Genomic DNA, 576,716 nt, shown 5'->3' on the forward strand with positions numbered 1-576,716 from the left:
ATTTGGGAGTCCCACATCCCATATCAGAGTGCTGGTTTGAGTCCCAGCTAATCCACTTCCTGTCCAGCACTCCCTGGGAGGCAGCAGAGACATCTTGCTTACTTGTGTCCTTGCTACCCATGTGCAACCCAGATTGAGACCCAGGCTCCTAGCTTCAGCCTGGCCCAGCCTTAGCTGTTATGGACACTGGGGGAGTAAAGAAGCTGGCAGAAGATCCCTGTCTGTTTGCCTTTCAAATGAAAGATGAAAATGAGTAAATTTTTAAAAATACAATTACCACTTTTTAAGGACCAGTAGATGAGTGTTAACTGTAGATCAGGCACAACAGACAACAAAATTAGTGAACCAAAAGACATGTCAGCGGACAAAATAAAGCACAGAGAAAGTGGGAAACCCACAGAGCTTTAGTAAAAGACATGTGGGGCACAATGGAAATGCTTAACTTACACGAGCTGGAGTCCCAGGACAGAAAGAATGGAGTAAAGCAGTATTTTGAAGAGATACTCAAAATGGCTGAGACCTTTTTGAAATGTGTAAAAGGCATCAACTCAAAATTCAACCTCTTAACAAACCCCAATCAGCATAAATTCCAAGGAACAAAATAAAGCAAAGTATTACACGTATCACAGTCAACCTACTGAAACCAAAAACAAACAAAAAAATAGTTCTTTCAAGCAACCAGAGGAAAAGGAACATTTCCTGCAGAGGCAACAACAAAAGTGAAAGCTGATTTCTCAAAAGAAATGATGGAAGCCAGAAGGAAATGAAATGTCTTTAAATGCTGAAAGAGGATAAAGTGAGCCCATCTTGAATTATACATCCCACAGGAAAATCCTCATAAACTGAAGTGAAATAAAAATGTTTTCAGACAAACAATAAAATGAAAGAATTTACCATTGGTAGACCTGTGCTGTGAGTATGGGGCAAGCATTTGGCACAGCAGTTGAGATCCCACACGTAACACCCTCATCTTACACTTACACTTGGATTCGTGTCCCAACTCTGCCCTGCTAATGTCCCTGTGAGGCAGTGGGTAATGGCTCATGTAGGTGGGTCTCAGACACCCACAGGGGAGACCCAGATTCAGTTTCAGGCTCCTGGCTTCGGACTGGCCCAGCCCTGGTTAATGCAAGCATTTGGGAGGTAAACCAGCAGCAGATGGAAGTTCTGTCTCTGATTTTCAAATGAATAAAATAAAAATATTTTAAAGCTTTTTAAATAAAATGAATTTAAGATAGGGTTTTTTAGGCAAAGGTTAAACCCAAAAACAACAATACTTCAGATGAAAATATAGAAATGCAGGAAGGAACAAAATAAAAATCAATGAAATGAGTCAATGTTTAGGTAATTATCAACATATACTGGCTGTAAAATGCAATAACAATAATGTCTCTTGATATTTAAAATGCAGGGGCCGGCACTGTAGTGTAGCAGGTAAAGCCGCCGCCTGCAGTGCCAGCATCCCATATAGGTGATGGTTCAAGTCCCAGCTGGTCCACTTCTGATCCAGCTCTCTGCTAAGGCCTGGGAAAGCAGCAGAAAATGGCCAATGTACCCATGTGGGAGACCTGGATGAATCTCCTAGTTTCAGCCTGGCCTAGCCCTGGCCATTGTGGCCATTTAAGAAAATACAAAGCCAGATAGGAGAGGACCATGTTTCATTTTAAAATTTTATTTAATTATTAAAGATTTATTTATTTATTTATTTGAGAGGAAGAGTTACAGAAAGAGAGAAGGAGAAAGAGAAAGAGATCTTCCATCCGCTAGTTCACCCCCAGAATGGCTGCAATGGCCGGAGCTGGGCCAACCCGAAGCCAGGAGCTTCTTCCAGGTCTCCCACATGGGTGCAGGAGTCCATGGACTTGGGCAATCTTCCACTGCTTTCCTAGGCTCACTAACAGGGAGCTGGATTGCAAGTAGAGCAGCTGGGACTCGAGCCAGCACCCATGAGACACCAGCACTGCAGATGGCAGCTTAACCTGCTATGCCACAATGCTGACCCCATATATAAAGCACTGTAAAAACTTAATAATTGGGGCTGGTGCTGTGGCTTAGTGGATAAAGCCGCCGCCTGAGGTGCTGGCATCCCATAAGGGTGCCAGTTCAAGAACCGGCTGTTCCACTTCTGATCCAGCTCTCTGCCATGTCCTGGAAAAGAGTGGAAGATGGCCCAAATCCTTGGGCTCCTGCACCCGCATGGGAGACCCAGAAGAAGCTCCTGGCTCCTGGCTTTGGATCTGTGCAGCTCCAGCCATTGTGGTCAATTGGGAAGTGAACCAGCGGATGGAAGACCTCTCTCTCTCTCTCTCTGCCTCTCCTCTCTGTGTAACTGTGACTTTCAAGTAAAATAAATAAATCTTAAAAACAAAAACAACCCACTACCACTACCTCTCTTGGAGCCACCCTGCAGGCCACTCTGGCTGGAAGCTTCTGAGTTAAATAAATCTTCCTTTAAAAAAAATTAACAAAATAACACAGGTTAATTAAAAACGGGCCAAGAATCTGAATATATTTCTTTAAAACAGATATATAAATGGCCAATAAGCCCATGCAAATCAAAACCACAATGAAATATCATTTCAGACCCACTAGGATGGCTAAATAAACAAAAATAGCCAGTAACGGCCGGCGCCGTGGCTTAACAGGCTAATCCTCCACCTTGCGGCGCCGGCACACCGGGTTCTAGTCCCGGTTGGGGCGCCGGATTCTATCCCGGTTGCCCCTCTTCCAGGCCAGCTCTCTGCTATGGCCCGGGAAGGCAGTGGAGGATGGCCCAAGTGCTTGGGCCCTGCACCCGCATGGGAGACCAGGAGAAGCACCTGGCTCCTGCCATCGGATCAGCGAGATGCGTTGGCCACAGCGGCCATTGGAGGGTGAACCAGCGGCAAAAAGGAAGACCTTTCTCTCTGTCTCTCTGTCTCTCTGTCTCTCTGTCTCACTATCCACTCTGCCTGTCCAAAAAAAAAAAAAAAAAAAAAAAAAAGCCAATAACAAGTATTGAAGAATGTGGAAAATTTTGAAATTTAGACAGTACTGGTGGATCATAAAATGGTATAGGAGCTTCAAATGAAAACAGATGGCTCTTCAAAGTGTTGAATGACCCAGCAATTTCATTCCTGGGTATACACACAAGAAAACTGAAAACAAATGTTCACACACAAACTTACACCCAGGTGTTCACAGCAGCGTTACTCGTGACAGCCAATGTCCATCACCTGAGAGACGGATGGATGTGACGCCCAGATACAACGGGAAGGGGCAGAGCTCAATGATGGGATGCGGTGCTGACACATGGTACAACACGATAAACCTTGAAAACGTTATCCCACGGGCTGCATGCTGTGTGATCCCATTTGTATGGAATGTTCGGAATATTCAATCCACAGAAATAGAAATGAAATGAGTAGTTGCCAGGGCTATGGGGTGGAGAAATGGGGAGTGACCTCTTTTAGGAAGGGCCTCTTTTTGGGATGATGAAAATCTTCTAAAGTTGGGTTATGGTACTGGTTGCACAACTATGAATATACTAAAAAGCCACTGCATTGTACACATTTTAAAGGGGTGAAATTTTATGGAATGTGAAGCATATTTCAATAAAGTTATTAAGTAAAAAACTGAAAACCCTTTGATGGGGCCAGTGCTAATGGGTAGTAGACTAAGCTTCCACCTGAGGCACCAGCATCCAATACAGGCACTGGTTCTAGTCCTGGCTGCTCCTCTTCCGATCCAGCTCTCTGCTATGGCCTGGGAAAGCAGTAGAAGACGGCCCAAGTGCTTGGGTCCCTGCACATGCATGGAAGACCTGGAAGAAGCTCCTGGATCTCGGCTTCAGATCAGCATAGCTCCAGCTGTTGTGACCATTTGGAGAGTGAACCAGTGGATGGAAGACCTCTCTTTCTGTCTCTCCTTCTCAGTCTGTAATTTTACAGCTCAAATAAATAAATGAAATCTTAAAAAAACAAACAAACAAAAAAACCTTTGATAGCTCTCCTTTGCCCAAGCACTTAGTCTACTGGGGCATTTAAGTTCCTTTCTGACTGGTTTCCAACTACATTTTCAACCATTATTTCCTGCTGTTTCTCTCTTACACCATCTTTAGCTAATACTCCAAACACTTAATGTCAGTTTATGATTCCACGACTTTGTACATACCATTCCTATTGTCAAGGATGTAACACTCTCTCTTCTCTTTCTGGTAAACGCCAATAAATCCAAAAAGAACAAATGCTGTTTCTTCCAAGAAATCATCCCTAACTCAAAATACAGTTGATCCTCCCCTGTATAGTACAAATACTGGTTTATGCACCTACCCTGACAACAGACTCTGAACTCCCTGGTTTTACCAGATAGTATCATTTTCTGGCCCAGAACTCAATGCTTGTAAGTACTTAGTAAACGTTTATTGAATAAATGAATAACAAAACACTCCCTCACTACTGACCAGAAATAGAGTGATTTTTTTCTCCATGCAGTTTAATTGGTAAAATCCATACAAATACAACTTGAGTTCTGGCCTTCAGAGACCCATAAAATGAAATAAAAATACAAATTTGAGGCCAACATTCAGACTTAGGGAAATTACCACAGAGTAACATTTCATGGGGGTTCCTAGTTGGGATACTTATCATTGTTGACCGAACACACTTCCTGGAGTCAATACTCTTATTCAACATATTAAATGTGTTGTTTAACTCTAGTAACCACAGCTGTGACTTAGTTAACGATCTCAATAAATCCTACTTAAATCAGAGACAGGAAAAAATTATGCAAATGAATTCTTATCTGTTTTTCTGCCCAAGGCATATTTGATAACAGATAAAACATACTCCAGATCGTCTCTACTTAATAGTCAGGAAACCATCTGAGGCTTTATTTGGATCAAAATCAAATACAAAGAAGAAAAAAAAGCCTGCTATATTCACAAATGGTTTTATTTCAGAAAGAAATTATATATTAAAAGAAACAGAGTTAAGAGCTTACATTCACATATGAAAGTGAATCTAGGAAAGTCAACAGTTATTAATACACAAACCACATGATTAAAAAAGACAGTAACAGATAATGACAGATGGCCTTGCCTTAGGCTCATCCACAAAACAGTATCTTTTGTTTAAAAGCAAAAAGATATTGGTCTTTAAAATAGCTCTTCAGAAATGAGTTTGTAGTTGCAATGAACTTTAAAATCAAACAATCACACTAGACTCTGTGTGCAGGCTGTATCACACCCACATTTGTCCAGCAGGATGGAAACCATCCATCAATTACACCTTGCAACTAGATAGTATATCTTCCACTAATCTCTTATAAACCCAGGCATCTCCCTTAAGCCGCTGCCTCCTGATACCCACCACGTCAGGTTTTTGAAGCTGGCACACTTCTAGTTCGAACTGCATTGTCACTTTGCCAAAGTCTGACTGTGTCTGACATTTCAGTGTATAGCTGTGAGAAACAAGAAGCCAGTTAGTAGGAGAACCATGAATATTCTGCTTATTACAAGCGGTTTCAGCCTCCAGGAGGCCAATGGAGAAAATGAGCCATTATTTCACATTAAGCAATGTATCACTGCTTACAATTTCCAAATGGCCTTGCTATGCATTGGTGATAGAGTATGACTGGTGTTTTCCCAGAAGCTTAACTGGAATCCCAAAAATTATAAGGATAAAGGCTTTACCAGAATTCTCCCTTGCTCCAAAGCAAAGCCCTATTTTCATAGCTCTGCCATTCATGTCTAAGAAATCTTCTGGCATTCTCTATGCAACCCTTTCAACAGTGTAATCCAATAGCACCAGGCCCTTTCCACAAAGCTCACAACACAAGAAAGTGCAGGGAAGATTAAGAACATTTTGTGTGTGCACCTCATTAGAAACTTCTGCCTTTCATATAAATAAAGCTGAGGCCTGTCAGGAGACATGAGTTTTTGAGGTTTTTCTAATAGTAGTAAGATGTCATGATCATTATAACATCTCATGGCAGAAAGAGGAGCAAAAACAAGCCCAAAGAGATGATGTGTTCCCAGAGTTGAAACACATGGCATCTATGGTCAAAACTCCCATAGCACCTACCCTGATAATGGAAAGGCTCAGTCGAAATAAAGCCTTAAACTCACCTAAAGAAATAGGTTACATAAACTGAATTCATGTAAAAAGTATTCTTAATTAGGTCATGTTATATTTTATTTATTTGTTGATCCTGAATAAACACAATAAGCAATAGGATCTCAAATTTCAGATCCTTAAATATTCAAAGGTCCATGAATGGGCATGGTTCTGCAGTATTACAGAGAAATTACTTTGTATCTATTATGCATTATGAGGTTTCATAAAACATCATTTCTTTTCTTGATAACTTGGCTATGTGTTTTGGGGAAGGAACTTGATCCCTTAAAAATAAGGAGTCAATATCAACACAGCAAAAGGAGCACCCTGCAGTCCAGGATCTTTCCAGGAAGATGAAGCATGGCATAATTTAATAAAATGGAAGATTAAAAACAATTTCTCCTGACTAGGAAAAGCTAATAATAGGATATAATCAAGATTAGCAACATCATTCCACTGAAAAGCTAACCTTTATCATTCTGCTTCATCATAAACAATGCAAAAAGAGAAAAATAAGAACAGAAAGGATGCAGAGACCTGTGGATTGAACAGGAAGTTAGGATAAAGTATTGCTTAGCAGTTAGTGATAGACCACAAGCTGAAGGAAAAATCATCAAAGGTCTGTGATAGAGATTTGGCTTGAGGTTCTGGAACCAGAGATAAGCCTCAAGCATAAAAAAGAGATCAGAGTGATGCAGAGAAATGTGTTCTAACAAAGCCTAAAGAAGAAAACCACAGTTCCCATAAGTAATGCCTGCCAACATTCACAGATAGAATTAAAACTACATTTGCAAAAGATTTCTTAAACTTTATTCTAGGGGCTGGAGCTGTGGCATAGCAGGTAAAGCTGCCGCCTGCAGTGTCAGCATCCCATAAGGGCGCTGGTTTGTGTCCTGGCTGCTCCACTTCTGATCCAGCTCCCTGCTAATGTGCCTGGGAAAACAGCTGAAGATGGCTCAAGTGCTTGGGCCCCTGCACCCATGTGGGAGACCCAGAAAGAGCTCCTGGCTCTGGTTTGGCGCAGCTCTGGCAGTTGCGGCCCGTTGGGGAGTGAACCAGCAGATGGAAGACCCTTCTCTCTCTCTGCTCCCGCCTCTGCCTCTCAAATAAATAAATCTTAAAATAAGAAAAAAACAAAAATCACCTCATTCTAACATTGACTATTCTATTTGCAGGTTGGGTTTGTTTTTTTGTTTTTTTTTTTTTTTTTGGACAGGTAGAGTCATAGACAGTGAGAGAGAGAGAGAGAGAAAGGTCTTCCTTTCCGTTGGTTCACTCCCCAAATGGCCACCATGGCCGGTGCTGCGCCAATCTGAAGCCAGGAGCCAGGTGCTTCCTCTCCCATGCCCAAGAGCTTGGGCCATTCTCTACTGCCCTCCAGGGCCACAGCAGAGAGTTGGACTAGAAGAGGAGCAACCGGGACTAGAACCCGGCGCCCATATGGGATGCCGGTGCCACAGGCGGAAGATTAACCAAGTGAGCCACAGCGACGGCCCTATTTGCAGGTTTTGGTAACTCTGTTAGTGACTCTACATAACAAACTTTAGAGACTTAAATTAGTGGAAATGCTAACAAATATGAACATCTCAGGTAGCCAGAAGAGGTCTGCCTATTCAGACCATGAGATCATCATTAAGGAGCCTTTTATAGCATTCACTCAACAGTAGGGGAAAGACTAAGAAATATCTCCCTTAAAGTACTGAAACCCAGTCCTGCAAGATGGAAAGGCATGAAGAGAAGGATGCTATACACCCTGAGTGTCTAATTAATTTAGATTATAATGTGTAAATACCATTGCAAAGCAGAAAACCAGAAGAAAATAGAGGATTTAAAACAAGTTCAGATTTTACTACTCTGAAATGAAGTCTAACTTTGAAAGTGGGGACAGCATGGGCACTTAAAAAACTTCTACAGCTCAAACAAAAGAGAATAAATCATGATACTATCATAAAAGTTGTTTGTAGTTAGTGGGAGAAATATATATATATATATATATATCTCGAAAATATATATATTTAAGTGGTGAGGTGAAAGGGAATCAATCCATATTTCCTCAGAGTTCAAAAGATAGTAAGTATAAATACAAGTCAATAAGTGCTTCTTACCCCTTTTGTACAAAATCAACATGCTTCTTTGGAAGAACAGACATGATTTCACTCAAGAGTTGATCTGGATTCACTAATCTGGTTGTCGTCACGTTATAGTGAAGCTTAAAAAAAGGAAAAGGTGAAGTAAATATGTATGTCAACACAAGGACTATCCTACCTGAACCAAAGATCTAAAATGCCTCAATACAGGAGTACCTTTTCAAACGGAAATATTTCAAGAAAAATAATGAAAGAATTTACAGTCAATTCTTGATAAATTGGATTAAGATGGCCCTAGGAAAGCTTAAAGAAATGATATTTATTAGTAACGACATCCATATCATCCCTTTTGCAACTTTATTTTCCTTTTCTACTAATCTTTCCTAAAGAAATAAATATTAAATAGTAGCAGTCTATCTGAGCTTTACCAGTATATTCCTTCCCACATCATGATATACACACTAACAGCCCTAAAGGTAAACTAAGGGAAAATGAAACAAATGCCTTAGAAAGTTGCTTTGTAATAGTTGAATACATTTACTTAAATTCTTCATGGATTATTTAAAGAATATTAGAGAATTCCAGGAGTTAATTCTAAGATAATTCTATGAGAGAATGAATATAACAGATATCCCTTTTAGAAAAGTAGTGAGAAGTTTTTTTTCTCACTGATTGAGAGCATATTTCTAAGAGGTAATTTCATTCCTAAGCAGCTTCTATCTATTCATTTAACACCTACTGGATGCTTACTAGGTGCCAGGCACTGTGTTAGTAAGTCCTACAGAAAGGAAAAACTCCTCCCCTTCCTAACAGTTTCATTACTGTCAAAATAGTTTAAGAGACACACAGGTATGAGTCATACAATGGAAAGACAAGGAGGGACACACAGAGGGAATATTAATTAAGTGGTCTGTAAACTCTAAGTATGAATAAGATCATCAAAGTTTATGTAATAATTGTTAAGTTTAAAAACATTTCTGTATTTAAAATTGCTAGACTCATCTAATATCCTTTATTAATAAAAATGTATTTCAATGTCAAAAAATAGTTTTGATGTCTTTTAGATCTGAATTGTTTCTTTTGTTATTTTTAAAGATTAATTTATTTGAAACTGAGTTACACACAGAGAAGAGAGGCAGAGGGTTGGGGGGTGTCTTCCATCCACTGGTTTACTCCTCAGTTGGCCGCAAGGGCCAGAGTTGCGCTGATACAAAGCCAGGAGCCAGGCCAGCGTCGTGGTTCAATAGGCTAATCTTCCGCCTGTGGCACCGGCACCCTGGGTTCTAGTCCCGGTTGGGGCACCAGATTCTGTCCTGGTTGCTCCTCTTCCAGTCCAGCTCTCTGCTGTGGCCCGGGAGTGCAGTGGAGAATGGCCCAAGTCCTTGGGCCCTGAGCCTGCATGGGATACCAGGAGAAGCACCTGGCTCCTGGCTTCGGATCAGCGCAGTGCACCAGCCGCAGCAGCCATTGAGGGGTGAACAAACGGAAAAGGAAGACCTTTCTCTCTGGCTCTCTCACTGTCCACTCTGCCTGTCAAATAAATAAATAAATAAATAAAAATAAAGCCAGGAGCCAGGAGCTTCCTCCAGGTCTCCCACGCGGGTACAGGACCTAAGGATTTGAGCCATCTTCTACTGCTTTTCCAGGCCATAGAAGAGAGCTGGATCGGAAGTGGAGCACCCGGGACTTGAACCAGTGCCCATATGGAATGACAGCACTGCAGGCAGCGGCTTTACATGCTATGCCACAGTGCCAGTCCCTGAATTGTTTGTTAAAAAAACCTGGAAAAATATATATAATATACATGCAATAATAACTGCAATATACTGTCACTCTCTTAAGCTGACACATAAAAATTACATATATTTATGGGGTACCATTTTATGGGGCATCAAGTGATGTTTCAACTTGAGTTCTTTTTATAAGCAACAAAATACTAAGACTCAACTATCTAACTTTTCAAAATAAGAACCTGAGCTCAAAGAAGAGATAATTAAAAAAAAAAAAATCTATGGAGCTTCACCATGGAGTTCCTCTTTTGTTTGTTTATTAATTTGAGAAGCAGAGAGACAGAGAGAAATAGACAAACACATACAGACACACAGAGCTCCCATCCGCTGGTTCACTCTCCCAAATATCCACAATAGGAAGGGACAGAGCAGGCTAAGCTCAGAGCTGGTAACTCCATCCAGGTCTCCCACATGGCTGGCAGGCACCCAAGGACCTGAGCTATCACCTGCTGCCTCCAGAGTGTGCATTCGCAGGAAGATGGAATTGGAGTGAAGCCAAGACTCAAACCCAGGAAACACTGATTATGGGTTGTGGGTGTCTCAAACAGCATTTAACCACTAGGCCCAATGTCTGCCCCTAAATACCCTGAGGTAGAATTTCCCAAGGTGTCACATAAGTTATCACTGGAGACACACAAACTACCTGACACATAAATACCACGACAAACAGATATTTATTATTATATATTTATTCCAATCCAATTGACAAGCTTATTAGGCCAAAACTAGTAACATATAGTGTTTTTTTTAAAAAAGATGTATTTATGTGAAAGGCAGATGGACAGAGAGAAAGGGGGAGGCAGAAAGAGATCTTCCATCTGCTGACTTACTCCGCAAATGGCCACAATGGCCAGGGCTGAGCCAGGCCGAACCTAGGAGCCTACAACTCCTTTTGGGTCTCCCACATTGGTGGCAGGAGCCCAGGTCCTCGGGCCATCCTCCACTGCTTTCCCAGGCAGGGAAAGGGACCTAGATTGGAAGCAGAGCAGCTGGGACTGGAATTGGCATTCAGATATGGGATATGCCACAACACAGGCCCCTATAGATTTCTCTTAAATAAATTCAATATATATATATACATATAATGCTAAAGTGTATATATATATATATATATATATATATACACACATATAATGCTATAGTACATTGACAGTACATTTTAAAATATGTATAGTTTAGAATATATGAATCATTAACTCCATAAATCTATTTTTTTAAGATTTATTTATTTGAAAGGTGGAGTTACAGAGAGTAAGAGACAGAAACCTTCATCCAAAGTTACAGAAGAGAGGTAGACAGAGACAGAGGTCCTCTATCTGCTGGTCACTCCCCAAATGGCCATAACAGCCAGAGCTGAGCTGATCTGAAGTCAGGAGCTCTAGCACTTAAGCCACTTTCCACTGCTTTCCCAGGCCATTAACAGAGAGCTGGATCAGAAGAGGAGCAGCTGGGACAGGAACGGTGTTCATACAGGATGTTAGCACCACAGGTGGAGGCTTAACTTACTACGCCACAACACTGGCCCCATAATCTATTTTTGAAAACAGGGTTGGAGGGGACCAGCGCTGTGGTGCAGCGGGTTAAAAGCCCTAGTCTGAAGCACTGGCATCACACATGAGTGCCGGGTTCTAGTCCCAGCTGCTCCTCTTCCGATCCAGGTCTCTGCTGTGGCCTGGGAAAGCAGTAAAAGATGCCCCAAGTCCTTGGGTCCCTGCACCCGCATGGGAAGACCGGGAGGAAGCTCCTGGCTCCTGGTTTCGGATCGGTGCAGCTCGAGCTGTTTTGGCCATCTGGGGAATGAACCAGCAGATGGAAGACCTCTCTCTCTGTCTCTACCTCTCTCTGTAACTGTGTCTTTCAAATAAATAAAATAAATCTTTAAAAATAAAAGAAAGAAAGAAAACAGAGCTGGGGTTGGTGTTGTGGCATAGTGGGTAACGCTGCCACCTGCAACATGGGCATCCTATATGGGTGCTGGTTGATGTCCCAGCTGTTCCACTTCTGATCCAGCTCCCTGCCAATGGCCTGGGAAAAGCAGCAGAAGATGGCCCAAGTACTTGAGCCCCTGCCACCCATGTTGGAGACTTGGAAGCTCTTGGCTCCTATCTTTGGCCTGACCCAACACTGGCCATTGTGGCCATCTAGAGAGTGAACCAGCAGATGGAAGATCTCGCTCTGTCTCTCCCCCTCTCTGTGTAACTCTTTTAAGTAAATAAATGAATCTTAAAAGAGAGAGAGAGAGTCAACATAAACAAAATCCCAGATAAATCACAGAGCAGACAATATGCCAATATGATCAACATGGTGAAGGAGAATGCTAAATGGGTAGAGTTTGGGGACCTTGGCTTTAAATTATAAAAGGGACAAGTAGGACAACCATGAGACCCTCTGTCCCCCAGTGCTTTTCATCAAACTAAACTGCCTCTGTCAAGATAATAACTGAACATTTCTAAACTATAACTTAAACTATTGCTTTTATAAAATCATCCTATTTATCTAAGTTTCAGATTTTCATAAATTGCTTTTTTTTTAAAGATTTATTTATTTTTATTTGAAAGAGTTACACAGAGAGAGAGGCAGAAAGAGAGAAAGAGAGAGAGAGAGAGGTCTTCCACCCGATGGTTCACTCCCCAATTGGCCATAACGGCCAGAACTACACCGATCCAAAGCCAGGAGCCAGGAGCCTCCTCTGGGTCTCCCACGCGGGTGCAGGGGCCCAAGGACTTGGGGCATCTTCTACTGCTTTCCCAGGCCACAGCAGAGACCTGGATCGGAAGTGGAACAGATGGGTCTCCAACCAGTGCCCATATGGGATGCCAGCGTTTCAGGCCAGGGCGTTAATCCAGCGCCAGCCCCATAAATTGCTTTTTAAGAGGGCTTCACTGCATGTTACTTGCCATCTTTTTGAAAAAACTGAAGTGTTCTTTGTACTATTCTTTCAACTTTCTGTAAATTTATCATTTATATATATAAGAAGTTTGAGGGGTAGGATGAGGCTAATTTCCTAACGTGCTTTAGGTTCCGCAAAAGCTTAAAGCATTAAAAAGGGTTAGAAAACCAAAGTCAGATCAAGTTTCAGATTTGACGTTTGTGCTAATTAGGACAGTTAATTCTACTACACTTCAGTTAAGATGATCAACACTGATAATAATAATAGTTCTTGATATTGGAACAATATGTTGTATTAAAGCATTTCATATGTGATGTAGCACTGCATATGTGCAGCCTTGTTTCTATGGCCCAGTTCTACGAGGTTGCCTCTGGCTTTTACAAATGAAGGCACCGAGGAAATCAGGAATAAAGTGACTTCTCTGAGTTACATGGTATGAAGCTGGGGCTAGAACTCGGGTCTTCTGGGGCCGGCACTCTGGCACAATGCATTAAACTGCTGCCTGCGGGGGCGGCACTGTGGCATGGTGGGCTAAGCCTCAGCCTGCAGCCCCAGCATCCCATATGGACGCCAGTTCGTGTCCCCTATGCTCCTCTTCTGAGTCAGCTCTCTGCTATGGCCTGGGAACACAGAAGATGGTCCAAGTGCTTGGGCCATCCATGTAGGAGGCCCAGAAGAAGCCCCTGACTTCGGATCAGCTCAGCTCTGGCAGCTGTGGCCATTTGGGGAGTGAACCACCAGATGGAGGACCTCTTTCTGTCTCTCTCTAACTCTGCCTTTCAAATAGAATAAATAACTTAAAAAAAAAAAAAAAAAAAAAAACAGGCCGGCGCTGTGGCTCAACAGGCTAATCCTCCGCCTTGCGGCGCCGGCACACCGGGTTCTAGTCCCGGTCGGGGTGCCAGATTCTGTCCCGGTTGCCCCTCTTCCAGGCCAGCTCTCTGCTGTGGCCAGGGAGTGCAGGAGGATGGCCCAAGTGCTTGGGCCCTGCACCCCATGGGAGATCAGGAGAAGCACCTGGCTCCTGCCATCGGATCAGCGCGGTGCGCCAACCGCGGCGGCCATTGGAGGGTGAACCAACGGCAAAAAAGGAAGACCTTTCTCTCTGTCTCTCTCACTGTCCACTCTGCCTGTCAAAAAGTAAAAAAAAAAACAAACAACCAAAAAAAAAAAAAAACAAACAGCAGCCAAGGGGAGCTTGGCTTCCTGTCTTCCACACTTTAAAAAGAACTCAGGTTTTCTCATTCCCAATCTTGGGATTTCACCCCTATACCTTGAATGTACTGGGTGACTACACAGAAAATTAACACAGCAGTTCCTTTTGAAAGATGTATTCAGGTTGTAAGCAAATTCACACAGACAAATACTTTTAGAACATTATCCATAGTGTTTGCTCACTGCTTAGCTTCTCAATGACATATCTAATTTAGATAAGTTTCCTGAATTTTATTTAGTGTGTTTCAGTTAAACTGTATTATTGTTTTCTTAATCCCAATGTTAGGATTTGAACCATTTCAAATTATGAGGATACTTCAAAAAGTTCACAGAAAAATATAACACAGCAGGTTGTGGCACAGCAGGTTAAGCCACCATTGGGACACCAGCACCCCATATGAGTGGCCAGTTGAGTCCCAAATGCTCCACTTTTGATCCAGCTTCCTGCTATGTGCCTGGGAAGGCAGCAGAAAATGATTCAAGTGCTTAGACCCCTGCCATCCATGTGGGAGAGGAGGATGGAGTTCCTGATTCCAGACTTGAACCTGGCCTAGAACTGGCTGTTACATCCATTTGCAGAGTGAAGCAGCAGATGGAAAATTGATCTCTCTCTCTCTCCTCACCCCTCTATCACTATAGCTTTCAAATAAATAAATAAATAAAGCAATCCAGCCAGCAGTCAGCTCCTGAAATCCATACAGAATTCCAGTTCATTTACCTTTAGCTTTCTTGGTCCGTCTTTGACACAGCCCTTCCTTTTGCTCCTGGTAAGCACAGTAATAACCTTATCCAATCCTCTTTCAAGACTCCCAAACACTTTGGTTCCTTTTCTTCTTGGAGTATCCTCCATATGTGCTTGGTTGAGATCCAGTTCCACTGAACGGCACCTTAAAAAACAACAAAAAGCACAGGTAACACTGGGCCTCCTGCCTGCTGGGGCTCTGAAAGGTCAACAAAGAGGGAGGTCTACACACAGCAGGGACTCCAGGGCCAGATCACCTCATTCCTCTTCAAGGGCAGAGGCTAATGCCATCTCCCACTGGGAAAAAGTCATCACTCTCCCTTCAGCCAACTGCCACTTGGCAAAAACTATTATTCCCCCTCTTTTTCACTTGGAGAATGGATCAGAGTATGGAAGATCTGTCTCTCTTTCAAATAATTCAATAAGTAAATCAAAAACAAAACTATATTGAGATGCATTTAAAAATTTAAATAAATACAAAATATATGCAAAAGTTGAAAGAACAGTATAATGAACACCCACACACAACCTCCTAGAATCAATAATTGTTAATATTTTGCCACACTGGCTTTCTCTACGCATACAGGTAATAAACACATTACATATATGTAAATTTTGGCTGAGCCATTTGAAAGTAATCTATTTGATGATATCATGGCACTTCACTCTGAAACATTTTAGGAAACATCTCCAACGAATAAGGACATGTTAGAATATCATTATCACATCAAGAAAATTAACAATTCTGTAATGTCATCTAATATCCAATCCCCATTCTCACTCCCCAATTGTCTCCAAAATGGATTATGCTTCAGAAAAACATCTGTAAAAAACAATGAAGGGGGGCCAGCACTGTAGCTAGTAGGTAAAACCGCTGCCTGCAGTGCCAGCATCCCATATGGACGCCAGTTCAAGACCTGGCTGCTCCGCTGCTGATCCAGCTCTCTGCTATGGCCTGGGAAAGCAGTAGAAGATGGCCCAAGGACTTGGGCCACACGCATGGGAGACCTGGAAGCTCATGGCTCCTGGCTTCGGATCGGCACAGCTCCGGCCATTGTGGCTATCTGGGGAGTGAACCAGTGGATGGAAGATCTCTCTCTGTGTCTCCTCTCTCTGTGTAACTCTTTCAATAAATAAATAAATCTTTAAAAACAAAAACAACAACAACAACAATGAAAGGGGCTGGAGCTGTGGCATAGCAAGTAAAGCTGCCACCTGTGTCATCAGCATCAAATACGGGTGCTGGTTCGAGTCTTGGCTGTTTCACTTCCCATCCAGCTCCCTGCTAATGCGCTTGGGGAAGCAGCAAAGGATGGCACAAGTGCTTGGGCCCCTGCATCCATGTGGGAGACCCGGAAGAAGCTCCTGGCTCACTCACTTCTGTCTGGCCTAACTTCAGCCATTGAGGCCATTTGGGGACTGCACCAGTAGAAAAAAGACTTCTCTCTAACTATCTTTCAAAAAAAAACACAGTGAAGGATGGGGCCGGTGCTGTAGCGTAACGGGTTAAGCCGCTTTCTGTGATGCCAGCATCCCACATGAGGGACAGTTCAATTCCTGCTGCTCCACTTCCCATCCAGCTCCCTGCTAAGGTGCCTGGGAAAGCAGTGGAAAATGGCCAAGTGCTTGGGCCCCTGAACCCATGTGGGAGACCCAGAAGAAGCTCCTGGTTCCTGGCTTCAGTCTAGCCCAGCTCTAGCTGTTGCAGCCATTTGGGGAGTGAACCAGCAGATGGAAGATCTCTCTGTTTCTCCCTTTCTCCCTCTCTCTCTCTGTAACTCTGCCTTTCAAATAAAATTTAAAAAATAATAATGGGGGCCAGCACTGTGGCATCACAGGTAAAGCTGTTGCCTGCATATGGGCACCGTTTTGGGTACTATATGGGCACCAGTTTGAGTCCCAGCTCCCTGGTAGTGTGCCTGGGAAAGCCCCTGCAAGGACTGGAAGAAGCTCTTGGCTCCTGGCTTTGGATGAGCCCAGCTCTGGCCGTTGCGGCCATTTGGGGAGTGAATCAGCAGATGGAAGACTTCTCTCTCTCTCTCCCTGCTGTTGCCTCTCTGTAACTCTGCCTTTCAAATATATAAATAAATCTTTAAAAAACAATAATGAAGGATCACTAATGCTGCAGAACTTTTCATAAGAGAAAAGCGGGTTTTCTCTGAAACCTGTTAGTGTCTTTACAATTTGGGAGGACCACTGTTAGTGGATGCTTATTGGCAGAGGAAGGCATGGGCCCCAGAGAAGGAACCACAAGGCTGGGGTCAGCACCACTGTCTTCCCAGGCTGCTGGACTTTAACGTGCAGGTCCCACTGCTGATTAGGCTGATGATCCTGCCCCATGAGCGCTAGAGAAAGAAGTGGCAACAGATTCAGTAATGGCCACTGACCATTCTCCAACAGCCAGACATCCCTGCGTATCCACTAGAATCCATGTGACGATTCACCTTCACCAGGTTTATTGCATTTGAAAACAGAAATCTGGTTACATACAGCAAAGATCAAAGTCTAAAACATGGAGCACTTACCGCCTCTCAGGGCTAATGACACCTGTTATTAACTGGTCTGTTCCTGCTGCATTTACTGGTGTTTTAACTGGAGTTGCTTTCAGGCACTGGTTTCTAGCTACTAGAAAACAAACACAAACCATATGCAGCTCACATACTATGATTCCAAAATCAACAATGCATAAATCACCTCACTCATTGACCCAAAAATATTCACCTGGCCAGTAATATTAAAGATTCTAGTTTTTAAAGAAATGTTTCCATATGATTCATAATAAAAACAAAAGTATTTAGTTTTACATATATGGCTTTTCTTTTTTTCACTGAAAACTAAAGCCATGTTTATAATTAATCTAATACATCATTTAAATATAGATTTTACGATTACTAATTCTTTTTTTTATTTTTATTTTTTAATTTTTTATTTTTGACAGGCAGAGTGGACAGTGAGATAGAGACAGAGAGAAAGGTCTTCCTTTTTTGCCGTTGGTTCACCCTCCAATGGCCGCCGCGGTTGGCGCGCTGCGGCCGGCGCACCGCGCTGATCCGATGGCAGGAGCCAGGTGCTTCTCCTGGTCTCCCATGGGGTGCAGGGCCCAAGCACTTGGGCCATCCTCCACAGCACTCCCTGGCCACAGCAGAGAGCTGGCCTGGAAGAGGGGCAACCGGGACAGGATCGGTGCCCCGACCGGGACTAGAACCCAGTGTGCCGGCGCCGCAAGGCGGAGGATTAGCCTAGTGAGCCATGGCGCCGGCCTAATTCTTTCTTTAAAAAAAAAAGATTTATTTATTTATTTGAAAGTCAGAGTTACACAGAGAGAGAAGGAAAGGCAGAGAGCGAGAGGTCTTCCATCCACTGGTTCACTCCCCAATTAGCCGCAACGGCCGTAGCTGTGCCGATCCAAAGCCAGGAGCCAGGAGCTTCTTCCAGGTCTCTCACGAAGGTGCAGGGGCCCAAGGACTTGGGCCATCTTCTACTCCCTTCCCACGTCATAGCAGAGAGCTGGATTGGAAGTGGAGCAGCTGGGTCTCAAACCGGCGCCCATATGGGATGCCAGCACTGTAGGCAGCAGCTTTACCCACTATGCCACAGTGCTGGTCCCACTAATTCTCTTTCCTATAAATAAAAGTCAACCTGTATTTACACAAGGACTCAGTTTGTGCCTTTATTTGATACATTATTGAAAGGCTTTAATTCAACTCATAGCCTTACTGAATTGCTGTTAAGCAAACAGATCAGTCTCCTGTGAAAACTTGACAAGTTATTAAGGTGTGAGATTTCGTATTTTGCATATTTTCTGTTTCAAAATTTTGTGCTCTATTCTAGGAAGGGCATTTGCATACCATATAGCATGTCACATATTTACATGAACAGACATGGGAGTTTGGCACAGTGGGTTAGGCACCAGCATCCATACTGGAGTGCATGGGTTCAAGTCCCAGCTCCTCTCATGATTCCAGCTTCCTACTAATGTGCAACATGGAAGGCAGCAGGTGACGGCTCAAGTACTTGTCTCCCTACCATACACATGGGAGACCTGGACTGAGTTCCCAGCCAGCTCCCCACTTCAGCCAGGCCCAGCCCCAGCTCTTACAGGCATTTGGGAAGTGAGGTAGCAGATGCAAGATCTCTCCCTGTCTTCCTCTGCATTAAAATAAATAAAACAAATTTACATAAACAAATCAGGTTACCACCACTGATTACCTTTTTATTCATGATCTTAAAGTTTTACAGATTTTAGAGAGAGTATCCACTTTATGATAACAAAGATATGATACCAGATTTTTCAAAAGGGATTGGAGTTCGGTTTCGTTTGTGACTATTCAACTTTATTTTCACTAGTTCCACAAGAACAAGAAAATGAGCACAACCAAAAGTATCTGAAAAGTTTTCATCTTTGCATCCTAACAGTCTCTAGTACCATGCATGCTTGCCCTTCGACAAATTGTCACTAAATGGATTGTCACAGGAGTCACAAAAATAAAATTAATGTTTATGTCAAAAATAACTCACAGTGAAAGTAAAATGCAAAGTACTAATGGAAGCTATCGATCATGGCTCCCCTAGGCAGCTTTTACATTTAAAGAAAAATAGCCAATAAAAGCTTTTGACTAACACAATCTTTCTCACAGAGGCAAGATATGTAAACTGATGATACTTCAAGATTATAAAATAAATTCCTCAAACTACTCACATTTCAAATCCTTCAGAGTTATATAAGAAATAGAAAATATCAATACTAAAAGGGACTATAAAGTCAAAAGGTGTGGGGCTTTTTGTTGTTGTTGTTATTTTAAAGCCTTGATTGAGCTTATGTGAGCTCAGGTCCATCTTATCTCTCTGCCTAACCCCATGACCCATGGCAGATGTGTTTGTATCAACAGATATAACAGAAGACTCACTGGGAAAAGATGGAAGAGTATTCACTGCTGAGGTCCTACTGTGTTATCTGCAAATGTTATCTCACTGAGCCCTCACAAGTCACCAGCAACCACACACACAAACACACATCATTACACCAAACTGGCCTCACATTTTTTGGGAAAGTGCTATTTGAGATGATGAAATGGAGAATTCTATTAACATAATAATGAGGTTTTTTGGTAACTATTCTGACAAAGCATTCTATAACATCTTCATGGATAAGCTAACCTCTTGAACTATCAGCCCCATTAACAAACTAGCAAAGCATGATGGTAGGAGGTAGTTTAGCAGTTCACACAGCAATGCTTCAGAGTTTGGGTTCATTAGGATCTTAACATGAGAAGGTCACAATCGCTGGACAAAAGGCTAATAAAGCTTAGGTGTCATTTTCAGAAGTGATATAGACTAAATAAAATTCCTTCAGGCTCTAATTTACTCTTTGACTTGACAAACATAGTCCCTACTGAATACTATGCCATGCTGTAATAAGCATCTTTACTCTCATGTCATTACCACCTTAGCCTGGTGAGATCCCATCCTAGAAGACTGGGTTCAGTTTTAGGTTTCATATTTCCAGAGGTATGGTGACAAAGTAGAATGTGTCCTCACTAGGGCAACAACCAAAACACTGAGGTGTCATAAAGGAAACTTTAAATAATCATTGGTGATGAAAATGAAGAGGAAATCGAGGGAGATGAGTTTTACTATCCGGACACAGACACAGACATCTGAGAAAGGCATCCAGATCCGCCCTACTGCAGGGTATGGGTAGTAACACAACAGGCCAGAACAGGACCTGATCAGAACTGGAGTTCAGGGGAGTAAGGACGACTTAGCAGAGACTTCAGTTTGAGTCACACTGTGTATAAGTGGGTGAGTGTGTGTGTGTGTGTGTACGTGCAGTTGGCAGGGGAATAGACAAGGTCTAACCCTGGATATCTAATATTGGGCAAATCACTTCAAGCCTTTGAGTCACAAGTTCCTAAGCTATGGAAATGGGAGTTGGATTAGCTGAGCTCTAACTTGCCTTTCAGATCTGATACTCTTTGATGTTAATATTGAATTTTATAAATGTGAAAAAAGAAAAGCAAAATTTGAGAAAAATTAAAAGAAAAATTAATATGCTTTTACTTCAACCAGTGCAAATAACATATGATTTTTCTTTTTTTTTCTTTTCTTTTTTTTTTTTTTTTATTTTTGACAGGCAGAGTGGACAGTGAGAGAGAGAGACAGAGAGAAAGGTCTTCCTTTTGCCGTTGGTTCACCCTCCAATGGCCGCCGCGGTAGCGCGCTGCGGCCGGCGCACCGCGCTGTTCCGATGGCAGGAGCCAGGGGCTTATCCTGGTCTCCCATGGGGTGCAGAGCCCAAGGACTTGGGCCATCCTCCACTGCACTCCCTGGCCACAGCAGAGAGCTGGCCTGGAAGAGGGGCAACCGGGACAGGATCGGTGCCCCTACCGGGACGAGAACCCGGTGTGCCGGCGCCGCAAGGCGGAGGATTAGCCTGTTGAGCCACGGCGCCGGCCAACATATGATTTTTCTTAAAAAAGCAGCTTGACTTCTAGAAATTTCAGAGAACCATGCTGGTAATTTCTGACCAGCTATACGTTTATTTAACATGAAATGAAATGAATGACATTTGAAATTTTTTTTAACCACTACTTAATCACTTAGCAAATACCTTTTGAGGGTGTAGTGTGACGATTTGGTGTACTGAGTATCTCCCTTTTCTGCTGGCTCTTGTTAACTGGAGTCTTTGGCTCTGGATAAGCAAAGCACTCTTCATTCTTCACAGCAGACTTAGGAGTATATACATTCTCTTTGTTCTTTAATTTATTTGCAGATTCTCTGCATAATACTGGAGTTAATGATTTAGATTCCAGACCATTTGATTCTGTCCAATGCTTGGTAAACTGGAAAAGAAAAAGCCACTGGATAAAGCACACTGAAGACAAAAGTCAATTTCTTTACAACATGCCCTAATCATTTGCAAATTACCTTGCACTATTTTTATTAAAATGAAATACTAACAAAAGGATTTTATTGGCAATACCAAGATATTTAAAAATGTATATTCAGTTCTCCTAAGTACATGCAGATCATTTTAGTCTGCTCTATTGGCAGGCAATTTACAACATGTTTCAGGCTGAGTGTTCAAACATACCCAGAATTCTAAGGCAATACTCAGAGTAGTCACAAATAAATCCCTAAGAAATGCTTCTTATATCTGGATTGCCACGGTTTGCCTCTAATATGCACCAAAAAATAAAAATCACCTAGTCAGTCAGCAGAAAACAACTCGCTAAAGTAACAGAAACACCGGATAAAAATATTATTTAATCCTCTCAAATTTGTGGTTGCAATTGCAAAAGAGTAAGGAAAATTCCAAGGTCAAACTAAAAACTAGGGCGCAAATCCAAAGATATAACGAAGGCTGAAACTATCTGCTGCTCTACGGGCAACCACTTACTGTCTCTGATGACCTACAGCCTGGGTTTATACAGTCATGGAAGCTTAGGCTTATGCAAGATGGTAAGTTAGATCCAAAGCTCCCATGTAAAGCCAGGAGGGGCTATAATTAAAATATAAAGATGTATTAAATATAAATCTGCTCTTCAAAGGGAATCTATCTTGGCCTAGGAAGGAGGAAAAAATGTCCCTTAATAATCTGTAAGCAGGAGTGGGCATTTGGTGAAGCAGTTAAGACGCCACCAGGGACACCCACATCCCATTATCAGAATGCCTGGCTTCAAGTCATGGCTCTGATACTAACTCCAGCTCCTGCTAATGGGCACCCTGGGAGGCAGCTGTGAGGGCTCAAGTAGTGGGTCCCTGCTACCCACACAGAAGACCCAGACTGAGCTCCTGGCTCCTGGTTTCAGCCTGGCTCAGCCCTGCCTATTGCAAGCATTTGAGGAATGAACCAGTAAATGAGAGATCGTGTTGGGGTTTCAAATAAATAAGAATTAAAATAATAATAATTTATAAGTTACCACAGGACTATCTTCACATGCCTACATGGTCCTAGAAACCTCAAGCCTAAATTTTATTTAACTTAATTCTTTGCGGGGAAAGAGAGGCCAGTGCTGTGGCGGAGTAGGTTAAGCCTCCGCCTGTAGCACCAGCATCCCATATGGGCAACAGCCGCTCCACTTCCAATGCAGCTCCCTGCTAATTCACCTGGGAAAGCAACAGAAGATGGCCCAAGTCCTTGGGCCCCTGCACCTACATGGGAGACCAGGAAGAAGCTCCTGGCTCCTTGGTTTCCATCTGGTCCAGCTCTAGCCGTTGAGGCCATCTGGAGAGTGAACAAGTAGACGGAAGAGATCTCCCTCTGTAACTCTGCCTCTCACATAAATAAATAAATCTTTAAAAAAAAATCTTAGTATATAAACAAACACAATTCTTATATGAAGAAAAGTTTCATTCCAATCCACCTCAAGTCCACAACTCTTAACCCAAGCATCAAAGATTTCCCAGAGTTCAAAGAAAAATGAGCCTATCAAAAAATAAAATACAAAGGATACAAACACAGTAAGCAGAAGTCAGCAGAAAAAAATAAGCAACAGAAGCAGACCATAAAGATATCAGATATCAAAATGATCAAATATAGAACATAAATATATTTATATATTTAAAAACTGAAAATAAAATCATGAGAAGAGAACAAGAGACTACCCAAAATGGTCAAACAGATTTTTAGAAAGAATAATGGGCAGGCATTGTCACACAATGGGCCAAGCCACTGGTTGGGACACCTGCATCCCATATCAGAGTACTGAAGTGACACCTTGACAGTAGGGACTTCATTTTAAAGCATCCGAAACTCCATCTTGAGAAAGCATCCCCCAACACAAGACTATGGTCTGAAACTAATTATGGTCTAAAACTTAGACAATAACGGCACACTGCATCCTACTTGGCAGAACATAGAAACACCCTAGCATGATCATTTAAGCTTAAAACAGGCTGCACTTAGAGTAATGTTAGAGTGTAATACGTCTATTGTCAAGATTGTAATTGATCTTGGTTTTGGATGGGCCTTAGGTTAGCTTGACCTAGTAACCATGTATTTCCCCTGAACCTAGCAATTAAGTATTCTCCCTCCCCTCCTTGTGGTTTTTGCCTTTATAAACTCTGTTGCTTTGAGCTTTGGTGTCGAGAGTTCTTCAGGGCATGAGCCCGCTCTCCACTGGCGGCAATAATGGACCATCAGATTTTATCAATGTGTGCTGCTCCTGTTACACTCGCTCAGGCACAGCAGTATCAGTTCAAGTCTCAGCTCCTCTGCTTCCAATCCAGCTCCCTGCTAATAAGAAGGAAGAGGACAATGGCCCAAGTACTTGGGTTCCTGCTTCGACCTGGCACAACCCTGGCTATTGCAGGCATTCGCTTCCAACACTGGCTGCTCTGCTTCCGATCCAGCTTGCTGCTGATGTGCCTGGGAAAGCAGCAGATGATGGCCCCAGTGCCTGGGCTTCTGACACCCATGCAGGAGACCCAGATGGCTCCTGGGTTTGGCCTGGTTTAGCCCTGGCTAGTGCAGCCAGCCATTTGGGGAGTGAATCAACAAATGGAAGATCTCTCTCCACCACTCCCCCTCTCTCCATAACTCTGCCTTTCAAATAAATAAATCTAAAATATAATAACAATAATAATGGCCAAAAACTTCTCATTTTTTCTCAATTTTATTTTATTTGAAAGAGTTATATATACAGAGAGAAAGAAAGAACTTCCATCTGCTGGAAAAAAGGTGGCAAAGGTAAGGGCTGGGCAAGGCCAAAGCCAGGAACTAGGAGCTTCCTCTCTGTGTCCCATGTGGGTACAGGGTCCCAAGCACTTGGGCCACTCTCTGCTGCTTTCCCAAGGTGCCCATTCAGGATGTTGGCATTGCAGGTGGTGGCTTAACCTGCTACGTCACAGCGCCAGATCCCAAAACTTCCCATGTTTGAATTTAAAAAATCAATACTAATCTACATATCCATGGAGCTCAACAAACACCAAGTAGGATAAACAGATTATCAAAAGGAGAGAAAAACTGATGGGTTGCTCCTAGAGTTTGAGGGGAGTTGCCCACAAAGGACCATGAGGGAATTTTGGTCAACAGAGCTGTTCTGTTTGGTGGTAGATACATGCAGTTGTCAAAACACACAGAGTTGCATACTAGAAAGCATGAATTTAATAAACCACATGTAAATTTTACCTCATTTTTAATAAAAGAGGTGATGAGGAAAAGGAGTAATAAAACGCTCTAAAATGAAATCTTGGCTTTCTTCAACTTGGAAATAACTGAATTCCATTTCATTCATACTCTAATAATCTCTCATTATGTTTTCAATAGTTTAGGAATTCACCTAAATTTGTAAGCACACACTTCATTTTGTTTGTCTAGATATTTTTATAATTGACACATATATTCTCCTTTAAATAACAATAAATATTATCAACCTGTGATGTTTGAGGAGTTGCCACACCTGTTGATGAACCGTCTTCACACCATCCACAGTCAATCAATCCAGCCACATAATTTTCATCGCTTACAGTCATATCCTCCAGACTCAAATTCTTTGACTATTAAATGGAAAGAGAAAAATTTAGGAATAATAATCTACACATTTTAAAAACAGTATATTCCAAGCACAGGTCAAAGCCCTAGAAGCCCAAAAAAATGAGACACACTATTGAAGGAGCTCATCACCCATTGTGGAAAACAGGAAGTCAAAGTATTTTAGCTCAAATTATTAGACAGGAGAATCTCTGACTATCAGACAATACATCTTTGAACATTCTCACATGTATGGCATACTAGTCATCTTATTATTCTCATACAATTACTACAATACCAGATAACTCCTTTGCAAATTTACAAATAAAAAGCTCTGACAAAGCAGATGATGAAGATTAAATGTCTCTGAAATACAGGTTTCTTAGTTTTAAGAACACACAGAGTAGTTAATAATTTCTACCAGGAATAAATTAGCTGTGTGAAAGATCTCCCAGGCACAGGACACCTGGGATCCTGTGTTAACACCACCACCAGAGTAATTTATTTTCCTTTATTCTCCTACATTCATAAACTACGGGTATGTTAGATATACCCAGAAGTCTAAGACTGTGGGAATTAGATTTTTTTTTTTTTTTTTTTTTTTTGCAATTTCTTCCTCCTTCCTTTTCCTTCAACTTGTTAACCTGGCCAGGCAATTGTACTTGATTTTTTCATATCTCATCCTTCTTTTCCAGACCTACTGCTACCATCCTAGTTCAAGGACAATTAGTTTTATAACTGAACTATTCAAACAATTGGTCTCTGCCACCAATCTTTCTACCTTCTCTACCAGGGTGACAGAGTTCCCCAGGACTGCTATTACAGTTGTCTCTCTCTTGCTCTGTAAACAGCGATTCCCCATTACCTGCTGCACAAAGTCTAAAACTCTAACATGGCATTCCAAAGTTCTCTGTAATCTAGCTCTTACCTTCCTTTTTAGTTCATTTGTTCTCTCTCCTGCTCTCATCTCTTCCCGACTTGAACTCTTCATTTTAAGTCAAGCAAAATCAGGTGCCAGAGTTTTGCTAATTCCACTCCCCTTGCCCTGAGCACTTCTTTTTTTTCTTTTCTTTTCTTTTCTTTTTTTTTTTTTTTTTTTTTTTTTTTTTTTACAGGCAAAGTTAGACAGTGAGATGGAGAGAGACAGAGAAAAGGTCTTCCTTTTCTGTTGGTTCACCTCCCAAATGGCCGCTGCGGCGGCATGCTGTGGCCAGCATGCTGCACCGAGCCGAAGCCAGGAGCCAGGTGCTTCCTCCTGATCCCCAATGCAGGTGCAGGGCCTAAGGACTTGGGCCATCCTCCACTGCACTCCCGGGCCACAGCAGAGAGCTGGACTGGAAGAGGGGCAACCGGGACAGAATCTGGCGCCCCAACCGGGACTAGAACCCAGAGTGCCGGCGCTGCAGGCGGAGGATTAGCCAAGTGAGCCACGGTGCCGGCCTTCTTTTTCATTTTTCTAAACTTGACTGTCGGTCCACTTTGGATTATGCTCATCCTCTAAAGCCCCTCTAGCACACCTCTAACCATTACCTGGCACCCATCGTCTACTATGAAGTAGTGTTATCTATCAATCAATTGATTCATATGTCTCGCAGAGCTGATCCAAGAGCCTAGCAGAGGGCATGAGTATTCTAATGAAGTTGACAATACTACAGTTTTTTGAGATTCTTGGATGAGACTGTACAGTTGTTTCACTGAAAGTGCCACCCACTGATGCTAGCTCAGGATTATTTACTTTCTTATAAACAACAATTCAGAGAAAAAGAGTGATTCTAGCAAGGGGAGAATGCTACAAGGGAACTTCAAAATGTTTATGGAACAAAAGAATTAAAAATAAGGGGCTGGCGCTGTGGTGCAGTGGGCTAAGCCTCTGCCTTGGGCACTGGAATCCCATATGGACGGCAGTTCATTTTCCAGCTGCTCTTCTTCAGATCCAGCTCTCTGCTGTGGCCTGGGAAAGCAGTAGAAGATGGCCCAAGTGCCTGGGCCCCAACACCCACATGGGAGACCCAGAAGAAGCTCCAGGTTCCTGGCTTTGGATTGGCTCAGCTCCAACTGTTGTGGACATCTGGGGGGTGAACCAGCAGATGGAAGACCTCTATTTCTGTCTCTCCCTTTCTCTGCCTATAACTCTACCTCTCAAACAAATAAAATCTTTTTTTAAAAAAAAAAGTAATGAACATTTTCCATGAACATTTTTTAAACATGCATTTGGTATTTTTTTGTTTGTCTTTTAAAGATGTATTTATTTACTTAAAAGGCAGAGTTACAGAGAGGCAGAGGCAGGGGAAGAGAGAGAGGGAGGGAGAGAGAGAGGGAGGGAGGGAGAGGGGGAGGAAGAGAGGGGAAGGGGGAAAGGGAAGGGGAAGGAGGAGAGAGGGAGAGGGAGTCTTCCATCCACTGGGTCACACCCCAGATGGCTGCAATGGCCAGAGATGCACCGACCCAAAGCCAGGAGCCAGGAGCCTCTTCCAGGCCTCCCACATGGGTGCAGGGTCCCAAGGACTTGGGCCATCTTCTACTGCTTTCCCAGGTCATAGCAGAGAGCTGGATCAGAAGTGAAACAGCCAGGACTCAAACCGGCACCCATATGGGATGCCAGCACGGCAGACAGCAGCTTTACCCGCTACGCCACAGTGATGGCCCCCACATGTATTTTTTTGAGAGTGACATAAGGAGAGACAGATCTTCCATCTGCTGGTTCATTCCCCAAATTCCCACAACAGCTGAAGCTGGACCAGGCCAAAGTCAGAAACCAGGAACTCCATCTGGGTCTCCCACATGGCTGGCAGGGACTCAGGTACTGAGCCATCATCTGTTGCCTCCCAGGCACATTAGTAGGAAGCTGCCTCAGAAGCAGAACACCTGGGACTTGAACCAAGCACTCAGATATGGATATGAGCATCTCAAGCAGCAACTCACTGGGCCAGAACACCTACCACATCCAGGAACTTTTTGAGGATCCTCCCCCACTGCCATATGAAGAGACTATGTGTTGTTTCAAGTCTCAACGATTTGCCCAAGATCAGAAAAGAACCCCAAATTTTAATCCTATTTCATTTCTTGTCATTAAAATGTCTATCTGCTATAAAAATAATTACCCAAATAACTAAATTATTAGGTAAGGCTCATTACATGGGAGATAGAAGGTAAGAGTAAATATCTTCCCAAATATTTTATACTCAGATACTTCAAAAATCATATGAGCAGTTCAACTGAGGGCATGCCAATTCAGATGTAAGAAAATCTAATGGAATAGAAAAATGTCTCAGACCTCTTAACTGAGGTGTTATAAATTTAAAACTTAAGGTAAAATGATTATGCTAAGTATAGTGGTATCTGTTACCTTTCTGAAATGACCTTGGTAAGTAGCAAAGATCATGCTTTTGTGTCCTTTTGGACCCAAATGTACATTTGAATCTGAAAGAGTAAAGGGTTTGGCCAAGATGAGAGTCAAGTAGATTCATGGAGCCCATGGGCTTGGAGGATCTGCCTAGGCATGGGGTGGGTATTCACCAGCCCAGTATGACTCAATTTCAGAAGTAAGACCGCACTGACTTTAGTTCTGCTTCCTTCTAGTGCAGACCTTGGGAGGCAAAAGGTAATGACTCAAGTAGTTAAGTTTCTGTCACCCACATGGAAGACTTGGATGATGCTCCCAGCTTTGGCCTGACTCAGTCCTGGTTACTGTGGCATTTAGGTAGTAAACCAGCTCTCTCTCTCAATATCTGTGTGTGTGTGTCTCTTGTCTGTCTCTACCTTTTAACAAACTAAATAAATGAATAAATAAAAAATTTGGAATATTTAAATCATAAAATGTCTTGGAAATATTTAATTCATAAAATGTCTTGTCTCCCACTCTGTGACAACAGGAAGTTAAGATTTAAATCATAAAACGTCTTGGTCTTATCTCTCATTTCTTAACAACAGGAAGTTAAGATTTCCAGGGTACATTAGTCCTGCGCAGGGCGAGCACATGACAAGACCAGGTGTTCACACAAAGCTTCTAACATTTACCTTTGGGGTAGCACTGGCAGATGCACATGAGAAAGCTGGAAGCCTTAAACGAACCGGCTTTCCTCGTGCCTTCTTGGCCAGAAGCAGAAGATAAGTAGCTGTGAGATGATCATATTGCCACTGGAAGAAAAGAAAATCAAGTGTTTATAAGACTAAAATTATTTGTTGAAATAATGTTCTCTTTAAAATTAACATTTTTTCAATGTAATAAACATTCAGAATTTGAAAAGTCAATAGTTTTACAAAGGTATGAGTGAAATGAAAAATAGCAATCCCCTGTGCCATGCCACCACAGACAATTCCCACTCCTTAGGAAGAGCTACTTTGAACTATTTCTTCTGCTATTAATTCCATATCTCTCAACTCATTGCTTATATAGATTTATATTTTTTCTACCTTTAGATATAATATATAGATTGTCTAGACTGGAAAAGAAGAATTTAGCTCTAATACAACTCCCTCCCTTCTCCACACACGACTCCTCCCTGGATCCCCTTACTGTAAAGTCTGCTCCTTATTATAACACTCAAAAACAATTCCTACAGAGAAGATTAGCATGGCCCCTGTGCAAGGATAACATGCAAATTCATGAAGCATGCCATATTGAAAAAGAAAAAAGAAAAGAATTCTTCAGGGTGGGTGTTTGGCTTAGTTGTTTAGTTTGCCAGTTGTTTAGTTTGCCAGTTGTTTAGTTTGTCCTACCCTGGAGTGCCTGATTTGTTGTCCACCTCTGGCTCCTGCTCTAGCTTCCTGCTAATTCAGACCCTTGGAGTCAGTGTTGAAGAAACCAGGTTCCTGCCACCCACATGGGAGATCTGGATTGAGTTCTGGGCTTCTGGTTTGTCCTTCTCCTCTGCACAACCCCAAGTGTTGCAGGCATTTGGGGAGTGAAATAATGCATGGAAAATTTTTCTTTCTGTCTCTCCCTCTATCTCTCAAAATAAAAAAAAATCTTTATATCCCCTCCTCACTGAACAGAACTGTACCTGTAGCAAAGCTTTTCTTAATAAAATAAAAATCTGATTAAGGCTTCTATTTGGCAAGTTAGAGAATAGAAAATAAAAATACAAATCAGAGGTGATAAGAGACAGTACTGGACCAGAAGCAAAGCTAAGTGCAATCCTCAGCCATCATATCAAATTGCACTCAAAGGTAACTGTGAATGCCTCTATCTCTAGGAAAACACAGGTATGATCTGGAAATCGAGCACCTCAAAGAACTAAAATGACCCGGCACCAGATTTCATGGTATCTGGTTCCTAAGTTTAGGGGCGATGCTACAGGGTTCCTTTTAGTCAAAAAGAAAGCTGCTTTGCTCTCACCTTATTTCTATAGCAGAGTCATAGTTCTATGTCAGAGAACTTTAAAGTGGTCAAAATTAGAATTTCAGTTTTCTGAGGACTAATTTGTTCTATTTCTTATTTATTTGTTCACTATGATTTTCTCTTATCAATGTTTTTTTTTTTTTTTTTTTTTTGGACAGGCAGAGTGGATAGTGAGAGAGAGAGAGACAGAGAGAAAGGTCTTCCTTTTTGCCGTTGGTTCACCCTCCAATGGCCGCTGCGGCCGGCGCATCTCGCTGATCCGAAGCCAGGAGCCAAGCGCTTCTCCCGGTCTCCCATGCGGGTGCAGGGCCCAAGCACTTGGGCCATCCTCCACTGCACTCCCAGGCCATAGCAGAGAGCTGGCCTGGAAGAGGGGCAACTGGGACAGAATCCGGTGCCCCGACCGGGACTAGAAATCGGTGTGCCAGCGCCGCAAGGTGGAGGATTAGCCTATTGAGCCACGGCGCCGGCCATCTTTTTAAAGAGGAAATCTAGTAGGCATCAGAAAAGAATTGAGTGGAAACCATACATACATGTAAAATGAGCACAGTATTTATACTCATGACAAAATCACAGATTTCAAAAATGCTGTATTAGTTTTAATGTACTGATAAAGCACAGTAAACAAAAATATTACTGTCAAACTCATGTTCTGTTTCTTACCAATGAAATTAAATTCTCCATTGTTTGCCTGTTGTTTTTGTGATGTACAGAAAGTTCTGTCACACAGTCATCATCAAGGTGAATGAACTACAAAAAAGAGTTTTATAAACTTTATTTATGAAAAAAATCACAAATCCATGCATGGTCTTTAACTTTTAAAATAGCAAAATTATAAAGTCAAACACCAAAATGTAAAAACAGTATGAGCTTGTCAACACCCCTCATAATATCTGAAGATGTAAGTAGAAGACAACAGCATTTGAGGATGAGCTCTTCCCATCCCCACCATTCTCTAACTGACTGTTAAGAATTTGCTGTAGAGTCCAGAGACCATATTCATAATGCCCCTTCCCTATCCCAAGACCTGCACTGGCATTTTCATCAAGGAGCAGCCACCCAGGCATCTCAAGTCAGAGACTGGTAAGAGTGGCTGAGACGCATAGCATCCTGATCTCAGGTTATGTTTCAGTTCAGCACAATTCAAGTAGCCCTTAGAATGGTGCCATAGATGCTGCCTAATCATTAGTATGCTGACGGTAGTAGCAGAGCACAATGTATTTTTTTAAAGGTTGATCGATTTATTTGAAAGGCAGAGTGACGGGGGGGGGGGGGAGAGAAAATGAGAGAGACATGCCATCCACTTTGTCATTCCTAAAATGCCCACAACACCTGTAGCTGGACCAGGCCAAGGTCAGGAGACAGGAACTCCATCCTGGCTCCGACGTGGCTGGCAGGAAACTAAGTACCTCGGCCATCATCTGCTGTCTTCCCAGGTGCATTAGTAGAAGCAAGAGCAGAAGTAGAGGAGCCAGGATTCAAACTGGCACTCCAAAATGGGATGCTGGCATTCCAAGCAGCAGATTAACAAATGCAACCCCCTCAAAGCACAATTTTAAGGAATGAGAGTATCTATACAAATTTCATTTTGATTAAAAATAAAACCTGCAGGCATTCATGATGGGACCTTACCAAAGATGGGGCCAGAAATGAACTGAGTAAAGATTACAGAGAACAGAAAGGCAGGAATGGCCTGGACAGAAATTCAGAAGATGACATGGGAGGAGAATCACCAGGAATATAATTTTAAAGTTTCTCTTCCCAAGTAAGAATTCTCTCCACAACAGCTGCAGCAAGTGGTGTTTTCTGTAAAGTCCTCCTCCGCAGGAACTCGGAACAGGTGGGATGATTAACTTCTCCCTTCTGCTGCCTGAGGTCTATTGCCCTGTGATCTCTATCCACCATGAGTCGGTACAGCCTGACAGCTAACAGGTCTGGGATTAGACAGACCTTGGTTTTAATTGTGATGTCACTTAATAAGCGGAGACTTGAGTCTATTACTACACTAAGCCTCAGTTTCATCATTCACAAGAGAGATGGCACAATGTCTTCCAAGACACTGACATGGAGAGCATCTAGTACAACATCTGAACAGGCCTCAAAACATGGCTCACTATTTTTACTAAGTCAATTCCACTTGATATAAGGGCCTCTCATAAAGATGAATATTCCTATTATAGGCAACTTTCCTCTCCAAGTTTCCTCTTTTCCAGGGCCGTCAACCACCATTTTAATACCATTCAGCCCCTTTCTTTGGATCACACACATAAGACATCACTGATCTGCGAGATGAGGTATTCAGACCCAGTGCAAGGCAGAGCAAAATCATGGCCTTCCCTCGCTTGTTCAGGACACCACACCTAAAACAATGGCCTCCATCACGAAAAGAGACACAGTACAGAAAAGTATCTCGCTATGGTCTGAATGTGCTGCCCTCAAGTTCGGATGTTGTAACTTAATCACCAGTGTGAGGGCATCAGCGCCTTTGGTAGATGATTAGGTCACAAGTGGCCTCTGGTTCCTGGATGGGATTCGTGTCCTTAGGAAGTGGTCCCAGAGCTACCTCAGCTACATGGTGCAGAGGCACCACCTATGAACCAGAATGCAAGCCCTCCCAGACACCAAATCTAGTGCTTACATCTTGAACTTCCCAGCCTCTAGAGCCATGAGAAAAGAAATCTCTGCTGTTTATAAGCCATCCAGTTGAAGGTATTTTGTTACAGAAGCTCAACCAGACTAAGAAAAATTTGCCTCACTGACTGGTACAGCATAGTCTCCGGGGTTACACACAACGTAGAGACCACAAAGGTTTAATGATACTGTCATCATGCAAAGTGCTGAGAATAAGTCTGTATTGTATTGCTTTGGTCTTGGCAGTTCCCAGAACTGTGGATTCCCCTTTAGGATGATCTCAGCCTCAGAAGCCCAGATACTGTCACATCCAGTTGAGTATCTTCTTGATGTAACTACTGCTCAAGTGAAAACGGAAAGAAAGACCTTTGAAGTTCCCTCTGTGATCTTAAATTATTCCCCTGAAACACCCTCTCTCGCCCAGACAGGATAGGAAGGAGGTGCTATCATGTCACCGGGCTTCTGAAGTGGAAAATGTGCAAAGGATGGGCTGGAAAAGACACCAAGGCCTGAAAAACATGGCTTATCTCAAGAGCTGGATTTCCCAAAAAGGCTCAACACTTTGCCTTCTGTGCTTTGAGTCCTCAGCCACACATACTCAGTACAAAAATACATACCAAAAACCAACCAATTAATTTGGATTATCCGTGCCAACTATCTATATTTCCTGTTCACTAGGGCAGAAAATGGAACTGACTATAACTTCTATTTGATATGATACAACGGTATCATATCATAGAACTGTGAAAAAAAAAAAAAAAAGAGGCAGACCACGCAAGGAGTTACAGGGTAGCATCTATACATTAAAAAACCCCAGTAGGGGCTGGCTGGCACTGTGTTGTAGCAGGTAAAGCTGGGTGCCAGTTTGAGTCCCGGCTGTTCCACTTCTGATCCAGCTCTATGCTATGACCTGGGAAAGCAGTGGAAGAAGGCTCAAGTCCTTGGGCCGCTGCACCCACGTGGGAGACCCAAAGAAGCTCCTGGCTTCAGATCAGCACAGCTCCGGCCACTGCAGCCATCTGAGGAATGAACCAGCGGATGGAAGATCTTTCTGTCTGTAACTCTGCCTCTCAAATAAATAAAATAGATCATAAAAAAAAAAAAAAAAAACTGAAGGACAAAACATTTAAAAGCACTCTGTAAATGGCAAAACATAACCCAAACATGCAAAGGAGTCTGACATTAGAATATCATTCTGAGGGGTGATACAATGAAAACTCAGAAAAGTTACTGTCACCCACCCAAAACTGCCGTTTTTCATTCCTAGCCCAAGGTTATTTTCCTTCCACACCACAATGCTGTTCTCTGTGACTCTGTCAACAATGTTTGCCACAAAGGCTGCAGATGGACAGGACACAGGTCTTGAATTTGTGCCAGTTGGCCTTTCTAGGTTGGAACACTTCTGTCTGGATTCAAATCCTGGTTATGTACTTGTTAGGTGTTTGACCTTGGGCAAGTTATTTAACAATTATGTGTCAAATTTGTGGCAATCATAGTACCTACTTCAGAAGGCCAGTGTGAGGATTAAATAAGTTAAGACAGTTAAGAGGGACCAGCATCGTGGCATAGCAGGTAAAGCCACCACCTGCGGCACCAGCATCCCATATGGGTGCCAGTTTGTGTCCCTACTGCTCCACTTCGATTCAGCTGCTAATGCACCGCAGATCCTGTTAATGTACCTCAGAAAACAGCAGAAGACGACTCAAGTGCTTGGGCCCTTGCTACCCACATGGGAGACCTGGAAGAAGTTCCTGGACCCCGGCTTCAGCCTGGCTCAGTCCTGGCCATAGTGGCCATCTGGGGAGTGAACCACCAGATAGAAGATCTCGTTCTCTCTCTCTCTCTCTCCCCCTTTCTGTAGCTCTTTAAGAAAAAAAAAAAAAAGATTTATTTATTTGAAAGGAAGAGTTACACAGAGAAGGAGAGGCAGAGAGAGACAGAGAGGTCTTCCATCCGCTGGTTCACTCCCTAATTGGCCACAATGGCCAGAGCTGTGCCAAAATCCAAAACCAGGAGCTTCTTCCAGGTCTCCCACGAGGATGCAGGGGCCCAAGGCCTTGGGCCATCTTGTACTGTTTTCCCAGGCCATAGCAGAGAGCTGGATGGGAAGTGGAGCAGCCAAGACTTTAACCGGTGCCCGTATGGGATGCTGGCACTGCAGGCCACAGCTTTCGCCGCCACGCCACAATGTTGGCCCCAAGACTTTCAAATAAATAAATAAATCTTTAAAAAGAAAAAAAAAAGGGGGGTAAAACAAAGCCCACAGAACAGTGCAGTATTCGAAAAAGTACTATTCTAAGACTTCTTTATATATTATACTATTTCTTAAAAGATGTATTTATTTATTTGAAAGGCAGAGTTACAGAGAGGCAGAGCCAGAAACAGAGAGAGAAGTCTTCCATCTGCTGGTTCACTCCCTAAGTGGCCACAATGGTCAGAGTTGGGCCAATCCGAAGCCAAGAGTTTCTTCCAGGTCTCCCATGTGGGTGCAGATGCCCAAGGATTTGGGTGATCTTCTACTGCTTTCCCAGGCCAGAGCAGAGAGCTAGATTGGAAGTGGAGCAGCCAGGACTCGAACCAGTGCCCATATGGGATGCCGGCACTGCAGGTGGTGGTTTTACCTCCTATGCCACACTGCCGGCCCCAATATATTACACTATTTTTTAAGAGACTCATTGTGGGGCCAGAGCTGTGGCGCAGTGGGTTAACACCCGGGCCTGAGGAGCCGGCATCCCATATGGTCGCCGGTTTGAAGCCCGGCTGCTCCACTTCCAATCTGGCTCTCTGCTATGGCCTGGAAAAACAGTGGAAGATGGCCCAAATTCTTGGGCCCCTGCACCGCATGGGAGACCCGAAGAGGCTCCTGGCTCCTGGCTTCAGATTGGCTCAGCTCCAGCTGTTGCAGCCAATTGGGGAGTGAACCAGTGGATGGAAGACATCTCTCTCTCTCTGCCTCTTCTCTCTCTGTGTAACTCTGATTTTCAAATAAATAAATAAAATCTTTTAAAAAAATTCATTGTATACTTATTACAATGGCACAATAAGTATTCAATAAATATTAACAATTATTACATTAAGATATAAGGAAAATGGTATATTCTTTTTGGAACATTCAGATTTTATATATTTCACTTTATATGCACTGTGCCCAAAATTAAAACAAATTTTTAGACTGTTGGGTTCAGACTTTCTCCTTTTTGGTAACTGCTCTCTTACAAACAGTAGTATATCTTAACCTATTAGGCTTATGGCTGAGAAGGCACACAAGGCCCTCCACACGTGGAGAAATGATGACCCCCAATGGCTGTACACAGGCATCTGCAGTACCTACTCTCTCTACCTCTGAAGTGGCACATCCCGGTTTCCCTGGGCTGCCAGCTGCATTGCTCAGACACTTGCACACTCTGCTGTTCTCGGGCTCTTGGTGTTGGCAACTGCTAGAATTAATTTGTATTTGCTGAACTGGTATCAAAGACATCATAGAGGGCCAGAGAAATTTTATGAGTTGATAGTCATAGGGAAATCAGGAGGGAGTTCAGCTCAGCTCACACAGCCGAAATAATTGGCAGAATAGTAGTGAGTTTGAAGCAAGTATAATCTATTTTCCTAAGACCAGAAGGCCACTGGGAAGAACATTTATAATTTCGATGTGATTCTTCCAGGAAACAAATAGCTTACTGATGTATGGAGACTACTCTGCGGTGTGCCTGAGCCACACCTCTGAGCTCTTCTGTTAGCTACACATGTGGCCCACTTCAGTGCAGGAAGTTTCTGTGAAATATCAGAGCATACTCTCAATTATCTAAGAAAGACTGAAAATACTTCTCTTTTCTTAATCGCACAGATATCTATGTGAGGCTGAATTTTACTCCTATGCTTCAATCAAAACAAGATGTCAAAGTAGGTGAATGAAGAAGCAGGTATATACCTAGGTGTCTTCTCTTAAGCCAGCTTTTAAAGAAATTTGCAAAGATGTAAAGCAATGCCATTCTTCTCCCTAAATTTATCTCTCAAATAATAATTTTTCATTTCTTGGTTCTCTTATCTATAAGTAGACAAAAAGAACTGTACTGACCTGACGGTACACTTTCCACATTGGCTCTGGGCCGTGTGGTTTGATTTGGCCAATGAGCTATTAAAAAGCACAATGCAGACAAAGGTTTATAAATGCCTGAATGTCGGGGCTTGCCATTTTTCTTCCTTCCTTTGGAATCCAGTCAGCCACCATAGGACAAACGTCAGACTAGTCCAGTGGACACATGGAGCCCAGCAAACAGCCAGCACAAACAGCCTGTCTTGTGAGTGAGGCCTGGACCATTTAATCCGTCAAGTTACCAGACAACTGCAACCACATGAGTGACCCCTGGCAAGACTCACACAAAAACTCCAACTGAAACCAAAGAGCCGGTCATCAGAACTGTAAATCATTACTGTTTTAAGCCATTAGATTCTGGGGTTTTTTTATTCAGCAATTTTTAACTAATAACAAAGTATATAATGCTTAAGTAATATCTACACTTTTACCAAGTTCAAGTTGCCAGTTGTTTCAAAAAGTAGTTTTAAACATTAACACAGGAATAACATAAAAATAATTGCTTAAGGACCAGCATTGTGGCACAGCTGGTTAAGCCACCACTCACAATGCCAGCATTCCATATCAGGGTGCTAGTTTTTTTTTTTTTTACAAATATATTTTCCATCCTTTTTTCTTTTTTAAGATTTATCTGAAAAACAGAGTTATAGAGAGAGGTAGAGCCGGGATGGGGGTGTCTTCCATCCGCTGGTTCACTCCCCAGATGACCGCAACAGCTAGAGCTGAGCTGATCCGAAGCCAGGAGCCTGGAGCTTCTTCCGGGTCTCCCACGTGGATGCAGGGCCCCAAGGATTTGGGCCATCTTCTACTGCTTTCCTAGGCCATAGCAAAGAGCTGGATCAGAAGTGGATCAGCCAGGTCTCAAATCAGCGCCCATATGGGATGCCGGTGCTGTAGGCTGGGGTTTTAACCCGCTGCACCACAGCGCTGGCCCCAAAGTGCTAGTTTAAGACCGGGACACTCTGCTTCTATCCAGTTCTCTGCTAATGTGCCTAGGAAGGCAGAGGAAGATGGCCCGATTGCCTGGGCCTCTGCCACCCAGGTGGGAGACCAGGATGGAGTTCCAGTCTCCTGGCTTTGGCCTGGCCCAGATCTGGCTGTCGCAACCATTTGGGGAATAAACCAGCAGAGGATCTCTCTCTCTCTCTCTGTTGCTCTGTCTGTCAAACAAATAAATGAATAAATCTTTTTTAAAAACTCCTTAAATTTGAATAGTACTTTGTGTTTTTTGAGTTGCTATTATGTGTGTGTACACAAAACACTGGTTTTCAAAATGTGGTCTGCAGACCCCTTAGGGTCTCCAATGTCAAAACTATTTCTACAATGATACTCTCACTTTTCTCAGTGTTGATACTGCACTGATGGCACAAAAGCAATGGCAAAAAAAATTGCTGGGGCCTTAGTACAAATCAGTACAGTGGTTTAATCAAAATAACATATCCAAATAGACTGACCACAGAACTGGGTAACTACACAAGTATCTCCTATTAAACCAGACTTAAAAAGAAATTTGAGAAGACATAAAATATGGGGCTGGCACTGTGGCATAGTAGGTTAAGTCTCCACCTGTGGCGCCAGTACCCCATATGGGTGCCAGTTTGTGCCCCCACTGTTCCTCTTCTGATCCAACTCTTTGCTTATAGCTTGGGAAAGCAGTTTAAGATGGCCCAAGTGCTTCAGCCTCTGCACCCATGTGGGAAGCCCAGAAGAAATTCCTGGCTCCTGGCTTCAGATTGGCCCAGCTCTGGCCATTGTGTCCATTTGCAGAGTAAACCAGTGGATGGACAGATGGAAGACTCTTCTTCTCTGTCTCTGTCTTTAACTCTGCCTCTCAAATAAATAAATCTTAAAAAAAAAAGGCTACTCTTTGCTAAATTTATTTTTAAATGGTTATTCTTCATAATAGTATCTATGACAATATATGATTACTATTACCTTTAAATGAATAAATAAACATTAGGAGGGTAAAGGGGTTCTCAGACTACAAAGTTTGCAACTACTCTGGAAAGTAGAACTGGTTGAACCTACTTTTACAGACAAATAGGCTTAGCAAAGTTAAGTAACTTGCCCAAGATAATCAGAGCATTGTTCACAATCCTAACTACACCTGAGAAACACCAAGGAGCTTTCTGGGTGTTCCAGGATGAGGAGCAGCCATTTAATTTTTTTAGTGCTAGGTGATTCTCATGTGCAGCCCATGTGCAGGCGAATGTATGATCAGGCTACAGGTCTCCCAAACACCAATCTGATCAATAAGTCTACAAAATACATCTTCTTTTACATTCAGACCCCACTACTTTACTTACAGGACTTTTGCTTTGCCACTCAACAGGACAGTTGTAATCTTGCATGATCCAGGGATGGTTCAATAGGTTTTTCACAGAAATCCGTTTCTTTGGGTCCACCTAGTGGCCATTAAGAAGTAGCTAGAGATTAACATTTCCAATAGATAACACAGAACACCTTTCCTCCTCAGAACTCAAAATGCATCAGAACAGATGTAAACTTTATCATCATAAAAATGCTGTCGAAGACCTTAAAATGGCCTTGGAATAAATTCTTTTAAGAAAGGCAATAGAGGCAGAAAAAAGAAAAAAAAAAAAAAGCTATAGCAACCAACAGAGGCTTAGGAGATAAGTGTTTAACAAACATGAACTTCATTGGTATGGACATTATTCATGAAGTTCAGTCAATCTATTGTATGATGTAATAGTCTTTTGCTGGAAAACCTATTCATGGGGAATATTCACCAATTTAATATTCAAGCAGCCACAATGCAGGGCATTCACACTGAATATGCAATCTCTACCTCTGATGAGCTTACAATCACACAGAACAAGTTGAAAAGCACACCTTTCTTTTCCATTTGTAATTTTCAAATGTGAGGAGAGGAAAATTAATCAGCAAAGATTAAGTTTTTTGAAGTCTAGAAGAAAGACTGAGGGTTTTCAATCTTATTATGGAGATTTGGTGGTCTGGCCCTACTTAATCGAGGTGGGTGAGCCCGAGGTAAATTCTGAATTAAAGGTGGAGATGGCTTAATAGATGGAAAAACTGGAAGATAGTCTGAATACTTAATGAAAAAAAATATTGCACTAATAAGGTACTCAGATTTTCACAGTGTTTCCTATCAATCTCATTTTATCCTTGTAACATTACATGGCAAATGAGGCCAAATTCTGAAGCCCCATCCTACAGATCAGACCCAGGGTAGTCAGCCTGACTACTGACTGTAGGATGAATACTTCAGCACTCCTATCTTTCACCCTCAGAGACTCACTCCACTAAATTGGTGATTCTCAGAGTGTGGTCCCAAAACCAGCAGCTGCAGCATCATCTGGGAGCTTGTCTGAAATGCAAATTCTTGGGGCCAGTATTGTGGCACCATGGGTTAAGCCACCACCTACAATACTAGCATCTCATGAGCACCGATTTGAATCCTTTATGCTCCATTTCTGATCCAGCTCCCTGTTAATGTGCCTGGGAAAACAGAAGTCGGCCCAAGTGCTTGGGTCCCTGCCACCCACATAAGAGACATGGATGGAGTTCCAGGCTCCTGGCTGCAGCCTGTCGTAGCTATCTGGGGAGTGAACCAATGGATGGAAGATCTCTTTCACTTTTCTCACCCCGACTGCTGAACTCTGCCTTTCAAATAAATAATCTTTTTTTTTTTTTAAGATTTATTTTATTTATTTGAAAGGCAGAGTTACAGAGACAGAGAGGGAGAAACACAGAAAAAGGTCTTCCACCAACTGGTTCACTCCCAAATGGCCACAATGACTGAGGCTGGGCCAGGCCAAAGCCAGGAGCTTTCTCTGGGTCTCCCACAAGAGTACAGGGGCCCAAGGACTTGGGTGATCCTCTGCTGCTTTCCCAGGTACATCATTAGGAGCTGGATCAGCAGTAGAGCAGCCAGGACTTGAACTGGTGCCCATATAGAATGCTGGTGCTACAGGCAGCAACTTAACCTGCTGCGCCACAGCACAGGCCCAAAATAAATAAACCCTTTAAATAGGAAAAAAATGTAAATTCTTAGTCCGGCCCCAGACCTACTGAATAAGACACTATGGGATTGGGACCCAACAACTTTGTTTTAACAAGCCCATCAGGCAATTATGGATAGATGCTCGAGTATCAGAATCACTGGACTAGATCAAAGTGTCCAATCAACTGTACATCAGCTTATTCAAGCACCTATTCAGTATATACTGTATACCTAACGTGCTTAAGTGGGAAAAAGAAAACAGAAAAGACTGGAGCAAAAGCTACCTAGACAAAGCAACCACTGCTCATGGAAAAATAAGAAAAAGAACATCAGAGGCCAGCTGTGGCACAGCAGGTTAAGCCTCTTGCTGTGATGCCACCATCCCATATGGGTGCCAGTTTGAGACCTGGTTGCTCCACTGGTGATCCAGCATCCTGCTGTTGCACCCATGTGGGAGACCAGAAAGAAGCTCCAGGCTCCTGGCTTTGGCTTGGCCCAGCCCCAGCCACTGAGGCCCTTTGAGGAGTGAATCAGTGGATGAAGAGCGATTCTCATTCTCTCTCTCTCTCTCTCCTTCTTCCCTCTCCTCCCCCTCCTCCTCCTCGTCCTCCTATCTCTGTAACTCTGCCTTTCAAATAAAATAAGTAAATTTTCGAAAGAAAGCAAAAGAACATCAGCAAAGACATACAGCAGAAGTTTTTTAGAGTTGACAACATAAGAAAGGAATCAGCAGAGGTTATTTTCAGGGTAGATACAATCAATGGAATCTTTTCTAATCTGATAGATAATGATAAATGCAGTGGGTCCATAGATATTTTAAAAGTTGGATCAAGCAACTTAATAACAGACTTTTATTACTTAAAAATAAGGAAGACCTTTCTGTCTCTCTCTCACTGTCCACTCTGCCTGTCAAAAATAAATAAAAAAAAAAAAAAAAAAAAAAGTAACAAAGTTTACCTGTAGCATTTGTTGAAGAAGCAGAATACTACTGGGAGACAGCCACTTAGGAACATCATATTTCCCCCTCTACAAAAAACAAAGAAAACATTTAAGAGATTTAGGTTCGATCAGCCTTGACACAAATTTCTAAGGTAATAATATCCTATAGGTTTATTTCTAAGCCCAAAGACTTCATCCAACGGCAATTTTGGTTAAGTATTGTTGATAAGAAATTCATTTCTTGCCTTGAACAAAATCCAGTAAACTGAACACTACCATCATTTCTAAATTATCCACATATCAAAGGTCTGGAGCAAAGAGAATTTAACGTGGAAAATAAAAATGTTACAGATCTTGGGAATCCACAGTGTGATTACATGGATAGCAGATATACACTGTGCTCAATTTGTATTGCTGAAGCAAAGTTTAGTTCATAATCTCACAGCAATTATCAGTTGACACAATGAAGCAGCAGAAAAGTATATTTGGTGGAAGGCATAGGCTATGGTTAAAACTGGTTCACACAGTACCAACAAAGCAGAATTCATAATGACTGAGACAAACTAATGAAAGCTACTTTCTAAAACAAGTACCTGTTTGTGCAAATGAAGACTCAGGAGACAAATGTTTATGACCTACTATACACAGAAACTATGGCCACCAAGTCATGAACCAAAGATATGACCAAGTAGTTGCTAAACAATAATACATGTCAGAATACCTCTTTACATAACCTGCCATATACCCCCTGTTCCCAATTCAGAAGAAATAATAAAACACTTTCTCACAACAGAAAAGTAAACTGCTAGGATAAAAGGCTATTTGAGAAAAATTAAGATTGAATTGTAACTTACAGTATACACCAAAATTAATTCTACTCTGATTAAATGCAAATACAAAACCTTAAGATTATTTAAAGAAAGCATGGTTATTTTTAGAATCTTTTTGGAAATTACAGCAAAGTCAAAAACTATAAATAATAATATGTAACAAAATAAAAAGTTGACATTTCTTTACAGCAAAACACAACAGGAAGTATGCATTGTGACATAGAAGGTCAAGCTGCCACCTGCAACACCTGCATCCCATAGGACCCCCATTCAAGTCCCAGCTGCTCTATTTCCAATCCAGATCCCCACTAATTTGCCTGGGAAAGCAACAGAAGCTGGCCTGAGTACTTGGGCCCCTAGCACCCACAAGGGAGACCCAGATGAAATTCCAGTTTCCTGGTTTTGGTGTGGCACAGCCCCAGCTGCTGCAGCCATTTGGGGAGTGAACCAGCAGATGGAAGGCATGCTCTCTTTCACTCTCCCTTCCAAATAAATCTTAAAAAAAAAAAAAAAAGAAGAAGGCTTACTTATTTGAAAAGCAAAATTACAGAAAGAGGGGAAATGACAGAGACAGAGAGATCTTCTATTCACTGGTTGACTTCTCAAATGGCCTCAACAGCAGGAACTGTGATAGGCCAAAGCCAGGAGCCAGGAACTACATCGGAGTCTCCCATGTGGGTGCAGGGATTCAAGTACTCAAGCCATCTTCTACTATTCCCCAAGGTGCATTAGCAGGGAGCCAGACTGGAAGTGGAGCAGCCAGGATATGAACCAGTGCTCATTTGAGATGTCAGCATCATAGGAAGAAGGCACAACACTGGCCCCCAATAAATAAATTAAAAAAAAAAAAAAAACACTGACAACTTAGTTAACTAACAACAAAATGGGAAAAATATCTTTTCCAATCAAATGACAAAAGATTAATATACTTAATCACATAAAAAGATCACAGAAATCATTATGATGTCACCACCACCACACCTGTTCTCATCTTTTTCTCCACCTCAGTAAACAGCAACTTCATTTTAAGAATGGCTCAGGTCAAAAATCTCGAAGTCGGCTGGCACTACGGCTCACTAGGCTAATCCTTCACCTGCGGCAATGGAACCCCAGGTTCTGGTCCCGGTTGGGGCGCCGGATTCTGTCCCAGTTGCTCCTCTTCCAGTCCAGCTCTCTGCTGTGGCCCGGGAAGGCAGTGGAGGATGGCCTAGATACTTGGGCCCTGCACCTGCGTGGGTGACCGGGAAAAGGTGCCTGGCTCCTGGCTTTGAGTCAGTGCAGTGCACCGGCCGCAGCGCATTGGCCATAGCGGCCTTTGGCGGGGTGAACCAGCGGAGGGAAGACCTCTCTCTAACTCTGCCTGTCAAAAAAAAAAAAAAAAAAACAACCTTCGGAGTCATCTTCAACTCCTCTCTCACACCTCACATCCAAGTTGTCAACATCTATTGGCTCCATGTTCAAAATCTATCAAGAATCACTCATCACTACCTCTAATACCACCATCCTCATCTAAGCCAACACCATCTCTCATCCAGCAGACTGCCAACAAGCTCTTAACTGGTCTTCCAGATTCCACCACTGAACCCCCCGGCCTAGTTTCTACTCACCACCAATTTTATTTCCTTTTTTAAATTTGTACCTATTCAAGAAGTAAAAAGACAAAGAGACAGATAGAGAACCCTCAATCTGCTGGTTCACTCCCCAAATGACCACAAAAGCTGAGACTGAGCCAGGCTAAAGCCAAGAGTCAGGAACTCAATCTGTGTCTCCCACATGGGTGGCAGAGACCCAACTGCTTAGCCATGACTTGCTGCCTCCCACGGTCTACATCAACAGGAAGCTGGAATTAGGAGCCAGAGCCACGCATCAAACCCAGGCACTAGGATGTGGAACAAGGGTCTCCAAACTAGAATCTTAAGAAGTAGGCCAGGGGCCGGCGCCATGGCACAGGTTAACCCTCCGCCTGCAGCGCCGGAATCCCATATAGGTGCCGGTTCTAGTCCCAGCTGCTCCTCTTCCAATCCAGCTCTCTGCAATGGCCTGGGAAAGCAGCAGAAGATAGCCCAAGTCCTTGGGCCCCTGCACCCACGTGGGAGACCAGGAAGAAGCACCTGGCTCCTGGCTTCGGATCGGTGCAGCTCTGGCCGTGGTGGCCATTTGGGAAGTGAACCAACGGAAGGAAGACCTTTCTCTCTGTCTCTCCCTCTCACTTTCTGTAACTCTACCTTCAAATAAATAAATAAAACCTTAAAAAAAAAAAAAAGTAGGCCCAACACCCACTCCACAAACCCAGCCACCATTTGAAGATTTATTTGAAAGTCAGAGTCACACAGAGAGAGGAGGAGAGGCAGAGAGAGAGAGAGAGAGAGAGAGAGAGAGAAAGAGAGAGGGAGGGAGGGAGGGAGGGAGGGAGGGAGAGGGGTAGAGGTCTTCCATCCACTGGTTCACTCCCCAATTGGCAGCAATGGCAGGAGTTGCACTGACCTAAAACCAGGAGCCAGGAGCTTCTTCTGGGTCTCCCATGAGGGTGCTAGGACCCAAGGGCCATCTTTTTTTATTTTTTTGAAAGGTAGAGTTACAGAGAGGCAGAGAGAGAGAAAGGGGCCCAAGGACTTGGGCCATCTTCTACTGCTTTCCCAGGCCATAGCAGGGAGGCAGATCGGAAGTGGAGCGGCTGAGACTCGAACCTATGCCCATATGGGAAGCCAGCACTGCAGGTGCCCTGCCCCCCAATATTCTTTAAAACATTGGGCCAACTCATGTCACTTCACTATTCAAAACCCTCCATGGCTTCTTATCTTGCACAGAATGAAATCCAAATTTCTTACCCTAACCCCAAGGCCCTGCATGACCTGTATCCCCACATCCACCTCACTCCTTGGTATCTCTTAAACTTACCTCCTAACTCTCCCCCTCACCCACCAAATGAAAGTCGTATGTGAAACATGCTCTTGGCCGGTGCCACAACTCACTAGGCTAATGCTTTGCCTGCGGCACCGGCACCCTGGGTTCTAGTTCCGGTTGGGGCGCAGGTTCTGTCCCGGTTGCTCCTCTTCCAGTCCAGCTCTCTGCTGTGGCCCGGGAGTGCAGTGGAGGATGGCCCAAGTCCTTAGGCCCTGCACCTGCATGGGAGACCAGGAGGAAGCACCTGGCTCCTGGCTTCGGATCGGTGCAGCACGCTGGCCACAACACACCGGCCGTAGCGACCACTTGGTGGGGGTGAACCAACGGAAAAAGGAAGACCTTTCTCTCTGTCTCTCTCTCCCTCACTGTCTAACTCTGCCTGTCCAAAAAAAAAAAAAAAATGCTCTTAAAAAAATTGAGAACAGTTTGAAGTTAACATTGTGAGCTAGTAATACAAAGGGTTCCCACTGAAACACATTCTTAAGGATACAGTGACAGCACCCAAAAAAAGAAAAAGAAAAGCCAACAGTAACTGAAGGAAGCTAGGCAAAGAGTGGAGGCAGGTGGGTGGGGATGTCAACCAGCTCCAGCACTGGAGCTCTCTATTTTTATGAACTTTCTAGGATATACTTCCTAAAGAAATCAGTCCAGCTTAAAGGTAAGGAGAGAAATGGACAAATATGGGTCACCCAAAGTCCTAAGTCTACATGGCAGGCTTGATTTCAATTATGCTAAAGAAGTAATAGGGGCTAGGGTAGGCCCTGGGGCATAGCAGGTAAAGCCCGCCTCCTGCAGCACTGGCATCCTATATGGGTGCCAGTTCAGGTCCTGGCTGCTCCACTTCTGATCCTGCTCCCTGCTAGTGTGCCTGGAAAAGCAGCAAAGGATGGCTCAAGTCCATAGGCTGAAGAAACTCCTGGCTCCTGGCTTCAGCCTGGTCCATCTCCAGCCATTGTGGCCATTTGGGGAGTGAATCAGCAGATGGAAGATCTCTCTCTCTCTCTCTCCTTCTCTCCTTCTCCCCTCTCTCTCTCCCTTCCTCCCTCCCTCTCGGTAACACTTTCAAATTAATAAATCTTTTTTTTTTCTTTTTTGACAGGCAGATTGGACAGTGAGAGAGAGAGAGACAGAGAGAAAGGTCTTCCTTTGCCGTGGGTTCACCCTCCAATGGCCACTGCGGCTGGCGCGCTGCGGCTGGCGCAGCGCGCTGTTCCGATGGCAGGAGCCAGGTGCTTATCCTGGTCTCCCATGGGGTGCAGGGCCCAAGCACTTGGGCCATCCTCCACTGCACTCCCGGGCCACAGCAGAGAGCTGGCCTGGAAGAGGGGCATCCGGGACAGAATCTGGTGCCCTGACCGGGACTAGAACCTGGTGTGCTGGCGCCACAAGGCGGAGGATTAGCCTAGTGAGCCGCGGCGGCGGCTTAATAAATCTTAAAAAAAAAAAAAAAAAAAGTAATAAGAGACAGGCATTTGGCACAGCAGTTAAGATGCTGGTTGGGACACCCTCATCCCACATCAAAGTGTCTGGGTTCAAGTCCCAGCTCTGCTCCTGATTTCAGTTTCCTACTAATGCACATCCTAGTAAGCAAAATAGTCGGTCTCTATAACCCACTTGAGAAACTGAATGGAGTTCCCAGCTCCTGACTCAACCTGTACAGCCCTAGTCGCTGCAAGGCATCTGGGGAGTCAACCAGCAGATGGTTCTGTCTCTTTCTGTCTCATAAATAATATGTTTTCCTACCCTTAAAAAAACAAAGTCATCAGAGACCCAAAAGAGTATTTTCAACCCATGAACTTATGGAGAAAAGATACTGACACTGAAACAACTCAACCTCTCTGCTGAGAATAAACATACTGACCTACAAAGTATTTCCTAGAAAGGGCAGAGCTTCCATTTTATTACAAATGACATTTAATATTATCAAATTTTCACTCACTCTGTATCTAAAGCATTTGATATGACCCAGAGAACTCACTCTTTTTTTACAGCTTGCCAGGGGACCTCAACACTTGCCAAAGTCAGAAACTGACAAAGCTTTGTTTCTGAATTACAGTAATGAAGCCTCTTATTCATCTCTCCCTACTCCCTACTGTCACTAGCCTACAGCCAAATGAATCCCAACCTGAGTGGTCAGTGCTGCTTGGGCTCCATACCTATCCCTAGGAAAATGGATTATTCAATGCTTTAACCAGTGTCCTGGAACTCAGCAGTAATTCACGGTTGCTCATGCCTGGCCCTGACCTATTCAGTCTCCCTGTCATATCTGAGCTTTTCCTCATCATGCCTTGAGACCAAGGCTGCTCATGACTCTAACCTTGGGGACTTGATTTGGTCTCCTTCTTGGTAAACTGCCCATCTAACTGGTCTTTCAAACATGTTTACTTCCTCTTGGCAGGGTCCATTATAGAGTGCAGACCAGCCTGAGACAGGGCCCTCCTACCTGCTGATTACACAGGGCTATCTACCTGAGTCTGATCCCCACCTGCTCCCACAGTGGCCTCTGTCATGCTGCACTCACTGTCGGGCCTCCCTGTGCTCTCAGTGGTCTCCCACCATGCTGACTGGTAGCCCAGCCATTTGCAGCTTACCCTCTGGCTACTACCTGCACTGGGTGGAAAAGTGAACCCCACAACTGTACAAGAATGCACTTCTGCTGCTTTAAGCCACCATGCTGTAGAACTTTGTTACAACCACCCTAGGAATCCCATACCTGACTTAACTTCATATTATCTCTCCCCAAGCAGCATCACCCACTCTAAGGATAAGTCTGATTTCAGTTTCAGTCCTTTCTGGTCTCTTACAAAATGCAAGTTAACAGACCCATAACCAGAATTACCCAAATAAATATGAATATACCTTTAAATTCAGAAACTACACGTGAAACAGAGTACTCTTAATAAAAGAAGTCCTCCAAAGAAGCCAGATATAAAATACTCAAAGTGGCCGGCGCCGCAGCTCACTAGGCTAATCCTCCGCCTTGCGGCGCCGGCACACCGAGTTCTAGTCCCGGTCGGGGCACCGATCCTGTCCCGGTTGCCCCTCTTCCAGGCCAGCTCTCTGCTGTGGCCAGGGAGTGCAGTGGAGGATGGCCCAAGTGCTTGGGCCCTGCACCCTATGGGAGACCAGGAGAAGCACCTGGCTCCTGCCATCGGAACAGCGCGGTGCGCCGGCCGCAGCGCGCTACCACGGCGGCCATTGGAGGGTGAACCAACAGCAAAAGGAAGACCTTTCTCTCTGTCTCTCTCTCTCACTGTCCACTCTGCCTGTCAAAAATTTAAAAAAAAAAAAAATACTCAAAGTACTGAATAAAGAATGCTTCGCCACACCAATCCCAAGTTTCTCTTTGGCTCTGGCCATCATTCCTATCATCTCATTTTGAATTTATGAGCTGTCTTTTAACAGATCCCCTGTGCTTTGTGAGTTAGTATCACAGAAGCAGTCCTGCAGAGGCAGAAAGAACAAGTGAATGAGAAGCGTAGCATTCAGCACACTATTCACAGCAATGGATTGGAGCCATGCATTGTTGCTGTGGATTCGTTCTGAGAGGAGGAGCGTGGTGAGGGCAAGAGGTGCAAGTCACCACACAGACCCTGAGAGTCGGGTGAAAGCAGGCCTGAGGTGAGCAGCCTGCAGACTCGTTTGTTTTAGTTGCTACAGCAGCTTATATAGCCAAGGCAGCCAATCTGGTCAAGGAGCGGTCTATGCCCTAGCCAATCACACCCTGTTGCCATGTGGTTTCCGAAGCCATCCAATCACAGCCTGTTGCCAGTCAGGCTCCACTGTCACATGGTTTCCGAAGCCATCCAATCACAGCCTGTTGCTAGGCAGTTTCTATTGCCAGTGGCCATCTTGGCATGGCCTTCTCATTCCACCACAATGCATTACGCTGGAATCCCAGTTTTGCTTCTTACTAGCTCTATGAACTTGTACAAGTTATTTAATCTCTCTGACCCTATTTCCTAACAGAGTCGGCTAAAGACAAAGCACCCAGGTTCAAATCTAAGACTCACTACTTACTAGCTCCATGACCTTGAAGCCCTTTAACCTTACTGTGCCTCAGTTTCCTCATATACAAAAAGAAATAGAGGCCAGCGCCGCGGCTCACTGGGCTAATCCTCCGCCTGTGGCACCAGCACACCGGGTTCTAGTTCCGGTCGGGGCGCCGGATTTTGTCCCGGTTGCCCCTCTTCCAGGCCAGCTCTCTGCTGTGACCAGGGAGGGCAGTGGAGGATGGCCCAAGTGCTTGGGCCCTGTACCCCATGGGAAACCAGGAGAAGCACCTGGCTTCCGGCTTCGAATCAGCGCGGTGCACCGGCCGCAGCGGCCACTGGAAGGTGAACCAATGGCAAAAGGAAGACCTTTCTCTCTGTCTCTCTCTCTCACTGTCCACTCTGCCTGTCCAAAAAAAAAAAAGAAAGAAATAGAATAGCACTTGTTACGCAGAATTGTTCCTAGGATTCGACGATTTAATACATACAAAGCACTTAAAAACTCGATGAGTGTTAATTTCTGCTGCTGCTGCCCCCACTACCACTATTACTGTCTGCAATGCCACTTACAGGAACATAAAAAGAATAGAGGGGCCAACACTGTGGTGTAGCAGGTAAGGCCACCGTCTGCAGTGCGGCATATGGGCTCTGGTTCAAGTCCTGGCTGCTCCATTTCCGACCCAGCTCTCTGCTATTGCCTGCGAAAGCAGTGGAAGATGGCCCAAGCTGAGCTTTGCCCCTGTACCCACGTAGCAGACCCAGAAAAGGCTCCAGGCTCCAGGCTCCTGGCTTTGGATCAGCGCAGCTCCGGCCATTGCAGCCATCTGGGGATTAAACCAGAGGATGGAAGATAGATAGATAGATATCTCTCTCTCTCTCTGCCTCTTATTCTCTGTAACTCTGCCTTTCAAATAAATAAATCTTTAAAAAAAAAAAAAAAAAAGAAGAAGAAGAGAATGTGTGTGACAGTACCCAAAACACTGCCCTGCACATAAAAGATAGTAAATGATTACTGAGTCAGAAATAAGCAGGAGAGACAGACTCAAAAACGTAGTGGACTAGAGATGGACATGTTGGCCAAGTCTTATGAATGCCAGGGTTAACGCTTGGGATAGTAAGAAAGGCTAAAGCTGTTCTGAGGAATGCCATGTGGCCTCTCAGTGGAACTCTGGTCCACTGCAGCTGCGTCCAGTGTGGAGACAACACACCCGCCCAGTGTGGAGAGAACACCTCTGTGCCATCACTTGCAAGTCATGAGGCCTGTGACTCATCACCACATCCTGACAGTCTCAGCTTCATTCTTCGCATTGAAATATCGGCAGAAATAGGGTCCAGAGCTGAGCTTTGCTGTTAGGCTTAACACTAACTCTTATTTGTACACAGTATTTTAAAAGGCACAAAAACACTTGTACATGTATTTTATCATGTGCTTGGTAAGCAAGAATTATTAACTACAGTATACAAATGAGGCAACTGCATTGCAGTGGGGACATGAAGTACTTGTTCAATACCATAGGGCATTGGTTCTCAATGGGAGGTGATTTGTCCCACAGGGACATCTGGCAGAGTCTAGAGACATTTTTGATTGTCACAACTTGGGGGCCACTATTGACATCTAGTGGATAAAAGCCATGTATCCTGCTAAATATCCTATAACGCACAAGACAGCCCCTACAACAAAGAATTATCTGGTTCAAATACCAACAGTGCTGAAGGCAAAAAACATTGTTATATGGCAAAAAAGAGTTAGTGATAGGGCAAGATGAGGAACTCAGTACTTCTTCTAATGTACTGTACTACAAGGTCCAAGTACACCTACAAGTAGAGAAAAGCTACTTACTTAAATAGTGAAATAGATAAACAAAGATCAAACAGCAAAGACCTCAAAAGGAACAACTCTGCTGGGGAAAAGCATCCCCACAAAAGCCCCTTGTCAACCAGGGCTGTTCCCCCTAACTCTTGTTTTTGCTCAGTCTTTGGAGAATTCCTGTTCATTTATTTAGGGGATGATTACCTTGACAATGAAAGCAAGAAATGGGTAACAGTGGGAGAATGCCAAATGGGAGGGATAAAAAGATTTGTGGGCTAAGCAAAATAATCCTGGGCATTCCAGTGGTCTTGAAATTGTTCATTTTTCACAATGTTCTCAGAAAGGCAATATCTCCAGCACATAATCACAGTACTGCAGTCAATTCTGTAATTGTAAAAATACAGTCTCATAGAAAGGCAACTTGTTCTTTTTCTTGCTCGTTTTCTTTAAAATTTTACTTTAATCCTACTCAGCTTTTATTTACTAAATTATTTCTATTACCCTAACACTGTGTGCCAGAACTGGAGTACAGTTATGCCTGCCTTTGAATGTAACAACGGTAAATGAATATAGGTGATATTAATAAGATTAATACTCAGTCTATTAGTAATCATGCTGAAAATTGCAGTCGAGCATTTTGGTTAAAATAGTCAACAACTGGAAAAGATAAACGAAGTCTGCCTCTTAAACAAGAATTACATACAGTGTGTCAAATATTGCTGGGTTTTTCAATCAAACCAAGGACTGAGGGAAGTGTTATTCCCAAGTGAGGAATTTCAGAACATTCTAGGCAAAGATACATACTGCATGCAAGTGATACGACACCTTAATTAGATTCAACCAGCAGACTGTATTATACTGCGACTCGGAACAATAGTTCTGAGCCAAGATTACAATAAATTTCAAAATCTATAATGTGTGAAATTAAATTCCACAATAATGCATAAAAGTCCTAATTTGAATCAATTTTCAACTTGCAAATACATGAAAAACTAAAAAATGAAATTCAGAGTAAGAGAAACAAAGACGACATAGTATTAGTAAATAATAATAATTAAGAAGGCCAAATCTCTACTGAGCAAGAATTAGACATTTTCTACCACATTCATTCCACTGCAAAGATACCAAATTTGCCAAAAATATCAAAACTGGATCTAACATATACTATTAGGAAGTAACACTTGTATTATTTTAAGGTCAGTTCCTTTCCACAAAGAATTAATTCAGATCTTCTAATACATTTAAGCAAAATAAATAAAAGTAGAGAACACTGATGTTTGTTGGTATATTCACCTTGTATTGATGAAGCAATATATTAACAATTAATAGCATTAGTTCCATGGTTACTGTACAAATTTGAACTTACAGTGACAGTAAATGAAGACAAATAAACAGCACAGAGGTTTAAGGTCCAGATAAGGAAAAATATTGTAAAGCTTAACACTAAGTCAATAAGTTAGGATCACCAGGCTGGCATTGTGGCCCAGAGGGTTCAGTTGCCACCTATGACAGCAATATCACGTATCAGCCCAACGGTTCGAATTCCAACTGCTCTGCTTCTGATCCAGATCTCTGCTAATGTGCCTGGGAAAGGCCAAACATGTGGGAGACTTGGATGGATTATCTGGCTCCTGGCTTCAGCTTGGCCCTGATCGGACTATTGTGGCCATGTGAAAATTGAAGCAGTGTATGTATCTCTCTTTCTCTTTCTCCCTCCTCTCCCCTCCCTCTCCCACTCCCTCCCCCCTTTCAAATAAATAGATGAGGGGCCAGTAGAGGATAAAGCCGCCACCTGTGGTGCTGGCATCCTATATGGGCTCCGGTTCGAGACCCTACTGCTCCACTTCTGATCCAGCTCTCTGCTATGCTCTGGGAAAGCAGTAAAAGATGGCCCAAGTGCTTGGGCACCTGCACCCAGGTGGGAGACCTGGAAGAAGCTCCTAGTTGCTGGCTTCGGATCGGCACAGCTCCAGCCCTTGAGGTCAATTGGGGAGTGAACCAGCAGACAGAAGACCTCTCTTTCTCTCTGCCTTTCCTTCTCTCTCTGTGTAACTCTTTGAAATAAATAAATCTTTTAAAAATAAATAAATAGATGAATTTTTTATTAATTTACTACCTACCTTCTATTAGTTATTTCTCCTTTTCCTTTAAGATTTATTTATTTGAACTATATTATGTCTTTTGGTATTGTCACTTATTTTATCTTTAAGGGTAAGACTAAAAAATATTCATTAATGTATCTGATATTGATTAGAAATCAACACCCAGAACACTTAGCACTGGTCCTCTTCTATTCAGTATTTTTTATTTTAAAATTTATTCATTTATTTAAAAGGCAGAGTAACAGAGAGATAGGGAGATCTTCCATCTGCTAGTTCACTCCCCAAATGGCCAAAACAGCCAGTTCTGGGACAGGGTAAAGCTAGGAGCCAAGAACTATATCCTGGCTTCCCACAAGAGTGGCAAGGGCCTAAGTACCGAGGCCATCTTCTGCTGCCTTCCCAGACACACTAGTAGGAAGCTGGATTGGAAGCAGAGCAGCTATGACTCAAATCAGCACTCTGAAATGATATGCTAGCACCACTGGCAGCAGTTTAACCCGCTGCACCACATCATCTCCTCTATTCAGTTTTCTAATCAACAACATAGACAAATAAGTATTTAAGAAATATATGGGGGCCAGCACTGTGGTGTAACGGGCAATGCCACCGCCTGCATTGCTGGCATCCCATATGGGCACCGGTCTGGGTCCTGGTTGCTCCACTTCCAATCCAGCTCTCTGCTATGGCCTGGGAAAGCAGTGGAAGACGGCCCAAGTCCTTGGACCCCTGCACTTGTGTGGGAGACAGAAGAAGCTCCTGGCTCCTGGCTTCAGATCAGGGCAGCTGCGGCCATTGTGGCCAACTGAGGAGTGAACCAGCGGATGAAAGACCTCTCTCAGCCAGCGCCATGGCTTAACAGGCTAATCCTCCGCCTTGTGGCGCCGGCACACCAGGTTCTAGTCCCGGTCGGGGCACCGATCCTGTCCCGGTTGCCCCTCTTCCAGGCCAGCTCTCTGCTGTGGCCCGGGAGTGCAGTGGAGGATGGCCCAAGTGCTTGGGCCCTGCACCCCATGGGAGACCAGGAGAAGCACCTGGCTCCTGCCATCGGATCAACGCGGTGCACCGGCCGCAGCGCGCTACCGCGGCAGCCATTGGAGGGTGAACCAACGGCAAAAGGAAGACCTTTCTCTCTGTCTCTCTCTCACTGTCCACTCTGCCTGTCAAAAATTAAAAAAAAAAAAAAAAAAAAAAGAAAGACCTCTCTCTCTGCCTCTCCTTCTCTCTCTGTATAACTCTGACTTTCAAATAAATAAATGAATGTTTAAAAAAAAAAAAAAAAGAAGAAGAAGAAGAAGAAATCTATGGGGCCAGCGCTTGCTGCAGCACATTCAAGCCAGGGCCTGTAGCAGATGCATCTCATATGGGCTCTAGTTCGAGTCCCGGTTGCTCTACTTCCCATCCTGCTCCCTTATGGGGCACTTGGAAAATCAGTGGAGAATGGCTCAACTCTTTGGGCCCTTGCACCCACATGGGAGCCTGGAGGAAGCTCCTCATTTCGGCCTGGCTCAATTGTTGTAGCCATCTGGGAAGTGAACCAGCACATGGAAGATCTCTTTCTCTCTCCTCTGCCTTTCAAATAAATAAATAAATATTTTGAAAATATACAAATAGGCATACTTCTGACAGTAACAGCTGCCATTAAATGAGAGCAGAATCAACACACAAAAATTCAACAGGGGCCACTGTCATGGTATAGTGAGTTAAGCAGCCACCATATGGGTGATGGTCCAACTGCTTGGGTCCCTGAACCCACATGGGAGACCCAGATGAAGCTCCTGGCTCCAGGCTTAGGCCTGGCCCAACTCTGGCCACTGTGGCCATTTGGGGAGTGAACCAGCAGATGGAAGACCTCTCTATGCTCTCTCCCCATCTCTGTAATTCTGCTTTTAAAATAAATAAATATTTTTAAAAATTCAATGGGGCAGACATTTGACACAGCAATTAAGATGCCGGTTCAAGTCCCAGATGCTCCACATCCAATCAAACTCTCTGCTATAGCCTGGGAAAGCAGTGAAAGATGGCTCAAGTCTTTGGGACCCTGCACCTTCACTGGAGACCCAGAGGAAGCTCCTGGCTCCTGGCTTTGGATCAGCTCAGCTCTGGCCATTGTAGCCATTTGGGAAGTGAACCAGCAGATGGAAGACTTCTTTCTCTGCCTCTCTAACTTTGACTTTGAAGTAAATAAATAAATCTTTAAAAAAAAAAATCTACCTTCACTTTTGATTCAGCTTCCTGCTAATATAGATCTTGGGGTGATGGCTCAAGTACTTGAGCCCCTGCCACCCACGAGGGAGACCTGCATGGAATTCCAGGCTCCGGCTTCAGCCTGGCCCAGCCCTGGCTATTGCAGGCATTTGGGAAGTGAACTAGTGGATGGAAGCTCAATCTCCCTCACTCTCTCTGCCTTTCAAGTAGATGAAAATAATAAACATTTTTAAAGATATGCAACATACATACTTCAGAAAGTTCCTATCCCCTTGAAGGGGGGGAAAAAACTAAGAAAAAAGGCAAAAAGAAATTCAACTAAGGGCCCAGCATTGTAGTATAGCAGCTAAAGCTGCTGCCTGCACCTTTTGGGTGCCAGTTTGTGCCCCAGCAGCTCCACTTCTGATCCAGCTCCCTGCTAAGAGCCTGGGAAAAAAAGTGGAAAATGGCCCAAGTGCTTGGGCCCCTGCACCCATATGGGAGACCTGGAAGAAACTCCTGGTTTCGGCCTGGCTACTACAGCCATCTGGGAGTGAACTAGCAGACAGAGGATCTCTCTGTCTCTCCATCTCTCTCTCTGTAACTCTTTCTAATGAATGTATTTTTTAAAAAATCAGTAAAAAGATTAATGTATATCCTCTGGGCAGAAGCAATTTCAACAGAACTCAAAAAAGCATAACTTTGTTTCTGTATACCTACTTACAGAGACCAAAGTTTGGCCTGCAGATACCTCCCCTGGGGGTGGGCTTTACCCTAACAATTAAGATGATGGTTAGGATGGCTACACCTCATATCAAAGTGCCTGGGTTCAATTCCTGGTTCCAGCTCCTAACTCCAGCTTCCTGCTAATGCTGAACCTGGGAGGCAATGGTGATGGCCTGAGTCACTGGGTCCATATCACCCACGTAAAAGACGTAGATTGAGTTTCTGGCTCCCAGTCTTGGCTCCCCCAGCCACTGCAAACATTTGCAGTGAACAAATGTATGAGAGCGCTCTCTGTCTCTCTGTAAGTAAAATGTCTTAAATACTTAAGAACAAGTCACTTTCCCTGGTTTCCACATTAGTTTTTGGAGTTTAAAATTCATTGAAAACTTTATCATTCTACCTTTTTTAAAAAAATCTACACTACCAAACTAGATTCAATAGCATATTAAAAGGATTATATATCCATAACCAGTAATATTTAATCCTGGAATGCAGGGATGGTTCAACATACTCAGGTCAATCAATCTAATACAACATATCAAAAAAACTAAAGAAAAATGACATGATCATCTAATTTGATGCAGAAAGAGGGTGGTATTATGGCATAGTGGGTAAAGCCACTGACTGCAATGCCAGCATTCCATATGGGCACCAGTTTGTGTCACGCTGTTCCACTTCCGATCCAATTCCGTGCTAATAGCCTGGGGAAAGCAGCATCAGATGGCCCAAGTATTTGGGCCCCTACCACCCACATGGGAGACCTGGAAGAAGCTCCTGGCTCCTGGCTTCAGACTGGCCCAATCACACTACTGAAGCCATCTGGAGAGTGAACTAGCAGATGGAAGATACTCTCTCCCTCTATCCCTCCTTCCCTCTGTATAATACTGACTTTCAAAAGTTCTTTTAAAAGTTCTTTTAAAGATATATTTATTTATTTATTTGAGAGGTAGAATTACAGACAGTGAGAGAGACAGAGAAACGTCTTCCTTCCGTTGGTTCACTCCTCAAATGGCTGCAACGGCCGGAGCTGTACTGATCCAAAGCCAGGAACCAGGTGCTTCCTCCTGGTCTCCCATGCAGGTGCAGGGGCCCAAGGACTTGGGCCATCTTGTACTGCTTTCCCAGGTCACAACAGAGAGCTGGATCGAAAGAGGAGCAGCCAGGACTAGAACCAGTGCCCATATGGGATGCTGGCACTGCAGGTGGAGGATTAACCTATTGCACCACCGCGCTGGCCCCTAAAAACACAAAAATTATGGGGAAAAAACGTGACAAAAGTCAACAGTCCTTTCATGATAAAAATACTAAACAAACTAGGAATAGAGGGGTTTGTGCTATGGCTTACAAGGTTAAGCCTCAGTCTGCAGCAGTGGCATCCCATATAGGCACTGGTTTGAGTCCCAGCATCTCCACTTTCAATGCAGCTCCTTGCTACTGCACCTGGGATAGCAGCAAAGGATGGCCCAAGTGCTTGGGAGACCCAGCAGAAGCTCCTAGCTCCTGGCTTCAACCTGGCCCCAGCCTCATCCATTGTACCCATTTGGGGAGTGAACCAGAGGATGGAAGACTTCTCTCTCTATCTCTATCTCTCTCTCTCTCAGTGAACCAGAGGATGGAAGACTTCTCTCTCTCTCTCTCTCTCTCACTCTGCCTTTCAAATAAATACAATAAATTTAAAAATAAAATGAAATAAAACAGGAATATGGCTGGCACCGTGGCTCAACAGGCTAATCCTCTGCCTGTGGCACCGGCACCCCAGGTTCTAGTCCCGGTCGGGGCGTTGGATTCTGTGCCGGTTGCTCCTCTTCCAGTCTAGCTCTCTGTTGTGGCCCGGGAGAGCAGTGGAGGATGGCCCAAGTGCTTGGGCCCTGCACCCCATGGGAGACCAGGAGAAGCACCTGGCTCCTGGCTTTGGATCAGCGCAATGCACCGGCCGCAGCGGCCATTGGGGGGTGAACCAACGGAAAAGGAAGACCTTTCTCTCTGTCTCTAATTCTGTCAAGAAAGGAAGGAAGGAAGGGAGGGAGGGAGGGAGGGAGGAAGGAAGGAAAGAAGGAAAGAAAACATGAATAGGAGGAAACTACCTCAACAAAATAAAAACCACACACCATAAAAAAATCCTTGTTATGACATTCAGCTGTAAAAGACTAAAAGCTTTCCACCTAAATCAGAAACAAAACAAGGATGCCAACTTTCATTACTTCTGTTCAACACAGTAACAGAAATCCCAACTAGACTGATTAGGCAATCAGTAAGTAAAACTGACATAACTCACAATTTAAGAGGTACAGAGGGCATAGAATGAAATCTCTCTTCTATCCCTTTACTCTAATTTCCCCTGCCAGAAGGAAGAGTAAGCAACACTACTATCTCCTTCTGTATGTGAGCAAGCAGAATCAATATGCTTCTCCTTTCTTTTTTACAAAAATGACAGTACACTATATATACTTTTATAAAAAAGATTTATTTGGAGCCAGTATCATGGCTCACTTGGTTTAATCCTCCGCCTTCGGCACCGGCATTCCATATGGGCACTGGGTTCTAGTCCCAGTTGCTCCTCTTCCAGTCCAGCTCTCTGCTGTGGCCTGGAATTGCAGTGGAGGATGGCCCAAGTGCTTGGGCACCTGCACCCACATGGGAGACCAGAAAGAAGCGCCTGGCTCCTGGCTTCGGATCAGTGCAGCGCTGGCCATGACGGCCATTTGGGGAGTGAACCAATGGAATGAAGACCCTTCTCTCTGTTTCCCTCTCTCACTCACTAAACTCTGTCAAATAAATAAATTTAAAAAAAATTTTTTGAAAGTCAGAGAGATCTTCCATCTGCTGGTTCACTCTCAGATGGCCACAATGGCCACCACTGAGCCAAGCCAAAGCTAGGCTAGGAGCATCTTCTGGGTCTCCCATGTGGGTGGTAGGGGCCTGGGGAGTTAGCCCATCTTCTGCTGCTTTCCCAGGCCATTAGCAAAGAGCTGGATCTGAAGCAGAGCGGCCAATACACAAGCCAGTGCCCATATGGGATGCTGGCATTGCAGGTGGCAGTTTTACCCACTATGCCACAATGCCAGCCCCTATATAAACTGTTCTACAGCTTGCTTTTTCACTTAACAATAATCTGAGATATCATTTCATTATTAGAACTTAACGAACCTTCCTCACTCATTTTTATAGCCACAGTGTATTCTACTGTAAAGATATGACAACTTACATTTTCCAAAAGAAAAAGAAAGCACTAATAAGATCCACAAGAATTAAGAAATAAAAAGGTCACATAGTAAAAAGCAAGCACTGTATTACTCTGCGTTGAGATACAGAGCCTTGGAGGGCATTTAAACATCACACAACCTAAAAGAACACCCAAGGCCGTGTCTCCAACCCTGACTTATTCTTTCACTATTACAAATTATTCATTATTCATTATTAACATGACAGATAAGCTACCAAACCAGCCCTTTCAAAATTGGAAAAGAGTTTTCTCCATCAAATTAAAGATCCATTACTTTCCAAATATCCCATTTAAACAATACATCAAGAAAAGCAATCATATCAGAACAGCCAGGAAGTAGGGGGAAAACAGAATAATAAGAAAAGACTAATTCCATTAGACATTAACAAAAAGTTATTGTGTAGGCACAGTAATTAAAACAATTAGGTAGGGGCCAGTGCTGTGGGATAGTGGTTAAAGCCGCCGGCTGTGGCACCAGAATCCCATGTGGGCGCCGGTTGGAGTCCTGGCTGCTCTACTTCTGATCCAGCTCGCTGTTAACATGCCTGGAAAAGCAGTGGAAAACGGCACAAGTGCTTGGGCCCGTGCACCCACTTGGGAGAACCAGAACAAGTTCTTGGCTCCTGGCTTCAGATCAGCCCAGCTCTGGCCTTTGCAGCCATTTGGGGAGTGAACCAGCAGATGGAAGCTCGCTGTCTCTCCTTTTTTCTCTATATTTCTGCCTTTCAAATAAACATTAGAACAAACAAAAAGAGAAATGTGTAAATGTAGGAACTGGGTATTATAAATAAAACCATCATTCCAAATAACTGGAAAAATAATTCATTACTAATAAATAGTATTGGGACAGCCAGCTAACCAACCATAATAATAATAATAATATATTAATAATAATAGTTATTATCTTATATCTTATATTATATATTATAATAATAATAGTTATTATTATTATTGATGCCTAAAAACTATCACAGATCAGAACAGGCTAAATTGACATGATGACTAAATGTAATAGGGTATCCCAGAAGGATGGTAGCAGAGGAAAAAGATATCAGGGGAAAACTAGCAGAAATCACATTACTGAATTAAAAGTAATATACTGACGCTAGTTCCTCAGTTGACAAATGTACTGAAGGAACACAAGATGTTAACAATAAGGAACATTGAGTGAGGGGACAAATAGAAACTATTCACAACTTTTTAAAATAAAAGGTTTATCTAAAAGTTTACAAAGCCACGTCTTGGGGCCAGAGCTGTGGCATAAAGCTACCACTTGCAGAGCTGGAATCCCATACAGGCACTGGTTCGAGTCCCAGCTGCCCCATTTCCAATCCAGCTCCCATGCACCTGGGAAAAGTAGCAGAAGATGGCCCAATTGCTTGGGCCCCTATCACCCATGTGGGAGATCCAGATGAAGCTCCTGGCTCCTAGTTTTGGACTGGCCCAGCCCTGGCTGCTGCATCCATATGGGAAGTGAACCAGAGAATGGAACATTTCTTCCTCTAACTTTCCCTTTCAAATAAAGAGAATAAATCTTTTAAAAAGAAAATATGTCGAGTTGACTTTTTTTTTTTAAGATTTAATTTAGGGGCTGGTGCTGTGGCATAGTAGGTAAAGCCACTGCCTGCAGCACTGGCATCCCACATAGGTGCCAATTCAAGTCTTGGCTCCTCCACTTCTTATCCAGCTCCCTGACAATGGTCTGGGAAAGCATCAGAACATGCCCAAGTGCTGGGGGCCCTGCACCCCCATGGGAGACTTGGAAGAAGCTCCTAGCTCCTGGCTTCAGATCAGCCCAGCTCTGGCCATTGCAGCCATTTGGGGAATGAACCAATGGAGAGTTCTCACTCTTTTTCTGTCTCCATCTCTCTCCTTCTCTTTGTAACTCTGCCTTGCAAATAAATAAAATATTGTTTTAAAGATTTGTTTATGTATTTGAAGTCAGAGTTACAGAGAGTCAGAGACAGAGAGAGAGAAAGCAAAGTCTTCCATCCACTGGTTCACTTTCTAGATGGCCATGATGACCGGAGCTGAGCTGATCCGAAGCCAAGAGCCAGGAGCTTCTTCCAGGTCTCCCACATGGATGCAGGGGCCCAAGGACTTGGGCCATCTTCTACTGCTTTCCCAGACCATAGCAGAGAGCCGGATAGGAAGTGGAGCAGCCAGGGCTTGAATGGGCACCCATATGGGATGCCTGCACAGCAGACGGTAGCTTTACCCAATACACCACAGTACCAGTCCATAAAATAATTTTTTTTTTAAGATTTAGTTTATTTATTTGAAAGACAGAGTTACAGAGAGAGGTAGAGACAGAGAGAGAGGTCTTCCATCTGCTGGTTCACACCCCAGATGGCCACAACAGCCGGAGCTGTGCCGATCCAAAACCAGGAGCCAAGAGCTTCCTCCGGGTCTCCCACACGGGTGCAGGGGCCCAAGGACTTGGGCCATCTTCTACTGCCATCCCAGCCCATAGCAGAGAGCCAGACCAGAAGAGGAGCAGCCGGGACTAGAACTGGCGTCCATATGGGATGCCAGCGCTTCAGGCCAGGGCTTTAACCTACTGCACCACAGCGCTGGCCCAATCCCTAAAATAAATTTTTTAAATATTTATTTATTTATTTATTTGAAAGGCAGAATTACAGAGAGACAGAAAGAGGCCTTCCATCTGCTGGTTCACTCCCTAAATGGCCACAACGGCCAGGGCTGGGCTGGTCAGAAGCCAGGAGCCAGGAGCTTCTTCTGGATCTCCCATACAGGGGCCCAAAAACTTGGGCCATCCTCCGCTGCTTCCCCAGGCACATTAGCCATGAGCTGGATCGGAAGTGGAGCAGCTGGCACTCCAAATGTTGATCATATGGGATGCCAGTGCCACAGGTGGTGGCTTTACCTGCCATGCTACAACGCCGGCCCTGACCACTCACTCTTGACTGATGATCTTCAAAGCCGGGGCATGTGCATCCCAGAGGATATGATAGAATGATACACTGGGATGTGGAAAGAAAATATTAAGACTTCTATTTATATTTTCTACTAAAAATGAGACAACAGTCAAGCTTTGCTGACATTTAGTACACACATTAGTACTGGCACTGGTACTAGTCCTTACATAAACTACATCACGAAGTGCTGCTCAGGAAGGATGCAGGTGTCACATTCCACTGAGTGCAACAGTGCCACACAACAGAAGACTGTGGTACCGGGTTTCACCACTGTTGGTGTATTGTGAAGTTCACAATGTTTATGTCAGCCCAGTTTAAACAGATTATTATAATATCTGGCTTAACTAAACTAAATCCTCACAAAACAGCCAAGGGCTCAAAAAGATTCTTACAAAGAAATCACAGATTAAAGATAAGAGGTTTCTCTGGGGTAGGATGTAAGAAAAACTATTAATTCAAATAAATAAAAACTGAAAACTAAACAAGTGCCCTAGAATTGGTGTTCTACAGGGTGGGCAACAGGGCAAGTAGGACTACCACTTTAATTCTCTGTGCTATTTCCCAAAAGTAAGAGTTGCTTCAGGTTAGTTCCCTACCTGTAGGTGTCCATCTACACATGACATCTGACCACTCTTCCTCCTGTTTCTCCCATCTCTTTGTCTACTCTATTAAGAATGCTCTCGGGCACCGGCGCCGTGGCTCACTTGGTTAATCCTCCGCCTTCGGCGCCAGCATCCCATATGGGCGCTGGGTTCTAGTACTGGTTGCTCCTCTTCCAGTCCAGCTCTCTGCTGTGGCCAGGGAGGACAGTGGAGGATGGCCCAAGTGCTTGGGCCCCTGCACCTGCTCGGGAGACCAGGAAGAAGCACCTGGCTCCTGGCTTCGGATCAGCACAGCGCCAGCCATAGCAGTCATTTGGGGAGTGAACCAACGGAAGGAAGACTTTCTCTCTGTGTCTCTCTCTCTCTGTCTATAACTCTACCTGTCAAATAAAAAAAAAAAAAAAAGAATGCTCTCACATCCCTTTCTGAAGCACTTCTATCTACCTTTGTTTTAAAACCTGATAGGCCTGCTACTGCCTCCACTAAGAAATCAGCCCCCAGCAGACAATGATTAAAGTGTTTGTCCGTACCTTTTAGTATCCGTACAAAGCAAACATTCAGAAACTATTTGTTAGACAGAAGTAAGTATGTTTCAGAGAAACTGTTCTGCTGGCCTGACCTTGACTTGCTAGGGGGCCCAATATCATGCTCTTTCTCCTTCTTTACATTATCTTCCTTTGTTAGCTTGCTTTAAAATTACTCTTAAAAAGATTTTACTATTTTACTTGCTATATATGCATTTTTTAATTAAATACAATTCATGTACTATAAAACTTATCCTTTTAAAGCGTACAACTGCGTGGATTATAGTATACTCACAAGGTTGTGCAATCATCACTGTTTTTTAATTCTGGAATCTTTTCACCATCCCCAAAGGAACTCCATACTCATTAGCAGTCAATTCCCCACTCCAACTCTCAATCAACCACTAATCTACTTTTTGCTCTGACAGACATGATTTTAACAAAGCTCACCATACTCTTAACTGTGCTTTTAGTGTACACCTTAAAGCCAAGTGTTTCCTTCTAAACAAATCGGGGGGGGGGGGGTGTCTTAGATTACTATGACTTAATAGGAAAATGTAATTTAACACAGCAACTTACTAAGTTGTTATTTCAAGCCATAATACAAAAACTCTTACCAGGAAAATCAGCTTACATATTTACTCATCTTAGTTCAGAGACAGCCTAAAATACGGAATACTTTGCTTGTTTTTGTTTTGTTAAGCTTTTTATTGAAGTATAAGACACATAAAGAAGTGTATGAAGAGGATATCTTGATGAATTTTCAAAAACTCAATATACAAATACAACCAGCACCAGCACCCAGGTAAAAAACAGGCACCCCTACTACTCCCAACCTCAATTACACTCAAATGAAAACTATCTTGGTTTCTAACAGCACAGATTACTTTAGCCTGTTTTTGTAATTTCATAAATGGAAACAATATAGCATGCAGTGAAGAAAACTTTTACACTGGGGCCGATGCTGTGGTACAGTGGGTTAACACCCTGGCCTGAAGTGCTGGCATCCCATACAGGTGCAAGTTCAAGACCTGGCTGCTCCACTTCCAATCCAGCTCTCTGCTATGGCCTGGGAAAGCAGTACAAGATGGCCCAAGGCCTTGGGCCCCTGCATCCACGTGGGCGACTCCAAAGAAGCTCCTGACTCCTGGCTTAGGATCGGTGCAGCTCCGGCCATTGCAGCCAATTGGGGAGTGAACCAGAGGATGAAAGACCTCTCTCTCTCTGCCTCTCCTCTCTCTGTATAACTCTTTCAAATAAATAAATCTTAAAAAAAAAAAAAAAAAAAAAAAAAAAACTTTTACATTGAAATTCTATGCCCTGCAATACTCACCATAATCTTCTTGTACAAAGCCATGACATTATCATCATCAAATGGTAAATATCCACACATAAGTACGTATAACAGTATGCCCATGCTCCAAACATCTGCCTGAAAGGGGGAAAGAAAGTCATTAAAAAAAAAAAAAAAAAAACAGGTGCCAGTTCAAGTTCCAGCTGCCCCACTTCTGATCCAGCTCCCAGCTAATGCACCTGGGAAAGCAGCAGAAGATGGGCCCCTGCACACACGCACAGGAGACTGGATCCTGGCTTCATTCTGGCTCAGCCCCAGCCATCTGGGGAGTGAACCAGCAGATGGAATCAATGTCTCTCTCTCTCTCTTTCAAATAACTAAATATTTTTTAAAAATTTAGAACATATTTCAGATGTCAGGATGCTTAACAGAATCACAGAATCTCTTAAAGCTGGAAAAGGACTCAGGGATCGTCCACTTCAACCTGCCATTCTACAGGCAGGGAACCTGCAGTCCAAAAAGGAAGGCTGTCCAAAGTCACTGGTCTGAGGCCTCTGGACTTCCAGTTCATGTACTCTCCTCCAGCTGGACTCCAACACTTAGCAGAAAACAATTTCCAGCTGGCTGGGCTGGCTTAGGCATGATAAAGAAATGAAGCCAGCTTTCTGATTCTGAAAGATAATTCTACAATGCTCTTGAGGGTTTAGGTTATATGAGGATTATGTAAACAGGCATGAGGATGTCAAAACAAGTCTTAAAATTTCCTGATAATCTGCAAATGTGTATAAGCTGCACTGTAAAATCCTTTCTGTGTACAGAAATCTGAATAAAGTTCAATGATTAACTTTTCAAATAGAGAGGATACAAATTAGCCTGCCAGCACAAAGAGCCCTACAATCTCCAAATCCAAAAAGCAGCTTAACCTTTATGTGAGCTCTCCATGGGTGCCAGAGTCCTAAGCAGTAACTATTTACCCAAGCAGTACTGGGCCTTAGTCAACAATGACGACACCATTGGCTGAGGAGAACTCATAGCTCCTTAGGAAAATTTTCAGAAACAAAGACAGCAGAGGGGCAGAGAAACAGGCAACAGAGTTAAGATAACTTGAGTACTATGAGAAATCTACGCAGCACCTATATGAGTACTAGGTAACCCAATTCTAATCTTATCTACTGAATCACATCAAGTTATTAGGATTCTACTGTGATACCTCAAGTAAATGATTTGCTCTAAAATCTGACATCTGAGAGATGTCAAATATTTAATCTATACACGGAGGCATGATGGCACAGCCATCATGAGCAGGATCTTAAACTAAAAGCCAAGACACTTCACAAGAAAGGGTAAGCTAACATGGCCTTGTCAAGTACCATAAGAGGTCAACAGAATATGTATGGGATTAAACTAACAAACAAAATAACAGTAACATCCCCACAGAAATCAAAGTCCACTAAAAAGAACAAACTGGAAAAGTGTTCTCCAGTTAACTCATCAAAGCACCTTCACTTCACTGCTTCAAATTAGGTACAAGAATTAGTTAACGGAGCTGATGCTTTGGTGTCATGGGCTAAGCTTCTGAGTGTGTTTCCAGTATCCCATGGGGCACTGGTTCATGTCCCGGCTCCTCCTCTTCTGATCCAGCTCTCTGCTATGGCCTGGGAAAGCAGTACAAGATGGCCCAAGTCCTTGGGCCCCTGTACCCACAGGACACCTGGAAGAAGCTCCTGGATCCTGGCTTCAGATCAGCTTGGCTCCAGCCATTGCAGCCATTTGGGGAGTGAACCAGCAGATGGAAGACCTTTCTCTCTGTCTCCTCCTCTGTCTATAACTCTCTCTCTCTCTCTCTCAAATAAATAAAATCTTTAAAAAAAAATTATTTAACTAAAATCATAAGCCAAACCAAAATGTAATCCGCAGGCTACCAATTGCCAAATACGAAATAAAGAATTAGGAGGAAAAGAGTTTTAAGAAATTCCCTGTGAGAAATTATTGAAGAAATTAAAAGTTATTTGTCATGGAACATGGTCTTAGAGCATGAGCATCAGAATCTCTACTAATTTTATTTACCTATTTATTTATCTGAGAGGCGGAGACAGTTCTCATCCACTGGTTCATGCCCTAAATGCTCACGACAACCAGAGCTGGGTCAGGGCCAAAGCTGGGAGCCAGGAACTCAATCCAGGTCTCCCACATGGGTAGCAAGAACTCAACTACTTGAGCCATCACCACTGCCTGCCTGGGTCCACACTGGCAAGAAACTGGACTCAGGAGCCAGATTCAGGAATTAAACGTAGGTTCCCCAATGTAGGATGTATAGGATGGAGGTATCTTTTTTTTTTTTTTAAGATGTATCTATTTGAAAGGCAGAGCAACAGAGACGGAGAGAGAGCGAGATAGATCTTTTATCCACAGGTTCACTCACAAAACGCCTTTAACTACTGGGGCCCAGCCAAGTTGAAGGCTGGAGACAGGAACTCCATCTGGGTCTCCCACATGGGCAGCAGAGACCAAGTAATTGAGCCATCATTTGCTGCATTCCCAGGAGCATAAGCAGAAAGCTAGATCCAAAGCAGAGTAGCATAGACTAGAACCAGCAATTCCAACATAGGCTACAGATGGCATTTTGACATGGGACATGGCTATCCCAAGTGGCAGCTTACACCATGGAGCCATAATGCCCACCCCAAGGACCCAAGCATCTTAACTGCTGGGCTAAATCCTCACTCTTGGCCGGCGCCACGGCTCAATAGGCTAATCCTCCGCCTTGCGGCGCCGGCACACCGGGTTCTAGTCCCGGTTGGGGCGCCGGATTCTATCCCGGTTGCCCCTCTTCCAGGCCAGCTCTCTGCTGTGGCCCGGGAAGGCAGTGGAGGAAGGCCCAAGTGCTTGGGCCCTGCACCCGCATGGGAGACCAGGAGAAGCACCTGGCTCCTGGCTTCGGATCAGCGAGATGCGCCAGCCGCGGTGGCCATTGGAGGGTAAACCAACAGCAAAAAGGAAAACCTTTCTCTCTGTCTCTATCTCTCACTGTCCACTCTGCCTGTCACAAAAAAATAAATAAATAAATAAAAATTAAAAAAATTTTAAATAAATAAATCCTCACTCTTTATAGTGCTTATTTTAAAATTAAAATACTTAAAGCCTTACCTAAAAAACAAAACCAAATTCTGAGGGAACAGTCCTCAATGCTTTTAACGAGTGTCCCAGATGATTCTTCAATACACTGTCCTCAAGACACTGTTCTTAGAAGGATGAAAAGTCCAACAACATGGACAGTAAACAACTTAAAAGCACATGGGGGGCTGGCGCCGCGGCTCAATAAGCTAATCCTCTGCCTGCGGCGCCAGCACACCGGGTTCTAGTACCGGTCGGGGCACCGGATTCTGTCCCGGTTGCTCCTCTTCCAGGCCAGCTCACTGCCAAGAAGGCAGTGGAGGATGGCCCAAGTGCTTGGGCCCTGCACCTACATGGGAGACCAGGAGAAGCTCCTGGCTCCTGGCTTTGGATCAGCACAGTGCGCTGGCCACAGCAGCCATTTGGGGGGTGAATCAACAGAAAAAGGAAGATCTTTCTCTCTTTCTCACTGTCCACTCTGCCTGTCAAAAAAAAAAAAAAAAGCACATGGGGGGGCAGTCCTGCGGCACAGCAGGTAAAGCCGCCACCTGCAACACTGGCATCCCATATGGGCACTGGTTTGATTCTCAGCTGCTCCACTTCTGACCCAGTTCCCTGCGAATGGCCTATGAAAAGTAGCGGGAAATGGCCCAAGTGAACTTGGGCCCCTGCACCTACATGGGAAACCCAGAAGAAGCTCCTGGCTCCTGGCTTTGGCCATTTGGGGAGTGAACTAGAAATGGAAGATCTCTCGCTGTCTCTCCCTCCCTCTCTGTAACTCTGCCCTTCAAATAAAATAAATAAATCTTTAAAAAATAAAAATGCACATGGTGGGGGCTGGTGTTACGTGGCATAGCAGGTTAAGCCACTGCCTGCAATGCCATCATCCCATATGGGTGCTGGTTCGAGTCCCAGCTACTCCACATGCAATCCAGCTCCCGGCTAATGTGCCTGAGAAAACAGCAGAGGATGGTCCAAGTACTTAGGCCCCTGCACCCACATAGGAGATCCAGAGGAAGCTCCTGACTCCTGGCTTTGGCCTGGCCCAGCCCCAGCTGTTGCAGCCTTTTGGAGAGTGAACCAGCATATGGAAGATCTTCCCCTCTCTCTCTCTCTCTCTCTCTGTCTCTTCCTTTCTCTGGGTAACTCTTTCAAATAAATACATCTTTTTTTTTTTTTTAAATTTATTTATTTACTTGAAAGGCAGAGTTACAGAAGTGAGATGGAGAGACAGAGAGAGAGGTCTTTCATCTGCTGGTTCACTTCCCAAACAGCGGCAATGATTTGAGCTAGGCCAATCTGAAGCCAGGAACCAGCAGCTTCTTCTGGGTCTCCCATGTGGGTGCAGGGGCCCAAGCACTTGGGCCATCTTCTACTGCTTTGCCAGGCCATCAGCACGGAGCTGGATCAGAAGCGAAGCAGCTGGAACCCTAACTGGCACCCACAGGGGAGTAGTGCTACAGGTGGATGCCCAACCCACTATGCCACAGTACTGGCCCCTAAATCAATCCTTTGGGGGAAAAAAAAAGCACATAGGAAAACTCAGTTACATTCAAATAAGCAGGATGTTCTCACCAGCCTCCAGGAATCTTGAGCTATTTAGAATATGATCATCACCCCCCAGGGGACTGCAGGGATGGTAGAAAGAGTACCTCATACAGTCAGCCTTTAACCAGCAATACCAGCTGTGTAACCCTACAAAGACACTTAATTTTCTTTATCTTCTTTACATTATGAAATGAGTAATAGATCTTTTGTAGGAGTTACATAAAAATTATAAAAAGTGTCTAGCATGTGGAATTCTTTTTTTTTTTTTTTTTTTTGACAGGCAGAGTGGTTAGTGAGAGAGAGAGACAGAGAGAAAGGTCTTCCTTTGCCGTTGGTTCACCCTCCAATGGCCGCTGCAGCCTGCGCACCGCGCTGATCCGAAGCCAGGAGCCAGGTGCTTCTCCTGGTCTCCCATGCGGGTGCAGGGCCCAAGCACTTGGGCCATCCTCCAGCATGTGGAATTCTTATACACTATTGGTGGGAATATAAAATGATGTGGCCACTATAGAAAACAGTATGGCATTTTCTCAAAAAATTACATATAGAGGGGCCGGTATCGTGATGTAGTAGGCTAAGCCTCAACCTGCGACACCAGCATCCCATATGGGCTCTGGTTTGTGTCGAGGCTGCTCCTCTTCCAATCCAGCTCTCTGCTATGGCCTGGGAAAGCAGTAGAAGATGGCCCAAGTCCTTGGGCCCCTGCACCCACGTGGGAGACTGGGAAGAAGCTTCCTGGCTCCTGGCTCCTGGCTTCAGGTCGGCACAGCTCTGGCAGTTGCGGCCATTTAGGGAGTGAACCAGCAGATGGAAGACCTTCCTCTCTGTCTCATCTTTTCTCTGTAACTCGACCTCTCAAATAAATAAAATCTTTTTAAAAAAAACTACATATAGAATTACCACGTGCTCCCAGCAATTCCACCTCCGGCTATTTACCCAAAAGAACTGAAAGCAGCTCTCACAGAGATCAATATAAACCATGTTCCCAGCAGCATTATTCATAAAAGCCAGAAAGTGAGGGTTGGTGTCATGGCGCACCAACTGCTACATGCAACAGAGGCATCCTACAGAGGCACCAATTTGAGTCCCGGTCACTCCATATTCAATCCAGCTCCCTGCTAATGGCCTGGGAAAGCAGCAGATGGCCCAAGTGCTTGGACCCTACATCCTCACGGAAGACCTGCATGGAATCCCAGGCTTCTGGCTTCAGTCTGGCTCAGGCCCTACCATTGTAGCCATTCAGGGAGTGAACCAATAGATAGATGATAGACTTCTCTCTCCCTCTCTCCCTGCAACTGCCTTTTTTTTTTTTTTTTTTTTTTTTTGACAACAGGCAAAGTTAGACAGTGAGAGAGAGGAACAGAGAGAAAGGTCTTCCCTCCGTTGGTTCACTCCCCAAATGGCCGCCACGGTCAGCACTGTGCCAATCTGAAGCCAGGAGCCAGGTGTTCCCCCTGGTCTCCCATGCAGGTGCAGGGCCCAAGCACTTGGGCCATCTCCACTGCCTTCCCGGGCTACAGCAGGGAGCTGGACTGGAAGAAGAGCAACTGGTACAGAAACCGGCGCCTCAACCGGGACTAGAACCCAGGGTGCCAGCGCCGCAGGTGGAGGATTAGCCTAGTGAGCCGCGGCACCAGCCTGCAAATGCCTTTCAAATACATAAATAAATCTTTATTTTAAAAAAAAGTCAAAAAATAAAAACCATGGAAGTATTATCCAATGACAAAAGAATCAATAGTATGTGACATATACTAAAAAGGATGAGACAGGGCCGGCATTGTGGTATAATGGGTAAAGCCATCACCTTCAATGGCAGCATCCCATATGGGCACCAGTTTGAGTCGATCCAACTCCCAGCTAATGGGTCTGGGAAGAGAGTGGATAGTCCAGGTGCCTGAGCCCCTGCTGCCCACATGGGAGATCCAGATGTAGCTCCTGGACCCCAGCTTCAGCCTGGCCCAACCCTACCTGTTGTGACCATCTGGAAGTGAACAGTAGATGGAAGATCTCTCTCTGTGTGTGTGTGTCTCTCTCTCTCTGTAGCTCTTTCAAATAAATAAATCTTTAAAAAAAAATTAAAACAAGTCGTACAAAACAATCTTCTCATGTTATGTCTTAAGTAACCTAGGACCTCCCAAAGATTCTCCCACCTAATACACAACTGGTTCCAAAAGATGTTCCACATGAAAAGCAGATTCTGTAAGGATCACACTGTACAAAAGCATGTTAAAGAACAACAACCTGGGGCCGGCGCTGTGGCATAGTGAGTAAAGCCACTGCCTGCAGTGCCGGCATCCCTTGTGTACGCCAGTTCCAGTCCTGGCTGCTCTACTTCCGATTCAGCTCTCTGCTATGGCCTGGGAAAACAGTACAAGAGGGCCCAACTCCTTTGGCCCTGGCACCTGCGCAGAAGACCCAGAAGCTTCTGGATCCTGGCTTCAGATCAGCGCAGCTCCAGCCATTGCGGCCAACTGGGGAGTGAATCAGTGGATGGAAGATCTCTCTCCCTCTCTGCCTCTGTCACTCTGCTTTCAAATAAATAAATAAATCTTAAAAAGAATAAGAAACTTATTCAACCCGGCATTTCCTGAGGTTTTTTGTTTTTGTTTTTTTTTTTCAATGATAAGTAATTTCAGGAAAACTAGTACTCCAGAGAACGGGAGGAGCTGACTGACTTGAAGTAGCAAGTATAAAGCAAGGCAGAATCCTGGCCTTCTGAACCTAGACTCCTACTCAGGACTGCTGGCCTCGATCAAGAGCTGACTTTGAACAAAGTACAGGCTTTCTCTGTGCTAACCAGCAACTCAGAAAACTGAGCCTGCAATCCAGCCCTGTGTCCAACCCAACTGGACTAACACGTCCAAGCTGGCACGGTCCAATACAAAAGCAACCACAACAAGGACACCAGAATTATATCCCTGCTTCACAAGTGCACTATGTGTTAGGATATTTACTGCAAGTTATTAATTCTTTTTATTAGTTTACACATCTCATTCTCCAAACAGACTGAACTCTTTAACAAGATTATTTATTGCTTCACTGTTGTATCCTGAGTGCACAGCCCTTGACTCACTTTAGGTCACCAATAAATGTATAATCATTATATACTGAATTCATCAATGAATAATTACCTCCGATCCAAGATATGATTTGCCTTGTATTAATTCAGGTGCTGCATAAGCAAGACTTCCACAGCATGTCTGTAGATGGTAATCCTTATTACCCTGCCAGTAAGATAAAAATAAAACACTTATGAACTAAAGTCCTTAAGAGAATTAAATCTTGATAAAGCACAAGCAGAGAAGCTAGATGAAGAACTAACCCCAAATAACAAAAGACTCCTGCAGCAACCCATGTTCTCTGCATACGTGAGTGCCTGCTCCTGTGGTCTCAGCAGTTCTGGGTTTCCCATACCACTATAACCTGGCCCAAACTCACTCATTTTCTCCTTAGCTGAGTCAAGTCAGGTTCACACTTCCCTAGACAGATATCTATTCACGTTATATCAGCGTAGCATACATCCAAGCACCCACATCTTCCCACCTCCAGGTACTCAGGCAAAAAGGACTATTTCTTTCCTGCACCCTATCTTCAGTATCAAATCCTTGCACATGCAAAAGAGCTCCTTTCTCCGAGGGAAGAAAGCAACACGAACACAGACGAATGTGTTGAGAGTCTGTTTCCTGGACTCAGCTCTAAGACAAATGACCACCTTCGCTTCGAGGATCTGTTCAAAACCAGAAATCTGCTCACCTTCCCCCTGCCCTTCCCCCACAGAAACACCTGCGCAGAGCTCTGCAGCTGGCAGGGAACTTCCCAGACTGGGAGACTTCATTCACAGCTGGACAACATGGTTAAGAAGTGAGCTCCTCACAGAAGGCTGAGGCAACCCCACTTTGTTAGATGGCGTCTGTGTGGGATGAATCTGTGGCAGGCACAAATAAAGGCTAGTGGAGTTTATCACAAACATTCTCCACTGCCTCCTGTAGAGAACAAGCCATGAACCAGTCTCTCTGTTCAAAGTCTGTTATCTTTATAGGTCTGTCAATGCAAAAAAAAAAAAAAAATCACCTTCAAGCATTTGGTTCCCAGACCCAAGGCTCCACAGACAATCTCTGAAAAGCCAAGGCAGGGAGAGGAGAATCAGAAACAATCAGCCACTCAGCCAAAGGGGCAAAAATTTTATTCCCTTTGCACCTTTCTAATTTTGACTGGGGCAGAAAATAATCATGGGAGCACAAAGGGCTGAGACAAGTCTGCAAGTCCAACATTCTTAATGAGTGTAGACAGCTCATTTTAAAGACTCTGAGTACCATCATTAGAGAACTCAGGAGGAAGCCTCCAACAGGCAGCCACACAGGAGAGCTGCTGCAGAAGCGCAGCTGCAAAGTTCAAAGTCATCTCAAAGAGAAGTCGCACTAAGGCACACCAGCACCTAACTGTGGAGTGCAAACTAAGGAAACATCACAAAAATACAAACGGAGTCCAGGAGGAAAGCCGACACTGCCAAGGCTCTCTTTTTTTTCAGGCAGACACTCAGACCAAGCCTTCCTACCAAAAGCAGCCACACATCTCTCAAAACAAAAGTTGTTTTCACCCTACAGGGTGAAACTTGTAAGGAGAAGCTCCTGTGCAACCATGAGAACACTGGTCTGGGCCACAAGACACCCAAAGAGACTACGAGGGCACCTACACTGACAGGAAATGCCACTTCACAGGAAGCATCACCATCCCAGGATGGATCCTGTCTGGTGATGAAGATACAGAGGACTACCTGCCATCTGCCGGGACTATCTCCTCCACTACATTGGCAAACACAACTGCTTTGAGAAATGCCACAAGAACACATCTGTGCTCCTGTCCTCCTGCTTCAGGGACATCCAGATCAGCAACATTGTCACCGTGGGCACATGCAGCCCCAGAGCAAGGCAGTGCACTTCAACGTGCTCAAGGTCACCAAGGCCACCAGCACCAAGAAGTTCTGAGACTGCACAGTCACCCACTTCCCCCACTTGAAAGTTAATTTTCTATTCAAAAGTAAATAAATGAATAAATAAAAGTACACATGGACTTTTTCCTTTTTCTAAGGAAAGGGGCTTGTCTCTGAAAATGCAATTAATTGTTAGTTAAACAACCACATGGATAACAAATAGATTTGCAGTAAATTTCCAACTTATGTCTGAATGAACAAAGGCATCATCTAGTGGCAACATATTCAAACTGCACGGACATGACCAATTCAGCATCTGAGCTGTGATTGTCTCATGTCACCTTGGCACCATGAATTTTCTCACAGCATACCCATGGGGTCTGCAGCAGGACCAACCCTGGGCCTAGAGCAGCAGCCCTCAGTCTAACTTACATACTGGAACAATCTAAAGAACTTGCAAAAACTATTGATGTCAGGGATGAATTTAACATCTGTCTCAATGGATACAAGTCTTAAGGCAGTGCACGATAATATACTAAGAGGTGTATTTACAAAGGAAAGAAATGCATTTTTAGATCTATACTTACCTTAGGTTTTGCACAGAGACCAAAGTCAATCAGCTTTAATTTATGATATTCATCAAATAACAAATTTTCCTAGAAGACAAAGATATTTTTTAACTATATATTGACTTCCTTACAGCACATCCCACTCTCGCCGTTTCTCACATTGATTTAAGGTTTATATTAAAAAACTTGGGTGGGTTTTTCCTCTCTTGGAAGCCCCCCTCCATGGTGTTTTAGCTGGAAGCCTTTGACGCTAATAAGTCTTTTTAAATCACAGACACAAAAAAAATACCACCTTGGGTATTATAAAGCAGAAATCAACTAAATTAATGAAATGATAAGAAATATACAAGGGGAAAGAAAAGGAATGTTGATAACTACAGCACTTCCCTCAAAACACACTATTGTAATCAATTCTCTCTTTGGTGCCCTAAAGATTAACAAAACACAATTTGAGCAAAGACAAGTTTAAACCACAAGAGTGAGCTCAAAGAGTTGGGTTATAAAGACAACACAGAAGAGTAATACTGCCATAACTTCTCAGACCAATTCTAAGTTCCTGACGCTGGTACCAAGCAACATCTAAATCAATATTCACTATCTCCCACATTAATCACAGCCTGCAGACTTAGCGAATATTCACATTTTTATTCTGTGCTTTAAAAGTAATGTCTGTAGGGGGAGGAGGGGCGGCACTGTGACATAAGAGGCTAAGGATCTACCTGCAGCGCCAGCATCCCATATGGGCACCAGTTCAAGTCCCCACTGCTCCACTCCCAATCCAGCTCCCTGCTAATGCTCCTGGGAAATCAGTGGAAGATGACCCAAATCCTTAGGCCCCTGCACCCACATGGGAGACCTCTTGGCTCCTAACTTCAGCCTGGCCCAGCCCTGGCCATTGCAGCCATCTGGGGAGTGAACCAGTGGATGGAAGATTCTCTCTCTCTCTCTCTCTCTCTCTCTCTCTCTCCATCTTTCAAATGAATAAATGGTCTTTAAAAAAAGAAAAAGAAAAAGAGCCTGTCAATTCACTGAACTGCTCCCTTCTGAGGAATAATGGAATTAAAATGAAAAGAACAGGGGATTAGAACAGGACACTAAAACAAAAATACTCAATGACATAACATTCTCAAAGAAAATGCTCAATACTCTCCTTTCAAAGATAAAATCAGACATTTATAATGTCACACACAATGACCAGATAAACAGAATGAAAATCTGCCCAAACAGCCTACCAAAAGTCAAAAAGTAAAGGAGGAAAAAAAGAAATGTGAGAGCTGCTGACTGAAACAAAAAAAGGAGCAGCAAAGCTAAGACAGATGCCCTACACAGAACCTGTAGAAACCCAGACAGTGGTAGGTGGATGCTGCCGACCTCTTGGGTGAGCACGGAGCCCTGCTGTAGCCACTCACCGGTTTGAGGTCCCTGTGAGCGTAGCCCTGGCTGTGCACGTAAGCGACCGCGGACAGTATCTGGCGGAAGACAACTCGGGCCTCCTCTTCCGACAGGCGATCCTGGGAAATGATGTAGTCGAACAGCTCTCCTCCAGGGCAGTACTTCAACAGCAACAGTCACAGAGACATCGTTATCACTTGAAAAATCACTTCCGAGAGATTTCAGAAAGTCATACATCGCTCAGAAAAATTAATTCAACTTTAAAGGCAAAGGAAGTGAGCGAGGCACATTCAGAGCTATACTCTCAGGATCAAACAAGCCAGTAATTAGTCCAGGAATGAGAACAATAACTCTTCCCCTGAACATTTTTATTGCCAATAAATAGACGTAGAAGCAACTACTACTGTGATTCTAAAAAGCTCATTCAGGGATTTATATATTTATGGCAAAGTAGTAAAACCAATTCTCATCTTAATTCAACTCACATTCAGTATAGTTACCTGAAATTAAAAAAAAAAAAAAAGCAGTAATTATTGTTCCTCTAGTAATTATTACTGGTCACTGTCCAAAGACCAGTGATTACCAATCTGTATCAGAAGCAGCCCAGTTCCCCAGAGAGACCTCAGAGGCTGAGAGAGGAAGAGGCTTTGAGCCAGAGCACAAAGCTCCAGGATCTCCATCACTCTCCAGGATACTCACTCTTCTGTAACCTGGGTTTCCATTTAGGACTTCATCTCATTTTAATTTTACCAACTAAAATTAAAAATGCATATAGCCTTTGGCCTCATGGTGCCATATTTAAGAAGTGTTCTTATAGATGCACTCACTCACATGAAAAATGGTGCACATTCAAGATCATTCATGGGCAGGTGTTTGGGGTAGCAATTAAAATGCCCATGAGAATGCCTGTATCCAACCCTGGAGTATCCGGATTCAAGTCTTTGCTCTGGCTCCTGATTTCAGCTAATTCTAATTTCAGTTTTCTGTGGACCCTGCGAGGCAGCAATAATGGCTCCAGTAGCTGGGTTCCTACCAACTCAATAACTGGGCTACTGCCACCCGCATGGAAGACTTGGATTGAGTTCCCAGCCCCCACTGTTGCAGGCATTTGGAGTACAAACCAGTAGATGGGGAGCTCTTCTCTCCCCTTTTCCCCCACCCTCCCCCCCTTCTCATCTCAAAGTTTTAAAGGAAAAGGGGCAGATGTATACAGAAACACAGACATACAGAGAGGAAAACATCATTTGAAGGTGGAGGCAGTGGAGGAGGATCTCTAAAGCCAAGCAATGCCAGGCACCAGTGACCCAGACACCAGGAAGGGGACATAGAACAGATTCTCCTTCAGAACCTCCAGAAGGGACCGACCTTTCCCACACCTTGACTTCAGAGTTCTAGCCTCTAGCTGTGAGGTAATATTTCTGTTGTTTCAAACCACCAAGTTTGTAGCACTTGTCATAACATCCCAAGGAAATTAATACTTATACAGCATATAAAACTGCAATGGGAGCTGGCACTATGGCGTAGCAGGTAAAGTCACTGCCTGCAGTGCCAGCATTGAGTCCGGGCTTCTCCACTTCTGATCCAGCTCCCTGCTAATGTGCCTGAGAAAGCAGCAGAAAATGGCTCAAGTGCTTAGGCCCCTGCACCAACATGGGAGACCCAGAAGAAGCTCCTGGCTCCTGGCTTCAGATTGGCCCAGCCCCGACCCACAGTTGAGGCCATTTGGGAGTGAATCAGCGCATGGAAGATCTTTCTCTCTCTGTCTTGTTCTCACACTCTCTCTCTGTAACTCCACCTTTCAAAATAAATAAATCTTTTTAAAAAAAAAAAAAAAGCATTCTTAAAAAAAAAAAACTGCAATGAATCCTTCCCTCTAGGAACTCTATAAACTATTATATTCCATTCACTGAACCACACCACTCCATCAAGTGGTATGTTAGAAACAGTACATTGAGGCCCGCGCTGTGGCGCAGTGGGTTAACACCCTGGCCTGAAGCGCCAGCATCTCATGTGGGCACCGGTTCTAGTCCCGGCTGCTCCTCTTCCAATCCAGCTCTCTGCTGTGGCCTGGGAAAGCAGAAGATAGCCCAAGTCCTTGGGCCTCTGCACCCACATGGGAGACCCGGAAGAAGCTCCTGGATCCTGGCTTCAGATCGGTGCAGCTCCAGCCGTTGCGGCCATCTGGGGAGTGAGCCAGAGGATGGAAGACCTCTCTCTCTCTCTGTCTCTACCTCTCTCTGTAACTCTTTCAAATAAATAAAATAAATCTTAAAAAAAAAAAAAAAACCAGTACATTTATCATGAATCTCTAATTTATTATATACATCTACTTGATCTAAACTGTTATGATTTCAGAACTGTGGAACATACCTCAAGAACCATGAATATTTTGTTGGCTGTCTCTAGCACATGGTAGAGTTGACATATATGCTGATGTCTCAGGTTCTTCAAAGCATCAATCTCTGTTTTGACCCGGGGCAAATCACTCTGTGCCAAAATATATTGAATGGGCAATCAATTTATCTGGGTTTAGTTTTCCAGACATCAATATAAGTAGCTTTAATACTAAGTAGCAAAAGCCATCAAGAGTCCAAAATTATTCAACTCAGAAGAATATAACAAAACTTATTTGTATGTATACAAAGGCCTTAAGAATTTGATAAAGGCGGATAAGGCCAGCATGGCATAGGGGGTAAAGCCACCACCTGCAGTGCCGGCATTCCATATGGGTGCCGGTCCACTTCTGACCCAGCTCTCTGCTATGGCCTGGGAAAGCAGAAGATTAATAAAGTCCTTGGGACCCTGCTGCACCCACATGGGAGACCCAGAAGAAGTTCCAGCCTTCTGGTTTCAGATCAGCCAGCTCTGGCCATTGTGGCCATTTGGGGAGTGAACCAGTAGATGGAAGACCTCTCTCTGCCTCTGCCTTTCAAATAAATAAATGTCTTTTAAAAAAATCTTTATAAAAAAATTTGATAAAGGCAAATTCTATGACAGTCAATAGTATAATGACCAGAAAAATTCAAACAGAGATCTCTAACTCCTTTAGAAGGAGAGCATTCCAAACAAAAAAAATGAAAAACACTCTACTTGGTTACCATGCCTAGACTACCACTTTTTTTTTTAAGATTTTATTTATTTATTTATTTGAGAGGTCTAGTTCTAGACAGATAGAGGGACACAGAGAGAAAGGTCTTCCAACTTCTGGTTCACTCCCTCAATGGCCGCAACCCCTGGAGCTGGGCTGATTCAAAGCCAGGAGCCAGGAGCTTCTTCCTAGTCTCCCACGCAGGTGCAGGGCATAAGCATTTGGGCCATCTTCCACTGCTTTCCTAGCAGAGAGCTGAATCACAACTGGAGCAGCCAGGACATGAACCAGTGCCTGTATGGGATGCTGGTGCCACTGGTGGAGGCTTAGCCTACCACACCACAGTGCCAGCCCTCTGGACTACCACTTTCAAGCTTGGCAATGCCCCTTAAGGAACATGCTGAGCTGGGGCCAGCGCTTTGGTGCGTTGGGTTAACACCCTGGCCTGAAGCGCCAGCATCACACATGGACGCCGGTTCTAGTCCCAGCTGCTCCTCTTCCTATCCAGCTCTCTGCTATGGCCTGGGAAAGCAGCAGAAGATGGTCCAAGTGCTTGGGCACCTGCCACCCACATGGAAGACTCAGAAGCTCCTGGCTCCTGGCTTTAGATCAGCACAGCTCTGGCCGTTGCAGCCATCTGGGGAGTGAATCAGAGGATGGAGGACCTTTCTGTCTCTTCCTCTCTTTGTAACTCTGTCTTACAAATAAATAAAACAAATCTTTAAAAAAAAAAAAAAATGAAAGAAAGGAAGGAAGGAAAGAGAGAAGGAAGGAAGGAAGGAAAAGAAAAGAAACATGCTGAGCTGAAAACCAGTGAATTTAGGTGAAAAATATGTAGGTATTTGCTGTCCCCGTTTTCTTACTTTACTAGGAGCTTGAAGTTTGGGGGGCCAGCACTGTGGCACAGTGGGTTAAACCACTGTCTGCAATACCAGCATCCCATATGGGAATTGGTTCAAGTCCCAGCTGCTCCACTTCCAATCCAGCTCCCTGTTAACACGCCTTAGAAAGCAGTGGAAGATGGCTCAAGTGCTTGGAACTTTATACCCACATGGGAGACCCTGAAGAAGCTCCTGGCTTCCGCCTGGCCCAGCCCCAGTGGTTGTCGCCATTTGGAGTGTGAACCAGCAGATGGAAGATCTCTCTCTCTGTGTCTCTCCCTCTCTCTCTGTAACTCTGCCTTTTAAATAAATAAACCTTAAAAATTTTTTTTCAAAATAAAAATATGGTTGGGAAGAAAGATAAGCCAAGCTGGAGAAGATTTAAGACAGGAACCTAGAAAACCTATGAAAGAAAAAATTAAAACTTTATTATAAAAAAGACTCAGTCTAGGGCCTGCATTGTGGCATAGTGAGTTAAGCCGCTGGTTGTGATGCCAGTGTCTCATATGGTCAGCATCTCATATGGGCACAGGTTCAAGCCCCAGCTGTTCCACTTCTGATCCAGCTCCCTGCTAATGTATCTGGGAAAGCAGCAGAGGATAGCCCAAGTACTTGGGCCCCTACCACCCTTGTGGGAGACCTGGATGAAGCTCCTGGCTCTTGGCTTCAGCATAGCCCAGCCCTAGCCGTTGCGGCCATTTGGGGAGCTCCTGGCTCCTGGTTTCAGATAGGCTCAGCTCTAGTCCCAGCCGCTGTAGCCATTTGGAGAGTGAACCAGTAGATGGAAGACTTTCTCTCTGCCTCTACCTCTCTGTAACTCTGCCTTTCAAATAAATAAATAAATCTTTAAAAAAAAAAAAAAGAAAGAAAAGAAAAATGCTAACGGCCTGGAAAAAACAGTGGAATATGGCCCAAATGCTTGAGCCTCTGCCACCTACATGGGAGGCTTGGACAAAGTTCCTGGCTCTTGGCCTTGGCCTGGTCCAGCACTGGCTGTTGCAGCCATCTGCTAAGAAAATCAGTAAATGGAAGACCTATCTCCGTGTGTCCCTCCTTCTCTGTAACTCTGCCTTTCAAATAAATAAATCTTTTTAATTTAAAAAAATTAAAACTAATCATAAAATTTTAAAAGCTATAAAAATATTCTAAAAAAGAGCAATAACTGGAAAATTAGAGCGAACTCACATATTAACCACAAAATTGATCTATAAGTTAAAGTATTTAAATATTTTAAACTTACCCCTAGTGCATTTTTATCCATGATTTTTATAGCTACCATTTCTCCAGTGAGGATGTGGCAGGCAAGTTTGACCTTTGCAAAGCCACCTACGTACATAAAAATGTAGTATGAAGTAGCAAGCAAGAACTAGGCACAAACATCTATACTTTTCAAAGGCTTTACTGGGCCATATATTCCCAAAAATCTGTGAACCCTTTCTTCCTGTTGCTTTCAAAGTGTAAAAGCCATGAATCTAGCCTCCTCTCATCCAATGTCTAGCTAAAGAGCCTTTTTTTTTTAACCATGGCAGTATAGGTGAGTCTTCAAAAAGTTCATGGACAATGGAAAATCTATTTTTCCATTTTTATTATGGGAATTCTATGTATGGATTTCAAAAGGTTTTGTACCAAAATAAACTTACCTTTAATTCCAGTTTCCACAAACTTTTTGAAGTACTCACATGAAAACAGAATTCACTCTTGTGGATTTTGTTTTACAATTAACATTGCAATTAAATTTGCTTTATTATTAACATTATTAGAATATAAGACAGCTGAGACAGAAGACAAATTATATAAAACTTCCATTCACTTTTAAAACTATGAGGATACGTAATTATGTTCTAAAACTGGATAAAAGGCTCCACGTAGGTACCCAAATCTCCAAATTAACATTTCCAAGAAGTTCCAGCTAGCTTATGTCTCTCTCTGCCTCCCCCCATCTTGGGTTTCTCTTATTTTAGTAAAAAGCAATCCAGGTGCTTGAATCCAAAATCCTGGAAGCATCCTTACCTCTTTCTTAGCACTCCAGAACCAACCTACCGACAAATCCTGTTGGTTCTGTCTTCAAACATATCAATGGTTAGCTTGGCGGAAAGGAGGAGGTACTAACTGGAAATGGCATAGTCTTAACCTGAGCAGGGACTGTTTGGGCGTATGTATATGTAAAAATCCATCAAGAATAGTGCACTTTGCATATTTTACTGAGTGCTGCAACCTAATAAATGAAACATACTCCTATGTGTGTGTGTGTGTGTGTGTATGTAAAACCCCATCCCTGGGACTGGCTCTGTGGTGTAGAAGGTTAAGCCTCAGCCTGTGGTGCCGGTTCCCTGCTAATGCGCCTGGGGAAGCAGCAAAAGATGACCCAAGTGTTTGGGTCCCTGCATCTACATGGGAAACCTGGAAGAAGCTCCTGGCTTCGGACAGGCCCAATTCCAACCATTGGGAGTGAACCAGCAGACTGAAGCCTTCTCTCTGTCTCGCCCTTTCTCTCTCTCTCTCTCTAACTGTGCTTCTCAAATAAATAAATAAATCTTAAAAAAAAAAAAAAACACCCCTTTCACTACTTCACTACCACACCCAAGCCACGATCATCTCCAACATCACTCACCTGAAATACTGCAATTGCCTCCTAACATCTCTTTGCTTCTGCTCTTGCCCTCCCCTACCCAATCTTTTCATCACCAAGCAGCCAGAGGGACCCTGTAAAAACAGCCCCAGTGATGCCTTGGCTCAAAATTCTCCAATGACTTTTATATAGAATGAAGTCAAAGTCTTAGCAAAGATCTACAAGGCTTCCCCTTCTATTCTCTTCTCTCCTTGGCCCATGTTTTCTTACCAAAGTAGATATAAGAATTTTTAAATGACATAGGTTAGACTAAAAAGTTCATGACTATTCCTCTAAACAGACTACAATCTAAACAGTTCATCTATCCTCTGCCCCCCCATAACAATAATAATTACCTGTTCCAATAGTTTCATATAATTCATAATATTTAAGAAGTTCATCATAATCTTTCATAGTCTACCTGGAAGTGATTCAAAATTACAAAAGAACCTGTAACACAGAAATAATATATGATCAATAAAGGAAATATGACCAAATTATCTTTACTACCTTGAAACCACAAACATTAATAAACCTTAGGCACATAACTGATACTAAATAAACTGATTAGCCATATTTTAAAAAAAACAACAATCTAGATTGCTAATCACCCACCCATCTCATATGGGCACTGGTTCACGTGCCCGCTGCTCCACTTTTGGTCCAGCTCCCTGCTCACAGCCTGGAAAAAGTAGCTTTACCTGCTATTCCACGGCGCTGGCATCCCATGTGGGTGCCGGTTCGAGTCCTGACTGCCCCATTTATGATCCAGCTCCCTGCCAATGGCCTGGGAAAGCAGAAGATGGCCCAAGAACTTGGGCAACTCCACTCATGTGGGAGACCTGAATGGAGCTTCTGGCTCCTGGCTTCCGCCTGGCATAGACCTATCCATTACAGCCATTTGGGCAGTGAACCAGCAAATGGTTCTCTCTCTCTCTTGCTATATATATATATATATATATATATATATGTATATGTACATATATATATATATAACTCTGCTTTTCAAATAATTAAGATAAATCTTAAAAAAAAAAAAAAAAGAAAAGAAAAATCTTTTCCAAGAACTTTTTTTAAAAGATATTTTTATTTAAAAGGCAGAGGGGCCAGAGCCGCAGCTCACTTGGCTAATCCTCCGTCTGCGGTGCCGGCACTCCGGGTTCTAGTTCCAGTTGCTCCTCTTCCAGTCCAGCTCTCTGCTGTGGCCCAGGAAGGCAGTGGAGGATGGCCCAAGTGCTTGGGCCCTGCACCCGCATGGGAGACCAGGAGGAAGCACCTGGCTCCTGGCTTCAGATCGCCGCAGCGCGCTGGCCATGGCAGCCATTTGGGGGGTGAACCAATGGAAAAAGGAAGACCTTTCTCTCTCTCTAACTCTGCCTGTCAAAAATAACAAATAAAAATAAATAAATAAATAAATAAATAAAAAATAAAAGGCATAGTGGGAGCCGGCCAGTGCTATGGTATAGCAGGCAAAGCCACTGGCTCCTGGCTTTGGATCGGCCCAGCTCTGGCCATTGCAGCCATTTGGGAAGTGAATCAACAGATGGAAAATCTCTGTCTCCCCTTCATTCTCTGTAACTCTGCTTTCAAACAAAATAAATCTTGTAAGAAAGGAAGGCAGGCAAGCAGGCAGGCGCAGCAAGAGAGAAGCCTTCCTCTAGTTCTCTCCCCAAATTTATATAAAGCCAGAGCCAACAACTCAATCCAAGTGTCCCATAAAGGTGGCAAGAACCCAATTACTTGAGCCATCACCACTGCCTCCCAGGGGTCACACTGGCAGGAAGACGGAGTCAGAAGTTAGAGTCTGAACTCAGATGCTCTCATGTGGGATGGGGGCATCTTAACCCGTAGACCAACGCCCTTGGAACTTTTTGAAGCTCCCTCATACTCACTGAGCAACTGAGAACGTAATTAGAAATACTCTTATTTATTTATTTATTTATTCAGATTTTTTAAAAATGTATTTGAGGCAAAGAGAGCAAGAGATCAATCTTGTATCTAGTTCACTCCCCCAGATGCCTACAAAAAGGCAGGACTGGGCCAGGTTGAAGCCAGGAGCCTGGAATTCAATGCAGGTCTCCCATATGGGTGGCAGGGACCCAACCACTTGACTTCCTGGTCAACTAGCAGAGACTTACACCAAGGTAACACTGAAACAATGTACTGGGGCCAGCACTGTGGTGCAGTGGGTTAAAGCCTCAGCCTAGGCCGGCGCCATGGCTCAACAGGCTAATCCTCCGCCTTGCGGCGCCGGCACACCGGGTTCTAGTCCCGGTCGGGGCGCCGGATTCTGTCCCGGTTGCCCCTCTTCCAGGCCAGCTCTCTGCTGTGGCCCGGGAGTGCAGTGGAGGATGGCCCAAGTCCTTGGGCCCTGCACCCGCATGGGAGACCAGGAGAAGCACCTGGGTCCTGCCTTCAGATCAGCGCGGTACGCCGGCCGCAGTGGCCATTGGAGGGTGAACCAACGGCAAAGGAAGACCTTTCTCTCTGTCGCTCTCTGTCCACTCTGCCTGTCCAAAAAAAAAAAAAAAGTCTCGGCCTACAGCACCAGCATCCCATATGGGAACCACTTCAAGTCCCAGCTGCTCCACTTTCAATCCAGCTCTCTGTTATAACTTAGGAAAGAAGTGGAAGATGGCCCAAGTGAAGATGGCCCAAGTCCTTGGGCCCCTATCCCCTATACCCGTGTGGAAGATCCAGAAGAAGCTCCTGGCTCCTGGCTTCAGATCAGCACAGCTCTGGTCATTTCAGTCAGTTAGGGACTGAACCAGCAGATGGAAGACCTCTCTCTCTCTGGATCTACCTCTCTCTGTAACTCTTTCAAATATATAAAAATAAAATAAAATGTACTTTTTTTCCCCTTTCTTCCATTTTCTCTACCTAGCCCTTTCTCTCAAATTACACCATGTCTTCAGTGAGTAATACCAATGTGGACCCAGTTTATTTGTTAAATCTAGGGACTATCATTTGGGCTATATAAGAAAATTGGTGGGGGCCAGCAGTGACACAGGTTAAGCCTCCACGTACAGCACCCACAACTCATATGGGCGCCGGTTCAAGTCCTGGCTGCTTTACTTCCAATCCAGCTCTCTGCTAATACGCCTGGAAAAGCAGTGGAAGATGGCCCAAGTTCTTGGGCCCCTGCACCCATGTGGGAAACACAGAAGAAGCTCCTGACCCCTGGCCCACCCCCGCCATTGCGGCCATTTGGGTAGTGAACCAGCATATGGAAGATCTGTCTGTCTCTGTCTCTCCTTCTGTTTTTCCAATAAATAATTAAATCTTTTCTTTTTTTTTTTTTTTTTTTTTTTTTTTTTTGACAGGCAGAGTGGACAGTGAGAGAGAGACAGAGAGAAAGGTCTTCCTTTTGCCGTTGGTTCACCCTCCAATGGCCGCCGCGGTAGGCACGCTGCGGCCGGCGCACCGCACTGATCCGAAGGCAGGACCCAGGTGCTTCTCCTGGTCTCCCATGGGGTGCAGGGCCCAAGCACTTGGGCCATCCTCCACTGCACTCCCTGGCCACAGCAGAGAGCTGGCCTGGAAGAGGGGCAACCGGGACAGGATCGGTGCCCCGACCGGGACTAGAACCCGGTGTGCCGGCGCCGCTAGGCGGAGGATTAGCCTAGTGAGCCGCCGCGCCGGCCAAATAATTAAGTCTTTAAAAAAAAAAAAAAAAAAAAAGAAGGGGAGGGGAGGAAAGGGGAGGGGAGGGGAATGGGAGGGGAGGGGAGGGAAGGGAACAAAATTGGTGCTTACATTATATACTACCATACTAATAGCAGATTATACTTGAGTTTTCAAGTTTGAGGTATAGTGATGGTTTGAAACATTTTTAAGTGCTTTGTTTATCCTCTAGTTTGGAATGCAGAACACAGGACCTAGGATTGTTATAAGTCAACTTTGTGACGGCCAAAGGAGGCACAGGTGTTATTGGTCATGTGACAGATGGTCTCCCAGCTGTGGACAGTGAAGAAGGACCACCCAAATCAGATCCCCGAGTGTCCTTCCGGGTAGGACGAAATATAAGTATCAGAGGCATACATGACTGAGGTCTTGACCTTCTCTGAGGAAACAAGGAACCGGCTATGTGGCAGGGAGGAGGCTTACGGTTAAATCTTACTGACGGCAACAAGCTGGGGGCCTCTGTCACCAACATAGTATCATCTGGGCTAAATTACTACCTTCTGCAAACTACGTGCATTTATCCTGTCTAGTGAGCTTGAGAAGAGTGATGCTGAGGATGATTTCAGACCCAAAGCAGAACACAGAGCGGCTTATAACGTGCGCCATCGACGTTTAGGTAGCACCCTGTCCTGCTCCCTTACAGCGGCTTGTGGGGAGGGGTAACCAACAGAGGTATGCAGGAGGGAAGATCCACTGGTGAAACAAGCCCCTGAGGGTGCAGGAAGCGCTGTTCTGGCTCCTCCCACGGGAAACAAAATCCAAATATGAGCTAAGAGGTTAGGAATACTGGCCTCTAAGCAAACCTCCAAGCACCTCCGCTCCTGCGCCACCACCCACGCGCCGCCCCGCTAAGAGAAATGCCAGCGTGAAGCCCCTGGACAATCACTCCTCCTAAGTGCTGGGGGCCGGATGGCTCCCTCGGGAAGCCTTCCCCGGAGCGGCTCCCCTTCCCGCCCGCAGGTGGCTGCTCTCTCTCCCACAGCAGCTGGTGCACGCTCCCCTTTTCAGGGCGAGCCTCTTAAGCCACTACTTTGGGGAGAGGGAGGACCTGGACACTGCCAAGGGGGTGACAGCTAAGCCCTGTCCTCCTGCTCTGTCGAGCCGAGTTGTCCGGATAGGAATACCTCGGCACCTGCCTCGGATCTTTCACGTGGGCAGCCGGGGTCGCGGGATCGGGAACTCCGACCGCAGCCTCCTCGGGGGCTGGCGCCTGGCCGGCACAGCCGAGCGGTACCTCGGAGAGGTCGGGTCTCTCGTTATCCCACTCACACAGGAGACAACCGGGGGTCGGGAGGCCTAGGTATCTCCTCCAGGAACAGGCCGGGGGGTGGGGTCCCGGAAACTCCTCGGTCACACTGGGCTCTGGCGGCCGCTCCCGGCACCCCGCACAGCCCAGACCCCAGCCCTCGCCTACGGCTGCCGTGGGCAGACGACAGAACTGACCTGAGGGGCACGGGGCCGGGCGGGGCGGGGCCGGACAAACGGACAGGCGAGCCGGCCAGCCGTCCCGAGCGCCGCGGCGTGTGCCAGGAGCTCCTAGGAATCTTTTCGGTTGTCGCGCTCAAGCCGCTTCCGCCCGCCAAGGGACTCAAACCTCCGGGGCCGGAAGAGGCGGGGCGCGGCGGGGGCGCGCACGGCGGGCGGGGGCGCGCACGGCGGCTGGTTCCCGCGGGGCGGGGCGGGGGTGCCGCGAGTGAGGTGGCCGTTGGGTGTTGGGGGCTGCTGAGGGGTGTTGAGACGTCGCTCCGCAGGCTGGTGTCTGCCTGAGGGGGCGTGGTATGGACCTGCGAAGCTTCCGCATACCCAACTTTCTTACGTTCTGTTTCCTAAAATGGGTCTACCAGAAAGATCTCAGGCAATCACAGTTCTCACTTTTGTCCGCCTCTTGCCCATTGGCGGTTCTCCCACCCAACAAAGAGAGGTAGACCTTTCCCCTCTCCTGAATCTTACTAAAATCTGTCGCCAGGAAAAATTAAAAAACCCCGGGAGCCGAATTAATTGTCCATTAGGTAACTTATGGCATCATCAAAACCAACGTAGTATCCCAACAGAAGTTTTTCTGATACCTTTATTCTCCTTATGTATTTATTCTTTTTTTTTTTTAATTTTTTTTTTGACAGGCAGAGTTAGTGAGGAAAGAGAGAAAGGTCTTCCTTCTGTTGGTTCACCCTCCAAATGGTCGCTATGGCCAGCGCTGCGCTGATCTGGAGCCAGGAGCCAGGTGCTTCCTCCTGGTCTCCCATGCAGGTGCAGAGCCCAAGGACTTCAGCCATCCTCCGCTGCACTCCCGGGCCACAGCAGAGAGCTGGACTGGAAGAGGAGCAACTGGGACTAGAACCCGGGTTGCTGGCGCTGCAGGCAGAGGATTTGCCAAGTGAGCCGCGGCGGCCATTATGTATTTATTCTTATTTAGAAGGAAGAGTGAGAGGCAGAGAGATCTTCAATCCGCTGGTTCACTCCCCAGATGGCTGCAATGGCCAGGGCTGGGCCAGGCCAAAGCCAGGACCCTGGAACTCCAACCCCCTCTCCCAGGTGGGTGGCAGGGACCCAAGTACTTGAGCCATCTTCTGCTGCTTTCCCCAGGTGGATTAGCAGGGACCTGAATTGGAAGTGGAGCAGCCGGGACTTGAACCAGCACTCAAAGGTGATGCCAGTGTTACAGCCAGTGTGTTGACCTGCTGTACCACGATGCTAGCCTACCTTTGCTCTTTTGATTACCTGTGTAATTTTGATCATCTGTATGAGTTACAATTATAGTGCTAGCTTGATCCAATAGAAAAAATTTAGACACAGGAAAGAAAAGTTAGATGTAAGCTTCTATGTGTATTTTTATTATAATGAAGTATGATACGGTGCTGGATAAAAGACTATCAAGCAAAAACTATGACAGTAAGATAGCACCTGTGGCCAGTGTCTAGCCCAGTATTTAGATTCTTGGCTCCTGTTGACTCCAGCTTCCTGCTAATGCAGACCCTGGAAGGCAGCAGTGATGGCCGAAGTACTTGGGTTCCTGCCACCCGCGTGGGAGACCTGGACTGAGTTCCTGGACCCCAGCTTCAGCCCAGTTATTGCAGACATTTAGGATATGAACCAGGAAGTAGAGAACTCCCTCTTTCTCCCTTTCTCTCTGTCTGTTTGTCCTTCAAAAAAAAAAGTTAAAAAAAAAAAGCATATACAACATTTTGTGGAGTGAAATATGAGTAAGGAGAAAAGGTAGGGGAAATAAGAGAATGTTAAAAAGAGGTTGTGGGATTTTATTTATGTTGTTGGTAATGGATGATGGTCAATATCGAGTCATTGGCATTTCCAGCCCGCTGGATACCTTTAAATGATGTTACAGTTTCATTTTACAGTGTTTAGACAGGCGCTTCTGGAAAGGTGAACTCACTGATGTGCTGAGAGGTGGTGCAGCAGGAAAGGGCGTGGCAACTCTGCCCCATACCTCATTTATCTTGCTCGAGGCATCGCTTTCATTTGGCTGTTCCTGAATTGTACCCTTTGTATTAGGTTGGTAAATGTAAATAAAGTGTTTTTCTGACATAAATAAATGCTTACAATAATCCAGCGTTTGAAATCTATTTGCAGTAATCTAGAAATTATACCCTTTTTTATTTCAACTATTCACATTATGATGAAACACTTTAGATGTAAAATTTTTCAAGGTTATTTTGAGTTTCCATTTCTCAAAACAGTTTGAAGACCACTGAATTAAGAAGAACAAGTATGCAGCAAGAGAGAAAACATCTCAGCATAGGCAGCATGACTCTCTGAAGGTTCATCTCCTCACACAGACCACAAGGAGGCTGGATTATGATTCTGCTGCTCCCTGTTTCAAGAAACACTAACGGGCTGGAGTTGCCATGCAGTGTGTTAAGCTGTCACTTGCAATGCTGACATCCCATATCTGAGCATGGTTCAACTCCCAGCTACTCCACTTCTGATCCCACTCCCTGCTAGTGCTCCTGTACCTGGGCCCCTGCCACCCATGTGGGAGACCCACATGGAGTTCCAAACTCCTGGCTTTGGCCTGGACCAGCACCACCTGTTACAGCCTTTGAGAAATGAACTACTGGGGAAAAGATTTCTCTCTCTTTCTCTCTCTCATTCTGCCTTTTAAATAAATCAATAAATCTTAAAAAAAAAAAAAAAAATTGGGGGCCGGCGCCGCGGCTCAATAGGCTAATCCTCCGCCTTGCAGCGCCGGCACACCAGGTTCTAGTCCCAGTCGGGGCACCGATCCTGTCCCGGTTGCCCCTCTTCCAGGCCAGCTCTCTGCTGTGGCCAGGGAGTGCAGTGGAGGATGGCCCAAGTCCTTGGGCCCTGCACCCCATGGGAGACCAGGAGAAGCACCTGGCTCCTGCCTTCGGATCAGTGCAGTGCGCTGGCCGCAGCGTGCTTACCGCGGCGGCCATTGGAGGGTGAACCAACGACAAAGGAAGACCTTTCTCTCTATCTCTCTCTCTCACTGTCCACTCTACCTGTCAAAAAAAAAAAAAAAAAAAGATTGGGGTCAACATTGTGGCATAATGGGTTAAGCATCCCATATGAACACCAGTTCAAGTCCCGGCTGCTCCAATTCCCATCCAGCTCCCTGCTAATTGCCTGGGAAAGCAGCAGAAGATGGCCCAAATGCCACCCATGTGTGAGACGTAGAGAGTTCCAAATCCTGGTTTCCCCTGGTCCAATCTTGGCCATAACAGCCATTTGGGGAGTGAACCAGTGGGAGGCAGATCTCTCTATGTCCCTCTCTGTGTGTGTCTCTCTCTATCCCTCTCTCTCCCTGTAACTCTGCTTTTCAAATAAATAAGTTAATCTTTAAAAAAAAAATCACTGGGGTTGCTGCTGTGGCGTAGTGGGTAAAGCCGCCTCCTGCAGTGCCAGCATCCTATATGGGCGTTGGTTTGAGTCCCGGCTGCTCCACTTCTGATCCAACTCTCTGCTATGGCCTGGGAAAGCAGTAGAAGATGGCCCAAGTCCCTGGGCCCCTGCACCCGCATGGGAGACTGGGAAGAAGCACCTGGCTCCTGGCTTTGGATCAGCACAGCTCTGGCAGTTGTGGTCAACTGGGGAGTGAACCAGCATATGAAAGATTCTCTCTCTCTCTCTCTCTCTCTCTCTCTGTATAATTCTGACTTTTAAATAAATAAATAAATCTTTTAAAAAATCACTGTGTGATATCAAGTCATTTGAGATATAACATCTCTGCCAATAATAGAACCATTAGCAGAACTGATAAAACCCACTACACATTTGGGACATTTCATGTGCACTTATGTGCTTCATCTCTATACCCAAATGTCTGCCACTCTCACATCAGAATGATTTGTGCTAATCATTCTTTCATCAGTCTTCGATGTCTGTGCTGTGCCAGACCCTATTCAGGACAATGTCAGAAAAAGGAAGAAAAGAGGTCATGGCTTCTGCCCAAAGGAGCTGAAAGACAAGAGCCAGGCTCATAGACAACCAACAGTAACCAAGAGCCAAATGGAAGTGCTACACATCCAAGGACAAGTGCGTGCAGCGGTGCCATCCACAGCTCAAGGAGGGGAGCAATTCATTCTGGCCAGGGGATGGAAATACTTTGTACCAGAGGAAGGTTTTGGGAAAAAAATGGAAAGAAGTGACACGGGAACAAGAGAGCATTCCCCGGGCAGGAGAAACTGTGTGCAGAGCACAAAGGCAAGAAAACACAAGCCTCCGTGGAGAAGGGCAGGTTGAGAAGAGCACAGGGTATAGAGAGGGTGTGGCAAGAAAGAGTGAGCTGGAAGAAGGGGCTCCCCCAGTGGGAGGAGCCTGGCATGCCAGGCCAGAGTTGGGAGGAGTGCTGAGCAGCAAAGGGAGATGAGCTCATCTGCATTTCAGAGCACAGCAAGACACCCACCGCCAGGACTTGAGAGTGCCAGACCTGCCGAGCTGGGTGATGGCAGGGAGCAGCCGGGACTTGAACCAGTGCCCATATGGCACTGATTTACCCACTATGCCACAGTGCTGGCCCCAATGCATTTCCTGTAAGTTTAAATGCCCAGGCCTAAGAAAGCAGGGTATTTTTTAAAAAGATTTATTTATTTGTTTGAAAGGCAGCAGAGTTACAGAGAGGCAGAGGCAGAGGCAAAGAGAGTGGTCTTCCATCCACTGGTTCACTCCCCAATTGGCCTCAATGGACGGAGCTCGCTCCGCCCATCTGAAGCCAGGAACTTCTTCCAGGTATCCCATGCGAGTGCAGGGGCCCAAGGACTTGGGCCATCTTCTACTGCTTTCCCAGGCCATAGAGGAGAGCTGGATCAGAAGTGGAGCAGCCAGGACTTGAACCAGCGCCCATATGGGATACTGGCACTATAGGTGGAGGCTTTACCCGCTATGCCACAGCACCAGTCCCAATAAGTCTTTAAAAAAAATGAAGAAGAAGAAATAGCTAAGAGAACAAGTGCTAACATTAAACCCAGCCTCTCCACTGTTTTGCTGTGAATATGATTTAATATCCCTGGGCACTGTGAGAATTAAATGAGATCATGGATATGATGTTCTTGGGCTCAAAAAAATTATAGCTATTTTATGTGCCATAAAGACACTTCATTCATTTATTTTCAAACAAACTAGCTTTGAAATGTCATGTATAATAATCGTGGTGCTGAGGCCGGCACTGTAGTGTAGCAGGTAAAGCCACTGCATGATGCGCCAGCATCCCATACGGGTGCTGGTTGGAGTCCTGGCTGCTCCAATTTTGATCCAGCTCTCTGCTATGGCCTGGGAAAGCAGTCGAGGATGGCCCAAGTGCCTGGGCCCCTGTACTCACATGGGAGGCCCCAAAGAAGCTCCTGGCTCCTGGCTTTGGATTGGCCCAGCTCCAGCCTTTGTGGCTATTTGGGGAGTGAACTAGCGGATGGTTCACTCTGCTTCTGCCTCTCTGTAACTCTCTCTCTGCCTCTGCCTCTGTCTCTCTGTAACTCTGACTTTCAAATAAATAAATAAAAATAAATAAATAAAGCTTTTAAAAACTGTAAAAAGAAATAAGGCATAAAATTATATGCATATAAAAAATACTCGTGGTGATTTATCGTAGGTTCAGTAGGCTCTTGTTTTGCTGCTTGCATCTGGGTCTGTGGCACGCTATTACCACTTGGTGGCAACATACCCCAGTCACCAATTCCATTGTTGGGAGCGATGATTTCTACACAGTCTGATAGAAGTGCATAGCACCATCTATGGAGCAGGCTTGCCAAAAAAAAAAGGTGAACCCTGAATCCCATTAAGGCTCTGGATACAATACCAACTTCTAGGAAATACGGGAGAGAAAGGGACATGCTAAGCGTCATGAGAATATCATGAGAATACCAACAGCAAAAGGCAGAGATGGAAAACACTACGGGACAAACACCAGCTGCTTTTTAAAAACAAAGGAAAAGGGCAAATAAAAAGTTGGAGGTAAATCTTTGATTTTAATAATAATAATAACAATGGCAGTACCCTAAAGGGAGTGGGCATCGTGGAGTAGTGGGTTAAGCAGCAATTGGGGTGCCTGCATCCTATATCAGAGTACCTGCGATGGAGTCCCACCTCTGCTTCCAATCCAGCTCCTTGCTAACACACCTGGGAGGCATCAGGTAACGGCTCAAGTTCTTGGGTCTTTGGTGAGACCCAATAGAGTTCCTGGTTCCTGACTTTGGCCTGACCCAGTCCTGGCTGCTGTGGGCATTTGTGTCATGAAGATGAAAGCCGTTTCTCTCTCTCTCTCTCTCTCTCTCTCTCTGAGTTTCAAATAAATAAAAATGAAATAAATTTATAAAAGAGGGGCCGGCGCTGTGGCGTATCGAGTAAAGCCGCTGCCTGCAGTGCCGGCATCCCATATAGGCACCGATTCGAGTCCCAACTGCTCCACTTCCGATTCAGCTCTCTGCTATGGCCTGGGAAAGCAGTACAAGATGGCCCAAGTGCTTGGACCCCTGCACCCGCGTGGGAGACATGGAAGAAGCTCCTGGCTCCTGGCTTCGGATCGGCCCGGCTCCAGCCGTTTCAGCCAACTGGGAAGTGAACCAGCGGATGGAAGACCTCTCTCTCTCTCTCTCTGTCTCTCCTTTCTATGTGTAACTCTGACTTTCAAAAAAATAAATAAATCTTTAAAAAAAAAATTAAAAAAGAGGCCGACGCTGCGGCTCACTTGGCTAATCCTCCGCCTGCAGCACCAGCACCCCGGGGTTCTAGTCGCGTTTGGGGCGCCGGATTCTGTCCCGGTTGCTCCTTTCCAGTCCAGTTCTCTGCTGTGGCCTGAGAGTGCAGTGGAGGATGCCCAAGTGCTTGGTCCCTGCACCGACATGGGAGACCAGGAGGAAGCACCTGGCTCCTGGCTTCAGATCGGCGCAGCACCGGCCGTAGTGGCCATTTGGAGGGTGAACCAAGAGAAGGAAGACCTCTCTCTCTCTCTCTCTGTCTAACTCTGCCTGTAAAAAAAAAAAAAAAAAAAAAAAAACTGAAGAATCAAATTGTCAAATCACAATAAAAACATTTATGGGATAATCAGGGAAATGTAAATATTGTCTGGATATTGGATGATATTAAGGATCCACAGTTAAACTTTATGGTGGGGAGTGATGAGAGTATCGTGGTTATATTTTTCAAAGGATGGACTCTGAGATCTTTAGAAGAGATTTGTACTGAAATTCAGGTGTAATGGCACAGCGTAAGCATCCTTCAGCTGAAATCTGAAACTCTCTGAGCCCCCCCAGGACACTACAGGTGGAAAATTCCATACCATGAAACTGTGCTTCACGTACAAAACTTTTTTTGAGATTTATTAATTTATTTGAAAGTCAGAGTTACACAGAGAGAGAAGGAGAGGCAGAGAGAGAGAGAGAGAAGGAGAGGTCTTCCATCCGCTAGTCCGATCCCCAAATGGCTGCAACGGCTGGAGCTGGGCCGGTCCAAAGCCAAGAGCCTGGAGCTTCTTCCAGGTCTCCCACATGGGTGCAGGGGCCCAAGCACTTAGGCCATCTTCTACTGCTTTCCCAGGCCGCAGCAGAAAGCTGCATTACAAGTGGAGCAGCTGGGACTCAAACCGGCGCCCATATGGGATATTGGCACCGCGGGCGGCGGCTTATCTGCTACACCACAGCTCTGGCCCCATGTACAAAACTTTTTAAAATATTGTATGAGATTACCTTCAGGCTATGTGTATAAGATACGTATGAAACATAAGTGAATTTCATGTTTAGACTTGGGTTCCCTCCCCCAAGATGTCTCATTATATATATGCAAATATTTTCGAACTGGAAAATTCTGAAATCTGGAACACTTCTGGCCCTAAGCATTTCAGATAAAGAAGTCTCAAAGTGTAGGATAGCTAATATTTCTGAACAATCCAGGAGGCAGGAAGGAAAGAGAAGGTGGAAACAAAATTGGCCATGAGCTAATAATTGTTGAAGGTGAAATGAGGTATTTGGAAGTTTGTTTTATCCTTGCCACTCAGCACGTCAGCACGAGGCGAACGTGGGGCACAGCAGCAACAACGTCATTGCTTGGGAAGTCCGCATCCCGTATGTGAGTGTCTGGCTGAGCCTGGCCACTGTTCCTCCCAATCCTGCTCCTGGCTGATGCACACCCGGGAGGCAGCAGCCCCAAACTGTGGCCTAATCTGCTGCACCACCACACTGGGGCCTATTTATTAGATTTTCCAAGTACTTTGGACTTACTCTGATACTTTCCCTACAGACTTTTCCCACAATTTCTCTCTAGCTGCGCTTTCTAGCAGAAATGTAATAAAGCCCCATATGTAACTGTGAACTTTCTAGGAACTTTATTAAAAATGATTTTTAATAGGTCTAAGAGTCAAAGGGATCACACAAACAAGACTAGTGTCTGCAAATACTAACTGATAGAATTAAAAAAAAAAAGAGAGAGTACGATCCAACATGGGAAGCAGGATACACAGCAGACTCATAGAATGGCAGATGTCCTAAATAGCACTCTGGCCTCAGAATCAGCCCTTAAGGCAGTCAGATCTTGCTGAAGAGCCCATGAGAGTATTTTAGGCATGGAAAGCCAAAACACGCTGAAAAAAAAAAAAAAAAGAAGACCTAAATGAAAGATCTCTGTGAGTAAGATCCCAGTGGAAAGAACAGGGCCATCAAAGAAGGAGGTACCTTTCTCTGAAGGGAGGAGAGAACTTCCACTTTGACTATGACCCTGTCTGAATAAGATCAAAATCAGCAAACTCAAAAGGCTTCCATAGCCTTGTCAACTCATGACTAGAGCCTAGGGAGATTACTGACACCATAAACAAGAGTGTCAAATTGTTAAGTCAACAACAGGAGTCACTGTGTACTTACTCCTCATGTGGGATCTGTCCTTAATGTGTTGTCCATTGTGAAGTAATGCTATAACTAGTACTGAAACAGTATTTTACACTTGTGTTTCTGTGTGGGTGCAAACTGATGAAATCTTTATTTAATATATACTAAATCGATCTTCTGTATATAAAGATAATTGAAAATGAATCTTGATGTGAATGGAATGGGAGAGGGAGCGGGAGATGGGAGGGGTGCGAGTGGGAGGGAAGTTATGGGGGGGAAGCCATTGTAATCCATAAACTGTACTTTGGAAATTTATATTTACTAAATAAAAGTAAAAAAAAAGATTTTTAAAGGTGAAATTAATTTTGCTATATTTTGTTTAACCTAATATGTACATAATACTACTTCAGCATGTAATAACAAAATATTTATTAATGAATTTGCACTTTTAAAAATTTGTGTTTGAAAAACAGAGACAAACAGGCATTTTTGATCCACCGGTTCACTCCTTAAATGCCCACAATAGCCAGGGCTGGGCAAGTCCAAAGTCAGGAGCCTGGAATTCAATCCAGGTCTCCTAAGTGGGTGCACGGGCCCACACACCTGGGCCATCTTTTGCTGCTTGCTCAGGCTCATTAGCAGGGAGCTGGATTGGAAGTGGAGCAGCTGGGACACAAACGAGCACCCATTTGGGATGCTGCAGTCCCAGGCTGCAGTTTAATCCAACGCACTACAACGCTGGCCCCTCAAACAACTTGTTTTATCATTGGGTTTCAAATGTAAAAATTATAAGGTAGCAAAACATTACATTTTCATAAAATCACCTTTATTAATGAAATTCACTGAGCTGCTTGCATTCCATTTGTCTCTGCCCATGTTGCCAAAAGGAATGTGGACTCTTTGTTACTTGCTTACTTGGGCATTTGCAGCTCCAAATGTGTTGCCCAGGGATGTTGCATCGATCCTTAAGTTGGAGTGGATACATGGCCAAAGCCGGTTCAGTTTTCCAGAATGGTCAATGACCTTTGGCAAGGGTCCCTGAAAAAACAAAGTCTTCTCTTCCCTCTGTGTACACCGTGGTTTGCTCCAGGGAAGTTCAATGTCTGTTTTTAAAACCAAACAAAAATACCTTGTAGGGGCGGGAGGTATGTAGAACAGATTCTGGGCTCAGATCATTATAAACACATTTTTCCCTTCAAAGAATCTCTGGTGAGATAATGGAAAACTCTAACAAGGCAGTGTCAGCTGCGGAGACAGAGGGGTGATCCCTGCCTTCCCCGACTTGACAGTTCCTAAACTCTTTGTTTCGAGATAATTAGAGATGCCTAGTACCTTTCAAAGACAAGTCCAGGAGGTCCAGTGCACCCATCATCCCCACCTCCCTCCGTATCTCCTGCAGCTCCAGTCGCGTGCCAAACCGGGAAACCTACATTGCTGCGGTGCACTGATCTTGCTCACGTGTCTGCAGTAACACTTGGGCTCATTAGCGTGTCTGTGTGTGTGCACGTGGCTGTGTGTGTTTGTGTGCCGCACGCCGCCATGTGATCACACGTGGAGCCTGGTGTGTGATCGGCACCACCATGAGGATGCAGAACTGAACCCTCATCACACCCAAGCCTCCGGTGACCTCTTCCCAGCTGCTCCTCGCAACCTTGTCCCCATCTCTCAGCCGGTCTCCGTCTCTGTGATACTGTGCCAATGTTAAGGAAATGGAATTGTACATTATGTATCCTTTGAGATTGGCTTTTCTCGTTCAGTGTCTTAGCCTGTTCTCTGCTGCTGTGAAAAATAGACCAGCAGGGGCCGGCACTGTGGCACAGTGGGTTAAAGCCCTGGTCTGAAGCACCGGCATCCCATATGGGCGCCGGTTCTAGTCCCGGCTGCTCCTCTTCAGATCCAGCTCTCTGCTATGGCTTGGGAAAGCAGTAGAAGATGGCCCGAGTCCTTGGGCCCCTGCACCCATATGAGGGACCCAGAAGAAGCTCCTGGCTTCGGATCGGTGCAGCTCTGGCCGTTGCAGCCATCTGGGATATGAACCAGTGGATGGAAGACCCCTCTCTCTGTAACTCTGTCTTTCAAATAAAAAATAATAATAAAAAAAAAAAAATAGACCAGCAACTGGGCAGCTTGTAAATGCTGGCAGTTTGTTGGGCTCTGGACTCTAGGGGCTGGGAAGTTCAAGATCGAGGGTCCGTGTCTGATGAGGGAACCACAGGAAGGAAAGAAGAGCCAAACCTCTGAAAAGTCCCGCCCTCTTGCTTTAAGATTTATTTATTTATTTGAAAGGTAGAGTGAGAGAGAATCTTCCATCTGCCAATTCATTCCCCAAATGCTTGCATCAGCCCAGGACTGAACCAGGACAAAGCCAGGAGCCTGGAATTCCATCTGGGTCTGACATGCGAATGGCAGAAGCCCAAGTACTTAGGTCATCTTCTGGTGCCTCCCAGGGTTCACATTAGCAGGGAGCTGGATCAGAAGTGGAGGAGCCTGGGGCCGGCACTGTGGTGTGGAAGGTAAAGCTGCCACCTGCACTATCAGCATCCTGTATGGTGCTGGTTCACGTCCTGGCTGCTCCACTGCAGAGCCGGCTCCCTGCTCATGGCCTGGGAACAGCAGCAGAAGATGGCCCAGATGCTTGGGCCCTTTCCACCCCTGGCTGGCTCCTGTCTTCAGCCTGGTCCAGACCCAGCAGTTGCAGTCATCTGAGGAGTGAACCAGTGGATGGGAGATCTCTGTTTCTTCTTCTATCTCTGAAACTCTTTCAAATGAACCTTTAACAATAAATAAAGTGAAGGAACATGGACTGGACAAGAGGCACTCTGAAGTGGGATGCAGCTGTCCCAATGGCAACTTCACCTGCTCCCCCACAAAGCCCACCCCAGATCCTTCCTCTTACAATGGCAGTGAACTATCAGTGGTTTCAGAGGGGACCTTCAAACCACAACACACAACAATCAGCATAACCTTGAGGTTCACTCAAGTTGTGTATATCAATAGTTCTTTCCTTTTCATTGCTGAGTAGTATTCCATGGTCTGGATGTTCCACAGTTCAAACATTCATCAATGGAAGGATATTTAATTTCTAATTTTGCCTAATATGCATAAAGCCACTGTGAACATTATGTACAAATATCTGTGTGAAAATAAATTATTCCTCTGAGATAAATGCCCAAGAGTAAAGTTGCTGGGTCATGCAGGAAGTTTATTTTGGTTTTAAAACAAAGTGGCCGGCACCGTGGCACAACAGGCTAATCCTCTGCCTAGCGGTGCCGGCACACCAGGTTCTAGTCCCGGTTGGGGTGTCGGATTCTGTCCCAGTTGCCCCTCTTCCAGGCCAGCTCTCTGCTGTGGCCCGGGAGGGCAGTGGAGGATAGCCCAAGTGCTTGGGCCCTGCACCCCATGGGAGACCAGGAGAAGCACCTGGCTCCTGGCTTCAGATCAGCGTGGTGCATCGGCCGCAGCGCGCCAGCCACGGCGGCCATTGGAGGATGAACCAACGGCAAAGGAAGACTTTTCTCTCTGTCTCTCTCTCTCACTGTCCACTCTGCCTGTCAAAAATAAAAAAATAAAATAAAAAAATAAAAATAAAAAAGTGTTGGCTGGCGCCGTGGCTTACTTGGCTAATCCTCCACCTGCGGTGCAGGCACCCTGGGTTCTAGTCCCGGTTGGGGCGCCGGATTCTGTCCCGGTCGCTCCTCTTCCAGTCCAGCTCTCTGCTGTGGCCCTGAAAGGAAGTGGAGGATGGCCCAAGTGCTTGGGCCCTGCACCCGCATGGGAGACCAGGAGGAAGCACCTGGCTCCTGCCTTCGGATCGGTGCAGCACGCTGGCCATAGCGGCTATTTGGGTGGTGAACCAACGGAAGGAAGACCTTTCTCTCTGTCTCTCTCTCACAAACTGTCAAAACAACAACAGCAACAAAGTGTCCAGAAGTGAGTGTTGTGGGGCAAGCAGGTTCAATTGCTGCTTGGGACACCCACAACCCATATCAGAGGTACTGGGGATGAGGCCCCCTCTGCTTCTGATCCATTTTCATGTTAATGCACAGCCTTGTCAAAGTTCCCTGGGTGTTTCAAGGTACAAACTCATGAATCACTGATACCATTTCCATGCCTTGGTCAATTTATTGCTAACATTTCAAGATCCAATGAATGAGATACATCAAGGACTGGAATAATTTCTCCAGATAGGGGAAGATATAGAAGCCAGAACTGCATTCTTTTTCTCAAAAGAATGCCAGAGAGCTAGCAAGCTGGTTATAGGAAACTTCTTTTCATAGACATATAAGACCACAAATTTTATAAACACAAACCACAAATGCCTAGGTCATATTTCAGTCCCTAGAAATATAGTATAGTAGTAGAAAGAAAATGGGCTTTGGCATCAAGAGTTTTGATTTAGAGTTCTGTTTTTCTTTTTCTTTCTTTTTTTTTTTTAAGATTTATTTATTTGAAGGTCAGAGTTACACAGAAAGAGAAGGAGAGGCAGCAGAGAGAGAAGTCTCCAATCCGCTGGTTCACTCCCCAATTGGCCGCAACAGCCGGAGCTATGCTGATCCGAAGCCAGGAGCCAAAAGTGTCTTCCAGGTCTCTCACATGGGTGTAGAGGCCCAAGGACTTGGGCCATCTTCTACTGCTTTCCCAGGCCATAGCAGAGAGCTGGATCAGAAGTGGAACAGCCAGGTCTTGAACTGGTGCCCATATGGGATGCTGGCACTGTAGGTGGTGGCTTTACTGCTTCGCCACAATGCCGGCCCCCTAGAGTTCTGTTTTTTCCACTGAAGAGCTGTGGGACCTAGAATGAGTCATTTGACCTCCCTAAACTTCACTTCACTATCCCTGAAATCCAAAATGATGGGTACCTTAGAGGCTTTTTGCAGATAAAATATGCTAGGGCCAGCATGGTAGCCCCAAGTGTTAAGCCACCTGTGGCATCAGCATCCCATATGGACACAGATTCAAGGGTCAGCCACTCCACTTACAATCCAGCTCCCTGCTAATGTGCCTGAGAAATCAAGGGAAGATGGTCCAATCACTTGGTCTTCATGCAGGAGACCCAGACAGAGTTCCATGTTCTTGGCTTTGACCTGGAACACCCCGGCCATTGTGGACATTTGGGGGAGTGAACCAGTGGCTGGAATATTCTCTCTCTCTCTCTCTCTCTCTCTCTCTCTCATGTCCCCCTCTCTATATATAACTCTTCCTTTCAAATAAATAAAATAAATCTTTGAATAAAAGATAAAATATGTGGATATCTGCCATATTTCTAAACATAATATACTGTGATGGTGATATAATTATTATTGATAGGAAAATTAGAAATATTTGCACTGTGTGCAGCGGGTACCAGCATCCCATATGAGTGCCTGTTCGAGACCCGGCTGCTCCATTTCCAATCCAGCTCTCTGTTATGCCTGGGAAGCCAGCAGAAGATGGCCCAAGTCCTTTGGACCTTGCACCCATGTGGGAGACCTGGAAGGGGCTCCTGGCTCCTGGCTTCAGATTGGCGCAGCTCTGGCCGTTGCAGCCAATTGGGACGTGAACTATAGGATGGAAGACCTCTTTCTCTCTCTCTGCCACTCCTCTCTCTGTGTAACTCTGATTTTCAAATAAATAAATAAATCTTAAAAAAAGAAAGAAAAATAAATATTTGCTAGGTGGGCACCATCCATCTCACCCCAGCCAATATTGATGAGTACTTTTTATGCGACATTTGCTACACATTATCAATTTTGTTACAGTTTATTCATTTTTACATTTTTTTTTAATGGTGGAAATTTCAAACATTCAGGCACTGGAATATGGGCTGCGGGCATGGTGTCCCAAGTGGCGACTTAACCCCTGGGTTACATGCCGGCCCCTACATTTTTAGTATTAAGTGTTTTAAATTAGATGTGTGTTTTACACTAACAGCACAAGAGTTCAGTTCAGACAAACTTCACATCAGGGGTGCAGCAGCCAGGTATGTACTCCCAGCAGCCCACGACAGTAAAATCTGTTTCTCTCTCACGTGGCATGTCCATCATGGGGAGGCTGCTACCCACCTTCACCCTGGGACTCTAAGCTGATGAGTCAGCTTGCATCTGAAACATGACTCACCCAGCGGGCAGAGAGAAAAGGCAACCCTGGAGGGCGGGCTTTTAGCCTAGAGGTTAAGACACCCATATCCCACAGCACCGTACCTGGGTTTGATTCCTGGTTCTGGCTCCTGACTCCAGCTTTTCTGCTAATGGAGACCTTGGGAGGCAGCAGTGATGGCTGAAGTAATTGGATCCCGGCCACTCATGTGAGAGACCTGGATGGAGTTCCCAGCTCCCTGCTTCTAACCAGCTCAACCCCGGCTGCTGCGGGTGTTTGTGGATGGGAGCTTTGTTCAAGTCCCCTTCTCTCTCTGTCTCTCAAATAAATAAACATGTAAAAAGAAAATAAATATTCTCTGAATAGGTCAAGGCATACCTCTGTAGGGAAGCAAACACAATGAACTTTGTTTAAAAAAAAAAAATTAAATTTCTTTTAACATAGACTAGGACAAACCTTCTAACACATCCATAAAAACTGAAACATCGCCGGCGCCGCAGCTCACTAGGCTAATCCTCTGCCTTGCAGCGCCGGCACACCAGGTTCTAGTCCCGGTTGGGGCATCGATCCTGTCCCGGTTGCCCCTCTTCCAGGCCAGCTCTCTGCTGTGGCCCGGGAGTGCAGTGGAGGATGGCCCAAGTGCTTGGGCCCTGCACCCCGTGGGAGACCAGGAGAAGCATCTGGCTTCTGGCTTCAGATCAGTGCGGTGCGCCGGCCGCAGCGTGCCGGCCGCAGCGGCCATTGGAGGGTGAACCAACAGCAAAAGGAAGACTTTTCTCTCTGTCTCTCTCTCACTGTCCACTCTGCCTGTCAAAAAAAAAAAAAAAAAAAACCTGAAACATCAAACTTCAACTGCCTATTCTGCATCACCCCTAAGGCTCTGGCAAGGGACCAAGTATACGTTGCAATAAAACAGCTTTCAAAGGGCCAGCATTGTGATTGCTGCCTGTAACACTGGCATCCCATATGGGAGCTGGTTTGAGCCTTGGTTGCTCTGCTTCCAATCCAGCCCCCTGCTAACACACCTGGAAAGCAGTGAAAAATGGCCAAAATGCCTGGGCCCCTGCACCCACATGGAAAACCTGGATAAAGCTCCTTACTCATGGCTTTGACCTGGCCCAGCCCCAGCCATTGTAGCCATTTGGGGAGTGAACCAACGGATGGAAGACCTCTCTCTTCTCTCTCTCTCTCTCTCTCTCTCTCCTTCTCTCTCTTTTACAAAGCCTTTCACATAAATAAATAAATATTAAAAAAGAAAAGACAGCCTTCAGTAGCTGACTCAGTTATCATGTTGGACATGCAGACTGTAATTTAAAGGACTGTGAGTGGCTTGCAGGCCAAGACTAGAATCCATGCCAACACATGCGTTCCAACTGGGGGAGCTGGGTCTATAAAAAGGCTCGCCAAGCTCATTTTCTCAGCCTTGTGAAATTCTGCTGAGCACTCCCCCGGCTGCACTCTGCACCAGACCACCCATGTGGATACACACTTCTCACTGCAAGCCTGCCTGGAGCCCAGCCACAGCCACACCAAAACCACAAACCCTGAGCATCCAGGCGGCCTCTGCAAAAGCAGCCCTAGGTTTTCTCTGCTCTGCGGCGCCTTTAGCCTGGGAAGAGAAGCGGCGTCAGTCAGCAAGAGATGCTACGGTGAAGCCTTCTGGGAGAACTGGGGGAAGAGGAAGGACAAACCAACCCAGGACTGACCATGTGACCTGCGCAAGCGTTGAATCCTGACTGCAGAATCCCTTGCCGTGGGGGCTTGCTGTTGGCCACCAGGAAGGCCTTCTCCCCAGCTCACCTTCTCCACCATCTAACGACACCAAACAGTAATACCCCCAGAAAGGCGTGTTCATGGCCCATGATCTACCCAAGGACGGGAGAATGGGGTGAGGAAAGGAGCCCTTCTGTGGAGAAACAGCACTGCATAACACAAAAATCTCAGTCATCAAAAATACTTTCAATACTTTACTCCCCTGCACAAATACGGTAACACCTTTCTAAAGGCTATATATATTGGGGCTGGCGCTGTGCCATAGCAGGTGAAGCCACCAACTGCAGTGTCAGCATCCCATATGGGCGCCAGTTTGAGTCCCGCCTGCCCCACTTCTGATCCAGCTCTCTACTGTGACCTGGGAAAGCAGTGAAGGATGGCCCAAGTGCTTGGATCCCTGCACCCATGTGGGAGACCCGGAAGAAGCACCTGGCTCCTGGCTTCGGATCGGCACAGCTCCAGCAGTTGCTGCCATCTGGGGAGTGAACCAGCAGATGGAAGACCTCTCTCTCTCTCTCTCTCTCTCTGCCTCTCATAACTCTGCCTTCAAATAAATAAATAAATCTTTAAAAAAAAAAAGACAACATATATTGTATTAGGCAAATAAGTGACTTCTTTCAAATAAATGTGATTACTTCTCCCTTTAAAATAGCCTGTTTTTTAAAATATTTTTATTTATTTATTTATTTGAGAGAGAGAGTTACAGACAGGAAGAGGGAGAGGGATAAGAGGGAGAGGAAGAGGGAGAAGGAGAGGGAGAAGGAGAGGGAGAGGGAGAGGGAGAGAGGTCTTCCATCTGCTGGTTCACTCCCCAAATGGCCACAATGGCTGGAGCCGCACCAATCCGCAGTCAGGAGCCAGGGGCTTCTTTCAGGTCTCCCATGCAGGTGCAGGAGCCCAAGGATTTGGGCCATCTTCTACTGCTTTCCCAAGTCATAGCAGAGAGCTGGATCAGAAGAGGAGCAGCCAGGACTAGAACTGGTGTCCATATGGGATGCTGGCACTGCAGGTGGAGGATTAACCTACTGCACCACAGCGCCAACCCCTAAAATAGCCTTTTAAAAAATCTTTTTAGTGGCTGGCATTGTGGCATGGAGGGTTAAGCCAAAGCCTGTAATGACAGCATCCCATACGGGCTCCTTGATGCTCATCAAGTCCTTGATGCTCCAATTCCAATCCAGCTCCCTGCTAATGCATCTGGGAAAGCAGCAGAAGATGGTCCAAGTGCATGGGCCCCTGCCACCCACATAGAAGACCTGGACAGAGTACCTGGCTCCTGGCTTTGGCTTGTACCCTCCCTGGCCATTGCAGCCATTTGAGGAGTGCACCAGCAAATGGAAGATACCTCTCTCTGTGTCTTTCCCTCTCTATCATCCTGCTTTTCAAATAAATAAATCTTTTTTTAAAATAAAATTTTATACTAGACTACCTTAAATATATACAAGTGTTGAGACAGTGGTTACGATGCTGCTTAGCAGGCCAGCATTGTGGTGCAGCAGGTTAAGCTGCCACCTGTTACATATGAGCAATGCTTTGAGTCCTGGCTGCTCTGCTTCCAATCCAGCTCCTTTCTAATCCACCTGGTAATGTAGCAATAGAAGACCCAAAGGCTTGGACCTCTGCCACCCATGTTGGGGACCTGGATGGAGTTTCTGGCTCCTGGCTTTGGTCTGGCCCAGCCCTGGCCGTTGCAACCTTTTGAGGAATGAACCCACAGAAGGAAGATCACTCTGTCTCTCCTTCTTTCTCTGTAACACTGCCTTTCAAATATTAATTAATTAAAATTAAATTTAAAAACAAGATGCGCCTAGGACACCTGCATGATATGCCGGAGCGCGGGGTGGGGGTGGGGTGAGTTCAAGTTAAGCTCTGCCACTTCAAATCCAGCACCCTGCTAATGCACACCCTGATGAGGGGCAGCGCTGATGGCTTAAGTCGCTGGGTACCTGCCACCCACATGAAAAGCACAGGTTGACTTCCAGGCTCCTGGTTTTGGCTTGGCCCAGCTTCAGCTATTGTGGGCATTTGGGGACTGAACTAGCAGATGGAAGATCTCTCTGTGTCTTTTTTTTTATATTTATATTTATATTTTTTTATTTTTGACAGGCAGAGTGGACAGTGAGAGAGAGAGACAGAGAGAAAGGTCTTCCTTTTGCCGTTGGTTCACCCTCCAATGGCCGCCGCGGTAGGCGCGCTGAGGCCGGCGCACCACGCTGATCCGAAGGCAGGAGCCAGGTGCTTCTCCTGGTCTCCCATGGGGTGCAGGGCCCAAGGACTTGGGCCATCCTCCACTGTACTCCCTGGCCACAGCAGAGAGCTGGCCTGGAAGAGGGGCAACCGGGACAGAATCCGGCTCCCTGACCGGGACTAGAACCCGGTGTGCCGGCGCCGCTAGGGAAGGATTAGCCTATTGAGCCGCGGCGCCGGCCATCTCTCTGTGTCTTTCTGTCTCTGTCTCTTTGGCTTGCAAATTAAAATGAAACTAACTAAAAAAAATTTTAATATATGCACAAGAGTATACATAATATAATAAACCCATGCATTCATCCCTTCATCTTTTTTCTATTACCATTACTGAATACTGCAGACTGAGTAATTTAGAATGAATAGAGGTTGAGGATGGCACTGTTAAAGCCACAGCCTGCAGCACCAGCAAAACCATGTAGGCACTGTTAGCATCCTGACTGCTCCAGTTCCGGTCCAGCTCCCTGCTAATGACCTAGGAAAGCAGTAGAGGATGGCCCAAGTGCTTGGGCCCCTGCACCCACATAGGAAACCTGGATGGAGCTTCTGGCACCTGGCTTAGGCCTGGCCCTGCTCCAGTCATTGCAGCCATTTAATGAGAGATCCAGGGGATGAAAGATCTCTCTTTGTCTCTCCTTTTCTATCCCTGTAACTCTGCCTTTCAAATAAATAAATAAATCTTCAGAAAAAAAAAAAGAATAGAAATGTATTTACATTGCATTTCTGAAGAGTAAGAAGCCCGAGAGCACAGTGCTGGCAGCTGGTGAGCATCCTCTCGCTGCATGATAACACGGCAGAGGACACCACATAGTGGTGATGGGGATGCAGGCAGGGAGGCAGGGAGGAGCAGATGAGTTGGAATTTCTGCCAGCCCTGCACTGTAACTTCATCCTTTCACCTGTCAGTTTGATGCGCTCATCTCCCATGATGCACTGATGTGTCTCATCCAGGACCAGGAAGGAGGAGACACCATGAAGGCCACATGGCAGGCACCATGAAAATCCCAAAAGGCACGCTAAACTCCACCCTGTTTGCATATTCAATTAAGGCACCACACTCTATCTCCTGAAACATGGGAGGAGCCTTTCCCACCCCCCCACTGCCCCTCTCTCCATGTGTCCTCTGTGGCCTCCTCCTCCCCCCTCCTCATAGACAAGCCTCTGGCCCACTCATGACGGAGATCTCTCCGTGCGCAGTGGCCCGCACTCACACGTGAATGCACATTCACTCTATTTTAAACAAATCCTGCCCTCACATGTGCACTGTATGGATGCCTCTGCTTTGAATCCTTATCCCAGTGGGGGCAGGAGCCTGGCATAAAGAGGAGGATGCATGGGCCGGCAACAGGGAGACAGAGTAAGCCTGTGTCAGCTTGGGTCTCTCTTCCGTCTCTGATAACGCCACTAATAAATACCATCACAAGGGACCCCATCCTGGTGACCTCGTGTAATCCTAATCACCCCCAAAGGCCTCACCTCCAAACACCATTAACACAAGCTTGGGGATTAAGTTTCCACACGAGTCTTGGAGAGGACAAACAGCCAGACCACAGCAATCACCAAGCGATAGCACTGATTTGTTCAAGGTCAGTCTGGTTCCATGTGTACGCCTGCCTACTATCCTCTTGCACTGTAATATTTTGAAGTACTGTCTAAATACAACATCTTTTCATATAAATATTTTAGGATATATCCTTTAAAAATAATTTTTAAAAACATAAACATGGGACCAGGGCTGTGGTGTAGTCGGTAAAACCGCTGCATGCAGTGCCAGCATCCTATATGAGTTCTGGCATCCCATATGGGTCCCAGCTGTTCTGCTTCTGATCAAGCTCTCTGCTATGGTCTGGGAAAGCAGTGGAGGATGGCCCAAGTCCTTGGGCCCCTGCACCCATGTGGGAGACCAGGAAGAAGCTCCTGGCTCCTAGCTTCGGATCGGCTTAGCTCCGGCCTTGTGGTCATTTGAGAAGTGAACCAGTGGATGGAAGACCTCTTTCTCCCTGCCTTTACCTCTGCCTCTCTCTAACTCTGCCTTTCAAATAAATAAAATAAATCTCTTAAAAAAAACCATAAACATATGGGGCCAGCATTGTGGTGTAGCAGATTGAGCTGCTGTTTGGGACATCAGTATCCCGTATAGAAATGCCAGTTCTTGAAAAGAAGAGGAAAGGGAAGGGAAGGGAAGGGAAGGGAAGGGAAGGGAAGGGAAGGGAAGGGAAGGGAAGGGAAGGGAAGGGAAGGGAAGGGAAGGGAAAGGAAAAGAGAAAAGAAAAGAGGCCGGCGCCGCTGCTCAATAGGCTAATCCTCCACTTGCGGCGCTGGCACCCCGCGTTCTAGTCCCGGTTGGGGCACCAAATTCTGTCCCAGTCGCTCCTCTTCCTGTCCAGCTCTCTGTTGTGGCCCGGGAGTGCAGTGGAGGATGGCCCAAGTCCTTGGGCCCCTGCACCCGCATGGGAGACCAGGAGGAAGCACCTGGCTCCTTGCTTTGGATTGGTGCAGCGCACCGGCCACAGCGGCCACTGGGGGTTGAACCAACGGAAAAAGGAAGACCTTTCTTTCTATCTCTCTCTCACTGTCCATTCTGCCTGTCAAAAAGAAAAAAAAAAAAGAAAGAAAGAAAAGAAAAGGAAAGAAAAACATCACTACAGTGCCACTCTCTTATGTAAAAATATTAATACTTCTTTAATATAGTCAGTATCCAGAGTGCATATTTCCCTACTTCTTTCAGTTTTTTTAGTTTGTTCAAATAAGATCTATATTTCGCAATTGGTTGAAATTTTTTAAGATTTATTTTATTTATTCGAAAGGCAGAGTGGCAGAGAGAGAGAGTTAGAGTGAGAGAGATCTTCCATCAGCTGGTTCACTCCCCAAGTTGCTACAACAGTGGGGGCTAGGCCAGGCCAAAGCCAGGAGCCCAGAACTCCACTCAGGTCTCCCACGGGGTGGCAGGGACCCAAGTGTGTGGGCCATCTCCTGCTGCTTTCCCAGGCACGTTAGCAAGAAGCTGAATCAGAAGCAAAGCAGCTGGGACTCAGACCAGCGTTTATATGGGATGCCACGAGTATAAGCAGTGGCTTAACCCACAGTGCTGACCCCTGAATGAAATGTTTCTTAAAATTCTATTCATCTATAGGAATTTTTTCTTTGTAATTTTTTAATAAATAGTATTATTCATCCACATCATTTTATTGTCTTTTAAAGATTTATTTATTTTTTAAAATATTTATTTATTTGAAAGTCAGAGTTACATAGAGAAAGAAGGAGAGGCAGAGAGAGATTGAGGTCTTCCATCCACTGGTTCACTCCCCAGTTGGCCACAACGGCCAGAGCTGCGCCGATCCAAAGCCAAGAGCCAGGAGCTTCTTCCAGGTCTCCCATGCGTGTGCAGGGGCCCAAGGACTTGAGCCATCTTCTACTACTTTTCCAGGCCATAGCAGAGAGCTGGATCAGAAGTAGAGCAGCCGGGACTCGAACCAGCGCCCATATGGAATGCCAGCACTGCAGGCGGCTGCTTCACCTGCTACGCCACAGCACCAGCCCCAATATCCACACCATTTTATAATCAAATAGCCTTTTTGAAATTTGTTCTTTCTGACTACAAAGGCTCCACTGCAGAGTGTCACGATGTCCAGTCTTTCCTACCTGCCATAGGACCCTCCTCCACCACTGACAGCCAGGTGGATTGTGAAGGAGAAGCTGGGTAAAAAAAAGTCTCTGCTAGGACAAAGAATTGGAACGTGGCAGTCCCAGCCTCTCCCTGCTGGGTGCTCCTTTCCTTCCCATAATACAGGTGTCACAAACAGCAAGGTCTTGTGTTTATTTAATTAATTTATTTGGAATGCAGAGATACAGACAGAACTTAAGGTTCAGATAAAATACAGAGAGAGAGAGAGAGAGAGAGAGAGAGAGGTCTGGGGCAAGTGTGGTAGTGCAGCAGATCAAGATGCCACCTGGGACACTGGCATCCCAGAGTCAGGCTGCTCCACTTCTGATCCAGCTCCCTGCTGATGCGCCTGGGAAAGCAGCGGAACACAGCTCAAGTGCTTGGGCCTCTGCCACTCATGTGAGAGACCCAGATGCAGATCCCAGCTCCTGACTGTGGCCTGGCTCTGTCTTGGCTGTTGCAGCTATTTGGGGCATGAGTTAGCAAATGGAAGATCTCTCTGTCTCTCCCTATCTCTGAAACCCTGCCCTTGAAATAAATAAATCTTTAAAAAAATAGAAATTAAAAAAAAAAAAAAGAGAGAGAGAGCTCTTTCATCTCTGGTTCACTACCTAAATGCCCACAACATCCAGGGCTGGGCCAGATCTCAATTCAAGTCCCCAATGCTGGTGATGGGGGTCAAGTACTTGAACCATCATTTGCTGCCTCTCAGGATTAGCATGAGCAGGAAGCTAGATTAAAATCCAGGCACTTCAGCATGGCATGCAGTGCCCCACCACCACCAAAAAATAGCAGAGTTACAGAGAGAGGGAGAGACAGAGAGAAAGAGAAGTGTTTTCCAGCCACTAGTTCACTCCCCAAACAGCCGCAACAGCCAGGGCTGGATCAGGACAAAACCAGGAGCCAGGAGCTTATTCCCGATCTCCCATATGGCTGCAGGGGCCCAAGAACTTAGGCCATCCTCTGCTGCTTTCCCAGGCACATTAGCAGGAGCTGAATCAAAAGTCACAGCCTATACAGGATGCCGCTTAACCCTCTACACTACAGTGCCAGTCCTGCAAGCAGTATCTTAATGTCACCAAGGGCCTACTCCAGGTCTCGTTTTAAAATCCAGTTTGTTGTCACCAGTTAAGATCTTGACCTTTCCCCTAGAGCAGTCCTTATGTCCCTGTATTCTCCCTAAAACAACCATCCAGAATTTATTAAGGATCCAGAAAGTACAAATCTCAATTCACAAATTTCTATATCAAGAAATGAAACTTTAGTTACCTGCACCTTAAGTTGTGACTGCTATAGAAGGGCGAAGGTAGTCTCGATTGCCCTGGGGAGGCAGCCTCTTCCCAAGAAGGGCTCTCTCCATGCTCTTGCGTTCTCCTGCTGCCCCACTAGGAGAGTCTTTTTCTAAAACAAGGGTCAGCAAATCTTGTCCTTAAAGATCCAGATCAGAAATATTTCAGGAGTTTTAGGCCACACAGTTTCTATTGCAACTACTCAATTCTGCTAGAAATAAGAAGCAAATGAATGAGTATGGCTGTGCTCCAATAAAGCTTTATTTATGGGCCCTGAAATTTGATTTTCATATCATTATTAACCTCATTGAAAAACATAAAAGCCATTCTTAAACCACAAGATTTATAAAAACAGGCAGTAGACAGAATTTAGCACTTTGGAAGGTTCTGGCCTGCGAGCTGCAGTTTGATGGCCCTAGATCTGCTCAACCTTTTCTGTCTGAAATCTGGCTTTTCTAGGGATGGAACTTGGCAGCAAATAGCAAATACATGGCATGTCTTCACATCAACTTAAGAAATAGAGATGATTCTTCCATCTCGTGTTAACTGGTGAGCAAATGTGTCTAGAAAGAACTATGAGGGCTAGCTTTAAATGTATTTCCAGGCCGGTGCCATGGCTCAACAGGCTAATCCTCTGCCTTGCAGCGCCGGCATACCGGGTTCTAGTCCCGGTCGGGGCACCGGATTCTGTCCTGGTTGCCCCTCTTCCAGGCCAGCTCTCTGCTATGGCCCGGGAGTGCAGTGGAGGATGGCCCAGGTCCTTGGGCCCTGCACCCACATGGGAGACCAGGAGGAAGCACCTGGCTCCTGGCTTCGGATCAGCACGGTGCGCCAGCCACGGCAGCCATTGGAGGGTGAACCAACGGCAAAGGAAGACCTTTCTCTCTGTCTCTCACTGTTCATTCTGCCTGTCAAAAAAAAAAAAAAAAGTATTTCCAGCTTCATTATTATAGATGAGACCTTGAGAAAATTATAAAGCTATGGCCCACATCCTACAGTTTTGATACCTGATGTTGATAAAGAAATAAAAATCTCTAGTCTCTCCTCGCCCTACCCCACTAGCAGCACACCCAGATTTCTACTTAGTTTGATGGGCTAACACAGCAGATGCTAAGTAATGAATGAATGTCTTTCCTTTTAGGTCAGTGATCTGCAATATTGGCTGCATATTAGAATCACATGGAAAGCTTTCAAAACTCCAAATGTCCGGACTACACCTCTGCCAATTAAATCAGAATGTGGGGTTGAGAACTCCCCAGATGATTCTAATTTGTATCCGAGGTTATCAACCACTCCTGTACTATGATATGCTTGTTTCTTAGTGCAGGTGCACTGTGTCCTGTCCAATGCCAAAAGACCCCACCTGCAACACTTGCATGATCCTGTGCAGCCTAACTCCTAAGTTGGTTCAGATCTTTTGAATTATAAACACCTGGCTTTTCTTGCGGCTTTGAACCTGTGTGCCAGGGCCTGGTGAACTCCAGGTGGATTTCTGGACTCTGTGCCTATAACCTTGGTAACAAAGAGGGCTGCAGGTACAAATCAATTTTAAAAATAGAAAAAGACACGAACAGTCACTTCACAAGAGTGTATATGCATAAACACATGAAAGTTTCTGAACATCTTTATCCATCAGGAAAATGCACACTAAAACCATTATGATATGCAATTTTCCACTCACCAACAATACCAAAAGACAAATGGTTCCAAATACTGGCAAGGAAAGAGCAACTGGAACTCTCATACACTATTGTTGAGAGCACAAAATGATACACACACTTAGATAAACTGTCTAGCAATTGCTTATAGGGACAAACATTCGTCTATCCAATGACTCAGCAATTCCACTCTTAGGAATTAAAAACATATATCTACCAGCAATATTCAAGAATCACCAGGGGCCAGTGTTGCAACGGAGAAAATTAAGCCATCACCTGCAATGCTGGCATCCCATATCAGAGAACTGGTTTGAGTCCCTGCTGTTCTGCTTCTGATCCAGCTCCCTGCTAATGCTAAGGCAGCAGAAGATGGCCCAAGTCCTTGGGACCCTGCTATCCATGCGGGAGACCTGGATGAAGCTCTAGGCTCCTGCCTTTGGCCTACTCCAGTCTCAGCTGTTGTGGCCAGCTGGGGAGTTAACCAGTGGTTGGAGGTCTCTTTCTCTCTCTCTCTGTCACTTTGCCTTTCAAATAAATAAAAATATTTGTTTAAAAAGAATGGCCCAGCTGGCACCGCAGCTCACTAGGCTAATCCTCCGCCTGCGGCGCCAGCACCCGGAGTTCTAGTCCCCGTTGGGGCGCCGGATTCTGTCCTGGCTGCTCCTCTTCCAGGCCAGCTCTCTGCTGTGGCCCAGAAAGGCAGTGGAGGATGGCCCAAGTGCTTGGGCCCTGCGCCCGCATGGGAAACCAAGAGGAAGCTCCTGGCTTCGGATCAGCGCGATGAGCCGGCCGCAGAGGCCATTGGAGGGTGAACCAACGGCAAAAAGAAAGACCTTTCTCTCTGTCTCTCTCTATCCACTCTGCCTGTCAAAAAAAAAAAAAAGTTAAATCTTAAAAAATAAAAAATAACACAGAAATGTATTATCTCACAGTTCTGGAGGTTAGAAGTCTAAAACCAAGTGTCAGCAGGGCCATGCTGTACTCTTTTTTTTTTTTTTTTTAAATAAATCTCTCCATTTGTTTTCTATATATTTGTTGTGAGATCCATGTGTATTTTTTAAAAAAGATTTATTTGTTTATCTATTTGAAAGGCAGAGGCCAGCGCCGTGGCTTAACAGGCTAATCCTCTGCCTTGCGGCGCCGGCACACCGGGTTCTAGTCCCGGTTGGGGCGCCGGATTCTGTCCCGGTTGCCCCTCTTCCAGGCCAGCTCTCTGCTATGGCCTGGGAGTGCAGTGGAGGATGGCCCAAGTGCTTGGGCCCTGCACCCACAAGGGAGACCAGGATAAGCACCTGGCTCCTGGCTTCGGATCAGCGAGATGCACCAGCCGCGGCAGCCATTGGAGGGTGAACCAACGGCAAAAAGGAAGACCTTTCTCTCTGTCTCTCTCTCACTATCCACTCTGCCTGTCAAAAAAAAGAAAAAAGAAAAAAAAAAAAAAAAAAAGAAAGGCAGAGTTACAGAGAGGCAGAGGCAGAAGCAGAGACAAAGAGAGAGGTCTTCCATTCACTGGTTCACTCCCCAAATGGCTGCAATGGCAGGAGCTGGGCTGATCCAAAGCCAGAACCCAGGAGCTTCTTCCAGGTCTCCCACGCGGGTGCAGGGGCCCAAGCACTTGGGCCATCTTCTGCTGCTTTCCCAGGCCATAGCAGAGAGCTGGATCGTAAGTGGAGTAGCCGGGACTCAAACCAGCGCCCATATAGGATGCTGGCACTGCAGGCGGCGGCTTTACCCACTACGCCACAGAACGGGCCCCTTGATTCCTTCTTAGAGCCTTTTGGAATTTAAAGGGATTTACAAAACCTTAGCAGCAGCTCCTCCTCCTGAATTCTATCAGACTCACAGCCGTTAGTCCTCTGATGATCAGCAGAAGCACGAATGGCTGTTCTTTGCTCCGGTTTCAGACTTTTTTTTAAATGTTTTTCTAAAACGAGGGAGATGCTTCCATGGGATGTCCGATGCTATCTTATGGTCTGCCTCCATTTTCCTCATCTCCTATTCACTCATATTCTGCAATGTAACTCTCCACTCCCTTATTCTCTTTTTAAAATGAAACTGGGAATGGGCATTTGGTCATTTTTAAAGTTTATTTATTTTTAATTTATTTGAAAGGCAGAACAAGAGAGAGAGGGAGGGATCATCCATCCATTGGTTCACTCACCAAATGCCCACAACAGCAGGGGCTGGGCCAGGCCAGAGCCAGGATCCAGGAACTCCATCTGGGTGTCCCACATGGGTAGCAGAAGGGACTCAGGTATTTCAGCCGTCATTCACTGCCTCCCAGGGTACACACTAGCAGGAAGCTGGATGCAAAGCAGAGGCAGGACTCCCTCCCAGGCACTCTAATATGGCATGTGTGTGTTGCCAAGTGAAGTCTTCACTGGCTGCGCCACAATACCTACTCTACCCTATCCCCGTTCTCTTTTTTTTTTTTTTTTTTTTTTTTTTTTTGACAGGCAGAGTGGATAGTGAGAGAGAGACAGAGAGAAAGGTCTTCCTTTTTGCCGTTGGTTCATCCTCCAATGGCCGCTGCGGCCAGCGCATCTCGCTGATCCGAAGCCAGGAGCCAGTGCTTCTCCTGGTCTCCCATGCGGGTGCAGGGCCCAAGCACTTGGGCCATCCTCCACTGCCTTCCCGGGCCATAGCAGAGAGCTGGCCTGGAAGAGGGGCAACCGGGATAGAATCCGGCGCCCCAACCGGGACTAGAACCCGGTGTGCCGGCGCCGCAAGGCAGAGGATTAGCCTGTTAAGCCATGGCACCAGCCCCTATCCCCGTTCTTCTCAAACTACTCACACAGGACACCAACTTTGTTCACTGGGACTCTGTATTAGTTTATTGCTATGGAACAAATTACCCCAAAACGTAGTTGCCTTGATATAATGATAATCATAGTGTTTCTCCCTTTATGTGGGTCACACCATCAGACCCAGCACAGCCAGACTGACTTGTCTCTGCTGCGTGATGCCTGGTGGCAGCTGGAAGGCTTGAAGCCTGTGGGCTGGAATCACCTGCAGGCTCACTCACTCACAACTGGGGATTGATTCCGTCTGCAGCGGAGACCTGAGCTGGGAGTGCTGTCTCAGCTACGTCCAGGTGGCCTCCCAGAGTGGCTTAGATTCCCTTGCAATGTACGGTGGCTGCGTTTCACACAGAGAGAGTGTGTGCAGCGGAACCTTATGCCTCAGCCTCGGGAGTCACAGGGCATCGTGGTCCCATCCCACTGGTTAATGCAATCATCAGGCCCGCCCAGATCCAAGAGGCGAACACAGAGACCCCACCCCTCAGGGGAAGGAGTAGCAGTCACATTGCTAGATGAACATGTGGAACAGGATAACTATATTGTTGGAGCCATCTTTGGAAAAATACACTCACTACAGACTCTGGGTTTCCTGCTACATAAAGGCCAAGCCTGGATGGCTTAACTAAAGAGGAAATTCACTGGCTCACAGGTGTGAAAGCTCAGGGAGCAGGTGACTTCCAGATAAGGCTCAAATGAATCTCAAGCTGTGTCGTCAGAACCCAGTTTCTCCATCTTCTCTGGGTCCAGCTTTGTCTGTGCTGGCTCAAACTTTAGACTCTCTGCACACAGTGGAGAGAGGCTGCCAGGGCTCCACCTCATGCCTTCTCCTGCTCAATGACTACAGGGAAAGAGAAATCTGTTGCTCTGATTGTTCAGAAAATGTCCTGGAAAGCGAGTTTTTTGGCTGTCATTGTCCTGCCTTGGCTCCTGTGCCCATCGCTGAACAATTCATTGCTGTCCAGGAAATGCTGTCAATTTGCTTGCGACTGAGTCACTTCTCCACCTCTGGAGCTGGGGACAAGGTGAGCATCCCCCTAAGTCACAAGTCTCGTCATAGAGATGAACTCAGCGACAAGGACAGAATTTACATCAGGAGTGTGTTTTTCTTGCATCATGAAATGTCTGGACTCATAATCACTGGTGTTGATCCAACTTCAGGGCTCGTTGAGCTGCGATTTGCTGGATCGTTCCAACCTTTCTCTGCAGATGGATGCCCCCGTTGCGGTCATCTGGCCTATCTGGACACCGTGTCTCCTCTGTGCCACACCTGCTGTAAGGTGGCTGGGAAGGAGAGGACTGGTGAAGTAGACCGGGAGAAGAGGGCCGAGAATGGTAATTAGGGCAACCAGTCTACATGGATGTGAAATCTCTCAGCTTCACCCAAGCCCGCAGTATACTCAGTATCAGAAGGCCCTCGAGTTACTGGATTTCAAATATAAAAATAACGCCCCAGCCAAGGGCTGGCACGGTGGCATAGTGGGTAAAGCAGCCACCTGCGAAGCTAGAATCCCATAGGGGCTCCAGTTTGTGTCTCAGCTGCTCTGCTTCTGACTCAGCTCTCTGCTAAGGACCTGGGAAAGCAACACAAAATGGCCCAAGTCCTTGGGCCCCTGCCACCTGTGTGGGAGACCCAGAAGAAGCTCCTGGTTTCTGGCTTCAGCCTGGCTCCACCACAGGCTTTGTAGCTACCTGGGGAGTAAACTAGCAGATGGAAGACCTCTATCTCTGTATCTTCCTCTCTCTCTCTTTGTAACTCTGACTTTCAAATAAATAAATAAATCTTTAAAAATAAATAAGTAAAATCGCCTCCCCAGAACAAGTATTTATAGCAATCATTTAGCCTCAATTATAAGCTTTTCTCAACCTAGGCTTCATCGATAATAAAAATACCCTTTTCCCTCCAGCATCAAACTCTTCCAACCACAGCTCAGATCTGTTTGAACTGAGCAGGGAGGAGGGAGGGCTGTTTATTGACCTCCCGATGGTAGTGACCTTTGGCCTGGTTTTTCGAAGACTGTTGAGAGAGTCACCGGGTAAAGACATAAGGAAGGGAAATTACTAAAAGAGTAAAGAGAAGCATAATCAAATGATGGAAACATTCAGTATTCTGCTACATCAGAGAAATGCATGGCTGGAGTAGTCAGGATACATGTTGAAAAAATGGCAAGAGGCTGGCGCCGTGGCTCACTAGGCTAATCCTCCACCTTGCGGCGCCGGCACACCGGGTTCTAGTCCCGGTCGGGGCACCGATCCTGTCCCGGTTGCCCCTCTTCCAGGCCAGCTCTCTGCTGTGGCCAGGGAGTGCAGTGGAGGATGGCCCAAGTGCTTGGGCCCTGCACCCCATGGGAGACCAGGATAGGTACCTGGCTCCTGCCATCGGATCAGCGTGGTGCGCCGGCCGCAGCGCGCTACCGCGGCGGCCATTGGAGGGTGAACCAACGGCAAAAGGAAGACCTTTCTCTCTGTCTCTCTCTCTCACTGTCCACTCTGCCTGTCAAAAATAAAAAAATAAAAAGAAAAAATGGCAAGAAAAGACTGTTGAGGGCCCAGTGCTGTGGCTCAGGGGGTTAAATACCATTTGTGACCCTGGCAGCCAATATCAGAGTGTCTGGTTCAAAATTCAGCCTCTCTGCTTCTGATCCAGCTTCCTGCTAATGTTCCTGAGAAATCAGCAGAAGATGGCCGAGTACTTGGGCCCCTGCCACCCATATGGGAGACCCAGATGGAACTCCTGGTTCCTGGCTTCAGCCTGACCCAGACCCGGCTGTTGCACCTGCTTGGGAAGTGAAACAGCAGATGGAAGATCTCTCTGTGTCTCCCTCTTTCCCTGTCACTCTACCTTTCAAATAAATAGATATATATGTTTTTTAAGATTTTGTTTATTTATTGGAGAAGTAGAGTTATAGACAATGAGAGAGAGAGACAGAGAGAAAAGTCTTCCTTCCGTTGGTTCACTCCCCAGATAGCCGCAACGGCCGGAGCTGCGCCAGTCCGAAACCAGGAGCCAGGAGCTTCTTCCGGTCTCCCATGTGGGTTCAGGGGCCCAAGCACTTGGGCCATCTTCTACTGCTTTCCCAGGCCACAGCAAAGAGCTGGATTGGAAGAGGGGCAGCCAGGACTAGAACCAACTCCCATATGGGATGCCGGTGCCACAGGCGGAGGATTAACCTACTGTGCCACGGAGCTGGCCCCAGTAGATATATTTTTTTGAGATTTATTTATTTATTTGAAAGTTAGAGTTATAGAGCGGGAGAGACAAGAGATAAAGAGAGAGATCTTCCATTCTCTGGTTCACTCTCTAGATGGTCACAACAGCCAGAGCCGGGGCAGGCTAAAGACAGGCTCCAGGAGCTTCTTCCAGGTCTCCCACAAGGATAGCAGGGCCCTAAGCACTTGGGCAATTTTCTGTTGCTTTCCCAGACCATTAGCAGAGAGCTGGATCAGAAGTGGAGCAGCTGGGACACAAACCAGTGCCCATACGGGATGCCAGCATTGTAGGCAGTGACTTTATCTGCTATGCCACAATGCTGGCTCCATCAGATAAATAAATTTTTAAAAAAAACAAAAACAGTCTGTTGGCCGGCACCATGGCTCACTTGGTTAATCCCCCACCTGCGGCGCCGGCATCCCATATGGGCGCTGGGTATTGGTCCTGGTTGCTCCTCTTCCAGTCCAGCTCTCTGCTGTGGTCTGGGAGGGCAGTGGAGGATGGCCCAAGTGCTTGGGCCCCTGCACCTGCATGGGAGACCGGGAGGAAGCACCTGGCTCCTGGCTTCGGATCGGTGCAGCTCCGGCTGTGGCGGCCATTTGTGAGGATAAACCAACGGAGGAAGGACCTTTCTCTCTGTCTCTCTCTCACTGTCTGTAACTGTACCTGTCAAATTAAAAAAAAAAAACAAAAAACAAAAAACCAGTCTGTTGAGCCACAGACCTGGGTCTAAATCAATGCTAGAACCCAAGGTGTCTTTAGGAAGTTTGTGGAAACATGAATTATGAAAAAAACTATGAATGGACTTCACATTTTTTTGCACCAAATTAAACTTTTAATTCCTATTTTCCACAGACTTTCTGAATCACTGTCTTGAAAGCAGGGATCCTGTTCCTCAAGTTCCCTGTTGATTTCTAGGGCTTAGGACAGTGTTTGACTAGGGACAGGCAAGAAGGATGTTTTACAGTGTATTTAATAAATTTGCATATTTCCCTGTGAGTGATAGTGGGTTTGGTTTCCCAGCCATCCCCTTTCTCCAATGAGCTACCCCACATCATTTTTTCTTAATTAACCATAACTGCTCTCTGTTGACAGCAGCCAAAGAATCCAGTCTGATTCAGTTGCCACAGTTCAGCTCCTAAATATTTCTTTGATGAACAGTATCAAGGACGGGGCCAGCTCTGTGGCATAGTGGGTAAAGCTGCCGCCTGAGACGCCAACATCCCATATGGGCACCAGTTTGTGTCCAGGCTGCTCCACTTCTGACCCAGCTCCCTGCTGATGCACCTGGGAAAGCAGTGGAAGATGGCCCAAGTCCTTGGGCTCCTGCACCCACATGGGAGACCCAGAAGAAGCTCCTGGCTCCTGGCTTCCACCTGGCCCAGTGCCATGGCCATTGTGGCCATTTGGGGAGTGAACCAGTGGATGGAACATCTCTCTCCCTCTCGTTCTCTCTCTGTCTCGCCCTCTCTCTGTAACTCTGACTTTCAAATAAAACTTAAAAAAAAAAAAAAAAAAAAAAGAGTATCTAGGACATCCACAGTGCTCTCGGTCCTGGGCCACAGTCCCTGGGTGTGCAGCCACTGGCATTTAAACTAATAAACACGAAGAACCAAGAGGTCCCATGTGTGTGCCTTTAAGTCAAGTGTGTGCAACATAGGAATGAGCGGAAACAGTAAACATAACCTTTAGGAAAAGACAAACAGGCAAGTGCAAACAAAAGGAAAGCAGAATATGCATTATTCATATGACAAAATAAATTCAGGGAAAGCCAAATCTATTTAGATATTTACCAAAAGGAAAGCACTACATAGCAAAGCTTATGGGAATGGGCAAAATCTCTACTTACAGGAAGATTAACAATGTTGAAGTTCCTTACTTTAGGAGTAAGAATGAATATACCTGAAGTGAGCAGTCAATTTACACTGCTTGAGAAGCAGAAGGGAGCGGACAATGAGAAAGGTGTGTGGCTGCCTGGCAGCCCATGGACACGAACAGGGAGAAGAAGAAGCACCACTTCAAAACTTTTTTTTTTAATGATTCATTTATTTATCTGAAAGGCAAAGAGAGCTACAGAGTTTTCATCTGCTAATTCACTTCCTAAGTGACCTCAATGGCTGGGGCTAGGCTAGGCCAAAGCCACGTGCTAGGAACTCCATCATGGTCTTCCACATGGGTGGCAGGGGCCCATCTATTGAATTGTTTTTTAAAACTTTTTATTTACTTTAAATTTGTTTGAAAGGCAGACAGACAGAAGAAGAGAGAGAGAGGGGGAGGCAGAGATACTCCATCTGCTGATTTACTCCTCAAACGGCCACAATAGCCAGAGCTGGCCTAGGCCAAAGCCAGGAGCCTGGAACTCAGTCTGGATATGGTATGGTGATGGTCAGGACCCAAGTACTTGAGACAGCACCTGTTGCCTCCCATGTTGCACATTAGCAGGAAGCTAAAACTGGAAGCAGAGCTGGGACTAGAACCCAGGCACTTGGATATGGGCTGTGGGTGTCTCAAGCAGTATCATAACCACTGTGCCAAACTCCCACCCCTGAATTGTTAATTTTTAATTTTTTAACTATTTTTAATCTTATTTTGTCTATCAGATTTTGGAAAAACATTTTTTATGGGGCAGGGGCTGTTGCAGCAGGTTAAGCCACCACTTGGGAAACTGGCATCCTGGGCTCAACTCCCACCTCTGCTTCCTACCCAGGTTCCTGCTCATGGGCACCATGACCTTGGGAAGCAGCAGATGATGGCTTATGTACTTGTGTTCCTGCCACCCACATAGGAGACCAGTTAGAGTTCTGGGCTCTTGAGTGTGGCCTGGTCCAACCCCAGCAGTTGGGGGCTTTTGGGGAGTAAACCAGCACATGGGAAATCCCTCTCTCTTGCACTCTGCCTTTCCAAATAAAAAATAAATAAATAAATAAATAAACTTTTTTTGGTGCCAGTGATAATATTATAGTGAGTATAGTATGGTTGAATGTATTTGCCTATTTTTAGAAGTTTCTATAGCCAGCGCTGCGGCTCACTAGGCTAATCCTCCGCCTGCGGCGCCGGCACACCAGGTTCTAATCCTGGTCGGGGCGCCGGATTCTGTCCCGGTTGCCTCTCTTCCAGGCCAGCTCTCTGCTATGTCCAGGAGTACAGTGGAGGATGGCCCAGGTCCCTGGGCCCTGCACCCGCATGGGAGACCAGGAGAGGCACCTGGCTCCTGGCTTCAGATCAGCGTGGTGCGCCAGTGGTAGCGGCCATTGGGGGGTGAACCAACAGCAAAGGAAGACCTTTCTCTCTGTCTCTCTCTCTCACTGTCCACTCTGCCTGTCAAAAAAAAAAAGTTTCTAAAAATTGTGAAGGGTCAGCACTGTGGTGCAGCAGATTGAAACTTCGGCCTGCAGTGCTGGCATCCCATAATTGCACTGGTTTGAATCCCGGCTGCTCCATTTCCAATACAGCTCCCTGCTAATGCTCCTTGGAAAGCAGCAGAAGATGGCCCAAGTCCTTGGGCCCCTCTACCCTTGTGGGAGACCCAGAAGAAGCTCCTGGCTCCTGGCTTCGGATCGGTTTGGTTCTGGCCCTGGCCATTGTGGCCATTTGGGGAATGAACTAGCAGACAGAAGACTGTTCTCTCTCTCTCTCTCTCCCCCCCTCTCCCTTCTCTCTTTCTCTCCCTCTCTCTGTAACTGCCTTTAAAATAAATAAAAATAAATCTTTTAAGAAATTGTTTGTGATATAGAAATGTGAAGGTCTGTTCTCATTTCAGCTTTTTGGATGCTTTATTTGGAGACTGTCAGAGCTAAAAAGGATGCTCCACAGTGATATGTATATCTGAGACTATATAAAAACCTGATTTCTCCTTTCAAGTATACACCCCTTTTGTGCATAGCTTTTTGTTGAAATTCAGCTGTCAGTTTCCACCTTCCTTTCATGAATTTTTCTTGCAAACTACTTAGAAGATGTGACACCTCAATGATTGTAACAAATGGGTTAAAAAATTCCACTGACACTCTTTGTCTGGAAGAGTTTTGTATGGTTAACATTTCGCCCACTTTTTATTTGAGTATACATAAAGATTTTAGGCTGCTGATAAAATTTTGTCACTCCAGAAAACGTCTTTTCACAATTAGGAAGTTCTCACTGCAGTTCTCTGGGATTTTTTTTCTAGCTTTATTCAGTTGTAACTGACTTAACTAGCTTCACCTGCTCACTGTGTACAATGTGATGAGTTTTTGACATGCGTTTGTGAAATCCACACAATGAAGATAAGGAACATAATCATCACCTCCAAAAGTGTTCCCTAGCCCCCGTCTTCTTTTTTTTTTTTTTAAGATTTATTTGAGGGGCTGGCGCCATGGCTCACCAGGTTAATCCTCTGCCTGTGGCACTGGCATCCCATATGGGCACCAGGTTCTAGTCCCGGTTGCTCCTCTTCCAGTCCAGCTCTCTGCTGCGGCCCAGAAGGGCTGTGGAGGATGGCCCAAGTACTTGTGCGCCTGCACCCACATGGGAGACCAGGAAGAAGTACCTGGCTCCTGGCTTCGGATCGGCATAGCTCCGGCTGTGGCGGCCATTTGGGGAGTGAATCAACAGAAGGAAGACCTTTCTTTCTCCCTCTCTCTCTCACTATCTAACTCTGTCAAATAAAAAAATTTAAAAAAAGATTTATTTATTTGAAAGTCAGAGTTACAGAAAAAGAATGAGAGACAGAGAAAGAGATCTTTCATCCGCTGGTTCACTGCAGGGTTGAGCCAGGTCAAAGCTAGGTGTTAAGAGCTTCATCCAGGGGCCCAGCGCAATGGCGCAGTAGGTTAATCCTCCGCCTGCGGCACCGGCATCCCATATGGGCGCTGGTTCGAGTCCCAGCTGCTCCACTTCTGATCCAGCTCTCTGCTATGGCCTGGGAAAGCAGTGGAGGATGGCCCAAGTCCTTGGGCCCCTACACTTGTGTGGGAGACCCAGAAGAAGCACCTGTCTCCTGGCTTTGGATCAGCACAGCTCTTATTGTTGCAGCCATTTAGGGAGTGAACCAACAGAAGGAAGACCTCTCTCTGTCTCTCCCTCTTACTGTCTGTAACTCTACCTCTCAAATTAAATAAATAAATAAAATCTTAAAAAAAAAAAAAAAAAGCAAAGAGCTTCATCTAGGTCTTCCATGTGGGTACAAGACTCCAAGCACTTGGATCATCTTCCCAGGTGCCTTAGCAGGGAGCTGAGTCAGAAGCAGAGCAACCAGGACTAGAACTGACACTTCAGGATGCTGGCGTTGCAGGCAGCAGCTTTGCTTTCTGTGCCACAATGCCAACCTGACCCTTTTCATTTTTTTTTTATTTGAAAGGCAGTGTAACAGAAAGAGAGAGAGAGAGAGAGAGAGAGAGAGAGAGAGATCTTCCATCTGCTGGTTCACCCCACAGTTGTCCACAACAGCCAGAGCTGGGCCAGACCACAGTCAGGAGCCAGGAGCTTTTTCTGGGTCTCCCATGTGGATGTAGGGACCTAAGCACTTGGGTCATCCTCTGCTGCTTTCCCAGGTCCATTAGCAGAGAGCTGGATCAGAAGTGGGGCAGCAGGAACTCAAATTGGTGCCCATATGAGATGCCAGTGTCACAGGCAGCAGCTTTACCCACTACACTACAATGCCAGCCCTTCCATAGCCCATTTGTGTGTGTGTGTGTGTATGATTAATTTACTTATGTGAAAGGCTAAGTGACAGAGAAAGAAGAGGAGAAATACAGGGGAAAGAGAGAGAGAGAGAGAGAGAGAGAGAGAGAGAGAGAGAGAATCATCTATCTAGTGGTTCACTTTCCAAATGGGTGGCCAGGGCCCAAGCACTTGGGCCATCTTCCACTGCTTTCCTGGACACATTAACAGGGAGCTGGATAGGAAGTAGAGTAGCCGGGACTCAAACCGGCACTCTGACATGAGATGCTGGCATGGCAGCCAGTGGCTTAAACCACTGTGCTTCAGCACTGGCCCCCATAGCCCTCTGTAATGCATTCCCAAAGCCCCCCTTGCTCAAGTCCACTGAATCACAACACTGAAGATATAAAGAAACAGATCAGAGGCTGGCACCGTGGCTCACTAGGCTAATCCTCCGCCTTGCGGCGCAGGCACACTGGGTTCTAGTCCCGGTCGGGGCAATGATCCTGTCCCGGTTGCCCCTCTTCCAGGCCAGCTCTCTGCTGTGGCCAGGGAGTGCAGTGGAGGATGGCCCAAGTCCTTGGGCCCTGCATCCCATGGGAGACCAGGAGAAGCACCTGGCTCCTGCCATCGGATCAGCGCGGTGCGCCGGCCGCAACGCGCCTACCGCGGCAGCCATTGGAGGGTGAACCAACGGCAAAAGGAAGACCGTTCTCTCTGTCTCTCTCTCTCACTGTCCACTCTGCCTGTCAAAAATTTAACAAAAAGAAAAGAAAAGAAACAGATCAGAATATTTGTCAGGTCCGTGTGGGATTGTGCCAAACAGAGAGAATGAGAAAGAGAGAGATGGTGAACCCTGCACATGCTGTTTCTTCTTCCAAACTCAGCAGATATCTAAGCCACCACTCTCCTAAAGGAAGTCCCTCCATGCGAAGGCACAAGATCTGGGGTAAGAAGGTCCCTCCTCAGCAACAATCCCTGTGATACCTTGCTCTCATACTCACATGGAGACAGTCACTCCTCTAAGCACCCGTGTGTTTTTTTAAAATTGCTATTTGTTTTAAAGGCAAAGAGAAAGAGAGAGATTCTCCATCTACCTGCTGATTCGTTCCCCAAACGCCGGCAACAGTCAGAGTTGAGCTGGGCCAAAGTCAGAAGCCTGGATCTCCGTCTGGGTCTCGTGTGAGGGTGTCAGGGACCCAGGTGTTCGAGCCATCATCTGCTGCTTCCCAGGGTGTACGTGAGCAAGAAGCTAGAATTGGGAGCATAGCTGGGACTTGAACATAGGCACTCCTCTATGGGATGGGGGCATCCCAAGCAGTACCTCAACCACTGTGCTAAATGCTGGCCCCTGAGCACCCGCTTTATGAACAACTCTGTATCAAGACAGAGAAAACATTTGCAGCAGAATTCCTGGAAGACTGGGAAGGGAAATGTTGAGCCCGCCCTCTGTCATGAAGCAGCTGGGCCTAGGATGACTGCTGGTCAGGAACGTGAGCGTTTGAACAGTGGGAGAGTGTCACAGATGGAGCCAGAGAGAGCTGAGAGTTGCATTTGGAGTGACATCATCCTGCCTCCATTTACTCTGTGATAATTGGTGTGGTCGTATCTATGTCTATATGTAGGAAAATGGTGATGGGCCAGGGTGTCTAGATCAGGTCAATCAAGGGCAGAATGGAGACAGCCCGCCCGGGCTAACAGAGCTTCCTGGGAAGGACCAGGAGAATGTACACATTTTGATATTTGCATATTTGCATCCAAGGGACATTGGTGTGACCCATTGCCAAGATGGGCCCCGGTGACGTTCCCCTCCTGGTGTTGGTGAACTGCCTCCCATGGAAATACGGCTGGCCTGCGTGACCTCAGAATATTATGGTGATGACGGAGGGTAACTTCCAGGGCTGGGTCATAAAAGACAATAGGACTTCTGCCTTGCTCTTTCTTGGATCACTCACCCTGGGGGAACCCAGGTGCCGTGTGCTAAGGGCACTCAACCAGCACTATGGAGAGAAAAACTTAAACCTCATGGGGCTAGTGCTGTGGCGTAGCAGGTAAAGCCGCCACCTGCAGTGCCAGCATCCCACATGGGCGCCAGTTCAAGTCTGGGTGCTCCACTTCTGATCCAGCTCTCTGCTATGGCCTGGGAAAGCAGTACAAGATGGCCCAAGTGCTTGGGTCCCTGCACCCTCATGGGAAGACCTAGAGGAAGCTCCTGGCTCCTGGCTCCTGGCTTCAGGCTTCAGATAAGCACAGCTCCGGCAGTTGCAGCCAAATGGGGAGTGAACCAGCGGATGGAAGACCTCTCCTCCTTCTGTGTAACTCTGGCTTTCAAATAAATACATAAATCTTTAAAAAGAAAGAAACTTAGGCCGGCGCCGTGGCTCAACAGGCTAATCCTCCGCCTTGCGGCGCCGGCACACCGGGTTCTAGTCCCGGTCGGGGCACCGATCCTGTCCTGGTTGCCCCTCTTCCAGGCCAGCTCTCTGCTGTGGCCAGGGAGTGCAGTGGAGGACGGCCCAAGTGTTTGGGCTCTGCACCCCATGGGAGACCAGGAGAAGCACCTGGCTCCTGCCATCGGAACAGCGCGGTGCGCCGGCCGCAACGCGCTACCGCGGCGGCCGTTGGAGGGTGAACCCACGGCAAAGGAAGACCTTTCTCTCTGTCTCTCTCTCACTGTCCACTCTGCCTGTCAAAAATTAAAAAAAAAAAAAATAAAATAAAATAAAAAAAGAAAGAAACTTAAACCTCTTTACAGCTGCTTCGTAAGTCCAGCTCTGGGACTGGATCCTCCAGGCTCAGACCAACACCTTGAGGGCAGCTGAGAAGCTCAGAGGGCCCCTGTGCCACTGACCTTGTCTGACTCCCTATGCGTTTTCTGGTCACCCAGTTGCCTCCTTGACTGGACTCAGCTCCTAGAACCCTGAACCGTGGGCTTGCTCCCCTAACTCTACCCCCACCACAGCAGGCAGACTAAAGGTTTAAAAAAATGCATTCATTTGACAATGAATAAAGGATTCCTGCAGTTTCTCAGGGATTGTCCTGCAAATATTAATAATTGAGATAAAGATACAGGAAGAGAACATTAAATGTAAATATTTAGAAATATGTTTTCCCTTCGCCATCTGATCAGGAGTATAAGAGAGGCCAAGATAAGGCCAGACTGCTCTTTGCAGGGAATGGACAGGAAGGGAACAGTAGGGGCTGGAGGTGGGCGAGATGGAGGAGGTGAAGTGAGCCGTGACTCTGCTGAGTGGAACTCTGGGCAGAGAGGCTTGTGGTGAGTATTTTCACGAAACACGTTGTGCCGTGTTTCCCCTCTTGTTTTCTATTCAAGAAAAGATTTATGCCACTTCTCAGTGCTTGTTTTGGAGCACTGTTTGTGTGGACCTTGGCTGTGTTACTAACCCAAGGTTGTCTTCCAAGCAACAAGAAACATCTCCGTTCAGTAATAATCACTGTGATACTACTACTAGTAGCAGCTAACTACTCTGCTAGGGCGCCTGGGATGTGCTGGGTGGGGGCATTTTGGTAAAGGAGTCTTATTACTTGCCTTTAACATTTTCCTCTCTGACTGCAAATAATTTTGCATGATGGCTGATTCATCAGCAACTGCAGTGACATTCTAATCTTGGAGTCACAAACTCATTTACCTTCAGGGGTGGGCTCTAGGGAAGTGGGCTGGGTTTCACAGTGGAAAATTTATCTTGGGGCCGGCACTGTGGCACAGTGGGTTAAAGCCATATGGGTGCTGGTTTTAGTCCCAGATGCTCCTCTTCCAATTCAGCACCATGCTAATGGCTTAGGAAAGCAGTAGAAGATGGCCCAAGTTCTTGGGCCCCTGCATCTGCATGGGAGACCCGGAAGAAGCTCCTGGCTTCTGGGTCCAGATTGGCTCAGCTCTGGCCATTGTGGCTGTTTGGGGAGTGAACCAGAGGATGGAAGACCTCTCTCTCTCTGTCTCTACCTCTCTGTAACTCTTTCAAATAAATAAAATAAATATTTAAAAAGGAAAGAAAAAGAAAGTTGATCTTGGCTATGGGGGTCAGGTAATGAAAGGAAGGGCAGAGCCTGACCACCTGGACAGTATGCCCCCAGGAGGGCAGCTGCCACTGTGCCCAGCCAAGGTTTCCTGTGCTGGGGAAGCATGGACTGGTTGTGATTAGATATTTACATTTTTTCCCAAAAAAGTCAGAAACGCCTTTTTTGTATACTCCTAATTTTTTTTTTTTTTTTGACAGGCAGAGTGGACAGTGAGAGAGAGAGACAAAGGTCTTCCTTTGCTGTTGGTTCACCCTCCAATGGCCGCTGCGGCCAGCGTACCATGCTGATCCAAAGCCAGGAGCCAGGTGCTTCTCCTGGTCTCCCATAGGGTGCAGGACCCAAGCACTTGAGCCATCCTCCACTGCACTCCCGGGCCATAGCAGAGAGCTGGCCTGGAAGAGGGGCAACCGAGACAGAATCCGGCGCCCTGACCAGGACTAGAACCCGGTGTGCCGGCGCCTCAAGGCGGAGGATTAGCCTATTGAGCCATGGCGCCGGCCTGTATACTCCTAATTTTAAAATGTTGCCTTCTCTTTAAAAATGTTTAAATATAAATCTTTAGGGTAGCCACATTATGGTCTTTCTCAAACAAAACAGGCCACAAGGCAGGGGGGAGATGACAAAAGAAGAAAATATAAAATTAATGTTATTTGTCAGAAAAACTGAAGCCACTAGGATCCGAGAGAGAGAGAGAGAGTGAGAGAGAGAGGACAGAATGAGGACAGGATTGGTTGAAAGATTTTTATAGAAACTTGGGTCTGTATTATCCAATTTGCATACTTGTAATTCCATAGTTCTCAAACTCAGACGCTGGATCTCCCTAAAGGAAACTGGGTACTGGATGAGGATGACACAGTGAAATTACCAGGGAAAGTGCTCCGATGAGAAAACAGGCTGAGCTCCAGCGAAGGGAGGCACCCACATCTGTTCTGCACTTCCCTGCACATTGCCGGGGGTACCTGAAGAGAAGTACCTTGCTTACAATGCTTTGATGGCATGGTGCACTTTTGCTGGGGCTTTGCATCCTAAGGTTGGAGACAGACAGATTAGGGATGGGGAAAGGGAATAAGAGTAGCAGGGAGGCCGGTGCCATGGCTCAATAGGCTAATCCTCCGCCTGCAGCGCCGGCACAGGGAGTTCTAGTCCCTGTCGGGGCGCCGGATTCTGTCCCGGTAGCCCCTCTTCCAGTCCAGCTCTCTGCTGTGGCCTGGGAGTGCAGTGGAGGATGGCCCAAGTGCTTGGGCCCTGCACCCACATGGGAGACCAGGAGAAAGCATCTGGCTCCTGGTTTCGGATCAGCGGCCATTGGAGGGTGAACCAACGGTAAAGGAAGACCTTTCTCTCTGTCTCTCTCTCACTGTCCACTCTGCCTGTCAAAAAAAAAAAAAAAGAGTAGCAAGGAGAAAAGAGGCTTAAATGCTTGGGCTCAGATAATGTCAGAAAGAGGAACCTTAGAAAGCAATCTAGTCTAACTTTTAAAAATCTTTTATTTCTTTACATCACAAAATTAAAATATACTTGTGGAGACACGTTGCTATAAATAGGAAATAGACATTCCTTCCTCTCTTGCCTTCTTGTACAGATGGAGAAACGAGCTCATAGGGAAGTGACTAGGCGATGTCACACAGGCGCTGAGTGCAGGATGGTCCCCCTGGAGGCAGGTGGCGGCAGGGCTGAGTAGGACCGTTGCCCACAGGAAGGGGAGGGCTGTAGCAGCCTGAAACTTTACTCAACTGTCTGTCTTTACATCTGGGAAGAGACTGGAAGGAAAAACAAAAAGATGAGGGCAATATGCTTTAAGAATATTAAGTGCTTATTATGGTACAGCACTAAGGCTTTTGGGATCTTGTGTTTCCCTAAGCCTTACCACATCCTTGGTGGGAGGTTCAGTTGTTGTCATCTTAGAAATGCAGAAACTGAGGCTCTGGATGTTGATTAAGTTGCCCAAAGTCCCATTGCGAGAAAAGTGGAGTCACTAGAACCCAGGTCTTTCCTAACCCCTAGCCTCCATCACTTATGGTACATAAGTGGTGCATAAATTAAACACAAACGCCCCGCCTCTGGGCACATGAAGCCTTGCACCAGAGCCCGTGAACACTGGAAACACATTCCTCTCCAAGCCCAGGCTCTGAACCATTACACAATAGAGTTTATCCAAAAAAAGGGTAATATTTTCATTATAATAAGTCTGCAGTAACATTGTCTCTTTTTGTTTGTTTGTTTGTTTACTTACTTATTTGAAAGAATGACAGATAGACACGGAGAGACAGAGGGAAAGAGATCTTCCGCCCCCTGGTTCACTCCTCAAATACCCACAACAGCTGGGGCTTGGCCAGTCAGAAGTCAGGAGCCAGGTTCTCCATCTGGATCTCCTAAGTGGGTACGTGGGCCATCATCTGCTCCTTCTCAGGTGCATTAGTGCCAAGCTGGATCAGAAGCAGAGGCAGGACCCCATCCCAGATCCCAGGCATCCCAGGTGGCATCTTCACCCACCGCACTACAACACCTGCCCCCATCCTCTCTTGCATGGCTTACTCTGAAATGAGAGAATGGATCATAGAGGTACAGCTCCTACTGATACACATACACAAACATCCAGGTGCAAGGAAAGAAAGACACTCATACAGCCACTCAGGCACGGAGGCACGACAGCTTGGTCACCAGTGCAGAGAACCTGGAGACCTGAGCTCTAGAGCTGTCTCCTCCAGAACCCAGCCACCTGACGTGGGTCTTGTTTTTGTCATCCATCCCTAGAGTGCTGCAAAGAAGAGACTGGATCAAATGATTTCTGAGGTTCCTTCCAGATTTAAGGTCTAGTTTCAGTGAATGCATAGGGTTGTCCAGTTGGATTTTTTTTTTTTTTTTACAGTAGTAAACGTTTTAAATCAGCCACGGGACCGGCTCTGTGGCACAGTAGGTTAATCCTCCACCTGCAGCGCCGGCATCCCATATGGGCACCGGTTCGAGTGCTGGCTGCTCCACTTCTGATCCAGCTCTCTGCTGTGGCCTGGGAAAGCAGCGAAAGACGGCCCAGGTGCTTGGGTCCCTGCACCCACATGGGAGACCTGGAAGAAGCTCCTGTTCCTGGCTTCGATAGGCACAGCTCTGCCTGTTGCAAGCCATTTGGGGAGGGAACCAGCAGGTGGAAGACCTCTCTCTTTCTGTCTCCTTTTCATTGTCTGTAACTCTACTCTCAAATAAATAAATCAAATATTTTTTAAAAATAAAAATAAATCAGCCAGAAAATTAACAAGCAGAAGAGAAAATAGTCATATAAAAAATAGCAGACAGACTACAAAGACCATCCAATCCAATGTCAGAAGCATTGTCAAGTGGTATCTAATCCCTGCTTAAGTGAGTTTATGTCTCCGTGAGACAGGCCATGGCATCGCTGGCCACTTCTGAGAGCTAGAATTCCTCACAGAGAGCCAAGAATTGCCTTTTAAAATAATTTTAATTAATTTGTTTTAATTGACAAATTAGAAATTATATAGATTTATGATTGACAACAGGATGTTTTGAGATATGTATGCATTTTGGAACAGCAAAATCAAACTAATTAATCTATGCATTACCTCACATAGTTATTATTTTCTGTGGTATGAACACTTAAAATTTGCTCTCAGCAATTTGCAACAATATAATACTTTTTTGTATCTTCTAATATTTCTTCCTTTAATGTTTTACAATTCTCATCATAGAAATTTTTGACATCTTTGGTTAAATTTATCCCAAGGTATTTGATTTTTTTGTAGCAATTGTGAATGACATTGATCTTAGAATTTCATTTTTTTTAAAGGTTTATTTATTTATTTGAAAGTCAGAGTTACACAGAGAGAGGAGAGGCAGAGAGAGAGAGGTTGGTCTTCCATCCGATGGTTCATTCCCCAATTGGCCACAACGGCCAGAGCTGCGCTGATCCGGAGCCAGGAGCCAGGAGCCAGGAGCTTCCTCCTGGCCTCCCATGCGGGTGCAGGGACTTGGGCCATCTTCTACTGCCTTCCTGGGCCACAGCAGAGAGCTAGATCAGAAGAGGAGCAGCCAGGACTAGAACCGGTGCCCATATAGGATGCCGGCGCTTCAGGCCAGGGTGTTAACCGGCTGTGCCACAGCGCCGGCCCCAATAATACTTTTTTAAATAGTGCTCATATATTGTACAATAGATCTTGCTTTAACAGTCTTAGCCATGCAATTGGGACCACAAAGCACATTTATTTTTTATTTTTTATTTATTTATTTTATTTATTTGAAAGACAGAGTTACAGAGAGAGAGAGAGAGAGAGATCTTCCATCTGCTGTTTCACTCCCCAAATGGCTGCAATAACGGGAGCTGAGCCTATCCAAAGCCAGGAACCAGGAACTTCTGGGTCTCTGATGCAGGTGCATGGGCTAACAGAGAGTTAAGCTTTGGCCTGTGGTGGAAATGGTTATATTTTCAGATACACATTCTTGATTTGGCAAAAGTTCAAATAGAAACCCGGTGATCTCTTTGCCTGTAATTGAATGTATTAGAAGAGCTGGGTTGGAATCCCGTCCTGCCATTTCCCAGCTTGTGCCCACTGCCTGCTCGCTTAACCCCTCAGAGTTTGTGAAAAGGCTACATTGTGAGGAATGAACATGAGAGTGCTTGGAAAGGCAGAGTGTGAGAAAGAAGGGGAGAGAGAGAAAGATAGAGAGGGAAAGAAATAAACAGAGGGACAGAGAGAGGGAAAGAGAGAGAGAGAGAGAGAAAAGTGACAAGAGGCCTCCAGGAAGCCAGGTCGGAGGGGGTATAAGAAGAATGGGACTGGTACAGTTATTTCAGACTTTATGTGCTGAAATAGTCATTCTTGTCACAAGCTGCTAGGTTTTCTTCTTATGAAAACATTTCTAAGGTAGCAGATGAATATATTTTTAAAAATTTTCCTGAAACATAACACTCCAACAGGATGTGTTAGAGAAATGCCAAGAAAAGAAGGCAGAAGGAGGTAAGGTCCTTGATGGAAGAGAAAGAGGTTTATGCCTGGACCTAAGGAGACAGGAGTGCCACCTCCTCCACGAAGCCCTCCTGACTTCCCCGGGGGAGTTGCCTCTCTCCTCCTTGGACCCCTGTTCTATTTACACACCTTCTACAATGCTGGTGTGATGCTGTAGGAGTGTCTGCTTGTCTGTCATTCCTATCAGATAATAAACCATTTGCATGCTGGGACCGTGTTTTATTCATTTCTGTACTCCCAATTCCTCCTACAGAACATTGCCTGCACGACAGGCATGGTAAATGTTGAATGAATAAGCCTGGGCCCAGGGACTTGAAGTCATGACCTTGAGGCATGAATGGAGTCTGGAGGACATTTAGCCTGGGGAGATCCCTCTGGGGAGATATACTCACAGTTTTCCCATATTTGAAGGATTGTCTTGGGGAAGTGCTTTGAAATGTGCTTTGTGGGGGCGGGTGCTCGCGCACAGCAGGTTAAAGCCGGCCTGCTGCAACTGCATCTCATATGGGCGCCTGTTTGAGTCCCAATTGCTCTGCTTCTGATCCAGCTCCCTGCTAATGCCTGGGAAAGCAGTGGAGGATGGCCCAAGTGTTTGGGCCCTTGCTACCCATGTGGGAGTCCCAGAAGAAGCTCCTGGCTTCTGCCTGGCCCAGTGCTGGCTGATGTAGCCATTTGGGGACTAAACCAGCAGATGAAAGATCTCTCTCCTCTCTGTGGCTCTGCCTTCAAATAGATAGATAAATCTTTGAGAAGAAAATAAAAAGTTAATCCTGCATTACCTAATGTATAATATCTGGAGTACCCCAGTGAAATCAGGATTGTTGCAGGCAAAACTCTCAGGGTGCCATTTGCATCATGGCCATGTTCCCCTTGCTAGGAGGGCAGCCTGTGGTTATCCACACTAGCCCTGAATAAACTGTGGTGACTGTGAGAGCTAGCAGGAGGGAGGAAGAGCGTGTAGGGGAGCCTGTAGACCCTGTGCTCTAGGCCGGATTTGCCGTGTGACCACAGACAGATCCTGCCGCTTCTCTGCACTTCAGTTTCCAGATCTGGGAGATGAGGTGGTCGGATTGGATGGTCTGTAAAGCCCTTTCAATTGTTACAATCCTTCTTCTAAGTAGCAGTAGGCATTTTGAACATTGTTCTGAGACTTTCTCTGGATTTTAACCCCAGAGAGAATCCCTATTGTCATCTCACTTCAGCCAGATATACTAGGTATTTACAAACTGCTTTTGTGCTCAGGAAACAAGATCAGGCAGGTCCTACAAGGTGGGGTTCATAGTGGGCAAGAGGGCAGCTCAGGGCAAAACTGTGCTTTTGATGTTATCGTAGGATGTCCAGTGTCGTCACTGTGGCTATAGAGTTGCTGCTGGTGACCTATTTCCTCCAGGCTAGAGAGTACACTCTTGGAAGGCAAGGGCTGAAATTCTTGCTGTGCATTCGTGCAGCAAAATGCAGAAAGGGCAAGAGGAGAGAGAAGGGAGAGGAGGGAAGAGAAGGAAGGAGAAGGAGAGGGACCGATGGCTTTCCTTTTTACTCCTTAAAACAAAATAAATTACTTTTGTTTATTACAATAGTGATACCTAGGTGTTCATGAAGAAGGATCATTTCACTCTTTCTGCTTCCTCTGTTAATTTTCTTTTCTTTTAAGACCTATTTTATTTATTTGAAAGGCAGAGAGAGAGAGAGAATCTTCTATCTGCTGGTTCACTCTCCAAATGGCCACAATGGCCAAAGTCAGGGGCCAGGCTGAAGCCAGGAATCAGGAGCTTCTTCCAAATCTCCCACGTGGGTGCAGGGGCCCAAGCACTTGGGCTATCTTCTGCTGCTTTCCCAGGTGCATTAGCAGGGAGCTGGATCGGAAGTGGAGCAGCCAGGACTTGAACAGGCACCCATATGGGATGTCGACACTGCAGTCAGTGGCTTAACCTTCTATGCCACAGTGCCAGCCTCCCTGTCTTAACTTTCAAGAGTGTATTATTTCATATAATACAGAAACTGCATGTAGAATCTTTTCCTAACATTTATGTCACAGTTGACTATCTTGAGATTTCTTTTATGTATCTTTGATCTATTATATATCAATCTAGCTTATTTGAATGATTCAAATGTACTCTTAATTATTAGACATTTCCCTTAATCCATTCATTTATTCAAAAATAGTTTTGAGCCCCTACTATGTGTCAGAAACCATGCCAAGTACTGTTGAGAGTATAATGATGAATAAGATATGGTTCATGACTTTAGAGTGTTCCTGGGCTATTTGAAGAGACAGACAGGTAAATTAGAATAGACCCTTGACATTTGTGAATTAGTATTCATTGTTTCAGTTATTCATAAACAGCCTCAAAGATCCATGGCATGAATTTCATTGTAATGAGAATAATTATACTGATATTGTGGTCTGTTGAGAGGATTAACTGAGATAATGCATTTTTAAACACTTAGCATGAATTTGAATCAAGAGGCAATGTAAGACTCTTGTGCAGGAGTGAATCATTTAGCTAGCCAAGCCAAGGACAAGTGGGATGAGTTGTATGGAAGAGAGGAGGAATATCCCATTCTCCAGACTTGGGGGAGGGAGATTATTTCTGACAAATAAAAATATGGTAGACTATTACAAAAATACCTGAAATCAGCATATGCATTGTAAAACGTAAGTCACAGTGCAAGTTCTACTGTGGCATAATTAAAAAAAAAAAAATCACGCACATTGATCAAGGTTGAAAAGGAAGGGCATGGGCATGCTGGTATGAATTCAGTGGAGATCAGTCCTCCTGTCAGCACAAATATTTGCACACTTTTACTTCACTTGGAACACAAATGTTTGAGTCATCTTTTCAAAAATTATTTATTTGAGAGGCAGCAAGAAACACATGCAGAGAAAGGGAGTTCCCAACCACTGGTTAACTCCCCCAAATATACTTGCAAGGGCCAGGAGTAGGCCAAACTGAAGCCAAGAATACAGAGCTAGGAACTCAGTCCAGGTCTCCCACCTGGGCGGCAGAAACCCAACTACTTCAGCAATCACTTGCTACCTACAAGGGTCTTCCAAGAGGAAGCTGGAGTCAAGAGAGACATGTTGAACCCGGATACTTTGCAGGCATCTTAACCACAAGGCCAAATTTCTGCCCCAAGACTCATCTTTAGCCATCTATCTTTATTTATTTATTTATTTATTTTTTATTTTTGACAGGCAGAGTGGACAGTGAGAGAGAGAGAGAGACAGAGAGAAAGGTCTTCCTTTGCCGTTGGTTCACTCTCCAATGGCCGCCGCGGTAGCGCGCTGCGGCCGGCGCACCGCGCTGTTCCGATGGCAGGAGCCAGGTGCTTATCCTGGTCTCCCATGGGGTGCAGAGCCCAAACACTTGGGCCATCCTCCACTGCACTCCCTGGCCACAGCAGAGAGCTGGCTTGGAAGAGGGGCAACTGGGACAGGATCGGTGCCCCGACCGGGACTAGAACCTGGTGTGCCGGCGCCGCAAGGCGGAGGATTAGCCTGTTGAGCCACGGCGCCGGCCCTATCTTTGTTTTTGTTTGTTTGTTTTTTATTTGAAAGTCAGAGTTACACGGAGCAAGAAGGAGAGGTAGAGAGAGAGAGAGAGAGAGAGAGGTCTTCCATCTGCTGGTTCACTCCTCAGTTGGCCACAATGAATGGAGCTGTGCCGATCCAAAGCCAAGAGCCAGAAGTTTTTTCCAGTCTCCCACATGGCTACAGGGGCCCAAGGACTTGGGCCACCTTCTACTGGCTTTCCCAGGCCATAGCAGAGAGCTGGATTGGAAGTGGAGCAGCCAGGCCTCAAACCCACACCCATATGGGATGCCGGCACTGTAGGCGGTGACTTTACCCACTATGCCACAATGCCAGCCCCTAGCCATCTATCTTTGTTTTTTTTTTTTTAAAGATTTTATTTATTTATTTGAAAGCCAGAGTTACACAGAGAGAGGAGAGAGAGAGAGAGAGAGAGAGAGAGAGAGAGAGAGAGGTCTTCCATCTGATGGTTCTCTCCCCAATCGGCCACAACGGCTGGAGCTGCGCCAATCCGAAGCCAGGAGCCAAGAGCTTCTTTCAGGTCTCCCATGTTGGGCCATCTTCCACTGCTGCTTTCCCAGGCCATAGCAGAGACCTGGAGCAGCCGGGTCTTGAACCAGCGCCCATATGGGATGCCAGCACTTCAGGCCAAGGTGTTAACCCACTGAGCCACAGTGCCGGCCCCTTGCCATCTATCTTTGTTAACTCTGATCACACTATTTGAAAACATCAGGAGAAAACTTTTGCTTTATTCATGTTTCTTTCTGTCATCCTCACAGTGCTACCCTCTGGGAAGCTTGTCTCTTGTTCTCTGCTTGTCTCTTGTCCAGCAGCTCTCACTGCCTCCCACTACCTCTGCCTTCTCCATGCTCAGTCAGAATTGTTTAGTAAGGTTGCTCAGGTGTAATTATCGTTCCAGAAGATGGCAAAAACTAGGGTGCCCCGGTGTACTTTGAAAATTCAGAACCTTGGACAGCAGCACCAGTGCCCTCCCCATTCAAACATTCTTCACCACGCTATGCCTAAGCAACAAACATCGACCAGTAATCGTAAATGTGTGTGTCAGAGAACTGTCATAAAACCCAATTTGAGAAGTGGTATCCTAGAAGAATAAGTAAAGGGCTACAAGAGAACCAAGGAGGAAAAGATTGAATCTTCCTGAAGAATTTGGTAAAACTTCAATAACAGAAGGTGCAGAAAATGGGGGCCTAGGAGAATAATAGCCAGAAGTATCCAGCTTCCTGAGTTAAAGGGACTTAGATGTTACTTTAAAATTTTTAGTTATTTTGGGGGCCGGCGCTGTGGCACGACAGGTTAAGGCCCTGGCCTGAAGCGCCGGCATTCCATATGGGTGCCGGTTCTAGTCCTGCCTTCTCCTCTCCCAATCCAGCTCTCTGTTATGGCCTGTGAAAGCAGTACAAGATGGCCCAAGTCATTGGGCTCCTGAACCCATGTGGGAGACCCGGAAGAAGCTCCTGGCTCCTGGCTTCGGATCGGCGCAGCTCTGGCCGTTGCGGCCATTTGAGGAGTGAACCAGCGGGTGGAAGACCTCTCTCTCTGTCTCTATTTCTCTCTGTAATTCTGTCTTTAAAGTAAATAAAATAAAATTTTTAAAATGTTAGTTATTTTGAAAAAAAATTTTGTTTAGTATTTCAGGACTAGGATTGCCTACATTTAACAGAACACCTAAATAAATAACTTTAAGACAAGGTAGAAGTTTGTTTCTCTCACGTAAAAAAAGTTCAGAGACAGTCTAGAGTTGATATGAAGTCTCCACAGTAGTTAGAGACCCAATCTTTATTTTTTTCCTTTTCTTTCTTCCTTTCTTCCTTCCTTTCTTTCTTTCTTTCTTTCTTTCTTTCTTTCTTTCTTTCTTTCTTTTATTTAAAGAATTATTTATTTGAAAGGCAGAGTGAAAGAGAGAGGGAAAAAGAGATCTTCTATCAGTTGGTTTACTCCCTGAATGGCCACAACTGTCAGGACTGAGCCAGGTCGAAGCCAGGAGACAGGAATCTATCCAGGTTTTCCACATTGGTAGCAGACACCCAGTACTCGGGCCATCATCTGTGCTTTGCCAGGCACATTAGCAGGGAGCTTGGTCAGAAGTGGAGCAGCCAGGACTTGAACCATGATATTGGTCCCCTTACATATTTTTCCCATGCTCTCCTTGGTGGCTTCAATTCTGAAGGGCAACAAATGGTCCAAGATGGAAGCTAAAACTTCAGCCATAACACGTTCAGCCTTACACAGCTCTGTGTAGGATCTGTGGGTCACGTGCCCCTCTATGTTCCAGGGTCTAGCACAGAAAATTAATGGGAGCAAGAATAAACTGTATTTTAGGAAAATGAGGTCTTTGATTCCTTGGGACAGTTTTCTTCACTGGACTCTATTTCCCAGAATTTTCTCTCACTAGGCCTTATTCCCCTCTGAGGTCACCCTAAGTAAGTCTGCACCTCCCCAACTCCCCACCTCCTTTCAACAAGGCAAACCTTCAAGTATGGTGTCCTGTCCCCTCTCCCCAGATCTTTGCTTCTCCAGGACAGTGGCCACTGCGCTTTCAGCTGTTTCTCATGAGACGTGCCTCCTGAATTCCTTTTTCAGTCCGGTCTTATGGCAGACATTGTGTCCTAGCCGGAAGCCAAGAATGAATTACTGCATTTCTTTTCTTTTCTTTTTTTTTTTTTTTTTTTTTTTTTTTTGACAGGCAGAGTGGATAGTGAGAGAGAGAGAGAGACAGAGAGAAAGGTCTTCCTTTGCCGTTGGTTCACCCTCCAATGGCCGCCGCGGCTGGCGCGCTGCGACCGGCGCACCGCGCTGATCCGATGGCAGGAGCCAGGTGCTTCTCCTGGTCTCCCATGGGGTGCAGGGCCCAAGCACTTGGGCCATCCTCCACTGCACTCCCTGGCCACAGCAGAGAGCTGGCCTGGAAGAGGGGCAACCGGGATAGAATCCGGTGCCCCGACCGGGACTAGAACCCGGTGTGCCGGCGCCGCAAGGTGGAGGATTAGCCCAGTGAGCCGCGGCGCCGGCCCGAATTACTGCATTTCAACAAGGGCCGAGTCTAATTTCAGGTGCTGTCTGCTCTCAAAACTGACTAAAAGAAGGCCTTACAACACAATTTTATTAAATTCCCCTACCATTAAACCTCTTACAAAATAGATGAGAAAATGAGGAGGTGTTTGAAAAGCAAAATGCCATCCCCAAAGCTAGCATTTGATATTCACAGAGCATTACCTTCCTTGTGTTTTAGGTTAATAGCCCCTTGCAGAGTGGAGTGCTGCCTCTGGTTGCAGCCCCAGGCACTGCTGCCATTCCCCTGGGAGTCGTCACCAGGTCCTGTGTCCTTTTTTTTTTTTTTTTTTTTAAGATTTATTTATTTTTATTTGAAAGGCAGAGTTATGGAGAAGCAAAGAATGAGAGAGGAATCTTCCATCTTCTGGTTCACTTCCCAAATGGTTGCAATGGGCAGGGCTGGGCCAGGCTGAAGCCTGGAGCCAGGAGCTTCTTCCAGGTCTCCCACTTGGGCATAGAGGCCCAAGCACTTGGGCCATTTTCCACTGCTTTCCCAGGATCATTAGCAGGGAGGTGGGTTGGAAGTAAAGCAGCAGGGACTTGAACCAGTGCCCATTTAGGATGCAGACACTGCAGGCAGTGGCTTTACCCACTATGCCACAGCACCAGTCCCAGGTCTTGTGTTCTTATTTCTCCTCTCCTTGAAGTCTTGGAGCCCTGTGATTGAATTACTGTTCATGCAACTTACCATCCTCTCTGGTAGTACAGGTGGGAGCTTTTCCGATGACACAGCCAGCAGTCTAAGGTCTCAAATCTCCAATAAATTACCGTAAGCCATCTTTGAGTCCAGCTGATCTTTCTGTTTCTAGAGTCCCTGATTAAGGCTGCCTTCACGTAGCTTATGAATATATACACCCACCCATGGGACTACTACACAGATGAAGATGTACAATATTTGTTGCTCCCTAGAAGGCTCCCCTCTCTCTGCAGTTGATACCCACCCCTCAGTGATGCTACTGTTTTGAATATTTTTGCCTATGCCTGAACATCTTATAAATAGAATTATACAGTTTGTATTTTTTTTTAAGATTTATTTATTTGAAAGGCAGAACCACAGAGAGGCAGAGGCAGAGAGACAGAGAGGTCTTCCATCTGCTGATTCACTCTCCAGTTGGCCACAACAGCCAGAACTGTGCCGATCTGAAGCCAGGAGCTTCTTCTGGATCTCCCATGCAGGTGCAGGGGCTCAAGGACTTGGGCCATCTTGTACTGCTTTCCCAGGCCACAGCAAAGAGTTGGATCAGAAGTGAAGCAGCCGGGTCTTGAACCAGCGCCCATATGGGATGCCGGCATTGCAGGCGGCAGCTTTACCTGCTAAGCCACAGTGCCGGTCCCTGGCTTCATTTCTTCACCATTATGTCAGAGAGAGTCATTCATTTTGTATGTATCAATCTTTTGTTCTTTTTCAATACTGTGCCCATTGTGATTTAAAATTATTTCAATGAGAGTACAAAGTGTGGCCAAGATTGAGAACCATAGTCTAAAGTCAGCCAAAACAGGATTGGAATCCTATCTTCAAAACTGCCTGATTTAAAAGACAGGAGTTTAACCTAGTCGTTAAGACATCTGTTCTCACATCAGAGTACCTGAGTTCAATACCCAACTCTGGCTCCTGGTTCCAGCTTCCTCCCAAAGTAAACCCTGGGAAGTATGGTGATGACTCAAGTCAGGGGTTCCTGCCATACAAATCGGAGACCTGAATTGAGTTCCTGGCTCCAGACCTTAGCTCTCTGGGTGTCTCTCTACCTCTAACAACAACAACAACAACAACAACTACCTGACCTGTATTTGCCCCCCTGAAATACCACCAGGTGGCCTTTTAATTCAACTAAACATTTTGCCTCAATTACCACAGGTCTCACCTGCTGTTAGCTTCACTCAGAAGAATGCAAGATAAGAAATCCTGGGCCAGCAGGCTAGCACCTGCACTTATCTTCAGAACTCTCGTTGTAAGCTAGCCATTGATCCTCTTTGCCCACTAGATGAGTGCTCAGGTGCAAGAAGACACATCCCATCAGTGGGTGTGCAGGCACCCTTGGCTTAGAAATGTCCTGTTCCAAGCAGGAATTCACGTCTGGTGTCCCAGTTGTACTGGTTCAGGCTCCCCCTGGGAGATGGACCTTGTTATAGGAGTCACAGCAATTAGGGAGGCTCAAAGCCATAGCTTCCCACCAGGTCCTTGGATGATGTGGCCCAGAGGCCATTTACAAATTCAGGACTTGTTTGTGCATAAGCAATCCTGCGTAAATCCACAGCTGGCGCTGTCCTTTTATTAGACTTCCAGGATTACAGAACTAGAAAGTTAACCCAAATTTTCCCCAAGAGAAGAAGAAAAGGAAAATATCTATTCATATCCCTTTAGAATAACATAGTGGCCTTTATTGATTATTTCTGAGAAACCTGTGTTCCTCCAGACACAGCTGTACTTGGCACAGGAAGATGCTTCATAGTTGTCAATTAGTGAGTTAATGATAACATTAAAGGGTTACCTTCCGTTAAAACCAAACCAAGGAGTTTGTTGGTGGCATGGTGGATAAAATCGCCATCTGCAATGCTGGCATCCCCTCTGGGTGCCAGTTTCAGTTCCAGCTGCTCCATTTCTGATTCAGCTCCCTGCTAATGACCTAGGAAAAGCAGCAGAGGATGGCCCAAGTGCTTGGGCCCCTGCACCCCCATGGGAGACCTGGAAGAAGTTCCTGGCACCTGACTTCAGCCTGACTCAGTCCTGGCTGTTTCAGCCACTACAGGAGTGAACCAGTGGATGGAAGATTGATCTCTCTCTCCCTCCTTCTGTAACTCTGACTTATAAACCCAAATTACTTGATTTCTGTGTTACCTTTGGCAAGTGTTAATTTCTCTACATCCCTGCTACCTCGTTTAGAAAATGGGAATGGCCGGCGCCGTGGCTCAACAGGCTAATCCTCCGCCTTGCGGCGCCGGCACACCAGGTTCTAGTCCTGGTCGGGGCGCCGGATTCTGTCCCAGTTGCTCCTCTTCCAGGCCAGCTCTTTGCTGTGGCCCGGGAGTGCAGTGGAGGATGGCCCAAGTGCTTGGGCCCTGCACCCCATGGGAGACCAGGAGAAGCACCTGGGTCCTGCCATCGGATCAGCGCGGTGTGCCGGCCGCAGAGCACCGACCGTGGCGGCCATTGGAGGGTGAACCAACGGCAAAGGAAGACCTTTCTCTCTGTCTCTCTCTCTCACTGTCCACTTTGCCTGTCAAAAAAAAAAAAAAAAAAAAAAGAAAAGAAAAGAAAATGGGAATAATATTTTGCTCCCACATCACTGGGATTGATATAAGGATTCAATGAAATAATGTGTGTAAAATATATTACAAGAAGCCACACTTAAGCTTCATTGTATAGATATAGAGGAAGTTTGGAGAGGGTGGGATTTGAATAAAGTTGCATACAAGGTTACTTTAAAGAGTTCACAGGAAATAGAATGAAAAGATGACTTTGATGCAAATCTGTTTTAAAAATTGGGGCTGGGGCCTGCACCCGTGGCTCAATAGGCTAATCCCCGGCCTGTGGCGCCAGCACACCGGGTTCTAGTCCCGGTCGGGGCACCGGATTCTGTCCCGGTTGCCCCTCTTCCAGTCCAGCTCTCTGCTGTGGCCCGGGAAGGCAGTGGAGGATGGCCCAAGTCCTTGGGCCCTGCACCTGCAGGGGAGACCAGGAGAAGCATCTGGCTTCTGGCTTCGGATCAGCGTGGTGCACCGGGCCGCAGCGCGCCGGCCGCAGCGGCCATTGGAAGGTGAACCAATGGTAAAGGAAGACCTTTCTCTCTGTCTCTCTCTCTCACTGTCCACTCTGCCTGTCAAAAAATTAAAAAAAAAAAAAGAAGAAGAAGAAGATTGGGGCAGGCATTGTGACACAGCCTGTGATACCAGCATCTCATATTACAGCACTGGTTTGAGTCTCCACTACTGCACTTTTTTTTTTTTTTTTAAGATTTATTTATTTATTTGAAGCAGAGGCAGAGAGAGAGAGAGGTCTTCCATTCACTGGTTCACTTCCCAGATTGTTGCACTGGGCAGAGCTGTGCCAATCTGAAGCCAGGAGCCAGGAGCTCCTCTGGGTCTCCCATGTGGGTGCAGGGGCCCAAGGACTTGGGCCATCCTCTACTGCTTTTCCAGGCCATAGCAGGGAGCTGGATCAAAGGTGGAGCAGCCAGGACTCGAACCGGTGCCCATATAGGATGGTAGCACTGCAGGTGGTAGACTTACCCACTAGGCCAGAGCACCAGCCCCCACTTTTTTTTTTTTTTTTACTTATTGTATTTATTTGAAAGGCAGAGTTACAGAGAGAGAGGTCTTCCATCTGCTGGTTCACTCCCCAAATGACAGGAGCTGGGCCAGGAGTAGGAGCTTCTTCTGGGCCTCCCATATGGGTGGCAAGGACCCTAGGACTTGGGCCATCTTCTGCTGCTTTCTCAGGTGGATTAGCAGGGAGCCACATGGGAAGTGGAGCAGTCGGGACTTGAACCAGTGCCCATATGTGATGCCAGAACTGTAGGCGGCAGCTTAACCTGCTAAGCCACAACGCCAGCTCCGCTGTTCCACAGCTGATCCAGATCCCTGGGAAAGTAGCAGAAGATGACCTAAGTGCTTTGACTCCTGCCTCCCATGTGGGAGACAGGGATGGGGTTCCTGTCTCCTGGCTTCAGCCTGGCCCAGCTCCAACCATCCCAACTGTCCGTTGCAACCATTTAGGGAGTGAACCAGCAGATGAAAGATCTCTTTCTCTCTGTCTCCCCTCTCTTTCTGTGTCACTCTGCCTTTCAACTAAATAAAACAAATATTTAAAAATGTTTTAAAATCCATGCATAATTTTTTCATAATAATAAATTTCCCACGAACCTTTTTAAAGATAATGTATTTGAAAAGCAGAGTGAGAGAGAGATGGATCTTCCATCTGTTGGTTCACCCCCCAGATGCCCATAACAGCTGGAGCTGGAGCTGGACCAGGAGCCAGGAATTCCACCAGGTCTCTCATGTGGGTGACAGGAACCCAGGAACTTGGGCCATCATCCGCTGCCTCCCAGGCACATTAGCTGGAAGCTGGATTGGAAGAGCAAAGTAGCAGGGACTCAAATCGGCGCTCTGATACCGGATTCAGGTGTCCCAAGCAGAGGCTGACCAGCTGCGCCACAAAGCCTGCAGCCCCCCAGTGGAAATTCTGCAGACCCTTTGCATAGTAGCAAAACTGTCCACCTCCCTCGATTCCCAGACCAGTGCCCTTTCTGCAGTGCGACATGGCTCCTTCATAGAAATCATCTTACGTAGTTAATATTTCAAAATTCAGAAATCTCAACCCAAGCAGGCCTTTTGTCCAGGAGAGAAAAATGTTGTGCACCTCCACGTGGCACTGTGAAAGCCTTGCCCAGCTTTTTTAGGATACAGTTCATTCTGGGGCATCCCCACGGGTAAGGGGTGAGTGAAGGTTTTTCTTAAGGGCATGAGAAAAAGGGAAAATTCTGTTCTCAGCTTGCTACTGATTAGTAGACACAGGGCAAACAGAACATCTAAGTAGCTACCTTGAAGGCTCCAGTTCCTTTTTCGTTCCCAATAGTCACTGCAGGGAGGCGGGTGCAACGAAGCAACATGACCAGAATGTAATGAAGGAACAAATCTCACTGGGAGTCAAATACCATTGTTTTTTAAAAAGGCACCACGGGCAGAAGCCCAAGAATCAGAGGCTTCCCCCAGTGTTCTCTGAATCCATTTTTTAAGCTGTTAAAAACACCCTTAAAATAAACCTGCCATCTTGTGAGGACAGGAAGAAGGTTACCGTCTTTCCACCACCATCTGCAGCACTCGTGCAGCTCTAGGCTTCCTTGAGCCACACTCTCAGCCCCCAGCCCGGCCTTTCTAACAAGTCAGGTGAGGTTGATTGCAATCTCTCTCCCTAATTTAGCTGCACTTGGTCACAATTAAAATTTGAGGAGAACCTATAGAGTTTGCTTTACAGTACATTTTATTCTTGCACTCTCACATGTTCATGGCTCATTTGTGCTTATTGGTGTGAGCTTGGATCAAGTCAGTTTAAACCTAGGCTGAGAGCTCAGTCAGTGACTGGGGTCATGGCTCAGCTTGTGGTTGGGATCAGGGGTTCACTCTAGCTGTGATTAGGGCTCAGCGTGTGGCAGGCTAAAAGCACAGGCTGTGATTAAGGTAGAGACAAGACTGTGACTACGATTAAGGCTCAGACTGTGCTGGAATCAGACCTCAGCCTGTGGCAGAGATCAGATTAGTAGTAAGCACTAGGATTTAATCAGGGGCTGGGATCCTAGAAGGATAGGGCTCTATTCCAGAAAGATGGGGAAAAAGTGATGAGCTGGGAGCCCAAAGGTGTGTGAGGGGTTATTGGACCAGAGAACTGAGGAGTTGGGCAACCAGAGAGCCCAGAGAGTCTCAAAGCAGAGTAGGTAATCCCCACAAAATGCCTAAATTTAAAAGGCTGACAATACCAAGTTGTGTGAGGACGTGGAACAACTGGACTTTCTTACATTGCTGGTGGAAGTATAACTTGTACACCTGCACTGAACAACTGACACTGACAAAATATGTAGAGCTAAAATATGTATGCCCTACAACTCAGCACTTCCAGTCCTGGAATCAACAAATAATTGCTACACACAACAATGTGGCTAAATCTCCAGAAATAGTGTGAAGCAAAAGAAAGCGGACACTGGGGGGTGGGGGGAGTGCGGCATTTGGCAGAGCAGTTAAAACCTCGGTAGGGACACATGCATGCTATGTCAGAGTGCCTGGGTTAGAGTCCCACTGCTTCTTTCCATTCCATCTTCTTGCCTATGCACATCCCGAGAGGCTACAAATGACAAGTAAGTTGGGTCCTTGCCACCCACAGGGAGACCTGGATTGGGTTCTTGGCTCCTGGTTTTGGTCTGCCCCAACCCCAGCTGTTGCAGGTATCTGGGGAATGAATCAGCAGATTGGAGATTGATCTTTTTCTGTCTCTGTCTCTCTGCCTTTCAAATAAATAAATAATCGAAAGAAAAAGGACATTGAAGAGTAGATATGGTATGATTCCATTTATGTGGAGTTCAAAAACAAGGAAAATTAATCTATGATGGTAGGAGTCAGAATAGTGGTTACATATAGGGGTGAAATATGAGCAAATCTTCCAGAGAGATGGAATGGTCTATATTTGATATAGACATATAAAAAAATTCACTGAGCTGAACATCCTAATATTTGTGCTCTTTACCACATGTAAGTTATACCTCAAGGGAAGAAAAGAAAAGTAAGTGGTACAATACAGAACGGGGTTGGCTAAAGACTGGCTGGGGAGTTAATTCCACAGTCATGACTTCCCTGCTGTGGCAGTTGTGATATTACTGCCATGGCTTGTTGAGCCTGGGGGTGTGCCTAGGGGGCATTGGGCTTGTGAAGGCACATCCCTTGAAGCAACCACACAGGTAATGATGTAGCATAAATTCCTAAGTCTGGATCTAACCCAGGAGGAAGAACTAGTGTGTTGTGATCAGTCATGAGGTGAGTTACAAATTATTCATTGGTAATTATAAATCACTGGAGCTCTTAATAATTTCCTTTTAATTTATTTGAATTCATACTGCATGCATTTGACTAAAAACAAATTAAATCTAACAAAAGCATATGCAGTGAAGAGTCCATTTTCTTCCCCTCCCTGACTCCAAACATCTATGCCCCAGTCTCTTTCTCTAGAGGCAACCACTGTCATCAGCTTCCTGAATATTCTTCCAAAGATAGTCCATACATATTCATGAGCCAGTCCTGGAGGAAAATCAGAGCAAATTCAAGGTATGCCTGCAATAATGTTGCTTGCATACCAAATTCTTTTTTTTTATTAGAATTGTTTTCATTATAAAAATAATACATGCTTATTTAAAAACTATATAAAGTAAAAGTTCTCTGCTCCTCATCTATAATCTTTTGCTAATTCCTGAGTTTACCACTGTCAACAGTTTCCTATATGACTTTTCTGACAACTTTATGCATGTGTTAACATATATGTATTAGACAGACATAGTAATAGAACATTAGTGTAAATAGTAAATTTGCGATCTGCTACTTTTCATTAACTATATCCGAGGAGCGGGTGCTTGTGCAGCAGTTAAGATGGGGCCTCGGATGTCTGCCTCCCCTATCAGAATGCCTGATTCAAGCACTGGGTCTTCAGCTTCCTTTCCAGTTTCCTCCTAATGCACACCCTGGAAGGCAACAGATGACGGCTCAAGTGCTTTTATCCTTGTCCCCCATGAGGGAGATCCACATGGAGTTACAGGATGCTGGCTTCAGTCTGGTCCAGCCCTGGTTGCTGCAGGCATTTGGAGAGTGAACCATTGTGTGGAATATCTCTCTATCTGCCTGCTTCTCAAAGAAAATGAAAATATATAAATTCAAAAACCATAATTTTGGGGCCAGCTCTGTGGCTTAGTGGGTGAGGCCATCGCTTGCAGTGCTGGCATCCCATGTGGGTACCAGTTCAAGTCCTGGGTGCTCCACTTCTGATCTAGCTCTCTGCTATGGCCTGGAAAAGCAATAGGATTCGGCCCAAGACCTTGGGCCCCTGCACCCACATGGGAGACCAAGAAGAAGCTCCAGGCTCCTGGCTTTGGATTGGCCCAGCTTTAGCCATTGTGGCCATTTGGGAAGTGATCCAGAGGCTGGAAGACCTCTCTCTCTGCCTCTGTAACTCTGCCTTCAAATAAATAAAGAAAATCTTTTTTAAAAAAACTACCATAATATATCAGAGACATCTTTTCACACCAATTACAAATATCTCCACTTACCCTTTGTAATGTCTGCATAACATCAGATACTCTCCAGGGGGACTGAAAGGTGAAGATCTAACAGGAATCCCACACGCAAGTGTAGCATCCTCAGTCATATGGATCCTAGAAGGAAAAAGGTTGAAGCGGCTGACTTCACTCACTTGGGTCTCAGGTTCCTTGTCTGCAAAATGGAGACACAGTCCTGACTATTGCTCAAGAGTTTTGGGAAGATTACACAGAAAGAATGGCTGAGAACACTTTTTTTTTTTTTTTTTTTTTAATAGGCAGAGTCAGACAGTGAGGGAGAGAGACAGAGAGAAAGGTCTTCCTTCCATTGGTTCACCCCCCCAAATGGCTGCAACGGCCAGTGCGCTGTGCTGATCCAAAGCCAGGAGCCAGGTGCTTCCTCCTGGTCTCCCATGGGGTGCAGGGCCCAAGGACTTGGGCCATCCTCCACTGCCTTCCCGGGCCACAGCAGAGAGCTAGACTGGAAGAGGAGCAGCCGGGACAGAACTGGTGCCCCAACCGGGACTAGAACCCGGGGTGCCAGTGCCACAGGTGGAAGATTAGTCTAGTGAGCCGCGGTGCCGGCTGAGATCACTTTGAAAACTGAAAATACTCTACAAACACAAGAGACTGTTATTCCTGGAGGTGGTGAGGGAGCAGTAGTATTTGCAAGGCCCCACGTTTAACAACCAACACTAATAGTAATTGCTTCTCCAGCCCTTCTTAGCCAAATGACCTGTTCATCTTTGCACAAAAACTGGACATTTGTTGAGTTCTTGCTTTGCCAGGCATATTTCCAAGGTCCATACCTGCACATATACAAACATATTCGTTTAATTCCTCTAACCTATGAGATAGGTACTGTTACTGTCCTCATTTGACTGATGAGGCAAGTAATGCTGACACCACAGGCAAGTGGTGGTCTTGCTTTTGACCCACCCCAAACTCAATGTTATTCGTATTGGAGGATTTGTGATGCTTCAGCTATGTGGTTAGGCTGTTACTTAAAGAGGCAGCTGGGGAATATGCATTAGAGAACGAAGTGGTTCATTGCTCTGGCACTAGAAAATCAAAAGCAAACAATGACAAAAACCCTGACTCTCATAAGTGGTTACAGTGCTCTCTGCTTTGTGATTCTTTGTAGCTCCCCTCTACTAAATAAAATCCAAGACCCTCAACCTAGTGTTCCAGGACTTCCTTAGGCTTGTCAGTTAGCATTTCCAGGGCTTTGTCTTATCCTGTAGGAACTCATTTCCCCCTCATTTCATATTTATCTCATATTTATCTGAGAGCCCATTCTGGGCTGGCTTGTGTCTTGCTAATAAGAAAGATATATTGAAGGCCAAGCCTCTAGTATCTCAGAATGGAACCTTGTAGATGAAGTCATCATGTGGTGACCCCTAACATAAAGTGACTAGTGTCTTTTTAAGCAGGGGCACAAATTTGGTGCTAGAATTAAGTGACTGTTCAGGACTCTGGAATCGCATATCAGATCGCCTACATTTGAGTCCTAGCTCTGCTGCCGATTCCAGCTTCCTGCTAACGCATATCCTGGGAGATAGCAGGTGATGGCACCAGTGGCAGGCTTCTGCCACCCATGCAGGAGACTCAAATGGAATTCCAGTCTCTTGAATTTGGTTCGGTCCAGTTTGCACTTGCCTGTGCACGGGCATTTGGGGAAGTAACTAGAAGATGGAGATCTCTGTCTGTTTTTCCCTCTCTGTTTCTCTCTCTACTTTTCTGCCTTTCAAATAAAAAATAAGGGGCTGGTGTTGTGGCACAGCTGGCAAAGCTGCTGCCTGTGATGACAGCATGCCACATGGGTGCCAGTTCGTGTCCTGGCTGCTCCACTTGCAATACAGTTCCCCACTAAGGGCAGAAGATGGCCCAAGGGTTTGGGCCCCTGCCACCCATGTAGGAGACCCAGATGAAGCTCCTGGCTCTTGGCTTTGGCCTGGGCTAGCCCTAGCCGTTGCAGCCATCTTTAGAGCAAACCAGCAGATGGATCTTTCTATATACAACTCTGACTTTTGTGGGGAAATTAGGCACAGGAGTCAATTCAAAGATGGCGCCCAAAGGAAGTAAGGTGGGCGGTACCCAAAGTCATTTACCACCAGAGCTGATTGGCCACACAGCATCAGGGGAGGTAACAACTGATGATGAGTGTACATATGGCTGTTCCTGTAAAAAGTCACCCTGGAAAATGACCTTTTAAGTAATTGGTTGGTCCTTATGCCCTGCCCCAGTAATCCTGCGGTCTTGTGCTTTATAAGGCTTTGCTACATGTGCAATAAACCGAGGTCTTGCTTGCTTGACTTGACTCCCTGCTGCATCTGATTGTCTCCTGGATCGGGAGGCGTACTTACTTTTCTTCAGACCCAGTCCATCCTCGTTTGGGTGGATTAAGACCCTGCAGACTTTCATAACAAACAAATAAATCTTTAAAAAATAACAATAGTGGCTGGTGCTGTGGCATAGAAGGTTAAGTTTCCACCTGCAGTGCCAGCATCCCATGTGGGCACCGGTTTGTGCTCCAGCTGCTCCAGTTCAGATTCAGCTCCTTGCTAATGTGCCTGGGAGGGCGACAGAGGATGGCCCAAGTCTTTGGGCCTCTGTTACCCATGTAAGAGACCTGGAAGAAACTCCTGGCTCCTGGTTTCAGCCTGCCCCAGCTCCAGCCATTGTAGCTATTTGGGGAGTAATACAGTAGATGGATGATCTCTTTCTCTCTCTCTCCTTGTATCTTTGCCTTTTAGATTGATAAATAAATATTTTTAAAAACTTTTTTTAAAGATTTATTTATTTATTTGAAAGTCAGGGTTACATAGAGAGAAGGAGAGGCAGAGAAAAAGAGAGAGAGAGAGAGCGAGAGAGAGAGAGAGAGGTTTTCCATCTGCTAGTTCACTCCCTAGCTGGCCACAATAGCTGGAGCTGTATCAATCTGAAACCAGGAGCCAGGAGCTTCTTCTGGGTCTCCCATGTGGGTGCAGGGGCCCAAGGACTTGGGCCAAACTCTACTGCTTTCCCAGACCATGGCAGAGGGCTGGATTGGAAGCAGAGCAGCCAAGACTAGAACCAGCGTCCAAATGGGATGCTGGCACTGCAGGCAGTAGATTTACCCACTATGCCACAGTGCTGGCCCCAGATTTACTTATTTATTTGAAAGACAGAATTACAGAGAGGCAGAGAGAGAGAGAGAGGTCTTCCATCTGCTAGCTCATTTCTCAGATGGCCACAATGGCCGGAGCTGAGTCTATCTGAAGCCAGGAGCCAGGAGTTTCTTCCAGGTCTCCCAAGCAGGTGCAGGGGCCCAAGCACTTAGGCCATCTTCTACTGCTTTCCTAGGCCATAGCAGAGAGCTGGATCAGAAGTGGAACAGCTAGGACTTGAACCAGTGTCCATATGGGATGCCAGTGATGTAGGCAGACAGATAGGACAAAATTGATTAGGTTTGTGAGCCGGAGACCACACATGATCTCATGCCCCTCCCTGATCACACCTGGGCGACCACCTGCCCACCAGACCATGCAACCACTCCCCTTTAGAAAGCATTTAAAGGCGAGGAGCACCCCAAAATTGCTCTCTGCCTTTGCTTCGCTGCCCGTGATAAGCTGCTTATAACTGCTCTTAACCAAATGCTTGCTGCAGGTGACTCTAGGCCTGCTCTCTGCTTGGTTTGGACCCCCAACTTAATTTCTAGACTTTTCTTTCTCCCTTAAAGCTCTCAATCTCCCATGCATTTCTCTCACTAAATAAAAAGCTTAAAAATTTACCATGCTGCCTGGTTTATTTGAGCCAGAATTCAGAATTCTTCTCTGAATTCATGGCAAGAGCCCACATAGCTTATTAATTTTGGGAAAGATTAATAAGCAACTCAGTATCAGAGAGCTGGATCAGAAGTGGAGTAGCCAGGACTTGAACCAGAGCCCATATGGGATGCCAACACTACAAGCAGTGGCTTTATGGGCTACACCACAGCGTCGGCCCTGATAAATAAATCTTAAAAATAATAACAATATAGGGCTGGTGCCATGGCTCACTTGGTTAATCCTCCGCCTGCAGTGCTGACATCCCACATGGGCACCGGGTTCTAGTCCCTGTTGCTCCTAATCAAGTCCAGCTCTTTGCTGTGGCCTGGGAGGGAAGTGGAGGATTGCCCAAGTGCTTGGGCCCCTGTACCCACATGGGAAACCAGGAAGAAGCACCTGGCTCCTGGCTTCAGATTGGTGCAGCACCGGCTGTAGTGGCCATTTGGGGAGTGAACCAACGGAAGGAAGACCTTTCTATCTCTCTCTCACTGTCTATAACTCTACCTGTAAAATAAAATAATAATAATAATAATAATAATAATAATAAATATAAAAACATGTAAAAAAGGTCACATGAAAAGCAGAGACAAACAGGGAGACCACTGTGTGACTATGGAAGCAGAGACTGAAGTTTTATAGCCATAAACCAAGCGATGCCAGAAATTGCCAGCAAACTATCAGGAGCTAGAAAGAGGCAAGGAAGGACTGGTCCTACAGCTCTCACAGGCAGCATGGCCCTGCTGACACTTGGTTTTAGACTTCTAACCTCCAGAACTGTGAGATAATACATTTCTGTGCTATTTTTTATTTTTTAAGATTTAACTTTTTATGAAAGGCAGAGCAACAGAGAGAAAGGGGGACACATCCATACCATCTTTCATTCTAAATGCCCATAGCAGCAAGGGCTGGGCCAGGCAGAAGCCAGGAGCCAGGAACTCCATGGGGTCTCCATGTGGGTGCAGGGGCCCAAGCACTTGGGTCGTCAACACTGCGTTCTCAGGCGCATTAGCAGGGAGCTGGATTGGAGGCAGAGGTGGTGTGACTTGGACCAGGCATTCCAGTATCGGATGTGGGTGTCTCCAGCAGCAGCTGAACTCACACCACACAGCGTGCCCCATTTTCTATTATTTGAAGCCACCCAGTTTGTAATACTTTGTTAAGCCAGTCCTAGAAAACAAATACAGACTCTCATTCCTTTAATCCCAGCACTGTAGATTGGAGCCTAAAGATGCACGGGGGTGGGGGGTGGGGGTGGGGCTTCTTTCTGCTGTCCTGATCCTGTTCTCTTAGAGGGCGGTGGCATCCTTGCTGTTAGCTTTGCACAACATGCACACAATCACACCATGACATCCCCCCACCCCCAGCCCGCTTCTCAGGGCAGGCAACATCACACCAGTAGTCTGTTTACTTCCCAACACACCCTGCGCAGGGCCAGTCAGGTCCCCTGCCCCCTGCCTCTTTCTGGCACAGGGCCAGCCCAGCCCCTCTGGGGAGACGGAAGATTGAAGCCCCCTTCCGGGTTGCCTAGGCGACAGTGCCGACTGAGTGCCCTGGAGCCAGGCAGCTGTGGCTGCAGGGGAGAGAGGGGCCAGGGGAAAGCTGGGGGTCAGGGAGGAGGGTTAGGGAAAAGCCCCAAGGAGACTCTTTAAAAAGTGGCTCTAGTGCAAATGCAAAAGGTAGAATGAGAGCTGAAACCGCATCACCCCATAACCAGCATTACAACGCAACATTCAGACTAGAGATGGAGAGGGAAAGACTGCCATCAGGGAATTCCATATGGAGCTCAGCTCTTTACGTCCAAATCCCATTCAAACCTAGGCTTTGAGGCCTTCGACAACATAAGAGATCAAAAGATGACAAAATTTAGGCAAATGGGGAATGACGTTTTGCACAGCAAGGGCAAGCTTTCCATAAACTGCAGTAAGGTGCATGGGGAGCGGAGAGAAAGATGCTTGTGATTTTTTGGTTCACAATAAGCGGTGCCTGCTGTGCACAGGAAAGCATGCTGGGTGCTGTGTATGTGGGGTAGGGGTACTGAGAGGAACTGGATGGTACAGCCTTCCCCCGTTCCAGCTGTTACCCCAGCAAGGGACTTTCAGAATTGCATGCCAGTTCTTTGCAGTCCATGGGGTTAGGTGTGGCTTCAGGGTGGCATGGGGCTCAGCTCACAGGTCATCGTGCTGCCAGCCAGGGACCAGTACCGTGATGGGCATGTACTCAGTGTCAGCTGATGAAGAGGAGTGAGATTTTTGCTGAGAGGAAGCCAGGCTCTGCCTTTTGTGCAGGAGCTGCTATCGGGATCTTGTGGTGGTGGCAGGCACAGCTGAGATAACGGAGGAGACCTGGGAGCTCATGCCGTTGGAGCCAGGGAATCAAGCCAGGCCAGAGCACCTCACACTTTCAATTTTGTTTCTTAAAGTTGTTCATGCCACTTTAAAAATCAAAAGCTTCAATAAGAGATATGAGTGCATTAGAAACTTTTTTCACATTAGGGAGATTAACCAATTCTCTCCAATATATAAAATATACTAATTTATGCCCAGGTACACTGAACAGGCAAAGCCAATAGACTACTTTTTAGTATTTACAGAACCAGTTGAGAGATTTATCCAACAAACTTGAGAGATTTACCCCCAAATCTGCTTATGTGAGTGGCATTTATTACTGAAATTGTTATTTAATTAAATATTAAATATACCGAGAAGACACAAGCGCAAGAGGAAAGATATTTCCCATTCCTATTAAAACTAAATTAAATGCTTTTAAAATATTTGATAAAGGTGAGTATTGCAAAATTGCTTTTGGGTTACATATCAGTAAATACATCTATCAAAAATAGAACAATAAAAATATGGACCAATTTTACATTCAGCTTTGGAAGGGTCTTTAGGCTGTTTATCCCTTCCAATGACATGAAGGCTAGAACTAGTGGGTGATGCATATTGGGTGAGAAAGAGGACATAGCTGTCTCCTAAGTAACCTTGCAGCTTCCACCTGGACCACAGGGAAAACTTGCCCCTGGGAAATCCCGGCACTATGTAAGAGGTCTACAAAGGGTCTTCAAAAGTTCACGGAAGGGGCTGATGTTGTGGCATAGCAGGTAAAGCTGCAGTCTGCAACACTGGCATCCCTTATGGGCTCTGGTTCGGGTCCCAGCTGCTCAATTAGCTCCCTGCTAATGTGCCCAGGAAAGCAGCAGAAGATGGTCCAAGAGCTTCAGCGCCTGCATCCATGTGGGAGACCTAGAAGAAGCTTCTGGCTTTTGGCTTCAGCTTGGCTGTTTTGGTCATTTGGGGAGTACACCAGCAGATGGAAGATCTCTCTCTCTCTCTATCCTCCTCTCTCTCTGTAACTCTGCCTTTCAAATAAATAAATAAATAAATAAATAAATAAATCACCTTCAGCAACACAAGCTCATCATCAATGAATGTTCAGTAAACACATTCCTTTAAAAAAAAAGTTCATGGAAAATGAGTATTATAGAAAACAATGCATGGATATCAAACATTTTTTGCATCAAATCAACTTTTTTAGATTAATTAAATTAATTTATTTGAAAGGCAGAATGAGAGAGAGACAGAATCTTCTGTCCATTGATTCACTTCTCAAATGCCCACAACAACCAGGGCTGGGCCAGGCTGAAGCCAGGAGCCAGGAACTCCATCTGGGTCTCCCATGTGGGTGGCAAGGACCCAAGCCATTAAGTCATAGTCTGCTGCCTCCTGGGATATATTAGCAGGGAGCTGGATTGAAAATGGAATATCAGGGACTCAAACTGACACTCTGATATGAGATGTAGTCATCCCAAGCGTTGGCTTAACCTACTACATCACACCATCTGCACTTCCATGAACTTTCTGAAGTACCCTTGTATCTGTCCTGAATCTACCATGCTGTTAGGAAGTCCGAGCCAGCCATGGGGCGGGGGGGGGGGGGGGGATGCCTCATTATCCTCCAGCCAATCCAGCCACCTGTGCTGAGGTGCTAGACAAATGAATGAAGAAGGCCTCTTGGATGTCCAGGCTGGTAGTACTTTCAGATGTGTTCAGCCCTAGCCACCATTTTATTGTAACCTCATTAGTGATCCCAAGTGAGAATCACACAATGAAGCACAATCTGCCCAGAGAACCATGAGAAGTCATAATAAAGTATTGTCTTTAGCCACTAATATCAGGATGGTTTGTTATGCAGCAACAGAGAACCAACCCGCCTTTTGAGGATAAAAGACAGTTACAAGAAAAGTGAGGTGACCTTTCTTGTCAAATACCATGAAGAGAACACGGAGGATGAGAAATGAGAAAAGACCGTTATATTCCGCAATTGAGAAGTCACTATTGTCTTTTAAGCATGTATGTTTCAGAATAGAATGGTGGGAGCAAAGGCAAATTGGATATGTTTGTCCAGCAAGTGAATAGTTGGAAATAGATACACTGGCAAATGGGTCTTTTTCCTTTGATTTTTAATGGTTTAACATTCATTGATGATCCTTGCCTGAATGAATTATTTCATAGAAGTTTGAAAAATGGTGATTTTTCTAATTTTATCAATCCTCCTATATATATTAACTGACATTCTTCTGTAATGGTGAGTTTCCCTCATCAACTGTGGATGAACCTAATTTGTTCCTAAAATGCCAGATTAAATGCTTCATTCTTTCTCTTTAATTATCAATTTCCTGACAAAGGAGTTGATGTCATAGTATTTCCAATTGTGGCAAATGAAATTTTCCCTCCTTTCTCTCTCTCTTTTTGAGTATTATAGACCCAGGTATCACATTTACTGAATGTATTATAGTCAATTGCAGACTAATTGAGTCTTTAAAGCATCATAGGGGATAGGGTAAGGATATGATCAGAAAAGCCCTACAACACACCTAAGAGCACACATATACACACACACATTTAATATTTACCAGAAAGCAAAATTATATAAAAGAGGTAAGTATCCTAAAATATCCATTCTGCTACTGCGTAGACTCTTCCACAGATCCTGGTATGAAGATAATCATGGCGGTACTGTTTTTGTTTGTGGAGAGATGCAGGTAGTTTGGATGTTCATATTGAAGATGTCTTTAGGCAAAATGTGGTGAATGGATATTTTGTGGCAGTCTGGATCACAAAACCATGCTTCTAGGAGGAAGAAAACTTAGGGAAAAACTTATTTACATAAAAAAAAATACATGCACCTGAAACAATAGTGAATATTTTAAGTAAAAACCTATAGACCAAGGCATATACGTGAAATGCACTGGAATGATTGCCCTGAGGTGAGAAAGTAGAATGAGATTAGAGAATGTAGGTCAAATAGAATACATAAAACAAATGAGATTGCCACAGAATGCAATCAATTCAATCTTCTATATTTAAGTAAAATAAATAATTAAAAAAATAAGTTACTACAATCATGAAATCTTTAAAAAATTGAGCCAGCAATTCCACTTTGAGGAATCTAATTTTATAGAAACACATGCTTATCAGCCATGTAATAATAGTGAGAGACAAATGGCCAACCTGGGTTCTTCTGCCCTTGCCCCACCCTGCTACTTATTCCCTAGGATGTTCATGGGCTTCTTCGAGGTGCTGCATAGGTGCCTGTGAAAGCATGGGGTCATCCGATATTGGTGAAACCAATCCTGACCAGCCCCTCCATCTGGCATAGTTGCTTACAGATTCCACTGGGTTGCACCTTCTCAGAGTCCTTCCATTGCAAAGATTGCCAAGTACTATTCTTTGCTACCCTGTAATACTACTATGCTCTTCTTCAGTTTTACCTTCTTCTTTTTTTTTTTTTTTTTTTTAAGTGGACAGTGAGAGAGAGAGAGAGAGAGACAGAGAGAAAGGTCTTTCTTGTCTGTTGGTTCACCCCCAGTGGCCACTGCCAGGAGCTAGGTGCTTCTCATGGTCTCCCATACGGGTGCAGGGCCCAAGCACTTGGGCCATCCTCCACTGCACTCCCGGGCCACAGCAGAGAGCAGGACTGGAAGAGGGGCAACTGGGACAGAATCCGGCGTCCCAATCGGGACTAGAACCCGGGGTGCTGGTGCCGCAGGCAGAGAAGATTAGCCTATTGAGTCGCGGAGCTGGCCCAGTTTTACCTTCTATTTGAGGTCTATTGTTGTCTCAGTTTTTCATGAAATAGTTCTCTCACTATTTTCTTATAATGTCTCCTGTCCCCTACTCCCTCTGCTCCCCAAATGGTTTGTAAGCCATACTGGGAGACAAAGACATGAAAAAAAACATTGTGCTGGGTTTAAAGTGAAGTGGGAAAAGCAAATCAAAACTACAATGAGATACCACTTTATACCTATTACAATAGCTATTAAGAAAAAAGGGAAGCCAGTGCTATGGCATAGTAGGTAAAACCACCCGCCTGCAGTGCCAGCATTCCATATGGGCATCAGTTCGAGACCCAGCTGTTCCACTTCCAATCCAGCTCTCTGCTGTGGCCAGGGAAAGCAGTGGAAGATGGCCCAAGTCCTTGGGTTCCTACACCCGCGTGGGAGACCCGGAAGAATCTCCTAGCTCCTAGCTTCTGGCTTCGGATCAGCGCAGCTCCAGCCGTTGCGCCATTTGGGGAGTGAGCCAGTGGGTGGAATACCTCTTCCTCTTTTTCTCTCTCTTGTGCAACTCTGACTTTCAAATAAATAAATAAATCTTTTTAAAAAAAGATAAAAGGAAAATAAGTGTTGGAAAGAATATGGAGAAATTGGAAGCCTTGTGCATTGCTGGTGGGAATGTAAAATGGTGCAACCCATGCCTGTGGAAAATGGCTTGGAGCTTCCTTCCACTAGGAAGTTAAGCACAGAATTACCATATGATACAGCAATTCCACTCCCAGGTATACACTCAAAAGAATTGAAAGCAGGGACTCAAATTTATACTTGCAGCATTATTCACAATACTGAAAAGGGAGAAGCACCTTAAACGTCCATGGATAGTTGTATTGGATAAACAAAATGTGTAAATACATACAATGGCATATTATTCAGTTTCTTAAAAAGAATGAAATTCTTGAGGCCCATATATATATATATACATATACATATATATGTAGATATATAACCACAATTCAAAGTGAACATGGGAAAAGAGTTGGGGAATTCTGCTATTTTGCCTCTCCTTTGCAAATTTTTGGATTCCAATCTCAGAAGGACATTAATAACTGTACAGTAGTGTCTTTAGTCTAAGCAAGTGCCTCAAACTCTTCTATCCATGTGGAAAGTAACTACTTAGCCAGGGTGATAGTTTTCTCCTCCTCATTGTTGCCTGTACTGCATTTCCTGTCTTCAGGATGACACAATCATAGCCCAGTCGAATATCTTTCTTATCCTTCACTCTCTCTAATGTTCCTCAACAGCGTGTCCTGCTGCCTCTGCCGCCTCAATACTTCTATATTTCTAGCATCTCTGACTCAGTTGGGGTTGCTTTCATCCTTTACCTTATAGCTTAAAAAAAAATTTTTTTTTAAAAATGTATTTCTGAGCGGGAGACAGAAAGAGAAAGGCAGCTTCCATCTGCTGGTTCACTCCCTAAATGCCTGCAATGGCCAGGACTGGAGCCAGAAGTCAGGAATTCAGTCCATGTCTTTCAAATGTGTGGCAGGGCCCTAATTACTTCAGCCATTTCTGCTGTCCCCTCCCCCAGGGGCTGCATTAGCAGGAAGCTGGAGTCAGATATCAAAATCAGGTACTCTGATATGGGCATCTTAACCACCAGCCTAAACACCCACCCCTGCCTTAGAGCTTTTTAGCAGGTCTTTTTGCTTCTTTTTGTCCCAGCACCCTGCCATTTACATCCTACACAGCAGAGGCTTTCGAAAGTGCAATCTAATCACATTGCTCCCTCGTGCAACCCTCCAGTGGCTTTTTTTTTTTTTTTAGCTGAGGTTGAGTCCAAAATCCTCAGTGTAGCAGCCAAGGTGCTTCATGGTCTGGTCTCATCCTGCCAAGCTGATCCTACCCAAGGTGGCCCAGCCGTATTAAACCTGTGCTTTCCTAAATCCATAAAGGTCATTTTTCTTCCTGATCATCGCTGGAGAGTGGGAATTTTTAAAAGATAAAGATCATAGCAAACATGGGATGGTCCATTCTTTCTTTTGCTTCCTTTAACTAGCAAGGTAACATGGGCCAGGGCTTTGTTAGGCCCTCTCTCTTCTTTCTTCCTGACCACAATACAGCCTGAGATGGGCTCCTTTGAGCTGCTCATCTGTTCCTTTTCTTCTGGGGCTGGTAGTCAAGGCATTTACTCAAATTGGAGTCGGAAGAGCTGAAACTGGTGTTTGGGCTGCAGCATAGATTAAGGTCTGACTTGGCTCACTCTGCTGAGACCTCTCACAGGAAAGACGATTCCTCTCTCTAGCAGTTTCCAGGAGGCCCTGGGACCAAAGCCCCAGTTAGTAGCACATTCCCTGTCTCCCCTGTGACCAGAAAGTCAAGGGTGTCATCAGGAAATCTTAGGTCTCTTGGCTAAATAGAACTTTAATGTCTTCCCAATCCACTTTTCCCCAACTTGCCCCATTTGATGAACTGCCACACATTCTTAAATTCTTCTTCTTCTTCTTTTTTAAAGAGCAGCAGAGAGAGAAAGAGACAAAGGAAGAGAGGAAGAAGGGGAAGGGAGAGACAGCTCTCATCAGCGGAGTCACTTCCTAAATGTAAGCAACTAGGAGCCAGGAACTTAATCTAGTTCTTCCAGATGGATGGCAGGAACCCAGCTCCTCCACCTATCACTGCTGCTTCCCAGGAAGCTGAATTAGCAGGAAGCTGGAGTCAGGAGCAGGTTTTGAACTCAAGTAGTTTGTTAACTGATAGGCTAAATGCCAACCCCCCATCCTCAAATTCTTAATCTGTAAGAATGTCTGGGGCCCCGCCCCCACCCAGCATTGTGATGCAGAGTTAAGGCATCCCAGGTACAGCACGGTTCCAACTGCTACTCTGTTTCAGATCCAGCTTCCTGCTAATGCACCTGGGAAGTCAGCACATAAGGATGGCCCAAGTGCTTGGGTTTCTGTCATCCACAGGGAGACCTAGATGGAATTCCCGGCTCTTGGCTTGGCCCAGACCTGGCTGTTGTGGTCATCTGGGGAGTGAACCAATGGATGGAAGATCTCTTTCTCTGTCCAAAAAAAAAAAAAAAGGTCTCACCGTCCTCCAAGGAGACTGTAAATTCTTTTTTAGTTCTGGGCTATGTCTTATCATTGTTGACGACCGCATGACCAATGAATGCACTCGGTGTCAGGGCGGGACTTTGAAATCCAGTCTGTTGTCAAGGAGTCATTCACATAAGATTGACCAACTGGCCGAGGGTAACACTGGACTGGAAGGGTGCGGTGAGCAGTTTCCTTGCATCCTCACCAACAGCTTGTTTTTGTTTTTCAGTTTTTTCTTGCTTCTGTGACTTTGAGTTAGAGAAACACGAGAAGGAAATGGGTTCCGTGACCAACACCATCGCATTCACAGAGAGGGCAGCCACGGGGTCATGGATCCAAAGTTCTTCTGCCCCTGGCAAAGTCGTCAGCATAGCCCGAAGCTCTTCCTCACCTCCATGGCCTCTCCTTTCAGGCCCAGGCCCAGGCGGGTTGGATGGTTTCCCCCAGTCCTTTAACAACGAGGGCATTTAAAATGGGGAGGAGGAAGAGAAAGGCGCCAGGGGTCAGGGCCGGGCCGCGCCGGCTTCTGCTCAGAATTCAAGATGGGCCTCCAGGACTCAGGGGAGGCCTCCCGTCTCTCTCTCTCTCCCTCCCCCCTCCCCCTTTCTGCCTCAGCCTTCCTCTCAGCGTCCGCGGGGGCTGATTCACCTCAGAAACACGGCCTAAGAAAGGAAGGGAGAGTTTCTCAAGTGTCTGAGAGGTTAAAACTTTGACGAAAACAGCCAAGGGAGGGTGACGAGACGAGGCTGTGGCCACGACGTGGGGAAGAGGCGAAGGAGGGAGGCCGAGGCGACAAAAAGCGTGCAGCGCAAGCAGCTCCCGCGGCCGAGCCCTCAGCACAGCGGCGGGCGCAAACACCGCGCCGGAGGCAGCTGCGCAGCGGAGCCAGGCCTGGCCCCGGAGGCCCTCGGCCGCGCCCCAGGGGCGGGCCAGGGGCGGGGCGGCCCTCAGAGCCGGGTTCTCCCCGCGGGCTGCCGGCCCACGGCCTCCCCGCCTCGGCAAGCCGCTGCCGCTGAGGATACCCCTCGGCGCCGCCCGCCCGCCCCCAGAGCCGCGGCCGCCGAGCCCGGCGCTCATTGGCCGCGGCGCCTCGGCGTCCCCGCCCCTCCGGCGGCCCCGCCCCCTCCGCCGCCGCCGCCGCCGCCGCCGCCACCACCACCACCACCACCACCACCACCACCGCCGCTGCTGCTTCCCCGCTCCGCCTCCTCCCCCTCCGGGAGCCGCCTCCGTCGCCTGCGCCGCCGCTGCCGCTGCCGCCGGCCGGGGCCCAGCCAGCGCCCGCGCCGGAGTCGAATCGCAGCCGGAGCCGCTGCCCGCGGCCCCGCCATGAGCGGAAGCGCCGCCGCCGCGGTCGCTGCCGCCGCCGCCTCAGCCGCCGCCGCGCACTTCCAGCCTCAGTCGTCGTCTCCCAGGCCGGGCCCCGCCGAGCTCGGGCCCCCGCGCCGCCCGCGCCCCCCGCCGCCGCCGCCTCCCCGGCCCGAGCCCGCCGCCGCCGACCGCCTCAGCCCTCCGGGCCACGGGCCTCTCCGGGCGGGCGCCCAGGGAGGCGGCGCCTGCGGCCGAGCGCCAGGAGCAGGTACGGGGTCCAGAAGCGGGCCGGGCGGGGAGGGGCGTGGGTCCGTCCCGGGGGCGAGGGGTCCCGGGGACTTGTGGCCCGGTCGCCCGAGCCGCCGAGGGGGAGGAGCGTTGTCCGGGTCAGCTTTGTCCGGCCCGGAGCCCCTGAGAGCCTTGCGTCTTTGCCGCGCGGAGCGGTTCACAAAGCGTTTTCCACCGGGTGGGTATAGCCCCCTCCCCCAGGGTGGGCAGGGCAGGACCTCCCCGGGTCTCCCGCTCCGCAGAGGAGGAAACTGAGGCTTAGAGGAGGAAGTGACTTGCCCAAGGTCACAGAGCCGGTGAGCGTGGAAGCCTGGCTGGGACCCAGGGCCACCCTGGACCGGCGTGGGCCCCGGGGAGAGGGGGCTGGGAGGAGGCTTAGCCCCCAGCCCCGAGAGCTGTTGGCCAGGGAGTGGGGGGTGGGGTAGGCCCTGTTCCTTGGCACACCCACCAGCTCTTTTCGGCCTGGCTTAGGAGTAAAGATCTCTGGTGGGGTGGGACCGCGGAGAGGGGCCCCTTGGGGAGCTTGGTGGCGCCCTGGGGAGCCGCAGGGCAGAGCCTCCTGCGCGGGGCGTGCAGTCGGGGAGAGGCTTTTCTGCGTACTTGGGGCTGTGCCCCGGAAACTTCGCACTGTAGGGGCGCCTGGTCTCCGCCAGGCCACCTTCCCCGGCCGCTGCGCGGACCAACCCAGTCTTGCTGGAATTAGTGGCAAGGAGGCCTGCCCGCTTTCTGGAGACGCCCGTAGGTGTCTTAAACCAAATGGCCCGAGTCCTTTACATCCCAAATCAGAAATGCATATGTAGCCCTGGGGAAGGCATGTATGCCACAGGAAGCCATAGTTTTTTTCTCCTGTGGTCTGGACCTACCGCGCTTGAAGTCCCAGAGAAAGAAGAGCCATCCCAGGCGGAAAGGGGGATGGAAGCTGGGAGGATTGGGACGACCCGCCCGCCTGCCTGGCCTGTAATGCGTGGGATTTCCGTTTTTGTTTGAGGTGGGTGATTGGGTGGATTGCTTTTAATGTGGTTGCATCTTGGAAATGGGAGAGGAGTTGAGAGTTCTCAACTAGAGGGAGAGAGCAGCCTGTCCCATGGAGCTGGAAAATAGCAGCTGTAGAATGGGGGCGGGGAAATGGAAGGGTTGCTGAAGAGACGGAATGGTGTCTAGAGAAAAAGATTGGGATTTTTGCAAAGAGGGAGCCGAGCAGTGATGAGTTGGAAGGAGCGTGGTAGAGTTGGATGATATCTTGCAAGGCTGAGTGTACGTGTTGGTCTGCAGTTACTTCCTTTTCTCTAAGTAGGATCAGTTGTGATACTTTTATAACCATTCTTGCTTTAGCTCCCCCCACCCCCAGGATGCAGACCCCAAGTGCCAGTAGTATTGTCTTGGTAGTAAGGCTCCACAAAAGAGGGGAGGGAAAGACTAATTAGCAGATGCATTAATTAAGGCCCTTTGTCCAAGATGATTCCTTGTTGAAGTCAGCTGTTTTCTTGCTGCCCTTCTGCACATCGGCTTTCTGGCTTGTGGCTGCTGTTGGCTGCTTGTTTTGGGAAGAAGTGCTCCAATTTAGGCAAGTTGGGCTAGATTTTTTTAAAAATGTAGGATACACATTTGGTAAACATATAAAAGCAGGAATATTTACTTGTCATAGATTTATAGTGGTGAAATACAAATTGAAACAATGGATGCCATTTCACACTCATCAGATTGGCAAAAACTAAATGCTGCGGTAACCAAAGACTGTAATAGTAAGATTGCAGGTAAATAAAGTTTTATATATGGCTATGGGAATGTAAATGAGTACATCTACCTCGGAGAGTAATGTTAGGCTAGTGGTTGGTGTCTGGTTGAAGGGGGGCAGGCATGCTCTTGTACCTAACATGTCCATTTCTGGGTATGGATCTTAAGAAATTCTTGCACACTTGCCCCAAGAAAATACGAAACAACTACTAGAATGGTCATTCAGCTTAGATGTCCACCAAGAGGGGTATACATACATTTTTAGACCCACACAGTTGAATATTACCTGAGTGTAGTAGTAGAACTGTGAATTTGTTCTGAAATGAATGAATCTCAAAAACATAATATGGGGTGGGGAAGCAAGTCACATGATTCTTAAATAGTCTTTCCACATGTATAAAATCTGAGAATATGCAAAATAATATTGTTTGTGGCTGTGTGCATAAGTAGTAATAGTATAAAAAACATGAATGGGAACGACTAATGCTAACTTCAGAGTACTGATTATCTCTGGAAGAGAAGATGGGGAATGGGATTGGATGGGGTTTGCAGAGGGATTTAATTATACCTGAAATATTCTCTTAAACCAGAATCAGGTGAGTACAAATTAAGTTTTTTTTTTTTTTTTTTGCTCCTGTTGGGTTTAGGGTACAGAGATTTTTCTAAGTATTTTTCAGATGCTTGAAATATTTCTGACATGTTAAACATTTTCTTGTTTATAGAAAACAGAGTTTTTGTTCCATAATAATGGAACTCCAGCTGCAGGCTCCAGCCCAGCCCAGCCTGTTAGGCATGCACGCTGGTGATCCTTTGTCACCCCTTTCTGATCTGTTAAACCTGGTATTGGGATGGATGACTTATTTTGGAACTGCTGAGAGATTTCCTTCTTTCTAAACTTTCTAGTGGACCTAGCTCAACAGTTTGAACTTTTTAAAACATAATGCTCCAGGATATTCTGATTTATCAGGTGTTGGGAGGGACCCAGACATGTGGTTCTGTGGATTCTGATGCTCTCTAAAGTTCAATCCAGCTTTGTCCCCAGGCTGTTCCTGAGGCTGCCCTCTTCTGCCCCTCCAGAATCCATGTGATGATTGGCTCTTCTGTGGAGCATAATTTTGTGGAACATTTTTTGGATGCCAAACCTCTCTTAATCCAGGTGGTCAGTTCTTCCTTCCTTCCTCCCTCCCTACCTCCCTCCCTTCCTTTTTTTTTTTTTTTTTTTTCAGATTTATTTGTTTATTTGAAAGAATTACAGAGAGGGAGATACAGAACTTCTAACCTCTGGTTCACTTCCCAGATGGCCTCAACAGCCAGGGCTGGGCCAGGCTGAAGCCAGGAGCTGCTTCTGGGTCTCCCATGTGGGTGCAGGGGCCCAGTTTGGGCCATCCTCCGCTGCTTTCCCAGGCCATTAGCAGGGAGCTGGATTGGAAGTGGAGCAGCCACGAACCCGCGCTTTATGGGATGCCAGCATTGCAGGCAGCGGCTTTACCTGCTATGCCACAAGGCTGGCCCTTCCCACTCTTATTTTCATTCAAGGAGCTAAGAGAACTGCCTACCAGGGCTATTTATCAACTTTTATAGACTTTAACCACATGTGTCCATTGTATGTGGTTTTATAGTTAAAGAGCACAGTGGGTATAAAGAGAAGGGAAATTAGTGTATGCAGAGAAAGTAAACCCCAAAAGGTAAATGTATGTGATAATGTCTTTTAAGAGAGTGGTGGTTCATCCCATTGCAGATGATACTGATTGCTGTAGTTTATGACCTAAATTTGTGCTTCAGCTGTTGGAACCTGTGACCAGAGAGGTGAGTCTTCAGGAGAGGCAACTGATTATTCCTCAAATTGGAAATGTTTCCTTTTTCCTAGCTTGACTTGTTCTCCTTCTCTGCTAACCTTTTTTTCTCTCCTACCTAGTGTGTTTAGGAATTAATTTATGTTAACGAATGTGAAGTTTTTTTTAAAGATTTATTTATTTATTTGAAAGGCGGAGAGTTACCAAGAGGCAGAAAGAGGGAGGGAGGATGGAGAGAGAAAGTGAGAGAGGGAGGGAAGGAGAGGTCTTCCATCTGCGGGTTCATTCTCCAAATGGCCACAATGGCTGGAGCAGTGCCCATCCAAAGCCAGGAGCTTCTCCCAGGTCTCCCACACAGGTGCAGGAGCCCAAGGATCTGGGCCATCTTTTATTGCTTTCCCAGGCCATAGTAGAGAGCTGGATTGGGAGTGCAGTAGCCGGGGACTTGAACCTGCGCCCATTTGGAATGCTGGCACTGCAGGCGGCAGCTTTACCTGCCCCCTGAAGTTTTTGATAATTTGTAAAGTTCCCTTTTGTCTTTGTTGTGGCTCTGCTTTTTGGAAATTGACTTTGCAGTTGCCCTGGTACATTTTGTAGCAGTGTTGCTCTGTGGGACTGTACAGATTGTGCCCAGCACAAGGACACCTGTGTCGAGTGGACAGGATGGAAACCGTTGTGTGCTCTACTTACCAGGATGAGCACCTGGTGAGGACCTGGTGTGTCCTCAGAGAAGGGGCATCTTCTCTAAATCTCGCAAAGGTACCCTGTGACCTTGCACTGCCCTGCAGCTTTGGGGTTGCGGAATCAGCTGTGACTGTGCTGTTCATACTCATTCAGGACTGTAGGATGAGGGGTGGGTTGGTGCTGGACTTAGGGCCCCAAAAGAGTTCTTCATGTGGACTTTTCCTAGGAATTGCATTCCCCTCCACCTCCTCACAGCTGTTCATTACCATGCTCAGATAAACCAATGAGCTCAGCTTAAAATTGTGAACTTCATTATGAAGCTGGAGAAATAGGTTCAGAGTAACTGTTTGGAAAATACCATTACTTGTGGAAAGATGAAATAAGAGGAATCATTAATGAAAGAAGAAGTGGTCTGGTAAGTAAAGGAGAAAAAACATCTGTGTGCCACATTTGCTCTTATATACTTTTTTTTTTTTTAAAATATTTATTTATTTGAAAGGCAGAGTTACAAAGAGGCAAAGGCAGACAAAGAGGTCTTCCTTCTGCTGGTTCACTCTCCAGATGGCCACAACGGCTGGAGCTGTGCTGATCTGGAGCCAGGAACCAGGAGCCTCCTCTGGATCTCCCATGTGGGTGCAGGGGCCCAAGGACTTTGAGCCATCTTCCATTGCTTTCCCAGGCCACAGCTTAGAGCTGGATTAGAAGTGGAGCTGCTGGGACTGGAACCAGCACCCATATGGGATGCTGGCACTGCAGGTGGCGGCTTTTACCCACTACACCGCAGTGCTGCCCCCTCTTAGATTCTTTTTTTTTTTTTAATTTTTATTTATTAGAAAGGTAGAGTTACATACAGAGAGAGATAGAGCGAGGGAATGCCATATGGAAATGAAGAGGCTGGAGCTTCCAGGTCTCCCACATGGGTGCAGGGGCCCAAGCACTTGGGCTACCTTCTACTGCTTTCTCAGGCACATTAGCAGAGAGCTGAATCAGAAGTGGAGCAGCTGGGATTTGAACTGGCGCCCATAGGGGATGCTGGTGTTGCAGGTGGCAGCTATACCCGCTATGCCACAACGCCAGCTCCTGCTCTTATAGTTTTACAGTGCTCAATCTGAGCAGGAAACGTAACATTTTCCTCCTCCTAATTCATCCTACACTAGCATTCCTGAATTTCTGAAGACCTGAGGCTTTTAAGCCAATTTTGAAAATATTTACTCATTTGTATTTTCCATTAAATGATTGTTTCCTGCTGTTTCATTTTTTCTTGGAGAGAGTGGCAGGATGAGTGTGAACCAAGGACAAGACTGGACTTCCTACTGCTTTTGCAGATAATGGCAGAGTGTTTTTTAGAACGGTTGTCATGGACAAATACTGTTCTAGGGGCTCAAGGGAAAGGTACATTTGAAGTGGTCTTTATTATTTTTAGATATTATTGAGGGTGATGGATAGAGAGTTCTAGTGTGCTTTTCCTCTGTCTGGGAGGAATTTTTAAGAATTTGAGAGACTGAGTGAGGGAGCATGAGTGCCCTCATCTTCTGATTCACTCCCCAGATACTCTCAATGATCACAGAGTGAACGAAGCTGACTTCAGCCTTGGGAGCCTGCAGTGCAATCCAGGTCTCACATGTGTGTGGCAGGAACCCAGCTACTTGGGCCATCAGTGCTTCTTTCCATAGTCTGCTTTAGCAGGAAGTTCCGGTCAGGAGCTGGAGTGTGGTAATGTACCCAGGGACTCACTCTGATGTGGGATGCAGGTGTCTCAAGTGGCATCTAGGTCACTAGGTCATATAACAGTCCCTGAAGGACTTTCTTGAAGAAATTGTATATAAATAAGACTTAAAATGTTTACAAAGATGGTCTCAAGTCCAAACAAGAAGAAACTTTTCTTACCTATAGACCTTACCCAAAGCTGTTTAAGTTTTTATTTTTTTAAATTTTAAACTTTTTTTTAAGACTCAAATGTTCATTTGAAAGGCAGAGTTACAGAGAGACAGAGGGGTTTTCCATCCACTGGGTCACTCACCAGATGGCCACAATGGCTGGAGTGTGCTGATCTGAAGCCAGGAGCCAGGTGTTTCTTCCGGGTCTCCCACACGGGTGCAGGAGCCAAAGCACTTGAGCCATCTTCTGCTTTCCCTGACCATAGCAGAGAGCTGGATTGGAAGTGGAGCAGCCAGGACTTGAATGATGCCAGTGCTGCAGGCAGCGGCTTTACCCGTTAAGCCAAAGCACATGGCCCTTAGTTGTTTTCCTGTTTGCTTGACTGGCTGTTAGTGCTATTTTGGCACTGATGGGAATAGTTAACTGAAGTGATGTAGGGCAGGTGGAGGAGGAAATGATGGGATTATACAAGGGTTTATCAGAGATCCCTCAGTCATGATACTGAAATCTATCCTTGCATTTTCTGCTTTGGTAGTAAAATATGTGTAGATGTAAGGGAGTTGTGAATGTAATGATTTGACTTTGTTAAAAGAAAAATGGAAGGAAGAAATATGCATAGTAAAAAGAGTAGCCTGCAATTGGACTGGGACATGCTCTAGTGCTTTGGGGGTATTCCTTAGGATGGGGAAGTTACTGTCTGTCCACTGTGCTTCAGTACCTTTCATGTCACGATCTGTCTGCAGATGGTGCTTGCTGATCTGTTGAAACCTGCTTTATTATCACAGAACTAAACCATGAGCAGTTTCTCAGACTAAATTGAAGAAGGGTGGGCTGAGAGTAAAATAGGTAATCCTTCCCAAATCACTTTTGCAAATAGGAGATGGGACTTTTCATAGTTAACAAAAAAGTATTTTTTGTGGGGAGTTTGGACTGTTTTGTGTAAACTTTTTAAAATAGATTTGTCTTTATAGATTAAAAAATTTTTTAAAAAGATTTATTTATGTCTTGAAAGAGTTACACACAGGGAGAAGGAGAGGCACAGAGAGAGAGAAAGGTCTTCCATCTGCTGGTTCGCTCCCTAATTGGCTGCAACACCTGGAGCTGTGCCGATTGGAAGCCAGGAGCTTCTTCCAGATTTCCCACGCAGGTGCAGGGGCCCCAGGACATGGGCCATCTTCTACTGCTTTCCCAGGCCATAGCAGAGAGCTGGATCAGAAGTGGAGCAGCCGGGACTGGAACCAGTGCCCATAAGGGATGCTGGCACTGCAGGTAGCCCCTATAGATTTTTTTTTTTTAAAGATTTATTTATTTGAAAGAGAGTTACAGAGAGAGGTAGAGAGGTCTTCCATCCATTGGTTCACTCCCTAAATGGCCACAATGGTCAGAGCTAAGCTGATCGAAAGCCAGGAGCTTTTTTCAGGTCTCCCACATGGGCGCAAGAGCCCAGGGACTTGGACCATCCTCTGCCGCTTTCCCAGGCACATTAGCAGGTAGCTGGTTCAGAAGTGGAGCAGTCGGGATTTGAATCTGTGCCCCTGTGGGATGCTGGTGCTGCAGGCCAGGGCTTTAACCTGCTGTGCCACAGCGCCAGCCCCTATGGATTTTTTATAAAACGATTTTAATTATTTATTTGAGAGGTAGAGTTACAGAGAGAGAGAGGGAGAGAGGGAGAGACAGAGAAAGGTCTTCCATCCACTAAGTCACATTGTAGCCAGGCTGGAGCTGAGTCTGTTCAAAGCCAGAAGTCAAGAGCTTCTTCTAGATCTCCCACGCGAGTGCAGGGGTCCAAGGACTTGGGCCATCTTCAACTGCTTTCCCAGCCCATAGCAGGGAGCTGGATCAGAAGAAGAGCGGCCCGGATTTCAACCGGTGCCCATATATGGGATGGTGGCACTTCATGCAGAGGCTTAGCCTACTATGCCACAGTCCTGGCTCCCAGACTTTTTTTTCTTTTTACTGCCACTTATACATGTTTTAGGCATCTACTGGGTGCTTGTAATGCAGTACTAACCTCTGATTCCTTGGAGTGGTAGTCCTGAGTGTCAGAAACTCTATTACTTGAGGTACTGAAGTTCTCAGGACAGCTAGTGCTTGTTTTTTTCTATTTCTGGCTTCTTTTTGCTCTCTGGCCTTCTGGGCTTGGTGGTGTTTGTGTCTGTTAAAATAGGCCTTCCCCATTCCCATCCACCCACCACAGGAGGGAGTACGGACACTGAGCAGAACCCTGGCTGATCACTCACAAGTAAAACCCTATAAACTGTTGAACCCAAACTGAGGGCACCATAGCGGGTGCATCTCTTTTTCCTCTCTTGCCACCACCCACCCTTTGCTGTGGAGCCTGGAGGGTGCCCCCCCCCAACCCCCGAGTCATACAAAGAAGCTTTGTGCTCTGAAGATGTTCTAAAGGCGGGATCACTGTAATTATAATTCCCTAAGCACAACCAAGAAATGGGGGCAGGCAGGGTAAAGATGGTATCCTAGTACTTGTTGGTAGGGAGAAGTCAGGCAGGGATTAGAAATCATCTGGAGACAGTATCCCGGAGTGGATAATGGAGTGTTGTTGGTGATGCTGACAGGAATGTGTCCAAGTGAATACGTTTTAGTTTTAGATTCAAATACAAGATACTTGAAGGTTTAAAAAAAAAAAGCAGAAGATTGAGCCTGGACTTTTTTTTTATTTTTTTTCCCACTTTTTAGTCTGCAATTGTAACTGAAAAGTATTTTAGAAGAAGGTATGTAGAAATCTGGGTCTACTTTGCTTTATGTTTGTGCTGCCAGAATGATTGATTGCTCTTACTCTCCAGGGGATGCTCCCACTAATCTTTTTTTTTTTGTTGTTTTTTTCTGTTTAAGTAAGCAGTGACTGACTGACATTTTTGGGAAACTGATTTTCCCTTACTACCACCAAATAAAAACAAAACAAAAACATTCTGGGTATTTGTGCTTAATAAATGCTTTTATCAAACATTCTATGCCATGATGTTTGTCTAAGCTCTGCTAGCTATCATCTAGTGATAATATTACTATATTGCTTGTTACTAATATCTCAAACAAAAATTTTTAAGAGAGATGTAGCAAACATTGTTTGTCAAGGTAATCCGTAGTAGTCCTTATTGAGGACTTGGGGAAAGGGCCCTTTTTGCTGCTCTAATGTGTAGATGATATGGCTCTATAGATACCTTGGGCTATTGTAAGCAGCTGCTTTGTCTAATTACTTGTCATAAAGTCAGGAGTTAGATTTTTTTTTTTTTATTTACTTATTTGAAGGTCAGAGTTAGAGAAGGAGAGGCAGAGAGAGAAAGGTCTTCCATCTGCTGGTTCACTCCCCAGTTGGCTGTAATGGCTGGAGCTGGGCCGTTCCGAAGCCAGGAGCTTCTTGCGGGTCTCCCACGCAGGTGCAGGAGCCCAAGCACTTGGGCCATCTTCTAATGCTTTCCCAAGCCATAGCAGAGACCTGGATTGGAAGTGAAGCAGCCGGGTCTTGAACTGGTGCCCATATGGGATGCTGGCACTGCAAGCAGTGGCTTAACCTGCTACGCCACAACGCCAGCCCCAGGAGTTAGATCTTTATTCTTACTCTCTAGCATGATTTTGTCCTAGGTTGAGGAAATCTAGCTTAAACTTGTATCCAAATAAGACTGCTAGTCATTAGTAGTCCATTGAAAAATAGTAAATACACCAGGGTGGGCATTGTGGCACAGCAGGTTAAACTGCTGCTTGGGACACCCACATCCCGGATCAAGGTGCTGGTTGGAGACCCAGCTCTCGGCTTTCTGTCTAGCTTCCTGCTAATGTGTATGAGAATGCAGCAGATGGTGCTCAAGTATTCGAGTCTCTGTTAACCATGTGAGAGACCCAGATGGAGTTCCTGGCTCCTGGTGCCTTCCTGGCCCAGTCCTGGTTGGTTTAGGCATTTCTATAATGAAGTAACAGATGTAAGATCTCTGTGTCCTTCCCTCTCTCAATGTCACCATGCCTTTCAAATAAGTAATCTTTAAAAAAAATACACTAGGGTTCTATTTCATATGCTTTTAATGAAGGATAAGGTTTATTTTTCAAACCCCTATTTTAGTCCAGTATGTTCAGTAGTGACTTACATTTTAGCTCAATTATAAACTTATGTGGGCTACTTCCTTTGCGTTGTTTATAGTATATATTTCTTTTGGAGATAACCACTGACTATATTTCACTGCTCTCTGGTGGCCACTAAAAGTAGTGGTTTTAGTGAACATTTATTGAATATCTACTATGTACTGAACACAGTTAGAATTTTAGAAATGATCAATATATGCGATAGTTAAGTGAGACATTCTGAAAGTGTGTTAGCGAACAAATGCATTTTTGGAGTTGCTAGCCTTTAATAAGAGGGCAGAGAGCTTCAAAATTGTGTTAGTAGTAATGATACCATATGATAACTTTGATAACTTTTTTTTTAAAAAAGATTTATTGATTTATTTAAGAGCCAGAGGCAGAGAGAAAGGGCGTTCCTTTGCTGGCCCACTCTTCAAATAGCTGCAAGGGCCAGAGCTGGACAGTTCTGAAGTCAGGAGCCAGGAGCTTCTGGGTCTCCCATGTGGGCACAGCAGCCCAAGCAGTTGGGCCATCTTCTGCTGCTTTTCCAGGTCATAGCAGAGAGCTGGATCAGAAGTGGAGCAGCCAGGACACCAACCGGCACCCTTAGGAGATGCCCACACTGCAGGTGGAGGTTTAGTCCACTTTGCCCCAGTGCCAGCCCAACAGTTAATCTTGCTGAAGCACAGATTTTATCAGATCAGAATTTAAGTGGCTACCTTCTATGTAAAAGCTGTATATTTTTGGTATGGCATTCAAGGCCAGCATAATTGCATCTTCATTATTCCAATCTCAGCTATAAGGGGTTTGTAGAAAGTCAAATTAGCAGATAAGTTTAATTTAGTGCAAAAAATTTGAAATACATGTGTTTGAGGGATCGTCAAGAAATTCATGAAAAGTATGTATTATGAAATAGCTATATGGGTTTCAAAAATTTTTTGCACCAAAATAAATTGATCTTTAAACTGTTTTCCATGAACATTGAACATTTTAAATTTATTTTTACTTATTTGAAAGGTAGATACACACATGCACACATGCAGGCATCCAGAGATGACCTGTCTGCTGGTTTACTCCCCAGAAACCTGCAACGCTAGGGCTAAAGCAGTGAGCCTGGAAATCCATTCAGGTCTCCTGCTTGGGTGGCAGGTACCTGGTGCCAAGTATCTCTTGCCTTCTAGGGTATGTATTAGCAGGAGGCTGGAACTGGGCAAGTGCCCAGACTTGAACTCTGGGACATCCCAAGTGGTGTCTTTTTTTTTTTTTTAAACAGGCAGAGTGGAAAGTGAGAGAGAGAGACAGAGAGAAAGGTCTTCCTTTTTGCCGTTGGTTCACCCTCCAATGGCCGCTGCGGCCAGTGCATCGCGCTGATCCGAAGCCAGGAGCCAGGCGCTTCTCCTGGTCTCCCATGCGGGTGCAGGGCCCAAGCACTTGGGCCATCCTCCTCTGCCTTCCCGGGCCATAGCAGAGAGCTGGCCTGGAAGAGGGGCAACCGGGATAGAATCCGGCGCCCCTACCGGGACTAGAACCCAGTGTGCCGGCGCCGCGAGACGGAGGATTAGCCCGTTAAGCCACGGCGCCGGCCAACCCAAGTGGTGTCTTAACCACATCATCAAATATTCCTCTGGCTCCTTCTGCCCCCAGTGTTTTGAAGTACCCTTGTATGTTGTATGCCTCTTCATGCTCATGAATGTTTTCCCCAGGGAAATAGAACAACTAGTCCATGTGTTACTTTTCTATCTCTGTACCTTTGTTACTTTAGCTTGGAATTCCTGTCCTCAAGTTTTTCCAAATCCAACTTTTTTGTTTTTTCATATCTAGATAATAGTTGTCAGTTACTGTATGCCTATTAGATCTGTGGCTCTGTTCTGAGTACTTTTGTGGGTTAATTAATGTAATCCTCATTCAGTCCTGTAAAGGTAGATATCAGTTATCATACTTAGGGTACGGATGAAGAAACTGGAAAACAAGGAGGTTCAGTGACTTGCCGGGGATGATACAACCATTCAGAGCATTATCTGGGACGTGAATCCAATAGTCCTGTCATTGTAGTTTTAGCCATGGATGCTTTACTGCATCTCACTTTATAGATCAATTCAGCAACTCAGCAGTTAGTTTTGACAACAAAAGACTGAATAGAAGTCAAATTGATCACCATTTTAACCACTAATGGGGATTTGAAGTTTTTAGTTTTACCTTTGTCCCTTTTGAGAATATCTGTTCCTTTTTGATAAGTTTTGAATTCCTGTGTTAGGATTTTTAAATTTATTTTTTAAGTCATTCATTACTTTAAATCAGGCATATTTAAATTGCTTCTTAGAAAATTGTTCATCTCCCATGGGGTGCAGGGCCCAAGCACTTGGGCCATCCTCCACTGCACTCCCTGGCCACAGCAGAGAGCTGGCCTTGAAGAGGGGCAACCGGGACAGGATCGGTGCCCCGACCTGGACTAGAACCCGGTGTGCGGGCACCGCAAGGCGGAGGATTAGCATAGTGAGCCGCGGCGCCGGCCCACAAGCGGAATCTTAACCCATTGTACCACAACATCAACCCCCACATCCCTTTAGTTAGGAGCATAGAGTATGAATATTCCAGGCATCAATTGTTGAGCCCAGTATTGTGTTGATGGCTGCATCAACAGTGAATTATTTGAGGAAGATTCTTTAGCATACTGGCTTCTAATTGAACTGCTCTTAAATTTTAACTGCTTGTTAAAAATTATGTTATTGGGGCTGGCGCTGTGGCGTAGCTGGTAAAGCCACCATGCACAGTGCCAGCATCGCATATGGGCACTGTGGTTTGAGTCCCAGCTGCTCCACTTCCAATCCAGCTCTCTGCTATGGCCTGGGAAAGCAGTAGAAGATGGACCAAGTCCTTGGGCGTCTGCACCCACGTGGAGACTCGGAAGAAGCTCCTGGCTTCGTATGGGAGAGTGAACCAGAGGATGGAAGACCTCTCCTCCTCCCCCTCCCCCTCCTCTGCCCTCCCTCCCCCTCCCCCTGCCTCTTTTTCCTTCTCTATGTAACTCTGATATTCAAATAAATAAATATTTTTATTTATTTAATTATTTATTTTTATTTTTTATTTATTTTTTTTGACAGGCAGAGTGGATAGTGAGAGAGAGAGACAGAAAGAAAGGTCTTCCTTTTTGCCGTTGGTTCACCCTCCAATGGCCGCCGCGGCCGGCGCATCTCGCTGATCGGAAGCCAGGAGCCAGGTGCTTCTCCTGGTCTCCCATGCGGGTGCAGGGCCCAAGGACTTGGGCCATCCTCCACTGCCTTCCCGGGCCACAGCAGAGAGCTGGCCTGGAAGAGGGGCAACCGGGATAGAATCCAGCGCCCCAACCGGGACTAGAACCCGATGTGCCGGTGCCGCAAGGTGGAGGATTAGCCTGTTAAGCCAAGGCGCCGGCTCAAATAAATAAATACTTTTAAAAATTCTGTTATCAATAGGTAGGTTGTGGGCTAAAGCTGAAATCTGATACTAAGTAAATTTTCTCATAAGCAGATTTAGATGATGTTTGTAACACTGTTTCACCTATTTTTGTGGGCTTAATAGGCATTTGTGAGGCATCATGGGAACCTACCATTTAGAATATATTCTATGGGAAAATGGGAGTCTAAGCTCAAAACCAGATATAGTACTTAGAGACTTTTGGAATATGATCTGTTTTCCAGTTGAACACTGCCAACTCAGTCCTTCTCTCCTGCTTTGCATATGGATACTTAAAAGGGAAGAATGAATTCTCTGCCTTTCAAAGTGACTAAACAGTATAGAATTGATTTTTGGTTTTCTCTACTGATAGGATACAAACTCCTGGTTAATCTAGGTTGTTAAGAGGTTTACACACATTCATTTGTTTGAGTTTCTTAATAACCTTAGCTTCAGAATATATTGACCTAGAGTTTGAAATGCTTGAGGGCTGTTAAGTAATTGTTTACTATCTGCTAATAGTGAAACTATGAGTCAGGAACTTTTGTGACTTAATTATCCAATATTTCTATTAAAACTGTGCATATATTGTTGAAAACAGAGATTATTACTATTCCATGATGATGTTTTTAAGCTTTAAATAACATGTGCTAAAGGGAAACAAAACCCCTAAAAACAGTAAGGCAGCACAGTCAAGAGATTTGGTTTAAAGTGAATTACTGTTGCAACTCATGAACTATGTTGAGATCAAAACTAAAGTCAGAATTTGACTACAGAATGTTTAAATACTGTGCATACTTTGTCTAACTTTGGTAGAAAAAAATCTGAGCGATGTCTTCTGTCTCAATTGACAGATGTGATTTTGACTAAGCAGTTCTGTTGCTTTGTTGGAGAAATTTGAAGAGGAATGGAAAAAGGGGGTCGAAATCAAGTTTTTTTTTTTTAAAGATTGGTTTATTTATTTGAAAGTCACAGAGAGAGAGAGGTCTTCCATCTGCTGGTTCACTCCCCAGTTGGCCGCAATGGCCAGAGCTGGTCAGTCCGAAGCCAGGAGCCAGTAGCTTCTTCCGGGTCTCCCACTCCGGTGGCAGGGGCCCAAGGACTTTCCCAGGCCATAGCAGAGAGCTGTGTGGGAAGTGGAGTAGCCTGGGATGCCGGCACTACAGGTGGCGACCCAACCCACTATGTCACGGAGCTGGCCCCAGAAATCAAGTTTTATCACACCAAAATCATTTTGAGATGTAAACACGTTCCTTTTGAAATAAAATTGATTATTTTTCTTGATACTGTCAACTGAAAACTCAAATTTATTTTAAGATTTGATTAGAACCACTTGCTTTTATGTAATATAAGTTATCCAGTTAAGGGAGGGACTTTAGGAATTTTAATTCTTAAAATTGCCTTAGGAAGGGAGAGGCAAGTCAAACTGGGTAAGGGCCCTACAGAATCAACCATGCCCACTCCGTGGGTCTGGAAAGCTGAGAAAGGCTGTGTTACACTGCCGTGGAGTGGAAGTTAATTAGAAGTGAAACTGAAAGTTCCTTTAAAAAAAAAAAAAAAAGGGGGGGGGGGCAGACCATTGTGTTAGGCTGAGTCAATCTGGATTGAGCAGTTAGACTATTGGATTTTTAGGGAGAAATGTGTATGTAGTTCACCTGCTAGATTTCCAGAATCAGTGTTTTTGTTGTAGGGCAGACTCAGTGGAAGAAACTGAGAGACTTCAGCACGCGGGTTTTGAAATAGGATCTGTGTCTTAGAGGGAAGTTGCAGGAAGTCAAGGTGGAAAGCTGGAGACATTTCCCTCTGCTCTTAAGTTGTATAGAGTGGGGACATCCCTGAGGTTTGTTTTGTTAAAATGATGGATTCCCACTATGGTTTTAATGCCATAAAGTTTAGTCTTGGTAATTTTATTATGCCTGGAGTTAAAGCTGACATTTACTTATTTTAAAAGAAAAAGGACTCATGATGTAACATTGACACCTAAGAGGAATAATTTTCCAAGATGGTTATGTGCTGTCTATCACACACAAAGATGACACTGCTAACGTGCTCTGTTTAATTAGGGCATGCAGTGCTGATGTTTTTCCCATAAGATAGTGAAATGATAGAATCATATTCAAAGAGATGAAAAACCACTGCTGTTTCTGATGGTATCCCCCATCACTGTAGGGTAATATGAATTGGGGTTATGGCTGTGCAGTAGGCTGGTGCTTCTTAGACTTCATTTGTGGGTCTTGTTAAAAATGCCGATTTCTAGCAAGCACCCAGGTGATGGAGCACATGTGCAATAATCAGGTGGAGGGCTTGTTAAAAGGAAGTTTGCTGGGTCCCACCACTCAGGTTTTCTATTCACCTTTCTAGGGTGGGGCCTCATAATTTGCATTTTAAACAGACTCCTAATTATGTTAATGTAATTGAGTACTGAGTAGAGGCGCATTTTCAGAGCTGCTGAGGTAGACCTAACCATAGTCAGCAATCCGCAGCTCAATCGGTTGTGCCACAGCACTGGCCCATCATGGCTTCTTGAGCATTATTTTCTAACTGAACTGAAAACTGAGTTTGAAGAACATAATGGAATAGTGCCATTCCTATTACACAGACACCACCCCAGAAAACAGCCCTCAGCATTGTTGCATTGTGAGGGAGGTCGTCCATCTGCTGGCTCATTCTCCAAATGGCTGCAACGGCCAGAGCTGAGCCAATCTGACAGGAGCTTTTTCCTGGTCTCTCACGAGGATGTAGGAACCCAAGGTCTTGCGCCATCTTCCACTGCTTTCCCAGGCTGTTGGCAGGGAGCTAAATCAGAAGTAGAGCAGCTGGGACTTGAACAAGTGCCCTTATGGGATGACAGCGCCGGAGGCAGAGGCTTAATCTGCTGAGCCACTGCGCTGGCCCCATGTGTCGCTATCTTTCTAGAAGAAGGTCAACAATAAACCCACCAAACTGATAACAAAGATGATTTACTTTTATAGAGAATCAGGATTATGGAAGATGAGCGTTTATGTAAGATTTCACTTTTTCATGAAGAGATTGTACTAGTGTGATCTTATGGAAAATTAAATGAAATTTGGGAAAATCATCTTCCATTTATTTTTTTTTTATTATTTTTTAAAAAGATTTATTTGAAAGAGTTACACAGAGAGAGGGGAGGTCTTCCATCCACTGGTTCACTCTCCAGATGGCTGCAACTGATGGAGCTGCACTGATCCGAAGCCAGGAGCCAGGAGCTTCTTCCGGGTCTCCCATGTGGGTGCAGTGGCCCAAGAACTTGGACCATCTTCTGCTTTCCCAGGCCATAGCAGAAGCTGGATCGGAAGTGGAGCAGCTGGGTCGGCATCCATATGGGATGCTGGCGCTTCAGGCCAGTGTTAACCTGTTGTGCTACAGCGCCGGCCCCCATCTTCTATTTATTTACCTCGTCCTTCAGCCTTTTTTCCCTGGTTCTTTGACCTGATAAAGAACTCCTGAGCCTTCTCTTCTGATTATCCTCTCACCTCAGGGTAGCCTGCCTTCTGCTACCTGGAGTCTGGTCATCCTGTCTCCTTTCTTCTGGGACCTCTAGCAACAGTTGTTCAACTTTTGCTAGTTGTGGTTTCTGTTCCATCCCTGGTGGTTTTCTACACTGCATCCCCTACTTTTATAGCTATTTGTTTTATAAATAAAGCCCCCTTTATATTATTCCAACTGGTTTTGTTCTTTCTTTACCATTGGAACCCTGACTGATGAATCTTTCATTCTTTTTTTTTTTTTTTAAGATTGATTTATTTCTCTGAAAGTCAGTTACACACAGAGAGGAGGGGAGAGAGAGAGAGGGAGGGAGGTCTTCTATCTGTTCTTCACTTCCCAGTTGACTGCAGTGGCTGGAGCGGAGCTGCGCTGATGCAGAACCAGGAGCCAGGAGCTTCTTCTGGGTCTTCCACGTGGGTGCAGGGGCCCAAGGATTTGTGTCATCCTCCACTGCCCTCCCAGGCCATAGCAGAGAGCTGGATGGGAAGTAGAGCAGTTGGGACTTGAACCTGTGCCCTGGATTGAAAGCTGAGCAGCCAGAACTTGAACTGGCATTCCAATATGGAATATAGGTATTGCCTAACCTATTGTGACCCTACTATCAATTTTTAAATGATTACCTTTTAAATCTATTTTTGAAGTTTTTATTTCTATATACTAATTCAGGAATTTCTGTTCTTAACCTTATTAAATTCTTTTTGTATACTTTTTTTTAAAAGATTTATTTACTTATTTACTTGAAAATCAGAGTTACACAGAGAGAGAAGGCAGAGGCAGTGAGGAGAGAGAGGGGTCTTCCATCCACTGGTTCACTCCCTAATTGACGGCAATGGCCAGAACTGTTCTGATCCAAAGCCAGGAGCCAGGTGCTTCTTCTGGGTCTCACACGTAGGTTCAGGGGCCCAAGGACTTGGGCCATCTTCCTCTGCTTTCCTAGGCCATAGCAGAGAGCTGGATCGGAAGTGGAGCAGCCTGGACTTGAACTGGTGCCCATATGGGATGCCCGCACTGCAGGTGGCGGCTTTACCCATATGCCACAGCACCGGCTCCTTTGTATACCTTCTTAAAAGTTTTTTTTAAAAGTCTATATTATAAGACTATACAGTATAAAAAAATAACATAGATATATGTATCAAAGAATATCAAAGTCCCTTTCTTTGAATTCACAGAGATCAGAACAGGTATGTGTATGTTCATTTTTTTGTTTGTTTTTAAACTATGCCTGCCTGTCTGTGTGTGTCCCCGCACACAAAGATTGGGGCTGTAATGTATATGTTTTTGTTTCGAAACTTGATTTTTTTCTCCCCATTTTATAATTGTATCTTTTTCTAAAACCTTTGTTTGACAACTGTATACATACAGAAGCATGCATATCTTGTTAAGTTTGCAACTTAATGAATCATCACAATGTGAACATTCTTGTGTAGCCAGCAGGCAGTTTCAGAAACACAATATTAGAAATAACCTAAAATCCTCCTGCTGTGTGACTACCTCATTCTCTTTTAAAAACTTAGCATCTTTGAGATATAAATTCACATATCATACAGTCCTTTGTGCAAAAGTAAGCAGTTCAGTGGTTTTCTGGTATTTTGGTATAGCTGTGGCTGTGCAGTCTTCACCACCGTTTGATTTACCCAATGAAATCCCTTACCCATCGGCAGCCACTCTCCATCTCCTCCCACTCCAGCCCTGGGCAACAGTGATCTACCTTCTGTCTAAAGATTTGCTTGTTCTGGAGCTTTTATGGAAGTGGAATCATAACATACTCTTTTCAGTATTTATTTATTTGAAAGGTAGGGTGATGGGGAGAGAGAGCAGTTCCAGCCGCTGGTTTACCTCTCCAAGTGTCTGCAACAGCTGGTGCTGAGCCAGACCAAAGCCAGGAACTCCATTGGGATCTCCAAGAACTTGGGCCATCTTCTGCTGCTTCTCTACCCCTACCTAAGGGTAGAATTCCTGGGTCCAGTGCTAATAACTGTTTAACCTTTTGAGAAACTGCCATACTGCTTTCCACCAACAAAATTTGAGAGTTCAAGTTTCTCCATATCCTTGCCAACACTTTTTATTATCTTTTTTATTTGATATCTCCTCATGTGGTTTTGGCTAATGTTGTATCTTTTAGCTTTTTTTAATTAAAAGTTTTTAATTTTTTGAAATGCAGAGTCACAGGGCATGGGAGAGAGAAAGGAGGGAGGGAGGGTGGGAGAGAGAGAGAGAGAGAGAGAGAGAGAGAGAGAGAGAGAAATATCTTCCATCCACTGGTTCACTTCCCAAATGCCTGCAACATGCAGGTATGAGTGAGATGGGAAACAGAGGCCAGACTTCCATCTTATGTCTCCCATGTGGGTAACTGGGACTTGAACTGGCACTCCAGTATGGGATTGAAGGTGTCCAGCATAAAACGCTGCTGGACCACAATGTCAAGTGGAGCTTATCTTTTATTTTATTTTTAAACATTTATTTTAAATATTTATTTATTTGAAAGGCAGAGTTAGAGAGGGAGATACAGACATCTTTCATCTACTGGTTTACTCCCCAAATAGCCCTAAATGCTAGGGCTGGGCCAGACAAAAGCCAGGAGCTTCATCTGGGTCTCCCATGTGGGTACAGGTACCCAAGCATCGTGCCATTCTCTGCTGCTTTCCCAGCCACATTAGCAGGGAGCTGTTTTGAGAGTGGAGCAGTCAGAACTTACCCAGTGTCCATAAGGGTGTTGACTGCTGTCACAGGCAGTGGCTTTACCTGCTCTGACATGATGCCTGCCCCTCATACAGCTTTTTTTTTTTTTTGAAGATTTTATTTGAAAGGTAGAGTTAGAAGGAAAGACAGAATTTCCATCCACTGGTTGATTGCCATTTGACCACAAACACCGACCAGGGCTGGGGCAGGCCAAAGCCAGGAGCTTCTTCTGAGTCTCCCATGTTGGTACAGGGACCCAGAGACACGGGCTATATCCTGCTTTCCCGGGTGCATGGGAAAGCATGGGAAAGGAGCTGGACTGGAAATAGAGCAGCCAGAACTTAAACAATTGCCTACATGGGATATCAGTGTTGCAGGTGGTGGATTAATTCACTGGGCCACAGCACCACCCCTCTCAAGTAGCTTTATAAAAGGCTTTTGGGGGTGGGTGTTGTGATAACAGCAGTGGGTTAAGCTTCCAGTTTTGATGCTGGCATATCAGCTCTGCTTCAAGTTCCGGCTGCTCTGTTTCCCATTCAGCTCCTGCTACTGCTACTGGGAAAAGTGGTAGAAGATGACCTAAGTGCTTGTTCCTCTGTTATCCACATGGGAGACCTGTTTGGACTTCCAGGCTCCTGGCTTTTGCAAGGTGTCTGTCGCGTAACAAATCTTCCCAGTCAGATGAATCAGTTAATTCACAAGCTGTTATTGGAATTCCACTCCTGGGTGAAGTTCTCCCGCTCCCAAGGTGGGGGGGGGGGGTGCCCGCACATCAGAGATTGGGAGGGCTCCTTTTATAGATACAGGGTGTGGGGGTTAAAGGTTGAGGCAGGACTGATCCTCATTGGTAGACCTTTAGGCACCCGCGGGGACCTTGACAAGGAAATGTGAGTAGGGACTCTCCTTGAGGATCCCAAAGCTACCAACTTTTTGTGGCCATTTGGGGGGTGACCCAGCAAATGGAAGATCTCTCTCTCTGCCTTTATAAAATGAATCTTAAAAAAAAGATTTTAGGGGCAAGTAGTTAGCCTAGCAGTTAAGGTTCTGGTGTCCCATATTAGTGCTTGGATTTGATTCCTAGCTTGTTTCTTACTAATGCAGACCCTGGCAGGCAATGATGATGACTTAAGTGGTTGGGTTCCTGCCACCCTTGTGGAGACCTGAATTGAGTTCCTAGCATTCCTGGCTTCTGGCTTTGCTCTGGCTATTGTGGGTATTTAGGAGGTGAAGCAGTAAATGGGCACTCTCTTTCTTTGTTTCTTTCTTTCTCTCAAATAAATAAATAAATAAATAAATATAATGAAAGACTTTTAAACTTTCTGTAATTGTCAGAAGACACTGTGTAGTGTCTTAAGCATCTTCATGATTTTGAGACTGCTGTTTTAGTGCATTGTTTCTTGTCCTCTATTTTATTCCTTTGTAAATAATTTGTAGTTTTATTTATATTTTTATACATTGCATGTTTTCTTTTGAGACTGGTTTTTCTTTAAAGACTAATTTACTTATTTGAAAGAGTCACAGAGAGGGAGAGAGAGATGTTCCGTCCACTGGCTCTCTCCCAGATGGCTGCAACAGTTGGGGTGGGCCAGGCTGAAGCCAGGAGCCAGGAGTTTCTAGGTCTCCATTTGGGTAGCAGGGGCCCAAGTACTTGGGCCATCTTCTGCCGCTTTTCCCAGGTGATTAGCAGGGAGCTGGATCAGAAGCAGAGCAACCTGGAATTGAACTGGTGCTCATATGGGATGCCTGTGTCATAGGGGTGGGTTAAGTCACTGCTCCACAGCACTGGCACCTTTTCGGAGTGATTTTTAGAAATATTTCATGCAATTATGTAGCCAGCTTTATTACAGTTATTTAGATTTATTTGATTTTTGACTGACTTTGCTGCTTTCTTCCATTTTTGGCTATATAAAATATAATTGTGTACTGCAGTCCCCAACATCTGCTGTTTCTGCAGGGTGTATAAGGATTACATGAACAGGTGATCTGTATGACTGATAACCAGTTGCAAGCATGATTTCAAAGCTGTGACTAAGGTTTGCACTTCAGTGACATAATCCAGAGCTTTGTTTGTTCTTAGCTTGTCAGAAGTTACAAGGTAATGTTTTTTGGTGCTTACCTTTCCAGGTAGAATAGCCTGAGCTAGGAAGTATGCAGAGAAAATTGATTGTCTTTGTTTTCTTGGTGATCAGAAGGATGAATAAGGAAACTGGATGAACAGACTGTAGTACACGGTTCCATCGTTTGAATAATCACCTTTTTCTGTAGCATCATCACACATATACTTGGCTTTTTTTTTTTAAGATTTATTTATTTATTTGAAAGTCAGAGAAAAAGTTACACAGGAAAGGCAGAGAGAGGTCTTCCATCCATTGGTTCACTCCCCAGTTGCGGCCAATTGAGTCATATTCTACTGCTTTCCTGGGCCGTAGCAGAGAGCTGGATCGGAAGTGGAGCACTCAGGACTTAAACTGGCACCCATATGGGATGCTGGCACTGCATGTGGCGGCTTTTACCTGTTATGCCATAGTGCCGGCCCCAGAGTTTGGTCTTGATTGTAACTGATCACACAAAAATGAATTCAGAAGAGGTTGCAAATATTTTCACTTTGCCTTGTGGGAATTTCTAGAAGTCCATTCTCCTTTGGTCTGTCTTCCTTCCTTTTCTGTACCCCTTCCCATTCTTTCCTGATCACTTTCCTGCCCAAGGTTGGGAAGATCTTTGGTAAGTTATTTTCCAGCCTGGGAGAACCTGATCTAGGCTGTATCCAGTGAGGTAGTTTTGGATCCTCATACTTTCCAAAATTGAACATTTACGAGACAACAGACCTCTCCCTTATTTTGGCTACCTCTCCTAAGGTAAGTTTGATACGTTATCCTAAAATAGGTCCACTTAATAGGAATTTGACTTTGGAAAGAACAAGGGAGTGAAGGGGACTGGTATCTTCTGTCTCACCATTTCTCTCTTAATTGTCTTTCTTCATCTACTGCAAGCAACATGAAGACAATATCTGTCTCCTTTGTTCACCACCATGATGAACCTGGTGCTTATGTGGTATCTGGTACTTACTGCGAATGCATGGGGTAGGTTTGGAGCAAAAGCAGGTGCTCATTTTGTGAGTGTTTCATCTGTAAGTGTTGGTGGCGCTTCTCAGCAGCAAATGCCTCTGTAGTACAGAATGAGGATTTGCCACTTGTCTTCATTTCCCACTTCCCCTGAGCAGAGCTAGACATGACCAAAGTATGTGTCTAAGAATCTATTTCTACCAATTGTCAGTGAGACTGACTTTGTTTCTTAAAAACATTTATTTGAGAGGCAGAATGACAGAGAAGGAGAGAGAGAAATTTTTTATCTGCTGGTTAATTTCCCAAATACATGTAATAGGTATAGCAGGGCCAGACTGAAGCCAGGAGCCAGGAACATCATCTGGGTCTCCCATGTGGGTGGCAGGGGCCCCATTACCTGTGCCATCATCTACAGCCTTCCCTGTTGCGTTAGAGAAAGCTGAGTGGGGACTGAATAACTCGGACTGTGCCACAGTGCCTGCCCCAAGGCTTTGTTTTTTTTTTTATGGGGGCAGTTGTCAGTGATTAAGATCATTGCTGCTTCCAGTTTGTTAAATGTTCTTGGACCTGGGGAAAGCTTTTTTCCTACCACTGTACTGTAATTTGCCTTTGTGTGTGTGTTTTAAAATACTTATTTACTCATTTGAAAGAGGCCGAGACAGAGATACCTTTAATGTGCTGGTTCACTTTCCAGATGGCCGTAACAGCCAGGTCAAAGCCTGGAACGTCATCCAGGTCTCCTATGTGGGTGGCAGGAGCTCAAGTACTTGGGCTGTCTTCCACTGCTTTTGCCAGGCCATTAACAGGGAGCTGGATTGGAAATGGAGCAGGCAGGACTTGAACTGGTACCCATATTTTATGCCTGTGTCATAAGCACCAAGCGTTGTCTGCTGTGCCAATACTAGCCTTTCCCCACTGCCGCCTTTGTTTACAAGACATCTGTTTGGATTTGTGAAGAAGGTATTGGGAATTAACTCTGTGTGCTTATGTCAAACAATTGTTATGTAGCTTATTAAACATTTATTAAATGGGAGAGTTGGAATTTGTAAGATGTTTATTGCTTATTGCTGTTTTTCATCCTCCTTGTAAGGCACAGAGTCTTGTGGGCAGTTGATCATGATGCCAATATGCACAAGAAAAAAATTTTTTTAAAACATTTTTAATTAGTTTTTAAAGGATCTGTTTGTCTTGTGAAAGGGGAAGAGAGCTTGAGAGAGAGATCTTCTATCCACTAGTTCACTCCTCAAATGGCTGCAACAACCAGTGCTGGGCCAGGCTGAAGCCAGGAGCCAGAAACTCCATTTGGGTCTCCTGTATGGGTCGGAGGAACTTAAGTTCTTGAGCCATCATCCACTACTTCCCAGACACATTAGTAGGGACCTGCCTCACAAGCAGAACAGCCAAGACTCACACTAGCACTCTGATACGGGATGCAGACATCCCAAGTGACAACACAGTAACAACCCCTGGAAAAACCATATTTTTAAATGAAGATTTTTTTATTCATTTATTTGAAGCAGAGTTACAGACAGAGGGCGAGACAGAGAGAAAGGTCTCCCATCTGTTGGTTCAGTCCCCAAATGGCTGCAATGGCCAGAGCTGGGCCAGTCTGAAGCCAGGAGCCAGGAGCTTCTTCCGGGTCTCCCATGTGGGTGCAGGGGCCCAAGGACTTGGGCCATCTTCCACTCCTTTCCCAGGCCTTAGCAGAGAGCTGGATCAGAAAAGGAGCAGCCAGGACTAGAACCAGTGGCCACATGGGATGCTGGTGCTGCAGGCAGAGGCTCAGCTTACTATGCCACAGTGCTGGCGCCTAAAATTATATTTGCAGTCTCTAATTGGAAGCACTAGTTTTGGCCCCGAGTGTGGTTTTCCGATATTAAGAAGCATGGATTTGGTTAGAAAAAGCATTTTCTTTTATATTAAGTTTTTTTTTTTTTTTTTTTAAAGAAAGGCATAGTTAGAGAGAGAGAGAGAGAGACAGACAGACAGCGAGGTTCTCCATTTGCTGGTTCATTCCCCAAATAGCTGCAACAGCTGGAGTTAAACCAGTACGAAGCCAGGAGCTAGGAGCTTCTTCCGGGTCTCCCACATGGGTGCAGGGGCCGAAGCACTTGGGCCATCCTCTGCTGTTTTCCCTGGCTATTAGCAGGGAGCTGGATGGGAAGTGGAGTGCCAGGACTCAAACTGGCACTCATATGGGATGCCAGTGCTACAGATGGCAGCTCTATCTGCTATATCATGACACTGGCCCCCAAAACAATTTTTGTCATTGTACATGATAGAAGAGAGAAATCCTTTCTCAAACGCACAAATTTCTAAATTGAACAATTGATGGTATTTAGTGACAGTGGAAGAAAAGCAATATTTTTCTGTATGTGCCATATAGTTATTGGTATGTGATGGAGCGTGAATATTCACACACTCAGACTCACACATATCCAGGGTGTCTTCTTTTTTTTTTTTTTAAGGTTTATTTTATTTGAAAGTCATAGTTACAGAGAGAGAAGAAAGAGTCCCAAATGACTGCAACAACCAGGGCTAGACCAGGCTGAAGCCAGGAACTTCCTCTGGGTCTCCCATGTGGGTTGAAGGGCCCAAGGACTTGGACCATCTTCTACTTTCCCATGTGCATTAGCAGGGAGCTGGACCGAGAGTGGAGCAGGAAGTGGCTTATCCCTTTTTGCCACAATTTGAGCTCCTAGGACATTAAATATACAAGAATTCTCAGTCTCAGGAAATACTAAGGGGATTTGTGTTTAAAGGTTTGAACACAAATTTCTGTTTTAGATCATGGCTGCTGGAAGGACTTTCACCTTAGTAACCACCCTCTTGCTATCTTTATCCCATCTCCCATCTTTGTAAAGTGTGGCCAGGAATGGCAATCTTTCTTAGAAAACACCTTGATGTTCTGCAGCTGTATATTGGCCAGAAATATGGTGGACTTACCTGTCTTTTGACCAGTGAACTTCTGATCTCTGTGTTAAGGTTTTGCATTCCAAAAAGATTGGTGTATGTGAATTGTCAACCATGTTACTTTTGTCGTTGGGCATTCTGCAGCCGTACATTAGCTCCCTACCTATGAGACCTGAAAGCTTTGTTTTACTTAAAACAGTGCTCTCAACGTTTTTGGCATCATGGATATCTTGAGGATCTGGTAGAAGCTGTGGGTCTTCTAACACATGCACACATACGTTAATGCTCTGATTTTTGTGTGTAGCTATAGGGAGTTGGCAGAGCAGACCTTTTGAAATTTATCAATAAACTTTTTCAAGCCTTTGAATTTCAGTTTGAGAAACTGTGTCTTAAATATTAACATCAAAGCTTACCATAAAATTTTTGTGTAAGGGTTTTAAAGTTAACCAAAGACTTTTAAGCTGTTTAAGTAAATATTCATGTCTGTGCCCATTTATAGATTTTGAGAATCTCATGGTATAAGCAGAACTCAGTTGAAAGGACAGATATGTTATTCTGTTATGACTCAATAGAAAAGAGTTAAGATTAATACATTAACTGACAAATGATTTAAGTTCAGTCAGCAAGTCTGTTTAAAGCACCCCATATTCTATACTGTTGCCTGTACACAGTAGATGTGGTTCTACAAAAACTATTTTATGGTTTGGTTTATATGTGATTGATTCCAGTGAGTTCAGTGTCTCTAGGTTCTGAAAGAAAGTACCTGTGATAAAGCTAGTCCTAATACAAGATCATCCAGCATGTATATGACTATTCTGGAAGGACTAGCACTTACGAATTTTAAGAATTAGGATAAAATTTGGCTCCCTTGATGATAGTATACTTTATTGCATTATGGCCAGCGCCGTGGCACAGTAGACTAATCCTCAGCCTGCAGCACCGGCACACCAGGTTCTAGTCCCGGTCGGGGCGCCGGATTCTATCCCGGTTGCCCCTCTTCCAGGTCAGCTCTCTGCTGTGGCCCGGGAAGGCAGTGGAGGATGGCCCAAGTCCTTGGGCCCTGCACCTGCATGGGAGACCAGGAGAGGCACCTGGCACCTGGCTTCGGATCAGCGCGGTGTTCCCGCCGCAGCGGCCATTGGGGGGTGAACCAACAGAAAAGGAAGACCTTTCTCTCTATCTCTCTCACTGTCCACTCTGCCTGTCAAAAAAAAAAAAAAAAGTATACTTTATTGCATTATAATCTTGTAGTATGTGAATATTTATGAAAGAAATGCAAAAAACACTTGGAGCAGAAACTGTCTTTGTGTGTGTATGTGTTTGAATATTTATTTGAAAGACAGAGAGATATCCTCTACCTGCTAGTTCACTCTCTGAATGCTGGCAACAGCCAGGACTGGGCCAGGCTGCAGCTAGGAGCTTAGAGCCCCATCTGTATCTCTTATGTGGGACCCAAGTACTTTTTTTTTAATAAGTATGTATTTATTTGAAAGGCATAGTTACAGAGAGGTAGACGTAGAGGGAGGGAGGAAGGGAGAGGTCTTCCATGAGCTGGTTCACTCCCCAAGTGGCCATAATGGCTAGAGATGGGCCAATCCAGAGCCAGGAGCTTCTTCTGGGTCTCCCCTGTGGGTGTAGGGGCCCAAGGACTTGGGCCATCTTCTGCTTTCCCAGGACATAGCAGAGAGCTGGATTGGAAGTAGAGCAGCCGGGGCTTGAACTGATAACCATATGTGATGCTGGCACTGCAGGTAATGGCTTTACTGCCACAGCACCGGCCCCGGACCCAAGTACTTGAGTCATCCTTAATGTGGAATGCAAGTGTCCCAGATGGAGGCTTAACTCACTGTGCTACATTGCCTGCCTCAGTCCTCACATCTTTTTTTAATTTTTTTTTTTTTTTTTGAATGACAGAGTTACAGAAAGGGAAAGACAGAGATCCTCTGCTGGTTTGTTCCCCAAAAGGCTGCAACAGCTGGGCTTGGCTAGGCCGAAGCTAGGAGCTAGGAGCTTCATACGGATCTCCCACATGGGTGCAGAGATGCAAACACTTAGGCCATCCTCTGCTGCTTTCTAAGGCTACTAGCAGGGAGCTGGATCAGAAGTGGAGTAGCTGGAACCCATATAGGTGCTAGCATTTCAGGCATTGCTTCTCCATAATGCTGGCCACCTTGTATCTTAGAATTCTAAAATATATCCACCATCAATTTGGTCAACAGAATCCAATCTGTTGATCTTAGTTGACACAATGCATAATATAATAATTCTGGAGCCAACCCAGTCAGGTATTTATGCTAACCAAGAATGGAGAGATAGTGGATGTTCCTTAACACACACCCCTCCCCCCTTTTTTAAAAAAGATTTATTTATTTACTTGAGAGGCAGAGTTAACAGAGAGAGGAAGAAACAGAAAGAGGTCTTCCCTCCACTGGTTCACTCTCCAGATGGCCACAATTGCTGGAGCTGGGCCGATCTGAAGCCAGGAGCCAGGAGCTTCTTCTGGGGCCCAAGCACTTAGGCCGTCGACTGCTTTCCCAGGGATCAGCAGGGATGCTAGATTGGAAGTAGAGCAGCTGGGACTCGAGCCAGTGCCCATATGGGATGCTGGTGCCAAAGGCGGATGCTTAACTTTGCCACAGCACCTCCCCGAGTCTGATTGGCTGAGAGGTGAATTGCTTGAAGAGATGCAGAGAAACCTTCAACCCTATAAGGGAGTGTGTCTTTACTGGCAAACCAGCATCTAGGATAGATCGTTGAAGAGAAAAATCCCTTGATTCCACAGAAGCAAGCATTAAAAAAAAATGTGTCAGAGTTTGATAATTGATGTTAATGAGGACTATCATGAAAAATTTAAAATTACTTTGGATTTAATTATTTGTAAAGCATAGAAGTATTTATAAAACATTTATAAAGCATAGAAGTATTTATAAAACATTTATGAAGCTTAGAATATTATATTTTGGAATAATTTCACTGAAGATGGTGGAGATAAAAATTATTTGTTTGATCAGCTGTCATGAAGAAAGTTCATTCAGGTGGCGTTTCTTATTCCCTCTGATACCTGGTAAAGTATTTTGTGCGTGCTTACCACAAAAATGAAAACTGAGGTAATGTATATGTTAATTAGCTAGGTTGGGCTATTTTACAATGTATATGTACATCAAAACATCCTGTTATACACAATAATTCATAGTATTTTATAAGTCAGATAAAAAATGAAAATAAAAATTAGCCTAGATGGATTGTGGGAAAAATCGCTGGGCTACCTTTTCTGTGATTTGGTCAAATGGCAATTTGTGAAGGAAAAAGGAAATTCAGTTTGTGAATTAAGAAAATGAATGTACTTTTAGACAATTGATTTGCCTGTTAAGTTTCCTTCTACTGGAGATAGTGGCAAGTTGACTGTTTTATAGAGTTGTGCTTACTATGAAACAGAAGTTTCTCAACTGAGATAAAGTATAATGCTGCATTTGCAGTTACTTTGAATTCATTTCTGAATGCATGTGGGAGTTAAATACTGATTAAAAAATTTGATTTGGTTTTTCAGGATTCTAGCTAATGAGGTTTAGTTGGATGTGACAGTTTTTGTTAAGTAGCATAAATATATAGCCTTGAAAAACTGGTTATAGGAAAATTTATAATTTGACACTTTCATTAGGCACAAATTTTTTGCCTCAGATTTAAAAAAAAAATCAGGTAACTGATGTTGATGTATGAAATAATGTAATAGGCACTGTTTTCTAAGGCTTAAAATTATACTTTACTATATATTTGTAATGCTTTATGGAAAATTTCAAACCTTTATAAATTATAGGAGGGGCCAGTGCTGTGGCTTAGTAGGTTAAGCCTCTCCATATGTCGCCTGCATCCCATATGGGCACCAGTTTGAGTTGCAGCTGCTCCACTTCTGATCTCGCTGTCTGCTATGGCCTGGGAAAGTAGTGGAGGATAGCTCAAGTGCTTGGGCCCCTGCACCCACGTGGGAGACCCATTGGCTTCAGATTAGCCCAACTCTGGCCATTGATTTCAGGAGTTTACCAGCGGATAGATCTCTCTCACCTGTCTCTCTGTTTGTCTGTAATTTTGTCTCTCAAATGAATAAATAAATCTTAAATTATGGGAGATTTTTTTAATGGTTAAGGGGAAAGCCAGTATGCTCATATTAGAGAAAAATTTACTAAGCGTAGTCAGTCACTTGCAAATATGAATCAGTTTGGATTCTAATTCAAGCAAAAACTAAAATTCACTACCAAATATTTGATATGTGTTAATTCTTAACAGTAGTTTCAATGAGATTAATTCATATATCATAAAATATATCATAATTCATAAATCATAAAATTCAACCTGGGGTTGGTGTTGTGGCATAGTAGGTTAAGCCTTTGCCTGTGACCCTGGCATCCTATATGGGCATTGGTTTGAGACCTGGCTGCTCCAATTCTGATCCAGCTCCTTGCTAATGGGCCTGGGAAAGCAGAAGATGGCCCAAGTGCTTGGGCCCCTGCATCCACTTGATCTGTCTACTGTGTCACTCCCCAAATGTCTGCAATAGCCAGGACTGGACTAGGCCAAAGCCAGAAGTCTGGAACTCCATCTGGATCTCCCACATGGGTGGTAGAGACCCAAGTACTTGCTGCCATCTGCTGCATCACACGGTCTACATCAGTAATAAACTGGATCAGAGGTAGAGGAACTGGAACTTGAACCAGGAACTCAGACAGGGATATGGTCCTATACCAAGTGGTGATTTAATTGCTGTGTCAGATGCCTGCCCCAATAAAACTTTTATTTTTAAAAAAAGAGATTGTCATTTTTTAAAAGATTTATTGTATTTTTTGAAAGAGTTACAGAGAAAGAAAATTTCCATCTTCTGGTTCACTCCCCAAATGGCTGCAATGGCTGGTGTTGGGCCAGGCTGAAGCCAGGAGCCAGTAGCTTCCTCCGGGTCCTTCACGTGGGTACAGACCCCTGAGTATTTGGGACATCTTTCCCTTAGCAGAGAGCTGGATCAGAAGTGGAACAGCCAGGACTTGAACTGGTGCCCATATGGGATGCTGACATCACAGGCAGCAGCCTTACCTGCTGTGCCACGGCACCAGCTCTTAATTCATGGTAAATGAGTGCATATCAGGGGCTGGTGCTGTGGCACAGCGGGTTAACGCCTTGGCCTGAAGCACCGGCTGCCCCACTTCTGATCCAGCTCTCTGCTGTGGCCTGGGAAAGCAGTGGAGGATGACACAAATCCTTGGGCCCCTGCATCCATGTGGGAGACCCGGAAGAAGTTCCTGGCTTCGGATCGGCGCAGCTCCGGCCGTTTCGGCCAATTGGGGAGTGAACCAGTGGACCTCTAGAACCCAGGTTCTAGTCCCAGTTGCTCCTCTTCCAGTCCAGCTCTCTGCCGTGGCCTGGGAGGGCAGTGGAGGATGGCCCAAGTGCTTGGGCTCCTGCACACACATGGGAGACCAGGAAGAAGCACCTGGCTCCTGGCTCCGGATTGGCGCAGCGCCGGTCGTAGCAGCCATTTGGGGAGTGAACCAACGGAAGGAAGACCTTTCTCTCTGTCTCTCTCACTGTCTATAACTCTACCTGTCAAATAAAAAAAAGTACAGTATGAAATTATGGTGAATTTTCAGGTTAGTGAAGAGCACAATCTTTTTATAGGGTTGTGATATTCCCTTGTTTATTCAGCTTTACTCTTTAGCTTTTTAAAATTATTTTAGATAACACTTTTTTTTTTTTTTTTTTTTTTTTACGGATTTTATTTATTTGAGAGGTAGAATTACAAACGGAGAGAGAGACAGAGAGAAAGGTCTTGAATCTGCTGGTTCACTCCCCAAATGGCCTCAATGGCTGTAGCTGGGCCAATCTGAAGCCAGGAACCAGGAGCTTCTTCCAGGTCTCCCATGTGGGTGCAGGGGCTGAAGCACTTGAGCCATCTCCCACTGCTTTCCCAGGCCATAGGCAGAGAGCTAGATTGGAAGAGGAATAATGGGGGAACATGAACTGGAGCCCCTATAGGATGCCTCCTAGGCGGAGGCTCAGTCTACCACGTCAGTGTGCTGGCCATTATTATTATTTATAGTTACTAATTTGAGATGCAGAGAGAGAGAGAGCAATTCACTCCCCAGATTCCCATAATGGCCTGTCTGTCTAGCTAGATCTCCCATATGGGTATCAGGGACCCAGTTACTTGAGTCATTACCACTGCCTGTTAGGGCCTGCTGGTTCACTTCCTAAATGGCTGCAATGGCCAGAGCTGAGCTGATCCATAGCCAGGAGCTTCTTCCATATCTCTCATGTGGGTGCAGGGGCCCAAAGACTTGGGCCATCCTCTGCTGCCATCCCAGGCCATAGCAGAGAGCTGAATCGGAAGTGGAGCATCTAGGACTTAAACCGGCGCCCGTATAGGATGCTGGTGCTACAGGTCGGGGCTTTAACCCATTGCGCCACAGCCCCGGCCCCCATAGAGTCTTAAAGTCTGCTTGAGATAATAAACATATTAGGTAAAAACAGTAAAAGCCTTAAGTAAAAATAACATTTTAAGAGATCTATAGGAGAAGTAGTATATGCAGTGTTTGAAAAATTGATGTGAGCTTAATAGTAAAATGATACAGGCTATTACAGGGGGTGGAGTTGGTGATATAGAGCAACTCCCAAAAGCTAATTGGAGGAGTTGCTATAGAACCCCCAAAACTGGATTTGCTCACCTAATGCGCAGAAATCCAGTCACTGACAGTGGAATGTTAGAAGAAAGTAGTTTTATGCAATGCACAGAGCTAGGAGCTAGGCAGCTGTTGCTCAGTCCACACTCCCTGAGGGGTTATAAGTGAAGGTTCTGAAAGATTGGAGTTGGGATCAGAGGTGGGTATTCAGTGCCTGCCCAGGTTCCTGGTTGGTCAGGGGTGCTCCTGGCCTTCCACTATTGGTAGTTTATATTCTTTATCATGGAAGAGTGGGCATCAGTCAGTCTGGGGGTACATGCAGGTGTTTATTACTAACATTTTTTATTTATTTGAAAGGCAGAGTTACAGAGAGAGAGGTCTTCCATCTGTTGGTTCATTCTCGAGATGGCCACAATGGCTGGAGCTGAGCCGATCTTAAGCCAGGAGCCAGGAACTTCTTTTGGGTCTCCCACATGGGTTTGCGGCCCAAATACTTAGGCCATCTTCTACTGCTATCCCAGGCCATTAGCAGGGAGCTGGATTAAAATGGAGCAGCCTGGACTCAAACCAGTGCCCATATGGGATGCCAGCACTGTAGGCGGCGGCTTTACCTGCTATGCCACAGTATGGGCCCCATGCAGGTGGTTTTTACTTCCTGCCCTGTATGTGGAATTCTCCGGAAACAAGAGTCCTTGTAGGGCCAATTGTATCACTCCTTCAGTTGAGTGAATTAATATTAGTGAGTGGCCAATTCATAAGCATGAAGGAAAGGTGAGGATTCTTTAAGCTAAGGGTAGGAGGCTTGGGAGACTGGAAACTGGTGTTACTTTGCATCTGCATTCAGGGTTCTTGTTTAGGGGCTTGGTTGCAAAGATAGATTCCTCACTTTTAGATTTACTTTTGCACATAGAGGGACATCTTCCCATATAATTATTGGCCTTTCTTTGCCCAAGGTTAGGGTGACTCATCATATTAAAGAATTTCAGTGAGGAACTAGGCAGGGCCTACCTAGCTCTGTCCCTTTCCTGGGGAGCCAGCCACGTGTATCCTTTTCCTCCAAGTTGAAAGTTTTCCAGAAACAGACCTCTGTGTGGGTAGGGTGTGGTTCTCCAACTGTAACTGTCATTAGATGGATGAATTGGCTCAATTCTGAGATATAATTTTAGGAAGCCCAGGGTTGGTGTTCCTTTAATGTACATTTTAAAAATAAGACTTTGTCTTTATTTTTTATTTATGAAGCTCACAGTTTGATTGCCTGCTATTTGGCTTTTTTATCTTATTTTTCAATTAGTCCAGAAAAAGATGGGTAGGAAGATGTATTGGGGTGGGGAGTGGTTTTATTTAATGATCTCTTAAACCCTGATAGTAATCATTGCTAAAAAGCTTATTGGAAGTGGGAGGAGGGGCTTGTGTCATAACGGGTTAAGCTGATGCTTGCTACTCTGGCATCCCATATAGACAGGCTCTGGTTCCAGTCCCGGCTACTCTAATTCAGATCCAGCTCCCTGCTAATGTGCCTGGGAAGGCACCGGAGGATCCACCCACATGTGAGACCTGGATGAAGCTCCTGTCTTTGGCCTAGCCTAGCCCTGGCTGTTGCAGCCATTTAGGGAGTGATCTAGCAGATGAAAGACCTTTCTCCCTCCTCCCTCCTCCCCTCGCCTCCCCCTCCCCCCTCCCCCCTCCCCCCTTCCCCCCTTCTCTCTCCCTCTCCCTCTCATCCAGTCATGCCTCTGCCTCTGATCCAGCTTTTTGCTAGTGAGTACGTATTTGGGTCTCTGGTGCACGTATTTGGGACTCTGTCACCCATGTGAGGCACTCTGATAGAGTTCTTGGCTTCAGCCTGGCCCAGCCCTGCCTGTTGCAACCCTATGAGGAATGAACCAGAAGGTGAAAGAACTCTATCTGCCCACCTTTCCTGTTACCCCTCCCCCAGTGCTCTGCTTTCTTTCTTACTTTTTTAAAAATTTATTTTATTTTTTATTTTTTAAGACATATTTACTTGAGAGGCAGAGTTAAAGAGAGAGAGAGGTCTTCAATCCGCTGGTTCACTCCCCAAATGGCTGCAACAGCTAGAGCTGGGCCAATCTGAAGCCAGAGCCAAGAGTTTCCTCCAGGTCTCCCACGTGCGTGTGAGGGCCCAAGCACTTTCACTGCTTTCCCAGGCCATCAGCAGAGAACTGGATCAGAAGTGGAGCAGCCAGGACTTGAACCAGCACCCATATGGGATGCCAGTGCCGTAGGTGGATAATTAACCTACTATGCTACAGCACGGCCCCAGATTTATTTTATTTGAAAGGTTGGTTAGAGAGGGAGGGAGGGAGAGAGGGGGAGAGGTGTCTTTCATCTGCTGGTTCACCCCCTGAAATGGCCTCATTGGTCAGAGCTGGGCCAGACCGAAGCCAGCAGTTTCTTCCAGGTCTCTTACTTGGGTGCAGGGGCCCAAGGACTTGGAGCATTTTCTGCTGCTTTCCCAGGCACATTATCAGGGAGCTGGGTTGGAAGTGGAGCACCGGGATGTCAGTACTGCTGGTAGCAACTTGACATGCTATGGTCACAATGCCAGCCCCTGCTCTGCCTTTCAAATGAATAAAAATAAACTTAAAATCTTATAGGTGAGATGATTCCTTTTTCTTTGAGATTTCAGTTGTGTACTGAGTGACAATTCAGGTAGGATTTTTATTAAAAAAAAAAACAAAAAACAAAAAACAAAAACTTTCAGGGGCTGTTGCTGTGGTGTAGTGGGCTAAGCCTCTGCCTGTGGTGTCGGCATCCATTATGGGTGCTGGTTTGTGTCCTGGCTGCTCCTCTTGTGATCCAGCTCTCTGCTATTTCCTGGGAAAGTGGTGGAAGATGGCCCAAGTGCTTGGGCCCCGGCACCTGTGTGGGAGACCCAGAAGAAGCTCGTGGCTCCTGGCTTCAGATTGACTCAGCTCTGGCCTTTGTGGCCCTTTGGGGAGTGAACCAGTGGATGGAAGACATCTCTCTCTGTCTCTCCATCTGTCTGTCTGTAACTCTGCCTCTCAAATAAGTAAATACAATTTAAAAACAACTTAATATTTTTAGTTTTGAAAGAGTTACAGAGAGATCTATCAACCTGTTTACTCCCATTTGGCTGCGAAGATCAGAGCTGGGCCAGGCTGAAGCTAGGAGCTTCATGTAGGTCTTACACTTGAGTGGCAGGTTCCAAACACTTGGGCCATGGTCTGCTGTTTTTCCCAGGCCATGAGCAGGGAGTTTGATCAGAAGTGAAACAGCTGGGACAAGAACCAGCACCTATATGGGATGCTGGCTTTACCAGCTGTGCCACAGCACCAGCCTCCAGGTAGGGTTTTAAAGGTGGGTCGAGTATGAGAAAATTCGGTCAGGTAAAGATGATTTCAAAGAGCAGGAAGTTGATGGCACGCTTAAACAAAGGCTTTGGTAAGATGTTGGTTGGTAGTAGGGGTCCACGTTGTGTTGTAGCATGTTAAGCCTCTGCCTGTGACGCTGGCATCCTATATGAACACTGGTTCAAGACCCAGCTGCTCCATTCTGATCCAGCTTCTTGCTAATGCGTGTAGGAAAGCAGTGGAATATGGCCCAAATCCTTGGGCCCCTGCACCCATATGGGAGACTGGATGAAGCTCCTGTCTCCTTGGTTGGGTCTGGCCCAACTCCTGCTGATGTGGCCATCTGGGGGGTGAACCTGTGGATTGAAGATTGCGCTCTCTGTCTTTCCACCTCTCTTTGTAACTGCGCCTTTCAAATAGATTAAAAAAAAAAACAACAAAAAACCAAAAAGCAAACTTGTATTTTTTGTTTTTTAAATGTTGGTAGTTGCATATAGGTATCTACCACAATGGAAAAAGATCATTTTGTAACCTCAGTAGTACATTAACAAAATAAAGGTACTGTTTTCTCTTTGGGCTGTTTCTCTTTGTTGCTCTGCCACCCTTCCCCCTACCATCACTCCAGTCTCCCACCTCCTGGCCACTGTGGGAGTTAAAGGAGTCATGCTGAGCTTTGCCTTGGCTGTGTTAGATTGGCTGGCAGATGGGACCAAAAATATGTCTCTTTGTGGGGTTTCCAAGACAGACCATAAGGCATTTTGGAGGAAAAAAAAAAAGTGGGATAGGAAGGTTAAATCAGTATCTGAGGTTATGTAAGTGCTTTGTATGAGGAATTTTCATTTAAATTAACACAAGAAATACTTTTTTACCTATTAGTTTTTAGTCGTAAAGCAATATAGTGCTTAAAATTCTAAAACTCACAAACATTGCAAAGTATATAAACATGCCCTTAGTTCTATTATCTTTTTTTGTTTGTTTGTTTAAAGCTTTATTTCTGTATTTGAAAGTCTGAATTACAGAGAGAGAGAAGACACAGGAGAGAAATCTTCCATTCACTGGTTCACTCCCCAAATGGACACAATGACTGGGGCTAGGCAGGCTGAAGATGGAGCTTTCTCCAAGCTTTCCATGTGGGTGCAGGGCCCATGGACTTGGACCATCTTTCACTGCTTTCCCAGGAGCATTAGCAGGGAGCTGGATTGGAAGTGAAGCAGCCGAGACTTGAACCCATACCCATATAGGATGCCAGTGCTGAGGGGACAGCTTAACCTGCTATGCCATAGCCACAGCACTGGCTCCTGTCCTATTATCCTTTATGAAGTAATTACTGTTAATAGTTTGTATGTGTATTACCAGTATCAATAAACATCAGTATCTCCTGATGTTTATTGTTCTGCACCTTATTTTCACTTAAGATATCTTGCTGGCTTTTCCATGTCAGTAACTTTCAAGAGGGCTAGATAACAAGTTTGTAGGAAGGAATAGCAATAATTTATTCAACCACTTTGCTGTTGATGGATATTGGTAGCATTTTTTCCAGTAAAGAACTGTGCAAATTTTTGGAGTTCTAGAGATAAGAGAATAGTATTGTTAGCTTTTTCTATGGATAGCAGTGTCAGACACAGTGCTAAGCTTTGCACCCACTCTGTGTCATCCCCTTTTGCAGGTAAGGGGAGAAGTTAGTCTCATGAATAGAAGAATGAGGTTTAAAACTCAAGCCTATCTTTGTGCAAAATCTTTTCTACTTCTCATCTCTTGGTCTAAATATACTGTTAGCAAGTGAAATTGTTTTCCCCTGCCAGTGATGGTAGAATTAGCTTGAATGTAAATTTTGTGTTCCATTAAAAAAAAATCACTTTGAGTGCTGTATCTTCTCTTCTACTGCTTTTAATGTATAACTCCATTCTGTGTGGATTTGAAGCATGGGAACATAAAGTGGTGCCTATGACTCATTTTACTGCTTCTTTATTCTATTTTTTGGGATTAGAGAGTATTAAATATATAAATGTCTGTGTCACAATACTCAAGTCCGAGAGAAATGTCTAATAATTCATAGAATGACCATGGTGTAGCATTATTTATCCCATGTATTATTTTGTCCTCCTGCAGACCACTGGTCTCAGGAGAGCAGGAGAGAGGGCATCCCTTCACAAGCAGGGCAAAACTCCAGGTTTCTTTCTTTTTGTTAAATAAATATTTATTTATTTGAAAGAGTTACAGAGAGCAATATAGACACGAAAAGAGAGGTTTTCTATCCTCTGGTTCACTCCCCAATGGCCACAACGGCCGGAGCTGAGATGAGCCAGACGCCAGGAGCTTCTTCCGGATCTCCAATGTGGGTGCAGGGACCCAAGCACTTGGGCCATCCTCTCTCTGCTGCTTTCCCAGGCACATTAGCAGGGAGCTGGATTGGAAGTGGAGCAGCTGAGATTTGAACCGGTACCCACATGGGATGTTGGTGTTGCAGGCTGTGGGTTTAACTCTATGCCACAGTGCTGGTCCCCTCCAGGTTTCTTATCTACTCAGTTTGAGAAGGGGGGGATTCTTTCTTCCAGTTAGGCGTGGCGTGTCATTTCTCCACCCATCTACTTCTTAGGCTGTATAGAAGTAAATGCAGGAATATGCTTACCAATCTCTTGCCTTTTTGTTTAGTACTGTGGAAGCTTTATGGTCTGGGCAGAAATGCTTTCTGCAAACCTTGGAACTGCTTTGTTGTGTGTATTGGGATGAATTGTGTTGAGAGGAATCCTGAATACTCTATTTCAGAGTATTGAGTCTTAACTTTTGAGAATCCTGGACTGCTTTGAGGGCTTCATAAACTCCTGCTTAAGATTCCTTTGGAAAACTTTGTTTTTTTAGAAAAGGTGTGGGTTTTTTGTTTTTTTGTTTTTTTTTTTTTTAATTTGAAAGGCAGTGTGTCAGAGGAGAGATAGGGAAATAGACAAAGAGAAAAAGATTTTCCATCTGCTGGTCTATTTCCCAAAGGACTGCAACATCTAGGGCTGGACCAGGCTGAAGCCAGGAACTTCATCCAGGTGTGCTATGTGGGTGGCAGGGACCCAGGCACTTGGGCCATCATCTGCTGCCTTCTCAGGCACATTAGTAGAGCAGCCAGGACTGGAACCAACACTCCAGTATGGGATTCTGGCACTGCAAATGACGATATCTGTTGCACCACAACACTGGCCCTGAGACAATTTTTTTTTAAATGAGATCTTTTTATATTGTTCAATGAAATGTTATGTGTAATGGCTGTCTCTACACTAGAACTCATAGCAATTACTTCTCATCTTTTTCAATATTCAGAGAAGATACTAGATGTCAAGTGCTTTAAGCTAAAGATTTGAATTCATTGAAGAACTCAACTGTTGGGGCTGGTGTTGTGGTGCTGCCTCCCCCCACCCCGCCTTGTTGGCTTCCCATATGAATGCCCATTTCAGTCTCAGCTGCTCCACTTTCCAGTCCAGCTCCCACGCTCATGCACATGGGAAAGATGGCTCAAGTGCTGGGGCCCCTGCCACCCACTTGGAAGACCCAAATGAAGTTCCAGGCTCCTGGCCTCAGCCCCAACTGTTGTGGCCATTTGGGAAGTGAATCAGCAGATGGGCAAGCTCTCTCTGTCATTACCCCTGCTTTCTGTCTTTCAAGTGTGTGTATATATGTATGTATGTGTATATATATATATATATATACACACACACACACACACATTTAAATAGAACTCAACTTAAAATTTAAGTGTATTATTAGATGTTTGGTTATAAATGGTAGTTGGGAGATAATCATTCATGCTTAGCATATGTGTACCTAAAATTTTCTATGAATGGCCATGATAATGTTTGTTGAATTTCACCTTTATCTCTTGTAAAATGAATAAATAAAAAAGTGGGTACTTAGGTTAATTTTAGACTGTGGGAAAACACCAATAAATCACTTAAAGAGTGGGCTACTATGATATTATGACCTAGTAATAAATATATATTTGGTTTTCCTCCCCAGTTCTCTATTTTTTTAAAAAGATTTATTTATTTATTTGAAAGTCAGAGTTACACAGAGAGAGAGAGAGGCGGGGAGGGGGGGAGGGAGGAGTCTTCCATCCGATGGTTCGCTCCCCAAATGGCCACAATGGCTGGAGGTGCGCCGATCAGGAGCCAGGAGCTTCCTGCGGGTCTCCTACATGGGTGCAGGGGCCCAAGCACTTGGACCATCTTCTATTGCTTTCCCAGGCCATAGCAGAGAGCTGGATCGGAAGTGGAGCAGCCGGGTCTCGAACCGGCGCCCATATGGGATGCCAGCACTTCAGGCCAGGGCATTAACCCGCTGCGCCACAGTGCTCCCCTCCCAGTTCTCTATTTAAAAAAAAAATTATTGGGACCAGCACTGTGGTGTAGAGGGTAAAAACTGCCACCTGCAGTGCTGGCATCCCATGTAGGCACCAGTTCGAGACCCAGCTGCTCCACTTCGGATGCAGTGTTCTGCTATGGCCTGGGAAAGCAGTAGAAGATGGCCCAAGTCCTTGGGCCCCTGCACCCACGTGGGAGACCCGGAAGAAGCTCTTGGCTCCCGGCTTCGGATCAATGCAGCTCCAGCTGTTGCGGCCATTTGGAGAGTGAACCAGTTGATGGAAGACCTCTCTGCTCCCTCCCTCCCTCTCTCTCTGCCTCTGCCTCTGCCTCTCTGTAACTGTGCCTTTCAAATAAATAAATAAATATTTTTTTTAAAAATTATTTATTTGAAAGGCACAGTTACAGAGAGATATCCTCTATCTGCTGATTCACTCCCCAAATGGCCACAGGGGCCTGGGCTGTGCCAAACTGAAGTCGGGAACTTTTTCCATGTCTTCCATGTAGGTGCAAGGACCCAAGCACTTGGGCCATCCTCCCTCTGCTGCTTTCCCAGGTACATTAGCAGGGAGCTGGATTGGAAGTGGAGCAGCTGAGACTTGAATCAGTGCCCATATGGGATACTGGCATTGCAGGCAGTGGCTTTACCTGCCATGCCACAATGCTGGCCCCCAAGTTCATTCCTTTTTTTTTTTTCTTTTTCTTTTAAAGGACTTACTCATTTTATTTGAAAGTTAAAGTTACGGGGGTGGGGGTGGGGGTAGAGAGAGAGACACCTTCCATCTGTTGTTACTTTCCAGATGGCCACAATGGCTAAGGCTGGGCCAAGCTGAAGCCAGGAGCCAAGAGCTTCATCCAGAACTCCCTCATGAGCGCCAAGGTCCCAAGGACTTGGGCCATTTTCTCTTGTTCTCCCAGGCCATTAGCAGGGAGGTAGATTGGAAATGAAGTGATTGGGACTTGAACTGGCACCCGTATGGGATGCAGGTAGTGGTTTTACCTGGTATGCCACAATGCTGGAGTCTCCCCCTCCCCCTTAGAGCTCTTAAAGCCCTTGGGATTTCCTGAATGAGGAGAGTTTGGAGGAGCAGCTTTTGTTATTTGTAATTAGCTCCCTGAGGTGGTGTTAAAGGTGGGACTTCTGATGGTCCCCTAGGTAGCTTTAGGATGGGGCTCGTTGTCAGAGCCAGCCAGTGATCAGAGGGTTGAAATATTCCCTTTTCTTGAGGGGGGGGACAAGGGTTGGAGATAAGTCCAGTCACCAAAAACCAATAATTAAATTTTAAATTTATTTAGAATATTTCTTTATTTGAAGGGCAGAGTTCTAAAGGGTAAGGAGAGAGAAAAAGAGAAGTGCTGGTTCACTTCCCAAATGGATGCAACAGCTGAGGCTGGGTCAGCTCAAAGCCAGGAGCCTAGAACTCCATTCAGATGTCCCCACGTGGGTGCAGGGACCCAAACACTTGAGCCATCTTCCACTGATTTTCCAGATGTGTTAGCAGGGAGCTGACCCAGAAGTGAAGCAGCTGGAACTTTAACTGGCACCCATATGGGACATCAGTGTTGCAGACAGCAGTTTACCCTGCATGATCAACTTCTGGGCTGGTGAAAAAGATGTTGAGGTGCTGAGAGGGTTGCATGGTGGACAGAAGTGAGTAACTTGCGGACCCCACCCCAACTTCGGATTGGTATTAGGTAGGAGGCAGGGGAGTCTTGTGGGGCTGACCGCTTAACTACTGTGGAGTCTGTGCTGCTCCATGTAGTGTCAAACTGAAACTGTGGGACACCCCCCAATTAGTGTCCATAGAGAATTGGAGGACTGATTGGTGTGGAAAACCCATACTTTTGGTGTCAGAAATGTCATGAGATTCCTTAATAGCAGTGTTTGTTTTTTAGCCACATTTAGACTAGGTATTTACATTCAGAATGTCTGCATTCTCTTTGCTTAAAATGAATAAGGAGATGCTCTGGAAATTGTGTACCTCCTTCCTCTATCTGAAGTCCTCATGTTTCCACCCAAATAGAAAAATAACCAATGGAACTCTTCTTTCTACTAGCCTCTTGTTAACACATAATAAACCAATCAAATTAGATGCTTCTGTCTTATGCCTCCCTAAACTCGCATGTGCTACTTTGTCTTCATTTTCTTCCTCTGGCTCATTCTCTTCTTATCTCCTGTATTAACTACTTCCCTCTCCCATTTCAACACTCACTCAGAAACTTAGTATTTGGCCTGCTGCTTTTCCCTGGCTAATTCTTTTTTGGAGCTCTTACACTATTTCTAGAATTCCAGTGACCACCATCTTGATAAAAACACAAAACATTGCTTAGTTAAGTTAGAAGAGTGGATGAGACAAGAAGTAGGTTGGGAAGGGCAGAATAGTTTAGTTCTATGGTTGGTGAAGGAAGGCTCCTTGTCTTATTTATTTTGTTCCTAGTGCCTAGGGATAGATTTGGTGTGAAATTGGGGCTTGTTAAATAGTTAGTGAATAAATTAAATATTTTCTGTAATGAGGTTAGAATCTTCAGGATAGCAGGTAAATTCTCTTATGGGTTGCCAGCATTGCTTGCCTTTTGCTTGTCTTGGATACACATGTCTGGTATGGGGAGGTACTCAGTAAATGCTCATGGCTCTTTTTGGATTGGAACATTACAGAATTACAGCTCATAATTTAGCCAGAGTGATTAACATCTGCCAGTTTGTATCTTGTATCTCCATTTGTAATATACCCATTATCTTCATTGATTCCTTTGTGTTAAGTCAGAGTAGCCTAGTTTAAAGTCTTTGTGCATTCAGAAAACTTTTTTAGTAGGACTGTTTAAAAAAATATTTATTTGGAAGAGTAACAGGGAGAGACACAAAAGAGTGGGAGCAAGAAGAGAGAGATACCATCTGTCTGCTGCTGGTTCATTCCCAATGGTTGCAGAGCCGGTCTGGGTCATTGCCATGAGCCTGAAACTCCATCCGGATTTCCCATAACGTGGTAGGGACCCTAGTACTTGGGCCGTCATCTGCTGCTTTCTCAGGCACATTAGCAGAGAACTAGATCAGAAGTGCAGTGTCTGAGTCTCACACTGGTGCTCATGTGAGAGGCTAGCATCACAGACATTGGCCAGCATCTAGGAGGGCCTTCTGTGAGCAAGACTTGGCACGATGACTTCTATGCTGGGTATGGAGACAGCTAAGACTTAATCTGTGATTCCAAAGAGCCTAGTGTTCCAGCAGGGGAAGACAATTTACTTTATTTAGTGATTGTCTTTAAGACATAGTTTGAGCCTGTCTTAGTCTGTTTGGGCTGTTATAATGAAAATATCATATACAGAGTAGTTTACAAATAACAGAAATTCACTTTTTATAGTTCTGGTGTCTTAGAAGGCCACGATCAAGGCACTGACAAATTGTCTGTTGAGGACAGACAGGACCTGCTTCCTGGTGTATAGACAGCGGCTTCTCTGTCTTCATGTGGTGGAAGCAGTGAGGAGTTCTCTGGGGCCTCTTTTATAAGGATATTAATGAGCCCACAGGACTCAGTCACTTTCCAGATACCTTCACATTGAGGCTTAGGTTTCAGCATACAAGTTCTAGATGGCTCTAGATAGCTACATGTATCAGTAAGATCTGACTATAAAAGTAAACAAGGAGATCATCACTTACTGGATTGGAAGTGGAGCATCCTGGTCTTGAACTAGTGCCCATATGGGATGCTGGCACTTCAAGTGGCGGCTTTACCCACTACCCCACAGAGCCAGCCCCACTTAGTACATTTCTTAAAAATAAGATTGATTGATTTATTTGAAAGGCACAGAGGCAGAGAGAGAGATATCTTCCATCTGCTGGTTCACTCCCCAAATGGCCACAATGGCCATGCTGGGCTGGTCCAAAGCCAGGAGCCAGGAGCCCTGCATGTAAGGGGCCCAAACACTTGGACCATCTTCTACTGCTTTCCCAGGCCATAGCAGAGAGCTGGATTGGATGTTGAGCAGCCAGGACTTGAACCTGCGCCCATATGGGATGCTGTCACTGCAGAGAGTGGGCTTTACCAGATATGCCACAGCATTGGCTCTTGGCACATTTCTTTGCAGCGATGCCATAAACTCTGGTCTCCTGGTTGCAATTGTGAAGGCTGCTGGTGTGCAAGTGATACAGTTAAGCCCTGAGAGATCATATTCCAGAATTTAGCAACCTTTGGGCCAACTATTGAATAAGACTCAACATGTTTTCATGTCTTCCTATAAAATCAGGCACTTAAAAAAATTATTTCTACTAGAGTGAAAGGAAAAGAGGCCAGAAAGAATAGTAAATGGGAACAGTAGCAAAAAATTAGACCTAACTGCTGAGCCTCTCTTTTGGACAGTAATTGCAGTGACAATTACTTAGGAAGTACACGCAAGATTCCTGGGGCTGGATTTAAAAAAAAAAAAGTCTTGCCTGTCATGTGTATGTGTATAATTGATTGAGTTTAAATGCGTATCAGTGCCTGTATCTATGTCAGTTACTTGGATTATGGTGACTGGTAGTTAATTTATTTTATTTGTTTTATTTATTTTTTTTGACAGGCAGAGTTAGACAGTGAGAGAGAGAGACAGAGAGAAAGGTCTTCCTTCCATTGGTTCACCCCCCAAATGGCTGTGCCGATCCGAAGCCAGGAGCCAGGTGCTTATTCCCGGTCTCTCATGTGGGTACAGGACCCAAGCATTTGGGCCATCCTCCACTGCCTTCCCGGGCCACAGCAGAGAGCTGGACTGGAAGAGGAACAACCGGGAACAGAACCCAGGGTGCTGGCACTGCAGGCGGAGGATTAGCCTAGTGAGCTGCGGCGCTGGCCTGGTAGTTAATTTTAAGATTGGTTTGGGGGGCTGGTCTTGTGGTTCGGCAGGTTAAGCCACCATCTGTCAATGCCAGCATCCCATATGGGCACCAGTTCAAGTCCCAGCTGCTGCACTTCTTATCCAGCTCCCTGCTAATGTGCCCAGGAAAACAGTGGAAGATAGCCCAAGTCTTTGGGCCCCTGCACCCATGTGGGAAGTCCAGATGGAATTCCAGGCTCTCTTTGGTCTTGCCTAGCCCTGGCTGTGTACATCTGGCCAGTAAATCAGTGGATGGAAAATCGCTGTCTTTTCCTTTCTGTTTGTAACTCTTCCTTTCAAACAATTAAAGATTGATTTGAAAGGGATTGTTAAGACTTTAGTAAGATAGATTTCAGGCCAGATACAATTATGCGCCATGCCCTGTACTAGTAACTTAAAGGTTCTAAAAGCAGTGTAACATTTGTATTTGTGATTTTTAAGAAAATATTTATTAATTTGAAATTCACAGTTACAGAAAGAAAAGAGAGAGAGAGAGCTCGCGCGCACGCACCCATCCATTGGTTCACTCCCCAAATGGCCTCAACGGCTGGCGCTAGGCCAATCCGAAGCCAGGAGTGAGGAGCTTCCTCTGGGTCTCCCACATGGGTGCAGGGACCCAAGGACTTGAGGCATCCTCCAGTGCTTTCCCAGGCACATTAGCAGGGATCTGTACCCTTAGAAGTTAGTCTGTAGGAATGTATGCAGAGCTATACAGCTTTACAGTTACAAACCTCCTCCTCCCTCTATTGTTCCCACTCTCATTTTTTAATGAGATTCATCCTCAATTGACTTTATATACATGATTAACTCAATGGTAAGTAAAGAGTTCAATAAATATCATGAAGAAACAAAACAAAACTGTTCCTCAGCAGTCAAGACAAGATAGTCAAGACAAGGGCTGTTCAAGTCATCCCTTCTTGAAGTGTTAATTTCACTTCCACATCTTTTGTTTTAGGTGCTCTATTAGTTCTCACAGATCAGGGAGAACACATGGTATTTGTCCCTTTGAGACTGGCTTATTACACTAAGTATAATGTTTTCCAGATTCTTCCATTTTGTTGCAAATGACTGGATTTCATTTTTTTTTATTGCTGTGTAGTATTCCATAGTGTACATATCCCATAATTTCTTTATCCAGTCTTTGGTTGACAGGCATTTAGGTTGATTCCATGTGTTAGTTAATGTGAATTGAGCTGCGATGAAGCTGGGGGTGCAGAAAGAAAGAAAGAAATGAAGACTTCAATTGAATAAAAATGCAGTGGAAAGGCTGAACAACAGAATCGGTAAAGAAGAATATCCGACTTAGAAGACAGAGCATAGGAAACTATACAGTCAGATCAAAAACAAGAGAGGAAATTAGAAAACTAAAAAACACTGTTGATGTTCTACAGGATACTATCAAACGACCCAACATACAGGTTCTAAGAGTTCCTGAAGGCATAGAAAAAGAGAAAGGATTAGAAGGCCTTTTTAGTGAAATAATAACAGAAACTTCACTAATTTGGTGAAAGAAAGGGACCTGGAAGAGGCTCCTGGGTCTGGCTTTGGATCGGCACATCTCCAGCTCTTGCAGCCAATTTGGGAGTGAACCATCAGATGGAAGACTTCTCTCTCTCTCTCTGCCTCTCCTCTCTCTGTGTAACTTTCAAATAAATAAATAAATTTTTTTTTTGGACAGGCAGAGTGGACAGTGAGAGAGAGAGAGACAGAAAGAAAGGTCTTCCTTTGCCATTGGTTTACCCTCCAATGGCTGCTGCGGCCGCCGCACCGCACTGATCCAAAAGTAGGAGCCAGGTGCTTCTCCTGGTCTCCCATGGGGTGCAGGGCCCAAGCACTTGGGCCATCCTCCACTGCACTCCCTGGCCACAGCAGAGAACTGGCCTGGAAGAGGGGCAACCGGGATAGAATCTGGAGCCCCAACCGGGACTAGAACCCGGTGTGCTGGCGCCACAGGTGCCTGCCTATTCATTTCATTTTGATTTCTGTTTAACATCTCAATTTCCTGAGACATTTTCTTTGTCATGTATGGATTTCGGTAGTTAGTGCATTTCCTTCTGATTACCTCTATGTATTCTTATCAATTTTTGGAATTCCATTTCTGGCTTTTTTTTTCAGTCTCATCTTCACAATCTGGTATTAAAGTGTTGTGTTCTTTTGGGGGCATCATGTTGTCTTCCTTATTCTTGTTTCTTGACCTGGTGCATTTATTATTTGGCATTTGTGGAGATACTTGTTGGCTTCTTCTTTATTTTTTCCTCTGTGGCAGCTTTTATCTTTGTACTGTGCCTTTGTAAATTAGTAGAGTGTCTGCTTTCAGTGAATATCTAGAGATGTGTAGTGGGTGTGGCCCAGGAGTTCACTTCAGTTATCCCTGGTGTAATGTGTGTGTAAGGTGACACACCCAGGTTTGGCATGGTAAATCTCTTTCTCTCTCTCTCTTTTTTTTTTTTAAATCAGAAGGGAGGTTTATTCTACTCAGCTGAGCTCCTCTCCTCAAAGGAGACCAGTGCCTGAGCGCTAGCCCTAGTGGATATAGTATTCTTCCACGCTGTTCCAAGGACCACACAAGGGATTTGTGCAATCCTCAGTGTAAGCTCAGCTTCACCAGCAGTGTCCCTCACTAGGTGACCAGAGAGCCCGGAGTGTGTGGAGTTTCTGAAAGTCACTGCCCAAAGTGCCAGCCACACAGTGAGCCCTTGCACATAGCCTCCGTTTTTTCACAGTCCCGGCACACAAACTTCCCACGGTCAGGGGCACCCAGCCCCCTGTTAGTTCTGACCAGCAGAGTCAGGATTTTCTACTTACCTGGTTGCTGGACATGGACATGAGCTGGCGCAGCTGTTATGTGTCCAAAATGGTGCCTGCTCTCTGCTTGTTACAGGATGATGGGGTTGAGGAGAGAGGAACGTGCCCCTCCTGTTTTTTTTCCTCCTCTAGTTTGGCAAGTTCACTGTCCCCCATGGGGCTCCAAGCCAGGTTCCCTTTAGGCTCTTCCTGCAGCTTTATAGCCAGTGGCTTAGGCTGCTACAGTCTGATCTCACCTCACTCTCCAATGCTGGTGTGAAAGCTCTCGGCTGTTGTGAGTTGTGGGTGTCCACGTCCTCCACATAGGTCCACTGTGTCCCTCTAATTTGCATAGTTTCCTCTGCTGTTTTCTTCCTAACTCTTCCCTGAGACTGCACTCTCTCCACTTTTTAATTTTATTTTTAAAGATTTATTTATTTATTTGAAAGTCAGTTTCACAGAGAGAGAAGGAGAGGCAGAGAGAGAGGTCTTCCATCTGTTGGTTCACTCCTCAATTGGCTGCAACGGCCGGAGCTGCGCCAATCCAAAGCCAGAAGCCTGGAGCTTCTTTCGGTCTCCCACATTGGTGCAGGGGCCTGGAGCTTCTTCCGGGTCTCCCATGCGGGTGCAGGGGCCCAAGGACTTTGGCCATCTTGTACTGCTTTCCCAGGCCATAGCAGAGAGCTGGATCATAAGTGGAGCAGCCAGGACGTGAACCGGTGCCCATATGGGATACCGACACTGCAGGTGGCAGCTTTACCCACTAAGCCATAGCGTCAGCCTCTCCACTTTTTTTTTTTTTTGGACAGGCAGAATTAATGAGAGAGAGAGAGACAGAGAGAATGGTCTTCCTTCTGTTGGTTCACCCCCCCAAATGGTCGTTACAGCCGGCGGTGCTGCGTCGATCCAAAGCCAGGAGCCAGGTGCGCTTCCTCCTGGTCTCCTATGTGGGTGCAGGGCCCAAGCACTTGGGCCATTCTCCACTGCCTTCCTGGGCCACAGCAGAGAGCTGGACTGGAAGAGGAGCAACTGGGACAGAATCTGGTGTCCCAACTGGGACCAGAACCCGAGGTGCTGGCGCCGCAGGCGGAGGAATAGCCAAGTGAGCCGCGGCATTGGCCAGCCCCTCCACTTTTTAAAACTATCTTCTCCTAGGGCCGGCACCGTGGCTTAACAGGCTAATCCTCCGCCTTGGGGCGCCGGCACACCGGGTTCTAGTCCCGGTTGGGGCGCCGGATTCTATCCCGGTTGCCCCTCTTCCAGGCCAGCTCTCTTCTATGGCCCCGGAAGGCAGTGGAGGATGGCCCAAGTGCTTGGGCCCTCCACCCGCATGGGAGACCAGGAGAAGCACCTGGCTCCTGCCTTCGGATCAGCGCGGTGCGCCGGCCGCAGTGGCCGTTGGAGGGTGACCAACATCAAAAAGGAAGACTTTTCTCTCTGTCTCTCTCTCTCACTATCCACTCTGCCTGTCAAGAAAAAGAAAAAAAAAAAAAAAAAAAAACTATCTTCACCTAGACTAGAGCAGTAAGCTCCCTCCCTATTCTGCCATCTTGGAAGCCTCGGCCTTTGAAATTCTTTTGTAAGGTAGAACTAGGGCTTTTTTGGTTAATCTTAAAGGTAGGAAAAATACATGAATTTTAAAGCAAAAATTATTTATTTATTAAAGATTTGTTTATTTGAAAAGCATAGTTAGAGGGAGGGAGGGTCCTTCTATCTGCTGATTCATTCCCCAAATGGCCTCAATGGCCAGGCAGAAGCCAGGAGTCCGGAACTTCATCTGGGTCTCCTAAGTGAGTGGGAGGGGCCTGACACTTGGGCTATCTTCTGCTGCTTTTTCCAAGTGGGTTAGTAGGGAGCTGATTGGAAATGGAGCAGCCAGGCCTCGAACCATGCTCATGTCTGATGCTGACATCACATGCCACAGCTTAACCCGCTACCCCACAACACTGTCTCCCCCACCCCGCCCAAACCTGCTTTCACAGATAATTCAAATAGTGATTGTTAAGGTTTTTTTCTCTGAGACTGTTTGGTACATGGGTTTTCATTGATGTTTCAGCTAATCTTTTTTTTTTTTTTTAAATAGAATTTATATTTCACCTTCGCAGCAAAAATTTTTGGAAGCTTTATTTATTTGAAAGGCAGAGTTACAGAGACGGAGAGAGAGAGATTGATTTTCCATCTGCTCATCCGCTTGTTCACTCAAGTGGCTGCAATGGCCAGAGCTGGGTTGATTCAAAGCCAGGAGTTTCTTCTGGGTGTTCCACATGTGTGCAGGAGCCCAAGTGTTTTGGCCATCCTCTGCCGCTTTTCCCGGGCGTTGGAGAGAGCTGAATCGGAAGTGGAATAGTTGAGTCTAGAGCCAGTGCTCATATGGGATGCCAGTTCTGCATTCAGCGGTTTTACCTGCTTTGCCACAGTGCTGGCCCCTTCACAGCAAAATTAAGAGGAAGTTGAAAGAGATTTTTCATACACTCCTTGCTCCACATATACATAACTTTCCCTCTTATAAACATTCTCCATTAGAGAGATTTGTTAACAATTGAAGCAACTGACATAATATCACATTTTCATCACTCTGCGTCCACAGTACACAGTAATATTTATGGTATTGCATATCATGTAGGTTTGGACAAATGGATAATGACATGTATCTCCTATATAATGTCATACATTATATAGTTTACTTGCTTAGAAATCCTCAATGCTTCACCTATTTATCCCTGCCAAACCCAGATCCTTTTACTGTTTTTTCTTTTTTTTTTAAGATTTTATTTATTTGAAACTCAGAGTTACAGAGGAAGAGGGAGAGACACAAAGAGGTCTTCCATTTGCTGGTTCACTCCTCAAATGGCTGTAACAGCCAGGGCTGGGCCAAGCTGGAGCCAGCAGCCAGGAGCTTCATTCAGGTCTTTCATGTGGTGCAGGGGCCCAAGCAGTTGGACCATCCTCTACTGCTTTCCCCGACACATTAGCAGGAAGCTGCATTGGAAGTGGAGCAGCCAGGACTCAAACTAGTGCCCATATGGGATGCTGGTGCTGCAGACAAAGGCTTAATTCGCTAGGCCACAATGTCAGCTCCCTTTTTGGTTTTTAAAAATACTTAATTTCTTAAAATTTGGGCCATTGTGAGCCCTTTCTTGTTATCTTTTACAGTAAGTCTCAGGAAGTGTATGGTGCATAGGTATTTGGTGCTGTCCTCTTCAGTGTCCAGTTTTGTAGTTTAAAAACCTCACTTTTATAAACCCTTATGCCTTTGTTTCCAAGGTGATAGGCATGTAGCTATTGAGTCTAGGAAATTCTTGAGAATTTGCCACATTAGAGTGCAGACTCTGTCTCATATGTATATTGAGGAATATTTATCATGGTCCCCAAAATTCAGCACCTTTGTGACAACTTAAAGAGCTGTCTTTAAAGACCTGTGCACACTGTTCAGTTTCATGATTTATTGTATTTTGTTTTTCTGTACCTACATTTCAAGGAATATATGTGTATCTCAACAGTGTCTTTCTCTTGATGTTTGTATAAAAAGATTGTATTAAAAACTAGTATTTTTTTTTAAAGATTTATTTATTTGAAAGGCAGAATTGCAAGGAGAGAAGTGGAGAAAGAGAGAAAGAGAAGTGGCCTTTCATCCTTTGATTCACTCCCTAAATGGCTTCAGTGGCTCAGGGTGAACTCAGGAGCCAGGAGCTTCATCCAGGTTCCCACATGTGTGTATGGGTCCAAGCATTTGGGCCATCTTTGCTGCTTTCCCAATGATCAAGAACTCGGTTTGAGGTGCTGGTTAAATATGTAAGTGATATTGAGCAAGTAGCAAGATTTAGAAACCTAAATTTCAGTGAGGGTAAGACCAGGGCTTGGAGTTAGAGAAATTTTAGAGTTGTTTGTCAGCCATGGGTTTATTTGGGATCAATAAAGGCATGACTGTAGATGGAAGAGAGAACTTTGAGGATAGCTTCTTGGAATGGTATGACCTTTTATAGTAGAGAAGGTGAGAAAAATACACAAATGGAAATGAGAAGATGCAGGTGACGATGCAAGAAGTTTCCCTGAAAGTGAAAAAAGAGTTTAAGGAGGAGAGTGAGGTCAGCTGGATTAACTGTTACCAGTAGATCAAGAATGAGAATTAAAAAGTGACCACCAGGAGTGAACATTGTGGTACAGGGGATTCAACTGCTACTTGGGATCCTGCATTCCATGTTATGGTGCCTGGTTAAAGCCCTGGCTCGTCTACTTCCTATGCAGCTTCTTGCTAGTGCATCCTGGGAAGTGTCAGATGATGGCTTAGGTGCTTGGGTCCTGCCACTCTTGTGGGGGACTCAGGTGGAGTGTCAGGCTCCTGGCTTTGTCCTGGCCCAGCCCTGGCTTTTGCAGACATTTGGGAGAACCAGCAGAAGCAAACTTGCTCTTGCTCTCATTCTCTGCCTTTCAAGTAGGTGAAAGTAAGCATTAAAACAAAACAAAACAAAACAAAACAAAACACTCGTTTTGTGAACAGGGCAGTTTGTGTGTGTTCCTTGCCCCTGAGGATCTGAAATACTAGCTGATAGTTACACTGAAACTTCTCTACTTCCTGATGGCTATGTCAGCTTCAACTTTTTTGTGATCCCAGTTCCAATCTTTGGCTGCCTACACTGATTTTAAGCCCCACTACTGTTCTGCATGGATTTTTTTTATGTGTGTATTTGAGAGGCAGAGTTACAGAGAGAGGTAGGGGAGAGAAGAAAGAGAGAGAGAGAGAGAGAGATGTCTTCCATTCACTGGTTCACTCCCCAAATGGCTTCAACAACTGGAGCTGGGCCAATCTGAAGCCAGGAGCCAGGAGCTCCTTCCAGGTCCCCCACACGGTGCAGGGGTCATCTGCTGCTGCCTTCCCAGGAATATTAGCAAGGAGCTACATTGAAGTGGAGCAGCCAGGACTTGAACCCACACCCATATGGAATGCTAGCGTTGCAGGCAGAGGCTTAACCTATGCCACAGGGCCCACCCCTCTTGTATGGATTTTATACCTTTTTTATTCTCCCAGGATGTTGCATGTCTGTTTCCTTACAATGCTTCTTATCTAGTTTGTTCCTCTGGCTCCATCATCTTCTGCTGGCAAATATAGGTGTTTTAACATTTTATGTGTGTGTCTGTCTGTCTCTTGGACTGTTTGGCAGGCACGTGAAGCCTAGAGAACCCTCTCTAGGTGAATATTTTCAGTTGAATAAGACAAAAGATACCTGACATTACAAAGGAAGCCAATTATTTTGGAATATAATTATCAAAGTATTGAAAACTTAATATATTTGCTTCATGAATGTGTTAAATAACACATCCAACAGTAGGCTTAACTGATAGCTATTAGAAATTCAAAATAGTGGTAAGTATAAATGATAGTTCAGAATACCTGTATCAACTGTATTATATGAAAGTGTGTGTCATTTTTTTATCAGTAACTAAGTCACAGATACTGTTAATACTAATGTGATTTGTTTCAAATTTCATAAAAGTAAATAATTACATTTTGGTTTCAAGTTATTGAAAATAAAGATAACATTTTATCACCATGTAAATTCTTGTGCCCAGGTTAAGAACCCCTTATCTAGAGTGAGAACTGTAGTCCTGGTTTGAGCAGATCACGGAAGGGTCACCAAAGGGGAAGAATAAGCCCCTGACTCCGGGGAAGCACGCTGCTTTGGCCCTTGGCACTGCCCAAGCCACATTCCTCCACAGGAGAGAAGAATTCAAGCAGGGAATTTGTATTTGGTACTACAGTACCAGAGCATGGTTTTGGGTAGGAATAATAACTTTGTAAATATATTTGGAAGAAGAAAACTCATGGTAAACACTGTCATTTAAGGTAGTACAATTAGTTCTCTGCTAGATTCTATGAAGTCTCAAAAATTATACCATATTCTAGTATAGATTTCCTTTTTTCTGCTATATTCTACTATTTTTTAAAAAGATTTATTTATTTGAAAGAGTTACAGAGAGGAAAAGACAGAGAGAGAGGTCTTCCATCAACTGGTTCACTCGCCAGATGGCCACAACAGCTGGAGCTGCACCAATCTGAAGCTAGAAGCCAGGAGCTTCTTCCGGGTCTCCTATGTGGGTGCAGGGGCCCAAGGACTTGAGCCATCTTCAATTGCTTTACCAGGCCATAGCAGAGAGCTGGGTTGGAAGAGGAGCAGCCGGGACTAGAACCAGCACCCATATGGGATTCCGGCGCTTCAGGCCAGGGCTTAACCCGCTGTTCCACAGCGCCGGCCCCGCTATATACTATTTTCACTGATTAGCTTATGCAAAGCTACAGGAAAACAGGAAAACCTGTATTTTAGGAGTTCAGTTTGAACTATCTGGCTACATCCTTTCTCTTATGGGGTAGGGACGACTGGAGAGGGAACTTGGAGCTCTTGTGCCCTTGTTTACTTCTAAATGTATTTCTGCGTTGTTTTCCAGCAAAGGGCCTTCCCTAAGGGGCCTTTTTTTTTTTTTTTTTTAAGATTTATTTTATTTATTTGAAAGAGTTAGAGAGGTAGAGCCAGAGAGAGAGAGAGAGAGAGAGAGAGAGAGAGAGAGAGAGAGAGATCCTCCATTCTGTTGGTTCACTCTTCAAGTGACCATATAGGCCAGAGCTGAGTTAATCCGAAGCCAGGAGCCAGGAGCTTCCTCTAGGTCTCCCACACAGGTGCAGGGGCCCAAGGAGTTGGGCCATCTTCCACTGCCTTCTCAAGCCATAGCAGAGAGCTGTATCTAAAGAGGAGCAGCTAGGAGTTGAACCCATATGGGATGCTGGCGCTGCAGGCTTTAACCCACTGTGTCACAGTGCCAGTCCCATGGGGCCCATTTTTAAATTATGTGTTTTCTAGTTGAGCTTTAAGAGTTCTTTGAATATATTTCTACTTATTTTTATTTCATAAATGTGAATTTACAAAGTGAGAACAAACAGCCACAGCAACAAAAATATTGTTGGCTCCCCACCTCAACCTCCCTCCCTCCCGTGGCCCTCCCCTCTCCCTCTCCCATCCCGCCCTTTATCGAGTTTCATTTTCAATTACCTTCATATACTGAAGATCAACTTAGTATATACTAAGCAAGGATTTCAACAGGCTGCATTCAGACAACCGCACAAGGTATATGGTATTGTTTGACTAGTAGTTCTACTTATTTTTAAAGTAAACTATTGGAAAAGCAGAGCGAAGGCAGGGGAGAGAAGGAGAGGAAGAGACAGATCTTTCATCCACTGGTTCACTCCCCAAATGGCCATATCGGCTGGAGCTGGGCCAGGCCAAAACCAGGAGCCAGGAGCTTCTCCTGGATCTCCCACGTGGGAGATCAAGTACTTGGACTTCTGCTGCTTTCCCAGGTGCATTAGCAGGGAGCTGAATCAGAAGTGGAACAGCTGGGACACAAACCGGTGCCCATATGGGATGCCAGCACTGCACACTTAACCTTCTGCCAGCCCCAGAATGTCTTCTTCAATTCAACTAAACATTCATATATTCAGATGGATAAAAAACCACACTTGTTGGTCTCACTTGAATACCACTCTACTGACAAATGATACGGGGCAGAAACTACAACTTGTCAGTAAGAAAGAGTCCATGTAGTGTTGGTACTCACCAAAGTGCTCTTCTGAAAGCTCGGGTTCAGAGGTGACTTCCACAGTGCGTGGGTGCAGAGCTGCCCAGTTCCCACAGAAGAAGAAAACTTGCAAGAACTTCATAAGCATGGTTTCCAGGATCCTCTGCAGGGTCATGCCTAATTACATGCCTCACTCAGCAGAGAAGCTCGGAAATATGGCTTCCTACTAGATATTTATTCTAATCCAGTCCAGAGATGTTTCACTACTAGAGTAATTTCTATTATAAACATTGTTGCTAACATCCTTGGCAGCTCCCTTAATCAAGTTAACAGGTGTTAAGTGAAAGTCAAATTCTCATAAATAAGGAGAAGGGGTTTTGTTAACAACTATTGGTCCACAGTCACTTGTGTTGCTTCTTTCAAATTTTACTTTTTCCATGATTAATATTTAGAAAAAATTCCTGTTTTCCTCTAGAATTGGTTCATTTTTTAAAGTGATTTATTTTAATAGAGTTACAGAGGGAGACAGAGAGAGGGAGGGAGGGAAAGAGGTTTTCCATCCTGCTGGTTCACTCCCCAAATGGCTGCAATGTCTGGAGCTGAGCCAATCCAAAGCCAGGAGCTTCTTCCACGTCTCCCACGTGGGTGCAGGGGTCCAAGGACTTGGGCGATCCTCTGCTGCTTTCCTAGGCCCGTTAACAGGGAGTTGGATCAGAAGTGGTGCAGCTGGGATGTGAACATGCGCCCATATGGCATTCCCATGCTATAGGCTGGGGCTGTAACCTGCTGTGCCACACCCTTGAATTGGTTCATTTTTTATATACATAGGTCTTTGAGTCATCATTTTGTATATGATACAAGATAGGAACCAAAATCTTTTTTTAAAATGGATACTCAGTTTTGATAATTTACTGAGTAGTAGTTTGTTTCCCTGTTAGTTGGGGCTGTCATTATTATCATAAAGGAGTTTTTGGGAAGAAGTTCTTCAAATTAAGAAATAGTTGAGTGTATGAATAATGTGTACCTTTAAAATAATGAGATTTAAAATCTTACATAATCATAGATTGTGCTTTTTTTTTTTTTAAGGTTTATTTTATTTGAAAGGCGGAATTAGAGAAAGAGAGCAATCTTATATCTGTTGGTTCACTCCCCAGATGGCTGCAACAGCCAGGGCTGGGCCAGGCCAAAGCCAGGAGCTTCATCCAGGTCTCCCATGTGGGTGTAGGGGCTCAGGGAATTGGACCATCTTCTGCTGCTTTCCCAGTCACATTAGCAGGGAGCTGGGATGGAAGTGGAGCTGCCGGGACTGGCGCCCATACGGTTTTCTGGTGGTGCAGTCAGCTGCTTAATCCTCTGTGTTACAATGCCAACCCCTAGATTGTGCGTTTTAAAAGGATTTTTATTTATTTGAAAGGCATAAGGAGAGGGAGAGATACAGAGGTCTTCCATTAATTGATTCACTCCCATGTGGCTGCAATGGAAGGGACTGGGCTAGGCTGAGCCATAGTGCCAGGTTGACAAGAGCCCAAGTACTAGGGCCATCTTCCACTGCCTTCCCAGGCACAATAGCAGGGAGTTGGACTGAAAGTGGAGCAGCTTTTCTCTGGTTTCGGATGGTGGTATCACAGGCTGTAGCTCATTGCACCACAGTGCCAGCCCCAATTGTGTGTGTGTGTGTGTGTGTGTGTTTTAAGATTTATTTATTCATTTGAAATGCAGAGTTACAACAAGAGAAGGGAGAGAGAGATCTATCTGCTGGTTCACTCCCCAGGTGGCCACAATGGCCAGGGCTGAGCCAAATCTCCAAGCCAGCAACCAGGATCTTCCATCAAGTCTCCATGTAGGTAGCAGGAGCCCATGTGCTTGAGCCATCCTCCTCTGTTTTTCCTAGGCCATTATCAGGGAGCTGGATTGGAAGTGGAGCAACTGAGACTTGAAACTGGCAGCCATATGTGATACCAGTATCACAGGTGGCCCCTGTTTGTGTTTTTATACACTGAGAATATATAGTGCCGATTTTATTCAAGTATGTGTGGGGCTATAAAAAAAATAATCATTTTCTTCATAAACCGGAGTTTGTCTTACTGAAGTCTGCATGTGTGCTTAGGTGGCCTTACTTTGAAACCAGACCACTCAGTATAGTAGGAAGTGTGATTTGAGTAACAGGATTATAGTTTCAAACCTGCCACTTCACTGACTCCTACTTTGTGTGAGTCAGCCTGTGTTTTGTTTTTCTGTGTTAAAATACATGAATAATAATCTCTACCCTGACTAGGTGGGATGATGGATATAAAAATTCTTTGAATTAAAATTTAACATTTTAAATGTAAAAAATGACTGTATCTTAACTTTTCCTCCCTTTTTCTTTTAGGTAGCGTTGGTGCTTCTTTTCAGTGCCAGTCCATCCATCACGACCACATTTGTCATGATGACAGTGACAAGGTGAGGTCCGAGTTGATGTCTGCTATGGTGTAAATGCATGCTACCCTATGTTGCTGGATTCACTTGCCTAACTCTGGATTTAGGGCTGGGAGAGTTGGAGGTCAGAGTTGAGTTGTAGAGGTCCTTGCTGGTGTGTGTTATACTATTGACTACTCCAGAATACTTGAGGATAATAATACCTCAGCAGCAGGTGGGCTAGACTCACAACCAGCTCTTCATTTCTCTGTTACTGTGCTGCTGCTCTTGCACAGATGGGATGGATTTTCTTAATATGAACTTGTGCCCCAGAACTGATAGCTGTCCTCACAACTCAGGTTTGTTTCCACTTGAAAATACCTTGGATGTTGCAGTCTGGTTCATTTTGGAGTTGATTAATTATATTAAATTATGTTTTCTTACATTTTGTCGTTAAAAATCTTTTAGCTTTTTTTCCCTGTCCAAATTAAATGCTGAGGGTTTGGAAGGGAACCTGCCTGAATCATGCTTAAGTCCAAGTTGGGCCTGGGTTTTTTGTTTTGTTTTGTTTTTTAATCATGTGCAAATTATTGGTGGTTTTTATTGTTGTTTTGTTTCTGCTTTTTTCATCTTTAAAGGAATGTAATCTTTAGAGGCTTTCCAATATTCATCAGCAACTCTGATGGCCCAGCTCTTAGTAGATATTTCTGTGGGCTGGTGTTTGATCTGGTTGCTGATCTAGATGGGTTTACATTTAGCCTTCTCCACCACCATCAATTTCTAGTGGCTTTTCTCCCATGTCTTGTGTCTTGTATGCAGAAATGTCCCACTAGCTTGGTAGTTTCCAAGGCAGCCCATGAAAAGTGATTATTTTTTCTTTTTTTGATCAAGATTGTCCTCCCTCATCCTGTTGGAGCTAAATTAAGGAGTTGATTGATCACTGGGATTTTCCAAATGCTTTTTCTGTTCTGTCTGTTGAGTCTGTATTTGTAAGCTTTGCCCAGACTTATTTCACTGTTCACAGAAAAAGTGGTATGCTCTTAGCATTCCAGAGGCTCTTTTATTATTACAGTCATCCAGAGGAATGGGTTTTGCTTTTGTCGTCTTTCAGCTGAAAGAATCTTCTAGAATGTATAGTTGAATCCACAAAATTTAGTGTGCTACAGATTTTAGGAATCAGCATTTGAAAATATAATGGAGGAAGAAGGCAAAAAAATCACCTGAGGTCAGTAATTTTACAGTTGATTGTGCTCCATGATTGTGATAATGTGGAAATTGGGTTAAATTGTCTTTGCTCCACTGTGTATAATATGCTTCTCTGTTCATTGATGGTGTCAGAGCCAAGCTGTCCTCTGTGCTGTCTCTAGAGGTCGTGAGTGGAGATAAGAGTTCTGTCCACCCCTGCCAGGTACTTCCCATTTCCCTTTCAATGATTTTTTTTCCTAATTTTTCAATCTTTCTGTGACTGCTTTTTTGCTTTTGAGAGATGAGATTTTTCCAGAAATACATGAGGGAAGGGAGGAAGAAAAGTTTAAGTAAAATTAAACTTCAGTAGATCAACAAACTCATAAATTGTACTTTCTTTCCTGCCTACCTGCAATTGTTTCCCAGAGGGAAATGGAGAGAATAGATTAGGATCTCTCGACTATGGCGCCGGCACACCGGGTTCTAGTCCTGGTTGGGGCGCCGGATTCTGTCCCGGTTGCCCCTCTTCCAGGCCAGCTCTCTGCTGTGGCCAGGGAGTGCAGTGGAGGATGGCCCAAGTGCTTGGGCCCTGCACCTGCATGGGAGACCAGGAGAAGCACCTGGCTCCTGCCTTCGGATCAGCGCGGTGCACCGGCCTTGGTGGCCATTGGAGGGTGAACCAACGGCAAAGGAAGACCTTTCTCTCTGTCTCTCTCTCTCTCACTGTCCACTCTGCCTGTCCAAAAAAAAAAAAAAAAAAAAAAAAACAGTTTCTATGTTTCTGTGCTTGCAGCAACTTCTGACTTATTTCCTTGTCTAACAAATTATTACTGCTTTTGCAAAAACAAAAATGAAGCTTCGGGCAGTTCCCCTACTGCCTGGGGTTTAAGGGATTGTAGAACACATCTAATCCAGCTTTAAAAAAAAAACAACAACTTGGAAGCTGTGACCAGAGTGGGAAAAATTTTCTAAGTGGTCACTATACAGTACTGGAGATAGAGCAGATCTTCCATCCCCAGTGCAAGTCCTGTAAGATGTTTGTTTAGCTGTTCCAAGCACGTTGTCAAAGAACAGTTGATGATTTGTTTGTTATCTTCACTTACCTTTCAGGCGGGCGTTGTTTCTCAGATTCGGAAACAAAAGATGGATTTCCTTAATAGTTTTTAAACATTAATCCTGTATAACTAGGGTGGAACTGTCAGGCAAGGAAGAGGTGGTGAGCCAGTCTGTTGGACCCTTACTTCATAGTCATGGAGGTGTTGGCAGATCCTTTCTTTCTTTCAAAAACAATTTATAATGCCGGCGCCGTGGCTCAACAGGCTAATCCTCCGCCTTGCGGCGCCGGCACACCAGGTTCTAGTCCTGGTCAGGGCACCGATCCTGTCCCGGTTGCCCCTCTTCCAGGCCAGCTCTCTGCTGTGGCCAGGGAGTGCAGTGGAGGATGGCCCAAGTGCTTGGGCCCTGCACCCCATGGGAGACCAGGAGAAGCACCTGGGTCCTGCCTTCGGATCAGCGCGGTGCGCCGGCCGCAGCACGCTACCGCGGCGGCCATTGGAGGGTGAACCAACGGCAAAAGGAAGACCTTTCTCTCTGTCTCTCTCTCACTGTCCACTCTGCCTGTCAAAAATTAAAAAAAAAAAAAATTATAAAAAAATTATTAATTAGAAAGGTAGAGAGAGAGAGGTTGATTGATTGATCTTCCATTCACTGGTTTGCTCTCCAAGTGGTCCCAAAGGCTGAGGGTGGTCCAGTCTGAAGCCAGGAAGCGGGAACTCCATCCTGGTCTCTCACATGAGTGGTAGGGGCCCACATCCTAGGGTTATCCTCCCCCACTTTTCCCTGGCTCATTGCAGGGAGGTGGATTGGAAATGGAGCAATTGGAAATGGAGCAATTCAAGCTGGGACTTGAATCAATACTCCAATATGGGATGCTGGCATTGAATGCGGTAGCTTAGCTCACTGTGTCACAATGTAGGCTTCCACATCCCTTGTTTCTTGACCTTTCTTGAGCTTCAGTTTCTGTCTGTTAATACACTTTGGCTGGAGGGGTTGTCTCCAGCTCTGAGGTTTACTACTAAATCCTGTTAGTTGCAGACTCTCAAATGGTTAATTTATGCTGCAGACAGCAGTTAACACAAGCTCTTCAGCAATACTTTTGTATTTGTTCACAGGACCATTCTCCACCATTTTCGGTTTGGGAACACTTATTTATTTATTTGAGTACCCAGCATATACCAGTGCTGTTCTAGGTGTTGAGGACAGTGCTCTGAACAAAAGGACATCTTCATTCTTCTGCAGCATGCTTGCTGCGAGTAGGGAGAAAGTGAGACAATAAATAATTTAAAGCTATTGTGAAATTGTCACTTGTGTTATGAAGAGTAATGCAGGAGGAAAGTACTGTAGGATATTAGGAGAAGGTTGCCTTGCAGAACAGGGTAGTCACTTCATCCCTTTGAAATATGTATGGTTTCATTCCGATTTTGTAGATGAGGAATCTGAGACATACGCTATATAATTTGCCTGAGAGCACACGGTAAGCAGTAGAACTGGAAATCAGATCTAGATTGCCTACCTCCTTGAGTCTGTATTCCACTAACTCAAGAAAATGATACTTTTTTTTTTTTTTTAAAGTGTGTGTGTTTGAGAGAGGGACAGATAGAACTGGAGAGACAGAGATCTCCACCTGCTGATTCACTACTCAGATGCCCACAGAGGCCTGTGCTGGACCAGGCCAAAGCTGGAAATTAAGTCCAGTTCTCCCAGGTGGGAGGCAGGACCCCAGCTGCTTAAGCTATCACTGCTGCCTCTCAGGGTGTACGGGAGCTGGATGCAGGAGTCACAGCCAGATATTGAACCTGGGCAGTCTGATACGAGATGCAGTATTTTTAACTGCTAGGCCAAATGCCCACTCCACCATTGCTGCTTTAGTTTCACCCGGTCAGCTATGACGTGCTCAGAGAAACATGTTTGCAAGCAGAGAGGTCCCTGTAGAGTCACAGTGAAGCTGACTCAGGCAACAGGCAGTCTTTGCCTGGTGGTTTTTTCTTGCCCTTGTTCTTTTGGCTTCCACTCCAGTTCATGACTCTGTTCCTCCAGGCTCCTCTTCTATGGCACCCTGCCCTACTTCATGCTCAGAATTCTGTGTTTCTTAATAAGAACCCCTAGATTGTGCATTGCTGTATTACACAGTTCAAATGTGAGGATCATGTAGAAACACTCTAGTACAAAAAAATGTGATTGATAGCATTGTGTTTCTCCTGGGTACTGAAATTAACCTAACTCAGCTAATGTGAGTTTGGGATTGAAAAGTTACATTGTCATAGTGAGAACAAGCATGACAAAGCAGACTGGGTCTGACCTAACAATGAGATAAAATGTTGAGCAGTTTGATAAAAAGAGATGATTCCCTTAGGGGAGGTGTATAATTTGTTGCTCCAAAGGTATACTTTTCAAGAGGGGCTTAGTGAAGTGCCAGGAAGGTTGACCATTTTGAAAATGGGAGCATTGTTTCTAAATTGCTTGTGTATGAGCTGCGATTTAGAGTAGAAGTCTTGTCTGAACAAAACTTCCTTATGCTGAGCTTGTTCCTGTTCGCCGTGGAAGAAGACATCAATCCAGTTTGTGTGCAGGTGATCCCATGAGGACGGACTGACTTCAGGACCAGAGACAAATTTACTAATTTTTTTTCTGCTTTAGAAAAGTGACTGTCTACTTCCTTCAGTCCTCATCCTTTTAACTTCAGCTTTTTAAAAGTTTACATAATGATCGTACAAAGAAATGCAATACTCCCTTTAATTTCTCTCCCTAGAAATAATTGGAATTTTAATATTAAGATTTTTTAAGTCATCTTGTTTTATGAAGTATTTTCCATCTTTGCAAACTGTTTTATGAATGAGTTACGTACAAAACACATATACTCAGAAAACCCATTTGACTCTAAATCCTGAAGTTCTGTAGATGTGAGAGCATGCTGAAACACAGTAGGGAAGATACCTCAGTCAGATGCTTCACTATCTTGAAGGGTCCTCAGGTAGCAGCACAGTGTGTGTGATTTGGAGGTAGAGACCCAAGTTCTAATCCCAGTTTTACCACTTAAACTAAATTTTATGACTTGAGGCAGCTACTCTATACCTCATTTTCTTCATCTGTAAAACAGGAAGAATAGCCATTTCCTATCCTGTTTTATTGAGTTGTTCTCTGTGTTCTACTCACTTTTCCTAAGCATTTTGTATTAAATCCTCAATCCACTTAATTATGAAGTGGTACTATAATTGTTTACATTTGGAAAGAGGAGGAAGGAACCAGCAGGTTAAACTGCTGCCTGTAATGTAGGCATCCCATATGGGTACCAGTTGGGTCCCACCTGCTGCAATTCCCAACCAGCTTCCTGCTAATGCTGCTGGGAAAGCAGTGGAGGATAGGGGCTGGTGCCATGGTGCACTAGGTCAGTCCTCCGCCTGCGGCGCCTGCATCGCCTGCATCCCATATGGGCACTGGTTGCTCCTCTTCCAGTTCAGCTCTCTGCTGTGGCCTGATAGGGCAGTGGAGGATGGCCCAAAGTGCTTGGGCCCCTGCACCCACAATGGGAGACCAGGAAGAAGCACCTGGCTCCTGGCTTCTGATCGGCACAGCTCCGGCCGTTGCGGACATTTGGAGAGGGAACCAATGGAAGGAAGACCTTTCTGTCTCTCTTACTGTCTATAACTCTACCTGTCAAATAAATAAATAAAATCTTTAAAAAAAAAAAAAAAGGCAGTGGAGGATAGCTTGAGTGCTTTGGCCCCTTTACCCACATGGGATACCTGGATAAAGCTCCTGGCTTCAGCTTGGCTCAGCCTTGGCTGTTGGCAGCCATCTGGAGAGTGAACCAATGAATGGAAGATCTCTGTCTCTCCCTCTCTCTAACTCTGACCTTCAAAATAAATAAATAAATCTTAAAAAAATGAGAAAATTTGATAGCTTAATTAAATAATTTGCCTGAGGTTACATACTTGCAGTTATGCTCAGATTTGAACTCCTGCAGTCAGAAGCCATTGTCTGCTCTTAGGTTTATATAAAGTTTCATGAGTGGGCCTGGCTCATGGCTGGTATTTAATAAATACGACTATTATCAGTGCTTACATTTTATATTAGAATGCAAAAATCAAGAACTTTATGAAAAAAATGAACTAATGACTTAGTTAATAGAACTTAGATTCATATATCCCATTTTAGCTAACCTGGTATCATCAGCTTTTCATTTTTAATGTATTTTGAGTGCATGGTGGGGGGCATGTTTGAATTTTTACCTTTTAGGCTGTATTACTCTTTTTTTTTTTTTTTTTTTTTTGACAGGCAGAGTGGACAGTGAGAGAGAGAGAGAAAGGTCTTCCTTTTTGCCGTTGGTTCACCCTCCAATGGCTGCTGTGGCTAGCGCACCGCGCTGATCCGAAGGCAGGAGCCAGGTGCTTCTCCTGGTCTCCCATGGGGTGCAGGGCCCAAGGACTTGGGCCATCCTCTACTGCCCTTCCAGGCCACAGCAGAGAGCTGGCCTGGAAGAGGGGCAACCGGGACAGAATCTGGTGCCCTGACCGGGACTAGAACCCCATGTGCCGGCGCCGTAAGGCGGAGGATTAGCCTGTTAAGCCACGGCGCCCGCCTTGTATCACTCTTGATTTTGAAAGCTGTTGATTGGGGCCTTTGTTGTGGTCCAGTGACTTAACTGCTTGCAATGCCAGCATTCCATATGGACACTGATTTTATTCCTGGCTGTTTCATTTCCAATCTAACTGCCTGCTAATGAGCGTGGGAAAGCAGTGGAAGATGGCTCAAGTCCTTGGGCCCCCGCACTCACGTGGGAGACCTGATAGAGTTCCAGGCTCCTGGCTTTGGCCTGGCCCGGCCCAGCCCTTGCCGATGCACCCATTTGGGGAATGAACCAGCTGATGAGAGATTCTCTCTCTCTCTCTCTCCCCCTGTTTGTGTCTCTTTGTCTCTCCCTCTTTCTTTAACTCTGCCTTTCAAATAAATAAATCTTGAAAAAAATGAAGCTGTTACTCATCTACCTGCTGAGGTAGACGTGTGATGAATGTAATATTTTGAGACCATGTGGAAGGAGCTTCCAGAGGTCTTTTTGGAAACGGAGGAGGTTAATGGTGACTGTTGGGCCAGAACAAGGATAATAGATGTGTAGCCAGGGACTTCTCTTTCTCTCAACCCCTCTGGCAGCTATCACTAATTGATTAGGTTCTTTCCTGCTAACTGGCAGCCTCAGGTCTTTTAAGGAAGTTGATTGGTTGATATATGAGAAACCCTGTTTGTTATTCTTAGATTAAATAGTATGTAAAGTTCATTCCAGGTCTACCACTCTGCTTCTAAATTAAGACAATAATATCCTTATTTTTAAGTTTATTTATTTGAAAGGCAGAGTGACAGAGATAGAGGGAAATCGAGAAAGATCTTCCATCTGCTGGTTTACTCCCCATATGCGCCCCATATCCGTACTGCTCCAAGCCAAAGCCAGGAGCCAGGAACTCCATCTGGGTCTCCCACTTGGGTGGCGGGGACACAAGTACTTGCACCATCACTACTGCCTCTCAGAGTGTGCATTAGCAGGAAGCTGGATCAGAAGCAGAGGTAGGACTTGGCAGTCATCCCAAGCCGTGGCTTACCCACCATAGATGTGCCACAATACCTATCCTGGAAATAATAAACTTCTGATTGTATAATCAGACTCTGAGGCCTTTAATGCCCAAAAGAGTACTGGCAAACAGAACAAGGGAGCAACAAAAAGTTAAACACACAGAAAATTGTTACAAGCAGTTCTTTAGGAACACTTGCGGTCCCTTAATTGTACCTTAGTAGAGAGAGAGCCTCCAGCTTAAAAACTAGATTTTTAAAAGTGGAACAGTTTATCCGTTTAAAAAGGGCTCATCCATAGGATTGTTTTATTATTTTTTTTAAAGATTTATTTATTTATTTGAAAGAGTTACACAGAGAGAGGAGAGGCAGAGAGAGAGAGAGAGGTCTTCCATCTGCTGGTTCACTCCCCAGTTAGCCGCAACAGCCAGAGCCACGCTGTCCTGAAGCCAGGAGCCAGTACCTTCTTCCTGGTCTTCCACATGGGTACAGGGGCCCAAGGATTTGGGCAATCTTCTATTGCTTTCCCAGGCCATAGCAGAGAGCTGGATGGGAAGTGGAGCAGCTGGGACTCAAATTGGCGCCTGTATAGGATGCCAGTACTGCAGGCAGTGGCTTTACCTGCTATGCTGCAGCACGGGCCCCATTATTTCATTCTTGATATTTTTAGAGAAATACCTTGAATAATTAAAAAATAAAGTTCAGGGGCTGCTGCTGTGGCACAGTGGGTTAATGCCCTGGCCTGAAGTGCCGGTATCCCAGGTGGGCGCTGGTTCAAGTCCTGGCTGCTCTTCCGATCCAGCTTTCTGCTATCGCCTGGGAAAGCAGTAGAAGATGGCCCAAGTCCTTGGGCCCCTGCACATGCATGGGAGACTTGGAAGAAGCTCCTGGCTCCTGGCTTTGGATCTGCGCGGCTCTGGCCATTGCGGCCAATTGGGGAGTGAACCACCGGGTGGAAGATCTCTCACTCTCTCTCTGTGCCTCTCCTCTCTCTCTCTCTATGTAACTCTGACTTTCAAATATTTAAATAAATCTTTTTTAAAAAAATAAAGTTCACTGCTAGTAGAACACAACTATAGTTTTAAATCGAAATAGGAAAAATGAGGAGGAATAGAAAACTTAATATTTTACTGAAAAATTCAATTAAAGTTTTAGAAACCTTTAGAAAATAAGTAAGGATAAACAAAATAATGGGGCAAACTTAATTAGTCCTAGTAGATGTGAGTATGTCAGATTTGCCTTTCAAATGGTAAACTGAGTTAAAACAGAATTTTTAGCTATAAACTATATATGAGTCATACTTAAAGTGACACAGAGAAGTGAAAATAAAAGATAAGTAAAGATAGTACCAAAAAGTACTCCCGGGCCTGGCACTATGGCACAGCAGGTAAAAGCCTTGGCCTGAAGCACCGGCCTCCTATAAGGGTGCTGGTTCTAGTCCTGGCTGCTCCTCTTCTGATCCAGCTCTCTGCTATGGCCTGGGAAAGCAGTAGAAGATGGCCCAAGTCCTTGGGCCCCTGCACCTGTGTGGGAGACCTGGAAGAAGCTCCTGGCTTCAGATCAGTGCAGCTCCAGCCGTTGTGGCTATCTGGGGAGTGAACCAGTGGATGGAAGACCTGTCTCTCTGTCTCTACCTCTCTCTGTAACTCTTTCAAATAAATAAAATAAATCTTTAAAAAAAAAAAAAAGTACTCCCAAACAGAACGCAGTCAGGAGTGGCATTGTTAATAGAATTCAAAGCGTAAGTTAATTAATCTGGACAGAAGAGTCAAAAGGCATATTGCACAGTGAATAGAGAACAGTCAGTAGCATCATGCCCCATATGTTTATTTGAAAAGTCGTTAGAAGTACAAGATTTGGACAAAGTCACTGCTGTAGAGTTAGGTAGCTGTTGTGGAAGTAGGAATACCATTTAAGAAGTTAGCTTAACAGGCTAATCCTCCGCCTTGCGGCGCCGGCACACCGGGTTCTAGTCCCGGTCGGGGCACCGATCCTGTCCCGGTTGCCCCTCTTCCAGGCCAGCTCTCTGTTGTGGCCAGGGAGTGCAGTGGAGGATGGCCCAAGTGTTTGGGCTCTGCACCCCATGGGAGACCAGGAGAAGCACCTGGCTCCTGCCATCGGAACAGCGCGGTGCGCCGGCCGCAGCGCGCTACCGCGGCAGCCATTGGAGGGTGAACCAACGGCAAAGGAAGACCTTTCTCTCTGTCTCTCTCTCTCTCACTGTCCACTCTGCCTGTCAAAAATTTAAAAAAAAAAAAAAAAAAAAATTAAAAAAAAAAAAGAAGAAAGAAAGAAAAGAAGAAGTTATTGTGTTGACTATCGGTGTAATAGTTTTGTGTTGCTGTGTAACAAATTTTCGCAAATGTAGCTGTTTGCAACACATTTGTTGTCTCACAGTTTCCATGGATCAGGAATGTGGACATGGCTGAGTTGGGTCCTCTGCTCATGGTCTCACAAGGCTACAGTCAAGGTGTCGGCGGGGTCGTATTCTTTTTTTTTTTTTTTTTTACAGGCAGAGTGGACAGTGAGAGACAGGAGGGTCATATTCTTATCTGCAGTCTGGTCTAGGGAAGAATCTGCTTCCTCTGAGCTCATTCAATTTGTGACAGAATTTCCTTATGTCTGTAAGACAAAGGACCTCAGCTTCTTACTGGCTTCCAGTGAACCACACATTACAGGCTACCCGTGGTTCCTGCCGTATGGATGATCCTTTCCGTAGGCAGTTCACCTCTTGGCTGTGCTTCTTCTAGACCAATAGAAGTTCTCCGATCTGCTGAGATGGAGTCTTATGTAATGAACCCAATTGGAAAGAGTCATAGCATATTATCTTTGTCACATTATTCTGGTTAGAAGCAAGTCACGGATTTCACCTACATTCACTGAGAGGGGATTGCACAAGGGCCTGACTCATTGGTGGTCACCTGTGGGTGTGTCCCTCACAGCAGGAAAAAAAAATGGAGCAGAGAATTTGAATAGAATACTTAGCAAGCTAATTTCAAGTTTCTTATAACATCAGAAAACATGCTTTAAGTCTTCTAATAGTTTTACTTAGATATAATTCATATACCATGGAAGATTCATTCATTTAAAGTATATTTAATGGGTTTTAGTATGTTTAAAAATTGTGCTAATATCTTCACCATGTAATTTTAGAACATTTTATCATCCCCTCCCCTGCCAAAATCTATACCCGGTAGCAGTCACTTTTGATTTATTCCTTCCCCATAGTTGCTGTCAACCACTGATCTTTCTAATATAGATTTGTCTGTGTCATACATTTCATGTAAATAGAACCATACAGTTTGTAGCTTTTGGTGTCTGGCTTCTCTTGTGTAGCACAATCATTTCAAGGTTCATGTTGTAGCATGAATCAGTACTTTATTTTGTTTCATGGGCCAGTAATATTCTTTTATGGATATAACACATCTTGTTTATCTGTTCACTAACTGATGGACTTCTGGGTTGGTTATTATAAACAATGCTGTTGCGAATGTTTACATGAAATTTTTTGTTTATTTGGTCACATGATATATTTTTGTTGAAATTTTGAGGAACTGACACACTGTTTTCCAAAGTGGCTTTATGATTTTATATTCCCATTTATATTTCAATTCCTCCACATACTTGCCCACACGTTTAGGTTGCATTTTAAATTATAGCCAGTTGTTGAGTATGAAGTGGCATCTCATTGTCTTATTGCATTTTTCTAATTGCAGTTAGCCATTAGCATCTTTTCATATGCTTATTGGCCATTCCTGACTCTTTGGTAGATGATCTAATTTTTATATGTGGTCTTCAAATATGGATTTAATTTCATTATTATATGAAAAATCAGTTAGACTTCTTTTGTTATATTGCTCTTTTGTACTAAAAAAAAAAAAACACAAAAAAATCGCCCTAGAGATATAAAATTCATGTATCTACTGTAACAGAATAATAGATACATAGGAATAAGTAACCTCTTCAGGTTTCAATAGATAACTCTTCTTCTTCCTTCTTCTCCTTCTCCTTCTCCATCTTCATCTTCATCTTCATCTTCATCTTCATCTTCATCTTCATTTATTCGAAAGCGTTAGAGAGAGAGGTCTTCTCTCCAGTGGTTCACTCCCCAGTTGGCAATGGCCAATTGCAACGGCCGGAGCTGCGCTGATCTGGAGCCAGGAGCTTCTTCCAGGTATCCCACATGGGTGCAGTGGCCCAAGGATTCATGCCATCCCTCACTGCTCTCCCAGGCCATACAAGAGAGCTGGATTGGAAGTGGAACAGCCAGGTCTTGAACCTGCACCCATATGGGATGCCGGTGCTTCAGGCCAGGGCATTAACCCACTGCGCCACTGCGATGGCTCCTAGATAACTCTTCTTAATACAGCATTTAAAAATTTTTATTCATGGCTGGCGTCGCGGCTCACTAGGCTAATCCTCCGCCTTGCGGCGCCGGCACACCGGGTTCTAGTCCCGGTCGGGGCACTGGATTCTATCCCGGTTGCCCCTTTTCCAGGTCAGCTCTCTGCTGTGGCCAGGGAGTGCAGTGGAGGATGGCCCAAGTGCTTGGGCCCTGCACCCCATGGGAGACCAGGAGAAGCACCTGGCTCCTGCCATCAGATCAGCGCGGTGCGCTGGCCGCAGCGCACCTACTGCGGTGGCTATTGGAGGGTGAACCAACGGCAAAAGGAAGACCTTTCTCTCTGTCTCTCTCTCACTGTCCACTCTGCCTGTCAAAAAAAAATATATATATTATTCATTGATTTTGTTTATTTGAGTGACAAGGTTGGGGATAGATCCCTCATCTGGTGATTCACTCTGCAAATGCCTAGGAGCCAGGAGCTCAGTTCAGGTCTCCCACATGCCTGGCAGGGACCCAACCATTTGAGTCATCACCCACTGCCTCCTAGGGTGTGCTAGGAGGCTCTTGTTGGAATTTGTCCAGTAGTTCAAAAGGCTTTCATGTTCCCATATGGGTCTGATGGTTGATGTTGGCTCAGGCTCTCCAGATTAAGTACCTATATGCAGCCTGGGCTTCCACACAGCATCGCAGATTGGTTCCGAGAGTTGGTGTCCCGAGAGGACCAGGCAGGTGTTATGTGATCACTTTTCATGGCTTAACTTCAGAATTCACAAAGTATCACAGCATCTTTTTTTTTTTTTAAAGAGTTTTTTAAAAAATTTATTTGAAAAGGCAGTTACTGATAGATATCTTCCATCTGCTGGTTCACTCCCTAGAATGGCTGTAATAGTCAGGGCTGTGCCAGAACGAAGCCAGGAGCCCTGAGCTGCTTCCTGGTCTCCCATGTGGGTGCAGGGGCCCAAAGCACTTAGGTTGTCTTTCACTGCTTTCCTAGGAGCATTAGCAGGGAGCTGGATCAGAAGTGGAGCAGCTGGATCTCAAACATGCCCATGTGGGATGCTGGTGTTGCAGGCAATGCCTTAATTCCCTATACCACAATGCCAGCCCTGTGTCACAATGCCAACCCTGTTAAGTATCACTTGTAACATGGTGACGGGCCTGCCAAAATTCAGGAGGAACATTAATTGGGCCACTGGGGAAGGATGTCAGCCCAATGTTAAAAGAAAATGTAGGATGTGAGAAATTCTTATGACCATCTTAGAAACTCCCATCTATATACTGAATAAGCATGAAATGCCAGTTAAATGATTACATTAATGTTCCATCACATTTTAAAGATTTATATTATTTATTTGAAAGAGTTACAGAGAGAGGTAGAGACAGAGAGGTCTTCCATCCGCTGGTTCACTCCCCAGATGGCTGCAACGGTCGGAGCTGTGCTGATCTGAAGCCAGGATTCAGGAGCTTCTTCCATGTCTCCCACATGGGTGCAGGAGCCCAAAGACTTGGGCCTTCTTCTACTGCTTTCCCAGGCTACAGCTGAGAGCTGGATCTGAAGAGGAGCAGTTGGGACTAGAACTGTCGCCCATATGGGAGGCTAGTGCTTCAGGCCAGGGCTTTAACCTGCTGTGCCACAGTGCCAGTCCTCTTTAGGGCATTTAAAAAAAATTATGCAATTATTCCTTCATTGAATATTTATTAAGGGGACAAGTGTTGTGGCACAGGGGTGAAGCTGCTGCTTGGGATGCCCATGTCTGTCATATCAGAATACCAATTTGAGTCCCACCTCTGCTTCCAATCCAGCTTCCTGCTAATATGATCCTGGGAGGCAGCAGATCATGACTCAAGTGGGACACCGTGATGCAGTTCTGGGCTTCTGGTTTTGGCCTAGCCCAGCTGAGGCTTTTTTTTTTTTTTTTTTTTTTTTTTGACAGGCAGAGTGGACAGTGAGAGAGACAGAGAGAAAGGTCTTCCTTTTTGCCGTTGGTTCACCCCCCCAGCGCACCCCACTGATCCAAAGCCAGGAGCCAGGTGCTTCTCCTGGTCTCCCATGTGGGCACAGGGCCCAAGCACTTGGGCCATCCTCCACTGCCTTCCCGGGCCACAGCAGAGAGCTGGACTGGAAGAGGAGCAACCAGGACAGAACTGGCACCCCAACCAGGACTAGAACCTGGGGTGCCGGTGCCTCAGGCGGAGGATTAGCCAAGTGAGCCGCTGCGCCAGCTAAGGGTATTATAAGCATTTTTGAAATGGACCAGTGGAGAGAAGTTATCTCTTTTCCTCCTCCACTTCCCCTCTCCCTCTGTCTTGGGCATGTGTATACTCTTGCTGTGTCTCTCAAATAAGTAAATCGTAAAAAGAAAGTATTTATATGTGTCAAGCACTGTTGAGTCACTAGGATACAGGGAGGAAATAAACTTTACACCAGAAAGTCTTTGTTCTTTGTTGTTGTTGTTTTTAATTTGAGAGGTTTTGTTACAGACAGAGCAAGGGAGAGACAGAAAGAAAGGTCTTCCATCCACTGGTTCACTCCCCAAATGGCTGCAATGAGAGCCGACACTGTGGTGTAGCGGGGTAAAGCCACCGCCTACAGTGCCAGCATCCTGTATGGGCACTGTTTGGAGTCCTGGCTGCTCCACTTCTGATCCAGCTCTCTGCTATGGCCTGGGAAAGCAGTACAAGATGGCCCAAGTCTTTGGACCCCTGCACCCACGTGGGAGTCCTGGAAGAAGCTCCTGGTTCCTGGCTTCGGATTGGCACAGCTGTGGCCGTTTTAGCCAATTGGGGCGTGAACCAGTGGATGGAAGACCTCTCTGCCTCTCCTCTCTTTCTGTGTAACTCTGACTTTCAAATAAATAAATAAATCTTAAAAAAAAAAAAAAAGTAAAAAATAAAAAAATAATGGCTGCAATGGTCAGAGCTAAGGTGATCCAGCACTAGGAGCCATGAGCTTCCTCTGGGTCTCCCATGTGGGTGCAGGGAGCCAAGCATTTGGGTCATCTCTCGCTGCTTTCCCAGGCTGTACGCATAGAGCTGGATTGGAAGAGGAGTGGCCAGGACATGAACTGTTGCCATATGGGATGTCAGTGCCACACGCGGAGGCTTAGCCTGCTGTGCCACAATGCGGGCCTGAGGTCTTTGTTCTTTGGGTACTTTACATTTTGTGGAAGGAACAGAGTATAAACTGAATGTGCAAACCAAGTACTGCAGAAGAAATGGAGCAGTTGGCTGCTCTAGATTAGATGTTGAGGAAGGCCTTTAGGAAGGTGACACATATTCTAAGATCTGAATGATAGGAAGGAAAATCAGGGCCATGGCACCAACATTGCAGGTAAGGAATGCAGCTAGTGCAAAGCCCTAGTATTGAAAAGATTGGTGAAAAAAAACAAGCAAAAGTAGATGAGGGCAGGAGAAGTATAAGATGAGGTTGAGAGGTGGGCTTAGGCTAATTACAGTAAATCTTGGTGAGCTAGGGAAAAACTTCAGATTTTATTCTGTTTCTGTGGAAACCACTGGAGGGTGGGTTTTTGTTTTTCTTTTTCCTTTTTATGCAAGAGAGAGAGGAAGGGGGAGGGGAGGGAGGGAGGAACGCAAGCCAAGTTTCCCACATGGGTGGAAAGGACCTGACTACTTGAACTGTCACTGTGCCTCCCAGTGTCTGCACTGGCAGGAAGCTGTATATGGAGCCGGGACACCGACAGGGGACATGAGCACCTTAACTTGGATCTAGCTGCTAAGCCAGATGCCTGCCCCCTCAATTGGAGAGTTTTACACAGATGAGTGGCATGATCTGATTTATATTTTCCAAAGATCTCTTTTGCTACTGTAATGAAATCTGTCTAAAAAATTGGGATAAAATATACATAAAATTTACCATCTCAAGCATTTGAAGTGTGTTCTTTGGCAGTGTTAAGCACAGTGTGCAGTCTCCACAGCATTTTTCATATTGGAAAACTGAAAGTTTATTTCATTAAATAATAACTTCACATTCTTCTCTACCTCTAGCTGCTGGCAACCACCATTCTGCTTTCTATCTCTATAAATTTGGTTACTGTCAGTACCTCATACAACTACTTGTATCATACACTATTTGTCTTTTCTGACTAGCTTATTTCAGTTAGCATGATGTCTTTAAGGTTCATCCATGTGGTAGCATATGTCAGAATTTAATATTTCATTGTTTGATATACGACATTTTATTTATCCATTCATTCATAGATGGACACTTGAGTTGTTTCCACCTTTTGACTATTGTGAATACTGCTAAGGACATGGATGTACAAATATCTCTTCAAGACCCTGCTTTTGGGTACATTCCCAGAAGTGGAATTGCTGGATCAGATGGTAATTGTATTTTTCATTTTTTGAGGAACTTTCATATTGCCTTGCATTGTGACAGTACCATTTTATATTCCCACCAACAGTGCACAAGGATTCCAATTCCTCTACATCCTTATCAACATTTGTTATTTTCTATTTTTGTGATAGTAGCTAAAAATGGATGTGAGGTGTTATGTCATTGTGGTTGTGATTTGCACTTCCCAAGATTAGTGATGTTGAGCACCTTTTCATGTACTTGGTGGTCATTTCCATATCTTTTGGAGAAATGTGTATTCAAACTTTGCCTTCATAAGTCATGTGGATGGGTTTCCTGTTACTCAGTTGTAGAAATTCTCTGGATTTTCACACTTTAATACACATGATTTGCATATATTTTCACTCATTCCATAGATTGCTTTTTTTTTTTTTTTTTTAAGATTTATTTATTTGAAAGGCAGAGTGAGAAAGCCAGTGAGTGCTTCCATCCACTGGGCTGATCCGAGGCCAGGAGTCAGGAGCTTCATTTGGGTCTCTCATGTGAGTGCAGGGGCCCAAGCACTTGGACCATCTTTCGTTGCTCTCTCAAGTGCTTTAGCAAGGAGCTTGATTGGATGTGGAGCAGCCAGATGCAGTGCCAGCCTAAGAGACATAGATTGCTTTTTCACCCTGTTGGTTGTGTCATTTGCTGTGCAGAAGTTATTTAATTTTGATGTAATTCAATTTAAAACACATTTTTTTTAAAAAAAGATTTCATGTATTTATTTCAAAGGTAGACAGTAAGAGAGACAAAAAATGTCTTCCATCCGCTGGTTCACTCCTGAAATGGCTGCATGGTTGCAAAGGCCGGAGCTGAGTCAATTGGAAGCCAGGGGCTAGGAGCTTCTTCTGGGTATCCTCCATGGGTGCAGGGACCCAAGGACTTGAGCCATCTTCTACTGCTTTCCCAGGTCATAGCAGAGAGCTGGAGTGGAAGAGGAGCAGCAGAGACTAGAACTGGCACCCATATGGGATGCAGGCACTGCAGGCAGAGTATTAACCTACTGCATTACAGGGCCAGGCCTGATGTAATTCAATTTTTTTTCTCTGTCTATGCTTTCGGTATTATATCCAAGAAATATTGCCCAATCCAGTATTATAAAGTTTTCCTCCCACTTTTTTCATAAAGGTTCTGTAATTTTGACTCTTTTGTTTAGGTCTAACCCATTTTGAGCTAATTTTCATATAGAGTGTGAGTTAAGGATTGTATTTCATCCTGTTTGCATGTGGGTATCCAGTTTCTCATCTGTTAAAAAGTCTGTCCTTTTCCCAATTGAATGTATTTGCAAGATGTGGAAAATCATTTGATCGTATAGTCAAGGGTTTATGTCTGAGCTTTATTTTGTCTCAACAGTCAGTAATCCTCTGTGCCTGTACCACACTTGATTATTGTAGCTTTGTAATAAGGTTTGGGTCAGTTACTTCTTTGGTCTGTATTATAGCAGAATTAATGAGTCTGAGGATATGGATATATTATAGTCCTTTTGTCTTTATATTTTTTACACTTAATATGTAAGTTCTTCTGCCTATACCACACAAGAATGCTTGCAGCACTTTGTTTTGACACTTAATATTATCCATCATGTCATTTGCTTTGTGAATGTGATTGCTGAGAAATAGCATCTAATTGATTGAAATATGTAATTATTTGATAACCATTGAAGTTTTATAGCTTTTCCTATATTCATTTGTCCAGTAGTTATTTGTATTGCTGGGTTTTTAAAAAATTTTTTGTGTATATTTTTTCCTTTGGGGATATTCCTGTGGTTTTTTTCACTATTTGGGGGACAATTCTATTGGTACATTCTTTTGAAATCTTATTTCCTTTTCTGTTTAGGACATCTGTCTCCTTTTGGATATTTGCCTGTATTTCTTTTTCTTTTTTTAAGTTTTGTTTATTTGAAAGAGTTACAGAGAGCAGTAGAGACAGAGAGGCCTCCTTTCCGCTGGTTCACTCCCCAGATGGCCGTGACGGCCGAGACGGCAGAAGCTGTGCTGATCAGGAGCCAGGAGCTTCTTCCAGATCTCCCACATGGGTGCAGGGACCCAAGGACTTGGGCTATCCTTCACTGTCTTCCTAGGCCATAGCAGAGAGCTGGATTGGAAGAGGAGCAGCCAGGATTAGAACTGGCGGCCATATAGGATGCTGGCACTTCAGTCCACGGCTTTAACCTGCAGCGCCATAGCGCCAGCCCCTGTATTTTCTTAAAACATTAATTTTATGTTATCCTTTCTGATCTACTTGGAGGTTATTTGGAATATGTGGTCCAATGTGGTTTTATACTGTTTTATTGTGAAATATTTGAAGTGATTATAAATACCACGTAATGGTGATATTTTGGGGTTGTTATTTTATATTCTTCTTTTGTTTTTTATTATTTATTTAAGAGGCAGAGAAATAGAGAGGGACAGGCAATCTTATTAAATGCAATTGCTTAGGACCTGGGCCCAAACTTGAGCCAAATGAACATCAGAATTAGGTGGGAAAAGAAAATATAATGTGAAAAGCCAGCTCAATAGGGACTTAAAATGGGTTATATGTACATATTACTTCAAGGAAAAAAGATTCCTGAATGCAAATTAATTATTGCTGTATGCACATAATTAATATCCCCATCCACTGGTTCACTCCATGAATGCTTGCAGCAGCCATGCTAGGAGCCGAGAACCTAATCCAGGTCTCCTATGTGGGTGGCAGGGACTCAACCACTTGAGCCACCATGATGCTTCCAGGAGGCACATTAGCAAGAAGCTGGAATCAGAAGTGGAATCAGAACCAGGACTTGAAGTAGGCACTCCAGTATGGGATGCAAATGTCCCCAAGGGTCATTATTTCCTTCTAGTCATTGTGGCAAATGCTCACTCCTTTTGTTGGCTTTTAAAATGTCATTGCCTCCTGAGTTCATTTTACAAGACTATTGTAACAGGAACAGGCATGCAGGAGTGCGATAAATAAGCTTCCCAGGGGAATGTCAGTTTTAGATTCATCCTACAAACAGACTGTGAAGGATTTTTAAAGGTTGTAGTTTCTGTTCTGTGGTATGGATTAGAATTCTACTGGATAACAGATTTCATTTTCAAGAGATGAAATCTGGAAGGGCCTGCAGAAAGTAGCATAGGCAGGAGGCTTGCAGGGTTTGGAGCTGTGTTTTGTATTACCAGTGTATGTGCAAGACCACTCAGGTTAGGCAGGGCCCTAAAAGTGTATCATCAGTAGAAGCAAGTGTGAGGACAATGGCAGTTTTAGTGAGCAGTTTGTATTTCATGAATTTAAACAAGTTGTTGGCTATGCAGGTACATAAGATCCACCGAAATCTGTTCCTCAAACATAGTGGAGGCCGGGCCGCGGCTGACTTGGCTAATCCTCCGCCTGTGGCGCCGGAATAGAACCCTGTGTTCTAGTTCCGATTGGGGCACCGGATTCTGTCCCTGTTGCTCTTCCAGTCCAGCTCTCTGCTGTGTCCGGGGAAGGCAGTGAAGGATGGCCCAAGTGCTTGGGCCCTGCACACGCACAGGAGTCCGGGAGAATGCACCTGGCTTCTGGCTTTGGATCGGCCCAGCACGCCGGCCATAGCAGCCATTTGGGGGGTGAACCAACGGAAAAAGAAGACTTTTCTCTCTGTCTCTTTCTCACTGTCTAACTCTGCCTGTCAAAAAAACCAAACATAGTGGAATTAACCAGCTTTTATGTGGTCTGGTCTGCTAAGAAAATGTTGGCAATGTTTCTTGAATTAAGACTTTTCAATTTGTTTTCCTTTTCTGAAACTATTTTCTTTTTTTAAAGATGTTTTTATTTGAAAGGCAGAGTTACAGAGTGGGGGAATCCTCCATCTGCTGATTTACTCCTTTTTAAAAATTATTTATTTCAGAGGCAGTTACAGACAGTGAAAAGGAGAGACAGACAGAAAGGTCTTCCTTCAGTTGGTTCACTCCCCAAATGGCCTCAATGGCCGGAGCTGTGCCAATCCAAAGCCAGGAGCCAGGTGCTTCTTTCCAATCTCCCATGCTGGTGCAGGGGCTCTAGCACTTGTGCCATCCTCCACTGCTTTCCCAGGCTACAGCAGAGAGCCAGATTGAAAGAGGAGCAGCCGGGACTAGAACTGGTGCCCATATGGGATGCTGGCCAGAGGATTAACCTACTGCACCACGGGGCTGGCCCTGTGATTTACTCCTTAAATGGTTGCAACAGTCAGGGATGGGCGTGCTGAAGCCAGGCACCAGAAACTTCCTTGGGGTCTCCCAAATGAGTGCAGGTGCCCAAGGATCTGGGCTGTCTTTCTCTGCCCTCCCAAGCACATTACAGGGAGCTGGATCGGAAGTGGAGCAGCCAGGACATGAACTAGTGCCCATGTTGTGATGCTAGAGTCTCCGGAGGTGGCTTTACTTGCCATGCTACAACACTGGCCCTCAATGCATTTTCATTGTCCTCTCCAAAGTGAAGGAGCTAATTATCTGTGTTTTGTTTCTTAATTATTTGCATACAGCAATCATTTTTTCTTAAAGTACATATGTATGTATAACCCATTTTTTAAGTCCCTATTTCGCTGGCTTTTCACGTTATATTTTCCTTTCCCACCTAATTCTTGGCTCAAGTTTGGGCCCAGGTCCTAAGCAATTGCATTTAATAAGATCATAGTAAAGGCACTGAGATTTAATTCAAAGGGCACTATAATAAAGAGGCTTACATGCTTGATATGAAATATAGTTGCTCTCAATGTATCCTGGCCCAGGTTTCTCTCTCACCAGAGCTTGGCTTCTCACTGTCCCTAGTGTCAGCCTTTCACAGGGAGTTTCCCCAAACACTGCTGTTTTCCACTCCAGAGTCACTTTGGAACTATTTTCATTTACTGTTGGTTGGAGGACACATTGGTACAGTCTTTTTTTTTTTTTTTTTGACAGGCAGAGTGGACAGTGAGAGAGAGAGACAGAGAGAAAAGTCTTCCTTTGCCATTGGTTCACCCTCCAATGGCCGCTGCAGCGCCGGTGTGCTGCAGCCGGTGTACCACGCTGATCCGATGGAAGGAGCCAGGTACTTCTCCTGGTCTCCCAAGGGGTGCAGGGCCCAAGCACTTGGGCCATCCTCCACTGCACTCCCTGGCCACAGCAGAGAGCTGGCCTGGAAGAGGGGCAACCAGGACAGAATCCGGCGCCCCGACCAGGACTAGAACCCGGTGTGCTGGCGCCGCAAGGCGGAGGATTAGCCTGTTGAGCCATGGCGCTGGCCGGTACAGTCTTTTAGGAGTTAATTTAGCAGTATACAAGACTATTTCAAAAAACTCAGGAGAGGCCAGTGTTGTGGTGCAAGGAGGTTAAGCCACCGCTTACCATGCTATCAGTGCTGGTTTGAGTCCTGTCTACTCCACTTCTGATGTGCCTTACTACTAATGCTAATTTGGGGAGTGAAACTGCTGATGGAAGATCTGTTTCCTCCTCTCTGCAGCCGTGCCACTTCCATAAATAAAATAAACTGGAGCTGGTGGTCTGGCACAGCCAGTTAAACTGTTACTTGTGACACTAGCATTCCATATCAGAGTACCAGTTGGGAGTCCCAGCCGCTCCACCTCTGATCCAACTCTATGCTTATGTGTCTGGGAAAGCAGCAGATGATGGCCCAAGTCTTGGACCCCTCCAATCATGTGGGAGTCCTGGATGGAGCTCCAGGGCCCTAGCTTTGGCTTGACCCAGCCCTGGCTATTGCAGCTGTTTGGAGAGTGAACCAGTGGGTGGAAAATTTCTTTGTCTCTCTGCCTTACAAATAAATAAATCTTTTTAAAAATTTGTAAAAATTCTTGGAAAATAGCCGGTGCCGTGGCTCAATAGGCTAATCCTCTGCCTGCGGCGCCGGCACACTGGGTTCTAGTCAGGGCGCCGGATTCTGTCCCGGTTGCCCCTCTTCCAGGCCAGCTCTCTGCTGTGGCCAGGGAGTGCAGTGGAGGATGGCCCAGCACCTGGCTCCTGGCTTCAGATCAGCACGGTGCGCCGGCCGCAGCGCACCAGCCGCAGTGGCCATTGGAGGGTGAACCAACGGTAAAGGAAGACCTTTCTCTCTGTCTCTCTCCCACTGTCCACTCTGCCTGTCCAAAAAAAAAAAAAAAAAAAGAAAGAAAGGAACTCCCTCTAAAAATTCATGGAAAATGGAACTAAAAGAAATTTGTTTTGATACAAAAAATTTTGAAATCCATGGATACGCCGGCACCGTGGCTTAACAGGCTAATCCTCCGCCTTGTGGCGCCGGCACACCGGGTTCTAGTCCTGGTTGGGGCGCCGGATTCTATCTCGGTTGCCCCTCTTCTAGGCCAGCTCTCTGCTATGGCCCGGGAAGGCAGTGGAGGATGGCCCAGGTGTTTGGGCCCTGCACCCGCATGGGAGACCAGGAGAAGCACCTGGCTCCTGGCTTCAGATTGGTGAGATGCGCTGGCCACAGCGGCCATTGATCCACTCTGCCTCTCAAAAAAAAAAGAAATCCATGCATAGTCTTTTGGGAAGTACACATTTCCATTCATTTTTGAAGACCCTTCATAGGTATGTATAAGATATTTGTTGTATCTTTACGATGGTAAATACTGAAAACAACCCATATGTTAATATATATACAGGATTTCAAAAATGAAAGATGGTTAATCCCTAACAAAATAATGGGCTTCATTGAAGAGAATAACCTAAATCTCTATGTACTTACCTTTAAAAAATATTTATTTGAAAGAGTTATGCAGAAGAGGAAGAGAGAGAGAAATCGAGTTTACTCCCCAAATGAGATTGAACAAGCACAAGTGGTCAGTCTTCTATCTGCTGGTTCACTCCCCGAATGGCCACACAGCCAGGACTGGGCCAGGCCAAAGCCAGGAGCTTCCTCTGACTCTTTCATGTGCATGCAGGCACCCAAGCACTTGGGCCATTCTCCACTGCTTTCCCAGGCACATCAGCAGGGAGCTGGATCAGAAGTGGAGCAGCTGGGACTTGAACTGGTGTCCATATGGGATTCCAGTGCTGCAGGTGGTGGCATTTGCCACAACACTGGCCCCTATGCTTACCTTTTATCCAGTTGATTTGATAAAATAATAGCACCAGCATATGCCAAAGTAATACTACACAGAATCAAATAGTTACGGTTGCTCCCAAGATGGTCTCTGTCCACCAGGCATAAAGGGCCATACTGAGGAGGCTTCATTGCTTTAGGGTGAGCTCCTGCCTGTTCACCTGCTTTAGAGATCACACATGCTGTGATGTGCTGGGCATGTGTTATTTGCACCCTTGGCTTGCCATTTCTATTTTGGTGTGGGTTTGACTCAGCTGATCCGGTTTACTTGGTTTTATTCATTCTTCCCTCTTGATGTCCTTCCTAGCTGATAATTTTCACCCTGTATCAGCGTTAGTACCATCACACTTTCAGCTGTCCTAAGAGCTTTCCTTCGGTTTCAACTCCCACACTGCAGTTCTCCTCCTATCTCACCTGCACTGTGGGAACAGCCTCTACTGGCTATGTGGGAGGCTTTCAGTGGACTTGGTTTAGGGTGAGCCTTTGCTGCCCTCTTCTGGTGTGTAGCCCATCTAGCTGGCAGCTGCTGCTCCTTAGTGTTTTCCACTTGGACAGGTGTAAACACTTACGGGGAAATTGCTTGTGCTGATTGTTTTGCAGATCAAGTCTTGACTTGCTTGTAGGTGCTTCATAGCTTGAACAGCCAGCCAGTACACCTTTCCATTCAGTGCAGCTTCATTTTATTAGGTCCTTTAAGGTAGTTTTGATGGAAGAAAGGAAATTTTAAGGCGAGAACAGAGTTAGCTTTAGGAAAAATAGTGAAAATCTTTTTTGCTTTTTTCTTGTTAGTTTACACCTAGTTTCCTGATTTTGTGACCTTTTTCTCCTTGGCAACTTAAATGTTGTGAAAAATAGAATTACCCCTACTGTGAAATATGTACATATTCTTAAACTATTTATTGAGCACATGACATATGCTATACCCCTTGCCAGATGCAGTGAGACTTAATCCTTTTGTTTCAAAGAGATGACATCTGTTGGGCAGAAGAGTCAAGTAAATACAAAATTGCAAGGCAGAGTGATTAATGCTACCTTAGAATAAGTAGGAGAGAGGTTGCTAACCCAGGAATAGTGGTTGGGTTGTTGGACTTGGCAGTGGATGTGGTGGCAGAGTAGCCCAGTGGGGAACGGCATTCTCATTATTAGAGGTCAAGATCTTCACTAGGATGCCCAGGATCTAGTTTGGTATTTGACCCTCCATGGGAATGGTTCTTTAGCATCTGGACAAATGATTCTTTGTCTGCAGCTCTGCAGTCAGGACTTCCAATGATTTAAAACAGGAGACTGCCCTCTCCATTTTAGCACATTCTCTGCCACCCAGCATCCCCCAAACAGATCCCCAGTTATAGATAAGCAAACTAGAAATGGGATTTGCCCTTGAGGAGCTTATAGTTAAACAAGAGGACCAGATACGTAAAACATGCTGTAAGGTGTGCTTTTTGTTTGTTTTTTTTGACAGGCAGAGTGGACAGTGAGAGAGACAGAGAGAAAAGTCTTCCTTTTTCTGTTGGTTCACCCTCCAATGGCCGCTGCGGCTGGCACACCGTGCTGATCCAAAGCCAGAAACCAGGTGCTTCCCCTGGTCTCCCAAGTGGGTGCAGGGCCCAAGCACTTGAGCCATCCTCCACTCACTCCCGGGCCACAGCAGAGAGCTAGACAGGAAGAGGAGCAACTGGGACAGAATCCGGTGCCCCGACCAGGACTAGAACCCAGTGTGCTGGCGCTGCAAGCGGAGGATTAGCCTATTGAGCCATGGCACCAGCGTAAGGTGTTTTAATGAAAGCACAAAGAGGGACAGGACAAGAAAGACTGAAGCTTCATAGTCACCATTTTTGTGAAAAGCTTCTTCAGGTAACCATTATTCAGTATTCCTTGATGTCTAGAAATACAAAATTGATCACAAAAATAAAGTTTACATTTGACAGATTATTAACTAGCACTCAATTATTGCTTATGCAGTGTCTTTGAAAATGTATTTTCTGAGCCGGCGCCGCGGCTCACTAGGCTAATCATCCGCCTTGCGGCGCCGGCACACCGGGTTCTAGTCCTGGTCCGGGCACCGATCCTGTCCCGGTTGCCCCTCTTCCAGGCCAGCTCTCTGCTGTGGCCAGGGAGTGCAGTGGAGGATGGCCCAAGTGCTTGGGCCCTGCACCCCTTGGGAGACCAGGAGAAGCACCTGGCTCCTGCCATCGGAACAGTGCGGTGCGGCGCCCATTAGAGGGTGCACCAATGGCAAAAGGAAGACCTTTCTCTCTGTCTCTCTCTCACTGTCCACTCTGCCTGTCAAAAAAAAAAAAAGAAAATGTATTTTCTGGAGCAGTACCCTTCAAATTCACAAGATTGGGATATGATTCTCTAGAAGCAGCTTCTGAAATTCACAATGAGGTCTTCCATTTGTGTGTTCTAAGATTATAGTTGTTGTTTTTCCTAGTTATTAATAAAGACAGGAAATCTAAAGTTATTTCCATGTGCAGTTGGCTAGCCAGAAAATTCTCCCAAACATTTAATGAAAGCATAACACTAGTCTTAACAGAAATGCTTCTGGAGAATAGAAATAAAAGAGAATATTCACAGATTCATTGTCTGAGGCTAGCATAAATCTTTGTAACAGAACTTGGCAGAGAATACAAAAATGGGAAAAGGTAACCAATCTTAAGAACATAGACATAAAAATTCCAAGAAAAATACTAGCAAGCCAGATTCACCAACAAAAGGGCAATATAATAAATACTAAAATGAGTTTGTTAGGATATAAAAGTGGCTCACTATCTAAGAACTGATCTGTGTATTTCACACATTACAAAAATTATGTAATCAGATACAGAGTATTTTGATAAAATGAAACATACATTCTTCACAGATCTTTAGCAAACTGGAAATAGAGGAGAAATAGCTTAACTTGCTAAAGGGATCTAATAAAAAGGATTACTGTAAATATTGTACAGTTGAGACTTGGGATAAAACATTCTGCTTTATCACATCTGTTTATCAGTATACCAGAGGTTCCAGCCAGTGCAGGAAAGACAGGAAAAAGAAAATGTGTTGGAAAGAAATCATCATTTTCTGCTAGATAGGATTTCTTTTCTTTTTTTTTGACAGGCAGAGTGGATAGTGAGAGAGAGACAGAGAGAAAGGTCTTCCTTTTTGCCGTTGGTTCACCCTCCAATGGCCGCTGCGGTCGGCGCATCTCGCTGATCCGAAGCCAGGAGCCAGGTGCTTCTCCTGGTCTCCCATGGGGTGCAGGGCCCAAGCACTTGGGCCATCCTCCACTGCCTTCCCGGGCCATAGAAGAGAGCTGGCCTGGAAGAGGGGCAACTGGGATAGAATCCGGCGCCCCAACCGGGACTAGAACCCGGTGTGCCGGCACTGCAAGGATTCTTTTCTTAACATTTATTTTTTGTTTATTGGAAAGGCAGAATGACAGAGGTAGAGGTAGAGAGTGCTGGTACACTCCCCAAGTAGCCACTATGGCAGAGGGCCTGAAGCCAGGAACCCTGAGTCCATCTGGGTTTCCTACAAAAATGGTGACTATGAAGCTTCAGTCTTTCTTGTCCCTTTTTGTGCTTCTATTAAAACACCTTACAGCATGTTTTACGTATCTGGTCCTCTTGTTTAACTATAAGCTCCTCAAGGGCAAATCCCATTTCTAGTTTGCTTATCTATAACTGGGGATCTGTTTGGGGGATGCTGGGTGGCAGAGAATGTGCTAAAATGGAGAGAGGGCAGTCTCCTGTTGAAAGTCCTGACTGCAGAGCTATCTTACATTGCTTCCCCAGGTGCATTAGCAGGGAGCCGGATTGGAAGCAAAGCAGCTGGGATCCAGCTGGCACTTTGTTCTAATACGGGATGCTGGTGTTGCAGGGCATGGCTTAATCTGTGGCACAACACCAGCCCCAGCTGGATGGGATTTTTTTTTTTTTTTCCTTTTTCAAAAAATATTTACTTATTTGAAAGGCAGAGCCAGAGAGACAGAGAGATCCTCCATTTGCCATTCCACTCCACAAATGGCCGTAATGGCCAGGGCTGGGCCAGGCCGCAGCCAAGAATCAGGAGCTTCTTCCAGGTCTCCCACGTGGATGCAGGGGCCCAAGCACTTGAGCCATCCTCCACTGCTTTCCTAGGCACATTAGCAGGGAGCTGGATCGGAAGTGGAGCAGGCGTGTCTCGAACCCGTGTCCATATGGAATGTCGGCACTACAGGCGGCGGCTTAACCTGCTGTGCCGCCCACCGGCCCCGGGTTCCCCAGCTAAGGCCCCACGGAGGGAAGGAGAGCGGTTAGGAGAATGCTCTAGGAAGCAGAACCTGTTTTTTTGTGTCTGTTTTTGTTTTTGCTGACTAGTACTTAACTTTGCCCCATCACCCTAAATACGATCACATCTGATGGCTATTTGCTTTAAAAACTGCCGTCTTTTTCCACGAGGACCCCTTGAGTGCCTTCTCTCCTTCACTTACATGCACGTAACAGTCTTAGTGTGCTTTTTACGGAATCCTCCCGTTCTCGCAGCCTTAACGTGGTCGGGTCAGCTCAGTCGGCTTCGGTGCTCATCCTCGTGTCCGTCCTCGGCAGGGTCTGGACAGCGTTAGGCTTGATGCAGCTCGGAGTCAGAGTTTTCTAACCCGCAGTCCACACAGCGATCAAAACTCCTGCTGTGAGACCTGAGCTTGGTTGCTGTTAAGTCCCGGGGCTCGGCGGGGGCCGGCACCGAGCGGCGGGGCGGGGCGGGCCGGCTGCGCAGTGGCGTGCGCGCCGCGCTCTGTTGCCGGAACTAGCCCGAGTCGCGCGCTCTCGGCCCTGCCCCGCCTCCGCGGGTGGAAACAAAGGGGGCTCGGGCGCCGAGCTGGGCGGAGGGGAAAGGGGCGGAGCGCTTTGGCCCTCCCGCGCGCGGGGCTTCCCAGGTTTGTGCCGGCAAGGGGGAGGGGCGGGCAGCCCAGGAGTCAGAAGTGGGCGGGCCCTGTGCCCGAGCCTCTTGCGGCCTGCGCGCGCAGCGGAAGCCAGTGCGCCGGCGCGCAGCAAGCCTGGTCCGCGGGCGTCCGGGCGGGCGCGGTGGGGCGGGGCCCCCCTCGTGCGGCGGTGCGGACCGTGCCGAGGCCCGGGCGGTTAGGGCGCGGGGGCGGAGAGGATGGAGCCTCCGAGGCGTTAGCCGACTCTGTCAGGTCTGAGCGTGCAGTCGTCGTTTCCTGGCGCTACCCGTGCGTGTGATGGTGCCGGGAGGAAGGAAGCGCCGTGACAGCGCCTCAGTCGGAGCCCGGGGTCCGGGGGTGAGGAGGCCCGGGGACGACGGATCCGGCGAGCTGGCCGCTGGCTGGGCAAGCGGTCACAATAGGAGGCGGCGGCCCGGCGAGCAGCCGCGGGAGCAGCCCCGCAGGGCGGAGCCTCCCCTCGCAGGTACTGGCCGCCGCGGCCGTTGGCTCCCGCGAGGGCGGGATGGGCCGGGGGCTGCTGGGCGCCCGCAGTGCCGCGCCCGGCGCCCGGCGGAGGTCCGGCCGGCCGCTCGGGGCTCTTTGTTCCTGGGCGGCCGCTGTCAGGCAGATGGCCTCGTTCTCCCGCTCCCTCCCTTTTTGCTGAGGCGCAGGTGAAATGATGTCACCCAGAAGAACGCGGAACCCGGTCCTCCTGCTCCGCGGCTTTCTGCGCGGTCCGCGTTTGTTCTCAGGGGATGGAAGTTCTGTTCAGGGCTGAAGGATGAGCGAGGTTGGTTTTTGAAAGGGAGTTTTTCAGGTTAGCGAGAGCCAAAGAGAATAAAGTTTTTGTTTTCGTGTATTTGGCTTGTAAGGGACGGCGCTTTTCTTTGTGTTGTAACAATGATGTGTGCTCTTACTCCGTAAAAGTTGGGGATGCTAATTCTTCTACCATAAATAGAAGCGAATGCTTACGTATAATCTTCAAATAAATTGTCATTTATTTTTCTTTAGCAGTGGACTTAACGGTTGAAAATTTAAATGTATTCACTATTTGTACACAATCATTTGTTAACTAGAATCGCAAGCCTGTGGATCTTACTTGGCTTCGATTGTAGGTATTGTTGTAGTAAACACATTTACCACAGATACATTTAAATAGCAAGAAGTCCTTATAAGTAGGTTAAAAATAATTCATTCAGTGTTTTTATATGGACAGTTGGAATCAAAATCGTTCTTTTATTAAGAGAATATGGTCTAGTGGAAGTTCTACAGAAGTAACGCTACAAGACCACGTGGAGGTGTCAGGTCAGGTGTGGGAAGCTGTGACATGATCAAAAGATGAAATTTCTATGGAATTAAACTTGGGATTGTATTACTTTAGCTACCCTTTTCTGCATATCCTGCCGGCCTATAAATACACTTGTTATTCACCTTTTGAAAACCCATACTTTAGTTTTCATTATTAGCATCTAATTTTAAGTGGATTTTTATCATTTTCTTTGACCTATTCCCAAGAGAGCTGGAGGCCCTAGGGGCTATTGTTTGTTACTTCTGGGCCAGACTAGCCCTAAGGGCTTCAGGTCCCCATGTGTAAAGTATGAAAGAGATGAACTTAAGCCTTCGCTGTGGTCTCTCCACCTCTGACACCTTCTAGAAGATAGTTTGTGTTTCTACACTTGTTGGGGTTTATATATGCACATCCTCTATTTCTATATAACTAGAAATGTCTCTATTAGAGCCACCTGATTTTGGACCAAGAGTAAAGAGGCTGGCATAGTGAGACACAACTGAATGTGTTAGCATCATAATGTAGAGTGTAGAGCTATTGTCTCTGCCAGCAGCATTGGATGAGGCTTTAGTTACCTTACACCAGTAGACTTTTGCTTGTTTTTCGCTTTCTGAGGCTGTGAGTGGGAAGTATGGGTGAGAAATCCTTAGATAAGAATCGTTGTTAATTAGGTTCTTGATCAATACTCAAGGATTGGTCAAGACTATTTGGGGTCTTTCACTTCTAGTTTATTCCTTCTGGTTTTGTACATTTTGTGCTATACCTAGTTTGACTTGGGCCACTACCTTTTGTAATTCATTTTGCAGGAGATGTAGATCTTGATTACTCTTGATTGCTACATAGTATCTGAAGACTACTTACTGGATTTTTGGTGGTTTTCTGTTAAGCACTTAGACAAGTTTTTGCTTCTACACTGGTTAACATAGCTTGCTTTTTCTCCAAACAGAGCAGACAGATTGTAAACTTTCTTGAGCCTTATAGTTTTTACCCAGTGCATTCGTTGGCAGATGTTAAGTATGTAATATGACATTGTTTATTTAGAGGAGATAAAGCAAAAACTTGAACTCAGTGTAGTAAATTAACTAACAGGAAAGAAATTTGGACCAAACAGATGAAGAAGAGAGGTCATTTATATAGTCTCAACTCAGGATCTTTTCATGTTTCTTTTTAAAGGATCACACACACAACCTCACTTTCACCTTTGGGACCCTATTGTCCTCATTTAGTTCCTGGTAATTGTTCCTTTCTAGACCAAATCTTTTTGAGTGTAAGGGCTATTTCTTATTGTGTTCACATTATGATTGCAGTTTAGTAAGATGATCAAAATCACAAAGAGTTCATCTCGTTTCTACTTTTGTGAATCTTGCTATTTTATATGAGTATTGATTTGAGCTGGTCAAGGTCTAGAGATAATTCAAATCCTTGTAGTTCTTTAGAGTGTTCCAGCCTAAGTACAGTGATTTTAGACACACCTCTTTGAGGAAAGAAAATCTGGTAGGGAAGGAAAGAAAAATAGTTAAAAATGTGTAACTCTTGTTTTCCTTAATTTACTCCATCTTCCTTCTCAGTACATGTGTTGAATATAGGAGTTTGCTAATTGCATGTGTTTCACTTCCTCCTTCCTTGCTGTTAATTTATGGGACTGTGGACTGGGAAAATAAAGTGGGACACCTTAGGTTGTTTTCACCAACGCGGAGCGGATTCTCCTGTGCTCCCAGGAAGACAGGGGTTCAATTTGTTGTTTGCTTTAATTTGGTTTTTGAAAAATGATTGTTCCAGTGCTGTGTAGTAATGGTCCCCTGCTAATACTACTGCCTATTAGCTTTTCAAAAGTTAAAGCTTAGAGAAATGCATTATGATAGTTATGTAAAAGTAATAAACTTTTGTCATTTATTAGCTTTCACAATTTTCCCTGTGCCATCTCTGTGTGATTGTTGAAAGTTTGGGAAGAGTTAGATACTTGTTTTGTAGCTCAAAAGATAGTAAGTCTTGGCGTGTCAGCACTGTCCACTGTTTGGACCTCAGCTTTCCAGGATCAGGTTCTTGATTTTTTTCCCCCCTACCTCTTTCGTTAACATACTCAAAGTTGACCAAAGCTTTTTTTTTTTTTTTTTAAATTAAACCAGCGTTATCAAGTTGACAATTTATATACCATGGGATTCACTCATTAGCTCAATTCAGTGATTTTTATTATAGGGTTGTGCAGCCCTCACCACAATCACAATTTTAGAACATTTCTTCCATCACCAAAAGATCATTGTGCCCATTCAGGTCTGCATGTTGCATGGCTTCAAAGGCCACAATCCTATTCCTTTTTCTAAGAGCCTCGGCCCTGCTCTACACTTGCTAAATTCAGAGAACTTTGCTTGCAAGACATGAAAGCCAAGGAAACAGATTTGTCTTTGGTTCAGTGATAGAACTGTTGTCAAAGACTGGGAAGTCCTAATCTTAGGGGGCTGGGGATGAAGAGGGCAGCAGTGAGGAGCGTAGTGCCATCAGTATCTCTTGATTATTCCTGCCTCATTAGTGGGTTCAGTGATCTGTTGGTGAGTGAATCATCTCTTCCCCTGCACTGATCAGAACTTATGTGTACTTCGTTGAGTGCACAATCAAATCGTTTCATAGATTTGGCTACCTTGTAGTCTTTGCCAGGGGCAAAGGTGGTGGGGGGAGATTTATTTATTTGAAAGATAGAGTTACAGAGTAGGAGAGACAGAGATCTTCCATCTGCTGGTTCACTCCCCAAATGGCCACAGTGGCCAGGGCTGAGCCAGACTGAAGGCTTCATCTGGGCCTCCCATGTGGGTGGCAGGGACCCAAGCATTTACCATCTTCCTTTGTGCTTCCCCAGGCCATTAGCAAGAGCTAGATCAGAAGTGAAGCAGCCAGGATGCAAAATGGCGCCCATATGGGATGCTGACTTTGCAGATGGCAGCTTAACCTGCTACACCACAATGCTGGCCCCAATCCCTGTGGTTTTTAGAGGGAATTCTTCGGTTTTTCCTTCCAAATCTTCTAAAATAACTTTTATCTCAAATTTGAAGTTATGTTTATTTAGCTCCAATTTTAATCATAGCATTTAAATAAATTTAATACTATCTGATTACTTTCCGAGAGATTAATATTTGCCATTACGGAAGCTGTGAGAATATTTTCAGAATGTTTGTACTTTTAGGTTGTTTGGATTTGACCTCTTCATTTTATAGTTGCCCAGAGTTGGATCTGGAGAAGGAAGAACTTCCTGGAGGTTTCAACTCATCTGGTTTTTGTTTTTCCTCTTTTACATTTGGCTATGATGTGGGTGCTTTTGATCAGTCAGTGTGCTGCTAGTAATAGTGAACACTTTTTTTAATGGGCTGTTTGGGCCTTTGAACAATTTATTTTATAGAAAGTACTTTATTTAATGTTTAATACAGGCCTAAAAAGGTTGTGTGGCTACACAGCCTCTACATTCTCAGAGCAATGTAAATGAATGAAGAAGGAAGCTATCATCAGAAGCAATTTTAGAGGAAACAAGTTCTGAACAATGTCTTGTCCTAAGCCCCCTATTATTTTTAACACAGTAACAGGTAATGGTTACTACAGTCTCCAAGGAAGGTTAAATTGTTGGTTATATTATGGTTATCAAAACCAGGGGAAGGCACATTAAAAAAAGAGGGATCCTAAAATAGTGATATTGGTACTTAAAAGATTAAACTGTTCGCTGAAAACTTTAGTCTTGTGAGGCTATTGTTTTCATTTTTGCTGGGTGGATCAATCATAAGCTATATGCAAATAAGCATTAAAAATGAGAAGTTCTGGGAGCTGCAGATTTAATGCTGTCTCGGCATTTCCATGGCAGCACTTTTCAAATATAGTTTGTATCCTGAGAGAAGGCTGAAGTTACCAAATCTTTATACTATGCACTAGAAAAAAAAATGTAAGGTTGTGCCAGTTTTCAGGTGTAGTGTAACCTTAGTTACATTTAGTGATTGTAACTGAGGGAGAATTAGTAAAAAGTAATACCTAAAACATTTTATGAAGAAATAAGTTGATTTAAAGCTATTTTAGATATTTAAAAATAGATCTTGTGGAATAGTTAATTATTAATCAAATTAGATTATAAAGAAGAATGTTACTTTATTATTATTATTTGAGAGAAGATAGAGATAAGACTCCTATCCTACTGGTTCACTCTCCCACGTCCCCACAACTTCACTGAAGCAGTAAATGTTACCCAAGCCAGGAGCTAAGTACTCAACCCATTCTTCTGTGTAAATGGTAATAACTCAGTCACATGAATAACCACCCTGCCTCCCAGGGTCTGCATTAGCAGGAAGTTGGAATCCAGAGCTGGGTATTGAACCCAGGTACTTATTTTGTGGGTTGAATATGAACCTTGGAGTCCAATAGACTCAGGCTCAAATATGATTTTTGACTTTTCTTTCTCTTTCTGTCTTATTTATTTACATTTATTTGAAAGTCAGAAGGAGAGAAAGAAAGAGATAACTCCATCCTCTGGTTCACTCCCCCAGATGGCTGCAGTGGCCAGGGCAGGGTCAGGCTGAAGCCAGGAACCAGGAGCTGGTTTGGGGTCTCCCACATGGGTAGCACTTGGGCCATCTTCTACTGCTTTTCCTAGGCCGTTAGCAGAGAGCTGGATCAGAAGTGCAATAGCTTGGACATGAACTGACGCCTGGTGCGCATATGGGATGCCAGGGTCGCACGTGGTGGCTTTACCTGCTGCACACAACGCTGGCCCCCTGATTTTGATATTTCTAAGCTATGTGACTTTAAGAAAATCAGTTAAACCTGATATGAGATGTTTAACGATCAGAGTGCCCAGTTTGGTTCCTGGCACAAAATTAGCTATTACCAGATTGAGATGTTAAAAACTGCTGTAAATGCTTAAATAAAAAGTCTTGGTTTTTATTTTTTATTTTTTTAAAAGATTTATATTATTTGAAAGGCACAGTTCGAGAGAGAGGGAGAAAGATCTTCACTGGTTCACTTCCCAGATGGCCCCACCTGCCAGGCTGAAGCCGGGAGCCAGGAGCTTCCATCTGAGTCTCTCACATGGGTGCAGGGGCCCAAGAACTTGGACCACCTTCTGCTGCTTTCCTAGGCATATTAAAGGGGGGCTGGATCAGAAGCAGAACAGCCCACATGGGATACCAGCGTTGTGGGTGGTGGTTTAACCTGCTATCCCCAGTGCCAGCCCTAGTTTTGTTTGATAATCAAGTTAGAAGTCAGAATTCTGGAGAAGAAACTTTCCTTGTATGTGCTACAATAATTGTTATTCTGGTTGAAAACATATATCGTTTTTTTTCTGTTGTGTGTGACAAGTGACCACATGTGAATTTGCTTAAAACACAAATGTATTTTCTCACAGTTTCCTTGAATCAGGCATCCTGGTATAGGCTAACAGCTGGTCACTCTGATCAGAATCTTATGTAGTTATAGCTGTGATTTAATAAGACTGGGTGTGTCCTTTTCCATGCTCACTGGTTGTTGATAAATTGTGTTTTATTTTATTTTATTTTATTTTATTTTTTTGACAGGCAGAGTGGATAGTGAGAGAGACAGAGAGAAAAGTCTTCCTTTTTGCCATTGGTTCACCTTCCAATGGCCATTGCGGCCAGCGCATCATGCTGATCCAAAGCCAGGAGCCAGGTGCTTCTCCTGGTCTCCCATGCGGGTGCAGGGCCCAAGGACTTGGGCCATCCTCCACTGCCTTCCCGGGCCATAGCAGAGAGCTGGCCTGGAAGAGGGGCAACCGGGATAGAATCCGGCACCCCAACTGGGACTAGAACCCGGTGTGCCGGCGCCGCAGGTGGAGGATTAGCCTGTTAAGCCACGGTGCCGGCCAAATTGTGTTTCTTAAGATTACAATGAGGAGCTAGAATGTGATTATTGAGGCCCCCTGTTTTCTTGGTAGCTGTCAACTGGAGACTATTCTCAGGACTCTTAAGGCGTGGCTATGTCTTCTGGTGGTGCAGCAATTTTGTCTCAAGGGTTGGCAGGTTATCTTCAGGAAGGATGGCTTCTCCTTTAGGATCCTTTTCTGAATGAGTCAGTCCTACCCATGACAACCTCCATCTTGATCAACTTAAAATCAGCCTATTTGTGATTTCATCATGGGAATGAAGTCCATCATATTCACAGGGAGGGCTTGTATGGCAGGTATATACTAGAGGAGGAAACCCTGGGGAACATGTTAGGTAGGTAGTCTGCCTTCCCCCACTACCCCGTCTCCCAGATGTGTGTGATTTTATCTCACCCAGTGAGAATATACCTGATTTTGATAAAGCCCATCTACTGTTTAGTCCCAGACTTATTTTAACTACAAGACTTAGCTTTTCACCATTGTCTGATTTGTCTTCTCTTTTTTATAAGCAAATGGAGCGCTGACCAAAAGAAACTCTTTTTTGGTCCTTTTGTGGGTAGGAGAGTATATGCTAGAAATTGATTAACTTCTGGCCACAGGGGCTAGGGTTGTCAGGTTTGAATTTATTTATGACCAAAATTTTATATTTTCAAAGGAACAAAGACTGAAGGAGAGGAAACATTTACCCTTTGATTTTTTTTCTTCCAACCCCCTACTTGTACTGCTGATTTGTAAGACTGCTTTGGGCATTATGTAGTTGGAGACAGATGGCCTTTTTTAAACCACTCTACAAAGGTTACTTACTGTGTAAATTAAAAATGTAAGAGGATTGCAGAAAGATTATTGAACCTACATACAGGAACACAGACCATTTTGAGAGAGAATTGCTTTAACAAACGATAAAAACACTCCTTAGTTTGAGTTGAATCAGGAATGTGATCCACAGCTGTTTCTAGGAAATCTTGCCTTAATCTTACCCTCAGACAGAGTCAGGCTCTTACTTGTGTATGATTTTTGGTCTGTCTGGCAGCATTTGAATATTATGCTGCAGCTCAGGGACGGAGTCCATGTTTTATCTGTCTTTACTCACATAACTTTGTCTTGTAGGAGACGATCAGTAAATATTCCTTTATTCAGTGCATACTTCTTTAATAGTAAAGATTATTAGCACACACTTATTTGCAGTAGAGAGATAAAAACATTTTATATAGCATCCTGGTGAATTCTAAAGTGCTTTGCTTTTTATTCCTAGGAGGGTCTTTGGGGAGGTACTTTTACCAATAGCATGGTTAGCTATTTACCAAGCTCATGAAAAACCAGTAACAAAAAATCATAAAGGGCTTAGGAAAGTTATTTCAGCAGGGATATAAACACAGTTAACATTCAACTTCATAATGTGTTTTCTGCCTTCCTCTCTGGCAGTTTCCTTTCTGTCCAGTTATACTGAATATTTTGTTGTTTCTTGTCTACACTATTGTCTTTTGACAGTTAACGTTTCCACAGCATCTAGTGTCTACTCTATGAAAGTATTTATATTGTATGGTGACTTTTTAATAGCATATACTTCCTTTAAAAAAAAAGAGAAGAAACGATTATTTATTTATTTGAAAGGCAGAGTTACAGAGAGGCAGAGAGAACGAGAGAGTGTGAGGTCTTTCCCCTGCTTCATTCTCCAAATGGCCGCAACAGCCAGAGCTGGGTCAATCCAAAGCCAGGAGCCTCTTCTGAGTCTCCCACATGGGTGCAGGGGCCTAAGTGCTTGGGCCATCTTGTACTGCTTTCCAGTCCATAGTGGAGAGCTGGATCAGAAGTGAAGCAGCCAGGTCTCCACCTGGCACCCACAAAGGGATGCCAGCACTGCAGCTGGCAGCTTTACCAACTATGCCACAGTGCAGGCCCCAACATGTACTTCTTGAAGGTGGGAAAGCATGCCTTTTCTTTTTGCTTTAATGCCTACCATTGAATTTTTTTATTTTATTTTTTATTTTTATTTTTGACAGGCAGAGTGGATAGTGAGAGAGAGAGAGAGACAGAGAGAAAGGTCTTCCTTTTTGCCGTTGGTTCACTCTCCAATGGCTGCTGTGGCCGGCTCATCGGGGGCAACCGGGATAGAATCCAGCACCCCAACTGGGACTAGAACCCGGTGTGCCGGCGCCGCAAGGCGGAGGATTAGCCTATTAAGCCACGGCGCCAGCCCTACCATTGAATTTACACTTAGATGTTAAGATTGAATAAATGAATGGGCAGTGAAACATTTAAAACAAGATAGTATTCAAGTATATGATTTTTAGTGTAGGGACAAGCTGATCCTGAAACCTCAATTTCCAAGGAGGATTCACTGTCACAACACAGTGATGTTTATGATTTATTAAGTGCCAGAAATTAAGTATATTTACATATTTGTTGAAGGGGATTAAGTTACAATCAACACAAGCATTTAAAGCATGCAATCGTTTACTTTTGGATTTAAGATTTTGTCCTTTATTCTTTAGGACTGTTGCCAGCTTTGTGTTGATTAGAGCTCAGATCTCCATGGCCAAACATAAGATTACTATATATCATATGGTGTACAGTCATATGTATGATAGTTGCAGAAGTTTTACTACAGATATTGTTAAGTCTCTCTTCTTTCTTTGCATAATAATTTGGAAGGCTAACTGAAAAATAGAATAAGGGAACGTATTAATCTTAGTCCAGGTAAACACTCACCATTCTGTGTCTGACACACATGATTTTACCTTGAGTTTTTTTTTTTTATTTATTTATTTTTTTTTTTTTGACAGGCAGAGTGGACAGTGAGAGAGAGACAGAGAGAAAGGTCTTCCTTTTGCCTTGGTTCACCCTCCAATGGCCGCCGCGGTAGGCGCGCTGCGGCCGACGCACCGCGCTGTTCCGATGGCAGGAGCCAGTGCTTCTCCTGGTCTCCCATGAGGTGCAGGGCCCAAGCACTTGGGCCATCCTCCACTGCACTCCCTGGCCACAGCAGAAAGCTGGCCTGGAAGAGGGGCAACCGGGACAGGATCGGTGCCCCGACCGGGACTAGAACCCGGCGTGCCGGCGCCGCAAGGCGGAGGATTAGCCTAGTGAGCTGCAGTGCCGGCCAATACCTTGAGTTTTCTTAATGTGAAGTCCTTCAGGATTTTAGAATAAACACCTATAGGAAAATTGGCAGTGGATGTTTTTGGGGAACAGGGAGGACTTGGTGTTCTTGAGCTGTGCTGATTTGCTTAACAAGGTTTTTGTAACAGTCAATCCATTGCCAGAGGCAGCCTTTGCCATTCTTATGTTTTGATGTTTAAAATTATTGTTTACTTTCTTTCCAGTCTCGGCTAGCAAAATCACCAAATAGCTAGGAAACCCAACTATCCATCACAGGCATGATTCTCCACATTGGTGCAGCTAGCCATGAACTATCCTTTTCTTCTCCCTCTTTTTCCCAGATATCTCCCGGGGCCAATTCAGCACCTCTACCTGGCCATCCTAACAAGGTGATTTGTGAAAGGGTGAGACTTCAGAGCCTGTTCCCTCTCCTCCCAAGTGATCAGAACACTACCGTTCAAGAGGATGCTCACTTCAAAGCTTTCTTCCAGGTTCTTATATATTTCCCTTTCCCTACATAGGGCTGAAAACCACAGATAGATTCTAGGGAAGCTTGCAAGAAATTCTCAGTATCTTCTTATTTTCTGTTATATGTAGGAATAAGTTCTTCTTAGAGGATTTCTTTAATGTAACTTTTCCAGCCAGCTTTTTTGAAGAACGTTTGTCTTCTCTTGAGCTACTGTTAATTATTTGACCAGTTAATAATGTTCTTATTGTTTGACCTTTTTGATCTTAATCATTTGTCTTAATAATCCAGGTTCTGTAAGAAAGTAGAAAATGTCATAGAATATGTGAACTTGTGAAGGAAAGGAAAAATGGAAACATAAGATTTTTAAAAGTCATCCTTGCTTATTTACTTAGTGCCCAGAATTTTATAATGTGTATTTCTGAGAGAGAACATGGTTACTTTGCCTTTTATGACTTTTGGTACCTTTGGTTAAAATGTGATTTGAAAATTTTTCTTTAAGATTGATTGATTTATTTGAAAGTTACAGAGAGTGATATCTTCCATCTCCAGATAGCCGCAACAGCTAGCAGTTGGCTAAAGCCTAGAGCCAGGAGCTTCATCTGGGTCTCCCACATGGGTGGCAGGGGCCCAGGTACTTGGGCCATCCTCCACTGCTTTCCCAGGCACATTAGCAGGGACCTGGATTGGAAGTGGAGCAGCCTGGACTGGAACCAGGGCCCATATGGGATGCTGGTGTTGCAGGGGGCCGCTTTACCCACTACGCCACAGTGCTGGCCCCATGATTTTAACGTTTTTAAAAATACAGAACAAGAAAATTAAGTATAAATGACTTAAACCATTATTAGGCTATTAATAATATTCCTGGGATCTGCTCACATAAATCATGGGCTACTAGACTTTCAGTGCATATTCCTAGGGAAGCTTGTTTTGGTACTGGATGACACTGTTAACAGAAAAGAAACCAAATGGCATAACTGCTTCTCTGTGGTGGGCTTAGGGGGCCAAGTCATTTATTTATACATGTATGCACCTGATAGTTGCTAACCAAGGCTGGGACTTGAGGGTAGAGACAGTTCATTTTCTTTCTGTGTAGGGCTGACAGGTTGGGAGCTGGAACTAGTTTGGGGGGAAAAAAAAAAAAATGCTTGTGACACATTTTAAGTTGGAGATAGGAAATTTCTGGGAACAAGCCATGTAAATGATCCAGGATTGTTCAATCTGACGGGTATTCCTTTTTGAAATTTGTGCTAAGTTATCTGTTTTCCATGATTTTTTTAAAAAGATTTATTTATTGAAATAGTGACGGGGAGAATTCTTCCATCCTCAGATTCACTCTCCAAATGGCCATGACAGCTGGGTCTGTGTTAGGCCAAAGCCAGGAGCCAGGAGCTAAGCTTGGTCTCCCATGAGTGCCAGACACCCAGGTACTTAGGCTATCTTCTGCTGGCTTCCTAGGCTAATAGAAAACTGCATCAGAAATGGAGCAGGGCCGGCGCTGTGGTGTAGTGGGTAAAGCTACCAGTTGCAGTGCTGGCATCCATATGGGCGCCGGTTTGAGACCTGGCTGCTAAACCTCCGATCCAGCTCTCTGCTGTGGCCTGAGAAAGCAGTGGAATATGGCCCAAGTCCTTAGGCCCCTGCACCCATGTTGGAGACCTGGAAGAAGCTTCTGGTTCCTGGCTTTGGATGGGCCCAGCTCTGGCTGTTGCGGCTGTTTGTGGAGTGAACCAACGAATGGAAGCTTGCACTCTCTCTCTCTGCCCCTACCTCTCTCTAACTCTGCTTTTCATATAAATTTTAAAAAAAATAATAAAAAGCAGCCAGGACTCCAAAAAGGCACTTCAGTATGGGATGCAGGCATCACAAGCAGCAGCTTAACCATCTGTAGCACAGTGCTGGCCTCTTGTTTTTAAATTCGGAGAATAAACCTAGGTATGGTTGTTATTTCTAGGTAAGGAAATAGGCTCAGAAAATCTCACTGAGATGCCCATTCACATCCAGTTATCATTGGCAGAGCAGGGACCAAAATCCAACTGAGGCTGTATCCTGTCTACTGTTTCTACTATCTTTAGATGCATCAACAGGTATAGTGTAAACATAGTGTAAGTATGTGTTGAGGCATAGATATCAGTATTGAATTAAATGACACTGATTACCATTTTTGATTATGGCTAAAGTAGCTTGATATTTAGATAACTGATAGATTAGGAAAGATACCTTTACTGCTGGCACCAGTAAACATTTTTTTGGACACTTTGTGTGTTCTCTAGATTGCCTTTGATTCTTCAGACATTAACTCAACATTTAATTTAAACTTAGAGAACAGCTGCCAAATGCAATAAATTTAAACAGGTGTTTTGAAAATAGAATTCTGATAGAGCCAGTTGCCTTCAGGTGTTGCAGAAAGTGAAAGGTGTTAAATTTGTATTTGCAGTCTTAATTCTTTCCTTTAACTTGAACCAAGACCTTTAGTATATTTTACTTCTAAGGGAGACCAGAGGTTTTCTTTGCTCAGCTACTATCCTGCCACTGTTCTCTGTGAAGTACATAATTGATACTTGGAACTAATTCTGATAATAAAATTGGGTGTAATTTGTTTGTTCCAGTTATGCTTCCCTTAGATAAAAACTTAGTTACCACATGAAAAGGAAAGCGTATCCAGCCTTCTCCTGTCCTTACAAAGTTACTCCCTTAAAGCCTTAGCTTTCTTTTTCTTGGCTTTCCTCCAAGTACCCACCCTCTCACCTCTCTACTTTTCCTTTACTTCAAAATAATTCACTTTAAACAGACTTACCTGCCTCTTCCATTTTTTTTTCTTAAGGCACCCTTTCTACTTCGTTATCTTAGATAAAACTCTTCTCTTTTTCTGAGGACATGACTTCTCCAGCAGCCTTCTCTAGGGGTAAGGAAATCGTTTTTTTCCCCCTCACTCCAAGAATGGGGTTGAGTGTGTGCCTAGTAATTAGGGTGGTCATGGAGAACAAGGGAAGTGCTGGTACTCTCCTGAGCCCCCCCCCCCCTTTTTTTTGAATGAAAAGCTCATCTTTTTTTTTTTTTTTAGCTTTTCTTCGTGTGTGTGTGTGTGTGTGTGTATGTATGTTAGTCACCTCCGTTATTTATCACTGTCCTTGTTTATTAAGAACTCTACTTTGATCCTGCTTTGTTAGATTTTTGCTGTACAACTACTAGTCCAGATTTTTTAATTGCAAAAAATTGTCTTTTACATTTTGCCTGATTTGACTTTTTAAAAAGATTTATTTAGACTCTTTAAATTATGAAGTATTTCATATATCCAAGTTACAAAGTATAGAGCAGATACATACAATAAATCACCATCCAGTTTAAGAAATTAACTATTAGTGATACTTATGAAGCTTCCATAAGACTCTTCATACAATATCCACCTGTTGCCATACCTATGCCTCAGGTAAACATCTGTGATTAGTATCTTTTTGCTTTTTTGTATGGTTTTACCACAGAGGATATTCTTGGATGCTTGGATGCTGTACTGTTCTATTTTGCTTGTTTCTGAACTTACTATAAGTGGTATACTTTCTGTACTTTTGAGATTCATCTATTTTAATGTATGTCCCTCTTTGCTTGATTCATTTTGCTGCTTTAGTATTCCAGTATTTGAGCATATAAACTCTTGTTTATCCTCTTTCTTTTTGATTGATATTTGGGTAAACTTTTTTATGATTACTATAATGCTGCTGACCGTTGCATCTGTTGCCTATTACTCATTTAATTGATAATTTAATGTTCTATAATTCTCTATTTTTAATGGTTTCAAGTCTGTGCCTCAAATTTAAAAATTTTAATTGATCAGTGTAGACATCTTTGTTTATAGATTAAAATTATTATAGTTACGAGTACTTGAGTAAAAAATCTAGTACTGTGCTGGAATTAAATATGGTGGTTGAAAACTGTTATATCACCAAGTTAACTTTTTTTTTTAATTTAATTTTATTTTATTTTATTTTTATTTTTGACAGGCAGAGTGGACAGTGAGAGAGAGAGACAGAAAAGTCTTCCTCTGCCGTTGGTTCACTCTCCAATGGCCGCCGCGGCCTGCGCACCGCGTTGATCCGAAGGCAGGAGCCAGGTGCCTATCCTGGTCTCTCATGGGGTGCAGGGCCCAAGCACTTGCAAGTTAACTTTTTATGAACTGGTGATATTTGGTGCAATTAAAAATTGGGAAAAGTCTAGACCATATACATTATTAATGTGTTATTCAGAGACAGCCATGTGGGCTTTTCTAGACTTACGGAGGCAGCTTATGTATTCCTGTGGATTAGCAGTTATAGCCTGTGATAGTCACAAAGTATTTTCACACAGTATTAGATCCTAATCATTATGGAGGGATTGCAATTTTAAATTACACACTGGAATCCTATTCCAGGTACTCACTGCACAGAGGACTTATTTTCTTTGGGTTTTCATGGGGAAAAGCACAAACTTACATCATGGCAAAAAGCAAAATTCTGATTGCTTTTGTTTGCTTATTGGTAGCTGTTGAAAACACATTATACAAGCCCTCTTTTCCCTCATCTCTACAAATACAGTAACATTCCAAGAGGATGTTTGCTTTGTCTGGTTGAGAAATTGGATTTATCCTGAAATCTTCTTGAGCCCAGGTCTGTTAGCGCTGTTACACTGCTTCTCAGCCTTTTGGCTAAGATCAAGTGTAGAGCTGTGTACATCAAAAATTGAAAGTCATGTAAGGCCAGCGCCGCAGCTCAATAGGCTAATCCTTCACCTGCGGCGCCGGCACACCAGGTTCTAGTCCCGGTTGGGGCGCCAGATTCTGTCCCGGTTGCCCCTCTTCCAGGCCAGCTCTCTGCTGTGGCCCGGGAGTGCAGTGGAGGATGGCCCAGGTTCTTGGGCCCTGCACCCACATGGGAGACCAGGAGAAGCACCTGGCTCCTGGCTTTCGATCAGCGTGGTGTGCCGGCCGCAGCGACCATTGGAGGGTGAACCAACGACAGAAAGGAAGACCTTTCTCACTGTCCACTCTGCCTGTAAAAAAAAAAAAAAAAAAAAAAAAAAGTCATGTAAGACAAGACTATGTACACTGCATACGTAGTTCAAGAGTAGTATATTCAACAATCGGTTCAATTTCACTAAGGAAAACATTTTACATATATGTGAGAATGGTTTAAAGATTTGAGCTTGTTGGGGCGCCGGATTCTGTCCCGGTTGCCCCTCTTCCTGGCCCTCTCTGCTATGGCCCAGGAGTGCAGTGGAGGATGGCCCAAGTGCTTGGGCCATGCACCCCATGGGAGACCAGGAGAAGCACGAGGCTCCTGCCTTCGGATCAGCGCAGTGCGCCGGCCGCAGCGCGCCAGCCGCGGTGGCCATTGGAGAATGAACCAATGGCAAAGGAAGACCTTTCTCTCTGTCTCTCTCTCTCTCACTGTCCACTCTGCCTGTCAAAAATAAAATAAAAATAAATAAAAATATATTGTTGACTATTGATATAAAAAAAAAGATTTGAGCTTGTGGAGAATTAAATGAGGTAATGTATAGAGATCATTTTGTGAATTATATTGTATGATCCCCAAATATAAAATTACTGATTTTCTGCTTTTCCCTGCTTAAATTTTTCCCTTACCAAAAAATAAATAAATAAATAAATAATCTGTCTTGATTATTCTTTACTAGCAAGTCTAAGGGAAAGGTTGTCTGTCCTTTTTGATGATAGAGAGAACCAGGTTGCAGGGGCAGGGGTGTGGATACCACATTCCTTCTCTGTTTACCCCTTGCTTCTTGGTGAAGTAACTTCTTGGGGCTCACTCATGGTGAAGTCAGGTGTGTATTAGTCATCATTTTAATAGGACTTGGAACTCTTCTGTTTTGGGCAAAATTTATCAGTACAGCATCTCCCATTACCCCCACATTTCCTGATATACTCATATACCTGAGATAGATTACAAGTATTAAATAAGTTTTTTTTCCTATAGCATATAATGACTTCTGAATTGCTTTGGTGAAATCATGGAGAACACTTAGGCCAATCTCCAGGGTTGTTTTCACTTCTAATGATGTTTTGGTTGCACAGTGGCTTGGTGTTAATAGAAGTGTAATCTTTAAGTCATTTTATCAGAGGCTTAATGATAAGTGTTAAACATCCCTACTTCCCTCCTTTTGTAACCCCAGCCCACCTTGGCTCTCTTGATCCCTAAGTCTGTGCCAGTGTTCTATACTGCAGTATCTGTATAATGTTCTGTACCAGTAGAAATAGGACTTGGAGGTTGTTATCATCTGATATTTTGAAGTCAGCCTGCTGGCACACAATCAACAAGAAAAGGAAGGATAGTTTCTCCCCTAGAGAACCCAAAGCATAAATTTTTCTTTTGTGGTAATTTATCTTTAGGAACTTATGCTAAGAGTTCCTGATCTCTTGGTTCATTGGTTCTCAAAATTTGGTACTGGCTAAGCAACATCAAGCATGGGCTGGAATCATATTAGAAATGCTGGTTTGTGAGCCTCTGTCCAGACTTTCTGAATTAGAGATTGAGGGGAAGACCAGCAGTCTGGTGTTGAGGCATGCAAAAGTTTGAGAACTGCTGGCCTGTGTTTTGGATTATCCCTTCATATTCGACTTTGCATTCATTTCTGTCAAGAGTCCTAGAGGTTGTATGGTTCTGAGTGAGTTTTTATATTAGTTTATAAACATACAGATTTGTGGACAAAATTTGAATCTAAAACTTGATGTGAAGAGTGATCTTGGGTTTGAATCCTCCTGGAAGAAATTCCTTCTCTATTCAAAATTGCAACATTTTCCTTGTTAACTCTGTGCCATTGGGATGGCTTTTTCTGGTCTTCCCTTCATTGTATGTATACTGTTAAGGAAATTTTGACTGCATGCGGGGGAGAGGGGGTGCCCTCAGTGATAGGATTTACCTTTTGTTCCTTCAGAGAGAATCTAAAACTAAAAACAAGCCTGGTTTTCAGTATTCCTCCATGTTTTGGGGTCCTTGCTAATTTCCCAGTTTTCCTGAGTTCAGCAGTACATTTAGAAAGTATGTTTTGTTAATAAATTATTTCTGTATCTTTTTGTTAGGATTTTCACATTTAGTCTGTTATTTTTTTTCACAACCCAGGTTTTTGGTGTTACTTTATCAAATTATAATTGTTATGTTCTGTTTTGTAACTGTAATGCCAGCCCCCTTCTAGGTTAATTAAAAAATTAAAAGAAATTAATTTGCAAGTTAGAGATCTTACATCTCTACTGGTTCACTCCCCAGAATGCCCACAATAGCTGAAGCCTGAAGCCTGGAACTCAGGTTTTCCATGTGAGTGGCAGGGACCTAAGCACTTGAGCCATCGTCTTACTTACTGGCTCCCAGAGTGCGTATTAGCAGTGGAGCTGGAACTCGAACCTGGGTACTCAATTATGGGATGTGGGCTTTCCAAGCAGTGTTCTAACCCCTGCTTCAGACTCCTACCCCATTTTTAGATCAGAAGCAATAAATATTTTTAGGAATATTGTTTACTGTTTGTTACCAGCTGTAGGGATAGCCTGTTTCTAGTGTTTATGTAGAGTTCATGTATGAGTTTGTCAGTTCTTGGTGTTTCTACTGTATAATTTTGTTATTCAGAATGTCTAAGTTTCTATGATTATTGACTGATTTGCTTATTAAAATCAAGGGATAAGAATAAGTGTACTAAATTAAAAAGATTTTTGTTAAAGTTTTTTATTTGAAAGAGTTACAGAGAGAGAGAGAAAGAAAGAGATCTTCTATCCACTTGGTTCACTCCCCAAGTGGCTGCAACATACAGAGCTGAAACAGGACAAAGCCAGGAATCAGGAATTCCATCTGGATCTCCCATGTGGATGACGGACCCAGGCCCTCAGGCTATCTTCTCCTATTTTCTCAGGAACATTAGCAGGGAGCTGGACCGGAAGTGGAGTGGCTGGGACTCAAATTGGCACCCATAAGGGATGCCAACATAACAGGTGGTGCCTTAATCTACTGTGCCACAATGCTGGTCCCACTTTTAAAAGGTTTTAAAGATATATTTAAGGGGCCAGTGCCATGGCACAGTGGGTTAATCCTCTGCCTGCAATGCTGGCATCCCATATGGGCACCGGTTCTAGTCCCGGCTGCTCCTCTTCCGATCCAGCTCTCTGCCGTGGCCTGGGAAGGCAGTAGAGGATGGCCTGGGTGCTTGAGCCCCTGCACCCACGTTGGGGACCAGGAGGGAGCTCCTGGCTCCTTGCTTCGGATCAGCGTCGCTCCGGCCATTGCGGCCATTTAGGGAGGGGGCCAACGGAGGGAAGATCTTTCCCTCTGTCTCTCCCTCTCACTATCTGTGACTCTACCTCTCAAATAAATAAATAAAATCTTAAAAAAAAAAAAAGATATATTTGAGAGGCAAAGCTCCCTGCTTCTGGTTCAATCCCCATTTGTCTTCAGTGGGACAAGGCTGGGAGCTGAGAACGCAATCTGAGTCTCCCACATGAGTTGCGTATCCAGCACAGATACCATGGGATACTGGGCAAAATGCCAACCCCCAAGTGTAATTTAAAAACAAACAAAAAAACCATTAAATCCAGGAAGAAAATAAGGTTGGTATGTTGATAGAGTTACAAAAGCATACCATATTTGTATATGCCTTTGAAAACAATTTTCTATTGTAATTATAACGACAACTGAATTATAATATTAAATATAAAAGGGAAATGACATGGTTTTTTGAATATCTCTTGTAAATAATTTTGGAATGATCAAGTGGAACTATTAAGCAATTTGTTGTATTTCTGTCAGTTTAAAGAAAAATAATTCTGTTTTATGTGCTTTTCTAACAATATAGTATGTAGCCCTATATGTTCTTTTTGCTAATGTTTTGAGATGATTTTTGTGATAGCAGCAGGTCTCAATTATTTTGAACCACGAAGTGCATTAATGCCCAAATAATGGGAACTTTCAGGAGTATTAGGAGTAGAGACAGGAGCAGCTCCAGTAGAAAACAGAGCCTCAGGGCTGGCACCGTGGCTCACTTGGTTAATCCTCTGCCTGCGGCACCGGCATCCCATATGGGCGCCGGGTCTAGTCCTGGTTGCTCCTCTTCCAGTCTAGCTCTCTGCTATGGCCCGGGAGGGCAGTGGAAGATGGCCCAAGTGCTTAGGCCCCTGCACCCACGTAGGAGACCAGGAGGAGGCACCTGGCTCCTGGCTTCGGATTGGGGTAGCGGGCCATTTGGGGGGTGAACCAATGGATGGAAGACCTTTCTTTCTGTCTCTCTCTCACTGTCTAACTCTGTCAAATAAATAAATAAAGCCTTATCTGATGTTCAGCTAATTGATAATTTTGACAGTTTTGGTGAAGCTCAATTGGGAAATTGAGTTGGATGGAGAATTTTGGAGAGTAAGTAGTGGCAATTAAGTGATCGGTGTCAAGTTTACATTTAGTAACACCAAGCTGTAATCCTTGAAAATTTGAGGAGTACTCCCAACCTGAGACATGCTAGTTAAGAACTGATGTTCTCCATCAGTTTACTGTTTCTTATTTATTTATTTATTTTATTTTTAAATTTTTTTGACAGAGTGGACAGTGAGAGAGAGAGACAGAAAGAAAGGTCTTCCTTTTTGCCGTTGGTGCACCCTCCAATGGCCGCCGCAGCCGGCGCGCCGCGGCCGGCGCACCGCGCTGATCCGATAGCAGGAGCCAGGTGCTTCTCCTGGTCTCCCATGGGGTGCAGGGCCCAAGAACCTGGGCCATCCTCCACTGCACTCCCTGGCCACAGCAGAGAGCTGGCCTGGAAGAGGGGCAACCGGGACAGGATGGGTGCCCCGACCGGAACTAGAACCCGGTGTGCCAGCGCCGCAAGGCGGAGGATTAGCCTAGTGAGCTGCGGCGCCGGCCAGTTTACTGTTTCTTTATCTGTTTTTTTTTTTTTTTTTAAATCTCATTTTATACATATAGCCCTTATTAAAGAAGATATAAAGTAAAGGCCTAAAGTATGGTTTATAATCAAGTTGTGGGCCTACTCAGGAGGAGGGCCTGCCTCTAAGATGAAATTTCACCCAACAGGTGACAGTTAATGCCTAAAAGAGTAGCTGACAGCTGATCAGAAAGCTGTGGAATTCCTCAGGTGGACTGGGAAGTGTCAAAGAGCTATATAAAACGTTATTGCACTACTCTGTATTGTTACCTAATGTATTTTATGATGAGTTTTGAAAACTTAGTTAATTTTTCATTTGATTCATTTATCTCCTGTTCATCTCCTTTCCCCTAACCCCATTCCAGCATTTTTAAGAAAGATTTTTAATTTGGATTGTGTGTGTGTGTGTGTGTGTAAATATCTATTAGGCTAAATATATTTAAACACCTTTGCATGTGCATTAATATGAAATCCTGAAAAGGTCTTAATCTCTTGATTGATTTTATTGCATTGGCAGAGTGAAGATAGTCCAAGTCCCAAGAGACAGCGCCTCTCTCATTCAGTCTTTGATTATACATCAGCATCACCAGCTCCCTCACCACCAATGCGACCATGGGAGATGACATCAAATAGGCAGCCCCCTTCAGTTCGACCAAGCCAACATCACTTCTCAGGGGAACGATGCAACACACCTGCACGCAACAGAAGAAGGTTAGTTGATTGCAACTTCTTAAAATTTTCTTCCATTGATAGGTTTGTCAGTATTTCTTAATGTCAGGAAACATTTTTCTGTAGGCATTTCATTAATACATCAACACATGTGTATGCATACATTCACAAAAACATTTCAAGTTGTTTGAGTTCCTGTACTAGGTCATAAGAGTTCATTTAGCTTGTAATTGACAGGTGAAGAAATTGTAAAGGGCTATCATGATTTACCTGGAATCAACTCATGCTATTATATATGAATTCAACTATCTTATGGTTTAAGACGTGCTAGCCTGGATACTTATTACTATTTTGTAGTTGATATCTGTAATGAAACTAATGAAACATAAGTATCTTAGAAGTGAGCTTTTTCTTTTCTTTCTTTTTTTAAGATTTATTAATTAGTTTATTTGAGAGGCAGAGGGTGGTCACCTGCCAGCCAGGAAGAGGTCACTCTCCAGAAACCACAGTGCTGGAATCTTCATCTCAGATTTCTAGATACCAGAGCTTGGAGAAAATAAGTTTTTGTTTAAGCTGTTATATTAAGACTAATACAGAAGAGATCTTAAAACACCATTTTGTGTTCCATATAGGACAAAATAAATCTCTGAACTATTCAGTGGAGACATTTTATTGCTATTGCTATCAAATATAATTAAGAATGAGGAAATAATGGTTGGTTTTTTTTTTTTTTCTTTTTAATTTTTTTTGTTGTTTCACAGTTACAGCCTGAGTACTGCTCTAGTTTTTCCATTTTATGGTGAACTCTGTCCTGCATTCAAAGAATAAGAAATACATGCCCAATTCCTAGGTTAAAACAGAACACATTGGTCCCTCAAGAGCCCCCCTGGGGGCAGACATTTGGCTTAATGGTTGACTCCCACATCCATGTGAAAGTACCTGGGTCCCAGCCCTGCTCCTGATTTCAGTTTTCTGTTGGTAAAGGCCTTGGAAGGCAGCATGTGAAGCCTCAAGTGGTTGAGGTTCCTGCTACTCATGTGAGAGACCTGGATGGGGTTTCTGTCTCCTGGCTGTGGCCCCGCCCAGTCCTGACTGTTGTGGGTATCTGGGGAGTGAACCAGCAAATGGGAGCACTCCATGTCTCTCTGCTTTCTGAATTAATTTTTTTATTAAAGACTTATTTATTTATTTATTTGAAAGGCAGAATCACAGAGAAGCAGAGGCTGAGAGAGAGAGAAAAAGGTCTTCCATCCACTGATTCACTCCCCAGGTGGCTGCAACGGCTGGAGCTGCACTGATCCAAAGCCAGGAGCCTCTTTTGGGTCTCCCATGTGGGTGCAGGGGCCCAAAGACTTGGACCATCTTCTGCTGCTTTCCCAGGCCACAGCAGAGAGCTGAATCAGAAGTGGAGCAGCCAGGACTCAAACAGGTGCCCATATGAGATGCTGACACCATAGACTGGGGCTTTAACCCCCTGTGCCACAGTGCCGACCCCTTGAATTAATTTTTTAAAAGTCCCACCCCCGGGGACCCTGTAGACAGTGGCCTTTTGCACTATGCCACAACACTGGCACCCTGCCATTTTATTTTTAAATCAGTTTTCCTCTTTTGAGTTACAGTTTTTTATTATGGTGCCACAAATAATGTAGGTTGGAAAAATGTTGATCTTGGGGTAGGTGTTGTGGCACCATTGCCTGTTAAGCCATTGCTTGTCACTTGGGATGCTGGCATCCTTATCAGAGTGCCAGTTCAAGTCCCATGTACTCTCCTTGGAATCCAAAGTCCTGCTAATGTGCTTGGGTCTCCCATCTGATGGTTCACTCCCCAATTGGCCACAACAGCTGGAGCTGCACCGATCCAAAGCCAGTAGCCAGGAGCTTCTTCCGGGTCTCCCACGCGGGTGCTGTGGCCCAAGGACTTGGGCCATATTCTGCTGCTTTCCCGGGCCATAGCAGAGAGCTGGATTGGAAGTGGAGCAAGTGGAAGTGGGCAGTGGAAGCTGGCCCAAGTACTTGGACTCCTGCCACCCATGTCAGAGGTCAGGGTGGAGTTCCTGGGTCCTGAATTTGACCTGGTCCAGCCTTGGTTGTTGTAGCCCTTTGGGGACTGAATTAGCAAATGAAATGTTGATTTCCCCCTCACATCTTTGTTGTGCTTTTCAAATCAGTAAATACATATTTAAAAAATAAAATTGTTGTAGAACTCTTGAGAAGGTGCAGGTTGTTTGCATAGTCTCAAGACCACTCCCACATATTTGGTAATTACAAAAGGAAGGATAATAGTTTTGTAGTGGTGGGTCCTGGCAGACATTGCTTTAACCCCAAGATTAGTTTTTAAAATACTGGGGCTGGTGCTGTGGCACAGTGGGCTAATAAGCCTCCGCTTGCAGCGCTGGCATCCCATATGGGCACCAGTACATATCCTGGCTGCTTCTCCTCTTCTTTTTTTTTAAATTAATTTATCTATTCGAAAGTTAGAGTTACACAGAGAGAAAAGGAGAGATGGTGGGGGGAGGGGGTCTCCCATCTGATGGTTCACTCCCCAATTGGCCATAACAGCTGGAGCTGCACCGATCCGAAGCCAGTAGCCAGGAGCTTCTTCAGAGTCTCCCACGCGGGTGCTGTGGCCCAAGGACTTGGGCCATATTCTGCCGCTTTCCTGGGCCATAGCAGAGAGCTGGATTGGAAGTGGAGCAGCCAGGACTTGAACTGTCATCCATATGGGATGCTGGCACTGCAGGCGGTGGCTTTACCCACTACACCACAGCGCTGGCCCTTGCTCCTCTTCTGATCCAGCTCTCTGCTATGGCCTAGAAAAGCAGTAGAAGATGGCTCAAGTACTTGGGCCCCTCCATCCACATGGGAGACCTGGAAGAAGCTCCTGGCTCCTGACTTCAGATTGGCCCAGCTCTGGCCCTTGCGGCCATTTGGAGAATGAACCAGCAGGTGGAAGATCTCTCTCTGTCTCTCCCTCTCTGTAACTCTGCCTCTCAAAAGAAACAAATATTTTTTTTAAAAAATTAACTGATTTATTTAAAAGGCAGAATAGCAGAGATATTTTCTATCCTTTCACTCTCCAAATGCTTACATCAGCCGAGGCTGAAGCCAAGAGCCAGGAACACCCTTTGGGTCTCCTACATGGATGACTGGAACCGGAGTACTTGGGCCGTCATCCACTGCCTTCCTAGGTGTATTAACAGGAAGCTGAATTGGGAGCAGAGGAGCCAGGATTCTTAACTGGCACTCTGATTTGAGATGCAGACATCCCAAGCCCTGGCCCATCCCAAATGATCAAAGTTAATATCATAGTGATGTCTGTCCATATTGTGTACCGCTTCATATGTCATGCTAAAAATGACCCATCACCTCTCTGATATCCTTGCCAATAATGTATGACTTCGGACAGATTATGAGAAAACAGATAAACTCAGGATGAAGGGTATTCTGCAGAGTGAATGACTAATGTCTTCAAGTAAAGACTCAAACTTTGTCATAAATATGTAATAGAGTACTGCCTTGGGTTCTAAAACAGTGAAGTGACAGAGGTAGAATAACTGGTAAAGTCTAAAGACATTTCGTAGTTTAATAGTATTATATCAAAAGTTATTTATTTTGGGGGATTTGTTTATTTATTAGTCAGAGGAAGAGACAGAAAGATCTTCCATCACTCTCCAGATGGCTGCCATGACCTGGTCTGGGCCAGGCCAAAGAAAGCCAAGAGCCAGGAGCTTCATCTTGTGTCTCTTAGATGGGTGACAGGAGCCTAAGGATTTGAGACATCTTCACTGCTTTTCACAGGGCATTAGCAAGGAGCTGGATCAAAGTGGAGCAGCTAAGACACGAATTGGCGTCCATATGGGGTGCAGCTGGCAAATATATCTGCTCTACACTACTATGCCAGCCCCTCAAAATGTTTTTCTTAATTTTGATAATTGTTCTGTTATGGAAAATAATAAGTGGAAGAAGCTGGAACTATGCTGGAATTATTTCACAGTAAAAAGTTTTCAAGGTGGGCCGGCGCCGCAACTCAATAGGCTAATCCTCCGCCTGTGGTGCCGGCACACCAGGTTCTAGTCCCGGTCGGGGCGCCGGATTCTGTCCCGGTTGCCCCTCTTCCAGGCCAGCTCTCTGCTGTGGCCCGGGAGTGCAGTGGAGGGTGGCCCAATTCCTTGGGCCCTGCACCCTCATGGGAGACCAGGAAAAGCACCTGGCTCCTGGCTTCAGATCAGCGCAGTGCGCCGGCCGCACCGCGCCGGCCACGGTGGCCATTGGAGGGTGAGCCAACGGCAAAAGAAAGACCTTTCTCTCTGTCTCTCGCTCTCTCACTGTCCACTCTGCCTGTCAAAAAAAAATTGTTTTTTTTCAAGGTGATGAATGAAATACAATATGCAGATTTTGAAGCAGAAGTGCAAAAAGAATTATACTAAAAATAAAGAGGGAGAAAAACTTAATGGAGCAAGAACTTGGGGGATGGTATAAGGAAAACTACTCTGTGCCTTTTATTTTCTTGAGAGTGGAATTTGGAGTGGAAAGAAACAGTTATAGAGGTGCAGAATTAAGATTGAAAAAGAGGTGACCTGTCTCAGAAGTTGCTAAGATGGCTTTCACAGCTGTGCCTACAAGGATGTTTGACCTTCTTTGTCCAGTGTGGAGTGCATTTTAATGAGGTCTCCTGCTTTTTCAAATTGCTTTTGTGCTGAATCATTGTTAAAAGCAGTGGAGGTGAATTGTGGAAGTGTAGAGAAGTAGAAAAATGACAGTTAAACCACAGTAATAAAATTTTTGTTAAATTATATAGAGACTAGTGCAGAATAAAAATGGTTTGCTTCAGTAAGCACCTTTTGGCTAAGAATTCTGTTTGTTCACTCCCTAAATGCTGCAACTGCTGAGGCTGGGCTAGGCTGAAGCCAGGAGCCAGAAACTCAATCCACGTCTCCTATAAGGGTGGCAGGGATCCAACTACTTACATCCCCTGATGCTTCCAGGATCTGTATCAGCAGAAGTTGGAATCAGGAATGAAGCCTGGACTTGAACCCTGGGCACTCTGGTATGGGAAGCAGGCATCATCAGCAACATCTTAACAAGCATCCAGCCCCATAATATGCATTTTCTGTGAAGTTTTAGAAAACTGCTTATTTTTATTTATTTTTTAAAAGATTTATTTATTTGAAAGGCAGAGTTAGAAAAAGAGAGATGAGAGAGAGAGAGAGAGATCTTCCATCTGCTGGTTCACTCCCCAAATGGCTACAGCGACTAGGGCTGGGCCAGGCCAAAGTTGGGAGCCAGGAGCTTTTATTGGGTCTCCCATGTAGTACAGGGGCCCAGGCACTTGGGCCTGCCTTCCCGGCTTTGCCAGGCACATTAGCAGGGAGCTGGATCAGAAGAGACTTGAACCAGTACCCATATGGGATGCCAGAGCTGCAGGCCATGGCTTAACCCACTGTACTGCAGTGGCAGCCCCTATTTTTATTTATTTTGAAAAGGTAAAGTGTCAAGGGGAGAGAGAGAGAGAGAGGGATTGATCTTCCATCTTTTGGTTCACTTCCAAAATGCCTGCCATAAGCCAGGGCTGGAGCAGGACAAAGCCACAAATGTCAACATTTACTGCAATTGCTGTTACATTTGTAGTTAGCAAATTATGTTTTTTGGTTGTTTCATTTGTTTTCTATTCTAATTAAATATATGTATATGAGAGGCAGAGACATAGATAAAGAGCTCTCATCTACCGGCTCACTCCCCAGATACCCACAATGGCCAGAGCTGGGTTGAAAACCCCTCAGTTCAGGTCTCCCATGTCAGTGGTAGGAACCCAGTTACTTGAGCCATCACTCTTCCAGGGTCTGGATTAGCAGGAAGCTAGAGTCAAGCATTGATGCCAGATACTCCAAAGCAGGGCACAGGCCTTTTACCCAGCATCTTAAATGCTGGGCCAAATATCTGCCCATATTTTCAGTTTTTATTTATTTTAAAATGTTTATTTTCATCCTATTGAAAGAATACATGCAAGAGATCTTCTATCTGCTAATTAACTCCCCAAATGCCCCCAATAGCTAGGAGCCAAGATCTCCATTCAGGACTTCCATGTGGGTGGCAGGGCCCCAAGCACTTGAGCTGGCATCTGCTACCTTTCAGGATGAATTAGAAAGAAGCTGTATCGGGCTGGCACCTGCATGGGAGACCAGGACGAAGCACCTGGCTCCTGGCTTTGGATCGGTGCAGCATGCCGGCCGTAGCGGCCACTTGGGGTTGAACCAGTGGAAAAAAGAAGACCTCTCTCTCTCTCACTGTCTAACTCTACCTGTCAAAAAAAAAAAAAAAAAAAAAGAAGAAGAAGAAGAAGAAGAAGGAAGCTGTATCAGAAGCTGAGAAACTGGGGAGTTGATCTGCACTCTGATAAGGGGATGCAGGCATCCTAAGTGCGGCCTAATGCACTGCCCTGTACACACAATGCCTGCCCTGTTTAATTTATTAAGTGGGCATGTAAGACTCGTGTCTTCTGTTTGCCTTATCCAAATAGATAAACACAAAGTGCCTGTTATGTATATGAAGAATACTGACAAGATTTATGTATAAAGTTTACTATGTTCATAAAGGCCGAGGAGAAAAATAATAGATTAAATGATATGAAATTGCTGAGACTTCTTTTTTAACTTGCAAACAGGATGATTTCATATTAAAAAAGCAGACTGTGATTAGCTGTTCATTTTTAAGTACTTTCAAAGCTAAATACCAGTTTTTTTCTGTTATTTTGTATCTATATATCATGCTTAAATTTCTAAATTTTTTTTAACATTGACTTATTTATTTGAAAGAGAGAGAAAGATATCTTCCATCTGCTAGTTCATTCCCTCAAAGGCCGTGACAGCCAGAGAGAGGGTAAGCCAGGCTGAAGCTAGGAGCTTCTTCTGGGTCTCTAAGATGGGTGCAGATGTCCAAAGATCTGGGCCATCTTTGGCTGCTTTCCCAGGTGCATTAACAGGGAGTTGGATTGAGAGTGGAGCAGATGGGGCTGGAATCGGCATACACCACAGTACAGGTCCCACTTTTTTTTAGAGCTGATGGGAAACCATGGTAGTTATTGAGCAGTCAGACTTGACTTACCATACATTCTTGATGGATAGCAAAGAAAGTAATACACAATCCTGGTGGAGCACAGTGATAAATATTGTAGTAACAACCTACTTTTTGACATTTGCTGTATTACAGTCCTCCTGTCAGGCGCCAGAGAGGAAGAAGGGATCGCCTATCTCGACATAATTCCATTAGTCAAGATGAAAACTATCACCATCTCCCTTATGCACAGCAGCAAGCAATAGAGGAACCTCGAGCCTTCCACCCTCCGAATGTATCTCCCCGTCTGTTACATCCTGCCGCTCATCCACCCCAGCAGAATGCAGTAATGGTTGACATACATGATCAGGTACAGTAGCAGAATATCCTGGAAATACGGAAGGTAAAAAAGGTTGAGATGACTTACGAAAGTTGGTTCTTTCCTGTGTATTTCTTTTCATTTTACGTAAAATGCAGCTATTTTAGTTAAGTTCCCCTTATTCCTTATAAGAATTGAAACAAATTACACACAGCTTCAGAGAAGACTGTTGAACTGAAAATAATTAGGATCAGGGTTAGGAAAACAAATGACTTTATGTCATAGTTGTTTAGAAATTAGTGATTTAAGATTAATAAATATCAGACAGCTGGTGGTTTGAGTACATTAGCCTATCTCTGTTTCCTTTCCTGTTTACTCTGGGATAGTTCAGTAAGCAAGACAGTTGGGTACATGTTTGCTTACAGGTTTCTACACTTCCAAGGAAATAATGGAAATCTCAAGAACTAGGTGACTAGCTGAACAGAGAAGTTGCTTGTCATCAGAGCCTGCAGGTGAAGACAAAAAATTTGTGGGCCGGCGCCGTGGCTCAACAGGCTAATCCTCCGCCTTGCGGCGCTGGCACACCGGGTTCTAGTCCCGGTCGGGGCACCGATCCTGTCCCGGTTGCCCCTCTTCCAGGCCAGCTCTCTGCTGTGGCCAGGGAGTGCAGTGGAGGATGGCCCAAGTGTTTGGGCTCTGCACCCCTTGGGAGACCAGGATAAGCACCTGGCTCCTGCCATCGGAACAGCGCGGTGCGCCGGCCGCAGCGCGCTACCGCGGCGGCCATTGGAGGGTGAACCAACGGCAAAGGAAGACCTTTCTCTCTGTCTCTCTCTCTCACTGTCCACTCTGCCTGTCAAAAATAAAATAAAAAAAAATAAAAATAAAAAAAAAATTTGTGATTTTCTGTGGAGTTTGAGGGCAAGAGAGATGCATATCTAAATATGTCCCCATAATGTGGCTAGATGTTCAGGATTTAAATAAAAAAGTTTAAAAAAAAAAAACTTGCACATTTATAGACGTGAGAAATTAAAAAGGAAAGCTAACCAGATGTTTTTAAAAATTTTATTTGAATTTTTTAAAAATTTTATTTATTTATTTGAGAGGTAGAGTTACAGACAATGAAAGGGAGAGACTGAAAGAAAGGTCTTGCATCTGTCTGTTGGTCCACTCCCCAGATGGCCATGATGGACAGAGCTGAGCTGATCTGAAGCCAGGAGCTTCTTCTGGGTCTCCATGTGGGTTCAGGGGCCTAGGTGCATGGGCCATCTTCCACTGCTTTCCCAGGCCATAGCAGAGAGCTTGATCGGAAGAACAACCAGGACTAGAACCAGTGCCCCTATGGGATGCCTGCACGGCAGGCGGAAGATTAACGTGCTGCGCCAAAGCACCAGCCCCTGAATTTTTTTTAAGATTTATTTATTTGAAAGGCAGAGTCATAGAGAAAGGGAGACTCAGAGAGAGAACTTCTATCCTCTGGTTCACTCTCAAGAGCTAAGCTGGTCTGAAACCAGGAAAAGGAACATCTTCCAGGTCTCCCATGTGGGTGCAGGGACCTAAGGACTTGGTCCATGCTCCACTGCTTTCCCAGGCACATTTAGCAGTGGAACAGCTGGAACTTGAACTGGTGCCCATATGGGATGCCGGTGCTGCAGGCAGTGGCTTTACCCTCCATGCCACAGCACTGGCCCCTTGAACGACAGAGTGACAGAGATAAAGAGATCTTCCATCTGTTGATTTATTTTCCAAATGGCTGCAATAGCCAGGGGTGGTCCAGGTCAAAGCAAGGAGCCTAGAGCTCCATCCATGTCTCCCATGTGAGAGGCAGAGTCCAAAAACTTGTTGATGATCTGTTGCTTTCCCAGGCACATTAATGGGAACTGGATCAGAAGTGGGACAGCTGGGACTTGAATTGGCACTCTGATACGGGATACCAGCATTAAAAGTGACAAGCAATGGCTTAAACTGCTGCATCACTAACACCTGTCCCAACAGCAATATTTTTCCAACCTACATTATTTGTGGCACCGTAATATAAGCTATAACTCATAGGTGGAAAATTGATTAAAATGACTGGGACCAGTGTTGTGGTGCAGTAGATTATGTCACCATTTGTAATACCCATATCCCATCAGAGTGCTGGTGCTGGTTCAAGTCCTGGCTTCTCTGCTTCCAATCCAGCTTGCTGCTAATGCACCTACTAAGCAATGGGTGATGACTCAGGTACTTGAGTTCCTGCTGCCCACTTGGGAGACCTAAATGGAGCTCCTAGGTTTGGCCTGGCCCAGTCCTCGCTATTGTGGCCATTTGGGGAATGAACCAGCAGATGGAAGATCAGCCTGTCTCTCTCCCTCCCCCTCCCAGTCACTTTGCATTTTTAATAAATCTTTTAAAAATGACAGTAAAATATCTGGAGCAAAATTATAAGTTAAAGAAAAAATCTTTGTGTTAAAATCAGAGGAAATCTTCATTCAGAGTTAATGGGACACACCTAAAGAGGTAGCACAAAATCTCCAATCCTGGTACCTTGTGAGCTTTATTAAAGGGAAAGAGCAAATGTAAAAAAGAATAGGAAGATAATCACATACCTCACATTTAGGAAACTTTTGGAGAAATTTCTTTTTCTTTTTTCTTTTTTTTTTTTTTTTTTTTTTTTTGACAGAGTAGACAGTGAAAAAGAGAGAAGGGTCTTCTTTTCCATTGGTTCACCCCCCAGTGGCCACCCACTGATCTGAAGCCAGGAGCCAGGTGCTTCTCCTGGTCTCCCATGGGGTGCAGGGCCCAAGCACTTGGGCCATCCTCCACTGCACTCCCGGGCCACAGCAGAGAGCTGGCCTGGAAGAGGAGTGACCGGGACTAGAACCCGGGGTGCTGGCGCTGCAGGCAGAGGATTAGCTTGTTGAGCCACAGTGCCGGCCAGAAATTTCTTGAATTGTAAAAAGGGCTAAAATAAGCATCTCTGTGATGAGGAATGTTGAGAAAATTAAGGATTCATTTTATCTCATAAGTAGTAAAAGCTCAAATACTAACTTAACTATTATAATGATAATTTCACATAAAATTCTTAGAGGGGGGATTAAAAGAAAACTGAAGTTCTGCAAATGATCCAAATAAAATACAAATAATAATGAAGTACAGAGATTAACCATTGAAAAAGTACTACATTTGGGTGACCTCACAGCTGGTTTTTTTGTTTTTTGTTTTTAATTATTTATTTGAAAGAGTTTCGGGGAAGGAGAGAGAGAGAGAGAAAGAGAGAGGGAGGGAGGGAGAGAGGGAGAGAGAGATCTTCATCTGTTGATTCATTCCCCAAATGGCCATGATGGTTGGGATTGGACCAGGCTGAAGCTAGGATCCAGGATCTCCATCTGGGTCTCCCACATGGATGCAGGATCCAAGAACTCGGACCATTTTCTGCTGCTTTCCCTGGAACATTGGCAGGGAGCTAGGTGAGAAGCAGAGCTGACCAGTGCTGCAGTATGAAATCTGGCATACCACAACGCCAGCCAGCCCTACTGGTTTGTTTTTTTCTCTAATAATGTAAGGAACAGTAATTTTAATAATACACAAGTGATTCCAGGCTTTTATAAAAAGGCAAGTTCTGTATTTTATTATGTCAGTGTAATTTAATAACAAAGCAAATTGAAGGTAATAATCACCATAAAAACTTTAGGAAAAACCTTACACACATAGAATTTCTAAATGTAGGCATTTGACCTAGCAGGTCAGACAGTGCTTTGGATACTCAGCCTGATTCTGCCCCCAATTCCAATTTCCTGCTGGTATGCTCCCTCAGAGGCAGTGTTAATGGCTTATATTTGAGTGCCTGCCATATGGGAGCCCTGGATTGAGTTTCTGGCTCCTGGCTTTAGCCTGGCCCAGACTTGGCTGTTTTGGGCATTTAGGGAATGAACCACTAGATGAGAGATGTGTTTCTCTCTGTCTTTCAAATTATTAATAAGAATTTCTAAGTAAATGTCTAGAAAACACAATTTAGCAATGTGTGAATAGAACAATACCCTATGATCAAATAATGTTCCAAAAGTTTACTATATAAACTTTCATATTGCATCAGGAAATAGTAGAAAAATCATGATATTTAAATCAGTACTTGGTGAAAAGGCAGGTAAGAAAGAAATTATTTAAAACTAACAGCAGATACCTTATTCAGTTATATCAAAATAAGCAACTAGAAAGATGCTGCTCTGTCCATTTTTATTTAATATTGTTTTAGAAGTTTTAGTAAGTACAATAAAATAATGTAGTGGAATTCAAATATTGAAAGAAATAATTGTATCTTTTCACCCTTCCATGAGTAAGAAAAACAAAGTGGAGGGAAGTATATACCAAGTTTCATTTTATACAGCATTATAATTAAATATGTATAACAGAAAAATACATGGAAATATATACCAGATTTGGGGTGGCTGCTCAGGTGAGTGATAGGATGGTAACAGTGAGAGAAGGAGCCAAAGAAAGAAAAGCAAAAGGCTGAACTTAGAAAAGGTGAGGGCTCGTTTATGTGATGTGGCATATTGGGTCTCCATATTGAGAAATGAATAGACTATAGTAAATAACCAGACAGTTCAAGCAGAAAACCTGAACAGACCAACAGCCATGGCAGAAATTGATATGGCCTTTAAAGAACTAGTAATTCCTATTTAAACTATTCTAATTCCACATCACAGAAAGGTAGGAAATTTCCTAGTATATTTGATAAAGCTAGCATTACCATAGTAATAAAACAAAATCTAATAACAACTAGTTTCCCTCTTGAATACACATATGATTTTTAAAGAATAATCTGGCCTGGGGCCGGCGCTATGGCGTAGTAGGTGAAGCCACCAACTGCAGTGCTGCATCCCATTTGGCGCCAGTTCGAGTCCCAGCTTCTCCACTTCCGGTCCAGTTCTCTGCTGTGGCCTGAGAAAGCAGAAGATGGCCCAAGTCCTTGGGCCCCTGCACCCGCATGGGAGATCCAGAGGGGGCTCCTGGTGCCTGGCTTTGGATTGGCGCAGCTCTGGCCATTGCAGCCAACTGGGGAGTGAACCAGCAGATGCAAGACTTCTCTCTGCCTCTCCTCTCTCTGTGTAACTCTGACTTTCAAGTAAATAAATAAATCTTTAAAAATAAAAACACCACACTTACTACTTAAAAAATAATAATCTGGCCATGGGTGTAGCACAGCAGGTTAAGCTGCTGCCTGCAATGCTGGCATCCAGTAGGAATATGGGTTAGAGTTTCAACTGCTTCACTTCTAGTCCAGCTAGCTCCCTGCAGATGTGCCTAGGGAAAGCAGCTGAAGATGGCCCAAGTACTTGGGCCCCTGCCACTCACATGGGAGACCCAAGTGGGATTCCAGGCTCCTGACTGGCTCAGCTATGGCCACTGCTGCCATTTAGGGAGTGAACTAGCAGGTGGAATATCTGTCTCTTCTAGACAGATCTACTAGAGTTAAGGTAGATAAATACAAATTGATATGTCAGTATCAACAGTGATTTGACGTATAAATAGAAAAAAAATAACTTATTGACAATATAACAAAATCTACAAACTTATAAAAGAAATTTGAGGAATAAATTTGGTAAAAATAATATATTTTCATAAAGAAAACTGCCTTTTTTTTTTTTTTTTTTTTTTTTTGACAGGCAGAGTTAGTGTGAGAAAGAGAGAGAGAAAGGTCTTCCTTCCGTTGGTTCACCCCCCAAATGGCTGCCACGGCCAGCCCACTGGCCGGCATGCTGCGCCAGTCCAAAGCCAGGAGCCAGGTGTTTCCTCCTGGTCTCCCATGTGAGTGCAAGGCCCAAGCACTTAGGCCATCCTTCACTGCCTTCCGGGGCCACAGCAGAGAGCTGGACTGGAAGAGGAGCAAGCGGGACTAGAACCTGGGGTGCTGGCACCACAGGCAGAGGATTAGCCAAATGAGCTGCGGCGCTGGCCAAGAAAACTGATTTCTTGAAGGACAGGATTGTAGTCTTTAACGTAGTGGCATAATGTTCCTGGATTAAAATGCTTAATGTAAAATTAAGTTCATTGTAAAATAACAAAATTTAATAGAATTATAATGTATTTTTGGATAAAATTATTTGACTTATATACAAGAATGAATGTGAAAATGCCCCCCTAACTATGGTGTATGAGAATAATAATTATTCTAGTAAGGTACTATCATCAGAACAACATGAAATTGATAAGAAATAAGCCCAGGAATATGTGGGTACTTACTGAAGGTAAAATAGAGATGGTGCTTCAGTTTAGAGGAAACGGGGAGGTTTAATAAATGGAATAGGGTCTAACTATTATTCATGTGCAAGAAAAATTCAAGCCCTATTTCACACTGTAAACAAATTCACTGGAATTTGAATTTATATGTAAAAAGTAAAAGATTTTTAGAAAAGTTAGGAGCCCATTTGTATAACCTCATCAATAACAAACTCTAATGCTAAACTTTGACTACATTTTAAAATGTAGGATTATGAAAGACAAAAATATATCATTAAATAAAAGGTTTAAAAAGGGCTGGTGTTGTGGCATAGCAAGTAAAGCCACCATCTGCCATGCAGGCATCCCATATGGGTACCCATTCATGTCCTGGCTTTTTCCACTTCGATCCAGCTTCCTGACATTGGTCTGGGAAAACTGCAGAGGATGGCCCAAGTGTTTGGGCTGCTGTACCCATGTGGGAGACCTGGAGGGTGTTTCTGGCTCCCGGCTTTGGCTTGGCCCAGCCCTAGCTATCGTGGCCATTTGGGGAGTGAAACAGTGGATGGAAAGCCTCTCTATATATCGTTCTCTGTAACTCTGACTTTCAAATAAATAGATGTTTATAAAAAATAAAAAGGTTTGAAAAGATAAAACTGGACTGGGAAAATATTTTTTTAAAAGATTTATTTATTTGAAAGGCAGAGAGAAAGAGAGGGAGGTGTCTTCCATCTCCCAGTTCACTCCCCAAATTGGACCTGGGCTGATCTGGGACCAGGCAACTCCTCCGGGTCTCCCATGCAGGTGCAGGGGCCCATGAACTTGGGCCATCTTCTGCTGCTCTGCCAGGCCATAATGGAGTGTTGGATTAGAAGTGAAGCATCAGGGACTCGAACTGGTGCCAACATGGGATGCTGGCAGTGCAGGCGGCGGCTTTACCCACTACACCACAGCGCTGGCTCCAAGGGAAAATAACTTTTTGTTACACGTGATAAACAAAAGATTCATCTCTAAATTGGAAAGTACAGCTGGTTATGACTTCTAGGAAAAAAGATCAGTGAGCAAAAGATTATTTACAGAAAAAAAATCTAAATGGTTAATAAACATGTTGAAAATAATTGACCTTGGAGCCAGCACTGTGGCACAGTGTGTTAAACTGTTGCCTGCGGCACCAGAATCCCATCTGAGCACTAGGTGAGTCCCGGCTGCTCCACTTCTGATCCAGCTCCCTGCTAATGTGCCTGGGAAAGCAGCCGAGGATGACTTGAGTGGTTGGGCCCTGTACCATCTTGGAAATTCTGGATGAAGCTCCTGGCTCCTGCCTTGGCCTGACCCAGCCCTGGGAATTGTGGCCATTTGGGGAGTGAACCAGTGGATGAGAGATCTCTCTGTGTCTTCCTCTAATTCACCTTTATATAAAATAATATATATATTTTTAAATTGATCCCTGTAATCAGAGAAATGCAAATTCAAAGCAAGTAGGCCAATACTTTTTTTTTTTCTCTCTCTCTCTTCAGATAGGTAAGCATAGTTGTAATGCAAATAAATCTGGGTTGAGTGGAGACGCTGGGAAATGGGCCTTCTTTCTGGGTCGCAACTGCGAGTGTGACTTACATCCAGCCTTCTCCAGGTGATTGGTAGTATTTGTTATTATTATTATTATTATTTTTTAACAGGCAGAGTGGACAGTGAGAGAGCGAGAGAGAAAGGTCTTCCTTTGCCGTTGGTTCACCCTCCAAAGGCCGCGGCTGGCGCACTGCGCTGATCCGAAGGCAGGAGCCAGGTGCTTCTCCTGGTCTCCCATGAGGGTGCAGGGCCCAAGCACTTGGGCCATCCTCCACTGCACTCCCTGGCCATAGCAGAGAGCTGGCCTGGAAGAGGGGCAACTGGGACAGAATCCAGCGCCCCAACCGGGACTAGAACCCGGTGTGCCGGCGCCGCTAGGCGGAGGATTAGCCTGTTGAGCCACGGCGCCGGCCGGTAGTATTTGTTAAAAACAAAAACCCTTAAAATACATTTACCCCTTTACTCAGTAATCCCTCTGAGATAAGTACAATTAATATTGAGATTATTCAGTAATATTTTTTTCCTCTCTCTCTTTTTTTTTTTCTTTTTGACATCCAGAGTGGACAGTGAGAAAGAGACAGAGAGAAAGGTCTTCCTTTTCCATTGGTTCACTCCCCAGTGGCCGCTGCTGCCGGCACACCGCGCTGATCCGAAAGCAGGAGCCAGGTGCTTCTCCTGGTCTCCCATGTGGGTGCAGGGCCCAAGGACCTGGGCCATCCTCCACTGCACTCCCGGGTATTCAGTAATATTTTTAACAAAGGATAATACTACTTTGTATTGCTTCAAAAATTGGAATTAAACAGTGTTTGTTGTTGAATGTGACCAAGTATTAACAGATGCAAGCTGTAGTTTTTCCCAAAGTTTGATCTTGAGGAAAGTTTCTTTCCTACTGTATAAGACAGACTTGAAGAATTGATATAGCAATCTTTTATTCTTTTGGGCTTCTTGAGTCTCTTTAAGGGAAGAGTTTGTTTAGTTCCAGTTCTGTGGAATCATACACATTCTTTCCTCTTCAAAGAAAACAAATGTTCTGTCAACACTGTTGAAGATTGTGAAAATCGGTACACCTGAGAGGCGGGAGAGCACTGAATGCCCAGTGTTAATTTTTAATAGTTAACATTTTATCCAATATTTTTCTTTCCTAATAGCTCCATCAAGGAACCGTCCCTGTTTCCTATACAGTAACAACAGTGGCACCACACGGAATTCCCCTCTGCACAGGCCAGCACATCCCTGCTTGCAGTACACAACAGGTCCCAGGATGCTCTGTGGTTTTCAGTGGACAGCACCTCCCTGTCTGTAGTGTGCCTCCTCCAGTAAGTCTGTGCCTTTGTTACCATTAGATCCTACTTACTAAGCACACCAGCCTGGATTTGCTTTTGTAATCTGATTCAGAAAACCTTAGGATGGCTAAGTGAACTATATGAGCAAATAGATTCTTTGTAGCTTTATTTCCAGGGGGCAGTTTTATTGCAAACACATCATTATAGTACATTAGCTTTAAAACTTGATATATTTTTACATTAATTATCATATTTGAATACCCTGAGAGTCAAACTATGCTTCCTCATTTATCAACACTGTTTATAATTAAAGCTTGTTAAGGGTTGGCCTCGATCTGAGAGTATAATGGTCAACAGCGGTAGTGCCGGCACTGACTAGGTCTCCGTAGGCACTCACTGTGGTAGACCTGTGATGAAAATAATGACATCTCTGAAAATTTAAATGACCTGCTTAATGTTGTAGAGATAGTCAGCATAGGAGGGCAGAGACTCACCTTTCTGCTTCGTACTTATGCCCTGTCAATCTGCCACCCCTCCACCCTATTTATCTCACAAATGAAGGTACAGAAATATAGAGGACTTCAATAAGGTCAGTGGTGTCTTCAAAGGAAAGCGCTTGGCAGGATCTATCTAAATAGAATACCCTGGCCTGAATGTGTGGTTAAACAAACATACATAAACCAGTGCAAACTTACACATTCATGTGTCTAATCTTGGTTTCTCAGTAATAGAACCATTGTGCTGAATTTCCCAGTGAAATGCTGTGAAACTGTAAAACAGTTGTGAGTTGTACTATAGAGAGAAAAATTTCTACAAGATAGAAAAGGAGAGTTTCTTAGAATAACAGCATCCAGTACTTTACTAGCAGATATAAAATATATTAGTGTTTCATTGCTTATATAAGCTGCTGAAGACTTTTTTGTGTAATTTTGGGGGTGCTTTGGCAGTGACTTCAATCTTACTATCATTTTAAAATATTCCAATATTTTTAACCAAAAAAATAATGATTTCTCTTACAGATGCTTCAGGCATGTTCAGTTCAGCACTTACCAGTACCATATGCTGCATTCCCACCCCTTATTTCTAGTGATCCATTTCTTATACATCCTCCTCACCTTTCTCCCCATCATCCTCCTCATTTGCCACCACCAGGCCAGTTTGTCCCCTTCCAGACACAACAGTCACGATCGGTAGGTATCTCTATTCTTACCTAACTCCCAAAATGTTTAGACCAGACAGATATTTAGTGAGTTATTGCATTTGAACACTATAAGGTGGGCATTCTTATGGTTCTTAAAGAGGTAAAGGAATCTACAGACATATAAACTAGTGTACATACCTATACCTTGGATTATTCTGGTTTCTTAACTTTTTCTAGCTATTGTAAAGTCACTTGACTAATTGAAAACCTTCATCTGCAGTCCTTTAAAGAGTAAATTTGAAGATTCTTACTGTACTTTTTTTTTTTTTTTTAAAGATTTATTTATTTGAAAGTCAGAGTTACACAGAGAGAGGAGAGGCAGAGAGAGAGAGAGGTCTTCCATCCTCTGGTTCACTCCCCAATTGGCTGCAATGGCCAGAGCTGCGGCCAATCTGAAGCTAGGAGCTAGGAGCTTCTTCCAGGTCTCCCACGTGGGTGCAGGGCTCCAAGTACTTGGGCCATCTTACAGTGCTTTCCCAGGCCAGAGCAGAGAGCTGGATGGGAAGTGGAGCAGCCAGGACTCAAACTGGCGCCCATATGAGATGCTGGCACTGCAGGCGGCAACTTTACCCGCTATGCCACAGCCCCGCGCGCCCCCCCCCCCCCACCTTTTTTTAAAAAGCTTTATTTGTTTGAAAGAGTTACATAGAGGAGAGGGGCAGAGAGAGAGAGAGAGAGGTCTTCCATCTGCTAGTTCACTCCCCAGCTGGCCAGAGCTGTGCTTATCTGAAGCCAGGAACCAAGAGCCTCCTCCGGGTCTCCCATATGGGTACAGTGGCCCAAAGACTTGGGCCATCTTCTGCTGCTTTCACAGGCCATAGAAGAGATCTAGATGGGAAGTGGAGCACCTGGGACTTGAACCAGCACCTACATTGGATGCCAGCACTGTGGGTGGCGGTTTTACCCACTATGCCACAGTGCCAGCCCCTTCATGTATTTCTAAGTTGGAAAATGAAAACATTATAAAGTTGCTTGTAGTCAATAGATTATTTATATGCATTTGGCAAGTAATTTAACTTCTTCTGAGCCTCTATTCTTTGTGAAGTCCTGTTTTTCTATGTTCTGATGAAAAGCAGAGGAGGTAGGCTGTTAAGGTAGTTAATTCTGTTCTGGGGCTGGAATACAACTGAGATGCATATTATTTTGAGGGGTTGGGGAAGGTAAGTATTGTGTAAGTAAAAAGAGGGCACAGGAGAAGGTTACATTTGGATGGCCAGACTTGGCATCTGACTATCAGACATGAAGGGGACACAGGACAGAACCTTTGGGAATTGTTAGAGGGGATGATTTTTGCTCCCTGGAAGAAACCTAACAGTTTGTTGTAACAGAGCCTAACCATCATTTACTAAAGGCTTCTGCATTATGCCAGGTACCAAACCAGGGGGATGAGCTTCCCTGGCTACTCTGAAAATTATAGTAGCAATGACAGAAGTTTGTTTTAGTAAAAACATTAGAACTACTACAAGAAAATCTTTTCTTAAAATAAGATTCATGTCAAGCTGTTCTCCATAGCTTCTCATATCTGTAATTTGGAGTTATTTAAAAGGTTCAGTTTCATAGTCAATCAGGACTTAGGTTTAATGGTGTCACAGTGTCAGCACTAGTGATTTCTTTCAAGCGTGGGTAAAGTTTCAGATTACAGTGTTAGTATTTATATGAGAATAATGTGTTGCTGTTCTGTAACTGAGGAAGTCAGACCAACACTTGAAAATGCATGTGCTCAAAATAATTGAAGACATCTGGTGGCTGGCATTTGAGTGCTGGTTCAAATCCCTACTGCTCCTCTTCTGATCCAGCTCTCTGATAATGAGCCTGGGAAAGCAGCGAAAGATGGCCCATGGGCTTGGGCCTTGGCCAAAACCTGGACTGAGTTCTAGGCTCCTGGCTTCAGCCTGTCCCACCCATGGCTGCTGTCATTTGGATAGTAAACCAATGGATGGAAGATCTGTCTTTCCCCTCTGCCTTTCAAATTTAAAAAAACAAAAAACCATATCAACACAAAAGTAATTACCCAAATGTTTATAGCAACATCATTGCTAATAATCCAAGTGGAAACCATCTAGATGTCCATTAGCTGGTAAGTGGATGAACACAGAGTGGTCTGTTCATACAATTGAATATTAGTTAACCATGAATCTGTATGATGGATGGACTTTGAAAACATTATACTAAGCAAAAGAAATGACACAAAGGCCACATATTATATTTCTGCATTGATAAGAAATGTGCAAGTTAGGCAAAAATCTATATGAATGGAAAGTAAATATCTCTGAGGGGAGAAATAGGTAGGTAGTTTTTTGTTTTTGTTTTCTTAAGGTTTATTTATTTATAAAGGAAGAGTTAGAGTCAGGGATCTTCCATCTGCTGGTTCACTCTCTAAATGGCCACAACAGCCGGGGCAGGGCCAGATCAATGCCAGGAGGCCAGAACTCTGTCCTGGTCTCCTGTGTGGGTGGCAGGGGCCCAAGCACTTGAGCCATCTTCCACTGCTTTCCCAGGTGCATTAGCAGGGAGATGGATCAGAAGTGGAGCAGGCAGGATTCAGATTGGCACTCAGTGCTCACAGGATGCTGGCCTTTTAGGCAGCAGCTTAATCCTCTGTACCTAAGTGCCAGCCCTGGGTAGTTTATCCTAACTGGTATGGGGTTTTTTTTGTTGAGGTGATGAAAATGTTTTGGGATCAGTGGTAATGGTTGTATGAACTCTATAATATATACAGGAACCCTTGAGTTGTTCTCTTTTTATACTATGTGAATTGTTTTTCAAAAATCGCATGCTGTGTGGTTTTCTCAGCACTGTGTGCTTTAAGAACATCGTTTTAGTGTTGTTACTTTTGAGATAGGCTGTGAACCATGTCACATGACAATACTTAAGGGCTTTATCCACCAGTCATTTGGTTGCTTTGTGACAGTACCAAGATTGTGTCTGATGTCAAAGCCCATAATCTTTCCACTACAGCGTAATGCCTTCTGTACCTTTTCTCATTTAGCCATGTTTCAGATTTATAAATGTAACCCATGTTCTAGTGTATCTATGAAAGGTTAAGTGTCAACATTTCTTTCTGTAGGGTTGGGATGCATGACTAAAAGAAATGGTTTTAACTTCTTTATGACCGACTTACTAGATAACTTTTAGTCTTTCCTTCTTAAGAGAAATTTCAAATAATAAATTATCTGATAATAGATAATGGAACTGGTTAGTAACAGGTTGCAGAGACTTTTTTTAATTGAAATTAAAGATAGGAAGATTTTATTGTAGTCTGCATGAAGAATGTGAACATCAAGGGTTGCTTGGCCTTAAAGACATTTTAGATTTTTTTTCTGCTTTTGATTATTGTAAAGCACAACCTATAAAAACACTGAGAATAAGTGTTTATTTTCTTCTTCAGCCTCTGCAGAGGATAGAAAACGAAGTGGAACTCTTAGGAGAACATCTTCCAGTTGGAGGTTTTACGTACCCTGCATCAGCTCATCCCCCAACCTTACCTCCATCAGCTCCTTTGCAATTCTTGACACATGACCCTTTGCATCAAGAGGTGTCCTTTGGAGTAGTAAGTTTCCGTACATCATTATGGATTTATTACTTGCTCTGACAATAACTTATTCTGAGTTATTTCAGCAAACATTTTTACAATTTTAAATTTTTATAATTTTACATGTATTCTTGAGAACATTCAGTTGGAAAATTAAACTGATTGTTGCATCTACTCATTAAATTTAAGAAATAAGTAATAAATAATTAATAGCACTTGAACAGTTAGTAAATGTGGAAATATTTTAAATTCTTTAAATATTTCCTCCCTGAAGCCTTATCCTCCATTTATGCCTCGGAGGCTCACTGGACGCAGTAGATATCATCGATCCCAGCAGCCAATACCACCACCCCCTTACCACCCCAGCTTGCTGCCCTACGTGTTGTAAGTCCTTTCTTTGTTATTGTAATGGATCTGCATTTTGAAACTCTAGATTCTCTTTGTCATACAAATATCTATTTGGACTGTCACTTGGGATGTTTGTTTTTACTTAATGTTAAAGGGTTGAAGTTGGGGTGAAGAGCCAGTTAAGGGTGAAAGAGAAAGAAGAACAAAGATATGGAAAAAGTTTAAGATTTTGTCCCTTTTATAGCTGACATCATTTACTGCCATTTGCCATCACTTGATTATCCAGCACTTTTGATGCCTTTTGGGAGGGGGTGGGGGACAAAGGAGAAGACAAGTTCTTTCTTTGTCTTAGAACTACTCTGTTAGGATTAAGTGTTTCTTACACACACATCATAGTCCAGGAGGTGATTCAAGGATGGTTTGCAAGCTTCCAACTCTGAGGAATGGTTCTATAGCAACCTTAAAATTGTACAGCTTCCTCTACATGACCTAAATGGCTCCTCAGCCTCTAGCCATCATGTCCATATTTCCAGCTATCAAAGACGGATATGGATCCCACTGCCTGCCTGCTCTGCTCAAGTATATTTCCAGAAGCTGCATGTATTACTCCTGCCTCCTTGTCTCATTGTCTGGAAACTGGTCACATGACTGTAATTACCTTCTAGGAAACATAGGGTTTATGGTCTTAATACTAGCAGGCCATCTGCTTAACATCACACTGCTTTGACAGTTTCAGTGTTCTTTTCTCTATTTTTTAAAAATCGGATAGTCTCTGATTTTAGAGTCTCTCAACCTCATTTTTTTTTAAAGATTCACTTATTCATTTGAAAGAAATTTTCCATCTGCTAGTTCACTCCTGTCACTCATATAGGAGATCTGGATTGAGTTTCTGGCTCCCAAATTCAGCCCTGGCCTGGTCCTTGCCTGGGCTGTTGCAGGAATTGGGGAGGGACTGGCATTGTGGCAGAGTAGGTTAAGGCTCCACCTGTGACACCAACATCCCATATGGGTGCTGGTTTGAAACCAGCTGCTTCCACCTCCAATCCAGAAATTCGGGGAATAAACCAATGGATAGAAGCTCTTCTTCTCTCTCTCTGTGTGTCCCTTAAATTAAAAAACTTTGTATGTATGTGTTTTTAATTATTGGAGTTTTGGTAGGGAGCATAAAATCTAGAAATGAGTTGACATTAACAATACTGAAACTTCTAGTCTACATGGTATATTTCTGTTTATTCATCCTTAATTTCTTTCTAACTATTTTTGCAGTTTTACTCTACAGGTCTTAGATATGTTTTATTAATAAATGCATCTCAAGGGGTTTTGGTTCATTTTTGAAAGATCTATTTACTTTTGGGGCCAGCGCCGTGGCGCAGTAGGTTAATCCTCTGCCTGCAGCGCCGGCATCCCATATGGGCATGGGTTCTAGTCCCGGCTGTTCCTCTTCCAATCCAGCTCTCTGCTGTGGCCTGGGATAGCAGTGGAAGATGGCCCAAGTGCTTGGACCCCTGCACCCACATGGGAGACCGGGAAGAAGCACCTGGCTCCTGGTTTCAGATCGGCACAGCTCTGGCTGTTGTGGCCATTTGGAGAGTGAACCAATGGAAGGAAGACCTTTCTCTCTCTCTCTCTCTCTCTCTCTCTCTCTCTCTCTCTCACTGTCTGTAACTCTGTCAAATAAATAAAATCTTTAAAAAAAAGTAAAATAAAAAAATTTACTTTTTGAAAGGTGGGAGTGAGGAGAGAGGGATCTTCCATCTCTTCTGGTTCACTCCCCAGATGGTTACAACAGCCAAGGCTGGACCAGGCTAAAGCTAAGACCTCCTTCCAGGTCTCCCACACAGGTGGCAGGGGCCCAAGTACTGCTTTATCAGGTGCATTGGCAGGGAGCTGGATTAGAAGTAGAGCAGCAAGACTTAAAATTGATGCCCATATGGGATGCCGGTGTCACAGGCAGCGGCTTAATCAGTCCCTCCAAGTTTGTTTAATACTGTTGTAAATGGCATGTTTTTTATTGTTGATTATTAACTGTTTGCGACTAGTAAAATTAGCATCTTTAAACGGTTACCACTGATTAACACTGACCAACTGACCATTCTTCATCTTTGTAGCGCTGGCCTTTGTCCCTTTGTTCTAATCACTGAGTTAATTTACTGGCATATTAATGCTGATGTGGCCCCTTTTTTTATTTTGGACTTCAGATCAATGCTTCCAGTGCCACCTGCCGTGGGCCCAACTTTCAGCTTTGAATTGGATGTGGAAGATGGAGAGGTAGAAAATTACGAGGTTAGTAAATAAACTGTACATTAATATGGGGAGTATTGCATACATAGAAGTACTGTTCTACTCAACTCTTTGATCTAATTTAATATTCAGTGAATTATTCATTTCAAGGTATAAATATGTCACAAAAACTGTTCAGCGACTTTAAGGATATTTGAATGAGTACCACAGAGCTATGACACTGAGTAGGTAGACTTTCATGCTCCATTAGAATTTTTTAAAATTAATTTATTTGAAAGAGTTACAGAAAAAGAAGGGAAGACAGATCTTCCATCTGTTGGTTCATTCCTCAAATGGCCAGGGCTGGGCCAGAAGCCCGGAACCAGGAGCTTCATCCAGGTCTCCAGATGGGTGCAGGGGCCCAGGCACATTAGCAGGGAGTGGGATGAGAAGTGGAGCAGCCAGGGCTTGATCTGGTGCCTATATGAATGTTGGCATCACAGGTGGCAGCTTAACCTGCTATGCTACAACACTGGCCCCAGCTCCATTAGAATTATATACAGTTCCATTGGTGAAATGCAAATGATAATTGTGACTTTTGATAAATGTTCTGGAAAGATTTTGTGGAAGCAGAAATGTTTGGGCTGGATCTTGAAACACAGGGAATTTTGTCATGCATGATTGAGACTAGGGGGGTGCCAGTGCTATGGAATGTGTTAGTATGTCAGTACTTCATTCCTTTTCAGTGATGAATTATAGTCCAGTATAAGGATACACACTTTTTAAAATTCATTCAACAGCTAGTGGACATTTGGATGGATTCCAGTTTTGCCCATTAGGAATAATGCTGCTATAAATATTCACGTGTAAGTTCTTAAATGGGGGGCCAGCTCTGTGGCACAGCAATTTAAGCTGCCGCCTGCAAATGCCAGCATCCCGTATGTGTGCTGGTTCTAGTCCCAGTTGCTCCACTTCCAATAAACAGCTCCTGCTAATAGTCTCAGAAAGCAGTGGAAGATGGCCCAAGTGATTGGGCCTCTTGCACCCAGGTGAGAGACAGGGAAGAAGCTCCTGGCTCATAGCTTCAGATTGGCCCAGCTCTGGGTGTTGTGGCCATTAGGAGTGAACTAGCAGGTGTCTCTTCCTTTCTCTGTAACTCTGCTTCTCAAATAAATCTTTAAAAAAAGAAAAAAAAGATTGAGGCAAGGGCATGAACATTTGGCATGGTATTTAAGATGCTGGTTAGGATGGGTGCATCCCATGTCAGAGTGCCTGGGTTTAAGTCTTGGCTCCACCCCCAGTTACAGCTCCATGTGAGACAACTAGATGGAGTTCCTGGCTCCTGGGCATATTGGGAATGAATCAGTAGATGGGAGCTCTGTCACTGTCTTTTTCTCTGAAAACAAAAAATGGAGGCAGGGAAGTACAGGACATTCTTATAGAAAAGCATATACAGTCTGTGGTTCAAGTCAAAGGCAGAAAATGGGGAATTCGATTGAAAAGCTCACTGGATATCCTTTCAGGCCTTACTAGAAAATGGACATAATCTTGAATATTGTTGGGCAGAAGTACCCACTAAATGTGTTTGATGCTTAATGGCAACAGATCTCTACCTTTGAGAATCAAACTCTGCTAGTAAAGGAATAAATGGGAATAGTTGAAATGATGTCTTAATAGGTCAGGCAATAACTAATAAAACTATGCAGGGTCTGAACTTGGGGAACTTCAGCTGGGGAGCTGTCCCCAAGGCAGAGTTGTGATATCAAATTAAAAAGTACTCAGACATGTCACTGCTGTCACTGTATTAATTACTGAAATTTGGGAAGTTAATTCTGTTCTTTTCATTGTCCATTGCTATTTTTGTGATTTGTTCTCTTAACCCTATGGCAGCCTGAAAAATGAATAAAAGTAGTTCATAAAAGGCAGCCTAATTGTAGGGTAAAGCAAGTGAGGCTCCAGAGTCAGTAAAGTGTGGAGAAAGGAGGTGCCAGTGTGAACGCAGTGTGTTAACTCCCCAATACGTTTTAATACGTTAAAGCCCCTGGGTGCCTCCAAAAAGAAACACATCAATCTCATGTGTCCTGCCTTTCCTAGATGAATTACAAAGGATAGCACTACTCAGGATAGCAGTATTTCAGCTAATAAATGAAGAAAGTGATAAAATTAGAATATTATCATTTTGGGGCAGGCGTTGTGGCCTAGCAGATTAAGCTGCTGCTTGGGATGCACAAATCACATATTAGAGCCAGTCCAAGTCTTGGCGCCTCTGCTTCTGACCCAGCATCCTGCTAATGCTTCTGGGAGACAATAGATAACGACTCAAGGGCTTGGGCTCCTACCACCCTGGGTGGTGCTCTAGACTCTTGATTTCAGCCTGGCCCAACCCTGGCTGCTGAGGACCTGTGAGAAGTAAACCAGCAGATGGAGGATCTCTCTCTCTATTACTCTGCCTTTCAAGTAGTTGAAAATAGACTTTTTTTTTTTTTTTTTAAGAAAGCACTTTTATCCTTAGTGAATTTATGATGCAATGTTCTGTCTGTACCAACTACTAACACAGTAGAAATGAGCTTTATGATAGAAATGGTCAGATCTACCAATTTATGGGACATATGGGAGCCAAGAAATGTGTTCAACCAGAGGGGTCAGGGGCTTAGTAACATTTGAACACTAACTGGGTTTTTGGTATGTATCACAATGTTATTAGGGTTATGGCCTTTTACAGAGTCTGTCTTTTAGAGCAGTGGTTTTCAGCCTAAGGACAGTTTTGGTCCCAGGAGATACATGGCAATGTCTGGAGACATTTCTGGTTGTTAAGATGAGGGTGTTGTTGCATCTCTCTGGACGGAGGCTGGAAGTTCTGCTCTCCATCCTGCAGTGCCCAGGACAGTCCCCACAGCACAGAATTGCCCAGCTCGGAAGGTCCAAAGTGCTGAAATGGATACAAATTGTGTTTCAAAGGTGTACACAAACTATTTTACCTAACAAACAGTAGGTATTTCAAAATAATTTGGAACTTAGGCGAAATGAAGTAATAGCCATGGATTGTGGAGACGGGATAATAAGCATACGTGGGTTTGTTACTTTGTTTTTCTGTTTTTGCACATGCATTGAAATTTTCCATTCGAGGAGAGATGAAAATCTGCCCTTTTTCTCTGCAGGCCCTGTTAAACCTGGCAGAGCGTCTGGGAGAGGCAAAGCCTCGAGGACTGACGAAAGCTGACATTGAACAACTTCCTTCTTACAGGTTCAATCCTAACAACCACCAGTCAGAACAGACCTTGTAAGTATATTTTCCTGACATCACTGCTCAATTTCTAGATCTGCCTTTTTGAACAAGAGCTTGAATAGTCCAGGATAACTTGAATAAGTTCTACCTAGTTCATACTCTAGGTTTGTGCGGTCCAACTAGTCTACATGGAACCATTAAAAATTTTTAAAATTAAAACCTAAATTTTTTTTAAAGATTTATTTATTTATTTGAGAGGCAGAGTTACAGAGAGAGAGAGAGGTCTTCTATCTGCTGGTTCACTCCCCAAATGACTACAATGGACAGAGCTGGGCCGATTTGAAGCCAGGAGCTTTTTTTTTTGGCGCAGCATGACAAATTTATTATGCTGTGGTTTACAAGTAAATTTAATAGCTTCCACTCTTACTAATGTACATAGTTATGAAGCTACTTGGTGGTTTAAAGCAACAGCAAAAATTTGCACTTTGTTCAAGTAGTCCTTCCAGTAGGTGCTGAGAACTCTTTACTCAGATTAGCAGTTCCTGTGATGACTGGTGTGGCCAGGATCTGGCCCCATTCCTGTGTGGAGGGAGCAGTCAAAGGGAGGTGTGGTAAGCTTCTAGCTCCTGGATGGCAACCAAGTTTTTGCCACCACTTTATTCACCCTTTTTAAAAATTATGGTGGCATTAACTATGTGTCAAACACCATTTTGAGTGCATTCACAGTCTACTTCCTTATTATAACAATGCTATGAGGTGAGAATATTATTCCTACTTCATTGGTAAAGAAAGTGAGTCATAAGGGACTCCACACACCCGGTGGTCAGTGAAGCTGGAATTCAGACCCAAGCATCCTGGCCCCCAGATCCATGTTCTTTAATTAGCCTAGGATCCCAGCTACTAAGCCAGGAGCTTCTTCTAGGTCTCCCGTGTGGGTACAGGGACCCAAGGACTTGGGCCATCTTCTACTGCTTTCCCAGGTCATGAGCAGGGAGTTGGATTGGAAGAGGAGCAGCTGAGACTCAAACTAGCACCCATACAGGACACCCGCACCACAGGCTTACGATTAACCTGTGCCACAGCACCAGCCCCAAATCTAAATTTCTTAGTCACATTAACTTGGGATTACTGTTTTGAGATGTATATAAATACAGAGTGTTTGAATTCAAGATTTCTTGACATTTTTATTATTGTTTCTAATTCAAGCTTTAGACTCATAACATTGAAAGATTTTACAGTTTGAGGATTTTTATCTGAAAATTCTGATCACAGTATCTTTTTTAATAGAAACTTTTATTAATATACAATTACTTACCCTGAAATTTACTCTTAAGATTTGGGGTGGGCATTGTGGTGTGGCAGGTTAAGCTGCCACTAGCAACACCCACATACCATGGGTCCTGTGTTTCCAGGTGAGCTTCCTGCTAATGCATCCTGGGAGTGCCTGGGCCCCTGCCTTCCATGTGTAGACCTGGATGGTTAGCCTGGCCCGGCCATGGCTTTAGGGAGTGAACCAATGGATGGAAAATCAATCTATCTCTATTTCACTCTGCCTTTCAAGAAGATGAAAGTAATATTTAAGTTCATAATTGAATGGCTTTTGGTATATTTATGGAGATGTGTAACTGTCATCACAATCAAATTTAGACCCTTTTCATCACCCCAAAAGAAACACTTTACACATTACCAGCCACTCCCTGTATCTTCCCCAATCTTTTCCTCTCTACCCCAGCAGTCCCCCCTCCCATTTACTTTGTATCTCTGTAGGATGCTATGGAGATAGAATCATTTAATATGTGTTTTTCTGTCTGGCTTCTTTGACATAGCCTAATTTTTTCAAGTTTCATCTGTGTTGTAGCTTGTATTAGTAAGTCAGCTGTTTTATGGCTACATAATAAATGGTCCATTGTATGGATGCAACATATATTGTTTATGCTTTTATCTACTGGACATTTGGTTTGCTTCTACTTTTTAGCTATTACTATGAATATGTTGACTGAACATTTGTGTACAAGTTTTCCTGTAGATATATTTTCATTGCTCTTGGTGTATGGCAGGGTATGCTTAGGAGTGAATTGCCAGGTTTTGAGAAAGTTAAAAAAGTTAACAACTGGCAGTTTTTCCACAGTGGGTATACCATCTTATATTCCCACCAGCAGTGTACAAAGTTAAATTTCTCTAGATGGTCTTTTTTATACCCATCCTGATGGGTGTACAGTGCTGTCTCATTAGGATTTGGTTTTCATTTTCCCAAAGGGTAATGGTGCTAAGCATCATTTCATGTGCTTAATGGCCATTTGTGTGTGTATATGTATGTGTGTGCATATATATTTACACATATATATTTTTTAATGTTTAATTTCATCCACTTGAAAAGCAGAGCAACAAAAAGGGAAGACAGATATTTTCTGTCTGCTGATTCACTCTCCAAATGCCACAACAGCCAGGTCTGGGCCAGGCGAAAGCCAGGAGCCTGTAATTCCATCCTAGTTTCCCACATGGGTGGCAGAGATCCATGTACTTGAGCCATCATCTGCTACCTCCCAGGATGCATTAGCAGGAAGCTGAATCAGAAGCAGAGTAGCTGGGACTTGACCTTGTACTCTAATATGGGATGCAAGAGTCCTCTAAGTGGCAGCTTAATCCACTGTGCCACATTGCCTGCCCCTGTAGATCTCTGGAGAAATCTTAGATCCTTTGCCCATTTTTTTTTTAAAGACTGTTTATTTAATTGAAAGAGTTAGAGGGAGACAGGTCTTCCAGCTACTGGTTCACTCCCCAGATAGCTGCAATGGTCAAGACTGGGCCTGGGCCAGAGCCAGGAACTAGGAGCTTCTTCCAGGCCTCCCACGTGGGTGGCAGGGGCCCAAAAACTTGGGCCATCCTCTGCTGCTTTTCCCAGGCAAATTAGCAGGGAGCTGGATCAGAATCCAGAATTCGAACTGGTGCCCATATGAAATGCACTGCAGGTGACAGCTTTACTCACTGTGCCACAATACTAGCCCCTTTAACCATTTTTGATTGGATTGTCTTTCTAACATTGAGTTGTGGAAGTTCTTTATATTTTACAAATACAAATCCCTTATAAGATAAATGATTTTCAGAAGTGTCTCCCATTTAGTTTCCTTTGAAGCACAAAATTTTAAAAATTTTGATATAAAAATTTTGAGATAAAGTATAATCTCCTTTTTGTTGTTTTGATGTCATCTGTAAGAAACCGTTGTTTAATCCAAGGTCAGGAAGATTTTGTTTTCTTCTAAGAGTTCAGCTATGAAATTTAGTCCTTTGCGGGGTAGGTGCTGTGGCATAGTAGGTTAAGCCTCCGTCTGCAGTGCCAGCATCCTGCTCTACTTGGATCCAATTCCCTGCTAACAGCCTGGGAAAGCAGTGGAATGTGGCCCAGAATGCTTGGGGCCCTACACCCATGTGGGAGACCTGGAAGAAACTCCTGGCTCTTGGCTTTGGATCAGCCCCGCTCTGGCCATTTGGGGAGTGAACTAGCAGATAGAAGACTTCGTCTGACTGTGGCTCTGCCTCTCAAGTAAATCTTTTTTTTAAAAAATGGCTTTTAATCCATTTTTAAAATTTTTATATATATAATGTGACATCTTCATTATCTTACATGTGACTATCCTGTGGTTTCATGCTAGTAGCAGTAGTATATTATCTTCATTATTAATACTGGCTTGGTATTAGAAATTTCTTGATAATCTGTCAATAAAAGTACTCAAAAGTCTTAAGATCATGATTTTCATCTAAAATTTATGTGACATTTTGATAACTGAGAATGCTAAGTGGTTTTGTGGGCTTCGGTAGTCAAAATAGAAAACAACCCAGTTTTATATTTATAATAAGTTAAATGATTTGTTTTTTTTCTAGGTGTGTAGTGTGCATGTGTGATTTTGAGTCAAGGCAGCTACTTAGAGTCTTACCCTGTAACCACGAGTTCCATGCCAAGTGTGTTGACAAATGGCTTAAGGTAAAGTGATAGCATATGCAAAGGAAAGGACATTATTGAATTTTCTATGTTAGTGACAACAGGTTTGTTAGAGTAAGTCCATGGTTTAGTGAAGTGTGGGTACCAGAGACAAAACTGAAACACAGCTTTAAGAGAACGACTTCTGCACATGAAAAAGATGAGTAAAAATGAACTGTTGGGATCAACATGGGAGTGATTATGCATACTTGAGAGAGAATGGGTTCCAAGTCCTTGAAAGTATGTCCTGACTTCCTTACAGTAACGGACACATTACCTCAGCGAGTAGGACACCTCACTAGCACCCCTTTGAAGTCTGTAGGGAATAAACAATCTAGTGCTTTCACTTACTTCTGACCATTTCCTCCTTTATATATAAAGTACAGAGGACACAAATTCCTATCTTTGGAATTGCCAGAGTGAGATTACTGCAGGATTTTAAAAAAAAATTTACTTTTCATACTTTCATAGTCTTAAGTTATAAAAATGTGATATGGAAAGAATTCATTCCATGTTATTTTGCTAAATTGATGGTCTGATTTGGAGATAACTTCATAGTTTGGTAAAATAGATGAGTTAAGTAAGTTCTTTGAGTAAGCATAGTTCAAGGGTACCTAACTGAATCACAAAGAATGTTAACTTTTTAGAAAAAAACAAGCATTATATGTAGAAATCTGACATGAGAATTAAAAAAAAACCTCACATTTCATGTGGCCGATAGCTGGCATAAGAGAGAGTAGCAAGAGAAGTTCAGAGATGGGGCCTAGCGTGTATGAAGGTATGGGGACTTAAGGAAGGACATAATTGAAATTGTGTCACGTCCTAAATACACATGGAATACGACAGGGTAACACAGAATGAGCAGTGGCAACTGGAAGAAACCAAGGGCTGATTTGAGAGCTGCTGTAATCTAGAAGTGAGTGTATTTGGTGAATAATGGATTGTAGGAAGCAAAGAGTAGGTGATGCTTTTGTTGTGGCGTTAGCAACTCAGCAAATGCTGATGTCCTCTGAAGTGGGAAAGAGTAGGTTTCAGAGCCAGCAAAGGGGTGAGTACGGAGGGATACTATTTGGGAAGTAAAAGTTATTCCAGTATGTGTAACATGTTTATCCTGTAACTCACTGTTCAGATGCATTTCTCTTTGTTTTTCAGGCAAACCGTACTTGCCCAATCTGCCGAGCTGATGCTTCGGAAGTGCATCGGGATTCAGAATAACCAACCTAAGAGCACAAATTGAGTTTGGGTGTTCCTCATCACATGTATATACGGACTATCCATTGAACTTACTCTGTGTGGCTTCCAGCCCTCCCTTTACCAAAAGGGTCAATGGACCTTTCTTTGCACTGTGTGACTTAATCAACTATAAAAGCTTACAATTAGTCTTCACAATTATGGGATTGTTATACTAACTGTGTGATTGGAACTCCAAAGACTTTTTTCTTTAGCTTAATTTTGTGTGTGCACTAACATTCCCTGGTTTTTGTGTGATCGTTCGAGTGTTGCTGCAAGATTACAGTGGACATGATCTTTTAGCATGTGCTTTTATAAAAAGTGGTAGCTCCAGATGATATAGCAATCTACCTTATATAGAGCCTTCAGAAACTGTGAGTGGAAATGAATGCATATGACTGCTGGTGATAAATGTATCTGTGTGTGTGAGAGAGTGGGTGCAACTACCTGTGTGAGGGCATGGTAGCTAACGTGTGTGTGAGATCCTATATACCAGCATGTACCAAGAATGTGTGTGTAGTTTTAATTATGCTGCAATGTATAATCTGGTGTGTTATTTAAACAGCACTAGTACTGTACACTGGTTTCTCCCTTGTGTTTGCTGTTGCACACTGATTGCTAAGGGTGCATCCATTCTAAGCATTGAGTTCTCCATTCCCTTCCTTCTCAGTGAATGGAATGAGGAAAGCCTTCTTTCTTTGCTTCAGGCAGCTGTCACCTTCTCTTTGGTGGTCCTAGCTGGGTCACTTGAGGAAAAAAAAGTGTAACAGATTCTCACTCCATGAACCTAATTTTTTCATTCTGTTGTGAAAAAGAAATTTTTAAGCCTGCAACTTGCTGTTTCCAAAAAGAAGGTGCAATATCATACATCATCAGTTAGCAATATTAGCATTTCAATCAGTGATTTGAATGTTGATGCTTTCTTTTTTTCTTTTACATTTCCAGTAAGCTTCTTACAGAAAGTACCTGCAGTTTTTTTTCTTTTTAATGTTTAGATTTGTAGTCTATTCTGAAGATATTTGAGTAATATATTTCTAAGTATCCCACTGGTCTCATGAAGTCTCTCCTTGACTTCCACCAGAACACAGTCTTACTGAGCGTGACTTCTGGTGCGTTCAACTCATAGGCAACCCAGTTTTAACTCTGTTCGTATTCATTCCCCTGTCAATTTGCTGTTCTGAGCGTCCGTGCAGTTGCTCTTCTCATCAAAACCTCGTTTCACAGCAGGTCAAGTGCTGTGACAGCGCCTGTTCCTTGCACCTGAGGCTTTGAAGTTTTACTTCTTTTCCTTTTTGGTTTGAATGAGAAAAGTTTAATGCAACAGGTGTTCAGAATACTTGCAGTATAAATGAAGATTTGATTTTTGTTTTAAAAAATAATGCCGTCAAAACAGGAATTGACCTTTATTTAGCCATTCGAAGTATGGCTAATACACAGCTGTATGGGATTTTTAAAAATAGGTTCATTGAGCATAATTCAGGTTGTTTAAGTCATTTTTCCAATAACATTTCAATTCCTTTCTTACTCTGACGCATCCGACACTGTCTGCCCCTCCCGCAGTGGAGCTCATTGCTGTGTCGCAGGAGCACGTGCTGCAGTTCTGTCAGGGCTGCCGGGCTTCGCTCACAGTGTTCGCTACTTGGTCCTGCCATGCTGCGTGCCCCTCCCTTGAAGTCTTTTTAAGCTCATCACAGCCTAGAGTTGAGCAGAGTAAATTCACACAGAAGCACAAGTTCGCCTTTTCCAGACACTGTTGCCTCTATCTAGTCATACAAATAGGATTTTTAATGCTGTTTGCCCCTAGATTTGTCACGGCATCTAAACAGCGGCAATACACACCTGTTACTTTTAAGTCATTAGGATAATCTCCCACCTGTTCCTGATGAATAGAAAACTGTTAAAGACCAAAATTATTGATATAATAATCAACTACATACCAATCACGTATAGTTTAACCTTTATTTTTTTTAATTAAAAAATCATGTTTAAAAAGGCAAAAGCCCAACTTATATGTAGACTTTTATATAGTTGCAAAAAATTTATATCTGTACAGATCTAACATAACACTACTACACTCAGTATTCATTTTATTGAAGCATGCAAATAAAGCACTTTTTCTAATTTATATAGAGATACCTGATTAACAAGGCACATTGTACTAATGACTAGGAAAAGTAGCTGTTCCTCCCTCCCTCGGACTATGATTCCTGTCCCGGCCTTTTTGCAGTAAATGTTCAAGAGGCAGTTGGCAGTTTAGGAGGCAGCAGGGTCTGTGTTGGTAGAAATCCGGAGTTGAATCTCTCGGGATGTCTTTCCTTTGCATGGGGCTCTTGGGGGTGCAGACTTTTCTGGCAGGCAGTTAGTGCATTGTTGAAGCAGCTCAGACCAGCCAGTGAGCAACTTTGTAGCTAACAAAAGAGAGACAACAGATGCCCAGTTGTTGCCATTCTGGGTGATGCCCCAGACAGCAGACAGGGCTCCCATGGTGTGGTCCTCTTTCCTCCTAAAACAAATACTGACGTCGCCGTCTTAACTCAGCTGTGGGCTTTTTGTTGGGATGACTTTTTTTTTTTTTTAAATACACACACACATGCACGCACGCGCGCACACACTTCCAGGTACCCAGATCTCTTTATTATCTGCCCAGATTTTGTTGGGGGAGGGGGGGGGGACCAAATCTGGAAGATGTGAAAGCGTGTTTAGATTTTATACACCCTGAAATGTGATTTGTTAAGATTCTTAAATTGGGGCCTCGTGTTATAATTTTGAATGAGATCTACCAACTCACAAGAGTATTTTTCACAAATGTCTTGAGGCCTTCATCAGAAAGCTGTTTTCCCCTGCTGGTACCTTCGGTTACCTCAATTTGCTGTTTGTTTCAGATTATGAAAGCTCACAGGGGTGTTTGTTAGAATCATTTGCTGAGTCATTTCCTCAAATCATATTCCACTGTATCAGTTAACATATAGTTTTAAATGTATGTATTATAAATATCTGTAACCAAATCATTTGAAGGCTTGATAAATTTTTAACAAAGTTTGTACATTTTTTATGAAAGTTACTAGTAATGCTTTACTAAGTAGTGCAATGAATTTTTATTTTTAATCCCTGTGCCCAATTTTGGAGTTGAGAGGGTTGTTGGTAATAAATGTATGATGTACACTTAAAACACTTGTGTTTCCTCTGTTAGGGAAGTGCTAAGTGGGCAACAGTGGGATGGGGTTCCAGCAGGAAGATGGAGCTGCCAGATTTAATTTTTAGGTTGTATTTCAGGTTTTGTTTCATCATTTGTGTAAATCTAGAAACACAAAAGCAACTAGCATTTATGACATGGCATATATTCATATTTGTTAAAAAGCCAAGGAAACAGCATAGCAGGAAGAGTGTAGCCACACATGTGGGAAATGTTTTCTATGTATGTCAGCCAGAAGGTGCAGGAAGGTTATTGTAATTGAGCACATTTGTTCACAAGAGCAACAGTTTACATCCTGCCTATTGGCAACATAATGGAAGGGAGCCTGTGCCCATCACCCATGGATGGCCGTACCGTGGCTTTCCTTGCACTGAAAAAGTCTACATGTGCTGTTCCCGAGGTGACACGCTCTGATCAGTACTCAGCTGACAGATGCGTTCAGAAAAGTAAGCAAGTCCTCATTTCCCCCAGCATACCTTGGAGACTACCTGGGAGAGGGCTCTATTCTAAGGAGGCTTTTGTGACACCATCACGATTCCTTAATAAGCCAGAGCCCTTATTTGTACCACAGTATAAAATTCTTAATGCAGTTGGAACATAGACAAGTCTGATGTGCTTCAGACTACTGAACTAGATAGTGCTATCCAACAACTCGCCGCATAAATTTTAAGTTTGATAGCCATGTTAAGAAGTACAAAGGAGACAGCTGAACTTCTAAAAAGCATTTTTGGGGCCAGTGCTGTGGCATAGCAGGTACAGCCACCACTTACAGTGTGGGCATCCTATGAGTGCTGGTTTGAGTCCCAGCTGCTCTACTTCTGATCCAGCTCTCTGGTATGGCCTGGGAACGCGGAATTGGCCAAAGTCATTGGGCCTCTGCACCCACGTGGGAGACCCGGAAGAGGCTCCTGGCTTCAGATCGGCGCAGCTCCAGCCATTGCAGCCAACTGGGGAGTGAACCAGTGGATGGAAGACCTTTTTCTCTCTCTTTACCTCTCTCCCTTCCTCTCCCTCCCTCTCTCTCCCTCTCCTCTGTGTAACTCTCAAACAATTTTTTTTTTTTTAAGTATTTCTTACTAGGCACAGGGAGAGAGAAATCTATTGCTGGTTTCCTCTCCGAATCCCTACAACAGCCAACACTGGGCCAGGCCAAAGCCAAGAGCCGGGAATTCAATCCAGGTCTCCCATGTGGGTGACAGGGTCCCAAGTACCTGAACCATCACTGCTGCCTCCCAGGGTCTGCATTAGCAGGCAGCTTAATCAGTAGAGATGGGAATTGAACCCAGACACCCCAGTATGTGATGCAGATATCCTCATGTGGTGTCTCCTAGCCACTGTGTCAAACACCCACTCTGAAACCATTTTTAGTGTATTTAACATACCCAAAATATTTCAGTATATAATGAGTGTGTATATATATATATATATATATATATATATTTTTTTTTTTTTTTTTTTGAGAAGCAGAGAGAAAGGTCTTAATCCCGTTGGTTCACTCCCCAATGGCAGCTGCGGCCAGCACACTGCACCGATCCGAAGCCAGGAGCCAGGTGCTTCCCCCTGGTCTCCCATGCGGGTACAGGGCCCAAGCACTTGGGCCATCCTCCACTGCCTTCCCAGGCTCCCGCAGGGAGCTGGACTGGAAGAGGAGCAACTGGGACAGAATCCAGCGCCCCGACCAGGACTAGAACCCGGGGTGCTGGCGCTGCAGGCGGAGGATTAGCCAAGTGAGCCGTGGCGCCGGCCCCAATGTTTTCTACTTTCTCACACAAAGTCTCCAAAATCCAGTGTGTGTATTCAAGAACAGCTCAATTTGGACTAGCCATACCACAAATGCTGAGCAGCCACAGGTGGGTGGGAGCCATCACACTGGGTGGTACAGGTCCAGACCAGAATTACGCCCAGTTATCTATTTTTTAATTAAAGATTTATTTATTTGAAAAGGTTACAGAGAGGCAGAAAAGAGAGAGGTCTTCCATCTGCTGGTTAACTCCCCAAATGGTTACAAATGGCATATTAGCAGGGAGCTGAATCGGAAGTGGAGCAGTCGGGACTTGAACTAGCACTCACATGGAATGCCAGCACTGCAAGTGATGGCTTTACTCGCTATGCCACGATGTAATTTTTTTCCTTGTATGCTTTAAACTGCAATGTATTAAGCCTTTTAACATATGTATAGTTGAATGTTAACTTTTACTGTTTGACACACAAAGAATATTTTTAAAGGAGGCATAATTGTGGGCTTCATCTGTATGGCTGCCCTCGATCGTATTCAAGAACAGAGTTCCTTGTCAGTAAAGTCCCAAATTATACATTGTCTACACCTTTGGGATTCGTAGCTTTTAAGAAGTAGTTAGGCAATCAACATTTGGCATTCTGAAGAAATGAGGGTAGGAAGCATTCAACCCACTTTGATGGAGTAGATTCCTAGTGAGAGCTTAAGAGTGCACATTATCTGTGGCATAGAAGGTTAAGCCACTGCCTGCGACACCTGCATTCCACATGGGCGCTGGTTCAAGTCCCAGCTGCTCCACTTTGATTCAGCTCCTTGCTAATGCACATGGGAAAGCAGTAGAGGATGACCTAGATCCTTGGGCACCTGGCACCAGTGTGGGAGACTGGAAGAAGCTCCTGGCTTCAGATCTGCTCAGCTATGGCTGTTGCAGTCATCTCGGGAGTGAACCAGCAGATAGGAGACCTCTCCCTTCTCCCCTCTCCCCTCTCCCTAAACCTTGGTTCTTGGCCTACACATGCAACGAGGAATGGTAACTGGTTAAGAACTGCACACTGGCAGTCTGCTAGTGCCCAGCATTAAACATGTTAACAAGCTGCCATGCTGGCCTTCTTTTCTGCAGTAACACCCCTTCACCCGCCTCTGGACTTAGCCATCAACCAGCAGGTCTGTGGTGTATCAGCCTCCCTCTTCCCTTTGCCCCAGTCCTCACGGGTCTGGAGAGGAACCGTCTTTATGTCCTCTGGCCTTTTTCACAGTTAGTGTGTATTCTGATACAGAGTGGGCCAGGACAGTTTCTGACAGTGGTAAGAGAAGCAGTTCCACAGTCTTAGCAGTATGGTATCCACACATTCCAGCTGGTCGCCTTTCTGCTTGTGAACAGTACTGGACTTCGGCTAACTCAGAGGAAGATAACCTTGCCTCTCTGTCTCTGCCAGAAAAGAGTCCTGGTGGTTCACTCCCAGAATGCCACAGTGCTGATACCAGTGAGGAGGAAAAGAGCACATTTGCTCTAGTTCCAAATCTAAAAGGAACCAGGACCATCTAGTGAGTCCAAGCTACTAAGCTTTAGTTGGGGAAACAAGATAGAAAGGCGGAAGGGTCTCAAATTCAGCTACGGTTCTGTCCCCACAGAAGACCACCCGTGGCTTTCTGGGAATGCTTGCTCTCTGCCCCCACGCTCTCCCTGAGCACCAGCTTCAGAACCAGGGCCACCAAGGGCTTAGTGTATTCCCTCTCCAGGGCCATAACAAATGACCAAAAATGCAGTGGCTTAAAACGTTTACGCTCAGGGCGGCACAGTGGGTTAAGCTACTGCCTGCAATATCAGCATTTCATGAGTGCAGGGTTTGAGTCCCGGCCACTCCACCTCTGATCCAGCTCCCTGCTAATGCGCCTGGGAAAGCAGTGGAAGATGGCCCAAGTGCTTGGGCCCCTGCTCCCACATGGGAGACCTGGCTCTGGCCAATGCAGCCATTTGGGAAGTGAACCAGTGAATGGGTTGGTCTGTGTGTGTGTCACTATGCCTTTCAAATAAACAAAATAAACCTTAACACTCATACATTTATTCTCTCACAGTTGCGGAGGACAGAAGTTCAAAGTCAAGGTGCTGGCAGGGCTGCCTTTCCCCTGGAGGCTCTGAGGGTGCGTCCTCTGCACCTCTCCTGGCTGCTGGCTGCTGGCAGCTGGGCAGCTCCTTGGCTTGCACTCACTCCCATCTGCGTCTCCAGAGGCCTCACGTGGGCGCCTCCCCTGCACCTGCCTGTGCCAACCGGGCGGAAGGCCTGAGCCTCTGGTCAGCTGGCAAGTACCTGCAGGAAAAGCCAGATTGGTCCCAACTCAACCATTTGGATCTGTTCCAACTAATGAACTCAAGGCTCCAGAATTTCTTGCCATAAGACAGGACCAATCCAGTTTGACCTCTTTATGGACTACGTGCATAGTAGGGAAAGTTGTACTCTTTGTGCAACTCCACAATTTCTTTTTTGCCAGGCAGAGTTACACAATGAGAGACAGAGAGAGAGAGAGTTATAGACAGAGAGAGACAGAGAGAAAGGTCTTCCTTCTGTTGGTTTACTCCCCTAATGGCTACCACGGCTGGCGCTATGCCGATCCGAAGCCAGGAGCCAGGTGCTTCCTCCTGGTCTCCCATGCAAGTGCAGGGCCCAAGCACCTGGGCCATCTCCACTGCCTTCCCTGGCCACTGCAGGGAGCTGGACTGGAAGAGGAGCAATGGGACTAAAACCCAGTGCCCCAACCGGGACAAGAACCCGGGGTGCCAGCGCCACTGGCGGAAGATTAGCCAAGTGAGCCGCGGCACCGGCCACATAATTTTTGTTTTGTAAATGTAAAACTTGTGGGGAAAAAAAAAAGCCAAACAATTTGACCTGGAAAATGTTAAAGGGGCTCTCTCCTTTGTTTGGTTCATTCCTGAAGCCAAAGAGAAACCTTGGTTATGTTCTCACAGGGCTCTGAGCAGCACAGCCTTTTAGTGCACGAAGCTGAGCGTGGCACACACCACCAGGGTGTGCAAACAGCAGTGTTGTTTAGAGGGGGCGGCTGCACAGGAACGAGCCGGCAGCCGTATCTGCGCAGACAGTGGCAGCTCATGAACCTCAAGACCACCCCAGTCAGCGAGGAACCCAGGCACCAAGGCTCCGTGTGTGACTCCACTGACACGAAATGTCCCCATGAGACAATCCACAAAGACAGTGGGGTGAGGTTGCCTGGGGTCCCAGGTACAGGAAGGCCAAGGCTGACGGCTGAGGAGTGCGGGGCTCCTGTGGGGGCGCAGGAGAATCCACTGAAATCAGCTGTGATGGGTGCCAGACCCTCTGACTACAGAGAAAGGCCTCTGAATTGTGCACTGTCAACGAGGAAACTATACGACAGGTAAAACATGTCTTCACAATGCTGCCCGAAAAGCACAGTGCATGGACCCACCAGAATATCGAAGTAAAAAATGAACAAGACCGGGTGAAGACACTCTCCTTTGCTGCCAAGGGAATATGAATCGGTGCCACCTGCCTAGGAGCATGCGCCTTCCCTGCCATGGCTGAGCACCCTGTGCCTGCTCCTTTCTGGCCCAGCTTTGCACCCCCCAGGAACACACAACGCACCGAGGGCTACACGGGAGTGTTCTCAGCAACCACAACAGCTCCAAACTGGCAACAAGGCAAGTGGGCCTCACCTAAGGGATCAGTACATCGTGACTTTCAAATAAATAAATCTTTAAAAATAAACAGTAGGCCCCATCCATGACCCACTTAATAGAAACACAGCTATACAGTGCACAAGCACAAATACTTTTTTTTTTAAAATGATTATTTGAAAGTTACAGAGAGAGGGGGAGACAGAGAGATCGATCTTCCATCTGCTGGTTCAACTCCCCAAATGGCCGCAATGGCTGGGGCTGGGCCAAGCTGAAGCCAGGACCTTCAACTGGGTCTCCTAAGTGGGTGGCAGGAGCCCACGTACTTGGCTCCTCTTCCACTTTCCCAGGCTCGTTAGCAAGGAGCTGGATCAGAAGTAGAACAGACGTTGCAGGTGGCATTAACCCGTGCAACACAATGCCAATCCCAAGCAAATGAATTTTTAAAGTTAATTATTTATTTGAGAGGGAGAGAGACAGAACTACATTTCGCTGGTTCACTCCCCAAGTCCCACAATGGGGCTGGGTGAAGCTGCAGCCAGGAACTCAATCCAGGTCTCTCGTGTGAGTGGCAGGGACTCAAAACCTAGAGTAGTGGCCTGCTGCGTCCCAGGGAGCACGTCAGCAGGAGCTGGAGGGGGCAGGAGCCAGGACTTGAACCCAAGCACCTCACCCTGTGGTAAGGGGATCTGAAATGGCATCTTAACCACTGCTGTGCCAAACGCCCACTGCAGGGAAAATGCAGCCACGCCACGTCCATCAATACACTCGGTGTTGCATTACATAAAACATAAACCATGGGGCAGTGCTGTGGTTCAATGGGTTAAGTCTCTGCCTGCGATGCTGGCATCCCGTAACAGAGCACCTGTTCAAGTCCCTACCGCTGCTGCTGCTCCACTTATGATCCAGCTCCCTGCTAATGCACCTGGGAAGGCAGCAGACGATGGCCCAAGTGCTTGTGCCCCTGCCACCCATGTGGGAGACCTGGATGGAGTTCCAGGCTCCTGGCTCAGTTCTGGTTGTTGCGGCTTACTGGGGAGGGAACCAGCGGATGGACTCTTGCTCTTGTCTATCTTTTTCTGTCACTGCCTTTCAAATAAATAGAAAAAAAAAACTAAACCAGCCCCCAAGTTAGACATTTTCCCCATCCCAAAACATGTTTTGAACTTGCTTTTTACATTAAATAAAAAGTATCAAAGAAGCAGTATTTCTACAATAAAAGGTAAGTGTTTATGCACGACATCTACACCAGGGGGCACCATGGAACAAAACTAAGTTCCAAATACCAGCCTTTTAATGCACAGGTCAGGATGACGTGACGACAAATGCCAAAAATGTGCCTTAACATTGCTTTCATGCACAGAAAGCATAGTTGGAAATCCATCCACCAGAACAGGACAGGCCTACACAGCTTGGAGACTCAATCCTTCCTGAACACCTGGGTTTATTTCCTACAGAAGTAGGGCTTCTAAGAGTTTGAATGCTTTTTGAATAGATTAAGCTATTTTCTTTTTCGCTGGGTTCTAAAATACAACTTTATTTAGCTTTAAAATCAGACTCCTTGTATAGTGAACAGGACTGATTCCCACACGTGGCCTGGACTCCCCAGCTTCGGCACACACCAGGTGTGATGAGACTGGGACTGCCTGCTCCACCAAGGGTCACCCGCAGCTTCCGAAATGTCAGGTGCACTGAATACTTTTCAGTCTTCGCCCTGTTGGACTTCTCTGTGATACGTGGCATTGCTTATCTTTTCTTAATGCTCCATTTTAAAGGCTGTATCCCTCTGGCTTTTAGAATTATTTATTTTCATTTTATTTGAAAAGTAGAGGAGCTGGCACTGTGGCATAGCAGGTAAAGCCCCAGCCTGCAGTGCCGGCATCCCATATGGGCGCCAGTTCAAGTAAGTCCTGGCTGCTCCACTTCCAATCCGGCTCTCTGCTATGGCCTGGGAAAGCAGTAGAAGATGATCCAGGTCCATGGGCCCCTGCACACATGTGGGAGACCCAGAAGAAGCTCCTGGCTCCTGGCTTCAGATCAGCACAGCTCTGACTGTTGCAGCCATTTGGGGAGTGAACCAGTAGATGGAAGACCTCTTTCTCTCCTTTCTCTCTCTCTCTCTCTCTCTGCCCCTCCTACTCTCTGTAACTCTTTCAAATAAGTAAATAAATCTTTAAAAAAAGAAAAGTAGAGAGACATAGACAGTCAGAGATCTTCCTCCTACCAGCTCACTCCCCAGATGTCCTCACAACAGCCAGGGCTGGGCCAGGATGAAGCCAGGAGCCTAGAACTCCATCAGGGTCTCCCCTCCGTGGCTGGCAGGGACCCAGGTCCTTGAGCCATCCCTGCCACCTCCCAGGGTGTGTGTAAGCAGGAACTGGAAGCAGCAGCAGTGAGGCCTGGAAGGCGGGCGCTCCCATGAGTGATGTGGGTGTCCCAAGCAGGGTCTCTTTTTTTTTTTTTTTTTAAAGATTTATTTATTTATTTGAAAGTCAGAGTTACACAGAGAGAGGAGAGGCAGAGAGAGAGAGAGAGGTCTTCCATCCACTGGTTCACTCCCCAGATGGCCACAATGATCAGGAGCCAGGAGCTTCCTCTGGGTCTCCCACGTGGGTACAGGGGTCCAAGGACTTGGGCCATCTTCCACTGTTTTCCCAGGCCACAGCAGAGAGCTGGATTGGAAGTGGAGCAGCCGGGACTAGAACCGGTGCCCAAATGGGATGCCAGTGCTTCAGGCCAGGGCGTTAACCCGCTGCGCCATAGCGCCGGCCCCCCAAGCAGGGTCTTGAGCTCTGTGCTCCGGCTGTCATGATCCTCTGCTCACCCCGTGCTCCTCTCACCTCTGAGTTTCCTCTCTCTCCTGCCGCCCCCTCCAAGTTCAGATTCCCCAGCATGTTCCTCACCCTCTGCCGCCCCAGCCTCCCTACGGTCTCTGGAGTACCTGTCCTCTTCTACCGACTCAACTCTTAGCAGTTCTCATGACTCAAGGATTCCTATCTCCAGGCCCAACTCATCTCCCGGGCTTCTGCCCTGAGCTTCGTGCTGAGTCCCCCTGCTGAATGTCCACACCCCCTCTTCTGTACACTCTAGTTCATTCCTGGCCTACAGCCCAGCGTGCAGGAAACAAGTCGCCCTTGACTCATCCATCTTCACCCCGCTCCTCCTTTCTACCTGGTGAACCGTGCTGTGTCCCCCTCCTCCAGGCACTGGTTCAGGTCCCATCATCTCCTGCCTTTTGTCATCTCACTTCTGGTTTCATACCCTCCGCTTTCATACTGAAACCTCCAAGAGCCTCCAAAGGGACTATGGCTTCCTTCACACCCATCCCCACCCGCCGCCCCAAACCCTTAAGTGTCCTCCACTGCCTGCAGGACCCAGTCCTATCTTACCAGATGCTCTCTCGCCCAGCAAGAGGCCCCTGAACCTGCTCCTGGTTATGGCTCCAGCCTCAGCTCTCAAGACTCCTCGGTGCCGGCCTGCTCACAGTTCCCTCCGCCTGGAAGGTCTCTTCCTCCCTCCCCCTCTTTTTGACTCAACTCTAGCCGCCTCTCCAGGAAACCCTTCCTGAACCCATAAGCCAACGCCAGCGAGTGAGATGCCCCACCCCTCCTGCTGAGGGACCTCGTTGAGCTGTGTTTTGCTACATAACAAGCTACCCCTGCATTCAGCAGCTTACAATAATTCGCATTTACTATATCACGGTTTCTGAGGGTCAAAAGTCCAGACGCGTTTTGGTTGTGTAGTCCTGCAGCCATTCGGGGAGTGAACCAGCAGATGGAAGATCTCTGTCTCTCCATCTCTAACTCAGCCTTTCAAATGAATAAATCAATCATTTTTTTTAAGAAAAATTTTTTCAGAGCTGTACTGTGGCACAGTAGGTTAAACATCTGCCTGCATGCAGCATCGGCATCAAGTCCTGGCTGCTCCATTTCCCATCCAGCTCCCTGCTAATGGCCTGGGAAAGCAGTAGAATATGGCCCAAGTGCCCAAGTGCCCAAGTGCTTGGGCCCCTGCCCTTATGGGAGGCCCAGAAGAAGCTCCTAGCTCCTGGAACCTGGCTCCTGGCTTCAGATTGGCCCAACTCTGGCCAGTGTGGCCATTTGGGGAATGAACCAGCAGATGGAAGACCTCTCTCCGTCTCTCCCTAATAAAATCTTTAATTTTCTTTCTCCATTGCCTATTGTAAGTTGGTTCCTTAAGGTCTAGAACAATATCTGATTCAGCTCTGAATCTCTAGCATCCAGCATATAGTATGTGCTTAATAAAACTGTTTTAAAGAAAAAACAAACCATTTTTGTACAGTGGCCTGAGCATCACTGAAAGGGAGAGACCCCGCAGGCAGGACTGGGACCAGGGATGGGACCAGGGAGGCTCGTGTGATCAGGCCCAGGCCATCTTCTCAGAGGCTGCAGCTGGGAGAACAGAAGTCCTGACATCTAGCCTCGTGCTACAACCACACAGCAACAACCCTTAGTAACTGGCGGCTGCACAATACTTGGGTATTATGGAGACCCATGGCCGCCACATTTATCAGGATAATTATTTATTTATTTGGGAGACAGAGACAGATAATGACAGGGTTCCCATCTACTGGTCCATTCCCTCAAATGCCTGTAATGGCCAGGGCTGGGCCAGGCTGATGCAAAGAGCCGGGAACTCAGAAAGGTCTGCCACAGGATCAGCACAGACTCAGCTCCCTGCCTCCCAGCATCCACAAGGGCAAGCAGCTGCAGTCAGGAACAGAGCACTCTGATATGGATGCAGGTATCTCGAAAGGTGGCTTAACTCTTAGGCCAAATACCCGCCTAGGATAATTTTTTAACAGGGAAAAAGGCAGAGCAAGAGAAGGACAACCCACAGCCAGGCTGTTGGCTTCATACAAAAAATGGCTGTCAAGCCACTGTGTTTTGCTACATAACAAGCTACCCCTGCATTCAGCAGCTTACAGTAATTCACATTTACTATATCACGGTTTCTGAGGGTCAAAAGTCCAGACGCGCTTTGGTTGTGTAGTCCTGGTTGTGACCTCTCTGTCAGCTGGGGCTGAGGATCTGCTTCCAGCTCATTCATGTGGTTCTTGGCAGCCCTCAGTTCCTTGCCTATAGGCCTCTCCATAGGCCACTTAACACGGTAGCTTGCCCCTCCCAAACCAAGTTATCCAAGAAAGAAAAAGAGCCCAAGTCTTGAAAATACCTAGGACCCCATAACCTAATCTATTTTAAGATTTATTTTGAGAGACAGAGAGTGATGGAGGGGTCAGTGAGGGAGGGAGGGTATTCTTCCATCCACTGGTTCACTTCCCAAATGGCCTCAACAGCCGGGGTTGGGCCAGGCTAAAGTCAGACTCCTGGAACTCCATTTGGTCTCCCATGTGGGTACAGGATCCCAAGTACTTCAGTCATCTTCCAGTGGTTTCCCAAGCACAGTAGAGCAGCCAGGACACAAATCAGCACCCAAATGGGATGCTGGCATCATAGGTGCAGCTTAACCCACTGTGTCACAACGCTGGCCTCTATCTAATCTTGGGGTGATGTCCACCCTTTCTGCCATAATCAGTGGTCACACAGATCACCTCTGGCACAATGTGGGGAGGCACTACCCACAACTGTAGTACCAGGAGGCCGGGATCACTGGGGCCAAGAATCTTGGAGGCTGGCTCCACAGGCAGTAGCTTCAAGACGTGCTACCAAGGGGCAGCTTGTGACAGCGGCATCCCCTATCAGAGCAACAGTTCAGGTCTTAGCTGTTCTACTTTCAATCTAGCTCCTTGCTAAGGCACTTGGGAAAGCAGCAGACGATGGCCCAAGGACTGAGGGCCCTGCCATTCGCATGGGAGACTGAGATGGAGTTCCAGGCTCCTCACACTGGCCATTTGAGAAATGAACCAATGGATGGAAGATAGGTCTCTCCCTCTCTCTGACTTCTTCTTTCCCTATCACTCTTTCAAATAAACAAACTCTGAAAACAAATGTCCCTGGGGACATAGGGGACCAAATGACATGACTGTGTAGCCTTTGGCTCTGGCACCAAAGGTTGAAACTGCTCACTGCTGTGGAGAAGTGTCCATAATGATTTTGATTTAGCCTACTCATACATACATATATATGACTAATTTATTTGAAAGGTAGACTTACAGAGAGAGGAAAAGACAGAGACAGAGAGATCTTCCATTTGCTGGTTCACTCCCCAAATGGCTGCCAACATACAGGGGCTGGGCCGATTCGAAGCCAGGAGCCTAGAGCTTCTTCTGGGTCTCCCACATGGGTGCAGGAGCCCAAGGACTTGGGTCATCCTTCACTGCTTTCTTAGGCCATAGCAGAGAGCTGGATCAGAAGCAGAGCAGCTGGGACTCGAACTGGCGCCCACATGGGATGCTGGTGTGGCAGGCAGCGGCTTTGCCTGCTATGCCACAGTGCTGGCCCCAAATAAGTAAATCTTAAAAAAAAAAAAAAAAAAGTTGGTGGAGGGCTGAGGCCCCACTTCCCTGGACACAGCTGTGGGGAGGCCAGGCTGCACTGGCAGGAAGCTGCCCACCACTGACCAGTACTTAGTCTTTAGGGGCTGAAAGGAGTGAAACATTTTAATATTGTTCCAAATCAATACGTTACCTGCCCCCAAAAAAGAAATATAAAGGAACAAAAGTATACACAACGAGGCCGGCGCCGTGGCTCAATAGGCTAATTCTCTGCCTGCGGCGCCAGCACCCCGGGTTCTAGTCTCGGTCGGGGCACCGGATTTTGTCCTGGTTGCTCCTCTTCCAGTCCAGCTCTCCGCTGTGGCCCAGGAGTGCAGTGGAGGATGGCCCAGGTCCTTGGGCCCTGCACCTGCATGGGAGACCAGGAGAAGCACCTGGCTCCTGGCTTCGGATCAGTGTGGTGCGCCGGCCACAGCGGCCATTGGAGGGTGAACCAACGGTAAAGGAAGACCTTTCTCTGTCTCTCACTGTCCACTCTGCCTGTCAAAAAAAAAAAAAAAAAAAAAAGTACACACAACGAGCACATAAATGGTTCACTCTAGGGGCAACATGGAGAAAACATTTACAGCAAGTTCAGATTTTTATGTTTGGGGTTTTTATAGTAAGTGCGTTTTATATTTAGAAGCAGGTATCATATCTGGAGATAGCATTTAGAAGTAAATTAAATAAGCTACTGGAGGGACCAGCTTTTTACCCCTCTCTCCTCCTCCATTTGAGCAGAGACGCCTGGCCAGCTCCAGGCCCCTCGCCCTCTCCCCTGCTGCAGAAGGGAGCCAGGCCAGGAGAACGCTCCTGAGGCTGCACACGCCCAGGTGGCGGTGTTCAGTGAGGACAGGGACCCGGCACTGCTCGGGACCAAAGATCAGTGCCGACAGCAGCGCCTGGAAGCCCCTCCCCAGGCGAGGACTCGATGCCTACTCAAAGTACACTGCTTCCTGGCTTTCTAGTAGCTGCCACAGTGCACCTTAAATGACCCGAACCCCCCCCCCCCCGAAACGGCTTGGATGGGTGCCGCCTCTACCTCTCTGCGTTCGTTAATTAGAAGGAGATTAAAATGTACAATACGCTCAAGCCAGAGAGAGAGAAATAGTTTTTTTTTTTCATTCCCAAAATCAAATTAGAAGGCTCTAAGTGTACCCGAAACTTCTCTATGCCTTATTCTCCTCATGTGGAAACTGAGCTGCACGGGCGCCCCCGCGCTGCTCAGGGAGCATTAACGTGACCGCAGCACGTAGTAGGCGCGGTGTGAACGGCAGCTGCACTCAGTTCCATCAAAATCAGCCACTCAGTCCCTCAGCCGTCCTGGAGCTGTTTTTAAAAAAACATTTACTTATTTATTTTCATTTTATGTGAAAGGCAGAGAGGAACAGACAGAGGAACTCCCTGATGCAGGCAACGGCCAGAGCCGGGCCATGGCAAAGACAGAAGGCAGGAACTCCATCCAAGTCCCCTGTGCAGATACTTGAGCCCTCACTGCTGCCTCTGGGGTGCACGTGAACAGGCGGCCAGGTCAGGAGGACACACAACAAGCACATCAATAAGTGGCTGAGGTGCTTTCTGCTGGGACTTACACCCAGGCACTATGAAACAGGACTGGGGGTTCCAGGCAGCACCTTCACCACTGCAGATGCCCCCACAGCCAATTGCATGACCCTCATCTGGAGTGGTGGGGAGCAAGAGGACTTCTTCCGTAACCTTCCCCAACCAGAAACCTATTTGCTCTTAACAAATCAATGGGTTTAGTTTTTTTTTTTTGTTTTTTGAAACAGTACTGGGGGCGGAGCTGTGGCATAGTGGGTGAAGCCACCTCCTGCAGTCCTGGCATCCCATATGGGCGCCAGTTCTAGTCCCGGCTGCTTTACTTCTGATCCAGCTCTTTGCAGTGGCCTGGAAAAGCAGTAGAAGATGGCCCAAGTCCTTGGGCCCCTGCACCCACGTGGGAGACCCAGAAGAAGCTCCTGGCTCCCGACTTCAGATCGGTGCAGCTCCGGCTGTTGTGGCCATTTGGAGATTGAATCAGGGGATGGAAGACCTTTCTCTCTCTCTCTGCCTCTGCCTCTCTAATAAATAAATAAATCTAAAAAAATAAACAAACAGTACTGGATTCTGAGGAAAAAGAGTGCAGTTTTTATTTATTGTGCCACTATGTCAACATTAGCTTTTACCAAACAAGAAATCAGACGCTCTGTTCACACTACAGCTACCTTCCTACAATCCTCTAATCTATAAATTAGCCTGACGTGCCTCAGGGAAAGAGTCCCAGTACAGTCAATCTGAGTACAGCCAGAGATCTGCCCGCCCACAGTCCAGGGCTTGAGCTGGCCACGCTGGTTCCAAGGCAGCCAGCAGCTAGCAAAGGTCTCTCCTGCTCTGCTGTGCACCCTTCCTGCTGGCTCCTGGCCACAGCTCCCCACGGCCCAGGACCAGCTTGTAGGTGATGTGTTCTTCACCCACCCAGACTCAACAGCCTCCTTACTGAAACAGGGAAGTGGCAAAGTTCAAGTGGCTGCTGAGTGCTGAGCTCTGGCTCACTCAGTGAGGAAACATCAGGAAGGTCATAAGGGTAAAAGCTCACCTTGACCTTCTCAACGAAAAGACATTCAGAGTCTGGAAGTTTTTAAGATTTATTTAATTTATTAGCCGGCGCCACGGCTCACTTGGCTAATCCTCCACCTGCAGTGCCGGCACCCCGGGTTCTAGTCCGGCCGGGGCACTGGATTCTGTCCCGGTTGCTCCTTTTCCAGTCCAGCTCTCTGCTGTGGCCCGGGAGTGCAGTGGAGGATGGCCCAAGTGCTTGGGCCCTGCATCCCATGGGAGACCAGGAGAAGCACCTGGATCCTGGCTTCAGATTGGCGCAGTGTGCCGGCCACAGCACTCCGGCTGTAGCAGCCATTTGTGGGGTGAACCAATGGAAAGGAAGACCTTTCTCTTTGTCTCTCTCTCTCTAACTCTGCCTGTCAAAAAAAAAAAATTATTTATTTGAAGGGCAGAGTTACAGACAGGGGGGGAGGGGAGCAGAGAGATATCTTCCATCTGCTGGTTCACTCACCAAATGGCTGGGGCTGGGCTGATCCAAAGCCAGGAGGAGGAGCCTGGAGCTTCTTCCGGGTCTCCCACATGGGTGCAGGGGCCCAGGCACTTGGGCCATCTTCTACTGCTTTCCCAGGCACATTAGAAGGGAGCTGGATCGGAAGTAGAGCCACTGGGACTCAAATGGTGCCCACATGGGCTTTACCTGATATACCACAGAATGGCCTCTGGAAGTTTTTCAACAGGCAGGGCAGCTGTCAGGCGACAGGAGCCGGTGTGGAGTGAGAAAACTACAGTGGCTGACAGTGCAAGGGGCTTGCTGATGTCAGGGCCAGGCCAGTGCCATCCTCCTGAGCAAGCTGAGACCCCTGTGCCTACATGCTGAGGCTGGGGAGTAAACTTGGACGCCATGGCCTTTCTGTTCTTCCTGTCTCCATGGCCCTCCACCCATTCATTCCCCGCCCTCACCTCCATCCAGTTCTCTGAGTTGGCTCTTGATCACCTTTCGAGGGCAATGGTCATGAGCAACAAAAGGGCTCTGTGTCTTCTGAAAAGGATGCTGAGACGGAACTCAGTGTGCACTGTGTTTTCATAGCCTCCCCGTGGCCAGCGACCTTTCTTGGGTTTTAAACTGTGTATGTGCCTGAACTCCTCTCTGCAGGCTGATAAAGCCTAGGCTGTTTCTCAGAGTCACTTCTTAATGCATAAAATAAGCAGAAATGGCAACAGACAGAACCAATTATATCAAAATATTATCAAAATGCAAATATGCTTTGTGATATGAAAAAGATGCTACTTTATTAATGCAGTAAATGCAAGATCCTGCAGTAGGGCTAGTGACAACTGTGATTTTGAAGTGATAAATGTAAGTGATATCTGGAGGTATCAAACGAAAAGTGATGTGAAACCATTTGAAATTCGAGTTGTGACAGTCACAGAGACCCAGATACACTGCAGTTTTGTGCCACTGTGTTCTTCTTCCACTATGTATTCTTTTAAAATTTTATTTATTTATTTGTGGGGGAGGGGAGGGAGGGAAAGCATGCACATGAGCACTCCTCTGCTGATTTGGCCCGCAAATGCCTACAATGGTGAGGGCTGAGCCCAGCTGAAGCCAGGAGCTGGGAACTCAGTGCAGGTCTCCACGTGTGTGGCAGGAACCAGGACTTGAGCCATCACTGCAGCCTCCAGATGTGCATCATTAACCAAAGCCAGACATAAAACCCAGGTACTCCAATATAGGACATGGACTTCCAACCAAAGTCTTAACTCTGAAACTCTTAGGAAAAAAATAGGCATTAATCTTCACAACCTTGAATTAGATAATGGTTTCTTAGATGTAACATCAAACGTGAGTGACAGGGCAGGTGCTGTGGTGTAACAGGTTAAGCTGCTGTCTGTAATGCTGGCAACCCATATGGGTGCTGGTTCTAGTCCTGGCTGCTTCACTTCTGATCCTGCTCCCTGAAAATGGCTGGGAAAGCAGTAGAAGATGACCCAAGTGCTTGAGTCCCTGCACCCACATGGGAGACCTGGAGGAAGCTCCTGGCTTTTGCCTGGCCCAGCCCTGGCCATGTGGCCATCTAGGGTGTGAACCAACAGATGGAAGATCTCTATCTCTTTACTTCTCCCTCCTTCCTATAACTCTGCTTTTCAAATGAAAAAAAAAAAAGCGACAAAAGAAAAAATGATAAATTGTACATTATCAAAATTTAAAAACTTCTATATTTCAAGGGACACCATCAAGAAACTAAAAAGAAGGACAGGTGTTTGGCATGGTGGTTAGGATATCACTTGGACCCCACATCCCATATTGGGTTCAAGTCCTGGCTCCACTCCTCACTCCTGATTCTGGCTGGAAGGCAGCTGGTGTGGCTCAGGTAGTTTGGTTCCTGCTACCCATATGAGAGATCTGGATTGAGCTCCTGGATCCTGGCTTCAACCTGACTCAGTTCCTGCTGTTGTGAAGATTTGGGGAATGAACCAATGGATGGGAGATAGCACCCTCCCTCCCGCCCTCTCCCCCTACCTCTGACTTTTAAATAAAATTAAATAAACCATAAAGGCAACAATGAGATTTGTAAATATATATTTGATAAAGGATTTATATTTAGACTACCTGAAGATTTAATATAACTCAATAATAAAAGCATAATCCCATTACTTATATACACAGATTTGAATAGATATTTCTCCAAAGATACAGAAATGGCTAATAAATTCATGAAAACATATTCAATGTCATTTGCCATTAAGAAAATGGAAGTTAAATCCTCAAACGAGGAGCGGACATTTAGCCTGGTTGTTAAGAAACCTGTGGTCCTACACTGGGGCACCAAGGTTTGATTCCCCACTCTGGCTCCTGACTCCAGTTTCCACCAACACAGACCCTGGGAGGCATACGTGATGGCTCAAGTAGTTGGTTTCCTGCCTCCACACGGGAGACCTGGATTGCATTCCTAGCTCTGATCCTGACCCATTCCTGGCCATTGGAGCATTTGGGGAGAGAATCAGCAGAAGTAATATCTACCTATTATTCTCTTTCTGATGCTGAGATAAATAAAAGAATTTTTAAAAACATCAATGAGATAACCATTTCACACTCACTAGGAGGTTTATGATAAAAAAAGGAAGACAAGTATTGGCAAGAATGTGGGGAAATCAGAAACATCATAGGGGGCCATCACTGTGGCACAGTAAGTTAAGTATCTGCCAGCGGCACCAGCATCCCATATGGGTGCCAGTTTGTGTCCCAGCTATTCCACTTCCCATCTAGTTCCTTGCTGATGGCATGGGAAAGCAGACGACGACCCAAGTGCTTGAACCCTGCATCTGTGTGGGAGACCGGGAAGAAGCTCTTGGCTCCTGGCTTCAAATCAGCCCAGCTCCAGCCGTTGCAGCCTTTTAGGGAGTGAGACAATGGATGGAAGACCTCTCTCTGTCTGTAACTCTGCCTCTCAAGTCAAATAAATAATCTTTAAAAGAAAAAAACACAAAGAAACATCATATACAATGGTACAATATAAAATGGTGCAACCATTTTGGAAAACAGGAACTTCATCAAAGGATTAAACATGGAATTATATGAACCAGCAATTCTACTTCCAGGTACTTATCCAAGGGAAATGAAAATACACATTCACACAAATATTGTACATGAATATGCACAGCAGCACTGGGGAGTGAACCAGTGCACAGCAGCATTATTCTAGCACCCCAAATGAGGAAACACACCGAATATCCAATGAAGGACCACTATTTGCCAACACAAAGATACAAAGTATCAACTCAAGATGCAGCATGGGGCCGGCGCCGCGGCTCACTAGGCTAATCCTCCACCTTGCGGTGCCGGCACACCAGGTTCTAGTCCCGGTTGGGGCTCTGGATTCTGTCCCGGTTGTCCCTCTTCCAGGCCAGCTCTCTGCTGTGGCCAGGGAGTGCAGTGGAGGATGGCCCAAGTGCTTGGGCCCTGCACCCCATGGGAGACCAGGATAAGTACCTGGCTCCTGCCATCAGATCAGCCGTGGCAGCCACTGGAGGGTGAACCAACGGCAAAAGGAAGACCTTTCTCTCTGTCTCCCTCTCTCACTGTCCACTCTGCCTGTCAAAAAAAAAAAAAAAAAAAAAAAAAGATGCAGCATGGGGTCTGGCACTGCGGCACAGCTGATTAAAGCCACAGCCTGCAGTGCTGGCATCCCATATGGGTGCCAGTTTGAGTCCCAGCTGCTCCACTTCCTATTTAGCTCCCTGCTAATACTCCTGGGAAAGCAGTGGAGGATGGCCCAAGTGCTTGGGCCCCTGCACCTATGTGAGGAAAGCTGGAAGAAGCTCTGGGCTCCTGCCTTTGGCCTGGCCCAGCCCTGGTCATTGCAGCCATTTGAGGGAGTAAACCAGCACATGGAAGACCCCTCTCTCTCTCTCTTTATCTCTCCTTCCCTCTCTCTGTAACTCTTCCTTTCAAACAAATAAATCAGAGAGAGAGAGAAAGAGAGAGAGAGAAAGCCAGGTAGGCAGGCAGCATGGAGGAACTTTGAAGCATTATGTAAAGTGACAGAAGTCAGACACAGAAGACCACACAATGTACAATTCCATTTATATGAAGTGCTCAGAAGACAAATATTTGCAGACAAAAAAATGGGTTGATGGTTGCCTAGGCCTAGGTTTGGGGAGGGGAGGATGGGCAGAGTAGGAGGAAATGGGAAAGGACTGCTAAAGAATAACAGAGTTCCTTTTTGGGGAGACAAAAATGTCCTGAAATGCATGATGGTAATGACTGTACAACACTTGGAATGTACTAAACCACCACTGACTTGCACCTTTAAGGGGTGAACTGTCTGAGACAAGAGTTGCACACCACCACTGCTGTTTTTAAAACATGATGGAGGCTGGCGCCGTGGCTCAACAAGCTAATCCTCCGCCTAGCGGCGCCGGCACACCGGGTTCTAGTCCCGGTCGGGGTGCCGGATTCTGTCCCGGTTGCCCCTCTTCCAGGCCAGCTCTCTGCTGTGGCCTGGGAGTGCAGTAGAGGATGGCCCAAGTGCTTGGGCCCTGCCCCCCATGGGAGACCAGGAGAAGCACCTGGCTCCTGCCTTTGGATCAGCGCGGTGCGCTGGCCGCAGCGGCCATTGGAGGGTGAACCAACGGCAAAAAGGAAGACCTTTCTCTCTGTCTCTCTCTCTCTCACTGTCTACTCTGCCTGTCAAAATACATTAAAAAATAAATAAATTAAAAAAAAAAAAAAACCCATGATGGAAATACAGGACAGCTACTGGGGGCTGAAGGGAAAGCAACGTGTAGGAAGCACCAGCGACTTCTGCCTCAGCAGCACTGAAGTGGCCAACCTGCAGGACTCCGAGGGCACACGGCAGAAACCTGTTTGAGTCTACCGCCTGCCCAGTACCACTGCAGCAACACTAATCACTCCCTCACCTTCAGACCACAAAGGCTCACTCACTGTTCACCGGCAGAATCTCCACGGGACCCCTACTGGCAAGGGTTTGGGAGCTAACAATGTCCCAGATGTCCAGTTCCTGCCACACGGAGAACACAAGGAAGTGAGAACAGCACAGAGATGCCACACAGACAATCCAGCACAGGAAGTGAAATCACCTCCTTCCAAAGAGGAGGAACTAGAAGCCAAGGTTGTGGAAGGAACTGGTTCAAGGCCATGTAACTTATCGGTAGTAACTACTTATTGTCCAGTGTAGAGCTTCCGTTAGAAAAAAATTTACCATCTGCACGCATTTTAAAAGGCAATGAAGTTAACTGTTTTGACTTACACCCAGGAAACAAATACAGCCCAGATGATCTATATAATTAAGAGCCTGGTCTATATCTGATATCAGAACTATCCAAATATCACGCTTCAAATGAAATAGATGCCTGAAATTACAAAATAAAAGCTTAGTTCATAGTTGTGGTGCAGTAAAAGAAAATCTCACATACTATGAGCAAAATGTCTGATTTTTTAAAATTAGAACTCGCTTACCAAGAGCCAGATGCCAATTACCTATTCATCCATTCTTTAATGTGTTCATTCATTCAGCAAGTGTTCCTTAATCTTTCCTTATGGAGCTTATTTCAGTGATGGAGACAGCAATTTATAAAGTAAAGAAAATATATATAAGGTAGAATGAACTAAGTATAAGAGCTCTAGATGAGGGCCCAGTGAAGAATTATGAGGGTATCCAAAAGGAATAATAATAGCTAAGTCTCATTGGGGTACTTGCTTTATTCCAGGCATCTTCTAAGTGCTCTACATGTATTAATTTACTTAATCACCATACTCAAATGATGTGAGCAGTAGTAATTGTCACCAAATTTACATCAGAAAACTCAAGAGAATAAAGAATTTTCTCTCAACTCTTCATAGTTCTTAGTGATGACAGATCCCTGCAAAACAAGACAGAACAACAATAGGAGCCGGCGCTGTGGCGTAGTGGGTAAAGCCGCTGCCTGCAGTGCCGGCATCCCACATGGGCACCAGTTTGAGTTCCGGCTGCTCCACTTCCGATCCAGCTCTCTGCTATGGCCTGGGAAAACAGCAGAGGATGGCCCAAGTCCTTGGGCCCCTGCACCTGTGTGGGAGACCCAGATGGAGTTCTAAGCTTCTGGATTACGTCTGGCTTCACTCTCTGTCTCTCCCTCTAACTCTATATTTCAAATAAAATAAATATTTTAACAAAACTTTAAAAAGAAAATATTAAATCAACTCAAATTTTAAATTTAGTACAGTATATTATTGCTACTGTTAATATCTTACTGTATCTACTTCATAAATTAAACTTTCTCATGGATAGGTACATGTAGGAAGAAATGGTACACAAAGGGTTTGGCACTTTCTGTGGTTTCAGCATTAGCAGAACATCTTGGAAGGTATATTTCACAGATGGGGGACTACTATATTAACAAAACTATTTAGTCTTCCCTTATCATCTGCTCTTCAAATTCTCCTTTGAAACATTCTTAACATCTTACTGGTGCCCAATAGTTAATGAGTTGAATAAAATCTTTGACCTTTATTAATTTTAAATTTGCACAAAAGTTATATTCTTACATTTACAAAAATGTTAACACTTGTTAATTCCCGCAGGTTTTCCAGCACTTAGACTAGTAAGAAGAAAGCAATGGGGGCCAGCATTGTGGCATAGCAGGTTAAGTTTCTGCCCATGACACTGGCAATCCCATATGGGCACTGGTTCAAGTACCAACTGCTCCACTTCCAATCCAGCTCCCTAATAATACACCTGGGAAAGCAGTGGAAGACAGCCCAAGTACTTGGGCCCCTGCACCCAAGTGGAGACAAGGATGAAACTCCTGGCTTCAGCTAGACCTGGCCATGGTTGTTGTGGTCATTTGGGGAATGAACCAGTGGATGGAGGATCTCTCTGCCTCTGTATGTGTCTCTCCTTCTCTCTCTGTAATTCTGCCTTTCAGATAGATAGATAGATCTTTAAAAGAAAAAGCAAGCAAGCAAGCAATGTCATAATCTCCATACACAGACCAAAAGTAGCTTCCAGAAACTACAAGTGTGGTGCTTTCTGGCAACTTTGAGAATTCTAAATGAAGTTTTACAAATATGCTTCATGAGAAAACAGAAAAGGGGGAAAAAAGTATTTACTCTGTATACTATCAACTTCTATGCCGAGCAATTACATATATTATCTTGTTGAATCTTCAGGAAATCTCTGAAATAGGTATCATTGTCTTAATATTGCAAATGAATAAGCAGGAAATATCTGAGTAAGTACAGCAACACCCACATGCAGATCAAGTTACATAAGTGGAAAATTACAGCAATGGTTCATGAGTGCCAGTGGTTAAAAGGGCACTTTGTAAATAGAATATAAAATTCAATAAACATGTGAGTGAAAGGATAACCAGCAATCACAGTCATTAACAGGAAAAGCTGGTGGCAAGGCTTGCACAGGTGCTCTTAATTACATGGGCACAGCTTGAAGGTTTCTGTCCACACCCTGTTTCTGTAGACTTTGCCACATGCGTCCACACTCTGCTGTCCGCTTTCCTCCCTAAGCAAGATGGGGGTTTTGCAGTCCACTCAGTACCTGTCTTCCTGTAAGACTTATGCAATGTGATTCTCAAAGGCATTTACGCTCCATGGCCACAGGGAAGTCCCAGTAACCAGCAGCTGGCAGATGTCACCCCTTAGAAACAGGTCCCTCCAATGTATCTGCGGTATTTACTTCCTCAATTACAAGAGCTGATGTCAAATGGCATCACACTAAGATTTAAAAGCTTGATTGTTCTATTTTTCCTTATACTTGTTATATCTCATTAAAAAAAAAACAAGTTTATTGTTAAGAAAAAGAAAGAAAATCTGGAGACAAAACTATTTCAATTGTCTGTCCTAACTTGGACGCACCATGCACCAGAGGAGAACAAGAAGGAAAGGGAAAGCAGGATGGTGCGAGGGTCTTAACCACAGGATCTTCTTCTGCCCTGCCTCTCCCAGGTCAGGGGAGGGGTGCTTCCATCAACATATGGGCCCCTGGTCTTCCTTTCCTTGGACACCATCTCTTGGACGTTTCAGGACAGTTCATGGAGATCCAACTCATGTAAGAGTTGCTGATTTAGGCCACCAAAGTCTCATTTCCTCCTCTGGCTCTCCATCTGACCTCAGCTCTCATTCTACCCTACCACTGTACCTTGCCTTATGGCTCACAGCATTTCATTTGTCTATTTATTTAATTTGAGAGACACAGACAGCCAGAAAGAGCCTCCAGAGTCCCATTAAATGACTAGGACCAGGCTGGGCAAGACTGGGGCCAGGAACTCAATCCAAGTTCCCCACATGAGTGGCAGGTACCCAATGAATTGAGCCACCACTGCCGCCTCCCAGGGTCTGTATTAACAGGAAGCTGGAACTGGGGGCTGGTGAAGGCACCCTGATGTGGGATGCGAACACTGTAACAGATGTCTCAACCTCTCGACCAAATGTGTGTCCCATTTACACCTTTTCTATTCTTATCATCATATTCCACACTCACTGCTCACACACACAGTGCCCAGATTAGTACTTTATAGGTTCTGCAACTCATTAAAGAATCTGCAGGAAATTCCAAGATAGCAGATTAGGGACCAATATACTGTATTAGGCTAAGGATAAACAGTAAAAAAGAAAAAAAAAAAGTATAGGAAGTGCACTCTCAGGGGAGAATTGGAGAGAAAACTGCACTGGAAATCTTACAAAAGGAAGAGGAACGCTGTGGACCTGTGTGGAGGGTGTGGGCACACAGCACCAACATGAAGACAGCACACAACTGCAGTAGCCGAGAGCCGGAGTGGGCAGCAGCTCAGAGACAGAGGTGAGATGGGACTGTAGCAACCTGTGGTGACACAGCCGGAGGGAGAGCATGGCCTGAGTCTGGATTGCAGCCCTGGGGGCCAGCAGTTGCTAGCGGTTTTCTGCCCATGGACTCAGTGGAAGGAGAGTGGGCACATTTATCTTGCCCCAACTTCCCCACAACAGCACATGCTGCCAAGCTGAGAAAGGGCAGGCACCGTGCAGCGTGTGGGCGGGAGCTGCAGAAGACTCTGTGTGCCGACACAGTGACTGGCTGAGAGGGGACGCCATCTTCTCAGCAGTGCTGTAGCAGTGATGAGAACGGGAGCAACATTTGGCCAGTGGCTCTACTGGACGCACGTAATCCAGAGATTCTAGCGGAGGGAACAATCTGCAGTCCCCACTGACTTTCAGTCTGGCTGGGAGGTGGCTGGGCAATCACGTAGGAAAACAAGGTGCCTACAGCCTCCCAGATGGAAGAAACACCTAGCCAGAGCAGTCTTGAGGAACATCTGCTTCTCTGCTGACTGGACGGGCTGGCAGGGCAGAGAAACCTCTGCACCCAGCGACTGTGGGAGCCTTGTGCTGAGACCACGGGACTTGGTAGTTACAGGAGAAGGTGCAGGGTGTAGCGGGATCTCTGGGGAATCTGGGTGCAGCTCCACATGCTCGGAGTTCCTTGGTTGCCTAGGGCAGGTCACTGCAGCAAGAAGGGTGCCCAGTGAGGACTGCGCAGATCATCTGTGCGGTTCATACAGTAGCATGGAACACACTGGGGGCTAATACGCGGGCATTGAGATCTACGATGCCCAGCTTGGGTTTTACCCTGGATACTGGCCCCACCAGGGAGCACTGACCAGAGCTCCCTGGCCCCACCCACCACACACCTCTTGATATTTACTGAAAGTGCAGATATCCCACTAAGCCACAGAGGCATAGCTTAAAGATAAAAGCCATCAGAGAAAAAAACAAAAATCAATTACATGAATGTCTAAAAACAAATGCAGAAATTCAAGAAACAAGAAGGAAGACACCATGAACCCCTCCAAAGGAACACAACAACATTTAAATATTAGAATGTGAAGATGAAGAGATTGGGGAAATGCCAGAAACAGAATTCAAAAAGTTAATCATGGGACTACTCAAAAGTAATCAGAAGCAAATCCATTAACTAAAGAAAGCCATACGATGTGAATGAAAATGTTTCCCATCAACTGAGATTTTAAAGAGAAATCAAAATGAAATATTAGAAATGAAGAATTCAATAGATCAAAAACAAAAAAAAAACATGGTGGAAAGCCTTAACAGCAGGCTTGGTGAGGTAGAAGAAAGAATATCCAAACTTGAAGACAAATCTTTGAATCTTAGACTAAAAAAAGAAGAAGAAAATAGAAAACTTAAAAAACAATGTTGGAGATTTATTGGATACTCTCAAATGACCCAATATACGAGTCAGGTCTTAGGAATTCCTGAAGGTGTGGAAAGAGAGAATGGACTAGAATGACTATTTAGTTTAATAATTACAGAAAACTTGCCCTATTGGAGAAAGAAAGAGATGTCCAAGTAGAGGAAGCACATAGAACTCCTAACAGATAGAACCAGAAAAGCGCTTCTCCACGACACATTGTAGTCAAACTTTCCACAGTAAAACATAAATAAAAGATTCCAAAATGTGCACAAGAGAAACATCAGATGACTTTCAGAGGATCTCCAATTAGACTCATTGCTGACTTCTCATCAGAAACCCTACAGGCTAGAAGGGAATGGCAAGATATAGTTTAAGTCTCAAAAGAAAAACCTGTCAACCCAGAATACTGTACCCTGCAAAGCTCTCATTTATGAAAGAAGGTGAAATAAAGATTTTTCAAAACAAACAGAAATTGAAAGAATTTGTCATCACTTTTCCAGCCTTACAAAAGATGCTTAAGGATGTGCTACACACAAAAACACAGAAAGCCATCATTATGAAAGAATGTGAAGGCAGAAAATCACCCAGTAAAAGTACAAAAGAAATCCAAAGTAAACAACAGGAATATTTATGGGAAAATGGCAGGGCCAAGTCATTACTTATCAATAGTCACCATGAATGTAAATGACCTCAACTCTCCAACAGATACAGACTGGCTGAATGGATTAAAAAACAAGACCCATCTATTTGCTGCCTATAAGAAACACATCTCACCAACAAAGAAACACTCAGACTGAAAGGGAAAGGATGGAAAAAGATATGCCATGCTAATGGAAACCAAAAAAGGGTGGTATTGCTATCCTAATATCAGACAAAACAGACTTTAACATAAACACTGTTAAAAGAGACGAAGAAGGGCACTATGTAATGATTAAGGGATCAAGGTATGACTATAATAAATGTATATGCACCCAATTATTGGGTACCTGGCTAATTTAAAGGAAATGTTAATAGATCTAAAGGGAAAAAAAAGCTCTAAAGGGAGGCATGGACTCCAATACAATAATAATAATGGGGGACTTCAACATCCCACTTTAATCAATGGACAAATCAACAAAGAAACAACAGAGCTAATTGACACTATGGACTAAATGGACCTAAATGATATCTACAGAACTTTTCACCCCACAGTTGCAGAATACACATTCCTCTCATCAGTACATGGAACTTTCTCTAGGATAAACCAGTTTAGGCCATAAAACAAGTCTCAGCAAATTCAAAAAAACTGAAATCATACCATGCACCGTCTCTGACCACAATGGAATCAAGCTGAAAATCAACAACTCAATAACCTCTAGATCCAATGCAAACGCATGAAGCATGAAGACTGAACATGTTCCTGAAAGAACAGGGGGTCACAGAAGAAATAAAAAAACTTCTGGAAACAAATGAAGATGACAATACATCATATCAAAACTTATCAGAGGGGCCAGTGCTATGGCATAGCAGGTAAAGCCGCTGCCTGCAGTGCCAGCATTCCATATAGGCACCAGTTCGAATCCTGGCTGCTCTGTTTCTGACCCAGCTCTCTGCTATGGCCTGTGAAAGCAGTAGAAGATGGCCCAACTGCTTAGGTCCCCACACCCACATGGGAGACCCAGAAAAAGTTCATGGCTCCTAGCTTCCAATTAGCGCAGTTCTGGCTGCTGCAGTCATCTGGGGAGTAAACCAGTGGATGGAAGACTCCCCCTGCTTTTTTCTCTCTGTAACTCTGCCTTACAAATAAATAAGTAAATCTTTTTTTAAAAAATTTACTTATTTACTTGAAAGTCAGAGTTACACAGAGAGAGAAGGAGAAGCAGAGAGAGAGAGAGGTCTTCCATCCACTGGTTCACTCCCCAACTGGCTGCAATGGCCAGAGCTGTGCTGATGCAAAGCCAGGAGCTTCTTCTGGGTCTCCACAAGGGCCCAAGGACTTGGGCCACCCTCCACGGCTTTCCTGGGCCATAGCAGAGAGCTGGATTGGAACTGGAGTAGCCAGGGCTTGAATCGGCGCCCATATGGGATGCCGTCACTGCAGGCGGCAGCTTTACCTGTTACGCCACAGCGCTGGCCCCTAAATAAATAAATCTTTAAAAAGAAAAGAAACTTATAGGATACAGAAAAGGCAGTGTTAAGAAGGAAGTTTACAGCAATCAATGCCTACATGAAAAAAATGGAAAGGTACCAAATAAATGAGTATCAATGCATCTCAAGGACCTAGAAAAACAACAGCAAACCAAACTCAAAGTTAGTAGGAGGGAAGAAATAACTAAAATTAGAGAAAAAAAATAAACAAAACTGAAACCAAAAACAAACAGAAGATCAGTGAAATGAAGAGCTTTATTTTTTAAGATGTATTTATATATTTGAAAGACAGAGTTAGAGAGAGGCAGAGGCAGAGGCAGAGAGAGGTCTTTTATCCATTGGTTCACTCCCCCAAACGGCCGCAATGGCTGGAGCTGGGCCAATCTGAAGCCAGAAGCCAGGAGCCAGGAGCCTCTTCCCGGTCTCCCACACAAGTGCAGAGGCCCAAGGCCTTGGGCACCTGTACTGCCTTTCCAGGCCATAGCAGAGGGCTGGATTGGAAGAGCAGCAGTTGAGACTTGAACTGGTACCCATATGGATGCTGGTACTGCAGGAGGTGGCTTTATTTGCTACAACACAGCATCAGCCCCAAAGAGCTGGTTTCTTGAAAAAATGAACAAAATTGATACATCATTGGCCCAACTAACCAACAAAAAGAGGGAGAAGACCTTAATCATTAAAATGAGATGAAAAAGGAAATCTAACAACAGCCACCACAGAAATAAAAAGAATCATCAGAAATTACTACAAAGAGCTGCAAGCCAACAAATTGGGAAACCTACAAGAAATGGATAGGTTCCTAGAAACACACAATCTAGCAAACTTGAGTCATGAAGACATAAAAAACCTAAACAGACCAATAACCAAGATGGAAACTGAATCAGTTATAAAAATCCTCCCAACAATGGAAAGCCCAGGACCAGATAGCTTCACTGAATTCTACCACACATTTAAAGAAGAAATTCCAATTTTTCTCAAGCTATTCAAAACAACTGAAAGGGAGGGAATCCTCCTAAACTCCTTCTATGAAGCCTACACCTTAATTCCTAAGCCAGAAAAGAATACAATAGAGAGAAAGAGAACTATAGACCAATATCCCTGATGAACACAGATGTAAAAATTCTCAAAAAATACTAACTAATTAAATGCAACAACACATCAGAAAGATCATTCACCCAGACCAAGTGGGATTTATCCCTGGTATGCAGGGATGGTTCAATCTTTGCAAATCAATCAATGTGATACATCACATTAACAAATTAAAGAACAAAAACCATACTGTTGTGATCTATGACATCATAAATAAGAGTATCAATTGTTAAATCAACAACAGGAATCATTGTGCACTTACTCCCCATGTAGGACCTCTGTCCTTAATGAGTTGTACTATGAGAATTAATGGTAAAACTTGTCTACAAATAGTACTTTATACTTTGTGTGTCTGTGTGGGTGCAAACTGTTGAAATCTTTATTTAGTGTAGAGTTGGTCTTCTGTATATAAAGATAATTAAAGATGAATCTTAATGAAGAATGGGAAGAGAGAGGGAGTAGGAGGTGGGATGGGAGGGTGAATATGGAGGGAAGAACAACTATATTCTTAAACAATTTATTAAATAAAAGCTTTCTAAAAGCAAAAAATAAAATAACATACTGTTATCTCAACAGACACAGAGAAAGCATTTGATAAAATACAACATCCTTTCATGATGAAAACCTTAAGCAAATTGGATATAGAAGGAACATTCCTCAACATAATTAAGGAAATTTATGACAAACCATGGCCAGCATCCCACTGAATGAGGAAGAGCTGGAAGCATTCCCCCTAAGATCCAGAACCAGACAAGGATGCCTACTCTCACAACTGCTATTAATATAGTCCTGGAAGTTTTAGCCAGAGCCATTAGGCAAGCCAAAGAAATAAAAGGGATACAAATTGGAAAAGAAATCAAACTATATCTGCAGATGAGATGAATCTATATATAGGGGATCTAAAAGACTCCACTGAGAGACTATTGGAACTCATAAAAGTTTGGTAAAGTGGCAGGATATAAAATCAACACAGAAAAATCAATAGCCTTTGTAAACAGACAATATCATGGCTGAGAAAGAACTTTTAAGATCAGTCCCATTCACAATAGCTCCAAAAAGAATTAAATACCCTGGAAAAAATTTAACCAAGGATGTCAAAGATCTCTATGCTGAAAATTACAAAATACTGAAGAAAGAAATAGAAGAGGACATTAAAAAATGGAAAAATCCTCCACGTTCATAGATTGTATGAATCAACATTATCAAACTGTCCATATTAGCAAAAGCAATTTATAGATTCAATGCGATCCCAATCAAAATACCAATGACATTCTTCGCAGACCTAGAAAAAAATGATACTAAAATTCATACGGAAACACAAGAGACCCCAAAGAGCTAAAGAAATCTTATACAACAAAAACAAAGCCAGAGTTATCACAATACCTGATTTTAAGACATACTACAGGGCATTTATAATCAAAACAGCCTAGACTGGCACAAAAACAGACTTATAGACCAATGAAACAGAATAGAAACTCCAGAAATCAATCCATGCATCTACAAATAACTTATCTTTGACAAAGGAGCTAAAATCAATCCCTGGAGCAAGGATAGTCTCTTTAGCAAATGGTGCTGGGGAAACTGTATCTCCACATGCAGATGTAGGAAACTAGACCCCTGCCTTACACCTTACATAAAAATCCACTCAAAATGGATCAGAGGCTCAAATCTATGACCCGATACCATCAAATTACTAGAGAACATTGGGGGAATTCTGCAAGACATTGGTATAGGCAGACTTCTTGGAAAAGACCCCAGAAGCACAGGCAATCAAAGCCAAAATTAACAAATGGGATTACACCAAGCTGAGAAGCTTCTGCACTGCAAAAGAAACACTTAGTAAAAAGGCAACTGACAGAATGGGAGAAAATATTTGCAAACCATGCAAGTGATAAAGGGTTAACATCAAGAATCTATAAAGAGCTCAAGAAATTCAACAAGAAAACAAACAATCCAGTTAAGAAATGGGCATTTTTTTTTTGACAGGCAGAGTGGACAGTGAGAGAGAGAGACAGAGAGAAAGGTCTTCCTTTTGCCGTTGGTTCACCCTCCAATGGCCGCCGTGGTAGGCGCGCTGCAGCCGGCGCACCGCGCTGATCTGATGGCAGGAGCCAGGTGCTTCTCCTGGTCTCCCATGGGGTGCAGGGCCCAAGGACTTGGCCATCCTCCACTGCACTCCCTGGGCCACAGCAGAGAGCTGGCCTGGAAGAGGGGCAACCGGGACAGGATCGGTGCCCCGACCGGGACTAGAACCTGGTGTGCCGGCGCCGCAAGGCGGAGGATTAGCCTAGTGAGCGGCAGCGCCGGCTATAATGGGCATTTTTTAAGAGAGGAAATTCAAATGGCCAACAGACACCTGAGAAAATGCTGAGGATCACTAGCCATCAGGGAAATGCAAACGAAAATCATGGTGAGGTTTCACCTCATTCCAGTTAGAATGGCTCTCACACAAAAATCAACAAATGACAAATGCTGGTGAGGATGTGGGGAAAAAGGTACCCTGGTCCACTGTTGGTGGGAATGTAAACTGGTGCAGCCACTGTGGAAGACAGTATGGAAATACCTCAGAAACCTGAATATAGATGTACCATATGACACAGCCATCCCATTCCTGTGAATTTATCCAAGGAAAAGGAAATCAGCATTTGAAAGAGTTATCTGTACCTCCATGTTCACTGCAGCACAATTCACAATAGCTAAGTTATGGAATCAACCCAGATGTCAATCAACTGTTGACTGGATAAAGAAATTATGGTATATATACTGTGGAGTACTACTCAGCTGTAAAATATAAAAAAAGAAAATTAGAAAAAAAAAAAAGAAATCCTGTCTTTTGCAACAAGATGGACATAACTGGAAACCATTATACTTAGTGAAATAAGCCAGTCTCAAAAAGGCAGATATCATGTTTTCCCTGATCCGAGGTAACTAATAGAGTACCTGAAATATAATGTATCAAGTGAAATAGACATTTTGAGATTTGATGATTGCTTACAGCCCTTGTCTCTTCCACAGAGGAAGAGTGTCTTTTTTTCCTCTTCATATTATTTGTTGATCTCTTTTACTTAGTGTAGAGTTAACTATACAATCATTAAATAAACTTAAAAAAGATCTTTGTAAAAATTAAGAGTGGGAATGTGAGAGAGGTGGGGGGGAAGTGTCACTAAATCTGTATATTTGAAATATATAAAACTTTCATAATGTAATTAAAATGTAAAAAAAATACAAAGAAATCTGTGATAGATCAGAACCTGGGGATTCCTGTGGGGTGTTTGAGTAGCCCACCTGCTCCTACTGCTATAATTGCATTCTGGGAGGCCTGCCCAAGCAGACTGAAGGTCTTAGGGCTTCCAGAAGCACCTGAATGTGATGCTAGGAAGGCACCTTTCACTCCTCTGCTGAGCAACTGTTTGCTGAATGGTGAAGCAGGGAACTTTATGCTGCCTGACCTTTATGCTGGCAGACCCACTGAGGTTTAAAACAAGGTTTGCAGGGCCAACGCTATGGTTCAGCAGGTTTAAGCCATGGCCTGCAGCACTGGCATCTCACTTGACCACTGTGAATCCTGGCTGCTCCATTTCAGATCCAGCTCCCTGCTAACACACACAGGAAAGCAGCAGAAGATGGCCCAAGTGCTTGGGCCCCTGCACCCACGTGGGAGACCCAGAAGAAGCTCCTGGCTCCAGCCTGACACAGTCCCAGCCATTGCAGCCATTTGGAAAGTTAACTAGCAGATGGAAGATCTCGCTCTGTGTTAATTCTTTCAAATAAATCTTTAAAAACAAAACAACAACAACAAAAAAACAGGGTTTGCTACTGCTTGATACAAAGAAACATCTTTAAGGGCTTCCAGGCCCTAGTGACCAGGGTCAGTGTGCTGGAGGCAGCAGGGACCAGTGTCGTCCCACAGACATCACGGAGCATTTCTCAGCCCTTTATTCTCCCCTCAGCATCGGGTGAGGGCCTCAGGTCCTTCTGACATAGCTCTGGAGCTCTGGAGCCCTTCCTTGTCCTGCAGTCCCATCTGCAGCTCCTTAACTAGCTTTACTTCATTTTTCTGTGGTCCAAGTCTCCTCCTTGACCCAGGGCTGTCATGACCGCCTTTGAGCAACATTGCTCTCTGAACCTCAGATGCCTTTGTCTGCACATTCCCCAGACTGGCACATTCTTCTGACCAGCTTCCTGTCAACAGAAAGCAATGAGGCAGGCCTGGAACATCTCACTGTCTATGAATCTTTGTTCTTCTGAGCTGACTGGCTCCTAGGATAACGCCTCCTACTGAAACCCCGAGTTGTTCTCCACTGAACTTCCCAGAAGTCCTGTCATGAGGCTTGCCACATTTCTATCTTTAGTTCTGGGTTCTGAGATGGAATGAGAATGAAACAGACCACTGCAGCCTTTGTCTTGTGAAGGCTGCTAGAATACTGTGCTATGTGACAGAAGACAGCACAGCTGGGGTTGCTCCAAGAGAGGTTGAGTGCAAGGAGGAAGGCAAAGAGGCCAGAGGCTAGCCTGCACTACCCCCCTTGGGGAAGAGGAGGTGAGTCAGGAAGAGCTAAACAAGGCCATCTGGTGCTGTGGCCAAGGGAGGATCCATAGTGTCAGAGGCTGGGGGGGGGGGGCATAGGAAGGCACTGCTGACTTTTAGAAGGGAATCTCAGGAAGGTGATGGGGCCTGAAGACACACTGGAACAATGAAGGAACAAGTGGATGGCTGGCACTCCAGGTGGCCCACTCTTCCAATTTTAGTGTCATGAGAGGGAAAAAAGAGCAAAACCAGCATGCAAAGTGCAGGAGAGTGGCAAGAACTTGTTGGATTGGCTGTTTGTGTTTTTGCCGGAAAGGAACATGCTAGTGTACATAGGGGAAGGCCCCTGGAGAGAGAAGACACTAAAATGCATAGGACAAAGGAAATAATTGACAGAATCAAGTCTCTGTGAAGAAGAGGTCTTGGACAATCACATTGAATGGAAGAGTCAGTGTGTTGGCTGGAGCAAAGTAGGGTACCCCAGGGTGCAAAGTCTGATAAAGTTTGATCAAGATGGATGCGAACTTTCAGTTTTACCTACAGGTAGCCATCTTCTCAACTCCTATCCCTAAATCTGAATCTTGGCCTAGAGCCCAAAGCAATGTTATGAAAAGGAAGGAGGCATGTAGTGAAAAGAGAAAGGATGTGCATGGCCAGCCCACTCAGGCCCTGATCCAATTTATTCATGCAGCCTCCTGAAAAGATGACAGGGACAGAGAGAAAACATACCCACCCATACCCACACCACACACACTGGTAAACCCACAGAGTAGGCCTGAGTCTGGGTACAAGGGCCCAGGGAAGCTGACACACAAAATTCACCAAAAGACATGTCCCCATCAAATGCCTAGAACCTGCAAGTATTACCCTACCTGGAAAAACAGTCTGCAGATTTGGTAGGTGTCTGGGAGTGCCAGAATGTCCTGGATTATCCACACTCTAAACGCAATGACAAATGTCCTTATGAGGGGACTTCAAAAAATGATGGAAACACAGAATCAAAAAATAAGCTTATCTTGGGGGAAAAACTGAAATTCACACATAGTTTTTCCATGAACTTTTTGAAGACCCCTGTACAGGAGACACAGAAGAGAGACACGCAGAAGAGAAGGCTCTGTGAAGGCCAAGAAGAGATTGGAGTGAGGTGGTCATAAACCAAGCAAGCCGAGGAATGCCTAGAGCCCTCAGAAGCTGGGAGAGACAAAGGAGGATTCTTCCATTGAAATTGCAAAAGGAACACAGCCCTGTTGACGTGTTAATTTTGAACTTTTGGACTCCCGAAACTCTGAGAGAATAAATTCCTATTGTTTTAAGCCACCCATGTGTGGCCATTTGTAATGGCTGCCACAGGAAGCTAATACAACTAGCAATGGCAAGAGGCTCATCCACCTCAGGTTTTTAAAAAAGGTTTATTTTATTTGAAAGGCAGAATTAGAGAAAGAGAGGCAGAGATAGAAAGGTATATCTCCCATCGGCTGGTTCACTTCCCAAATGGTTACAACAGCTGGGGCTGGGCCAGGCTGAAGCCAGGAGCCAGGAGCTTCCTCCGGGTCTCCCACTGGGTGCAGGGGCCCAAGGACTTGGGCTATTTTCCACTGCTGTCTCAGGCACATTAGCGGGAGTTGGATCAGAAGTGGAGCAGCCAGGACTTGGACAGGCGCCCGTATGCGATGCCAGTGTTGCAGGTGGTGGCTTTACCCACCACACCACAACACTGGCCCCACCCACCTCACTTCTACACTGTGACTAGTCCACAAGCTGAAGGCCACAGGCAGCCATCTCTTCTTCAGGTCCCTTCACCTCTATAGTCTCCTACATCCTGCCAAAAGTCCTGGGTCTCACTCTGCAGAAGCAGCTCAGTTCTGCTTCCTTACTGCTAGCTCAGGCCTCAGTCCTGCACACCTAAGCTTTACAGACTACAAGTCTCCAAGCATGCAGCACTCTGCAGTGCTGGGGGCATTTAAAGATCCTTGCCCCCCAGAAGTTACTGTCTGCTCAGTGATTTCACATCTTCTCACCTCTGAAAGCACTACGTACGACCACTAACTTCCAGGAACCTGTCTAGTACCTTCTCCTCCACCTTACAATGTGCAAGGATACTGCTGCATAAAATATTAGAACTGAAATCTAGCTGTAGAGAGCTGTAACCTCTCTCAAATGTGCACGATCTCATTGGCTGGCATTTGCAATGCAAGAAACCAGATGCCAAATAAAAGGTAAGGGCTGACCATGTGACACATGGAGTCACAAATTCTTATTTCATTAAAGCCACTGACCTAATGCCTAGTCTTCTTTCTGTAAGAAAAGATAAGGAACAATGATATTATATTTTCCAGTCTAAGCAGTTAAATTTACATAAACATTAACTCTATTGCTAGAAAAATATGAGGCTAGGCCTGATTCCAAATCTTACATCTTAAAAAAAAATCATGGCCAGCACTGCGGCTCACTAGGCTAATCCTCCGCCTGCGGTGCTGGCACACCGGGTTCTAGTTCCGGTCGGGGCGCTGGATTCTGTCCCGGTTGCCCCTCTTCCAGGCCAGCTCTCTGCTGTGGCCCGGGAGTGCAGTGGAGGATGGCCCAAGTGCTTGGGCCCTACACCCACATGGGAGACCAGGAGAAGCATCTGGCTCCTGGCTTTGGATCAGCGCGGTGTGCCAGCTGCAGCATGCAGGCTGCAGCAGCCATTGGAGGGTGAACCAACGGCAAAAAGGAAGACCTTTCTCTCTGTCTCTCTCACTGTCCACTCTGCCTGTCAAAAATAAAAAAAAAATTTTTAAATCATACTATAAAAATTACTTCAATTATCAAAATATTTAATCACCATAATTTATTAAGTTATCATATGCTTTGAGTATTAGTATGCTCTTATTCTTTAAAAATGCATCTTTCTAGGTCTTTTGATATTGTTGTTCTTTTCCTCTCCAAAAATCTCTTCACTCTATCAGGAAGAAGAGACTCTAAAGTTGTTCACTTGAAGTGGACCATGCAGCACCAGCAGCCCATATGGGTGCCAGTTTGAGTCCCAGCTGCCCCACTGCTAATCCAGCTCCCTGCTAATGCGCCTGGGAAAGCAGTGGAAGATGGCCCAAGTCCTTGGGTTCCTGCACCCACGTGTAAGACTCAAGTAAAGTTTCTGGCAGCCATTTGGGGAGTGAACCAGTGGCTAGAAGAGCTCTCTCTCTCTGTCTTTCCTTCTCTTTCTATAACTCTGCCTTTCAAATAAATAAATAAATCTTATGTGGGAAAAGACTGTATCCTGGGGCCCACATTGTGGTACAGTGAGTTAAGTCACAGCCTGTGATGCCAGCATCCCAAATGAGCACTGGTTCAAGTCCCAGCTGTTCCACTTTTTTTTTTTTTTTAATTTTATTAGACAGGCAAAGTTAGACAGTGAGATAGAGAGAGAGAAAGGTCTTCCTTCTGTTGGTTTACCCCGGAAATGGCCGCTACGGCTGGTGCAGCTGATCTGAAGCCAGGAGCCAGGCACCTCCTCCTGGTCTCCCATGCGGGTGCAGGGACCCAAGCACTTGGGCTATCCTCCACTGCTTTCCTGGGCCACAGCAGAGAGCTGGACTGGAAGAGGAGCAACTGGGACTAGAACCCGGTCCCCATTTGGGATGCCGGCACCGCAGGCGGAGGATTAACCAAGTGAGCCACGGCGTCAGCCCCTCAGCTGTTCCATTTTTGATCTCTGCTAATGTGCCTGGGAAAGCAGAAGACAAAGGCCCAAGTGCACCCACATGGGAAACGTAGATGGTGTTCCAGGTTCCGGGCTTTGGCCTGGCCCATCCCCTGGCTGTTGCAGCCATTTCAGGAGTGAAGCAGCAGATGGAAGCTCTCCCTATCACTCTGCCTTTCAAATAAATAAATCTCAAAAACAAAAACCCTCTGTTTTATCCGTCTAAATGTGTTTCTCCTATTCCAGCCAGTGATCAAATCCAACCATCTCATTCCAGAAAGAAACCTGATGAAACCTCCTTTCTGCCTCCCTTGAGAACCACTGCCCCTAGGAACAGATGGAGATCTAGGAAATCCTGCTCAGGTCCCCCTCTGCCTAACCATGCCATGCCATTTATTTCACTCCTTATAGCCACTTCATGTCTGTGGGGCAGGGGTAAAGAGGCCCACCTTGTGAGGCATCCAGGTGGAAGCTGGATCTTCTGTTTTGGGCAGCCCTGCTATGGTATAAATATTTGTGTCCTCTCAAAATCCAGATACTGGAATCCTAACTACCCCCTTCCCCCACGCTATATACTAGGAGGCACTGCCTTTGGGAGCCCTCAAGAATGGAGTTCGTGCCCTTGTACAGGCCCTTTCCCTTCTGCCATGTGAGGTGACAGTGAAAAGACAGGTCTATTTTAAGGAAGTAGACCCTCACTAGACACCGTAGCTGCTGGTTCCTTGATCTTCAATTTCCCAGTCTCTAGGACTGTGAGAAATCTATTTCTGCTGTTTGCAAGCAGCTCAGACTAGGGGTGGTTCCTTGCAGCAGGCAAAAGGGACTAAGACAATCCCTGACAACCTATCAAAACCTAGGAGCACATTCCAGATTGCTGCCTGGAGGGAAAAAAATATTCATGCAAGTCACACACATCAGATGACTTTCTCATCTCCCTATCCCACTCCTACCTTCCTCCCATCACCCCAAAGAACAAGAAGTGAGCTTATTCTCACAAGCCGCTTCCTGCCTCACATCCTTCTTCCTGAGGTGGCATTTGACTCCTCCCCTTCCCCGGGGTCACAGTGGAAGATGCAGTGGAGGAAAAGATGAGAAAATGAGCCTGCAGGTGTCTGTGCGTTTTATTTGTTTCCACATTCTACCTTTAGGTAATCCTGGGATCACGTCTTGGATTGGCCAGGCACTTGCCACTCAGGAGGCAGGCTGGCCTGGGCCTGGGGCTCTCCTTTCCCTCTAGCTGTTCCTATTTACTTCCCCAGAAGGCTAGCAGCTGAGCCTGGGGGTCCTTTGGAACCTGGCCAATGTTTCTGTGGAGGGGAGTGGACCCAGTGACTGGGAGGGGCCTTCTGGGACCGGTACTGTTCCCTGTTCCAGGACCTGCAGTGGTTACACAGTATGTTTGCTTTGTAAAAAATTACTGGGCTGAACACTTTATGGTTCATGCTCTCTTTTGTATGTATGTTATACTTCAAGTAAAGAAAAAAAAGTTTAAAAAATGACTTTGGGCAACTGACAAAACTCCAACCTTATCTAGAAGATTTAAATTAACCTAATCACATGTATTTCTGGAATTAGGAGAGCACCTGTGTCCCATACTGCCGTATACACTTTAAATATTATATTTTATTTCATTTAATTATTCCTAGTTCCATCTATTATTTTACTCTGAAATTATGTACTAACTATAGAAAATTTAGAAAAGTATAACAATGATCTGTAATTTTAGCATTTAGTTTTAACTTTCTTAATTTTTTATGCATATACAAACATTATATCTATCTTACAATAGAGGATCATTTTATTTAAAAAGTTATGCTTTTTTCACTTACGTGTTGTGAACATTTTCCCACAATTAACTCTACCTTGAAAATAAAGATTTAAATGCCTTCAAAAAAAATTTTTTTTTTTTTTTGACAGGCAGAGTGGACAGTGAGAGAGAGACAGAGAGAAAGGTCTTCCTTTTGCCGTTGGTTCACCCTCCAATGGCCGCCGCGGTAGCGCGCTGCGGCCGGCGCACCGCGCTGTTCCGATAGCAGGAGCCAGGTGCTTCTCCTGGTCTCCCATGGGGTGCAGGGCCCAAGAACTTGGGCCATCCTCCACTGCACTCCCTGGCCACAGCAGAGAGCTGGCCTGGAAGAGGGGCAACCGGGACAGGATCGGTGCCCCGACCGGGACTAGAACCCGGTGTGCCGGCACCGCAAGGCGGAGGATTAGCCTGTTGAGCCACGGCGCCGGCCTGCCTTCAAAATATTTTATATTCAGTCATCCTGTTATTGTTGATCATTCATCCATATTCTCACCCACCCAACCATTCTACAAATATTTACTGAGTACTTACTATATGCCAGATACTGGGAACACAGTGATGAACAAGACAGATGCAATCTTTTGTCATCAAGGAGCTTGCAGTCTATAGAGACAGAGACAATTTAATAATCAATTAAATGAATAAAAATATCAATTGAGGTTTTTCCTGGAATTTGCAAGTTGATCCTAAAATTCATTTGGGAAAGCAAAGAATAAAGAGAAAAAAGGATAGTGAACAACCATCTAGATAATGTATTCTTTTTTTTTTTTTTTTAACTTGAGAGGCAGAGCATCAGAGAAGGCTTGCCGTCACTAGGTCACCCCCGACTGTCTGCAGTGGCACCCTCCAGGCCAAAGATGGGCACTGGGAATGTAATCCAGATCCCCCAACTTGGGTGGCAGGAACTCAGTTACCTGAGACATCACCACTACCTCCCTGTACTAGTGGGAAACTGGAGTCAGGAGCTGGAGCTTGGAATTAAAAAAACCAAGAAATGGCTGGCGCCACAGCTCACTTGGCTAATCTTCTAGCTGCGGTGTCGGCACCCCGGGTTCTAGTCCCAGTTGGGGCGCCGGTTCTGTCCCGGTTGCTCCTCTTCCAGGCCAGCTCTCTGCTGTGGCCCAGGAAGGCAGTGGAGGATGGCCCAAGTGCTTGGGCCCTGCACACGCATGGAAGAAGCTCCTGGCTCCTGGCTTCGGATTGGCACAGCACACCGGCCGTGGCGGCCATTTTGGGGGTAAACCAACAGAAGGAAGACCTTTCTCTCTGTCTCTCTCTCACTAATTCTGCCAGTCAAAAACAAACAAACAAAAAACAAGATATTCATCATGGTATGCAAATGTCTTAACAACAACTAGGTTAAACACCTGCTCCTGATTTTTTTAAGCTCTTAAGAGGCATAAGTGAAGATCACAAATCCTGTTTGATTTTTGGAATGTTAATTTTGTAAGGAATGAACTATAGTTCATTACTTCAGTATAGCTATTTATATATCTATAAAATGCATAGAAAATAGCTTAATTTTATTTTACTAACTATATCACACTATTCATATTGTCTTGACACTTTATTAAACAATGCACACCAGAAAGCAATTCCTACTGACACATACAGACCTAACTATACTGTTTAAGAGCTATAAGACATTTTACAGCATGTATACTATAATTATATTTAACAAGTCTCCTACTGTTATTCCAATTTTTAAAAAAGATGACCATAATTGTGACAATGACATATACTTAGGACAGACAACTTGAATTAATGAGTCCAAGAGGATACACAGTTAAAAAATTCTGATGTTGGGGCTGGCACTGTGGCATAGCGGGTTAACGCCCTGGCCTGAGGCACCAGCATCCCACAAGGGTGCCGGTTTGAGACCCAGCGGCTCTTCCGATCCATCTCTGCTGTGGACTGGGAAAGCAGTGGAGGATGGCCCAAGTCCTTGGGCCCTTGCACCGGTGTGAGAGACGCAGGAAGCTCCTGGCTCCTTGGCTTCGGATCGGCGTAGCTCTGGCCGCTGTGGCCAATGGGGGAGTGAACTATTGGATGAAAGACCTCTCTCTCTCTCTCTCTGCCTCTGCCTCTCCTCTCTCTGTGTAACTCTGACTTGCAAGTAAATATGTCTTGAAACAAATAAAATTCTGATGTTGCCAAATTGTTCCCTAAAAAAGATCAATTTATATTCTCATCAAACAAAATGTAAGTGTTCTAGCTCTCCCAGTACTATCTTCAGCATTAGATATTATCAATCTTAGCTTCACCAAATTTGATAGGAAAAAAAAATAGTTTCTCTCTGTTTACAATTCCCTGAGTGCTAGTGAGGTTGAGGATCTCCTAAAATATTTATTGGAATATTCGTATTTCCTCTCCCAAGAATATCTTTGTTATTTACTCTTTAGCTTATTTTTGTCACATATTTTTAGGAACTCTTTGTATATTCTAGTCTTTATCATACATTTGTAGAAATTTTTCATATACTTTGGTTATTATATGTGACAAATATATTCCCCCATAAGGATGTCCCTTTCCCACCCAATTGTAATAAAGATAATGCCCTTTGTTTTCTTCTAATACTCTTATAATGCAGATTTTTAATTAATTTGGAATTCATTTTTGAATAGTATGATGTGGGATTCACATTTTTCTTTCCTTATAGATTTTCTCAAAAGTATCTTTAAGATTTATTGGGGCTGGCACTGTGGCAGAGCGGGTAAAGCTGCCAGCTGCAATGCCAGCATCCTATATGGGTGCCAGTTCGAGTCCTAGCAGACCCACTTCTGATCCAGCTCTCTGCTATGGCCTGGGAAAGTAGTGGAAGATGGCCCAAGTTCTTGGACCTCTGCACCCACGTGGGAGACCCGGAAGAAGCTCCTGGCTTCAGATCAGTGCAGCTCCAGCCATTGTGGCCAACTGGAGAGTGAACTAACAGAAGGAAGACCTCTCTCTCTCTGTTTCTCCTTCTCTCTGTGTGTAACTCTGATTTTCAAATAAATAATCTTTAAAAAAATTATTTATTTGGGGCCAGCGCTATGGCATAGCAGGAAAAGCCACTGCCTGCAGTGCCAGCATCCCATATGAGCACTGGTTGGAGTCCCAGCAGATCCACTTCTGAGACAGCTCTCTGCTATGGCCTGAAAAAGCAGAAGATGGTCCAAGCCCTTGGGCCCCTGCACCCACGTGGGAGACCAAGAAGTTTCTGGCTCATGGCTTCAGATCAGCTCAGCTCCAGCCATTGTGTTCATTTAGGGAGTAAATCAGTGGATGAAAGACCTCTCTTTCTCTGTCTCTCCCTCTAATTCTGCCTTCCAAATAAATAAATATATCTATTTGAAAGGCAGAGTTACAGAAAGAGAGGAGAAGACAGAGAGAAATCTTCCATATACTAGTTCACTTCCCAAATGGCTGCAACAAGTGAGGCTGGGCCAGGCCAAAGCCAGGAGCCAGGAACTTCTTCCAGGTCTCTGACACGGCTGCAGAGGCCCAAGGACTTGGGCCATCCTCTGCTAATTTCCCAGGCACACTAGCAGGGAGCTGGATTGGAAGGGGAGCAGTGGGGACTTGAACTGGCATCCGTATGGGATGCCAGTGCTATAGGCTGTAGTTTAACTCACTCAGCCACAGTGCCAGCTGCCCAGAACTACTTTTCGAATAATCCTTCATTTCCCCACTACTTAGAAATTCTACCTTTATCATAAACTAAATTCCTTTAGTACATGGGACAGATTCTGAACTCTATTCTTCTTCATGAATTTATTTATTTATTCTTATTGCAATGATGGATTATAATTATGGTAGCTTTACCACTGTTTTAGTATCCGGCAGGACAAATTCTCCACTTCTTGTTGTTGTTCATTTTCTACCTAGAAGAATTTTATTTATTTTTAATTAACTTATTTGAAAGACAGAGTTAGAGAGGCAGACAGAGGAAGAGAGAGAGAGGGAGGGAGGAAGGGAGGGAGGGAGGGAGGTCTTCCATCCGCTGGTTTACCCCCCTAGATGGCCGCAAAGGCTGGAGCTGTGCCAATCAGATCCAAAGCCAGGAGCCAGGAGCTCCCTCTGGGTTTCCTACGTGGATGCAGGGGCCCATGCACTTGGACTATCTTCTGTTTTCTCAGGCCAAAGTAGACTAGTCAGGAATCGAACCAGCGCCCATATGGGATGCCAACACTGCAGGCAGCAGCTTTACCTGCTACACCACAGCACCAGTCCCTCCAGAAGAATCTTAGAAGCCACTTGTCATATTCCATTAAAACCTTCTGAAATTTTTCATTGTGATTCCCTTGAATTTATAGATTATTTGGGAGAGTCAACATTCTTCTCACCTAGGAACACAGATGTACATTTATTGATATCTTCTCTTAAGCCTTAGAAAAATTTGAGTTTTCTCCATGTAACTTTTGAATATCTTAAGTTCAGTCCTAGGTATTCCATTAGTTTAGAGGTTCTTGTGAACTGGGTTTCTGTTACTTTTTTTATTAGTTATTACTGGGGATTTTGTTTCTAGTGACTAAATAATCATTAATTTTAACAGTTTATCCTGTTGGATTATCCAGGTAGGCAACCTAGTAGTTTATAAATAGAATGGTTTTAATTCCTACTCTCCAATATTTACACTTCATGTATTTATCTCATTGCCCTGGTTAGACCCTTCAATGGAACGTGAACAATTTTGGAGATAGTATGAGAATATTTTTCTTTCACTATTACATGTGATGCTTGCTACAGATTTTGGTAATTTTCCTTCATTGAATTAAAGTTGATAGAAAGGGCTTTTTTGAAAAAAAAATTAGAAACAAATATAGCAAATGCTGTCTCCAAATCTAATCGACTATATAGTTTTTCTCTTATTAATATATAAAAAGATTTTCTAAAACTGAACTATCCTAACAGTCCAGAGATAAATGTTATTTGATCATGAAGCTAGTATTCTTTCTACATACTGTTGGATTTTATTCACCAATATTTTATTTGGGATTCATTAAATCTATTTAATCCAATTTTGGTTTGTGCTTCCTTGTGCTCAATTTAGTGAAATGTGCTAGCCTACGCTGGTCTCTATATTTCCCAATCCACTCATTAGTTTCTAACATGGTAGTATGAAGTGTTCTCTCCTTAAAAGAGAACTGCTTTTTATATAGCGTTGCTTAAGTGGAATGTAGTTGTATGTACATAAAGCTAGGCTGCTCATGTGTTCAAATGAGCATTTACCAATGAAACAGAAAGCTGGATTTGACAAGCAGATCATCATTCAGTTTTCCTTGTGAACAATCTGGGTGTAGGGGTCCCTGAGCACCAAAACCACAAGGAATATCTTTATGAACAGGGGCCAGTGCTGTGGTGCAGCAGGTTAACACCCTGGCCTAAAGTGCCAGCATCCCATATGGGCGCTGGTTCTAGTCCCGGCTGCTCTTCTTCCGATCCAGCTCTCTACTATGGCCTGGGATAGCAGTAGAAGATGGCCCAAGTGCTTGGGCCCCTGCACCCACATGGGAGACCTGGAAGATGCCCCTGGCTCCTGGCTCCAGATAGGCACAGCTCCAGCTGTTGTGGCCATCTGGAGAGTGAACCATCAGATGGAAGGCCTGTCTCTCTGTCTCTACCTCTCTCTGTAACTCTTTCAAATAAATAAAATAAATCTTTAAAAAAAATTTTTTTAAATAAACTGATAAGAACAGATACTACACTTGATCTTAAGCCAAAACAAGTGGTGCTGGGAATATCTTTTATGATATATAGCATGTTTTCTATCCTAATGCAGATTAAATAAAATGCACTATGATTTTCTTTCAATTTCATGAAACTAAGGGTTCTAGATATCACGAGGCCTATGGGTGTTAACAAACCTTTTAAAAATCCTCTAGTTTAACCCCGTTACTTCTTTGTTCAAAGTGGTATAAAAACAAATGTCTTGGGGGCCAGTGCTGCGGTATAGCAGGTTAAGCCACCATGTATAGCTCCAACATCCCATATGGCTGCTCCACTTCCGATCCAGCTCCCTGCTAACGCGCCTGAGAAAGCAGCAGCAGATGATCTAAGTGCTTGGGCCCCTGTACCCATGTGGGAGACCTGGAGGAAGCTCCTGGCTTCGGCCCAGCCCTGGCTGTTGCAGCCATTTGGGGGGTGAACCAGCAGACAGAAGAGCTCTCTATCTCTCTGTCATTCTGACTTTCAAATAAACACATCTTAAAAATAAATAAATGTTTTGAATGTAGCTATGTGGGGAAACAATGTGAAAAAGGCTATTGTGATTTTGATTGTGGATTTTTTTTCTACCTTCAGAAACTCAGAATAAAACTGTTCCAGTGGGAACTCAGACTAATCAGTAGAATGGTATACCACAAACAGGGAAGTAACAATGCTCAGATGGCAATTATCCTACTTAAACCCCCGTCCAGGAACACAAGGAAGAATTCAGAGCCATATTTTTTTTTTCTTCCTTTTCAGAGAGGCGGGGCTTAAGAGTCAGCCTGGAGTTCAGCCCTCTATTAGTGACTGCACTGTGGCAGCTGGACCCAGAGAGCAAACAGCTGCTCTTCTCATTAGTCACTGGATGGAAACCAGGATGTATCCTTCTGGGGAGTCCAGCTACCTAGGACCTCACGTAAGTAACTTTGCAATTCAACGTAGTTTTACCACTGACAGAGCCATCAGAAAAAAAGAATTACAAGGAGTTAGAGGAAAGCTTTGGTTTTAAATCATGTCCATCATTTAAAAAAATGTCATTTTTATACTGGTAGCTCAGATTAGTCATTCTATGATTGCTATTTGTTTCTCTGGTATTATGCTGAAATTCTTTTTTTTTTTTTTTTTTTGCTTTTCCAAACTGAAAATAAACTCTTTCCTCAGGATTCTTGATGCTTTCATCAGATAAAGTGGGTTTGCTTTTACTTTTTGAATTCTCTACTTCACAAACACAGTTTATTTCCAAAAGGTACAAAAATCATTTACTGCAAATATTTTTCTCTTTGCTTTTGAAATACAGCATAAAGTTGCATAATTTATACTTCTTTTCCCCCAAGTTATTAATGGACCAAAAGGGAGGGTGGGTGCATTTACTCTGGGTTACTTGGTATCTAAGCTAAATAAATAGGCAACTACCATATTTATCAATATGTAAATGTGTTATATAGTATGCCAACACTATAATGTAGTTTATTTAACCTAAATCTTTACTGAGACATGGAAATCCAGATATTTTGGGAAATTATCACATATCAATTTGGCGACTAAACATATATATATTCAATTTAAAGATCATCTATAGGTAAGAAATGGTTTACCAGAACTTTTCAATCATAAACATCATTTCTGCAATTCTTTTCATCTTTTAAAGATTTAACTAGGGGCTGGGCACTGTGGCATAGCAGATGAGACTGCTGCCTGCAGTTGCTGGCCGGTTCTAGTCCCAGCTGTTCCTCTTCCAATCTAGCTCTCTGTTGTGGCCTGGGACAGCAGTGGAAGATGGCCCAAGTGCTTGGGTCCCTGTACTCACATCGGAGACCTGGAAGAAGCTCCTGGCTTCGGATTGGCTCAGCTCTGGCCACTGTGGCCATTTGGAGAGTGAACTAGCAGATGTGGAAGACCTCTCTTTCTCTCTGACTCTCTATAACTCTTCCAGATTTACCTATTTATTTGAAAGCAGAGTGACAGAGAGGGAGAGACAGAGACAGATCTTCCATATACTGGTTCACTCTCCAAATGGTTGCAATAGCAGAAGCTGGGCCAGGCCAAAGCCAGGAGCCAAGGAACTCCATCTGAGTCTCCCACATGGGTAGCAGGAAGTTAAGTACTGGAATATCTGCTGCCTCTCAGGCACATTAGCAGAAGTTGGATCAGAAGCACAGAGCAGTCAGGACTCAAACCAGGTCCTCCAATATGGGATGTGGAAGTTTCAAGTGGTGGCTCAAAGTGCTGTGCCATAAAGGCCACTCCTACAGTTATTTTCAATATAATTTACTTCTAGCTGTATCACTAAAGCAGCAACAGATCCAATTTCAAATTGGCTTTTCAATGAGATTTTTTTTAAGTATCACACTTGAATTTAAATTCAAGGTCTGATTTTTCTGAGCTTACAGCAGGAACTCCTAAGTCTCTTCTTATGTCTTTAATGAAATTTAAGAAATGCTTGTCTCTAGTCACAGGGACAATAGTTGCTCTATCTGATCTCTTCACTCATTTTTCAAATGACTATCTTTTCTTTTTTTAACAAATATGTCCTGCAATTACCATTTCATCCCTCTATCTAATGTTTGGTAGTTTCTATGACCACATTCACTCTGAAACACTTCATGTGGCCCGAAAGTTCCTTTCCAAAGCACTCTTTCACATAATAATCCAATTACATTGTCCAGGATTCCTCGACAGCATTTTTTTCCTGTCAGGCTGATCTCTGCTGTATGCTATTCTTGCTCCCATTTTAATTATCTTCAATCATAGTCCTCTCCCAGGAAAACTCTTTTAAAACGTAAATTGATGGGACTTCCTGGCACACAGGATATGAGAGAGAAAGGAGAGAGAGAAGTGAAAGATGCCTCCCAGACTAGTGGGTGGAGAACACCATTCTCCAATAATTAGAATAGAGGAGAAAGTCCTGGTTTACGGAGAAGGACACAACTTAATTTCGTACAAGATGATCTGAAGTGCTTGTGGGACTGATCCAAAGATGTTGTATAATTGATTGGATACTGAATTTGGACTGAGAAGGCTGGGCTGGAGATTCAGATTTAAGAATAATGTTAAACCATACAAGACGATGATATCATGCTGGGTGTACACTAAAATGAGATTAAGAAGGCTAACCACAGGCTCCTAGGAAATATTAACTTCTTAAGTAGGAGTCTGAGGAAGTACAACAGCCAGAGAGGTTGAGGTAGGTAGAAAATCAGGTGTCTTGGAGGCCTGAGAAGTAGAGAGTTTTAAGAAAGGGACTTTCCCAACACTGGAAAGAACTGTTAAAACAAGCTGGGGCTAAAAAGCCTAGGTGCCGGGACAGTTGTAAAAGTAAGCTGGAGGCCAGCACCGTGGCTCAACAGGCTAATCCTCCGCCCTGCGGCGCTGGCACCCCGGGTTCTAGTCCCGGTTGGGGCACCGGACTGTGTCCGGTTTTCCACTCTTCCAGGCCAGCTCTCTGCTATGGCCCGGGAAGGCAGTGGAGGATGGCCCAAGTGCTTGGGCCCTGCACCCCATGGGAGACCAGGAGAAGCACCTGGCTCCTGCCTTCGGATCAGCGCAGTGCGCCGGCTGCAGCGCGCCGGCCGTGGCGGCCATTGGAGGGTGAACCAATGGCAAAGGAAGACCTTTCTCTCTCACTGTCCACTCTGCCTGTCAAAAAAAAAAAAAAAAATAGTAAGCTAGAAAAGGGCAAACATGGCCAGGAAAGTCCCATTGAATGCTAACATAAAGTACAACATACTGAAGTCCCTGGGTTTCCACAAAACTTTATACCCTATTAAACTGAATAATGTCAAAGGTTAGATAACTGCTGTATGTGAAATACAGCTGTAGCCTGGCATCCTTGATCTGCTGGTTCTAGAACCCCCTCCTCCTTGCCCCGACGGAAACCAAAATCTGTGACTGCTCAAGTCACTTACGTAACACGGTGTGATATTTGCATATAGCCTGTGCACATCATTATACTTTAAACCAGCTCTAGATTACTTATAATACCCAATACAACGTACGTGCTATGTAAATAGTTGTCATACCATATTGTTTAGGAAATGATGACAAAAAATTGGTACAAACACAATTTCTTTCAAACATGTTTGATTCACAGTTGGTTTAATCCATGGATGTGGAATCCATGGTTATGGAGGAAGCAGACCCTACTATACTGAGTTCTGAATTGGCCAAGAGTAAAAGTATAACAAACTGGGAGTGAGGAGCAGAAACATCCAGTGAAACAAGTAGGGCAAGAATGTAGTTAGATGCTACCGGCTATGAGTGAATGGTGTTTTCAAAACAGATACAAAGCTAGAGAATGAATTATGCCTCTCACAAATCTGTCTCCAGTCCATATTTTTCTCCAGATCCTCTATCTCATTAAAATATCCCACAGCTATAAATTCAACATATCCAAAGTCAGACCTCATTATCTTCTCAACTCTGGTGGACCCTCAGATCTGCTCCTGTTCCATTCCAGATAGCATCCAGTCCCATCTGCTTGACTCATTCCCTTCCACTGCATCATCAGAGGTCACATCTCTGCCACAAAGTTCTATCCATTCTCTTCCTCATTCTTTTGATTCCATTCTCCCTTCCCTAATTCCCCCTAACTACTGCTTTAATTCAGATCCTGAAATATTATTTCTAATTCATCTCCTTCCAATGTCCTTCCTCATAGTACCAAGTCATCTCCCATAATTCTAAATAAACAAATCTGATCGTGATAGTTCCCTGACAAAATACTCTCACAATTACAGTGAGAAGAAAGTGTGACTGCCTAAGCTTGACATCATGCAGGGCCCTTGCTGACCTGGCCCTACTCCCTATCTTAGCTACACCTCCAGTTATTTTATGTCTCCATACAGCTCTTTTTTTTTTTTTAAGACAGGCAGAGTTATAGACAGTGAGAGAGACAGAGAGAAAGGTCTTCCTTCCGTTGGTTCACTCCTCAAATGCCCCCTATAATTGGCGCTGTGCCAATCCGAAGCCAGGAGCCAGGTGTTTCTTCCTGGTCTCCCATGCGGGTGCAGGGCCCAAGCACTTGGGCCATCTTCCACTGCCCTCCCGGGCCACAGCAGAGAGTTGGAAGAGGAGCAACTGGGACTAGAACCCGGTGCCCTTATGGGATGCCGGCGCCGCAGGCAGAGGATTAACCAAGTGAGCCACAGCGCCAGCCCCTCCATACAGCTATCTTATACCAGTTGTAAAGTTCTCCTTGTTCTTCGGCTCATCATGCTCTTTTATACTTGATTCATTATAAAGACTGAGCAACAGGGTGGTACTACTAAGATCACAAGCCTAGACAGTAGAGGATGGTTGATGGGGGAAGTTGAATACAATGTGACTAGCTATAGGGAGAATAGGGATGGCAGTGAATCCTTGGCAGATGATATGATCCTCCTTTGATTTGAAGTTTATTGTGTTTCTTAAATTAGAAATGATTCAAGGAACTATTGTAGAGATAAGCATACCTAAAAGGTTTAACTGCAAAGAATTTATGACCTGACAAAAGAAGCAGGTCATATACAAGTATAGTGAGGTGACTAATCTGACTGGTTTTCTCCAGTTCCCTGTAATACATCAACTGTGTAACTTTAAAAGCACAAATATATACACCCAAAGACACAGGTAATCAATGATAAGTATGAAATGGGTAGTGATGACAAGTGCTATGGCAATGCAGAGGAACAAAGGATTATTTTGGATAGGGTATTCAGATTAGGGTTCAGAAGAGATAGGACTTGAAACTTCGAGTAGGGTGTAAGTAGCAGACAAGGAACAGCCTATGAGAAAAGACACAAACAAAAGCAGAAAAGGAACTATTCAAGGCAGAAGGCTCTGGGTAGAGGAATACCATTGGTAAGATCAGCAAGAGAGCAGGAGATCTTAAATTACGAAAGACCTTAAGTGCCAACTTGATCCCCTAGGCATACTTCATCCAGTAGGGTATGGGAAGCCACTGAAGTTTTTCTTAAGAAATAATTTAATGAAATGTCTTTTAAGGAGATTAATCAAGCAGCTGTATGAAGAACAGGCAGGAACAGCAAAGATAGACATCTCAGAATTAAGGAAATAAGATAAACACACACACACAAACCCACACACACAAAGATAAAGACCTGAATTAAGATGGCAGGACTGGGAAAGGAAAAGCAGATGCAAGAAACATTCTGAAGAATTTGAATAACTGGATGTTAGAGGTCAGAGAGTGAAGATTAAAATACAACTCTGTGACTTTGAGTTTGAATGAATGTGCAACATTAGCACAAGTAAAAGAAATAAAGAAGTCAAAAGGGAAAAACTGCTAGAGGAAGCTATCTAGCAGGCAACTACAGATGTAACGTAGACTTAAGAAGAAGTGAGACTGCAGTGTGTCTCCAAAGACTTATTTTCACCAGAAGTCAACGTTTCAGAATCAATGAAATCCTGCAGTGCTAAGTTACGTGGAAGATCAAGGGCAGAAGCATAATCAAAACACAGTGCTCTTATTTAGAGGCAAGAAGACAGGTAGGTAGGGAAGAAAAACAGCAATGATTTGAAAGGTAGATGGCCCGCGCCGTGGCTCACTTGGCTAATCCTCTGCCTGTGGCGCCAGCACCCGGGTTCTAGTCCCGGTTGCTCCTCTTCCAGTCTAGCTCTCTGCTGTGGCCTGGGAAGGCAGTGGAGGATGGCCCGAGTGCTCGGGCCCTGCACCCGCATGGGAGACCAGGAGGAAGCACCTGGCTCCTGGCTTCAGATTGGCGCAGCGCCAGCAGTGGCAGCCATTAGGGGAGTAAACCAATGGATAGGAAGACCTTTCTCTCTGTCTCTCTCTATAACTCTGTCAAATAAAAAATAAATCCTTTAAAAAAAAAAAAAAGGTAGAATTAGATTCATTCCAGAGTAGGGGCAAGAAAGACTTGAGAAGAGAGCTAGAGGTCTTTGGTTTCTGCTTAGGCTTCCAGGTGTTATTTGTGTATATTTAGATATATCTGAATCATTCATTTAGGTTCTAGGCAGCCTACTTGAGTACTCCAAGGAACGCCCATGTGGCACCCCAGCCTTAACTGTATGCTGACTATTCTTCAGTCCCAACAGTTGTGTACCAGTCCTTTGGCTATTTCCTTATCCTACGCTGGGAAATCATGAATTTTCTGTTAAGGTTTCTGGATACTTTTGATCTCAGCTAGATCCTTTTAAGTCCAAAAGAACATACCTCCCACATAATTTTTAATGAGCTGTCATTTGAGAACACAGTTGTATTGATCTAACTTTTTATAACAGAATCAAAGTTAAAAGCCAACCAGTTTTTAACACTTTTCCAGTCCTTCTGGAATAGCTGTGCCAATTAAACTTCCTGAACTTCTGCTAGTCAAAGATGACTGAGTGCTCTCTGTCTTACCTCATTTCCTTAGCAGCTAGATAAGAAATCATTTGTTCGTTGAAAATGCGGTACTTTCATAGCCTATAAAGAAAAACACATTTTAAAATCCCAATAAAGGGCAATGTTTCACAAGGACAAGCACCATGTTATATGGTCACTTGTACTCTATAATTGGGAAAGCTAGCTTAGAGATGGATCACCACCACAGATACACAGATGCTGACTATCAAAATAAATTCATTGTAAACTGGGGCTATGAATAATGATTAAGTGGGTCTGGAATATGAACCTCAAAAAGGAGTCTCTTCTAGTTATGAATACCCTAATCAGTGCATTTAGAAGCAGGTCTTTCTTTCTCATGCTCTTAGTAACCTGAAGTTGACTCAAAGTTTAGTACGTTCTTAAACTATTTTCAGTCAGTGTAATATTAATCGGTATAGGCTTTTTCTCTGTAGCACAGCCTCATATGGCTACTCAGTGCAATAGGAACAATCTTTTCTTCTGGGGAGGCTATAAACAATCTGGCTTATGCAATGATATATGTACACTGTATACTTTACTTATGTATACTCTAAAGATATTGGCAATTAAAAGTGCTATGGCTTGGGATAGAGAGTGAGTGAACAGCTAAAAGAAAGATATTTATTAAACAGAAGTGAAACAGCCATCTTAATATAGTGATTGCTCACTTTTTTCCATCTCTTGGCTGAGTTCTTCACGACATTGACTTAGGGCAGAGACAGCAAACCCATGGCCATCCCTGCCTCCTTTCCATCCATCTGAAGTACAACATGGAAGACCCCACGGTACTCTTCTCCACTAAATTCTGGCTTGACCTCAGAATCATTTCCGACACAGTTCTACAGGCAGCCATTACCAATCAGTTAGAATTGGGGATCAAAAAAAATAGCATTGGGTATTCTCCCTGGTTTACAATTTTGTTGTTAGTACCTTCAGAAAAAGAGGCTTTATTGTAAGGATACATATAGACTGAAATCAAGAAGTTGTTCAGGGGTGCTGGTGTTATGGTGTAGTGGGTAAGCCCACTGTCTGTGACACTGGCATCTCATGCAGGCACTGGTTCAAGTCCTGGCTGGTTCACTTACGATCCATCTCCCTGCTAATGCACCTGAGAAAGCAGCAAAAAACAGTCCAAATCCTTGGGCCTCTGCACCCATGGGAGACTCAGAAGCAGCTCCTGGCTTCAGCCAGGCCAGCCCTGGCCATTGTGGCCATTTGGGGAGTGAACCAGGAGACTAACTTCTCTAACTCTGCCTTTCAAGTAATAAATAAATAAATAAATAGAGAGAGAGAGAGAGAGAGAGAGAGAGAGAGAGAAAGAAAAGGAAGGAAGGAAGGAGGATTGTTCAGGATCCAAGGCAAGTTTAGGCACTGGATTCTCTCCCTATTGCCCACCTGTACTCTCTCTCACAGTATATCTATGTCTATAGTTTTAATATGCCCCATTTTCCTCTCACTTCAGATTGGCCAATCTTTTCTGTATTTCCCAGTCCAAATGCTTCAGAGAGCTACCTCAACATGCTTAGCCAGCTACCACTGTCCATTAGCTAACCACAGCCTTGGCGCTAGGTCTGTTCATGGATGGGTAGCTCTTGAGTAGACAGCCCATGGGCACTGGTAATGTTTTCTCCCTTTAGCTTGGTAGTGGTTTTCACTACTTGAAAATTCAAAAACCTACTTAGATAATTATTGATACTTCAATAATTTTTTTTTTTTAATCTGAGACAGAGAGGTGAGGAGGGAAGAGAGACAGAGAATACATTCCCATCTACTCATTCACTCTTCAAATGCCCACAACAGCCGGGGCACAGCTGGTTCACTCAACCTAAGTTTCCCACACGAGAGGCAAGAATCCAAACACTTGCGCCATCATGGCCATCTCCCAGGGTACCCATTAGCAGGAAGCTGGAGTCAGGAGCCAGAGGCAGCATCAAACCCAGAAACTCTGATGTGGGACAATGGTGCCCTAACCAGCAACTTTTTTTTTAAAGTATTTATTTATTTTGTTTTTATTGACTTTTTAAAAAAATATTTATTTGAAAGTCAGAGTTACACAGAGAGAGGAGAGGTGAGAGAGAGAGAGAGAGAGAGAGGTCTTCCATCCGATGGTTCACTCCCCAGTTGGCCGCAACAGCCGGAGCTATGCTGATCTGAAGCCAGGAGCTTTTTCCTGGTCTCCCACGTGAGTGCAGGGGCCCAAGGACTTCGGCCATCTTCTGCTACTTTTCTGGGCCATAGCAGAGAGCTGGACAGGAAGCGGAGCAGCCGGGTCTCGAACCGGCGCCCATATGGGAAGCCAGTGCTTCAGGCCAGGGCGTTAACCCACATCGCCACAGCGCCAGCCCCTTTATTTTCTTATTTTCATTTTATCCTCCAGGGGAAGAGGAGGAGGCAAGGAGAGAAAGATTGATCTTCCATGTACTGGATCCCTTCTCAGATGCCCACAACAGCCAGTGTTGGGCCAGGCTGGAGCCAGGAGCCTGAAACTCCATCTGGGTCTCCCAGGTAGGTGGCAGGAACCCAAGTACTTGAGCCATCATCTGCTGCCTCCCAGGGTGTGCATCAGTAGGAATCCAATAAGAAATGGAGTAGCCAGGACTCAAATCAAAGGCTCCAATATGGTATGCAGGCATCTGAAGCAGCACTAATTTGATCACTGTGCCAAACATCCAACCTCTAATCAGCATCTTGACCACCATGTAAGGGGCAGGCATTTAGCCTAGCAGTTAAAATGTCCCACACTGGAGTACCCAGGTTCAATCCTCAGCTCTGGCTCCTCACTCCAGGTTCCTGCTAATGGGGAACATGGGAGGCAGTGTAATGGCTGAAACAGTTAGGTTCCTACCACCCACATGGGAGATCTGGATTGTGTTACTGGCTCCTGGCTTTGGACTGCACCAGTCCCAATCACTGTGGGCATTTGTGGAGTGAATCAGCCCATGAGGGTGCTTTCTCCTGACTCTCAAAAAAATTTTTAAGGTATGCCAAAGTGCTATCATTTTGATTTCTTTTTAAAGATTTACAGGGCTGGCGCTGTGGCGCAACAGATTATGCCTTGGCCTGAAGCGCCAGGATCCCATATGGGCACTGGTTCAAGACCCAGCTGCTCCTCTTCCAATCCGGCTCTCTGCTATGGCCTGGGAAAGCAGCAGAAGACAGCCCAAGTCCTTGGGCCCATGTACCCGCATGGGAGACCTGGAAGATGCTCCTGACTCCTGGCTTTGGATCAGCACAGCTTAGGCCATTGCAGCCAACTGGGGAGTGAAACTTCAGATGGAAGACCTCTTTCTCTCTCTCTCTGCCTCTCCTCTGTGTAACTCCTTCAAATAAATAAATAATCTTTTTTTAAAAAAAATATTTACTATTTTGAAAGGCAGAGTGAGAGAGAAGGAGGAGGGGGAGGAGGAGAGAGAAAAAAAGAGAGAGGGAGGGAGAAGGGGGGAGGAGAGAGAGAAAGAGAGAGAGAGAATGAGAATGAATGAATTGATCTTCTATCTGCTGGATCGCTCCCCTGATGGCTGCAATGGCTGGGCTGGGCCAGGCTGATGCCAGGAGCCAGGAACTTCATCTGAGTCTCCTATGTGGGTGACAGGGGCCTAAATACCACTTTTCCCAGGTCATTAGCAGGGAGCTGGATTGGAAGAACACAATCTGGTGCCCGTATGAGATGCTGGCACCACAGGCAGCAGCTTTACTCACTATACCACAAAGCCAACCCCTCTTTTTTTTTTTTTTTTTTTCTTCCCCAAAAGATTTACTTATTTGAAAGGCAGAGTTACAGAAAAAGAGTGACAAAGCAAGACAGAGAGAGAGAGAGAGAGATTGTCCATCCTCTGGATCACTCCCCAAATGGCCATAATGGTCAGGGTTGGGCCAGGCCCAAGCCAGGAGCCTGAAACTCCATTCAGGTCTCCCACATGGATGCTGCTTTCTCATGCATAGCAGCAGGAAGCTGGCCTGGAAGTCAAGTATCCCGGACTCAAGCTGGTGCATGAGCACCCTGCCAGTACTGGAAGATTTCTCTCTTTGCCTCTCCTTCTCTCTGTGTAATTCTTTCAAATAAATAAATAAATCTCCTTTAAAAAATAAAGTGCATATATATTAAGTACAAGTCAAATTTTCACAACCTAAACACACCCATGTAATCAGCATCTAAATTTTTTAAATGAACACTGAACACTGTTTTTGAAGTTAAGTTTTCTGAAGTTGTAAGAGAAAAAAAACTAATGCTTCATTGAATATTTGGTGTCATGGTATGCAACTTTAAAAGTAATACGCCCATCTTGAATGACTTCCAAGACTTTCAGTATCACCTGTGACGGGCAGAATGACTTCCCCAAAATATCCATGTCCTCAGCCCCAGAAGTGGGGACTGTTTCTTACATGGCAACATGGACTTTGCAGGTGTAATTAAGGATATTGAGACGAGGCCGGCGCCGTGGCTTAACAGGCTAATCCTCCGCCTTGCGGCGCCGGCACACCAGGTTCTAGTCCCGGTTGGGGCGCCAGATTCTATCCCGGTTGCCCCTCTTCCAGGCCGGCTCTCTGCTATGGCCCGGGAAGGCAGTGGAGGATGGCCCAAGGCATGGGAGACCAGGAGAAGCACCTGGCTCCTGGCTTTGGATCAGCGCGATGCGCCGGCCGCAGCGGCCATTGGAGGGTGAACCAACGGCAAAAAGGAAGACCTTTCTCTCTGTCTCTCTCTCACTGTCCACTCTGCCTGTCAAAAAAAAAAAAAAAAAAAAAAGGATATTGAGACGAGATTAGCCTGGACTACCAGGTGGATCCAGTGAAACAAGGGTGGAGGCAAAAGAGTCAGAGAAGGAAGCGTGACAAGGGTAGCAGAGGTCAGAGATGACACAGCCAAGGGACAGCCTGTGGTAGCTAGAAAAGACCAGAAAATGGCTTCTCCCGTGTACAGCTGACACCTTGATTTTAATTTCCTGAAACTCATTTCAGACTCCTAACTTTCAGAACCTTGAAATAATAAAGCTGTGTTGTTTTAAGACACTAAGTTTGTGGTAACAGGTTACAGCAGCAAAAGGAAACTAATACACCATTTACAGTTCATATCCAGATTCACCTTACTACCTATTTGTTTCATCAGCTCTCATAGGCATCTCATGCATAACATGATCCAGATTCAAATTTTATTTTCCTTCCCTAACCCGGTCACTCCTCCAGTCTTTCTCATCTCAGTAGATGGCACAAAGGACCATCCAATTACTAATGACAGAAACCCGACTCCGTTTCCCTGTCATCCCCTTATATGGAATCCATCACTTTACTTCTGAAATAAATCTCATATCCACTCACTTGACTTTCACTGCTGTCATTCTTGACTCCCATCCATTCCATTTTCCACGCAGCAGTCAAAGCTATATTTTATAGAGAAATCTGGCGGCCAGCATTGTGACACCGGAAACCCATATGGGCGCCAGTTCGAGTCCCCGCTGCTCCACTTCTGATCCAGCTCCTTGCTCATGGTCTGGGAAAGCAGCCGAGGATGGCCCAAGTGCCTGGGCTCCTGCATCCACTGGAGACCAGGAGGAAGCTCCCACTCCTGGCTCGCTTTGGCCCTTGTGGCCATTTGGGGAGTGAACCAGCTTGACAGAAGATCAACCTGTCTCTCCCTCTCTCTGTAACTCTGTCAAGTAAATAAATCTTTAAAACAAACAAAAAAGAAATCTGATGGCAGCACTTCCTTGCACAAAACCCCTTACTGTCGGTTCTTTTAGGCTTATGTGACCTTTCCCTGACCCCAGTCTATCTGCAGGAGAACTCCCAGGTTTTAAGTATTCTGCAAACTAGAGTTTTACTGTCAGAAACTGCAAAACTGCTTCTAGCAACAAGTAGCAATGAGTTGTTGACGTTTAAACAGTGTCACCTGTGTAGATTTCCTACTGTTTCTAGAAAAGCGTTCTAACATTTTGCATTATCAAGTCATTCAACGTTTCCCAGTGGTGGCGACTCGGGAATTCCACAGGACCAGTGTCCACCAGGAACTGTGGAGCCCTTCCCCGCCGCTCTCTCTGGGTACCCGCGCCCCCGCGGCCTCCGGGCAGACAGGGCGGGGAGCGGCCAGGCTCGACCCCAGGGCCAGCTGTGGGACGGACAGGCTACACCGGGTGCGCTTCGGTCCTCGCCTGAGGTGACCGAGGGAACGGAAGGCTGAGGAGTCCCACCTTGGGTGCAAGGCCAAAGCCACTACCGCGTGGAAGGACTCGCGTTTCGGTGCGGCGGCGCCGGCGGAGCCAACGCGCCGGGGCGGGCACAGGGGCGGGCCGGCCACCCCACCGCGGGGCCAGCGCCGCCACGACAACGGAAGGTGCTTCGCCCGCCGGGTATCCGGTCTCCTCAAAACCGTTGGTGAGGGCGCTGGGAGGGGCGTGAGCGACAGCCAATCACGGGAGCCCTGCCGGGTGACGTCAGGGCGCTGTCGCCGATTCGGCGTTCGGGGTGGGTGTGGAGGGGCGTGGGAGAAGCGGGCGCCCGGGTCGAGCCACGAGTCATCGATTCTAGCGTCTGGATTGCGGAAGCCTGAGGGGCGGGCCTGCGGCCGGCGCGCTTTCTGGCCCTGGGTTCGGCTCTCGCTAGGTAAGCTGGGGCGGCGGCGTTGGCGGCGTTGGCGGTGGCGGCGGCGCGGGAAGGAACCAGCCTCTGGTGAGAGCCGCGCGTCCGCGGGGGACTGGGGAGAGCATCCCGCAGGACCCCAGGGCCTCCCCGGCCGGCCGCCGGCAGCTTTGCACCGCCCCCTGCCCGCAGGCCTGCATCCCGAGGTGGCCTCGTCCTGCCCGATGGAGCCCCCGCTTTGGCCGCGGACGGGCTGGGGGTGGGCCCGGGTAACTGGAGTGGCGAGACAGGGTGGAGAGCCTCCCGCGGACCGGCTGGCCAGGGCTGTGGGGAGGTTGAGCTGAAAGATGATCTTGAAGGTCCCCGCCCAGCTCTGCGCCTGCACTGAGCCAGGGCCCTCTTGGAAGTTTGAGAAGCACTTAGGTGTTTCTGTGTGCCCGGACTCTGAGCACACAGAAAATCGTTGGGCCGCAAGTACTTGCTCCTCTCTGATAGGCGGGGTGGGGCACACACAGTTTAGCAGAATAGGTAACTGGCTAACCCCTCTTGAGCAGCTCTGGGAGGACAAATGACACGGAATTACGGCCCGGAAACAGGGTTCGGAGTTTCAGGCCACCTCTCCAGGATGTGGCCTTTCTCTTACTGCTGTGCGCCTCATCCCCTCTGCGCTGACAGGTGATAATTGGTGTTCTCTTCAAGGAAGCTTTGCGTTCATGGATGCTTAGGACATGAACAGCCACAAGGCAACCAGTGGGCATGGGGCAGTGCCTGGGGCTGGGGTCATTCAAATCATGGTTTGACTTGCTTCTCTCTCTCTCTCCCTCTTTCTTTAATATTTATTTGAAAGGCAGAGTTACAGGGAGAGGGAGAGATAGAGAGATCTTCCATCTGCTGGTTCACTCCCCAAATGGCCCCTAAGGCCCCAGATGGGCCAAACGGAAGCCAGGAGCCTGGAACTCCATCCAAGTCTCCCACGTGGGCGCAGGAGCCCAATGACTTGGGCCCTCTGCTGCTGCTTTCCCTGGGCACGTTGTCAGGGAGCTGGATTGAAAGTGGTAGCAGTGGGGACTCCAGCCAGTGCTCATATGGGATGTCAGTGTCACAGGCGCTTAACCTGCTATGCTACAATGCCAGCCTCAGTTTTTGCTCCCCTTGATTATTAACTATTTAACTGTGATCTTTTTTTTTTGGATGAGTAAATTATTTTCTCTGAATCTCGGTACTCTGTAAAACGGGGCTCATAAGAGAGCTGTGAGGCTAAGATGAATTAATGTATGGAATGCTGCTGCAGGCTCAGCCAAGGTTTGCCATCACTGCTGCGTCCTCTGTCCCGTGACTGCTCCGACCAATGTGCGCTATTTTAAGTTGATGAACAACAACAACAACAACAAAAATCTTCCCACGAAGAACTCTTTCCACAGATGAGCGAAACACTCATCTTTCTGGAAAGGGTTAGTCACTTTTTGTCTGTTTGTCATGGACAGTCTTGAGAGAATACAGAAAATGCTCTCTAAGCCTTGTGTTTCTCAAGGCTGCCTGTGAGTTCAAGGTAAAGGCGTGCTTTCTTGCAGTCTGTCTTGTGTGTGTAGCTGCGTAGCTGTGCATTTTGGTAGCTCCAGTTACAGTCGTGGAATTGGAGAGCGAAATGAATGCCAATTTCCAAACCATCCTCACTTTTTGAGCTTTAGGTTTTTGGGCATTATGAACAATACACTTCATTGACCATGTTCACTGAAAAGATTTCTTGTTTTTTTTAAATTCTTTTTTAAAAAGATTTATTTGAAAGGAAGAGGCAAGGAGAGAGAGAGAGAGGTCTTCCATCTGCTGGCCCATTCCCCAAATGGCCACAACGACTGGAGCTGGGCCAGATCGAAGCCGGGAGCCTGCAGCCTCCTCCAGTTTACCTGCAAGGGCCCAAGGACTTGGGCCATTTTCTACTGCTTTCCCAGGCCATAGCAGGGAGCTGGATCAGAAGAGGAACAGCCAGAACTTGAACTGGCACCCACATGGGATGCCAGCACTGCAGGCAGCAGCTTTACCTGCTATGCCACAGTGCTGGCCGCTAGATTTCTTGTTTTTAATAATGAAGTATTAAAAAATACATGTACATGTTGCTGTAATTATTTCCCATTTTTACTTATAGCATGTTTTAAAAAAAAGTTTATTATTTATTTGAAAGTCAGAAAAAAGAGAAGAGATCTCCCATCCACTGGATAAGTCCCCAAATGCCTGCAACAGCTGGTGCTGGGCCAGCTCAAAGCTAGGAGCCCAGAACTCAATCCAAGTCTCCAGTGAGGATGGCAGGAAGCCAAGCACTTGAGCCATCACCTGCTGCCTCCAGGGTGCACATTAGCAGGAAGCTGGATCAAAAGTGGAGTCAGGGGGCTGTCGTGGCTGTGGCGCAGCCATCTAGCATCCCATATCAGAGCCCTGGTTTGAGTCTCAGCTGCTTCCCTTCTGATCCAGGGTACACACCAGAGAGAACCTGAAATCGGGAACAGAGCTAAGACTCCAGGCCAGGCACTTCCATCTGAGGTGCAGGCATCCCGAGCAGCATCTCAGCCCCACACCAATGCCAGCCCCTAACTTGTTTGTTTTATATGCCCCCTTATAGAATTTAAATTTCTCCAATATAGTTGAAGTCCATTTTGCCATGTTTATTCATTTTGTATTGATGATGGAGACTGTGGTCACAGTTCTCAGTATAAAAATGTGTCTTTGGGCATGACATCTTCTTGAAAACAAATAATGCAGAATGGAAGAGAAAATATTAATTTTGTTTCTGATGCTTCAGGTAGAAAGGGAACTGGTTACTGTGTGTTCTGGTGTTATGAACCAGATTATTTTAAGTTCCTAAAAATCAGACACTAGGTCTTTCTCAGCTCGATGCTTTTTTGAGTTTTCTACAAAGAATATTCAATAAATGTTTGTGACATTGTATACTGTAACATTCAGGGCTAGCATAACTCTTCATATATTTGAAAAATTGATGGCTAGCAATTTGCAAAGCTTAGCACTTTTAGGTTTGATATTTCCAATGTCTAATCTTTTCCAGTTTACCATTTAATTCAGAAACACAATTAAAAACACTTGAAAAGCAAGGTATGCCAATTTGTAGAATACGTTACCAGTTGCATAATATTCATTGTATGTATTTATAAACAAGCATGTATATTTATTTATATAATGATAGTTTGCCTATGGAAGGATAAATAAGAAATCAGTAACTGTTAACTTCCAGGAAAAAGAATGATATGGCTGGGAACACAGATAAGACTTTTTGCTATATAGCTTTTCAATCAAAAAAGAAGTTGTTACTTTGAATTGCTTTTTTAAAAACTCCCTTTATTTTTATTTTTTTAGATTTATTTTATTTATTTGAAAGAGTTACAGAGAGAGCAGTAGAGACAGGGAGAGAAAGAAGTCTTCCATCTGCTGGTTCACTCCCCAAATGGCTGCAACTGCTAGAGCAGAGCCTATCAGGAGCTTCTTCTGGGTCTCCCAGGTGGGTACAGGGGCCCAAGGGCTTGGGCCATCACCCGCTGCTTTCCTAGGTGCATTAGCAGGGAGCTGGATCAGAACAGTAGAACAGCTGGGACTCACCAGCACCCATATGGGATGATGATGCTGCAGACTGGAGCTTTAACCCACTGCACCACAGCGCCGGGACCCAAAACTCCTCCTTTTAAAAAGGCATTTTAAGGGGACTGATGTTGTAGTACAGTGGGTAAAGCCACCGCCTGCGACGCTGGCACCCCGGTGAGTATCTGTTTGAGTCCTGACTGCTTTACTTCTGATCCAGCTCCCTGTTAACGCTCTTGGGAAAGCAGTGAAAGATGGCCCAGGTACTTGGGCCACTGACACCCATGAGGGAGACCCAGATGGAGTTCTTAGCTTCTGGTTTTGGCCTGGCCCAGTCCTGGCTATTGCAGCCATTTGGAAAATGAACCAGATAGCAGATTCTTTCTGCCTTCCTCCCCATTATATCTACCTTTCAAATAAGTAAGTTTTTTTTTTTTTTTTTTTTTTTTTTTTTTTATAAATCACATGGGATCAGTATTGTGGCACAGCAGGTTAAACAGCTGCCTATGATACTGGCATCCTTTATGAACACAGGTTCAAGTCCCGGCTGTTCCACTTCTAATCCAGCTCTCTGATAGTGGGCCCGGGAAAGCAGTGGAAGATAGCCCAAGTGCTTGGGCCCTTGTACCCATGTGGAGACCTAGAAGAAGCTCCTAGCTCCTGGCTTCAACCTGGCCCAGCCCTAGCCATTGTGGCCATTTGGAGAGTGAACCACAGAGGAAAAATCTCTCTCTCTCTCTCTCTCTCTCTCTCTCTCTCTCTCTCTTTCTCTCTCTGTAACTGCCTTGCAAGTAAATAAATAAATCTTCAAAAAAAAAAAAAAATTCACATGATTGTCACAGTCCCCTGAAAGCAGCATACTATTTTAAAGGCCATTTTGTGGTTATTTTCTTTTTTTTAGATTTTACTTGTTTCTTTAATAAAAAGCTTTGGCCTTTTATCTTCACAGTTTATGTAGAATAACTTGCGTAACCTGATAAATACGAAGCATTTTGGTATTGGCAGACAGGAAGTTTGCTGTTCTTTGGAAAATAAATACAAATCAGCCAACCATGAATGCTCTGCTTTGCCTCACTCAGCAATCTAAATATCACCCACCCACAATTTATTCAGCTCGAACATGCTCAGAGGAAGAAGGATTTTAGACAAGAACACTTAGGGCAGCCATCTTTGGAAGAATACTTTTGTGCCTTTAGTGATTAGATAGAGCTTAGGTTTTCTGAGTTCAGTGCCCCTGGCAGAAGGCTCATTCCATTATGTTGTAAGGGCTTTCCATTGGGTGGGCTTTGCTGTAACTGGGGAAAGCAAATTCTGAGTGGTCCTAAGGAATGGTAATTTGCATGTTCACAGAATTCTACCCTAAAACACATGCTGCTGGGCTACCACGTGAGTCTCATAGTTTACCCCTATCTAAGGGGCTGTGCTCCTTGTATTGACATCCTTGCCCACGCTTCTCTGAATTCCCAGTTACCAAAAGCAAAGCATCAATATCAGAGGTGAAATTTTTCACTGGTGTAGAGAAGTTCCAAATGTCTCATAAAGCAAATGTGTTATCCCTTGTCCCTGCTTTTTACCTTTCGAATGTAGGGTACAGCACGGTAGGGGAATGGTGGGCAGTGGAGTTGGGGGAGAGTCTTATTTCCTATGGTAAGGCCATGGTGCTCAGAGAAGGCAGCGACCTAGAGGGGTAGGGTGAAGAGGAACTGAGGTGTATGTTAAGCCTTTCCAGAAGAGGTGACACTCAGACCTAGGTTTGAAGGATGAGTAGGAGTCCAGGCAAGAAGTGTTAGGAGAGGGATTTGCATCTAAAAGACACAGAAATGTGGAGATGCACTAGTTGAACTGGAGGCAGTTGCTGTGTCTGGAGCTCTGGCAGAGTAAGGATAAGAAACATGGACTACATCTCGGATCAACAACTTGGACTTTATCCTATATATGTCCCATAGGTAGTGTGTTTTGTTTAGTGTGATAACCACATATATCATCTTTGGAAAAATAACTTCGAAAGTTTGTTGGAGACAGGTTAAGACTAGAGACAGGCCAATCACTTCAAAGCTGTTATTAATAGTCCAGAGCTAAGATGAGGGACTGGACCAGGGGAAGTCCTGGTAGGGATGAAGAGCAGAGGACACATTTGGTGGATATTCAGGAGGTAGACTAGACAGAGCTTAGAGGCTATGGAATGAGGAACAGAAAAGATAAGGATGTTGAGGCCTTTGGATACATGGAAGTGCGTAACTGAATCAGAGAACAGTTACGGAGGAACAGGTTTCGAAAAGAAAATGAGTTCAGTTTGGGACACTGACTTTAAGTGCTGTGACACATAGCAAGAGCTCCCTGGTGTGCATTTGGAGTTTGACAGTCAGCAGTGTTGGGTAGGTGTTAATGATGCCTTGAGGGTAGGGTTTTTCATCTTAATTATCCTCCTGTTCCCCAGCACTAATTACAGTGCTTTGCATTTGGGCCACGGGGGTGTATAGTGTTAAGATGAATAGATTAGGTTCTTATTAAGATATCATCTTGAGGGTAGGTGTTTGGCACAGCAGTTAAGACACATGTCAGAGAACCTGGGTTTGATGGCTGGCTCCTTTCCTGATGCCAGCTTCCTGCTAATATACATCTGGGAGAGAGTGGGTGGTGGCTTAAGTAGTTGAGTTGCTGCCACCCACTTGGGAGATGCAGACTAAGGTCTGGGTTCCTGGCCTGAGCTCAGGCCAGCCCCAGCTGTTGTGGGTACTTGGGTATAAACCAGTAGATGGAGGCTCTCTGTCTGACTTCAAATAAGTAAAATATATGGATTTAAAAATTTTTTAAAAGATGTGATCTTGAGTCTTGGGGAAGTGAGTTCTGCTGTTAGGACCTGTATTTCCCTTTTTGTAAAGTGGTTGGTGGTTCTCAGCCAAACTAGCTATAGCCTAGTATGTTAGGCTTACTTGTAAGGTATAGCAAGCACATTTTTTTTTAAAGATTTTTTTAAAGACTAACTTATTTATTTGAAAGTCAGAGTTACACAGAGAGAGCAGAGGCAGAGAGAGAGGTCTTCCATCTGCAGGTTCACTCCCCAGTTGGCCACAACAGCCGGAGCTGCACCTGATCTGAAGCCAGGAGCTTTCTCTGGGTCTCCCACGTGGGTGCAGGGGCCCAAGGACTTAGGCCATCTTCTGCTTTCCCTGGCCATAACAGAGAGCTGGATTGGAAGTCGAGCTGCCGGGTCTTGAACTGGTGCCCATATGGGATGGCGGAACTGCAGGCGGCAGCTTAACCCGCTATGCCACAGCACAAGCCCCTAGATTTTATTTACTTGAAAGCCAGAGTTACAGAGAGGCAGAGGCAGAGGCAGAGAAAGAGAGAAGTCTTCCATCTACTGGTTTACTCCCCAAATGGCTACTACAGTGGCTGGAATTGCGCCGATCCGAAGCCAGGAGCCAGGAGCTTCCTCCGGGTCTCCCACATGGGTGCAGGGGCCCCAGGACTTGGGCCATCTTCCACTGCTTTCCCAGGCCATAACAAAGAACTAGATTGGAAGTGGAGCAGCTGGGACTTGAACTGGCGCCCATATGGGATGCCAGCACTGCAGGCAGTGGCTTTACTGGCTACACCATAGCACTGGCCCCACAAAATTTTTTTTAATTAATAAAAGTTAAAGCTGATATTTCCTTGCCTTTCCAGTGAGAACTGATTTTGTCATTTCTTTCTTTCTTTCTTTTTTTTTTTTTTGACAGGCAGAGTGGACAGTGAGAGAGAGACAGAGAGAAAGGTCTTCCTTTTTGCCGTTTGTTCACCCTCCAATGGCCGCCGTGGTAGGCGCGCTGCGGCCGGCGCACTGCGCTGGTCCGATGGCAGGAGCCAGGTGCTTCTCTTGGTCTCCCATGGGGTGCAGGGCCCAAGCACTTGGGCCATCCTCCACTGCACTCCCTGGCCACAGCAGAGAGCTGACCCGGAAGAGGGGCAACTGTGACAGGATCGGTGCCCCGACCGGGACTAGAACCCGGTGTGCCGGCGCCGCAAGGCGGAGGATTAGCCTAGTGAGCTGCGGCGCCGGCTTTGTCATTTCTTTTTTAGAAATTTTATTTTCATCTTATTTGAGAGGCACAGGGATAACACAGAGACAGAGATTGTCCATCTGCTGGTTCATTCCTCATATGCTGACAACAGTCAGGCCTGGGCCATGCCAAAACCAGGAGCCAGAAACTCAGTTTGGATCTCCAACACGAGTGACGGGATCCAACTTCTTCAGCCTTCACCTGCTGCCACTCAGGGTACGCACCAGCAGGAAGCTGGACTTGAACCAGACACTCCAGTGTGGGGTGCAGGCATCCCAAACAGTGACTTAACCAACCACTGCACCAAATGCCTGTCCCCTTGTCACTCCTTTATGGCATTCTAGTGTGTTTTCTTGAGTGTGAGAGAAAGGGGTGGAGTTATTTGGTCTGCTGGAATTTCACAACTCTGGGTTTACCAATGGGAGTATCCCAGAGGGTGGAAACAAAGGTTAGGAATCACTGCGCTTAAGGACTTCCAAGTGAAAAGTTCTGTTTTTGTATCTAACACTTATCATTCTGATTATAAGTCATTTTTATTTTTGCAACTTCAGGAACTCTATTTTCAGAACCTCTCAAAGCAAACAAAAAAACTCATGGAGAAGAACGGGAATAACCGAAAGCTGCGGGTTTGCGTTGCTACTTGCAACCGTGCCGATTATTCTAAACTTGCTCCGATCATGTTTGGCATTAAGACAGAACCTGAGTTCTTTGAACTTGATGTGGTGGTACTTGGCTCTCACCTGATAGATGACTACGGGTAAGTAAGATGAAAGCATTTTCTTATTCTTCATTTGCAGCAGTGTCCTGGAGAGAGCGAGCTTGGATTCTGTGGCCATATGGACCCAGTTCAAATTCCAGTTCTATCACTTAGCTTTTATGCAGCCTTATAGAAGTCACTTAACATCCATGAGCCCAGTGTCTTCAGTTTATCAGATGGAGTGAGACCCTGCATTGTGAGTCACTGGGAGGCACGAGGAGGGGACATAGTGACATAAGCATACACCCAGGGCTGCTGCTCAGTAGGTGCCTGATAAATGATGGTTATAAATAATGTTATTACTGCAAAGTACCACTAATAGATAAATAAAAATATATGGTATGTGTGTGTGATTATAACAATGTGATTCTATGTAATGTGTTTTGTAATAATTCTTTAAAATTGGTTATAGGTCAGCAGCATGTAAAATAATAGATATGAAATAAGATTTTAAAAATCTGATTTATATGGTAAAGTAGAATGATAAATTATAATGGCCATTGATATTCTGATGACATTAGGATTGCTGTTGATCGGAGGCTCCCTTTGAAAAATGAAATTTAGGCAATCTTTGAGGGAGCAGAATACATAATCCAGAAATGATCATTCACTTTACTTTACATAGCAAAGTGTGGCATTTAGTGCACTCTTGTGGCATGAAAATGTTAATGCATCACCTGAGATGGTCAGAAACACAATATTATGCATGAAAGAAGCTGTGTTAAAGAAGAATTGTCCTTTTTAGATTATTCTTTTAGGGACAAGACAATAACAGGAAAACAAATACATAAAAACCTGCCTCCAAAACAACCAGTTTGCAGTTTGATCTAAGAAAGTATTTAAGAGTAGAGGAGAAGCCGGCGCCGTGGCTCAACAGGCTAATCCTCCGCCTTGCGGCGCCGGCACACCGGGTTCTCATCCCGGTTGGGGCACCGATCCTGTCCCGGTTGCCCCTCTTCCAGGCCAGCTCTCTGCTGTGGCTAGGGAGTGCAGTGGAGGATGGCCCAAGTGCTTGGGTCCTGCACCCCATGGGAGACCAGGAGAAGCACCTGGCTCCTGCCATTGGAACAGCTTGGTGTGCCGGCCGCAGCGCGCTACCGCGGCGGCCATTGGAGGGTGAACCAACGGCAAAAGGAAGACCTTTCTCTCTGTCTCTCTCTCTCACTGTCCACTCTGCCTGTCAAAAAAAAAAAAAAAAAAAGAGTAGAGGAGAAATTGATGGATACCTCAGGGATCCATACATTTTTTTGAAAGTGTGAAATTAGTTATGGCTCTCTAAGAAAATCCACTTGGGTGATAGGACAAAGTTTATGGAAGAGAAATTTGAGCTAGAGCTCTGAAACTCTGAGCAGGTTCTTTCACTTCTATAAGAAAGCTTTCACAGGAAGACTAGTGGGAGAGAGGCACTCATGAAAATTGTAGGTAGTTTCTTATATGCCTTTCAAATAAGTAAAATATTTAATAGTTAAGTATTAAAAAATCTTTACTAGTAAAATATTTACCTAGTTAAGAGTAGAAAAGTAGTCTTCATCTGATAAGACTGTTAAATAGAAAATTTGACTAGTACTTCATGAAGATATATGTTTAAAGTACATTTTCTTTTCCTTTTTTTTTGACTGGCAAAGTTAGAGAGAGAGAGAGAGGTCTTCCTTTTTCCGTTGGTTCACCCCCCAAATGGCTGCTATGGCCGGCGCGTTGTGGCCAGTGCACTGCGCCGATCTGAAGCCAGAAGCCAGGTGCTTCTCCTGGTCTCCCATGCGGGTACCTGGGCCATCCTCCACTGCACTCTTGGGCCATAGCAGAGAGCTGGCCTGGAAGAGGAGCAACCGGGACAGAACCGGCACCCCAAGCGGGACTAGAACCCGGGGTGCCGGCGCCACAGGCGGAAGATTAGCCTAGTGAGCCACGGCGCCGGCCATAAAGTACATTTTCTTTTAAAGATTCGATTGATTTGAAATGCAGAGTTACAGAGAAAGAGCTCTTCCATCCACTGGTTCACTCCCCAGATGGCCATAGTGGCTGGAGCTGGGCTGATCCAAAGCCAGGAACCAAGAGCTTCTTCCGGGTCTCCCACATGAGTACAGGGGAGACACAAAGAACCATCCTCCACTGCTCTCCCAGGCACACTAGCAGGGAGCTGGTGTGAAGTGAAGCATCCCGGGACTTGAACTAGTGCCCACATGGGATGCTGGAGCCGGCGGTGGCAGCTTTACCCGCTACACCACAGTGCCAGCCCCTAAAGTACATTTTAACACAAGATTATTGGCTGCTTCTGGTAAGAGAAATTGGACCAAAGTGAGAGACTTTCCACTGTAGAAACTTAAAACAGACTGCCTGGTCCATGTTCTGGTTACTCCGTTTTTTGTTTTTTGTTTTTTTCTGACAGGCAGAGTGGACAGTGAGAGAGAAAGACAGAGAGAAAGGTCTTCCTTTGCTGTTGGTTCACCCTCCAATGGCCGCCGCGACCAGCATGCTGCGGCCGGCGCACTGCGCTGATCCGAAGGCAGGAGCCAGGTGCTTCTCCTGGTCTCCCATGGGGTGCAGGGCCCAAGGACCTGGGCCATCCCCTACTGCACTCCCGGGCCACAGCAGAGAGCTGGCCTGGAAGGGGGGCAACCGGGACAGACTCTGGCGCCCCGACCAGGACTAGAACCGGGTGTGCCGGCGCCGCAGGCGGAGGATTTGCCTATTGAGCTGTGGCGCCAGCCAATTACTCCATTTTAAACCAGCTTCTTGCTCAGGTGCACTCTGGGAGGCAGCAGGTAATGCATCAAGCACTTGGATCCCTGCCACCCCTGTGGGAGACCTTGAAGTTGTTCCAGGTGCCTGGCTTCAGCCTGGTCCAGCCCTGGCTGCTCTGGGCATTTGAGGAGTGAACCAGCAGATGAAAGATCTCTCTCTCTCTCTCCATCTGCCTTTCAAATAAAAATAAACAAATTTGTAAATAATATTTTTTTTTGTTTTTGTTTTTAAGGGAAAGGGTTTATTGGGGAACACCCTACAGACCAGAGTGAAGGGGCGTTGAAGGAAAAAGAGAAGGAGACTGTAAGAGAGAGACAGAGAGGAGGGAGAAGAGAGGCCAAGAGAGCAGGGAGCAGAGCCAAGAGAGCACATGTTCAGGAACAGGCCCTTTTAAAACTTTGCCTGAGGGTGGGCAGGGAAGCAAGAGCAGCCAATCCCATTAGGATGGGGGTGGAGCCTGGCTCAGGTAGGGGGGCTGTGCAGCCACCTGGCTAAAACTGCCCCAGTAACTAATATTTTAAAAATAAAGTAATGGAAAAAGATGTACTGTTAGTAAGCATAAAGGTGCTGGTGGGATTGTATCAGATACAGTGGAGTTTAATTCAATGAATATTACTAGAGACAAAGACTAAACTCCTACAGATATTTAAATGATGAGAAATCAATTCATGGGGCTAGCACTGTGGCACAGAAGGGTAAGCAGTACCTGCAGCACCAGTATCCCATATGGATGCCAGTTTGAGTCCCAGCTGCTCCATTTCCAATCCAACTCCCTGCTACCTGGGAAAACAACAAAAGATGACCCAAGTGCTTGGGCTCCTGTACCCACATAGGAGATGCAGATGAAGCTCCTGGCTCCTGGCTTCAACCTGGCCCATCCCTGGCTGTTGCGGCCATTTGAGGAGTGAACCAATGGATGGATGAAATCTCTCTCTCTCTAATTCTGCCTTTGAAAAAAAAAAAAAAATCTTAAAAAAAATAATGAAGGGGCCAGCGTTGTGGTAGAGTGGGTAAAGCTACCACCTGTGGCACTGGCATCCCATGTGGGTGCTAGTTAGAGTCCCAGCTGCTCCACTTTTGATCCAGCTCCTTGCTAATGTGTTTGGGAAAACATTGGAAGATGGCTAGGGCCCCTGCACCCATGTGGAAATCAGAGAGGAAGCTTCTGGCTCCTGGCTTTGGCCTGGCCCATCCCTGGTCTTGGAGGCCATTGGGAGAGTGAACCAGTGAAATGGAAGATCTTGCTCTTGCGCACGTTCTCTCTCTGTAAACTCTGCCTTTCAACTAAATAAATAAATCTTTTTTAAAAACGTGAAAAATCAATTCATTAGGAAGGCATAACAATCCTAAATAGGTATAAATCTAATAATAGTTTCAAAATTCATGAGGCAGAATCTTGGAGAACTAAAGGAGAAATAGATAAACCTGAAATCATAGTTGATTTTCACCCTGTCTAGAGGAATTTATATAACAACTAGCCAAGGATACAGAAATCTGGTACAAAATGATCAATCACTTTAATGTGATTCACATTTATAGATCACTACAATATTTAAGAAAAGTCAACCCATCAGACTGAAGGGGCAAACTTATGCAGTCATCTCAATAGATATCGAAAAAGCACTTGACAAAATTAAGCAACTAAATATGATTAAAAAACCAATCTCTTAGTAAACTTGGTATAGAGGGACATCTCAATCTCATAAAGGCCATCTGTGAGAAACTTAGAACTAACAGATTCCGCCTTAGCTTGGTAACAGCTAAGAATTTCCATTTTTCCCATCTTTTTTCAATTTGCACTGGCTGTAATGGCCAGTACAATTAAGCAAGAAGGAAAAATAAAGGCATAACGATTGTCTTTATTTACATACAGCATGACTCAAGAGATAATTTCCATCATTCAGAAGTTTATATTTTAGTGACAGAGTCTAGGTATTCTGCCTCCCTGCTGTTCTTATTTCCTGTATTGTAGGGAAAAAAGTAAGCATTGTTTTGTAACTAAATCTTTTTCTTATTAAGTACATATTTCTTCTTAAAAATTGATAAAAAGGAAAAAAATTTAACTGTATTCAAAGTATGGTTTCTTGGGCCGGCGCCGTGGCTTAACAGGCTAATCCTCCGCCTTGCGGCGCCGGCACACTGGGTTCTAGTCCCGGTTGGGGCGCCGGATTCTATCCCGGTTGCCCCTCTTCCAGGCCAGCTCTCTGCTGTGGCCCGGGAGTGCAGTGGAGGATGGCCCAAGTGCTTGGGCCCTGCACCCTCATGGGAGACCAGGAGAAGTACTTGGCTCCTGGCTTCGGATCAGCGCGATGCGCCAGCTGCAGTGGCCATTGGAGGGTGAACCAACGGCAAAAAGGAAGACCTTTCTCTCTGTCTCTCTCTCTCACTATCCACTCTGCCTGTCAAAATAAATAAATTAAAAAAAAAAAAAGAAGTATGGTTTCTTTCTCCCTAGAAAAAAAAATCCTCCCGCAGATGTTTCTCCTCCCATTACTGAACGGGCAGGGGCACAAGCGAGCCTTCTAAGGTGCAGGGTGTGTTGCGTGTGGATCTGGGTACTGGCTAAAGTAGTATTTATGTAAGGAAAACTCGTAAGACTACATGTACACTTAGGATACATGCTTGATATCTTTGTGGTTAAGGTTTACTTCGATTTATTTACTTAATTTTAGCAAATAAAAAAGGTTGAAGTGTTTCTTCCTTCAGGGTAGAAGGTGTTGCTTGCTTTTCTCACATTATGAACACTGTGTTTAAGAACATGCCCTCGCATCTTTATTTCTGTCCTGTTTCAGAAACACCTATCGCATGATTGAACAGGATGACTTTGACATTAATACCAGGCTACATACAATCGTTAGAGGGGAAGATGAGGCAGCCATGGTGGAGTCAGTAGGCCTGGCCCTTGTGAAGCTACCAGATGTCCTTAACCGTCTGAAGCCTGACATCATGATTGTTCACGGAGACCGGTTTGATGCCCTGGCTCTGGCTACATCTGCTGCCTTGATGAACATCCGAATCCTTCATATTGAAGGAGGGGAAGTCAGCGGGACTATTGATGACTCCATCAGACACGCCATCACAAAGCTGGCTCACTATCACGTGTGCTGCACCCGCAGCGCAGAGCAGCACCTGATATCCATGTGTGAGGACCATGACCGCATCCTGTTGGCAGGCTGCCCTTCCTATGACAAGCTTCTCTCAGCCAAGAACAAAGACTACATGAGCATCATCCGAATGTGGCTAGGTACGTATGTCAGACTGGTATCCGTCAGCTGTTTTGTCAGGAAGTGCTTACTCCTCTTGGAAACTCCTGGATAGAATGTTCCATTTGCAACCACAAGGCTAAGGTTTTAGTTCATAAATCTTGTCACAAGGTATGACTACCTCTTTGAGATTAACCTCCTCTGTAAAATAGGCTACTGGGCTTGTTAGTTTTTAAACTTATGCCATATTGATACAGTGGAATGTTTTTAAACATAATGTTACAGATGAACTTAGTTCCAAGGACAGATCCTGATATATCAAAAAGGGAAAACAGAAGCATGCTATGAAATAGGATGTGTAATATAATGCCATTTTATACAAACTGTGACAATGGGAAGGCCAGGAAAAATGTACACTAAGTCCTTTATTATATGTATTTCTGGTGTGGGACTATGGATGTTTTTTATTTTTGTTTTCTGCATTTCATCTTTTAGTGCAATGGAGAAAATGATATTTTTACTGTTAATGACTTTCTTATGAGGTTGTTGGACTACTCAGATGAGATAATGTTGAAAATACTAAGCCACTGGTGTTTACTAGTAGTAGGATTATGATGATGATTATAAAACAAAAGCCACAGTTCTTTGACTAGCTTTTATTATCTCTGTAATGAAGTCTTAAGGTCTGAAATTTTCAGTGATCAGTGATCTAGCTTCATGGATCTACCATCTGCTAATCAGAAAATAGATTCACAAACAGATTGCCAATTGATTAATTTATGTAAGAGTACTATCCCAGGGAAAAATCAAGAGTAAACACCTATTTAGGATCTTTCTTTACCAAGGGATAGCTCTGTTGAACAAAGTACTTAACAAATAGAAAACTGATTTGGTTATTGTATAATCAAAGGGATTCTGTATATTTTTTTAAAAGATTTATTTGAAGGGCAGAGTTGCAGAGGGGAGAAGAGACAGAAATCTTCTACCTGCTGGTTCACTCCCCATATAGCTGCAACAGCTAGGTCTGGGTCTAGCCAAAGTAGGAGCTTGGAACTCCACCGGGTCTCCCACATGGATGGGAGGGGCCCAAGCACTTGAGCCATCCACTGCTGTTTTCCAAGGCACATTAGCAGGAAACCAGATCAAAAGTGGAGCATCTGGGACTCAAACCCATGCTCCTGTGTGGGATGCTGGCACTGCAAGTAGTGCCTTAACTTGCTGCACCACAATGCCATCCCTGTTTCTGCTTCGTTGCCTACAACTTCTCATGTTATCACTCTGCTTACAGGAAAATAGAATTGGCAGGCCACTTAGAACATTCAGCTTTGTAACCAGAACATTAACATGTGTATATAATAGTCCTAGTAAACATATTACCAGAGTGTAAAAGACATGTTAAATTCCCAATTTGGGGGGGGGGGGGAGCCATTGTAATCCATAAGCTGTACTTTGGAAATGTATATTCATTAAATAAAACTTTAAAAAAAAATTCCCAATGTAAACTGACTGAACCATCATGAAAGGGTTGTATGGGAGAGCTGAGATCACTGAGTTATGGAGACAAAGGCAGAGTGGTAATGTCAGAAGTTCCAGGTTGACAAGCAGATGCAGGCTTTGCACAAAATGTATTCTTGCCAGATGCGGTAGCTGTGGCTCATTGTCTTGTGCTCTCTTTTCTCTGGCTTACAGTAAGATATCTAGTTTTTGCTGTTTTGCCATCCTTCTTTCATAAACACATAGTTTAAATACTTGTTTGCTTTGTGGCCTAACAGGTTAAGCTGCTGCCTGTGATGCTAGCATCCCATCTGGGCACTGGTTCATGTCCTGGCTGCTCCACTTCCCATCCAGCTCCCTACTAGTGGCCTGGGAAAAGCAGCAGAGGATGTACCAAGTGTTTGGGCCCCTGTCACCCACATAGGAGGCCCAGATGAAGCTTCTGGCTCTTGGCTGTGGTCTGGCTCAGCTCTGGCTGTTGCGGCTGTCTGGGAAGTGAACCAGTGTATACAGGATCTCTGTCTGTCTCTGTAACTCTGCCTTTCAAGTATATAAATTTAAAAAAAAAGTTCTTTTAATACTGTTAAGTTTCAGATATTCTGCATTGTCTGGTTGTTTTCTGTGTACTACGAACATTTTTTTTTCCTAATGAAGTAATTAGTTTGAGAGACAGAGATCTCCCATTCACTGGTTCACTCCCCAAATGTGTGCAACAGCTGAGGTTGGGCCAGGCCAAAGCTGGGAGCCAGGAACTCAGTCAAGGTCTCTCACACATGTGGCAGGGACCCATGGACTTCAGCCGACACCTGACGCCTCCCAGGGCTGCAGGAAGCTGGACTAGGGTTTCAAGGGCATTCTGACAGAGTGCAGGTGTCCCAGCGCGTCTTACCTGCTGCACCAAACGCCCGCCCGCCTGCACAGGTGTTTCCTCGTCACATTTAAAACAGGAGATAGATGAGAACGGAGGAAACCTGCTGGCATTCTTCTTCCTCTTAGCCATCTGAAGCAGCGAGTTTATGTATAGAGTGAGCCTCCGTGTGGGGCTCTAGAGACCCCACAGTGTCCTCACTTTGAAAGCAAAATTGCCCCCAGAACCCTAAAGAGCAGAAAGACTCGCCTGCTCAGTGGTCCCAGGCGCGCAGGACCGAGAGGAAGGAGTGTGGGGCGGAAGGGCCTCCTGGCGAGACCACGTTCTCCCGTGCACTGCTGCCATACAGGCTGACGCTGGCCTCTCCCCACCAGTCAGGTGAACCAATTCACAGAGGGGCAGACATGACCTGAGGGCAGGTTGCAGCGCATGCGTAGTATTTCCGGGTCAGGCCTGTGAACAGTCTTTTATTGCCACCATGTCCCGCAATTTGCCACTTCTCTTTGAAACAGTTTTTTTCTAATGGCCCTGAGCTACAGCCAGTAGATGACCTGGATTTATGTGGCTTGGTCTTTACAGACTTCTGTTAACAGTAACATGAGAGGCTGTCTTCCTTTTGATCTTTGAAACTCTCATGCTTTATCATGTTTTGTGCAGGCCTGTAGGTCTTTTTTGTACTCTAGGAAATTTTAATAATTGTATACCCCCTCCCTCAGTTTCAAAACTAATGAGACCAATAAGTTGTTTTTAATATTTATTTATTTTTAGAGATTTATTTATTTATTGAAAGGCAGAGGCAGAGAGAGAGAGAGAGAGAAAGAGAAAGAGAAAGTCTTCCATCTGCTGGCTCACTCCCCAGATGGCCACACAGCTGGAGCTGGGCCAATCCAAAGCCAGGAGTTTCTTCCTGGTCTCCCATACGGGTGCAGGGTCCCAAGGATTTGGGTCATCTTCCACTGCTTTCCCAGACCATAGCAGAGAGCTGGATCAGAAGTGGAGCAGCCAGGACTCAAACCAGCAATCATATGGATGCCAGCACTGCAGGGAATGGCTTTACCCACTACACCACAGTGCTGGCCACTTAATATTTGTTTGGAAGTTAGCATGTACAGAGAGAAAGGGAGAGACAGAGAGAGAGAGAGAGAGAAATAGTGTGATCTTCCATCTGTTGGTTAACTCTCCAGATGGCCACAATGGCCAGAATTGGGCCAGGCCAAAGCCCAGGGCAGGAACTTCATCTGGGTCTCCCACATGAGTGCAGGAGCCCAAGTACTCAAGCCATCCTCTACTGCTTTTTCCAGGCCATCAGCAGGGAGCTGGATCAGAAGTGGAACAGCCAGGACATAAACCAGTACCCTTATGGATGTCGATGTCACAGGCAGAAACTTTACCCGTTACGCCACAACTCTGGCCCCAAGACCAATAAGTTTTTTAAAATAAAATTTTGGAGCCACTATGATTTTAAATCAAATACCACTAGAGATTCTAACTTAGTAAAACTCTTATGTTACCATTAAGTCATAGAAAATAATACCTGCTTATTGAATTTGGAAATTAGTGATAGACAATACAGCTCATGGTGAAATTGACAAAAAATTAATGTGACAGAGAAAGATAGTTTTTCATCCAAAATGAGTGGAAGAAAATTAAAAAATAAGTGAGTGGAGCTCTTTTTCAGTTTTAGGGGATAATACAGGCTCTGTGAAATAGTGTCTTGTGCTGTTTAACATAGCACTGTCAATCCAAAGTTTTTACACTTTAATTTTTGGCAAGGGATTGCCCTTGATATTCCAGCGCAGGGATGAGGGAAGCCTTTCTAGTCGTTGAGTGGAGCTGGACACATGCCACTTATATCTCGTAGGGGATGTCATGGGGATGCTCCTGTGCGTTATACAAAATGTGCTCAGTGCGCACTCCATCTCCAGGTGCCTGAATCGAACATACTATTATTCATTAGAAGCATTAGTTAGAAATCAGAGAGATCACATATTGTAACGCTTTGAATATTTTGGATTCAAAAACAGTGTCTTTCCAGTGCTTGCTATTTAAAGTTATATTTGTGGTAGCAAATATCTTTGTAAAATGTTAAGTTTGCTGAACTCTTGAAATTGTCCTGGAATCTCTTATCATTTGATCCTAATTTGGATGCCCTGCTTAGAATGTGACAAAGTGTTTTTATTCTAGAAATTTTAAAAGTTCTGCTTTTAGGATTTGCCTCTTTCATTTTTCAGATTCCTAATTAATTAATCAATCAAACTGTGGTTTGATTTTCTTTACACAGGTGATGATGTAAAGTCCAAAGATTACATTGTTGCGCTGCAGCACCCTGTGACCACTGACATTAAGCATTCCATTAAAATGTTTGAACTAACATTGGATGCACTTATCTCATTTAACAAGCGGACCTTAGTTCTGTTTCCAAATATTGATGCAGGTAATTGAACTTGAAAATGAAATTATGCCACCTACCTTTTCAAATTTCATGCTTCCATTACTTCTTCTATTGACTGTCCTCCTTTCTTGATTGAAGATTGCATTCACGCTTTAAAGGATTGCCACTTTTGCTGTGAGATCACAGAGTTGGTGGTGCTTTTGTTGTCTACCAGAAAAGCAGTAAGAAAGAAGGGTAACAGAAAATCTTTTTTCCCGTCCACTTGAGCCTCACATTTAGTCTCTTTCCTCCAGTTTCCACCAACAGGAAACCTCAGTAGCCACAAACCTTAGAAGCTGCAGCAAGAGTGTCTCAAGGAAAGTAATGCTTCCACTGACCACAGGAGAAGTCGTCATTGTTATTTTTGTTTTCTTTTTTCATTCTCAAGCCTGCCTTCGTTGATCACTTACTGGTGCTGGTGCTGTAGGCATTGGTGCTAGTTAGTGGGGGGTGTGAGATCCAAATGAGAAGTGCCAGAGCAGGGCCTGACCCTGGGGAAATTTTCAAACACCGGTTGTTGTTAGTTGACACCACTCATTGCTGAGATGTTAGGTATTTTTTGATAAGGGAGACAGGGCCCTTTCTCTGCGATGCGGGGATGTCGCCACCTTACTTTGAAGAACCCATCAGTTAGGAGAGACAAAATAGGGTGTTAGTTGAAAAATAAATGACAAAGAGCCAACCCAGATTTTGTTCAGGTAATGTGTCCATATTGTAAGAATCTTAATATTTTTCTTTTTAATCATTTAAATTCTGTATACATAATATTAATGTAATTATATACCTCTTATATTCAATATTCATTATCAGTGATATACTGGTTATAACATTTCTGATTCTATGAACTTTATAGTTAGAGAGATTTTTCCTTATGAAAGCAAAGGGTCCAAGGATTTTATGGAGAATGTTATTTTTAAATTTTGATTTATTTTGTTATTTGTGTGAAAGGCCGTGAGAGAGGAAAAGATAGAAGGGAAGAAAGAGAAAACTCCTCATCATTGGTCAACTCTCCAAATGCCAAGGGAGCTGAAAACTCAATCTAGGTCTTCCGTGTGGCTGGCAGGAACCCAACTACTGGAGCCATCACCTGCTGCCTCCCAGGGCACACATTAGCAGGAAGCTGGAATTGGGAGCAGGCAGTCCAGCATGGGATGGGAGTGTCCTAGATGGCATCTTAATTGCTGTACCCAATTCTTACTCTGGTAACGAGGAATATTTCAATCATGCCTTCCACTCAGCTGCACTTTCCAGGGTTTTTTTTGATAAGACATACACAGGGATCAACTGGGAAGTAACTATCAACACAGCACTTTCATTATCTGGTTTACGACCCAGTTCCCCATTGTAGGGCTCTCTGGAAAACTTGATTAGTGCATGTGGTTTAGGCTTCAGGCCAAAGAATAGCCTTCAACTTAAGTCCAAATCTAAATTTTGGAATAGCAGTACTTTCTGGTGTGTCACGTACTACAGTATGTATAGATGATGACTTGCATGCTGTGGCAAGACTATACATGGGAAGAAGTGGCCAGGCCTGCTCTGAGTCCATTTACTTACTTTGCCATGTGTAGAAAGTCACAAAGGGAGAGATCAGATGCGTGGCTGGCTTCTGCCCACGGGTAAGCATGATGTGGTCATTGTCGTGCCTTCTAACCAATCAGATTAGCAACTCTTCTTCCCTTGGAACGGGTGGCTAGGAGAGGGTGAGTGGAGAGGCAATATTTCCTCCTCCTCATAAATCTTAGTTTTTGTTGAAAAGTCCTGTATTCAAAATAAAATAGCCATGGTATCAGACGCTATCTATATTTTCTGGGAGTTTAGTCCACATGTGTAGGGTTCCTGTCCAGTTAAGCTATTGGTGGTGAAAAACTTGAGGTTAGTTGGGCGGAGACTCCCTGATCAGCTGGGTGTGTAGAGCCTGATACCTTTCCATGTAGGGACTCCCAGCTTAAGATATGGACTGCTGGCCTGCGTTAGCGTCTTAATTGTTGTTTAAGTTAAAGGTTTTGGCTGAGCTCTGTTTGAAAAAATCTCAGCTGCTGATGTTTGAGATCCTAGTTGTTGAGTTGAAGCAGAGAGCTGGCTAGACATTTTAGAAAGTCATCATTCATGACAAGATCAGCAGTTAAAATTACTCTTTCCTTAATAGCTAGTGTGAATTTTTATAGGGAGATTTCTTTAAATGGAGCAATACCTCCCTTTGAAAAGGACTTCTTTTTGCTCATAAATCATTTAACAGCTGGTTCTTTTTATTTCCACAGGGAGCAAAGAGATGGTTCGAGTAATGCGGAAGAAGGGCATTGAGCATCATCCCAATTTTCGTGCCGTTAAACATGTCCCGTTTGACCAGTTTATACAGTTGGTTGCCCATGCTGGTTGTATGATTGGAAATAGCAGCTGTGGGGTGCGAGAGGTTGGAGCCTTTGGAACACCTGTGATCAATCTGGGAACACGTCAGATTGGAAGAGAAACAGGTGTTTACCTTCTTTATATCAACCTGCTAGGCTTTACATTAAAACATTTTTTAAAATTTATTTTCATTTTATTTGAAGGGCAGAGAGACAGATGGAGAGAGATCTCTCATGTGTTGGTTCTCTCTGCAAATGTGCCCAAAAGCCAGGGCTGAGCCAGGACAAAGTCAGGACCCCAGAACTCAATTTAGGTGTTCCACATGGATGGCTGGGACCCAAGTACATGATCCATCATCAGCTGATTCCCAAAATGTCCATTAGTAGGAAGCCAGATCAGAAGCAGAGTAGCTGGGACTTGAACCAGGCTCTACTATGTGAGTTACAGTCATCCCAAGCAGTGACTTAACCCTGTGCCAAATGCCTGCTCCTGAGTAGACTTTATACATGTGTATGAGTTATTATAAGATAGGCATGTACCAGTGCCGGGCATATTCTTTTGTGAACAAGTAAATGAATAAAGTTAATGACCAGTTACAGTCTAAAATTTATAAATAGCACACAGTTATTACTTTAGTTCCACGTCCTATTATCCTTTTAATGTCAATTAGAGCTAAGTGATTTTTAGTTAATTGTAGTCTTTGATGTCTGTGTTTAAGAGAATGTGGTTGGCCGGCACCGTGGCTCAATAGGCTAATCCTCCGCCTGCGGCGCCGGCACACCAGGTTCTAGTCCTGGTTGGGGCGCTGGATTCTGTCCCGGTTGCTCCTCTTCCAGTCCAGCTCTCTGCTGTGGCCCAGGAGTGCAGTGGAGGATGGCCCAGGTCCTTGGGCCCTGCACCTGCATGGGAGATCAGGAGAAGCACCTGTCTCCTGGATTCAGATCAGCGCAATGTGCCGGCCGTAGCGCGCCGGCCGCAGCGGCCATTGAAGGGTGAACCAATGGAAATAGGAAGACCTTTCTCTCTGTCTCTCTCTCTCACTGTCCACTCTGCCTGTCACAAAAAAAAAAAAAAAAAAAAAGAGAGAATGTGGTTGACTGTATCATAAGTATACGAATGCTAGTCTTTCATTTTCTGGGCCTGGTAGAGAGTCCCTTCAGTCGGTAGAGGATGGCAGTTCTAAGTAGGTGCCTCTTCATAACCTACATGTAAATAAGACAATTATTAATGAGTTTGCTAACTGAGCTAGATCTTAATTATTAAATTAGTTCAAATTCTAACACTGTCTACAGGCAGATATATATCTGTTGTTAATGGAAAGTGTATGTCGTTAACAGAAAGAGAACAGGACTAGAACCAAGAAGATTAGTTCCAGCGCTGTTCTTTCTTCCATTCTTCATTACTGCCACCTCACTTTCTGCTTTTTTTTTTTTTTTTTAAATTTTTGACAGGCAGAGTGGACAGTGAGAGAGAGAGACAGAGAGAGACAGAGAGAAAGGTCTTCCTTTGCCGTTGGTTTACCCTCCAATGGCTGCTGCGGCCTGCGTGCTGCGGCCGGCACACCGCGCTGATCCAAAGCCAGGAGCCAGGTGCTTCTCCTGGTCTCCCATGGGGTGCAGGGCCCAAGCACTTGGGCCATCCTCCACTGCACTCCCGGGCCACAGCAGAGAGCTGGCCTGGAAGAGGGGCAACCGGGACAGAATCCGGCACCCCGACCAGGACTAGAACCCGGTGTGCCGGCGCCGCAAGGCGGAGGATTAGCCTGTTGAGCCACGGTGCCGGCCCTCTGCTTTCTTTAGATCTTTTCCTCCTCTCATTCCCAGCATATTACTTTGTTCCCCATTTCATAGAGAAACTAGAAGCCATGAAATGGAAATTCTTTCAAATTTATTAACTAAGAAAATATTTAGGGGTGAGTGTTTGACTTAGTGTTAAGCTACAGTTTGGTATGACTGCATCCTCTAACAGGATGCCTGGGTTCATATTCCAGCTTTGCTTCTGACTCCAGCTTCCTGCCAGTGAGCAACGTTGGAGGCAGCAAGTGATGGATCAAGTAGTTGGGTCCTTGCCACCCAAGCCGGAGGATCTTGGATTGACTTCCTGGTTCCTGGCCATTGCAGGCGCCTGGGGAGTGAGCCAGTGAATGGGAGCGCTCTGTCTCTGTCTCAAATAAATAAATAATTTTAAAAGAAAATTTTCAGTAAGCACCTACCATGTGCTGGGCAGAGGGATCTGGCAGTAAACTAGACTAACAAGAGCCAAGTTCTCATTTAACTTAGATGATAAACAAACAAAAATAAAAATATCAGGCTTTCTTTGTACTGTGCAGACTGTTAACACAGGAATGTAATGGGCTACAATCAGTTGGGTAAAGGAAGCCTTCTTAGGAGGTGACACTTAAGTTGAGATCTGATTGAGAAGGACTTTGCTAAGTGAGGATCAGGGAGAAGCAGAAGGAACAGCCAATGTGAAGGCTTTAAGTTGGGAACAAGCTTGATGTATCTGAGAGACAACGGGGCCATGGAGCTGTAGAGCAGTGGTGAGGCAGAGTAGGGCAGACGATGTTGTAGAAAGAAGCAGACCTTGGTAAGCCAGCGTAAGTCAGAATTCTCGGGAATGACATTTAAGGGAGACAGTGACCCAATATGACTTGCATTTTGGAAAAATCAATGTGGCTGCTCTACAGAGGGTAGAATGTGACGGGGCAAGAGGAGAAGCAAGGAGACTAGTTAAGGGGCTATTTCAAGTTGCTCGGGCAGGAGATGATAGTGGCTTAGACCAAGTGGTGGAGAATGGAGAAATGGAGGGAAGTTAGATTTCGGCTTTGTTGCAGTGCTCGCTGATACCTGAAGGGAGAGAGATGACTGACAATAAGATTTTTGGACTGGGCAGCAGGGGTGTTCTTTCCTGATATGGAGGACCCTGAGGAAGGACTGGGTTTGGAAGAGAATGGAATTAAGTGTTCTCTTATGGCCATGAGAAATTTGAAATATTTATCAGCTATCAGAGCAGAGATGGCAAGTAAGCAGCTAGAGAGATAGTTCAAGGCAGAGTTCGAGTTGGAGTTAGAAATTGGAGTCATTGGCACATGGATGCTATATAGTTAGGATATTAGTTCAGCTGCTGAACTGAAATGGAGAGCCCCCAAATAATAGTGCCTTAAATAAGTTGGATTTTCTTTCTTTCTCACTGGTATGGTAGCTTCACAATCAGCTGAGACTTGGTCCCTATCCATCTTCTTCATGGTTGCTCCAGCTGTTGCTGTCAAATCCAAACTGAGCCAGTGGGAAGGAGGAAGGGGATAGATATCTTTCCCTTTGAAGTCATGACCTAGAGATATATCTTCTCATATCCACCAGGACCTAGCCACATGGTCCCATATAGTTACAACGGAATATAGCCCCTTAGGTAGTAGAGAGATATAATCTTTGGCTGTGTGATCAACTAAAACTTCTGTTCCTTGTATAAAGTAAAGTGAGGATAATGGCACCAAGCCATAGTTGGTATCTAAAAGCAAGGAACCAAGTGAGATTACCCAGGGAGAACTTGCAATTAGGGCAGCAAGTGGAGCCCAGGACCATGCTCTGGAACCCTTCAACGTTTAGGGTTCTGGTGAGGAGGGAAGGATGAGCAGGAAGACTGACGAGGAACTGCCAGTGACATTGGAGGAAAATCAGGACAGTGGTGCTTCCAGGAGCTGGCCCAGCATGTCGCTGGGAGGTGGAGTAAGATGTGAAAGAATTGAGCACTGAGTTTGACAGCATGGTCTCTACACTGTCTGCCGTCATGCTTACATAAATGTGTATAAATGTCCTCCGTCTTACCTTGACAGTGGTGGCGTGGCGAGGGGTATCTCTCCATGCCACCCCTCCTGACTTCTCAGGGACCTGTCCATCAGTCATCCTTTCTCTCCATGTCTATTTAACTCCTCATCAGCTGGATATGCCTTAGGCCTCTCTGAAAACAAAAGAATACAAACCAAGCCTTTCCCCGACCCCACACCTCTGTGTAGCCACCACTCTTTGGCTCTTCTGCCAAGCTTATCGAAAATGTGGCTGTTTTCACTGTACTTTCTCACACCATCAGGAAATGTGCAGTGAGCAGCTGACCTGCATTGACCAGCAGACTGGCCGGCATAGCCTGACCAGCTGACTGAGCTCACCAGCTGAGCAGATGGAAGGCAGGGCAGGTAGAGAGGGTAGACTTGATGGATGGCCAGGCAAGTGGTACATGGATGCTAGATCAATTCACCTTATTTATCTCAGTAAGCAAATGAAAACATGTTTCTTCTCTTTGGGAATAACACGAGTGCCCTGAAGTGTTTGATACATGGAAATCTTGCTTAAAGGGCTTTAGAAGGTCTAAGGTAGAAATGTTGATGTTCCCCTAACAGGGATGGGAGCCTTTTTTCTGCCAAGGGCCACTTGAGCATTTATAACATCTTCCGTGGGCCAGATGTTTCACAGACTTTGTACGGCCTACAGGCCAGGCACTCCCCACCCCTGCAAAATAGAAGTCTGATGCATTTCAGGGCCGATTATGAGCACAGCACCCTGCTAGCTTCCTTATTCTTTGGGTGTTTCCACGTCCAAACCATTGTAATGTGTCGCTGGCTCCACCTAGGGGAGAACGTCCTTCACGTCCGGGATGCTGACACCCAAGACAAAATACTGCAAGCCCTGCACCTTCAGTTTGGCAAACAGTACCCTTGGTGAGTAGCCCACTTTGGTGGTGGTGCGACCTCAGGCACCACTTCAACGTTTGAATCACTGTGTAATCATCTATCCTGACAGAGCTTTCCTTCTAACGCCAAGAGCTCCCTAGCTGCTGGCGAGACAGGGATGGCAAATATCATACGCCTTACTATTATGCCAGGGGCTCTGGCGGGGAATGTTTTTGTCTCAGTTAGGAAATACTTCTTTAGCCTAACCTGATTTTCTGTTAAGTATTAGAAAATAATGGCACTTGCTTTCCTTAAAATAGTTAAACACTTTAATTTTGGCTGCCCTCATTTTCCTCAAATGGATGAAGTTTTCCGATGTTTGAATTTTTTTTCTAAAAATAATTTTGTTTTCTCAGAAATTTAAAGATAAAACCAAAAAAACAAAACAAAACAAAATACCAGTAGGCACTAAGTTACTATGTTGCTGAAGAGATTAGTATTTTTTTAAGTTCTATATAATTAGTATTCCACCTTTTTTTTGGCTTTGTGAAATTAACAAATAAAATTGAATGTATGTTTCATGTACTCTATGATGTTTTGAAATACATATTCATAGTGAAGATATTATTTTAAAAAGGAAGAAGCATGATGTGTTTTGCACCTGAAGTCTGAGATCCCATTAAATCATGCCCCCAGCTTCATTTAACTTGCATGGGAGAAGCATTTGATTCACTTGACTTTTGGTTATTACAGTTCAAAGATATATGGCGATGGAAATGCTGTTCCAAGAATTTTGAAGTTTCTCAAATCTATTGATCTCCAAGAGCCACTACAAAAGAAATTCTGCTTTCCTCCAGTGAAGGAGAATATCTCTCAAGATATTGACCATATTCTGGAAACTCTAAGTGCCTTGGCTGTTGATCTTGGTGGGACAAACCTCCGAGTTGCAATAGTCAGCATGAAGGTAAAATAAGTCTTAAGCTCTTAACTTTACATCCCATCTGAGTAATTGGTTTTTCAAAAAGTGTACCGGATGGTAAAACTAGAAACATGGAGAACTTGTAACCATTGACCTATAGTTCTGACTTTGGGGTCCATTATAACATTTGTCTCACTCTTTTTACTAACCTAATTCAGCAATTGAATTCTCAGGGAATCCAAGGTAGTAAGTAAACTTGTGCTGACAATGGGGCGATCCATGTAGGCATTAACCAGACCATGACCTTGGTGTTGACAGACTGAGAGAGCCTCCCTAAAAATAAATCGTCCATGTTAAAATGATCTCTAATGATGCAATGGGGGGGAAATAAGCCTACCAAAAATATTTGTTTGAAATATTGTAGATGTATAAAGTTTCAGGAGTTCATGAGAAATAGCAGAGATTTTGTTTATTAAAGATTTACTTAGGGGCCAGCACTGTGATGTAGAAGGTTAAGCCTCTACCAGCATCCCATATGGGTGCTGGTTCCAGTCCTGGCTGCTCACACCGATAAAGCTCCCTGCTTATGCACGTGGGAAAGCACTGGAAGTTGGCCCAAGTACTTGGGCCCCTGCAACCATGTAGGAGACCTGGAAAAAGCTCCTGGCTCTTGGCTTCAGCCTGGCCCAGCCCCAGCTGTTGCAGCCATTTGGGGAGTGAACCAGCAGATGGAAGATCTCTCGCTCGCTCACTCTCCTTCTCTCTCTGTATCTCCACCTTTCAAATAAATAAATCTTTGCCAAATATATTTATTTATTTATTTGAAAGGCAGAGTTTCAAATACTTAAAACCTGCTGGTTCACTCTCCAAATAGCTGCAATGCCCTGGAGATGGGCCAGGCCAAAGCCATGAGTCTAGAACTCCATCTGGGGCTCTGAGGGTGCAGGGGCCCAAGCACTTAGGCCTTCTTCTGCTGCTGTCTCAGAAGCAGTAGTAGGGAGCTGGATCAGAAGTGGAACTGGTGTCCATATGGGATGCCAGCATTACGGGTGATGGCTTAATCTGCTGGGCCATAATGCTGGACCCAAGATTTTAAACAACATTGTGGGAAATATGTTAATGTCATTAGGTCAAGTGAGGAAAACAAAACAAAGCCAAAAGCCTTCCCTTATAAGTACATTTTTAAAAGTGCTAGAAGAACATTAACATAAAGATGATTTATTCCAAATCAACAACCAACATCCTTTGTAATCATGAGATTCTAGAGGCATTTCTATTGAAATCAAGAAAAAAGGATGTTTTCTGTAACATTATTTGACATAATTCTGGGAGTTATGAAGGACTTAAAGTGAGGAACAGCAAAAATGAAGACTTGAAACAAGGTAAAACCAAAAATACTATTCATTGAAAACACGAATACATCAAATAGCAATTGTGTTGGTAAAACAATTGATTAAAATGGCTGGATGTTTAAAAAATATTTTAACTTTAAAAAATATATATTTATTTATTTATTTACTTGGAAGACAGAGATACAGAGAGAGAGAAAGTGAACCATCTGCTGGTTCACTTACCAAATGGCCACAACAGCCAGGGCTGGGCCAGGCTAAAGCCTGGAGCTTCTTCAGGGTCTCCCATGTGGATACAGTGCCCAAGGACTTAGGTCATCTGCTGCTGCTTTCCCACACACAGTAGCAGGGAGCTAGATTGGAAGTGGAGCAGCTGGAACTTCAGCCGGCGCCTATATGGGATGTTGACACTGCAAACAGAAACTTAACTTTCTTTTTTTTTTTTTTAATATTTATTTATTTATTTAATTACTTATTTATTTGAAAGTCAGAGTTACACAGAGAGAGAAGGAGAGGCAGAGAGAAAGAGAGGTCTTCCATCCACTGATTCACTCCCCAATTAGCCGCAGTGGCCAGAGCTGCACCCATCCGAAGCCAGGAGCTTCCTCCAGGTCTCCCACATGGGTGCACGGGCTCAAGCACTTGGGCCATCTTCCACTGCTTTCCCAGGCCATAGCGGAGAGCTGGATCATAAGTGGAGAGCAACTGGTACTCAAACCAGCGCCCATATGGGATGCTGGCACTGCAGGCGGTGGCTTTACCTGCTATGCCATAGCACTGGCCCCAGAAGCTTAACTTTCTTCGCCACAGCGCTGGCTCCAAATAGCTGAATATTATGCTAAATACAGAAGTGTCAATAATTTTCTACTACGTGAAATTGCAGGCAAAGGTTTGAGTTTTCCTTTGGTGAGTGTTTCTCAACCTTGTCTGCATGTCAGCCTTACCTGGATGCTTTAGCTCCATACTAATTAAATTGGAATTTCTGAGGCTGGAGTCCAGGCATTGATAGTTGTTAAAAGCTGCCCAGGTGATTCTGATACACAGTGAAGGTTGACAAACACTGCTCTTAAGTTTATTTTTTATTTATTGTTAAAGATTTATTTATTTTAAAGTCAGAATGACACCAGAGTTGGTATTGTGGCACAGAAGGTTAAGCCACCACCTGCAACACCAGCATCCCAAATGAGTGTTGGTTTGAGTCCTGGTGCCTCCACTTTCCATCCAGCTCCCTGTTAATGGGCCTGGGAAAGCAGTGGAATATGGCTCAAGTGCTTGGGCCCCTGCCACTCATGTCGGAGACCCAGTCCTGGCCATTGCATCTGTTTAGGGAATGAACCAGTGGATGGAAGATCCTTCTCTTTCTATCTCTCCCTTTCTCTCCGTAGTTCTACCATTCAAATAAATCAATAATTAAAAAAAAGAAAATACAGAAGGAAAAAGCACTGCCTAAGTCTTTTTTTTATTTATTTTTTTTTGGACAGGCAGAGTGGACAGTGAGAGAGAGAGAGAGAGAAAGGTCTTCCTTTACCATTGGTTCACCCTCCAATGGCCGCGCTGATCCGAAGCCAGGAGCCAGGTGCTTCCTCCTGGTCTCCCATGCGGATGCAGGGCCCAAGCACTTGGGCCATCCTCCACTGCCTTCCCGGCCACAGTAGAGAGCTGGACTGGAAGAGGGGCAACCGGGACAGGACCGGTGCCCCGAACAGGACTAGAACCCAGTGTGCCGGCGCCGCAGGCAGAGGATTAGCCTATTGAGCCGTGGCGCCAGCCGCCTAAGTCATTTTTAAAAAGAAAGAGGAAAAGAGAAGAAAAGACAATGAGAAAGACACCCTCAGTCCACTGGTTCACTCCCCAGATGCCGGCAACAGCTGGAGTTTGGCCAAGAACTTCATCTGGGTCTCCCAGGATGGTGGCAGGAACCCAAGTATTTGGGACATCATCTGCTGCCTCCTAGATGCAATAGCAGGAAGCTGGATCAAAAGTGGAGGTGGGACTTGACCCCAGGCACCCCCATATGGAAGCCGCACTTAAACCACTACATCACAACAGCTGCTCCTCTGGGCTTAATTTTAATGACAATCATTAGTGACAGCTATAACCTCTGTGTTTAATAAAAGTCCATTAAGAACTAGAGTATTGCCAACTGCTAAGAAATGATTAGAGGAGAAGAAGAGTTCGACGTGTTAGGGCATAAAAGAAAAGATAGATGTAAGAATTAAACCATTGTAGGCAGGGCCAGCACCGTGACTCACTTGGTTAATCCTCTGCCTGTGGTGCCGGCATCCCATATGGGTGTCGGGTTCTAGTCCCGGTTGCTCCTCTTCCAGTCCAGCTCTCTGCGGTGGCCCGGGAGTGCAGTGGAGGATGGCCCAAGTGCTTGGGCCCGTGCACCCGCATAGGAGACCAGGAGGAAGCACCTGGCTCCTGGCTTCGGATCTGTGTAGCTCCAGCCGTAGAGGCCATTTAGGGGTAAACCAACGGAAGGAAGACCTTTCTCTCTGTCTCTCTTTCTCTCTGACTATATCTGTCAAATAAATAAAATTTGGATATTATATTAAGAATTAAATGTATAAAAAAACATTGTGGGGCCAGTGTTATGACACAGTAAGTTCAGCCACTGCTTGCGAGGCTGGCATCCCATATAAGCACTGATTGGAGTCCCAGCTGCTTCACTTCCCATTCAGCTCTCTACTAATATGCCTGGGCAAGAAGAAGCAGAAGCCCAAGTTCTTGGGGACCTGGATGAAACTCCTGGCTTCTGGCTTCAGCCTGGCTCAGTTCTAGCTGATATGGACATCTTGGGAGTAAACCAGCAGGTAGATATTTGTCTCTGTCTCTCCCTCTCTCTGTGTAATTCTGCCTTTCAAATAAATAAATGAATCTTTAAAAAATTATTTTTATTTCAGAGCAGAATGTTGTCCCATCTAGTGTGATACAAATACTTTTTTCTGTTATTTTGTTTTTAGATTTTTATTTTTTAAGGTTTATTTATTTATTTGAAAGGCAGAGGTATAGAGAGAGAGGGAGAGACAGAGAAAGAGATCTTCCCTCTGCTGGTTCATTCCCCAACTGGCCACAACAGCCAGGGCCAGGCTGGGCCAAAGCCAGGAGCCAGGAACTTCATTTGGGTCTCCCACATGGGTGCACGGTCCCAAGCACTTGGGCCATCCTCTGCTTCCTCCTCAGGTGCATTAGCAGGGATCTGGATTGGAAGTAGAGCAGCTGGGACATGAACCAGTGCCCAAATGGGATGCTGGCAATTGCAGGTAGGCCCAATGCATGCCACAATGCCTGCCCCGTAAAAGTAATTCTTTGGAGGCACAACCAGCTTACCAATACCTGTCTTTGACTCATATTGTAATTTGAATAAAGCAGGAATGTGAAGGAAATAAGAAAAAACAAAGTAGATATCCCATTCACAACAACAAAAACACCTAAAATCAATCAAAACAAAAAAACTATGAGATTTACATAAAGGTAGTTGTAAAACTTTACTGTGACATATAAAGACTTGAAAAAATGTCCTGGGGCTGGTGTTGTGGTATAGCAAGAAACGCCACCACCTACAGTGCCGGCATCCCATATGGATGCCACTTCGTGTCTCGGCTGCTCCACTTCCAATCCAGCTCCCAGCTAATGGTCTGGGGAAAAGTAGTTTGGGCCTCTGTAACCATGTGGGAGGCCCGAATGAAACTCCTGGCTTTGGCATGGCAGAGCCTGGCCTTTGTGGCATCTGGAGAATGAATCAATGGATGGAAGATTTTTTTCTCTCTCTCTCTCTTGTTCTCTCTCTCCTTCTCTCTGTAACTCTGAATTTCAAAAAATAAATAAATAATTTTTGAAAAATGCCCTGAATGGAAGCATTGAGTACTTTTTAAATGTCAGTGCTTTCTGAATGGCATTATAAGTACAACATAATTCTAGCTGGCATTTCATTGGGATTTTAAAAGTTTAGCAAAATAACCATAAATCACAGTGACGGTTTAAAGTTTCACAGTTATTGCTCTGAAATTTACTTAAAATAATACACTGTAATGGATAGGAGGGACCATGTTTGGAATTAGAACACATCACAAAGCACAGTAACTCAGTAGTCTGTGCCGGCCAGCGTGGAAATTTACCCTGAGCAAATCGAGTATCCAAGCCATTACTGGCTTCACCATGGGAGATGATTAAAGCTCAGCTACTCAGGATAACTCTTTATTGCCTCAGCATTTAAGCAAGAAAATATTGCCAACTTGAAAGAGTAAAATATGACCTTTTAAAGAACCAGATTCAGGTGAGCCCACATTCACCGTAAGCTTAAAAGGAGCCCAGCTCTTTGGCTGTGGAGTTGTCCTTGCTTCCACAGCCCTGTATTGGGATGGATTCCCAGGAATGTGCTTGGGCTTATCGCAGGCCAGGCTAAGCCAGATAGTGGCTTCCTCCCCAGCAGTCGTCTGAGTCTGCAGAACTATTCTATGGCAATGTCTGATTCCTCATGAAAAAGATCAAAAGATTCATGGTATTCTCCTTAACTACCAGTGAGTCAGATTTATTATTTTTTCTCTTTTAGGGTGAAATAGTTAAGAAGTATACTCAGTTCAATCCAAAAACCTATGAAGAGAGGATTAACTTAATCCTACAGATGTGTGTGGAAGCTGCAGCAGAAGCTGTAAAACTGAACTGTAGGATTTTGGGAGTAGGTGAGATTGTAAATTACATATCCAAGAAATGCTCATTTAATGTACAAAGCTTACTAAGTTCTGATGCATGACTGAGCATCAGGTCAGCGTTTGCCCTGTGTATAGATGGCTCCAGGTCCTGGCTGTGACATCAAGCACAGGGACTACCCAGGACACCAGTAAGCAATATGGAAGAAGCATTTTCAAACCTGTAAACCCGTGGGTAGCTATAGATTTAGCTCAGAACTGCCGGATCTTTCCTTGCAGTCCTTGGTAATGTTTGTCTTAGGAGATCTTGTGTGAATTAATTTGTGTTCTGAGTCCAGGAAGCTGCCATACTTTCCTAATGAGAATTATCTTCCTCGTGTCTGTGGTGGGGCTCAGGCATTTCCACAGGTGGCCGGGTAAATCCTCGGGAAGGAATTGTGCTGCATTCAACCAAACTGATTCAAGAGTGGAACTCTGTAGACCTCAGGACTCCCCTGTCTGACACTCTGCATCTCCCCGTGTGGGTAGACAATGATGGCAACTGTGCTGCCCTGGCAGAAAGGAAATTTGGCCAAGGAAAGGGGCTGGAAAACTTTGTGACACTTATCACAGGCACAGGTAAGGGGGGTAAGGGAAGGTTGCTGGCAGTATGTGTTGGAACTTGTCATCAATGCAGATAGTTACAGCTCTGCCTTAGCCTTCACTTCTTGCTTGAGCAGCATTTGAAGGTGAGTCACACGTGGGAGCCTTAGGCCTGCTCAGGTCTTTTCTGACCATGTGCCCAGCGCAAGACGTGCATGTGGCTCTCCAAATTCCCAGGAACTTGTGAGAGCTATTCAAAGCTCTTATTCCCCAAAGCCTCTCATTCTCCAGCTTTTCCTCCCTTTTGATTAGCCTGTCGTATGTCCCAAATGTTACTCTTTGCTCTAGGAAGCAGATATGAATACATTGTACCTTTCACTGTCATTGACAGACACCATTTCGGTGTAACCATCTCAGCACTGGGCTAGTTCCCAGGTAAGTGATGAAAAAGCAAGCCCTTTCAACTGATGATCTGTGGAGCTGCAGACTGGTCAAAACCCATCCATAAATTTTTGGGAACAGGCTTGTTTTGTTTCCTGAGGCACTAGTATCTGGTATGTACTGGTGTGGATACCAGTGCTGGGAATGTCAGCCGTTGATCTCTGTGAACACCAAGCTGGGAAGTAGGTGATGGGACCAGGGAAATCTCACACCAGAAAACGCTCTTGTTAGATGCAGCTGATTTTATTTTTTTTAAGAAGTTGCAAACTTTTGGTGGTGAGTTTCCAGAGTTTAAAAAAAAAAAAAAATTTGGTTCTGATAGTATTGAGAATTTCTCCATCGCTTTAGTGGCAAGAGGTACTTTTATGGTCCCTTACTCTGTCATTTATGCTGAGCTCTTTCTTTTCTTTGTTTTAGATTTTATTGTGTATATTTAAGGTATGCTATTAATTTAAAAATGAATTAATTGATGTTATTTATTTGAGAGTAACAGTGAGAATGAGAGAGACAGATCCCATCCCCAGGTTCACTCACCAAATGCATGCCTTGGCTGGAATTGCCAAGCTGCCAGGCTGCCAGGCTGAAGCAAGCAGTTGGGAATTCAAACCAAGTCTCCCACATGGGTGACAAGAACCCAAGCACTTGAGCCATCATCTGCTGCCTCCCAGGGTGTGCATTAGTAGGAAGATGGAATCAGGAGCAGAGCTGGACCCAAAGCCAGACACTGCAGTCTGGGATGTGGGTGGGTTCTCAGCTGGTAGCTTAACTACTAGGCCATATGCCTGCCTGCAATTTATTTTTTTTTATTTTTTAAAGATTTTATTTATTTATTTGAGAGGTAGAGTTACGAGAGAGAAGGAGAAGCAGAGAGCTCTTGGTCTTCCATCATCTGGTTCACTCCCCAAATGGCCACAACAGCGGAGTTGGGTCGAACCAAAGCCAGGAGCTAGGAGCTTTTTCTGAGTCTCCCACACAGGTGCAGAGGCCCAAGCACTTGGGCCATCTTACAGTGCTTTCCCAGGCCATAGCAGATTGGAAAAGGAGCAGCCAGGACATGAACTGGCACTCAGATGGGATGCTGGCGCCACAGGCAGAAGCTTAGCCCACTGTGCCACAGCACTTACCCTGCAATTTATTTTTTAAACAAGGAAATAGACTCAGATAGTAAGTAGTTGAGCCAGCATTTCATCTGAGACATGTCTAACTTCAGCACTTGTGCATATAAACTCTGTAGAACACTGGCTACCTTTTAAGTTCACAGATGTTAGCTCATGCACTTCCCCTTTTAATCTCAGTTTTAGCAAGCTTAGATAGCGTTTCCTGCTCAGAGTAGCTAATAAGCTGCAAATCAGAGGTATGGGGGTTGAATAGGTGCCACCAGAAGTGACAGATGGCAGGGACAACTCTATAAGCAGAGCATCCGAAAGCAAACCGCCCTTTACTCCTTGGTTTCTCCTAAACTCCGTAACAAAAGTCATTGGTATTCATAATTGTTGAATCATAGGTGTTTAGACATGGTGGCATCAAGAAGAGTTAAAACCATATTTCATATTCTCTGCTTCCCAAAGCAGCTATTGTGTGATGTTAGAAAGATTGCCTTATCTTGGGTTTCCTTGTTCAAAGCAGAGTCTGAAGCAAGGATTTAGGTACAGGTGTTTTCTTTTAGAGGAGAGCCTGAAAAGCAGGAGGGAGGAGGGGGAAGAGTGAAACAGTAGGAGGTGAGCCATTAATGATGTACCATCCAAGTTGCCTCGAGGGCAGAACCTTCCCAGAACTGTCCGGTTGGGTCTGCCTCCGTTGAGGTTTGTCTCTGGGTGACCTTGCAGGCTGTTAATGTTTGAGGAAGTCTTCATGCAGAGGGGCAGGCAGTGTGTCTGGGGGGAATACTGTCAACACGAGATGAGTGTGAGCGTGCACTGAACTGTCCACCACAGCTGGGTCTTGGAATCAGTGAGCCAAGCAGATGTGACACAGGGTATCAGAGGATCTGCTAAAGATACTTGTACTGGAGGTGAGCATTTAGCATGGGGTAAAGGTGCTGATTAAGACCCTTATGTCCCACATCAGCGTACCTGGGTTCAGTTCCAAACTCTAACTCCTTACTGCAGCGCCTGGTAATGTGGACCCCAAGAGGCAGTGGTGATAAAGCAAATGGATTCCTGCCACCTATGTGGGAGATCTGATTGAGTTCACAACTCCTCACCCAGCCCTGGCCAGTAGGAGCATCTGGGGAGTGAACCAGCAGATGAGAATGCTATCTCTTTGTCTCTCTAAGTATTTTTTTTTTTTTGAAATAATTTCTCTCCAAACTGCTGCCAAATAAAGTTTTGGTACTTAACAAGCTTCAGCTGTCTAGAAAAGCAGGCATTATCTAGAACTTCACCTCCCAAAGCTTTGCTGCACAGATGGGGCACTGACCCAGCATCGTTTGCTTCAGGGGAAGAGCCACTGTGCTGATTTTTGCCTCTCACTGTAGGAATAGGTGGTGGCATCATCCATCAGCACGAACTGATCCACGGAAGCTCCTTCTGTGCTGCGGAGCTTGGCCACCTTGTCGTGTCTCTGAATGGGCCCGACTGCTCCTGTGGAAGCCATGGGTGCATTGAAGCATATGCGTCTGGAATGGCCTTGCAGAGGGAAGCCAAAAAGCTACATGACGGTTGGTGTCTTGTTCCTGAGGACTTGAGTAATCAAATGGTAGACCAGTACTTCCAAGTAGACATTCCAAAGAGAGCTAACCACTGAAGCCAGAACTTTTAACCTTTCCACTTCCTAAGGGAAGAAGGGGTTCTCTTACTCTGAAGCTGCAGGCGTCCTGGTTCTAACTCAGATTAGCAAGCTCCCTCTCTGGGGGGAGGTGGACAGGCTCCAGAGCTCCAGGAGAGCAGGGAAGACTTCTCCTGGTCTTATTTTCTGAGTCACATCCACTGGGTGGTTACTTAATACACATTTTAATGAAGACATAAATGGATAAACACGTTATAATATCTATTTTTTACATGTTATCATTTGTAAACTCTGAGAGACCTATTTGAATTAAAGCTGTTTCTGGACATGTTATGAAAGTCAGGATGGTCTCTAGTCTATTGCAAACCAGAGTCTAATGTCATTATAATGCAGTGTGCCAAGTACAGTGAGAAAGATGGCCAAGGAATGTAGATGCATTTAAGAAGAACTCCAGAGTTTCTTCCCTGTCCCCTCCATATAGGGCAGGAGGTACTAGGGTGCTGTCCTGGGGGTTGAGAGTCAGAGGATGCATAGAATTAGCCAGGCAGGGTTGGATGGCCAGTGGAACTCTCCTAGGCTTGGAAGCAGTGGTGTTGGTACATAATGGGCAAGGCAGGAGGGAAGCCAGGGCTGGCAGGTCATGGAGAAGCCATTATGATATTTTAGTGAAAAGACAAGGGTGGACCTGAAATCTAGATTATTCACTGAACCATAACCTTCTGTTTCTGAAGGGAAAGTGGGAGTTGAGTGGAGGATGGCCTTAAGTGGGACAGTTCTAGAGTGGCATCCAGTTTTCTGGTTGGACAACTCAGAGTTGGGAATGTAGTACGAGGAACAGGTTTAGGTGGAAGATAACGGTTCGATGCCTATGGTACAGGTGGTGGAGATGCCTGAGATGCATCTGGCTCTAGTCTGTTGCTCAGGAGATAACTGGGCTGGAGGGAGTTGGGGATCAGCGGCATGAAGCAACCTATGAATGAGCCAGGTGGCGGCCAGGACAGAGTCCTGGGAAACAGCAGTTGAGGGACAAGCAGAGGGATGGGAGCAAACCAGAAGAGGGAGCTGTCCTAGGAGTCAAAGCAGAGGATGTTTCAAGGAAGGAGCAGTCAGGACTGTCAAGTGGAATAGAAGGCTTTGGCCCTGAGGACGTCCTCTGAAGCCCTGAAACCTGTTTCTTTTTCAGCCTTGTTTTCATTCTCATGCCCCTAAGGGAGTCTGTTTTTTCCTAATCATTCCTAAACTTTAGCACACAGATTCATTGTTCATCTGTTTGGATTTATATACAGTATGTGTATCTGTGCTTCAGAGTTTAGATATTTTTGTCCCCAAAACCAATTTGTGCACATATGCTGATGGAGAGGAGACAGTGGGGGTGGATGGGAAGGGTGAGAATGCAGGAGAGAAAGGGGTGCGGTCCCGACAGTGGGATCCCTGAAGAGGTGGCAGGAGAGCTGCAAAGCCAGGTACTGGGCCCAAGAGAGGGAAAGAAGAGTGAAGATGTGCAAATGCGGAAGTCTGTAGCTGGGGCAAAAAGCAACCGCAGTCCCTGCCTGTGGAATCCTTTATCCGAGAGGTGGGAAGTATGGAAATCTGCTGGTTGGGGCGGGGGCAGCTGAGGGCAGAGAAGAGAGCCCTGAGGGCAAATGGTATGGAGAACCGGCCCAGGCACCTTCGAGGGCCCGGGGGAGGCAGGAGAGCCTCCTCAGCTGTTGTCTATGTGGCAGTCAGCACGATCAGGAGTTCTCTTCCCTCAGAGCCCAAGTCTAATAGCAGATGCGGAGGCACAGTGTTCTGGGTGAGACTGCCAGAAAACAAGGACTACAGAGAACAACAGCAATAATAACCTTCTGCTTGTTTAGCACTTAACTTTATGTTAATGTACTTTATGTCATTATCTCCTTTAATCCTAAAATAATCCTGCAAGGGGCGGTATTATTGCTGCAGCCTTCTAGAAAAGAGAAGCTTATAGAGGGGAAGTGACAAGGGTGCACCTGGGACTGAAGTCAGGCCAGCCTGTCCCTCAGCCACTGCCTCACTGCCATGCAATGCCAGGCCCCAGCCCCTGGGATGGAAGGGGAGGGAGCCAGATGCAGGAGTTAGGTCATTGCAGGGAGAGAGGACTTTAAGGACTCTTACAAGTGAGGAAGGAGCGAGCCTCGGGGCTGGGAGGCTGTGGTCAGACTGGAGGATCTTCCAGTTAGGGAACTTCTGACTTACGGATAACCAGACAGCAAGAAGGCAGCCAAGGCTTCTGGGGCAACAGACATGAACGTTTCTGAGTGACAGAGGGCTTTGCAACTGGAAAACACTGTCTTCTGTCAGCTTGGCCCTCTGGGGGGCTGCCCCCGCCCATTAATCGCTCCTCGTTCTCACTCCACCCAAACAGAGGACCTGCTTTTGGTAGAAGGGATGTCAGTGCCAAAAGATGAAGCTGTGGGTGCGCTGCATCTTATCCAAGCTGCAAAACTTGGCAATGCAAAGGCCCAGAGCATCTTAAGAACAGGTGAGTGTATGGCCCTGGGCAGCTGTGCCACAGGGGCAAACCCCAGATTCCCTCAGGGGACCAGGGCTCCTCCAGGTCGGGTCAGAGGTCTCATTCTTGTGGGAGACGGAAAGGGAACGGCATCCAACGTTTTTTGTTTTTGTTTTTGTTTTGGCAGCATTGTCTATTTAAATAGAAGCTTAGTTTGGTTTGATTTTATTTTTGTTTAGGTAAAGTTTTTTTTTATTTGAAAGTTGGAGTGACAGAGAGAAGGAGAGACACAGAGAGGTCTTCCGTCTGCTGGTTCACTACCCAGATGGCTGTAACTGCCAGAGCCGAGGCAGGCCAAAGCAAGGAGCTTCTTCCAGGCCTCCCATGTGGTAGCTCAAACACTTGAGCCATCTTCCGCTGCTTTTCCCAGGCCATTAACAGGGAACTGGACTGGAAGTGGAGCAGCTAAGACACGAACCAGCACCCATATGGGAGTAGGCATTGCAGGCGGCAGCTTTACCTGCTATGCCACAACACCAGCCCCTAATTTTAATTTTTTTAAGTTGACATTTGTTGGCTGGTGCCGCGGTTCAATAAGCTAATCCTCCGCCTGCGGCGCCAACACCCTGGGGTTCTAGTCCCAGTCGGGGCGCCGGATTCTGTCCCGGTCGCTCCTCTTCCAGTCCAGCTCTCTGCTATGGCCTGGGAGTGCAGTGGAGGATGGCCCAAGTGCTTGGGCTCTGCACCCGCATGGAGACTAGGAGAAGCACCTGGCTCCTGGTTTCGCATCAGCGCGGTGCACTGGCCACAGCGGCCATTGAGGGGTGAACCAACGAAAAGGAAGACCTTTCTCTCTCACTGTCCACTCTGCCTGTCAAAAAAAAAAAATTGACATTTGTATAATTTATGGAGTAATAGTATTATATTTTGTAATATGTGTACAATGTGTATGATCATCTTCCCAAATTTTATCACTTCTGGGTGTTGGGAGTCTTCAGATTCTTCTGTTTATTTTGAAGAATTGTAGACTTACTGTCCTATAGTGTTGGAACTGCTGCTGCTGCTGAGGCTGTGTTTTGGTGCCTGTGATTCACTCTTTCCTAGCCCCCTCCCGCCTCTAGTGACTGCCACTGTGTTCTCTACCTCTCTGAGAAGTAGTGATGCATGTGCTTGAGAACAGATGATAACTGTCTTTCTGTGCCTGGCTTATTATGTCCATTGTGTGTGTGCATGTGTGTACACACCATCTTTTTTTTTTCCTAAGGATTTATTTATTTATTTGAAAGAGTTACAGAGAGGCAGAGAAAGAGAGAAAGAGGGGTCTTCCATCCACTGGTTCACTTCCCAAATGGCTGCAATGGCCAGAGCTGAGCTGATCCGAAGCCAGGAGCCAGGACCTTCTTCTGGGTCTCCCACATGGGTGCAGGGCCCAAGGACTTGGGCCATCTTCTACTGCTTTCCCAGGCCATAGCAGAGAGCTGGATCGGAATCCAGGACATGAACTGGTGCCCATATGGGATGCCAGCGCTGCAGGCGGAGGCTTAACCTGCTATGCCACAGTACCGGCCCCTATTCATTTATTTTCTTTTTAAAAAATTTTTAAAGCAAAAAACCCTAGTTTAGTAGGAATATAGACAATGGCTATAAACAATTGAATGGAAAAATGACCATTTCACCTATATACCATAAATTTTTAAAGTAATCACAGATCACTGAAACTATAATAGTATAACATTTTATAACATTTGTAACCATTGGTTTCACAAGGGTATAAAACAAATTTTTACAAAACTATATTTTCAGGGCTGGCATTGTGGCATAGTGGATAAAGCCACCGCCTGCAGTGCCAGCATCCCATATGGGTGCCAGTTCAAGCCCCGGCTGCCACCACTTCCCATCCAGCTCTCTGCCAATGGAAAGCAGTGGAAGCTGAACCCAAGTCCTTGGACCCCTGCACCCACGTGGGAGGCCTGGAAGAAACTTCTGGCTCCTGGCTTCGGTCTGGCCGAGCCCTGGCCATTGCAGACATTTGGGGAATGAACCAGAGGATAGAAGATCTCTCCATTTCTCTCCCTCTTCCTCTGTAACTCTGCCTTTCAAATAAATAAAACAAATATTTTTTAAAAAGCTATATTTGTAGCAGTACTGATACAGATATTTCATTTTTCTTTTTTTCCTGTTTTTAAATCCTAGCTCCCACATATAAGAGAGGACATCCAGTTTTTCTGGATCTGGCTTATTTCACTCAACATGATGTCCTCTAGTTTTGTCCATTTTGCTGCAAGTGGTAGAATTCCATGCTTTTTTATAGCTGAATCATATTCAAATACACTGTGTGTATATACATTTTCTTCAGGCATTCATCTGACGATGGACATCTTGGTCGATTCCAAAGTTTAGCTAATGTGGACAGTGCTGCTGTAAACGTGGTGAAGGTGTCTCTTTGCTGTGTTCTTTGTGTTCAAGTCTTTTGTGTGTGTCCGGTAGTGGGACTGCTGGATCATAGGGCAAGTCTTTCTAGTTTTTAAAGAAATCTCCACACTGTTTTCCACAGTGGCCATGCTAATTACATTCCCAACAACAGTGGATAGTGTTCCCCTTTGTCCACATCCTCACCAGCATTTGTTACTCTCTGTGTTTTGGTTCTATTCTTTTCTTTACACAGTTGAGACCCTACAGTAGAGACAATCCTATATCCTGCTTTTTGTAATCCAAGATATCGCACGATTGTTTTCTTATATTAAGAACAAGTTATGAGCAGCTTTAAAATACTGCCTCCTGCCGCACAGTAGGAAGGCACCGGCCACTTGTAGCTGCTAGCTCCTTTCCGCCCTCCTCTTTGCTGTTTCTGATTGAGCTCTCTCCCTGAAACTTACTCTGTTTTCCTCCAGCTGGAACAGCTTTGGGTCTCGGGGTGGTGAACATCCTCCACACCATGAATCCTTCCCTTGTGATCCTCTCTGGAGTCCTGGCCAGTCACTACATCCACATTGTCAAGGACGTCATCCGCCAGCAAGCCCTGTCCTCGGTGCAGGACGTGGACGTGGTCGTTTCGGATTTGGTTGACCCCGCGCTGCTCGGTGCTGCCAGCATGGTTCTGGACTACACAACTCGCAGGATCTACTAGGCCTCCAGGAGCGGACAGGGACCAGTGCTGGAGAGAGCTTTAGTGGAATCAACTTCTTGTCTCTGAGACGAACACTGCCTGAAAGGCAGATCCGTTACTTCACCGGCAGGTGACGTCGGCACGCGTGTTTTTGCTTTCTGTCTCTTCTTCCACATTTACCTTGTACAATCCCTGTTTTTGTAGATGTTACTTTTCCTGATGGTTTCCTAGTAGAGGTCGTTTTGACTCAAACTCTGTAAGTTCCGTCACAATTTTCTGTGCCAAAAGGAGCTATAATAAGAGACCAGGGAGCCTTAGGACTAAAATCAACCACTTAGACCTGCAGGCTGTGCCTGGGTGGTGAAGTTCATCCTGGAATTTGAGTTAATAATCCTTCCTCTAACCCCAAACTCAGATCACGGAAAGGGATCCAGTCAGGGAAGAGCAGGAAACTTTACCAGGAAAGGCTTAAGTAAACTTGTTTTTAAAAAGTTTTATTGAGGTATTTTTTAAAGTATACAATTTGATAAGCTTTGGCATATGTATATACCTGTGAACCCATCACTACCATCAAGACATTGAACTTTCTGTCACCGCAAATGTCATTTGTAAGACTTTACAGCAGGGATCTGGATGACAACAGCCTTGTGCTTATCTTCTTAGAGATAGCTGAGGAGCCACCAGGACACACAGCCTGGGAAAGGAGATTAACGAACAACAGACACTTTCCCCTTCCTTATCATAGCATGTTCACTCTGAGCCTGGGAGCGTCTGGATGTGCCATACCCAGAGCCCAGATCTGTGGGTCTAGATTCTGACCAAGTTTGCTTTCACTGGTATCAAAATATAAAAGCCAAAGGTGTGGCTTTTAATTGTAACCTGGAAGAATTACTAACAGTCACTACTTACTAAGTTCCTGCTATGTGCCAGCCTCTGAATCAGGTGCTTCATATGTATTTTTATCACCTGTGAGGGTTCTTTAAATCCCGTACAGAAACTCAAACTTCATGTGTTTTAAGTGGTATACCTCAGGCTACGGGCTGTACTGAAGGAGCTGGTTTGAACCAGGTCCCTGTGTGCTTTTTCTACTAAGCCTTCAACCCCTCATTTCAAAACAGCTTTCAAAATGCTGATACATACTAGCTCGCTCGAGGCTACCAAATGCTTTAACAAGAATATGATTTCCAAATGACTTATCCTTGGCCCTCTGTCTCAGCAGTGAGTTTAATCATATAGTCCTCTCTGCTATGGAAATCATGCCACTAGAATATTCGGTCTAGTGAAAGCTTTTTCTGGGTACTCTTAGATAATCTAAAGATTGTTTTAGTTAAACCTGAAGGTTTATACATTGTCATTTCCGTGTTAACATATAAAATAAAATGAAGTAATCAGTTTCGCATTTGAATGACTTTCTCCTGGCGGGTTATGTGAAAGATATGGCTGGCCGATTCCTAGTACTCTGAATAACCTCCAGGTCCTGTTTTGTTCAAACATTCCATGGCGATTCCTGGGGAGGAAGCTCAGCTGAGCAGCAGTCACACACAGAGTGCCATCAGTCATTCTTCAGTGAATCCATAACCACTCGGCACACCAACTGTATTGCTACCAAATAATTGAAAGGATGGTACTGAATCTATAACCAGTCTTAGTTTCTAATAAGTTCACAGAAAAGCTAATATATTTGACATAAATTATTACATGTGGTCAAATGATCACAATTTATTTTATTTTAATGTAAATGTTATTGGTCTGAGCCAATTCTAAAGAAAAAATATATTTCCTTGTTGAAATACTAACTGTTGTTCGTTGTATTTTTTTGTTTGTTTGTTTAATTTTATTTATTTGAAAGGCAGAGTGACAGAGAAAGGGACAGAGTTCTTCCATCCACTGGTTCATTCCCCAAATGGCTATGACAGTTGGGGCTGGCCTGGGCCAGGACAACACCAGGAGCCAGGAACTCTATCCGGGTCTCCCCCATGGATGGCAGAGGCCCAAGCACTTCCCAGGTGCATTAGCAGGGAGCTAGATTGGAAGCAGAGCAGCCAGGACTAGAACTGACACTCTAGGATGCCAGTCTTACAGGTAGCAGCTTAGCTCCCCCACCCCCTTTTAATTTGAAAGGCAGAGTTACAGAAAGAGAGAAAATCTTCCATCTGTGGGTTCACCCCCAAGATGGCCACAATGGCTAGAGTTTGCCAGAGCGAAATCAGGAGCTAGGAGCTTCAGGGTCTCCCAGGTGGGTGCACTTGGGCCATCCTCTGCTGCTTTCCCAGGCGCATTAGCAGGGAGCTGGATCAGAAATGGAGCAGCTGGGACTCAAACTGGTATCCATATGGGATGCTGGCATCCCAGGCAGCTGCTTAAACTGCTACCCCACAGCGCCAGCCCTGCACTAAAAGCATTTCCCTCCCAGAAGAGCCTTAAATTATGTTTACTTTTTGAAGGTTATACAACATCTAATCTCATTATCTTTTTTTTAGAAAACTTTTATTTAATAAATATAAATTTCCAAAGTACAACTTTTGGATTATAGTGGTTTTTTTCCCCCCATAACCACCCTCCCTCCCTCTCATTATTTTCTTAACCAGAAAAATGTCTCTTCATAGAAACCGTTGTTAGAGAACATTTAAAACTAGACATGTTTAACGCCTACTGAATCCTCGCACTGCCTAGCTCTCTCATTTTATGAAGCCTGGGCATTAGACACAATCCCAAGTTACTACTCCTGTGTAACAAACCACCTCAAAACCCAGTAATTGTTCTCTCCCATGTTTGTGGGTCAGGACTTTGGGAAAGATTACACTTGGTGGTCATGTACCTGGAGTTACAGTGGCTGGAGCTGGAGCAGCAGGAGGGTGGAATACCTAAGGCCTGGCCAGGCCCCTCTCTGCACGTAGCTGCAGGGTCTTAGGTGGTCTCTGTGGGCAAGCTTGGGCTTCCTCACAGCACCGCAGCCTCAGTTGTAGAGCTATTTCTGTGGTGGCACAGGATAAACTAGTGTTCCAGTAATAAATTGTGCTGCCTTTTACCTAGCTTTGGAAGTTAGCATCACCTTATCTATTACTACTATTTTTTTTTTTTTTATTTATCTATTTATTTGAAAGGCAGAGGCAGAGAGGGAGAAAGAGAGGGGTCTTCCATCTGCCCATTCCTCAGATGACCACAACAGCAGGAGCTGCGCTGATCAGGAGCCAGGAGTCTCCTGCAGGTCTCCCACGAGGGTGCAGGGGCCCAAGACTTAGGCCATCTTCCACTGCTTTCCCAGACCACAGCAGAGAGCTGGACGGGAAGTGGAGCAGCCAGTGGCACCCGCCACGCCACAGCGCAGGCCCCTCTTGGTACCTGGTAGAGTATCAGATTTTGCTGACATTTTAGACTGCCATGGCCCTCCTTAAAAAAAACCCACTTGGGAGTGGATGTTCAGCCTAGCAGTCGAGATGTACTTGTCCCACATTGGAATGCCAGGGTTCGAGGCCTGACTGCTTCCAGTCGCGCTTTCCGCTAAGGTGAACCCTGGGAGGCAGCAGATAATGGCTCAAGTGAATGGGTCTCTGCCACTTGGATTCTAGAACAGCTTCAGCTTGGCCCAACCCTGGTTGTTGTGGGCACCTGGGGTGTGAGCCAGCAGATGGAAGATCCGTGTCTGCACCTTTCAAATAAAATAACTTCCTTGAAAGGTTCAACTTTGTATAAAAAAATCCATGAAGGTTTTTCCATACTACACATTTTCCACGAACTTTGTGAAGGCTGCTCATAGTAACGAATGGCCTGGGAACACAGTGACCTATGGCAGCGCTGGCAGAAGGGAAGAATGAGCAGAAGCCAGGAATGTGGTCCGGATGGAGAAAAGCAGGGGAGGCAGGAGGAAAAGAAATGCAAGCTCCTCTGCATCCAGACTTCATCAGTACTGGAAGGACTGTGGCCATTTTTTGGCAAGGGCAAGACTTCTCCTCCTAACCTGAGCGTGCCATTACCGTTCACCCCAATCTCCAACTTGGAAATACTATCAGGTGCCTACACGCGGATGACTTCTCAAAGATGGCTTTATTCCTCTCCCCATGCCAGTTGTGAGGACGGATGACATGCTGGCGGGAGAATGCAGCAGGGCCTCCCGGAAGCACTGGGTGCCCAGACCAATGCGCTCCAACAGCGCTTTTCTGCGAGGATGGAGATGCTCCAGGACCTGCACAGTCCAAGCTGCACATCACCTAACCACATGTGTCGAGCACGTGAGATACAACTAGGGCGAGAAAGGTTTTTTTTTTCTTAAAAGATTAATTTATTTATTTGAAAGAGTTACACAGAGAGAGAGAAGAGGCATAGACAGAGGTCTTCGATCTGCTGGTTCACTCCCCAGTTGGCTGTGACGGTCGGAGCTGGGCCGATCCGAAGCCAGAAGCCAGGAATTTCTTCCAGTCTCCCATGCAGGGGCCATCTTCCACTATCTTCCCAGGCCACAGCAGAGAGCTGGATCAGAAGTGGAGCAGCTGGGCTTTACCCACTACACCACAGCGCTGGCCCCAGCAATCTATTTTTAACTAACAAATTATACCAGTGAACACTGTACTGGACAACACAGGCTTAGATGAGGGACTTCCACTGGAAATGTGGACTGAGCGCTTCAGATGGCACAGACCCCAGCAGGTGCTACGGGAATCAAGAGGAGGGGCTAGCCGCACACCACTGCTATCTGACTCGGGCTTGCTGGCTGAATCCAAAAGACCTTGAGGTCAATAAAAAAGCTTCCTGAGCATTGTTTGAAACAGAAGTTTATTCTCCGAATAATGCATAAAAGCACAGCTGAGGCTACTGTTGGGAGCATCCCTCCCTTCCTCTTCCTCCTCCACCCTCCTCTCTGAAAGCCAGGGAGAACACAGTTGAAGGAAACATGCAATCACAAACAATGATCAACTCTAAAGACAAAAGGTTTGGTCCAAAAGAACTCAACATAATTAATCCAATTACTGTGAACAGCTCACTGAGTAGGATTAAGATATTGCAGATGTAGTGTTTCCACAGGGCGGCTCTTCAGTGCACCAGGGGGGCCTGCTTGAGGGAGATGAGAACTGAGCGCATGCGGGAGACGTCTTTGGCCTGCTTGCTGGACTTGGGGTTAAAGTCACATAGCCGGGCCACCCGTTCCCACTCAGTGCCTGGGGACGATTCATCAATGTCGTTTACAAAGGCTTCTTCTGCTGCCCTGGAAGCAACAACAAAACATGTTGGTTTAATGCAGAACCACCTTGGAGCAGCCTGGCGGGCTGCCTTGCTACAGAAAAGTGACTGCCTCTGTCTCTCCATCCCTGGCTCAGTGGCAGCTTTCCCCAGGAACAGTCCCTGACTCAGGGACTCAGGGTCACACGTGGGCAGCTCTCCCAGGCACAGGGTGCCCAGGCTACTGCGTAAAATGTTGGAATACAGGTGTTTGGTTCAGGGCTGTCTCTCTGCCTGGCTGTCTCTGCTCGTTTGAAGGATTAAAAAATAAATATTTAAGAAAGAAATAAAGGCAGTCCTTAGCCAGTTCCACACCGCTTTTATTAAAAGCAAAGCAGCAGGCCGGTCAAGAACTTGGAGAGTAGCTTATACTGAGTTTCAAGGAAATTTAGAGCCTTCTAAAAATCCCACAGGCACTGCACAGTAGCCTCTAGATTCATTTCCTCCGGCTGGAGAGAAACAGGGCAGATCAAAAGAAACTCAAGACGAAGCTCCCATGCTAGCAGGCACTCAAGACCAAAAGCCATTCTGGGGGGCGGGGAGGGGGCGTCGGGGCATTCTCTAGTTCAGCCAGAGTTGCCGTTTTCTCTCCAGCCAGGTGCCTGGGGGCCACTCAGGGCACACCACTCCAGCAGGAGAGCCAGCATTAGCTGCTTTTTTGGCAGGGGCTACTCCAACATTCTTCCACACCAAGGTGAGCCCACCCGCAGCCGGGAACCAGCTGGTGGGAGCTCCAGCCTGGAAGGACAGTGGGCAGAGGTGGGACGACACACTATTCCATCTACTCCAACAAGCATCACGGGCAAAGCAGAAGCAATGAAGGTGACTGGTCTGCAGGGACGGAGGGGTGGCACTATCACAGGGATGGCCGTGGCAAACACCGCTGAAGCCCAGAGCCACTACAACACTGCGACTTCATGGCACACACAGTTAGGGCAGTGAGAAAGGTTTACTTAACTGTTCTAGGCTGTAGCAAGGATGGTTTATGTTTGTGCTTAAGGGTGAAGAGAAGAAAAGAAACAAGGAGAGAAACTTTAGGTCAGATATAGAAAATGAGAATGCGCTCAATGCAGATGGTCAGTAAGCTAGACATGCCCCTGCCACTCTATCTCTGCTTGGAACGTGCAGCTGGCTTTGCGGGGCCACCCTGCTGCCCGGCAAAACCAGACTCGGCCTTTCCAGTCTCCGTTTCTACTCCAGAGAGAATGTGCAAAAATCAAATCAAACACCACCTGTAAGTCCAGCATTTCACAAATCTCATTGCAAATGCATCCAAGGGCCCAGGAAACCCAGTTCTGGCTTCTGCTGGGATGACTGTTGGCCCTAAGAGGCTCTCCAGACCGCCCCAACCCCCCATCTTCCACAGGTCCCTTTCCTCCTCCACTCCACCCTCATCTCCCTTAGACCCACAAGCTGGCCCTAACTTTTAAGGAGGAAACAGTGACAACTGTTTCCAAGTCTTCAGCAATACAGCTTTGGTAACAGGAATCCAAAACAAAATAAAAATAGAAAGAAAAACTTTTCCAAAGAGATGCCATTTTGGGGGGCAGGGCATGAGGGAAGACCCCAAGTGGCCCATATCAGACAGTTTTGCTATCCTGACCGCAAGCTAGGGGACTCTCTGCTCGGGTGGGGACTAGGCACTAGAAGCTGGCCACTGAACAGCAATTTCTGACATGTCAGATGGTAGAGGAACAATTACACAACCCATGAAGACAATCCCCCCGGCTCTGAACTCTCCTGCCCAAGGGAGAGGTACCTGACCCCACAGTCTCTGAGGGAACCAAGTGATGAAAATGCTGCCCCCACAGCTGACTCTGGCAATGCAAGGTGCTGCTGCTCCCTGGCTCCTAACCTCCTGGGTCTGTCACCTGCTCCCAAGTGAGGAGAATTCTTCCCACCTCAGGCAGGCAAAAGGGCACAGGTAGCAGCAGTGGTGGCAGCAACAGCAAGAGGTCAGATCCCACTGGTGTCCCAAATCCTTCCCAGGCAAGACCATGAATGACCCCCGTTCTGAAAGAGTCCGCTCTCTTCCCTCTAAATCCCCGAATATGAAAAATGGCAATGAGCGGCTGAAGGGAGTTGTTATTCCACAAGGCGATCATGGGAGCATCCCCTAGCTTATCAACTCTTAGGCAGCTCCCACAGGGCCAATCTGAAATATTTTAAAGAGCAAAACAACTTGTGACACAAAAGGAGCATTAACTCTAAACAGAAAATAGAATCAAAACAAGAAAGGAATTAGTTTTGCAACATACACATAACCAATCACGTCAGCGAAGGGTTGTTTGTAGAAAGCTTCATCTGCCACCCTAGACAGCAAGAGGTCCAAAGGCAGGCAAGCAGGCAGGAAAAAAGAGAGAACATTGAGAAGCAGAAACATCTACAATCCACAATAGAGGTGTGATGTGCTCTGCGGAGCTGCTTCCGGGGCTCCAGCCTAAACCCCTGACGCTTCGAGCGCTGGAGACCACGGCAGGCCAGGGCTTCCCACTGGCCTTCCCACATGGGGACTCTCCACCAGAGTGAGCACTGCCAATTTCAGCCCCAAGGCCTATCCTGGCAACACCGAGCATTTATTAAGCACTCAACATGCGTTAACGATTCAATCCTCAACCCTAACAGCTCACGACACAGTGGTCGTCCCACCATCCTTCAGAGGAAGCACCTGGCTCAGCTACATCACAGTGGAGCTGTGCAGGACTCACCCAGGGCCACCTGGCTCCAGGTCCAGGGTTCTTCCCATTTCCTACCGTATATTAACGCTTCCTTCCGAACTGGTGTGTGCACTAGTTCCCAAAAATATGATCTCAAATGTTGGGTTACCCAATTACTGCCTTCCCACACTGGCTGGTAGGATAAATGTTCAGTATCCTGGGAACATAGGATAATTTGAAAATCCCTGCTTTAGGGGCCGGCACTGTGGTGCAGCAGGTTAACACCCTAGCCTGAAATGCCGGCATCCCATATGGGCGCCGGTTCGAGATCCAGCTGCTCCACTTTCGATCCAGCTCTCTGTTGTGGCCTGGGAAAGCAGAAGATGGCCCAAATCCTTGGGCCCCTGCACCCACGTGGGAGACCAGGAAGAAGCTCCTGGCTCCTGGCTTTGGATCGGCGCAGCTCCGGCTATTGCGGCCAATTGGAGAGTGAACCATCGGATGGAAGACCTCTCTCTGTATCTGTAACTCTTTCAAGTAAATAAATAAATCTTTAAAAAAAAAAAAAAAAGAAAAGAAAATCCCCTGCCTGCTTTAGAGAAAAAAAAGGAGCTAGAGGCAAGTGCTGGTGGCAAGAAGGCAGACTGGACTCCTGCACTGGCACTGGCCCACGCGTGCCTGAATCCGGCCACCTGCTCAAGAAGCTGGCGCCGCTCCCAGACGTCTAGGCCAGACTTGATTGGCTTTGGTGAGGTAAAGCCCAGGACCCAGAACTCCATCCTTCCTTAGCTCTCACTCAGATAGGGGAGAGGATCCATGTGACAGGGCCCTGGAATGAGTGGGGCACATGATGGGGGAAGGAAATTTTTTGCCGCAGACACATGCTGACTTTCACTCTGTCAGCCCAGGCTGAAGCCCTGGGCCCCGTCACTAGACCCAGGCACGAAGTCTCCTTCAAAGACTCTTACCCCATCCTTTGATTCGGTCAGCTTGGAGTAGGGGAGTGGACGTAATAAGTTTTAAGGTTGATTATGCTTAGTCATGAACCTAAGCTCACATATTTATCTGAAGGCAAATTCTAATAATTTTTAATTTCACTTATTTTTAAAGTCACAGACCCATTTCCTTCTTTCCCATTTTGGTTTATACACAGGTGTTTTGTGGAAATTTAAAGAAAGCAAAAGAGCAGCCTGATTGTAGTTCTAATGGACTCAGCAGGAGAGAGAGTTGTTTGTGGGCAGCATGAGTGGGAGAGAAAGGCAAGGCAGGCCAGCTTGTAAACCCACTAGTCCCTTTTTAGTTCATATGAAGGGTTAAAACCGAATCGATTTCAACTAGAGCATGCTTCTACTGGAAAATGAATAAAGATTTAATGACTTCTGTCACGGCATCACTATGACAACGGAAGCCTGAATGTCAGCTTTACTCCTCTGCAGCTAGCCCAGAGACTAGAGAGCTCATCAAGGTTATGGGCCCAGAACAGAGAAAGTAAGACACCAAACAAGAGCGACTGCTACCTGCTTGTTCTTTGTCCAGCAGAAGGGGAACCCAAGAGCAGCAATCCTCAGCCAAGACAGAAAGAGGCTCAGGGGAGCTTGGGAGAGAGGAACGAAGTGAAAAGCCAGCCCACAGGACAAGCTCTGGAGGCATAAGGATAGCACAGAACCTCATTCCACAAATGGCCCCAAAGGAGGCATGGGAAAAAAATGCCACCACTGACAATCATCAAGTCCCTAAACTTTTCCATGCCTTGAAAGAGCTGAAAAGTCTCAGTACAAAAGGTACCCTAAGAGACCAGTGCTATGGCACAGTAGGTTGAGCTGGGGCTAGTAATGCCAGCATCCCCTATCAGATCGCTAGTTCAAGTCCCAGCTGCTTTGCTTCTGATCCAGCTTCCTGCTAATGTGCCCGGGAGGCAGCAGAAAATGGTCCAATTACCCATGTTGGAGACCTGGCTAGAGTTCCTGGCTCTTGACCTCAGCCTGGCCAAGAATGAGCTGTTGCAGCCATTTGGGGAGTGAACCAGCAGATGAAGATTTCTGTCCCTCTCTGTTGTTCTACCTTCCAAATAAACAACTTTTAAAAAAGGAGAGAGGGGGCTTAATAGGGGGGAATGTTTCTCACACAATTTGGAAAGGAATACGTTCTGGGATTGTTCGTGGTAGGTACAGTCAGCCCTGCATATCCACAAACCCCAGAAAAAAGAACTGCATCTGTATTAACTAGATACACTTCTTTCTTGTCATTATTCCCGAAATAATACAGGTACAGTTTAACACTTACTGACAGTGCGTCTGGCACTACAGGTACTGTAAAGGTGACTTCAAGGAAGATGTGCACAGGCTGTATGAGAACACCAGGCCATTTTATACAAGGGACTGGAGTACCAGCAGATTTTGGTGTCCACAAGGGTCCTGGAGCCAAGCCCCGGATACTGAGGGACAACTGTGAACTCAGTCAAGTGCAGGGGCCAGTCACTATTCTGACTGATTCCTATGCAAAGGGAACTCTTTTCCACGGGCCCTCACTAATTCAGTTCTTGTGCAGTTGCACTGAGGCCCCAACTGGGGATGAATGGAGATGCAGCCTGGACGCTGACAACAGAGCACAGGCCCTGCGGGCCAAGGACCTGGTACAGATGTGCTCTAATGCTTGGGTGACCACTGGGCAGGGCATCTGAAGGCAGGAAGCCTGGCGACACACTCACAATGAACTGGAGGCCCTCTCTACCCACGCTCTGCCTTTCTGCCATTCTCTGTAGTCCCTGTAACACCAGCTGCTGCACAATCATCCAGGGAGGATGACGCGTGCTAGAAATGAAAACCCTGCTTTGTTTTCTTTTTTTTTTTTTAATTTTTTTTTTTTAAATTTATTTATTTGAGAGGTAGAGAGACAGAGAGAAAGGTCTTCCTTCTGTTGTTTCACTCCCCAAATGGCCACAATGGCTGGAGCTGCGCCGATCCGAAGCCAGGAGCCAGGAGCTTCTTCCTGGTCTCCCATGTGGGTGCAGAGGCCCAAGGACTTGGGCCATCTTCTACTGCTTTCCCAGGCCACAGCAGAGAGCTGGATCCGAAGAGGAGCAGCCGGGTCTCGAACCAGCGCCCATATGGGATGCCAGCGTCGCAGGCAGAGGATTAACCCACTGTACCACGGCGTCGGCCCCCCTTGCTTTGTTTTCTAAACATATTCACTATTTGCAGACAAACCAGAAAGAAGGAATCCCTTTATACACATAAATGGGAGCCAGTCCTTTAGACTCTAAAATTCAGAGTCAAATATGAATGGCAGAGTAGTCAGCTCTATCAAAATGTCTAGGGGAGAGTGACACCATTGGAAAGAGTTCCCCAAAGTGACTCTAAAAAGGTTCCCACCTCTATCCACTGAGGAAATCACTGGAATAGAGGGGAAAACCATCCCTTCTGTTCTGGGACCCCAGGCCACTAGCTTTCTGCCCTCAGGACCAGCCCTGTACGGCAAGCTCTCCACAAAGCAAGCGGCCTGGCTTCTGAAGAGTCCACATTCCCAATGAGGGGGATTGAGCCCCTTCTCTTCTCTGGAACTTGAGCTCCAACTGGGAGCTCCAACCCACCACTCTGCAATTCCAAGTAAAGAAAGCTACCGCAGCCCTAACGCCATGCCCAGAAGGAGGCGACCTTTAAGACCGAGTGCCTAACGACAAAGCAATTACTCTCTCCCAGGACAACTGATTCTGTATTCAGAGAGGCACCTTTTCCCCATAAAAATTCAGCAAAACTGGCTTGAAACAACTCAGCAATAGGAAGCCTGTTCCCTACATATTCAATATTTTAAGCTTAAAAATCTGTCGAACTGCTGGCACCTCAGGACCCTGTACAGGCAGTCAGTGCGGCACTGCCAAGTACCACCAGAAAGGTTCAAGTACTGAGGTGGCTTGCTCCAGAGCTGTCACAGGGCCCCACACGGCACCTGCTCATCTTTCTTCACAGACCTGATTCCCACCAGGGGGAACATTCCTGACCAAACAGAGGACACAGACGCCTGGGGAAGTCAGCACTCATATTGACCACAGGCCTAACAAGAGCCCGTGTGGCTGATGGGCACCGTTACCATTGGCAACTCAACCCCTAGACTGGAGGAGTCCCCAACATGTCTGCCACAGAACTTCAGAGGCACCTGACGGGAGAGGAAGGTGACTAGGCCAGGCTTGGCACCTGAGGCGGGGTGGGGTAGCAAATAGAATCAAGGACCAAAGGGACAAAACGGGGAAGGTTTGCTCTATGTTAAGAAAGGTCCATCTGTGCTGTCACAGTGGTCCCGCGATGGCGCTGGGTGACAGGCAGAATGGCTGGCTTCCTCTTTCCCAGCAGATTTCCATCTAATAGGGCTGACAAAGACAAAGGCACTTAACTCAGCTCCCTGGCTGCCTCCGAGTACAGGAAGCTAAAGGTCTATCCCACAAACTGAAAATCCCTCCAGACCCAGTGTAGTCTGTTTTTACCAGCTGAGTGGAGCAACTACCATTCAGTGAAAGCTGGGCTCTGAACCAACAGAGGAAAGAGAGCCGACCTGCCTCCTGCAAGGGAAGCTGTTTTGCCTACGCTTCTCTAAGCTACTCCCAAGAAGCGAAGAGCACTAAAGCCGCAGCTGCGAGTGGTGAATGTTCTCACAACTCCTCAGCCTTCACAAAGTGAATAAAACATGCTCTGAAAATAGCATTTTTTAAGAAGTCAGTTCAAGATTTTCTTAGGCACAGAGAAGTACCCAGAGAACCCATAATTCTGAAGACACTGTGTTGGAACATCCTTGGCTACCTAATTATAAAGCACAGTTCCCTGCTAATGGACCCCTTCATGAAGCAGCTCTCAGGGGCCAGGGCAGTACTTAGGAGATGCAATTCGACCAAGTGTGCAATCACCTCCAAGTAATGAGATCTGGGTATATTCTTGAAACCAGACTTTCATTTCAGAACTCCATTTCTGACACGTGGACTTGATCCATATTCATGAAATAACTTCTTTCGCTGATTCACTCCGTTACAAGCGACACATATAACCAAACAATTGGAGTGGTTAGAAAACAGACTGAGTTACACTCGCAAGACTCGAGATGTGTGGTCTCTGTGTTTTAAAAATTTTCTTAAAAACCTGCCAAGCCATTTTCAAACTAAAGGAGGCAGCAGCCACGAACCTGGACTAGATGCTGGAAAATGGACTTGATCAGTCTTGGAAAACATGCTAGAGTCCCCATGAACTGACCTGTTGTTCGCTTTTGTTTTCTGTAGCTGCTCGTCCTGTCTCGCATACCACTCTTCTAGCTCTTTTATTGCTTTTTCTTTCCACTCTGCTTCTTGCTTCCGAGAATTGGCATCTTTGAAGGGAAAGAAAAGAAAGATAACACAAATGAGGCAAGTTAAAAAAAAAAAAAAGGTAAAAAAAAAGTTCTTGTAACTGCCATTTTTTTAAATAGTGAATTTTCATTTTATTATTTATTTGAAAGGCAGAGAGTCAAGAGGCAGAGAGAGATACCTCTCATTTTCCAGCTTATTCCCCCAAATCTGGCAACAGCCAAAGCCAGGAGCCAGGAACTCAATTCAGATCTCCCACATGGGTGGCAGGGAGCCGTCACCTGCTGCCTCCCAGGACACATGTTAGTAGGAAGCTGGGAACAGGAGCAGGGCCAGAACTCGAATCCAGGCACTCTCATAAGGGATGCAGGAGGCCCAAGCAGCTTCTTAAATGCTGTGCAAAATGCACATCCCCCAAAAACACAAATTTAAGTGGTTTTCATCAATGGCTCAATCACTTAGGTTCCTGTCACCCATGTGGGAGATCCAGCTGGAGTTCTGAGCTTCCGGCTTTGGCCTGGCCCAGCCCTGGCTGTTGCAGGTTTGGGGAGTAAACCAGCAGATAGATCTGTCTCGGTCCTTCTGCCTATCAAACGAAATGAAAATAAACTTCAGAAAGCTTAAGTTCATTTCATCAGTTTATTTTGGTCTTACTGAATTTACAATGAGTGCAAGGACACATGCATGTGTGTCGGGGGAGAACGGTGGTGAGGGGAAAACGAAACTTATTTTCCCTCTTCTTACAACCAATTCTTGATCATAGGTGTCTTACATTTGGTCTTTCACTACGTCTCATCCTGGTCTACCTTAGGGCAACACTATGTCCACTGTTCATGGACCAACTAAGTTTAACTGGAATTGTTTTTGCAGGGACAGGAGGAAGAGTAAAAATACTGACTTTTAATTTAAAATAAAATTTTAAAAAGGCCTGTAAGGACATCACATAGGGAAAAAGCAATTGTAGAATTTTTTTTTTAAATTTGAAGTAAAGTTTAGTGAAAGATGAAAGTTGATTCTTTAATAATGCCACCAGCTCTAGTTCAGGGTGGAGTATTCACATTAGATCATCTTTTAGTTCTTCTCACAAAACAAAGTTTGTCCAAATCCCAGGCCTGACAAGTAATGGTATCGTAAGACACAAGGTGGCACCCTTGTGACTAACAAGCAGAAGCAGTAACTATTAGGAAAACCAGACCAGAAGGAGAAGGGAATATAGAACAAAACATCTGTTCCTACTTAGACGAAGAGTTATGTTTGTGGCAGAGCCAGGAAAGAGCTACAGAACAAACTCCAATGCAGTGGGTAGGGATGGAGGATCATTATTAAAAAATCAATCAAGAGGTTCTAGAAATGAGGCAGAAAATGTACACCTAAGGGTTTGCCAGACTGGATTCTCAAACTTGGAGTTTCCAAGGGCTAAATATGCCTTTTCCTAAGATATTTGGCGTAAGAGACCAGTACAGAGTAGGAGATAAAGAAATACATGCCAGAGCTACTGGTGTAGCTAATCGAGGTTATCCCAATACTTCACTTTAAACATGTTTTTAAGGACACCCTTTGGGGCTGGCACTGTGGCATAGTAGACTAAGCCTCTGCCTGTGGCACCAGCATCCCATATAGGTGTCAATTCATATTCCAGCCATTCCTCTTCCTATCTAGCTCTCTGCCTGGGAAAGCAATGGAAGATGCCCCAAGTCCTTGGGCTCCTGCACCCTCATGGGAGATCTGGAAGAAGCTCCAGGCTGCTGACTCTGGATTGGCCCAGCCCCAGCTGTTGGCAGCCATTTGGGGAGTGAACTAGTGGATAGAAGCTCGTTTGCTCTCTTTGTAACTCTACCTCTCAAATAAATACATAAAATCTTAAAAAAATAAGGACACCCTTTCTAGGAGGTGTTTTTATAGACATCTCATTCATTCTTTATAAGGATCCCAAGAAGGTAAATCCTAATTCCATTTTCAGCAGGGAGAAGAACCAAAGCTCAGAAAGTCCGAGTCAGCTTCCTAGAGGTAAGAGTATGACAGAGCCAAAAGCCAAACCCAGGTCTGATTATGATACTGATGCTTCACTTAACTTCATTATGCTGCTACCAGAGGGAGGGACAGAAAGGGAAGCCTAGAATAATCACAAGACGGGACCTGAAGGTGACCACCAGTGACCAGTTTCCAAAGTGCAGAGAAGGAGCCCGGCCTGTTATCAGTGTCTTTGAGAAGGAGCAGGAAGCAGTGGTGGTTTCAAGTAGCTACTCAGAGGAAGACATGAAGCACTTCTGGGCATTTTTAGGGTCTTTGCAAGCAACGTGGGTAACCTGGAGAAGGCTATGTCTGTAACTACGAGAAACAGCCTAATAACAGCTAGAAACTCCCATAAGGTTTCAGATTATAAAGAAACTTCACTTTGCTATCCAGATTATCAGAAAGTGACCTATCATTCAGAAGGTGGATGATTTTCTACCTACTTCCCACTGATGACTCTACAGTAAACACAGGAAACTTCTGCTAAGCGTCTGTCCTCAGCATTAAGAGTGTGTATGCGTGTGTGGGGGTGGAATGGGGTATGCAATGATGCAACGAGATGCCATGTGCTGCCCGCGTCATTATGTGGGTAAAGAACTGAAAAATATCAAATTTAAAGTGTAAGATGCCTTTTTAATAATGGTAAAATTATTTCTAAAGAAAACTACTATATGGTTGGAGATTTTTTTTCAATTCTGTTGATCATTTAAAAATTGCATATTAGGACCAAAATATTACAAAAATTTATCTCTGAAAAACTCTAGATAAAAACTGTGACCATCTGGACAGATTGTAACTACTGCATAAAACAATACATTTCGATCTCCTTCTGGCTTGTACAGATTCAGGAAGTACTACTGGCAATAAGAATGTATACTTCCTCAGTGCTTAGCTTGATGGGACAAAGAGCCAAGCCTGAATGCAAGCTCTTTGTGTCTAGGAAGGAGAAAGAGTCCCCTTAGAGAGCAAGACACGGTGTCAGGCACCTGCTTCTCCGGATCCCCTCATTGACTACAGAGGAAAACATGGCGTGAGAACACAGCCAATAGCTAAGCTGACAACCACTGACACTGGTTGTGTTTTCAGTATGTTGTGATTTCTCACAGTTCTTACAGAGAAAAAAGGTGAAACTGAAGAAACCTCTTATTTATGGCCCAGTTGATTCAACTCAACTGGAATGCAAGGCAAATGTCCCAAATCCCTCAAAAGGGCAACTTGAGTTAAAGAAACAACACCTTCATGGAGTATTTCCAAAGTGTCCAACCTGATAACCAAAAAAGAAAATGAAATTTTCGCAGACACTGAGGAGGGCTCTCTATGCAGGGCAACTCTGCTCAATTTCAAGGAAAGAGAAAACATAAGGTTGGGTTCTACAACGTGCAAAATATTCTAGCAGTACTAACAAGCCTGCACAAGACAGATGCACAAAGAACAAGCAAAGACCAAGGCTGCTAGCACCATGAAGACCGATTTCACCTTTCAAAGGCTGCATTATCCAAAAAACTAGCTGACAGTCACATATAGCTACAGCTACTTACATTTATTAGTGAGAAAACTCAGTCTCTCAGTCATACTTGCCATATTCTAAGTATTTTTTTTTTTTTAATGTTTATTTTCATCTACTTGAAAGGCAGAGAGAGAGAGTGAGAAAGAGGTGTCTTCTACCCTTTGATTCATTCCCCAAATACTCAAAACAGCCAGGGCTGGGCTAGGCCAAAGCCAGGAGACTAGAACTCTATCTGGGTCTTGTACACGGTGACAGGGATCCAATCACTTGAATCTTCATCTGCTGACTCCCAGAATGCATCAGCAGGAAGCTGGACCGGCAGCACAGGAGCCAAGACTAGACGTGGCACTCCAACAAGGGATGTGGGATGTGTGGGAGCTTAACCTGCTGCGCTACAATGATTGCCCACATTCTAAGTATTTAACAGCTACAAGTGGCTAGTGGTTATCAGACTGCACAGTGCAGATATAGAGTATTTCCGTCATCAAAGAATACCATGGAATACTGCAACAAAGTACAAGTACACTTTATTTTGAAAGCCGTATAAATTGGACTGGAAAGAGAAATAATTTTGAACTGACTATGCTATCTGGGGCAACTCCCTTCCTGTCTGGGTGTGAGTTACCCCATCTGAAACATAAGGAGTCATGTTTTCACTAGTTCAATAGTTCTCCAGAGGGGATCGTACTCCTGACATGTGGTTACAAGGGAGAATGTCTAGGAGATACATAATGAGACTTTTAGACATGAAGTATGTGATGTCCGCACCTTAAAGTAGACAAGCCACAAAAAGTATATGTGAGTATATGGATAACACATATACATAGATCCATGCCCCATCTATATATAAAGGTAACTCAGTATGTCAAATGTTAATTATTGACTAGAATAGTTGAAAGAAGAGAACAAACATGTGTGAACTCTGTTCTATGTCTGGAATTTGAGAAAGACACTGTGGACTACATCCTCACACTCTGCCTTCTCTCTCCAACCTACCATATAGACAGACACCAAATGTCTCCTGATTCTGAACCCACAGGTGAAACCCCACTTACCAGAGGCCAGGCTGGCTGGTTGTGTATACCACATGTGTTCAAAAAGCAATATGGCTAAAGGGAATAGATATGGACTTGGAAGCAAGGCAGACTTCAGCTGAAATTCTGACTCTTCCACTTCTCAGCTAAGTGATTCAAATACTTACTCTATCTATCATCCCCACATCCCTAAACCCAGAAGAGTGCAAACAAGTTATTTTACAGGAGCATTAGGGTAAGAAAAATCTAACATACCCCACATTTTCCTTATCAGCTGTCAAATGTTAAATGAACTGTCAAAAGTTTCTTGTGTGGAAATACCTTCAAGTTTACAACACTTTCATAAACACCACCTCAGACCATCCTAGAGCAACACTGGTCTTCCTTCAAGGGTAACAACACAAACTCTGAAGGTTCAAGCAACCACATACCTGCAGCTGCTCAGGCTGAGTCCTGAACCCAGTCCTTCCCTCCAAGTCCAGAACCCTTTTCCTTAGCATCACTCTGCTCTGCCTGTGAGAGGAGAGACCACACTTGGTCGCTCTCTGGCCAACCCTTTTTCTTAGGCAACCGCCTATGACTAAGCATCTCCATGTAGGTGGCCTTGTGATCTCTAGGCTGAGAAACTTTGCCTCCCAAATTCCAGACAAAGATACTATGGCTAATTCAAGCCAAAAAGGGTGAAAACATCAGGAGTCTAGGGCAAGTACTCTACTGAGGATAGATGTCCAGACAGATTCCTTACCCAGGGCTTCCAAGCGTTCTTTTTGCTCTTCTCTCCATTTCCGGATACTTTCAGGTTCTGACTGCAATCGATCCACTTGTGAAATAGCTGCATAACCGTCTGTAGGACCATTACTTTCCTGAACACAAAACAAGATCATGCTGTCAGTACCAAACACTCCTTCCCAAAATGCACTTCCTATGAGTTAGAACTGCAGGTTACATACAGCACTGGGGACTTCTGTAAAACAGCACAGCAACAAGAAAACCGAATGTGCTGACAGGCAGCTTTCAACACCACTGCACTAAATCCTGACGAGCCCACGAGGGAAGCAGAGTAGCTATCACACCTGCTGATAAATGGGCGACATGTGGGACATACCAATTTGGGGGTGGGGTGGGTAATGGACTCATTAGGAAACAGCATTCTGCTTCCTCACTTGACAGGTTGTGTGTATCTTCAAAGTAACAAAGGTAAGTACATGGCAAAGCAAGGCCTGGAACTGAAGACTTCTAAATGTTGTTATTCCACATAGGAAAAAAAGGTTAATTTATATTACCTAATCAAAATACAGTGAATTCTAGGAGAGAGTTTATAATATAGTTACTACAGTCATAGCAGGGAGAGAAGAAAAAGGCAGGCAAACCTGAGTCTGGGAGGCACAGGGAGAGTGTCTTCACAGCGCTAAGATCTGAGTGCTAATAAACATTCCTCTGGGCTTGACCCGGGGCTCTTCTCTTGATCTACAGATGTTTCTGGATTCTATGCACACCTTCTTTCCCCTTTCCATTACTCTGGCTGGTGTTCTCATTCCCTTTCATTGACTCACTATGCTAAGTCACTGTCTCCAGTCAATCCCCAATGTGGGCTCCCAAGCTGTCTTCTTTTTTATTTATTTATTTATTTTTTTAAAATTTTTGACAGGCAGAGTGGACAGTGAGAGAGACAGAGAGAAAGGTCTTCCTTTGCCATTAGTTCACCCTCCAATGGCCGCCATGGCCGGCGCGCTGATCCGAAGGCAGGAGCCAGGTGCTTCTCCTGGTCTCCCATGGGGTGCAGGGCCCAAGCACTTGGGCCATCCTCCACTGCCTTCCCAGGCCATAGCAGAGGGCTGGCCTGGAAGAGGGGCAACCGGGACAGAATCCGGCACCCCGACCGGGACTAGAACCTGGTGTGCCAGCGCCGCTAGGTGGAGGATTAGCCTGTTGAGCCACGGCGCCGGCCCAAGCTGTCTTCTTAAAACACAAAGCCCATTATTTTAAAGACTTAAGGTCTTGAAGCATAAAATAAAGATCTCTGAAGTCTTATAATCAGACTGTTATCAAAGACAGAAAGAGATCTACTTAAAGCATTAATAACTAACTTCTTACAGTGCTTCATACTCAGGCCAGGTGAGGAACACTCTAAAAGAGTGCCCTGTCAACACCACTTCAACTCCTTCCTCTCTGGTAGGTAATATTCCAGCTGCTAATATACCCAGGAAAGTCAAGGGACTGGGGTCTTGTTCGGGTTGGTCAATTCAAATCACAGGAATGGAAGACTCTCAAACACTCTCATTCAACATGATCAGAGTACTCTGTACCTGGTAGTATTCGCCATTCATCACTCCATCAACAGCCTCTGTAAGACAAGATTTCAGTCTGTCAATCACAGATAGTCAAATACGAGGCCAAACAGAGTTACACAGTGGAATACAGTATTGTATACTGTATGTTCTGTAAGCTACTAAATGCTGTCCCTGTGGTAGATTCTAAATATTAAGGACTAAACAACTTCCTACTTAATGAAATCCAGATGTGCTAATACACAAATGAAAAAAGACTTCACCAAAATGCAGACAAATCTGTTGACTTCCAAGTCCAAAATCAGATTCTGCTTTCTGGCTTAGAGGGATGACAAATGGAAGCTTGACAAAAGAGTCTCAGACAGCAGCAATGTTTCTCTAGCAGAGTTCTGGAGAAGACAGAGGCTAAGTAGAACCTGCAATCATCCAGTGATTTGTCTTCAAATCAAGAAGCTTTCTTGGGGGTCACGACTCCCCATCCTGGGGCTGGAACAGATTTGGCAGCCAAGGATCTATTTCTCAAAGGTCTACGAGAGCCAGTGCTGGGCCAAAACAAAGCTGGGAGCCAAGAACTCAATCCAGGCCTTCCACAGAGGTGGCGGGGATGTAATTAATTCCTCAAGAAGCTACCACCACCACCTCCCAACATGCCTATCAGCAGAACGCTGGCACTCAAACCCATGTACTCCCAAATGGGACGTGGGTCTTAACCACCGCATCCAATGCCCACCTGCTTTTCCTTCTCACGGGCAAAGATTTCATCAAACCACTCCTCTGGCTTTCTTGGTTCCTAACCAATTAAACCCAAGTTGAAGCACCTATTTCCAAATCAACCCTAATGCTTGCATTTTATACATTTTAAAAATTTATTTTCGTGCTTCTCCCAATTTCTTTCTCCTTGGCTTTAGAATACTGAAAACTTATTGATCATTCCCACTCCCCTTCGGCCACGTACATGTTCCATGATACTGAAACACATACTGTTTTTTTTGTTTTTTTTTTTTTAAAGAAAAGTGCCATGTAATTCCATCACTCAGATCTTGGTTTCTTTATCTAATACATACACAACAAAATTTCTTTCAGCAAAATTAGACTCCTCCAACATATGTTTTTTAGTAATATGTTCATCTATATCATTAAATTTTCAACTTTTCTAGTGTGGAAAAACATCTACTAAGTATTGCTTCCAGTGTGTCAGAGTGTTCAACACATTATGTACATCATTAAATTTTAATCCTGATAACAAACCTGCATGTGTCAGCACTTCACAAACGAGCTCAGGATATGGGCAGGGTTCCTCGAGAGAGGTAAATAGATATTCTTGAAGGGGCAGCTAAGTAATGACAGTATTTTCTAAGGCTGTTTACTATGCTTAAGATAATTTAAAAAATATGAGATAAAACCAGCCTTTGGCCGGCGCTGTGGTTTAACAGGCTAATCCTCCACCTTGCGGCGCCGGCACACTGGGTTCTAGTCCCAGTTGGGGCGCTGGATTCTATCCTGGTTGCCCCTCTTCCAGGCCAGCTCTCTGCTATGGCCCGGGAAGGCAGTGGAGGATGGCACAAGTGCTTGGGCCCTGCACCCGCATGGGAGACCAGGAAAAGCACCTGGCTCCTAGCTTCGGATCAGCACGATGCTCTGGCCGCAGCGGCCACTGGAGGGTGAACCAACGGCAAAAAGGAAGACCTTTCTCTCTGTCTCTCTCACTATCCACTCTGTCAAAAAAAAAAAAAAAAAAAAAAAAGCCTTTAAAAGGAGTGCTATCCCGAGAATGTCAGAGGACAGACCCATCTGTTAATTTGATACATGAGGGGCCGGTGCAGTAGGTTAATCCTCTGCCTGTGGTGCCCGCATCCCATATGGGCTCTGGTTCTAGTCCTGGCTGCTCCTCTTCCAGTCCAGCTCTCTGCTGTGGCCTGGGAAAGCAGTAGAAGATGGCCCAAGTCCTTGGGCCCCTACACCCACGTGGGAGACCAGGAGGAAGCTCCTGGCTCCTGATCGGCGCAACTCTGGCCGTTGCGGCCATTTGGGGGGTGAACCAATGGAAGGAAGAGTTTTCTCTCTGTCTGTCTCTCTCTCTCTCTAACTCTACCTCTCAAATAAATAAATAAAATCTTTAAAAAATGTAAAAAAAAACTTGATACATGAGTATAGACCAAGAGATCTAAGCACTTGCCAACCCACCAGCTTGATCTGTTTTGAATGCTGGCTTGTACATTTATTATTTCAATGTATTTTCATACTTAATTTCCCTATTTCACTACTATGGTTTATGGCAGTACAAAAAGGTGTCTTCTTCTTGTCATTGGCCTTTAACTATTTTAAGCTATTTGTGTGGCACCTACCCATATGTTTTGCTGAACATTCTATCAAGTTTTAGAAATACAAAGCTTACCAAACAACAAACAAAAATACCTGTGCGGGCACATCCAACTGTTCCTATGTAATAAGTTCCTTGATGCAGAATTGCTGGGTCACCAGATATTCTAACGACTTGGAAAGCACCAACCACTTCCCGTTTGCCAGCTGGTTCACACTACCTCCAGCAGCACATGAGTGCTCTCCATTTCTCAGACCTTCAACTTGACTAAACTATGCTTTACCTTGTGTTTAACTTTTTGTTACCTTAATAGTGTGGCGCGAAACCTCTTGGTGAGTTTGCTGTACCCATTTTATTTCCTGTGGGGTAATCACATATCTGGCACTTGATTTTCGTGTTTCCTGAACTGGGTTTTTTATCTATTTTCTGCCATCTCAAAGTGTTCTCTCTATATTCACAGTCTTCTCATACTGCAAAATCCCCCCCCTATTTGTCCTTTAATTTGGCTTACGGTATTTGACACCAAGAATTACTTCGCTTGTATGTAGATACCACTGATTTTTCCTTGATCATTTCTGCAACTGCTTTTATCCTTGAAGGCTTTTCCTACTACAAGAAAAATAAATACAATGGGGCCGGCGTTGTAGCACAATGGGTTAAGCTGCCACCCATGATCTCACGTAGACATTGGTTTGAGTCCTGGCTGCTCAATTGCAGATCCAGCTCCCTGCTAATGTACCTGGGAAAACAGCATAAAATCACACAAGCGCTTGGGCCCTGCCACCCACGAGGGAGACCTGGATGGAGCTGCTGCCTCCTGGCTTCAACCTGCCCCAGTTTCAGCTGTTGCAGCCATCCGAGGAATAAACCAGTGGATGGAAGTATGTCTGTCTGTCTCTCTCTCTCCATCACTCTGCCTTTCACATAAATAGAATAAATCTTCAGGGGCTGGCACTGTGGAGCAATGGGTTAAGCCATAGCCTACAGCACTGGCATTCCACATGGGTGCTGGTTTGAGTCCTGGCTGCTTCACTTCCAATCCAACTCTCTGCTAATACAACCAGGGAAAGCAGTGGAAGATGGTCCAAGTTCTTGTGCCCTTGCACCAACATGGGAGACCCGGAAGAAGCTCCTGACTCCCAGGGCCAGCACCGTGGCTCACTTGGTTAATCCTCCGCCTGCGGTGCCAGCATCCCATATGGGCGCCAGGTTCTAGTCCTGGTTGCTCCTCTTCCAGTCCAGCTCTCTGCTGTGGCCTGGGAAGGCAGTGGAGGATGGCCCAAGTCCTTGGGCCCTGCACCCACATGGGAGACCAGGAGGAGGCACCTGGCTCCTGGCTTCGGATCAGCGCAGCGCCGGCCATAGCAGCCACTGGAGGGTGAACCAACGGAAGGAAGACCTTTCTCTCTGTCTCTCTCTCACTGTCTAACTCTGTCAAATAAAAAAATAAAAAAGAATAAAATAATAAGAAGCTCTGGCCTGGCCCAGCCCCGGTCACTGCGGCCACTGGGAAGTGAATCAGCAGATGGAAGATCTCTCTCCTTCTAACTCTGCTTTTCCAATACATAAGTCTTTACAACAGAAAAATAAATACATTTTTTAAAGTATACTTATTTTTCTTCTGGTACCTTTTTTAATGCTAGGAAATAATTTCTATATAAAATGGGAAACCTACATCAGCTAGTCTGACCAGGGCTATATTATTGTTAATATATTACAGCTAACATACCAACTATCTAGTTAATATATTCCAGCCTAAGGCCATTTCCAACAGAAAGACTTCTGATCACTCCTCCATAAACAAAACACTAAGTAATCCTCAAGCCATTCCTCCTTCTAAATCATATACTGCCTGTCCTGTACAGCTGAAGACTCAACTAGACCCACTGGTATGTGCTCTGAGCTCTTTATTAGCTACAATGCTACTGTACTGGCTTTTTCTTTTTTTAGAAATTGTCAACAACCAACTTGCTTTATTTATGTATCTTTTAACTTTCACTTTTTATTTGAAAGGCAGAGACAGGCAGGCAAGCAGAGTTCTTCCACCCACTGGGGTTCACTCCAGAGATACCCACAACAGCTGGGGCTAGGCCAGGCCAAAGGCAGGAGCCCTGAATCAATCTGTGTCTCCCCCATGGGTGACTGGGACCCATATATTTAAGCTATCACCTGCTGCTTCCCAGGGTGCACACTGGCAGGAAGCTGGACTGAAGTGCAGCTGGGACTCGAACCAAGTTCTCTGATATGGGATGCAGGCATCTGAAGGAATGTTTTAACTGCTGTGCCAGAAGCCTGCCCTGTGTACATTCTATGTGAGTCAACCACTGGCCCAAGGTAAATGGTAGTCTGCTGCTACAGAGACACACAGGAAGGACATCTAGGGCCTTGCCTTACTGGGACAACCAAGCTAGGTAGTCAAATACTCCAGAAGGAAACTTTCTGGGCATCTCAGGAACTCTGGACAGAAATAAGGATCAGCTAAGTTTCCAAAGGTGAAAGACTGTCCTAAATTCACCTTCCAACTTCTCATGTTCCCCAAGCATTGGAAGTTAAGCTGACTTAGGTCTGAATCCCAACCAAACCATTTATTTGCTTGCTCCCTAACCATATGGCTTAATTTCCACAGCGATCAGCTCTCATCTGAAATATCAGGTCGACACTACCACTTAGCTTGCACAGCTAATATACAGATCGTCAAGTATATGGAGTTCCAGGCACACAGTAAATGTGCAGTATAATTATGTCATGTGTGAGATCTCTCTAAACAACTCTCTAGCACTGCTACCAATAAAATTACCCTCTTCCAGCAAGACTAATTCACCTACCTCTCTTCTTTTTCCTTCCCTAAGCACTTGTCAGAAACGTAATAGACAGCACCACAGTGATACGCTCTTTCTACAGCTCCCTGATCTGCCTCATTCTCCCACCTCAGCTGGACTTGGGTTGCCTCCCTCCGGACCACATGTTCTTCCTCAGTACTGCCCATGCCACTTCACTGAGCTGCTGATCTCCGGCTGCCCAACATTTCCTTCTCTGAATCTCCTAATTTCAAGAGTGAACCAGGGCTCAGGCCTAACTCCTCTGGTTTCTGCCTATGCCCATCCTCCATGGGAGCTTTTCCCCCAAGGCTGGGCAAGCTTAGCTATTTTCCTCTCTCCTCAATCTGTTACAGGAGACTGCCCATGTATCTTCTACAGGACACATGACAGAGGCCTCCCACCTACAATCACTCCGTGTCCTCAGGACACCCCCAAGCCTACAGGCCTCAAACTGCTTTCTCCTCCTACCCCCAGGGAGCAATAGCACCTAGAAGCCACAGGATGCTTACTACGTGCCAGCAAGCACTCTCTAGGCTTTAATGTAATCCTGTAAGTGCAATGTGCTACACATTATGCAGAAAATTCTGTAGTGGTTAACTACATAAAAACTGCCTACGACAACAAAGCTAAACTCATTCAAGCAGCTGTGGAAAGTACAAAACCTGGAACCACTAGAGTGTTTCTGAAAGACAGAAAGTGCCCAACTCCTGCTCTAATTCCCAAAGGAAGTGCTGACCCCTGCACTATTGCCAATCTCAACGCGTGGTCAGGGCTTTAAGTCACTAAATGCTTAGTTCCCTAATAAAGTTCTTCCCAGGAACTAAGTCAGCAGTCAACCCCTTCCTTCCCTTTCCGAAGGCCTGATGCACATGACACACTTATCTGACCGCATCTCTCCTTTTACCTTCCCAAACTGCCCAGCACCAACACCTGCTGGCTTACATAGGACTCTTGGAGCTGACACTTTGCCAGTTTTTATGTATACGAGCACTGTCAGGAACAGGCTGGGTGATGGGGACAGAACAGAGTTACACTGTCCCTCAACTAGGAGGGTCTCCTAGGGGTCCTGCTTCTCTCTGCTCGGTCCTACAGCCACAACTGCCTTTCTCTGACCCCAGCACACCCCCAGCTAAAACACTGTAAGGGAATGTGGGGGCGGTCCCATCTAAAGGGAGGGAGACTTGGGGCTGAGCCGATGGCCTTTTTTAAGCAAGTCACTTTTCACTAGGATTTAGTTTTCTAGTAAGTGAGGAGGCAAGCCAAAGGTCGATTTTAAACTCTCAGGCAATGACAAAATACTCACCCAATGACAAAAATACTCCCCCAAACACTGGAAGCCAACTTTATCTCTCAGTCACAACCCACTTCAGGCCAACCTGCTTGCCCCAGGCTGCCCCACACCCACCTGCTTCTTTAGGTGACTGCTTGACCTCAGAGGTCTCGGTTTCGGGTAGCAGAAACACTCCCATTTCCCAACAGTGCCCTACTCTCCTTTACTGGAATATTTTTTCAAGGAAAGGTAAAGCCATATCTCATCTCCACTCATTTCCTTCTTCCCCATACTACTAGTTTTTTGTTTTTTTCAATTCACCCTCTGCTTCTACACCACAATCCTAGCACTACACAGGTTAAGGCAGTCGAAGGTCAAATTGTCATCCCACCCAACTCTTATTTGTTCAAGTTTGGCCGGGGTGGGGTGGGGGGGTGGGAGTGGAGGCCACACTGCAGTCGCCTGTTCACCTCTGCTTCCCTCCCTGGCTGGTGCAGGTTTAATCTTGGGCTCTGTTTAGGCAATAACTACCGAGGCTGCTCCCAGAAGCCGAGGAGCTCGGAAGTCCTGACCGGAGTTTCTTTCTCCATGCTTTCTCGCCCTGCTTTCTTCGGATCCCTACTCACTCCTCCCTTCCTCCCCGTAACCCAACGCTCTATGTACTTAAATGCTGAACTGCATTGCCATTCTTGTTTGTTTCCAAAAAAGACACTACTATTCTTAGGTTTCCTGCCCTCATTTCCTGATAACAGGTTCCGTGCTGGGCTCAGACTTGCCTGGGAGTCTGGCGAGAGCACGCCAATGCGGCTTCAGAGACCAGGCTTAAGGCACAGCAAGTGCTTAATTAAAAGTTGCTGAATTGAAAGGGCTTCGAGCCTCCCAGTCACTTGATTTTCTCTGCGTTCTCGCTCGGCCGGCGCCCAGCAGCGCTCGCACACACACACACACACACGCACACTCGGAACGGAGCGGGCTTCCCGAGCCCAGACTCCTGCATGACTGGGCCGGGGTCTCGTTTCCTCTTTGCACTCCGCCCCAGCCTCCTGGCAAGAAACACGAGCCGTACGGAAGCGCTCGGACCCAACTCCGGGCCGAGTTTCCCCGGCAAGTCCTCCCGCCGCAAACGCGCCCGCCCTCTCACCCGGACCCCCCGGCGGCTCGCCGTGCGGCTGAGGCCCGGGGGCGCCGCCGTCCAGGATGGCGAAGGCCTCGTCGTTCTCGATGCCCGCAATCTCGCTCTCCTGCTGCGCCAAGAAGGCCGCGGCCGGATCTTCTTCGCCCGCGCCAGCCAGCCCGTTCCCCAGCGCTGGGCCGCCAGGAGCACCGGCGGGGGTGCCGAACGGATCTAGCTCAGCCATGGCGGGCAATTCAACGGCACCAACACCAACACTGAAAGATAAACCAACCGACACACCGACACCGCGCCCGGCAGCGGCCGCTGTGGTGGCGACTGCGATCAGAACACAGCGGGAGGAGGGAGGAGGTGGAAGCGGAAGCCCTGCCCCTATATCCGGTTGGTCTTGGCGGTGTGGGAGAGCCGAAAACAGAACAGCCAATCAGAGGGCAGACGTGGTTTCGGAGCTACCCAATCAGCAGTCGGAGGGGCGGGCCGCCGCCGACAACTCGTGATTCGGAGGTGAAGGAGGTGAGCCCCCGGGCCAGGGAGGCGGAAGTGCCGACTGACGGAAAGCGGCGTCGTCCGCGCGGCCCTCGGGAGCCGCACTGCCCGGGAACAGCCACTTCTGAGGGGACTGGAGTGCTGCGCCGGAAGGTGAGGGCTCGTTCGGCCGGCCGCAGTTGGCCAGCCACCGAAGAGATAAGCCTCTTAGGTTTTCTGAACCTCAGTTTCCTCGTTTGTAAAATGGAACACGGATCCTGCGCTGCCTCCTTCCCGGGATTATCGGAAAAAGGAATCCTTTTTAGGATATATGCTGCTGGCTTTAAAAAAAACTTTTTTAAATATTTAATTCATTCTGCTCCTTTACGGCAGACCTGACTTAAATGTAATTGATTCACTCTGATCAATTGATCTCCATAAGTATTCACTAAAAGACGAATAAATCCTTGGCAAAGCACTTGTGCAGCCAGTGCATCATTTCAGAGCAAGACAGACGTTTTCCTAAACTGGAAAATTCCTTAGGGGTGGCCTGCGTCTTGGGGACACTGCGGCCTGGGTGTTTGGGAGGGAGCCAGTGGCCAGGAAGGAAACCCAGGTCTCTTGGGGACTTCCCTGAGGGTACCAGCCACACCCTCTGGTAAGTACCTTTCTCAGCTAAGGACAGCAGGAGCTTTCTTTAGAAGGAAAGCTCTTTCAGCGTTTCTTTTAAATTAGGGACAGGTTACTAACATGACTAATGTCAACACCGCAGAAACAACAGTGATCCCAGTTCATCGGGCTCATGTTGAAGAGTGGCCAACAGAAAGATCCTCCGTCACCACCACCACCTTAAAAAGTAAAAGCCAAAAATAGAAAGAAACCAACTAGAGGTCAGAGATGCCTCCAGAGTGAAGTCAGCAAGGGACAAGAAAGTGATTTTTTTAAAAATAAATACCTGTATTTTGACAGAGAGCTATTTACCTAAAACTTATTAAAAAAAAAAAAAAAAAGAAGAAGAAGGCCGGCGCCGCGGCTCACTAGGCTAATCCTCTGCCTTGCGGCGCCGGCACACTGGGTTCTAGTCCCGGTCGGGGCACCGAATTCTGTCCCGGTTGCCCCTCTTCCAGGCCAGCTCTCTGCTGTGGCCCGGGAAGGCAGTGGAGGATGGCCCAAGTGCTTGAGCCCTGCACCCCATGGGAGACCAGGAGAAGCACCTGGCTCCTGGCTTCGGATCAGCGTGGTGCACCAGCTGCAGCGCGCCAGCCGCGGTGGCCATTGGAGGGTGAACCAACGGCAAAGGAAGACCTTTCTTTCTGTCTCTCTCTCTCTCTCACTGTCCACTCTGCCTGTCAAAAAAAAAAAAAAAAGACTTCTTTATTTATTGAAAGGCAGAGTTACAGAGAGCAGAGAGAGAGGTCATCCATCCGCTGGTTCACTCCCCAGATGGCCACAATGGCCAGAGCTGTTCCAATTCAAAGCCAGGAGCTTCCTCTGGGTCTCCCAGGTGGGTGCAGGGGCCCAAGCACCCAGGCCATCTTCTACTGCAATCCCAGTCAATAGCAGAGAACTTGATTGGAAGTGGAGCAGCTGGGACTCAAACTGGCACCCACATGGGATGCTGGCACCGCAGGCAGTGACTTTTTCTGCTACGCCACAGTGCTGGCCCCACTTATATTTATTTTTAAAACCACTTTAGGTTCAGAGTGCAGGAAAGTTTTGAAAAAAAAAACATTCAAGAAAGTTAAAAAGTTTAGGATCTGAAGCAGGCCTCTGCCCTATCAGTTAAGTTGCCTGAGTCTGGGTTTGGTGCCCAGCTCCAGCTCCTGACCCCAATTTCCTGCTGGTGCAGACCTTGGTGGGCATTGGCGATGGCTCAAGTAATTGGGCTCCCACCAGGAATCTGGAATAAATTCTGGCTCCCAGCTTAGACTCAGCCCAGTCCTGGCCATTGTGGACATTTGGGGAGTGAACCAGGTGATGGGGAGATATCTCTCTCTGGAGAAATCGGGCCAGCATTGTGGCGTAGCAGGTAAAGCTATGAGAGAAGACTCAGTATTGGGGGTCTAATATGTGAGAATTTAGAGATGTGAAAATTAAGACAGTAAACTAGAGCGTAACAAGAAGACTCATTGATGATAAATCAAGACAGATGCTGGGGATTTTTTTAAAGCAGTCCGTGCTAAGAAGCCTTATTAGCAACAGAGCGCTGTGGAAAGTTTCAGAGAAAGGAATGATGTGATTGGCTGCTGCTTAGGTTAAGCTGGTACAAGATGGATGAGACAGAGGCTGTGGGCCGAGATATCCAGAAATGGCACTTAGAGGGTCTGAGTGGGGCAGTGGTGTAGACCTCAATGAGTAACCCTGATGAAAAAATGGATCCCAACAGAAGTGACTTAACTTGTTGACTGATGGGAGGTAGGGGCCTGGAAAGAGACAATGTGAAAAGATGAAATCATAACTGATGACTGTGAAATGGGATGCCCAGGTGATTCCAGACAGAAGATTTAGATGAGATGTGTCCAGGAGACCGTAGGTGGAGACTGGAGCAGAAAAGACTGCGGACTAAATCTCTGAGGATGGTGTGCACGGATGCACAAGTAGGTCGTAGAGATTGGAGGGAGTTCAGTTAGAGCTGGCTCATGGGAGACAGTGAGAAAGGGTGCACAAAGTGGGGATGACTGGCAGCAAGGTTAAGAGGAGGGTGGGAAGGTGCTGTTGGCTGTTAAGAGAGAACAGTGAATGCTAGGAGTGGAAGTGTCGTCAATATTGTAGTTTTGCTTTTTCCATCCATTTCTTCTGATGCTAGCATCACAATATTCCTGGGGGGAACCATTCTCATTTTCAGTTGTATGGTTTGGTTGAACTGGCTGCCTCCATGTGACCTGGGCCTGGCCAATTAGAACATTCCATCCCCTGGCCAGATGATTGGTTCAGCCATGGACAGTTGAGTCAACGTAGGCTCATGAGACTCAATTCCAGGACTGTTGCTAGACTCTCTGGGGAAAAAGAATTCTTTCTTTTGGGACTGACAAGCAGATAATATGTAAACTTGGAGCTTCTGGTAGACATCTTGCCATCAAGAGGAATCAGTCTGAGAATAAAGTCAACATAGAGGAGGGCAGAGAATGAGAAAGACAACCTCCTGTACATTGAGGACCTGGGTCAGCCATGCATGAAATATAAGATCTACTTCTGTACTCTTTGGTTCTATGAAAAAAACAGGTTTTTTCTCTGAGGTAACTTTGAATCATGTTTCTGTGACTTAAAGAATTCTAGGGCTGGCACTGTGGCCATTTGGGGAGTGAACCAGCAGATGGAAGATCTCTCTCTCTCTACCTCTCTCTCTGTAATTCTGAATTTCAAATAAATAAATAGATCTTTAAAGAAAAGAATTCTGCGTAATAAGAAAGGAGAAGTAAGGGCAAGTATGAATGTAGAAGACAGAAAAACTTTCAGTGAGGAAAGGGTAAAGGGATGTAAGGTTGTAGAGATGTTTTAATAGGAGAAAGTTGAATATATTTTTATGTTGAGAACTGGGAGAGGTTGAAGTTATAGAGGAGGAGGAGGTAGTGGTGGAAAAGATGATGGGCTGAGAAGGAGTGGATGTTTAGCACAGTCATTAAGGTGCTGCTTGGGTTGAGCATTGTGGCACAGTGGCTTAAGCCACTACTTGAGATCCCCACATACCACACAGTCCCAGCTATTCTGATTGCATATTCTGCTAATGAATATGGAAAGCAACAAATGATGGATTGATTAATTACTTGAGTTCTTGAGATCCACATGAGAGACCCATATGGAGTTCCTGGCTCCTGGCTTCAGCTTGGCCTAACACTGGATGTTACAGCCATTTGGGGAACGAACCAGAGGATGGAAGCTTTCTTCCCTTTTCCCCTCCCTTTTTCTCCCTCTCTCCCTCTCTCCCTGTCTCCCCTGTCATACTGCCTTTCAAATAAATAAATCTTAAAAAAAAAAAAAAAAAATGAGGGCTGGTGCTGTGGCATAGAAGGTAAAGCTGTTGCCTGCAGTGTTGGCATCCCATATTGCCACAGGTTCGAGTCCCAGCTGCTCCACTTCTGATCCAGCTCCCTGCTAATGCTCCTGGGAAAGCAGTAGAAGATGGCCCAATTGCTTGGGCCTCTGCACCCATGTTGGAGATCCTGGCTCCTGGCTTCAGATCAGCTCAGCTCTGGCTGTTGTGGCCATTTGGGGAGTGAATCAGCAGATGGAAGATCTCTTTCTCTTTCTCTCGCTCTCTCTCTGTAATTCTGACTTTCAGATAAATAAATAAATCTTTTTTAAAAAATGGTGCTGCTGAGAACACCAACATCCCATATGGGAGTGCCTGGGTTCAAGGTCCAGCTCTGCCTCCAGTTCCAGCTTCCTGCTAACACGTACCCTGAGAGGCAGCAGAGACTCAAATACTTGGTTCTCTTGTCACCCACATGGGAGACCTGGATTGCATTTTAAGCTCCTTGCTTTGGCCTGGCCCAGCCCTGGCTTTTGTAGGCATTTGGGGAGTGAACCAGGAGATGGAAGATGCTGTCTGGCTGTCTGCCTCTCAAATAAAGGATAATTTTTTTTTTAAAAAATGGTAGTAGATAAAGACCAAGAATGATCCAGGAGGACTGTATCAGTAATCAGGGATCTCCAGAGAAACAGAACAAATAGGAGATGTATAAATATGTATCTATGTATACATATATTAGTCTGCTGGGAAATAATATACCATATACCAGGTGGCTTAAACAGTACACATTTATTTTCTCACAGTTCTGCAAGTAAGTCCAGGATCGAAGCTCTGGTCAAGTTGGTTTCCAGTGAGGACTCTCTTCCTGGTTTGCAGGTGCCCACCTTCCCATTATGTGCTCACATGGCCTCTTCTCTGGTGTCTCTTCTCATGAGGATGCTAATCCTGTTGGATCAGTCTCACCCTTACGACCTCATTTACCTCTAATTACTTCCCTAGAGGCCTTATCTCCAAATACAGCCACGCTGGGGTTTAGGGCTTCATCATATGAATTTCAGAGGACACAAACATTTGGTCCATAATTGTGTGTGTCTGTATGTGTGTGTGTGTACCACACATAGATTTATTTTAGGGAGTTGAGTCACGTGAGGGAGGTCAGCAGGCTGGAGACCCAGACCGCCGTTGCAGTCTGAAGGAAGTCTACTGACAGAATTCCTTATACAGGAGAGATCAGTCTTTTTTTCTGTGAAAGCCTTTAACTAATTGGATGAAGCCTACCCACATTAATCTTTTCTTGAAAACACATTTTCACAGAAACATCTAAGCTAGAATAGTATTCAGCCAACCATATGGCCCAGCCAAGCTGACACTAAAATTAACCATTACAGAGACTATTTGGGGGCGGGTGTTGTGGCGCAATGGGTTAAGCTGCTGCTTGGGACTCCCACATCCCATATTGGGAGTGCCAGTTTGAGTCCTTGTTCCTCCACTTCTGAAATAGCTTTTTGCTAATGCATTCTGGGAAGCAGTAGATAATGGCTCAAGTGATTAGGAGGACCCTGCCATCCACTCAGGAGACCTGGAAGGAGTTCCAGGCTCCAGGCTTTGGCCCTAGTTGTGGTGGGCATTTGGGGAAATGAAACGGCGAATGGAAGATCTCTCTCTCCCTTTCTTTGTGTGTGTCTTTGTATTCTGTTGTTCTGCCTTTCAAGTGTATAAAAGTAAAATATTTTTTAAAAATTAAGATGATTGGGGCAAGCACTGTAGCACAGTGGGTTAAGCCGTGCTGCAGTGCTGGCAATCCCTATGGGTACCAGATCATGTCCCAGCTGTTCCACTTCTGATCCAGCTCCCTGCTAATATCCCTGGGAAAGCAGTGTAAGATGGCCCAAGTCCTTGGGCCCCTGCAACCCACATGGAAGATCTGGAAGAAGCCCCTGGCTCCTGGCTTTGGCCTGGCCCAGCCCTGGCTGTTAAGACCATTTGGGGATTGAACCAGCAGATGGGAGATGAACCAGCAGATGGGAGATTTCTCTTTCTCTCTCTGTCTCTCCCTCCTTCTCTCTGTCTCTCCTCTCTTTCTGTAACTCTGCCTTTCAGATAAATAAATAAAATAATAACTAAGATTATTTCATTTTAGACCTGTGGGTTCAGAGTGAGTCCAACCAGCTGTCCTAAGACTCTGAGAACATAAAACATGTAAGAGGTGAAGAGAGCTGGGGTTGAGGATTGGCAAAGGGGGCTAGCCAGGACTTCCAGAGCAGTAGGAGCCAAGAGACAATAGTGAGGGGAGCTCCTGGCCTGATTGGAATGGGAGGTAGGGAGAGGAAAGTACTGGGCAGCGTATCAGGGAAGAGCCTTAGATTCTGGGGGGAGGCAAGTTAGACCTGTGCGGGAGTCTTCCTCTTCAGCACTCTCCCAGGGCCAGACCCAGGACCGCACAGTTGTTTCTTAAGGGTCCTGGGTGAGAGATTAGGACACAGCTCCCACCCTTTAAAGCAAAATAATAATAAAAATCTTAACCAGGAGAGTGACAGTAAGAAAGGAGTGTAAATTACTGAAAAATAGGTGCTGGTGGTGACTGGGGAAGTGGCAAGGGCAGGGGGAGGCTAGTCTTGGTTGAGAGCAAGCACTGGGAAAGTGTAGGAGAGATGTATGTACTTTCTCAGTGTCTGTTTCTCTCAACAGACCTGTAGTGTAGCACAGGGGTCATGTCTGCCTTGGTCATCTTTGTATTTTTAGAATCTAACATTACGCCTGGCCTGTAGCAGGTACTTAATAAATTTTTGTTGATGGAATGTAGCATTTGAGATGGATCCTAGAAGAGGTTTGTGAACGATATGGGGCAGAGGGTGCTGTGTTTCCCCACCCAGGGTTCACATGTTGGTCCTCAATGAAATAGTATTGAAGGTAGGAGGGCCTAGTGGGAGGTGATTGGGTCTCAACCGCCTTTGTAAAGGGATTAATGCTAATCTTGAGGAGCAGGTTAGGTTTCCCAGGAATGATTGGTTAGTTCCCTGGAGGTTGTTATAAGAGAGCAAGCCTGGCCCCTCCTCTTGCTTGCTGTCTTGTCATGTGACCACTCCCTCTTGCATATGCTCTCACCGTGTGATGCCATCTGCCATGTTGTGTCATGGCCAGGTTGTATGGACTTCCAGCCACCAGAATCGTAGCCAAATAAGTCTCTTATCCATTACCCAGCATCAGGTATCCTGTTACAGGTAACAAAGTGGACCAGGAGAGAGGCGAAGAAAGGATACTCTGGGCAGAGGGTGGTGCTGTATTCAGGGAAGTGGTTTGGCTGGGTGATGGAAGAATCAGGACAGCGGATGCATGTAGCTGGAGAGAATGTGTTGGGGCCAAATGATGGAAAGCCGAGTCTTGGAGGCCTGAGGAGCCAGCCGAAGACCAGTCTTCAGTTGCAGCGGCTGTGAGGAGACTTTGAAGGGCTTTAAGCAGGCAGCGACTTGGTCAGAGTCCTCTTTTGGAAGAATTACATGGCAGTTGAGGCAGTGTACGCATTGGAGAGGACCCTGAAGGCAGGGAAGGGTGTAGGAAAGACAGCTGTGGGGGGTGGGTAGCGAGAAGAAGGCCGAGGGAGGGGACTCATAGGTTGAGGTACAGCTTGGGAAACCATGAGCAGAAATAACCACCGCAGAGAGCAGGTTGGGTGGTTTGGGGCAGGGGTTGATGGAAATAAGAGTGAGAAGTGAACATAGGTATCTATGCGACATTCAGGAGACATTGAACAGGATATTAGAAGCCTGAGGCCAAGGAGACGGGCATTCTACTTCTAGTAATGGCGAGCAACGTTCTTAGGACCAGTGTATCTACTGAGAAAAACTGGAAGAGTTGGGCAAAAAAACGTTTCTACAATCTGCAGGCATCAGAGGAGCACACCAAGGCAGTGAGGAGTTGTGGGCACAAGTTCTAGGAGAGGAGGGAAGCCAAAAACAGCAAGCCTAACGTTTGGAGCCACTTTTCCTCTCAAGGAAATTTAAAAAAAAAAAAAAAAAAAAGGTCTATTTTAAAACTTAGTTTGAAAGGTTGAGAGATACAGATAACTCCCATCTGCTGGTTCACTCCCTAAAAGTTCACAAACAGCAGGGGACAGACCATGCCCCATGCAGGAGCTGGGAACTCAATCTGGGTCACCCATGTGGGTGGCAGCGTCCCCAGCTAGTTGAGCCATCACCTGCTGCCTCCCAGGGTGCACGTTACCAGGAAACTAGACAAAGAGGTGGAGCCAGGACTTGAACTCAGGCACTCTGACATGGGATGTGGACACCCCAAGCAGTCTTAACTACTGTACCAGTCACCCACCCCGCGAGGAGCTTGTACCAAAAGCAAATACTGAAAAAAAAAAAAAAAAAAGCAAATACTGAGAATCTGAGAAGAGCTTTCAGCAGACAAGGCTATGGGTAAGAAAAAAGTTGAGGGTCCACCAAGAAAGAGGGACCCTGGTAAATGTACCAGGCTTTGTGTTGGAGTCCAGAAGGGCTACACAGTAGGAGTAAAGATGAAAATAGTCTAGAGCTCAGCTGCCAATCATAAACATCTTTGATTGAAGTCAAGGGATTAAGGCTTTCCAGCGTGCTCAGCCTGGCTGCCTGCCTGCCAAATGCAGAAACCGGTTCTCTCTGTTAGGAAAATTTCTTCCACGGGCCGGCGTTGTGGTGTAGCAGGCTAAAGCTTCCTCCTGCGACACCAGAATCCCATATGGGCACCGGTTCATGTCTCGGCTGCTCCACTATGAGCCAGCTCCCTGCTAGTGGCCTGGGAAAAGCTCAAGTGCTTGGGCCCCTGCCATCCACATGGGACACCTGGAAGAAACACCTGGCTCCTTGCTTCGGCCTGGCCCAGCCCTGGCCATTGTAGCCATCCCGGGAATGAAACAGCAGGTGGAAGACTCCCTCCCTTCCTCTCTCTGTAGCTCTTTCAAAATAAATAAATAAGTCTTTAAAAAAAATGACATCTTGTCACTTGAGACAACATAGATGAAACTGGAGAACATTATGTTAAGTTTAAAAAAAAAGACACAGAAAGGCAAATACTACCATTGCATTCATAGAATGTTAAAAAGTTGATTTTACAGAATGGTGGTTACCAGAGGCTTTGGTGGTTAGGAGGGAGGGTGGGGTGGAGATATATTGCTGTGTCAAGTGCTAGTGAGGATGTGGAACTGGAATTTTGTTGGTGGAAATTAAAAAATGGTATAGCCACTTTGAAAAACAGTCTGGCAGTTTCTTATAAACATACATTTTAACTTATGCCATGAAAATGTTCTGTATCTTTATTGTGGTGGCAGTTATGTGAATCTTATCCAATGTCTAAAAATTATAGAACTATTCACCAAAAAATTCAATTTTATTGTATGGTAATTTTACACATTAAAAAACCTGAGTGAATACATAGTGAATGGAACCTAGTAGTATCTAAAGTGAGTTATATAATTACTGAACTGTGGGTGATCCTGTGAGACTGCCTGCCTAGCCCATGCAGGGGGTTAGCCTGACTGCTGGCAGGTGGCAGGAACCCCAGGCACACACACCCCCTCCTGCCAATCAGGAAAACTGCTCCCGGGTGTGGCCCAGGCCCATCAGGAAGGCTACCATAGCCTGCGTGACCTTCAAGCTGATTGGAGAAGCACAGCGGTGCCAATATCGGTTCTATCCTATAGAATTAGTGTTGCCCTGAATTAGCTCCGCCCCTTATGCCTGCCCTTTAAAGGGTGTGCTTGCTCGTTAATAAAGCAGACACGCTCACCGAAACTTGTCTCTGGCACTTGTTGTCAAAGAACGCCGTCGTCCCAGCATCCCGACAGTGTGGACCTCGCGGGATGAGTCTGCACTGAACCCAATGACTATATAAAACATCTTTCATATAAAAATGCAGGTATGTAATATGTCAAAGCCAAGTTAGGTTTTCCGTAGGAATGGAAGGATGGTTTTACAATGGCAAATTAGTGGAAGTAACTTATCCTATTAGTAGCTTAAAGAAGAAAAGGTATGCTTATTTCAATAGAGGCACAAAAAGCTTTTGAAAAGTCATTATCACAGTGTTGTAAGCATACCAGTTTTGTCTAAATCAGTCTATAAATTCTGCACAGGAGTTAGTGTTTAGCATAGTGGATAGGATGTCTTCATTCCAAATCAGAGTAACTGGGTTTGATTCCTGACTATGGTTCCCGACTTGAGCTTCCTGCCGAGGTGGACCCTGTGGGTTCCTGTCACCAATGTGGAAGGGTCAGATGGTATTCCGAGTTCCTGGCTCCAGCTCCAGCCCTGCCCCATCTATCCACTGGGACTATTTAGCCTCCAGTGGATTGGAGTTCTCTTTCTGCCTCTCAAATAAAAAAAAATTAAAGATTCATCACAATCATAACCAAAATCTTAAATCAATCTCTCTCTCTCCTCTCTCTTTCGTTCTTTTGTGGATCTTGACAACCGAATTCTTAACTACATAGGATATGATAAAGCTACAGTGATGGAGACTGTGTTATTGGTATAATGTCAGACAAGTAGGCCAATGAAATAAGAGAGCTCATAAGTGCATCCATCTGTATATGGACACATGATTTACAACTAGGGTGGCACTGCATAGAAGTAGGAAAATGGGTACTGGGACAATTGAATATCCATTTGGAAAAAAATTAAGTTGGACCCAACCTAATAGATACAGACAAATCAATTCCATGTAGATTATGGACCCAAATATGAAAAGGAACACAATACTGCTTGCAGAAGATAATATGAGGGAACTTCAAAAAGTTCATAGCAGACAGGCATTGTGGTACATTAGCTTAAGCCACTGCTTGGGATGTCCAAATCCCAAATGGGACTGCCTGAGATCAAGTCCCACCTCTGCCTCTGATCAGATTTCCTGCTAATGCACCTGGGGAGCAGCAGATAATGGCACAAGTACTTGGGTTCCCGCCACCCACATGAGACCTGGATGGAGTTCTGGGCTCCTGGATTGGACCCAGCCCAACTCTGGCTGTTGTGGGCACTTAAGAAGTAAAGCCAGCAGATGGAAGTCTTTCACTCTCTATCTCTCCCTCCACCCCGCCTTATAAATAAGTGAATAATAAATCTTTTTTAAATTTTCTGGAAATGGAATTAAAGAAAGAGTTTACTTTGGTACAAAGTTTTAAAAATCCATGCACAGATTTTTCGCGATGTGTTTTCTGTGAACCTTTTGAAGACCTCTTATATAAAGGAATACTATCCTCATGGTAGAGAATAACTTCTTCAGGTATCAAACAGTGATAACAAAAAATAAGACAAGTCAGGTTAATTAAAATTCAAATACATCATTAAGAGTGAAAGGCAGGTCCCAGAGTGGGAGAAGATATTTACTATGTGTCACATATAGGATTTATATCCAGAATATAGTTTAGAATCCCTACAAAGTAAGAGAAAGTAAACCAAATAGAAAAAAGAAGCCGAGTTCATAAAAGAAGAAATCCAAGTTGGCAATAAACAGGAGAAGAAGCCCTATTTAATTCACAATCAGGAGCATGCAAATTAAAATCACATTGAGTTGCACACAAGACTGGATGTAATTAAAAAATCTGATAGCACCAACTATCAGCAAGCACGAAGAGCAAGAGGAATTTGCATACACCGCCGGTGGCAGTGGATGTTGGCATGATCACTTTGCAGAGTAGCTCGGTGTTACCCAGCAATGAAGACAGCACTTGTACTCCTAGGCATATCCCCTAGACAAGCCTGAGTATGTGTGCACCAAGACACTGTCCTAAAATTAGTATTGTTTACAATTGCCTGAACAGGAAACCAACCAAGTGTCCACCTACAGGAAAATAAAAAAGTTAATATAAAATACAGAAGTGGAATGGGAAAAACCACACTGACATGGAACCACGTGGGTAAATTAGAAAAACGTATCTTTGAGTGAAAGTAGCCAGACACAAAATAGTTGTTTGTTTTCTTCCGTGAAGTTCAGAAACAAGCAAAACTAAACTACATTGAAAGAAATGCGTACTTGGATGGTAAAATGGTACAGAAAAGCAAGGAGCAGCACATGGTCATAAAGGTCAGACAGGAACAAAGGGGCTCTAATTGGGGAGGAGGCTTCTGGGAGTCCTGGCAATGTTTTTTGAAGTGAATCACAGTTACATGAACATTTACAATCATTCAAACCATACCAGTATGTACCTTGTGCTTTTCAATGTGTGTATTCATGGTAAAAAAAAAAAAAAAAAAAAAAAAAAAAAAGCTTTAAAATGTTTCTTAAAAGTCTGAATAAGCATTTTAACTTGCAAGCAATATATTCCCTCTTGTTCAGAGATGTGACGTTGATCTTTTAAGGAGTCAGTGTGGAATTTTTCTTCTATCTTTTAAATGATGTAGAATGTGCAGCTGGACATGAGAGAATAGGAGCTTTTGACCGTTACTGAGAAAATGCGAGGACATGCTTGGGAGCAGGTGTTTCCCAGCATGCCCCTGACACACCTGCAATATCCTGGCTCTCTGAGAGACAGGCAGGGAGGTCATGGAGACCTGCCAGGGTTCTGTGCTGAGTGGACTGCTCTGCGACCTTCCCTGTCTCTGAGCCGTCTCGGCTTTGGTCCTTACGGAACTCTTCCTCGCAAGTAATGCTTTCTTGGATAGCACTCAGGCATGGAAGAGGCAAGGCTATTAAACAGTCATCACTAAAGAAGCCCATGAAAATGTGTTCACCGTGATCAGCCATCAGAGAAATGCAAATCAAACACACAGATTCCACTTCACACTGGCGAGAATGGCTATGTTCAGGAAAGACTGATAAGTGTTGGCAACAACGGGAAAGACTGAAACCCTCATCCGGTGCTAGTGGGAACATAAAACGAGGCAGTTGCTTTGGAAAGCAATCTGGCAGTTCCTCAAATGGTTAAACATAGTTAATATGTGATCCAGCAATTCCACTCCTAGTATTTACCCAAAAGAAATGAAAACACATGTCCACATAAAAACTTGTACATTCATGTTTAAAGCAGCAATACTCACAATAGCTGAAGATGGAAATAACCTCAATGTCTGCCAGTTGATAAACAAGTAAACAAAATATGGTATATCCACACAATGGAGTGCAGTCCTGGCACACGCCACAGCATGGATTGGCTTTAAAAATATGCTAACTTGGGCTGGCGCTGTGGCATAGTGGGCTAAAGCTTCCACCTGCAGCACCGGCATCCCAAATGGGCACCAGTTCTAGTCCTGGCTGCTCTTATTCTGATCCAGCTCTCTGCTATGGCCTGGGAAAGCAGTGGAAGGTGGCCCAAATACTTGGGCCCCTGCACCTGCGTGGGAGATCCAGAGGAAGCTCCTGGCTCCCGGCTTCTGGCTTTGGATCATCCCAGCTCTGGCTGTTGTGGCCATTTAGAGAATGAATCGGCAGATGGAAGACCTTTCTCTCTCTCTCTCTCTCTCTCTCTCTCTGTAACTGTACCTCTCAAATAAATAAATAAAAATCTTTTTAAAAAAACATGCTAAGTGAAAGAAGCCAGATAAAAGGTCTCATGTTGTATGATTCATTTATATGAAATGTACAAAATAAACAAATGCATAGTGACAGAAAGGAGGTTAGTGGTGGCTTAGGGCTGGAAGGTGTGAGGTTTCTTTTGGAGTAATAAAAATATTCTAAAATTCACTGTAGTAATCACTGCATAGCTCTGTGTATATACTAAAAGCCACTGAGATGCCTGCATTCGTTCAATGAGAGAATCGTATAGTATGTGATTCATAGCTCCATTAAGTCTTTTAAAAATAGGTCATCATTCCACTATATTATTGTGCATCTCTGAACAAGCCAACATGTACCAAAATACCCCAGTTTTAAACACTGGACTTCACACCTTAACAGAAATACTGTATAGGAAGGAAGAACAGAAAAAATAGAAAATTGAGGAGTGGTATTGTGATGAAAGGGCCTTCACTGACCCCAGTTTTAGCTCTTATGTGGCATCCCAGGGCAACACATCCTAGGAGTATTTGGGAAAGGCAAAGCCCTCTGCCTTTCTCTCCCCACCCCCCTCCCCCCACCATGTGTGTGTATAAAGGACCATTTGGAAAGGAGCAGTGGAAAAAGAACTAAAATGAAACCTTCACACAAATGTCTTCTCAGATAATTTTAGGCAAGAAGTTGAGGGTCTCAAAACAGATTCCCTTAAAATTATACATGGCTGGAATCCCTTAGAAAGACTTCATGTACCCCAACTTGAAGAACCTAGGTTGTAATTCAAAAGCCTTATCCTTCAAGACCATCCTCTCTGCCACAAATTGCAAGTTTCCTTAGCAGCAAAAGCCAAGGATTTACCTCTGATTCCTGCTCAACGTCAGCTGTGCCAGCCTCCTCAAAGTGATAGGCCCTGCTTGCCTCAGCCTTGGGGTCTGGTTTTAATGTGGGGAGGGGAAAGGAAGGAAGGAAGGAGAGAAGAAGGAAGGAAGGAGAGAAGAAGGAAGGAAGGAGAGAAGAAGGAAGGAAGGAAGAAAGGAAAGAAAGAGAAGGAAGGAAAGAGAAGGATGCAAGGGAGGAAGACACTGGCCAATATATCAACTTAGCACCCCACTGTGCCAGAGCCTGCCCATTTTAGCCAGCACCGGAGCTATTTTGATACGGGTGGCAGTGGTCAGTATGGGCCAGCCCAGAAGCCAGTGTTGTCAGAGGCAATGACCAGCCAGATTGTGTAGGCTAGCACCCATTCAGAAGTGGGGGCAGGGCCACAGAGCAAGACAACATTTAAGGACACTCGCCTGAGGTACAAGAGGGGAAGGTAGCAAGAGGCGAGCTCAGAGCTGAGGCGGCTCTGTGTTTATGAGACCTCCAGGATATTTGTGGAATGAAGAGAAGGAACCAGGAGGAGAGTGTGGAGAGGGGGGAGTGAGGACCCTAGATGTTGGGCGATGGCAGAACCCAGAGCTGGGAGGGATCGGCTTGGAATCGGGGAAGGACAGCTCTCCCTCTGAGGTCATGCCAGGGAGCAGAAGCCGTGCTGAGCGTGGGGTGCACGTGATACTGTTCATGGAGCTCAGGTCGTAGGACTGTTGTTTATCTGGGGATCTCGTGGCAGAAAGAGAGGTAAGCGGCTGAGAACTGGGATAAAGGAGGAGGGAGGGCCCGGACAGGCCAGGGCAGGAGAACAGGCTGTGAGGACTGGTGTAGGGAGCAGGCCGCTGTGCCTGGCAGGGATAGAGGCACAGCTGAGCTCTGTCCACGGAGAGAAGAGAGACTGCTCTTCCAGCTGGGAGGTGGGCAGTGATGGGGGCTATCCAGGGTTGGAGGAGTACAAGATGTGGGAGAAATCCCAGGGAGGGAGAGGGTCAGCTGTGAAGTCCAAGGTCAGAGTAAGCCTTGGCAGGGGCAGGCTGGGAGTGGGCTTGGAGGAGAGAGGCCACCCAGCAGCCGGCAGGGTGGAGCGGAGCTGGCTGAGCAGGAGGAATCGGGAAGAAGGAGGTGGAGCCCTTCTGAATCATGAATGAGGAGGGTGTCTGAAATGTCCTGTGTGGTCCAGTGCAGTAGCCACTGAGGTCGCAGGGACATCACAGCTGTGAGATTGCACTGAGCTGTGCACCCGATCCTGTCCACTTAGCATGGGGGAAAGAAGGAATGTTGAGTATCTTTTACATTGCTTACATATTAAATGGAAATACTTTGGATGTATTGGGTTAGATAAAGTGTTATTAAAATTAATGTCACTTTGGTAACATGGCTGCTAGAAAAATGTAACCCACACATGTGACTTGCATTCACATTTGCTGCTGAATGGTATTAGCACAGGTGCTCAGTTCCTGGCATGCAGACTGTCATGCCCTGGCCTAGGCCCTGGAACAGGGACCTGGCACAGAGAGGCTTCAGTGACTGGTGTGTGTGTGTGTGTGTGTGTGTGAATAAATGAATGAAAAGATAGATAAGTTCATGAGTGAATGAGTGGATGAATGAAAATTGTATGTGGTTTTCAAGGAGTTGGTCAATTTCTTCTAAATTGTTGAGGATTACATGTGAGGGCAGAAATGAGTGAAAGGTAGACAGGTAGTACCAAAGGAGGAAAGCTTACCAAGACTTTCAGGTAGGGAGTCTCACAGAGCATTTTAGGCTGCCTTACTTAAGAGCCCAAGTTGGGGCCAGTGTGGTGGCTTAGAGGGTAAAGCTGCTGTCTGCAACACCGTCATCCCATTTGGGCACCAGTTCAAGTCTCGGCTATTCCAGTTTCCATCCAGCTCCCTGCTGATGTGCCTGGGAAAAGCAACAGAAGGTGGCCCAAGTGTTTAGGTCCCTGCACTCTTATGGGAGACCCAAATGAGTTCCTGGCTCCTGGCTTTGGCATGGCCTAGCCCCAGCCATTGCAGCCATCTGGGGAGTGAACCAGCAACTCTGCCTTTCAAGTAATTAAATATTTTTAAAAAGAAAAAAAAAAAGGGGGGGGGCAAGAATCTGGACCCTTCACGCAGCTCTTTTTGCTGCATTTGAAAAAGTGCTCCTGTAACACTGTAATACACTCCAGGCTCATCCTGGGCGTGTTGCATGCACACATTTAAACCTTACATCCACCCCATGCAGTAGGCATTCTTATTATAAGCTCTCACAGACAAGGAAACCAAGGCACAGAAATCTTAGCAATTTGCCCAGGGTTATCCAGTAAGCGATGGAGCTGGTTGAACGTGGCTACCTGGCCCCAGAGTCCACCCCATGCTGCCTCTTTGATCCTGTCGTCTTGCCTCATCCCCAGCCTTCTGTCCACTAAAGACCTGGGTTTCTGTTTCCCCCTTTCCTGGCCTCACTTCTACTCCCAGTCCGTTGGATTCCTGGAGAAAGTTCTCTCTGAGCTTATGCTCCCTGGAAGCGAGGTGGAAGCAATCCCTAATTTTCTCACAAATGAGACAGAAAGCTAACAACCGCTGCATGGCCAATACAAGAGCCAGATCACTGCCCGCCCCGTTCCTTCGGCCTTCTTCCCCTTGCCCCCGGCACCTTCTCCCTCCCCAGCCCATAAGGCTGCTTTTCCCGACCTGGGATGGGTCTTTTCCTGCCTTCCTGGAAGGCCTAAGGGAAGTGGATGTCGGAGGACCTGAAACTCCACAACCCTGAGCAAAGGTTTACCTGCCAGTGTAGCTGACATCTGAATGGGGACTACAGGGGCACAGAACAGGGAGCTTTCTAGACATCACCTTGGCCAGTGCCCAGGAGATGCCTCAATCCCACCCACCAGGGATTTCTTTGCAGCCTCCATTGGGTGCCCTCAGCAACACGGTTCCCTGGAATTTAAACCCACTGGGAGCAGCACCAGCCCAAGACCTCCACCTTCAGGACTAAGCATAGACTGAAACACTAAGAAGGAACCAATAGGCCACCTTTCTCTCTCTCTCTCTCATTAAATTGTGAATAATGCATTTACTTATTCTCCCACTTAAAAAGTTGTTTAAATCCTTTGAAGGATCTTGCAAGGAAGCTTGGCTAGACAGCAGGCAGGACAGTCCAGTGCCTCTGGTGGGGGGGCCAGGGTCTTCCACTCGCCTATCTTTTGGTCCAGCAAGTAGGCGTTTGGATTGATGGTGTAGTCCTTTGTCTGGACATCGTTGGCCGTGGTGACACCCCCACATACGAACACCCTGCTGTCTCCAATGGAGCAGATAGCATGGGACACATCCAAGGGGCAGTTGTTGGGCAAGAGAGGCACTGAGGTGGTTGTCTTGTTGGCCTTGATCTTCTGCAGGTTGATTTCCACACTCTGCCGGTGGCTGTGCACACAGAGGATGTTGTCCTGATGGAAAGAGAGCAGGGGCCGGTGGTTGAACTCAATGGGGAAGGTGATACACTGCACCACGTCCCCGGTGTTGGTGTCGAAGCAGTCCACTACGCCGACCCGGGAGATGTAGCCCTTAACCAAGCACCGGCCAGTGACAATGTACAAGTGTCGGTCCCCCCTGGCGATCACAGCTGTGCCATCCATAGGGATGCTCATCTTCCCTGCCAGGCACCAGGCCTCCTTGCGCTCATCGTAGCGATAGATGTTGGAGACATACCGCCTCGGGGCAATGCTCCCACCTACTGAGTACACTGTCCCCCCACAGGTCACCATGGTGTGGAAGACAAGCCCTATCGGCAGATCAGGCAACTTGGTCCAGGAATTGTCGTCCATGTCATATCGCCAGGCTGTTTTGAGCCCTGAAATCTGCTCCGTGGTGCCACCAGAGATGTAGATGTAGCGACCGGCAGCTGTGGCGCTCAGGGCTGCTGCTCGGTAGGGCATCTCTGAGAGCTTCAGCCACAGGTTCTCTTGGATGATATAGGCAAACACGCCATCGTTGAACTTGCCGTGGGCCTTCTGACCACCAAGTATGACCACTGAATCAAGCAGGGCCCCTTTCCGCTGGTAGCTCAGTAGGCTGCACGGCCGCTCTTGCTTGCGGTCCATCAAGACACTCTCGATCAGGGTGGCGTGCGCTGAGCTGTTGTCCATGCACATCAGCTTGTTGCTGGCAAACATGAGCGTCTTGTTGGATACCGCGTTGAGATTGATGTAATTGAAGAACTTTTTGAAATACTTCTCGCGCTCGTCCTTCCGGAAGTGCACCCAGTTGATGAGTGCGCTGAGGGCCTGGTCCTCGTTGAGCACGTGAAGGTTTTCATCCCGGAGCAGGCGGCCGAAGATGACAGGTGGGCAGCGCATGAAGTGCAGGGAGCCCTCGGGACTGGCCCAGTAGTGGAAGTTGTCGCGAATGCCCGAGTAAGCCAAGTCTGACACCTCTTTGAGCTCAAACAGCTCAGCCAAGAAGAGGTAGCGCAAGCAGTTGGCACGGCGGATGGACTTAATGAGGAAGTCATTGCAGTGAATTCGGAGGCGTGGGGTGTTGAAATACTGGGCTCCCCGCAGCAGCTCCTCCACGTTCTGCTCTGAGATGACCACCTTGCCGCTGTAGAAGTAGTCCAAGAGCTGGTCCACCGTGGTGGGACTCAGGTAGTTGGGGTCGATGGTGATGAAGAGCTCATCGGTGGTCTTCATGTCGTTGCTGGAGATGAGGTTCTTCACCAGTGGGGAGACAGCAGCCAGCACGTTGCGATGTGCAAAGAAGACATGGTGGTCCACGGTCAGGGCCATGTCCCAGTACTCTTTGCGTTTCCTCTGTTTGTTCAGGTTCTGCAGCACGAAGCTGTTGTAGTTTTTCTCGGTGAATTCCAATTTCATGGTGCTTCTTGCTGGCTGAGGCAGAAGATCACCAGCAGGTACTGGAGAACAAACTATCTCAGGCCTTTGGGATCCAGATTGATGGTTGTTTGCAGAGTAGCTGACTAGGGAGGAGTGGGGGGTGGGTGGGAGAGAGGATGATGTCATAGAGTAGATGAGGTCATCACAATGTAGGCCCCTCCCCTGGGGTGTTTCTCAGAGGCCCTGGGCCCTTCTCCTGTCTGATCACGACAGCCTGCCTTACTCCAACCACATGCCCTACTGGCACCTACAGCTCGGGGCCAGCTCAGGAGGAAACCCATGGATGGGCTGCAGCTTCCCATCGGAAACTTTCAAACCTCAGTGCAGTTTGGGTGGGACTCTGGGGAAAGGCTTGTATAGGGGAGATTAGGGGGTGGGGAAGGAAGTGTCCAGATCATCTAGAAGAATCCTCTCATTTTGTAGGAGGAAAATTGGGGCCCTAAGAGGAGAAGAGGTGTGCCCAAGACCCCAGAGCCAGCCTGAAACCCAAGTCATCCCTAACTTAGAACTTGTCCACCCTTCCAGGGGACTCCTGACCACTCTGACTACCTGAGTCCCCTCATCGGCCAAGGCTCCCGGACATCAGAGAAGAAAAGCAGTGTCCTCTGGCTTCTGACCTTTGTGGCCACGGACACCGTTCTCCTTCAGCCCAAAGGGAGTAGGGAGGCCGCTCACTGGAGCAGGGACGCAGGATCCAGCACGCGGAGCCCTCTGAAGCCTGATTCTGCTGATTCCATCACAGAATGGGGCATTCTCTCCCTGTATCCAAGTGCCTCGTTGTAAAATGTTGGAGAATGGGGCTGATGCTATGGCGTAGTGGGCTGGGCCCCAGCCTGCCGTGCCAGCATCCCATAAGGGTGCTGGGTCGTGTCCCAGCTGCTCCTCCTCTGATCCAGATCTCTGCTGTGGCCTGGGAAAGCGGTAGAAGATGGCCCAAGTCCACCCATTGTGGAAGACATGGAAGTTTCTGGCTCCTGGCATTAGGTTGGCTCTGCTCTGGCTGTTGCGGCCATTTGGGGAGTGAACAAGCTGTGGAAGACCTCTCCCTCTGTCTCTCCCTCTGTCTGTAACTCTACTTCTCAAATAAATTTTAAAAAATCTTTAAAAAAATAAAAATAAAATGTCAGGAGCCGTGACAGGCCAGCTCTCTCCATCAAGTGTGGTCCTGGACAAGTGGCTCAGATTCTCAGCCTTGGTGTGGCCCAACATCCCATAACCGGGCTTGACTTCCAGCTCGGCTCCCAATTCCAACTTTCCGCTAATGTACACCCTGGGTGGCAGCGGGTGATGTCTCCAATGTCTGGGTCCCACCGCTCCCGTGGGAGACCCAAATGGAGTTCCTAGCTCAGGGCTTCTGCCTGGCCCAGCCCCAGCTGTTAGTGAGAATTTGGGGAGTGCACCAGAGGAATGGGTGCGCTCTCCAAATAAATAAAATGTCGAAAAAAGATTCAAAATTTCATGAGAAAACGGCTAGAGTGGTGCGGACGACGTTTGGCTCCTAGTGAAAGTTCGTATAGGCGGACTACAGAGTCCTTCTCACCCCAGGTCACCCAGCGCCCTGGCGGTCTGCGGTGGATGCGAGGTTGTGGAGCCCTCTGAGCAGGCTTCTGGGCCTGCTCCGGCCACACGGTGGGGCTGGCGGGTCACTTGCAGCCGCTGGAGCGGCTCTGCGGTGCCTCTGCGCCGGGCAGCACCCCAGTAAAGCGCAGAGGTGCCCCATTCCGCCGTGTTTCCACGCCCCTAAGGGCTCCACCGTGCAGCTCCCCACGCCGCGACCCTGGAATTCAGGCTGCGGCTCGAGGGCGCACAGCCTGCAGGCACACTTGTCTCCCACCCCCACCCTCACCGCCCGCCCCGACCCCCGTCCACGGACGGCGCCGCCAGAGGGCAGCCTTCTCTGACTCGGGGCGTCCTCTGGGGCGGTCCCTGGGGCGAGCGTCCGTCCGCACTCCCCGCCTCCTGGGCCCCGCGGGGCGCCCGGGGTGCATCTGAGCCAGGAGCGGGAAAGGGGCCACCCGGAGCCTCCGCCCCCAGCCCGAGCAGCCGTTTGGACACTGATGCTGCTAAGGGGACCTGGGCTCAGGACTTGCCTCTGAGTCAGGGCCCCATACTCCCTGAACCCTCCGGCTGTGCTGAGCGGCTCTCCTAGAGTCCTCTCCAGCTTGCCTTCCCTGCTTGGTCATGTCTCCCTCCCTTGTCTTTTCATTCCAGACCCAGCTTTTCCTTATTTTGGGATCTGATAATTTTGACAATTGTGTTAAAATACTTACCCCGTAAAACGACGTGTTCACCTTGATGCCTGCATGGGGACAGAGGTTCTGTCTTTTGGGGTGAGATGTGTTTTCCCCACTGGGTGGTGCACTTGCCGCTCCCTCCCCCAGGCCTGCTATGCCTTGGCTAAGTAGCGCCCTCTCGCTGAGTGTGCCGGAAGTGCTTCCCTGACCTGCGGGAAGCAGCAGCCACTTGGAAAAAGGATGAGACCCTGGCCAGGCTAGCAGGTCTGCCTGCCTGGTCACCTCCCTCCCCAGGAGCAAGGATGGGTGGGCCTGGCCTGCTGTGCCACCCACTCCCTTGCCTGCACATGCTTCTGCTTTGGGGGCATCTGACGGAGAAGGTGGCCACGCCCGCTTTGGTTTCATGTCCCAGAGCAGCAAGGCAGGAAGACACTCTCTCAGACGCTTCTAGCCAGAGAGGCCCTGCGGATGCGCCCGTGTCTCGGAGGCCCAAGCGGGCCTGGCAGACCCAATGCATGCCCGATCCCCTGCAGCTTCAGCAAGGGGGCCTGCTCAAATCCAAGCTCAGTCCCGGCTCCATCCCCGGCTCTCTGGCGAGCTGTGGGGCTTGCTGCCCTCAAGAGCTCCGTTGAAGAGGTGTGACTAGTGCCCCAACCTTGCTCTGCAGGCTCCGCCCTCTGGCTGTCCTTCCTTCCACCCTGGAAAGCTCATGCCTCTGGTCCAGCTGCCACCACCTGGCTGGGTGTGTGTGTGTGTGTGTGTGTACGCGCGCGTGGAGTAGGAGCTATCAGGAAGTTCATTGCCTGGCGGCTTGCCAGCTGTGGCCAAACAAGCACCTCAGCCAGGTCGCTGCCCTCCACCCAGCCCCAGCTTCCGCCTCCACTCTTCTCACCTCTGGGGCGAGCCCTGACAAAAACCTGGCCAGAAACTACCCAGCTCAGGAATGGGTCATTTCCTTTTCGGTTTCTCCTCCCCTTCCCCCTGTGCACCCGTAACACCTGGCTTCCTCACTTCTATGTACTTCCCACAGTAGCCCAGCTTTGGTTTGCGGGGGCCCTCATGTGAACTCACGCACCCTCATTTTTGGCAGTCCCCCCCCCAAGGGGGAACAGTCTCTCCGTGATTCTTAGGTCAAGTCCCCAGCCGATAGCCAGCTGAGGGACTGGCTGCCCTCGGTGCCCCTCTGAATCCCATCAGCTGTGTGCGACTGGCTCCCAGGGTTCAAAAGGTAGCCTTTTATTTTAAGATTTATTTATTTATTTTAAAAGCAGAGATGAGAGAGAGAGAGATCTTCCATCTGCTGGTTCAATCCCCAAATGGCCACAACAGCCAGGGCTGGGTCAGGCCAAAGCCAGGAGCCAGGAGCTTCTTCCAGATCTCCCACGTGGGTGCAGGGGCCAAGTACTTTGGCCATCTTTTACTGCTTTCCCAGGCCATAGCAGGGAACTAGATCAGAAGAGGAGCAGCTGGGACTCGAACTGGTGCCCATATGGGATGCCAGCACTGCAGGTGGCGGCTTTACCCGCTATGCCACAGGTACACCCCCAACTGGCCTTTTAAGCAGCACCATCTTCAGGGGAGGGTTGGCTTGAGTTACTCAAGACAGGAATTCAGCCCACAGACTGTCTCAGCCACCGACCGCAGTGGGGCAGGAATCACATGGAGGAAGACGTTACACACAAGGCTTTATTTTCTTATTAGTCAATATCCCTGATGGGCTGCGAGGCGTGGCATGATACTGTTCGCAGTGCAGCACTGAACTTTCGCAGGCTGCGTCGGGGTCTGGCTTGCCCAGACTCCTGTCTTGAAGCTTCAGTTCCCTCACTCCCCTCTGGCTCCCCTGTCCTGACAGATGGGAGATGCCTTGATTTCGGGGACACTGGGCTTGCTGCCTGGGTCGTTCCCTCACATCCGGGCCTTGTGAGACTGCTATTCAAAGGTACTCGTCTAGTTTGAGGCATAACCCAGAACCAAATTAGCGTCTCTAAGCCCCCTGCCCAAGACATGGCCCTGGAACACTTGGACCTGTCACACATTCCACGAGGGAGGGAGCGCCAGCACAGCTGCAGCCACAGGCCAGGACCCCGCCCTGCGTGGGAAGGCTGGAGGGCTTCCTCCAGGGGCCCCGGGTGAGCTCACCAGCTCAGTGACTTCATCCATCCAAGGCCACTTGGCCGAGAGCCCAGGCGGCGTGAGGGGCTGTCCTGAGTCACCTAGCCGGGCAGAGGGGGGAGTGCCAGGCCTGGCCCTCCCTGCATGGTGGGCTAGCACAGTGAGCTCTGAAGAGCCCCAAGAGTTTAAGAAGAAAGACGAGGGGAGGGCAAGAGGTGGTCGTGGCTAGGGTGCTGTGCTAGTTGGAGGTAGAAAGAGGCAAGGAAGCAAAGCGTTTCTCTCCGCTTTGTCCTTGGCAGGCACAAGAGAATCCCCCAGAGACACGCAGGATGACATCATGGCTCACAGCTGAGAAATCTCAACCCTTCGATGAGACGCAGCCCCTGGCCGGCCCAGGTTCCATGGAAGCTGCTTTACCGTGAGGCCTTTAAAGCTGGGTTTTGGGTCCTGTGAGGGGAAGGCTAGCTGGGTAGTCTTAAATATCTCCCCAAAGTAGAGAGCAACACATGGAGAGCACAAGATATGAACTTCTCTTCTTGGCGTCACAAATCGTTGGAATACAAAAAAGTCCAAGGATGGGTATTAGAAGAAAGATACAAAAGCAGCTTGCTTACAAGATAACCAAAACATGTTTACAAATTGACTTCCCCCTCCCACCCCAAATCCAAAACACTGTGGTCTAGCTCACCACCACCAGGGCAAAGGCTCATTCCTGGAGTTAGAACGAGCTGCTGCAGAACTGTGTATCCGGGTGTGTGTACGAGAGATGCGCACACGCACCGCACACACAGGGACGGACACACAGCTGGGGTTTTGGCGTTGGAGGCACTTCATATCCACAGGCTCAGGTCTCACACCTTCCGGTCACGCTGCACCTGTTATTTCTTCGGAGGCAGGACGTTTTCCTCGAAGAAGCCCTGGTTGACAACATTCCCGGCTGGGAAGTATCTGGCCACCACGAAGGAGGAGCCGTCACTCGCTGATGCCTTCCCCACGCCCATCTTCTTCGTATTCTTCCATACCATGGCGGTGAAGTGTCCTACAGGGGGACAGGGGGCGGGGAAGGGAGACAGCTGAGGTAACAGAGGCTTGAGAGAATCTTGCTGGCGAGGCCTGAGCCCTCGCACCATCTTGACCCCACAGACCCCAACCAGGGCAAGGAGGCAGCCCGATTTCCAAAGCATCAGGTCTCTTCCGTCAGCCACACTGCCCCACTCACCTCCTCTGAGATCACGACAAAGCCCGGTGCCCCCAGCAGCGAGGGTGTTACCCTACCTGGCAGCTGCCTGCAGCTGTGCCCAGGCCCGCTCTCTGTGGGGTCCCCAGGGATCTCGGTGCTGCCCCCCAGCGGTCACCGTTGTCTCACTTGACATCTCAGGAACACTTGTTACAGCTGGCTGCCCCTCCCCCTGCTTTTGAAAGCACTCCGGGGACATGGAAGGTTCTTGGCGTTCCTCCTGTCCCACCGTCGCCTCCCCTCCTGCTCTCCCACCCCACTTGTAAACGTTACAGGGCCTGCGTTTCCCAGGCCTGAGTCGTGCATTCTCTTCTCCTCTCTCTCTTACTCTCTTTAGACAATTTCGTCTTTCCCTGGCTTCCAGATTTGCTTCTCTAGTGCAACTTTCTGCTCTGTGTTCCTGCAACCTCTCATTGGGCATTTCCACTCGGATGACTCAGAGCCGTCTCCAATTCAACCTATCAACCCCACCCTCGCCTTCGGTCCCCCAGGATTGATTCCTGTCCCAGCCCTCCTGTTTCCGTCAACAGCACCCCAGTGCACACTCCTAGGGGTGGGTCTGCATTCCTTACTTCCCTCACCACAGCCCGCCAATCCATCCTGAAGAATCCACCTCTAAGTCCAACTCAAGTCCAGCTACTCCCACAACGAGCCTCGCATTTGGACCATCACAGTGGCCACCTGCTTGGTTCTTGGCCTCCACATTGGTCCCTTCCAACTCTTTCTCCACTTACGTAGCCAGAGTGAGCCTTTGGGGGCATAAATCACATCTGCTTATCTCCCTGCTTAGAAATCCTTTGCTCATGTCCAGCTGTCCCTAGAATGGAAGTGAATGCTTTGGCCCAGTAGCCTCCTGTCCATTCCTTGAACACATCAGGTTACTTCCCAGCGGTCTGGGAAGTGAAACGATCTACTGATGGCCAGCACCCTCCTTCCCCACGGTGTCAGCCTAAATGTCATCTGTTCCAAGAAGCCTTTTGCTACCACCTTTTAATTAACTGAACACCACCATCCCAAGGTATTCTTTTTCAAAATCTATTATTTATTGACTTGAGAGGGAGAGAGACAATCAGAGAGAGTTCCCAGCCACTGGCTCATTTCCCAAAGGCCCATGTTGGTTTGCACGGGGTTAGGCTGAGGCCGGGAGCCAGGATCTCAATCCAGGTCTCCTGTGTGGGTGGCAGGAACCCAATTACCTGAGCCGTCACCACTGCCTCCCAGGATCTGCACTGGCGGAAAGCTGGAATCAAGAGGGGGAACCTGATCCTCAGATGTGGGACACGGGCACCTTCGCTAGCATCTGAACTGCAAGGCCAAACACCAGTGCCGAGTTCTTACCATCGGCAGTGCTAAGTCTGCCTGACTACTTGGTTATTTCTTGGCTCTCTCACCAGGCTGCACCCCACACAGGCAGAGCCCAGGTTTGTTTCCTCCATCAAGGTATGCCCAGCAACTTGGTCTAGCCTGGACATGAACAGTGTGGAATAAACTTTTGTGGACGGATGGGACAGGTCCCACTGCTTTGAGGCGAACAGCTCAGTGCCTTTGCAAGCTACTGCTCTGTCCTCCAGACACCTGGGTGGCTTTGCTGAAGCTGCTTCGTGCCTGGCTCCCAGTTCCAAGCTGTCCGCCCTTCTCTAACATAGCCTCGCTTCCAACTCTCCCGCCACCTCGGGGTCAAACAGCGGATGCCGTGACATATCCTTCACTCAAGCACAAACTCTTCTCATCTTTTGGGAGTGTGCGTGTGTGTGTGTGTGTGGGGGGGGGGGGTGTTCCTCCCTCCCGTCTTTCCTGTTCAGCATTCAGAGATCAGGGGGATATCAGCTTCCAGGGCAAGCAGAGCACTCACTCACTAACGCGATGCTGTTTCCCGCTAAGTATGTGGGTGGGCAAGACGTGAGGCCAGGCACCACGTGGGTTTTATGCCCCGTGTGCAGCACTGGGTGTGGCGTTCTGCAGAAGCTCAATGAATACCTGATGAAGAAGGAAGAGACTGAGGGTGGGAGGCAGGAGTAAAACGACAGGCATATGAGTAGTTAAGAAAGAACACAACCACTCACAACATAGGACAAAAAAATCCAGTAATAATTTTTTAAAAATCCCATATTGGAGAGGATGTGGAAGAAACTGGAACTCTTATTTATTTATTTATTTTTTTATTTTATTTGACAGGTAGAGTTAGACAGTGAGAGAGAGAGACAGAGAGAAAGGTCTTCCTTCTGTTGGTTCACTCCCCAAATGGCTACTATGGCCGGCGCTGCGCGGATCCAAAGCCAGGAGCCAGGTGCTTCTCCTGGTCTCCCATGCAGGTGCAGGGGCCCAAGCACTTGGGCCATCCTCCACTGCCTTCCCCGGCCACAGCAGAGAGCTGGACTGGAAGAGGAGCAACTGGGACTAGAACCTGGTGCCCATATGAGATGCCAGCGCTGCATAGTGCGCCATGGTGCCGGCTCCCTGTTTTTGTACTTTTAAAAATTTCGGTATAATTGCTTTCTTTGTCTACATCCACAAAAGACTAAGGTCACTAAGTTCTTCATGAGGATTATCCACTGTAAGCCCCGATGCCTACATGGCTGAAGCAAGAATGAGAAGAAAACCAGCCTCAGACGCACTCCTTTCCCACTTAGCCTTCGATGGTCCAAACCTCTCCCCACACACTCTGCTTTTCTGCTCGGCACAAAGGAGAAGCACTCGTCGCCCACTCACTGCTGCTCCCTGTACTCCCGGCTCCCAGCAGCCCTGCCAGGGGTCTCTGTGGGGGCCTTTCTCACCAGGCCATTTCTCCCCAGAGACCACAGGCCGTGGCCATGGACCCGGCCTTTCCCTGTCTCCCAGAGAGAGGCAGCGGCTGCCATGAATCTGCTGGCTGGCAAGAAGAGGAGCACCTCCCACGACGGCAGGAACGCCTGTGGTGGCTTCTCCAAGCAGAGGAGGCTAAGCAGTTCCTCCTCTTGGCTGCACAGAGGTAATTAAGTTATGTGCATTTAGAGATTAATTAAAGGACATGACTTCCTTAGCAACCATCAGATACACACTGGCTTCTAAATCTAATCTACTAACAAAGACTCTTTTTCTTCCTTTTGCTTTTTTTTTTTTTTAAAAAAGATTTATTTATTTATTTGAAAGTCAGGGATTCAGAGAGAGAGGGAGAGACAGAGAGAGAGAGAGAGAGAGAGATCTTCCATCTGCTGATTCACTCCCCAGATGGCCGCAATGGCCAGTGCTGGGCCAAACCAATGCCAGGAGCCAGGAGCTTCTTCCAGGTCTCCCACGTGGGGAGCAGAGGCCCAAGCACTTGGGTCATCTGCTGCTTTCCCAGGTGCATTAGCAGGGAGCTCAATGGGAAGTGGAGCAGCCAGAACACAAGCTTTCAATCCAGCTTCCTGCTAAAGTGCCTTGGAAATCAGCAGAGGATGGGCCAGGTACCTGGGTCCCTGTCACCCACGTGGGAGACTTGGATGGAGATTTTGACTCCTGGCGTTGGCTTGGCCCAGCCATAGCTGTTGTGGGCATCTGGGGAGTGAACCTGTGACTCGAAGATATCCCTCTTCCCTTCCCTCTCTCTGTGTTGCTCTTTTAAACAAATTTAAAAAAAAAAAAAAGGAAGAGTGCCAGGGGTCAGAGCTTGAATTAAAACTTTTCACCTTATATAGCTTCAGCCTTCTGCTCATGTGAAAGTATTACTCATTGAGAATAAGGAAACAGATGTACTCATGTAAGCAGAATATAGCAAAGTAATTATGAGAAACCATTTCTCAGGGCAGGCCTGTGGTGCAGCCGTTGAGACACCTGCATCCCATATGGTGCCTGGGTTCAAGCCCCGGCTCCGCTGCCTATTCCAGCTTTCTGTCCATGTGCACCCTGGGAAGCAGCGGGAGATGGCTCAAGGACTTAGCTGCCTGCCACCCATGTGGGAGAGTCCAACTGATTTCTGTGTCTCTGGCTTCGCCTGACACAGCGCCAGGGGTTGCAGGCACTCAGGGAACGGACTGGTGAATGGGAGATCTCTGTCTCTCCGTTCACCATTCAAGTTCTATATAGAAAAGTCGGCAGCCCGGGGCCGGGATGGGCACGGACCACACAGTGTTTCAGCGGCTCTTCCGCCTTCGCCACCGAGTCAGATCCCTGAGCAACCGTGCAGCAGGAAGATGGAGGCTGTGGGAGAGGCTGAAGCATGATGGGCCTCAGGACCGGCCAGGGTCTCCCACATCCCAGTTATGACACCAACCAAGGCCCCACTCTTGCCTGAGCACCGGCCTCTGTCTGGCTCCAGGCATGGCCCAGCAGCACCTGGGACACACAGCAGCCCTGGAGTTTTCCTTGTTAGGGGTGGGAGAGGCGGGGGTGATGAATGGCATATTCGGTCAGTGTGAACACTCACTCTGACCCCTCCCCCATCCCCTGCGAGATGCCACCTTGGAGCAGGGCCCTGGAAACTGCTTCAGACTGGGGGCTACAGGCTTGAGAGAAGCCTCTTTCCCTTTGCGGACCTCAGTGTCCTCTCCAGCAAAATGGGTAGAATAAAGCCCTATCTTCCATCGGTGCTATGAGGCCGTGTGACAGCAGGAACAGTGCTCACAAGCTGCCTGGACACGTGTGCGGTGGCTCAGCATCTGGCTCAGGGGAAGGGCAGCTCCAGAAGCTATGACATACAAGGCTTCCTGCACTTTGGTCAGAGAAGTCAGGGCTCTGCCGCCATAATCTTAATCCCTGGCGGGTGGAGGCCGTCCCTGCTCCCTGCCTGCCTGCTCGCCCTCCTGCTACAGGGCCTGGAGTCTGGCTGGGGGCGTGGGGCCTGAGAGGGGAAGAGCTGGGCAAATGGCGCAGCCTCCACCTCTGCCGAGTCCCACCCACCCAGGGGGCAAGAGCCTCTGCCCCAAGGAGGAGCAGCAGGAAATGGTGACTGGCTCTCAAAGCTCTCACTTCCTGCTTCTGAAGAAACCCACTGCCGCTGGAGGGTGAGACCGCAAATGGCTCTACCCCTGGGTGACGTGGGGTGGGGGAGGAGGGGGTGGGCTGGGAATCCCTTCTCAGTTTTCCTCTGGTGCCCCCTTCTGGAGTCTGTGAGGGTTCTGAGGAAAGCCAAGGAACCTGGTGAAACCAGCATTGGAGGAAGAGGAACCTCAGAGCACAAAGTGGCTGCCTGGGGCTTTCACAAGCTAAATGTTAACACTCTCCACACAGGAAGTAGGGATGGTGGTGGCAGGAGAAAGGTGGACTCCCCCTCTCCACGCTCATAATGTCCCTTAGAGACCACCCCTTGTCCCTCTCCCTTGTCACAGGGAAGGACCGGAACTGACCCATGTTCACACACCAAACTGCAGACTGTGCATTCTAAGCGCGCCTGAACCACGGACTAACAGAAGGTAAGAGGAACAGCCAGGGAGGCCAGAGGTTGGCAACGGTGCCTGGAAGGAGGTGGGGGTGTGGAGGGAGGTGGGGCATGGAGGGAGCCAGAGGAGGAGGAGGCCAGGACCGCAGCTTGACCCCTGCCCCAGTGCCCGGCGCTGGAAGCCGCAGCAGTTCAGTAATGGGAGCACTGCGGGCAGGGAGAGCTTAGAAATGTTCTGGCGAGAGGGGCGCGAGCGGAGGCAGGATGCTGGGGAGGTAGTTGGGGAACTGGGTCTGGGAGCCAGCAGCACTGCTCCGGGCTGGGGTGGGAACCCGCAGCCTGGCTGTTCTCCCTCTCTCATGCAGGACTGCGTGTGGCCAGGCCTTGGGGCGAGGGCAAACCGCAAACCGGAAACCAGAAGAGGCAACCCAGGGCGGCCACGACACCCAGCCTGCCCCCTGCCCAGGAGCTGGCCACCCACCTGTCCCTGAGGTGAAGCCCGGCTGCTGGAAGTTGTAGTTCTTGATCTCGCTGTACCACCTGTCGGCCACCTCCTTTCCTGCACGGAGAAGACACCGTTCAGGACTCGGCACCCAAACCCTCTCCCCGCCGTCATCTTCTCCCATGAAGCCCTCAGCCACGCCTGCCGCAACCTGGGATCTGACCGGGCACCAAGCACCGAGACTCCCCGGGTGCTCGTGCGGACTTGCGGGCTGAAGACAGGGACGAGCCCTGGCCTGGGTGCCCGCGGGGCCGCGAACTCGCCGCGCAGGGCTGCCCCACATCTGCAGCGTGCTCCTGGGGGCTCCCAACCCGGAAGCTCTGGCCTCATCTCCTCCCGCGGCTGGCTCCTGGGGAGGAAAGGCAACCGGGCTGGAAGGCCAAGAGGCCCCTCCGTGAACCCCCCTGCTGGCGCTGCAAGTGAGGGGTGCTGCCGTGCCACTGCGCATGAGTGGCCAGAGGACCTTGGGAAAACACAGATTCTGAGCTCGGCAGCGCCGGGGGAGGCCCAGATGCTGCTGCTGTCTGCGGGCCACGCCTCGGCCTCCTTGCAGAGCATTTAGGAAAACTGATGCCTGCGTCCTTGCTCAGACCTTCTGGAATTCGTCTGGAAAAGAGTTGCAGGCGGCCGCATTTTTCAAAAGCTCAGCCAAAGATTGGAGCGTGCAGTGCGGAGAGCCCTGGCCTTGGAGATCCACCCGTCTCTGCAGAGGGCAGGGGCTCACTCTGGATGCCCAGGGAGCCGCATGGGCCGGATGGGACCCGCATCCGGGCTGCACACTTGAGGCTTTCTCTAGCCCCCCGCCCCCTCTCTCCTAGGCTCCCAGGAGCTCCAGCACGCGCACTGCCAGGGAGGAGGCTTGGGGGTCGCCTTTCGCAGGAGCAGGCACACATGTCTCCGGGAGGGGGCCCCAGGGCCAGCTGTGCAGGAAGCCGGCGCCAGCTGTGCTGGGGAAAACCAAGAGGTCTCAGGGGCTACGCCTGGGTACTCCCAGGAATGTGAGGCCCAGAGGAGGCAGTGAGTCATTCAGTCTCCCTCTGGGGTTTGCAGCAAGCTTCAGAGAGCAAGGCAGTGTGCTCTGATATTTTTCCTAAAAAGCCGCTTCAGGCCTGCGGAGCCAGGAAGCTCAGGAATGCCTGGCCAGCGTGGTGGAGCCTTCCAGACGTGGACCTGGCCCCGCGGGAACCGCCTTTACCATGATTTGTGTTCCAAAATGAAAACAGCTCTATTGCTGATCACCAGCACTGTTGAAAAATTAAATCAGGAAATCGTGAGGAAAGGAGCGAGCAGGCGCTGGGGCAGCAGAATCAGGCTGGGACTTTGCTCCCCGCCTGCCCCCCCCCCCCCAGCTGGGAGCTCTTCCCAAAACCAGCGGTCAGTCTGACTCATCAGTGTCCCTGCACCCAGCGCGGGCTGGCCCCGAGCCACCAGCGGAGACTGCCTGGGGAGCTGAAGCCAGCTTGCGGCAGATTCTGAGAACTCAGGGTCTCCTCCCCCTTCCCATGGAGGGGCTGGAGGGGTCTGAGGGGCCCCCGCCCAGGGACGATGCTGCAACTCACCTGTCTGATCGTAGGATGCCCAAGCGAGGTTCTCCCCACATTGGCCACGGCTGGATTCTGGGCTGTGCTTGAGGATTCGCGTGCTGGCCAGGGCCTCGGAGTACCTGCCGGAGTCCGTGGGGCTTCCTCAGAGAGGGCCCAGCCAGGCCATCCCCACAGGAGGATCCCCACGCGGGAGTGGCTGAGCTTCCTGCCCTGCCCGGGCTCGCAGAGGAACATCATCTGCGTGGGCTCTGAGCCTCCATGGGGTCTCCTTTTACAGAGGCACAAACGGAGGCTCAAAGGGGCCTGCCCAGGTTAAGTGGCAGAGCGGTGATTCAAGCCTGGCTGTGGCCCGTGCCCAAACCCATGTCCCCCCACCAACCGCCCATGGCCCCTCGGGGACCGCAGCAGCAGGGCGGCGAAGGGCGCGGGTGGCCCGGCCGGCTGGGGGGACTCACTGCTGAGCCTCGCGGTTGAGCTTCTTGCAGAGTTTCAGCGGGGGGACGCCGTGCTGCTGCCGGTACTCATTGTGAGCCTTCAGCACCTCCTCATTAAACTGTTTCGAAGCTGGAACAATGGCAGGACGGAGAGTGCTCAGTGCAGAGAAAAGACCCCTCCCAGCCCTCCAAGGTCGATGGCGCCCCACACCCCAGCCAGGTGGCCACTCTCCACGCCCTGCTCATCCTACTTCCATCCCTGACACTACTTCTGCACCATCTCTGCACAGAGAGCCCCGTGATGTGTGAGCCCTCTCGGGCCATGGTAGGGATTTGGGTCTTTATCCGAGGCAACGGGAAGGGCTGGGAGCTGCGAGACCCTGCCGACTGCTGAGTGCAGGGTGGCCGGGACGGACGGTCAGCCACAGGACCTCGGAAGGAAACTGTGGGCAGGAGGAGCCTGGGTATCTCAGACCAGCCCCACGGTGAGTGAGGGGGCCTGGGAAGGCCTGGCGGGGGGATCAGTGCTGGGAAGAGGTGCTGGGGGGTGGGGTGTGCTCACCCTGGCCTGGAGAAACCAAGTTAAGAGAAAGAGGCTGAGGGAAGGGCAGTGCTGAGGAGGCAGAGTTAGGGAACAATGTAGAAAAGAAAATGGGGCGGGGGGGGGGGGGCGGGATATCAGCTTGGTTTAGGGCTACAGTGGGTAAGAGGTGGAGGCTTTGCCATTCCAGGTCATGACCTCAGAAAAGGCAAGGTCAAGGGGGGCTAAGATTACAGAGAATAAAACTGGGGGAAGACAAGGGCAGCCAAGGTCAGTGGAGAGAAGCCACGCCAACCTGGATCTGAAATGGAACCCCATCCATTCAACCTCTCCTATCCATCCGACACCCATTCCAAATCACCCACCCACCCATCCACCCATCCTTCAACAAGTGCCACACCTCCTTCCATCATCCCCTCCATCCATGCAACACCCATCCATCCATCACCCAGCACTGTCCAGCCATACCTAACACTCATCCACCCACTGATCCATCTTGTGGCCAGCATCACCATTCCCCACCCTTCCATCTATCATCTACCCAATCCCAGTGTACCCATCTGTTCATCTTGTCTTTGAACACCTCCCCTGTGCCAGGTCCCAAAGTTGAATCCTAGAGGTCCAGAGACAAGCCAGGCATGTCCTGCCCTCAAAGAGCCCCCGCACACAAGGGGGAGACAGCCTTGCAAACAGACACTGGCATTGTGACAACAGTCAAGATGCAGGGGAGCACACGTGTAAGAGGCACTTGGAGAAGAGCAACCCAGCACTCTGGGGGTCAGGAAGGAGGTGCCCCCTGATTTGAGGGCCCCCTGTCCTCTGTGGACATGAGCTGGCCAGTCTAAGATCACGATGCACCAAGCACTGGCCTTAGGAGTCCAGGGGCTCCCCTCCATAGGGATGGGGGTGAGTTGGGTGGTTCCTAAGTGAGGGCCACAGAAGGCCCCTCCACCAATCTGGTCCCATCTGGCCTGGCCGGGAGCCTGTGCCCTGAGGGCTGGCTGTGGGTGGTGGCAGGAAGGATGCAAACCTGAGCAGGGAGGAAGGGTCACACTGGGTCCCCTGCCCTAGGTCACATCACCAGCTCCTTTCTCCTCTGCTGTGTCCCCAAGGCTGAGGACCTGACCCAACAGCAGTCCTCTACCCCCCTCTCACAGTCAGGTCAGATCCTCTGAGTCTGTGGGCCTTCAGGTCAAATCCCATGGAGGCTCCGAGAGGACAGGATGGGCCGTCCGAGGTCTCAGGGCACCCGGGGCTAGCAGAGACCAGGAGAGGAAAGCCCTCAGGCCAGGCTGTGGCGGCTGCAGTGTCCAAGGGGGCTTTGATAAAGTAAGGAGGGAGTAGCTGGGGCTCAGCGGGGCTCATCATTGGGCTCTCAGTACTGTGGGGTGGGGTGGGCTTGGGATGGGGGGCTCTGCGCCCCAAGATTCCTGAGGTTTTGGTGGAGAGGCAGAGATGGGGGGGTTGAGAGCAAAGGGCTAGAGGCGGCGACTTGGCGGAGGGCGGAGTGACACTCTGAGGCCTTCAGGTGTTTGTGGTCAAGAGCTGGGGCAATCCCTGGTTCATCAGAAAGCCAAAGATCTCAGATCTATGGGGAGAGGGGAAAAGGAAGGTGGTGGTGAATGAGCACAGAGTTTCCCTTCTGTGAGGAGGGGCAGCTCCCGCCCCTGTTTCAGAGCGGTGTGAACACGCTTAGCCCGGCTGACTGCTTTCAAATGGCTAAGACAGCACGTTTTCTGTCATGTGTCTGTTAACCACCGTTTAGAAAAGAGCTTCAGGCTCAGCGGGTTAGAGAGTCACGGAGACTACACAACAGTTCATGGAGAAGTGGTGGATGGGAACGGGTTGGGGTCCCCCGGACAGTAGGCTCAGGGGGGTGGCGTGGCAGCAGGGCCCCTGTGCCCGCAGCCTTGTGCGCGAGGTGGTGCCCATCTGAAGTGTGTTCAGACATGAGAGAGGAAGGAGTCTTAGAGGAGCGGTAGCAAGCATGGGGCCATTCATCCTGGACCAGACGGCACCTTGGAAGACACGGGGGAGATCTCTGGAGCCAAGCTGGGGGCTGTGGATGACAGATCTCAACGCAGCCCAAGAAAGACCTATCTGCAGAGTAAAGGGGCTAGCTCCCAAGCTGGTGAGCTGTGGCCACGGGCAGAATGCACGCACTGAGCCCCTCTCAGAGGATTCAGCCCTGGGTAGAGACCTGGATGACCAGTTCCCTTCCACTTCTAAGATCCCATAAGGTCCGGTCTGAGTGGGCGGTGAGAGGAGACAAATGAACACCCGGCCCAAAGCTCCCAGGGCTTTCTGGGCTTCTCTAAGGAGACACAGTGATTGAAACAGTGCACCTGTCTGGACAGTGGTCTGTATGGTTGACAGAAGGTCCCCACCGACTGACAGGCTTGGCCAGGCCCGTCCTAAGGTCCTTTCCAGTTCCCATGCCCCAGGCAGGCCATGGTGGGACCAGAGGGGGCACCAAAGGATACACAAGACTGTGTGGTGGGGCCGGTGCTGGGGTGTAGTAGATTAAGCCCCTGCCTACATCCCATGTGGGAGCCGGTTCAAATCCTGAATGCAGCCGGTGCCGTGGCTTAACAGGCTAATCCTCCGCCTTGCAGCGCTGGCACACCAGATTCTATCCCGGTTGCCCCTCTTCTAGGCCAGCTCTCTGCTATGGCCCGGGAAGGCAGTGGAGGATGGCCCAAGTGCTTGGGCCCTGCACCCGCATGGGAGACCAGGAGAAGCACCTGGCTCCTGGCTTTGGATCAGCGCAGTGAGCCGTCTGCAGTGGCCATTGGAGGGTGAACCAACGGCAAAAAGGAAGACCTTTCTCTCTGTCTCTCTCTCTCACTATCCACTCTGCCTGTCAAAAAAAAAAATAAATAGGCCGGCGCCGTGGCTCAACAGGCTAATCCTCCGCCTTGTGGCGCCGGCACACCGGGTTCTAGTCCCGGTCGGGGCACCGATCCTGTCCCGGTTGCCCCTCTTCCAGGCCAGCTCTCTGCTGTGGCCAGGGAGTGCAGTGGAGGATGGCCCAAGTGTTTGGGCTCTGCACCCCATGGGAGACCAGGATAAGCACCTGGCTCCTGCCATCGGAACAGCGCGGTGCGCCGGCCGCAGCGCGCTACCGCGGCGGCCATTAGAGGGTGAACCAACGGCCAAGGAAGACCTTTCTCTCTGTCTCTCTCTCTCTCTCACTGTCCACTCTGCCTGTCAAAAAAATAAATAAATAAATAAAAAATCCTGAATGCTCTGTTTCCAACCTGGCTCCCTGGTGATGCACCTGGGAAAGCAGGAGAAGATGGCCCAAGTGCTTGGTCCCCTGCACTCATGTGGCTCATGTGGGAGACCCAAAAGAAGCCCCTGGCTCCTGGCTTCAGAGTGGCCCAGCTCTGATCACTGTGGCCATCTGGGGAATGAACTAGCAGATGGAAGACCCCTTTCTCTCTCTTTCCCTCTAATTCTGCCTCTGCCTCTCAGATAAATAGAAATAAATAAATAAATAAATAAATAAGACTGGCATGTGCAAGAGTGAACATGGGTGTACTAGGGAGGGCTCCCTGGAGGAAGTGTTCTAGATCAGGAGACATGAGGCAAGATGGCAGGGGCCCAGGAAGGGCCAAGGTAAAAGGGACCCAGGCATATCCGAGAGCATCGAGGAAGAGGGGGAATTAAGGGAGCAGGTGGATGGCTAGGGCGAGGCCAGCTTTTGTTTTTATTTATTTACTTGAAAGTCAGAGTTACAGAGAGAGAAGGATAGGCAGAGAGAGGGAGAGAGAGAGAGAGAGGTCTTCCATCCGCTGGTTTACTCCCCACGTGGCAGGGCTGGGCCAGGCTGAAGCCAGGAGCTTCATTAGGTCTCCCACGTGGATGCAGGGGCCCAAGCACTTGGGCCTGCTTCTGCTGCTTTTCCCAGGCCATTAAGAGGAATTGGATCAGAAGTGGAGCAGCTGGGACATGAAGTGGCGCCAATATGGGATGCCAGCGTCACAGGCAGCAGCTTTACCCGCTGTGCCACAACACCAGCCCCGAGGCCAGTTTTTTTGTTTACTTAAAAGGCACAGAGACATAAACATAAGAGAAAAGTCTCCCATCTGCTTGTTTACTCCCTCAAATGGAAGAACTTTGGCTGGGCAAGGAGCCCACAGCACTGTGGAGCCCAGAGCTCAGTCTGCGTCGTCCACAGAGGTGGCAGGGACCCAAATTCTTGGGACATCACCTGCTGCCTCCCAGGGTGTGCATTAGCAGGAAGTTAGAATTGGGAGTGGAACTGGGACTCAAACCCAGGCACTCGACATGGCATGTGGGCGACCGAGCAGCCCCTTCACCGCTGCACCGCACGCCTAGCCTGGGGGAGCCAGTTTCAAGGCAGCCTGCGCATGGGTCAGTTTGCAGTGGACCCCACAGTGCTGTGGGCCCTGCACACTCCTTGCCAGGCAGCGACATAAAAGGCTGCTAAAAACTAGGTCACTGCATTCCCAGAAAGTAGGAAGTGAAAAGAAACAAAAGTGAAAGTTCCTGGGCCCAGCCAGTCCCAGGGCCCAGGGGCCAAGCCAGGCCTGTCCCCAGCAGAGTCAGGTTTCCTGGGCCAGAGTTTCTGGAAGCATCAGCTGGTCTTCCTGGTCATCAGGAGGGAAGCCCTCCCTCCTCACCCCTCGCTGGAAGGTGTGGCCGCTCCCCCCCCCCCCCAGCAGTCACATCTTGGGCAGTCCCCGGAGTCCCCTCCCACCACAGCAGGCAGTCCCAGCCCAGGTGGCTCCTCTGAGCAAGACATCGGGCAAGTTATCAGGGTGACCACACCCAGCAGGAGGCACACCCCACCTCTGTAGACAAACCCAAGGGCACAGATAAACAAAAGGGAAAAAGAAAAACCACACAACCCCTCCTAGCCACCCGCAATGGGGGCAGGGCAGGGATTACATCCTTGTTTCCTTGTAGGAGGGTAAACTGAGACACTCAGGGACTGCAGAGGAGGGTGAGGCGGACCGGGCGGTCTGTGCTTTCTGGTGCTCGAGGCCAGCCCTGCCTGGGCACTGGGCCTAGGCGGGACCTGAGGAACTGCCACCACCTTTGCTGGGGGGTTTTCTTGACCTCACCCATTTTTCTGATTAGGAAACTGAGGCATGAGAAGGGAATTTGCCCAGATTCCCACAACCAGTCCAGGAGAGGACCCATCACATGCAGGGCAAACTGGATGCAATGCAAACCCGCCAGCCCAGGGGACAGGAGACAGAGGAAGTGACAGAAGGCACCAGGAGACCAAGGAGAAAACAGACCCCGCTGGCACTGCCTTCAGGTCTCTAGAAGACAGAAGAGGAAGAGCAGAAAGGAAGCAAATTTCTCAAGCACCGCCTCCGGGGCCAAGCCCTGCAGGGGCAGAGCCGCCGGGGGCCCTGGAGGCGGGTCGGGACTGTGGAGCAGGAGTCACAGGGACAAGTCTGGGGCTCCAGATAAAGGCCAGAGCTGCGGAGCGGAGCTGGGCACAGCTCCCTGGAGGCAGGGGTGGGCTCTCTGCCAGGGTGCAGGGTGCAGGGGTTGCCCCTGGCTCTTGCGGGCATTTCCCGTGGGGGCTGCATGAGGGCCGTGAGGAGCCCTGTGCCTTCCCCCGCCTCCTGGCTTTGGCCGGCCAGGCTCCTCCTGCAGCCTCGACCTCTTTGCAGGCCTTCCTGATCCCAGCCTGACTCATTGCTCTGCCCTTTCCAGATTCCCTACAAGAGAGGCCCATGACCATCAGGGGCTGGGGCAGGAACAGAGAACAGGCCCCTCTGGCCCCTTGGCAAGAGGCTGCCTGGTCCCGCCTTTGGGCCAAAGCTGGTTGTGCCTGTTTAGTGCGAAGAAAGTGTAAAGAGTGGATCACTGCACTGAAAAAAAAAAAAAAAAAAGAAAAGAAAAAAGAAAAGAAAAGAAAAGAAAGACAGACAGAAAGAAAGAAAATGAATTCCAGATGGGTACCTCCTCTTCTTGAAGCCAGGATTCCTGGAAATCCCAGCCGATCCTGAGCTGTGTGACCTGGTACCGATGGCTTAATAGCACTGTGCTTCATTCCCCATTCATGAAACATGGGGACGCCAGGACCTGGCTCACAGGGTTGTTGCGAGCAGTGAATGGATTAATGCATACACGTGCTTTAGTACTGCTCTGGAACACCAGAGCTATTACCCACCAGCCATCGCCGGCACTGGCACTCTGACACAGAACCCCTTTAGCACCTGCCCCCATTGCCCCCCTCCTGGCCTTTCACGGGAGCTGGGCTGCTGGCATATAACTCGATCTTCCATGGTCTCTGCCAGTACCTGGGAGCTGGGATGTTTGTGAGTGAGTGAACAAGGGAAGGAGGGTCTCACAGGAGCACAGTGAGGACACGCGGCTGGGACAGGATTCTCCTTATCATAGATGGGTTTTGGTGGGGGAGGGGTGTGCGACTCGCCCAAGGTCACCCAGGCAGGCCCCACTGCAGCCAGGCCCTGGATCCACGCAGCTTCCTCTTTCCTGCTGCCGAGAATGGCTGTCAACCAGAGTTGCTCGATTGCACACAGGAACAAGGAATCCACTTCCCGGAGCACGAGCCTCTCCTGCAGGCTGCCCCCGCTCTGACCGACAGACACTCAGACAACAGATGTGCAAGACGGGAAGGCGCCAGGGCAGGGAGAGCGGCGGCTGGGCCCGCAGAGGCAGCCCCCGGCCAGCCTCTGGCCCCGCGCTCCCCGGCTGTGGGCTGTGTGCAAAGCGAGGACAGCTGCAGGTTTCAAAATGTCTTCAAAGCAGGGAGAAAAATGGAACTGTGGCCTCTCCCTGCAGAGGCCCAGGGCCCCACCGGCAGGAAAGGCCGGGGCTGCCTGGTCTCTGGAGGCTTCTCTACTCCACTGTCCCCTGGTGTCAGGAGATACGAGGCAGAGGCACACTGTGTTCTCTGGGGTGATTACAGTGTGTGCAGGGCCCCATTTGCCCAAGTGCAGGCTGGGAAAGAGCGACAGGGCCAGGCCAGTGGTCAGTGTAGCAGACAGGAAAAGCACACAGCTGGGAGGGCAGGGAGCTGGGTTCCAATCCTGGCTCGTTCACTTACTGGTGAAGATGTGAGCTCGGGCAAGGTACTGGGAAGTGTGGGTTGAATGTAACAGCCTTGCAATGCAGTTACAGAGGTTGGTGACATTTAAAGACCCGCCTCCGTGCCTGGCGTGCAGGAGGAGCGAAATGATGGGTAATTTCTGTTATTACGGCAAGAGGCTTCTTCTAAGCTCAAGGCCATGGCCCCTCTCTGCCCCGGCACAACTGTTGCATATCCAGGCTCACAAGAGAGACCAGGGCTGGGAGACTCTGAACACTGGGCTAAGCATCTTCTGGAACTGATGCTGAGTCAGTGGTGTGTGCCCATCACCCTGAGCAGCTCTGGGTGTATCTGAGGCTGAAGGTGCAAACGGACTGGCTTATGTAGTGGCGAGGAAAATGAGGCCCAGGAGAGGCAGGGACTGATTCGTTTACCAAAAAAATATTTATTTATTTGAAAGACTGAATGACAGAGAGAGGGGGAGAGATCTTTCACCCCCTGGCTCACTCCCCAAATGCCTGCAACAGCTAGGAGTAGGCCAGGCTGAAGCCAGGCGCCAGAAACCCCATGTGGTTTCCCACATGGGTGGCAGGGAGCCAAGTATGTATGCCTCCTGGACATCAGCAGGAAGCTGAACCGGAAGCACGGAGTAGCTGGGATTCGAATCAGGCACTCTGTGATGAGATGTGGGCGTCCCCAGTGGTGGCTTACCCCGCTGCCCCACAGCACCCCTCCCCTTGCAGTGGTCTTTAGGGAACACACGGAGCCCCTGTGAGGAAGCACACCTGTGAATGCCACCTGGCACATGGGTGCAGACAGCAGCCCAGGCCAGTGGCCTAGAACTTCAAGGTTGGGCTTCCGATGAAGGGCTCTTGGGCCCAGGTCACTCGCTTTCTCTAGAGACCCTTAGGACAGCCTATGGGGAGAGACAGGTAGAACGTTTGTGGCTCTAAGGGAGCTAGGCCTGGGCTGCAGTTCTGGAAGGCCTTTGGGTGTGTATTGGAGGCAGGGTGGCGGCACCTGACTCAACCTGCTGTCACCTGCCTCCTGCCACTGGCCCCCTGCTCGCTTCTGAGCGGGATGTCGTCCTCCTCTGACACCCGCCTGCCCCTGCGTCTCCAGACCGACATCACCGCCGTCCTGCACACAAGCTCGCACCTCTGACTCCCCTCTTGTTCACTTTAAGTTGTCACCAAGTCTGCTTCAGGCCACTGTCTGGTAAATCTTCCCCTTCCCTCTCTCCAGCCCCTGCCTCTGCCACCTTTTGTCTATGTAGCTGCAAGTCTTCCTCCCCACCCCCCCATCTGACCCACCCTCCAGCCAGGCACAGCTCTGGTCCTGCTGCTCTCAGACCAGTGCCTTGCACAATGGCACCCAGGGCGCAGGAAATAGAGCCCCCCCCCCCTTCACCTGCAACAGTCTTGCAGCTTAGATCACTTCCCACCTCTTTCTGCAGGCACGTGGTGCCCATTAGCCCCCTAATCAGCTTATTTATTCATTTTGCCACCTACATGAACACCCCTGAGGACAGGGCCTGGGTGCCCAGCTGGTACAGGACTGAAAGACAGAGGGAGGGAGGGAGGGATAGGAGAATAGGCACACAGCTGAATATGAGCAGTTCTCAGTACTGCGTCTTAGGGAAGAAGCTGGGGGGGGGGGTGAGGCAGGCGGGGAGCTGGCGTTGTGGAGTAGTGAGTGAAGCTGCCGCCTGTGACGCCGGCATCCCATATGGGCGCTGGTTTGTGTCCCAGCTGCTCCACTTCCTTTCCAGCTCCCTGCTAATGGCTTGGGAAAAGCAGCAGAAGGCGGCCCAAGTGTCTGGGCCCCTGCTACCCCCATGGAAGCACCTGGCTTTGGCCTGGCCCTGCCCTGGCTGTTGAGGCTGTCTGGGGAGTGAACCAGTGGATGCAAGATCAATTAATCTGTCACTCCTTCATATAAGTAAATACATTTTTTTTAAATGCAGCTTTACAGAATTTGGAATATTTTATAAATCTACAGTGAAAGGAATTGATTCCCCAAGAAGATTCCCCAAATGCTCTCACACCTGTCATATTTTGCCCCATCACCACCTACCCTGTTAACTATAATAGTTCCCTCATATCTACAGTGTCACCTTCTGTGGTTTCATGGCCATCTGAGGCCTGAAAATACTAAATGGAAAGTTCCAGGAATAAACAGCTCATAACTTTCAGTGACTTGCTCTGACCCACCCAGGGTGAGTCATCCCCTTGTCCAGCGTATCCACACTGTATGCACTACCTGCCCGTTGGTCACTGCAGAGCCAACTTGGTTATCAGATCGACTTGGCATTGTCACATTGCTTGTGTTCAAATAACCCTCATTTTGCTCAATGGCAGCCGCGTGTGCAAGAGCAAGGACGCTGAGGATTCAGAGAGGCCCAGGTGAAGCCCCGAAGTGCATCCTTTTAATGTGGGCCCATGCATCACAAGAAGGGTGGGCAGGGTGCAACGAGGCATTTTGAGAGACCACATTCACATAATCTTTGTTTCAGTGTAGCTGTTCTAACATATCGTTCAGTTGCTGTCTCTATGAAGTTCATCATAGGTGCGTGTGTACACAAAGCCGCTGTCCACATAGAGTCCTGTGTATGACAACCCCGTGTGTCACCTCCTCATGCTGTGTAGGACCCTGGGCTTCACGGGGGCCACCCTCCTTGTACAGATGGGAAAACAGGCACCGAGAAGGAAAATGCCTGGTTTTCAGCATCACACGGCAAGTGAGTAGCAGAGCCAGGGCTGAAAGCCAGCCCTGCCACAGAGCCCGCGGAAGGCGGGTTAGGACTGCCGCCAGGGAAAGCCAGCGACTCCTGCTGCTGGCGTCTCACCAGCCTGGATGTCGGAGGACGGTTCCAAGAAGGGCCTGAGCGCGGCCCAGCGGAGGCTGACAATCCCCAGGAATCGGACTTGGGAGCTCCTTCAACAGCTGCTCATGAAGAGCCACTTGCCAGGCAGGAGCTATGGGAGCGAACCATGGCGCAGACCGCCAGCAATGTGGCCTCTGCAGACCCAGGGCCACCGTGGAGTACTTGCCTAAGCCCACGGAAGGCAGGGCCGCTCCTCTGGGAGGGTCAGCTTAGGAACATGGGGACGATTCTTGGGCAGGGTGGTGGCAGTGGTGAGGGCTGGTCAAGGGCCCCCGGGGCGGGGCTGGGGGGCACCCCGGGGACCCTGGTGCCAGCCTGGGACGGGACAGCAGGAGTGTAGGGTGCAGGGAAGGGGCGGGGCCCAACTCCTGGAGAGCCAGCAGGGCGACTGAGGGCTATGGCCTTTCTCTCTGCGACAACAGGAGGGGTCCGCACAGACCAGAGACAAAGCGGGAGCCACGGCGGAGGCGCTCGGGAAGGAAGGAGCGACGCCAGCAGGGGAAGGATGCGCAGAGCAGCCCTGGGGAGGCTGGGCGGGGCAGGCGGTTTTGCGGCGAGAGATGCTGTCACAGTTGGGTGACTTTTCCCAACTCTAACTCGGTTCTCCTCCCGAAACAAAGCAAGAAGCCCCGCCTGCCGGCCGCACAGCGCTCGCCGCGTCCGCGCCTGGAAGCCCTCCCTGACGCCATCTCTGGCCGGCGGCCAGGGGACCCTCCCTGGGGCTGCCTTCGCTCCCTCTCTCCCAGGGGCCTGACCGCACCCACCTTCCCGGCTGCCCCGGAATCTGCCCGCGCAGCGCCTCCGGGCGCCTCCACCAGCGCGCGCCTCCGTCCCGCGTCCCGGGTCCCGCATCGCAGCCGGAGCCGCGGCCGGCGCGCCCAGGGGCTGCCTAGCTCCCGGGGACCCGGCCTGCGGCGGGGCACGGCCGGGCGGGATGGCCGACCCGGGGCCGCGGAGCCACCCCACCCCGGGCCCGCCGGCCCTCCTGGACTCACCTGACTTGCCCATGGCCGGCTCCCCGCACTCCTCGCTCCGCGGCGGCTGCGCTGCACTCGGGCCGGCCGGCCGGCGCTGCTCGCGAGCCCGGAGGGGGCCGGGCGGCCGCAGCCCCTCCCCCGGCGCCGCCCGGCCCCCGCCTTTTAAGGAAGGCGGCGACAGCTGCGGGCGGAGGCGTCCGGGGCTGCCCAGCGGGTCGTGAGCGCTCGCCCCGCGCGGGGGGCTCAGCCGCTTTCCGGGCGCCCGCCAGGTGTGGACCTGGAGCCGGGGGCCCCCAGAGAGGGTCAGCGCCGAGCGGCCCCCGCTCCCCAGGTGGCGGAGAGTCCTGCCAGCCTCGAGGACCGCGACGTCCACGTTCCCTCTGCCTCCGCCTGCCCTCGACAAGAGCCTCAGGCCCCGAGGTGTCCCTGCCCACCCCTCACCCCCAACGCCGGCAGTGACCCCGGGCTCGAAGGCCGTCGGGGCTGAGGAGGCGAGCGCCAGCCGGCTTGGAACTGGACGCTCCCTAAACCTCCACCACAGGGCTCGGACCTGTCACTTTGACCCTCATCGTCTATCAGACCAAGTCCAGTTCCCCACCCTAGCCTTGGAGTGTGCCCCGAGGCTGCCTGGGCTTCCTAAGTACCCGGTGCTCCCGTCGAGCCAGATTTCCTGACATTCCCCTGCCTGTCTGGGATTCCCCTGCTCCCTGCCTTGGCTCTGGCCATTCCTCCACCGCCGGCCCATCCCGACCCGGTCAAGTCCCACCCATCCCTCAGAGCTGTCCATCTTCCCGGCTTCCAGAAACCCAGCCTTTCCTGACCTTGGTACCGGAGAGACCTGGTCGTGGGCACGGCCCCACGCCTGCGTGCAAAGAGCTCCTGAGGGAAGGTGCAGGGAGTCGCGCCTACCAGACCCCCAGAGGGAACTCCTTCCATGGAGAGCGCCCCGCAAACCCTCACTAAAGGGGTCACTTTAAGGCCTTTGCTAAGAGGGGCCCAAAGCGAACTGATCCTGTAGGGGAGGATTTTGCAAATGTCCAGTAGTGCAACAGCAGAGCTGGGCACTGCCCTCTTCCTTCCCCCACTGCCAGGTCAATACACCTGCTGCTTTTCAGTACGTGTAGTGTTCGAACTGCTCAAGGTGTTCGAACTGCTCAAGGCGGCGCCCAGACTGAGTCAAAAGGGACTTCCGGTGGTAGGCGGGGCTCCAAGTCCCCTACATTCAATGCCCTTCCCATTTTGCCAACAAGTCCCCATTGGGCTGATCAAATGGCCACAGCAGGAAGAATTTTATTTTGCCCCCAGATTCTCTGGAAGGCTCTTTCCACGGAACCAGAGCGCTGAGGCCGGGGTGGAGACAACTGAGCATGGGAAAGCCATTGTCTGCAGGCAGAGGGACGCCCAGCCAGGACCAGAGGGGCTTCAGAGGTGGAGACTGGCCATGAGAGAGGGCGGGAGAAAGCTGGGGTTGAAGGACCCTTATGGGGGAGAGGGACAAGAAGCTGGGCCTGGGCAGGTATCAGGGGCTTCTTAAGAGGTTGGATGTTCCCCAGGGTCCAGCGGGCACGTTCTCTGGGAAGGAAAAGTCTATCCCCTTTAGAGAACCTCTAGGCATGCCCAGAGCAGAACTGCCACTCCCCCTTCGGAGAGTCTCAGTACTCTCCTCAGCATTCTCTTCAGCTGGTTCCCTTAGCACTCTCCTCAGCATTCTCTTCAGCTGGTTCCCTCAGCACTCTCCTCAGCATTCTCCGGTATGCTAATTATCCCTCTATATAACCTGTGTGAAACTGCCGCTCAGGGCTCCTCACCGCCTTAGGTGGGGGCCCGTTTGCGCAAACGTACAATAAATACCTCATGCTTTTTGCATCAACTGGTCTGGAGTCTGGATTTTTGGGCGTCCTCTCGAGCAAGTGGGCATCTCTACAACTGAGAGGTCCAACAGGGTCAAGGTCCCGGCTTGGTGGCTGAGAGTGGGCCTGGGCGTGATGCTGACCTAAGCAACAGGCCTGTGGAGGGGACAGTGCTGAATGCTTAGGGCAGTGTGGCAGTTGAGCCCCCACGAAGGCTGCAGGCTCTCTTGAGAAGAAGCCGCTGCAGGCAGAGGCTGACAACAGGGATCAGGCACTAGAAGGGCCATGGACTCCAATGCATCTGTCTATTTATTTATTTATTCATTTTAAGTTTATGTCTTATTTAAGGACTCCTGGCCAGCTCCAAGTTCATGAGCCCTTCTTAGGTTTTCTTCTGAAAGTGTCACTGTTTTAGCTCTCTCTCTCTTTTTTTAAGATTTATTTATTTATTTGAAAGTCAGAGTTACACAGAGAGGAGAGGAAAAGAGAGAGGAAGAGGGAGAGGAGGAGGGAGAGGAGGAGGGAGAGGGGGAGGGAGAGGGGGAGGGGGAGGGAACAGGGAAGGGGGAAAGGGAGAGGGATAGGGAGGTCTTCCATCCACTGGTTCACTCCCCAAATGGCTGTGCTGGGTGGATTGGAAGCCAGGAGCCAGGAGCTTCATTTGGGTCTCCCACATGGGTGCAGGGGCCAAGCACTTGGGCCGTCTTCTGCTGCTTTCCCAGGCCATGAGCGGGGAGCTGGGTGGGAGGTGGAGCAGCACCCGTGTGGGATGCTGGTGTGGCAGGCAGTGACTTTGATCTCTGGGCCACAGCGCCGGCCCCTGTGGTGCTTTTATGACTCTGGAGGACACGTGGAAAGTGCTGGAGAACTGGAGTTGCCCAACATGCAGGTTCCAAGCAGAGGTTGGTGCCCTGCCTTCTGGTTTCAGCTGTCCTACTGTAAACAAGTGGCCTTTTCTGCCTTTTTGTTCCATGTGTGTGTGTGTGTGCACATGTGTGTGTGTGATTTTGCTGTTTAAAATGGCTTCTGGGGTCGGTACATTGGTGTGGCAAAATTAGCTACTGCCTGAGAACACCAGTTTGAGTCCTAGTCGCTCCACTTCCAATCCAGCTTCCTGCTAATGTGCCTAGGAAGGCAATGGAAGATGGCTCAAGTGCTTGGACCCCTGCACCTACATGGGAGACCTGGAAGAAGCAGTGGAAGATGGCCCCTGCCACCCATGTGGGAGATCGGGATACAGCTCTTGCCTCCTGGTTTCAGCCTAGCACAGCCACAGCCCCTGCAGCCATTTGGGGAGTGAACCACCAATGGAGGATCTCTCTCTCTCTCTCTCTCGCTTGGTCTCTATCTCTGTCTCACTAACTCATAAATAATACATAAATCTTTGTATTTATTTGAAAAGCAGAGTTAGAGAGAGAGAGGACAGTGAGAAATATCTTCCATCCACTGGTTCACTCCCCAAATGGCCACAATGGACAGGACGAAGCCAGGATCCTGGAACTTCATCTACGTCTCCCACATGGGTGCAGGGGCCCAAGTACTTGGACCATCTTCCACTGCTTTCTCAGGTGCATTACTGGGGAGCTGGATTGGAAGTGGAGCAGCTGGGACGTGAACCAGCACCATATGGGATGCTGGCACTGCAGGTAATGGCTCAACCTACTATGCCACAGCAATGGCCCTAATTTTAAAAAATGGCTCCCAGGGGCAGGCATGGTGGCACAGTGGGTTAATCTGCCACTTGGGTTGCCCACATCCCATATCAAAGTGTCTGGAACCAAGTACCACCTTTACCTCTGATCCTACTTCCTGCTACTATGCCCGGGAGGCAGCAGATGAAAGCCAAAGTACTTGGGTTCCTGCCACTCAGGTGGGGACCCGGGTGATGCTTCTGGCTCCTGGCTTTGGTCTGGTCCAGCCCTGGCTGTCGTGCACATTTGGAGAATGAAACAGTGGATGGAAGATCTCTCTCGCCTTGTCTCCCTGCCTCCTTCCCTTTTTCTCTCTTTCTGATTTTCAAATAAATAAAAATAAATAAGGTTTTAAAAACCAAAGCATAGCCCTGAAGTGCTATGTAGCATTGCAATGTGCCGTACAGAGAAAATACACTCTAATTAGAGAGACTTCACTCAGGCAAGAGGTACAGTATTGTTGGTCACAAGACCAGTGTTAATAAGTCAAGAGCACATAGTATATACGGTGCCTGTAAATAGAAACACACAGAACACAAAGCTAATGCATCTGGGAAAGCAGCAGATGCTGGCACAAGTGTTTGGATCTCTGCCACCCATGTGGGAGACCAGGATGGAATTCCAGCCACCTGGCTTCAGCCAGGCCCAATCCTGGTTGTTGCAGTCATTTGGGGAGTGAACCAGCTGATGGAAGATCTCTCTCTCTCTCTCTCTCTCTCTCTCCCTTTTTCTTTGTCATTCTGCCTTTCAGATAAATAACATAGATCTTAAAGGTGAAATGATTCGTTTCCATGTATTTGGGAACTTCCCGACATAGCCAGTCGGTCACTGGTTCCCGGTTAATTCTGTTGTGCTCAGTGCACTCAGCATGGGTGCAGTGCTTCCACGTTTACTGAGAATTGTTTTATGGCGCAGAATACGGCCTGGCTCGGTGAACCTTCCCTGTGCTCTTGAAAAGACTGTCCTGTTGTCACTGGTGAAATGGTCCCTAAATGCCAGCGACGTGGGCTTGGTCGCTGGCACTGTTGCAGCCTTTGTGTCCCAACTGGCTTTCTCTCCACTTGTTCTATCAGGTCTTGGGAGAGGCAGGTTGTGAGGTTCAGCTGCACCTGCAGGTCTGTCTGGTCCTCCTCGAGGCTCTATCAGTTTTGCTCCAGGTACTTTGAACCCTTTTATCTGAAGCATGAACATTTATAATTCTGTCACCTTGATTGACTCTTTTTTTTTTTTTGACAGGCAGAGTGGACAGTGAGAGAGAGAGAGAGAGAGAGAGAGAAAGAGAAAGGTCTTCCTTTGCCGTTGGTTCAGTGCTTCTCCTGGTCTCCCATGGGGTGCAGGGCTCAAGCACTTGGGCCATCCTCCACTGCACTCCCTGGCCACAGCAGAGAGCTGGCCTGGAAGAGGGGCAACCGGGACAGAATCCGGCGCCCCGACCGGGACTAGAACCTGGTGTGCCGGCGCCGCAAGGCGGAGGATTAGCCTAGTGAGCTGCGGCGCCGGCTGATTGACTCTTACCATTAGGAAAGGCTTCGATGTCTGATAATGTTGCTTGCTGTGAAATCTGCTCTGGCCTTAGTGTGGTTGCTCTAGCTTTCTTTCAGTTAGTATCAGTAGGCTTTTCTAATTTTTATCCTTTAATTGTTTTCTTCTTTCAGCAAACTCTGTTTTACATAGCAGCATGCACTATTGCTTTTGTGTTTTATGGAATCATAGCTTTACTGCAGAGTTAGAAAGAAAGGGGGAGAGACAGAGAGGGAGGTCTCCCATCTGCTGGTTTACTGCACAAATGGCTGCGATGGCCAGAGCTGGGCCAACCCAAAGCCAGGAGCCTGGAGCTTCTTCCGGGTCCCCCACACGGGTGTAGGGACCCAAGCACTTGGGCCATCCTCCACTGCTTTCCCAGGCACATTAACAGGGAACTGGATTGGAAGTACTTGACACAGGCTAAGCACTGTAGAAGTGTCGACCAGCACTTCTCCCTTTAATTTTTAATTTGGTTTTAAAATTTATTTATTTATTTGAGAGACAGACACCCGTCTGCTTGTTCACTCTCCAAATGTCCAGGAATCTTGGAACTCAACCCAGGTCTCCCGTGTGGGTAGCAGGGACCCACGTACTTGGGCCTTCATCTGCTGCCTCCCAGGGTGCATGTTAGCAGGAAGCTGGAATCAGAAGCAGAATTGGAGGCCGGCGCCGTGGCTCACTAGGCTAATCCTCCGCCTTGCGGCGCCGGCACACCAGGTTCTAGTCCCGGTTGGGGCGCCGGATTCTGTCCCGGTTGCCCCTCTTCCAGGCCAGCTCTCTGCTGTGGCCAGGGAGTGCAGTGGAGGATGGCCCAAGTCCTTGGGCCCTGCACCCCATGGGAGACCGGGAGAAGCACCTGGCCCCTGGCTTTGGATCAGCGCAGTGCGCCGGCCGCGGCGGCCATTGGAGGGTGAACCAACGGCAAAAGGAAGACCCTTCTCTCTGTCTCTCTCTCACTATCAAAAATAAAAAAAATAAAATAAAATAAAATTAGGGCCATTGCTGTGGCGTAGAATACTGAGCCATTACCTGCAGTGCCAGCATCCCATATGGTGCTGGTTCACGTCCCAGCTCCACTTCCAATCCAGCTCTGCCTGTAAAAAAAGAAAAAAAAAAAAAAAAAAAAAAAAAGAAGCAGAACTGGGGCGGAAACCCAGGCACTCTGATATGGGGTGCAGGCCTCCCAAGATGGGTGCTCACTGCTATGCCTTGTTCTTTATGTTAAATCCTGGGAGCTTGTAGCTGACAGGAACACCCAGCTTGTAGCTGGGTCATTTTATCCAGTCTAGTAATATTTGCCTTTTAATTTATGGTAAGGCTGTTTGTATTTGATACATTAATTTAAAATTTACATGGAACACTTAGAGAAAAATTAATCCAATATTAGACGTCAAAGTAAACTACGAAAAATTCCTGAAAGTAGAAAAAAATTCAGCTTTTTGGACACAAGGTAATACAACTAAAACAAAACAAAGCAAAAGGTGAACTGAAAGTTTTTAAATCATCTAGAAAATGACACAGAAAAGAAAACTCCCTCCTGGAGTCCTGGAAGGCAAAATCGAGGCCGTTGGTGGTGAGCGAATGCCCCTGGACGCTCAACCATGGAGCTGGGGCTTGGGCCGCGTGGCCACGTCCACGACTGGCTCCACTGCCCACGGACCATGCCTGTTCCAAGCAATGGAGCCGCCCCACGTCCACTTACGTCCACTGTAAAAGGAAGACAGTAACACCCAGCTTCGGGGACTTTTCGTTTTAGGATTACATGAGATGGACTTACAAAGCACTGTCCAGATGTCACGTATTTTCAGGCACGTACTAGTTCACAGTCACCATTCTTGTGTGTAAAAAGGGGACTTTGTTTCTCTGCAGAGAACAAGCCCCAGTTCTGCTGCTGGTGCAAATGGTCACAGGTACTCGGGTGTCTTTGGGGTAAATATTTAAGCCATTCAGAATCATTCCCAGCTCCTCCACATGCCTGTTTGTTAAAGTCTATTTTTATTTTAGTTGAGTGACACAGATTCTATCTATCTATCTATCTATCTATCCATCTATTATCTATCTATCTATCTATCTATCTATCTATCTATCTATCTATCATCTTTCCATCTACAAGGTCTCTCTCCGAATGCCCACAACAGCCAAAGCTGGGCTGAGGTCAAAACCAGGAGCAAAACCATCCTGGTCTCCCACAGGGGTGGCAGGGACCCAAGTCCTGGTGCCCTCCCCTGCTGCCTCCCAGGGTGTGCATCAGCAGGAAGCTGGATCGGAAGCAGAGTAGCTGGGACTGGAGCCAGGCACTCCCATGTGAGACGCAGGTGTCCCAGGTGGAGCCTTAGCCTGCTGCAGCCCAACACCAGCCACTCCTCCTTTCCACACCACTGTGCAAACTCCTCCAGACTCGGATTCCGGGGCAGGAGTCCCTGTTGGGCTGACCCCGGATCACTGCCTTCACAGCAGCTTCCAGAATGAGAGCAGAGGGAGGGCCTCCCCCGCTACTTTTCAGCTACCATCACTAGGTACAAGATCTTTTTTTTTTATTTAATAAACTTTTATTTTTCAAAATGTACCAGTCACTGGTCCTGTATATCACCAGCAGCTGGGGCCACTACAGTCTTGGTGCTTCCGGTGTAGACAACGTGAGCTCTGTGCTTGAAACCAGGTGGGTCGATCCTCTACTCGGGAGTCCCCGAAGCTGCCCTGGCCAGGGACCCACTAATCTTGTCTCTTGGGGACCACAGCTGGAGTCCTATGCTTGGAGCTGGGAGCTTTGAGCGAGCCCCGAACTTTGCCTTTGGGCCACTTCTGCTTTTCTGACCTTGCCTCCAGATTGTTCACGGCGTCTTTATCTTTCTTGGCTGACCTTCCAGCATCTTCCTCCTTGTCCTTGCATGGCATGGCAGGGTGCCGAGTGCAGCCACAACCACCACGGCCTTGCCAAGATCAGGCGTAGGCTCTTCCCACTCACACCAACTTTGCCACATGCTGAACAGCCCAGCCCGGCAGCTGTCTACCGCATCTCCCTCAGGGAAGCGGAGGACTTTGTTTCTATCCTAAACCCGTTTCTCCATAACACTCTGCAGCCCATGACTCATTCCCTTCTCAGGGTCTAAGACTGTACTCCATCGCGAATACTTTCCAAAACTATGGTTTGTGATACAAACTATGTGTTAAGTTCTCCAGGTTTTGGCTGTTGGTCTGCAGAGTTTTTTGTTGTTGTTTTGTTTTGTTTTGAAGATTTATCTATTTATTTGAATGGCAGAGTTACAGAGAGGCAGAGGCAGAGAGAGAGAGAGAGAGGTGTCTTCCATCTGCTGGTTCACTCCCAAGATGGCCACAGGGGCCGGTGCGTGGCGCAGCAGGTTAACGCCCTGGCCTGAAGCACCAGCATCCCATAAGGGCACCAGTTCTAGTCCTGGCTGCTCCTCTTCTGATCTGGCTCTCTGCTGTGGCCTGGGAAAGCGGTGGAGGATGGCTCAGGTCCTTGTGCCCCTACACCCACGTGAGAGACCCAGAGGAAGCTCTGGGCTCCTGGCTTTGGATCGGTGTGGCTCTGGCCATTGTGGCCATCTGAGGAGTGAACCAGTGGATGGAAGACCTCTTTCTCTGTCTCTACATCTCTCTGTAACTCTGTCTTTCAAATAAACAAAATAAATCTGAAAAAAAAAAAAAAAAAGCCACAATGGCCGGAGCTACGCCAATCCAAAGCCAAAAGCCATGAGCCACGAGCTCCTTCCAGGTCTCCCACGTGGGTGCAGGGACCCAACAACTTGGACCATCCTCTACTGCTTTCCCAAGCCATAGCAGAGAGCTGGATTGGAAGTGGAGCAGCTGGGACTTGAACCAGTGCCCATATGGGATGCTGGCACTGCAGGCGGTGACTTTACCACAGTGCCAGCCCCTGCAGTTTTTTGAAATAAAAAAAATTCACTATAATAGTGAATAGGTTGAAGGCCAGGATAACTAGAAAATTGGGGGAAATAAAGATGTGGGCGTAAAGTCTCTTTAGTTTATCCTGTTGTGCTCTTTATTATTGCTGTTGGAAAACCATCAGAACAGTCAAGCTGCACTTAGAGGAGAACATATAGTAGGATAAATGTGAGCTCAGGCTTTGAGTTAGACCTGCATTCAAATATCTTTGCTCCGTGATTAACTAGCTGGGTGGCCTGAGAGAAATTATTTAACCTTTGTAAGCTTTAGTTGCATCAGTTGCAAATGGTGTTAATAATACTATTTGCCTCCTAGAGAGGCTGTGAGAATTCCTTGGACTAATTCATTTAAAATACTTGGTACCATGTTTATATGATAGGAATCCATGGACAGTTTTTTTTTTTTTTTTTAAGATTTATTTATTTGAGAGGCAGGGTTAGAGAGAGAGAAGGAGACAAAGCAAGAAAAGAAACTTCTACCTGCTGATTCGCCTCCCAAATGGCCACAATGACCAGGGCTGGACCAGGCTGAAGCCAGGAGCCAGAAACTTCTTCCAGGTCTCTCATGTGGGTGCAGGGGCCCAAGAATTTGGGCCATCTTCCACTGCTTTCCCAGGTGCATTAGCAGGGAGCTAATGGATAAGTGGGATAAGCTGGGACTCAAATTCGTGTCCATATGGGATGCCAGCATTACAGGTGGCAGCTTAACCCACTGTGCCACAATGCTGGCCCGACATTAAGGCATCCCTATACCCTTGAAGTTTTAGTTGGTCATGATATATTATTCTGATAAAACAGCACTAGATTCAATTTGCTGATATTTATTTAGATCCTCTATGCAGGGGTTCACTCTCCAAATGCCTGAAACAGTCAGAGCTGGGCCAGGCTGAAGCCAGGAGCCAGAGCTCAATCTGGGTCTCCCACATGGGTGGCAGGAACCTGAGTACTTGAGCCATCACCTGCAGCTTCCCGGCGCATGTACTAGCAGGAAACTGGATTGGAAGCAAAGCCAGAAGTTGAAGCCAGGCATTCCAACATGGGACACGGCATCCCACACGGCAGCCTAACCGATGTGCCAAAACTCCTTCCTCGGAATTTTTTTTTTTTCCATTAAAGTCCCTTTATTTTCAAATCAAGGAAGTATTAAGTGCTAATAATGTCAGTAGCCACACCTCTTCCTTAGTCCTTGATGGCAAATCCTCTCCTTACTGGTTTCGTTGCTGTGGGCAGTCGGATGAGCCCTCCTGGGAACGTCTGGTTGTTACTGGTCTCCTTTTGACCGTCTGACCTTCCTCCTGTTAATCCAAGTTCGCCAGTGACATCATCTAGCTACAAGTCTTTTTTCTCCATTTGGAGCACTGAGAAACTTTTCCAGTATACTAACAGGAATATTATATTACAAACCAGCAAATGTAAAACCTAGCAAACACTCTATGCCTGTTATATCTGGCTTTTTTTTTTTTTTTTAGATTTATTTATTTATTTGAAAGTCAGAGTTACAAAGAGAAAAGGAGAGGCAGAGAGAGACAGACAAGTCTTCCATCCACTGGTTCACTCCCTAGATGGCCACAAAGGCTGGAGCTGTGCCAATCCGAAGCCAGGAGCCAGGAGCTTCTTCCGGGTCTCCCACGTGGGTGTAGGGGTCCCAGGACTTGGGCCATCCTCCACTGCTTTCCCAGGCCATAGCAAGAGAGCTGGATCAGAAGTGGAGCAGCCGGGACTCCAGCCGGTGCCTATATGGGATGCTGGCAGTGCAGGCAGCAGCTTTATCCGCTACGACACAGCACCAGCCCCGCATGTTATATCTTACACCTGTTACCTTATGGGACTCGGACAGCTTGAGCCTTGTGTACCATGGTCTTCTGTGGACAGTTTCCACTAGAATTGTTATATGACTAGTGACCAAGAAGGTTCCAGACCTACTTCCTCAAGGTTGTCCATGATGGGGAGGGCACTGTGGCTCAGTGGGTTAAAGCTGTGGCCTGCAGCACCAGCATCCCATATGGACAGAAGTGAAGCAGCCAGGACTTAAACTGGCACACCAATATGAGATGCTGGCTGTACAGGTGGCAGCTTAACTCACTGTACCACAGTGCCGGCCCCACAAACATGTTAGCCTTAACACAAACATGCTGTTCTTTTTAAAAGATTTATTTATTTATTTGAAAGGCAGAGTTACAGAGAGAGAGAGAGATAAATCTTCCATCTGCTGGTTTATTTCCCAAACAGCCACAATGGCTAGAGCCAGGCCAGTCTGAAGCTAGGAGCCAGAAGCTTCATCTGGGTCTCCCACATGGGTGACAGGAGCCCAAGCACTTGGGCCATCTTCCACTGCTTTCCCAGGTGCATTAGCAGAGAACTGGATCGGAAGTGGACGTGAACTGGCACTCATACGGGATGTTAGTGTCCCAGGTGGTGGCTTTACCTGCCCCACCACAATGCTAGCCTTCAAACATGCCATTTTTAACACAAACATGTTGTGGTTAGTACAAACATGTGCTTAACACAAATGTGTCACATTTACACAAACATGTCAGTCTAAACACAAACATGTCATACTTAACAGTAAAACAATGGAGGCATTCCTATTAAAATCAAGAACACGTGGGTGTTGTGGTGAAGCAGGTTAAATCGCCCCTGCGATGCCTGCATCCCATGTTGGGGTGCTGGTTTGAGTCTTGACCCCTCCTCTTCTGATCCAGCTCCATGTGAACGCACCTGGGGGGGCAGCAGAAGATGGCCCAGGCATAGGAGAGGCAGATGGAGTTCCTGGTCTAGACTTGGCTGTTGTAGGCCTTCGGGAGTGAACCAGCCAATGGAAGACCTTTCTTTCTCTGTCACTCTGCCTTTCCAATGAATGAATACTTTTTCTTTAAAAGAACACAAGGAGGTTTCTTGCTGTCACCAGCCCCGTTAGTCAGTATTATTCCGGGAGATAAGAAAAAGAAAAGCAAAATTTTCTTGATGTTTTCTCCCTGAAAAAACTAGAAAAATCCATGAAAATAATAGACAATTAAAAAATTACAACCAAGTCCAAGACAACTACTTTGAAAATCAACAGCTTTGGGGACAGCGCTGTGGTGTAGCAGCCTCCGCCTACAGTGCCGGCATCCCATATGGGCACCGGTTCGAGACCTGGCTGCTCCACTTCTGATCCAGCTCTCTGCTATGGCCTAGGAAAGCAGTAGAAGATGGCCCAAGTCCTTGGGCCCCTGCACCCATGTGGGAGACCTGGAAGAAGCTCCTGGCTCCTGGCTTCAGATGCGGTCATTTAGGGAGTGAACCAGTGGATAGAAGTCTTCTCTCTCTCTCTCTGCCTCTTCTCTCTCTCTCTCTCTGCCTCTGCTTCTCTGTAACTCTGCCTTTCAAATAAATAAATAAATCTTTATTAAAAAGTGAACAGCTTTTTAAAGTTTTTTACATCAATAACCAGTGGAATAGGCCGGAGTGGGGGTAAACACAGACAATGACAAGAGCGGAAAAAAATTTTAAAATCATCCAATATATGGGGTCAGCGCTATGGCACAATGAGTTAAGCTGCTGCCTGTGAGCCCTGGTTCAAGTCCTGGCTGCTCCACTTCCAATCCAGCTCCCTGCGAATGCACCAGGGAAAGCGGTGGAGGATGGCCCACGTGTTTGGGCCCCTGCAGCTTCCTCAGATGCCTGAAATGCTCATGACTGAGCTGGGAGGTGGAACTCAGTCCAGATCTCCTATGTGGGTGGCTGGAACCCAATTCTTGAGCCTTCATTGCTGCCTCCCAGGGTCTGTATTAGCAGGAAGCTGGAGTCAGGAAGCAGAGCCTAGGACTGAATGCAGGTACTTCTTGGTGGCACACAACAACCAGGGGTGAGCCAGGCTGGAGTCAGAAGCCAGGAACTCCATCTGGATCTCCCATCTGGGTGGCAGGGGCCCAAGCCCTTGAGCCATCAGCTGCTATCTCCTAGGCACACTAGCAGGAAGCTGGATTGGAAGTGGAGCAGCTGGGACTTGAACCGGCATTCTGACATGGGATGCGGGAGTCTCAAGTGGCAGCTTACCCCGCTCTGCCACAACGCCCGCCTCGATGCGAGCATCTTGACAAGGGTCTTTAGTGCTAGGCCAGACGAGTGCCCCGGTTCATTTTATTAAGAGGGCTCTGCCCCCTCACATGCGACCAGACTGGCTGTGGCAGGAGGCCAGTGAAGGTGCACTCTGGCCCTACGGTGGGTGTCGCTCGCTCTCGGAGGAGGTGAGTAGGACCACAGCGTCCTCCTCTTCCCTGCTCTAGAGCCCAGGCCTCCTTTTTGGAGCCAGTGAAGCCTCAGCAGAAGAAAGACTGCAATGGCCAGAACATTCTGCTCCCATCCGAGAGCCGTGGCCGAGGGCCAGAGGGTGGGGGGTCCTCAGGTTGCTGGGGGTTGACACTGGGAAATGTGGGCCTGCAAGAGGCCTGGGGAGGAGGGTGGAGAGGGGTCAGGAAGCAGTGGGGTGAGTCGTTAATGCTGGGTGCTGCCCTGGCCTGCTTTGCCGCGCAGTTTCTTTTTGCTCTACTTCCTTCCCTAAATTGACTCTGTCCCTGGGAAGCCGACTGGCACAGGTACTGCCACTGGCTGCCTGGTCCGCAGGTCTTCAGGTGGGTCCCCGATGGGTGTGGCCATGGGCAGTGAGGGATGCTGGCCCCACACGGCGCTCTCCTTGGGGTCTGCCAACTGCCTCTCCCTGCTGTATCATCCCTTATGGCTTCCCCACACCTGCCCACACTCTTACAAGTAGTTCCTTTAGTAAGCCTTAATCCTAATTTGGGTGGCCACCTGTGGGGACGCCCTCAGCCACATAAATGCGTCCCTAAGTACTGGGCAGAGAAGCGACTGTTCCCACCTGCAGCTGGGTTCCGTGTGAGCCCGGCCTGAGATGGGACAGGTGGTCCTCAGGAGACAGCCCACCACCTGATTCCACCTGTGGCCTGCTGGGCAGGAAAGTGGCCACAGCGGATGACATCCCAGTGTGTTTCCCTGAACACAAGGCTGTAAGGTCATCACAGAGTGGACGGAGGAGGGACCCTGGTCTGGTTCCATGCAGCTATGACAAAATACCATAAACTGGGGGGCTCTACTACAACAGAAACTTATTTCTGGGGGTTCTGGCCTCTGGGGAGTTCAGGATCAAGGTAGACTTGCTGCCTGGTGCGGGCCTACTAGCTTGTAAGGATGCCTTTTTGCTGCGTCCTCACAGCTCTGGCCTCATTACAACGGCTCTGCCACCACGACCCAATCACCTCCCAAAGCCATCACCTTGGGGTTAGGATTGCAACGTGGGACTCGGGGGCGGGGGACACAAACCTTCGCACCACAGCAGAGCTGGAGGCTGGCCGGGAGGACGCCGGCAGGGCCTTCTTGGAGCTGGCCTGCTGCTTGGGCAAATTGCGAAGTTGTGCTCTGGTCAGGCTCTCCTGAACTACGTCACCATTGTTGCCCTGGGTGTAACAATTATTTCATTATTAGTGACTGTGGCAAATTCATTTTTGCAAGAGGTCACTCTTACAAAGCCCCCTGAGGGTTGCCCCTGGCTCTGGTGGCTGATGCGTGCAGTACCTCTGGGTGTGCCCCTGGTCTGTGCAGCGTCACGGGGTGAACCGGCTTAGGAGCGGATGGCCTGTGGCAGAGGACCAGGTAGCGGAGGCTTCCCCTGTTGTGAATTCTCGGCCCTGGGAAATCCATGCCATCTGGTTTCGGCGGGTCTAACATTCCCTATCTTCCCTCCTCTGCCACAGAGGTGGCCATGTGATCCTGGCCAGCCCTGTGAGCCTCTTGGGGTCCATGCCCCATCACTTCCTGTAGCCTGGCCAGAATGCTATTTCTAGTGTCTTGGTTGCATTACCCATGACCATGGAAGACTACCTTTCTCTAGCATCTAATTTTCAGTTACCTCATCCTCTAATTGTCCTCTTCCTGCAGAATGGATTTCTCCTGGACTTCTGATACTCCCTGCTCCTAGTCCCTGGCAAAATTCCAGGACACAGGAGCCCCATTTCTTTCTCCCCCTGGTCCCCGCTCTCCCCCACAGCCTCTTCCAGCTTCTCCCAGACAGAAGCACCCAGCCCCGGGCAGAATGCCATCCAACAGGGGCTCCACTGCTCTGGTGCTGGGAGGCCACGGAAACCTGTCCACGAGGCAGCCCAGGTGTCCACCGCAGCTGCTGGCAATACAGGAGTGTCATCTTCCGGGACAGACCTGACCTGGGCTTTTGCCCATCACTCTTCCCGGAGCTCCCATGATTGTGTCTCCAGAGCAGGACCGACCTTTAGATCTTCCTCTCCCCTGCTACCTCCTCTCCTCTGACCCAAGCACTCTTCTCATTCGTCCTATTTTCTTCCCAGGCCATGGGACGTCCACTATTTTTCTAGTAAAAAATCTTGCCAGTGGTGAGAAAAGGCCTCCGTGGGAGACTCCATTATTGTTCGGAATACTTCCTGTCCCTCCCTACAGCTCAGGCCAACTCTGGGGAGGTTATCTGTCCGCACCCTGTGAACTCAGGAGCGGCCTGTGAAATGCAGGCAGAACCGACGGAGTCACTGCTGAGCAGGGACGTGGTGCCAGCTTCTGGTTCTCTCTTCCCTGCGTGGTGCGGACCCTGGCATGGGTCCGGAGTGAAGGTGGTGTTGAGAAGGACAGCTGATAGCAGGAAGGCCCTGCCCTGCGGGGGACGTGGCCTAAGCGGACGCACCCTGAGCTGGGACATCAGGCCCGATGCAGAGGAAGCAGAACTGCCCGGTCTGTTCCTGGGGCTCGGGTCTTGGAAGACCTGCCGCTCGCCCTGTCCCGGCGGTCTCTGCATGTGACTGCCACTGTCTGCCCTCTGGCCATGCCTGGGTCCAGTCTGACCAGCTCTGTTCTGCCGTCCCATGCTCTCGGAGCCCTGGGCTCAGGATAACAACACTGCGTGACTTCTTATTCCATAGCAAAGGACACGGCTCACCCAAGCGTGATTGGCGGTTTCAGTCTGAATGTGCACATTGCTTGGAAGTATATAAGATCATATAAAATTACTTTTATTAAAATAGAAAAGCTTTCTAGTATATTGCATTGAAAATACACCGAACAAAAGCAATTGCAACAAACACGCTACATCAGCTTGAGATATTCTGAAAGCTTTAAGTGCCCACTTTTCAAAAACCGTTTGGTATAATAAGCATATCTTTATATATTTCAGAGGGTACATATAATACTGAAAAATACTTCATGTAACATCTAAGTTCAGGTGCACACGAACAAGTATTACACTGAATAGCTTATCTCACACTGTGGAACACATTCAAGGTACTTAACTTCTTAGACAACATGCAAACATCTTAATACTCAGTTTGACATTTTTAAATATATAAACCACAATTCTTTATAATTCTATATGAAAAGAAGAGAGACGGAACACTTATCGACATTGTGCACATCACACAAGGCAAACGTGTCTTCATGAACGGAAAATCCCGGCCACCACGCATGATTGTCATCTTACAAATATGGCTATTCCCCTTCTTCACCACGAAGCAGACATGTCGTGTGCTTGTCACGTGCACTACCAGCTGTTTCACTTTTTGGCAGTTATTTAAGTAGCAGCAATTGGTTTAAAGGTTGATGTTTAAAAATTCAAAATTTAATGAATACTGACGAATATACGCTGATTAATATAAAAATTGCATAATGCAGGGTGTGCTCGGAGGCAGTGTGACTTGTCCCTTTTACGAACGTCACAGACCCAGCTCCGTGGCCACTGAGATGGTCACCTACAGAACAGAACTGTCTGTCGTTCAGTCAGCTTGCTTAGCTTGACACCACAGACGGGGCCCTGAATCAACCTCTGTAAGCGAATCTCACTTTGCCGGCTGAGTTACACGGCATCAAGAGGCTGTGTCTTTCCTTCAGAGTCTCTAACGGCACTGGCTCCTTCCCAGAGCCCTAGTTCCTAGATGGAGGAGGTATTCATCTGGAAACAGACACAAACACAAAGGGGAACCTGAGGACTTCCCGGGACTCTGAAAGAAAGTATCTGTGATAGGAACCTAGCTGGAAAATGAGGTCTCTTTCTACCAAGTGAGCATCTCATCCAGCAGTGGGATGTTCCATTTGCTTCACAGCGGAGAGTGGCCCAGGTTCTTGGGCTCCTGCACCCACATGGAAGACTCAGAGGAAGCTCCTGGCTCCTCGCTTTGGCCTGGCCCAGTCCCAGCCATTGTGGCCGTTTGGGGAGCAAACCAGCAGATGGAGGATCTCTCTCTCTCTCTCTCTCTCTCCCTCTCTCTCTGTAACTCTGACTTTCAAATAAATAAATAAATCTTTAAAAAAAATTTGCCTTCGAGTGGGGGACCCATCTACTGAGCAAAATGTGAGTCATCAGGCAGTGCCTCAGCAGGAGACGCCCTCCCTCGTCGGCCCTCGGAAGCCCGTGTTCCACACTTGTAAACCTACAGATGTTGGCAGACTGAGCAACGGGAACCCTGTGTAGTGAACAGAGGTGGCGCGTGCTCTCCTGGCCACCGTCCAGCTCGAACCCAGCCGTCCTGAATGTCTTTCACAAGGCAGAGAAATTCGGTCGAGGAACGGTTCGCACCTTCGGGCAGTCAGTTATGTGTCCAGAGCAGGTGCGAGGCAAGGCCCAGGCTGAGGAGCAGGAGGCAGCCGGAGCGGCAGGGAGGCCTAGCTTGGACGCCGGCCGCGGGCAGGCTGCTGGAGACCTGCACCTGGGAGATGATGAGGGCGGAGAGGGGCACGTGGGCGGCCAGGGTGGGGCTGTCGGAGTTGATGAGGGACTCGATCTTCTCTGCTTCTTTATTGCAGGCCTCGATCTGTGAGGGACAACAGGACCCTTTTAACCTAAGTCACAGAGCCTGGGAGGGGCCGAGTCAGACAAACACTGCCTATCCCCAAGGCAGGGAGGCCAGAGCAATCCCCTTTATCACAGCCTTCATTTATTACAGAAATAAACCAGCATTAACGGAAATCAAGCCCAACCCTCAGTGAAGCTGCCCTTACGTATCTGCCGCTTCCAAGTGTCTACAGTACTGACCAGGGCTCAGCCACACCGAGGTGTCACCCCTGCACGGTGACATAGTCACAGGGCAGGTGCACCTAGGGCCCATTTGACGAGGTTTCAGACTGCCTATATCCATGCCCCTTCTTGCGTCCTCACTACTCTGCTGCTGACACGGGGGCCTCCGTGGGCGCACATCCCCGCAGGCTGTGAGGAAAAGGCTGGGCCCGCAAGGGCAGCATCTTCCCCTGCAGTGGGAGTGTGGCCGTCAGGAGACCAGAGTCCATCGTGGCTCTGTCACGGCGTGGCCTGTGCCAGTGCCTTCCCCCCGGCCTCAGCGGCTTCGTCTGTACAGTGGCTGATGGGATCCAGTGGTTCCTCGGGCCCCTGCCATCTCTGCAGACGCTGAGTCCCAGGTGCTTCACATTCCGCTGTCAACCAGACGCGGGCTCGGCCCGCAGACACTGACATTCCGCTGTCAACCGGACGCGGGCTCGGCCCGCAGACACTGCCTCGCTGCCGCCCCCGCCCTCCTGGGCTCGCCACATGCCTCCATTTCCACACTCGGATCCCTCCCGGCTCCTGGCTTGTGCCCACCCCGTCCCAGGAGAGGGACAAGACGGCGGCCCAACAACTGAATGTGTGCTGAACCCACCTGCAAAGCTTTCGGGTAGTGATCCACAGGAACGATCAGGATCACAATCTCTGACTCGATGCTGAAGTATCCAAACACGTCACACTGCGGGACGGACACGTGCAGGCGGATTTTCTGAAGGATTTCCAGAACTGTTATTGGCTTTTTGTTTGTCACCTAGAAAGAGAAGATAGCTCCATGACCTGAGGACAGGCAGGATTCTCTCTCATTGCCCAAGCTACCTCACAGTGGCCCCTGGCTAAGGAGTTCTCTTGACCAAGGAACCCCAACAGGGTGCTGCGAGGCCCAGTGGGCAACCTCCGAGTCTGTCTCAGTGGGGTTGTTCTTGACCCTGGGGCTCTGGAGCTCAGATGAGTCAAACCATGATGAGTCACATGAAGGGTGACTGTCCAGAGTTAGAGGCCAGAGCAAAGTCTTCCTGTAAAATACAGTTGTTTCATTACCGTGGGCACAATTCTCTAGGAGCGGCGAGTGCTAGCTCTGCCTTCCTGGGCCCTACAGCCATAGCCAGGAGCGGCAGGAGTGACGGCAAAGAACAGGGGAAGGGCAGAAGTTCCCAGGGGAGGTGCTGGGCTCCCGAAGGTCCCCTCTGGAGGAACGGGGACTGGAGAGGAGCAACCTAGAAACTCTCTGGGCATCTACAGTCCCAGCTCCTGGGCTGTGCCTGCAGTCTCCAACCAAGGCCGCTGCGGCAGGAGGGGGACCTTTTGTAAGAAAGATGTGTGCGCCGGACGACAGGGGGACGGGCACAAGGCGGGGAGTCAGCCCGCCCAGGCCTGAGCCCTGCTTCGACTGCTTGGGAGCTGGACGGCCTTGGGCACATCGTTTCTCTAAGGATTCATTCCTTCATCGTCCTGCTTTCTAAGATGAGAAGGTTTAGCAATTAGGTTTTAACAGTACCAGGCATGGAAAGCTATTTACCTTTGCAATAGTATCCAGTTTTTCTTTGTCAAATAAAACTCGTAGCATCCCCGCACACAGTGGGCAGCAAGCACCTGGAACAGAAAGCATTCACCTGTGTTCACAATCAGAGAGGACTCACAGCGGGGAAGTGGCCGCCCCTCCCTGCTCCTGAGCAAGCTGGGGTCTTGGAATCTGAGCATCCCCATCTCCCAGAGCCCTTCCTCCATCCCTGCGTCCATCCCACAGCGCTCCTCGGGGGAGGCGGCAGTGGAGCAGACAGCACGGGGAGAGCCGGCCTCTCGAGGGACCCAGGGGCCATGCCTACTCTACCTCTAAAGTCCCTGAGTGAGCCCGGGGAAACGCCTTCACTGATTTTTTTTTCTGTCTGCAAAATAAAGGAGCTGTTATTTCAGGGATTCCATGAGTGTCTGGTTCAAGTTTAATTTCTACAAATATTTTAAACTGTTAAAACCATGGTGAAGTCTGGCATTATCAAGTATCACACTGCATTTTAACCCAGCAGAGACGGTGAACCATCAAGCACTCCACCCAGGCTCTCGCGTGCCCTCCTCTACCATCACTGCACTGGATACCGCCTCACTCGGTGTGGACTTGCACGGTAACGTGGTCTGTGGCACCTGTCTCGGGGAGGAAAAAAGCTTTATCTGTGCCCTGTGGTGTCCCCAGTGCTTAGAAGCACAAGATACTGGATGGAGGAAGTAACTGATTAGAGTCCAGACTAACCCGCTCTCTGCAGACTGGAATAAGGCCCTTCCACCCCCAAAATGGCCACATGGCCAGACTGAAGCCAGTAGACTGGATCTCCATCTGGGGCTCCCATGTAGGTGGCAGGGGCCCAAACACTTGGGCCATTTTCTGCTGCTTTCCAAGGCCATTAGCAGGGAGTTAGACTGGGAGTGGAGCAGCTGGGACTCAAACTGGTGCCCACAGAGGATGCCAGCATCGTTGGCAGTGGCTTAACCTGCTGTGCCACAACGCCAACCCCACCACATTGTATTAAAATTACCAGACTGGATGATAATTAAGGTGACAACAGCCTTTTAAGGTCAACCCAGAATAATGTTGAGCATAGTTGATAAGAGTCCCTTGAAGACTCTTTGAAAAGTTGAAATAACAGTTTAAATAACAAACTCTGTTCACGCTGACTCTCTCTCTGAAGGCAGGTGAGCAAGCTTCCCAGGCACACCCACACCCCAGTCACTGCTAGCCCACCTGGTGGGGTGACGGCCTTGCACCCGGTCGCCGGCAGGGAAGGGCACCTCACGGCAGCACACTCGGCCACGGAGCTGTACTCCGACAGGACCCCGACGGCCTGGCAGGGCCCGTAGTAGTCAATGGCCACCCGTTCCGAGTAGGCGGCGCACACGCTGCTGTAGGTCTCGCCGTTGTGGCCGCACACGGGCTCTGTGGCTCTGCAGAAGGGCTAAGGGCAAACAAATCACAGTCAGCCCAGGCACCTCCAGGGTGCACCTCTCCCGAGTACAGGGCACGTCTCTCCATGTTCAGGGAGGAAAAGGCACTGGCGTAAACCGGGAGGACCCTCTCAAGTCCTGGGGTGGACTAAGGGGACGAAGGGCGGCAGGCGGGAGCAATAGGGTGGTCTCAGATGAGTTGACAAGATGACTTTCCTCAGCCCCTGTGGGACTCCGGAGCTCATTCTCCCCCTCCAGCGGCCTCCCCGCCTCTGCCCACACTTGTCTCCGTGTCCTACAAGTGCCTGCTTAAAGAAAAGATGGCTCTCCTCACAAATGTCGAGGCTTTGTCGTCTCGTGCTGGAGGGGGAGGGGGCCGAGCGCAGGCTCCGGATCCACCCGGTAGATAGGATACTCAGGAGAAGCCGCTGCCGGGAAGAGGGACGGGAAAGCATGCAGGGTGGAGGCTACCGATGCAATCGGACCAGAAGCAGGAGTCTGGAGTCGAGCTGAATGGATTTTCCTAACCATGAAGACCAGGGAACGTGATTAAACAAGTTGTGGGCCAGAGATGCTGGGCCCAGGAGGAGGGGCCGGTGAGGAATCAGCAGTGCACATGGAAAGTCCCAGAGGCGTCCCGAGTTAAAGCTGATGTAAAAAGACGTTGGGATTTTCACATCAGGAAAATTTTCTAGCACTGTTCAGTAGCGCAGCAGGAGGGGCTGCAGGGAAGAGTAGAACTCCTTTCTGGGTTGGTTTAACTCCCATTCTTCCTGATGGTCCTCCACGAGGGCCCACAGAGCTGTGGGAAGTGCTACGGTGTTGGTCACACCGGGGGTAGAAAGCTGTGAATCCTCTCCTGGGAGAGGGACAAGTGGCCCTGCTGTTCTTGCTCATTCACTAGATGCGCTAAGCAACACAGCACTGCTGCACAAGTAGGAGAAACAGCCGGGCCTCACTTTAGTGGAGGGCTGGGTTCTCCATGCTTGACAGGAGTCACAGGAGACCCTCAGAGGGTCTCACTGCCGATTCACGTGCAGATCACGAGGCAGTCTCCGGCCTAGTGCACTCTGGTCTGTTGGTCTAAGCACGGTACCTGGCACGGGCCTTGGTAAGACAGGCTTTTTCCTCTTTGGTATAAAGTGCAGAGATTGTTGTGTTCCACGTGGTCTGTGTCACAGACAGGATCGCGGACCTGGTCACAGGCAAGCTGTCTCGGCACACACTCATACTGGCTACATCCAAATTTATCAACAGTTGTCAGGCAGACTTGTGGTCTGGGTACGCACCTGAAAGAGATGAATGCGGCACCATGAGCCACGGTGGGGAGGGACGATGGTGGGGCTGACAGAGCACTGCATGAGGCACAGGAGGCTGGGAAGAAAGCAAGAGAGTAAAGGAGAGGCCCGCCCCCAGGAGCTTAGGTAGAGTGGGAAAGCCCGGAGGCTAGACAGTGACAGAATGCCATGGGAACTGAGTCTGTCTGGCTGGGGAACCTGGAGATAGCATCAGGAGGAAGTGGCTTCTAGCTGGGCCCGCAGGGTGAGCAGGGCCGCAGGCTTGCCAGGTGGAGGAGGGAGCAGCCGGAGCACAGTGTGACCCTTAAGGAGCCCATGGTGTGGTGCTTGGGGGAAATGGCAGGGAAATGGCAGGAAATGGCAGCCGCCAAGGACGCACATGTGCACACGAACGCCATGCTATGAGGCCAACAGGTGGGTTGGGGTCAATAACAAATGAAACACTTTCCGGCGCTTGGTTTTCAGGTTGGCTAACAGGAGCCTGCCTTAAGAAAAGGCCTTACTCTATGTCCTAAAGAATTCAGGTGTCTGCTACAATACTAAGGAGCTGGGCTGGCTGCTGTGACCCACAGTGCGCCATGAAGCTGGCGTGGCCTGGCGACAGCGGATCCCTGCTCCGTGCGCAATCCCCGCACCCAGACGTATGCTCTTTTCCTTCTGTCCTAATGTTCACAAGAGGAATGTGTAACTTTCCTTAAGAACGTAAGGCCTATGAAAATGTTTAGCTGTCACTGGGTCTTGGAAATAAGACATACAAATAAGAGAGTATAACACAAAAGAGGAAGAATATAGCTGGCATTTTAATTTAGAAGAAAATGACCTTTAGGGTTTTTAGGAATAAGCCTCCTACACTGAAATCCCCGCCTCCACTCTTGTGGTTGCTTTCTCTGAGGTAACTTGAAATCAGAAGGCACTTAGTTATGGGTTTACGGACATCTGAGATGTTTGAAGAGAAACAATGGGAAAGAAGGTTTAGAATTCTATTATCCAGGGGCTGGTGCTGTGGTGTAGCGGGTGAGGCCACAGCCTGCAGTGCCAGCATCCCCTGTGAGTGCCAGTTTGGGTCCCGGCTGCTTTACTTCTGATCCAGCTCTCTGCTGTGGCCTGGGAAGGCAGTAGATGTCCTTGGGCCCCTGCACCCATGTGGGAGACCTGGAAGAGACTCCTGGATCCTGGCTTCGGATTGGCACGGTTCCGGCCATTGCAGCCAATTGGGGAGTGAACCAGTAGATAGAGGACCTCTCTCTCTGCCTCTCCTTCTCTCTGTGTGTAACTTCGACTTTCAAATAAATAAATAAATCTTAAAAAAAAAAAGAATTCTATTATTGATTAACAGGGATGCCATAAGAACCAAGAATATTAGGAGAAATTTGGCAATCTGGGGAGGAAAAATTTGATCAATTTAAGTTCATGGAAATAAGTTCACAGGAAAAGGTTGAGCATCCGGGAGGTGAGGGGATGAGAATAAAATGATAAGGCAGGTGCTGGGTCTGTCTTGCTTGTTGTGTCCTGATGTCTAGAAAAATGCCTGGTGAATCAGAAAACACTTGACGAGTGAACACAGCCTTCCAGTTTCCTAAGCGACTTTCTGAGCTTATACTGCAAGGCCCTGATCAAACTGAAAGGCACCAAATGGTGAGAAATCAGTCTCCCTGCTGCTCCTGTGTCCCAGCCACAGAGCCTCCTCCTTCCAAGATGACCGCTACTGCCAATTTCGTATTTATCTTTGCAAAGACAGCTACTGTAAGAGCAAGCATTTTACATGCTGATTCAAAGGGGGATGTATGTTTAAAACTGTATTTTTGGCCAAGGATTTTGACCAATTCTTTCCCAGCTGCCTCTCGTATGAGAGTACCTATTTCCCTGTGTTGTTACCACACTGCCTCTGCCAGTCTGATAGAAGGAGAATGGTATACAACTGTCGCTTTAATTTAACGTACAGTTCTCCTAACACGAGGAAGGTTAGGCACTGTGGCCAACAGGCTAGATGTTCGTCAGATTCCTGTACTTTCCTGGCACAGTGAACAGCGAGGTTCCATTTCCCAGTCTCCCTGACAGCAACTCGTGAGCTACTTGACAGTCACAAATGACTGAGCTCCAGGCAATGGGATACAGCCGGACAGAGTGACGAATGTCACTTTTAGACGTGGCCCATAAAAGCTCCTCAAGAGCAGCCTCCACCAGCTCCCTCCTCGGATATGCTGACCAGACGCCGAGGACACACAGGATCTGTGGGACCGTGGGAGAGGACAGAGTCACTGCGTGGAAGAGCCCTGAGTCTCCAAATGGCCACGTAGAAAGCTACCTTTAGCTGAACTTCTGCTACTGAAAATATTGATATTTTGGAGTACCCTAACAAATAAAAGTGTTTTTTCATGTGTTTAAGAACCACTGTATTTTGTTTTCCTGTGTTTATATTTTTGGCCCATTTTTCTATTAGGTTAATCTCTTTATATTCTGAGAACATTAACTTTTTCTCTGGGATAGTCTTCCCAGTTTGTCTTTTTTTTTTTTTTTTTTTTTTTTAATTTTTTGACAGGCAGAGTGGACAGTGAGTGAGAGAGAGATGAGAGAAAGGTCTTCCTTTTGCCATTGGTTCACCCTCCAATGGCCACCGTGGCCATTGTGCTTCGGCCGACGCGTTGCGCTGATCTGAAGCCAGGAGCCAGGTGCTTCTCCTGGTCTCCCATGCGGGTGCAGGGCCCAAGGACTTGGGCCGTCCTCCACTGCACTCCCGGGCCATAGCAGAGAGCTGGCCCGAAAGAGGGGCAACCGGGACAGAATCTGGCGCCCTGACCGGGACTAGAACCCAGTGTGCTGGCGTCCCAGGCGGAGGATTAGCCTACTGAGCCGTGGTGCCGGCCTTCTTTGTTACTATGCAGAAAATCCTGATTTCCTTGTAGCTAAATTTTTCAATCTTGTCTTTTTATATTGGTTTTGTATTATGTCCCAAAAGTCCTTTTCACATTGAGATTTATTTTCATCCTATTATTAATTATTAAATTATAATTATTAGAAAACAAGCAAACCTCCATCCCACCACCCAACACAACCTACGTCATCCTGTTGTCTTTCGCTAGCAGCTGTCTTGGTGCAGGTTTCACTGTATAGAGTTTGGCAGAATGTCCAATTCTCTGTCATTTCTTTTAACATTTCAGAAAATCTTCCCTTCTCTCTACACTGCCTCAGGGATTTTAGGATGGAAGCAACCGTTCTTTCTCCATAAATCCTTCTTAAGTCAAAGATTGTGGCCCTGGGATGTGTCCTGCTCAGGTCCCCGAGGCAACAAATAAAAACTCAGGTTCCAGAAGGCTGAAATCTGAGGGTCAGCCAGGCACTCGTCCTGGTGGATACCACAGACAGAGACCCAGCACTAAGGCCAGGCCACCGTCCTCTGAGCTCACTGAGGACACTGTAGGAGGAGCCCAAACATAACTGCAAACAGTCCTGAAGTTGCACTTGCAGCTATTTCTCATGTCTAGTTCCTACAATGGAGGCGCATCAATTGAAGAAAACTCCCCTTGACCATCAGGCATAAACAGCTAATAATAAGAATGCACTCATCTCCCTCATCTCCTCACATGACACTTTCTGTTTCAGTTTTAACAGAACTGCCAGAGCTCCTGGCAGATACCACGCCATCTCTTCATCACCAATCGCCACGCCCTATGCTCCTGTTACTCTGCCTTCTGCTTTACACCTTTCTAGACTCAGCTGAGGATCACAGCCACCACGGCCTTCCCAGGCTACATGAATGGCTCCACTTCCGGGCTCCCAGTCACACTGCCAGGAAGTTTTGCCTGGCTCTTGTTCACTCCAAACTTGAGGCAGACAGCACTTCTCCTTTGTCTGGCACACGGGAGATGCTTCAAGTTCTGCTCTTCTGTTCAAAAAAATGCAAAGAGCCATTGGACTCACCTCTGGGTTTTTTGGCAGGGGTTAGGATGGCACGGATCCTTTGAGATGCATGATCCGAACTCAAACTGATGATCTTGGAGACCCACGCAGCGAGCAATGCAGGCGCTGGGGTAAGTGCGTCCGTTCTGCCCACACACAGGGACAAACTGATCTGCACAGTTGCAGGGCAGACCTGCAGCGAGGAAACAGTCTCAGCAATATGCCTGGTACATCCCCTTCCCTAGCAAGGCGGGCCATTCACAGTCACAGGAGGTACAGCAGAATTGTAAATCAGGGCATTAAAATAACTTCCTCTGTCTGATGAAGTTCTGGAAGGCAGCAGGACTCCGAGAAGCCCTTCGTCCCTGCGATGGCTCTCCCCTGTCCTTTAGCTGCCGGCTCAGGGAGGGCCTCCAGACCCTGACCTCGGCTGGACACCCTGTAAACAGGATGTTGGCAGGAAAAGTAAAGCGTGTTTCTCCCAGTCTGGCACATAAAATGTAGAGTTTAGATGTCTGAGTTTGGCTTGGGGGATTTCTTGAACGTGAAAGGTGATTACCACTACCAAACAAAGCGAAAGTTGTCAGCCCCTCGTGTAGGTTTCCTCTACTCTCATCTCCTTAGGAAGGAGAAAGAATAAGAAGATAACTTCGGTAATTGCTGTAATTTTAAGACTTAGAAAATTTTTTTTGACAGGTAGAGTTAGACAGTGAGAGAGACAGAGACAGAGAGAAAAAGGTTTTCCTTCTGTTGGTTCATCCCCAAAATGGCCACTACGGCTGGCGCACCTCGCTGATCCGAAGCCAGGAGCCAAGTGCTTCCTCCTGGTCTCCCATGCGGGTGCAGGGGCCCAAGCACTTGGGCCATCCTCCACTGCCTTCCCGGGCCACAGCAGAGAGCTGCACTGGAAGAGGAGCAACCAGGACAGAATTCAGCGTTCCAACCGGGACTAGAACCCAGGGTGCCGGTGCCGCAGGCGGAGGATTAGCCAAGTGAGCCGTGGCGCCGGCCAGACTTAGACATTTTTATGAATGTCTTCTCTCTGAGTCACAGTTGGATGGGGCTCTGAGTCCCAAGGAATGTGGCATACTTTGGGACCAGTAAAATTTCCTTTCCGCCAGCTAAATAGACATTGACTTAATTTATTCCAGGACACAAGGGCCACACACTATAAGGAACAAGTGCCTTTCTACTTTTTTTTTTTTTTTTTGACAGGCAGAGTAGACAGTGAGAGAGAGACAGAGAGAGAAAGGTCTTCCTTTGCCATTGGTTCACCCCCGCAATGGCTGCTGTGGCTGGCACGCTGCGACTGGCGCACCGCGCTGATCTGAAGCCAGGAGCCAGGTACTTTATCCTGGTCTCCCATGTGGGTGCAGGGCCCAAGCACTTGGGCCATCCTCCACTGCACTGCTGGGCCACAGCAGAGAGCTGGACTGGAAGAGGAGCAACTGGGACAGAATCTGGCGCCCCGACTGGGACTAGAACCGGGGCTGCCAGAGCCGCAGATGGAGGATTAGCCTATTGAGCCGCAGGGCCGGCACGGCCTTTCTACTTGTAAGTTTCATCTTCCAAACATGCTATGGTTTGGGAATGGGGTGAGCGTCTCCAAGCCTCGATGTGTTGCTATTTAGTCCCCCTTATCAGGTACTAAGAGGGTAGAAACTCAACCTGATTTTATGGTGTTAGAGGTGGGGCCTTTGGAAAGTGATTAGAATCAGATGAGGTCGTGGGGTGACTGAATCCTGGTGGATTCATAGGAAGAGGGAGAGAAACCACACCCACACACGTGTGCCCATCCTCCCTGTCTCCTGCTTGGTGATGCTCTGTGCTGCCTTGGGACTTTGCCAGCAAGGAGGCCATCATCAGGTACGTTCCAGAACTACGGGCCAAAATAAACCTCTTTTCTTTATGAAGTAGCCTCCCTTAGGTATCTCATCATAGTAAGGAAAAATGACTGATGCAGACAAAACACAAAGTAAGTTTTCCTTGTAAATCCCGAGTCACCCTTCATCCCCATATCCCTCTGTGGATGGACTGAACTTTCCCCATCAGAGGAGAGCAGAAAAAGACTAGTCATACAAGAGGATGGCAGCAACACTGAACTCAGAGCAGTTAGCCCTTCTTTTACTCCCCCGTCAGTGTGCTGTTCACTTATTTCCAATCTCTTTTGTTTCTAATGGGTTAGAAGCACCAGGTTGGCAAACCCTTCTCTTCTCTTGCCCCCCAACCAATCCCCGCCGCTCTCCAGGTATATACTAACTCCAGGGGAGAGTCAGGTCGCCACTGCAGCAGCATGAGATGGGGCAAGGACAGGTACCTAGCACCTCTTTACCCAGAACCAAGAATACTGCAGATCTGGGAAAACAGACATGAAGAGACACCAGCAGACTGTGCGCTGCTGTTAGCTGTAGCTTCATAAGAGAAAAGCATTCCACGTCATCAGCTTTTCACTTCAACGGTAGCTGGTTTGAGCGTAACGCCAGCAGTGAGAGGCACAGTAGAGTCAGAAGAGTATATTCTGGAATAGTGCTTGTGGGAGACAAAATGAACCTGTAAGCTAAGGTAGGTAGTGGAAGAAGGGGATAAGAAACACACTGAGGAAATCCATGGACATTTTTAGCTATAATGGTAGGGGTTACGTGGGGTATTTTACCAGGCAGAAAAGTTCCATTTAATTCAAATCACCCCAATCACTGGCCCTGTTCTTACTCACGGAATTCCAGAACACTAGTTTAATGCCTTCAACGCAGAGAGGACGGAGCTAGGACCCACTAAGGGTAAGTATCTGTATTCATTTGACTGTGCACATCTGCAGTTAACACAAGATGACACAGGCTGCCCTGAAGGGAAAAATGGGTTCAAAGCAATGATGGCCCCAGGCCGGCCTCACCGGTGAAGGCACGCCGGTCGTCTTCTGCGCTGTGCTCACTGAGGCAGAGGCGGGTGGAGCACACCAAACTGCCCGCAAAGCAAGAACAGACATTGCAGTCGACCTTAAAGGATGTTCCGTGACCTGAGAGAAAGAGCAAGAGAATGCTGATCTATAACCGTGTGCTGAGAAATAGAGCCCAAGTTAAAAAGCTTATTATACTGTTTACAAAGTTTTTTTTTTTTAAAGATTTATTTTATTTGTTTGAAAGACAGTTACAAGAAAAGCAGAGACAGAGAGAGAGGTCCTCCATCCGCTGGTTCACTCCCCAGATGGCTGCAACGGCCAGAGCTGTGCCGATCTGAAGCCAGGAGCCAGGCGCTTCTTCTAGGCCTCCCACGTGGGTGCAGGGGCCCAAGCACTTGGGCCATCTTCTACTGCTTTCCCAGGCCATAGCAGAGAGCTGGATCAGAAGAGGGGCAACCAGGACTAGAACCGGCGCCAATATGGGATGCCAGCCCTGCAAGGCCAGGGCTTTAACCCTCTGCGCCACAGCCCCGGCCCCAGTTTAGAAAGTTTTAAGATGGAAATGCTTGAAAGATGGCTTCTGAATGTACACACTCAGGAGTTAAATCTGTGATATTCGTATCTTCGTATCACCTCCCACCTTACTCCTCCAATCCCTAAGGTGCAGTCTCACCAGCAGGTGCCCTATTCCCTGGGAACCCCCTTCTGTCTCAAGAGCTCTTCTCCACCCCTGAATTTCACTCATCTTTCAGGACCAGACTCGATGCCATCTTTGGGTTTTGCATCTGAAGCCTGGGCTGCAGCCCTGGCAAGAATGACCAGCGCCCAGAATAGCACTCGGTCTGCACCACGTAAAGCAGGATCTCATCCTGCATCCCAGGGTCAGCCCCGCAGGCACTAGAGTGCTCTTTGATATAAAATAGGCATTTAGTTAGTGGATGTTTACAGAGGGAGTGAATTTGTTCTCAGATATTTTCTGTGACACAAGATACTTACCTTCACATTTTAGCCAAGTAGAATGTGGACTAAGAAACAAGTATGTGACTTGTTCTAGGGTGGAAATTTATAAGCTCACTTTAGCCAAGAGCACTTTTGTTTCAAATAACGTCTCACACAGAAGAGAAAACCAAAAAACACATAAAAGCTGACCTACCATAGTTGCTGGGGTGGGAGATGGGAGTAGGGATGTTCCTGCAGAGTGAGCAGTGGGGAGGGGCACATCCTGACAGTGACATTTTATCATAATTTTTGAAGTCCTATATTAACATAAACAGTTGTTAGAGCTATTCAGCAAAAGATGGTAAAGGAAGCAATGGGAAAGCAAGACTCTAAGTTTTAGGGAAGGCAACCAGCGGGCATACCCCTAACCAAACAGTACAGTTTCTGTCCTTGCCTGCCCCCCTGATGTAAGACTGTTTCTCTCCTGGTGAAGTGGGGGTGGGGTGGAAGTGTGGTAGAGGAAGGGTTAGGGAGGAGGGTGCCTATGTCCCTGGCTGTGCCCAGCTTTGCAGTCAAGTAGGCCTGGGGCTGAACCCTGCACTGGTTACTTATTATCTGGGTGGCCTCTTTGAGCATCAGCTTCCTCATCTATGCAACTGGGGATAATAATACCTCTGTGAAAGAGAGCTTGGAGGATTAAATGAGATAAGGTAGGCAAGATTTAGCCTTGTGCTTAGCACAGGATAGAAAGTTAACAAGCCTTAGCCATTAGCCTCCTTTCTGAGGGGCTTCTAAGAAGGTGCCTGAGAAGTCCTACTGTTCTGTGAGAATCTGATGGTAGACCTTACTCTTTGGTGAGAACCCATTCAATGTTCTTCCTACAAAGTTAAGATAACCAATCTCATTTGAAAAACAAAACTAGAACAAAAACAAACAAAACAAATAAACAACAACAACAACAAAAACAGGGGCAAGTATTTGGCCTAGCAATCAAGATTCCAGTTAAGATGCCTGTGGGAGTTGGCACTGTGGTGCACTGGGTTAGGATATGGCTTGCAATGCTGGCATCAGAGTGCCTGTTCGAGTCCTGTCTATTCCACTTCCAATTCAGTTCCCTGTTAATGCTCCTGAGAACACAGTGGATGACGGCCCAAGTATGTGGGTCCCTGCCCACCACGTGGGAGATCAGGTTCCTGGCTTCTCCGGGCCTAGCCCTGGACACTGTAGCCGTTTGGGAAGTGAATGAGCGGATGGAAGATTCTCTCTCTTCTTCTTTCTTTGTCACTCTGCCTTTCAAAGACAGAAATTTTAAAAAAATATTAAAAACCAAAATGATGCCTGCCTCACACAGTGGAGTGTCTGGGTTTGATACTGGCTGCAGCTCTTGATGTCAGCTTCCCGCTAATGTGTACCCTGACAGGCAGCGGTGGCGGCTCCAGTAATTGAGTTTCTGTGACCCATGTGGGAGACCTAGATTGAGTTTGTAGCCACCAGCTTCAGCCTCAGCCAAGGGGCCACTGCAGGCATCTGGAATGTGAACCAGTGGATGGGAGCTGTCTCTCTCTCTCTCGCTGCCTCTCAGATAAATAAATAAATATATATATTTTTTAAAAAAGTAAAACAGAAACATTTGAAAAAACATAAAAACAAAAATCACAAATATAGTTTAAGACTTACTTTTTCTTTTTCCTCCAACAATGCAAGACTTCTGGAGGTCTATACAGTGCATTTCCATACAGTTTTCCAAGAGTCCACTTTGCCCACACGAACAGATTTTATAACAACCAACTTCCCCTGCAGACGATGGCACCTGGATTAGGGTCCCTTGACGGACGATGAAATCAGAAGCTTCTCCCAGTTTGCAGCCTGCATAAACAAAAATTAGCTGAGAGAGACGGCACTGTTCTAGGATGCTGCTTTATGATCTCAGATACACTTGATGAAAGACTTGTAGGTATTGTGTAGCTAGTAAATATTATGGAATAGGATTTGCACCAAATTAAAAAATTGTTTTGGTTCACTGGCCATAAATACATCCTCTCAAATGAGAATTTCATGTTCTGAGGGAGAGTGCCGATTAAGGACCTGTACCCCCAAACTAGTGACAGTTCAGTGCAAAAATCCTATTAAGATATGTGCCTTTAAAGTTCTTTTTAAAATAAATTCATTTATTTTTATTTTATTTGAAAGACAGACAGATCTTCCACCTACTGGTTCACTCTCCAGATTCCCCTAATGGTCAAGGCCAGGTCAAAGTCAGGAGCCTGGAACCCATTCTTTTGTGGGTGGCAGGGACCCAAATACTTTAGCCATCATCTGCTGCCTTCCCAGAGTGTGCATTACTAGGAAGCTGGATCAGAAGTGGAGCCAGGATTTGAACCAAGGCACTCTGAAAGAGGATGTGGATATCCCAAATGTCAACTTAACTGAGATGCAAAATGCCTTGCCTTGTAGCTTATAATTTATTTGGGCAATCAAAGATATTTTAAAATCACAGATATTTTTTAATCTATGATTTTTAAATCATGGATAGGTTTTTTTAAAAGATTTATTTATTTATTTGAAAGAGTAACACAGAAAGAGATTGGTTCACTCTCCAATTGGCAGCAACAGCCGGAGCTGAGCCAATCCAAAGCCAGGAGCCAGGAGCTTCTTCTGGGTCTCCCACATGGGTGCAGGGGCCCAAGGGCCTGGGCCATCTTCTGCTGCCCTCCCAGGCCATAGCAGAGAGCTGGATTGGAAGTGGAGCAGCCGAGACTTGAACCTGGTGCCCATGTGGGATGCTGGCAGTGCGGGTGGTGGCTTTACCTGCTACTCCACAGTGCTGGCCCCAGATAGCTTCTAAATGGAGTGCTGGAGATAGATAGTATTTTTAGAATAATCTTGGTCAGGAAAACTTTTAGTGATGGAGTATAAATATTCCATAAGCTTAAAGAAAAAGTGAATGGCTGAATGAGCTTGAAGAAAATCCATTTTCTATCTTGGACATTTCTATCTTATTACAAGATAGGCTTTCTGAGTTTTCTCAGAATTGAATTTGATATTTAAATAATATAAATATAGATGTCACAGAACTGGTGTCGGCGTAGTGGGTAAAGCTACTGCCTGCAATACCAGCATCTCATATGGCCACTGGTTCGTGTCCCGATTGCTCCACTTCTGAACCAGCACCCTGCTAATGGCCTGGGAAAAGCACTGGAAGATGGCCCAAGTATTACCCTGCCACCTATGTGGGAGACCCAGATGAAGCTCCTGGCTCCTGCCATCAGCCTGGCCCAGCACTGGCCATTGCGGCCAACTGGGGAGTGAACCAACAAATGGAAAATCTCTCTCTGTCTCTCCCTCTTTCTGTAACTCTTTCAAATAAATGAATAAATCTTTAAAAAAATAAAATACAGGTGTCAAAATTTTAATTAACTTATTTTCTTGTCCCCTCCAAATTTACCAAATTATAATATGAAGGTTAATGAACAGAAAATATGATCTTGAAATTTAAAACATTCTAACATTTCCAGTGTTAACAAGATTTATTATGACTCTAAAGCTGATATATCATCGTATTATACAAATACTATAGACATCATGCTTGTTTATTCTTGTGCTTCTTCTTTAAAGATACTTTAGGGGCTGGTGCTATGGCATATGAGGTAAAGCTGCATCTGCGATGCTGGCATCCATATGGGTGCTGGTTTGTGTCCTGGCTACTCTACTTCCAACCTATCTTCCTGGGAAAAACAATGGAAGACGCCCCAAGAGTTTGGATCCCTGCTGTCCACATGTGAGACCCAGATGAAGCCCCTGGCTTCTGGCTTCAGCCTAGCCCAGCCCTGGCCAATGCCACCATCTGGGAAGTGAACCAGTGAATGGAAGATCTCTTCTCCTTCTCTGTCACTCTTTCAAATAAATAAGTAAATTAAAAAAAAAAAAAGATATTTAAAGTGTTGATTCTAATACAATAAATGGCTTCTAAAGGTATTGACAGAAAGACTATCAAAATTCTATGAGATGCAAATATTTTCAGCCTTAAAATCATACGTACTTCAACATAGCATTAATATTTATGGAGATCACTGTATATCCTATTGAAAATGCCATTTCTCTCTATATTAAAGAAGGCACAAGGACGTTGTACAATACACTTTGTAAAACAAGGCAGAGAAAGTACAAAAAGCCTGTCCAAGATTCTTTTATAGTCAAGAATCTTATAGTTCATCATGAGAGCAAAATTTTGGGTTGATATTATTAGTTTACAATTTAAATGACAAGTGAAAATTACATGTCTTTTTCTGCTTACATAAATAATACATATAACTGAGAAAACCTCAAACATTACAGAAAAACATAGAAAACAGTGGCCTTACAATCTCACTCCAAAGACAAGCCCTGTAAAGAAGTGCCAGCTGCATCTGTTTGAGCTCTCCCACAGCCACACCCACCCCTTACCTTGAACACAAGAGTATGGAAAGCAGGGATCTCCAGACGGACAGCCCTTCCGGTTCACTTCACAAAGCTCATTGGCTGGGCAAGGATTTGGGTTACAGGGATGAGTTACTTCTTCTACAATGTTACCTAAAGTACTTGGCCCTGAAAAAGACCAAAACAGATCAATTTAACCAATCTAAATGAGGAAAAGAGGGGGCCAGTACTATAGTGTAGTAGGTTAAGCCTCCGCCTGCAGTGCTGGCATTGCATATGGGTACCAGTTCAAGTCCTGGCTGCTCCACTTTCAATCCAGCTCCCAACTAATGTGCCTGGGAAAGCAGTAGAGGATGGCCCAAGTGCTTGGGTCCCTGCACCCATGTGGGAGACCTGGAGGAGGCTCCTGGCTCCTGGCTTTGGATCAGCCCAGCACAGGCCATTGTGGCTGTTTGGGGAGTGAACCAGCAGATAGAAGACCTTTCTCTCTCTCTGTAACTCTGCCTCTCAAATAAATAAATAGGTAAATAAATATTTTAAAGAAAGAGAGAGAGAGAGAGAGAGAGGAAAAGAGGTCTGTAAATGATCTAAATTAATTATGGCTGCAATAAATGGAGAGCTTATAAGGATCCAACAAAGCCTGGTTATAAGAAACTACTAAAATACTCAGGTTCTCTCTCATTTGTGCATTTGAAATAAACATACACACAGTCATTCATTTGTTTATTACTGGCACCTCCAACATGCCTGGCAAAGCTCTAGGTGTTGGAGACACAGTGATGAACAAAATAGACAAGTCTCCAACATACAATTTACAAATGGTAGAGAAATAGACTATACATATATGTAAACAAAAAGAAAGATAATTATAAGTAATAAGTAGTGGTAAGAGATAGAAAGTGACATGTATATTTTGGATAGGGTGGTCAAAAAGGTGCTTATGTCTACAAGGGATAATTTAACATATTTTTAACACAAAAATGATAATTTATCACAGTAGCATGGACTCCACAATATGATTATATTTAACTTTTGGAATCATGACCAAGGAAGTCTCCCTAATAGACAATATGTGTGACATCTAAACAGAACAGAACAGCAAGCAACACTGTTTCCTGACCTCTCTCCCGTTGAAATAGCTTCCTTCCACACATGGATTTGACTTCTGTAACAGGGTCTAGGTGATCACCTTTGTTTTGCTTACTTGATTTTAGGACAGACTCAGACTTTAAGACTGATAGAGGCATAAGGGCTTCATCTATCCAGCCCGATTATTTTTTTAAGGAAGTTGAGGCAAAAAGAAGCGATCTACTCAAAGTTGCATAGAACTAATGTACAGTCCAATGCTCTCTTTTTTGTCCTGTTGGTCACAAAGATTAAGCATGACAGTTTGTTGATCTTGAGAAAATGTGGCAGCTACTAGCAGCTACAAATCCACATCCACTTTCTTTCCCCACTTACTAATAGATCCCCAAGTCTACTTAGGATGGCAGTGGCCCCACAGTTAGAAAGATAATCCTTATAATGTGCACTGGCCAATGAGACGAGGCAGAAATTGTTTGCTCCCCCTGCTTCCTTTTTATTTTTTCACTTTTCCTTCTTCTTTAAAAAAATTTTTTTTTGTTTGTTTGAATGGCAGAGTTAGAGAGAGAGAGAGATAGAGATGGATGGATCTTCCTCTTCTTCTTCTTCTTTTTTTTTTTTTTTTGGACAGGCAGAATTAGTGAGAGAGAGAGAGACAGAGAGAAAGGTCTTCCTTTCCATTGGTTCACCCCCCAAATGGTCGCCACGGCCGGCGCGCTGCACCGATCTGAAGCCAGGAGCCAGGTGCCTCCTCCTGGTCTCCCATGCGGGTGCAGGGCCCCAGCACTTGGGCCATCCTCCACTGCCTTCCTAGGCCACAGCAGAGAGCTGGACTGGAAGAGGAGCAACAGGGACTGAATCTGGCGCCCCAACCGGGACTAGAACCCGGGGTGCTGGTGCCACAGGCGGAGGATTAGCCAAGTGAGCCACGGTGCCGGCCTAGGTCTTCCATCCTCTGGTTCACTTCCCAGATGGCTGCAATGGTCAGGGCTGGGCCAGGTCAAAGCCAGGAGCCAGGAGCTTCATCCAGATCTCCTAAATGGATGGCAGGGGCCCAAACACTTGGGCCATCTTCTGCTGCTTTTCCCAGGCCATTAGCAAGGTGCTGGATCAGAAGTGTAGCAGCCAGGACACAAAACAGAGCCCATATAGGATGCTGGCATTGCAGGAAGTGGCTTTATCCGCTACACCACAATGCTGGCCTCCTCCTCCTTCCTTTTTACCATCTCGAACTCCTATAGCTATGTTGTGATGATACAGTACATAAAGTAACCCTGAGGACGGAAGCCTGGTGCTAAGGATGTGAGTGGAGAAAGATAAGAGGAACATTCCTGATGATGGAGACACCACAGCAGCCCTGGACTATTAGTTTCTAGGTTTTCTTTTACTTATATCTGTTATTCTGTTATTTGCAGTCAACTGAGTCCCTAGCTACACAGGAAAACATTGCCTTCCAGCAAGTTTGGAACACCAATGCCCCCTGGCGGCAGTCTACACACTTCCCTTGGAGTCCTGTTTGTTATCCCCTGGTTTCCACAACACAGTCACCCCACTGCCAAGAAGCTCAGCCCCAAGATCCCTCAATGACATAACAGCTTCCTCCTGTAGCTCTTGGCAGTACTTTTTGGCAGACAGAAGTAGAAGTAGTGATTATGAGCTCCATTTTCATGTACTAACCCAGACTATCATTCTCTACTCCATATTGGGGCTATGTCAGCCAATGCCTGGCTCAGGTCCACACCCATCTGATGACAGAAAGGTGAATTCTCCCCAGGGGAAAGACGCTTTCTGGTCATATCACGCAAGGAAACAGCAAGACATCTGAGAATGCTGGTCCCTGATTCACTGCTTAGAAATCCTGACAAGACTTCATGCCTCCTCAGACTGAAAAAATAATCACTCCTACTTCCATAGTTTAAGATGACATGTCTTTCCTGGGCCAAAAAGGCCACACAGATATGAGTCTGTGATCTCAACAGATAAATGCCCTTCCAAAACAAACAAAAAGGCAGAGAAGAAGGAAGAGTATTTGAAATCTAAAAAACAAATAAGGGGCCGGCACTGTGGCGTAGCGGGTAAACCACTGGCTGCAGTGCAGACACATGGGCCCCAGTTCGAGTCCCGGCTGCCCCACTTCTGACTGGGAAAGCAGTGGAAGATGGCCCAAGTCCTTGGGCCCCTGCACCTGTGGGGGAGACCTGGAAGAAGCTCCAGGCTCCTGGCTTTGGATTGGCTGAACTCCGGCCGTTGAGGCCATTTGGGGAGTGAACCAGCGGATGGAAGATCTCTCTCCGCCCTTGCCTCTACGTAACTCTGCCTTTAAATAAATAAACAAACAAACAAATAAATCTTTTTAAAAACCAAATAAACAAACGACAAAAAGTACTTACTGAGGTATGTGTCCAAAGGTATGCAGTTCTCTAGGTCATCTGTGGGTGACAGCAGCTCACAAATGCTTTCAGCTGTGTGGTCTTCAGGAAATCTGTTCTGGTCCCCACACTTTTTGAGAATCTCCACACAATCTGATCTTGAGAAGAAAACATGCACACAAATTCAGGGCTCAAAGGACTTCCTCATGGTGTTTAATCAGTACCACTTCTCTTCCTGAGGCTTCCCAGGAAGTGAGTTTTCACAGCTGCATGTTCCTCCGTTGGTTAGGTGTAAAACAGGAGTCTTGGTGGAGCTGAGGCTGAATAGCAAATGGGAAGAATTCCTAACTCTCTTATCTGAGATCAAAGGCCTTGCTCAAATTTTAGACTTGCCACCTGAACAAGGCCTGTTGAAGGCAGGGGAATTAGTTGGTCCTGGGGCCTTGCTGTTTTACAAAGACAAGTCATCAAGTCTCACAGCTTCCTGCCTAAAACCAGGGGGCTGTGTTATGGAACACTGGATCTGTACACATGGTGTAGTTTAATTCAGGACACACTTACGTACACGACCAGTGCTTTTTACCCATGGATAGAGGTAGAATTCTAAGTAACTGGCGTCTTTCACACAGCAGTGGACCTACTCACAGCCTTGTCTAATTTTAACAAAGAACTGCTTTATTATAAATGGACTCCAGAGGAATGGGGAACTTGTTATTTCGCCCATTTGTGTCTACTTTTCCCTGTTGTAATTTGTAACATTTACTCATGATCCCCATGTATTTTGTAAATAATAAGAATAGTGTTTGTTAAATTTGCAAAAAAAATTTAGACATACTGACTGTATCAATGTGGCTTTTCACTATCTTTGAAAGGAAACTAAGCTAGCTAGTCTGATCTGCTCTTTGCAAAATCATATATCCTTACTTTCTTGACTTTATGCTTGCTTGCTTCCTTTCTCCTCCCCTTCCTCCTGTTCTCTTTCTAAACAGCTTTTATCAACATTGACCTGTAACAACTGGAAAAGTCCACTAGTTTAAAGCTCCTTAGTCTTAAGTGAGATTTTTGTCTTCTTCTGTAAGTTTTCTGTCCTAAGAGTCCACAAATTTGTCACTCATTGTCACTTGCTTGTCACCCAGTAGTTATAGCTCATTATCTCCCCTAGTGAGGTCATATCAGAGAACAGATCTGGATTCTGTTTAAGGTTAAACTAACCTGAAATGAGTCATTAGGTACCTAGGAGTCACATACTAGCATTTAGGGGCAAATATTAACTTGGTTTTGAAAAAGTGTCTGGAAAAACAGATGTTTGAAGAGTAGCTGATCCAGACTACTACATAGTTAAAATCTTTTGGTTTCACCCACCATAGCAGCTCTCCATTTTCCTTGCTCCTAGATTTCCCAAGCAAACTATTTAAAAATGGTTATGAGGAACAAGCCATAATGGCTATATTCACTAATTCCCCTAGTCGTCAAATATTTATGGTGAGATTATGCTAATTCTTAAAAAGAGGAAAGAAGGAAAATGGCACAAAGGCACAAAGAAGAATGAGCTTATGGAGAACAGAGTCTAACTGTGTGAGGCAAGCACACACATGAAAATATAAAAATAGAATTGTGCTTTGAAAACATAAATGTTTCTTATGCTTCATAAGAAAAATAAAAATAAAAGAAATTGTGGTAAGGACAGCTGGAGAAATCTGGGAAGATCCCGTAGGAATGTCTGGTATTTGAGAGAGGCCACGGACAGGCAGCAGACACGTGGAGATGGGGGTGGGGCAGTATTTCAAGCAGAGGAGGGAAAAGTGGGAAAGCGTTTGTCAGGTGAAGTTTGTAATGTGGGGATGATGGGCAAAAGTAACTGGTGGGAGAGAAAATCCTAAAGAGAGGCTTGGCCACGGAGGGCCTGGACCCAAACTGGAATCATGGAAAAAGAAACTTACTTGCAGATAATGCTTCCCCGGGATTTACTATGACAAGGTTTAATCTGCAGTGAACAAGCTATTGCTTTCCACATTTCTGGCTGGCACTTCTTAATGTCGAGAACAGGTATGCTGATAAATGGCATCTTTATGCTTCCCCTCTCCCAGAGCTTCATGTCATTCATGGCGCCTTGATCTGACTGAGCATTGCAGCTCCTGAACAGCTCTGTTGGCCTGAAGGGAAAGGGCCAGAGGAAGCAAGAGGCAGTCAGCTTCTAGAGCAAATGTGTAAAATCCTCACACACAGACACACCAGGAAATTTTCATTTTCTTGAAGAGGAAAGCATATACAACTCATCAAAGGATATCAACTTTGAGTTTATGAGGATTCAAAAGACACCAGCAAAAAGACTCTGATTGTATGCTTTCTTTTTGACACAGATTTTTCTAAGATAGTTTAAAATTTCTTTTTTTTTTTTTTTTTTTGACAGGCAGAGTGGACAGTGAGAGAGAGACAGAGAGAAAGGTCTTCCTTTGCCGTTGGTTCACCCTCCAATGGCCGCTGCGGCCGGCGTGCTGCGTCCAGTGCACCGCGCAGATCCGAAGCCAGGAGCCAGGTGCTTCTCCTGGTCTCCCATGCGGGTGCAGGGACCAAGGACCTGGGCCATCCTCCACTGCACTCCCGGGCCACAGCAGAGAGCTGGCCTGGAAGAGGGGCAACCAGGACAGAATCCAGCGCCCCGACCGGAACTAGAACCCAGTGTGCTGGCGCCGCAAGGCGAAGGATTAGCCTAGTGAGCTGCGGCGCCGGCCGGTAGTTTAAAATTTCAAAATGTGTTGGGCAGGACTATCGTACCCAGACAATCCCATCTGCTTCACTTCACACAATAAATGAGTCCAGGTTTTAAAAACTGAGGTATAATTTATAAATATCTCCATCAATATTCACATTAAAAATTAAAACATTTATTTTAAAGTAGCTATCAATTTATTTAAAGTTGTAACAAGCTCATTACATGGTAATGTATTATGACAAACACAATGTATTTGTAAGACAAAACTTAGTGAGAATACATTTATTTCACAGTTTTGTGAATCTTTTTTAACACCTGGTTTAACAGAAGACATCTCTGCTTCTGCATTCAATTCAATTTGGTAAATTCAGTCTTATGAGAATGAAAGTGAATAAGGAAAATGTCATCTTAGTACTTTTTTTATGAAAATAGTTTTGCTCTCATGGGCCCCCTGCTGGGTTCTGGAGATACTATCTCACCAGTAATGTATGAAAATTCCAGTTGCTTTACATGCTTGTTAGTCTTTTTAGCTGTAGCCATTCTATTAGCGTGTAGAAGTATTAATTGGTTTTAACTCGTATTTCACTGATGATTAATGCTAATGAGCATCTTTTCATGTAATTATTGGCCATTCAGATAGATTCTTCAGTGAAATGTCTTTGTAGCCTTTTTTAAAAAGTAGTGCTTTTAAAATTATTGAGTTGTAAAAGTTCTTTATATATTTTAGATGCAAGTCCTTCATCAGATATGTGTATTACAAACATGTTTTGCTACTTTGTGGTGTACCTTTTCAGTTTCCTAATGATTTTTTTTAAAAGATTTATTTATCTGTTTGAAAGTTGGCGGGGGGGAGAGAGAGAGCTCTTCCACCTGTTGGTTCACTCCTCAGATGGCTGCCACCATCAGGACTCAGTCAGGCCAAAGCCAGGAGCCAGGAGCTTCATCTGGGTCTCCCATGTGGGTGCAGGGGCCCAAGCACTTAGGCCATCTTCTGCTGCTTTTCCCAGGCCATTAGCAGAGAGCTGGATGGGAAGTGGAAAAGTTGGGACACAAACTGGCACCCATATGGCATGCCAGCGTCACAGGCGGTGGTTTACCAGCTATGCCACAATGCTGACCCCAATCTTTCATCTTTTTGATAACAGACACTTTAACTGATGTGAAGGGATATCTCACTGTCGCTTTCATCTGCATTTTCCTGGTGAATAGTGACTTGGAGCCTTTTAAAATATATCTATTAGTGGGGCTGGTGCTGTGGTATAGCTGGTTAAAGCCCAGACTTTAACCATATGGATGGCAGTTTGAGTCCTGGCTGCTCCACTTCCGATTCAACTCTCTGCTATGGCCTGGGAAAGCAGTAGAAGATGGCCCAAGTCCTTGGGCCCCTGCACCCCAGTAGGAGACCTAGAAGAAGCTCCTGGCTTCGGATGGGTGCAGCTCCAGCCATTGCAGTCTCTGGGGGAGTGAATGAATGGATGGAAGACCTTTTTCTTTCTCTCTACTTCTCTTTGTAACTCTTTCAAATAAATAAAATCTTTAAAAATTATATATATCTATTAGTTAAATGGCCACTTTGAAGCCTTCTTTGGTGAAGGGTCTTTCAAAGTTTTTTACTCACTTTTTTATTGGGTTGTGTGACTTTTTATTACGAGGTATAGGAGTTATTTACATGTTCTGGACACAAGTTTTTTGTCTAGTGTTTGTGTAGAATATATATGTTTGTATGGCTCACTAAGTACTTTCTCTCAGTCTTGGCTTGCCCTTTCAGATTTTAAATGATTTTTTTTTTTAATGTATTTGACAGGTAGAGTTATAGACAGTGAGAGAGAGAAAGACAGAAAGGTCTTCCTTTCGTTGGTTCACTCCCCAAATGGCTGCTACGGCTGGCACTGTGCTGATCCAAACCCAGGATCCAGGTGCTTCCTCCTGGTCTCCCTCCCAGGTGCAGAGGCCCAAGCACTTGGGTCATCCTCCACTGCCCTCCCAGGTCACAGCAGAGAGTTGGACTGAAAGAGGAGCAGCCGGGACTAGAACCGGTGCCCATATGGGATGCCAGTGCTGCAGGCAGAGGATTAACCAAGTGAGCCACAGCACCGGCCCCTAAATGATATTTTTTGATAAAAAAAATCTTGTACTTTTGAAGTCTAATTCATTAATATTTTCCTTTTATAACAACAAATTTTTGGCCTAGCTACAAAATCTTCACATACACCAAAGTTGTGAAGATATTCTATATTTTCTTCTAGAAATTTTACTTTTAGCTTCTATGTTTAGTCCTATGATCCACCTTGATGTAAATTTTGTGTATGGCGGGAGACAGAAGTTGAGGTTCTTACTTTTTTCCCCAGATATTCAACCACTCCAACTTTAGTTGTAAGAGAAGACACTTCCTTTTGCAAGGAATTGCCTTGCTGCTTTTGTTGAAAATCATTTTCTTTTAAGTGGGGGATCTATGCTTGCCTCTCTACTTTGTACTGTAGAGCATACTTGTCCAAATTTATTCCAAGATTATATTGTTAGGGCCGGTGCTATGGCACAGCAGGTTAAAGCTCTGGCCTGAAGTGCTGGCATCCCACATGGGCGCTGGTTCTAGTCCTGGCTGCTCCTCTTCTGATCCAGCTCTTTGCTGTGGCCTGGGAAAGAAAATGGCCCAAGTCCTTGAGCCTCTGCACCCACGTGGGAGATGGGGAAGAAGCTCTTGGCTCCTGCCTTTGGATTGGTGCAGCTCCAGCCTTTGTGGCCATCTGGGGAGTGAACCAGTGGATGGAAGACCTCTCTGTCTACCTCTTTCTGTAACTCTTTCAAATAAATATATCTTTAAAAAAAGATTATATTGTTTTGTTGCTTTATAATAAGTCTTGAAATATGTACTAAAAATGTGTTCTACTTTTACAATATTGTTTTAGCTATTTTAAATCTTTTGTATTTTCATGTGAATTTTAGAATTAGCTTTGCAATTTATATTTTAACTTGTACTAAATCTAGAAAATGATTTTGGGAGAATGAATATCTTAACAATAGGGTCTTTTTTTTAAAAAAAAAGATTATTTATTTATTTGAAAGGTAGAGAGGGAGAGAGTAAGAGAGGGAGAGGGAGAGAGAGAGAGAGAGAGAGAGAGAGAGAGAGAGAGGTCTTCCATCCATTGATTCACTCCCCAAATGATGGAAAAGGCCAGAGCTGGGCCAATCCAAAGCCAGGAGCCAAAAGCTTCATCCAGGTCTCCCACATGGGTGCAGAGGCACAAGCATTTGTGCCATCTTCCACTACTTTCCCAGTAGAGCAGAGAGCTGGATAGGAAGTGGAGCAGCTGGGACTCAAACTGGTGCTACAAGTGGAGGCTTGACCTGCTATGCCACAGTGCCAGCCCCAGCAATAGGGTCTTTCAAGCTACAAATCTGCTATCTTTTCATTTGTTTGTAGTCTAACTTCTTGCCAGTTTTCTGGTTTTTGCTGTACAGTTCTCAAATATTATCTGTCACATTTATCTCTAAGTATTTCATTGTTTTTGATGTAAGTTTTGTAAATCAGCATTGTTTTAAAATTTTATGTTTCAATTGTCTTGTTAATATACAGAAATATAATTGGCTTTTGTATATTAACTTTGTATCCTATGACTGTTAAATTCATTTATAGTTTTTTTTTTTTTTTTTTGACAGGTAGAGTGGATAGGGAGAGAGAGAGAAAGGTCTTCCTTTGCCGTTGGTTCACCCTCCAATGGCTGCCACGGCTGGCGCGCTGCCGCACTGATCTGAAGGCAGGAGCCAGGTACTTCTCCTGGTCTCCCATGCGGGTGCAGGGCCCAAGCACTTGGGCCATCCTCCACTGCACTCCCGGGCCATAGCAGAGAGCTGGCCTGGAAGAGGGGCAACCGGGACAGAATCCGGCGCCCCAACCGGAACTAGAACCCAGTGTGCCGGCGCCGCTAGGCGGAGGATTAACCTATTGAGCCGTGGCGCCGGCAACATTTATAGTTCTTTTCTTTCCAATTTTTATACCTTTTTGCCTTTTCTTTAGTTTTACTGCCTTATCACACACATAGAAACTCTATTCCAATGTTAACCGGAAATGGTAAAAATGGTCATTTTGCCCTGTTCATCTTGGGACAGCTTGCAGGGATGACAGACGTATTCATAGATGCTCTTTATTAGAATGTGGACTTTTCCTTCTATTCTTGTTTGCTGAGAACTCAAAAGTTATGAATTATCAAATGCATTTTATATGAATTTTATAAGAGATGTTTATAAGTTTTCTCCTTTATTCTGCTCATCTGGTGAATTGCACTGATTGACTTTTGAATAGGGAACCAACTTTGCATTAATTAGTTATAACATATTATTCTTTTTACATATTACTGAATTGAATATGCTAATTTTTTACTGAAGATTTTGGAATCTCTGATAGTTACCTTTTTTCCAGGTCAGGTTTTGATATCAAGGTAGTTCTGGCTTCATAAGTGAAGTTGAGATACAGTCTCTTTCCTCTGTTTCCTGAAAGATTTTGTGTAATATTTGTTTAATTATTTCCTTATGTGTTTGGTAAGCTTTACCAATAAAGTCATCTGGGCCTGAGGTTTTTTTCCTCTGCGACATTTACAATTATAAATTCAATTTCTTTAATAGATATAGGACTAATCCTACTTTCTATTTGTTTCTGTGTTTATATTGTTTTTTAAGAAATGCATCCATTTCATCTAAGTTATAGGATTTATTGGTATAAAGTTATTCTTAGTATTCTTTATCATCCATTTAATGTCATTACATTATATAGTGGTATCCTCGTTGATCCTGATATTATTGGTAATATGTATGTACTTTTGTATATACACATATTTTTTAAAGATTTATTTTATTTATTTGAAAGTTACAGACAGAGGTAGAGACAGAGAAAAAAAAGAGAGGTCTTCCATCTGCTGGTTCACTCCCTCAAATGGCTGCAATGTCTGGAGCTGAGCCAATTTGAAGCCAGGAGCTTCTTCTGGTTCTCCCATGTGGATGCAGGGGCCCAAGGACTTGGGCCATCCTCTGCTGCTTTCCTAGGAGCATTAGCAGGGAGCTGGATTGGAAGTGGAGCAGCCGGGACTCAAATCAGCGCCCATATGGGATGCTGGCACTGCAGGTCAGGGCTTTAACCTGCTGTGCCACAGCACCGGCCCCTATTTTTGTATATATTGATCTGTCTTCTAAACAGTCTTGACAGGAATTTATCATTTCTTACAATCTTTACAAATAATGAACTCTTGCCCTTGTGAATTTTCTCTAATGCTTCCTTCATATTTAATTGATTTCTATTCTTCATTATTTACTTCTTACTCCACATTTAATTTGCTTTTTCTAATTTCTTAAGGTATGGGTTTATTAGAATAGTGATTTAAAATCCTTCCTCTTTACAAATATACATATTTAAAACTAAAATTATCCATCTAAGGAATAATTAGCTACCTACTATTTTTAAAAATATTTATTTATCTATTTGAAAGGCAGAGTGGCAGAGAGAGAGAGAAAGATCTCCTATCTGCTGGTTTACTTCCCAAAGGCCCACAACTGCTGGATTTGGACCAGACTGAAGTCAGGAGCCAGGAACTCCATCTGGATATCCTGCATGGGTGGCAGGGACTCAAGTCTTGAGCCATCATTGCTGCCTCTCAGGTGAATTAGAAGGAAGCTGGACTGGAAGTGGAGTAGCTGGTAGTTGAACCAGGCTTATATATGACATAGTGTCCTAAGCAGTGGCTTAACCTGCTGGGCCACAACACCCACTCCCCCTCTAATTTTTGATAAATGCAAATTGTGTTTTCATTAATATGCAGTTGGAAGTATGTTCTAATTTCCTTTGTGATTTCTTCTTTGACTTATATATTATTTAGGAGCATTGTATTTACCAAATATTTGGGAGCATTTCTACTTATTAAAATTTTACCGAATTCTAACAATTCAGTTGTGTTGATAGAATATACTTTTTAGGATTTCAATATTTTGAGTTGCTGAGACTTGTTATTTGACTGAATATATGCTGTTAAAATCTTTATGCTCTTACTATATTCTTTTAATTTTTATTTTATTTTATTTTTTTTACAGGCAGAGTGAACAGTGAGAGAGAGAGAAAGGTCTTCCTTTTGCCATTGGTTCACCCTCCAATGGCCGCCGCGGCCGATGTGCTGCGGCCAGTGCACTGCGCTGATCCGAAGCCAGGAGCCAGGTGCTTCTCCTGGTCTTCCATGGGGTGCAGGGCCCAAGCACTTGGGCCATCCTCCACTGCACTCCCGGGCCATAGCAGAGAGCTGGCCTGGGAGAGGGGCAACTGGGACAGAATCTGGTGCCCCGACTGGGACTAGAACCCGGTGTGCTGGCGCCACAAGGTGGAGGATTAGCCTATTCAGCCACGGCGCCAGCCCACTATATTCTTTCTATTTTTCTACTACTGAGACAGGCGTGTTAAAAATCTTCAAATATGAGTAGGTATTTTGCCTCTTTCTTTAGTTATGCTCATTTTTGTTTTTATGTATTTTGAGACTTTGACATTAGGTACATGTATATAGAGGTTTATTATATCTTCATGATAAATTAGCCCTTTATCATTATGAGATGATATTCCTTAGTAATATGAGAGGCCTTCAAAAAGTTCACAGAAAACATAGATTATGAAAAACTATGTGTGGATTTCAAATTTTTTTTTGCATTGAAATAAACTAATTTCATTTCCCATGAATTTTTGGAACTACTGTAATACTTTTTTTTTCTGACAATCTCTGCCTTTCAATTGATGTTTTTAGTTTATTTATTTTTAAAGACTTATTTATTTATTTGAAAGGCAGAATTACAGAAAGGCAGAGAGAGAGAAAGAGAGAGATCTTCCACCAGATGGTTCACTCCCCAAATGGCCGTTAACAGCAGGAGCTGAGCTGATCCGAAGCCAGGAGCCAGGAGCCAGGAGCCAGGAGCTTCTTCCCACCATGGTGCAGGGGCCCAAGCACTTGGGCCATCCTCCACCACTTTTCCAAGGAGGATCAGCAGAAGTGGAGCAACCAGGACTTGAACTGGCGCTCATATGGGATGCCAGCATCACAGGCTGTGGCTTAACTTGCTGCACCACAACACTGGTTCCAATTTGTCTCCTCTTTTCTGATTTATTTTGATGGATCAAATATTATTTCAGTGTTCTATTCCATATATTCTATTAGCTTCTTAGCTCTTTGTATTATGTTTTAAAGTATTGGTTGTTCTGTGCATATGTATCCAAACTTATTGCAGTTCTCCTTGAATTAATATTTCACCATTTCACAAATAATGTAAGCAATTTACATTTTCCTAGTGGCTGGCACAGTCGCACGGTGGGTTAACCCCCTGGCCTGAAGCGCCAGCATCCCACATGGGCGCTGGTTCAAGACCAGGCTGCAGTACTTCCAATCCAGCTCTCTCCTGTGGCCTGGGAAAGCAGTAGAAGATGGCCCAAGTCCTTGAGCCCCTGCACCCATGTGGGAGACCCCAAGGAGGCTCCTGGCTTCGGATTGGCACAGCTACAGCCGTTGCAGCCAACTGGGTAGTGAATCATCGGATAGAGGACCTCTCTCTCTCTCTGCCTCTTCTCTCTGTGTAACTCTGACTTTCAAATAAATAAATAAAATCAAAATAAATAAATCTTTAAAATAATTGTAATCCTTCTTGCTACTGTTGCGATATATCTTACTTCTACTTGTTAGAAGTACATCCCAATACATGGCTATTATTTTTGATTTTGTTACTTTTGAAAAATAAAGGAACTTTTTTCCATGTTTATTTATATTTACAATTTTTAGTGGTGTTTATCCTTTCCTATGGATCTGAGTTTTTAATCTGTTATTTTCCTTAAGACTGAAGAATACCTTGTAGTGAGAGCTTATACAAGAAACAATCTGAGCTTTTCCTTTTTTGAAAACCATTTTTTTTTTTTAATTTGACAGGTAGAGTTTTAGACAGCGAGAGAGAGACAGAAAGGTTTTCCTTCCGTTGGTTCACTCCCCTAATGGCTGCTACGGCTGGCGCTGCGCCGATCCAAAGCCAGGAGCCGGGTGCTTCCTCCTAGTCTCCCACGTGGGTGCAGGGGCCCAAGCACTTGGGCCATCCTCCACTGCCTTCCTGGGCCACAGCAGAGAGCTGGACTGGAAGAGGAGCAACTGGGACTAGTATCCGGCACCCCAACCGGGATTAGAACCCGGGGTGCTGGCACCACAGGCGGAGGATTAGCCAAGGGAGCCATGGCGCCGGCCGAGAACCAGATATTTTTAAGATCTAGAAACACCTTTATTTCACATAGGTTTTGAAGAATATTTTTACTGAATTTAAGATTCTTGTTTGATAGGTATTTTTTTCTGACTCCATTTTATAGGGATTCCATTTTATAGTCATTGATCCTCCATTGTTTCTAGAAGACAGTTGTCATTTTTACTGTTATTCTAATAGGTGTAACATTGTCTTTTCTACCTCTCTGATTTTTTTAAGAACATTTTTAATTTATGTACTTTGACTTTATTTGAAAGGCAGAGAAACAGAGATCTTCCATCCACTAATTCACTTCCCATATACCCACAACAGCTTTGGAGGAGCTCAGATCTCAAACCAGGTCTCCCTTGCGGGCAGTAGGGATCCAAGTACTCAATCCATCATTCGCTGCCTCCCAGAGAATGCATCCGCAGGAAGCTGGAATCAGGAACAGATATGGGACCCATACCTAGGCACCAATATGGGATATGGGCATCCCAACTGGCATCTACCTGCTGCAACAAATGCCCGCCTCACTTTGGCTAATTTTAATATTCCTTTTTATCTTTGGTTTTTAGCAGTCTGATTATAGTGTGCTAGGTGTGGGTTTTCTTTGCATTTATCTGACAGGGGTTTACTAAGCATACCCAAGAAGTCGGGTAATGTATTTCAATAAGTTTGGAAAACTTTAGTCAATTTTTAAAAAAAAATTTATTTATTTATTTGAGAGGCAGAGTTACAGAGAGAGAGAGAGAGGTCTTCCAGCTGCTGGTTCACTCCCCAAATGGCTGCAATGGCCAGAGCTGGGCTGATCCGAAGCCAGGAGCTAGGAGCTTCCTCCAGGTCTCCCACATGAGTGCAGGGCCCCAAACACTTGGGCCATCTACCACTGCTTTTTCAGGCCATAGCAGAGAGCTGGACAGGAAGTGGAGCAGCCAGGACTCGAATTGGAGCTCATATGGGATGCTGGCACTGCAGGTAGCAGTGTTACCCACTATGCCACAGTGCTGGTCCTCAATAAAGTTTTTATTTCAGATACTTTCAGTTCTTACATTTTCTTTTTTTTTTTTAAGAGATTCTGTGTCCCAGGCTTATATATATATATATATATATATATATATATATATATATATATAATATATATTTTTAAATTTATTTGACAGATAGAGTTAGACAGTGAGAGAGACAGAGAGAATGGTCTTTCTTCCGTTGGTTCACCCCCCAAATGGCTGCTATGGCCGGAGCTACGTCGATTCGAAGCCAGGAGCCAGGTGCTTCCTCCTGGTCTCCCATGTGGGTGCAGGGGCCCAAGCACTTGGGCCATCCTCCACTGCCTTCCCCGGGCCACAGCAGAGAGCTGCACTGGAAGAGGAGCAACCAGGACTAGAACCCAGTGGCCATATGGGATGCCAGCACTGCAGGCAGAGAATTAACCAAGTGAGCCATGGCACTGGCCCCACATTTCCATTTTTTTTTTTTTCTTTTCTTTCTCTCTCTCTCTCTCTCTTTTTTTTTTTTTTGACAGGCAGAGTTAGATAGGGAGAGAGAGAGAGAGACAGAGAGAAAGGTCTTCCTCCCTTTGGTTCACCCCCCCCAGATGGCCACTAAGGCTGGCGCGCTGCGCCGATCTGAAGCCAGGAGCCAGGTGCTTCCTCCTTGTCTCCCATGCGGGTGCAGGGACCCAAGTACTTGGGCCATCCTCCACTGCCTTCCCCGGGCCACAGCAGAGAGCTGGACTGGAAGAGGAGCAATTGGGACTAGAACCTGGCGCCTCATCCGGAATTAGAACCTGGGGTACTGGCGCCGCAGGTGGAGGATTAGCCTAGTGAGCCACGGCGCTGGCCTCCATCTTTTTTTAAAGAGTTCCATTTCTCACCTTAAACTCTCCAAGTCTTCAAGTATATCCATCTTTAACCCTACCTGGTTTCAGTCTTACCCTTAGTCCTCAGGTGTGATCCCTACTCCCAAGGCATGGCCCCTGTGGAGTTTCACTGAGAAGCTCAACATGTTTACTAGCCCACCTAACATGGCATGATTTGAATTTCAAACTGCCCAGTGAAAGGTAACTGCTACAATCTATGTTCGTCTTACTTTAGCTTTCCAGCTATTACTTCCCCCTGGGATGCTTGTAGTCTTATCTGGTACAAGTGCAATTTAGGAGTTAGGTAAGGGCCAGCGCTGCGGCTCAATAGGCTAATCCTCCTCCTTGCGGTGCCAGCATACCGGGTTCTAGTCCTGGTCGGGGCACGGATTCTGTCCTGGTTGCCCCTCTTCCAGTCCAGCTCTCTGCTATGGCCCGGGAGTGCAGTGGAGGATGGCCCAAGTGCTTGGGCCCTGCACTCCATGGGAGACCAGGAGAAGCACCTGGCTCCTGCTTTCGGATCAGCATGGTGCGCCGGCTGCAGTGGCCATTGGAGGGTGAACCAACGGCAAAAAGGAAGACCTTTCTCTCTGTCTCTCTCTCTCACTGTCCACTCTGCCTTTAAAAAAAAAAAAAAAGGAGTTAGGTAAGGATTAAAGGTGAGTTTGCCTATGGATTTTGGGACATTTCCTTTTGTGTTTCCTTCCTTTGTGGAATGCTCCCCTCCAATGTCCAGGCTCTCTAGCAGCCCTGAACTCTGATCTCTAATTCCTGAGCCCAAGACTGCTGCTTTCTGCTTCAGTTCTTTTCCCCATGAAAAGACTTGTCTGTGAGCCTGTCCATGACAGAAAAGTGAATAAATGCGGCTCTTACTCAGTGTAGTTTCTGTCTTTCGAGCAATATAGCGCTTCTGCTTTTGCTTGCTCTTCAATGCCTTGAATAACAACTGTTCTTTTATATTTTGTGCAGAGTTTGTAGTTGGTGTTTTCAGGGGTGTTATTCTATACAAGCTTGTCCACCTCCACCAGAAACCAGATCCATGTGCTCAAGGCTTACCTCAAACATTTCACAGAATTCACATTTGCTTGATCTCTGAGCTAGGTCCTTATCAGCTAACACTCTATCAGCAGCTATAAAGATATCTCAATTTTCCTACTCAAAGTAATAAATACTCTGAATACTTTTAAAAGGATAGGATTGTATTAGCTTGAGGTCAACAACATCATCTGAATAAAACATCTAGGACTTCCCTCTGGCCCAACTGAATGCTTCTCTTCCCCTTTGCTTTCTTGAGCTCTGGGCTGCAGATCACAAGACCAGCCCCACTTTCCAGAAACTCTCTCTCTCTCTCCGTTTCTCCGACAGCGAGCTCTCTCATCCATGCTCTGGATGCCCCTTTTCTGTTTTCTTCACTGTTTCTTCAGCCTTCAGCTATTGATATATTCCAAGGTTCAGTTTTTGGCCCTTCATTTTTCCTACTAAATGTGACACCTCAGAGAAACACTTACTTGAATGTTTCTGTAAAGAAACGGCTTTGAATGCAACAGGGGACTCACTGAGCAGGCACCTCAACCAGTCTGAAAGACTTTGAAAGTAAACTGATCTCAGGCAGACATCTGGATGGCCAAATAGTTCACAAAGACTTATTCTACCATGATTGTTTCCACTGGTGGTGCAGTCGAAGGAAGAGGGAGCTGATTCTTTGAATTCCAGAAGCTTGAAGTTATCTCTAGATTAGAAGAGACATTGTCATAGTGCTTCCTTTCCCCAAGGTAGTTTACTGGGTGGAATAGGATGATATCATAGGGGTGGGCATTGTGGCCTAATGGTTAAGCCACCACTTAGGATGACTGCATCCCCTATCAGAGTGCCTGGGATCGAGGCCTGCCTCCACTTCTGATCCAGTCTCTTGCTAATGCAACTTGGAAGGCAGCAGGTGATGGTTCAAGCACATGGCAATTTTCACCTATGTCAAAGATCAGGATATGATTCCAGGCTCCTGGCTTTGACCTGGCCTAGCTCTGGCTTTTGAATACATTTGGGGAGTGAACCAACAGATGAAAGATCTCTCACTCTCTATTGCTCTGCCTTGCAAATAGATAAAAATAAATGAATATACATTTTAAAAATAAAAATGAAATAATAAAGAATTACAGCTTTCTTTTAACGAAGCAGGAAAAAAATCAGAGAGAAAGTGGTGTTTTCACTTATTTAAAAACCAGATAATTAATAAAATATTTCCATTTGATGTATAATGATTTATTCCTACCTGTTGTTAAAATTAGTACAGTAAGTAAGGTTTCTACAGCCCAACTGGCAAGGTTCCCGAACATCTGCTAAACACGTCAACATGGACACTTCCACTGGATTATATTCACAAAAGCGATCAAACTCTTGCCAACTCTGTGTATTGCCCCAGCTCATGCTATAAAGTTTAGTGCACAGCTCCCTGAAACAAAAACATAAATGCATAAACAGAAATGAGCCAAATGAATAAATATCTGACTTGCCTAAAACTTGAACCCTGTGATCTATATATTCTGGAAAATATATGCCAAAAAAAAAGTACAAAAGACAACTATCTCCTAGAACTTAGGAACAGAAAAAGTAATTTTTTACATGAAAAATAGGCCCTTCTTTTATCATTCATCTCTTCCCTTTTTGCACAGTTGTTAGAAAGTTCAGTGCTAAATTTAATGTTCAACTACAGTATTTATAAATCATTAGTTCTTAGCACAATTATTTCCTTCTACATCTTTCTGGCCTCTGCTCTCCCTGTCTCCCTTAAAGAAAAGCATATAGTTCTACCTGACCAAGATATACTCCCCTATATTCATGTCCAATCACAGCAGACAAAATTGTGACATGGTTCTCAAGTTTCTTTTAAGAAATCTGTCAGTCTTAGGGCTCACTAGTGTCCTTGTGAACAATTATCTCAAAGTCAACTATATCTCCTTAAATACTCCAAAACATCTATTTACTACTGCAGTTAATGTATGACATTCTTATTTTCATTACCCAGTGATTACAAACCAACTTAAGTGTGTGTATAGCTAAGACATTATCTGTACCATTTCCAAAGTGCTTTACCATATTGTATTCATTAGCTTAATTTTATTTATAAAATACATGCTTATTATATAAAATTTTCATATTGTTGAAATATACAAAGTCACAAGTAAAAACTCTTGTCAACATTTTCTTTGACTCTCATAATCATCTCCATGAAGAGGGCATCTTTGCTTTTATGTTTGCTCATTACCTTGCCAAAATTCACTGAGCACCTATTTTGTACAAGGGCCTGCTTACGGCTTTGGCTATGCAGTAGTGAATAAACAGGCCAGGTCCCTGTCTCGGTGGAAGTCTTACATCATGGGAATGAGGAAGCCAAGATCAAGACAGAACTTGATCTGAAAACCAGTGCTTTCCCTATCCCTAGCTTTTTGTATTTCCATTGGACAAATTATTTGACATCTCAGAGTTAGTTTTTTTATATGCAACACAAGAATTAAACAAATTATTCAATTATCTTATAAGATTTCATGAAGATCAAATCTAATGGAAATGAAGGCATTAGCAAACCATAAAACCTTGCATCAAGGTAAGAGAGGAAACAGCATTTCCTCCTGAAGTTCTGGGACTACACAGCCATTCCAGTCTCCAGAGACTATCAAGGCAAGAACTCTTGTGGCCGTTTAAAGAACTACTCAGCATCCCTCCCACAAATACGTTCATTAACTTCTACTAGCTATTCAATTGCCTTAATTACAGGGCCAATTTCTTTTCCCTTAAGCCCTTCTGTGAATTTACTTAGAATATTTTTCAGATTTTTTTCTCCATCTTTGGTAAAGTTTGATGAGTTATTCAAGGCACACGTTTTACTTATGGTTCATCCAGTTTAGAAACCACAGTTGTACCTCATACTCACTTTAGGATATCCTACATGTGGTTCCTTTTCACCCAAAAACATTTCTAGCATAGCAAACTTCTATTTCATCTGTGTTCTACCATGACTTTAGTTATCTCCACTTACTCTTGTCCATAGATGGTGTTTTCTCCACTCTATATTTGTATTGTTAATTTTTTATCCCTAAGTGTATTACCCTAATGAATGCCAATACAATACTATCCAACTTGGGCTGTAAATGTTAACCAAGGATATCCACCAATACAAAAAAATTTGGTTAAGTTCAAAGTTTCACAATAAAGAGAATATCCTTTAGATGTCGGATCAAAACATCTTCTAAATCATAAGCTTACTTGAATATATCAGGGCAGAATTCACACTGCATCATCTTTATGTATTGCCCTGTTAATATAATTTTTCATGCCTTAAAACATAGTGCTATTAACACTCAACATACAAAATAATGTTTTATACATACAATGTTCAATATTTACTGGATGAAAGAATGAAAGATTTTTATCTCTTCTAAATGCTAAACCTACATAATGCAAGAATATAAAACACACTTGCTAAGCTTAAAAGCATTAAAATGCTCTTTTCTACTGATTTTAATACAGGAAAATGAGATACTGACCTACATGTTGAAGTGTTTGCCTTAGAACAGCAATGCAATTTGGCCCCATCTAGGCCTGTAGAGGGAGGCGGGTGTACCGTGACACCAGGGTGAACAGACTGAGAGCTTTCAAGGAAGCACTGCCACAGGGGATCTTGAGGCAAGGGCTGGGTCTTGCAGCCTTCGATGAGGCCATCAACAATCTCCATCTCTGTTTTCTTAGACATCAGAATTCTCTTGCAGGCAGTTTGGCAAGCATGGTCTTCAGCTCTGTCACAGCAATATAAACCTACGTTTTCAGAAGATAAGTGGCTGCATTACCTGGTTTAATATCATGCACTGCTCAGAAGAGCACAGGGCAGTGCAGTGGAAACCATTAACAACTCTGTCAATATCTGCAGTATAGAGGGCCTACAAGATTCTCTCTCCATTACTCTGCAATGTAGCAAACAGATGAGGAGCTAAAGTGGATAAGGTCTCTGTTACCGTAATTCCCTACTGTCCCTAATCATGGATTCTCCAGCACCATTCTCACAAAAGCAAAAGGTTACCCTACAGTGAAGAAGTCCTCATGGCAAGAGTATTTTACATTCTTGGAAAAAGGTATTATAGATCAGTGGACTTATATCCCACTGGTAACAAATAGCTAAAAGGATTATGTTCTTGACCTGAGAGAAATACAAATATCAGCTAGCTGTGTTGGGATGTATTTGTGTAAGTTAGTTAATCTAAGTTATAATTTAAATAATAAAGTAACAAACTGACAAGATATAAGTTCATGCTTTTAATTTCCTACAAAGAATCAAAAAAGAAAGAACACTTTCAACCAGGAGGATTTCTACAAAATGGTTTTCTTGGGTGTCTGATTTTTGAAGAAATTCATGCAAGTATATCTGTTGGTAGCCTTTGATTCTAGCATCCTCCACATTGGCACGGATATCAGCTGGCTGTTCAGCTCTTTCAGCTTTATTTATTTATTTATTTATTTATTTATTTTTAGCTGCTATCTCTTTAGCTCCTGCCAGCAGCAGCATTGTACAGTGTAGATGTCAGAGAACACAGATCTGCCTCTAAAACAAATGAAGGCACTTTGTGGCAAATGTCCCACCCCCTGCTTTTCACCACACAGCCACAGTATAGACCTTCAAAGGCCTTAGATGGTGGTCAACAATGCATACGGCCCTGCCTTTGAGTTTATAAAAACAGGTCTTCAGGGGCCAGCACTGTGGCTTAGCGAGTAAAGCTGCCACCTGCAGTGCTGGCATCCCATATGGGCACTGGTTTGAGTTCAGGCTGCTCCACTTCAATCTAGCTCTCTGCTATGGCCTAGGAGAGCAGTAGAAGATGACCCAAGTCCTTGGGACCCTGCACCCGCGTGGGAGACCTGAAAGAAGCTCCTGGCTCCCTGGCTTCGGAGTGGCACATCTCCAGCCGTTGCGGCCAATTGGGAAGTGAACCAGCGGATGGAAGACCTCTCTTTCTCCCTCAGCCTCTCTGTGTAAGTCTGACTTTCAAATAAATAAATAAATCTTTTAAAAAAGAACCAATATAGCTGCTGAGAGTAAAAATTAGTTAAAAAAAAAAAAAAACAGGTCTTCAATGTCCCAGTTTAAATAAAAACTGACATCTGCTTTGTAAATCAATCTTTTGTCAGTTTGGTCAATCAATCAGTTCTTTAGAATCTGAACCCCCCTAAATGAAGAAAAAGGATTCTGGGACACAAAGCTGAGACTTTGATCCCTACAAGGTGCAAGTTCATTAGAAGGCTCTGATTTTTAAAAAATCAGGTTCTTGTCTCATTTTCATGATTTTTTTTAAATTAAAGAAGTGCTCATTGGTAAAAAAAAATGTAAGCACAGAAATAAATATATAACATGGAATAATTAGGAATATAATTAAAACTGTATTACAATATGCATTTAATTCTATAATTTGCCTTTTTCTTTTTAAAGATTTATCTATTTATCTGAAGGCAGAGATAGAGAGAGGAGGAGAGACAGAGAGAGATCGATCTTCCATCCACTGGTTCACTTCCCATATGGCTGCAAAAGTTGGGGCTGGGCCAGGCCAAAGCCAGCAAGCCAGGAGCTTCTTCTGGATTTCGAACCGGTGCTCATATGGGATATTGACACCACAGGCTGAGGTTTAACCTTCTTCTTCCTCTTCTTTTTCTTCCTTTTTTTTTTTTTTTAAGATTTATTTATTTAGTTGAGAGGCAGAGTTACAGAGAGAGGGAGATGCAGAGAGAAAGGTCTTCCATCCACTGGTTCACTCCCCAAATGGCTGCCAACAGCCAAAGCTGTGCTGATCTAAAGCCAAGAACCAGGAGACTTGTCTGGGTCTCCCACGCTGATGCAGGGGCCCAAGCACTTGGGCCACCTTCCACTGCTTTCCCAGACCATAGCAGAGAGTTGGATAGGAAGAGAAGCAGCCGGGACATGAACTGGTGTCCATATGGGATTCTGACCCCACAGGTAAAGGCTTATCCTACTATGCCAGAGTGCTGGCCCCTGTAATTTGCTTTTTTTGCAGTTATTTTTTACTTGTAATAAAGATACATCACAATTAAATCAATTAAGATCAATTCTCTGTGTGAATGTTTGGGTTATTTCTAATTTTGCTCTATTTACCTCACTGTTGCAATAAATATCCTTTATATATCAATAAAATATATTTTTGCAAATTATAATTTTCTTGTTGTATAATTCTGACAAATGGAACTGCTAGATCGAACACTATGGTGTATATTTGGAATTCTAATGGACATTACCCAACTGCCCAAATGAACTTTCCTACCCTCAGACTAGAGAATTCCCAGTTCCTCATACCCTTGGCAGTCCCATCTTTCTTGGCACCTTTAGCTGTGACAATCATGTCCAATCTGCCAAATCTAAACACCAAAGCAAGTCTGGAGCTTCCCAAGGGACCCAGACTACAGCTACCTACAGGAACGGATCACTTCCTTTTTATAAAGTATTTGATCAAAGATTAAGATGAGAAATATATCCTCTTTACTTACTGTCTGTAGGGTTCCGCATGGGATAAGACTGGGTGTAATTGTTCACACAGTGTATTAACTGTGGACTAATAGAGGCACAATAATTTTCTACTGCTTTGATTTGAGATGGACCAGGAGAAGAATCTGTTCGAAAAATAGCTTGACAGTACTCTCGGCAGTTGGTGTGATGACCTGCATAACTGCAACAAACCGAGCCCACTAAGAGGAAAAAAAGAGATAACAATGATGTGGAAACCTCTTTTTGTTAAAATCAAATCACCATCATGACAAACAGTATGTCTTTCTGAATCTGAGAAATAAAACCATGCCATAGAAGATGAGCACCTAAAACCAGCACTATCATAAGCACAGTCATGGGGACATTCATGTGCTCACTGGTCTAAGAAAGTCTAGATGCTTGTGGAAGTATTTCTGGTCATCGTGATGACTTAGGGACTCGTGCTGACCTTTAGGGCACAGGGGTCAGAGCTGCCACATGTCCTTCAATGCACAGGAGGGTCTCACACAAACAAAACTCTCCCTGGTGCCAAGAGTACCCATGTTGAGAATCACTGAAAGACTTCTTTCTGTGTGAGATTTGTGGGGATTTATAAACAAAGCAAACAAAAGCAAAACAAAACCTCAAATCCTCACATTTACAAAATAGGACCAAGATAATCTAAGATTATCAAGATCATTTAATAAGTTTGACAATTATATGTTTAAAAGGAAATGTAATTGTTAGATCAAAAGTTATGAACGAGAAATCCCAAAAGCTCTATTTAGCTTGACCATCTGCAAGAATGTGCCTAGACAGCCTTCACCTCATAACAGGTATGACCCTGCTTCAATATTGAAACATGGAACTGTCATTCAAAATAAATATTACTCTAGATTTATATATTTAAGGAAAAAAAAAAAGACCCCAATGGACTGCCATTTATTATCTGGGAAAGTCAGATGAATGGCTAGGGTTACAGATGTGGGATATAGATTCATAGTGGAGGAGAACAAGAAACCCACCCTCCTAGGAGTCTAAGGGGTTCTGAAGGAAGCCAAGGTGATGTGGCAGAAAGAGGTGGTAAGAATGGCAGATACGACATTCATGACAGTTATTAGAGATGGATATGGAGAAACCAGAATTGAGTTTTTGGTGAATTTCATAGATCAATGAGCGGGGAGTTCAGACGACTTCCATACATAATGAGAATGATCAAATCATATACAAATGAACTAAACTAGAACTAAACTAAGTGATGGATGATACGCCTCAGTTTCCTGGGCCAGCAAACTGTTTCATACCTATTGTGACAGGCGATTTTTTTTTTTTTTTTTTTTTTTGGTTTGTTTGTTTGCTTTTACTTGAGAGGCAGAAAGCTCCCACTCACTAGTTCACTCCACAAATGCCTGCAATGATCAGGTTTGGACTAGACTGAAGTCAGGGGCTGGGAACTCAATCCAGGTCTCCCATATGGATGGCAGGAATTCAATTACTTGAGCCATCACCACTGCCTTCCAGGGTCTGCAGGAGCAAGAAGGTGGAGTCAGGAGCTGGAGCCTGGACTTGAGCCCAGGAACTCCTTTATGGGAGGCAGGCATCTTAACCAATAGGCCAAACACCTGCCCCACCACCTGTTTTTGACTTGCAATTACTACCATACCTACTTTGACTATTGCTGAAGAGTTCATGTTCATCACAAAGAACAATCATTAGTGGCTACATTTATCATTGCAAACCTCAGTGCGGATAAACCAGGGGTAGTGGTGGGGAACAGTGAGGCTAGAAGAGATAAGTAAGAAGAGGACAAGACACCTATTCTGATTCCTTCATTAGGCTGGTTTTCCACCAGTGTGGGAGGACATGATTATGTGCCTGAGATTTGGGAAAATCCTGGACTAAGCCCCAGTTTGAAAGGGTAGAAGTAGTGACACCTAGTGTTTATTATTCCGACATATCCTCTGCTAAGCTAATCTAAATAAATGTTTGCTCCTGAGTTGTGTTTTCCCATCTCTAACTGCCCTTCATCTAGAATGCTCTTCCTCCAGTCTCCTCTTGGTCATTCTTCAAGGCCTCAGCTGCAGCTCCACGAGGTCACTTCTAAGCATCCCAGCAGGATGGTTTCCCTCCTTCCTCTGAACTCTTGTGGCACTTTATTGGTGACACAATCTCACATCCTGCCATGCCCCAGAGTTCTTTTTGTACAGGCATCTGCCCCACCAAGCAAGCACTCAGTCAATGTGCTGGATGAACTGAGAGGCAGCTTGGCATGTGGTGTCAGATAACGTGGATGTGCTTCATTTTTTAAAATGACCCTATTTATTGGGCCATGATCTTCCTCCTGCCCCTTAAGCTTCAGTATCTGCTTTACAGATCTGCAATTAGGACATGGGAATTGCTGGAATACAGGAATGAACTGAACATCCCGGAGGAAAGAGCCCATCAGAATCCTGCTGTGCACATTCCTTCAGACGGCTTTACTGACAGCCTGTTAGAATGCTACAAATACTGGCAATGCTTAGAACAGCTAATCATGTTCTTTCAAATGTGTTTTGCTCTTTGGTCTGCTTGTATGACCACTGACAATATACTTACTTTCATTTCTGCTAATGCAACTGAAAAGAGCATTCTGTAATTAAAGAAAAACAAATAAACAGAAATTAACAACCAGACAGAATTTCTAATTTTATTCCATTTTATATTACATGGAAATCATGATATCTAACTAATTGTTCTCTGAGTCCAAGGCTGAAGACACAGGAACTATGAAATTACATTCTGGTAAGAAGGAAATCATCTTCTAACTCATATTGGGGATCCAAATGATCACCCCAAGCCATGAACTGAAAAACATTACAGCAAACATTGTTTATGTAAAGCTGTATCAACATATATGTTGGGGAGGTACTACAATGTATATCTCAATTACTTCATATAGCATTTAAAACACTTTCCAAAAAATGACCTAAGAAAGGACAGTTAAGGAAATATATATGTCATAACCACTCCATCTGAGGGTTGAAAGTACCTGAACAATCATCTCTGATTGTTCTCAAAAGTGGTCATGCCATGCAATCAGCTGGCCTTCCCAGGCCTTACATCATCAACTGCAGAATCAGAATGTGGGAGTGTAACATAGCACAGGTTTCAAAGATGTTTCTTACGTAGCTGTCTTGGGATCAGATTCTGGGAATCTCTCTACCATTTTATGGAAGCAGAAACTGCGTCCTTAGCTGGGGAAAGAGTCCCACCCTAGTTCATAAAGTGAAAGGCAGAGCCCAAGACTAGAACTAGTGTTTTTAGAGCTCTTAGAGTATCACATCACTTTTCAGCTTTTTGGCTTAGATCAAGTGTAGATTACTGTTCACCCTTTACTAAAGTCATTGTAAGGAAAATAAGAGAAAACAAGAAGAAACAGGACAAAAATGAAAAACTCCTTTTATAAAGCCATCTGGATATTCAAGACTTGTTAGCTATGATTAGTATCACACACAATAATAACAAAAAATAGATGGAATCAAGTACACCCTCACTGTTGAACTGAGGTGATTTTGGCTTTTAATTGTAGCTAAATTGCACGTTGGCTAGGTGATGTGGGCTTGTTAAAAGACCAGTCTTACAGATATTTACAACCTAGCTTCAAATACCCATTTATATAGTGTGTGATGCTATTGCATTCATTTTTCTTCCACTAAATAACACTGAAGGACAAGCCACACTTGATTTATTAAATTAAAAACAAAACTAACCAAAACATACACCCCTCTCTAAGTCCAAGGCTGAAAACACAGAAGCTTTGAAATGACTACCTGGTCAAAGGGAAATCATCTATCACTCTGAGTCACTGGCCTCACAGATAAGGACCAATGAATTCACCCAGGGTGAATTATTCTGCTAGAGACCTCCCCAGGAAATGTAAGAGCTGTGAAAAAGCAAATATTCCTTTTTTTTTTTTTTTTTTGACAGGCAGAGTGGACAGTGAGAGAGAGACAGAGAGAAAGGTCTTCCTTTGCCATTGGTTCACCCTCCAATGGCCGCCGCGGCTGGCGCGCTGCAGCCGGCACACCGCGCTGATCCGATGGCAGGAGCCAGGTGCTTCTCCTGGTCTCCCATGCGAGTACAGGGCCCAAGCACTTGGGCCATAGCAGAGAGCGGGCCTGGAAGAGGGGCAACCGGGACAGACTCCGGCGCCCCAACCGGGACTAGAACCCGGTGTGCCGGCGCCGCAAGGCGGAGGATTAGCCTAGTGAGCTGCGGTGCCGGCTTGTATTCTTTAATAATATTGTTTCTCTCTCTCTTCACTCACATTTCCTCATTTTAATTTGACTTTTCAGCTCCCCGTTATAGTTAGCCCTCAGTTTGGGCTCACTATTCTCAGGAACACTGTAAAATGATCTAAATCCATATTTAAAAAGTCTGCTGAGAACTTTCTAGCCCCATTTGGCTTAATACAATTTTGATTGTCCCCTTTGAATAAGCTGGTTTTTCCTTTTGGTTTTGGATTTGCAGACCTTGTAGCTGAAGAAATATGTTTGTTATCTTAGTGGCCATCCTGGGTTGCAATGCCTGATTTCCATTTTTGGTATTCTTCTAGCTATTTTTAAAGTCTCCAGAGCAGTGTTTCTCAATTGAGGATGATTTTTGCCCCAAGGGGACACTTGGCAATGTCTACAGACATTTTTGGTTGTCACAATTAAGAGGGAGGAGGTGCTCCTGGTACCTAGTGGGTAGAGACCAGGGATGCCACTAAGCATCCCATAATGCACAGGACAGCTCCTCCCCATCCCCAACAAAATATTATCCAAACCAAAATATCAGTACTACTAACTATATATAACTATCACCCTGCTCTAGAGACTTACAAATTTGCTCAAGTTGGATTTTTTAAATGTCAGAAGTCATCTAGTCCAGTTTTTTTGTTTTGTTTTGTTTTGTTTTGTTTTTTGTTTTTTGACAGAAGCCAGAGACTGAGGCTTGGAAAGGGGAAGTACTTATGGACTACAGCTTTCACTCACCAACAGGAGCTGATAAACTATGGCACACAAACCAAATCTTGTCTGCTGCCTATCTGTGTCCTGTCTGGAACACAGGCAAACACATCTGTTTACATATTTTACATGGTTATTTCATGCTACACATCCTACAATGGCAGAGTCGAATAGACAGAGACCATATACTCTGCAAACCTAAAATACTTGCTTTACAGAAAAAAATTTCCCCTCTACAAGAGGAAGGGACACAGCTGCTTCCCTTGATGTCACATCCAGAGTTTAGAGGTGTTCCTCAAGCACCTCTCATTTCTCTTAATGTTCACTCATATACCTTTCATGCATAGGTTTTGTTTTAAATATTTATTTATTTACTTTCATTTTATTTGAAAGGCAAAGAGACAGAGAAATCTCCCACCCGCCAGTTCATTCCCCGAATGTGTACAACAGCTGGGGATGGACCTCCAAAATCAGGAACCTGGAGCTCAATCTGGGTCTCCCTTGAAGGTGGTAGGAGCCTAACTACTTGCACCACCATCTGCTGCCTCCAAGGGTGTGCATTAGCAGAAAGCTGGAATTGGAAACAGATCTGGGACTTGAACCCACATACTCTGATATGGGATATGGGCATTCCAAGGGATATCTTAACTGCCAAACACCTGTCCCCTGAATTTGAACTAAGAACTTTTCATATTTTTCCCGGTAGCATCTGTAATATTAATAAATATCATTTTTACATATTTACCCATTTTGATTCAAAAGAATCTTCCTTTATTTTGATGAAGTTATCAATTCTGTTTCATTTATTGTGATTTCACAGATGGATAATGAAAGAGTCACTTTGATAAAAGATGCCTACATTAGGCCGGCGCCGTGGCTCAACAGGCTAATCCTCCGCCTTGCGGCACCGGCACACCAGGTTCTAGTCCCGGTCGGGGCACCGATCCTGTCCCGGTTGCCCCTCTTCCAGGCCAGCTCTCTGCTGTGGCCAGGGAGTGCAGTGGAGGATGGCCCAAGTGTTTGGGCTCTGCACCCCATGGGAGACCAGGAGAAGCACCTGGCTCCTGCCATTGGAACAGCGCGGTGCGCCGGCCGCAGCGCGCTACCGCGGCGGCCATTAGAGGGTGAACCAACGGCAAAGGAAGACCTTTCTCTCTGTCTCTCTCTCTCTCATTGTCCACTCTGCCTGTCAAAAAAAAAAAAAAAAAAAAGATGCCTACATTTATAATAGCTAACTCTACCCTTTCACTGCTTAAACTATGGCTCGATTAGTCTGACAGAGTTTAATACGTAGACAAAATGAGTTACAGCATTCACTTAACAGTGTCTTCACTTCTTAGGAGTGATTCTTAGCTACTCAAGGAAGTCTTTGAATATTAGATGGCCACCTTGTGGCAAAAGCAGGTGGTAACTGCGGACTCATTCCCCTGTATGGAGCCTCTGTTGACCTGCTTACTAAGAGCACACTCAATGTGCCTCACCTAACAGCTCCTTCACCCCAATCTGAAGAATAAGTAAAAATTACACTGGTACTGACGTAAAGATTTACCACAGCCTCAGGGACCCAAAGAACATGGTATCAGACAGAAGCTGACAGGGTCCTAGGAGAACTTCAAATCCAAAGCCTTCACCAACCAGTGAGGAATCAGATGGACACAGTGAACAAAGGGCAGAGCCAGGATTAGACCCGAGACTGCTGCACCAGTGGTATTACACTGTCCCGTGTGAATGGTCTGGATACTTTTTCTGACTGTATCCAATGCAAGGCTGAATTTATGTCCACAGAGTAAGACTTGACTTGACTTCTACTTTTTTTTTTTTTTTTTTTGACAGGTAGAGTGGACAGGAGAGAGAGAGAGTCAGAGAGAAAGGTCTTCCTTTTCCATTGGTTCACCCCCCCAATGGCCGCTGCGGCTGGTATACCACGCTGATCTGAAGCCAGGAGCCAGGTGCTTCCTCCTGGTCTCCCATGGGGTGCAGGGCCCAAGGACTTGGGCCATCTCCACTGCACTCCTGGGCCACAGCAGAGAGCTGGACTTCTACTTTTAAAATTAACAACTTAAGTTATGGAAAAATAAACACTTTCTTGAGGTTAATATTATTTTCCATAAAAAAATAAAAAGTTGATCCTGAAATCCTTTCCTCACCAGTTCCCTGTCCTACTCCCACTGGTTTTGGGGAAGCACAATAAATCCTCCCATCTAGTGTTGGCAGCAGGTAACCTGCAGCTTAACCTGGCAGAAAATCAAAGCTGTGGCCGTGTGAACCTCCTCTCTAGGGCAAGCACCTTGGGGTACACCTGAGACACACACGCTGTGGTCTGCCCTCCAGCCCCTATAGATTTATCTTCTCCCCCAGCCACCTTCTCTGCACTTTAATGGCACTTCTCTAACCTCTCTCTACGTGTCCACTTACTGCAGTCCTCTCTCTTCACTGCCCTTCTACTATAGGCCACTCCAGCTCCCTCCCTCGTTCTCACCAATGATGAGGATGATGAAAACTCAACAAACACAGATCACAGAATCTTGAAAAAAAAAATAAGCAAGTTTGAATTTTGGATATTTTCATCATTTCTGAACAAAACCCAAAAAGAGCACATCTTATGAACCATTATTTAAAGCTTTCTATTTAACTAGGCTACTAGTTAAAAGTAAAGAGGCTACTTTGTTCTCAGGGTCTCAACAAATTAAATTTTGTCTGCTTTTCACAGATGTATTGAAATATCCCCCATTTTCAAGTTTTGCATTTCATACAAGGAAGCCAATAATCATTTGCTAAGTCAGAGAGGTTAAACAGTTGACCTTTAAAAGCAGACAGGTTTTCTAACCTTTTTTCCTTGTGGACACTATGACTATAACTAAAATATAAGTAAAACAGATTATCATGACCTAGATACACAAGTGATTCTTCAATTTCTTTAGCCTCTCAAATAAGAAATGCCACTTCAGTAGTTAGACAAAAATGAACCTTCAGTACCGAACGGAGACCAATAGGCCAGAGTCCGCTCGTTTACACCAGAGACCGCCTAACTAGTGGAAAGCAAATTCACCGGGAAGTTGCATCTGGACAGTAACACAAGCTCGAGAAGGCAGCTTCGTACAGACTCCATGCCTGGGCAGACCAACTGCAGTAGCGGCCTCAGTTTTTCACATTTCCTTGTATCTATTTCTTGCACGTTAACTCTGGACTTAGCCACGTGATTTGCTATGGACTGGTGGATATTAGTGAGCTTGAAGCAAGCAGAGGCCTGAACACAGAGTTCTATGTTTCCACTTCCTCTCCTGGACCTCTGACAGTGCCACAGGAACATGCTTGAGCTAGCCTGCTGGAAGATGGGAGAGACACACGCAAAGGAGCTGAACTGATTTAGCCAAGGGCATCCTAAGCCAGCCAGCCCTAGGCTGACCTTCCAGCTGACTGCAGAGGCACCAGTGAGCCCAGGTGGAATCAGCTAAGCCTGGCTGCAGCAGAAATATATAGCTGGCCCTTAGATTGAGGAGAAACAATAAACTGTTACTATTTAGGCTACAGATTTTGGGGATGGCTTACAATACAACTTCACTGTGGTAAAAAGTATAGTGCTTTGCCTACTCATGCAGAGAAAGCCTAGATCATAGACATGTATACTGGGTTTCAACAGAAAACCGGTATTTGCTCTGAAACAAAGAAACTTGTACAATTCCAATGTCCAGAGTGGAAACAATTCCATTAAAACATTCTGTCCACCGGCGCTGTGGCTCACTAGGCTAATCCTCCGCCTGCGGCGCTGGCACACCGGGTTCTAGTCCCAGTCGGGGCGCCGGAGTCTGTCCCGGTTGCCCCTCTTCCAGGCCAGCTCTCTGCTGTGGCCCGAGAGGGCAGTGGAGGATGGCCCAAGTGCTTGGGCCCTGTACTCGCATGGGAGACCAGGAGGAAGCATCTAGCTCCTGGCTTCGGATCAGTGCGGTGCACTGGCCGCAGCACGCCGGCCGCAGTGGCCATTGGAGGATGAACCAATGGAAAAAGGAAGACCTTTCTCTCTGTCTCTCTCTCTCACTGTCCACTCTGCCTGTCAAAAAACAAAACAAAACAAAAACAAAAAAATTCTGTCCATAGAGTACCGATTCCAGCACCTACTTACGAGCCACAACTTTTTGTTCATTCTTTAATTCTTACCTCCTCTGTGATGACTCCCCTTTACCATGTGCAGAGCTTTTCCTCCCAGATTCCAGTGTGTCCTATACAGACTTTCAGCAATACTTCTCTCACAATATTGTAATGGACTATTTGAACTTCTCTCTTTCCATGCATTAGACTGAGCTTTTTGCAGACAGTGGCTAAATCAATCCTTTCATCTGTGTACCCTGAGATTAATAACTAATTAATGATGATTAATAGGTTCAGTGAATGTTGAGTGAATGAATGAGTGGCAGATACAAAAACAACTGGACGGACTCTACTCCAGGAACTCAGAGTTTAGTTCCAAACAAAAAAAGCCATGTAAACACAGTTACACTACACGGTGACAAATGCCAAGCTAAAGCATGCAAAGGGTTTAGAAGCAGCAATCAATGCTGTCTGGAAGGAAGAGGGACAGGCAGGGAGATTTTCAGATGCACCATCCACGCCTGCTGGAGGGGAAGCGCTATGCCGGGACCAGCTCATGGTGCTTCATATCTGATTTCCAGTTATAAACTGGTTGGGAAAAATTCCTGGATATTTAACACTCAGTTATCCCTAGACGCCAGGAACCAGTTTCAGTGTACTACCGGATAGCAGTGTTTAGGATGGAATCAGGAAGAGGGAATTCCAGGTGGAACAAACAGGTTGTACACTACAACTGAGAAATAAAACAACTGGCCAACTTGGGAAATTACAGGTAGCCTGCTCAAGTGTAAAGCAGGGAAGAGCTGGGGGATGGAGAGAAGTCTGGTACACCAGGCCGAGGAGCCTGAACTGTGGTCCACAGGGAAGCCACTGAAGGTTTCAAGGAAGAAAATTTTAATGATCAAATTTGGCCTTCAAAGACAACACTCTAGGAAAGTGAAGACAGCCGGTAAGAGGAGAAACTAGACACAGGAGTTAGTTTGGCAGCTATTGCTGTACTCCAGAAAAGCGGCATAAATTAGGCCTGTCCTAAAGCAACTGTTAACTGAGGATTTGGAAAGGAAATTCATTTAGGATACATTTAGGAGGCAAATCTTTAGGACTTGATAGCTGGTAATTTGTGAGAGGTAAGAAGGAGGAAATAGCAGATAATACTTCTCAGGCTTTTAGTTTGTGTGGGAGGACTGTACTAGTATACTCAAAAAATGTAAGAAAAATTACAAGTGGGTAGATCCACTGCCTGCAGTGCCGGCATCCCATATGGGCACCGGTTCTAGTCCCAACTGCTCTGCTTCCGATCTGGATCTCTGCTGTGGCCTGGGACAGCAGTGGAGGATGGCCCAGGTCCTTGGGCCCCTGAACCCATGGGGAAGACCTGGAGGAAGCTCCTGGCTTCAGATTGGCACAGCTCCAGCCGCTGGGCCAGTTGGGGAGTGAACCAGTGGATGGAAGACTTCTCTCTCTCTCTCCTTCTCTCTCTGTGTAACTCTGACCTTCAAATAAAAATAAATAAATCTTAAAAAAAAAGAAAAATTACAAGTTTTGGAGATGTATATGTGCACGGTATTGTTGGACAGAGGAGAGGTAGAGAAGGTAAAGTAATATAAATTGGGTTGATTTTGTTGTTCCAATGGTACATCGAAAGTATACATATCCGATAGTGGCTCATGAGCTCATAAAAATAAGATAACTAAGTAGGTTCTGGAATTGTCATCGTACAGGGGAATTAAAGCTACAGCAGATTAGACTGCCTAGGGGTAAAACTCAGGTCACTTAAGATTAGACCAGGTCACAAACTAATATGACTTGATCAGGTTTTCCCTTGGGGATGATCTAATTCAGGCAAATTCTGAGAAGAACGGAACTGACAAGGAAATATACTAGCAGCAAAGAGACTAAATTGGAGCTACTCCCCTCTCCAAACTACAAAACAAATATGACAAAAGAAAACAACATACATGTGAAGGACAATCAAGGTTTTATACAATCTTAAGCCAGTACTGCAGGACCTAATAGGTTTCGCTCTTTTTGGAGCTCATCAGCTGCAGGTAACGGCTCACATCTTCTCCCATACAGTGTACTTCAATAGCATTTTACCATTCAGTGTTCTATTTACTGTATCTGGACAATTCTGGGAGCTTCCTCAGCTGATTGGGAGAAAGACATATAATATAGCTGACCACAGCCAAGGCAATCATCTGGCATGCAAGATGGGTTCCTGTGTTCTCAGAACCATCACAGCACAGAGGCAGCCACACTGACACTTGGGAGCCACTAGCTGTCCAGTGAGTCCTTTTGGTACTGGCATCCCTTTCCCTCATGTCTCTAAATTGGGCTGCTCTCATTCCTTTTCCTTTAAACTTCCAGGAATAAATCTAGAATCAAGATTAACTTGGGAGAAAATGGAACAAAATAGAATATATAGATATCTTTAAGCAGAATATCTTATTGTGCCATTTTCCAAGTATATATTGTGCAGCCTATGTAGGCATACATAAATATACACCAAACACTGCCATCCAGATGCAGAACAAAGCATACAATAAAAGGGGATGGAGGAGGACTACATATTCATATTTACTTTTATATGCATAAAGTAGCTCTGGTGACCTTAGGAGCTGGGTGGCTGTGGTGCAAAGGACAGCAAAGAGACCTTGCTGTACACAATTATGAATTCTGAGCCATGTGAATATCCAAAAAATAACATTTATCACATAGCTACAACCTTTTCTCACACATTTAGCTGGGTGTTGACAGGTGGTACTGAGTGGTTTGTGGTACTTTTGTGGTTTGAAGGAGCACTTTCTAATATCCTGAGCCTTAATTTTATCTTAGCATTCTAACAGAACCAAAGACCCACTGCAGATAATATTTTAGTTGTATTAGCCACCTTTCAGTTCAAAACTTAACTGACAATATTTTAGAAAAAGTCAGTCCTCATAAAAATACCTCCTATTGACTTTCCTTCATAGCTTCTCACCTTCCTTGATAAAATAACATCAAGTAAACGTACTAAAGAAAGGTATGAAAGAAAGGGAAGAAATGAAAATGACACCTCTGGAAAGAATACAAAGAAGAGTCTAGAAAAGAATCCAGGAAAGAAGGAAGAAACAAGTAAAAATGTGGAAGTCTGATGGCAAATTTGTGGCTTTGCGCTTTGCTAGCTCATACAGCAAATAGAAAGGTGATTACACTTAAGTAAGGCCACTGTGTTAAGAAAATGGTAGATAAGACCCAACATTAAAGGTATGAAATGGATTCATGAACTCCAAACTAAAATTTACCTCATCACCTTACAGCCATTACTAGGTCTCTGGAAATTTGTCAGCCTCACATCATTGTTTTTTCCTTAATGTTAAAATCCATTTTATTAAGGTGAGAGAATAATCCCTTTTAAGTTATCACTTTAACGCCACGAGTTAAGAAAAAAATTAAGAGATTGCGATAGGGTCATAGTCATTATTTTTAGTGCTTAATTTTACTGCCATAGGAAGTAGCCTAATCCATACCCTTTTTTTTTTTTTAAGATTTATTTATTTATTTGAAAGTCAGAGTTACACAGAGAAAGGAGAGACAGAGAGAGAGAGAGGTCTTCCATCTGATGGTTCACTCCCCAGATGGCCGCAATGGCTGGAGCTGTGCCAAACCGAAGCCAGGAGCCAGGAGCTTCCTCCAGTCTCCCACATGTGTACAAGGGCCCAAGGGCCATCTTCTACTACTTTCCCAGGCCATAGCAGAGAGCTGGATTGGAAGTGGAGCGGCCGGGCCCGAACCGGCGCCCATATGGGATGCCAGCACCTCAGGCCAGGGCGTTAACCCACTGCACCGCCGGCCCCCACCCTTTTGTTTTAATTTTCTGGGTTTTGTCCTGATTTTTAGTTATTGCACATTAGTTCAAAATAGAGGGAAGTACTTTTCAAATACATTAAAATTACTCCCATTCTTATCCCCCCCACATAAACTATTTTCACTTTGCTTCATAGCCCTTGTTTGTTTCCATAAATTCTTATTCTCCAGACTTCACATAACATTGCTAACATTTTATTTCACCTCATCTTAATGATGTTTATTCTGGCATTAAAGGAAGAAACTATCAACAGTGAAAAAAATTTTAAATTCCTACTTTTATGGTTAGAAGAAAATGTTCACAGCTAACTTCTAGGAAAAGATTATGTAGAAATAATCTATGTTACATGTCTCATACCTCATAGAAAATATGAGATCATTTTTACTTTAGTTCTAATCAACCACTAGGTCTGGCAATACTTATAGTATCTATTCTGATTGTTGCTGCCCATATAATTCTAGCTGTTGAATAATTTGAGTATCATTTCAGGTTCGAGCACCACATATCCACGAACGCTATGAAGCCTAACCAAGACTTCTATGTAGGCCAAAGAGAATGCACAAAGAACCTATAACTGAACATGCTCAGCCATTTGAACATGTTCATGTAGCACCATCAAGATGATGGGTGATTCTGCAGCTCCTACAGACCAGAGCTTGGTGTCTTCATTAATAAAACATTATTACTGTTTTACATGGGTATGATTCTGAAATAAATACTTTCTCAGATATTGGTCAGAATGAGAACTGTAGAGTCAGAAGGGTGATCATCAGTAAGACATCTTTGTCCATAGCAGGAATCCCCTCCACAGCTGGTGAATCCAGTTGAGTCTTTGTTTGAACTGAACATTTCCTGTGATAGGACGTACTCCTTTTTTGGAACATCTCATCCCATTTTGAGCACTGGTCTGAAATGTCAGATCAGTATCTGGTTCTTCTTTTAAATTTCTATAAAGCAGCAATTTTCAAAACCCAGCTTCTATATACTTTTTCTTTCATGGAGGTTTCATTCACTCTCAAGGTTCAAGGTTACTTGAAAGTTGCCTGTAGGCATTATCTTTCCTCATTGTTAGTCCTGTATTCCTAATAGGAGGTGCTCACACTGAAAGGAACCAGCATTCAATATACTCCAATTTCTGTACGCCTCCTTCCCAGTCTATCTGCTAGTGTTGCTGGGTACTTTTTTCTGTTTTTAAAGTAGAATATTTCATTATTACTAATTTATACAACCTGTGTATTTTGATTTACCCACATTTTATTTTATTCACTTTATATTATATTTTGACATTCCCTTTTGTATCTGAATCCCATCTGAAGCAGAGCTTTCAGAACTCCCTTTACAGAATAATTTTTGGAAAGGGTTTGTAATGGCAATTCTGTTTCTGTTACTTGGAAATATCCTAATTTTGTCTTCTTTCTTGAAAAGCATTGTTGGTAGATAAGAATTCTAGATTGACTGTTGCATTCTTTCAGAACAGTTGAAGGATCTTTCCACTGTCTTCTGGGTTTTCTCTGTGGCTACTGGAAAACCAACTGTTGATCTCCATTGAAGGTAATGTCTTTTTCTGACTGTGTTAGAGATCTCTGGCTTTCATGTATGCTTATAATATGTAGGGTATTTCTGCTTTTAACCCTGATTGGGGATTTGTCGCTTTCTTTAAACACTGCCTCTGTTCATACTATTTTTTTTTCTTCTCCTAGTACCCCAATTAGAAGACTTTCTCACTGTTTGAAACTATCTTTCAGCCTTATGTCCCTCTGTGTTGGTATTCCTTAAAATGTTTTCAATTCTATCTTACAATTCACCAACTTCTTTTACTATATCAAAGTTGCTAAAGACATTCATCCATTGTGGTTTTTTTTTTTTTCAATTATTATACTCTTTATTTTCTGAAAATCACTTGTCCTTTTTCAAAAATGTCTGCTCCTTGTGTTTTATTTCTTAAATAGTTTAAAATAAACATTTCATAGTCTGTGTCTGATCATTTCTATACCTGAGTATCTTTTTTTTTTTTTTAAGATTTATTTTATTTATTTGAAAGGCAGAGTTAGAGAGACACGGAGAGACAGATCTTCCATCTGCTGGTTCACTCCCCAAATGGCTGCAACAGCAGGGCTGTGCCAGCTGAAGCCAGGATCCAGGTGCTTCTTCTTGGTCTTCTACATGGCCCAAGCACTTGGGCCATCCTTTGCTGCTTTCCTAGTAGCATTAGCAGGGAGCTGGATCAAAGTGGAGCAACCAGGACTCAAACCAGAACCCATATAGGATTCTGTCATTGCAGAGGTTTAACCCCTTACGCCACAGCACCAGCCTGTACCTGAATATCTTCAAGCTGATTCTGTTTAATATTGTTACTGCTGGGTCTTGTTTGATGAACCTTGTTTTCTGGTTTCTTAACTTTGAGCTGATTATTTTCCTCAGATTTTTATCTCTAGAAATCCCAAAAGGTCTGGAATCACTTTCTCTAGAGTGGATCTGCGTTAGCTTTTCTAAGTTGTGGGCTTGAGGTTTTATAAACAGTTACTTAATACGAATATGGGCTGTGAAATCAAGTGAAGACCAGCTTACAATTATGATTGTTTCAATGGAAGGAATCTAAAAGTTTGAGACAGGTCATTTTCCTTGCAGTCCCCTGGAAGGAGAAGAGATGAGTGTATTTCTTGATTACCCTAATACTGAGGGTATAATCTCTTTGGGATCCCAAATTTATTGGTGAGAAGGGGAGGAAAATTCAACTAGATTTCTCACCTTCAATCAGAACATAGGATTTGTCTCCTTATTTCTGAGTTTCATGCAGCTACAAAACTATGAAAATGCTTTCAAGACACCTTCTTCGGTGTCTGTAATTCCCTGGATCCCTGCCTTTCACTTAAGTTTTTGACCTGAGTCTTCCATATTATTTTCCAGCCAATTAAGTCAGCATTTTAAATTGTTTTCACCTGGAGGATTGCTTCATGCACAAATATGATCTGTTGCCAGAACGAGATGTTCTAAATAGTACCTTCAAATATGGAAGAGTATTATGCCAGGAAAATGGGCTTAAAAGCTTAGAACTGTTTCTTCTAACTCCTTGAACATCATGTCCTGCATTCAATCCATCATAACAAATCCTGCTGATGGGTTCTGCCTTCAAATCTCTGATTTGTGTTTGAATACCTGATTCTATTGCAGTCATTCTAGTTTTGATCTTCTCTTTTTAGCTAAACTAGAATGGTTTGGGGGATGTATAACAGCCTGCAGGCAATAACAGATTAAGGTTCTTAAAATATTGTTTGTGTTATTATTTGTAATACTGGTCTCCTTTTACAGAATCTTCATTATCATCCACCAAAATGCCATCTTTTCAAAATCTAATCCTACCTAATCACAGATTCTTTGTCAAAAATAGGCCTGTCCTTCCCTCTGCACGAGCCATGTGTACTTTTGCTAATATGCCTTTGATTTGTAGTCTTCTTACCCAAATTATACCAATTTTTTCAGGTTTCACTGTAGTAGTTCCTGATAACTCTTAACAAGTTTGCTTTCCTTTCTGATTTCCCTGAGCTCTTGCTTGTGCAGCATATACTTCAATTAGATTGACTGAATTTGATACAATTTTTTAGTATTTGAAGTATAGCTAAAGTAGCAAAACCAGAAGTTTAATCTGAGCCTGACTTCAAAGTTTGTGTACTCTTTTTAAAATATAAATCTGACTCTCCATATTAAAAAACATTTGTTGATTTGCATAAAACAGGTATAAGATTCTATAAAATTAGATATAATAATGCTTTACGTTTAACTGGTTTATTTTAGGTTAGCTAGAACAAAACAGTCCTCAGTGACATTACGTTTTTAAACTTTACTCATTTAATAATGTATTAAAGTTCTTAGCAAGTTCTCTCAAACAGAACTCTGCAGCAGCTTACCAATAAAGATAAATGCTTTTCCAAATGGAATCACTCATTCTCTGAATCTTTAATCAAACTACACAAAGTCATCCTTGAAGGTCAACACTACTCTGGAATTATAGGCCTAAATGAACAGCTTACACATCTAGAAGTTCACCCCAGGACCACTCCAGTGTTAAGGAAAAGATACTAAAAGCCTAGTTTTATAAGTCATTCTAATTCTGGTAAACAATCAACATAGTTAAAGCAGGCTTCGTTACACCAAATTTACTCAGTTCACTTTGTAATGGACTAGACTTCAACAATCATGACAGGTATTATTTTTGGGATTTATAATACAGAATCCTTTTCACACATTAAAGTGCTTGCCTCTCTTTTTTATTTCTACATAACATAAACTAGGTACTGAATTATCTCAAATAATTTGCAAAGCCAGCTTTTAGTATAAAAATAAACGAATCCTCTTGGCATGTAGATTTTTGGAAAATGGTTATTTAATTCTTGGCCAAATAAAAGAAGAAAGACTGGGAAAAGTAAACTATTCTTAATATTTCTATCATAGGACGGTGCTTGTCTCTCTTACCTTTCCTGTCCATCCTTCATCAACACATACTGGCAGACTTCCTAGGCCAATGCAGAAATCCAGACAAGAGAAGGAAGCACACTAAAATAATGGAGGACAGGCTACAGGAAATGGACAGAGTCAGACATCATGTGGGAGAAAAGAAGGAATTGTCACAGTTAGCCATGCTGTTCAAGAGAAACTAAAACTGGTCATTTCAAAGGTAGAGAGACATGCAAGGAAAAAAAAGAAAGAAAGATCTTTTACTTCTTTGTGGCAAGGCTCCTTTCAGTAAGAACAGAGGAGAGTTGCAGTTAATTTGGAAATCTGTTTTCAGAGGAACAGATATAACTTAGCAAATAGGACAAAAGGACAAAAGATAAACAAGATTCAGCAGTTTAAAAATGTTAATCCAGAGACATAATTTTAAATTTTGAGAAAAGAAAAAATCAGGCCTATAATCTAGAAGAAGTTGAGCAAGAGTTATTCTTTCTTCTTCAAGAAAACAGACTACTAAAAGCAACAGGAATCCCGGTGTTTAGATTAAAAAAAAAAAACAATGAATGAGGCATATGCTTAAAGTATACTTAGTTACATGGCCTTATACTATGAAAAACAATGAAATTGTCACATTTAATAGTGCGGTTCTTGAAACTGAATAAGGTAACCTCAATAAAGAACTTTTTCACCTCAGGGATAATCTCCTGCATATATTTACATACTACAAAATACCTCTGTCATCCCACCCAAATCTTTTGCTCACCTAGATACCAGGAGGGCATGAAATCCTGCCATTGGGAGACAAGGTTTAATACAGTCTTTGTAACCTAAGTTTTTTTCACCAAGAGCAAGATACTAGGAAAGCCTGAAACCACTCACACAAGCAGTATGGTTCTGCTTCTTTGCTTATTCTTCATGATTAAAGGTAGTTTACAAAAATGGACAACTAGAAGGGTTGAGCAATAGGAAATGGGGCAGGATACAGAACCTAAGAAAAACTAGTTTACAATCTTGGGTACAACCAGTTGCTTTGTTATAGAAACAGGTTAAATTCTTTATATGTGAAACTTAGGTATTTCTGTAAAATTAATAATTATTTCAACAAAGAAATTAATAATATTTCTAAACAATGTAAATGACATTTTTGTCAACCTTAAGTTTTTAGTAAAGGTAAAAGACAATCTGTATACAAATGAATCTATCTTTAAAATGTTAAATGATTTCATCAATTCTGATAATATCTGAATAGTCTATCCAAATTTTTTTAGTAAAATGCATACCTCATATTCTTTTCTGCAGATTTTAGAAATATCATTCTTTGAAGATGCCTAAAAATCAACAAATTTCTCCATTAATTTATTAAACATTCAGAAAAAAAGAACACAAATTAGTGTATATTAATTGCTGGTATATTATTCTTTATTTCCTGAAGGAAAACTTCATTCTCAAATATTTAAAAGTTCCTAAAATACAACAAAAAAATTTCATGCCATTTCTTTAAGACAAATATTACCCCAAGACCTATCCAATATACTAGAACTTCACTCCACTAAAGCTAACTTTCATGGCTTTAATCTCACATAATAACATGGCTCTTTTGTTATTTCAGAAACTGGATGACTTTGAGGGAAATGTAAATTGAAGATTTTTTTAAAGTTGAATTGCATGCTGTAGCTAATTCTTGTGAAGCTCTGCCAGGACACTTATATTTTGCTTTTTCTTTAACCCTTCATATTCTAAGCTTTTACATCAAATATTCTGACCCAATTTCCTGAGAATGGAGGAAGCAACTAAAGAAAGAAAAGGTTTATACCAGGCAATTGATAAAAGTTATTTTCATGTAATTTTCTCCAGTTTTCCCTGCTATGGATGACAAAACTGATGCTCACAGAAAGGGCGGGTTATTAACCACGTTTGAGTTTGTAATTTCTATATAAAACAAAGCTGCTAAGGAGTGGTTAATCTTCTGGGTATTAGTCTTCACCTAGAGAAGCAGTCCCAAGGCTGTGGCTCCAGTTCCTCCTCCAGAGGACCCTAGGCCTGTGTAATTTAGAACAGGTCTGCTGATGAGGATGGGGACAGCAAAAGGCAGAATAGGACAGCAACTACTTTCTGGCCCACGAGACCCATCATGGTTCAAATCCTCTACAGCTCAACGTCTGGAGGACAGAAACAGATACATGGCCATGTGGTACCCAAAGAGAGCTGCTTCAGGCTAGTACAGAGGACTGCGTTAAAGTGAAGGTGACACCCTGTCTCATATACACTCCTGTCCAGAGACCAGTCTCTAGAAGGAGAAAATAAGAGACGGCTTTCCAGCTGTGGTTTCAGGTCCATTTAACAATTAGTTTCCCAACTGTCTGCTCTCACCACTTGGAATGGAGGAGCCATGAGTCCACTGTGATGAACTATTATGAAAATATGCACAGTGCAGGAGAATTCAGAGGCCTATCCTAAACTGGACCAGATATGAATCAAATAACAGAGAAGTTATAACTCAGTCTAGGAGTCATACTCACCTTAGGAGCAGAGAAGGGGTATGAGAACATGCTCAGCGTAAACCATGATGAAAGAGAGATATTCTTTCTTTGCATCCAGAGACAGGGAAAGATAAGAAAGAATAAAAGAAGGCTGAGGGTCTTATATGCAGTGACCATAGCTGAAAAAGCAAGTCTAAAAAGAAATGGTCTACGCAAGAAATACCCAATTTGCAGTTTCTGTGGTTCACCTCTCCAAAGCTGGCAGGAGTGCAAGGCCCAAGACACGTGCACAGCTAAGATCCAAACCACACTCCATGATACTTAAGAGCCTGGTTGTTCACTGTTACCTGCTTGCATGCTTGTCGACACTCCAAGGCAATAGCAAGTTCACAGCAGCCCAAGCCAACCCAGCCATCAGACTTCTTAAACACACCTTAAAACAAAATGTTTAATGTTTTGGTCATAAGTAGTGACAAAGACAAACAGCATGCCAAATAGTTGCACAGATATCACTAAAAGTCAAAGCAGGTGTCCACAGGAAAACTAGTTCAGCCCCAAAATAATTAAGCCCCTCCCTTCACTATGCTATCCCAGTGCTGTCTCTTTAGGGTCCCTCACAGCATATTTATGAGGCCTTATTTTTTTTTAAATCTTTTTTTCCCTGCCTACCCTAAACACTCTTTAAGTCACTCCTACTGTTGGAGAGGTAGCATCCCTAATAGAGGACATACAAAGGAAAGCAAGGGAAAGGCCTTCTTTATTTTAAAAAATGATTACTTGTTAAATTTATTTGAAAGGCAGAGTCAGAGACAGAGATCAGGAGAGATGTTCTACCTGCTGGTTCACTCCCCAAATGCCCACAAAAGCTGAGGCTGAGCCGGGCTGAAGCCAGAAGCCAGGAATTCAATCAGGGTCTCCACATGTGTGGTAGGGACCCAAGTACTTGAGCTTCCCAGAGTGTGCATTAACAGGAAGCTGGGATGCGAACCTAAGCATTCCAGTATGGGATATGGACATCCCAAGGGCTCTCAACAGCTGTGTCAAATTCCTGCCCCTACATTGCGAATCAGAGGTAAAGACTAATTTAACTTAACATGCAAACAAAAAATGTCACATTATAGTATTTACAATATTAAATTACTAGAATAGCATAAAACCTATGATCCTATATAAAAACTGTCACTGAGTAACAGGAAAAACAATTTCTATGAGCCAGGCCTGACTTTGATAAGGCACACTTAATCACTGGGGAAAATTACTTTGTACTATTCTGGTTTAATCCATGTATAGCACTGATTTTTCTAATGAAATTCCAGTAAAATTAAAGATGATAAAATTATAAAAGTGCTCTAATTTTTTTTTTTTTTTAAAGATTTATTTGAAAGGTAGAGTTACATAGAGGGAGAGTCAGAGGAACAGAGAGAAGTCTTCCATCCACTGGTTCACTCCTCAAATGACTCCTGCAATAGGCAGGGCTGGGCCAGACCAAAGACAGGAGCCAGGAGCTTCATCCGGGTCTCCCACGTAGGTGTAGGGGCCCAGCACTTGGGCCATCTTCCACTGCTTTTCCAGGTGCTTTAATTGGGAGTTGGATTGGAATTGGAGCATCCAGGACTTGAACCAGCATGCATATGGGATGCCGGCACTGTAGGTGGTGGCTTAACCTGCTACGCCATGGCGCTGGCTCCCTCTAAATTACTTTTTAGATCCCTTCTGTAATCATAAATGTCAATGAATGACTTCTATGATAAAATTAGGAGATACAAGAAAACAGTTTAAAAAGAGAAAACACATGCTTGTATGCATGCTTTAAATTCCTCCTTATCACTTTTAAAAAATGCTTTATGCTTCTTCCATGTAATACATAGGTCTGCAAATTCATATCTGTATTATTTTATTATCTACATTTTTAAAAAATGTCAGGGATTCAAGGCAACAGATAATGTAGTTTTCCAAATGAAAGTAGGACTTCATACACAAAGAGATACATTCTGCTAAAACAAAACAAATGAAAACAAAGGTTCATAAACAAAGCTCTCAAAATATATTTATAAATTGCTCCCAAAGTTCATTAAATATAAGCCTTCCCAACTGCAAAAACTGAATAAAACTTCTAAACTTCTTTATTTATCATACGGGTACAAAGGGAAACAGACTCCTGTCTAGCTCCACTGCCTACTTTTGCTATTTGCTATTCAGAATCCCTCACATTTTAGAAAGTATTTTGAACTGAATTAATGTAGGCCCTAACTCTGACAGCAGTCATGTCACAATGCAGTACACTGCTGATTCTCCATACCCAGTAGCTTCTTAGGAAATAGCAAATTATTCAACAAGCATTTACTGTTATTGAGTTCCCATTACATACAAGGCACTCTATTAGGTGCTATGTGAAGTATAAAATGTGAAATAAATAAAATATATAATTTATAACATTATGGAGATTACTGTTTGGTAGGAACTGTGAGTGTGTGTGTGTGTATAAACTACTAAGACACTAGGCAGAAGGATAACTAGGAGAATAGGTAAGGAGGCAGGCAATTTCAAGAAGGCAAACAGGCCCATTTTTTACAAATGTAAACATTGAGTAGTGTGATAGCCTTTAGAATTCAGATACAGAAGGTATCCTCCCTTTTCTAAGGCACTGGCGTTAATCAAGACTGAAAATGAACTTTAGTCCTAGAAGATCTGTTGAATGTCAGGCTAGGGAGTTTGGGTTTTTTTCTGAAAAGTGGCTATCTCCTGAGGGATTCTTTTTGAAGGGGGAAGGGAAGATAGTTATAATGGGTTGAAATATCAGTTATAATATTATAATATTTACACAAGAGTGTAATAATAAAGACTTGAACTAGAAGTAGAGAGGATGCATGAAACCTTCTGCAAGGGGAGAGCCAATGGAATTAGAAAGAAAAAGGAATCAAAGATAATTTGAGGGTTTTCAGTCCAGTGTCACTCACAAGAGGGGCAGTTATGAGTTTGATTTTGGATTTGCATTTCAGATGCTACCTACTCCATTTAGAGATATCTTGAGATATGTAAGAAGTCACAGTGATTTCCGATTTACTTTCCCATAGCTAATTAGTTAGTTCTGATAAGTAATTAGATTATCAGCACTCATTACTTGAGCATGGAGGGGAGGGAAGCTGACCACACACCACACTAACTACAGTTCTCATGGCAGGCAAGAAGAGAAAGGTAGGAGAGAACAACTCTAGTGCCAAGATGGAACCCTAGGAGCAGTGGTCAATAACATCAAGTGCTTCAGGAAAGTCAGAGAGTATATACAGATGATCTCTCACTTACAATTTTTCAACTTTATGATGATACAAAAGCAATATTTATTCAATAGAAACCACACTTCAGATTTTGATCTTTTCTTGAGTTAGCAATATGCCATATGATACTCTTGTGATGCTGGGCAGCAGAAGTGATCTACCACAAGGGTAAGACACTGACACTCCACAGTGTGCTATGTTGCTAAGCTAGGATGTTCAGAAGGTTAGGTGAAGTAAAGGCACTTTTGTCTTATTTTTTCAATTTTTGATGGGTTTTTCAAAATGTAACTCAATTTATAATGAGTTTTTCAGGATATAACCCTATGTTAAGTCCAGGAACATCTGTCAAAAGATCAAGGAACCAAGAGATTCTGGTGATCATTCACAGATTAGTTTCAGTAGAATGACAGAAGTGGAAAACAAAGTACAAAGCTAAGGATTAAGCAAATGAGAATAACTTCTACATTTGAAAGTTTGACTGCTGAAGGGAAGGAGAAGACAGAAACTCCAGAGTATGAATTAGGTAACAGAACTATGACATGGATTTCTACATTCACAAAATAAACTTTTAAAGTTAAAGTGCTAAATGCCACACCTCTATGACTTACCTGGCACAGATGAATTCATACAACTCCAAATTTCAACCTAAAATTGTAATCACCAAAAAGTTTTTATGTACATAACCAGTTCCTACATATGACAATTAATTTCTACAGATATTATGTGCAGTTTATTTGATCATAGGTATGACTATACTCTCAATGCTTTATATGCCTGTGGGCCAGCTATTCAAGGATGAAAAAAAATAAAAGCTGAGGTTCAAAAATATCTCTTGCTTCTTTCCCATTGTCCCAATTGACAGCACTAAGAATGAGTCTGGTTATTCATTGGAATCAGTTTCCAAGCACATAAACAAAAGTTTCTGCAGAGTGACTAAAGGAAAACATGTCAGTCAGAACTGTTGGATCACAAACTTTCTTCTCCTTTCTCATAATACTAGCCACAGATCTAAAGAAATTCTTTCATGTAAGCTCAGGCTTTCTTGGCCTGATCCATGAGCATTTCAACCCTGAGGACAGTCCAAGCATTAGAGATATTTTAAGTTGCATGATTCAGAAAGTTAAGCGATATATTTATATGTATGCCAGAAAATAGAAAGATAAGGAGTAAGAAGTCACATATTTTTCTTTATTCCAAATTCAACTTTTCAAAATCAAAATAAATATAATATTTGACTTATTATTTTCATAAAATTAGTCAAAGTACAATAAATACAATTTCAAATTCCATATAAATATGATGAAATTTAAAAGCTGGAATATATTTACATTTAAGATTGTTTTAGATCTACATCATAGAATAGACAATAAAAGATGAAAGACAATTTGGTGTCCAGCAATTTGTGTGAAAACCTTCCTATTAAGTTAAACCTAGTATTTTATTTTGACCACAAATCACAGTCACATTTTAAAAATTTGCTAAATTAAAAGTAACTCATTCATTGGTTTCATTTACACAAAAGCCTCCAAAGTTAAGTTAAACAAGATTTACCATTGTTTCTGGGCAATAATCCGGGGCTCGCTGCAATAGATGTTTTAGTCGGGATTCACTTTTTGAAGAGAAAATCTATTTGACCAAAAAAAAAAAAAAAAAAAAAAAAAAAAAAACTGTGACACTTTTCCTATAAGAAGTAAAATTTTATCCTCAAGATTTTTATAAGTTGTCTAGAATATTTTTCAAATTGCTTTTATAAATGGAAAATCTTTGGAAGGGTATAAATTAGCTGAGGTAACTTAATTCTTAAGTTTGGTAAATCACCAGGAAAGTCCAGGAACTGTTGCTGTGGGGCAGCAGGTTAACCCTCTGCTTATGAAACTGGCATCCCATATCGGAGTACTGATGCGAGTCCTAGCTGCTCGGCTTCTGATCCAGCTTCTTGCTAGTGTGTCTGGGAGGACAGCAGAGGATGGCCCAGGTACCCAGATCCCTGCCATCCATGTGGGAGACCACATGGAGTTCCTGGTTCCTGACTTCAGCTCAGCCCAGCCCAGGCTGTTGTGACCCTTTGGGAAGTGAAGCAGTGAATGGAAGATTTCTCTCTCCTCTCTCTGTTTCTCAAATAAAGGAATAAATCTAAAAAAGAAAAAAGGAAGGAAGGAAGGAAGGAAGCAAGGAAGGAAGGAAGGAAAGAGAGAGAGAGAAGGAAAGAAAGAAAGAGAGAGAGAGGGAGGGAGGGAGGGAGGGAGGGAGGAAGAAAGGAAGGAAGGAAGGAAGAAAGGAAGTCCAAATATAACAAGTCTAGATCCTTTTGTATTGACCCAAAGTGGAGAAAACCAGGCTACCAAACTATTGGGAGAGTTGGGCGGGGGGAAGGAGGGGTTGGACATAAAGATTAGAAAGACTGAGAGAGAAGAAAACAGAAAGGTGGGGGGGAAGATAAATTTATTTCTAAAGTATTCTGTGAATTGCTTTTAGTCAACTGATGATGTTAAAAAACAGACTGTCGTTATAGAGACAGGGAGAGACAGAAAGATCTTCCATCCGCTAGTTCACTCCCCAAGTGGCCACAATGGCCAGGGCAGAGCCAAGCTTAAGCCAGGAGCCAGATGCTTCATCCGGGTCTCCCAAGTGGGTGGAAGGGACCCATGCATTTGGGCCATCTTCTGCTGCTTTTCCCAGGCCACTAACAGAGAGCTGGATCAGAAGTGGAGCAGCCAGGACACAAACCAGCACCCAAATGGGATGTCGGTATTGCAGGCAGTAGCTTTACCTGCTATACCACAACGCCAGCCCTGACGTACCATTTTAGAATTCATTATAGACATTATAATCTTTCATTCCCAAATCCTAGCAAATATCGTTTATTATTATTATTATAATTTTTTTGACAGGCAGAGTTAAACAGTGAGAGAGAAAGAGACAGAGAGAAAGGTCTTCCCACCGTTGGTTCACTCCCCACGTGGCCACTATGGCTAGCGCGCTGCAGCCAGCGTGCTATGCTGATCCGAAGCCAGGAGCTAGGTGCTTCCTCCCGGTCTCCCATGCGGGTGCAGGGTCCAAGGACCTGGGCCATCCTCCACTGCACTCCCGGGCCACAGCAGAAAGCTGGACTGGAAGAGGAGCAACTGGGACAGAATCCGGCACCCCAACTGGGACTAGAACCGGGGGTGCTGGCGCCGCAGGCGGAAGATTAGCCAAGTGAGCTGCGGTGCTGGCCGCAAATGTCTTTTTTTTTTTTTTACAGGCAGAGTGGACAGTGAGAGAGAGACAGAGAGAAAGGTCTTCCTTTTGCCGTTGGTTCACCCTCCAATGGCCACCACAGCCGGCACACCGCGCTGATCCGAAGCCAGGAGCCACGTGCTTCTCCTGGTCTCCCATGGGGTCAGGGCCCAAGCACTTGGGCCATCCTCCACTGCACTCCTGGGCCACAGCAGAGAGCTTGCCTGGAAGAGGGGCAACCAGGACAGAATCCAGTGCCCCAACTGGGACTAGAACCCGGTGTGTCGGCGCCGCAGGTGGAGGATTAGCCTAGTGAGCCGACAAATGTCTTTTAGGAACAAGGATACTATCACACTTAACCACAATTACCAAATTCAAGATCATAAAACTGATATAATACTATTAGTTAATAATATTCAATCCATATTCAAATTTCACCAATTTATCTCAATAAGGTTCTTCACACCATTTTGTTTTTCAATCCGGCATCCAAATAAGATCATACATTGCATTTGGCTGTCATATCTCTTTAGTTTCTTTTAATTTGGAACAGTTACTTAGCCTTTCTTTGTTTCTGTAACACTGATATTTTTAAAAACTACAGGCTGTTGTTTTGAGGAATATTCTTCAATCTGGGCTTGCCCAACTGTCTCCTCATGATTCACGTTAAGCATTTTTGATATGAATCCTATGAAGGTACTTTACTTTTTCTTAGTACACCATGTCAGTAGACACATTTCAATTTGTCACATTATTGGTGACGTCACTCTGATCTCTTGTTAAGCTGCGGTCCAGCAGATTTTCCCAAAACAACGTAACAATTATGAAATCTCCATAGCCTTTATAATTATTATGAAAGCTTACCTGTTCACATACATCACGGCACATTTGGTTGTCCTTTGAATGATTACAACATAATGCCCCTAGGAAGAAAAAAATAAACATCTGATGTTCTCCCACTATTAAATAAACAAGATGACTAAGCTAAATCAGATGGTTACATTAACCATCTCCTCAACAGAATTCTATTATTATTATTCATTTTAATGCAACCTTTACTAAGCATCTACCCAAGTCACAGGGAAGCAAGGTTTACAGACATGGTCCCTGCCCTACAAGAAGCTTACCATCTAATAGGGGAGACTGTCATGTAATAAAAATAGCTACTACTAATTGTGTACTTTCGATGTGCCGGAGAGTTTATTCTGTTTGTTTAATGCCTTTCTTTATTCAATGCTTACAATTACTCGGTAGACTAGATCCTAGTATTATACCTACAACTCAAAATCAACTGATAAAATGACTGCAAATTTCGATATGTTGATTTTGAGGTTCTTCTAAGGCATCTAGATGGAAATTCCAATATAGTCAGAAATTCAAGCTGGAATGCAAATAAAGCCAAGTCTGAAAATCCAAATTTGGAATTTAGAAATAATTAGCTCCAAAGAGATATATGGAAATGAATGGCATTGCCTAGCAAGAGTTTCTAGTAAGAGGTGAACACAGCACCAGAATATAAAGAACAGCAACATCTGAGACATGGGAAGAAACAAGGAAAGTGACTGAGATGAATAATCAGAGACACAGGTCAACTACAAGACAGCTGCATTATGGGAGAGAGAGGGAGTAATGTCATGTGCCATCAGAGTGAAGTTAGATTGAAGACCAAAAAAGGAAACACATTTACTTGATAGCCTTCACAGTATTTTCTGTGGACTGGTAAAAGTGAATGATATTAAGGAGTCTACCAGAGGTGAGGAAATATACATAGACAGTAAATACAGACTCTCAAGAAGTCTGGCTTTGGTCTGGCCCAGTCCTGGCCATTACAGCCATCTGAGGAGTGAACCAGCAGATAGAAGCGCTGTCTCTCCCTCTCTCCCTCTCTCTATAACTCTTTCAAATAAAGTAAATAAATCTTTTTAAAAAGGAAAGAAATGAAAAGAATTTCAGATGTGAGACAGCAGTATTAAGCAAGGAAGCAAAGTTTAATGAACTGAATAGGCCTGGCAGGTCAGGTGGGCTTCTTAGTAAAAAACTGAGCCCCATCTACATTCAGATTGGGGGTTATGAACATAGGGTCCACTTCTTCCCATTTTTCTTTTTCTCCTCCTTTCTTCTGGAGAGAGGATTAAAAAAAAAAAAAGATTTATTTATTTGTTTGAAAGTCAGAGTTACACAGAGAGCGAAGGAGAGACAGAGAGAGAGAGAGAGAGAGAGAGAGAGAGAAAGGTCTTCCATCCGCTGGTTCACTCCCCAGATGACTGCAACAGCCAGAGCTGAGCTGAGCTGAAGCCAAGAACCAGGAGCTTCTTCCAGGTTTCCCACATGGTTGTGGGGGCCAAGAACTTGGGCCATCTTCTACTGCTTTCCCAGGTCATAGCAGAGTGCTGCTATGAAAGAGTTACAGAAAGAGGTAGAGACACAGAGAGAGGTCTTCCAACTGCTGGTTCACTCCCCAGATGGCCGCAATGGCTGGAGCTGAGCTGATCCGAAGACAGGAGCCAGAGCTTCTTCTGGGTCTCCCACGTGGGTGCAGGGGCCCAAGGACTTGGGCCATCTTCTACTGCTTTCCCAGGCCATAGCAGAGAGCTGGATCAGAAGAGGAGCCACCAGGACTAGAACCAGCGCCCATATGGGATGCCAGAACTTCAGGCCAGGGCTTTAACCTGCTGCGCCACAGCGCTGGCCCCTGTTTATACTTTTTTTTTTTTTCTTTTTTTGACAGGCAGAGTGGATAGTGAGAGAGAGAGACAGAGAGAAAGGTCTTCCTTTTTGCCGTTGGTTCACCCTCCAGTGGCCGCTGTGGACGGCGCATCTCGCTGATCCGAAGCCAGGAGCCAGGTGCTTCTCCCGGTCTCCCATGCAGGTGCAGAGCCCAAGGACTTGGGCCATCCTCCACTGCACTCCCGGGCCATAGCAGAGAGCTGGCCTGGAAGAGGGGCAACCGGGATAGAATCCAGTGCCCCAACCGGGACTAGAACCCTGTGTGCCGGCGCCGCAAGGCGGAGGATTAGCCTGTTAAGCCACGGAACCGGCCCCTGTTTATACTTTCTAAGAAGCTCCCATTCAAGGGAGGGTCCAAGCACTTATGAAACTTTCTCACAGCACCTCTAACCTCCCTCCCTTTCAGTGCTATACCACCTACCCCCATCTCCTAAGACTCTGTTAAGTCCCCACCTTCATTAGAATGGGAGGGCAGGCAGGAAAAAGACTCTCCTGAGTGATACTGACATGCTCTTTGAAGTGCTCTGGAAGCTGGCACTTTCCACTGTCCTCAACGCAAGGGTCACAGGAGGCAGAAAAGCCAGCTGATCGTGAGCACAGATAATTCCAGATAACATATGGTCTCAATAACACAGGCTTAGCAAAAAGCAAAGAAATCAGGCAGACAGGAGTCTGATTTGGGTATAGAATTTTTGAAAAACAATTTCTTAGTGAAAAGTTCTATTTAAAACAGAATCACAAACACAATTAAAACTACAATAACAAGTTTTATTAAAAAATATAAGCATAAAAACCTATTTTTTTATTTAATGGCAAAGCACAAACTTCTAGTAGAATGACCATCATCAAAGTTAAAATACTGTTTTTTCATTATGAAAAGCCTCAAACATTTAATGATCTATACATCTACTGTCCTGCCACAATCTTTGTTGACATGCTGGCATATTTTCTTCTAGTCTGTCCAAAAGCCTTTTCTGCTGTTTTTGACAAAATGGGATGAAAGAGGAAGCCTGAAGTCTTTTGGTAACAACTCCTATCTTCCTCCCCTCAACCTAGCATTCCTCTGTAACAGCACACATCTACCCTGGAGAGGACTGCCACCCCTCACACACAGGCTAGGGACCTTTACTTCGTCATATTTCTGTACTACAGGCTCATCCTTCGCCATGACTGTACTAGTATACAATTTTCCTTTTTTGAAATAATAAAAACCTATTAGAATCTTCAACACTGTACATTTTCAAGAAATAAATATCCACAAATAGGCATCTACGCATCTGAGTTTATTAAGGATGGGGGGAGAGGAATTCAAATGCAATTAATGTAATTAAAGCTCTTTTTCTTTTTTAGAGCAACTATAGTGGACTAATTGGGTCATTCAACTATGACAGTGTAAAAACTAAGGCCTGCTTTTATAAGACAATACATTCTAGAAATATTTTGTTTTCATAATTTCATTATAATGTGTTCTTCAAGAAAAACAGTTTAAAACTGTTTATTTTCAGAAGATAGATTGAGTAATGGTAAAATAATTCAAAAGACACTTATTAAAAACACACAGATTAAGTGATCCTGCATTTTTAATCCAAGAGTCTGTGATTATGCAACTATTAAAAATAAAAAATTGATTACTAAAGGCCCTGTTTGTTGGGTTTAAGAAGAAACTAGTGTAGCCTCGAAATCTGCAAGCAGAATCATACAATAATTTGAAACATCAAGGTTTGGCTGCTGGTTTTGGCCACATGTGTACTAAAGATAGGCAACTTAGCAGGAAGCACATGCTCCAGCCACACGCAGAAAAATGCAACTTCTAAGACCAAGTAGTATTTAAAAAACAAGTACACACCCTAATCTAAAAATAAGTAATATCCATAGAATTATAGGACTTTTGAAGTTAAAAGAGATTTTTGCCCCAGAAGCTATAATTCAAATTGGTTAATGAAAAGCTATTCTTTTTTTTTTCTTAAAAAAAAAATCCCTCTAATTAATGTTTTCCTAACGAATTCCTAAAACAGAACACACCCACAGATATCTACTTTCCACCCTACTGAAGGAGAAAACTAAATCTGAGCTGATACTGGAAAAAGGTCATTCTAAATAAAAAGATACACTATTTTAAAAATCTGCTATTTTTATTATTTACATGAACTCTTATTTTATACTTACTTATTTATTTTCATTTTACTTGAAAGGCAGGGAGACATTCAAAAAGAACTTTCACCTGCTGGTTCATTCCCCAAATGCCCACAACAGCTAGGAGCCCCGAACTCCATCCAGTTCTCCCATGCAGGTGGCAGGAACCTGAGCACTTGAGCTTTCACCTACGGCTTCCCAGGATGCCCATCAGCAGTAAGCTAGACTGGAAGTGGAATACGCAGAGCTCAAACGAGGCACTCCATTATGGGATGTGGGCATCCTTCCAAGCAGCAATTTTAACCACTACACCAAACATCTGGCTCATGGAATCTTATTTTTAATCAACTTTTTATTTTCCAAATAACTTAGAATATGATAATCACTCTAAATATGTTTAAATGACAAACTGCTACTTTAACTTACACATTCACACAATTGTTACATTTATCCCTAAAAATATATGTATGTATGTGTATTTCTATATAAAATATATCAGCCAAAGAAGGCCAAATAGTAAAATGAATACCCATATACCTATCTGGACTTCCTACACCCAGATTTCCATGGGATTTCCTCTTAGATGCTATATAACCAGCTCCCTGATTTGGGTTACTTTGGTTCCTTTCCCTTGGAATCAAAAAGAGCCTAACTCAGACATTTAGTATCGGGAAACAACTAAAGCAAATGACTCCTCTGAAGTTCTCTCCTAGATACCAGTGTTCTCGGACAATTCCCTTCCCCGACTCCCACCTATAAACTAGGGATCTGAACGTATGAACATCTGGCTCCCGACAATAACTGTGCATCCCATGGTCAGAATGCGTCTCTTAATACTACACTCTTCTTACAGCCTGCTTCATGTCACCTACGTGTTTTATAGCATCCATCAGATTGTATGCTACACACTTCATGCAATCACATGATTTTTCCTCAAATACATTCTTCAAATTTAGGATATAAATGGATATGTGTGAGTGTAACCACATACAAGTAATGCAAATATATATATATATATATATGTATATATAAGTGGTATTCGAATTTCCCACTGAACTATAAGTCCCCTGAATGTAGGGATCATATCTGTTTTTCCTTCCTGCTTTATACCTTATGTGTTACAGTGTTTGGCATGATGGACAGCTTAACATATATTTGCTGAATGGATTACTGACAGGGATGAAATCTGGTTTAAAAGGCAGTGGACCTGGGGAAGATATTCCTAACATCCATCTTAAACATATACTAAAATGGAACTTCTGATTCTTTCCTTGCCTCACCTGCCAACTCTCCTCCAAATTGCTCCTCCTCTTCCCTACCTCCCCATCCTCCCTACCTCAGTGAATGGCACTGATTTTTACTAACTTGCTCAAGATAAAAAGAACTTGGGGGGCTGACGCTGTGGCTCAACAGGTTAAAGCCCTGGCTTGAAGCGCCAGCATCCCATATGGGCACCGGTTCAAGTCCTGGCTGCTCCTCTTCCGATCCAGCTCTCTGCTATGGCCTAGGATAGCAGTAGAAGATGGCCCAAGTACTTGGGCCCCTGCACCCGCGTGGGAGACCCAGAAGAAGCTCCTGGCTCCTGGCTTTGGATCAGCACAGTTCTGGCCATTGCTGCCATCTGGGGAGTGAAACAGCAGATCGAGGACCTCTTTCTTTGTCTCTACCTCTCTCTGTAACCTGTATTTCAAATAAATAAAATAAATCTTTAAAAAATAAAAGAACTCGGTCCAGAACTGAGGCATAGAAGTTAAGCCTCTGCCTGTAGGGCTGGCATCCCATATGGGTGCCAGTTCAAGTCCTAGCCGCTCCACTTCAGAGCCAACTTCCTGCTAATGTACCTGGGAAAGCAGTGGAAGATGGCCCGAGTACTTGGGCTCCTGCACTCACATAGGAGACTTGGAAGAAGCTCCTGGCTCCTGGTTTTGGCCTGGCCCAGCCCTGGCTATTGCTGTCATTTGGGGAATGAATCAGCAGATGGAAAATCGATCTCTCTCTCTCGCTGTCTCTCTCCTTTGTATTTCTGACTTTCAAATAAATAATTTTTTTTTGACAGGCAGAGTGGACAGTGAGAGAGAGAGAGAAAGGTCATCCTTTTCCACTGGTTCACCCCACAATGGCCGCTGTGGCCGGCGCACCGTGCTGATTTGAAGCCAGGAGCCAGGTGCTTCTCCTGGTCTCCCTTGCGGGTGCAGGGCCCAAGGACTTGGGCCATCCTCCACTGCACTCCCCGGCCACAGCAGAGAGCTGGACTGGAAGAGGAGCGACCGGGACAGAATCCGGCACCCCGACCGGGACTAGAACCCAGTGTGCTGGCGCCGTAGGCAGAGGATTAGCCTATTGAGCCGTGGCACCGGCCGATAAAAAAATATATATATACATATATATAAAAGAACAAGAACCTACAAGTGATTTTTAACTCCTCCATCCTCACTTCTCACATCCAATCCATCTGTAACACCTGCATTTTTCTTTATTTTTATTTTTTTTTATTTGACAGATAGAGAGAGAGAGAGAGAGAAAGGTTTTCCTTCTGTTGGTTCACCCCCCAAAATGGCCGCTGTGCTGTGCTGATCTGAAGCCAGGAACCAGGTGCTTCCTCCTGGTCTCCCATGCAGGTGCAGGGCCCAAGCACTTGGGCCATTCTCCACTGCCCTCCCGGGCCACAGCAGAGAGCTGCACTGGAAGAGGAGCAACCAGGACTAGAACCCGGCACCCATATGGGATGCCGGTGCCACAGGCGGAGGATTAACCAAGTGAGCCACGGCGCCGGCTCCCCTGCATTTTTCATCTCTGTCTCTCCCATCACTCTACTCTCAGTCCTCAGCATCTCCTGCTTGGACTACTGCAACAGCCTTCTAGTCACTGTACTCTTGCTCTTGCCCCCTACAATTTTTTTTTTCCACTAAGCAGTGATGTAAAATTTATCAAATTATACCTCCATTACTTAAAAACTATTGGTTTCTATCTGCACACAGAATAAAATCTACAATCCTTATGTGGCTTCTTGCAAGGCTCCGCACCAGTTAGCTCTAGCCTATTCTCTTTCTCACTCTGTTCCTTATACCTTAAGCCTTCTGCACTTCCTGAATCCCACCTCCGTCTTTCATAAGGATCGCACCATCTCCACCTTCAGTCTCGGCTCTAAACTTTACCATGTCACTAGGCACACAAACATCAGCTCTGTAAAGATGCATTCCCCCTGCATTCACACAGTTCTGTTACCATATGTTTTAGTTCCTTCATAGCATACTTAACCACACAAAGAAAAATTTTATTTATTGTTTATTTCCCCTCCTCTAGAATGTAAGCTCGTGGAGAGCAGAATCTCTGCACCTAGACCAGTGCCTGACACACAAGTAGGCTCTCAGTTTTGTTTTGTTTTTAATAAATAAACCCTACAGCACCTGTTTTACTTTTTATAAAAACTATAATCATAATAATATATGAACTCACTTTCTTGACATCTTCCCTCCTTCTCCTAGAAGTGACATCCCGTGAAAAGTATCACCAACAAAAGACTGCTTAAATCTATGACTGCAAGCCAGGAACTTTTAAAATATCATATGTGGTCTATCACCAATCCTAGCTCTTTCTACAGTGGGAGTCAAGACATTTCATTGGGAAGACAATCTGCTTCTTATTACTTTCTTTCAGAGAGGCGTTTGCGTCTCTAACTTAAAATTCATTCCATTCTTTTCAGGATTCTAGGCTATTACATAAGTCCTTAAATGTCAACCTGCTGAAATCGGGCCCTTAATGTTACAGCTTCCCCTCATTTGTACTATTACATAGCAACTTAAACAGAAACAGAGCTATTATCAGGTGCCATGGCACATGAATTCTGGAACTGAGATAGGGTCCCGTCTCATACTCCAGAGAGATAATCACTGAGCAGTTTATATCCTTCCCTCATCACCATCCCCCACAAACAGGAACAGTCAGGGCACATAAGACTTGGAAAGCCATACAGTAGAGGGCATCAGTGACCACTAGAGTCTTATGCCAGTACACACAGAAGTTCCCGAGCTTAATGGGGGTAAGGAGAGGGGAAAGCAGCAACACAAGTCAGCCCTTCACTGAAATACAATTAATAATTGTGTTCTCAGTCTCTGTTTAGGATAGAACATTTTCTGTACTTTCTACAAACCCACAGTGGAAGTCTTTGTCCATTATATTATTCAATGTCTTTTATATAAGGAACCAGGCAATATATGCTTCCTAGAATTCAGTACAAGGAACAAGTCTCACTTTCAGATCAAACTTTGAACTTTTTCTTATTATCAAATAGTGTAAACCATGTGTTGTCTTGGAGTTTCAGAGACAGAAGGATCATCAGCCCAGATCTGGCCATTGCGGCCAACTGGGGCAGGAGCCATCGGAAGGAAGACCGCGCGCGCTCTCTCTCTCTCTCTCTCTGCCTCTCTGTAACTCTGCCTTTCAAATAAATTATCTTTTAGAATGAAAAAAGAAATTCACCCTTTTAAGGCACACAATTGAGGTGTTTTTAGTATATTCAGAGTTGTACAACCATCACTTTATGTAATTTTAGAACATTTTTATCAACTTCCACCAAAAAAAAAAAAAAAACCAGTAACAGCAGAAATCTTCTATCTGCTGGTTCATTCCCCAAATGGCCACAATGACTGGAGCTGGGCCAGTCTGAAACCAAGAGCCAGGAGCTTCCTCTGGGTCTCCTACATGGGCGCAGAGGCCCAAGTACCTCAGCCATCTTCTGTTGCGTTCCCAGGAGCATTAGCAGGGAGCTGGATCAGAAGTAGAACAGCCAGGACAGCTGCTTTACCAGCTATGCCACAACATTGGCCCTAATATATTTCGTGAATTTATGAGATACAGTACCATGAGCAGTATATATGTATATAATAACTAACATTCAGTGCTTATTGTGCTAAATGCTGTACCATGCTAAATGTTATACATGTATTAGCTCAATTAAGTCCTACAATAAAATCTGAAAGACACCATATATAATAAATGTTATATATCTGCTATTAAAGCACCAAAAGATGAAAGTTAAGTAATTTGCTCAAGTGTCTTAACCACACCACTCTAATACATCCGTCAGATTCAACCAGCTATGGGATAAGAATAAACAATTAGTATTCCATGGCCTGTAATTTTGTAAATGGTCTAGTTCAACCTCTTTTACCTGTAAGAAAGATAAGCTGACTTAGCCAAGAGTACCCACAGCATTCTCTTTTTTCCTTTGGCTTCTGAGCTTATTTACAGCTAAAACTTGAACCCAATTATAATGAACTGTCTTATCACAGGTTCCTGACACGATGCTCTCCCTTCTCTAAGTGCACTCATTGTTTACATCTTGAGCCATCTCAAAACCTTGGGATTGACTTTGCTTTTCCCAGGTGTCTCTCCTGTAAGCACCGCACCGCCTCCACCACTCTTGCAAGTACAAATCCCAGCCATCCTTTAAGGTCTAGCAGAGTCAGGAGGAATCAGCTCCCCCCAGCCTCGGTGGATGTCGTCTCTGTCCTGCGCGCGCCCTGCCTCTCCCCTGGACATCTGTGCCTGGAAGTCGAGCTACCTGGAACTCCTGCTGCAGCCCAGCAGCCAGAGAGCTCCTGGGAGGCAGGAGTTGGCAGCGACGCTGAAAGCCCAAAAGTGGGAGCCAGTCTAAGAAGCACCGGACACTGCTACCCATCCTTGCTTTAATTCCTTTAGAGCAAGAATAAAACTCCCCCAGCCTGCCAGCCTAGGGGGTGGGGGCAGGTTTCACCGCCTAGTGGACGTCTCCCGCCAGAGCCCAGCCCCGTCTCCAGCTCTCAGCGGACCCAACAGCGGGCGAGCCTGGCTTCTCAGACCCAGCAAGGGGCCAGGAACAAGCAACAAGAACCGGCCCGGGCCGGAAGGCGGCTGCACGGCTGAATCCCCTGCGGTCCTCGCGACTGGCCCCCGCCAAGGCATTTCACCCTGGGCTGACAGAGCCGGGGACCCGGCGGGGCGGGCAGGGCCGAGCGGGCAACCCATGCCCGTGGGTGACAGAGCAAGGCCTCGAACCCGGGTCACCGCTCCCAGGTTAGAAGCTCTTCCCGCCGTGAGCGAGGGTGGCGAGGTCCTCACTCGTCCCGCCTCGGCACCACCTCCCGACTGCCGAAATCTGCGACCCCGGGTCACCAGACGTGGGTCGGGGTCTGGGGGGCCGCGCTAACCCCCCGCCCCCTGCCCCGCGCCATCTTGGAGCGCTGAGGCGACCGCCCCGAGCCGCCGCTCCAGCGGTTACTCACCCGCACTGCCCGGGGCCAGGCCCCCTGCCACCTCCGCGACTCGCGCCACCGCCAGCAGAAGCAGCAGCGCCCCTCGCACGGAGGCCCGAACGGTCGCCATGTCCGGGCCGGGCGGGTCCGGAGCCGCGGGATGCTCGGACCCAGCCTGGTGGCCGCAAGCCGCTGGCGCCAGGCCCCGCCCCCGGCGCCTGGGGCTCTGGTGATTGGCTGCGGTGCGCCCAAGCCCCGCCCCTGGGCCGCACAGAGTTTCCAAAACCTCCCGGGGGCGGCAGCGTGCCCCAGACCCCAGCTCTTTGTTGTGGCCCAGCTGCGGGTCGGCTTCTGTGGTGGTGGTGGGGGGGGGGGGGGTCCTCCAAGCCAGCTTCGTCCAAGCCAGGGTCGGAGGATGTCAGAGCTGGAGGGGCTTCGGAAGGCCCCTGCCCGCTCCCGACCTTCACCCCCGACAAGCTCGGCCGAGGAGCAGGGCCCGAAGCAGCGGGCGTCTCTCTCACTGCCCTCAGACTGCTCTCCACCCGGGCCGGCGTCCGGCCGCCCTCAAGGCCAAGGGCTGTGGCGCTGACACGGCCCCCTGACATTCCGCCCCAAAGCTGATTGGCGCCAAGTCGCCTAGGTAGGTCTGTCCTGTGCCGTTGAACACCTGTCCGCAGGGAGAATTGTGTGTGTGTGTGGGGTGTGTGTGTGTTGTGTGTGTGTTGTGTGTGGTGTGTGTGTGTGTTGTGTGTGTGTATGTGTGTTTTGTGTGTGTTTTGTGTGTGTGTGGTGTGTGTGTGCTGTGTGTGTGCTGTGTGTGGTGTGTGTGTATGTGTGTGGGGGTGTGTGTTTTGTGTGTGTGTGGTGTGTGTGTGTTGTGTGTGTGGTGTGTGTGTTGTGTGTGTGTGTGTGTGTAGATGTGGACAGCCCGAATGGCAGGCTGAGGAGTTGGCTCTGAGACACTTGGAAGGCGGGTCCCCACCCGCGGCTCCCCGCTCCCCGGCGGTTACTGTCGGGAATGTTGCGGAGGGTCCCAGGGCTGCCAAAGCAAATTCATTCCTTTCTCTCTCTGAATTCCTGAATTAATGCCCCTTTCCTCTCTCCTC

At 45.7% G+C, this 576,716-nt stretch overlaps 7 protein-coding genes, 2 long non-coding RNA genes, 1 other non-coding gene and 2 pseudogenes across 22 annotated transcripts; 5 read left to right on the forward strand and 7 right to left on the reverse strand.

The window, feature by feature from the left end:
* Positions 1 to 4,939: 4,939 nt before the first annotated feature.
* On the reverse strand, positions 4,940 to 88,774 carry MELK (maternal embryonic leucine zipper kinase). 5 transcript variants are annotated; one of them, XM_062207943.1, is made up of 18 exons: positions 88,667 to 88,774; positions 83,896 to 83,989; positions 82,172 to 82,257; positions 79,333 to 79,449; positions 76,980 to 77,123; positions 75,589 to 75,657; positions 73,203 to 73,295; positions 65,452 to 65,550; positions 42,301 to 42,369; positions 39,665 to 39,763; positions 31,298 to 31,384; positions 29,311 to 29,430; positions 25,197 to 25,319; positions 21,430 to 21,661; positions 17,345 to 17,441; positions 14,796 to 14,964; positions 8,201 to 8,304; positions 4,941 to 5,439 (listed from the first exon to the last, which is right to left on the reverse strand). In XM_062207943.1, the coding sequence occupies exons 2-18, from the start codon at positions 83,951 to 83,953 to the stop codon at positions 5,262 to 5,264; spliced, it is 1,944 nt and encodes a 647-aa protein (XP_062063927.1). In that variant the 5' UTR covers positions 83,954 to 83,989; positions 88,667 to 88,774; the 3' UTR covers positions 4,941 to 5,261. The 5 variants fall into 5 exon arrangements, with proteins under 5 accessions (XP_062063931.1, XP_062063927.1, XP_062063926.1 ...); XM_062207942.1 differs by having other exon boundaries at positions 17,345 to 17,444; positions 88,667 to 88,772; XM_062207947.1 differs by lacking the exon at positions 82,172 to 82,257 and having other exon boundaries at positions 4,940 to 5,439.
* LOC133772087 (U6 spliceosomal RNA) lies at positions 29,812 to 29,918 on the forward strand. Its single transcript, XR_009867714.1, has one exon. It is a non-coding gene; the product is annotated as a U6 spliceosomal RNA (small nuclear RNA).
* On the forward strand, positions 73,425 to 75,056 carry LOC133771853 (small ribosomal subunit protein uS17-like; annotated as a pseudogene).
* A 75,769-nt stretch (positions 88,775 to 164,543) lies between the features above and the next one.
* Positions 164,544 to 307,529, forward strand: RNF38 (ring finger protein 38). 3 transcript variants are annotated; one of them, XM_062207960.1, is made up of 13 exons: positions 164,544 to 164,793; positions 222,473 to 222,543; positions 261,536 to 261,685; positions 272,072 to 272,265; positions 279,429 to 279,642; positions 288,507 to 288,674; positions 289,661 to 289,831; positions 293,231 to 293,392; positions 293,649 to 293,758; positions 295,921 to 296,005; positions 299,101 to 299,222; positions 303,048 to 303,147; positions 304,297 to 307,529. In XM_062207960.1, the coding sequence occupies exons 1-13, from the start codon at positions 164,544 to 164,546 to the stop codon at positions 304,357 to 304,359; spliced, it is 1,860 nt and encodes a 619-aa protein (XP_062063944.1). In that variant the 3' UTR covers positions 304,360 to 307,529. The 3 variants fall into 3 exon arrangements, with proteins under 3 accessions (XP_062063944.1, XP_062063945.1, XP_062063947.1); XM_062207961.1 differs by lacking the exon at positions 261,536 to 261,685; XM_062207963.1 differs by lacking the exons at positions 164,544 to 164,793; positions 222,473 to 222,543; positions 261,536 to 261,685 and adding an exon at positions 238,969 to 238,990.
* Positions 239,706 to 250,694, reverse strand: LOC133771231 (uncharacterized). Its single transcript, XR_009867552.1, has 3 exons — positions 250,492 to 250,694; positions 246,608 to 246,728; positions 239,706 to 239,927 (listed from the first exon to the last, which is right to left on the reverse strand). It is a non-coding gene; the product is annotated as an uncharacterized LOC133771231 (long non-coding RNA).
* LOC133772128 (U2 spliceosomal RNA) lies at positions 266,319 to 266,470 on the forward strand (annotated as a pseudogene).
* LOC133771718 (uncharacterized) lies at positions 272,156 to 365,260 on the reverse strand. Its single transcript, XR_009867614.1, has 3 exons — positions 365,137 to 365,260; positions 346,432 to 346,503; positions 272,156 to 272,246 (listed from the first exon to the last, which is right to left on the reverse strand). It is a non-coding gene; the product is annotated as an uncharacterized LOC133771718 (long non-coding RNA).
* On the forward strand, positions 352,429 to 409,679 carry GNE (glucosamine (UDP-N-acetyl)-2-epimerase/N-acetylmannosamine kinase). 5 transcript variants are annotated; one of them, XM_062207956.1, is made up of 12 exons: positions 352,429 to 352,504; positions 373,701 to 373,906; positions 379,441 to 379,892; positions 384,495 to 384,647; positions 386,903 to 387,115; positions 391,614 to 391,701; positions 392,407 to 392,617; positions 398,477 to 398,606; positions 398,970 to 399,191; positions 402,073 to 402,255; positions 404,710 to 404,826; positions 407,688 to 409,679. In XM_062207956.1, the coding sequence occupies exons 1-12, from the start codon at positions 352,454 to 352,456 to the stop codon at positions 407,921 to 407,923; spliced, it is 2,262 nt and encodes a 753-aa protein (XP_062063940.1). In that variant the 5' UTR covers positions 352,429 to 352,453; the 3' UTR covers positions 407,924 to 409,679. The 5 variants fall into 5 exon arrangements, with proteins under 5 accessions (XP_062063940.1, XP_062063942.1, XP_062063943.1 ...); XM_062207958.1 differs by lacking the exon at positions 352,429 to 352,504 and adding an exon at positions 365,444 to 365,548; XM_062207959.1 differs by lacking the exon at positions 352,429 to 352,504 and adding an exon at positions 365,453 to 365,614.
* Positions 409,680 to 412,655: 2,976 nt separating this feature from the next.
* CLTA (clathrin light chain A) lies at positions 412,656 to 435,825 on the reverse strand. The gene is made up of 5 exons (XM_062207948.1): positions 435,489 to 435,825; positions 427,957 to 427,994; positions 426,396 to 426,513; positions 421,008 to 421,119; positions 412,656 to 413,102 (listed from the first exon to the last, which is right to left on the reverse strand). Exons 1-5 carry the CDS (start codon positions 435,703 to 435,705, stop codon positions 412,931 to 412,933), a joined length of 657 nt encoding a protein of 218 aa, XP_062063932.1. The 5' UTR covers positions 435,706 to 435,825; the 3' UTR covers positions 412,656 to 412,930.
* Positions 435,826 to 453,331: 17,506 nt separating this feature from the next.
* On the reverse strand, positions 453,332 to 455,098 carry CCIN (calicin). The gene has a single exon (XM_062207949.1). The coding sequence runs from the start codon at positions 455,096 to 455,098 to the stop codon at positions 453,332 to 453,334; it is 1,767 nt and encodes a 588-aa protein (XP_062063933.1).
* A 3,489-nt stretch (positions 455,099 to 458,587) lies between these two features.
* Positions 458,588 to 480,065, reverse strand: GLIPR2 (GLI pathogenesis related 2). The gene is made up of 5 exons (XM_062207950.1): positions 479,983 to 480,065; positions 468,539 to 468,647; positions 468,099 to 468,202; positions 466,519 to 466,596; positions 458,588 to 460,504 (listed from the first exon to the last, which is right to left on the reverse strand). Exons 1-5 carry the CDS (start codon positions 479,993 to 479,995, stop codon positions 460,344 to 460,346), a joined length of 465 nt encoding a protein of 154 aa, XP_062063934.1. The 5' UTR covers positions 479,996 to 480,065; the 3' UTR covers positions 458,588 to 460,343.
* A 15,910-nt stretch (positions 480,066 to 495,975) lies between these two features.
* RECK (reversion inducing cysteine rich protein with kazal motifs) lies at positions 495,976 to 575,799 on the reverse strand. 3 transcript variants are annotated; one of them, XM_062207951.1, is made up of 21 exons: positions 575,641 to 575,799; positions 565,382 to 565,440; positions 562,850 to 562,924; positions 561,907 to 561,943; positions 558,371 to 558,456; positions 556,824 to 556,871; positions 540,769 to 540,802; positions 538,197 to 538,394; positions 535,199 to 535,466; positions 532,927 to 533,106; positions 519,789 to 520,001; positions 517,870 to 518,006; positions 514,424 to 514,564; positions 511,658 to 511,846; positions 509,036 to 509,158; positions 506,167 to 506,338; positions 502,047 to 502,239; positions 500,751 to 500,961; positions 499,536 to 499,609; positions 498,615 to 498,770; positions 495,976 to 497,774 (listed from the first exon to the last, which is right to left on the reverse strand). In XM_062207951.1, exons 1-21 carry the CDS (start codon positions 575,738 to 575,740, stop codon positions 497,550 to 497,552), a joined length of 2,919 nt encoding a protein of 972 aa, XP_062063935.1. In that variant the 5' UTR covers positions 575,741 to 575,799; the 3' UTR covers positions 495,976 to 497,549. The 3 variants fall into 3 exon arrangements, with proteins under 3 accessions (XP_062063935.1, XP_062063937.1, XP_062063938.1); XM_062207953.1 differs by lacking the exon at positions 565,382 to 565,440 and adding an exon at positions 558,063 to 558,129 and having other exon boundaries at positions 575,641 to 575,724; XM_062207954.1 differs by lacking the exon at positions 565,382 to 565,440 and having other exon boundaries at positions 575,641 to 575,718.
* Between the last annotated feature and the right edge of the window lie 917 nt (positions 575,800 to 576,716).

Source organism: Lepus europaeus, chromosome 12, assembly GCF_033115175.1.
Source record: "Lepus europaeus isolate LE1 chromosome 12, mLepTim1.pri, whole genome shotgun sequence".
Classification (NCBI taxonomy): Eukaryota; Metazoa; Chordata; class Mammalia; order Lagomorpha; family Leporidae; genus Lepus; species Lepus europaeus.

Coding starts and splice junctions, on each gene's coding strand:
- GNE (XM_062207956.1), top strand. CDS start 352,454: ATGGAAACCAGGATGTATCCTTCTGGGGAGTCCAGCTACCTAGGACCT. Junction 379,893..384,494: donor CATCATCCGAATGTGGCTAG/GTACGTATGTCA, acceptor TTCTTTACACAG/GTGATGATGTAAAGTCCAAA. Junction 404,827..407,687: donor CCAGAGCATCTTAAGAACAG/GTGAGTGTATGG, acceptor GTTTTCCTCCAG/CTGGAACAGCTTTGGGTCTC.
- RNF38 (XM_062207960.1), top strand. CDS start 164,544: ATGAGCGGAAGCGCCGCCGCCGCGGTCGCTGCCGCCGCCGCCTCAGCC. Junction 293,393..293,648: donor AAGAGGTGTCCTTTGGAGTA/GTAAGTTTCCGT, acceptor TCCTCCCTGAAG/CCTTATCCTCCATTTATGCC. Junction 299,223..303,047: donor CACCAGTCAGAACAGACCTT/GTAAGTATATTT, acceptor TTTTTTTTCTAG/GTGTGTAGTGTGCATGTGTG.
- RECK (XM_062207951.1), bottom strand. CDS start 575,740: ATGGCGACCGTTCGGGCCTCCGTGCGAGGGGCGCTGCTGCTTCTGCTG. Junction 514,565..517,869: donor ACCTTTGGACACATACCTCA/GTAAGTACTTTT, acceptor GGTCTTTTTCAG/GGCCAAGTACTTTAGGTAAC. Junction 509,159..511,657: donor TGTTGGAGGAAAAAGAAAAA/GTAAGTCTTAAA, acceptor TCTTTCTCTCAG/GTCACGGAACATCCTTTAAG.
- CCIN (XM_062207949.1), bottom strand. CDS start 455,098: ATGAAATTGGAATTCACCGAGAAAAACTACAACAGCTTCGTGCTGCAG.
- MELK (XM_062207942.1), bottom strand. CDS start 83,953: ATGAAAGATTATGATGAACTTCTTAAATATTATGAATTATATGAAACT. Junction 82,258..83,895: donor ATATGAAACTATTGGAACAG/GTAATTATTATT, acceptor TTATGTACGTAG/GTGGCTTTGCAAAGGTCAAA. Junction 8,305..14,795: donor ACGGACCAAGAAAGCTAAAG/GTAAATGAACTG, acceptor CCTTTTTTTAAG/CTTCACTATAACGTGACGAC.
- GLIPR2 (XM_062207950.1), bottom strand. Junction 466,597..468,098: donor GGCATCCTACGATCAGACAG/GTGAGTTGCAGC, acceptor TTCTCCGTGCAG/GAAAGGAGGTGGCCGACAGG. Junction 460,505..466,518: donor GGGCTTCACCTCAGGGACAG/GTGGGTGGCCAG, acceptor GTCCCCCTGTAG/GACACTTCACCGCCATGGTA.
- CLTA (XM_062207948.1), bottom strand. CDS start 435,705: ATGGCTGAGCTAGATCCGTTCGGCACCCCCGCCGGTGCTCCTGGCGGC. Junction 427,995..435,488: donor CGAGCCGCCGGGGGGTCCGG/GTGAGAGGGCGG, acceptor CTTGTCTTACAG/AGGCTGTTGATGGAGTGATG. Junction 421,120..426,395: donor AGAACGCTTGGAAGCCCTGG/GTAAGGAATCTG, acceptor TTCCCTTCAAAG/ATGCCAATTCTCGGAAGCAA.